Here is a 576716-nt window from a genome sequence, read left to right as displayed (position 1 = left end):
CCGCGCCTACACATGCATGCTACTTCGAAGTAGCGGCGCCAACTTCGAAATAGCGCCCATCATGGCTACACGTGTTGGGCGTTATTTCGAAGTTGAAATCGAAGTTAGGCGGCGAGACGTCAAAGTCGCTAACCCCATGAGGGGATGGGAATAGCGCCCTACTTCGAAGTTGAACGTCGAAGTAGGGCATGTGTAGACGATCCACGTCCCGCAACATCAAAATAGCGGGGTCCACCATGGTGGCCATCAGCTGAGGGGTTGAGAGACGCTCTCTCGCCAGCCCCTGCGGGGCTCTATGGTCACCAGGGCTTCTGGCTGCTGCTGCGGCAGCTGGGGATCCATGCTGCATGCACAGGGTCTGCAACCAGTTGTCGGCTCTGTGGATCTTGTGTTGTTTAGTGCAACTGTGTCTGGGAGGTGCCCTTTAAGGGAGCAGCTTGCTGTTGAGTCCGCCCTGTGACACTGTCTGTAGCTGTTCCTGGCACCCTTATTTAGATGTGTGCTACTTTGGCGCGTAGACGTTCCCTCGCAGTGCCTATTTCGATGTGGTGCTGCCCAACGTCAAAGCTGAACATCGACGTTGCCAGCCCTGGAGGACGTGTAGACGTTATTCATCGAAATAGCTTATTTCGATGTCGCTACATCGAAATAAGCTATTTCGATGTCGCATTCACGTGTAGACGTAGCTTAAATGTTTACATTACAGGGTTTCTTCCTTCACAAGCTTGTGAGCATTGTGCTACTTGCAGTGCATGGCAGGTGTGATCAAGCAGGGCAGTTTTATTCTGACCAACGATCTGTTTTCCCAGATTTCTTCCTATTCCTGCCAGGAGCCCAATTTGGTCTTTGCTCCCCGCATGTGACATGTGCCTCATTACCCTGCCCTGTACACAGTAAGCTCCCTGACTTGTAGAAAGCCACAAAGAGCTCGGTGTGCTAGTCTGTATCTTTACAACACAGAACAGCAGTCCTGTAGCACTTTAAAGGCTAACAAAATAATTTATTAGGTGATTATTTTGTTGGGCTATGTCTACACTATAAGCATCCGTCAACATAAGTTACTGTCGAAAGAGAAATCTCGACAGATTGTATCTGCATACAGCGTGCTCTGTCGACAGAGGAATGCCAGCCTGCACTGCCCTCTGGTGCCAGAAAGCAGAATTGCAGCTCTGCAAAGAAGGGCTGCCCAGCAACCACAAGACTTTTCTGTTGACGGAAGTGTCTACACTGCACTTCTGTCGACGTTACTCTGTAGACAGATTGTTATGCCTCAAATTTTCGAGAGATGATACTGTCGAGACAAACACAGAGTTCCGCCAACACTCTGTTGACAGAATACTTTAAGTGTGTTGATGCTCCCTGGGTTATGTTGACAGACGGACCCTTCTGTTGACAAAACTTTCTAATGTAGACCCAACCTTAGTCTTTAAAGTTATACAGAACAGCTTTTTTGACTTGTAGAAGGCATTTAAGGTAGGGCGACTAGATGTTCCATTTTTAAAGGGACAGCCCTGTATTTAAGCCCTCCTGCAGGTGTTCCTACTTTTTTCATAAAAATGGGCAATTTGTCCTGTATTTTTTGTCTCTCCCCTCCCATCAGTACTGTTGAGTCCTACTGCTGTCTGGAGCCTGGCTTATCAGCCACCCATCCACAGTGAGTTGGGGTGGGGGAGGTCCAGAGGGTGTCGATGGGGTGGGTGTGCAAAGCTGGTGGCCAGGCAAAGCTGCAGTGTGCTGGACAGCCACTTCCCCTGTTGGGCCATCGTTGAAGGCCTTGCTCTGTGCTTTGTCTTAGCCAGCAGGCCCCCTCACTCCCATCCTTGTGTGAGAGAAGTGTATAGGAGTGTGTTTGTCACCTCTGCCCAGGCAAGCCTTAGGGATAAGAAGATAAATAAATATACTCTAGCTGCACTGTATTTCTTTTTTATGGGGCTTAGTCAACTTGATTTTAATTTGAATGTTTGCATTACATAGTTCGGACTGATTGCCAGTGAACTCACTTGAGTATGAGTCATTTTACCAGGATGTGGTCACCCTAATTTAAGGCCCTATGTGTTTAAAATGTGGTTTTACAAGTGTAGCATGTAAATGTTTACAGCACTTCTTTATTCAAGAGAAAAGGAGCAACCGCTCACCCTCAAAGCCTTAATAATAACTTAATCCTAAAATGACTGCCCTTCTTCCTTGCACTCGCTGGGAATTTTACTATGGGCTTTAAGAAAGGAAGATGTCACCTTTTAAACCAACTTTTTTTTCTGCTATGCATGCATACTTTCCATTCACCTGAGGCTGGAAATTACCTAAAACTCACTGTACCAAACAACAGCAGCTGTGGAAATTCATTCTATGGGATAGCTGCTCATGTAGCCAAGAATGCTGAGAGACAAACATGGCTGTGAAGAACATTTAAGGCCAGATATTTGAAAGTGTTGAACACCTGAAGAAAAGGCCTAATTTTCAGGAGTGCTCAGCATTCAGAAAAAAACTACTGTTTTCAGAAGGAACCCACTAAATGCTGGGCACGTTTGACAATCTGGTGCCTGGTACAAATGTGCCAAACACTGTAGCATATTGAAACATAATAAGAGAACCCAGTTTACCTGCACATCTATTAATATAATATACGCCATCGTGTGCCAGCAATGCCCGATTGCAATTTACATTGACCAGACTGGACAGTCTCTCCATAAAAGAAGAAATGGACATAAATCAGACATCAGGAATGGTAATGTACAGAAGCCTGTGGGGGAACACTTCAATCTCCCTGGACACTCAGTGACAGATTTAAGGGTGAGAGTTCTGAAACAAAAAAATTTTAAAAATCAAACAGAGAGAGAAATCTCTGAGCTGCAATTTATTTGCAAATTTGACTCCATGAACCATGGATTAAACAGAGACTGGGAGTGGCTTGCAGCTTACAAAGGCAGCTTCTCTGCTCTGGGTGCTAATATCTCCCCATTAGATGCTGACAAAGGCTCACATCCCCCTGTCTGATCTGACTTGTTTTTTCCTCTTTTCATAAGTACTGTTGATACTGGGCCATTTCCACCTTGCTGAATAGACCTTGTTAGCTCTGGCCCTCCCTGTTAGTGGGACCCCACTCTCTAAATACCCCTTGGAAATCACCCCCCAACTCATGCATCTGATGAAGCGGGTCTTTGCCCACGAAAGCTTACGCTCCAAAATATCTGTTAGTCTATAAGGTGCCACAAGACTTCTTACTGTTCTCGAAGCTACAGACTAACACAGCTACCTCTCTGACACAGTTTCAGACTGAGTCCTCAGTACCAAACTTATCAAATATGCTCAGAAATCCATCTCAACTATTTGATACTGACCTATAATTTGCACTGAAAAAAGTATTTCAGGGATATTAGAGCTGGTTCACAAAGGAACAGTGGTATAGTTTCTCTAGCAGTTCTTTAAACACCCATTTCTTTGTCATGGCTTTCTTCACTTTTTGCTTTTCAAAATAAATTTAAGAAGAAATTGGAAAGAATACAGAAGGATACCTTATTTTACAGACAATCTAATTTACACAGTATAAACCAGGTGTTTTAGGAGGCCATTGTGGAGAAAGAAAGAAGACATGGATGTTCTCCTAAAGCAATCACCCACTCTAAATATGGAATCCATTGCAAATACAACAGCTGAATATAATTCTTATTCTGTCCTGCCATACAAACCCCATTAGTTATTGCTGCTGGTTGTTCATGCTTTTGTTACAACACACTTTAAATCACCAACACACCATAATTCTATTATAAACTGAGAAAATGGTATATGTTCTCAGTCACCTGCTACACACATGGTATGGGGTGTAAATTCTTTCGTTTGATATTTTTATTGCTAAAGACCCAATTACATTTAAGTAATCAGATTCAAATCAATAGGCTTAATCTGAAGCAGTTATGCCACAGAGAGAGGAGGGATCCTTTTTCAAAGGAAAAGTTTCTAACAAACAGCATGCAATTAGCCACAATATGCTGCTGCGGATTGCTTAATTGAGTCTGCCACATGCCAGGTATATGTACCAGATTAATCAGATACATACCACCAAAAAGTCTAGCAGACAGGAATTAGGTACACATGTTATCAATTATTTCCATTAAGGGCTGTAATGAAAGCATGTGTTTTCCTTTGATTTTCTCCTCTATTCCACGCCAAATAGCTTTGTAAATTAAAGCAGGGTGGTTTTTTTTTTTGGCTCCATGGCAATTGCTGTTTTAACAACTGTAATGTGTGCCTCAAAGCTCCAGCACCACCTTGGCTTTGGCTCTTTGAGGCACTCGTAACGAACACTTCTCTGACCTTGGTACTTGCACAGTTAAGTTATTCTTTTGGGCCTAGAAACTAGGAGAAAGTAACTATGGCTGCTTAGCTCTACCTGTTCAAAGACAGCTCATTGTGGGGAAGTGTTTGTTGGTGTACGATGTCACTGAAGGAAATGGCTTTTTTGCCTTATCCAAATTATTTGCCAGCTCTGAGCCAAAGTTTCTACAATTTCTAGTAAGTTGACTCCTGGGGCGATGTGTCAAGCAGGTGTACACTAGAAACCCAGACCCCACCCAAGATCTGTTCAACACCAGACTCAACCAGGCCTGCAATGCGGTGGAGCATGCCTTTAGGCACCTGAAGGGCCGTTTTAGGTGCCTTCTAACATTCCTGGAGGTTGGCCTGCAGAATGTCCCCCAGGTGGTCACAACATCGTGGAGAGCAAGGGTAAGGCATTTGGCCAAGGGCAGGATGGCTGAGTCCAGCCCTGGCTATGAACAGCCAGCCACTGACCCAAGTCACCAGCCCACCAGGAAGGGGTACGCATTAGGGAGGCCCTCCATGACAGCTGTGCTCATGGGCCCCAGTGACCTTCCCCAAGGCATCCCATGCAGGCCCCCCACACGTGCTTCCCTCACCATCCCATCACCATGAACATGGGACATGGGGAACAATAAACAGTTTCACTCTATGGAAAGATGTTGTGAGAAATATAATATATGTAAGCAACTATGTACATTGAATACAGGGATTAACTATATACATTGGGGGCTGGGGAAGGGGCAACACCTCAACCTGGAGTGGAAGGGGGACACCTCAACCTGGGGTGGGGCTAGCATTAATCTATTGTGGGGGTAGAGGGCCATGAGCCCTGTTGGCCCTGGGATCCCCCTCCACCACAGGTTCAGGGTCCCCGGTGGGGCTGGGATGGGGCCTCCACTCTGCCACTTTTGTCTGGTAGTGGTGTAGACGGTGTCATTTGCCATGAGCTTCTGGGTCCTCCAGGCATGTGCCTGCTGTGGTGCTGGTGCAGGGGGGTGCCCTGGCCCTCTCCTGCACCTCCAGGAAGGTGTCCAGTCCTCTGATGGCACAGCTGTATGGATGGAAGGGAAGAGACAGACAGCACATCAGTCTTGTACCACTGCCCCAAGGGCCGTGCCCCGAACCCTGCTGTGGGAAATGGCTCCCCAACCCCTGTCCAATAGCACAGTGGTCTTGTGGGATTGAAGGCACTGAGGAGGTCCCCACCCATGTGGGGCATGCCCCAGGTACAGTCTGGCCCCACCCATTCCCTTCCTATGTATGCAGCTCATGGTGCTGTCCACAGGAGTGGGTGCTAAGTGTTGCCAGCAGCTGTTATGGCATGCCAGGTGCCATGGCCTCTGGGCTGGAGCTGACAGCTGTGTGGCTTGCCCACTGCCAGTTGTAGCGGAGATGGGCACCACCTCCCCACACCCCAGGGTGTGCTTACTGGAGAGTCCCTTGTGGAGGTCCACCAATGCCCCGCTGGCTGTTGCCTGGCTGGATGACTACAACAGCAGCTCAATCACTAGGTCCCCCTCACTGGACTCCTTGGAGGGTAGCTCCAGGTTGGTGCCTGGCAGGGTGGTGCAGCCATAGGGTCCCAGCTCTGCCTCCATCTCCAAGTGCAGCTCGTCCAGAGCCCAAGGAGGCTCCGGAGGTCCCGGTAATAGGGGCAGGAGGTGGGTCCTGCCCCTGACCAGCAGGCTCCTTTACTTTTCACCGTACTTGGTCCTGTGTGTGGGCAGGGTGTCCCTGGGTGGCCAGGCTGGTGGCAAGAGAGATGAAGAGAGAAGCAGTATGCCACTTCTCAGCTATCTACCAGAGGATCTCCTGATCCCGCCACAGGACAAGGAGGTCCCAGAGATCTGGCTCCATCCATGAAGGAGTCTATTTTTTGGCAGTTGGGAAGGCTCCTGCAAGTCCGGTAAGGGCTCTTGGTGTGGGGGGGGCGCTCTGGGGCTCATGTGAGGGCTGGCTGGTGGTCATGGCGGTTGTCTTGGGTGGAGGGAGTGGCCATGAGGGCATACAGCAGGACGCTCATGTCTTTGCTGCCAGCACACACTCAGCTTCCTGCCACGGGGTTTCTGGGTCCCTGAATCTTTAAATGTGGCCAGACACAGGGAGCATAGAGGTCCAGCTGTGCTGGCCAGGGCATCTCTGCATGCCATCTGGCAGCTGCCATGGAAGACTCCTCTTTTGAAAGAACAGCCCGCAGAACACCTACACACATATTCTTCCAAAAAATTCTTTCAGCAGATGGTGTTCTTCCTGATCAGGGACCAGAAGAGCACTTCCAAAAGAAGCACCACGTTCTTTCCATTTACTTTCAAAAGAGAGCATTTTGTGTACAGATGCTCCGCTGGCTCTTTTGATTTATCTTTCAACAGACCTTGCTGGTGTAGATGCAGTTTATGAGTCAGGGTATCGAAAGCCATCCCATTGTTGTTTGTATCATTAAAACTATTTGCATATTTAACTGACTTTATCCAGAGTCTATAAAAAATTAAGTAAATGGGTAACAATGGGTGAAAACTTTGCAGTGCTTATATTCTATCTGTTGAACACTGGAATGCAAGACACTGAAGAGTTGTAAAGCCCAAGTCCTGAATCTACCCGCTGATGCAAAGTAAGGACCAAGAATAGCAACCTCTAGTGATTTTTATCATTAAGATAATAATCTGCACATCCTTATATGTACAAAAGCATACATATGTAGCTGTTAAGAGGCATTTCCTGTAGCTCTATAAGGTGGTAGGTCATATGCAGTATCCAGGCACAAAGGCACTATTTAAGGACATAGCATCCTTCCAGATTGTTAAGCTTAACGTGATATTTCTTGGCTTCTGGAGGTTTAATGCTAATCCCGAATGCTATTTTAACCTAATTTCGTGGAACTGAATTGCTTCTGATTATTTTTAGTGGTTGAGTTACTATCTTACTATATAAAAATAACTAGACTTTTCACACTAAAATTATGACTACAGCAGCTTTGTACCCTTTTACAATAAAAGATAGAAGAAGGAGAAAAAACTAGCCAATGGGCCAAATGCAAAAAATTCCAGAATCTGCAGATAGTGGAAAACATACATGATATAAATATGGCCAAGGCTTAACCATTTTCCAGCATCACCTGTTCCTACCTCCCTCAAGCATCACTCTTAGGAAAATAGCCATATCATTCTAAAGGAATGAAATGACAGTGATGAAAAAGTAACAGAGGAAGCTGTGCTAGTCTGTACACTTTCAAAACAAAAAGCAGTCAAGTAGCACTTTAAAGACTAGCAAAACAGTTTATCAGGTGAGCTTTCGTGGGACAGACCCACTTCTTCAGACCAAGTGGGTCTGTCCCACAAAAGCTCCCCTAATAAACTATTTTGCTAGTCTTTAAAGTGCTTCTTGACTGCTTTTTGTTATGAAGAAGTAAGTGTTACATCTCTGGTGCTTTGTAGTAGGAGGCAGTCACTGATGGACCTAAGCCACTTAAGACTTTGGAGATTCATGCCCTGAATTTAACCCAGAAGAAAACTGGCCAGTTGAGTGCAGCCTTGTTATATTGTCTCAATAGGGCTGCCATACTCAACATGTCATCAAGTGGGTGCATTTGTCACTAAGTTAGACTTCAAAAAGGGTTAAAGTATAAGTCCCCAATTTAACACTTTCAACTGGGACCTATCACCAGCTTTGGAGCTGCCACTGACAAACATTATGCCATGAAAGATGGTATGATCAGGACCCATCATCAAGAAACTCAGAATTGTAGCCCAGTCTTCCACTTCAAATCAGTGAACTACAGCATGTGAACAGCCCCAGAAAAGGGCATGTAAAACCAAAGCCAAGTCTACATTCAAAGAAAATAAAGAGGAATCAGGGACGCTTGAAACCAAAGCAAAGCAAAGACTGCGAAGAGCAAATGAGAAATGTAGCACATTCAGAGAGCCAGATGGCAAAATGCCATTAGACTCTGACACAGGCTCACATCCCCCTGTCTGATCTAACTTGTTTTTCCCTCTTTTGATAAGTACTATTGATACTGGGCCATTTCCACCTTGCTGAATAGACCTTGTCAGCTCTGGCCCTCGCTCTTACTGGGACCCCACTCTTTAAAACCACCTTTGAAACCACCCCTCCACTCATGCATCTGATGAAGCGGGTCTTTGCCCACGAAGGCTTATGCTGCAAAATATCTGTTAGTCTATAAGGTGCCGCAAGACTTCTTGTTGTTCTCGAAGCTACAGACTAACACGGCTACCTCTCTAATAATAATAGCAAAATAATCATCTTGGCAGATTCAAAAGTTTAGGTAGCTTACCTTGTCCTCCAGTCAAGCTTATAATTAGGCATTGTTGGCATTTTCATCATTAACTGTTTCTGAAGATAAGAGGGGCGCTGTTCTGGAAAACACTTATAGGGATAATACTGTAGGTCTCACTACCCCTAGAAATATAATATAGCAGCTACCTTGATTACAAACACACATGCTTCGGTGCTCCTTATTGCTGCAACAAAACAGAGGAGCAGAAATGTAGCACTTTAATCTTTTGTTAGTCTTTAAAGTGCTATGTTTCTGCTGTTTTGTTTTTTGGAGTACAGACTAACACAGCTACCTCTGTGTTACTTATTCCTGAATGAAGTCTTCCTCCTTTTAATATTTCTTTGCTAATGGTACTGACTTTTGGTTTACGGGGTCCTACCGCTAACTGTTCCTGTATATTTAAATGTTCGCAAACTAATCTTAGAGCCCATGAGCCAGATCCAAACAAAAGTCTTTGCTGAATGCATTCTAGTGAAGACATGGGACTTGGATTCTGTGAGGAACATGGGAACAGCTACCATCTGTTACTGTGGCACTGTTTTAATCTCTTCTATTCAGCTTCCTATACCAGACCCCTCATTATAACATCTGAGTGCCTGCCAGAAGTGCTTTAAGCAACATGGATAACTTATATCACATATTTTTTCTTTCATCCTGGCTCCATGGAGAAGTGTTTTGGGAAAAAGTATATTATAACCAGGTCTGGAAGTGGCATTTACTACTGACAAAACAAAAAAGCAGTCCTGTAGCACTTTAAAGACTAACAGAATAATTTATTAGGTGATGAGCTTTTATGGGACAGACCCACTTTTTCAGTTCTGGAAATAGACCAGTACAGCACTATCTCCAGATCTGAAGTGAGTCTGCCCCACAAAAGCTCATCACCTAATAAATTATTTCCATCAGTCTTTAAAGTGCTACAGGACTGCTGGTTTGTTTTGTCAAGGTACAGATGAACACAGCTAGCTCTCTGTTACCATTTACTATTAAAGTTATCTGGCCATATTTTCAGTTGCTTAAAACTATGCTAAAAACTAAGTATTTAGATTGATTTTTTCCATGACTAGATGTCTGCCTCAGACTGATAATTGCAGGGGTAGCAGAGAGGGAGGAGAAAGGAAGGAATTTCAATCAACATTTTTCAGATGTTTCAAGGAATATAGCTAGAAAAAAGCTTTTTTCCATTCTTTAAAAAAGCTAATTGCTTTCAGTTTTAAAGGCTCTAGGAGGGACTTTAAATTTGGCAGGGCGGGAGGGTGTTTGTCTCACTTTTTGTCGTTTTCTTGAAAACTTGGCCATATCTGACCAAGTTATACATGTTGAAAGCAAAGTCATGGGAGAAGGGGAGGGAATTCACAGTTCACACATGCTCAGTACTTGCAAACTCAGTTTAGGGGTACAGCCTGGTGAGCGCCCACTGAATGAAGAGAGCCTTAACCTAACTTGGGCCTGATTCATTGAGAATTAATTCCCCTTTTCTTCTGTTCATAGGCTGCCCTTTCACAGTTGTCAACGTAGGGCCCACTCAGAAGGCTGCCCTTCTTAGGCAGTAGCATAACTACAATGCTGTAAGTCAGGGTTACTAGTCATCAGTAAATTCATGGAGCATCCATAAAAAAGAATTAAAATTGGACCCTTCCATAAAAATTCATAAAAATCATTCTGATATCACTAAAAAAGCACTGAGCTTTGCACAGCAGCCTCTATCCCTTGGCCCCAGGTCAAGCTCTACGTCTCAGGGCAACTCTAGGGAATCCACAATTCCTGGAGCAGGGGCATAAAGGAAATTATCCTGGTGGCGGCTCCCCCCAGCCTGCTACTGGCTGGTGGAGGGGAGCTGCTATTCTTCACTTCCAGCTTTGAACTCTTCTTTGGCTTCACCAGCATCAGCACATCATTGATTTCTTCATGCAGCACACACCCCTGCCAGGCTCCCTACGGCTACAAGAGCTGGCAGGGTGAGGTAGAGTGGGCCGGGCATAGCAGCCTCCCACAGGTTCTCTGCTGGTAAGGCACAGGAGGGCAGTCACGTAAATCCTCATGACCTAATAAAATATTTCCTGAGTCTTTAAAGTGCTACTGGACTGCTTTTTTGTTTTGTAAGAAATAAACTGTTCGCTCCTACAGTGGAAGGATTATTGACTGTCAAAAACGGACCTGGAAGAATTACTAAAGCAATGGTTGACAGGGTGGCTTCTGCAATATGTGATCAGAAACTGGAGAACTCAGAGAATGCTGATGTCTCTAGTGAGCAGGTTACAATAGCATAATAGCATCGCTGTTGTGATGTGTAGGAATTAAAACATTAAATATTGTTCACTTTAGTCCTTCTGAGCCATCGTTATATTACATAAGAATGTGTCTGTAACAAAAAGTGTAGTCGTCCACAGTTTTTTCTATACTGACCATAAAAATCATTTTACTGGTGAAAATCATGCGGCCGCCCCAGGACTCACCAGGGAGGCAGCAGTACTCTGGCTCTTTACCAGAAAGATGGAGAGACAATGCCGTTCCCTCAGACTTGGCTCCACTGTCGCTCTGACATGATGGGGGTAGCCAGCCAAAGTTTGAATGAGTGGCACTGCTGCACCTTCACCCATGGGGTTAAAGCGCCTCTCAGGTGTGGCCTGGCCACTCCTCGGGAAGTGTTTGGGAGGTAAGGGATTAGGTGCAGAATTAGGGAGGGGGTTCTTAACCTATTCTAGCACCAGGGACCTCTGGGGCCTGGTTACACTACTGGCCTTAGAACTGGGAAAATCACTCAGACATTGCAAAGCTGAAACCCATCTGAGCACTGGAGTCCCACCCAGAGTCTGAGGGGTGCTGCAGGAAAGGCACATTGGTGACATGCCACCTATCAGTCTTCCTTTTGCCAATGTCCGTCACTCAGCCTCAGCAAACTGCTCAGTGCACAGCTACTGTGCGAGACCACTTGCTTTCCTAGAAAGCCTTGCTAAAAGAAAGGTAGTATTTATAGATAGCAATGCCAGGATTAAATTTCCCAGACATCTTATGATAAGTGCAAATCCAATGAAGGGGGGAAAACCACTGGTTTTACTTCCTGCTAATATAAGGCAAGGTGACCATTCATTAAGATTACAAATAGATTACACTTAGTACTCAAACATAAGAACATCTGAGATCCATCTGCTGTTAAATCCCTAACAAAGAGTGTATACCCAATACCAGCCATATATTGTCTCTGAAGTGTTTGACACTGGTCATTAAGATCCTTGACCATATGAAGGATCCTATATATTTATAAATATTGGGACTTTTTTGAAGATTAACTAATCAATTAACATCCACAAGAATTTAGGGTGGTTTGGGGGTTTTGTTACTTTTTTTCCTGGTTATGTAAAGTCAACTGAAGTGTCACTTACTGTTACATCACTTTAGGTCTGGCATTATGTAATGCTATGGTAGAGTATATTCTGGTATACCAAAAAAGGAATGAAGAGCACACTTCTCTGCCTGCATAGCTGAGTTATTCCAAACACAGATTTGCATCTGGGTGATTCACAGTGAGCATTCCTCTCATGTTTCTGTTATTTACAGCTGTACAATGTATGTGTCAAATGTTACCAGCAGGTTAAACAAGTACAGCATTCGTGTTTGGTACAGGTATTAAAACTACATCAGAAGGAAACGGGGCCCTTATTACACATCTCTCTGCCAATCACACCCCTGTCTTAACTTGTACTTATTTATTTGCCTGCTAGAAGGATATAGCCAGGCATTTTCTAGAGGGAAGACGTGAACAGAGATTGTTCTGGCACTGAACTTTCCTAGTGGCTAGGTTTTGGCTTTATCCAGCTCACCAGTGGCCAGGAGCTCTCCAGCCAAAGGCCTGACACAAATAATACCTGGTTTTAGCTCCAAGATCTTCATCTTAGGCTCTCTACCCATCACAATCCATCAACACCAGTCATCATGATGGTTTGCAGAGAGTGAGGGAAAAGGAAGGAGGGGGAAGAGGCCTCCTCCCCCTCTTCCACTCCTTGCTTTTTACTTTTTATATTTAGCTGATTCCTCAGTTCTCTCTCAGTTGTGTTCCAGAATTGAAGAAGTGGGTCTTTCCCACAAAGTTTGTTACCTAATAAATAAAATTGTTAGTCTGTAAGGTGCTATAGGACTGTTTGCTTTGTCTCATGGGAATAATGTGTTACACTAAGCCGTTAACATGATAATGACATGGATAGTTAAAAGGAAGGCTTGAATCTTCAAACTTAAATTTAAAGCATTCAGAGCCTCATCTGCTACCTTGGCATCCAGAACCAATTGATGAAATAAGACACACTCAGAAACCTGCATCACTAATGGTGGGTAAGCTCCTCTAATCAGCAGCGATGAATATAACTTTCATATTTCTCTGTGTGATTCCCCCAAACAAGCATACCCTCTCTTTCTCCCTCTCTCTCTCTCTCTCATGTCCTAGAAAACTAACTCTAAGACCATTTCCAGTAAGTCAGTAACTGGGCAGATCAGAGGAGATAGAAGTAAAGAGTTGGATGACAAACTGAAGACATAATGAACCCTCATCCTCATTAACCCACTCCTCATGCCAACCCATAGCTATAGTAAAAAGACATGAAAAATGGAAACTATGAAAATGAAATGAGAGCCCCCTCCATGCAGAGAAGCATTTGGCCAATCTTATCTTTTTGGATCTGTGGAAGAATGGAGAGGAGCCACTCAATGGCAGTGCTACCCACCAAAACCTAGATGTTTTTCCTCTGTCCATGCTGAAGGAACGTTACCGTTGGTGATATAGTCAGAGGCGCAGCCTGTTTGGGGAAGACTTAGGATATTGGCAGAGATCCATTACTGTTAGAAAGGTACAATACCAACATTTCCATTACCTTTCCTGAACAGGGAAGATTAGAGACAAAGCAGTAGTTATCAAGAAAATGTACAGTTAGTTGTGGTCTCTTGAACACAGAGCAGACTGATATCAAAACAAAAAAGCAGTCAATTAGCACTTTAAAGACTAACAAAACAATTTATTAGGTGATGAGCTTTTGTGGGACTGACCCACTTCTTCAGACCATAGCCATACCAGAACAGAGTCAATATTTAAGGTATAGAGAACCAAAAATAGTAATCAAGGGCTACGTCTACACGTGCCCCAAACTTCGAAATGGCCACGCAAATGGCCATTTTGAAGTTTACTAATGAACAGCTGAAATGCATATTCATCGCTTCATTAGCATGAGGGTGGCAGCGGCGCTTCAAAATTGACGCTCCTTGCCGCCGCGCGACGCGTCCAGACGGGGCTCCTTTTCAAAAGGACGCTGCCTACTTCGAAGTCCCCTTATTCCCATCAGCTCATGGGAATAAGGGGACTTCGAAGTAGGCGGGGTCCTTTTGAAAAGGAGCCCCGTCTGGACGCGTCGCGCGGCGGCAAGGAGCGTCAATTTTGAAGCACCGCTGCCGCCCGCATACTAATGAAGCGCTGAATATGCATTTCCGTTCTTCATTAGAAAACTTCGAAATGGCCATTTGCGTGGCCATTTCGAAGTTTGGGGCACGTGTAGACACGGCCAAGGTGGACAAATCAGAAAAAAGTTTATCAAGATGAGCAAATCAGAGAGCAGAGGGGCGGGGGGAGGAGGGAGTCAAGAATTAGATTAAGTCAAGTATGCCAAAGAGTCCCCTGTATATTGGACAGACTTCAAATTCTCTCAGACAAAGAGTTAATGGGCACAAAACAGACATCAAAACATTCCTGATCCACGAAGCAGTTAGTCTACATTTGAATGGAGTGGGCCATTCTGTTAATGACTTGAGAGTTTGTGTATTATTGAAGAAGAATTTTCAGTCTGCTTTAGAAAGAGAAGCTGCTGAACTCTCTTTCATATTCAAATTCAACACATTAACATGTGGTTTGAACTGGGATGCAAATTTTCTGGGACATTATAGTGGCTCTTTAGCATACTTGGCTTTATCTAATTCTTGACTCCCATCCACCCCCACACCTCTGCTCTCTGATTTGCTCAGCTTGATAATTTTTTTCTGATTTGTCAACTTTGAGTACTGTTTTTGGTTCTCTATGCCTTAAATATTGAGTCTTTTCTGGCATGGCTATGGTCTGAAGAAGTGGGTCTGTCCCACGAAAGCTCACCTAATAAATTGTTTTGTTAGTCTTTAAAGTGCTACTTGACTGCTTTTTTGTTTTGATAGTATATAGACTAGCACAGCTCCCTCTCTGTTACTATACAGAGCAGATTGATGTGTATTTTAGAGTGATTAACAGACTAAAACAAAAAAGAACAGTCTTGTAGTGCGGTAAAGACTAACAATTTTATTTATTAGGTAATGAGCTTCTGTGGGTAAGACCCACTTCATCACATCATAGATGAATTCAGCTAGAGGTCTGCTACCCTTAAGTCAGGGGGCCATTTCATGCGTGGTAATTTGGGCTTCCTGCAGTGCTTACACAGGGTATCTGATTGTTTTTTAGGGCAATTGTCCTTTGCTATTCTGTGGATCTGGAAACAGCAGCACAGATGTGTGATCTCTCCCATGACCTGGGATGATGGCTCTCTTTGGGAAGCAAAAGTTGGTTTGGAGACAAACTGGCAGCTTTTGGGTATATTAATCTCTCTGCTTTCTGCTGCATCTCTGTTAGGTGAGATTTTTGCAGACATTGTAGAAGAAAAGGAGAATCTCTCAGCCTCTCTCAAGGTTTGGCACAGCAGGGATGTAACAATATATGAATGAGCTTGTCTGCAAATATTAAGAGTGAGTCATGTATTCATCTTCAAAGTGGCTGACTTCCTCTGATTCACCTAGCAGTCTATTCTTTGCTTCTCTGTGACTGTCCCCGCTTCCCTTTAACACCTCTCAGCTGCTGTATGCCTACCTCTCACCTAAAGCCAGTACACCCATACTTCTACCATCCCCATGATTTTCCCTGTAAGAGGGAAGCATTTGAACTGCCGTCACCATTTCATCTCCCTTTTGCTGCCCCCTCCTCTTTTTCACACATACGGCTTCACTCTCCCACTTGCTGGCTGTCCCTCCTCGTTCACTACTGCTGGCATCCTGTCACCTACCGGTTGTTCCATCCTTCCTGAGATTCTGTCAGGACATCTGTGTCACACTCAGTTCCCAGCTAGTCAGCATTGCTTCTTTCATATTGTAGGGGAGAAGGAGAGAAAAGAGAAGTATTCTCTTAGATGATGACCTCCTCCCACATCTCTTCTAGTAATGTGCCTAGGATCATTTCTCTGGTGTAAGAAAGCTCACAGAGAACTTTTTAGAAAATTCATCTGTGTCTTCCTACTCTTCAGCCATTTTCACCCACTGCTATTGCTTGTTAGTATTTGAACTCTGTAGCTGTTTTCCCTCTGCCATCATGGCTCAGGAGTATAGGTCCTCTCTTGCTTTAATTATTGGCTGACAAACTCTCCAGAGGGGGTCACCACAAGATAAGACTATGAAATAACTTCCCCATCCCAACCTTTTTTGTTCTGGACTTTTGTGCAGTACTTACATTTTGCAGATGCTATACAAAAGCTATAGACAGTTGAAATGTTACATATCTGCTGTTTCATTTTCCTTTAAGTTTTTTTTTCCTCATACTTTGTGAGGCTGCTTTTGCTTCTATGTTGGCCAGGCTCTCCAAGACCTTCGTAGACTCATGCAAAAATCTGTAGATTAAGAAAGAACTCAATCACAGAAATGGTAAACTTGGGAGAAAAGGATGCAGTACAAGCGATCTTGATTTTCAGTAAGATTCCCATGGATCTATTATGTCTAGAAAACCAGCAAGTGTGCTTGGCAAGCAGTGACTTAATTTCTAAGGTTTTGTTTTGTTTTGTAAAGAATTCAGTCCCTTCCTTCATTTGGGGTTTGAGAATCACCAGCACCATCCAAATGATACTTCCAGTTTGCTGAGATACCCAGTTACTGGCACAGTTATGATTTCAGTATAACTGAGCTGTTCATTATAGCCATGTTAGACTATTCATTTTTCTTGCAGGTACGCTGAATTCTTGTTATAGCAAAAACCACACATTTCCCTTGTAAGACAAACTTATTCTTCATGGTGATGAATGACTCACTGAGAAATCATTTTTTGACAATAGCCACAGCCAATTTTAAACTGTGTTTGTCTAGGGGAAGGAGGCTTTGTTTGGTTGGTATTTAAGTGTTATAGATTAGAGTCAGAAGGAATATTACCATCTTAGGTGTGGCAGAAAAAAGTGAACTGAAGCATATACCTCAGCACTGTAAGATCTTGCTTCATTTTTCATGACAACTCATTGAGGACTAACGTGGACCACTCAAGTATCAGAGAGGTACCCTTGTTAATCTGTATCTTCAAGAACAACAAGGAAGTCCTGTGGCACCTTATAGACTAACAAATATTTTGGAGCGTAAGCTTTAACAGGCAAAGACCCGCTTCATCAGATGCATACATGGGGGGGCGGCGTTTCAAAGGATTATTTAAAGATTGGGGTCCCTGTAAAAGGGAGGGCCAGAACTGACAAGGTCTATTCAGTCAGGGTGGAAATGGCCCATTATCAGTAGCATACGTCAAGAGAGGAGAAAACAAGTCAGATCAGTCAGGGCGGATGTGGCCCACTGTCAGATTCTAACATGGAGGTGTGAACATCCAGAGCAGAGAAACTGCTTTTGTAAGGGGCCAGCCACTCCCAGTGTCAGTTTAATCCTTGGTTGAAGGAGTTAAATTTGTAAATGAATTGAAGCTCAGAGATTTCTCTCTCCATTTTATTTTTGAACTTTTTTTGTTGTAGGACTGCTACTGTTAAATCTGTTACTGAGTGTCCATGGAGGTGTTCTCCTAGAGGTTTTTATATGTTACCATTCCTGATGTCTGATTTATGTCAATTTATTCTTTTACGTAGAGCCTGTCCAGTGTGGCCAATGTAAATTGCAGTGGGGCATTGCTGGCACGTGATTGTATATATTATATTATAAGCTTGCGCTTCCTAGTCCATCCTCAAAAATGAACCCACCATCAGGTCAGGCAAGATAGAGAAAGGAATACCCCCACCTTACTACAGAGCACTTAGTGATTGTAGTATTTGACACAGTATGGCACACAAGAAAAAAGAAGCCCTTTATTCTGACCTGAGAATTCTGTACATTGACCTTTAGATCTGGTGTACACAGTGGAGTAATGTGCTTTATGTGGGCAGGGCCAGCCTTAGGGCCAGGCAAATTAGGCTCATGCCCAGGGAGACATAGCCAGAGGGTCATCACAAGGGGCTTTGGGTTTTCCCTCACTGCCTGTGGTAGAACTTCTCTTGGACACCTGCAGAGAGGATTCCCTCTCTCCAGCCTCTCACCAGAGCTGGGCTGGTGGACTTCTCCCCGAACCAAGCCCCCAAGCCTCTGCCCTTCACCCATTCACTCTGCAGCTTGCCAGCTGAGAGCTCTGGCTCCATCCCACCAGGAGCCAGGATTGGCATGGACCACCACCGCCTGTAATGAAGTGAAGTCCTTCCTTGCCAGGCTGCACTGCTCTATCTCTAGCAGTGGCAAGGGGCTAGAAGCAAAACATTCTGTTCGTGTGAGTGGGGGAAGGGAAGAACTGGCAGAGGCTGGGAACAGAGTGTGGGGATACCTTAAGAAAGCCAAGCTCCCATGAAGCAGGTGCATCAGAGGAGGAACTGGCCTGGGGATTGCTGGAGAAAGACAGACTGGGCAGGGGGAGACAAGCGAGGAAAGGGTGGAAACAGTGAGGTTTTGTTGCTTGTATGTGTTTAGCAATGATGAACTGCTTCCTTCTCTTATCAAACTGTACATCCCAAGGATCTCTTTGCCTTTCAAGGTTAGAGGGAACTTTATTTTAGAGAGAATGAAAAGCCTTTTGAGAAGTGATGGCCTAGTTCCACGGCTGGCAAGGGCCCTGATGAGGGCTGGGGTAACTCATTGGTATCAGCTATTTCTTTTTTTGTCATTCCAGTGGCTTGCATCCCAGCCATCAGGTACACACTTCCCTGTAGCCTTTCGCCATATACACACAGAGGTATCTCACTGCCTCTGGAATTTTTTTCTCTGCTTTGATGAGTAATTGACAGGGTGATCTCCCGCCTCCATGCAGCCAGTGGCTTTTGCTTGCCACTGCCATACTGGCCCATCCATATTTATTTATTGACAAATGAAATGTGAAAAAATTGGCAGAATTTTAAGGTATCATGCACAGAATTTTAAAATCTTTCATGGAGAATTCCCTCAGAAATATGGGGTATGGGGCAGTTGTAGGGCAGGGACTCTGAGAGGGTTGCTTGACAGTTGGGAGAGTCTTTAGGTGGCCGGGGGGTGTGGGGGCCCACTGGGAACAGGGAGCCGTAAAAGAGACTGAAATCCAGGACCTCCCTTGCAACATTCCCTCCATGCTTCCAGTTCCACAGGGATGGCCAGGTACACAGACAGAACAGGAGGGTCTCAGTGCGTGGATGAAATTATGTTGTAGAAAGGAGGGGGTTAGATTTATTAAGAAGTGGGGAAACTTTTGGGGAAGGGGGAGCCCATACAGAAAGGGTGGGGTTCCACCTAAACCAAAATGGAACTAGACTGTTGGCACTTTAAACTGAAAAGGTTGCAGAGCAGTTTTTTTAAAACTAAGGACTGATGGAAAGCGTAGAGGTGTGGAGGAGCGAATAGAATGGACAGAGAAATCCCTTAGGGCAGGGGTGAGCAAAGTGGGGAGCAGTTCCCCTTGGGCGGAAAGGGTGTGAAATTTCACAGTTGGGTGCTGGGTCTCAGGTTCATCCACCTCATTAGAAATGTTGAAATTTACTCTTTTTTTTATGTCTGTCTAGTCGCATTTTATATACTGCTATTAATAAAGTTTTTCCATTCGACACATTTATTTTTTACAAGTGCCAAAAGGTTGTTTTTTTAATCTATATGAACATAACCAAAATTGTCATTGGTTTGGATTACATTAGACAGGTGGGGGGGGGCCCTACTAATCACAGGAATGAACAGAGGGGACTAACATAAAAAGTTTGCTCACCCCTGTCTTAGGGGAAGATCTATTAACAGAGATTCTCTATGTTCTAGTAAAGAGGAGAAGATGGAAGATGATAAAATATGGGTAAGATCTGGTGAGAAACAGTCAAATGAAACAGAGTCCTATTCAATCATGCCACAGCTAAAAAGTGACACGATTTTTAAATGATTATATACAAATGCTAGAAGTCTAAATAATAAACTAGGTGAACTAGAGTGCCTTGTATTGAATGAGCATAGAGATATAATAGACCACAAAAACTTGATGGAATAAGGGTAATCAATGGAACACAGTAAATCCAAGCTTCAAAATATATCAGAAGGGTAGAGCAGATTGTGCTGGTGGGGGAATGGCACTATATGTGAAAGAAAGCATAGAATTAAATGAAGTAAAAATCTTAAATTAACCAAACTATTCCACAGAATCTCTATGGATAGTAAGTCCGTGCTCTAATAATAAGAATATAGCAGTAAAGCTCTATTACTGACTACCTGACCAGGATGGTGATAGTGATTGTGACTGTGAAATGCTAAGGGAGACTACATGTTGTTTCCCAGTCACCTAGTCTATCTCAAGCTGACAGGGATTTGTCGGCAGAAGCTTGAATCAGAAGATATCTTCCAACAAACCTTCTGTCGACAGATCGCATCAAGATGGAAAGCAGATCAAAAGCACGATTCACCCTATTGACTGAAAGCAGCCAGACTGCCCAGACACTTTACCAGTAAAAGGGCCAGCCAGCAGACAGGGTAGTGTGGTGCCCTGGAGGCCTTTTCTGTTGACCGAAAACCCTCCCCAGAACATACAGACGAGAATTTTGTCAATGGATCTCTGTTGACAGAGGCATTCTTCTTCCTCATAGTGAGCAGGGTATGGCTGCAGATCAAAGTGCTGCATTCTGTCAATTTACTGTTGACAGAAAACACTTGGGAATCTGGGTGCTCCCCAGGTTTTATCAACAAACGTCCATTTTATCGACAAAACCCTCTAATCTAGACAGTTTTGTAAAATCCTTTTGAAGTTCTTCACAGTCTACTTTAACTTAACTATCAGCAAAGAGCAGTTTTGCTTCATCTGCACATTTTTCACCTCACTATTTACCTCTTTCTCCAAATCACTTATGGAAATGTTGAATAGGATTGGTTCCAGTACAGACCCTTCAAGGACACCACTAGTTAACTCTCTCCATTCAGAAAACTGTGCATTTCGTCCTTCCCTTTGTTTCCTATCTCTTAACCAGTTACCAATCCAGCAGAGGTTAGGGGCAAAGGGGGTACAATGCAGGGTGTAGTGACAAAGGCAGCAGAAGATGGGGGGTGCCAGAGTTGAGGAACTCATGGGTTCCGTGAAAAATAGGGAGTCCCATACCCACAGAGGCCAGAAGCACCAAATTTGCCACCAAACACAAATTTGCCCAGGGTGCCTGTAATATTACAGGGGGAGGGGTTCTGGGCACAGCTGAGAAAACCAATCTTGAGTAAATTTGCTTAAAACCAGGCCACTTACAGCCCAGGCTGTGATTGTCTTCTCACTGAGGTGAATCAAACCAGCCACAAAAGTACCTCTGCCAGCCCCACTGGCCAGCCAGAAGCCACATAAGCAAACTCACAGATTATCCAGCTGTTACCACTGCCCAGAACAACAGCCCCCTTTATTCAGGTGAGAGGTTCTTAAAACCTATTTCACCAACTCCACACAGATTTTTCTGGGCCAGAAAAGGACCAGCCACATTCTCAGGTCAATATATACTTGGATCTTACCCAAAACAGCACACTGGGCCAATCCTTTAGAATTTAAAATCTAAAGGTTTAGAAAGAAAGAAAGAATAGGGTGAGAGAAAAAAATTTTAAAGCAGTACTTCGCATACATCAATTACAGCTATTGATGAAGCCCAGCGATGTTATCTGCTGATTTCTGGAACATCTCTGGAAACGCACACCATTGGGGTGGGACCCCAGCTCAGCCGGGCTTACTTCATGAAGTCTGGAAACTGGAGACTGGAGACAAAATGGTGATTCTCCGAGTCCTCTTTATACACTTGCCCATGTGGAAGAAAATTCCTTTTTTCTTCCATAGGCCATGCATGGCCACCTGACCAGGTGGGTTTCTGTAGCATGTTGTCATTGGTTGCTGAGTTCACCAGCAAGCCCCAGTCTATTTATACAGTATGTGGAATTGATGTCTGGGCCTTTGCTGTTTAGACATCATCCTGGCTGGGGAGCTGACCACACCTCCTATTATGTACCCTTAGCTCTAAAACATTTCTAATACAGCTACAGAGCCAATATCCATAACTCTGGATACAAACATGGCACAGACATAGACTCATAGAACTGGAAGGGACCTTGACAGGTGATTGAGTTCAGCCCCCTGCTCTCATGGCAGGAGCAAGCACTGTTTAGACCATCCCCGATATATGTCTATCTACCCTGCTTTAAATATCTCCAGTGATGGAGATCCCACAACCTCCCTAGGCTATTTATTCCATAGATGCTGGGCATTACCAGCTTTCACTAGACACCTCTCTTGGCCCACTTGGTGCAGGATTTGGTGCCACTACATACAATGGCAATAGAAATGGCTTTCATATTTAACAGTACAGTCACAGTGCCATTTTACCTACGCTGGACTTGTATATGGGTGTGGTTTTCAAAGCCTGCTAACCTTTTGCACATGAGCAGTCTGTGTAGCCCCTGATGATGCACTTGTACATTGTGCTGTTTGAAACAGACTTGGTTAAAGTGCACTAGGTAGCATTTAGTGCACACCAGCAAGGTCTCTGCAAACCAATTACTGTACAGCATTCTGGTACAGTCTATGAGGTGCCACAGGACTTCTCCTTGTTTTTGCCAATACACACTAACATGGGTACCCCCTGATACTTTAAAAACTTCAGACCCATGAAGTGCATTATGCTACAATGGAGATAAGCCCTTATCTGCTAACAACTGCAGGGTGAGGGACAAAGTTTCTCCCAAAGTGAGAAATCCCTACGCCACAGAAAGTAGGAACGTGTCTACGTACACACTTAGAACTTGAAAGGCTGGTTTAGACTTGGTTCATCTTTTAAGAAAAATAGTGCCTTCCAGGCTGCTGTTTTGTGTGCTGAGGTTCTGCACTGTCACTTTTCACCAGGTAATACAGAAGCTGTGCCTATAGAGGTGATTTCCCCCCAGAGCCTGGAATGGAACTAAACCTTTCAGGGGCTCATCATTCAGTTAGTGTCATCAAACATCTATGAAACACACTGACAAAGTAGTAACAGAGAATAAGCTGTGCTAGTCTATACACTATCAAAACAAAAAGCAGTCAAGCAGCACTTTAAAGACCCCTGCAGTTCTGTTCCACAGGAAGAATGACAACCTACTATTGCTATCAGTTACTTAGTTACAGCAGCCCAGGTCTGTGTGATGGAGCAGAAGGTTCCAAACCTTGCTCATGATTAGGGATATAATTTTGACACAGAGGACTTTAATGGAGCATTTTGACTTCAACTTCAGTCACACTGTGGCAGCAGGGGCTGAAGTGGAGCTCAGTCCAGTTTCCTCCTCCACACCCCTCCCACGCCAAACACGCACCTACACACCTAGGGCTAGAGCAGCAATGCTGAAGCAGCTTTCAGCTACCCAACCCTCCTACCCCACAATGGGGCTTGGGCAGTCAGTCCAAACCTTTCCCCCATGGATAGTGACAGACTTCCATGAGTTTGGGTTTACTGCCTATGACCTGTCTTTGACTTTGAGGAAAAATTCTCATGGCAAAATCTTCACCTTACTTACAAACCATGTTGTCAGTGTGGTACCTCAGGTTGGGTTCTGTAGGAGGGTGTTCAGTTTGCTCTTTGAGACTACGTCTACATGACAGCCTAAACTCAGAACAGGCTATTTCAAAGCATCCCTTACTCCTCCTGCAACAAGGAGTATAGGGATGCTGAAATAGCACACCTGCCATTTTGAAAACTAGGCCATGTCTATATTAGACATAGCAGTCAGCCGCTGATACACAATTTTAGTTAAACCAATTGCATAGCTAAAATCGACTTATCAGCAGTTGACTGCTCTGTCTGTCTACACAGGAGAAGGTTGACAGAAGTGTTTCTGCCATTGACTTTCCTTAATCCTCACCCCTCACAAGGAGTTCCAGGAGCAACTTTGACCCTGGAAAGAGCCTTTTTGTGCATGTACAAAACAAAACCACAGAAGATTGACCCTGGATGTGGGCCTATTTTGAAATGACAGGCGCATGTCAAAAAAACAAAGTGGCTATTTCAAGATACCTGCCCTGTAGACATAGCCTGATAAACTACACACAATGCACCTACATATTGACTGTGACCATCACAAAAATTTGCAAAATCAAAAGTTAGCAAAAACCAGGATTAAGCTGGTCTGGTGCAACCTTAATTCAACTTTCTCATGCCTATACATTTTGATAGTCTTTCATTACATGAGCACATACTGGTTTTGTGTTTGTTTATTTCCCTACAGGACCCCTGACTTATTCTGTGCACAGAGTAGATGGCATTCGATTTATGAGCAGCTACTCAATATTTTGTTTTCTCATTGTACAATGTGTAGCCCTAGGCCTTAATTACTGCACACTACACAAACTGTTCTCTAGAGACAAAATTATTCATTTTCTCCTTTTTTTATCATGCTCATCATCATAGTATCCAAGTGCTTCAGAAACTTTTGTTCATTTTCACAAGGCCCCTGGGTGCTGAGGGGTGTCATTTTTTCTCTTTTATAGATAAGAAACTAAGGCACAGAGGTTAAAGTCAAAAGTCTCCACTCATTCTGGTGGCTCAGTGTGAGATACCTAGGGCTAAGAGCTGGATGGGAATTTTCTAACTAGAGATTTCTATTGGATAGTGCTGTTTTATCAAACTAGAAATGTTCTGCAATAACATCTCTGGTTTATCAGACCTTCAGCAAATCACAGGTAGGGCTGTGATGGGAACCTGTCTACTTTCCTGGCAGTCTTCTGGAAAGCCAAGTTTCTAAGGCAGGGGCTCCCAGATCCTTGCCTGGGAACCCAGAGCTGGAAAGTCATGTGTGTCCTTTCTCTAACTGGGGCTCAGTTCCCAGTTTCACAGCAGGGACCATAGCAGCTAAATGGCTCTTAGCTCAAATCCTGGCTCTCAGGGCTTCCAGCCTCCCAGTTCTGTATACAGAGCAGCCAGGGAGCTTTTTCCAGGCTGTTCTGTTTTGTTTTGTAAGAAGTTAACAAAAACAGCTTGATTTTTTAGAACAATTTGGGGCAAGGGAGGAGAATTTTCCTAGAGTGGAAAATTTCGGAATTGTTCACCTTTTGTTAAAAAATAGAATGAATTAATTTGTTTGAAATTCTGGAATTTCCAATGGAACAGAAATTACAAGTTTTCACCAGTTCTGCTTAAGACAAGAGCTCTCCGGCAAGACTGGAATCCCACAGGTCCCACTGTAATAACAACAGAAATGGTTAGAATATCCTTTGTTGCAGGAGGCATTGGGTGGCAGGGGAACAGACAGCGGTAATTTATGGGAAAACATTAAATTTTTCAGTTTATCATACATTGCTGAACTTCTGTGTATAATGAACTTTTCTTTTTTAAAAAAAGAAAGGCTTTAGTATTTAAATATAGGCAAGAGATAGAATCATTTGATGTTTATTATAACCGGAGTTAAAATTTTTACATGGTTTAAACAAGATTTGTTCTATTCTTTCAATGGCAAAAATTGTGTCAAAAATCTCTTTTTATGTATAATATATTAATCTCTCTCTCTCTCTCTCTCTCTCTTTTTAAGGGAGCATGGGGGAATCTGTTTCTCTTTTAGGATTTGTGGAATCTAACAATTTTTCAGGATTTACAAATAGTGCTGCACAGGGCTCTACTTAAAGTACGTTTTTTCAACCTACTTAATGTTATATAGCATTTTATACATTCAAAGGCAGCCTGTGTGACTTCAGTTACAGCTACAACTGCTCACTGCCTCTGAAAATCAGATCCCAGGCTCTCAAGATGAGTGCACCCAGAAAATGTGGAACACTTGAGTGAAAGGCTTTGTTTAAGAGACTTGCTTAGAAGTACCTGGGAATTTGGTGACACTCAAAGACAAAATCCAATATTCCAAGTCAGCACTGAACTGCCATAACCACAAAGCCACACTTTCTCTTCCTGCACATTCCTGCCTCACTCACTACACACCTTACATTCCCGGCACTAGCAAGACAGCAATCCTGTGGAAAACGTTGTAAGAGATATGTAATTAAAGACTCTTAATATAATAATAGTAATATAATATAATTATAATAATATATAATAATATATGCACAAAGAGACTAAATTAAGGCTACATGGGTAATCTTAATTTGGCATTTTCTAAGTACTGAGTGCTCAACTTTTCATCCTTAAAAAGGTCTTAATGTAGGTTTTTATATGTAATAAACATATAGAATCATACATCTATTCATGTACATAGGCTGCATCTACCCTAGCATATTCTTTCAAAATATTTTTCGAGAGTAGGGGCTCTTTCAAAAGATCCCATAGAGCATCTGCACACAAAACACATTCTTTCAAAAGTACTTTCAAAAGAACTCAGTGTTCCTTTCGGCATCGCTCTTCCTTTCCCATTTCAGGAACAGCACCCCCTTTTGAAAGAAAACGTGTGTAAATGCTCTGCAGGCCCTTTTTTTCTAACTAGCAGTCTTCATGGAGCCTGATTATTTGATCCCTGGCCTGTTCTTTGAAAAAAGCAGGGGCTGGGTGGACACTCTTTTTCAAAAGAGCAGATCACTCTTTTGATCCGCTTTTTTATGTGGGGACTCACTCTTTCAAAACAAGATCTTTCAGAAGAGATCTTCCAAAAGGGTTTCTTTTGAAAGATTGCTGTAGTGTAGATGTAGCCATAACGTATATAGGCACTTATATTTCATTCTCTGGTTCCTATGTTTAACCGTACATAATTTTAATAGTGATTCAAAAATTTAACTTATTTAACGATATGATGTAAACTAATCTACTAATCTATGTAGTTGCCTGCAGTGGGGCAGACAGCCACTGGGGACCCTCGGGCAAGGTGGGAGGAAGGCCCAGCTGTGCACCCCAAAGGAGGCAGGGCCAAGGGCAGAAAGGGCAGGGGCTAGAGTAGTCAGCCTTTAGCACTTCCCAGACTGCAGCACTGCCCCCCTCCCTAGCCTTGCAGAATGGTGGACTAGCACTGACATGGTACTTCAAAGGGGCCCGGAGTTCTAGCCACTGCCAATGCCAAAGTAGCAGCAATGGCAGCCAGAGCTCCTGGCCCCTTTGAAATACCAGGCCCTGGGGCATCAGCCCATTTTGCCCCTCTTCTTATCCCCCTGCAGGTCTGATTACACTCATCTCCTCTTATGGCTCCTCCCACGCTTCTGTCTAAATGCTTCTCTTTACCTGTGTTACTTGTGTGTCTAGTGCATTTATTTCCTCATTCAAAAAACATTTTTGCAAACCCATCTTTCCCATGAAGCCTCCCTAGCATGATCAGTAGATCTGCTGTTTTAATTCAGCATATTGCACCCCTTCATACTCTTAAACAGCACTTGTAGTTCAGAGATCTCTCTTGACCAAACTCTGTGAATCAGAATATACTGTGTACATTTATGGTACTACCTGAAGTCTTTTTTATCATTATTTACAGCAGACAAGGGCATTAGAAACACTCTGAAATAAATTAATAAGAGGGCCCATCTCTAGAGATGAGTTTGGCAGGACAACAATACAAATGCATCCCCCATTTACAAATCTATGCATTGCTATAGAAGTATTGAACTGGCATCTGCAGTGTCAGAGCATATTTAGAAAAGAGATTTGATGTTTATGTGACTCTTTACCTATTTGGTCTAGCACAGTGCCCAGAAGTCAATCAATCATATCCTGGAACTGTTTCCTAAATGGAGAACATCCAAAGTTCATCTTGTGGGAGCTCATTACAGCATTTGTGAAAAAAGGAAACAGCTGAGACATAGAGAAAGCCAATACACCCATGTGTAAGGCCATGATATTAGGTTTCTCAAAAATATCGAATAATCAAGTTCTGACCAGAATATGCAATCCCTTATTTAATCATCTGCATTCATAGCCTTCTAATAGGTGCTCATGCAGCTAAATGGGCAAGGACAATCTTTATGTAGGAATGTTGTTTCAGTTGGGGTTGGGGTTAAATTGTGTGAACTCCTTGTTTTCACATTATTTTTATTTGCCAGAAGAGTGGGTAGAAAAACAGTAGAAGCGGCTTGAAAAAGATGCTACTGACTCATAAGTATGAGAAATATCCAGCTTCAAGAACGCATTCTGGATTTATGCTAGCTGATTCATACTTGCCTACACAGGGGTCCCACCACAGGGAGATCCTGCCATGAGCTATAAACTGCAGAAAACAACCACAAAACACAAAGTTAGATTGTAACTTCAGAGCAGTGGTTGGAGTTTGACTAAAACTCACAGAATGATGTTCCCGGGAAATATTTTTCAGAATAATGGTTTCCAAAAAAGAATATTTGCACTGGCTTTATAGAAACATCTAAAATACAGCTGAAGATCAGACTGTCAATTAAAACTACAGGTGAAGCAAGTGAACAAAACAGATGAATCATATGCACGACAATTGAAGGGGTAAGGAGTAAGAAAGCAGCAGCTGTGCAGGTACTTATAAAGAACTGCCACAGAGGGTAGCCGTGTTAGTCTGTGTCTTCACAAAACAAAAAAAGCAATCCTGTAGCACTTTAAAGATTAAGAAAATAATTATTAGGTGATGAGCTTTTGTGGAGCAGACCCACTTCTTCAGATCTGGAAATAGTGCTGAAACTGAACTGGCATGATGAATATAAAGAGAGAGAGAGAAAAAATGAAAACTGAGAAATCAGCTAGATAGGACAGAAGAAGATGGGATGAAAGGTGGGGAGGAGGGAAAAGAAAATTACTTACCTACAAGTGGCCATTAAGTTAAGTGGCTTGCTGAAATCACTATGAATATCAAAGATAGGGAAGCTGTCTTTGTAATGCGTACCGTAATTGCTGTCTCTATTAAAACCAAGCTGCAAAGTGTCAAATTTGAGAATAAATTCCAGTTCAGATGTCTCCCTTTGTAATCTGGTGTTAAAGTCTCTTTGTTTTAGGACACAGATTCTCAGGTCTTTAATCCTATGAAGAAAACCCATCAAGGAAGTGCTTCTGAATGGTGGGAACAATAAAAATTATTGACATAGGTAAAATTACAGAAGGAATAAATTTGTCAGTATGTATGCTTTAAAAAAAGCATTCATTTCCCATTGCTAACTTTACAGAGACAGCTGTTTGAACTGGAGAGCTGCTCTGACAAGTGACTAGAATCAGGGCCGCTGAAGGGCAGGAGGAGGGACAAAAGGGTCAGTTGCCCCAGGTCCCTTTGAAATGCCGCACCAGCACCATGCCGCCACTCCATAGGTGGCTCACAGGGAGCATGGGGGAGGGGAGGAGGGCTGACAGCCCCAATCCCTGCCTTTCCACCTTTGGCCCTGCCCCTTCCAGGGCAGGATGCTGGCCTGACGGCCTCCTTCCCACCTTGACCTTGGGGTTCGCAGTGGCTGTTGGCCCCAATGACTATAATGGCAATGTGGATTTCCACATGGATACTCCACCTTTCATATCAACTCTGTTCATTTTTCTAGGGAACTAGTGTTTTGGTTTTTTTTAAACGATCATTCCTGACAGTCCCTCCATTATTTAAAGATCAAGCACTTTGTCACTAGCAGTAAAGATTCTTCAGGCCACATTCTGCTCTTACAGCAGGACAAACCATTTCATGAAAATTTTGCCCGAGTTTATTACGACTGAGGACCACATTTGACCCATCGTGAACTGGCACTGAAAGCCACAATCTGCTATCTTTACACCACTTCAAATACAGGTAGCGGTTCTGTAGAGGATGCAAGAGCAAGAAGAGAATTCATGTGTGTTAGCTCCGTAGGTCCAAGAGAAGGCCTGATTCTGTCACCCTCTTGGTGTGCAGACTCTAGTTCACTAATGAGATTCTACAAGCGAAAGGCTAGGCCTCAAAACAGTAAAAATGTATTTGCCCACTGCATTAAATAGCAATGAATTTAAAAAGCACAGGGAAGGAGCTGCCATTTTATACTCTCCTTTTGCAGAGCAGTAGTGTCCATAAAACTAGAGAAAAGATCCCAGGCCAGGTTACAAAGGCTGGATGCATATGTGGAGTGAAATTTCCCTACCACACACACATTTGGGATTGTTTTGACTGAGCTGGGGGTTTGTTTCCGGCCTCTAGATAAGGAATTATCTTGTTTGCTTTCATCACACCAGATGTCACCAAAGTAATTTGCTGTTCGCTGGATAACATGAAAGATTTGCTGTGTAAAGCTGCACAGACAAAACATTTGAAGAACTGCTTCAAAAAGAGCTATGGGCCAATTGTAGCAGAATTCACTAAAATCATAGTATCTTTATCCCTTTAAGAAAAGAGCACATGGTTAGAGGCAAGGTAGTGTTACAGGAAGAAGCAGCACCCTTAGAGTTTGAGACAAACATTCATATTGTTTGGAAGGAATTAATATTTAGACTTCTTTTTCTTTAACCTTGTTGCTAGGCAACAGATGACTGTGACACACTGATCTTTAAGGATCTAGATGAAGAAACTAATAATGTTCATTCACTATACACATCTGCAAACAATCATTCCTCCTTCAGGAAGACAGGCTGGAGAATTGATAAAAATCTAATAATTCAATGCCTAAAAGGGGCATCATCAAGTTCTAGTTGGGCTTTCGATCCTCTCTACCATCACTAATTTTTAACATATTTCCTGTCAGAGAAAACAATACCACTAGAGTCTTTTGTCCATTTTCATTGAAAAAGGAAGGGTATCCTATGTCAGCACAAAGACAAAAGGCAGGTCAGTTTTGCAGGTACAATGGTCAAGTGTCCTGGTTTTCTCCCCAGCACCTCTTGAACAGTGTTTAACAGGAAATGCCTACTTGAGGACATTCCTATGGGGTTGCTGGGTGACTACATTAGGCAAGGACTGCTCCCTAGCAAAGAGAACATTAGGAAACCAACAAAACAAAGCAGCAGAAAAGTAGCACTTTAAAGGCTCACAAAATGATTTGTTTGATGATGGGCTTTCGTGGGACAGATCTGACAGACCCACTTCATCAGATCCAACTGGATCTGATGAAGTGGGTCTGTCCCACAAAAGCTCATCACCAAATAAATAATTTTGTTAGTCTTTAAAGTAGTACATTTGTTGCAGTACAGGCTAACACGGCTACCTCTCTGTTACTATTAGGAAACCACTCAAGGTTTGCAGGGGAAAACCTGGCTCCAACATTATTCTTTAGTATTTGATTCTATGAGTTCAGCTTTCAGGGTTAACAATTTAGGCCTGTAACTGAATCACCCTTTTCCTGCATGCCCCAACTCACTGTCAGTCACTCATCAAAGCAGAAGAAACAACGACAGGGCAAGTTTTTGTGTCACTGGTTAGAGGCCATTAGTCTTAAACATGCCACAGAAGAATGCTTCAGGAATCCAGTGCTATCTGAAAGATATGTGGAAAAACAAAAATGTTCTATTCAGTCTGTACACCCCAAACTTTTTTTAGTATCTTTGAAAAGGGACATGATAGATTTTGGCCTCATTTCTCCTAGCAAGGTAAGTATTATAAAAAATGAATCGTAATGACCAGTTTTATTCTTGCCACAACAAAATCTCTTTCATTATCAAGCGTTTTTCGTATGATGCTCTCCATCTGCTCTCACCTGCAGTGCATCAGCCACACACCTGCATGGTCTGAACTAGTAATAGCATACAGTGAGTAATTATTCTACAACATTTGGCCCCTTTCTGTCCACAAAAGGCAGTAGGTTTTTCCTCAGTTATTAAAAGGTATTAGATACATTATTTCCATGCATAGGTTTTACACGACAGAGCGTTGGGTCCCCCTGATTCTGCAACTATTGCTCAGGTGGTTTTGAAAAGAGTTCCGCTGCTATGAGACGAGTAACCTATTATGCAAAGTTAAACTTCAGAGAGCCTTGAGCCAAGTTGGCAGAGTTAGACCCAGTTTAAGCAGCTTGTTGAGAGCATTCAAAATCTGAAAGCTTAACGGTACTGGTTAGTCTTGATTGGACATGTAGCATAACTTCCATTTCACAGCAGCTTTCTGACTCTGAATCGGGTTTCTGGTAAACTTTAACATATGTTCAAATTCAAAATTAATTATTCTTTAACATTAGATTAAAGCTGAAAGCATGAAAGATCCCAATAGTAAAACCTTTCATCAACTCATTTAAAGAAAGAAAACATAAAAGGGGAATCAGTAACACTGAAGGCAACTGCAGCGTGGGGTCCTGAGGCACCTTATAGACTAACAGAAAAGTATGAGCATAAGCCAACTGTATTTTAAATATTTAATTGAATTTTAAACAGTCTTTGTCTACCTCTAAACTACATACCAAAACTCAAAAGGCCAAGTTGAGTGTTTGGAGATTTAACTGAAGGCAATGGCTGAACCTGGATTTTTGCTTCTACTTGAGAACAGATGCATTTGGAGGGTTGTCTCCACGCAGCAATAAGCATCAAGAATTTTAAAAGATTTTAGGATAATATTTGTGGAGATTTCTGAATTAGACAATAAGATATAATTTCTTTTTACTCTCTAACAATCATTGCTGGCTTCACCTCTTCCTTGTTTACCACTGAAGAGATCCCTTTTAAGCATCCTGTTAGAAATATTGCATCATTGAATAAGACTGAGCACAGTCTGTGGCATTATCGAAACACTATTATCCTTTGTGCACATATCCAAATTCCTAAATACAGTATACACAGAAATGAACTACAGAGGCACGATTCACTACATTTCACTAGCCATAAATAAATCAAGTACTTGGGACAATTCTATATTCCTCTACCCCTCAAGATCTTCTGTCCCTCAAGATTTATATGCCTATCTTTTTTAGGTAATTTAGGATTACACGAAGCTAAATCCAGGCTGCTTTAGTAATGAGTATCCACCATTTAGCCCAATTCTCCACTGCTTTGCTTAAAGCAAAGTCACTTATACCTCTGAAAAGTGAACATACATTACCATTAACTGAAGAGCATCAACTCTTCATATCCATTTCAGGCCCATGTGCAGCAGTGTGCAAGGGGTGTACACACCCTCTGCATGGGCCACAAGATCCCTTTTCTGTTCTACTGAAACCCTGACCCCAGGCCCCTGCCCCAACCTGCCTGACCGGGTTTTACAAAATAGGAGATTGTACCTGACTAATCAGAGGATTTTTCAATAAAGTTTACGAAAGACAGGGAATCAGTGCTGAGCAAACTGTGAGTCAGCGAGCAAAGTGCAGACATTTATGAAAAGATTTCTCAGGGAATGATCGTGAAAGGTGATTCCCGGGACACTCAGCAATGCCAGGTAAAAGTAAAGGAGTTCCAGCACAGCTATCATAAAGTCTGAGATGTCAAAAGGTGATCTGGGTCATCTCCCAAGAGATGTCAGTACTATAAGAAGCTGGATGCCATTCTTGGGAGGGACCCAACCATGGTACCCAGTCTTAACTGGGACTCTTCAGCAGGTTGTACTCAGGAGTCCAGTGAGAGCTGAGAGGGGAAGCGGGAGGCAGAGACCAGTTAACAAGAGGACACCAACAGTTGTCAACAAGTGCCCAATGAAGCTAATTCCAGCAGTCCGAAGCTCTTCGTCAACCTTGATCTTGAGCCAGTCCCCTCCTCAACGACACCTGAAGCTCCGTTGTCCAGCAATGGTGCAGAGGGCTTTTCTGGTGAGTATTTTTTAGAATGCTACAAGCGAGTTGCATGTGGGTTGGGGTGTAGGTTTACTTCTGGGGAGCACATTTTTTAAACTGCTACAAGTGGGTTGCTTAGGCATGGTGAATATATGCCCCTCAGAACAGCTTGTAAATATTATGGGGATGGAGCATTTATCTATGCTAGTGTTATCCATGCCACTGTTGTGGATCCATGCTAGTGTCGTGCAGCAGCATGAACCAGGGGTAAGCTTTGGGAAAAAAGCCCAAAAAATGGCACAAATCACTTGGGCTGGCCCTTTGTTTTCCATCAGGATTGGTGATGGGTGCTTTGTAGTCTGGATGATGACATCAGACACCCACAAGCACTTGCTTGTAAATTTTTTTCCATAAGCCACTGTCACAAAACCCAGACTGCAACAAGGTGACAGGTACTGTGGGATAGGTACCCACAATGCATTGCTCACACAGTCAACTGTAGTTAAGACTATGGAGACATGCCGTCGACTTTCTGAACATTTGTGGAAAGTCAAAGACAACTTCATAAAATCTAGCATTAAAAAGTTGACTTTATTAAATCTGACCTTATTTCATAGTGTAGAAGTAACCTTAGAGGCAAGTCACATGATCTGGCAGCAAATTAGGTTCAGCTGAGCCTAATAAGGCTCCACATTTTGCACAGGCATCACTAGTCAGGGAGACAGCTGAATAAACAGATGGACAGGTGAATGAATGGGGTTGTGCTGACCAGAAGACAGAGCAAAGATGTCTAGGCAAATAGTGGAACTACAAGTAGAACTTCTCTAGCATCCTTGGGACCTGACTGGTGCTGAACCAGAGAATTTGCTGAACCACAGGAGTTCAAAATTATGATTGCAGATATTTCAGATTCAGTTACTGTGGCAGTTGGGATTGTGTGTCTGGGAGGGATAGATCCTTTGTTCCTTGATTGCCCGTGATCAGCCTCAGGATCAGCCTTCCCCTGTGTGGCTAACAAAGAGGAAGGCCTGAAGTAGGTCTTCAGGCTTTAAAAAGCCAGAACCAGAGCAACCAGGGGAGCAAAGCAGACAGAGGGCTGCAGACAGGAGTTTTAAGAGGGAGTGTGACAGATGGGATTTCTCTATGGGTAGGAAGACCTGCAACACCCATGGCAGCACTGCTCCTGTCTCCTCCACCTGCGCCTGTAGTCAGACAGACCTCCTGACCAGGGATGCCTCCAACCAGACCCTGGTGTGGTTTTGCGGGTACTGTGACTTGCAATTCCCACTTACCGAACTCCAGGCAGGGGGACCCTCCCATGTGGAAGGTGTCTTCTGGTAGAATCTCTCAGGAAGCAGGTGGGAGAGCTACAGAAAGAGGTAGCTAGGGTAATGAGTATCCGAATCCATGAGCAGTTCCTGGACAGGATTCATGTGGAGACAACTGAGGTTAAGGTAGCTGTCCCACCACAAAAGACTGCTTACACACTATTAGTGGAGGAGGAGATGGCACGGGGGGGACACTGGGAGCTGATCACTTCTGGCAGCGGGCAGTGCTCCACCCCTGCTCCCAACCCTCCCACCACAGTACAGGGAAACCATTATGCCATTCTAGTTATGGGAGACATAGGAGATAAGGAATCAGCCCCTAAAGCAGAAGCAGAGAAGCCTTGTACCCTCATGGCTGGCAGCTCTGCTACCACCACCACCAGGAGGAAATGTAAGGTAGTGGTGGTTGGAGAGTCTCTTCTGAGTAGGACAGAGGCACCCATCTGTTGCCCTGACAAGTCATCCCAGAAGGTATGCTGCCTGCCAGGAACTCGTATCTGAGACATTACAGAGGTGTTGTTGAGGATTATCCAGCCTGTTGACTACTACCCCATGCTACTCATCCACACAGGCACAAATGATACTGCAAGGTGTAACCAAGAGCAGAACAAGCATGACTACAGGGCTCTGGGAGTACAGGTGAAGGAGTGGGGAGCACAGGTGGTGTTTTCCTCAATCCTTCCTGTCAAAGGTAGGGGCCCAGGCAGAGACAGGTACATCCTGGAAGTGAATGCCTGGCTGCAATGATGGTGTTGCCAGGAGTGCTTTGGCTTCCTTGATCATGGGATGCTATTCCAAGAAGGACTGCTAAGCAGGGATGTGGTTCACCTTTCAAGGAATGGGAAGACAGTAATTGGATCCAGACTGGCTAATCTAGTAGGAGGGCTTCAAACTAGGTTTGATGGGGACAGGTGACCAAAGCCCACAGGTAAGTTAAAAAACCTGGAAACCTGGGAGTTGGGCTGGAAATGGGAGGTAACATGGGCTATAATAGCAAAGAAAAAAGAGGGACTAGGCAGAACTGGGAAGGGAAAGCAAATCAGTATTTTAGATGCCTATATACAAATGCAAGAAGTATGGGTAATAAATAGGAAGAACTTGAAATCCTAATAAATACAACTATGACAGAACTACTATCACAAAGATTTGGTGGGATAATACACACAATTGGAATATTGGTATAGAAGGGTACAGCTTACTCAGGAAAGATAGGCAGGATAAACAGGGATGAGGTGTTGCCTTATATGTTAAAAATGTGCACATCTGGACTGAGGAGGAGAAGGATGCAGGAAACAGGCATGTTGACAGTCTCTGGTTTAGGTTAAAAGGAGTAAAAAATAAGAGTGATGACATGCTAGGGGACTACTACAGACCACTTACCCAGACAGAAGAGGCGAATGAGTCTTTCTAAGCAACTAATAAAATCATCCAAAGTGCAGGATTTGGTGGTGATGGGGGAATTCAACTATCCAGACATGCTGGGAAACTAACTCAGTGAGGCACAGACTACCTAGAAAGTTCTTGGACTGCACTGGTGACAATTTTTTTTTTCAGATAGTGGAAAAAGCTACTCGGGGGAAGAAGTTCTAGATTTGATGTTAACAAATGAGGAGCCGGTTAAGAATTTGGAAGTGGAAGGTAGCTTGGGAAAAAAAGTGACCATGAAATCACACAGAGTTCGTGATTCTAAGAAATGTGAGAACAGCAAAAATGAGACAATGAATTTCAGGAAGGACGATTTTGATAAACTCAGAGAGCTGGTAGGTAAGGTCCCATGAGAAGCAAAACTAAGAGGAAAAACAACTGAAGAAAGTTGGCATTTTTTCAAAGGGACATTATTAAGGGCCCAAAAGCAAGCTATACCACTCCATAGGAAAGATAGAAAGTATGGTAAAAGACCACTTTGGTTTAGCCAGGAGATTGTGCATGATCTCAAAATCAACAAGGAGTCACATAAAAAGTGGAAATTAGGAGAAATTACCATGAATGAATATAAGCAAACAATACATGTACGCAGGGGCAAGACTAGAAAGGCAAAGGCACAGAATGAGCTCACACTAGCTAGAGACGTAAAGGCTATGTCTACACTAGCCCCTGCCTTTCAAAAGTGGGGGACGCTAATGAGACACGTTAGCAGATGCTAACAAGGCGCTGCCATGAGTATACAGTGCCTCATTAGCATAATGCCAGCTGTGGCAATTCGAAAGTGCTGCTTTCAAATTGCGTGCCACCCATGTAGACAGGGGACTTTCAAAAGGACACCCCAATCTTCAGAAGTCCCTTATTCCTAAAACCAAAGAAGTATAAGAGATTTTGAAAGACTGGGGGGTCCGTTCGAAAGGCCCCCATCTACACGGGCAGCGAGCAATTCGAAAGTGGCACTTTCAAATTGCCATGGCTGGCATTATGCTAATCAGGTGCTGCATATTCAAGGAAGCTCCTCATTAGCATCTGCCAAAGTGTCTCATTAGCATCCCCCTTTTGAAAAGCGGGGGCTAGTGTAGACATAGCCAAAGGGTAACAAGCAAGAGGAAAACCAAGGGTAGAGTAGGTCCACTGCTCAATGAGGAGGGAGAAACAGTATCAGGAAATGTAGAAATGGCAGAGGTGCCTAATGACTTTTTTTTTTCAGTCTTCACCAATAAGTCTGATGCAGAAATGCCTAACTTGGTGAATGAACGATTACTTAGAAAAATTAGACTTCTTCAAGTCACCAGGGCCTGAGGAAATGCATCCTAGAATATTCAAGGAGCTGATAGAGGAGGTATCAGAACTGTTAGCTATCATCTTTGAAAAGTTTTGGAAGACAGGAGAGATTCCAGAAGACTGGAAAAGGGCAAACAGAGTGCCCATTTGTAAAAAGGGGGAAAAGAACAGCCCAAGAAACTACAGACCAGTCAGCTTAACTTCTGTGCCGGGAAAGATAATAGAGCGAGGAATTAAGGAATTCATCTTTAAACAACTGGAAGAAAACAAGGTGATAGGTAATCGCCAGCATGGATTTGTTAAGAACTTATTATGCCAGACCAACCTGATAGCTTTCTTTGACAGGGTAGCAAGTCTTGTGCGTAAGAGAGAAGTAGTAAATGTGGTATACCTAGATTTTAGTAAGGCATTCGATATGACAAAAAAGCAGTTCAGTAGCACTTTAAAGACTAACAGAATAATTTATTAGGTGATGAGCTTTTGTGGGACAGACGCACTTCTTCAGATCATAGCCACACCAGAACAGACTCAATATTTATGGCACAGAGAACCAAAAATAGTAATCACAGTTGACAAATCAGAAAAATATTATCAAGGTGAGCAAATCAGAGAGTAGAAGGGCGAGAGATACATTTCCTGAACACTACAGTACAAATCAAAGATGGCCTGATTGGTACCACACTCTACTGGAAACCCACTGATGGCTATACTTACCTACACGTTTCTAGCTTCCATCCTGCACACACAACTAGATCCATTGTTTACAGTCAAGCCCTTAGGTACAATCACATCTGCTGTGATCCTACTGACAGAGACCAAAAACTACAAGATCTTTACCAAATATTCATAAAACTGAATTACCTACCAGAAGAAATAAAAAAACAAATCGATAGGGCCAGACGAATACCCAGAGACCAGCTAGTCCAAGATAGGCCCAAAAAGCCAAGAACAGAACACCACTGGTCATTACCTACAGCCCCCAACTCAAACCACTGCAAAGCATTATTAAAGACCTACAACCTATCCTTAATCAGGATGCCACACTCCCTCAGAAGGCCCTAGGTGACAGGCCTGTTCTCTCCTACAGACAACCTCCCAACCTTATGAGGATTCTCACCCACAACCACAGTTTATATCACAGGAACACCAGTCCTGTAACTTTTCCTGTTGCCAGTTTTGTCCACATATCTATTCTGGAGCTACCATCACTGGACATAACCAGGTTATTTACAGAATCACAGGCACATTCTCATGTTCCTCGACTAACATCATATATGCTATCAAGTGCCAACAATGTCCACATGCTTTGTATACTGGACAGACTTCAAACTCTCTTAGACAAAGAATTAATGGACACAAAACAGACATAAAAACATTCCTGATCCACAAACCGGTCGGCCGACATTTTAATGGAATGGGCCGTTATGTTAATGACCTGAAGGTTTGCGTCTTAATGAAGAGGAATTTTCACACTATATTGGAAGGAGGGGCTGCTGAACTCTCTTTTATATTCAAATTCGACACATTAACACATGGTTTGAACCAGGATGGGAATTTTTTAGGTCATTTTAGGGGCTTTTTTGCATACTTGGCTTAATCTAATTCTTGACTTTCCCCCGCCCGCTGCCCCCTGCCCCTCTGCTCTCTGATTTGCTCTCCTTGATAATATTTTTCTCACTTGTCAACCTTGATTAGTGCTTTGGTTCTTGGTGCCTTAAATATTGAGTCTATTCTGGTATGGCTATGAGCTGAAAAAGTGGGTCTGTCCCACGAAAGCTCATCACCTAATAAATTATTCTGTTAGTCTTCAAAGTGCTACTGGACTGCTTTTCTGTTTTGATAGCATATAGACTAGCACAGCTTTCTCTCTGTTACTATTCTGCATTTGATATGGTCTCACATGACCTTCTTATCAATAACCTAAGCAAATGTAATTTAGATGAGGCTGTTATAAGGTACATGCATAACTGGCTGGATAACCATTCTCAGAGTAGTTGTTAATGGTTCACAGTCATGCTGGAAGGGCATAACAAGTGAGGTTTTGCAGGGGTCTGTTTTGGGACTGGTTCTATTCAATATCTTCATCAACAATTTAGATATTGGCATAGAGTACACTTACTAAGTTTGGAGATGATACCAAGCTGGGTGGGGTTGCAAATGCTTTGGAGGATAGGGTCACAAGTGAAAATGATCTGGACGAACAGAAGAAATGGTCTGACGTAAAAAGGATGAAGCTTAATAAGGACAAATGCAAACTTACTGGGACCCCATTCTTTAAATACGCTCTGAAACCACACCCCCACTCATGCATCTGATGAAGCAGATCTTTGCCCACAAAAGCTTATGCTCCAAAATATCTGTTCGTCTATAAGGTGCCACAAGACTTGTTGTTCTCGAAGCTGCAGACTAACACGGCTACCTCTCTGATACAAATGCAAAGTACTCCACTTAGGAAGGAACAATCAGCTTCATACATATAGAAGAGGAACCGACTGTCTAGGAAGGAGTACAGCAAAAAGAGATTTAGGTGTCATAGTGGGCCACAAGCTAAATATGAGTCAACAGTGTGATTCTGTTACAAGAAAATCAAACATGATTCTGGAATCCATTAACAGGAATGTTGAGAGCAAGATATGGGAAGTCATTCTTCAGCTCTACTCAGTACTCATTAGGCACCTGGAATATTGTGTCCAGTTCTGGAATATTGTGTCCAGTCTGACTTCCTAAACAGTCGCTTCCCATTCTATATGTATGAAGAATAGTAACAAAGAGGAAGCCTATACACTATCAAAACAAAAAGCAGTCAAGTAGCACTTTAAAGACTAGCAAAATGGTTTATTAGGTGAGATTTCCTGGGACAGATCCACTTCTTCAGACCATAGACAGACCAGAACAGACTCAATATTTAAGGCACAGAGAACCAAAAACAGTAAGCAAGGAGGACAAATCAGAAAAAGATAATCAAGGTGAGCAAATCAGAGAGTGGAGTTTTGCTAGTCTTTAAAGTGCTACTTGACTGCTTTTTGTTTTTATATGTATGAAGCTGATTGTTCCTTCCTAAGTGGAATACTTATAAACTTCATCCTGTTTACCTCAGACCATTTCTTCAGTTTGTCCAGATCATTTTCACTTGTGATCCTATCCTCCAAAGCAGTTGCAACACTGTCCAGCTTGGTATCATCTGCAAACTTAATAAGCGTACTCTCTATGCCAATATCTAAATCATTGATGAAGATGTGGAGAAATTAGTGAAGGTCCAGAGCAAAGCAACAAGAACGATTAAAGGTTTAGACAACATGAGCTATGAGGGAAGACTGAAAGAACTGAGCTTGTTTAGTTTAGAAAAGAGAAGACTTTGAGGGGACATGACTGTGGTTTTCAAGTACCTAAAAGAGGGTTACAAGGCGAAGGGAGAAAAATTGTTCTCCTTGGCCTCTAAGGGTAGGACAAGGAGCAATGGGCTTTAACGGCAACAAACGAGGTTTAGGTTGGAAATTAGGAAAAGCTTCCTGTCAGTGTGGTTAAACACTGGAATAAACTACCTAGAGAGGTTGTGGAATCTCCATCACTCGAGATATTTAAGAGGTGGTTAGATAGACATCGATTGGGGATGGTCTAGATGTTGCTTGGTCCAGCCATGAGGGCAGGGGACTAGTCTTGATGACCTCTCAATTTCCCTTCCAGTTCTAGTGTTCTATGATTCTATGAAAATTGTCTAGCAGAATTGCCAACACTTCCGATGCTTACTGGGCTCTTAGAAGACATTTAGGGGTAAATTATATCTCAGTAAGAGCACAGAACACTGAGAGCCAGGACTGGTGTCTCTAAACAAACTTTATGGGGCTGTGTGAAACTTGGCCACACCAATGATAAGTGGACATCTGGCTAACTAAAATCATGTTGGACCACAGATGTTGATAGACCAGAAAGTGCTGGACTAGAGAGGTTCAACCTATACCAGATACTGCTTTCACGTTTTTGTATTTTGATGTTTGTTGCTGATCAAACTTTCTAGAAGGAATGCGGCTAGGGATTTTTGCCCATTTGGTACCCATGTGGACTAATCTAACACTCCAGCTATAAATCCCGCCCAGAATAAAAGACTTCATGTCCAAACTTGAGCTTCTACTGATTTTTTTCTGTTGCTGTTCTGTCTCTGTAACGACAACAACAATCCCCTCAGAAAAGATGTTCCACACATACACATAACCCAGAATTAGGCAGCAGAAGTCCATGAGGGAAGGTATTTAAAATAATTTATCTGTGATATACAATTTATGATCCTGGATATTTGTCATGGTTTTTAACATCAGAAGCAGACCACAGGTTGTAATTTTTGACGCACAGACCATCTCTTCCTCTATGTAGTATCTGTGTACAATGTTGAGTCCAACAATGGAACCCTTATAAGTAATATAACAATTTTTATATATTTCAAATTTTAAATTAAACCCGTTTTTAAATGAGAAAAGAACAAAGCTGTTCATGATCAGTCTCGATATTTTCTTTTTACCCGGTATGACTCAAAAAGTTGTTCATAGCTGAGACTGTGTTTGCTAAGTGCCTGGCTGGAACTGTTTTGTTTTGTTGTCTGACAAGATATAAACCAGTTTGGTTTTAACTTGAAGGATTGACACTGTTAATTAAAGTAGCAGCAGTAGTGGCTGACGTGGCAATAGAGAAGGGCCAATAATCAGCAACCAGGCCACAGGAAAGCTCAGATATTCAGAAAGATTAGGAACACAAGTGCTACGTCTACACTGGGATGGTACATCGAAATAGCTTATTTCGATGTAGCGAAATCGAAATAAGCTATTTCGATGAGTAGCGTCTACACATCCTCCAGGGCTGGTGCCGTCCACGTTCAGCATCGACGTAGGACAGCACTAGATCGAAATAGGCGCTGCAGGGGAGCGTCTACACACCAAAGTGGCCCAAATCGAAATAAGGGTGCCAGGAAAAGTTGCGGACAGGGTCACAGGGCGGACTAGCACTTCCGGGGCAACAGCAAGCCGCTCCCTTAAAGGTCCCCTCCCAGACACACTCAGCCTGCACAGCACACAGTCTGCAGAGCCACAGGCACGCACACCCCATGTAAGCAGCATGGACCCCCAGCAGCGGCAGCAGCAGCCAGAGGCCCCCACACCCACCCCTGGAGCAGTGGCGCCCTGCTCAGTGCCATGGAGGAGGCAGCTCAGCATCTTTTATTTGAGGAAGATGAGCTGTCCTCGGGGGATGAGGAAGCAGCCCCAGACCTCCCAGCCTCCCCCCACAGGAAACGCCACCGGCTATGGAGGTACCCCACTAGCACAGACTGGTGGGAGCGGGTGGCGCTTGGTGAGTGGGACAATGACTGCTGGCTCCGGAATTTCCGGATGAGCCAGCAGACATTCCTTGAGCTCTGCCAGTGGCTCACCCCTGCCTTACGGCACCAGGACACCCCCATGCAACGTGTCCTCAACGTTGAGAAACGGGTCGGCATCGCTGTCTGGAAGCTGACCACTCCAGACAGCTACCGATCCGTAGGACAGAAGTTTGGCATGGGCAAGGCCACCGTCGGGGCTGTCCTCATGGAGGTAAGAGGACCCAGAGGGAGGGGGGAGCCCGGGGAGAGCGGGTACCCGGGGAGGAGAGGGAGCTTGGGGAAGACGGGGAGCCCAGGGGAGGCAGCGCTGGGGGGAGGGGGACTCTAGGGAGAGGGCCAGACACACCCTGTACACCCCTCACGGGTGCTCTCTCATGTGCTTCCCCTACAGGTGGTCCGTGCAATCAATGCCCTGCTCCTCCACAGGCTCATGCGCCTTGGGGACCCGGATGCCACCATTGCGGGGTTTGCCAGCCTGGGCCTCCCTAATTGCTTTGGGGCTCTAGATGGGACCCATATCCCCATCCATGCCCCAGAGCACAGCAGAGGACGCTTCCTCAGTAGGAAGGGATACCATTCTGTGGTCCTCCAGGCCTTGGTGGACAGCCGGAGCCGCCTCTTGGACATTTTTGTTGGCTGGCCTGGCAGCACCCACGACGCCCGGGTGTTCAGAAATTCGGGGCTGTGCCGCCGGCTGGAGGCGGGGACCTACATCCCCCAGGGGGAGAGCCCGTTGAGGACACCACCATGCCCCTCTGCATCATCGCAGACGCGGCGTACTCCCTCCAGCCCTGGCTCATGTGCCCCTATACGTGCCATGTCAGTGCCACCCAGGAGCGGTTCAACACCTGCTTGAACCATGCGTGCCAGGTGGTCGAGCGGACTTTCGGCCACCTCAAAGGGCGCTGGAGGTGTCTCCTCACCCGCCTGGATGCAGGGCTCGCCAACACCCCCAGGTTGTGGGCGCGTGTAGCACACTCCACAACCTGGTGGAGAGCAAGGGAGAGGCCTTCTTCCAGGGCTGGGCTGTGGAGGCTGGCAGGGCCGATGTCCAGCCACCCGCTGCCCCCAGTCACCAGGTCAACCCTGAGGGCATCCGGGTCCGGGAGGCCCTGCGGACCCATTTTGAGCAGGCTGTGGGGTGAACGCTGGCAGGGCCAGCTGTGGGTGAGCCACCCACTACCCTCCCACATTCCCCACAGCACTACCTGCCCCCATGCCCACACCACTGAGCACCAGAGAGCACACACCACCCACACACTTCTTTTGTAAATAAACCAACACCTTTTTTTTTAAACAAAACAATGAACTCAACATTAAAGAAGGGGCGAACTATGTACATGAGGGGGCAGCTACTAAAGAGGGGGTGGAACAAATAAACTATTTACAAAGATGGGGAGAATATGTACAAAGGGGGGGGCAACGTCCTTGGCCCTTCACACCTATTGTCCAGCGCCTGGTGGTGGGAGGGGGCGCGACCCACATCTGGGCCAGAGGCCCCGTCGAGGCTGGGTGGGGGCCGGGAGAACCGGCAGATATGGTTGGGCCAGGTCCTGAGTCCTGCGGTCCCCCTCGGCGGCAGGCTCCAGGACAGCTGCTGGTGGGGGGAGGCTTGGAGGGATGGCAGGCGGAGCGAAGGGGGGGGCCAAGTGCTCCGCGAGCCACTCAAAGGTCCGCATGAAAGCCCCCCAAGCCTCCTGGCGCCAGGCCAGCGCTCACTTCTGCAGGTGGAGCCGCCACTCCTCCACCTGCAGGCGGTGCTCAGATACCTCCAGCTGACGCCAGAGGGTGGTGAGGAGCTGGGGGTCAGCAGATGCCCGGGGATGGCTCCGGCACTGTCAGGCTCGCCCTGGGGCCGGTCCGGGCTCCGCTGCTGCGCTGGCCTGCTGCGATGGCCCCAGTGGGCTGTCCGGCACAACAGACACAGCACCTGTGCTCTCAGGGCCCTCAGATGGTGCAGCTGTGGAACAGAGCGGGGAAGAGTGGAGACAGCCGTTAGGCTGGGCCCTGACCCGTGGCCCATGTCCCCCCACCCCTCTGCTGCTGGTTCCCCATCCCCGTCCCCCAGAGATGTTGCTGATGATGATGGGTGTGCTATCCCCCCGCCAGGGGAGACCTCTAGGTTCCGTTCCCCCCATCCCCAGGGATGGGTCATGGTGCTGTCCTGCTGGGGGGGCAGGGGCTGATGGACTCTTCTGGGGGACATGCCACTGCTGTCCTCGGGGCCATGGTCATCTGGGTGTGTGCAGGGCCCTGGTCAGGTCCCTCGTCCCCGCCCCTTAACGCCGGGGGTGTGCACTGGGGTACATACCTGACGGTCCACTCCCATGGTCGGGGGACACCCATCGGGCAGATGCCCCACTGGAGCTGCAGGAGGGGAGGTCTATGAGCAGCCCCCATCGCTGGAGGCCTCCTCCTTCTCCTCCTGCTGTGCTGCCCCAGGAGTGGGCTCCTGGGGGGGCCTCTGGGGTGCAGGGCTGGGCTCCGGGCCAGACTCCATCTCCAGGGCCTGCTGGGGCTCATCAGCTGAGGTGTCAAGGGTGGCCAGGGTGGAGGAGGTGTACCAGGGGCCCAGGATTTCCCTGACCTCCCTATAAAAGGGGCAAGCGGCAGGGGCAGCCCCAGATCAGCTGGCCATGTTCCGAGCCTGGGCATAACCCTGCCGCAGCTCCTTCACCTTACTCCTGACATGGTCAGGAGTGCGGACAGGGTGACCCCAGGCAGCCAGGCCCTCGGCCAGCCGAGCGAACGCATCTGCGTTCCACCGCTTGCTCCCCATTACCTGGAGCACCTCCTCCTCTCCCCAGAGCCCCAGCAAGTCCCGGATCTCGACCTCCAACCAGGAGAGACCCCACTGCCTCTTCCCCTGCTGGCTGGCTGGCTGGGAGCCCTGGGTCCCCTTGGGTGGGGGGGTGCCCTGTGGGTGCTTGGGGGGCTGGCTGGATACCAAGGGTGCTGGGTGGTGGGTTGGGGCTCGTGAGAACGTTCAGGCTGGGCACGTGTGTGTGCTGCTGCCTGCACGCACTCTCAGCTTCCTGCACAGGAAATAAGGGGGTGAGGAGCTTTAAGGGGCTGCTGCACGCGGTGACCATAGAGCTCAAGGGCTGGGCAGAGCGTCTCTCAACCCCTCAGCTGATGGCCGCCATGGAGGACCCCGCTATTTTGATGTTGTGGGACGCAGATCATCTACACGTGCCCTACTTCGACATTCAACGTCGAAGTAGGGCGCTATTCCTGTCTCCTGATGAGGATAGCGACTTCGATGTCTCACTGCCTTACGTCGATTTCAACTTCAAAATAGCGCTCGGCACGTATAGACGCGGCGGGTGCTATTTCGAAGTTGGCCCGGCTACTTTGAAATAGCCGGCTAGTGTAGACACGGCTAAAATGTGCATTCTCTGAAGAAGAAGAAGAACAAGAAGAAGAAGAAGAAAGACAGGATAAGACTGGTGCTGGATGATGGTTTTTTGAGAGTGTGGCCTAGCCAGCCCCACTTTCTTGTCCTGATTTGAACATCAGGCATCTGTTTATGAATGTCAATAGCTTGTGATTTGAAGACTTTTTAATACACCAGGGCTACGTCTACACGTGCACCCAACTTCGAAATAGCTTATTTCGATGTTGCGACATCGAAATAGGCTATTTCGATGAATAACGTCTACACGTCCTCCAGGGCTGGCAACGTCGATGTTCAACTTCGACGTTGCTCAGCCCAACATCGAAATAGGCACAGTGAGGGAACGTCTACACGCCAAAGTAGCACACATCGAAATAAGGGAGCCAGGCACAGCTGCAGACAGGGTCACGGGGCGGACTCAACAGCAAGTCGCTCCCTTAAAGGGCCCCTCCCAGACACACTTTCATTAAACAGTGCAAGATACACAGAGCCAACAACTAGTTGCAGACCCTGTATATGCAGCACGGACCCCCAGCTGCAGCAGCAGCAGCCAGAAGCCCTGGGCTAAGGGCTGCTGCCCACGGTGACCACAGAGCCCCGCAAGGGCTGGAGAGAGAGTATCTCTCAACCCCCCAGCTGATGGCCGCCATGGAGGACCCCGCTATTTCGATGTTGCGGGACGCGGATCGTCTACACGTCCCTACTTCGATGTTGAACGTCGAAGTAGGGCGCTATTCCCATCCGCTCATGGGGTTAGCGACTTCGACGTCTCGCCACCTAACGTCGATTTCAACTTCGAAATAGCGCCCAACACGTGTAGACGTGACGGGCGCTATTTCAAAGTTACTGCCGCTACTTCGAAGTAGCGTGCACGCGTAGACGCAGCCCAGGTCTTGCATCCATACAAGAGCACATTCTTCACATTTGTGTTGAAGATCCACAGTCTCATCTCTGTAGATATTTTTTGTGAACTCCATATGGGGCAGAGAGTCTTGAATGCAGTTGTTACTTTCCCTTCTGGTGTTAAAAACCATGACAAATATCCAGGAATATAAATTGCATATCACAAATAAATTGACATCGATACACTTGTCTGTTTCTCTGTCTCTGCCCATAATACTCCGCAAGTAGGAGAACTGCTTCCAGGTCATCCCCTCCCAGTGTGATAATATTGTTGTTGGACTGGTTGATCCTCTTTGTCTTGATCTTTCCTTGTTAATGCTCAGGCCACTCATTGCGGCAGCTTTGTCTAGTGTTATGACCTTTTCTTCCATGCTTTCATGCTGGTGCGAAAGGAGGGTGACATTAGCTGCAAAATCAATGTCCTCTAGCTGTTGGTAAGGTGTCCATCGAATGCCCCATTGATGGTCGTCTATTGTCGTGCTCATAATCCAGTCCATTGTGTTCAAGAACAGTAAAGGTGACAATAGGTATCCTTGTTGCGCTCCTGAGAGTATGCTGAAGGATTCTGTTAAGACACTATTGAGAACAACTTGGCATGGCAAAGGTTTGTATGTTGAATGGATCAGGTTAATAATTTTGGATGGGATGCACAGCTGGTATATACATCTCTAAATGAAAGAGAAGAGGAAGGCATTATAAATCTATTTGACCTAATATCCGAGAGCAACCAAAAATGATGGGAATTACTTTCCAGTCATGAGGTGGCATGTTTTAAAACAGAGAGGCCATGGCTACACTACTCCTCCCTTTTGGAAGGGACATGTAAATTACGGCTGTTCAAAATGCAAATGAGGTGCTGATATGAATATTCAGTGCCTCATTTGCATAATGGCAGCCACCTGGCCCATCAAAAGTGCTGATTTTGAACTAAAAATAGCCGTGTGGCCAGGGTTCTTTGGAAAGAGTGCCCCAATTTTGAAAGCACCCTTCTTCTCAAGTTTTTTTTGGGAAGAACAGTGCTTTCAAAATCAGGGAATCCTTCTGAAGGGCCCCCAGCTGCATGGCTATTTTTGTTCTAAATCAGTACTTTTGGTGAGCCGGGTGGTTGCCATTATGCAAAAGAGGCACTGAATATTCATATCAGCACCTCATTTGCATTTTTAACAGCGGTAAGTTACATGCCACTTCCAAAAGAGAGGGGCAGTGTAACTACAGCCAGAATGTTTAGTAGATTGTTTAAATGCACCAATCTATTGAGAGGAACAACCAACCTCCACACGGTTTAAAATAGTAAAAAAGAGAAATCTGGGAAGCAGAGACTTCCTATTGATAAGACAAGGAGGGGCGGCCACACGAAATCCTACAGTGGGGTGCCCTGCAGTGGCTGCCCCAGCTATCCTATGGATGGGGTGGGGCAGGATTACCTGTGGCAGGGCATGGTAGAAGCAGCAGGGGGTCACCTCCCTCCCACTAAGTGTGGCCCCTTCCCCCCCCCACCACTGTGACTGGCAGTCCAGTCATGATGACTGGAGACATAACAAATGTTACATTTTTCTATGTGTTGTTATCTGGGTGCTATGTGACACTGGTTTCCTAGTACCTTTGGTATGGGAGGCATTACAACAGGAAATTGGGCTCAGACATCACCACATTGGTTATCTTATATCATGCTACCAGCAGAGATGAAAAGAAAGGGAATCTCAGGTTTGACTTTTCCTCCGGTTTCCATGGACACGGTTTTTCTACTTTTGTATGGAAGTCAAAATCTGCCACCCTCATTAATTCTGTTATTGGAGCTACTTCCCTAACAGCTGATGTTCTCAGTAAAATAATTTTGAAATAATGAAGAAAACAAACAAGAAATGGAAAATAAACCATCTCTTTAAAATCCAAACAAGCGCAAAATTGGAAGGTAATGCTGAATATAGAACATGGAAGCCTTTAATAAATGGTGTCATCAGAGGATGTTTTCTGGTAGTGTAGAAATGCCACTTAAAATAAAAGCCCAGTACTGATGTCCTCTAAAAATAAACCTCTTCATAGCCTTTAGTTCTTTCTTCACTCAGAATGTGATTTACACTACATAGAGCTTTTTGTTTTCCATGTTGTGCCTCAGGCTGGGTGGCAGAAGGACGGTCATGTCTGGAGAGGAACTGATATAATCTGGTGGTCCACTACATAGAAAACTAGACAGTATGTGAATTCTTACTTAGACTTTGTCTTTAAATTACATTCCTTCAGATATACCAAACTTATTGGTTCGCATTAAGGACAAAGTCTGTGACAAGTTTGATATTTTAAAGCAAACCTTAATACCATGACTAATCACCAGGGGTGCATCTACACTAGCTGGCCACTTCGAAGTAGCCAGCACAACATCAAAATAGCACACATCATGTCTACATGCGCCGTGAGCTATTTCGACATTGGAATCAACGTTAGGCAGTAAGATGTCAAAATCGCTATTCCCATCCGAAGATGGGAATAGAGCTCTACTTTGACGTTAAATGTCGAAGTAGGGCGTGTGTAGATGATCCACATACTGCTATTTCGAAATAGCAGGGTCCTCCATGGCAGCCATCAGCTGAGGGGTTGAGAGACACTCTGTCCAGCCCCTGCAGGGTTCTATGGTCACTGAGTACAGCAGCCCATAGCCCAGGGCTTCTGGCTTCTGGCTGCTGCTGCTGCTGCTGCTGCAACTGGGGGTCCGTGCTGTGTGCACAGGGTCTGCAACCGGTTGTCGGCTCTGTGGATCTCGTGCTCTGCAGCCCGTGTGTGTCTGGGAGGGGCCCTTTAAGGGAGCAGCTTGGGGCTTTTCTGGCCCCTTATTTCGACAGGGCGCACTTGTGTGGACACTCCGCATTTCCTTCCGGGGCAGCTCCTTTCGACGTTCTCCGTCGCTACTTCGATGTTGAACATCGACAGCACCAGCACTGGAGGACATGTAGACGATATGCATCGAAGTAGCCTATTTTGATGTCCTTCTTCGAAATAGGCTACTTTGATGTAGTGTGATAGTGTAGATGTAGCCCAGGTGCTTAATGCCTTATTGAGTGACCTATAGTTCGTGGTGGCCACAAAAGAATCTACATCAGGGTAAGGGAAGGGTCTGTCCACAGAAAGGCAGGGCCAGATCTGGACAATAAGATCAGTTGCCCTTCTGACTATTTGCCAGATTTCCTTCCTACACATCTGATGTGACTTTCCTTTTGCAACAAGCAACTTTCCCCCTTCTTCCCTTGTACCATGAATTAGCAACGGAAGGGGAGATGCATTGGAAAGATGAGGTTGGGGAAGGGAAAAACTGGCATAGAACTCGAAACACTTGGGAGCAAGAAGAGGTGAGTGGGGACAAGTCTGTTTTCGTACTAAAGGATGGTTATCATAGCAGGCATCTCTTTTAGAAGAATGTGGGAAACAGTAGGATTTTTGTGTGGCTGGAGGAAAGAGATACAGAGATATTTAAGCCAAAGCAGGCTTAAGGAATTCAGTAAATATCCAGGCCACAAGGAGATCTTGGCATACAGATACGTGAGTAGAAAAGAAATGGTTAGTCAGATGCAATCAGGTAATATTTTATTTTGGGTTTGGTGCCAGACTTTTCAGGATGGCTGATGTATACACCCCAGCCCCCGACCCCCATACTATGTAACTTTTAAACTGAATCCCAGAGAAGTAATTCTCTGTGCTTTAACCTACCTTGTTGCTGTTGTTGTTGTTGTTCTATAACACTTAGCAACCTGTTATGCTTTGTCACAAAAATCTTTAGTTTTGTTAATAAATCGTCTTTTTAAAGGCAATTATTTGATTCCTGTGTCCTATAGAAGAGTATGTGTATATGCAAGCCTAAGACTAAAATGTCAGCTCTCAGACTACATCTTAATTTATTACTCTTTGTTTCCAAACTCTTTCTCCTAAGGGATGGTTAAGAGCTTGGGGTTACCCCACAGGGATACATCCCATGTGTGTCTTCCTGGCTTTTCTCATAGGGAGCTGGCAGCTACCTCCCAGGCTCAGGGAATTTGTAACCTTGAGAAGCTTTCAAACAGAAGCCTATAGAGGCAAGATATTTTTACAGCCTTTTTCAGGGCCGGACCTTCTGCACTTGAGTGTCAGAGTGGGAAACAGCCTTGACAGTGCCACAGCGCCCCTTTGCTCCAAACACAAGTGTATAGGTATGTGTATTAAATCCGTGTCACTTTAAGATAATCCAGTGGCTACATTAGTCTCGTATCCTAAAAGAACCACCTTGTCAAGAGAAAACACTATCATGCAGCAGGGCTTTTCAAATGCTTCAGTGGCCAGAATTAGGTAGTAATCTGCACATGCATTTAGCACAGTTGATCTTGGAAGCTGGGAGCTTGTATGTGCAAGGGTCTAATTAGGCACCTAATTGTTGTATATGCATAATTGCAATAATTGTGCAGGTGCATATTTTGCACTCTACTCTAAACACCAGGCTTTAGGAAAATTGGGCTCTGCAGTTTGATATTCCAGTGGGAGTTTCTTTTGAAACAATAATCCTTCCTTTATTGTGCCAAATGTTTCACCAGCTGAGTGTCACTAAACATTTTTAACAGAATTTAGCCATTGCCCATATATAAAATTTTGTTAGAGGTTGTCATGGTAACTGAAAAAATGTATTATACACACTCGCTATGCAATTCTTACAAATGTAGAATTTCATTGCTCCAAGGGTAAATATATTTGACTGTTCCAGCTACTAAATCAACTTTTCTGAATTTGTGTAAAATATATAATCTAGAATACAATTTTAAGAAACTCAAAGAAGGCTTAAAGCAGCTTGTAAAATTGCTTGACTGTGAGAATCAATTTAAAGTCTGCTCTTCAGATGATGGGAATTATTTCACTCACCACAGGAGAAAGATAAACTTAGTTAACAGCCTTTTTGGCATGTTAGAACAATGTTCCAAGAATTGGCTTCTTTTGGAGTTACATTGCTCACCACTGTTCAGTTCAGGACAGACTCTTCTATGGCCAGAGAACAATAGGATGATTTAAATTGCTCAGAGAGCATCAATGATCTATGCATTCAGTCTGTTTAGTGAGGTTACATCTGCACACACCCTGGAAAAAGTCTGTGGGTGCAGAAGTGGGTGTTTGCCATGGGACTTCTATTTGCAGACAATACAAATATTCAGTGACCACTCCGGTATGACCATCAATTGCTCCAGTTCCAGAAAGTGCTATTTTTAAATTAAGTTGTTCCATGACCAACAGAAACCATTCAGTTACATGAGAATTTTTTGTCATCTTCACTTGCTCTCCTATCCACAGTTATTAGGACGAAAACTTCAAAAACCAGCCAGTGCAAATTAAAAGGAAATTATCAACATATTTTTCAGAATGTTTGAAACCTTTTCTCCCCTTTGGAACACGAAAGCAAACTCTGCTCCCTTAGTGACTTCTCTTTCATCCTTCAATTCATGTGAATGCTGGTTGGTTGTTGCCAGCTTGCTAAGCAATCAAGCTCAAAGATCTGATGTTTTAGCAGAAAGTCTAAATCACTGAAGCATTTTGTTTTTGAGAAAAGCCCCCACAATGAAATCAACTGACTTTTCAAACAAGTGTTAGAACAAAAGTTAATGTTGTGTCTCCCAAACTTAAGTGTCCTTCTAGTCTTAAATCTAAAATTAGACTTACCAGATATGAGCTGGCACTGAGTACCCAGGGAACAAGGCAGTTTCCTGGGAAACAAGTTCCATTCCTTCTTGGAAGGGTAGGGGGCTGCTGGCTTCTGAAGGGCATCTTTCCTCTGGGCTGCCTGGTGCCCCTACTGGCACCATGTCTACAGCCCTTTGAGACAAAGACTCTGAGACCACACTGGGCTCCCTTCTGCTCCACATGTGTGGCTCCTTTTGGCTTCAGACACTTCCTGCATGGACAGGAGTGTACGTTACAAGGTTTCTTTCTTCTCTGTCTCTCTCCTTAGATGCTCCTACGGGTGATCAGAACACAGAAATGTGATGCACACAGATCCTATTCTAATTGCTCCAAGTCCTGTCTCTGTCCCATCCCCAACACTGTTTTCAGGGCTTTCTTCAGATGAATAACCCTAGCAAAATATTCTTGCTGCAAAAAGGACTTCTCTGTGCTTCTCAGCAGTACATTTTGCCATTGTCTGAACTAGTTGAGAGCAATTCAGCAGAGCAGCAGCCGTGACTGCTGACCTATCTAGACAATGTAACACTGGGGTAGAGGGTAGTATGTGAAGCCCCATGATTGCAGATGGTGGCCTTGTTCACTAAAGCTACGTCTACACGTGTATGCTACATCGAAATAGCTTATGACATCGAAATAAGCTATAGCGTCTACACGTCCTCCAGGGCTGGTGCCGTCGACGTTCAGCGTCGACGTTGGGCAGCACCACATCGAAGTAGGAGCTGCAGGGGAGCGTCTACACGCCAAAGTGGCCCACATCGAAATAAGGGTGCCAGGAACAGCTGCAGACAGGGTCACAGGGCAGACTAGCACTTCTGGGGCAACAGCTAGCCGCTCCCTTAAAGGGCCCCTCCCAGACACACTCAGCCTGCACAGCATGTGGTCTGCAGAGCCACAGGCATGCACACCCATCGAAGCAGTATGGACCCCCAGCAGCAGCAGCAGCAGCAGCCAGAGGTCCACACAGCCACCCCTGCAGAAGCAGTGCTTGCCCTGCTCAATGCTATGCAGGAGGCAGCTGACCACCTTTTATTTGCAGAAGAGGAGCTGCCCCCAGGGGAGGAGGAAGCAGCCCCAGACCTTGCTGCCCTCCGACCCCCACCCCCGCCACACACGCCACCGGCTGTGGAGCTACCCCACGAGCACTGACCGGTGGGAGCGGCTGGTGCTCGGTGAGTGGGACAATGAGCTCTGGCTCCAGAACTTTTGCGTGAGCCGGCAGACATTCCTGGAGCTCTGCCAGTGGCTCACCCCTGCACTGAGGCACCAGGACACCTTCATGCAGCATGCCCTCACGGTCGAGAAACGGGTCGGCATCGCTGTCTGGAAGCTGGCCATTCCAGATAGCTACAGATCCGTGGGGGCAGCAGTTTGGCGTGGGCAAGGCCACTGTCGGGGCTGTCCTCATGGAGGTAAGAGGACCCAGGGAGGGGGCGGCCTGGGAGGGAGGGCAGCCCTGGGGTGGAGGGGGGCTCTGGGGGAGGGAGACCTCAGGTGGAGGGCCAGACACACCCTGCACACCCCTCACTGGTGCTCTCCCATGTCGTTCCCCTGCAGGTTGTCCACACCATCAATGCCCTGCTCCTCCACAGGCTCGTGTGGCTTGGGGACCCGGATGCTGCTATCGCAGGGTTTGCCAGCCTGGGCTTCCCAAATTGCTTTGGGGCTTTAGATGGGACCCATATCCCCATCCGTGCTCCGGAGCACAGTGGAGGACTCTTCCTGAACAGGAAGGGCTACCATTCTGTGGTCCTCCAGGCCTTGGCGGACAGCTGGGGCCGCTTCCTGGACATTTATGTTGGGTGGCCTGGCAGCACCCATGACGCCCGGGTGTTCAGGAATTCAGGCCTGTGCCACCAGCTGGAGGCGGGGACCTACATCCCTCAGTGGGAGATCCCTGTGGGGGACACCACCATGACCCTCTGCGTCGTCGCAGACGCGGCGTACCCCCTCCAGCCCTGGCTCATGCACCCTTACACGGGCCATCTCTCAGCCAGCCAGGACCACTTCAACATGCACTTGAACCATGCACGCCAGGTGGTTGAACACACTTTTGGCTGCCTCAAAGGGTGCTGGAGGTGTCTCCTCACCCACCTTGATGCAGGCCCCACCAACATCCCACAGGTTGTGGGCATGTGCAACGCACTCCACAACCTGGTCGAGAGCAAGGGGGAGGCATTCTTCCAGGGCTGAGCTGTGGAGGCTGGCAGGGCTGATGTGCAGCCACCTGCTGCCCCCAGTCGCCAGGTGGACCCCGAGGGGATCTGGGTCTGTAAGGCCCTGCGGGCCCATTTCAACCAGACCATGGGGTGAACGCCGGCAGGCCCCCCACTGCACCCGCCCCATCCTCCACAACACTCCCTGCCCCCATCACAGAGCACCCAAGAGCACACAACCCCCCACTTTTCTTGCAAATAAAAATGGACCTGTTGTTTTTGAAACCAAAAACCAGTGATTTCTCTTATTATTAATACTACAAATATATAGAGAGAGAGCAGAACAAAAGCGGGGGAACTATTTACATGGGGGGGCAGGTACTATATAAAAGAACAGGGGTGTAACACAAACTATATACACAAAAATATGATGGGGGATATGTACAAAGGTGGGGGGCACGTCCTGGGCCCCGCACCCCTCTACTGTCCGGCGCCCGGGGTTGGTGGGTGCGACCCTCGCCTTGGCCTGAGCCCTGGCCGAGGCTGGGTGGGGGCCGGGCGAACCGGCAGGTACGGCCGGCGGGTGTCAGCAGGCCCCAGGTCCCCCTCGGCGGAAGGCCCCAGGGTGGCGGATGGCAGTGGGACGGCGGTCAGAGCGGCGGGCAGGGTGGGCAGAGCAGCGGGCGGCACGGCATGGGGGGGCGCAAGTATTCCGCTATGCGCTCGAATGTGTGCATGAAAGCCCCCCATGCCTCCTGGTGCCAGGCCAGTGCCCGCTCCTGCAGCTCCAGCCACTGCCCCTCCACCCGCAGGCGCTGCTCCAACACCTCCAGCTAACACTGGAAGGTCGCGAGCAGCTGGGGGTCCGTCGCCGTCCTTGGGTGGTGGCTCCACCGTTGGCCCCATCCTGGGGCTGGTCGGTGCTCTGCCGAGGGGCTGGCCTGCAGCGATGGCCTCAGTGGGCTCTCCGGGACCACGGAGACCTCGCCGGCACTCTCCGGGCCCTCAGATGGTGCAGCTGCGGAACACGGGGGGAAGAAGAGTGGAGACAGCTGTTAGTGTGGGCCCCGAGCCATGGCCCTTGTCCCCCCACCCCTCTGCTGCTGGTTACCCATCCCCGTCCCCGGGAGATGCTGCTGCAGCTGATGGGTGTCCCCCCCTCCCCCCCAGGGGACCCTAGGTTCTGCTCCCCCGATCCCTAGGGATGGGCCATGGCGCTGTCCTGCTGGGGGGCAGGGGCTGCTGCACTCTTCTGAGGGACACGCCACTGCTGTCCTTGGGGCCATGGTCATCTGGGCATGTGGAGGGCCCTGGTCATGTCTCTTGCCCCTCCCCTTAACCCCGGGGGTGTGCACCGGGGAGGTACATACCTGACGGTCCGCTCCCACGGTTGGGGGACACCCTCTGGGTGGACGCCCTGCTGGAGCTCCAGGATGTCATGGTGACGTGGAGCCCCCGTCGCTGGAGGAGGATTCCCCCTCCTCCTCCTCCAGCATCCCAGGGGTGGGCTCCTGGGGGGGCCCCTGGGGTGCGGGGCTTGCCTCCGGGGCGGACTCCACCTCCGGGGCCTGCTGGGGCTCGTTGGCCAAGGTGTCAAGAGTGGCTGGCGGGGAGGAGGTGTACCGGGGGCCCAGGATGGACCTGAGCTCCCTGTAAAAGGGGCAAGTGGCCGGGGCAGCCCCAGATCAGCTGGCCGCATCCCGGGCCTGGGCGTAACCCTGCTGCAGCTCCTTCACCTTACTCCTGACGTGGTCAGGAGTGCGGGCAGGTGACCCCGGGCAGCCAGGCCCTTGGCCAGCCGAGCGAACGCATCCACGTTCCGCCTCTTGCTCCCCATTACCTGGAGCACCTCCTCCTCGCTCCAGAGCCCCAGCAGGTCCCGGATCTCGGCCTCCATCCAGCAGGGGCCCCACTGCCTTTTCCCAGGCTGGCTGCCAGGCTGGGAGCCCTGGCTCCCGTTGGTGGGGGTGCCCTGGGGGCACTTCAGGGGCTGGCAGGCGGCCATCGCAGCAGGGGTGGTGGCTTGGGGCTGCAGGGAGGCATGCAGGCTGGACGCATGTCAGTGCTGCCGCCTGCACGCACTCTCAGTTTCCTGCACAGGAATGCAGGGGGCGGGGAGCTTTAAGGGGCCGCTGCACGCAGCGACCATAGAGCTCAGGGGCTGGAGAGAGCGTCTCTCAACCCGTCAGCTGATGGCCACCATGGCAGACCCCGCTCTTTCCATGTTGCATATCGGCTACACATGCCCTACTTCAACGTTCAACTTCGAAGTAGGGCGCTATTCCCATCTCCTGATGGGGATAGCGACTTCGACGTCTCGCCGCCTTACATCGATTTCAACTTTGAAGTAGCTGGCACGTGTAGACGCGGCTAAAGTGGCTTGTGATTTAAGCAGTGTCCAAAAGGGCATGTACCTAGTGCAACAAACCTGGGAGCTTTCAGAAGTACTTCCATTGCCATTGAAAAGTCATACTTTCCAAATAATTCTTTCTCGCCTAGCTGCAGAAGGGCCAGAGAGAGTTCTAGAGAACAGCTTTCCATCTGCATGGCTTCATCTCTCAGCATCATTACATGGTTGGCAGACACCCTGCCGTCAGAAACAATTATCGGTAGTTCAAAAAAGCCCTCTGGGTCAGAGAAAAAGCAAGTGTCTCATACCAGACCTCAGATGGAGTTCTGAAAAAAAAATACACTTTCCATGTTATTCTGGATCCCAGAAGAATGGCTTGATACTTCCCCAGGCTGTCATTTTGGTCTGCAAACATAATGGAAACTTCACATTAGCTGTTTTCTGGCCAGGGGATAACTTTTCTGAGCTTACCATCCCATAAGACTATTCCCTGGTCATAGAAAGAGTCTTTCCTGACTCATTCAAGAACCAGCCCAAACCTTTCCAGGAATCTCTAGTTCTTGGTAAAATAATGTTATCTAATTAGTCTACCCAGTACAATGTCTATGGTTTCTTATTAGTGTGAAAAAAAAATCTGGAATTATGTCACTAGAGGAAATAACCATGCCTAAGGCAGTTCTTCTAGGACTAATGCCCTAACCTTGGGTAATGCAGACTAGCTAAATTTGCGTCACTTGCAGGAGCAATGCCTTTTATTATAACGTGATATTCTAGTATGCCAGGTTTACTGGAGTGCTACACGTCTGCAGGTCAACTGAGATTCAAGAGAAAAAGTAGCCAACAGTACAGCCTTTTAACACTCTTCCATCTCCCTCTCCCTCTCTTTCTCCCCAGCGCCATACTGTGCTGAGAAAAATGACTAATTATTCCAGCAAGCAGTTGTACATGGTATGTAGGCAGACTGTCTGCACTACACTTTAGCAGCCTCTAGCTATAAATAATATTATTAGGAAAGCACATTGCCTTAGATGGAGAGAACAGAGACAATCACCTTTCCGACTGTCTAGAAATAAATTTCGAGTTCATGTTTAAAAGATAAAAATAGAGCAAACAAATTCATTACACTTTAGTCATCAAGTTTAGCTTCTTAACCAAATGAAACAATAGTCACAGTAAGGCCAATGGTTTGTTAATAGTTTTTGGAATACTGGTCAAATTCTCAGACTTAAAATGGCCATGTTAACTAAAAGGGGTGAATTAAGCCAAGTAGAGAAGAGATGCTGTTGTTTTTTCATTGCATTTGTGGCAGATGTCCTAGCTGGTTAACCTAGAAACTCTCAAACTTCATAGCACAGTGACTCTGGCTGACTACAAAAACAGCCACATGACCTCCAGAGTGGGGACCGAAGCCTGAGTCCTGCCACCCTGGGTGGAGCACTGGAGCAGGGGCCAAAGCAAAAACTCCAGGGCAACAGCTCCAGGCAGGGGGCCTGTAACCTGAGCTCTGACACTCAGGACTAAACTGAATCCTGAGCACTGTCACCAAAGGAGGCGGGTCTTGGGCTTCTCCTGGGCTTTGACCCTGGGCCCCAGGAAGTCCAACACCAATCCTGGTGACCCTATTAAAATAGGGTTGTGACCTACTTTGGGCTCCCAGCCACATTATGAGAACTGCTGATCTAGAGATCTAAGTATGGAAGTGGAGTCAGGACCCCTAAGTTCTAATTCTGAGCCCCCCCACTCATTATATGGCCTTGGCATGGTCCCAGCTTCCCTGACCCCCTCTGTAAGCAGGAGGATAATAAATTACAGCACTTGCCTGTCATCTCTTTCAGGGGTGGGATGAGTGTGATGGGTTGGGTCACGGAGATCCCCTTGAGACGGTCACTTGATGGTCAGAAATACCAAAGACCCTGCCTACATCCCTTCCGAAACACCCCACCCTCCCATTGTGCTGGACCAGATCCTCCAGTTTCATCCAGCAATAGCACAGACTTGGGGTCACAGTTAAGACCATAAGAACGGCCATACTAGGTCAGACCAAAGGTCCATCCAGCCCAGTATCCTGTCTGCCGACAGTAGCCAATGCCAGGTGCCCCAGAGGAGGTGAACCGAAGACAATGATCAAACGATTTGTCTCCTGCCATCCATCTCCCGCCTTCGACAAAAGGCTAGACACCATACCTTACCCCTTGCTAATAGCCATCTATAGATCTAACCTCCAAACATTTATCGAGCTCTTTTTTAAACTCTGTTAAGCCGTGTCTACACGTGCATGCTACTTCGAAGTAGCGGCACTAACTTCGAAATAGCGCCCGTCATGGCTACACGTGTTGGGTGCTATTTCGATGTTAACATCGACGTTAGGCGGAGAGACGTCGAAGCCGCTAACCCCATGAGGGGATGGGAATAGCGCCCTACTTCGAAGTTGAACATCGAAGTAGGGCACGTGTAGCCGATCCGCGTCCCACAACATCGAAATAGTGAGGTCCGCCATGGCGACCATCAGCTGAGGGGTTGAGAGACGCTCTCTCTCCAGCCCCTGCGGGGCTCTATGGTCACCGTGTGCAGCAACCCTTAGCCCAGGGCTTCTGGCTCCTGCTGCTGCAGCTGGGGATCCATGCTGCATGCACAGGGTCTGCAACCAGTTGTCGGCTGTGTGGATCTTGTGTTGTTTAGTGCAACTGTGTCTGGGAGGGGCCCTTTAAGGGAGCGGCTTGCTGTTGAGTCCGCCCTGTGACCCTGTCTGCAGCTGTGCCTGGCACCCTTATTTCGATGTGTGCTACTTTGGCGTGTAGACGTTCCCTCGCAGCGCCTATTTCGATGTGGTGCTGCGCAACGTCGATGTTGAACATCGACGTTGCCAGCCCTGGAGGACGTGTAGACGTTATTCATCGAAATAGCCTATTTCGATGTGGCAACATCGAAATAGGCTACTTCGATGTAGGCTTCACGTGTAGACATAGCCTGGGAGTGGAAAACATCACATATAAACTTTGATCAGACAGAGGCTCCTGTCCTATAAACTTCTGAGCATCCTCAGTGGCTGACTTTTATGGGGAACAGGACTGCCAATGAGGTGGTGGGCTCAGGAAGAATTGCCTAGGGGCCTCTGCCCTCCTCTGCTGGGAGTGCAGCAGAACTAAAGCAGGCTTCCTGCCTGTTGTCATTCCACACTGCTCTCAGAATTAGCTGATACAGTAAGTGTATCAAATCATACACTAGGGAACACCCCAAAGGGGTCTTCTGCGACTGCACCTGTCACAGCTGGGGTGTGGACAAATAATTTCCAGGGTTATCAAACTGTCACTTTCAATATAATATTCACTTTCAGCTTCTTAAACTGGCAAGTAAATACATATATTTGCCAGTACGGAGTTGTTCAACAAATGCAGCAGGATGTGGAGGCATAGCTGGCCTCAGGCCCATGTGTGGTCACACAAAATACTTGTTCACAGCACTCCTTGGTATCAATTGCATCTGGGTTGCTTTGCTGACAGAATGGCAACCCCACACCCAGGTATTCCTCATAAAATATAAAATAGGTTGTGAAACCAGCTCTCCAAGTCAAATGTTCCAGGCTATGGGTAAACAAATCTCACAACAAATTCTCCACCTGATGTCCTATTTATTATATAATCCATCAGTGTAGGGCTTAATCAGTGCCTATGCCTTATGAGAGTCTTCTGTCCTTGGTTGAATTTCACAGCTTTATGAATAGCTCTAATAATTAATGAAATGTGCACCACTGTCCTCATTTGCAAGCTCTCTCAGAGGTCCAGAGAGGTCCAGACCACTTCCAGCTTTTGAGACCCCCTCGCCATTATACAGATTAAAAAATGATGGCACACGAAAAAAAATAAGATCCCAAAAAGTGGGACATAATTTGAATTTTTTTAATGCTTTTCTAACCTTTTTCTATGCAAATGTACTAATTACTGAGCAAAGCTCTAGCTTAAGGCCAAGGCCAAATGGCCTTCCTGCCCCATCTCCCCCTATTGGCCCTGCTCATCTGTTAAATTTGTTTTGTTGTAACTTCTGCTTATTTTCATTGCCCTCTCTCTCCTTGGTATCATCTGTTTGTTCTAGTCATCTACTTGTTCTGACCTGACATCTAGTTCTTGATTTTCACCCAGGATCTGTCATGTCCCTTCTCCCACATGACCCATGCAATCTGCTTGTAGATGCCCATATTTCTGTGTCTGGTCTAGAGATGCATCTGCACAAGCTTTTCTCCCTGTAGGCCCAGAAGCTGCACTATCTCCTGTTTACTCCGAGCTGCACCACATCTGCAGCATGTAGCCATCATGATCAGCTGGGCAGTTGCCCACCACAATGCAGAGCTGATAGGTGCACTTGACAGCTAAGGCAATGCATTTCAAAAATCTGCAAGGCTCTAAAGACAGGTGTTGGGCCTTTGAGCATCTGTGACCTTAAGCAATGAAGTTCATAACTGTGACCACAGCAGTCAGTTTCCGGCATTCTGGGACAGCTGCTGGAGGACTGTTAGGGTTGATATTAGTGATACAATGGCTGCACTTCTGCTGCCTCAACCTCAGTACATAAACAGTGGGCTTAACACCTCTTGGGGAGATGGCATTATTGCAGTGCTGTAATAGGGCACTTACATCGGTGGGAGACAAATTTAAGCACAGACATATGCACAACTAGGTCAACACATGGTGGGCAACATTGACTCAACATTGGAGTTGTAAGACCAGGCCTTATTTGCTATCAATTCCCCAGAATATTCCTGTTGTGATCTCTCTTTTTTTCCTAGTGTAGCTCTGTTCAAAGTCAATGGGTGTTGCAATGGGTCCTAAGCCATTGTTTACTCACATGGACAGTGCAAGCATGCATGGCAGGTATCAAAGGTGGGGGAAGGCTTAGCCTTCCCCAACACCCTTGCATGGTCCCACCTATGGTCAGCTCTCAGGCTTCTTCCTGCCTCCGGGCACTATGTAGGTGCAGGAGGTATATACTTTCCCCCATGGTCAGAGCCCAGCTTGCGCCTGAGGCTAATGGGAGCCAGCAAGCTGAACTCCATGGCTGAGGGAAAGTATTATGGTGGGGCCACTCAGGCAGCCTAGGGTTGGCTGCGTGGGGTTGGGAAGGGTAAGGTGGTAGGCCAGGGACTAGCCTCCCCGATCCTGCTCTTCACCCATCACCCAGGAGTGCAAGGGGCCAGTATTTCACAAGAATTTTGTTAAAGAGACAGACAGAAAACTGGAAGTTTGTTTGTTGCAATCATTAGGCTTCTTACTACATGGCTCCATAGGCTAATGCCAATATACTACAACTACCAGTGATAACATAATTAGCAGCAACGAAGGGTCCTGTGGCACCTTATAGACTAACAGAAAAGTTTAGAGCATGAGCTTTCGTGAGTTAACTCACTTCTTCAGATGCTGGTCCTGGAAATCTGCAAGGCCAGGTATAAATAGGCCAGAGCAAGGCTGGGGATAACGAGGTTACACACTCAGCTCAGCAGGAGAGTCTGCCCTTTCTCGGGGACTCCCTTTTTGCCCCACCACACGCACAAACATGATACAGTTCTGCGGTGATCTGGGAGCCTACTTTCGCTGTCTCAGACTCAAAGAATACTTTCAACACAACACTGACCAACACACCATTACACAGACAACCTCCCAGCAGCACAAGAAGAGTAACTCCACGTGGACTCCTCCCGAGGGCAGAAATAACAGTCTGGACCTATACATAGAATGCTTCCGCCGACGCGCACCGACAGAAATTGTGGAAAAACAACGTTTGCCTCACAACCTCAGTTGTGCGGAACGCAATGCCATCCACAGCCTCAGAAGCAACTCTGACATTATAATCAAAGAGGCAGATAAAGGAGGAGCTACTGTCATCATGGACAGGTCTGACTACCAGAAGGAGGCTTCCAGACAACTCTGCAATACCAGATTTTACAGGCTGCTTTCCTCAGACGCCACCGAGGAATACACTAAAAAACTACACCGTCTGCTCAGGACACTCCCTACACAAGCACAAGAACAGATCTACTCCAACACACCTCTACAGCCCCGTCCAGGGTTATTCTACTTACTACCCAAGATCCACAAGCCTGGAAATCCTGGACACCCCATCATCTCCGGTATTGGCGCTCTCACTGAAGGACTGTCTGGTTATGTGGACTCTCTCCTCAGACCCTATGTCACCAACACCCCCAGCTACCTCTGTGACACCACTGACTTCCTGAGAAGACTGCAATACGTTGGTGACCTACCAGAAAACACTATCCTAGCAACCATGGATGTAGAGGCTCTGTATACCAACATCCCACACAAAGATGGAATAAATGCTGTCCGGAACAGTATCCCTGATGATGCTACAGCACATCTGGCGGATGAGCTCTGCAACTTTATACTCACACAGAACTATTTCAGATTCGGTGACAATATATACCTTCAAATCAGCGGCACAGCTATGGGTACCCGCATGGCCCCTCAATATGCCAATATTTTCATGGCTGACCTAGAACAACGCTTCCTCAACTCTCGTCCACTAACACCCTGGCTCTGTTTACGCTACATTGATGACATCTTCATCATCTGGACCCATGGGAAGGAGACTCTGGAGGAATTCCACCGGGACTTCAATGACTTCCACCCCAACATCAAGCTCAGCCTGGACCAATCTACACAGGAGATCCACTTCCTTGACACTACCGTGCTTATACACAATGGACACATCAGTACCACCCTGTACCGTAAACCCACTGACCGCTACGCCTACCTTCATGCCTCCAGCTTCCATCCCGGACACACCACACGATCCATCGTTTACAGCCAAGCACTTAGATATAACCGCATTTGTTCCAACCCCTCCGACAGAGACAAACACCTACAGGATCTGCGCCAAGCATTCTTGAGACTGCAATACCCACCTGAGGAAGTGAGAAAACAAATCAACAGAGCCAGACGTGTGCCACGAAGCCTCCTACTACAGGACAAGCTCAAGAGAGAAACCAACAGAACACCACTAGCCATCACCTACAGTCCTCAGCTAAAACCTCTACAGCGCATCATCAGGGATCTACAACCCATCCTGGACAATGATCCCACACTTTCACAGGCCTTGGGAGGCAGACCTATCATTGCTCACAGACAACCTGCCAACCTAAAACAAATCCTAACAAGCAACTATACACCGCACCACAGTCACTCTATCTCAGGGACCCATCCATGCAACAAACCTCGTTGCCAGCTCTGCCCACATATACACACCAGCAACATCATTATAGGACCTAACCGGATCAGCCACACCATCATGGGCTCATTCAGCTGCACATCTACCAATGTAATTTATGCCATCATGTGCCAGCAATGCCCCTCTGCCATATACATCGGACAAACTGGACAGTCTCTACGTAAAAGAATAAATGCACACAAATCAGACATCAGAAATGGCAATATACAAAAACCCATAGGAGAGCACTTCAATCTCCCAGGACACACAGTAGCAGATTTAAAAGTAGCTATCCTGCAGCAAAGAAATTTCAAGAACAGACTCCAAAGAGAAATTGCTGAGCCACAATTCATCTGCAAATTCAATACCCTCAGCTCAGGATTAAACAAAGACTGTGAATGGCTGGCTAAATACAAAAGCAGCTTCCCCTCTCTTGGAGTTCACACCTCCAGATCTACTGATGACAATACAACTCAGCCTGCCTGACTGAGCTAACCTCGTTATCCCCAGCCTTGCTCTGGCCTATTTATACCTGGCCTTGCAGATTTCCAGGACCAGCATCTGAAGAAGTGAGTTAACTCACGAAAGCTCATGCTCTAAACTTTTCTGTTAGTCTATAAGGTGCCACAGGACCCTTCGTTGCTGCTACAGATCCAGACTAACGCGGCTACCCCTCTGATACTTAACATAATTAGCAGATCCATACAAATACCTCATTCTTGATGATCTTTAAAAAACATCTCATGACTTCTTAATGATGAGTACCTAAAAGAAGTGGCACTTAAGGGCTACGTCTACACTAGCCAAAAACTTCGAAATGGCCATGCAAATGGCCATTTTGAAGTTTACTAATGAAGCGCTGAAATACATATTCACTGCCTCATTAGCATGCAGGTGGCCTCGGCACTTCGAAATTGACGCAGCTCGCCACCACACGGATCTTCCAGATGGGGCTCCTTTTCGAAAGGACCCCGGCTACTTCGAAGTCCCCTTATTCCCATCTGCTCATAGGAATAAGGGGACTTCAAAGTACCCGGGGTCCTTTCAAAAAGGAGCCCCGTCTGGATGAGCCACGCAGTGGCGAGCTGTGTCAATTTCGAAATGCTGCAGCCGCCCACATGTTAATGAAGCGCTGAATATGTATTTCAGCGCTTCATTAGTAAACTTCAAAATGGTCATTTGCATGGCCATTTCGAAGTTTTTGGCTCATGTAGACACGGCAAAGGTCATTCAAACTGGATCAAAATGGTAAACAAGCCAGCTATCATCTTTTGAAACATTTAAACACTATTAAATGATGACAACTATAGAGAATGGTAGCTTTTTAAAGGCCTTGTCTAAAGAAGGGATTTTCCAAGTTTTGAATTTTATACATATTGTAAATATATTTTTCCAAATGCAACATAGAGAAAAGTAGCAATGAACCTGTGGGGAGTCACCTCTCAGGATGGCAGACAAGTGTAAGTTACAGACTCACTGCTCTTTTTCCGTGAGGAATTTGGCTGTCACGTGACTCTTCACCATTAACGGATAGACTGCCATGTCTATGGTTTTGAGTGATTCCATCTGCTTTCTGTGACGGGTTCAGTACAGAGACTCCCTTGTGACTGTCATTTAATTAATTGAAATACCACTGAACTGCCTACGTGCCCTCCTGGGCACACCTCAGCTCTGTCCTGCTGAGCCAGGCCCGCTGGCTTCCTCTAGAACTGTCACAGAGATGGCATAAGAGTCCTTTGCAGTATAATATAGACACTGAGCTCAGCTCAGCTCTGGGAAGGCTCAGCCAAAGAGTTTTGTCTCAGCTCCCATATGCACAGCCTCTGCAGGTCTTGAACTGCAGAAATCCATCTTACTCTATATAAAGTTTTACAAATGTAAGCTTATGTTTGCACTTTTTCTCAGAGTAAAGATCAATATGCACTGATTCCTTGCCTCTTCTAATTACATACACTGGGTTTATTAATGAACAAAAGTGATTTCATTCTGTATAAAAGGTAGGATTAAGTGCCCATACAAGATAGCACACAGAACAATGTAGGTTACTAAACAAAATAAAGCAGAATAGGCAAGCCAAAGTTAATATATTAAAAATCTGGTTCTGTGTAAGATCTCACCTTTAGAGTGATCTCATAAGCTTCTTTTATACACTGGGGGATTCAGAGGAGTGTTTAAAAAGTGGGGTCCCAGTAAAAGGGAGGGCCAGAGCTGACAAGTTCTATTCAGTCAGGGTGGAAATGGCCCATTATCAGTAGTACACATCAAGAGAGAATTAAAAACAAGTCAGATCAGTCAGAGGAAATATGGCGCATTATCAGTAGTATGTATCAAAGGACAAAAACACAAGCCAGATCAGACAGGGGGATGTGGCCCATTGTCAGAGTCTAATGTGGAGATGTTAACAACCAGGGCAGAGAAGCTGCTTTTGTAAGGGGGCAGCTGCTCCCAGTCTCTGTTTAATCCTTGGCTGATGGAGTCAAATTTGCAAATAAATTGCAGCTCAGAGATTTTTCTCTCCATTTGATTTTTGAAATTTCTTTGTTTTAGGACTGCTACTTTTAAATCTGTTACTGAGTGTTCAAGGAGACTGATGTGCTCTCCCACAGGTTTCTGTACATTACCGTTCCTGATGTCTGATTTATGTCCATTTATTCTTTCACGTAGAGACTGTCCAGTTTGACCAATGTAAATTGCAGTGGGGCATTGCTGGCACATGATGGCGTATATTATGGTAGTAGATGTGCAGGTAAAGGAGCCCCTGCTGTTATGGTTGATGTTAGGTCCTGTGATGATATCACTGGTGTAAATACGTGAGCAGAGCTGGCAGCAAGGTTTGTTGCGTGGATTGGTTTCAGGTTTAGAGTTACTATGTTGTGATCTATAGTTGCTGGTGAGAACTTGTTAAAGGTCGGCAGGCTGTCTGTAGGTGAGGACAGGCCTGCCTCCCAAGGTCTGTGAGAGTGAAGGATCATTGTCCAGGATGGGTTGCAGATCACTGATGATGCATTGGAGAAGCCTTAGGTAGAGGCTGTATCTGATGGCCAGTGGTGTTGCGAGGCCTGTCTTATAGCAGGTGGCGTCTGGTTCCCATCTGGCTCTGTCAATCCGTTTCCTCACTTCCTTAGGTGGGTATTGTAGTTTGAGGAAAGTTTGATAAAGGTCTTGTAGATGTTTGTCTCTGTCTGATGGATCAGAGCAAATATGGTTGTATCTTAGTGCCTGGGTGTACACAATGGATCATGTAGGCTGTGTCTACACTAGCCCATTAGAATGCCGGCGGACGCAGCACTTCGAAATTGATGCAGCTCATCCAGACGGGGCTCCTTTTTGAAAGGACCCCGGCAACTTTGAAATCCCCTTATTCCTAACAGCAGATAGGAATAAGGGGATTTTGAAGTTGCTGGGGTCCTTTTGAAAAGGAGCCCCATCTGGACGGCAAGCCACGTCAATTTCGAAGTGCCTCGTCTGCTGGCATTCTAATGAGGCGCTGAATATATATTTCAGCACTTCATTAGTAAACTTCAAAATGGCCATTTGCATGACCATTTCAAAGTTTTGGGCTAGTGTAGACACAGTCGTAGTGTGCCCTGGATGGTTGCTGAAGGCTTTTAGATAAGTATAGTGGTACGTGGGTTTTCAGTATAGGGTGGTATTTATGTGACCATCACTTATCTGCACAGTAGTGTCCAGGAAGTGGATCTCTTGTGTGGACTGGTCCAGGCTAAGGTTGATGGTGGGGTGGAAACTGTTGAACTCACGGTGGAACTGTTCAAGAGCCTCCTTCCCATGGGTCCATATGATGAAGATGTCGTCAGTGTAGTACAGGTAGAGGAGAGGCACTGGGGTTTGAGAACTGAGAAAGCATTTTTCCAGGTCAGCCATAAAAATGTTGGCATACTGTGGGGCCATGCAGGCGCCTGTAGCAGTGCCACTGATTTGAAGGTATAAATTGGCAAATCTGAAATAGATGTGGGTGAGGACAAAGCCACAAAGCTCTGCCACCATTTGTACCTCAGTCTCATCAGAGATAATGTTCCTAGAGGCTTGGAGCCCACCTTCATGTGGGATATTGGTCTAAAGGGCTTCTACATCCATGGTGGCCAGGATGGTGTTTTCAGGAAGGTCACCAATGGATTGTATTTTCTCAAGGAAGTCGGTGGTATCTTGAAGAAAGCTGGGAGTGCTGGTAGCACAGGGTCTAAATAGAGAGTCCACATATTCAGACAATCCTGTAGTGAGGGTGCCAATGCCTGAGATGATGGGGTGTCCGGGATTCCCAGGTTTATGGATCTTGGGTTGCAGATAGAATAAACCTGGTTTAAGTTCAAGGGGTGCGTCTGTGTAGATTTGTTCCTGTGTTTTTATAGGGAGGGTCTTAAGCAGATGCTGTAGTTTCTTTGTGTATTCCTCAGTGGGATCCTGGGACGGAGGCTTGTAGAATGTGGTATTGGAGTTCATTCATAGCTCATTGTTTTCTTGCCAAGGGGCCATCAAGTTCCTCAAGTACTATTACGGCCCTCACTTAGCATGACTATTAACAGAGAGGTAGCCGAGCTAGTCTATATACTATCAAAACAAAAAAGCAGTCCAGTAGCACATTAAAGACTAACAAAATAATTTATTAGGTGTCCCACGAAAGCTCATTACCCAATAAATTATTTTGTTCATCTTTAAAGTGCTACTGGACTGCTTTTTTGTTTTGTTAGCGTGACTATGTTAATAATGCAGGTTTATACTCCCTAGTTCTAACTTCAAATCCAGGAATGATACATGCATACACATGAGATAGTCATATTCAGTAGATTACAAGCTTTCCTGTGATACCGAAGATGAGGCATTTCACATAAAGCATATTCCAGTGATGTCATATTCCTAAGCATATATTCATAAAGACTATGAAATACCCCATGACTCTTCCTTCCTCCCCATTGCCCTGTCTGTTTTGACTCATGCAGTGAGTTGCAAAATGCCTTCTGGTGAATTTGCCACTGTTTTGCCTCCACTGTAGTTTTTTCTGTGTTTGAGCCTTTAGGCAGCTCGGGATTTGCTCCATGAAGTACATACATTACTGGGAAAACTGCAATTTGCTCCCAAAAAAGAACTTCTCAGAAGTGAGGGTAGAAGAGGTCTTTGTAAGCTATTTGACTAGGTGAGACTACAGGCCAGAGTCTGCCTTCTGTTACATTCATGCAAGAGCAGAATTTGAATCTAAGTGGCTTTCATTGAATGTGTTACAGAGGCAAGTATATACCCCAGGCCAGTGGTTCCCAGCCTTTTCACTAATGCAGTCCCCCATCATCCCCTGCAAACCATTCATGGACCCCCATCAAAGACAATTCTAGCTGCTATGTAAACTTCATTAAATGAAAAAGGAAACCACAGCATAGATCTTCAGACAGCAATTCAGAACATTATTGGAAGATATTTAATTTAAAAATAATAATTGGTTGTAACTTTGCAATTTATTTAAAACTTTTTTTCTATGACCATTTTTAGTTATCTCTTTTTTTCACAGACCCCTGCAATAACCTTTGGAAAGAGCTGTTTGGAGAAAGAGGCTGCTGAACTCTCTTTTATATTCACATTGGGCTTGTCTACACCACCACCGTCCTTCAAAGGAAGGATGGTAATTAGGGTGTTGGGAGTTTACTAATGAAGTGCTGCCATGCACAGGCAGCACTTCATTAAGCAAACTCCCCCCGTGGCAACTTGGAAGTACCAGCACGCGTCTAGCGGTGGGCTAAACCCCCGGTACTTTGAAGTGCTGGGGCAACTTGCAAGTCCCCTTACTGCTACTATTGGCTACGTCTACACATGAAGCCTACATCGAAGTAGCCTATTTTGATGTGGCCACATCGAAATAGATTATTTCGATGAATAACGTCTACACGTCCTCCAGGGCTGGCAACGTCGATGTTCAACACCGACGTTGCGCAGCACCACATCGAAATAGGCGCTGCGAGGGAACGTCTACATGCCAAAGTAGCACACATCGAAATAAGGGTGCCAGGAACAGCTGCAGACAGGGTCACAGGGCGGACTCAACAGCAAGCCGCTCCCTTAAAGGGCCCCTGCCAGACACAGTTGCACTAAACAACACAAGATCCACACAGCCGACAACTGGTTGCAGACCCTGTGCATGCAGCATGGATCCCCAGCTGCAGCAGCAGCAGCCAGAAGCCCTGGGCTAAGGGCTGCTGCACATGGTGACCACAGAACCCCGCAGGGGCTGGCGAGAGAGCGTCTCTCAACCCCTCAGCTGATGGTCGCCATGGTGGACCCCGCTATTTCGAAGTTGCGGGACGCGCAACGACTACACGGTCCCTACTTCGACATTGAACGTCGAAGTAGGGCGCTATTCCCATCCCCTCATGGGGTTAGCGACTTCGACGTCTCGCCACTTAACGTCGATGTTAACATTGAAATAGTGCCCAACATGTGTAGCCATGACGGGCGCTATTTCGAAGTTAGTGCCGCTACTTCGAAGTAGCGTGCACGTGTAGACACGGCTATTGAGGAGTAAGGGGACTTCGAAGTTGCCCCAGCACTTCGAAGTACCAGTGGGTGTGCTGCGGCTAGATGCATGCCAGTACTTCCAAGTTTAAAACTTTGAAGTTGCCGTGGTGGGGAATTTGCTTAATGAAGTGTTGCCTGTGCACAGCAGCACTTCATTAGTAAACTCCCAGCACCCTAATTACCATCCTTCCTTCAAAGGAAGGTGGTAGTGTAGACAAGCCCATTAATACGTGGTTTGAACCAGGATGGCAATTTTCTAGCTCATTATAGGGGCTCTATTACATACTTTGCTTTAACTAATTCTTGACTCCCCCCCACCCCAGCCCCTCTGCTCTCTGATTTGCTCACCTTGATAATAATGTTTCTGATTTGTCAACCTTGATTACTATTGTTGGTTTTCTGTGCCTTAAACGTTGAGTCTGTTCTGGTATGGCTATGATCTGAAGAAGTGGGTCTGTCCCACGAAAGCTCATCACTTAATAAATTATTTTGTTAGACTTTAAAGTGCTACTGGACTGCTTTTTTGTTTTGATAGTATATAGACTGGCACAGCTCTCTCTGTTACTATGCAATACCCTCGTGGAACATGGGTCTGTGAACCCCAGATTGTAAACCACCACCCTATGCCCTTTTGAGGCATTAATGGGATTTCACAGGTAGAAGTCAGGGCAGAATAACTGATCTATAATGATACATAGCTCAATGCTCATGCAGCGTTACTCTCTGTTAAAATGTATTAACTCTGATTATCATGTGTGGGATATTACTGTCTTTTAAAAACGGCAATGATTTTTCCCATTACTTTGTCCCCCCAGTATAACTGTAAAATTACATTTACATGAACTTCCTCTTGGTCCTCATTGCTCTGAGTCTGGATTCAAGTGAACCACAAATATCTTCCAAACTAGTTATCAAGTATTGTTTTGCTGGGTTTCCACATCACAGTTCTTGTCCATACATGGTTAATAGCCTCAGAGGGATAGCAAAACAAAAAGCAGTCAAGTAGCACTTTAAAGACTAGCAAAATGGTTTATTAGGTGAGCTTTCGTGGGACAGACCCACTTCTTCAGACCAACCAGAAGGATAGCAGTGTTAGTCTGTAGCTTTACAAAAACAAGCAGGCCTGTGTCACCTTAAAGACTAATGATTTTATTTATTAAGTAATGAAATTTTGTGGGTAAGATGAAGAAGTGGGTCTTACCCATGAAAGCTCATTACCTAATAAATAAAATGGTTAGTCTTTAAGGTACTATAGGACTGCTTGTTTCTTGCCCACACAGTTCTAGAATGCTTTCAGTGTCCAGTTCTGTTTTACACTTGTACCAGCCCAAACCATGCTACAGTACAGATTGATTTCTTATGTCCTCTCTTTTAAAGCTGTACTTTTTTAGACTCTGCCTACACAGAATAGGTTCAACAAGCCACATGGCTGCACTGGTGCTGACTTCTTCGTGTGAACACAAGATGTGCAAAGATTTTCACCAGTTTAGGTTAAAGTCAGGGTAAACCTTTATTCACTCAGTCAGTTCAAACTACAGAACTGCCTTCTTTAAACCTAGGGTTGCCAGATGTCCTCCACAAAAATGCCAGACACCAGCGGCTGGGCTGCAGGGAGGGTAACAAAATGTATTTTCTTCATTACTTGCAAATTGGTTCATTAGATGCTTTATACAATCAGTTAATTATATGGATAAATAACACTTTGGTCATAAAATAATACTGCAACCGATTTACAAATAACATTGAAAGCATTTAGGTGTTAGTGAAAAGGCATCAACTTTATCTGCATTTCACTTTTATTCGAACAAAATTACATAACATGCACAAAATTACATCCAATTCAGCACTGTGAAACTATTCAATTCTTTACTAGATTTCAATAGAAAAATATAGAAAATGATTATTGACTTTGAAAACCAATAGAAATTATGGATGTTCTTCCCCTAGCTCTCCATTAACCTGGGGAACTGCTCGCTAAAGGGTGCTGTACAGAGCAGGATTTACCAGGTGTCACAACAGAGCTAGATCAGTCCCTGGAAGACAGGTCCCTCTGTGGCCATCAGCCAGGCTGGGCAGGAGCAGTATCACAGCCGCTCTGTGCTGGGAGCTGGGAACGGGAGACAGGGAGGGAATCACTGCCCCAGGCTCATATCTCTCTCTGCCCCTCAGATGAGGAGTCGCTGTACGTGCCAAAGGGGCTGCAGAACGTGAAGACTGAGGTGAATGAAAGTGGCATGAAAGCCTCACCAGCCACAGGTGAAAGTCCCTGGCCTCCTGAGGGCGCAGGATGTGGAGGCTTTGCTGGAGCTGGCCTCTGGAGGTGCACCAGGGCTCAGCTGGGGACCCCCTCCACTGGCTAATAACTTGTAATAAAATAAAATACCAGACATTTATGTGTCTGGTATTCTTTGATTTTTTTAACTGGACAGAGAGTCCAAATACCAGACTGTCCGGTTCGATACCAGACACCTGGCAACCCTATATTAAACCTCCAAGAATGAGAACCAGTGCAGCTACAGTAAATGCTAAATTGGAGCTATTCTCAAGCACAAATATTATCCCATTATGGCAGATAAGTTACCTGATAACAATGCTGTCACTGCGGTAGACTGATCTGTTTGAAACTTGTTTTAGACATGGCTCAAAGCCATGATGCCTACATTACCCTTTTCCACAGAACAATTTCCATTATTGCCACCATCCATAGAAAGTGAAACAAAAGTTTACCAAAGAGCCATAGTGAGCCCAGAACAATCCATGACAGAGCTGGATGAAATCTTGGGGGGAGAATAATAAATTCACTGGAAGACAATGCATTTGCAAATCTAATTTGAAATTGATGAGGAGTTTCAGCCCCCATGGAAGACTGAATTTGATTTTGAAATATCCAAGTATTGATTTGAAATGACATAATTCATTTGACCTAAACTAAATGTGTTTTTTTTTTTTGTTTCATCATGAACAATCAAAACCAAAATGGTATCAGTTGGAAATTACAAGTTATTGTCCTGCCCCCAGATTTTTCACTTGGCCAGCAAACTGATATCAATTATTTGCTGGCAAGAAGGGCCTACTTAAGCTCAAGACGGTGGTCTGAAGTATTCATGCATAGGTGCTCTTTGCTGTAATGAGCTTTCTCCCAAGAGGATTACATGACCACTGCAGCCAGTCTCTTCAGAAGTAAGTTAAGAAGTTCTTTCAAAATAGATGAGGTAATCATTTTGTTTTGCCTCGCTGTTTTAAAAGGGAACTGGACGAGTTTGTCTAGAGATCAAAAGGTCCCTGTTACAAAGAGGCTGCTGAATCCCAAGTATGGGTGGCACAAAAATACAGATATAACAGATTTCACAAACATATGAAACTGAATAAATAGAAGATGTCTCTACTAAACATTTAGTATCTTGTAAATGGCTTTTCTTTACTTTATGTGGTTTTGATAAGAATTATCTGGATGAAAGTTTGTAAAAAAAACAGAAACTATATAGAATTGAGGCTACAATTGTTTACATATTAGCTGTCATATCTAAATATAACGTAATGGAAAATATCCCCCAGTCACTAATTATATAGGAGATGGGCATTTTATAAAAATAGATCAGAAAACAAAAACAAACCCACAAGAGAAAAACAAGTTTTAGGGTAACAAAAGCATTGATATAATCAAACCCTTGAATGAGTAAGATAGCAAACCCACCCACCCATACAAAGAGCTAAAGTTCACGAATAAGAACTTCAGCTGTTCAGTAAACACAACATAAGAAAGAGACCTTTATGGTGGTAAAAGAACAAAATAAGACATATGGCTTTTTAGTGACTGGTTTAAAGTTAAATTCCTTTCTTTCTATGACACCTAGTAAAGCTTGTATGAAGGTGCTAAACAGAGGCGTGTGTTTTTAAGGTGTATGGATTTAAAGCATGACTTGTTAGGGGTGTGACTTGAAAGAATTTCCAAGTGTGCGCATAATTAAAAAAATTCTAGACGGTTGTATTCTTTGCAAAACCTTTTGACCTTTGAATGACATGTAATACTTGAAGGTGAGGTGATGACTGACTACTTCACACTTTGCCAAAGGACCTCCTGATCCTACACTGCTGTTAGAACCAACTTTCTACTTTCGTATTACCAGTGAGCAGTTCCATGAACTAAAATAGCCATCAAGAAAAAGGTTAGATTGTTATGTCATAGATACAGCACCGTCTCCAGATCTGAAGACGTGGGTCTGTCCCACAAAAGCTCATCACCTAATATATTATTTTGTTAGGCTTTAAAGTGCTACAGGGCTGCTTTTGGGGGGTTTTTTATCTGTTTTTTTTGGGGTTATAATATATCTTGGGCAAATTGTGCATATGCAAAACAGGCTCATCCAGTCCTAGGTTCTGAGGAGAGAGTTCGTGAAAAGGTTTGGTAACATTACAGCCAGTGCAAAGTCTGGCAGTCACTCAGAAGGGGAAATCAAATGGAGCTATCCATTAACAGGTCAGTGAGGAGCCATTAGAGGAATTCCCCAGGCCCAGCCGTTTCTAATGAATGATGGCCTGCTGTCACTCCCTAGACTTGGGCCTCTCAGAATGTGGGCTGTTTGCATTCAGTCAACACTTTGCTTTTATAGCCCTGTGGAGTCAAAGACTGCTCGACTTTTGAACCCCAGGCTACCTTCAGTCTGGCTACACACCCTCATTTTCTGGAGCCAAAATCTTTTTAACAATTACACAATAATGCTTAATTAGGGTAAAGTTTGTTAATCCTCTCCTTAAGCCCTCCTTCAGTTTATATATTCAGAATGCAGTTGTGTGTAGGCTGAATTACTGTTGTCAAAGCTTGAGGTTACTATGCGGAGGGTTGAACTGTAGGTCAAGGAAATGTTAACTGGACAAAAGGAAGACCAGGGCAGTAGCGTTCAAATTAAAATTGCCCCACTGAGACAATGCAGAAATGAAAGTCTTTGCCTTGCATGTAAGAGAAATACACGTCTTCAGATGAAAGAAAAACTAGACAATTTTTTAAAAGAGACCACAGTTAGTAGTAAAAACCTCAATTGATTTATTTCCATGCAGATATTTGATTTATTCTTCTGATTTATTAAAATAAAGTTACTAGATGTTGGTCCAGCTGATAGGTGCCGCTCAGTGCTGTGGGCACCCTGTTAAAAATAAAAACTAATTTCAAATCATACCCCCACATCACAAATCATAGATGCCTCCTTGCGTCAATAAACCAACCTAACAAGTATAAACTTGTGCCCTTAATCCACTCCTTCCCTAAGTCCCTGACTTAAATCCATGGGAGTTCTTTTATTGACTTCAGTGGGCTCAGGGTCAGGTCCCAAATTTTCAGGAGAAGGTAGGCTTTACAGCCTGGCAAGAAAGTTCACAAATCTAAACTCAGATGGACCTAGGCGGGAAACAAGTTTTTAGAGCAAAAGATTGTTAAAGGATAACATCTTACCAACAGGTCCCTCCTGCTTCTCCAGGGACAGCTGCAGGTTGAGCACCTCCACAGGTTGCAGCTATGGCAGTGTGCCACAAGAACAGAGAGATTCAGGTTTTTTGGGTAATTGAGTCCCAAATCATAAAAGCTACGTCTACGTGAGAGGCTTTTCCCAGTACAACTCGGCTTTTGTTGGGAAAAACCATGGAGCGTCTACATGGCAAAAGTGCTTAGTCCATAGTTTGTCAACAAAACCCAGTACATTCACCAGCAGTATTATACCTATCCCCATTCTGGTAAAATGCCTCTCTCGACAGTGTTCTGTCAACAAAACAGCTGCAAAGAGGGCTCCAGGGCCCTTTTGTCAAGAGGCAGGGCTTCTGGTTCACCTGGCAGCCCTGTTTGCAGAGCTTCCGGTCAGCCGTTCTGTCGAGAGAGGGCTGGGCAGTCTGGCTGCTCTCCGTCCACAGAGTGGATTGTTCTTTCAATGTGTGGACACAATCTGTTCACAGAAGTTTTGCCAGGAAATCACTTCCGACAGTCATTTCTGTCAACAGAGGACTCTCGTGAAGATGTAGCCTATGGCTTTTAAAGATTTAAAACAGCACCATGAATTCTGCCTGGAAGTTTATGAGAAGTCAGTGCAGCTGGTGTAATAGATTTGCAGTGTGCCATTCAACTCAACCAATGGACCACTGTACAGCTGCAGCTTCCCAGTCACTGTTATGTGTAGCCTCACATGGAATGCATCATAACAGTTGATCCTCAAGGTGGCAAAAGGTACAGCTAGCAATCACCTGGTTTTCCAGGAAAACAGCCATGCTCTCCTCACCAAACACAGCTGGAAAATGTTTTTGTGGGTTTGTCCACTATGAGCTATGTCTACACTGGGACGCTACATCAAAATAGTTTATTTCAAAGTAGCGAAATCAAAATAAGCTACTTTGATGCGTAGTGTCCCCACATCCTGCATACCCCTCATGGGTGCTCATGTCCTCCCCCCACAGGTGGTCCAGGAGCTGAATGCTCTGCTACTCCACAGGCTCATGCGACTCAGGGACCTGGATGCAGCCATTGCAGGGTTTGCCGGCATGGGGTTCCCCAACTGCTTCAGGGCACTGGCCAGGACCCACATCCCCATCCACGCCCCGGAGCACAGCAGAGGACGCTTCCTGAACAGGAAGGGCTACCACTTGGTGGTCCTCCAGGCCATGGTGGACAGCCGGGACCACTTCCAGGACACACGTTTGCTGGCCTGGCAGCACCCACAACGCCCTAGTTTTTAGGAACTCGGGCCTGTGCCACCAGCTGGAGAAGGGGACCTACATCCCCCAGAGGGAGATCCCTCTGGGGGACACCACCGTGCCCCTCTGCCTCATGGCGGATGCAGCCTACCTCCTCCAGCCCTGGCTTATGTGCCTCTACACAGGCCACCTCAGCGCCAGCCAGGAGGGGTTCAACACCCACCTGAACCATGCGCGCCAGGTGTTCGAGTGGACTTTTGGCTGCCTCAAAGGCCACTGGAGGTTCCTCCTCACCTGCCTGGACGTGGGGCTCCCCAGCACCCCCAGGTTGTTGGCGTGTGCTGTGCACTCCACAAGCTGGTGGAGAGCCATGGGGAGGCCTTCGTGCAGGGCTGGGCTGTGGAAGCTGGCATGGCCTACCTCCAGCCAGCCACCGCCCTGAGCTGCCAAGCCGACCATGAGGGGATCCAGGTCCAGGAGGCCCTGTGGGGTTATTTCAACCAGGCTGTAAGGTGAGCGCCAGTGGGTCCATCCCAGTGGGCCACTCACTGCCCTCCCACCACCCACAATACACTACTGCCCCCATACCTACACTACTGCGCCCTGAGAGCACACGACAACACATTTTTGTTTTAAAAATAAACCTGAACATTACTTAAAACCAAAAAAACGATGGAATTTGTAAACAGGAATGGGGGAACAATGTACATTGTGGGGGACAGCTACTAAAAGGGGGGGGACACAACAACAAGTATTTACAATGAGGGAGAACTATGTACAAAGGAGGGGGGAGTCCTCCTCCTCGGTGGGCTCCAGGGCAGGTGGAGGGTGGCTGGGAGAGACAGCGGCTGGAGCATCAGGGGATGGCATCCGCTCAGCGATCCGCTCCAGGGTCCCACCGATCCGATCGAAGGTCCACATGAAGGACCCCCAGACCTCCTGGCGCCAGACCAGTGCTCGCTTCTGCAAGTGGAGGCAGCGCTTCTCCACTTGCACTCGGCTCTTCGACACCTCCACCTGGTGCCAGAGTGTGGTGAGGATCTGGGGGTCAGCAGACTCCCGCGGCTGGGCTGCAGTCTGGCTGGGCCATGGTGGGCCGGGGTCACCTGGGTGGGTTGGGGGCCCTGGTCATGTCCTTGCCCCTGCCCCTCAACCCAGGGGTGTGCACCTGGGGTACATACCTAACGATCTCCTCCCACAGTTGGAGGACACCCGTCGGGCAGATGCCCTGTTGGAGCTGTGGGAGGGGAGGTCATTCAGGAGTCCCCCCCCTTTGCTGGAGACCTCCTCCTCCTCCATCGTCCCAAAGGTGGGCTCCTTTGGGGGTCCCTGGGGTGCAGGGGTGGCCTCCGGGCCAGACTCCAGCTCCAGGGCCTGCTGGGGCTCCTCGGCCAAGGTGTCAAGGGTGGCCGGTGGGGAGGAGGTGTACCGGGGACCCAGGATCTCCCTGAGCTCCCTGTAAAAAGGAAAGTGGCAGGAGCAGCCCCAGACCAGCTGGCCGTGTCACAGGCCTGGGCATAACCCTGCCGCAGCTCCTCGACTTTACTCCTGACATGGTCAGCAGTGCGGGCAGGGTGACCCTGGGAGGCCAGGCCCTCGGCCAGCCAGGTGAACACATCTGCATTCCACCACTTGCTCCTCATTACCTGGAGCACCTCCTCCTCACCCCAAAGCCCCAGCAGGTCCTGGATCTCAGCATCCATCCAGGAAGGGCCCCACCACCTCTTCCCCCGCCCCCGGCTGGATGTCTGGGAGCCCTGGGTCCCCAAGGGGGTGTGCTCTGGGGTGCTCGGGGGATAGCTGGCTGCCATGGGTGCTGGGTGGTGGATTGGGGCATCTGGAGGGTGCGCAGGGTGTCCACATGTCTGTGCTGTTGCCTTCACACTCTCAGCTTCCTGCCACAGGAAATCCAGGGGCGTGTGGCTTTAAGGGCTGCTGCATGCAGCGACCATAGAGCCCCGCAGGGGCTGGACAGAGTGTCTCAACCCCTCAGCTGATAGCTGCCATGATGGGCCCTGCTATTTCAATGTAGTGGTACGCGTATCACCTACACATGCCCTACTTCAATGTTGGACATCAAAGTAGGGCGCTATTTCCATGTAGGGCGCTGATGGGGATAGTGATTTTGATGTCTTGCTGCCTTACGTCTATTTCAACTTCGAAATGTCTACACACGCCATGCGCTATTTCGAAGTTGGGCCAGCTATTTCAAAATAGCCGGCTAGTGTAGACATGGCTACATACTCACACATCCAGAAGAAATACTGGGTTTAATTAAACCCCCAAATTTGCATGCCTACAGGACAAATGGCAGGTGAGCTTCCTCAATCCAGATATTTTTCAGATGTCCCAGCTGCTTCTGGCATTCAACCCACATAATCTTCACCTTATCAGATTGAGCTCCAGACAGCTAACTCACATTTTGTGCTAGTTCCAGGCATAGCACCCCATCAATGCTGCTTACATAGCAGGATCAATTGAGATACAGGCACAGAGCTGAGTATCAGCCAGATGTTACAGACCATGTAATTCATATTTCCCTGCTAGCCTTCTCTGAAGCCATGCTACCTTTCCATGATGTATTTTCTCTGCACCTCCACCATGAAATCTACCAAAAGTTTCCATGCTAGAATAGTAGCCTTACTCATAGAATCTATAAAACAAACCAGCAGAAATGTAGCACTTTAAAGGCTAACAAAATGATTTATTCGGTGATGAGCTTTCGTGGGACAGACCCACGTCCCACAAAAGCTTGTCATCAAATCAGTCATTTTGTTAGTCTTTAAAGTGCTACATTTCTGCTGGTTTGTTTTGTTGGAGCACAGACTAACACAGCTACCTCTCTGTCACTATTCATAGAATCAATGGTAGCAAAGGCGACAGGGATCTAATCGAACCAGTGACTTCTTATTCTGATCCATTGCTATGAGGGGCCACCAACTACTACCCCCATATAAAACAAAACAGCAGTCATGTAGCACTTTAAACACTAACAGAATAATTTATTCGATGATGAGCTTTCGTGGGGCAGACCCACTTCTTCTGATCTGGAGATATACCAAAGAAGTGGGTCTGCCCCACAAAAGCTCAACACCTAATACATTATTTTGTTTGTCTTCAAACTGCTATGACTGCTATTTTTGTTTTGTTAGGATACAGACTATCACAGTTACCTCTCTGTTACTACCCACATATAATTTCAATCCTATACCATGGTTGAAAGCCCCTCTGCATGGGAGTTGAGGAAACCCTCTGACAATCACCCTATGGATCTCAGGCCAGCGACTGCAGTTTCTGGGTATGGATGGATTACGTGTGAAATGTTGCTTTCTCATATATAGTTTTTTCAAGGACTAAAAGGCAACCCTTGTGGCTTTGGACGTGATGGCAGGTGGAACCTCTCTCTGGGGAGGCTAGCCTGCTCATCAGGCCCCTCCTCTCCTTGCAGCTAGAGCCCTGAGACCCTCTGGTACCCTCCCCCCACGGCTGGAGCCCTGATCCCTCCTGCAGCGGGATCTCTAAGACTCTCTCCTAGGAGAGATTCAAACTCCAGGCCCTACACTCCACTCACAGCCAGAAACCCAAACACCTCCGTCCACGTAAAAGGGCCCTGGGCCAGCCTCAAACTCCAAGCCACGTGGGGCCCTGACTGAGAAAAAGCCCATCACTCCCCTGGAAGCTTTTGTTATGCCCCATGCAGGTTCTGTGATGGCTGAGGAGGCATTATTTGCTACTGGGCTTCCTGAGTTCCTCAGTGATCTCTCTGAGCCTCCCCAGGCTTCTTATACCCACAGGCCATGACTCTGGACTTTGTAAAGCACAATAACTCAGTTCACTTAGCCATGCAGTGAATTTGCACAGGAGCCAGACTCTCAGGACAAAGGGCCTGTCCCCTGAGGTTAAGGAAATCACAGGTAAATGACGATGGGCCACTAACGGCCAAGTCTGACTCACTGAAGTGGGGATCAGTGGCCTGATAACATGGCTACTTCTCTGCAGCAGAATGAAAAGGAAGGCAATCCAATGTACTCATCTGTGCAGGGTTAGACAGGAACTCCCGCCTGCACCTGTCCCTACACGCAATCACAATACACGTTTCACGTAGTCCAATGCCTGGGTTCCAAATCCACTTTGTAAGACAGCCCAGGGAGGGGAAGGGGTGGTGCAAAATGAGATTTGTCAAACTTAAAAAGGACAAAACAGTCATTCATTTGGGATCCCAACTCAGCGAGGCATTTAAGAACATGCTCAACTGTAAGTACATACTTAAATCCCTTTTCAGCCAATGAAATTTAATCATGCACTTAAACACATGCCTAAAGCTTTGCTGAGTTGGTGCCTTTAAGCACAAAGCTGTAACCTACCTGCATTTGCCAGAAGAAGAGTCATCCAGACATCTCTGCAAATAGGGACACCGTTCTCCCTCTGCACATACCACCTTTTAACTCTTTTACAGTTATTGCTTAGGAAATCCAAGCTTTCTTTGTGTGTGAACTATATGTATGAACCTCTCTTAAGTCACACCTTTCTTTTGGACTTGGCATTTCAAATATACTTCTTATGCTAACTATGCCGTCATAAAAGAAATAATACCAGCTGCAAAGTATTCATATTTTTGAGGCAGCCTTCTGAAGCAGAAATTGAAAATGACAAATGCATGTTTTGGTAATTATTGACACAGCTAGTTTCCCTTGCTAAATGGTACAGTAATAATACTTGGTCCCATTGCTGCAAAGAGAGGCATTTTATCAGAGATATTGTGCAATGAAAGCATACATGGTACAGTACATATCTTGGTGTGTTTTTCTCCCAGCCATTTCCTGGTAGCAAAAGGAACAGACTCTGATGAATATCTTTCCTTTGCCCCCGGTATGAACTCCTTGAAGATTATCCTGACAATTCTGTGAAGCAAGTTCATACCTGGGTGAATATGACAAATTAGCTGACCTTGAGGAAATAATACATTACCTCCTCAGCAGAATAGATTGATTTATCCTATAGATGTACCCCACTCTTCTTGGAATAGTCCCTCAAAAATTAAGTCAGCTGCTGCTAATTGAAGCTGACCATCAGAAGAGAGCACAACAGACTTTCAAAGTAGAATTACTGCAGGTCCAAGATTTAGTTTTATGAATGATGCAGGCACCTTTATATTATGACCATTGTTGTTCAAAGATTTATCATAAAACAGGAGAAAATGTTAGATAGGAAACAGCCAGAAGTTAAAATCTGACTTTGCCGGTTGCATTATCAGAGGGGTAGCCATGTTAGTCTGTATCTGCAAAAACAATGAGAAGTCCAATGGCACCCTATAGACTAACAGATATTTTGGACATTGCATCTGACGAAGCGGGTCTTTGCCCATAAAAGCTTATGCCCCAAAATATCTGTTAGTCTATAGGGTGCCATAGGACTTCTCGTTTTCACATTACATTAAATATCCATTCATGATGAATTAGTACTTTCACACTAACACACTCCCACTTTTGGCCAAGGAGGCAGGTGGCTGACAGGTTCCTTCATGTTAGAACAGAGGAGGGGAATCTTTTTGGGGGTGGGGTGCAAATGTCTCACAGAAAAATCCATTGGGGGGGTCACACAAGAAGCAAAAACCCCAAACAAAACACAAACAAAAACAAACCCCACACTGCTGGGGTCCCCAACTGAAAAGCAGAATAAAAGACACACAAAATAAGCAGTCCTTAGCACCTTAAACACTAACACATGTATTTACTAGTTAGTTCAGCGGTTCCCAACCTTTACAAGACAGCGACCCATTTTGACAATTCAGTAAGACTTTGTGACCCAAGACAATTCAAAACCAGGGGTGGGGGCAGTGTTCTTCCATGGGAATTTTTTTTATAAATCTTGATTTGCTGCCCCCACAATCACCCCCAGGCTTAAACCCCTCGCAGCCCCAAAACACCCTCCCACCATCCTGACATGAGCACCCCTACTGCCCCCTGCTGCTCCTTTGCCAGACCACCGCCTCCTCCGCACAGTTCACCCCAACCCTCCTACTCCTTTCCCCCATCTGCAGTGTGGGCAGTTCCCTGCCCTACTGTGCTGAAAAGGAACTCAATTTAATTGGTTTAACGCTTGATCCCTCCTGCTGGTTGTTAAACCAGTTAGACTGAGCTTTATTTCAGCATGGCAGGGCAGGGACTGGGAGTCAGAGGAGTGAGCAGCGGCAGCGGTGGGAGCTGCAAATTGCTCCTTAAAGAGCTACGTCTGGTTCAAAGCCAACCAGCAGGCAACCCTTAGAAAACCTAAGGGCAACCCATGTTTGGGTCCCGACCTATAGGTTGGGAATCCCTGAGTTAGTTAGTGTGTGTTGGTCTTTAAGGTGCTACAGGACTGTTTAGTTTTTCTGAAGATGCGGCCTACCCCTCTGAGAATAAAAGATAACCCTTCATTCCGCTCAGACACTAGCTTCCACGCAAAGCCTGCTGGCAGCACTTCCCCACAGAGCCATTCTCCCAGCTGTGGGAGGGGGAAGGCCAGTTCAGTGTATGGAAACGCTTCTCCCCCTACCCCCAGCCAGGCAGAGTTCATGAGCCAGATCCTTTTCTGGCTTGCCTGGCTCTGCCCCATGAGGCTTAGCATTTCACACCCCGACCCTGCAGTGGGCCGGATGCTGGGACGTGTGAGCCCCATGCCTTGGGGGCCAGATCCAGGCAAGCCAGGGGCCAGCTCCGGATTGCAGGTCATAGGCGCCCTACCCCTGTTTTAGAAGAGGGAAATGGCAGTACAGTGAACATATATTCTTTTTGCAGTCCTGTTTATTTAAAGTTATGTTTACATAAGGCAGTAGTAACAAACACTAGCAGGTAATTTTCTGGCTCAGGACCCCAAAGCCTACCTTTTCTGTGCCCAAGGAGTGCTGTTCTCTTCCCCTTCTCAGCTTGCCACCTCACAGCTTGCCAGCCAATCCCCTAGCTCTTTGCTTTTGCAACCAGTGCCAGGGAAGACCCTCAGATTTGAGCTCTACTTCTCCAAGCAGCCCCATGCTTTGGGTAGTAGATAACCCTATGTAAAGAAGCATTTAATTGTTCCTTCCACTTAGCATGAAAGCAAGGTGCAGAGCACAGCCGATAACTTTAATCAAGTAGGTGAATGTCTCTAGAAGATCAAAAACCTGCTTGATAGCGGCCATGAAAACCTTCCAGTGCAATATATGAAATCTAAAAATAGCTAGAAGGTCAGCAAGGGATGAATTGGTCCCCTTCCCAAAACAAGGTAAACTGTAGCAGGCACACATGGCAGAATCATTTGACATTCATTCTGAAACAACAGTAGACACTTCAGAGTTTTCATTTATTTATTAGCCAGAAAATTTCTCCCCACCCCAACACAAGTCCCAGTCTCCCCAGACTGCTTGTCCCAATGTACTCCTTTCCCTTCCCCAGTCCAACTCTTGTCCCTGCTGAAGTAGAACCAGATTTCTTCTCCTCCACACAACTTGGTTATGATAAGGGGCTCACTGAGCGCACAGGAGACAGGCACCAGGCTCTCAGTTCCAGCACCTGGCCCTAACCCTGGTGGGAGCAATCATTAAGGGACAAGTCAGGCTTTGAACCTGTAGCCATGGCCTGGAGCAGACCTGGACATTTCTGGGGATGGTGCAGGCCCAGTTTGGTCAGTACAGGGGCTAAGAGAGGCTTTGACATGTTCATCAAGATCTTCAGAGAGTTAGTTTAGCTGAAAATAAAAACTCTGAAGTATCTACTGCCCATGTGCAAAGTGATATCTTAACTACACCAGGCTGGGTTGGTGGATTTTCATGAGGGTGCCAAACAGCACATCCCTGGCACAAAGTATCCCCATGCTGCCTGAATGTCAAGTCCTCTCTGAAAAGCACTGGTACACGACAGCTGTTCAGAGAAATCATTGCCAGGATTTTTCACCTGGTCATTACACTGTGTTTTCTGAATCACTTTGACTGAAATTCCTTCACAAAAATCCAGCCTAAGGCAGGCATCTGACAAAGGACATTTCAGTCCAAACCATTAGGCTATGCCTACACTACAGCAATCTGTCAACAGAAGTCACTGTCAGAAGAGACCTTCTGACAAAACTTCTGTTGACAGATTATGGCCAGACAGCAAAGTGAATCGAAAAAGCAATCTGCTCTGTCAACAGAGAGCGGCCGGAGTGCCCAGATGCTCACTCAGCAGAATGGCCAGCCAGAAGCAAAGCAGACACGGCTGCCTGGCGATCCGGAAGAACTGTTTGTTGACAGAGGCACCCCAGAGCATCCACACAGCTTTTTTGTCAACCGATTGTGTTGAGATAGGCATTATACCTCATGGAGGAGAGGCAGAAGGCTGCTGACAAAAGTGCTGAGATCTGTCTACAGTACGTCAACAAAATGCATTTTTAGTGTGGACGCTCCACAAGTTTTGTTGACAAAACTTTCTAGTGTGGACATAGCTTTAGCCTTTGTCAGTCAAGCAAGTGGAAAAAGAATTTTCAAATAGAAAGTGTTGGGCAAGCTTAACGGTAGGAAGCAGTACCTGCCTGAGAGTTGTAAATTCCGAAAAAAGAAAATGTGGCTCCAACACAGTATGTTAGCAACCTGCAAGATGTCTTTGTAAGCATTCCATAAATAAAACGAGGTGTGAGGCTGCAAGGATGTATAAGAAAAGAGCAATTTGTTGTTGCTGTTGAGTTATATTCCCTGAAATATAAGCAAAGTGTTTTGTTTTGCTGTATTTATAATAAAGGCAGCTTCACAGATGATAAAATTCTTCTTGTGCAGAGAGCCTGGAGAAGACCCAGTCACTATTTTGGTCCCATTTAATGCTTAAGTGGTGCATGAGCTCTGTGCTGGCCCTCCATGCAGTGCTGAATTTCAGCGCTGGGAATTGCAATGCTGAAGTCCCTCTCCAGGGTTAAGCTGTAAATCTCCTCAAGTAGAGGTATGTAATAGAGATGCTGGGGGACAAAGGTTATTTATATTGTTAGCAAGGGAGATCAGAATCAATAAGAAAGCATTTAAGCTCTCATTGTTACGAGCTATTACTTTTATGCTTTAACAAGTTCTCAAGTTATAACACGTCACTGTAGTTAAAAATATCCCTCTTGAAAATGCCAGGAAAAGCAGTCTCTAGTGGTATGAAGAGAGCATTTTGACCTCCTTTGTACCTTTCTTCCAATTTATAACCTAAAGCAAAATCACTCTTTTTCAATGAAATGCAATTTATTGCAATGGCTAATCAATTCTGTATGCAAACTGCACCCCTTTCCTACTGAGGCAAACATTATTTATATCAGGGGGAGCAAAGTCAAGCCTTTTTGCCAGAGCCTCAGAGGACAGAAATCACTCTAGCTATGTGGATTTATGCTAGCTGAGGCTTAGGCCCCTAAACTGAGCTGTAGATGCGTTTTCCTACATACAAAGCCAGCAGAAGTCCTGCCCAGTTTTGATGTTTCTCGGACTCACACATGTTCCGCATATTGAAAAGGAAACAAACACCACATTTAGATTAGAGGCAAAGATGGGCAAACCGAATGGCAAGCCTGCAGTCTGTTTTTCAGTTTCCTGCAAATACAGATGGGGATTCCTTTCCTACACAGATAAGGGCCGTGTCTACACGAGCCCCAAACTTCGAAATGGCCACGCAAATGTCCATTTCGAAGTTTACTAATGAAGCGCTGAAATGCGTATTCAGAGCTTCATTAGCATGCGGGCGGCCGAAATTGACGTGGCTTGCTGCCGTGCATCTCGTCCAGACGGGGCTCCTTTTCGAAAGGACCCTGCCTACTTCGAAGTCCCCTTATTCCCATGAGCTCAGTGGGGGGCTCATGGGAATAAGTGGGGGGCCTGCCAGTGTTCACCCCGCGGCCTGGTCAAAATGGGCCCGCAGGCCTCCCGGACCCGGGACTGGGGGCAGTGGGTGGCTGCATGTCAGCCCTGCCAGCCTCCACAGCCCAGCTCTGGAAGAATGCTTCCCACTTGCTCTCAACCAGGTTGTGGAGAGCGCTGCACGCGCCCACAACCTGGGGGATGTAGGTCCCCGCCTCCAGCCGGCGGCACAGCCCCAAATTCCTGAACACCCGGGCGTCGTGGGTGCTGCCAGGCCACTCAACATAAATGTCCAGGAAGCGGCCCCGGCTGTCCACCAAGGCCTGGAGGACCACCGAATGTTAGCCCTTCCTGTTCAGGAAGCGTCCTCCGCTGAGCTCCAGAGCACGGATGGGGATATGGGTCCCATCCAGAGCCCCAGAGCAATTTGGGAAGCCCAGGCTGGCAAACCCCATGATGGCGGCATCCAGGTCCCCAAGCCGCATGAGCCTGTGGAGGAGCAGGGCGTTGATTGTGCGGACGACCTGCAGGGGAAGGACATGGGAGAGCACCAGTGAGGGGTGTGCAGGGTGTGTCTGGCCCTCCACCCCAGGGCTGCCCTCCACCCCAGGGCTCCCCCCCCAGGCCTCCCTCCCCCAGGGCTGCCCTCCACCCCAGGGTTCCCTCCCAGGTACCCCCCGGGTCCTCTTACCTCCATGAGGACAGCCCCAATGGTGGCCTTGCCCACGCCAAACTGCTGCCCTATGGCTCTGTAGCTGTCTGGAGTGGCCAGCTTCCAGACAGCGACGCCGACCCGTTTCTCGACCGTGAGGGCATGCTGCATGGAGGTGCCCTGTGCCTCAGTCCGGGGGTGAGCCACTGGCAGAGCTCCAGGAATGTCTGCCGGCTCATGCGAAAGTTCTGGAGCCAGCGCTTGTTGTCCCACTCGCCGAGCACCAGCCGCTCCCACCAATCAGTGCTCGTGGGGTAGCTCCACAGCCGGCGGCGTGTGCAACAAGGGGGGAGTGGAGGGCAGCAAGGTCTGGGGCTGCTTCCTCCTCCCCTGGGGGCAGCTCCTCTTCTGCGAATAGAAGGTGGTCAGCTGCCTCCTGCATAGCATTGAGCAGGGCAAGCACTGCTTCTGCAGGGGCGGCTGTGTGGACCTCTGGCTGCTGCTGCTGCTGCCGCTAGGGGTCCATACTGCCTCGATGGGGTGTGCGTGCCTGTGGCTCCTCAGACCGCGTGCTGTGCAGGCTGCGTGTGTCTGGGAGGGGCCCTTTAAGGGGGCGGCTATCTGTTGCCCTGGAAGTGCTAGTCTGCCCTGTGACCCTGTCTGCAGCTGTTCCTGGCACCCTTATTTCGATGTGGGCCGCTTTGGCGTGTAGACGTTCCCCTGCAGCGCCTACTTCGAAGTGGTGCTGCCCAACGTCGACGCTGAACATCGGCGGCACCAGCCCTGGAGGACGTGTAGACGTTATTCATCGAAATAAGCTACTTCGATGTCGCTACGTCGAAATAAGCTACTTCGATGTAGCGTCCCCGTGTAGACGTAGCTCTTGTGTTTTATACCGCGGCCACATAAGCCAGCATAACCCACACACCACCCGGGTGTGGGTTTGTCCCGTGAAGTGGCACTTGAATCACTTAAAGCAGGGGTGAGGAACCCCCAGCCCATGGTCCAGAGCCAGACCGCAGCTTGCCAGGAACAGGACCCTGAGGCTCAGAGCTCCCCTCCCCAGCATCCAGCCTGCAGCCGGCTGTGGAAGGGGGATCTCTGAGCCTCATGTCCCAGCTCAGGCAAGCCGGGGCCAGACCCAGCCTCTGGGTTCTGCTGGAGGGTGGGGGTTAGGAAGCGGCTCTGCAACCCAGAAAGTTTCCCCACCCCAGAATTACAGAGATAAAGAGTCAATCTCCTCTACAGCCTGAACTGTGAGAGCCAGCTGGCTTTTAGCTCAAGCAGCAAGGGGCCATATCATACCCTACCATACCATATCAGAGAGGATCATGCACTACGCTCCAGAGGTGGTTTCAGGCTTAAAAAACCTCCATATCTAGTCAGATTTTTTGAGTGAATTATGTATGGGTTTAGGCTAAAATCCACCTGGGTTAACACTGAAGATATACCCAGGAATCTATAAGGGCCGTACTGCCAGCCTTATTCACACAAAACTCCCATTGACTTCAGCAGGAGTAAAGACAGCGAAATGGAATAAGATCAAGCCAATGTTAACCTTTCAAACAACAGCTGTTTTTAATTTGGCTCTGACTAAATAGGCCGGCTTAGAACCTTTGATGGGAAAATTCTTTCATCAGGTTCACCAGAGCCCAAAAGAAGCTGCAAAGGTTTCACGGAAGGTTCCAGAAGCAGAGCTCACGATCCGGTAGAAAGGTAGAAAATGGCACTGGGTGGTGAGTGATTCAGACAGCAGTGAGACTGTGAAAGCAAGGGGGTAATAATGGACCACTAATGGGAATGGGAAGAAACTAAACAGGAGAAAACTAGAATAGCGACAAGAGGAAGAAAACCCAGCCTTTTAGTGAGATTGTGGAATAGCCGCTCACAATACTTGGTGGAAAACTCCTCTGAAGTAATTTAACATCAGACTGGGTGAACTACTCATGTAAACTAGCTTGTCTTTGCTGCGCTGGCGCTATCCAGCTTTTCAGTGGATGCAGGAGAGAAGCTGGGCCGACAGCTACGGTACTGAAGAGGCACTGGGGTAGCTATGCTCACAGCACAAGGAGTTGACAGCGATGGTCACAGGCCCCTCAGCTGCGCTGAGTCAGAGAGCACTGACTGCTATGTGAAAACTGGAGCAGTGGGAAAGGACTTGGAAAGGAGAATAAAGTGATGTACTGTTGCTAAGCATGTGGACTGGTCTCATTTCAGGGGCTCTGTGTGGTGGTGTTACAATAATATTGGAGATCTGTCCTGGTTTTGAGGGACCCAGCACACCTGGCTATGGGACCGAAATGGGCGAAACTGAGGGCAGATTGAATCAGTACATACACATCTCAAGGACATCCCCAGTAAACCCCTGGCTTGATGGCACTCTGTGATTCCCCCACCATGAATGTGAAACTGACTTGGGGTGCAGTGGAGGAGCCAGGGAGGAAATGGAAGGAAGAGAAATTGCTTGGCTCTGTCTGGGAAGATTAGGCATGAACAGGCATTTTTTTCCTCTCTGATCCCCTTGTGCATGCTTCCCCTATGTCCATCAAGACTGCCAGCTACAAACTGCACCCCCTCCCCTGGAGTGTGTGTATGCTTGGTTCTTTTTCTCACTAAAACCATCTAGAGGGAGAGCTGGAGAGATGAGTGATGTTGGGGGAAGATGGGATCAGATCTGGGGGCATAAAGAGAAGAGCCACAAAAAGATTAATGGGGAAGAAAAGAGAGGGAATGAGGGCCCTGGGGAGATGGAGGACTTAGGAAAAGAGTGAAAGTACAGCGTGGGAGGAGAGAGAAAACAGTGCAGAGAAAGGGGCCAGAGGAGAGAAAAAATAAGAAAAAGGGGCAAGCCATTTTAGAGGGAAGCATTGGCTGGAAAAGACAGGAAAGGGTCAGAAGGGAGAGGGAAAGTAGTGATAGACAAGATGGCTATGTCTACACGAGAGACTTTTTGCAGCAACACTGGGCTTTTATTGGGAACACCTGCAGGGCGTCTATATGCAAAATGTGCTTTGTCAACAAAACCCAGTACATCCACCAGCAGCTTTTTACCTCTCCCCATTCAGGTATAAGGCCTCTCTACATAGTGTTCTGTCAACATAATGGCCTTGTAAGTGCTTGGGGGCCCTTTTGTCAAAACACAGGGCTTCCGGTGCACCTGGCAGCCCTGTTTGCAGAGCTTCCCATCAGCCGTTCTGTCGAGAGAGGGCTGGGCAGTCTGGCTGCTCTCTGTCGACAGAGCGGATCACTCTTTCAATCTGTGTTTAGGTGTGAAGGCAATCTGTCAACAGAAGTTTTGCCAGGAAATCCCTTCTGACTGTGACTCCTGATGACAGAGGCTTCCAGTGTAGACTTAGCCAAGAAGTTTAATTAAGGACACTCTGACTGTGTCTACACTACGAGATAAAATCAAATTTATTAATATTGATTTGTAACTCTGGAATTTCTAAATTCGATTTTGACTATCCTCACCTCCCAATGCAGTCCTCACAAAGTTGACTTATTGCTGCCACACTCAACTGACAAACATAGGCTGTTGCAGCAGTGCACTGTGGGAACCTGTCCCACAGTTCCCTCATCCCCATAGCATTCTGGGTATGCCCACTAGTTTCTGACATCATTTTCCCACATTGCTTTTTCCTCATTCCCCTCCCATGCTAAGCAAATATCCATTCTTCCCATTGGAAGGAAATCCACAGAGATGGCAAAAAAGTTTACAGAAATCTCTCTCTTCTGTAATTTAATTCTCAACTGGCCATCCACTGAGCGTGCCCCCTCCCGTGATTGCAGCCGATCCCTGAAAATACCACAAGGACCCTGAAAAGCTTGAAAAAGGAGGTGGTAGTAAAGTTTTTGGATAAAGAGTATAGCTGAGGGGAGAGTCTTTGGCTTTCTGGTGTGCTGTAAGGCTTCTGTGCACAGGCTGTGTTCTCAACCGGCCATCCATTGAGCATCCCCCCATCTCATGATTGCATTTGATCCCTGAAAATAACACAGGGACAGAGTATTCTCAAAGTTTAAAAGAAAGAGGATAGAAACGTCTACAAAAAAAATCTTTGTCTTCCTTCTTCACTGCACAGATACTGCCAACCCGGGGGATGGCAGTGAAATCTCATACGTTGAATTTGTAATGGAAACAAGAATCTCAACTAGCCCTCCCACTGTGTTTTTGCGGGGGGTCAAAGCATGAAGACAGATAGGAAAAGTGAGGAAAAAGATTTTGTAGCAGCAATATCAAACCAGCAGGTGTCTGCAATGGACAGCAAGCCCCAAAAATATTTTTGGCAGGGGGGAGGGGGCGGGGTGCTGTGGTCTGTCACTGCAGAGCTGGTTGAAATATTAAAGTAGTTGAAGTAGTCCCCCTGACTATTTTAGCTGCTGGGGAAGACTTCCTCCTGGCAGCGGCAAGCCCCACTGGTCCTTTGCTAGGTGTGTGGGGGGATGTCAGTGGGGGGGCCAGCTGAATTAGTCACCCTGAATATCTTAGCCACCAGGGGAGACTCCCTCCCGGTGGCTGCAAGCCCCTAGCATGTTAGGCTCCAGGGGGATACTCCCCCCCAAGCAGCAGAAAGGCCCCAAAAATATTTCTGTTGGGGCGCCAGTTAGCTGCCAGGGGCGCCCCTGAAATTCTTTCCCACCCTTAGAACTCTAACCGCATGCAAGCCAGGACATGGTGCTGCCTGACACCATGGTCAGCACCAGACAACAGACACATCCTTTTATTGCGTCAGGGGCTACCCACATGATGTGGCCGAGCATAGGAAAGACCAGACTGTGTGGTGCCTGTGGGGGAGGGAAGGAAGTTCATGCACAAACATAAACCGCTGAGAAGTTTCTTGGCCTTTTATGCAAGCACAACCCCCACAACATCCTTGCTGCCATGTGGTGCAGCGGGGCAGTGGCTGGTACCAGGCAGCACAGAAAAAAATTAAAAAACAAGTGTAGAGACAGAACCAAGAACTCCCTGCAGGGGCTATCTGTAATGGGTAGATGCGCTCACAGCACTAATAGCAAAGAAAGAAAGACGTTTCTCAGGCTCTCGTACAAACATGACCCCACAGCCACAGGCTTCCTGGTCCTGATTTGAAATTCACAGTCTTCCTGTTACCTAATTCCAGCGTACCTGGATGGCAGCGGCCAGTGAGGAGCACTGAGGAGCATTGTGAGTCACATACAGGACACCTCTGGAAGCTAAGAAATTTGATTTTAACACATGGCACTTCCACACTGGCCTTTAATCGAACTTTTGAATTTGAGCTTGACATTACACCCAGCCTGTTCTGACAATATCATCGATATTAGTGTTCCCAAAATCTAGCTGATGGTATTTATAGTGAAGACAGTCATGTGGTAACATTGAGCTAACTGCCTTAAATTCGAATGTATCTCATAGCGTAGCCATAGCCTATGAAACAGAAAGGTTGAAAGCACAATGCTAATGTAGGTTCACATTCTCACCAAGGCCCCTTGAAGTCAAGGGGTTTTCCAATTGCCTTTCAAGAGGGCAGGACCTCCCCCGCATATTGAAGGCATGAGTGAGGTGAGATTTCCCTGCACCAATGGAACCTGAGCCTGCCAGGCACTATGTTCTCTCCTAAAATCTGAATTTCTGAACAGCAACTGAGCATGTCCCTAATCCCTTTGGAACAACCCACATAACAGCAGAGAGCGGGTAGGTGTATTTTTAAGTTCCAGAGGAAAATCCCCATCACCACCTCCCCAAGCAAACACAGAGGATTCATTCTCCTTCCTGCCTTACAGTCCTTCTTGCTTCCACAGCAGCTGCCACTTTCCCAAGCCTGAGACCTCTCACTAAGACCAGCAAAGACTGAAGCAGGGATGGAAGAAGAGAATTATTATCATTGAAGACAAGTGTTGGCAGTGATGAGCTGGGGAGCAGGGGCAAAATACCAAGAGGACCTGGGACTCAGGATATTTGGAACCTGCTCCCCCCATTACCCACTGAGGGGCATTACGTGGGGCTGCCGAGTGCTCCTGCTGGGAAGAGGGAGATCGCCTACCTCTAAAATCACATGTGATTAAACAGTCAGGCCAGCACCCTGACTGGGGTATGCTGGTGTAGTTCTATTGAAAAAGCCAACATAGCAAAACTGATATCCAGCTGAAGAACTGGCCCTTGCTATTTGCTTGAGGGGGAGAGGGAATGGAGAAATGATGAATTGCAGAACCATCAATTCAGTATTAGTCATTTGGTGAAACAGGAAGGAAGCGGGAAACCCTTGTGAATACGAAGTCCTCAAAGCAGAGTCTGCAAAGAAAACTAAAAACTTTCTGGGCCAAGCTGGTGCTGCACTTTGCCCTGCCTGCTGCCTCTTCACCTGCTAGGTACTATCAGCTTTGTGCAGCAACCTTTCCACAGCATGAATTGCTTAGTTGCAGGATAATTCAGTGGACTCCCTTAATAAAAAACAAAAAGGAAGTCATACACTTGCTCAATGGGAGAGGCTCAGTTGTACTCAACAGGTTCAGTTCACCATGACCCTGCTCAGCTTCCTGCTATTCACATGTGCTACTTCCCTTCTGTGGTAATGGCCTGCGGCACTCGGCCAGAAAACATTATTAATTTCAGAAGTGGCCTGACAACAAACCCACAGTGAAATGAGAGGAAGTGGCGGGGCGGCCATCTGTTGGCTCCAGCAGAACAGTAGGAACATAGCTACGCAGCTTCTATAAGGAAAGCAGATTAATAATCCACAAAGAGGAAACTGGCTAAAATTATCCACAGACCATATTAAAAAAAAAGTCACTTGAGCTGCAGCTGGACAGGAAATTGCTAGAGCTGCTTGCAAATCTCCACTTTGAACAGCACAGGGTGGGGAATGCCAAGAGCGGAAACGGTTCAAAACTGGATTAGCACAAGCCAAGTTTAACTGCAACCCACTTCTACTTTCACACCATTAACACTCAGCCCAGGCCTACATGAGACATAGGAGTTTCCCCCCCGCCCCATTTTTTTGTGTTTCATTTTATACACTTGCAGTTCCTAAAGTTACAGGAACTGTTGTTTCGGTTGCCAGGAATTCTATAGCCCCCCTCCCCGCCCAACCCCACAGTCTACAGTCTATGACTTTGACTACATGCAGTTTTAGAATGAAATATATACTATCATCCTTTCTATTTAGATGAACTATAATAAAGAAGAAGTTAGGTTTTAGTTGTGGTAGCACTCCAGACTAACCTATTCCTTCTGCAGAGACAGAATTGCTTTTGTGTGGTTAAAGCAACTGGGTGGCTCAGGCATTATTAACGCTACCTAGAACTAGCACAAGCCAGCAGGGACTGAAACCAGGCAGTTGTGTCAAGCCCATTATTTGTGGCTAAGTAATCACATCACAGAAAACACACTCTTTTAGCATGCTCGGCAGAAAGGCAACTATTCTGCCTCATCCATACTCGTAGCCCTGCCACAGTATGATAGCAGTTCATTGACTGGGCAGCATGGGGAAGTTAGCTGTTTCTATATATGCTCTGATTTTCTGTGTTTAAAAAGAGGATAGCTAAGGTCATCCTCCCTGATGAGCCAGGATGATATTCTAACGCACAGATAGGACCTATGGTGGACCGAAGGAAGGATCAGGACATTATTGTGCTAGGGTTGCACAAACATACCGCGCCCTTCTTTAAATATATTCAGCTGCGTATGCAATTCATCACACCCCTAAGGGGCAAATAAACCACTCATTCCCAATAGTCAAAAATAGTTATTTATTAATAATTTAAAAATGTACATTCTTATAATAAATTCCAGCTTAAACCTTTTACATACACCGTGAATTAGGGTCTCCTTCATTGGCAATCATCTGAAAGGGCACCTTGCATACGCATAAGTACACATGCTCACATGTAGTTCCAGTTTTATACAATATATATATATATATATATATATATATATATTGCATTTGAGGTGAAGCTCCCTGAAGAGTTTGTACAGAGATAAAGCACTGTCTAGCATATCTGAAATGTTTCTGCAGACAAATCTCTTCCACGATGATCTATTTACAAAGCTTTAAAAAAAAAACAAAAAAACAAAAAAAAAACACACAGCATAAGGGGAGTGGGAAAGAACTTACACAGAAAATAAAAAAGGAAGAGACTCCACTGATTCCCAGAATGTGAACAGCAAGTTTCTGAACATAGTAGTAGCCATTGTCGCGCAAGTTTGCCTCAGCTCAACTGTACAATTTAAAAAAAAAAAAAAAAAAAAAAAAAAAAAATCAATCATGCTGCAAATGTATTCTTTGCAAGGGGGAACAAACATGATTCATGAAATGCACACAAATGCAGTAGTCCTTAAGGTTGATTTCTATAGACAAAAAAAAATGCCCATGGATTTAAGATTAAATATTTACACTGATCAAACAGCAAAGCACTACAGAGCTCGGGCAAACAAGTACTCCAAATACACTGAGCTGAAACCTCTTTCTTTGGCTCCTCTAATTGTTTTTTGTTTTTGTTTTTTTTTTAAAGTCTTCACTGAAGACAACAATCTATGGTACAGATCCCAAAGCCCAGAAGGAAGTAGGAAATTCCCTGGGGCCAGAGAACACGTGCTCCTAATGCCCAGTCTCACCCTAGATGTTGGAAGACCCCAGTACCACCTTGGGGGCAGTGTCACATGCTCTTTCTGGGAGACCTTGGCAAATCTCCTCTCTGTGCCAGAGCTGGTTCCATCCCTTGTAACCTTTGCCAGCGTGCACCACTAGGGGCTGCCCCAGCCCAAAGCCCGCAGGGGACGGAGAGCAAAGCTCCCTCTCCTGGCCACAGCCAGAAGGAAGCCCTGGAGGAATGATCACCTGCCCCAGGCGGGCCGGCAGGCAGTGTTCACGTGGACTGCCGGGTCTCCACCTGAAAGACATTCTGGTTGGAGGGGGTGGTGAAGTATAGCTGCTGGCTAGGCACCCGGTTGTCGCAGGGGCTGCTGAGCCCCAGCGTCCGCTCAAAGTCCAGCAGCTGGCCCATGAAGTTGAAGTTGGGCGAGATGTTGGATTTCTTCATCTTGACGATGTCGTAGGCATCGTTCATGGACAAGTTGAGCTTCTGCATGAGGTATGCGACGGTCACAGTGACGGATCGGCTGATCCCTGCCAAGCAGTGCACCAGGACGCCGCAGTTCTTCCCCCGGGCTTCATCTGCACACGCACAGGGAACACAAGACAGGAGAGGCTCGTGACCAGCTGTGACACAAGAGAAATATCTGGCAGGGGGGTGGGACTGATTCAGATCTCCCTTACTGCCTGCGTGAATTCAGAGCAACTCCAGCAAATGGAGGGATTTACATGTGTGCAAAACCAAAGTGAGATCAGAATCAGACCAGAAGATCAGAACGGTATGTAAATCAGAAACTCCGCAGTGGCACAGAAGAGGCACGCTATGACTTTTTTATTATTATTTTCAAAGGCCCTATTTGTACTGACTTCTGGAGCAATGGAAAACATTCACCCTGGGTAGGTATTTCCCCAGCCTGCGAAAGCTAGAGACCAGCCATATGCCACTGAATGCTTTTGACACAGACCAGCAGACTGCAAAGGTCTATTAAATTATTCTCCAACTGTTGTGCTGCTAACAATGGAGGTATTCAGGCATTTGAAAAGAAAGAGGGAAGTCACAGGGGACGGCCCATTAGGGGGAACAGGATGTCAGCGTTGCTGGAAAATGGGTTCCTTTGTCAAAGGAAATGCATTACAATGCCTGGAGATTAGTTTCTTCGTGGTTTCCAGCCCACTTATTTTTTTTCCCCTTGCTGGGTTCAGATTACCTACATACCTCACTAGCCCTGGGGATCTCTGGGCCAGATTACAACAGTTCTCCAACACCCATCCATCACCTTCCCACCCCTGTATGAAAGCAAACAACTAATACTATTAAGAGTGAGGAGATTGTTAAATCCCCTGGTGGTCCAGTGAGGAAGAAAAAAAAATTCCCAGGGTAGAGAAGTAAGGTGACAGAGTTTTGAGGTGCATGTGAAGAGCTGCCAGAGAGGCAGCATTTTGCACTATAGATTTTAGTGAAATTTATTGAGTCTGTTCTGGTGTGGCTATGATCTGAAGAACTGGGTCTGGCCCACAAAAGCTCATCACCTAATAAATTATTTTGTTAGTCTTTAAAATGCTACTGGACTGCTCTTTTGTTTTTTATAGATTTTAGGTACAACTCACCGATTTACACTGGGGAAACTGATGGACAAAGTTACCTAAATGAGATTTAACTAACTAGCTAAATCTGCAAGGAATGCAATTATTTATAGGGGAGTTACTTAAAACCGCTAGCACTCTGGAAAGCGTCGTTATTTGCAAGCTGTATGTAGCTATAACATTACACATCTTTAACTGGAATTTGCCTGGAAACAAGGAAACCTGCTTAAACCAGTCATTGCTGTTGTTTTGAAAGCTCTGCCGTGGATAAAGAGTAAAACTACTCACTAGTGAATTCACCAGTGCTGTCTCTTTAGTCCCCCCATTGAGCCCCCAGATTGTTAAGAACTGATCCACTATCAACTCCAAATACAAATAAACAAGAGTTGTAACCTGTGCATTCAGCTGGGCTTCTCACCTCAGTAGGGGCAAACCCAATCTAAAGACTAACAACAGGATTTATTCGGTAATGAGCTTTTGGGGGACAGACCCCCTTCATCAGCCCAATTGATCTGAAGAAGTGGGTCTGTCCCACGAAAGCTCATCAACCAATAAATCACCTAGTTAGTCTTTAAAGTGCTACATTTCTGCCGTTTTGTTTTGTTGGAGTGCAGACTAACAGGGCTACCCCCTGTTACAATGCTATCCGGGTAGATCTCTTTTGAAAGGAGCGCCCCGCAGCTGGGAAACACACAGAAAGATCAAGGGTTCCCCCCTGTACGTGCTAAACAACTCTCGCAGTTCCTTAGGGCTCACCTATGAAAGAGATGGCCTCGGGAAAGAACTGCGACAAGTTTTGACTCCAGTGATCAGAGATGGGGATCTGCTTGTATTTGAACTCGCCGGCGTTCTCGAAGAGATTAGGCAGGTTGGGGGTCACATTCAAGATGTACTTAATGCCAAACTCTTCTAACACGTCCAGATTGGTGGAGTCCTTGGCACAGCCCAAGTAGAGGTAGGGTAAGATCTCGACCGGGAAGGACGGCTGGTTGTTGGACAGAGGGCTGCCGTCCGAGTCAGTGGCGCTGTTGGGGTCCCGGTCAGTGTCAGACTCGAGGTCGGAAGACGAATCGGAGCTGATCCGCAGGCCTCCTAAGCCCAGCGCGGGCAGAGACGGAGAGCTGCTGCTGCTGCACGAACTGTCCAGGTTGGTTTCACAGTGCAGGGCGAATTCGGCCTGGAATTTGGTGAAGCCACCTGGGGAGACAAGCAACGCACAAATGCAACCTGAGGCGCGGAGCCCTCCGCAGCTCCCGGCTCCCCCTCTGCCCGCGAGGGGCCGGAGGAAGCCGGAGAGGCAGGGAGATGGCCGCGCTGGCGGCGGGAGAGGGGCACACAGTCAGCCCTTCCCTCCGGCTGCGGCTCTTTGCAGTCGCCCAGAGCGGCGCATTCCTTCGTGCACCACCTCCCCCGGCTGCCCTCCTAGCGCTGCAGCGCCCTGAGCCCTCTCCCGGCCCCCGCCCAGTGTTGCCTGGCCCCCGGCCCGGCCCGGCCCGGGACTCGCACCCAGGTGCGAAGGTCCCAGCCAGGACGTCCCGAGCTCGCGTTGCACTCAGCCACTGGGCTCGGGACAGGTGCGCGCATCGGCCGCCCCTGAAATTGACCAGGCGGCAAGCAGAGCCCGACCCCAACGCCGGCGCGCTGGGCCCGAGCGGGGCTCCCCCTGCAGCCGCGGGCTGGGTCCCAGCGGGGCCGGCGGGTGGGTTTGGCCGCTCACCTTCCAGGTAAAAGACTCTGCAGCCCTCGTCTTTCAGGCGCTTGAGCAGCAAGCCCAGCACCGACTCGCCGCCCGTGTTCTCGTTCCACTCGCTGCTCTGCTCGTCGTACAGCACCACGGTGTGGCTCCCGCAGCGCCGGGCGAACTTCTCCCGGGCCGCCTCGCTGCTGGTGAAGAGGGCGCGCAGGGGCAGGTTGCCCTTCTGCAGCCGCCGCAGCATGATGCCGGGCAGCGCGACGTGGATGGCCGACTCGATGTGGGACGACTCGTAGAGCTCCTGCGGGCGGCAGTCCATGAGCAGCAGCCGCTCGCTGCCCCGCTCCAGCTGCTCGTTCAGCCAAGCCGCCGTCTTACTGACAGCCATCTCCGCCGCGAAGGGAACGGGCCTGAACGTATCCAGCATGGGGAAGGGCTGGGGGAGAGCCGAGGGTGGCTTAGAAACTCCCCGCGCGCTGAGAACCCCCGGCACCCCGACCCTGAACTCCTTCCACCCAAGGCGAGTGACTCACGGCCCCCTCCCCGGCACGGCCAGCAACGGATCCGGCGGGAGGACACCGGAGCTCTGCGTGGGGTAGCAGCACGCCCGGCCTGGCTCGCTGTTTTGCCAATGAGTCCCTGAATGAACCTGTCTAATCGCTGGCCCCGGGCGGCCGCTCGGGCTTTCTCCTCCCCAAGTGAATGAAATCCAATTAGCGTGCCATTGACTTGCCCTCCTTCCGCTGGGCACAACACCGCGGCACTGGTCCCCGCTCTGCTATGCTCCCTCTCCCTCCGGCCCCTCGTGTGCGGCTTCTCACAACGTGAGTTCCCCTCCTCCACCGCCGCCGCCGCCGCTCCTTCCCCTTGATGTGATCAATGTCCCTTTGAACCAGCCCCGCACACCCCCAGCGCCAGGCAGCTCCTCAATGGATACAAACACAGAACGTCTCAATGGATACATTCTCTCGCTCAGCCAATGAGAGCGCGCGGAAGGAGCTGTTGCTGTGGCGACCGACCGGCTGGAACAGGTTGTGTTGATGAATTGTTAATGAGTTTGTCATTCACAAAAACGGAAAGGAATTTCCGCTCCGGATAAGCTGAGTGCAAACAAGCAGCAACAGCAGCTCAGCGGGAGGAAGGAGAAAGAGGTGGTGCAGTAGTGGGGCAGATGGGGGGAGGAGAGACGCTGCAACCAGGGCAGAATTGCTGAGGCTCATGTTTCCCTCTGGTAAAGTTCAAGCATAGCTGCAGAGCGATTACACAACGGGTGCAATTGTGTGAGGAACAAAAGGCACCTTCTCCTGCTCCCAAATGTCTCCTCCAAGCCCGAGCGGTAACGGGTCAGGTTAGGCCGTTGGGCGGAGTTTAACCTGGCTTTTAATTACCCCATTTGGGTACTGAAAGCCCCTTTTCAGGCCCTCGGGCCAAGCGTGCTGTTTGTCCTTGAGCGCTCTGGCCGGGGGGGAAGCGCGGCGCTCGGCTCTAACCCTGCTCTACGCCACCCGGGCGCTAGTTCCGGTTCTGACCCGCCGCCGCGAGGCCGCTATCGCTTTAAGGATAAACACAGGCGGGATCGGGAAGAGTTTTAGGGTGTTTGCGCCGCTGCCCTCAGGCACCTCCAAGCGAAAGCCGCCTGCTGGCGGAGAAGGCGGGTTGCGTTCTCCCCTGCAGGCGAGCGGCGCTAATTGTCTCAGGGCCAGCATGCGCCGGGGCTGGGCGTGAGTCCGCGTTAATGTGTGTTTTAGAAAGTCCCGTGGCCTTTGCTTTAGTGTCCGCCGGAGGGTTGTTGTCTGTTGTTGTGAAAGGCCGAGATCAAAGAGCCCTTTGTAGCAGCGGGATCCTTTCTTCGCTGATGGTTCCTGCCGCGCAGAGCCTTCCGCCCCCCCCGCCCCGGCCCTTAGGGCGAGCAGCCAGAGGGGGTAGCCCGGCTCCCATTCCCCGGGCGCAGCTCCCGTGCCAAGCCAGAGCTGCCGCTCACGGCGCAGCAAGGGACACGCATTTCGGGCAGGGCGTGTGTCTTGGAAGGGGCAGCAGCCAGCCCGGCCCGGCTCTTGGCTGCGGGAGCGGAGCCCCAGTGTCCGAGCACTGGCGGTCCCCGCCTCCGCGCTGCGCCAGCGCCCGCTCGCCACCAGCGGGGCTCCGATGGGAGATTGAGGGGAGCCGGCGGCGCTCTGAGCCAAGCCCTGGGAGAGGGGCCGATCCGGGTAGGGAGCGCGGCTGGGGCTTTGCTGAGCCGGGGAAGGCCAAGACCCGGGTGCAGATAAGCGTTCCCGTCGCCGTCGCCCCTGACCCGGTGTAGGGGTGTCTCTTCCTGAAGTTCCTTTGACCCTGAGCTCCTCGGCGGAGGGAACGGCACAATTCACAGGCCTGGCCTGAGCTGGGCGCAAACTCCCTTCTCTGCTCAGTGGCTTTAGCCCCGCTCGCAGGGGGCGCCATAGCCAGGGAGGGCTGTGCACTAACTAGACTGCCCATTACCTGAGGCCTCCTGTAGCAGTAGCTCTCCGGCTTCCCAGATTCCTGTATCCCTCCCTGCTAAAATGAAAGTTGCACCTGGTGCAACAATATGGTTAATGGTGGCAAAAGCCGCATAGGAGACAGAGTGCCAACAACACACAAGGGAGTCATGTAGCCGTCCTGCCATCTTTAACTGTCCTGACCAGTGTGCCTGTAAGCTGAGCACTTGGGCAGACCCCCGCGCACGAGGGATTCAGGTACTACCCTCCCCCCAGCTGATTAGCAGAGCACCCACAGCAGGCAGCATATTGCTGGTGCACACCTGCGCATGTATTTGGGCACGTGATAACATTTATTCTGCCTGTGGATGGAATAAATTAGAGGGAACACTTTGTCCTGACCTAGTGAATCAGGGACCTATTTTACAGCTGGGTAACTGGAGGTGGCCTTTCAGCATGGGGTAAAGTGCAAACTCCAACTCAGGGTTTTAGGCAGTTCTCTTAACCATTCAACTACATACACACTACTCTCATACCGTCCTGCTTCACTTCCTGCTTTGGAGGCTAAGAAGTGGAGTTTCAGCAATGCCCAGACTTTGTGCTGTCTCTCCACACAGTTCAGCCTGAATAAAGAAAGGCTCACCATGCTAACTGTAGCTCTATAGTAGTTATGTATGTTCGGTATGACTTTCTTTTACAATGGTGTTATCAAGGGCTATCACCATTAAACTTCTCCAGCACAAACTACAATTCAATGCTTATTATGCAGGCAAAACAAAACAGATTTTTATAGGAGCAGTGGACTTTCTTCTCCCTGCCACATTTCAACTTTCTGCTGTTACCCACTTCAGTGCTACAGCAATTTTTAAAACTCCCAGTATTTTGTTTGTTTGTTTGTTTTTCCATGAGGGGCCAGGAAGGTCTTTCCCCTTCTCCCCACATTGTCAAGCATCTCTGAATGGTTTTTGTTCAAACTTCACAAAGATGTGTTCTCAGTTTGGAAGTAAGCCCAGGAAAAGTTCAGCTCTCAGGTACAAATTATTTAAAAGATGAGCAACTGAAAATAGGGTACCAGAATGGAAACTTCCAGGTAACCTTAACTTGTAGTTGCCCCTGTGTTACTGAATTTACCTTGCAACAGCTTTGAACACTTCGTCACTTATTTATTAAACAATCAGATATATTGTCTGTCTTCACCTTGCCAACATGAGCAGCAGTCTGAAGAATGCAAAAAAATAGAATAGTAGTCATGTTAACATGATGGAAAATATTATTTAAAACTCAACATAGAAGGGGACAAGTTGGGCTTAGTGTTATAACAAACCATGGCCAGTCTCTTCTTCTTTTGTACATTGAACTTGAACTTGAAAAGTGATAGTAAAGGTCAACCTTCAAGTGTTTCATTTCTTCTGTGGCTTATGGGTGTGTGGAATGAATCCAGATCACCCTCTGGAGGATCTTAGTGGCCAGTGGTTCACTTGATGTGCCATGGTTTGGGTGCCTTATTCGCATTCACAGATCTGGCTGTGTTTCTGTAATAGGTAATTACAATACCAGTTTGAGGGTCTGATGCAGTTCATTGTGATCCATATCTTATATGGCACAGGGAAGCCAGATGGTTGGTCTGTAGGATCTCTTACCAGATGTTCATTCTTGACCCTACTGTTTCCCCACAGCCTCCACCACTCTTCTTTTGTTGACAGTCCTGAGATTTTGAGAATTTTGGCACCAAGCTAGAAGAGTTTCCTGGATTTCAGGTGGCATCTCAGGGCGGTGGGGATAAGGATTGAAGATCTTTGTAAATGGACAAGTCTGCGTTGATTAACTCATGGATGTATTTTCATATTACTGCTACTTTTCTTCAAAGTAATGGTGGCAAGATATATGTGAGTTTGGGCAGCCAGAATGTTGGTGCTGACTTCAATACTCCATTGACAATTCTGTTAGCAGTGCTTAACTGCATGATTATAAGAATTTTGTGGGCCTACAGCCTGCCCCTACTAGTGCATAATATTCAGCCACTTTGAAGATAAGAACCAAAACAGCTGTCCACAATGTGTAAACATCTGATCTTTGCTAGTGTGTGGATTATTTTATTCCTAGCCTTTATCTCGACAGACGGTGGTGTTATGGAAAGCTATGATCAGAATCATTCCGAGGTTGGTTAGCTGTCAAACATTAAAGTTAACTTGTCCCTGTCTACAGTGAGTGGTAAGTTATGATTAGCATCGCACTCAGTAACATGACTCTTCAAAATTATGTTCTAGCACAGCATTTCCCAAACTAATTTGGTCACAGAACACTTTTGGGCTTGGAATATATTGACAGAACACATATATGCAGGTCAGAGGGGAGGGGAGGGGAAGTGGAGAGTTTCATAATGAGAAATTGCTGCATGTAATGCTCTAAAGATGATTTAAAAGAGTTAGGATGTTTTAGAGGTCAGACAGCTCAGTGGTTTGAGCATTGGCCTACTGAGCTAAGGGTTGTAAGCTCAATCCTTGAGGGGGCAATTCCTGGATCTGTGGCAAATAGGGTGTTTTAGATGTCTTTTATTTTATAAAGTCCAAAAAAAATAATGAGAGAAAATCATCTAAATGAACAACTGATAGGAGGACAGTTAGCAACCTTGTAATTAAGTATAAAAATTAAAAATTACGTACAAACCCACAACAAAAAAAGAACATCAATATAATAACCGAAAGAAGGATGGTTAGTGTCTTTCTTTTGTTCAAAAATAGAAAGGACAATGTTTTTTAAAAAAGACTGTCATTCCTTAAAGCTTAAAAAAATATGAAAAAGAAAATGCAAAACCAATTGTGCATGGAAAAATATTTTTAAATTTTGTGTTTTTATAAATTTAGTAATTTTTATAGAAACAACTGGAAAATGAAAATAAGCAACATTTGACAATTATTTTAATGGGAAGAGTGTTTTTGCATCCTTTGATTACAAATCCACTTAATATTAGGAATGATGCTGGAGATTTGGATCCTCTTATCAGGTACAGCAGTACATGAGTTCTCAGAACACAACTCATGCCGAAACAATCTGCATTGACTCTGTTTGTTTTGGCACAAGTTGCATCATAACAACTATACTATTAAGAATGTGTTAAATGTTAATATACCTACAATCAAAATACTATTTAAATCCCTTAGTATTTTGATACACAATTTTATATGTAATATTTTAGAAGGAAAAATATTCAAATCAAATTTTTTTCACTGAACATCTATTCACATTGCACAGAACACCAGTGTTCCACAGAATGCAGTTTAGGAAACAGCCTTCTAACACAACCATATTGTCTGGTGTATACAAGTCAGCCTCACCAGTCTCAGAGGGGTAGCCGAGTTAGCCTGTATCTTCAAAAACAACAAGAAGTCCTGTGGCACCTTATAGACTAATAGATATTTTGGAGCACAAAACCCACAGACCGCTATGCCTCCAGCTTCCATCCAGGGCACACTACACGATCCATTGTATACAACCAGGCACTAAAGTATCATGGGGTAAGAGGGAAGGTCCTTTCATGGATTGAGAACTGGTTACAAGACAGGAAACGGGGTAGGCATACATGGTAAATTTTCAGAAGGGAGGGGGTAACTAGTGGTGTCCCCCAAGGGTCAGTCCTAGGACCAATCCTGTTTAATTTATTCATAAAAGATCTGGAGAAGGTGGTGAGCAGTGAGGTGGCAAAGTTTGCAGATGACACTAAACTGTTCAAGATCATCAAGACAAAGGCAGACTGTGAAGAACTTCAAAAAGATCTCATCAAGCTGAGTGATTGGGCAACAAAATGGCAAATGAAATTTACTGTGGATAAGTGTAAGGTAATGCACATTGGAAAAAATAACCCCAACTATACTTACAATATGATGGGGCTAATTTAGCTATAACTACTCAGGAAAGAGCTCTTGGAGTTATCGTGGATAGTTCCTTGAAAACATCCACACAGTGTGCAGAGGCAGTCAAAAAGGCAAATAGGATGTTAGGTATAAAAAGGGATAGAAAATAAGACAAGGAGTATTTTACTGGCCCTATATAAATCTATGGTACGTCCACATCTTGAATACTGTGTACAGATATGGTCTCCTCACCTAAAAAAAGATATCCTGGCGCTGGAAAAGGTTCAGAAAAGGGCAACTAGAATGATTAGGGCCTTGGAACAGGTCCCTTATGAGGAGAGGCTAAGAAGACTGGGACTTTTCAGTTTACAAAAGAGGAGGGTCATGATAGAGTTATATAAAATTATGACAGGTGTGGAGAGGGTGAATAAGGAGAAGATATTCACCTGTGCCCATAATACAAGAACTAGAGGGCACCAAATTAAATTAATGAGTAGCAGGTTTAAAACTAATAAAAGAAAGTTCTTCTTCACGCAGCACATAGTTAACCTGTGGAACTCCTTGCCAGAGGAGACTGTGAAGGCTAGGACTATAACAGAATTTAAGAAAGAGCTAGATGAATTCATGGAGGTTAGGTCCATAAAAGGCTGTTAGCCAACAGTAGGAATGGTGTCCCTGGCCTCTGATTGTCAGAGGCTGGAGATGGATGGCAGAAGACAAATCGCTTGATCATTGTCTTCGGTCCACCCCCTCTGGAGCACCTGGCACTGGCCACTCTCGGCAGACAGGCTACTGGGCCTTTGATCTGACCCAGTATGGCCATTCTTGTGTTCTTAAAGTACAACCGCATTTGCTCCAATCCCTCAGACAGAGACAAACATCTACAAGACCTTTACCAGGCTTGCTTGAAACTAAAATACCCACCGAAGGAAGTGAAGAAACAGATTGATAGAGCCAGATCTGTACCCAGAAGCCACCTGCTACAAGACAGGCCCAACAAAGAAAACAAGAGAACACCATGGGCCATCACATACAGCCCCCAGCTAACGCCTCTTTGGCACATCTACAACCCATCTTGGACAATGATCATTCACTCTCACAGACCTTGGGAGGCAGGCCAGTCCTCCTCGCCTACAGACAGTCCACCAACCTTAAACAAATTCTCACCAGCAACTATAGACCATACCACAGTCACTCTAAACCTGGAACCAATCCATGCAACAAACCTCGCTGCCAACTCTGCTCACATATCTACACCAGCGCTATCATCACAAGACCTAACCTCATCAGCCACACCATAAGGGGCTCTTTCACCTGGGCATCTAGTAGTATAATATATGCCATCATGTGCCAACAGTGCCCCATTGCAATGTACACTGGCCAGACTGGACACTCTCTATGTAAAAGAATAAATGTACATAAATCAGACATCAGGAATGGTAACATACAAAAACCAGTAGGAGAACACTTCAGTCTCCCTGGACATGCAGTAACAGATTTAAAAGTAGCAGTCCTACAACAAAAATACTTTAAAAATAAACTCCAAACTGAAACTACAGAGCTACAATTCATTTGCAAATTTGACATCATCAACCAAGGCTTGAACAGAGACTGGGAGTGGTTGGCCAATTACAAAAGCAGTTTCTCTGCTCTTGATGTTCACATCTCCACATTAGCATCTGATAATGGGCCACATCCTCCCTGACAGAACTGACCTGATTTCTCCTCTCTTGATGTTCACAACTCCACATTAACTGCTGATAATGGGCCACATCCTCCGTGACTGAACGGACCTTGCCAGCTCTGGCCTTCCCCTTGACTGAAACTCCCTCTTGAAATCCTCCTCTGGAACCCCACCATTCATGCATCTAAAGTAGTGGGTCTTTCCCCACAAAAGCTTATGGTCCAAAATATCTGTTAGTCTATAAGGTGTCACAAGACTTCTTGTTGTTTTTCACAACAGTCTGTGGCCCATAACTGCCTGGTAGGGACAGACAGTAATAGAAGCCTATAATTAATAGTCTATCCGAGAGCTCTGGGCAGGGCAAACAGTCTGTAGCCTGCAGCCATGTGGCTGGGGCAAACAGATATAAACAGTCTGTAGAGTAGCGAAAGGCAGCCAAGAATAATAAGTGAGCTGCATGAGTGGCCCTCCTTAATCTCAGCGGGCCACAACAGCCCACAACCTACTGGGGCGCCACCTAGGGCCCACAGACCTCCTGTCTGTCCCCCTCCCCCACGCACCGCTTGCCCACTGGGGTATTGGGGCCCTGCACTTCCTCCCTCTCCCTCCCAGCGGTTTTGGAGCATCATGAATCACATGAGTCATACTCTGTCTTCATTCCTCCCCCTCCCTCCCACAGCTTAAACTGCCACAAGCAGCTGATTTGCAGCGTTCCAGCCCTGGGAAGGAGGAGAGGAGTGGGGCAGAGTGATTTGCGCACTCTGAAAGTGCTGGGAGGGAGAGGGAGGCAAAGGACGTGTGGGGCTCCAGCACCCCCATGCATGAGAGGCAAGTGAGGTAGAGGGGTAGACGGAGTTCTGCAGGTTGCCCATCACTGCTGTAGAGGAATTCTGGCCGCCAGGCCAAGGCTGACTACAAGCAACGTGTGGGCCTTCTGCCTATTGGTGCATAAGCCATCACTCCAGGGCTGGGGGGAGGCAGCAGAAAAGTAGAGAGACCCAGGCACATTCTGCTCCACTGGGACACAGCCCAGGGCCCTAACGGTGACAGTGGTCCTCCACCGGAACAGCAAGGATCCTCCTAAAACACACTGATTCATCCTCAGGCAGCAGAATTTGAGTAGAATCTGGTCCTCCTGGGCTACTTCAGATCAGAGTTAGTGTGTAGTATCCTGTGCTCCTGAGATCCTCCATCTCCTCAGGCTACCAAGCCACTGGCAGCTCCTCGAGATCCTCATCTGCCTTCCTGGACACCAAGTTGTTGGTCTATTCCAGGGCTGGGCCAAGCTCTTGCAGAGGCATCTAATCCCTAAAAGAACCATCCACTCTCTCCCGTGACTCGGTAACACCTAAGCTCTAGGCAGCGGGGCCGGCAGCCACTGCATGCCCCAGGGCAAGGTGGAAGTGGGGCCCAGCTGTGTGCCCCAGAAGGGGCAGGGCCAGTGGCAGAAGGGGCGGAGCCTCCTGCAGTTAGCCCTTAGTGCTGCTCAAATCACAGCCCTGCACCCCCACCGCACACACAGTCAAAGCTGTGTGGAGCCGTTCAGTAGCACCGCTGTGGCATGTCAAAGGGGGCTGGAGCTCTGGCCACCACTGCTGCTATTTTGGCAGAGGCAGTGGCTAGAGCTCCAGGCCACAGGGCAACTGCCTCCTGTGCCCCTCTCCCCCCACTCTCCACCCTCCAATTGGCTGGCTGGGCTACAGGAGGTCTCTTTTTCTACGTCCTGTCCTGCCCTGGTATTTCCAGGGGGCAGATTTGCCTTTACCCTCCCAGGGGAGTACAATAGATCTGACACTCCGGTTCTGAGAGAAGCCACTGCGCCTCATTATGGCCAGTCGTCACGGGGTGATGTTTGCACTGCAAGAGCTCAGTGTTGTTGTTGTGCCACGTGAGACTTAACCAAGTGGATCACTAGCAGCAGCTTTTTGGTAGGGACCAGAAATTTTCCCAGCAGCATTCCCTGCAGGCTGTGCATTTGTGCGACTGCTCAGGAGGGATTCCAGTGCTGCTGTGCTGATTAGCAGAGCACTCACAGCTAGGTTTGTATGTCTCCTGGTGGTGCATAGGCCTCAGTGCACATAACATTTATTCTGCACATGGATGAAAAAATTTAGAGGGAGCATTCATCCCCACCACAGACTCATCGCCCTCAGAGAATTCAAACTAACTGGCAAAATGCAATTGCAGCAGAGCAGGGGAGGTGAAGTGATAGAGGCTGTGAAGAGTCATGTTATACTTGGCAACTGCTGGCAGGCTTAGCCTGCGACCCAAAGGCCCAAGTGGTGGCTATCTGCACAGCACCAACAACTGAGTCTCAGCTGGCAGGTGCTCTGTGGATACCCTAAACATTACATAACTTAGAAGGAAAGTGGTAGACAACTGCATTCCTGTTATCCATCCACACTCACCCAGATCTAAGATTTACAGTCAGTCACAGACATACTCCCTTTGGCCCCTGCAAAGATTACAGCTGTGCCCTTCCAACCTGTTGGGGGTTTAGTAGGAGTGAAATTCTCCCTTGCACCAGGGCCCTGCATAATGTATATGCACCAATTACATCCCCTTTTGATTGCTTGAATTGGCAAACAAATTCAGAGAATAAAAGTAAAATACACATTTCAGGTATGGAAGCATATGATGTGCCCTAAAGGGTGAGGCCATGCGTGCTGGGGACTGGACGTGATGAGCTCTCAAAGTTCCTTCCAGTTCTATTTATCAACTAGACCCAATTAGTATAGGTACTTAAAGCAGAACAAAAATGCTCTATAAAGCATTTTTCTTGAGTTATGTACACCAATAACAATTTAGGGAAATGACACATAACTGATTATCCAGTGTCCAATTATTTAGAACATCTTAAATAATAATTCCCGGAGCCAGAGAAATAACACACTGAATTAGTCCATTTAGGAAATCCTTTTGACTCAAGTGCTTTCCTTGAAACTGGAAATTGCTTTATGACCTCAAGTATTTTTTAAATTGGGCCACAGGATAAAGGAATGCAGTTACCAATTACTTAGGAGAGGTGCTTTAAAAATATTTAGTGGGTACTCCAGAAATGCATTGATGTGTATAGAGTTTTTTAGAAAAAAAATCCATAAACCAAGTTCTCAGCTGAATGTGTAGCCTTATCGTGAGTAGAAGAAGTAATTTTAACGAGGACTCATGTCTCGACTCAGACAAGGGATACGACGGCCTGAAGGGAACGGTGTGTCTCACTTCTGAAACCTGGAGTTGCGGAAGTGAGACATGGTGAAGGGGACAACAGCTTCGTGCATACAGTAAAGGACAGGAAGTGAGCATTTAGGAGGGTGGATACTCTATTCCAGGGGAGGAGAACCTTTTTTTGGATTGGGGACCTCAGACCCAGAGCAATCAGTCGAGGGCCACACAAAAGTGAGAAGAAAAAAAAAGAGACCAAACCCCCAACCCTCAGAACCCTCACTGATGTGGTCCTGATTGAGACACCTCTCATTCAATCCCATAAGCGGGGAGGGAAGAAAGGAGTGAGGTTCAGGTCTTCCCCCAGGCTAAAGCAACTCTTCTGAAGGTCCCCTCAGGCTGTTGTGTGGGCCAAAAATGAGGGAGGGGTGTGTCAGTGTGTGTGCAAGAGCTGCTGGGGAGTGGGATGGGAATGGGGCACAGAGTCTGGGCTGGAGTCAGCTAGAGCTTGGGGAGTGAGGTCTGTGAGGGAGGTGGGGTGCAGGAGCAGAGTGGGGGTGGATGGCTGGCAACAGGGGGTGCACAAATGTGCTGGGGTCTGGCAGGAGGGAGAGTGGAGGAGCGGGCTGGGGATGAGGGGAGGGGGTGCAGAAGAGGGTTGGGGTGTGGGTGGGAGGGAGGGGGGCTGCAGGATATGGGCAGGAGGCCGTGCAGGACAGGGCTGGGGTTTGGTGTGTGGGTGGGAGGGAAGGTGTATGGTCTGGGCAGGATGTGGGTACAAGGTGAAGTGTGGGTGGAAGAGAGAGTGCAGGAGTGGGCTGGGGCTGGTGGTGTGCAGTCTGGATGGGATGGGATGGGGAGTACAGGAGTTGGGTGGAGGTGGGGAGTCTGGGCAGGAGACAAGTGCATGAGGGGGATGGGGCAGCACTTACCTATGGGCCATAGGTTCACCACCCCCTCTATCCTCTTTGCTGAGATCATGCTTATACAAAACTGGTTATACTCTGTGATATCACAAGCAGCATCGAATACGTATATTAAATACAGGATGTTTATTGGCAGCATGTTGTAAACAGTTCAGAGCATCTCACCTGTCCATAGCAGAATTCAGAAATATGCAGAAGGGAAGTACAAGATTTATACTTAAAGTGGGTTCAAGTGATGTTCTGGCACCCTGCCCAGTGGTAAGTTCTCACCCTCTGTGCATACTATTTGCACAAGCAACCTGTTAAACATTCATGGAAGACAGGTCCGAGTAAAGCCAGTACATGTCAGGAAGGCTACAGGCCTTGAAGGCATAGTCCAAAGTTCCAAACTGAACAAATAATGAAATGCACTTAAATTATTTTCTCATAATTACATACCTTTGGTAATTTATAACACTGCGATTGAATTAACAAAGCATTTTTATTCTATGGACTACAGTGACCAAATAGCAATCAAGATATTTGTGATTGTGTAAGTAGTTCAATTACCTTGATTTCGAAAAACATAGCAACGCCCAGCAAAAGATCTGGTTATTCATGATGTTGGTATTTTGTGCCTTTCATTCAGAACACTGGACTCCAGGGTGTATTGTCCCCAAAGGGACTGCCTCATTTATGTTTTACAAGATTTCATGCACACCTAGATATTCCAAATTGTACCTCAAAATGTTTTGAAGGTATGAAAAAGCAAAATAAGGGCTAACCTGCTAACAGCATCATGGAAGCATGATGACTTCAATAAAAGCTATGCCACTTGACACCATCTGCAGATCTGACTCACTGTAAGGGCATCATTCAGTGCAAGTAACCTAACAAGCTTAGATTTCCTTTCTCCTAGTAGAGAGAAAATGTTGACCACAATTCTCTGTTCTCCAGGTTAATGGTGTTTTTTATTCTGGGTTTACAGGATCTTTCCATTCCAAAGAGGATCCCTCAGTTAAATAGTTGCTCTGCCTCCTGAGAATGGAGCCTTTGGAATACTGAATGTTTGTTCGACCGCATGAAAAGAGGAAGCAAGCATCAAATTTGCACAGCGTAGGTTAACTTGTGAGCGAAGGCAGAGAAAAAAAGAAAATGAATGCAAACAAAAAGGGATGGTTCCCATGCTGGGATTGGTCTGTTTGAGAAAACAAATGAGCTCCAGCTCTCTTATATCAGAGTTCCAAATAAGAAGCAATTAAGAATCTAATCCAGGCATGAACAATTCAATTTTCACAGTACATTTTTCTGCAGGAGCTGGAATGTGCACTGCAGGCCTGATGAAGATCAGCATGTATTTCAACTCCAGAATATTGCAGTGGGAGGGATTTGGGCAGGCATATACATTTCCTTTTTGCTCGCAGCTGAAATCTGTACGTAATCCAAAATAAGGACCCAATTCAGCCAAGTACTTAATGCCTGTGCACAAATTTTAGGATGTGAGTGGCATCATTGGAGTCAGTGGGACAACTTGTTTGCTAAAAGTTACATTCTTGTGCTTTGGGGACTAAGAGTCTGTTTGAATTTCCTATATTTCCAGGAAGCAGAGGGAGGAGAGACAAAGTGAATACATAAAGAAAACTGCCAGCCTCCAGTTGTTTAAAGATTTCTTCATGCCCACGGTGTCTTAGAAATTGTTATAATCTCCTCCCTGTATCTAGAAGCTTCAGTGGGAAATACTAAAGGGAGAATTTGGTGCGAACAGGACAGGAAGAAGAGGGGAAATACACTTGAACTCCCTAAATGCTGGGTGACTTTAAAAAGACTGAGATCTGCAGACTCCTAGCAAGTTATGCAGAAATTGTATATTTCTGGGATAAGAACCTTTTAAAATGCATATATGCATAGAATGATACATACATCATTGTTACTATGTCTTTGATCCAAACTTTATGGGATTTGCTGTATACTCCAGCTATTGGTGGAATTGGAGGAGTAATTTCATAAAGGTTGCAAAGAGAATTATTGTGTCTGCTTAAACCGGTGTTTATCAGTTTTAGTTTTTATGAGGAGTGTGATAACTGACCACCATCAGAGATTTTTCAATGAGCTGGCATTGTGATAACAATGCCTTTCGTTGTCTTGGCTTGTTATTTATTCAGTGGATTGGTGCTATAGGTAAGTCATAAAAATAAATTTCACCAGGTTCTCTTTTCTGTAAGTGATGTGGTAGCCCTCCTAACCTAATGGGAATAAAGTAAAACCCTCTCACACCGTTCCCCTATTTTCTCTGTATTCACATGGATATACAAGTGTACAACCTGTCCTAAGGCTCCTTGAATGTTCCCTGCTCCCTGTCACATGATTATACAGGCGTCACCTTGCAGTGTTAACTCTTTTCCTTTATTAGGTGTTATAATAAGCTGCTTTATTAATGTGTTTCATTTTTACCAGCCCTGCAGTCATGCCACCTAGTGCTGTGATCTTATCAGATCCTAGCAGCTAAGTAGGACTAGATGAGATCCCTGAGGGGAAACGTCAAAAGACATGAGTGTTGCCTAAAGTGATGATGGCGAGTCAGGAGGTGGCACCTTCTTTCTTTGTCTGCACGCAGTCAGTGCCCAATCAAAGCAGTGGGGAGACCATGGGGAGGATGCTGTGCTGTCTTTCAGTAAGACTTTTCATGAACACTTGTGGTCATTCAGCCAAGCTCAGGGCACCAGCCAGGCCATCTCCACCAGGTTCTACCTAGCTTAATTGCATTCTTCCTGCTTAAGTTTCCTTGTGGCTTGAATCATACAGTACTGGTATAGCAATTTGTCTTCCTGGGAGGTGCTCTGGGTTCACTCACAAGGAAAAGTTCGGTATAAATATAAAATAATGTGCTGAAATTGTCATGCAGACCACATATTGTATGGTATGCATGTCCTCTACAATCAAACAGCGGAACATGGTAGCAAGAGAAAAGGAAATGGGATTGAGTAGGGAAGCCAGCTCTACACATTTGAGTCTATTTTGCCCAACCGTTTGCCCTGCTGGAGCTTCCAATGGTAACCATATACGCTAAAGCCCTCTGTATAGACATGGGGTTATTCCCAGGTAGGAGGGTGAGGATTCCAAGTTTCAGTTCACAGAATTTCCCTAGAATTGGTCGGGGAGATGGGATTTGGCCTCTTGAGGAACAGGAGGCCACAGTGGCCAATGCCAGGTGCTTCAGAAGGAATGAACAGAAGAGGTAATCATTAAGTGACCCATCTCTTGTCGCCCATTCCCAGGTTCTGGCAAACAAAGGATAGGGATCTAAGCCCATAGATTTTAGGGGCTCCACTGGAAGCAAGGCCATCTGCACAGTGGGTCCTCCCCTACATGACTGCAGCTCAGGGACAGCACTGTTCCTACTGAAAATCTGATCCCAATGTTTTCCCTTCTCTGTGGCTGTCTCTGGAGCCCTCTTGGATGGTGCAGAAGGGAAGTGGACGTTCTATAGTGCAAAGAGAAAAATCTGAGGATCATTATAAACCGTGTCAATTCTTCATCATATTTAGTGGGGAAATCCAGTGGCATGTGGCCAACCAGCCCTGCTCTCCCATGGAGCTAGGATGCTATGCAACCTTCTCTTAGGCTTCTGAGGGGGATATTTAAGGGGAGCATACTACAGAGCTGGCTGTTCCCTGCAGCTGCACCTCTCTCCACCCGTCTCTTTCTTTCCCACTCACCGGAGCAGGGCCCTAAAGATGCAACAGTTTGTTTATTACTGCCTTCTGCAAAGTGAGCTGTAACATTCCTGAATCACAGAAATCACTTTAAAATTACACGTACACCGTGTTCCTTACGTTATGGATGATGTATCGCAGCTGAACAGATTTTAGATTCATATAGAAAAATGCTCAGTGACTCAAGCATGGTAGGTCTATTCCGGTGTGTGGGTGTTTACAGAACAATTACATAAGTGTCAGGGTAACAAAGAACTTTCAGCATCGGAGGCAGGCTTCGCTGACTTCTTTTCAGAGTCAAAAATGTTCTAATTGTTCTCATGTACTTAATGCACATAAGCAAAGAGCATGAAATTAAATCCGTTTGGGGGTATTTTAAATTGTGCAATTGGTCAGTGTAAGATATTGGTGCAGTTTTGCTCTTGATCAAAATAGAAATTATTACAGTTGCAAAAAAGAGTATATCCATGGGAGCAGCTTTAGACCAGAAAAAGATGGTGAACACTGTTATTCCATACTCCTGAATTTTTCTCCGGTACAGGTAAATACTCTCCTGGCACCTGAGGTCCAGGTTCCTCACATGATTCACAGGCTCTGTGGTGGATCCAGTTGTGAGCTCCAGTCCAGAACTTTGACCAAGGGACAAGTTGTCCACCAACAACCAGGAAGCTTATTGCTGTCTTTCACCTGATTGTAGGAAAACTTCGTGGACTACGTCTCCTGGCACTGCATGGCAGTGCTGTATCCTGCTGCCAGCAAGGCTGTCAGAGATTCACTGGTGCACTTTGTGAAGGTTTGGCACATTTCAGATCAACTTGAATGCAGCCTTTGCTTTAAAAATCCAGCCATGTCTTCATCTCCCCTTTGGCCCATATATACTGTCTTGGTTTCTTCATAGTTGAGATACAGTTGACGGGAAGATCACAGCTCTCTGGACAATGATGTGTTTACAGGTAAGTGTGCGTGATATGTCCAGCAAAATAACTTATGGTCATTTTAAATGTGCTTATGGCTTCCAGGTGGCCAGATTAAGGTCCTTGGGGTACCTTTATGCCTCAGGGACGAGCTCCCAGCACTCGTTCACAAAGAACGCACCTGCTACAAGATCTAGGGGATCTAGTAATGACAGAAAGGAGGACTGAATTTATGAGCAACAGTACTGTGGTTGAGGGTGCCCAGCAAGCCAGCAAATTCACTGTGAGACTAACTACATACAGAGAGCATGCAGATAAACCCACCGCGGGAGGCAAAAGGGGCCAGTTTCAAAGGGGCTGGCACTTTGGCCACAGCAGTGAGGGATTGTGAGTGTGGTGGTGGCAGAGGGGACCAGCACCACAGTCTGGGTGGTGCTGAGCTCTGAATGCCCTAAGCAATGCCCCTTCCACCTTGGCCCCACCCCTTCTTGGGTTCAGAGCGTGGTCCTCCTTCCAACTTGCCCTGGGGCATATGGCAGCTGTCGACCCCACTGCACACAGAGTACCAGAGTAGGCCTCTAGCAGTAGCCCTGTTCAGTTAGAAAGCTATTAACCCTGTGACCTCTGAGTGCCAACCAAGTTGTTCGTTAAGCATATGCCTAATTAATTAGCAGGAGTTATTTTAACATAGATCTTCTGACACCATCTTGTCGGTCACTGGTGAGTATGTACAAGCAGCTAAGACTCCTTTAGTTAGTGCAGGAATGGGGTCTAATTTATACCTTACCTCAGAATTTGCTGCTGCCAGGCCTGGATCTTCCATCAGTGAGATTTTTCAGTTCAATCTCTAAATGCTACCAAATGCTGGAGATCTGCAGTGCAAATCTGTTGTTGTATCCCCTGCAGCCTAGTAGGGCGAAGGGATTCATTGTTCTGATGTGTGCGGGAGGATTTACTTAAATCCAATGAGCAAAAACAAAGACTTTCAGTGCCACATATTTCCCTGTTCCTCCCCAGCATGTGTGAAAAGTAAATAAAGGAAATGATTCTTCCTAATAAGTACTTAGAAGGCCCTTCCTCTCCACGCTATCTAAATCCATGCAATACACCTGTATTATTCCACATACTTATACAGAGAAAGTTAGAGAGACATAAGCAAAAGAGCTGACATATCCAAGAGCTCTATATGCTCACTCATAACATGAGTCTCTTTTAGCTTCAGAGATAGACTAATTGTTTAAAAATAACTGGGCTGACTCCTTAGAGACTCATTAATAATACATACAATGCCTGCACGGTGTCAGGTGTGCAAGAAGTATGGTGCATGTGCTGGTCAGGTTATTTGTTCAGACTTCTCAGTCTCTGTTTGAGCTGCTAAACACGGGCGGCTAGGATGGAAGGTTTTGGTTTGCTGTCCTTTCCCTCCGAGACCTAGAAGACTAAATCTACGAATATGACATTATTTTGTCATTACATCTCAGAAGTGAACTGTTATGAGAAAAGAAAACTGATCCCACTCTGTTAGTAAGATCCGGTTGTCAGATGCTGCTCTGCTTTGAGGAGGCCTGTTTTAAAGTAATCTGCTTGATGCTTTTTGGATGATCTGGATAACATGATCAACTTGCTCATGTTCAGGGACTGAAGTAAGAGTCAGAATGGGGCAATTTGTACTGTGGGTTTCATAGGTGACAGGCAAGCCAGTGGACAGACTCAGGGGGCAAGGGGAGGGGGCAGTTTTGCACTCCTGGAAGGGGCAGGGTCTGAGGTGGAAAGTGTGGGGGTCATGACAACTGACTCCAACACTACCTAAGTGTGATGCCTGGGGCTCTGCAGCATAACAGAATTTATCTGAATTGATAAGCATTTTTACAAATACTTGAGTTAATAAAAAGCCACCATAATAAAATAGTAAAATAATAATACAAATAACAGACTTTCATACCGACATCGCATAGTAATATGAAACCAGTTTGCAAGCCTGAAGCTTTCTCACAGCCAGTTTTTCAAATGGATAAACTGAGGCACTGAGCTGGTATGTCCCCTACATAGCAATGCCATGCCAATGTCAGGAATAGGAGCCAAGAGTGTTAATTGCCTGTTTCCTGTTCTCTCCAAAATCCACACTGCCTCCCAACTGAGTCACTACAAAAATATATTCTGTATTATCAACAGAAAAAAATCAGGTATAGTTAGAAAGAACTGAGTCCATCAGCTATGTTATACACAAGTTCTATATATTAACTCCAGCTTAGTTCTGATGCTTAAAACTAAGTGGGTACCCTGGTCACCCATCAAGTAGATTGCTCTCCACTGCCTTTAAGAAGACGGCAAGGCAAATGACCTTTGGACTTATAGGCTGTTTCTACACTACAGCGATCCTTCGAAAGAAGTTCTTTGGGAAGAGATCTTCTGAAAAAACTTCTTTCAAAAGATCGCATCCACACACAAAAAAGTGGATCGAAAGATCGCCCTCTTTTGACAGAGAACATCCACACCTTTCAAAAGAACAGGCCAGGGATCAAAAAATCTGGTGCCAAGAGGACTGGTCTTTCGAAAGAAGGATCTTCTAGAAAAAGATGCTCTTCTTCATCTGGGACAGGAAGAGGGCTACCGGGAAAAGGGCCATGCTCTTTTGATTTCAGCTTGTAAGAGTGCGTTTTTGTGTAGATGCTCCATGGGTTTTCTCAGCAAAAGGCCCAGCTTTTTTTTTTTTTTTTAAAAACTTGCTATGGTTAACAAAGCCTTTGTGAGAGGCCAGGAAATAGAGGGCTGGGGTGGATGAACATGAGATACGAGTCTGACTGCTCATTGGCCATTCAGTGCGGTGTCATCGAACTCAGACTGTGGTTAGGCTGGAGCATGGGAAATGACTAAAGACCAAGGAGGAAGTGGAGTTTGTGGGGACTGAGGTAATGGCCTGACACGAAACTCAGTCAGACTCTGCATCTGAGCACCTCCTCTCCCCTCAGACATTCCAGATTTGATTTATGTTACTGAGATGAGAAGAAAAAGAGCTCATACAAGTATGCAGGGACCATTTTACTTAGTTCTGTGTAAGCTCCATGGAAGAAAGAGACCAGTGCTGCAGGGTTGTTGTTTTGTTTTTATCTCTATGTGTGAGGGGTCACTTTGGGCATGCCTAGGGAGTCAGGCTGGTGGCCAACTCTGAAGAGTGGAAGTGGTGGGATAATTGATACTAACATGAAGGAAAATCTGGCTGTGGCAAGAACTAGACCTACGTCCACCCCCTGCCGTTCTGGGATGGCTGCACCTGGGGAAAGCACTGTCTGTCTTTGTGGAACTGCTAAAGCATAGTTGCTTCCATTTAGTCGCAAGAAGTAACATGCTTTTAAAGGCTTTCTATTTGCAGTGGTGTCAGGTGAGCACCTCACTTCTGCCTCCCCAGGGTGACTCAGTTTCATCAAAGACACAATTTCAAGACCTTAATTTCATACATCGAATGAGGTTCTCACTAAGAATAAAATTCAGCACAAGGCCTCTGCATCATGTCAGTCCCATCTGTCTTTGTCCAAGGGCTCGACTGAGACTGACTTGGCACCTAATGTCTTGCCTTCACCCTTTGCATGGGGATTCATTTCACCCTCAGAGAATTCAGAAGGGGGGTGGAGGGCTTTAACTGAAAACACCCTAAGATCACACATAAAAATTAAAGATTTCTGTGCAAGAAATCTCATTCGTAAGAGATAAAAAAGCATCCATATGGTTAAACAGGTTATCTGCACTCCCCCGCAAGAAATGACTTAGATGAGGATGATAATATTCAGCCTAATCATCTGTTTTTAACAGGATATTTATCTCAAGCTTTCAAGAATGTCATTGCTTTTGAGGGGAAAAAAATCACAAGCAGGAAGTCAGCAGCTATCTTAGGATGTTGATGTAGCAAAGGGCCCAGAATGTCCCTAGGAAAGTTAACAGTCCATTTAGATTGTAGAAAAACTGCAAATATAACAGGGGCAGAGCCCCAGCTGCAAGATCATTCCAATGTGGGCAGTGAAACAGTGTTGAAGATTTGATCTATTGTTTGCAGTTACCTAAAGAAAAATCTCATTTAAATTCCAGATCTGACTAAAAGACCATGAACATATCCAAGCTCTTTGCTTCAGATGCAGGCTCTAAGATAGTATTAATAGCTTCCGGGAGCTTCACTCCATTGATTTAAGGCACCTGTGCTGCTAAAAAGTTAGGACATTATCAATATTTTATTATTTACACAGGAAGCACCACTGAGCTTAATGTTATTTATCCAGCTGGACACATTGACCTTAATGTAGAAGATCAAAGTAGCTGGGATGGAATCTGTGTAACAGCTTCTCATAAGGATGGTCATGGGCGAAACTTACAAAACCCTAAAACATTATGATCATTTTGCATGAGTGCTCAGCATCATTAATCACACACTAAAACCTGGTCTCATAATGGGATTGAGACAGCAGTACATTTAAATATATAGAGAGAGCAAAATGCATTTCAAACACCTTCTACAATGCAACCATACACAACCCCCTAAAGATACACTCGAAATTTGGCTTGATCCCGAGGAGTGAATCAATACAAGAAAGCAGTGTGAAGCTTTAGGGTTGGGCCTGCTTTGGGTAGGGGGGCTGAACTTGATGTCCCCCTGAGGTCTCTCACAGCCCTAGGATTCTGTGATGCTCTGATTGTTTAAGATGTGCTTTGCATTTATGAAGGTTTGGGGGCTGTTAAGGAAATGAAGCCAGTTGATTTCCCCCTCACCCACCCTTGGCATTATTTTCCAGAAACTGGAAGATGAAGAAGGCCCCAGCTTGGGGATTTGGAGACCAGGGTTCATTGTGCTGTGCAACTTCCGAATCCCTTTGTAACTCTGGGCAAGTCATTTAGGCTCACCAAAGAATCTCAGGTGCTGTGACATTCAGCTTCAGCCTAACTTTTAGTGGCTAGGAAAATCATAGGAACAGCTCTGCAAGTCCCCCAGGCTCCCCAGGAATGGGGAGAGCTAGGCATCTAGGAATGTGACCCCAAAAACCAGCATTCTGTGTGGGCAGCTGCCTATGCCAGCCAATGGGAGATGCTGATGACAAGGGGTGTGTTAAGTGCTGCCCCTCTCATAGGGACAGGCACCTAATATCAGCCTAGAGAGGGCTGTCCATGAACGGCAACCTCTCTCCTGTAGTTAGGCAGTTTACATGCCTAAGGCTACAGCTACGCTATGAGATAAGTTCACATTTGTTAATACTGATTATGTAATGCTGGATTCGGAATTTGACTATCCTCACCTCGCTATGTGCTCCTCACAAAGTCAACATTGCTGCCACACTTGGTCAGCAAACATCTGTTGCAGCAGTGCATTGTGGGAATCTATCCCACAGTTCCATCATCCCCGTAGCATTCTGGGTATTTTCACTGGTATTTGACATCATCTTCTCACGTTGCATTTTCCTCATTCCCCTCCCGTGTAAGCAAATGCCAATTTTTTCCAGGTGGAAGGAAGGAAAACTAGTGCATAAACAAAGGTTGCCAAATGCACAGAAATCTCTTCTATAACTGAATTGCTTTTTAAAACGGTAGCTGTAACTGAATTATGAAAGATTTTATAAAAATCAGCACGTGTGTGTCTGCTTAACTGGCCCTCTATCGACTGTCCCCCCGCACCCTCCCTTGAGTGCATCTGATCCCTGAAAATAATACAGGGACAATGTAAAGCTTGAAGAAAGAGTAGTTAGTAAAGGTTTAGAAGAAAGAGTTTTTGATGAGTGAGGGTTTTTGGGGTCCCAGTTCCTTATACAGCTTCTGTGCCCTGGGATCTCCCAGAAGTCTGTGTCTTCTCAACTGGCCCTCCACCCACTGTTCCCTGTATGAAGGGGTCCAGAGTTAGAAGAGAGGAAAGAAAAGATTAGGAAAAAGATTTTTTTGGCTTCCCTCATCACTATACAGACATTGCCAACACGGGGAATGGGGCTTGCCAAATTTCATTGCCATTGTGTGTGGGCGGGGGCTGAATGGCCAGTTGACATAATCCTCGAAAATCTTTATTGGCTGTGGGGTCTGTGGCTTGAGGGCGACTTGAACCGTTCCCCTTGGGCAGCAACCAGGCCCCACAATTCATAGCTGCCAGGGAAGATTTCCCAACCGGCAACAAGTGGCCACCCAGGACCCTGCTGGGGCAAGAAGTGGGAGAGGTGAATTGCGGGGGGGGGGGCAGTGGAGATAGTCCCCCCAGATGGCTGCAAGCCCCTGCAATTTGCAGCTGATGGGGAGACCTCCCCTGGTGGCAAAAATGCCCCGAAAATCTTTCCTGCCCTTGAGCCTTACCTGTGCACAAGCCAGGACATGGTGCTGGCTGGCAGCATGGTCAGCACCAAGAAGCAGGCATGTCTTTTTACTGGGTCAGGGGCTAATCACGGGCTAATCCAAATGCAGGACAGGGAGATATGGCAGGTAGGGGAGGCTCTTCAGGGCTGCACCAACTGCCGGGAAGCTGGCGCCCTCCCCCACCCAAGCCCCAGAAAAGTGGCAGCCGTGGGCACTCCTGGCCCCGGAGCCTCAGGGAAGTGGCAGCTGCAGAAGCTCCCAGCCCAGAGCCCTGGGGAAGCAGCAGCTGCGAGTGTTCCCAGCCCCACCCCCAGTCCTGAAGGGCCTAAATACAGGACAATTTGTCCCTTTTTAAAAATGTCAGGATGCATTTTTGTTGTCCCAAATATGGGACCGTCCTGCCCAATATGGGATGGTTGGTCATGTGGTAGAGGTCAAGAAAGACCCCAACTATGTGGCGCCTGTGAGGGAGGGAGAAGTAAATCACTGAGAAGAAGTTTCTTGGTCTCTTATACAAGCATGAACCCCACAACAGCCTTGCTGCCATTTGGTGCAGTAGGGCAGTGGCTGGCGCCAGCCAGTGCATAAAAAAATACCAAGTGTTCAGCTAGCAGAGGTAGCGACAGAACCACAAACTCTGTGCTGGGGCTATTTGTAATGAGTAGATGTGCTCACAGGGCTAATAGCAAAGAAACAGAGAGATAATGGGCATAAAACAGACATAAAAACACTCCTGATTCACAAACCTGTCAGCCAGCACTTTAATGGAGTGGGCCATTCTGTTAATGACCTGAAAGTCTGTGTTTTACTGAAAAGGAACTTTCATAGCAGTTTGGAAAGAGAGGCTGCTGAACTCTCTTCTGTATTCAAATTTGACAGATTAACACGTGGTTTGAACCAGGATGGGAATTTTCTAGCTCATTATAGATGCTCTTTTGCATATTTGGCTTTATCTGATTCTTGACTCCCGCCCCCTTCTGCCCCTCTGCTCTCTGATTTGCTCACTTTGATAATATTTTTCTGATTTGTCAACCTTGATTACTATTTTTGGTTCTCTGTGCCTAAAATATTGAGTCTGTTCTGGTATGGCTATGAGCTGAGGAAGTGGGTCTGTCCCACGGAAGCTCACCACCTAATACATTATTTTGTTAGTCTTTAAAGTGCTACTGGACTGATTTTTTTGTTTTTATAGCAAAGAAAGAAAGACGTTTCTCAGGCTGTCATACAAACATGACCCCACAGCCACAGGCTTCCTGATCCCAATTTGAAATTCACGGCCTTCCTGTTACCTAATTCCTGTGTATCTGGAGAGCAGCAGCCAGAGCAGCACACTGAGGGGCATTCTGGGCACATATGGGACACCCTTGGAGGCTAATAAGTTTGATTTTAGGACATGGCACTTCCACACTGGCCTTTAGTCAAACTTCTAATTTGAACTTGACACTACACCCAGCCAATTCCGATGATATTATGGTATTGATATTGCTGCTCCCAAAATCAAGCTAAAGGTACTTATAGTGAAGACAGTCACGTGCCAATATTGAGCTAACTGTCTTCAATTTGAATTTATCTCGCAGTGTAGATGTAGCTTAAGTCAAGCAGGAATCTGCTTCTCTCCACAGCATGTAGGAGGTGGTGCCCACTTGTAACTTTTAGTCAAGTGGGTAAGCCACTTACTCACCTGGATGTGGGTGTTTCCTGTTCAATATTCCTGTCCCCCCACCTGAGGGAGAGAATGACTTTAAATGGAGACCCTCCGCCCCACAAGAGAGAGCTGTAACTTGCACCCTGAAAGCAGGAGATGCTCAAATGTTTTACCTGCCTGGTCTCTGGCTCCCTAGTCCCATTTACGCCTTTCAAATCTGCTCCTTTACCAGTTAGCGCTTGCCCGGGATTTTGTTTGTAGTGGACTCCTGCTGATTCCGGCCCCAAGGGAGTAAAGTTACAAAGTCCAGCTGGGTGAATAATCCTACCAGCAGCAGGCGGGGGAGTCTGTGGTGGTGGTAGGTTTCCTTTAAAATAAATACATTAAAAGACTTTTTTAAACTTCTAGTGTTCCTTCTGAGGGTGCAAAGTGCTGTTTGATAGTGCTGGAATGTTTTCGATAGCTCTTCTGTTCACAGAGTGCTGCAGGGTTTTATTTTTTATGGAAACTGAAAGTTTTGGGCTGTGAATAAACAAACAAACAAACATATGTTGGTGACAAGTATCAGAGGGGTAGCCGTGTAAGTCTGTATCTGCAAAAACAATAAGAAGTCCTGACGTGCATCTGGCGAAGCATGTCTTTGCCTAGGAAAGTTGATGCACTGATAAATCTGTTAGTCTGTAGGGTGCGAAAGGACTTCTCATTGTTTTTAAACACATTTCGGGTTTCAGTTTCATGTCTCAAGGATTAAGGATGATTAAACAAGAGTGGTGCACACAGACTTCCAGAAATGATTGTTTTGCTTTTTTTTTTTTTAACAAGGTCAGAACATTGTCTGAAAACAGGATGACCTGTTGTCAGACGCCAGCAGATCCCTGTAGAGCTTTAGCAAAAACAAGCAGGGCGCCTGAACGCACTTTTAAAACGCCCCATAATAAAGAGGCATGTTGGATAAACAGGAAAAGAACACTCAATACTGTGACCCGCCTGAAGGGGGAAAGGCTGGGATGAATTCTGATCTGCAAACCTGATATGGCAAACGAAAGGAAAGATTTTCTTAACACACTACAGTACATATTGGCTGCACAAATGGAGTCTTCATGTGGCTTGGAGGGGCAGCTACCTACTCATTTTAATATTTTTGTAACACTAACAGACTTAAGTTTGCCAGATGGCTGTGTGGGGTCCATTGGGCTCATTGGCTTACTGCAGTACAATAACTGTAATGGGTTTTTCACTGCAGTACAATAAGGAACACATACGCTGCTGTGACTGCTTCACATTAGCTCAAAATGAACCTTTACAAGACGTTTTAACTTGAAAGTTTTTTTGCCTTGGGATGGAATTGTTAGTGCTCTGTAATGAACTTGGTATCTTCTATATTTTGATTGTCCAGTGCACTATCTGTATACAATGTTGCCAGCACGAGTCTCATGATCTTTGTTGTTTTCTCTTAAAGACCCAACTCTTCAAGTCCTAGGATTTCACAAGCTTCTTACGTGTCTTTTAATAAAGAAAGTAAGTTTCTGGCTTTCATTGTTGTGGAGAGAAGCTTGCAAAAGTGAAGCAAAAGCACCTCAAATTCTTAAACCAGAAGAGAAAGAAAATAAACACAAAGGTAGGGTCGTTAAAAAAAAACCCTCATGGTTTTTAAGCCAATTATATAATTTTTTAGGCCTGACTAGAGTTTTTGGGAAGGGATTTTTTTGTTTTGTTTTGTTTTGTTCATCCACATAGGGACCAGGCCTGGAAATACTACCAAACTTCCCAATATAACCCACCCGCTTAACATCAGTGGGTTAATTAATGATAGTAAGAACTGTGGCCAGTAATGTCTTCAGAAGTGGGCCCTTAGACTGAAAATTCCCTTAGGAACACAAAATCATGTGTCCTGTTCTGTTCAGGGCCAAGCACACCTTTCAAATTGATTTAATAACTATGTAAGAAGGGTTCAGATGCGCTCAACAATCAATTCAGGGGTGAAGAGAGTGTTAGCCTGAAGTTAATGTTATCAGAGGAAAAATCAACTTGTGTGAAAAACAAAGAGCAGTTTATAAGATAAAGTAAGTTCTAATCAATATTGCGGTTTTTCAATTACTATAAACAAGTGGAAGCCGGAGAGCAAAAGAGATTGCAATTTATCATATCAGCAAGTTTTTACTCAATCTAAAATCTTAAACATTTTGAAGTTAAAATCTATCAGATTAGCTGTTCAAATACACACCGGCCCAATGCACTGTGGACAAGGTAAAACATCATCATAGGGATGCCTTTCTGTTAAACTTTTACAGGCTCTCAGTCACTACTTCCAATATTAATGTCAGATTGTTTTTGTGTTACCAGGCACGGTGTTACTTCTTAGGGCGATTTAAATTTATTAGAAGCTGTTTTTGAACAGTATGTGCCTCAGATAATGGAAAACACATTCGTCCCCTCCCTCTTGTGTGTGATGAACAGCACTATACCATTGACAAACACAGTATGGCCAACCCGAAGGAAGCAAAAATCTCAAGTCAAACCTCAAAAACTGCAAGAGTGACCCAAAAAGTCACGCTTCTTTTTTTTTTTTTCAAATATAAAATGTTTTTATTCTGTTTTAGGTTTTTGACTTCTCTATATTCTTTTGCCAAGTTGTGTGTGATATGTTCAAACTGAAAAGTCACATGATTGCCTTTCCCTGGCCGTGCAGCTGGAAACTTCATTTAACCCACCATACCCATGACAGGGTAACTGCTGTCCCTTTCCTATCCTTGTCTGAACCTAGCAGAAGCATTTCTCTTCCTCCTGCAACCCTGGGACTTCTCTACTGGTGACCACATATTTGATTCTTCTCTCTCCTGCCTTTCTCTGGCCCAAGTCTCTTTCTGCTACAGGGCCCTACATGAAGGCAGGACTCAGTGTCTGGGTAGATTCATAGCTGCATAGATTCCAAGGGCTAAAAAGACCATTATAATCATCTAGTTTGATGTCTTGTTCATCACAGGCCACAACACTTTTCCACAATAATTCCAAGAGCACACCATCTAGAAAAATGTCCAACCTTGATTTAAAAATGGTCAGAGATGGAGAATCCACCACAACTCTTGGGTAGTTGTTCTAATTTTAATCGTTCTCTTCAATAAAATTATTTTCTGTCTGAATTTATTTATTTTTAATCAAAATGTTGTACGATACCAACTCAGACACCTTACAGAAGAAGTCTATTGCATCTACACTATTACCTTTATCAACAAATTTCTAATCTCATTAGAAATTATTTTATTAAGTTAGTATTATGGAATACATTTTTGTTAAACACATGTTGATTTCCATTTATTACATGACCCTTCTTTAATTTTTTTTTTTAATCAAGCCCCATACCAGCCACTTCATTACCTTACCTACTAGTAATGTCAGGCAGACAGGCCGGCTCAGCCCGTTCACCCATTTTAAAAAATGGAAAATGTTAGATATCTTTTATTTTTCTGGGACTTCCCCAATACTGTAAGACTTATTGAAAGTAAACATTAATAAACATTAATGCTCCATTGAGCTCCTTAGCCTGTTCTTTTAAAATTCTTAGGTTCAAATTATCTTGACCTGCTGCTTTGAAAATATCTACTTTTAGTAGCTTCTAATCAAGATTCTCCAGAGATATTAGTGTAAGGGACATAATGTGATCATCAGTCATATGATGAGTATATATAATCTATTTTTCTTTTAATACAGAAGTTATTGAATACTTCTTTCTTTTCTGCATTATTACTTATAATTCTACCATTTCCATCTACTAATGGATAAATACCATTCTCAGGAATATAGTTCCTCATTATATTTTAAAAAATCCTTCTTATTGTCCTCAACTTTTCTGGCCATAGAAATCTCCTTGTGTCTCTTTGCTTCCCTTATCAATTTTATACAATAACTAACTTCTGATTTATCCTTATTACTACCAACTTCCCTTTTCTGCCATTATCTGTATCTATAGATATAGGCATCTTTATAGCAGTCTTCACCTCTGATACAGACCGGGATTAAAAAATACAAACAAAACAAAACAAAATCAAATAAGAAGTACAGTCTTTTTTCTTGATAGTGGGATTCTAAATAGCTGGACATGTGAACTCTTGCCTCTGGTGGTTACAAACTGCCAGGCTTCCTCTCTGACTTCCTTTCCCTCTGACTTTTTGGTGGCTAGTTCCATATATCCTTGAACCTGCGGTGCTGGTGTTTCCTGAACCTGGCTCTTTAGGAATAAATCAGGTTCTCTGACTTCAGTCGCATAATTTGTGCTTCCAGTTCAAGAATCTGTTTCTCCAGCATTGCTACAGCACATTCTGGCTTCAAGGAGAGAAGATGGTACATTTTTTTTGCAGGTTACTGTGTACTGAGGCAGAGAGGCCAACCACTTACCCTGAGGGGGAAGAGCCTTTCCCAGAACCCTGGTGAGCAGACCCCCATCCCACTCTATCACCTGACCAGAAGTCCGGGAGCAGGACAGGAAGCATGAAAGATAGACTCAGAAGTCCAGTTGGAACCCAAGCCAGACCTCGCTCCTGAGCTGGGAGATCTGACAGTAGCAGAAGACTGGCCAGGACTGCTGGGCCCACAGACCTTGACACCAAGGAGCTGCAAGCCTTCACAGAAACATAGAATCATAAAATGCTAGGACTGGAAGGGACCCTGAGAGGTCATTGTGTCCAGCTCCCTGCCATGATGGCAGGACCAAGTACTGTCTAGACCATCCCTGATAGACATTTATCTAACCTGAATTTAAATATCTCCAGGAATGGAGATTCCACAACCTCCATAGGCAATTTATTCCAGTGTTTGACCACCCTGACAGTTAGGAACTTTTTCCTAATGTCCAACCTAAACCTCCCTTGCTGCAGTTTAAGCCCATTGCTTCTTGTTCTATCCTCAGAGGCCAAGAAGAACAAGTTTTCTCCCTCCTCCTTATGATACCCTTTTAGATACTTGAAAACCACTCTCATGCCCCCCCTCAATCTTCTTTTTTCCAAACTAAACAAGCCCAATTCTTTCAGCTTTTCTTCATAGGTCATTTTCTCTAGACTTTTGATCATTCTTTTTGCTCTTTTCTGACCTTTCCAATTTCTCCACATCTTTCTTGAAATGCAGCACCCAGAATTGGACACAATACTCCAACTGAGGCCTAACCAGTCTTATTCACAACACACCTGTTAATGCATCCCAGAATCATGTTTGCTTTTTTTGCAACAGCATCACTGTTGACTCATATTTACCTTGTGGTCCACTACAACCTCTAGATCCCTTTCTGCCATACTCCTTCCTAGACAGTCGCTTCCCATTCTGTATGTGTGAAACTGATTGTTCCTTCCTAAGTGGAGCATTTTGCATTTGTCCTAATTAAACTTCACCCTGTTTACCTCAGACCATTTCTCCAATTTGTCCAGATCATTTTGAATGTTGACCCTATCCTCCAAAGCAGTTGAACCCCTCCTAGCTTGGTACCCTCTGCAAACTTAATAGGTGTACTTTCTATGCCAATATCTAAATCGTTGATGAAGATATTGAACAGAACTGGTCCCAAAACAGACCCCTGCAGAACCCCACTTGTTATACCTTTCCAGCAGGATTGAGGACCATTAATAACTACTCTCTATGGTTATCCATCCAGTTTTGCACCCACCTTACTGTAGCCCCATCTAAGTTGTATTTGCCTAGTTTATTGATAAGAATATCATGTGAGACAGTATCAAATACTTCACTAAAGTCTAGGTATACCATATTTACCACTTCTCCCATATCCACAAGGCTCACTATACTATCAAAGAAAGCTATCGGATTGGTTTGACATGATTTGTTCTTCACAAATCCATGAAGGCTGTTCCCTATCACCTTACCACCTTCCAAGTGTTTGCAGATGATTTCCTTAATTTCTTGTTCCATTATCTTTTCTGGCCCAGAAGTTAAACTGACTGGTCTGTAGTTTCCTGCATTTATCTTATTCCCCGTTTTATAGATGGGCACTATACTTGCCTTTTTCCAGTCTTCTGGAATCTCTCCTGTCTCCCATGATTTTCCAAAAATGATAGCTAATGGCTCAGATACCTCCTCTGTCAGTTCCTTGAGTATTCTAGAATGATTTTCATCAGGTCCTGGTGACTTGCAGACATCTAACTTTTCTAAGTGATTTTTAACTTGCTCTTTTTTATTTTATCTTCTAAACCTACCCCTTTTCCCTTTGCATATTGCCTGAAGGACTACAATAGCCTCTACAGTGAGGTATGCCCAAGGGAGGATGGGAGTTTGGAAGTAGCCCAGGGATAGTCAGTCTAGTTCTGGCACAGCATGTGATGGTGTCAGCGTATTGTGGCCTGGATCCCCATTGACTTGGTGGCAGATGAAGCTGCCACTGTTAGGGCCCTGGGCTGGGACACAGTGGAGCGGGCAAACCTCCATGCCCCCAGCGATTCTCCCTCACCAACTTCTTTAATCAAATTGCTGTGCTCATAAGGTCTCTGACAGAGCCGGGAGTTCTGCTTGCCCTGCGCTAAGCCCTGGGGCTTGTTGACTGATACTGTTTGCTGCTCACTCTGAGTGAAGGCCTGGGCTCTTTTGTGTGCTCAGCCTGACCACAGGCCTCAGCCTTGGGACTATTGCCACCCACCCTGAGTTAGGATCTGGGCTTACTGGGTGGACCTGAACCCTGGGACTTGTGCCAGAGCTGATTCCATGACTGAGCTGGTATGTGGTGGGACAGACCAGCTGCCCACTGATGCAGAGGGAGGAAAAGCCTGTCCTAGAGACCTGGTGGAAGGAGCCCCACCTCAACTGGATTATATGTAAGCCTTCTGCTGGAAGGAGTCAAAACGTAACCCTTCTGCTAGATGGAGTCAGTAGCAACCAGGGCTGGGTTCAACATGTAGGAGTTCCTTTTCGTCCATCTCACATAGAACTGGCTTGAGCCTCCACCCATTAACCTGGGAAATTCACACACCTCTGAGTGCCTTGGAGAGGCAATGATTCCCCACTTGTAAGCACAGTCTGAGTGTAGAAAAGAAACTTTTAATGAAAGAGGCAGAAAAGTCATATGGCATAAGCTTGGGAAAATACCAGGCCCAGAGTTCATAAGCAACCCTCAAGTAACTGTCCCAGCTCAGATGGATTGAGCAGTGTCCCTTGCCTCACAGGTTCACCAGTCCAATACTGTAACCGGCCAATCCACACACCCAAACTTTCTCCGTACCCCCCCCCCCCGCCTTCAAATGCCTGACTTAAAACTCTGTCCAGGCTATGCAGGCCCTGACACATCACCCTGATGAATTCCCTCATTGAACCTGAGGCAATGCCACCTTTGTGCTGGTCCGGTGTTCCACTTGCCCCTGCCAGCTGTTCCACCGTCCGCCCACCAGTCGCTCATGCCGGCTGCCTGATGCTTCTCCTACCAGCCACCCACCAGTCGCTCCTGCCATCTGCCATCTTATGGGCTATCCACCGGTTGTGCCTGCTGGCTGCCCACTGCTTCTTCTACTCACCACCCACTGGTCATGCCTGCTGACTGCCTGCTGCTTCGTCTACTGGCCATCCGCCCCTTGCTGTCTTGTGGGTTTTGCCTAAAGTTCTCTTTAGCTTCAACTATCAGCGATCCCCTGGGGCAGCTGCTGCCATTCACCATCTGTTCTCTGCCCCAGGTAATCCCAAAACAGATTGGTGAGGGAGAGGGCCAAGGGTCAACATGGAGATGGAGTGGGAAAGGGGGCGAGGCAGCCCATGGGGAGTGCAAACCTCCTCCATATGGCCCTGTAAATCTAGGGCCATGCTTTGCAGGGGTTTGCCTCTCTGTACCTGTTTCTTCATTTCCAAAACAGCAATGAAGATACTCACCTGCTTTGTAAAACTGTGAGACCTGCTGATGAAAAGTGCCTTTATAAGAACTAGAGAGTCACCTTCTCTAAGTTAGAAATTACTAAAAAATATAAGTTGTTTTGGGAAGGAGGCAAGACCGGATGCTTGATGGCAGACTCTTAGGGCCTTTATTCCACTACAAGATGTTTTCACTGCTTAGCATCATCCGATCATTTCACACTGGCTGAAGGAAATTCTAAGATGTACCCAGAGCTGTCATAACCATGACAGCCTGATACATAAAAAGGTGTCAGAATAAGCATGCAAGAGTTTAAATGGTTCATTGAAAAAATAAAGCAAAAGTCTCCTTCATAAGCGAGAGCTGCTTTGAACACTGCCTTAAAATGAATGCAAACTGAGATGCGGCAGGTCACTATTCAGATTACGGCTTTATCAAAGGCGTGAAGCAGGAAGACAGTTTTTGAAACATAGCATGTAGCTGGGGACAACATGTTAATTTTAAGTTTGCAAGTGAATAGTTCAGAGAATTACTTAAAGGTCTGACATTTCCTTCCATTCTTTTCCTTAACTCATAGATCTGAAGTATTGGATTTTGTTTTTTTTTTTTAGTTTACTAACACTTTCACTGCTTACTGGGCTCTTAGAAGACATTGGGGGGGCGTAAATTACAGCTAAATAACAGCACAGAACACTGACAGCCAGGACTGGTGCCTGCAGATAAATATGGGACTGCAGGAAAGTTAGCTACACCCATGATAAGTGGTTGTCTGCCAGCTAAATAAATCATGCTGGATTATGTAAGTGCTGGATAGGAGAGTTCTGGATTAGAGGTTCAACCTGTAGTTGCATGGTTAGGGCCAGTGACAGTGGATGGCAGACTCCTGGACACAGGCTGCCTTTGACTGCTAAAAAGATGTGGTTTTACATGGAGATGGCCAGCTTGTGACAGTGATTTCACTTTCTAAAAATCCTAGTGGAGACAAGGCATTCAGGCTTTTACCCTACGGCCAGAGAGGTTAATGTCTGGTAGGGGGTTAACTATCATGGCAACAATTAATTACAGAAATTCCAAGCCCTGTCTCTGCATGGATTTTTCTAGTGCGATATGTAACCTGAGTTAGCAGTATCAATGTGAAAACTCAACTTTTGGCTGTAAAGACAGCCATAGAACCAGACTCTCCACAGTACCTTAGCCATGCTTCCGGATCTTTTCTCCTGTCTTTTAAATCTTCTCACTCAACAACAACCTTAGATAAACAAAGCTTCCCTCTTCACACAGTAGGTACTGGCTCTGTTATTTCTGCTCATTGCAGCTGGATGCTAAGTTTTCTTTGGGGCTGTCCCTGGAGATTTTAACTCTCCAGGAGAGAGAGAATGCTGCACAGATGGTAACTTTAGAGAAGGGAAATTAATTACCTTGCAATGCTGTCTCTCTGCTGAGATCATCTGGCTGGATTCCCACATCCCCCCCCACCTTCCCCTCAAAGTTTGGCGTTTATCATTTTGGAAATATGCTTCCCTATTTTTTAAATTTTTCACAAAGGCACATTTTTGATCTTGTGCCAAACACCCTGAGTTTCCCTCCTGGGTGCTTTCTTATCTGTTCAGATGAAGGAACTGATTGGAACACTCAGAGCACAGCCTTTATACGGCAATGGGCAATCCAAAACAACCAGAAGGGGATCTGACTTGTGCTCTGCCCCACTGTTGCTAACAGTCAAGGGTTAGGAATCCCTAAGAGCTATCTGTCTGGCCTTGTGCCTACTATTTTAATGCTGCAGGCGCAAACCTTTGGGGAGTGATGACAGTCTCCTGCTAAAGTGTAAAGAGCCAGAAGTGAGACTCCTGCAACATAATCATTTCAGAGTAGCACGTTTCACGGTGTGTGGTCTTCCCTTGTATGTTCCCCTTGTATGTTCAAGTAAGGGTAAATATTTTGCTGCTTTTTCTTGGCTGTAGTGGTGGAAGAGGGTAATGTAGACAGTGCATCTACACAGAAAAACCTCACACCCTAAGCTAAGGGTGCTTCAAACACAGACTAGCATCCATGGGGTTTAAGGGCTAGGTGTGTCCTCACTTAGGCTGACAACCCACCTGCTTTGCGGTGAGGACACAGGCTATCCAATCCTGAGTGCTGATAGTCCTCTAATGCCTTCCTACAATTCCACTATGACTGAAATTTATCATCCTCTCCCTCTTCCCTGCTTCTGCACTGGAAGTCAACTACACTGGCTTAGTGGTTAAAGTCCAGATTTGCCTGCAACGCTTCTGATGCACTTACACAGCATCTGAATAGAGGCCATCTGACAAATTCTCCTCGCTGTGTGCTGCCAATGGGCCAAAAGTTGACATCAGGGTTCTGGTGAACCTCTGATAATGTATCAGTTAGACCCATAATTGGACAGATGTATCTGAAATCAGCAATTCTAGATCTCCAAGAAGCTGGCATTGGAGGGGAGTCAGACAATGGCACCTCCGTGCAGAGAGAAAATTCAAACCTCTGAAGACTGCTGTGACAAGATAAGGCTGGGAGGGGGTAAGAACAAGAGGGAAAACCAGGGCAGGCAATCAAGCAGAGCATGAGCAGCTGGGGAGGAAGCCACCCTGGGCCAATTGGGTCAAGCTGGTCCCATTTAAGCCTGCTTTTTAAAGAACCCCTGCCCAGTACACATGGGGAGAAAGAGAGCAGAGCAGAGCAGAGCAGAGCAGAGCAGAGCAGAGCAGAGCAGAGCAGAGCAGAGCAGAGCAGAGCAGAGCAGAGCAGAGCAGAAGGAGTTTTGCTAGGGGCACCAAGAGGAAGAGGGGAGTGCTCAGCCACAAGGGGCTAAAGCCCCTGCCCAGGAGGCCCTGAGATTTAGTGTAAGGCCCAGAAGGCCAAACACACAGGAGGAGCCAAGCCAAAATGGGGGACAGGCTGCTGCTACTGCTACTGCCACTGCCACGGCCACGGCCACTACCTGGAGGAGGTATGGTGGGGGAGGAATCATTTGGGTAAGTGGCCCAGGGAAGAGCTGCAGTGCTCACAACGAGGGAGCCCTCCCCCACCACCAGCAGCAGCCACACAGGGTCCCTGGGTCAGAACCTGGAATGAGTGGGTGGGGCCCAAGTTCCCCTCAGACCACCATCTTCCCCCTCCCCCCATCTCAGGAAGGGCAACAGTATTCTGGCTGTGGGGTTAGTGGACTAAACAAAGATCTGGAGACCAGGAGCGAGGCTAGCCTTGCCACACATGGTGTCAGTCGTGGGATTTGAGTGCTGCTGTAAGACCCTGCAGCAGACCCACCTAGAGGAACTCAAACTAAAGAGAGATGGAGGATGTGGTGAAAGCCCTTGTACAAGGCACTGCAGTGCAGCAGGAGGCCACCCGGGCATATGCAGCCACCCAGCAGGAGGCCCTGCAGCTCCAGCAGGAGACTAACCAGCTGCTCATGAACCAGGCAGCCCAGGACCGAGCCACCCTCGGAGAGGTCGTTAACACAGCTGAAATCCCTGACTGCCTGGGTGCATGGCCTAGACAGGACTAGACCCCTGTGGGCTAGCAACTACCTCCAGAAAATGACCAAGGAGGACGGCATAGAAGCATACCTTTTGGCCTTTGAGAGGACGGCCATATGAGAAGGCTGGCCCTGAGACCAATGGGCTAGCATCCTGGCCCCATTCCTCTGTGGAGAGGCCCAGAAGGCCTACTTCGACCTACTGGAGGGAGAGGCTGCAGACTATGCCCAGTTGAAGGCTGAGACCCTGGCCCGGACTGGGGTGACAACGGCTGTCAGAGTCCAGAGGTTCCGTGAATGGCAGTACCAGGAGGGAAAAGCGCTGAGGGTCCAATGGTTCACTTTAATCCATCTGGCCCGAAGATGGCTACAGCCCAAGACTCATGGCCCAGAGAAGATCCTGGAGACCATTGTGCTGGACCTGTATATGAGGGGGCTACGCTGGACCTTCAGGGACGGGTCTGCCAGAATTACCCATCCTATTACAATGAAATGATGGCTGTCATGGAGAGACAGTCAACAACCTGAGCTCTCGCATGACCCCTTGCAGAGGAAGCCTGGTGGGGCCAGTGGGCACCTCCCACTCCCCGGGCCTGGCCATTAGAGCCCCTAGGCAGGATTGGGGGGTGGGAGAAAGGAGAGGGAGGGGCAATTGGGTGTCCCCAGAGGAGTTGAGGGGGCCAGAGAAGGAGGATCTGTGGGTGACACCCTAAACTTGATCTTGTGGAGGTTCTTTTGGCTTGGGCTATATGTAGAAGTCTAGCGTTTCTGTGCCTCCTGCCCTGAGTGCCACCTGCATGGACCGCAACCGCATCCGAGAGCCCCATTGGTGCCCCTACCCATTATTGAGATCCCCTTTGAGCAGATAGCCATGGACCTAGTTGGCCCACTGGAGAGGTCAGCCTGAGGACACCGATACATCCTGGTAGTCCTGGACTACGCCACCTGATACCCAAAAGTGGTACCCCTGCAGAATGCTCACTCAAAGTCCATTGTGAGAGAACTAGTACAGATCTTCACCAGAGTCAGAATCCCCCAGGAGCTATTGACGGACCAAGGTACACCCTTCATCTCCAAACCCATGAAAGATTTGTGCTCATTGCTCCACATCCGAGCCCTGAGGACGTCAGTATACTATCCACAAATGGATGGCCTCACTGAATGGTTCAGTCGCACCCTCAAAAGCATGATTTGCAATGTAGTGAGCTGGGATAGGAGAGACTGGGATGCCCTCTCCCATACCTAATATTTGCCATCTGGGAGGTTCCCCAGGCCTCCACAGGGTTTTCTCCATTCGAGCTATTGTATGGGCGGAACCCCCGAGGCATCCTGGACCTCACCAAAGAGACCTGGGATGAGCAGCCGAACCATGGGCACAATATTGTTGAGCATGTGCTCCAGATGAAGGACCGGATCGACAAGGTCACGCCCATCATCTGGGAGCCCCTGGAACAGGCTCAAGAAGCCCCTGGAATAGGCCCAAGAAGCCCAGCAGGCATGCTATAACTGACAGGCGACCATCTGGAAATTCAATGTGGAGGACCGGGTGATAGTATTGGTCCCAACGGCTGAGAGCAAACTCCTACCCCAGTGGCAGGGCCCCTACGAGGTAATTGAGGCCATCGAGGAGATAAACTACAAGATACGACAACCAGCTCATCGGAAGACTGAGCAGGTCTACCATATTAACTTGCTAAAACCTTGGCAGGACAGGGAAGAGAAGTTGGCTGGCCTGAGTATATTGGCGCCAGAGGAAGATCAGGGGGGGACAGGTGGGAATCTCCCCAGCACTAAACACTGACCAACAGGGGGAGGTCCTCAACATGTTGAAATGACACGCAGACACGTTTTCAGCAAACCCGGGACGAACCACAGAGGTGGAACACCACATTGTTACTGACCCAGGGGTAAGGATGCATGTGAGGCCTTACAGACACCCAGAGGCGAAACGAGAGGAGGTCAAAAGGAAGGTGCAGAGGATGCTGGAACTGGGCATTATTGAGGAATCTCATAGCCAGTGGTCCAGCCTGATCGTCTTGGTACCTAAGCCTGATGGCAGCCTTCAGTTTTGTAACGATTTCAGAAAACTAAACAAAGTGTCCAAATTTGCTGTATACCCCATGTCCTGTATTGATGAACTGATAGATCGGTTGGGAAAGGCCCGCTTCCCGTCTACCCTCGACCTGACCAAGGGATACTGGCAGATTCCCCTGGCCCGGGAAAAGACAGCCTTTTCTGCCCCAGAAGGCCTATATCAGTACACTGTCCTCCCATTTGGGTTACATGGAGCCCCCGCAACATTCCAACGACTAAGGGATAAGTTATTATGACCACACCGTGCCTATGCTGCAGCTTATCTTGACGACATTGTTATCCATAGCCCAGACTGGGACACTCACCTGAAGAAGGTAGAGGCAGTGTTAAACACCCTGAGGGCAGCTGGCCTCACGGTGAACCCGACAAAAGAACAAGAAGCAGAGGAACCAGTACTACTGCAGTCAGGTAAGATGCAGCATGCAGGGCTGTTATTGCTATGGAAGCGTGTAAAAACAAAATAGGAGAATAGGGCCTTTGCCTGATTCTGACCAGTCTCATTAATCATATATGCTGTAGGGTATGCTGGGCCAGCCAAGCTTCAGCTGAGGGGTGAACAGGGCGAGGGGATTAAACATGCATACAATGATGTGTTGTGGCATGTAGTATTGCATGCGTGGAAAGCAGGGAGCATTTGTCCATGCCAGGTGCTCTCACGTGGCTTCGCTAGTCAAGGAAGTACAGGTGAGTCTCCCACAATAACAATGGCCATAGACATTCTGCTGGAGCTGATATTATTAGGCAGGACTAAAGCCTCAGACTGTCCCAATCTGAACATGCGGAATCTCTGAAATACCCTTGTGTCATGTGTCCTGCCAACACGTCCCATGTGGGTGTTTCTGATGCGCCCTCTCTGTAGACAATTGAGCCCCAAGGGAGTAGTATCCTTTCCAGGTTGTGTTGCAAGTGCAAATTATGGGCACACTTGTACCATCTGTGGTCACAGCCCAGTTTGGCAAGTACATTTGTTCAAAGCTCAGAATGATTCTGGGAACATTAGGGGTGAGCCATAGCAATTCTTGCTTTGCCAGCCTTCATGATGACAGCACCAACTGCTGACTTGCCAACACCAAACTGATTAGCCACTAACCTGCAGCAGGGTAGGATTTTTAGCTTCCAGGAGGCAAAAGCAACCCACCGCTCTCCTGTCACTGAAAGCCCAGGGCAAGCTCCTTCTGCAGCTCTATGAAAATGACCTTCTGAAGTTCATAGAATCATAAAACTTGAGACCATTGTTCCGTGTTCTGCCATCTGTGACCACTGTGAACAGCCTCTCTCCAGCCTCTTTGCAACCCACCTTCAGTAAGTTGAAGGCTGTTATCAAATCCCCCTTCAGTCTTCTCTTCTGCAGACTAAACAGTCCCAATTCCCTCAACCTTTCTTCATAGGTCATATGCTCCAGCCCTCTAATTATTTTGGTTGCCCTCCACTGGACCCTCTCCAGTGTGTCCATATCCTTCCCGTAAATGGGGGCCCAGAACTGGATGCAGTACTCCAGATGAGGCCTCACCAAAGCCGAATAAAGAGGAACAATCACTTCTCTGGATCTACTGGCAACGCTCCTCTTGATGCAACCTAATATGCCATTACCCTTTTTGGCTACAATGGCACACTGTTGACTCATGTCCAGCTTCTCCTCCACTACAACTCCCAGGTCCTTTTCTGCAGAACTACTACTGAGCCAGTTGGACCTCAGCCTATAACAATGCTTAGGATTCTTCTGGCCCAAGTGCAGGAGTCTGCATTTGTCCTTATTGAACCTCACCAGATTTCTTGCAGCCCAGTCTTCCAATTTGTCTAAGTCACTCTGGACCCTGTCCCTACCCTCCAGCGTATCTACCTCTCCCCCTAGCTTAGTGTCATCCCCAAACTTGCTGAGGGTGCAATCTAACCCCTCATCCAGGTCATTGATAACTACATTGAACAGAACAGGACCCAAAACAACCTAAATTACAGCCAGCCTCACTCTTTGCAATGAAACATTGAAGTAGCCCACCAAAGTCTAGTGCAGCACTAATGTGGGCAGAGCTACATGGGTCTGGCACAAGAAGGGCTTTGCAATGGAGATACTCCTGGAGTAGGCAAGTGTGACTCACACTGCCATGAAGTCATCCACTTTTTGAGGGCTAGGTTAGGAACAAAAGAAGGGTTAACCACAAGGGAGGGGTCTTCATTGCTTTGTCATACAAAGGGCCCATCTACAGCAGGGCACCTGGAAGCCAAGTTATCTCAGACTGAAAATGGAATGTAATCCTATAGAGGCTGAACAACGTAGATTGAGTTATATTCCAAAAAGAGGACAAAGATGAGAAATGTAACTGTTCTTTCCCAGCAGGTGTTTGTTAAGCTTTCCCTTTCTGACAATTAATGAAGTTTAAAATCTTTTCCATTTGGTAGAGTCAGGGTGGTGTAACTTATCTGAATTAACCATTTTGCTAGCCTGGTGCTCCCTGCAGGTAACACCTGCTTCCCACCTCCTGCCCTGCTGCCACTCTGTCTGCCGCTACATGCTCTTAACAATGGTTAATGTTTAAAAGATACAGTGTGTACTACACTGCTCATTTCCTCTTCCTGAGCATGCAATTGTTATTGCAGAACTCAGAAGAAAGAAGGACTTTTTTTACTCTATTAAATCACAAGAAATGATCTTTGCTGATATTAAGGGTTTGACACAAATCCTTCAAAATAAGAGGATCCATCCTATTCATCCTACCCATCCTGCATCCACCCTATTCTCAGGATCTTACTATAACGACTCCTCTTGAATGCCAACATCCTTCTCTTAGAATCTTTTGTTATCACCCATCTTACATCCATACAACATGCTGCTGAACACACGTTTTCAAGACGCTCAGCTTTGTTCCTAAGGTAATCGCTTTGCTTTTCCAGATCTTATCCATCGCCTTCAAACTCGCTCTTTCTTTTGCTATTCTAGTCGCTATTTCCTTCTTACAGTCTAGATCATGTGTTATGTTGCTTCCCAGATATGTGAACTTCTCTACATTTTCTAGTTCAATCCCAACTACACTGACCTTCCTTCCTATTTCCTTATCTCCAAAGACCATTGTTTTTATTTTATCAATGTTCATAATCAGTCTGCACTGATTCCCTTCCTCATTTAGTGCTGTTCTCACTAGCTCTCTTCATCTTCTTCAATGATAACTATATTATCTGTGAACCTCAAGTTGTTGATTCTCATCCCATGCACAGATATGCCTTCTGCCTCTTCCTTGATCTTGTCCGTCTCTCTCTCTAGATGCGTGATGAAGATACTCGGTAATATGGAATCTCCTTGTCTCATACCTCTACTCGCTCTAAAGCTACTTCCCATCTCTCCGCATGTTCTCACCGCTGCCTCCACATTGTCGTTGATATTTTTCAACAATGGTATCAATCTGCTATTCACTCTGTGTGACTCCAACACCGCCCAAGTCTCTTTCTGATCTATACTGTCAAACGCCTTCTGAAAATTGACGCATGTTCTTGTTCTTTCATCGAGCTTTCTCCTTTGTCAATCTTGTTGCCAATATCTGCTGTTTGGTCCTTCTCTCTTTCTTGAATCCCACTTGCTCATTCCCTAGCTGTTCTTCTATCTGCGATCTCAGTGTTTCCATCAGTATCGTCAGCAGCTCCTTGCCTAGATAACTCATTAGGGCAATCATTATGATGTTCTTGCACTCCAATGCACTTCTTTTTTTATGTATTGTCACTAGCATGGATGTTGTCCATTCCTTAGGAGCTTTCCTTTCTTTCCATGCTAAAATATATGGTGTATTTCCTGAATCATACTTTCTCCACTGTTTTTGATCATCTCTCCTGTGATCTTATCATTTCCAGGGCCCTTGTTGTGTTCTTTACACTTCCATTCATAGGTTGTGGGAATATGGCCCTGTGGATAAACAGAACTCCTTGTCCTCAGGTTGTCATATTTGGCTACTTTTCACCATTGGCGCCATTCCTGGGGAAGGTGAACCAATGAGCCTATTCAGGCAAAGGGAACCAACAAGAGCTTACTGTTCACTGCACACAAAAGCCATTAGTTTAAGGTTGATGTTACACTGCAATTTGTTTAGGTGTAAGGTTCTGCAGCTCAAGCAGGAAATTCTCTAGCAATCACTGTACACTGTGGGTTTTGGTTAAGATAGTTGCACCAGTATACATGCATTTTTCTGTCATTGTGTAATATTCAGAAGCTCAGTTTGCTGGTTCTCAGTGGCCTGGCCCAACCTCCAAGTCTTGAAGAGATCTCATTTTAATGTTAACAAAAGAAATTATCTGCCTGATTCAGCCTACCCAGAGCACACATTTCAAAGCCAGGGCCACCATGTACAGCACAGCTGTAACTAAGCACCAAATAGTGCCACACGACTGACACAAGGGCAGATCTTTGAAAGCTCAGTGTGCGCAACTGTGGCCAGATTTTCAGAAGACTTCAGCTCCCTTTGCTGCACCAAAATAAGGGGCTAGGTTTTTAAAAGAGCACACCTTATTAAGGGCTGAGCTCTTCAGGGAATCTGACCTGAAATGCAGGCAGTGAGACCTTCCCCCTTTGACCCTAAGTGCCAGCCAATCAGGCATGCTTTCTATTCAAGGGGAGGGGAGAGGATCGGGGAGGGAAGAAAAGGAACACTCAAATAGGGATCAGCATAGTAGTTAATGGAAAGCAGAGATGCTTTCGAAGTACAGTAAAGTCTTTCATAACTGGCATTCTATCATCTGGAACTCTCAGATAATCAGCATTGTAACTAGAAGAAAATTTTAGTTATGTTTTCCGTAAGTGCAGTATGGTGAAAATAAATACAAATAAATACAGGGTAAATTGACAGGGTACAATTCTACTGTTGTTGGTAAATAAAGTAATCTACATACATTTTTGTTTATTTCTTAATATCTAATCTTGTTTTTCTTTTGAGTATGCCTACACTACAAAATGAATTTATCAAAGTTGAATTTGTAACACTGGATTTTATAAAGTCGAAGCTGAGTGTCTGCACCTTCCCACAAAGTTGACTTAGTGTGTCCCCACTAATCACCAAAGTTCAACTGTTGCAGTAGTGCCTTGTGGGAACCTATCCCACAGTTCCCTAAGCCCCATTATATTCTGGGTTTTTTTATTTGTTTATCTTTTTTGCTGCTGCATTAATGGGGAAAAATTCCCTGCAAGTGGGAGTGGGATGTCTTCTTCCCACATTGCATTGCCCTCAATCCAAACAGCCATTTTTCAAAAGTCTCTTTCCCCAGTGAGATGTCGCATCACGGACATTTAACCAAATGTGCCATGATAGCACTCACCATCATCTTCCCAGCCTGCGTTGCCCTCATTTTCCTCTCTTTGCAACCAAACAGCCAATTTTCAGAAGGAAATTCGGAAAAGTGAGGAATCCCAGCAGGCAGTGGTGTCCAGTGCTTAGCATCACTCAGAAGGAGGAGGACGGACAGAGCGCCTCGCTTTTTAGTGATTAGTTCCTCTTCCCCTGGTGAAAATCAGTAGTCCCCGTGGGAAAGAACATCTTTTACTGGGCAAGGCAGCTGGTCTATGAGGGGGGTCCATTCTCCAGGTGTCTGTGCCATTCTAACAGGAACCTCCGTGCTCCCTTGGGGAAAGACTACCTTGAGAAATCTGCGCAGGAGCTAAAAGGCTTGGTAAAGGTGTTCAGGCTAGGGGCTGGGCGCCTGTGTTCCTCACTCAGGGATTATTCTGCCTGTGAATAGCCAGGATGTCTTTCCCTGTTCTTTGTGTGCCGTGCTAACAGGAACCTCAGTGAGAAATCTGCACAGGAGCCAAAAGGATTGGTAAAGGTGCTCAGACTGCAATTATCTGTGAGCATTTCGGGAATCTTGTAACTTTTCTTGCGTTCAGTGGGGCTGGACAGCAAGTCAGGGAGCTGTCAATCCCACAAATTATGGTGTCTGTTCTCCAGGGCTCTCTTTTCCCCTCGGAACTGCAGGACACGGCAGAGACTGTGTGGCTCCCCCGAGCCAGATACTTTGGGAAGCAGGGGTGGGGGAGAGCCCACAATGCAGCTTGGGTTGGGCTGCCCCTCCCCCAAACCTCAGGAGCCAGGGACTTCAGAGAGACATCTGTTAGCACGGTGCAGGCACCAGACTACCCCCCCCGCCGGCGACAGCCAGCCCTCAAAAATCTTTCCTGCCTTTGGTGCCTTCACTGCGTGCGAGCCAGGACATGCTGGTGTCTGGAAGCATGGTCTGCACTGCTCTGCAGGCACGTATTTTTATTGGGTCAGGGGCTAGCCATGTGGTGTGGGTGTGTGAGGGATATACCCCCAAATGCACGGCGCCTCTTGGGGGCGGTGGGTGGGGCTGCCCCCGTACAAATGTGACCTGCAGAAAAGAAGTTTCTCGGCCTCTTATGCAGGCATGCCGTCCACAGCCCAGCTGCCACGTGGTGTGATGGGGCGGGGGCTGGCCTGCCACACGGTGCCAGTGGGGGGCTAGACCCCCGACTGCAAGGCACCTCTGTGTGTGTGTGTATGTGTGTGTGTGTGTGTGAGGAGCCTCCATGTACAGATGTGAAGCTGTGAAAAAAATATCTCGGCCTCTCCTGCTATCTCCTGTGGAGGGAGGAAGCCTCCACCCCACCCAGGACCTGATGCCCAGCTGTCTCATGTGCTGCTGTTCGGTCCTCACAGCCAAGCCACCACCAGCTTGGTTGGGGTGAGGGCTAGCCCACAAGATGAACTGAGACCCTGGCTCTCCTGATGGATCCATGCTGGTGCTCTGTAAAGTGGCTAGATGCAATCGCCACGCTGATCATAAAGAAATGAATTCAAAATGCTGGGCTTCCTGCTTCCTACTTCCTGCTCACCTGGAGCGATGACCTGAAAGGACACCTTGGCTGTGTCTACACGGGCACAAATCTTCGAAATAGCTATATTTCGAAGATTACTAATGAGGCACTGAATTGAATATTCAGCACCTCATTAGCATTAGGACGCTTCTGGCCGTGGCGCTTTGAAAGTGCCTCTTTAGAAAGCGTGAGCTACACGGGGGTCCTTTTTGAAAGGACCCACACCTTTCAAAATCCCGTTATCCCACTCACTGAACGGAGTAAGGGGATTTCAAAAGGTGCGGGTCCTTTCGAAAAGGACCCCCCTGTAGTTTCACCGAGCCACGCACTTTCGAAAACAGCACTTTTGAAGCGCTGCAGCCGGAAGCATCCTAATGCTAATGAGGCACTGAATATTCAGTTCAACACCTCATTAGTAATCTTTGAAATGGCCGTTAGCATGACTATTTCGAAGATTTGTGCCCATATAGACACACCCCTTGAGAGGCGTTGTGGGGCAGTTTCCAGGGCTTACAAACTCAATTTTAAGCTGGTTAATTTACACTATTTTAGCTCGATGCTGCAAATTTGATTTTTCAAGTAACTTCCTTGGGAAGCTGGCAGTCAGACATCAGCGGTACAGCCGATGAGAATCAGCTTACTGAGTGCTGAAGTGTAGATGGAGAGTTTTTAAGATTGACCATACAGCCTTAAATTCGACTTTATCTCCTAGTGTAGAGCTGCCATTAATGTTATGCATGGGTAAGTATACCCCTCTATTGCCCAGCATATTGGAATATCTGGCAACCTCCTGGTCCTGGGGCTGCCAGGTACGAAAGAGTTTACTGTAATTGCCAGTGACCATTTATGATTCCAGTTAGCTAACCAAAATATGTGAAACATTGACAAATGACAACATAACCATTTCTAATATAAAATATTTTAAATTCATCTCCTCCTAAAGCAGGGTCTGTATTGAAGACTCTGAGTTTCAAGAGACCATGGCACCATCAGTTCTTGCGAGAGGGAACAAGAACCTTTAACTCAGATCTTGGGCCCTTGCCTGTAAACTGCTCCGCACAGATGGTCCCCTTCATCCTCACAGAACCGTAGGTCTTTCCCAAGATCTCATTTTCACCAGCAAAAGCTAACTTGGCAAACTCTTGTGGAAGAAACGCCATCCCAGGACTTTTGGGGCCTAGTTTACAAGTCTAGAGAGAACTGATTTCAGACATTTAGTTTTAGATGAATGATAAATCTTTTAAGATAGCCATGCATTTCACTAAATATTTGGCATTTTAAACAGTTTATTTGAATTCGGTGAGGGCCTAAGCAGGCGTAGGGGATCTACTAATGTTAACAGTTCAGGATCTTCCATGCAAATATATTTTTTGAATTTTAAATACCTACAGTGTAACGACTATAATAAACCATTCTGTGCATATAAGCATATACAACAAGGTATCAAAACAAAAAAGCAGTCAAGTAGCACTTTAAAGATGAACAAAATAATTTATTAGGTGAGCTTGTGTCTGTTCTGGTATGGCTATGGTCTGAAGAAGTGGGGTCTGTCCCACGAAAGCTCACCTAATAAATTATTTTGTGAGTCTTCAAAGTGCTTCTTTACTGCTTTTTTGGTCTGATAGTATATAGACTAGCATGGCTTTCTCTCTGTTACTAAACAACAAGGTATGTTATGCGTGGGCATATATGTACACACAGAGGTGACTAACAACAGATCTACAAAAAAACAATAGTATAATCACTATTATAATATAAACGGACCTCACATTTAACCTCAGAGGTGGGTCCCAACTCTTCCCTGAATTGTTTTTGAGTTTGGTGATGACATGCACCAGGCTACGTCTACACTAGCACACTACATTGAAGTAGCCTATTTCAACGTAAGAACATCGAAATAGGCTACTTTACCGTGTATCGTCTACATGTCCTCTAGGGCTGGTGCCGTCGATGTTCAATGTCAAAGTAGCAACAGGGAACGTTGAAAGGAGCCGCCCCAGAAGGAAACGTGGAGCGTCCACACACACAAGCGCTCCCCGTCGAAATAAGGACCGGGTCACAGGGTGGACTAGCCCTTCTGGGGCAACAGCAAGCCACTCCTTTAAAGGGCCCCTCCAGACACACCCGGCCTGCACAGCACAAGGTCCTCAGAGTACTCTCCATGCTCTCAGACCAAGGCACAGCAGATATGGACCCCCCAGCAGCAGCAGCAGCAGCAGCAGCAGCAGCAGCAGCAGCAGCAGGAAGAGGAGGCCCTCCAGGTTGTCATCCAGGGGGCAAGCGCCCTGCTAGGTGCTGCCCAGGAGGCTGCCCAGTGGTTCCTGCCGGAGGAGCCCTCCCCAGAGGCAGACGGGGATGCCCCTGACCGCCGGGATCCCCTGTTCCTCCCCTGCCAGCTGCTCCCCCACCTGTGGAGCTACCCCAGCAGCTCTGAGTGGTGGGAGTAGCTGGTCATGCGGGAGTGGGATGACATGTGGCTGTGGAACTTCCGCATGCACCAGCAGACCTTCCTGGAGCCCTGCCACTGGCTCACCCCTGCTCTGAGGCACCAGGACACCTGGATGCAGTGCACCCACCCCGTCAAGAGGAGAGTCACAATAGCTGTCTGGAAGCTGGCCACTCCAGACCGCTACTGCTCTGTGGGACACCAGTTTGGAGTGGGAAAGGCCATGATCAGGGCCGTTGTCATGGAAGTAAGGAGGCCTGGGCATGCACCCATTGGGAGGCAGGGGGGCTGGGTGTGACGCTGGGGAGGGAAGGGCGCTGGGGAGTGAGGGGTTGGGTGGGGGGGTACCTGGGGAGGTGCCCGGGGGGAGGCCTGTGGGGAGGACCCTGGGGCACCCTGCACACCCTCATGGGCACCTGTGTTCCCTCTCCACAGGTGGTCCGTGCACTCAATGCCATGCTGCTCCAGAGGGTCATCCAACTTGCCGGATTCACTGCCATGGGGTTCCCGAACTGCTTCGGGGCCCTGGATGAGACTCACATCCCCATCCACACCCCGGACCACAACGGAGGAAGATACATAAACCACAGGGGCTACCACTCTGTGGTCCTGCCAGCCATGGTGGACAGTTGGGGCCGCTTCCAGGACATATACATGGGCTGGCCCAGCTACACACACGATGCCTGTGTTTTTAGGAACTCGGGCCTGTGCCTCCAGCTGGAGGTGGGGACCTACAACCCCCAGAGGGAGATCCCTCTGGGGGACACAACCGTGCCCCTCTGCCTCATGGCAGATGCAGCCTACCCCCTCCAGCCCTGGCTCATGCGCCCATACACCGGCCAACTCAACGCCCACCAGAAGCGGTTCAACGCCCACCTGAACCACGCCTGCCAGGTGGTGGAGAGGACCTTTGGCCGTCTGAAGGGCCGCTGGCGGTGCCTCTTTGCCCAACTGGATGTCAGCCTCCAGAACATCCCCCAGGTTGTGGGCACATTATGGAGAACAAGGGGGAGGCTTTTGTCCAGGGGTGGGCAGTCGACGCTGGCACGGGCTTCCCCCAGCTGGCTGCCGCACCCAGCCGCCATGCCCACTGTGAGGCGGTATGGGTCTGCGAGGCCCTGTGGGCCCACTTCGATCAAGGAGACTCCTGAGCACCTCCCTGGCCTTCCCCGGAGGACCCCCCCCCCCACAGCCCGCACTGCTCACACACCGCCCCCAACACCCCCCCCCGCAACAAGCACACACCTCCAGTTATTTGGAAAATAAAACCTTTTTTTTTTTAAACTGCTAACTTTGTTTTGTGCAAAACAGAAACTGCAACCAATATACAAAGGGGGACAACTATATACATGGGGGCCCAGTGGACGGCTCAGCCATTGGCCCATCAGTCTGGGGTGGGGGTAGAGGGGCGTGACCCCCGGCGGGTATGGCTCGTGATCCCCACCCTGTGTCCACGGTCCCCGGCGTGGCTGGCTGGGGGCTGGGAGGACCGGCAAGTAAGGCCAGGGTGCCTCCACTGGCCGGTCTTCAGTCCCAGTGCACTCTGGTTCTGGGGAGCTTGCAGGTGGCACAGCAGGTGGGGCAGGAGGCAGAGAGGTGGGTGGGGTGGCAGGCAGCGAGGCGGGGGGGCAACAGGTGGAGTGGCGGGGAGGGCGGCCTGGGGGGACAGCGGGGGGCAGGTACCTGGCGACGGTCTCCCGGATCGACCCAGCTATGTCCCAGAAGACCTCCATTAAGTCCTCCCATGCTGCCCACTGCTGGGTGGACTCCTCCCTGTCAAAGCGGAGTCTCTCCTCCCCCACCTCCGTCTGCCGCCGGAGAGCTGCCAGGAGCTGGGGGTCCACAGGGGCCAACCCCAGGGTGCAGCGGAGGCGGGTCCTTCCCGCTGGCCTTGGAGGTGTCTCATGGCAGTGGCTGACCTCCAGCAGGCTGTCGGGGAGGATGGAGGGTGCCTGGCTGCCGGGGGCATCAGATGCTGCAGCTGCAGAGAGGGAGAGGAAGGCTGTTAGTACTGTGCCCTGGCCCGTGGCCCATCCCCTTCCACCCCCATTGGGTGCTGGGTCTCCATCCCCGTCGGTGGGTGTGATGTCCCTGTTGGCTGTCCCCATAGCATTGTCCCCCCACCTCCGGGGTTAAGGCACAGAGCTGTCCATGGGTGCAGGTGCTGACGGGCGCTGATGGCCGTGCTGCCATCCTGGGACCACTCTGTGGCTGGGTGGTTGCAGGTTGGGGTCCTCTGGGGGTGTGGGAGGCTCCTGGTCATGGCTGGTGCCCCCACCCCGTGGCCCATGGGTTTGTGCCCTGTGGGGAACGTACCGACCGTCCATTGCCGCAGTCGGGGGAAGCCTGGTGGGTGGATGCCTGGCTGGTGCTCCGGGAGGGGAGGTTGATGAGGAGCTTCCCTCCTCACTGCTGGACCCCTCCTCCCCTGTCCCAAGGGGGGCTCCTCAGGCGGGCCCCGGGGTGCGGGGCTGGCCTCTGGCTCTGAGACCTGCTGGGGCTCATCGGCTGTGATGTCAAGGGTGGCCGGGGGGAGGAGGTGTCCCAGAGGCCCAGGATGGCCCTGAGCTCCCTGTAATAGGGGCAAGCAGCAGCGGTGGCCCCAGACCAGCTGGCTGAGTCCTGGGCCCAGGTGTACCCCTGCTGCAACTCCTTCACCTTACTCCAGATGTGATCCGGAGTGCGGGCAGGGTGACCCCGGGCAGCCAGGCCCTCAGCCAGTCGGGCGAATGCTTCTGCGTTCCGCCACTTGCTTTCCATCACATGGAGCACCTCCTCTTCACCCCAGAGCCCCAACAGGTCTCAGAGCTCGGCCTCCGACCAGGATGGGCCACGCCTCATTTTGGCCCCCCCCCGCTTGGCTGCCAGGGGTGCCTTGGTTCCCTCAGGAGGGGAGCCCTGGGGGTGCTCGGGGGGCTGGCTCGATGCCATGGTGGTGGCAGTGCAGAGTGGGGCCTCTGGAAAGCATGCAGGGCTAGCATGTGTGTGTGCTGCTGCCTGCACGCTCTCAGCTTCCTGCCACAGGAAATCCAGGTCCATGGTGCTTTAAGGGCTGCTGCGGGTGGGGACCATAGAACCCCCCGGGGGCTGGACAGAGCATCTCAACCCCTCAGCTGATGGCCGCCATGGAGCACCCCACTATTTCGAAGTAGTGGGATGTGGATCATCTACACACACCCTACTTCGACGTTGAATGTCAAAGTAGGGCGCTATTCCCATCATTGGATGGGAATAGCGATTTCGACGTCTCACCGCCTAACGTTGATTTCAACGTCGAAATAGCACACGGCGCGTGTAGATGCGATGGGTGCTATTTCGACTTTGTGCCAGCTAGTTTGAAGTAGCCAGCTAGCGTAGACACACCCCTAATGTTTATGCACAGGGCAGTCTGACACTGAAGGGGCAGATTCCTTTGTTCAGTGTCATAGTGTGCATGCTCTTGCTCCTTACCCTGCTGCTTCCATGTTTTCTTTGATGTTTTGATGCTTTCGTTCTTTGAACAGAAGGGTAGCCATGTTAGCCTGTGGCGTCACCGAAAATAAATAAATAATCAAAGACAGTCTTGTAGCACCTTATATACTAACATTTTTATTTATTTATTTATTTAGTTTGGGGGAAAAAATAAAGATGAAGAAGTGGGTCTTCCCCACAAAACCTCATTACTTAATAAATAAATTTGTTAGTCTGTAAGAAGCCAGAAGCCCGATTGTTTTCTGTGATGTCTGGTTAACAGAAGTTCTTCCTAATACTTTAATAAGGAAACATCTGGATGAAAGGAACCACAAGTATCTAGCAAATATATAATAAACTTAATTATACTGAACCAACATTTTGCAGTTTTTCTTGCATTTCCAAATCAGGTATAAATGCCCAGGGTAAAATTTTCAAAAGCACCTAAGCGATTAGAAGCTGAAGTCTCATTGACTTACAAAAAGACTAGGCTACCCAAGTAAATGTCACTTTTGAAAGTGGACACAAGGCTCCTAAATCACATGGGTCCATTTGCAAATTTTAGCTCTTTCTCTCTCTTTTCATATCGTGTACAACTAGTTATTTCTGGCTATTCCTATTACTCAGACATTATCTGAACACTGTTTGGGGTAAAAATAAAGGAGCCTCACTTGAATACTATAAAAAGTGTTTATTTGTTTAAAAAAGGATTAAATTAATCCCTAAGTATGCTTCTTAAGCCTGCATTGGTTGATGCCAACAGGAAGCTGGCTCACTATCATTAACCCTGTAAAAAGCTGCCGAAACTATTTGCCTCCCTTTCACAACTGCTGTACAATGAAAACAAAGGGGAGCAATCTTTTGTATCAGCTGTTAAAAAAGTTGCTGTGATCATTTAAAACCACATTAAAGGGTAGCCAGCTCACACCTCCCCCAACCCCAGGGGCATCCCAAGTTGGATGCAGCAGCAGAGAGCAGAAACTACTTCCTCTCTCTCCCTCTCAAAAAAGACACAATTAGAGGTTTATGTCTAAATCTGACAACTAACCCATGACAACACAACTGAGGGTAGAGCTCCCCAAGTAGCCATTTATATTATGTTACATATGCCCCAACAACAGTAAAAGCCTAACTATCCCGCTGTCAATGGACTATGTGGATGCGGATTTGCAGACATCTGCCATGTACTCACTGCTGCTTCATTCCTTAAGCTGTTGCTAAAAGATGGCAGGAGCTTCTATGGAACAGCTGTAACACTACAAATAAACAGTCGGGCTGCTTAATTTGCTTTTGGGGATTCAGCCTCATTTCATGTGAAAATTGTGTGTATTCACTTGGCAAAGCTCAGAGTGAAGTTTCACGCTGTACACAGGGAAGTCACCAGTTACCTCCATGTTCAGCCACCACAGACAGAGGACGCTGTGCACAGTTATTGAAGCCCAGTTACAGCGAGGGCCTGGGAAATCAAACTGCACTGTGCAATATGCCAGTTATCCCAATCAAAGTGTGTGTGACCACATTATGGCTACATCTACACTAGCACACTACGTCGAAGCAGCCTATTTCGAAGTTAGGACATCGAAATAGGCTACTTCCATGCATATCATCTACACGTCCTCCAGGGCTGGTGCCATCGACGTTCAACGTCGAAGTAGAGACGGGGAACAGCGAAAGGAGCCGTCCTGGAAGAAAATGCGGAGCATCCACACGCACAAGCACTCCCCGTCGAAATAAGGGGCCAGCAAAGCCCCAAGCCGCTCCCTTAAAGGGCCCCTCCCAGACACACTTGCCCTGCACAGCACAAGATCCACAGAGCTGACAACTGGTTGCAGACCCTGTGCACGCAGCATTGACCCCCAGCTGCAGCAGCAGCAGCCAGAAGCCCTGGGCTATGGGCTGCTGCACACGGTGACCACAGAGCCCCGCAGGGGCTGGACAGAGCGTCTCTCAACCCCTCAGCTGATGGCTGCCATGGAGGACCCCGCTATTTTGAAGTAGCAAGACGCAGATCATCGACACACACCCTACTTTGACATTGAACGTCGAAGTAGGGCGCTATTCCCATCTTCGGATGGGAATAGCGATTTCGACGTCTCACTGCCTAACGTCGATTTCAACGTCAAAATAGCACACGGTGCGTGTAGACGCGACACGTGCTATTTCAACGTTGTGCTGGCTACTTCGAAGTAGCCGGCTAGTGTAGATGCACCCTATATGTTTTTCTCCCCACCTAAGCTTCCATTTACCACTCCAGCGAGCACAGATGTTTGGCAACAAATATGGGATTTGTCGTTTACTGAGCCCATTTTCTTCATCCTCGTGCACATCCACCTGAAACAGATTAAATAAAGGGAATGGGAGGGGAAGACACTTGTCAACATCCGACTCACTGGGGTTCAATCGGATGGAAAACAGTTGTCTGGCCATAACTGCCTGCTTTGCAGGAATTCATCAGCTTTCCACCCCTTCCCCACAAGGCTCCAGGGTAGCTTCATTGCCTCACCCCCACCCATGTTGCACTGAGCATGCGGACTGGAGCTTACCAGCAACACTCCGGAGAAAAACATCTTCTGTTGTCGGGTGTGCGTGGCGGGGAGGGGTAAGTGTCTGAGGCAGAGTTGTCCTTACCCATAAACATATTATGCTGCATTCAGCACCCAAATGTTGGAGGCACCACTGGGTCTTAATGGCCACGCGTCCTCTTCCTAGCCCTGTTCTGTGGTTCTGCTTCTTCTGCAGAGGATCCAGTTAACGTGAATGGGAAAAAGTTCACCCGACCTGATAGCAGAATATTGAACTTGTGAAAAAGCCTTTCAGGTGAAGCCACGTAACAGGCATTTGCTCATCCCAGGTGTATACCATCAAGTTCTGAATTCACTGTGCTAGTCTACAGGATCTTAGCTAGAATTTGCTTTAAACCCTTTTATTAGTGTTTTGCTGAAGATTATAAAAATCACATCTCTGAAAATTCATGTCCCCTCTGAGCTTCCATTGGGTATACAGGAGTGATTCTTACCCTTTACTGAAGCCTGCATGCACCCTTTGGTTTTCAAAACATGTTCTCGCACCCCTTCTCAAAAATCAAATATGTCCTCTCTCCAAAAATCAAAAATGGAGACGGGGAGGCCTATACACTTTTAAATGCATATTAAATACACGTAAAATAGTTTTATGTTATTACTCACCACAAATAATAGTAAGGCAGGCAAAAAAAAACCACACAAGTACTACCCAGAGAAGTTGTGGAGTTTTGCTGTGGAAGTAAACTGTAACCAACGCACTAACAGTTAGCAGCTAACTGAATTCGTACATAGGTTTGATGAAACAAAGTAGCTGTTCTTATCTTCCTGTGCTTAAGTTGTGTTTTCAATGAGTTACTTTCTAAAAAAATCTGGCATGTCTCGCACCCCCAGAAAGGGTGTCACGTGCCCCCAGATGGTGTGTGCACCCCAGTTTAAGAACCACTGGTGTAGAGGAGCCAGTTTACTTGAACTGTGTAAAGCCCCATAAATCCTAAGGTGGTCTTTAGTTTGAGGGTAGCAGTAGTAGTAAGACAGGGAGCAGGCCAGCCAGGTCTCTGTCAGACACTGGGGCACCAGAGAGGTCAGCTGAGGGTTCTCCCTCCCTAACTCCAGTGATACTGGCTGAAGTGAGGCAGAGGGTGGGGGACACATGTTCACATCCTCAGGACATATTCTTCATGGCCACAGATTATCCCGACTATCAGTACACAAGGGAGGAATGAGTCAGAGAAGGGCTTTTTTGGATGAGGATTAAAGGTTGAAAGCACTGAGGAGGGATGGTGAGAGCAGATACACATCAGCAAGTTTTTTTTTAAATGTACAAAGATGTATTAACAATAATAAAATGTAACAGGAGAAGTTATAAACAGAGTAACATCCGTGGCTATGAGTCAAAGCCGGTGTAGAAGCCTAACATCTTACAAATAAACTACAATTACATACAGAACAAAATGCATTCATAAATCAAGAAAGCAAGGCAAGGGCCCTATATGTCTGGCTCTCGACTTACATTTAACACTGGAATTAATTATTTTTTTCTTGCCAAGCCCTCCTCCCTCCCATCTTTTGCCACTGCCAAATCCATTATCCTTGTTGCCACCCAAGCTGACCATGTGAGTCACTTTTCACTCCTCTCTGGCCCTTGTTCCATGAATTCAGGATGTCCCCAAATCCTCCTGTTTTTTCCTCTGCTTTATCTGTCAGATCATGCTCAGACTAGACATTTATAAAACTCTTGTCCAGGAACTTATCATCTCCTGCCTTGGTTACCCCAGCTCCTCCCTGTAGCCTCCTCACGCCTATATACCCAGCCAGTACACATAAAACCCCGCTGCCAAGATCCTTTTCTTAGCCTGGCAGTCTGCATACATCACACCCCATTTTGAATCCCTCCTGTCTCCTGCTTCTCCACCACATCCAGTTCAAACTTCCTGCCTCTGAAGGCCCTGCATATCTCTGCCTCTGATCACTTAGCAGTGTCTTTTCACATAGTTTGTGAGCCCCACAGTAAACTCAGAACCATCTCTGCATTTCCTTCCAGGCTGTCTGGCCACCTCCTTCTTAGTGCTCTAATCCCTCCTAAAATCCCATCTCTATCACATAGGGCAGTGTTTCTCAAAGTGTGGTACACATGCCACCAGTGGTACGCAAAAGGATTTCAAGAGGGACACAGCAGAAATTAAATTACTAAAAATCAGAAGATCACCACTGGGAGGGCACTCGGAGAGGGGGTATGCTGATAAGGCCCAAGTCCCAAAAGAGGTATGCACATTTTTTAAGTGTGGGAAACACTGACATAGGGTATAAATAAGGTCTTACCAAATTCACAGTCCATTTTGGTCAATTTTACCTTTGTAGGATTTTAAAAAAATAATGATTTCACCTATTTAAATCTGAAATTACACTGTGTTGTTATTATAAGGGTCCTGACCCAAAATGGGGTTTTGGGGGGAAGGAGGTCACAGGATTATTTTACGAGTTCACAGTGCTGCTACTCTTACTTCTGTGCTGTCGCTGGTGCTGCCTTTAGAGTTGGGCATCTGGACAGCAGCAGCTGCTGCCCCAGCGCCTAGAGCCCACCTCTGAAGGCAGAATTGCCATTAGCAGCAGCACAGACACGAGGATGGCACAGTACGGTATTGCCACCCTTACTTCTGTGCTGCTGCTGGGAGGGTCCTGCCTTCAGATCTGGGTGCCAGGCCAACTACAGCAGCTCTCTAGCCATCCAGCTCTGAAGGCAGCACAGAAGTAAAGGTAGCAATATTATGATCCATCCTAAAATAACCTTCTGACTTCCCTACAAGACCCTTTTGGGTCAAGTTACCCAGTTTGAGAAATGCTAGTCTCCCCTGTGAAATATGTATAGGATAGGGTAAATGTATGCAAAAGACCAGATTTTTATGGGCAGGAGACCAGGGCTACGTCTACACGTGAAGCCAACATCGAAATAGGCTATTTCGATGAGTAATGTCGACACGTCCTCCAGGGCTGGCAACGTCGATGTTCAACTTCGACGTTGTGTGGCACCACATCGAAATAGGCGCTGCGAGGGAACGTCTACACGCCAAAGTAGCACACATCGAAATAAGGGTGCCAGGTACAGCTGCAGACAGGGTCACAGGGCGGACTCAACAGCAAGCCGCTCCCTTAAAGGGCCCCTCCCAGACACAGTTGCACTAAACAATACAAGATACACAGAGCCGACAACTGGTTGCAGACCCTGTGCCTGCAGCATGGATGCCCAGCTGCCGCAGCAGCAGCCAGAAGCCCTGGGCTAAGGGCTGCTGCCCACGGTGACCATAGAGCCCTGCAGGGGCTGGAGAGAGAGCATCTCTCAACCCCTCAGCTGATGGCCGCCATGGCGGACCCCGCTATTTCGAAGTTGCGGGACGCGCAACGACTACACGGTCCCTACTTCGACGTTGAATGTCGAAGTAGGGCGCTATTCCTATCCCCTCATGGGGTTAGCGACTTCGACGTCTCACTGCCTAACGTCGAAGTTAACTTCGAAATAGCGCCCGGCGCGTGTAGCCATGACGGGCGCTATTTCGAAGTTAGTGCCGCTACTTCGAAGTAGCGTGCACGTGTAGACACGGCTCAGATGTCATAAGTGTGACTTTGGTAGGGTCGTAGGTATAAGAAATTAGCTAGCCAATAAATGCCAGATACTTGGGATCGTATAAAGCAAAAATCACAAACCAGATAAACATGGAATTACCATTAGATGTGCCAGGTATTAATCCCCCCTGATTGAACTGACTTGATTTCTCCTCTCTTGATGTTCACAACTCCACATTAACTGCTGATAATGGGCCACATCCTCTGTGACTGACGAGACCTTGTCAGCTCTGGCCTTCCCCTTGACTGAGATTCCCTCTTTAAAGCCTCCTCTGAATGCCCCTTCCCCCAACTCATGCATCTGACAAAGTGGGTCTTTGCCCACAAAAGCTTATGCTCCAAAATATCTGTTAGTCTATAAGGCGTCATAGGACTTCCTGCTCTTTTTGAAGATAGAATCGTAGAATACTAGGACTGGAAGGGACCTCAGAGGTCATTGAGTCCAGCCCCCTGCCCTCCTGGCAGGACCAATCACTGCCTAGACCATCCCTGATGGTACAGACTAACTTGGCACCTCTCTGATACAAGGTACTAATGTTCACTAAAAACTGTGAATTTGCGCAGCTGCTCAGGAGAGATTCAAATGCTGCCCAGCTGATTAGCAGAGGCCCCAGCTAGGTTTTTTGTTTCTTCGGGTGGTCGTACACATTTGAACATGCCTCAAAGTGCACATAAAACTTATTTGAATAGAAAAAATATGTACATGGATGGAAAAGATTAGCTGGAGGATTGCCAGGCATCACCCTCAGCTCACACCTCAGAGACTTCATTTCTTTTAGATAGAAAACTCCTTGGAACAGGGAAACTGCAGTGTCAATAGAATTATACACACACCTTAAAAGAATGTTTTGAAGACTACAGAGTAATGAACCAAAGTTTAGGAAAGACTGGAATTAAGGCTGCTTGTGCCATTTTAATTCACCCTGGCTGTGGTCACACTTGGCCAAATCTTCGAAATGGCCATGCAAATGGCCATTTCGAAGACTACTAATGAGGCACTGAATTGAATATTCAGCGCCTTATTAGCATTAGGACACTTCTGGCCGTAGCGCTGTGAAAGCGCCGCTTTCGAACACTCGTGGGTCGGCTCGGCGCGGCCATACAGGGGTCCTTTTTAAAAGCACCCTGCACCTTTCGAAATTCCCTCATTCCTCTCAGCTGAAATCCCTCATTCAGCTGAGAGGAATAAGGGGATTTTGAAATGTGCAGGGTCCTTTCAAAAAGGACCCCCGTGTAGCCGCACTGAGCCACGCGCATTCGAACATGTCCTAATGTTAACAAGGCACTGAAGATTCAATTCAGCACCTCATGAGTAGTTTTCGAAATGGCCATTTGCATGGCCATTTCGAAGTTTTGGCCAAATGTGGCCACAGTCCCTCTTTTCTGTGTACGCATTAAATACTGGATCATAATTACAAGGTCACATGCCACAGTACCTTCCCCCAACCTCATTCAGTGCACAGGATAGGTGGTAATTTGTTTCATTTTAGTTTGTCAATCCATGCTTCCTGCTGGGGTTTTATACTTTCAAAGCGTTTCACAAATATTAATCTACCTTCAGATGATCCTGTAATGGTGGCCCGGGGGGCGTGGATGGTGGTATTATGCCCATTTTGCAGACGGGGTACTGAAACAGAGAGCCCTCTTATGATCAAAAGTCCCCATTGGTTTCAGGTACCTGATCTGAGCGGCTATGGCCTGATTTTCTAGAGCACTTAGTGCTCTGTATCTTCAAAGCACAGTTCCTTTAGTTACCACCTTAATTCTGGCATCTCCTAACTAGAATTTGCTATCTTAATATTCTCTTCCTAGAGTTTTGTGTGTGTGATTTTATGGGTATGATTTAAAAAGAAAACTGAAAAATCCCAAAAATTCCACCATGTGGCATCATATGGCCACCCACATGGCTCATCACAGGAGTTGGAAAATTTATATCCATCGCACAGATCTCTGTCATAGTAACTGATAACAGGAGTGCTTGTCATCCTCTCTATGCACTAGGGAAGAGACATATGATGTCAGTGGATTTCACAGATACTTGCTGACAGCAGGGGAACGGTGCCACTCAAGACATTTGGCTTGAGTGAATGTCCTCTAGTGAGCACAGACACCTCTCGTAGTTTTTCCCCACGTTTAGCCCATTCTGCCTTGTTCCCTCCAAACTGTTCCTGTCCCAGACCTGGATTTCCCCATTTTATGGCTCCTTATCAAATACACCCAGTCCAATCTCTTTGCTCAGACAGTCCCAGTTACCCCTCGAGTTCCTTGTCTGCTCTCTCTCTGTCTATCCTCCCCACACCCCATTTCCAATTGCTCCCCTTCCCACTGCCACCCAGCCTTGCTCCATGGCTTCTGGTTGCAGTCTTCTGACCCAGCCGCTCCCTGTCTCCTCTCTGCTTCCAACTGCAGGCTTCCAAATCCCCTTCCCACAAGGCTCCTTATACTAATCTATTACCCAATCATAGACTCACAGGGTTGGAAGGGACCTCAGGAGGTCATCTAGTCCAGCCCCCTGCTTCAAGCAGGATCAACCCCCACTAAGTCATCCCAGTCAGGACTTTGTCAAGCCGGGACTTAAAAACCTGGAGTGATGGAGAATCCACCACCTCCCTAGGTAACACATTCCAATGCTTCACCACCCTCCTGGGGAAGTAGTTTTTCCTAATATCCAACCTACTTCTCTCTTTCTGCACCTTCAGACCATTTCTCCTTGTTCTACTCTCTGTCACCACTGACAACAGTTTCACTCCATCCTCTTCAGAGCTACCCTTCAGGAAGTTGAAGGCTGCTATTAAATCACCCTTCAGTCTTCTCTTCTGTAAACTAAATGAGCCCAAATCCCTCAGCCCAATCCCAGGTCCTAACTGCATTTTGCCCAGACTCAGCCCAACCCATTTGAGTAGATTTTCATGGAGATGTGATGAACACACCACTGACACAAAAGCTGCCCCTTGATAAATGTTAAGTCTCTGCTCCAAAGCATGGGGCATCTTAAAGCTTCTCAAAGAACAGGTTAGTAGAATTTTTAACATGGGTAAAACAACATATTTTCCACTAGTTTTATTTTCAGAAATAAATGATTTTGGCTGACAGTATTAAAAAAAATTAACCCCAGGCAGATACCTGGCATGAGAAATTACAACCAAATGGTTTAAATGAGATAAAGTTACAAACAACTGAAAACAGCATTTTAGAATGGGAAGTGGAGGGTAACCTTAATAATCAGTGATACTAACAACCCCACCAATAAAAATCCCACCAATGTAGAGCTATGTAAAAATATTTAAGACTCCTTACCCAACTCTTTTGCTCACTTGGGGCAAAACTTTCAAATGAACCATGTAATTCTGTATGTGAAGTTTACGTAACGCCATCTGAATTACAATTTCAACTCAAAAATCCTCCTGCAGACACGACTTGATTCAAAGTGCCAGAGCTGTCAGTTATGCCCTTATTATACAACTCATTGGCTCATGACAGCTCACAGAAACCTGTTACTGCAGTTACCAAGAAGGGTAAGACTGAAGCTATAGGCTGATGCAAAGCAAACAGCTAACACCGAGGGAGTCAATTTCCTTCTTACTGTAACTCCCCTAAATGGAGATGTGCCAATGATATGTTGCGTGAATGTGAACAAAATCGACTTCTACCTCATGCTTGGCAGTGCCCAACACAAACAGAAATTTGCAAGCACAGTATTTTGAAGCCGCCTCTCACTCTTTCAGGGTTTGGCAGGCCTGGTGTTTGTACAGCATTAATATCAAACTGAGGTTGCGGGGGAAACTCCACCCATCCAGGGTCAGGAAAGCTTCTTGATATAGCCAACAAGGCAGCAGCCAAGGGCCCTAGGGCAAGCTCTAACATATTTTCAGAGGAAAGGGAGGGGAGAGAAAAGTGGAGGACAACAGAGAGGGGAAGAGATAAGCAGTGAATGGTGGACTGAGAATAGGCCACACAGCAGGGAATCAGATAAAGGGTCAGGAAGGAGGGAAGAGGAGGCTATGATCTTACAGACTGTGTGAAGGGCCTAAGTATGATCAATAGAGACTAATCCTCTGGGTGGGCTCCTTGGTGAACTATCCTGACTAATCAGTTCTCCACAGTGAAAAACACCAGTTTAACCCCCCTGAAATAATGTAGAGAATAAAGTACAAGAATAGAAATGCTCTTGACGGCAAGCTTCTTTGTTTGGTAACTTCTGTGTTAAAAACAGCCATTCAGCACTGGCCAAAGGCTTGCCCATTAAGTGCATTTAAAACATTAAAACTGGAGGTGCGAATAAGTGGGTAGAATTTACACACTGATAGGCAGACACAGGAGGTGGAAACAGGAAAAACAATCCACAGAAGTGTGTTAGAAACTGAGAAGAAGGGGAACTAGTGCATGGGGGCTGAATTGGTATGGCCCTATGAAGCCGTAGCAAAGTAACATGACTATGTTGATCTCCTACATCTCTCCCCCCTCTCTCCACAAGACTGAAGAACACAAATCACAGAGAACGTCCCCACCTCTGAAGGAAAAAAAATCAGAAAATTAAAAAATACTGAACATTGTTTTAGGTTCATAGCATTGGCCTCTTTGACTTCAGCTGAAGACAAGGTGGCCAAAGTGTGCAGAAATGACAGGACAGTAAAGTAACTGGCCCCCATGGAAGACATCCAGGAGTTCATTTCTCAATTTAATACGTTATTTCAAAATAAGATATTCCAGAATAGCTATTCCAAAATAGGACTGCTACATACAAAAATATATTTCAAAATGGCACTTAGCTATTTCGAAATACATAGTCTGTACATATGAACTATGTCTACACTAGCATTCCTTCCCCGTTTTTGAAAGAACCCTTATTCCTAAAAGAGACATACGAAAAAAGGTTCTTTCGAAAATGGGGTTAGTTTTCAAAAGAGTCATGTCTACACTGCTTTTCTTCTTTTGAAAGAAGAATATGCAAATGAGGTGCTGGATATGTAAATCTACACCTACTTTGCATTTCTATTTCCCTCATTGGCACGCCTCTTTCAAAAGAGGAATGCTAGTATAGACATAGCTATAGGCTCTTTTGAAAGAGAAATGCAAATGAGGGAAACTGACAATGCAAATGAGTTGCTGATTTACATATTTTGTGCTTCATTTGCAAAATCCTTCAGAAGAGATTCTTTCAAAAGAAAGAAAGCAGTGTAGATAGGGCTCTTTCAAAAATAAACCCCATCTTCAAAAAAACCCTTTTTCCTGAAATAAAATAGGAAGAAGAGCTCTTTCAAAGAAGGGTTTTATTTTTGAAAGAGCCCAGTCTACACTGCTTTTTTCTTTTAAAAATATCTCTTCTGAAAAGAGATTATGCAAATGAAGCAAGAGATATGTAAGTCAGTGCCTCATTTGCATTTTCGATTTCCCTCATTTGCGTTCCTCTTTCAAAATGCAAGTGTAGACACAGTGGCTACGTCTACACTAGCCCAAAACTTCGACATGGCCAAGCAAATGGCCATTTCGAAGTTTACTACTGAAGCGCTGAAATACATATTCAGCGCCTCATTAGAATGCCGGCAGCTGCGGCACTTTGAAATTGCTGCGGCGCCAGGCGGGACTCCTTTTCGAAAGGACCCCAGCAACTTCAAAATCCCTTTATTCCTATCTGCTGACCCCCGTCTGGACGAGCCGTGCGGCTTGCAGCAGTTTTGAAGTGCCATGGCCACCGACATTCTAATGAGGCACTGAATATGTATTTGCATGGCCATTTCAAAGTTTTGGGATAGTGTAGACACGGCCAGTCATAGCACTTATTTCCAAATAACTATTTCGTTAAGACAGGGAATAGCACTTATTGGCTGTGGCCACATTAGTTCCCTCCTTTCAGAAGGAGCATGGTAATGAGGGATTTCAGAAGATGTTCATGAGGAGCCCTATGAATACACAGCACCTCATTAGCATAATGGCAGCCATGCGTGATTCAAAACACAGACTGCTCATGTAGCCAAGGGCCTTTCCAAAGAACCCCCTGACTTTGAATGCCCCTTCTTCCCATTTGGTTTTGGGAAGAAGGGGCTTTGAAATCAGTGGGTCATTTCAAAAGGCTCCTGGGTGCATGGGTGGCATGTGTTTCGAAAGCGGCACTTTCGAATCATGCGCGGCCACCATTACGCTAATGAGGTGTTGCATCTTCTGAAATCCCTCATTACCATGCCCCTTCCAAAAGGGGCTAGTGTGGCCACAGCTGTTTCAAAATAGCTATTAAAAAATAAGTGCTGTTCCGCGTCTTAACAGCTGTTTCAAAATAGGTACTAGTTCTCATGCAATGAGGTTTACTGATTTCAAAATGATGCACCTGCCATTTCAAATATATTTTGAAAGAGCACGTGTGTAGTGTAGATGACTGCAAAGTTATTTCAGAATAACAGTTGTTATCTCAAAATTACTTCGCTGTGTAGCCACAGCCTTAGCTAGGACATGCTCGAATTGAGTTTAACAAGTGCTGTCCAAGCTTCTCCAGTAAACCTCACTGTTATTCTGTAATACTGTGGCTTTTTCAAGGCAGGAGATTATGCTGAGCAAATAGGGTGAGTCGTGACGAAGCATGTGGTATTTTTGTGAAGTAAATATATGAACCCTAGTTCCTGGATTGAGAGCACCAAGTGTAGTAAACTGTGCTTGAATCAGTTTTCCATTATTCCTTAGTCATTTACATTTAGAGTTTAACTACATCTTACTGAAAGTGCAAAACTATAGGGAACTGTGAATTTCCCAAGACTATGGCTTGCAACAAATACAAATTATGGGCTAAATTCTCCCCACAGCAACAACATTGTAAATCCAGTGTAGGTCCATTTAACTTTAATTGAATTACTTGAGATATATTATAGTGTAAGTGAATAGTGAATCTAATCATAAATGAGAAATTTATACATCTGAAATTGCCCTCTTTCAAATAACTCTATTTATGGTCTAACCCAAATCCTGGACTCTGTGCTCACAATATATAGTTGAGGGTAAAAAATAATAATAAAAAAGCTTTTTAAAAGCTCCTAATTTGTTAGGTGAGCTAATGATCCAAAAATGCTCTCTGGAGTATTTTGTCCTTTTCAACCCCCACCTTCCACTACCACGTCAATATTGCGTGGTGGTGGAAGGTGAAGGCATCTTTAATATTTCAATTTTCCAAAATGTGCCAGATGAAGGTAACATGAAACTGCAGGCTTCTTGTTTGCATCTGTTCTGGTTTCTATCTTTTAAAAAAGTCTACAGGCAGAAGGTTGTACAGCTGGGAACATCACATAATTCTATCTCTGACACAGTTATTTGTAAAGCCCCAATGAATTATAGCTCCCCTGCAAGCACACTTTACTTCTAAATGATTAATCTTACCCCAGATCTTGATATTCGATACAGGTGTAGGAAGAAATACTGGAGGCCTTTGGGTTCCATCATCAGGGGCTGGAAAAGCTTCAGTGAAATTCTATAGTACAGAGATTGGCAGGTTCCTGCTGCTTTCCCTTTGTTCCAATGTTTTATCTCTTGGAAAGGAACAGGGATTTCCTCTGGGGATTAGAAATAGGAAACAACCTGAGATAGAAGTCATTATGAGACAAAGCACAAAGAGATGACTATATAACAGAAGTCTTTTTCTCACTGGATTGGCAAGTATTACTCCTTCAGCAGCTGAAAGAGAGAAGTTGGGTGTATTTGTGTTACCCAAGTCCTATAATCTCATAATTCCTTGTTACTCCTGGGATTCACAATTGGGATCTTTTTGGTTTTTTTTCAGGAAAGCGATCGGAGGAATGTAGCATAGCTGAGGATGTTTTGTTGAAAAACAGCCTGATCCCAAGGGCATGGGCCACATCTAGGCAGCCTGCTAGCACAGTGCTGCTGCCAGCAGCGCTATGCTAATGCCAGGTCATGAAATTGCAAATGGAAGACCATTAGCATAGCTGCGCAAGATTTTGCTGTTGGCAGGGGTGCGGGGTGGGATGCTGGCAATACAGAGGCCGTGTGGATGTTCTTCTGCTGGCTAAACCCTCTTCTGTCACCCGTCCCTTATGCCTGTGCCCCAGGAACACCTTGTCCACAGCAAGCAGAGCTCCGTGGTCCCTGTCAGTGGCCCCTCTTAAAGTCGCAGAGAGACTGGGAGACCCTCTGGCAGGAAGCTGAGAGCGTGCAAGCAGCACAACAACACACAACTGTGCCCCAATCCCTTGCAGCCACGCAATCCCTGTGGCTGAGCAGCAGGCAGCCTGTGACTCCCCCCGGCCCCTCGAGGAACTAGCCAGAGGGGTTACAGAAGCCATCCTGGGGCAGCAAGAGATGGGCCCCATCCAGGACTAAGGCCAAGATCCAGGCCCAAGGCCAAGATCCAGGCCCTTTTGGACCTGTGGGGAGAGAAGAGTCTCAAAGACCCCAGAGCGAAGTGCTGCAACACCACCTACACCTTGATGGTCACCAACCTGGCAGAACAAGGCCATCCCACTGAGACACAAAGCAGGACACGGTGCAGGTGAAAGAGATTTGCCAGGGATATGTCAGGGCCCAGGATGCTGCCTCATGCTCCGGGGCAGGCCCCCCACTGGCCCCTACTACAAGGAGCTGCTTGGTGTCCTCCCTCCTGGAGGTATTCCTGCCACCCTGCAGCATGGACACACTGGTCTGGACCCCACCACCACCACAGCAGGAGTCCCTGGAGGAGGAGGCCTCTGAGCCACAACCCAGACAAAGGCAGAGCCAGGCATGGCGTTGGAGGCCAGCAGCAGCCTCTTACTCATCCTGGAGCCGGTCCCCACCAGCCAGGCCATCTTTGGAGCTGGGTGAGGGTTACTCCAGTGAGTGCCCCGTATGTTGCACACCCCAGGGCATGGTGCGTGGGTGTAGATGGGGCGTGTGGTGAGCGTTGCGTGGCTGGCTCGGAAGGGAACCTCAAGCTGCACTCCCTACACACGTGCAAGTAGTGTGCACTGCCTGGACCCAGCAGACAGTCCCCATGCCAGCCTGCTGCTGGCCTCACGGGATGCTGGATGAACCCCAACCCCCCTACCCCCAGGGGGCAGCGCCGCTAGCGCCTGCCATGGCTGGAAGCAGGCTGGCCACAAGGGTGCCAGCCTGACCCCAGACACACTGCCTCATGGGCATGAGAGACAGCACCCTTTCCCAGGGACAGTGCTCTGAGCCCCAGGTGTGTGTGCAGGGCACCGGGGAGGACCAGGCTGCTCCTGGCTCACCTGCTACCCATGAGGGGACTCCTCTGTGGCCGGAAACCCCCTTGGCTGCTAGTCCATTGAGCAGAGGGGTGGGGGTTCAGTCAGCTCAGCCCCAGAGGCCCCCACATGCAACAGGGCCCATTGTGCAGGCCACACATGGCTTTACTCCCAGGACATTCCCGTCCCTTGGCCCGGGGGGGTTGTTGGTTGCTGCTCATGGTGGGGGCCAGGGCCCTAGGGGCTGCATTGCACCATCTCTCCTCATCTTCTTTACAGCTGCACCTACCATCCAAGGGCCAGGCCAGCCCCACCCCACCACCCAGGCGAGCTTGCAGCCAGAGGGGCCATTGGCACACCCAGGAGGACCACAATGCCACTCTCTGGAGGATGACCTGGATTATGGAGTGGTGGCTGCGGCCTGCCATGGAGTGGCCATTATGGGCCTGGGACCAACACATGTCCCACTTTGATGCTGCCACTAGCACCTGGAAGGACATGATGGCCCAGCCACCCATGGCTGCCCCCCCCCCCCGCCTCCCCCACACCCTGCAGGGCATCCTGGATCTGCTCAGGTGGCTGAGGGCCATGGCTGCCCCCCGCCTACTCTCCAAGCCCTCCTGCTCCCCAGGCCACTGTTCCCCCTGCCCACCCAGACCCTGCTGCAGCCCCACCTTCTCCATACCTCTCCCCGTCCCAGCCCTGAACTTGCAGCAGGAGGGGATCCCGAGGCTGATGCCATTCAGGGTCCCACTCCCCCTTGGGTTCATGGGCCCCCCACCCCCTGTCTCAAGCCCCCATATCTAAGTTCTGATGCCCTGCACCCCTTTCCCAAGCCTGAATCCCACTGTACATAGTTCAAAGAGCTTTGCGTTTTGCTTTATTGTAAATTGTTATTGCACTGTTTCTTTCCAACACATTTTTCTTTGATTAAGTGAAATAGTCATTTGTTCAGCACACCCACGCCCTTCTTTATTGAGCAGGGGTTGGGGAGGGGTGCGGGGCAAAGGGAGGTGTCATGAAGGGGATGTGGAAGGGCTCTGGGCCCAAGGCCCCCACTGCGGGGCAGGGAGGTTTACTGGGGGCTGTGGGAGTAGTGCTCCCTCAGGGACTTGCAGATCCACATCCCATTCTGATGGGCCTGGTGGATGGGAGCTGCACCAAGCTGCTCACACACACAGCCCTTGTGACTAGCATCTGCCCCTCGGGAGGAAGGCTTCTCCCATTCCCTCCACAATGCTGTGCAGGGCACCACATACCACCACAACTCGGTGGATGTTGTGCTGCCCCAAAACCAGGCAAGTGAGCAGGCACCTACAGCTTGCCTTGAGGCAGCCAACGGTACACTCAGCCTGCATCATGGCCTGGTTGAGGCAGGCATTGAAAAGTGTCCAGCTGAGGTCTAGCTGGCTGGAATAAAGCTTCATCGGCTATGGCATGAGGTGGTAGGCCATGTCCCCAACTGCCAGCTCACAGGAGGGGTTGAATGTGCCTGCCTCCATCCTCCAGCACAGGCCGGAGTTGCGGAACACATGAGTGTCATGTGGTCAGCCAGAACACCTGACAAAAAATGTCCATGAACTGTCCACAGTGGTCAACCAGGGCCTGCACCACCATCAAAAAGAATCCCTTGAGGCTGATATACTTGGCCACTATGCTCCAGGACATGGATTGAGATGTGGGTGCCATTGATGGCCCCTGATGAATTTCAGGAACCCCAGGGTGGTGAATTGGGCCACAACTGTGTCCAAGTCTCCCATACAGATGACCTTCTGCAGCAGGATGGCCATCACGACAAGGTGCCTCACCAAAGGCTCTTACATAAGTTAAGTTGTCATGGTATAAGAGGAAAGATCCTTTCATGGACTGAGAATTGATTAAAAGACAGGAAACAGAGAGGAGGAATAAATTGTAAATTTTCAGAATGGTGAGGGGTAACTAGTGGTGTTCCCATGGGTCAGTCCAATGACAAATCCTATTTAACTTATTCATAAATGATCTGGAGAAAGGGGTAAACTGTGAGGTAGCAAAGTTTGCAAACGACACTGAACTGCTCAAGATAGTTAAGACCAAAGCAGACCGTGAAGAACTTCAAAAGGATCTCATAAAACTGAGTGATTGTGCAAATGGAATGGCAAATGAAATTTAATATGGATAAATGTAATGTAATGCACATTGGAAAAAATAACCCCAACTATATGTACAGTGTGATGGGGGCTAATTTAACTACAACTAATCAGGAAAGATATCTTGGGGTCATCGTGGATAGTTTTCTGAAAACATCCATGCAGTTTGCAGTGGCAGTCAAAAAAGCAAACAGGATGTTATGAATCATTTAAAAAAGGGATAGGGAATATCTTATTGCCCTTGTATAAAACCATGGCACACCCACATCTTGAATACTGCATACAGATGTGGTTACCTGAACTCAAAAATGATATATTAGCATTAGTAAAGGTTCAAAAAAGGGCAACTAAAATGATTAGTGGTTTGGAACATACAAAGAGAGATTAAAGACACTAAGGCTGTGTCTACACTACCACCTTCCTTCGAAGGAAGGATGGTAATTAGGGTGTTGGGAGTTTACAAATGAAGTGCTGCCGTGCATAGGTAGCATTCATTAAGCAAATTCTCCCCCGTGGCAACTCCGAAGTTTTAAACTTCGAAGTACCAGCCACGTACTTTGAAGTTTAAAATTTCGGACTTGCCGCGGGGGGGAATTTGCTTAATGAAGTGCTGCTTATGCATGGCAGCACTTCATTAGTAAATTCCCAAAACCCTAATAACCATCCTTCCTTTGAAGGAAGGCGATAGTGTAGACAAGCCCTAGGACTTTTCAGCTTAGAAAAGAGGAGACTAAGGGGGGATATGATAAAGGTCTATAAAATCATGAGTGGTGAGGAGAAAGTGAACAAGGAAAAATTATTTACTTGTTCCCACAATATAAGAACTAGGGGACACAAAATGAAATTAGTGGGTAGCGGGTTTAAAACAAATAAAAGGAAGTTCTTCACACAATGCACCGTTAACCTGTGGAACTCCTTGCCAGAGGAGGCTGTGAAGGCTAGGACTATAAACAGGCTTTAAAAAAAAGCTAGATAAATTCATGCAGGTTAGGTTCATTAATGACAATTAGACAGGATGGGTAAGGAATGGTATCCTTAGCCTCTGTTTGTCAGAAGCTGGAGATAGATGGTTCACTCCCTGTGGAGCACCTGGTATTGGCCACGGACAGGATACTGGGCTAGATGGACCTTTGGTCTGCCCTTATGTCCTGAAGAGGGAGGGGGACACACACACCCTTCCTTCCCTCCCCCCAACCCCACCCCTTGCACCTTGGACCCTGCCTCCCAAGGGTTGCCCATGGGTGGGACACCCCCTATGCAGGGACTGCAGCCCAGGAGTGTCTTACCTTCACAAGGAGGGCCCCAATGATGGACTTCCACTCACTGAACTGGTTGCCCATGAAGCAGTTGCTGTCGGGGTGGCAAACTGTCAGGGGTGGCAAGCTTCCAGGGGTGACTGAGACCCACTTCTCAAGGAGGATTGCAGGCCATAGCCAGGAGTCCTGTCTCCGGAGGCTGTCCTTCTGCATTCGGAAGTTCTGGAGCCACTGCTGGTCGTCCCACTAGTTGGAACTGGTGCAGTGCCTCCAGATCTGCCTGTGCACCTGGGGGGAAGGGGAAGTGGGCGCAGTTGTGACCATCCTGCAGCCATGGTGAGGTCCTCGAAGGTGGTCTCAGGCTTGCTCTCCATGAGGAAGAGGAGGACGTCCATCAGGAGGTGCAGCAGATGCTGAAGCATTTCTGGGGCAGCGCAAGCTCAGGGGTCGCTTGGGCACTGTGGCTCCTTGGAACAAGCTCTGTCTCCCAAAAAAAGTCAAAGCCCTACTGGACTGTGCTGTCCCTCGAGGAGGTAGGCTCACCTGCAGCATGGGCAGGAAATGGGTGTCTGGGAAGGTCCCTTTAAGGGAGCGTCTCTCTGGGGCTCCCAGAAGGAACTGTTGACCTAGGACCCTGTCTGCTGTGGTTCCGAGTGGCCGTATTGCCGGTAGAGTGGCCCGGCAGTCCAGCCGCACTCCGTTGACAGAGCGTATTGCTCTTTCAATCTGAGCTGCTGTCTGGATGCAATCTGTTGACAGAAGTTTTGTTGCAAAACATCTTCCAACAAAAGCATCTGTTGACAAATCATTCTAATCTAGACACAGCCAGAGAGGAAAGGAAATAAAGTCCTTTTGTGTTATATTAGCTGCCTCAATGCTCATTACCACAGCTCAAAAATATACGGATAAATAAAGTGAGGCTTGGGTCTTCATTATTAAAAAGACACTCAGATAATAGAAACTACATTAAGGTATCACAAACCTGTCTTGTAACACTGAATAATTAATAGTTTTCTGTCCATTAACTGAACTGGCTTGGGAACAAATTTTCCAATGTAATTTTAAAATTTGCATTAAAATCAATATTGTAGTTTGAGAGCAACTTTTGTTACCTAGGTAAAGTCAACAGCTATTGCACCTGTTGTAGGGGGTGAGTCACAACAAATGCACTCTGCATTCTTTTCAAAGAAACGTACCTTTATGTACTTTTTCCAATTAACAGCTGCCAAGTAAGCACTTCTATTGTACTATGCACCTGAAGCATGAAAAATTCCCACAGTCGACACTGACAAATACTTCATGTTCCTGGATCCAAACAAAGCATGTGGACACATTCTTTATTCGTTTGGGAGCAAGGGGTCCAGAATTTCTCTACTTCACAAAGCCTGCAAGTACTTAGAGTAAAATTGCATGATAATAGTCTTGGGGCTAGATCCAGATCTCACATCACTGCAAATCCAGCAGCAATCTGAAAGAGGTGTGTGAGAGTCATGATCGGATCAATGGCAAGGGAAGTAATTTAAGGGCTCTTTAATAAAACTTTTAAGAAGGAAGTTCTTCCTGCTTACATGGACAGTAAAAGTCCCACACCACTTTTTTCTGTTAACAATTGGCATTTGCCCAGATGTTCTTAATCAAGCTCCTTCTTTCTTACTACGGTACTGTGACCTGCTCAGATTAGTTGCCAATCACCTCTCCCAGATATGGCTGTATTGTACTCAGCAGTCTCTTGAATTAATTTTTATAATTGAACTATTTAGTGCCAGATGGTACTCACTCATGGAAAAGCACAAGAATTAAAATTACACAGGGAAACTCTGGGAGCTAAACATTCAGAGTTCCTGACTAATCCTCATGTCGGGAAAGTGAGGTGTTTCCAGACAGCAGAGGGGCAAGGAGACCAAATCTTTCTATGAGCAAGCGGTTTGAGCCAAGAGCAGGTTGTAAACTCCACCAATACTTTTCTCTTGGGCTTGTTAGTTTCTTCAGAATTTACACTTTCATTGTAAAAGTTTCTAGCGTTAAAGATTATGAAATGAAATGATGCAGTGTTGGTCTTATTGGCTGTGTCTACATGTGCCACTTCTTCTGAAAGTGTCATGGTAATGAGCGGTCCGGAAGATGCTAGAGGCATGGATGTAAATTTCCCACACTTCATTAGCATATGGGCACGTGGTTCAGAGTCCTGAGGCATGGGAAATTTATATCCATACCTCATTAGTGTCTTCCAGACAACGCATTACCATCCTGCTTCCAGAAGTGGCACGTATAGACACAGCCACTGAGTCTGTAACTAAGCATAATCAATCTGTAAGCCTGTGTCTACACTACAAAAATAACTTCGAAGTTGCTTACTTCAAAGTACAACTTCGAAGCTGAGCATCTACATACACCTTACTTTGAAGATAAACTTCGAAGTAGGGCACTACTCCATTCGCGGGAATGGAGTAAGGACTTCAAAGTTGTGCTCCCTACTTCAAAGTTAACTTTGAAGAAAGGGAAAAATGTGTGTTGACTCTCTGCTGGCTACTACAAAGTAGTGCCTAACTTCGAAGTTAACTTCAATGTTAGTGGCCGTGTCTACACGTGCCCCAAACTTCGAAATGGCCACGCAAATGGCCATTTCGAAGTTTACTAATGAAGTGCTGAAATACATATTCAGCACTTCATTAGCATGCAGGCGGCCGCAGCACTTCCAAATTGACGCGCCTTGCCGCCGAGCGGCTCGTCCCGACGGGGCTCCTTTTTGATAGGACCCCACCTACTTCAAAGTCCCCTTATTCCCATCTGGTCATAGGAATAAGGGGACTTGGAAGTAGGTGGGGTCCTTTTGAAAAGGAGCCCCGTCGGGACGAGCCGCATCAATTTCGAAGTGCTGCAGCCACCCGCATGCTAATGAGGCACTGAAAATGTATTTCAGCGCTTCATTAGTAAACTTCAAAATGGCCATTTGCATGGCCATTTTGAAGTTTGGGCCTAGTGTAGACATGGCCAGTGCCTAGCATAGACGCACCCTAAGAGGTGTGGGAGTCTTGACATACCTTTGTCTTGAGGAACATGCAGCTCTGAAGCTCAGGAATGATACTTCAAAAACAACAAGAAGTCCTGTGGTACCTTACAGACTAACAGATATTTTGGAGCATAAGCTTTTGTGGGCAAAGACTCGCTTCATCAGATGCAAGAGTTGCAGGTGTTCACAAGAGGGTTTAAAGAGGGAGTCTCAGTCAAGGGGAGGACAGGTCTGTTCAGTCACAGAGGATGATATTTGTTGAATAAGTACAAAAGTCCTTGGAGGAAGAAACTACTCTGTTTCAGTATTTATAATTGACACCACGTAATGGGTCAGCAATTAGGTTTGCCAGGAGTAGAGCTTCTAAAAGATTTTTGGCAAAAAATAAATTGCTTTTTGGGGAGCACTGAATCCATCTGGATTCAACTGGGTGAATAATTTCTGCAAAAACCAAATAAAAATGGTTTCAAAAAGACCAAAACTTTTTGGCCATTTCTAAATGAAACGTGTAGAGTATTTTGAAAGTAAACATTTAACTTTGAGCATATCAAGACGAGCGATTTAGACTTCATTTTGAAATGTAGCTTTAAAAAAAAAATTGAAAACATTCCAAAATGACTGAAAGTGAAACATGCCTTACCCATCACCCATTCATTTGGGTCAAACAAAATGTATTTTTTAAAATCCTTTTTGGAGATAAAACCTGAAAAGTCATTTAAGGTTTGAACCAAAGCAATTTTTTCTCCCCAATCTTTTTAGTTGAGACTCGGAACCAATTTTTTTTCCTCAGCTCTAGTCAAGAGAAAAAGCGCAGTATTTTTTATGAATGGCATGAATGGTTACCTCAGCCTGAATTTGCAGAGGTATTTAGAACCATCTTTTTCACATGAGGCATGGTTAGACTCTTAAGTTAGGCTGTACCATAGTAACAGGGATGCTCCACTGGGGTGAGGCACCTCGCTAGCACCTGCTTCTTACAGCATGGAAGAGCCTTGTCTGAACCGGCTGAAGGTCAGTTCCCAGATAACCCCAGCTATAGGCAGCACAAGTACTACTTTTTCAGTCCCTGCAGGCTCTGAAGTTTCTTTACAGTTAATACGTACACATCAACTGCTGAGCCCTTGAAGCATCACACTGGTGGGCTGAGCCCCTGGTCCACCGAACATTCATAGAACTTTGATCCACTGCTACCAAAGGAATAATACATATCCACTCACTAGTTTTAACTCCAGATCACCACTCTGCTTAACACACAGCTTTCAGATATATTTATACTGAAAACAAGAATAAGTTTATTATCAATGTCCAGCAGTTCAAATGATAGAAGGAATATTGGAAACAAATGGTTACATGTAAAACAAAATCATGACATGCTTTTGGGACCCTAAATGTAAACTCACTCAACTTTCTCCTGTATCTTACAGGATATCCCAAGTTCTTTTCCCAGTGTTTTCAGCAAGATGCTGAGTGCCCCCTTTCACAAGATCAAGCCCAATAGCAACTTGTCCTCACAGATGCAAGGATGATAGATATAGGTGACTTGTGACAGCACTTGGGAGATGCAACACAAACTTGTATCCCTACCAACATTTTAATTGCTAAATGGGGTGCCCCCTCCCTGTTCCTCTGAGTGGCTCTCCCTGCTTGCCCTCTCTCTGTTGTCAGTAATCACCTAGGATTTCACACTCTCTGCCTCCCCAAATACACCAGCCCAGCCCTTGATGTTCATCTGAAATAGTGTACTTGTATGCTCCCATTATTTAACCCTTCTGTTAATTTCATTTTGACGTCTCCTCCAGTTCTTCATTAGCATTCGACTCACCCTTTTGAGAGACATGGAATACACAGCAGTCCACTCAGGATAGAACTATCTCCTACCCCTCTGTCTGGAGAATTTTGTCTCTGGGCATGGAACTTCTGAGTGTCTGACTTTAACCATAAGCCCTAGGAAACATCATTTTCAGCATACCTATATACGTACCTCATAGAGCTGGAAGGGACCTTCAGAGGTCATTGAGTCAAGTCCAGTCCAGTCCTCTGCCCTCACAATAGGACCTATCACCATCCCCGAGAGATTTTTTTTTTAAATATATTTGCCCCAGGTCCCTAAATGGCCCCCTCAAAGGTTGAACTCACAACCGTGGGTTTAGCAGGCCAATTCACTGAGGTGTCCCTCCCCCAAGAATTAAGGACACCACTCTCACTGCAGAATGTGGGCATTGAGCCCACTGCCTCTCGCATGCTAAGTGAGAGCCCTACCACTTGAGCTAATTCCCCTCTAGTACACACATCTAACTTCTTACATATTTACCAAAACGTATATGTTGCAATGACTACGATGACCAAGTTTCACTGGAAACTTTACATTACTTTGTGTAAAACCAGGCAATTCCTGCATCTTTACAAGGCCTATACCCTCTGTCAGTTGGCATCCCAAGGTTCTTGGCTCACACTCTCATACTAAATTTCCTTTTTGTGCACTTGTTACTGGATACCTATTCTTGTACCCTCTTCCCTTCCTCTAAAGTATATGTAAATAAAGCAGTGTCTTATCAGGGAAAGAGGAAGTAGATGTCAATGGTACTGGGGGCTGATTCATTTTCTGCTCCCCTTGTGGTGGCTCATAAGAGAGACCGTTGAATTTGTTCAGTAACAGACTCGTTATCAATGTTAGAGTACTTATGGCTACAGTCTGCAACTGTGATGGTCCTTAGGGCCCTAGTTATTTCTGAGGCTGAAACCAGGGCAGAATGCCTTTTGCTTCAAATGCCTGTGGTGTTCTGTGTTGCTTTAGTCTTTGAAACTAAGCGGGGTCTCTTTTCTGAAGAGCAATGGATGGGACTGACTAGGTTGGGACACATGAGATACCACTTCAGCATCTGATGAAGAAGCTTATTCCTTGTGACCATGATGATACTGTAGCCAAAAGTACCAGTGAAGAAGGTTCAGATCATCTTTAGCTCTCCCTCAGATGACACTGCCTTAATTGGTGTCCTAAGAAGTGAATCAGTTAGAACTTCCCTGGCATGCAGGTGAAGCCGCTGACATTAGTAGCTTTGGCACCAGTGCCGAGCAAGACACTTGAATTGTTGGTGATGGCAGCACTATGAAGTTTTAACAACTCCATCATAGCCTCAAACACCTCAGGAAAATGGCCCCTTGGTGCTGGTAATATTGGAGGTGTGCTACTGAGCAGTACGAAGCTTATTGCTACCCAGATTGTGGTAGATGGCTAAGAACATAGCCTCAATTCTAGCAGCATGTATTTCAATCTAGCTGCCCCATCTTTTTCAGGGTGGGTCTTACAACCCTTACAAATGTCATATTTGTCGCTCATGTGAACACCCCCTCCACCAGGCAGCTGGGATGAGGGTAACTAACCCCAATCCTGGCATGGCCTGAAACACAACGAGCATGGCATACATCTGGTACTGGAACTAGTACCCATACTGGGTGCCAGACCCTCACAAACTAACTACGAACACTATAGAATGGGCACTATTTATGACAGTGGTTCCCAAACTTTTTGGCATCACACCCCCATTTTGAGAAACCCTCAATGCCTCCCCCTGCTTCTTTAATATCATCCAACCCTCCTTTAACAAAAAATTCAATTAATAATTTAAAATAAACACAAAAATTTGATATAAAATGTTATTTAAAATTAAACATAAGCACAACTAGTTTTTCCTGGCCCCTCATGGGCCACCAGAGCTGACCTCAACAGCCGCTGCCCACCTGAGACCTGCACTGCCAGAACTGCCTGCCCGAGCCCTGCACTGCTGGGGCGATCTACCCACCCTCTCACCAGCCACCTGGGCCAGTTACCTGATCCCCGCCCTGCAGGGACCACCACCCCATCCATCAGCCACAGCCAGTTGCCCTAGCTGCCCACCCAAGCCCCACGCTGCTAGGGCCAGCCACCCACCTGCCATCCCAAGCCACCCAAGCCCCAGATTGCTGGGGTCAGCCAGCCACCCCCACCCACCAGCCTGAGGTGCCCAAGCCCTGCGCTGCTGGAGCCAGCCACCAGCTGCCAGCCCAAGCTGCTTGAGCCCTATGATGCTGAAGCCAGCTGCCCAAGCACAGCAAGTCCCACAAGCTGGCTGTCTGCCTGAGCCCCTCCCATCCCACGCCACAAAACCCCACCACATCCTGCTCTTACTCCATCCCCCTCACCCGAGCCAGGCATCCCCAGCCTCTCATCTAATCCCATCTTCCTCCTCCTCTGCCCAACTCACAGTCACTCATCTCTACAGAAGGCAGCTAGCTCCACGGGGGTCTTCGCCAGCTGCCTGCTTTTTATAGTGGGTGTGCCAGGTCACCCATGTTAAATAGCTGGGCTGAGAGCCAGAAGCAAAGGCCAGCTCTTTCTTCAGGTGAGGGGTGATGGGGGGCTGTGATGCCTCCCACCCCCCTGGAATTTCAGCACGCTCCCCCAGTTTGGGAAACCATGATTTACAGGTGTCACCATAGTGCTTACAGGAGAAAAGAAAGTGAGCTCCAACAACTTTCTCTGGAGGCATAAAGGACTTAGAGGGTTGGGGACTCCTCAGCCCTTTATCCCTGGGTGTGAGGTGCAAGATAGGAGAGGGTCTTGGTACCAGTGGGTACGGCTCAGCGAAGGACTCCAAGACCTGCACTGGAGCACACCCACCAGTGGAATGGACATCTGCAATCACTGGAAAAAGAACAACATGAGCCTGCTAATAAGTTTGTTTTTTATTTTAAAAAAAAGGATACCTCGATAGGAAAGAATAGCAACTGCTTGAGATTTGAAGGGTTAAATTTCTAAGGGATTAGCTCCGTAGTATGATAATGCAACCTACGGGGGAAGGATTTCTGTTTCAAACAGCATTTTGTTAAAGTGCACAAGGGAACCTTAAGTGCACACCAGCAGGAGCCATGCGGACCAATTAATGGCAAACACTAGCATGCTGCAGAAATCACACCCCTGTAGTGTGCATTGCTGCTTTATACAGGCAAGTCCTTAGCCCTTACAATCAAATGAGAATGTGAAAATATTAAATTATAATAAAATATATTGATCTAAAAACTAACATTTACGCAGCCACACACTGTATGGTGGTATAAATATTTGCACAATTGAAAGCCAGCTCAAAGTTACAGATACAACTGCAAAAATGATCTTCATTCTGGAAGACATTAAGTATATTTTGCAAAGAAATATATACACACAACCAAAATGAAAGTCTAATTCCCTATATTATAACTGTTATTCCAACTACAAATACAGTAACAACAGAAAACATAGATGTGTGATCTGATGTTTTAAAAATTTCTTGATTAACCAAAACTCACAGATTATTATGCATCACAGACTCTGGTGATGGGATAGTCAGAAATGGGCGATCATGACAGAGTTTTAAATAACAATGTTTGAGACGTGTTATTTGCCAATTTGGCCATAATTCTGCAATTGAATCTTCACAGGTGTACGCAAGTGCTCAAGCAGAGCTCTAAAGAGCTCAACATAGATAAATGGGTTCAATTATACAGATTCAGTCGCACAACTGAGGTGTTAATTTGCATTATTTATAAGCGCTCCCCTTTGCCTTATGCAAAATACAAATTCCCAAAGTAAGCATGAAGCTGTAGAAAGGAAAAGCTCCTCAACTTTGATTCTAAATTTTACAAAAAAAGATGATCTGCAACTGCCATTCAATGACACTAGGAAGATGTAAAGAAACAAAGCAAAAGTTCCATATCATAGGCTATGTCTACATTAGCCCAAAACTTCAAAATGGCAATGACCATTTTGAAGTTTTGGGCTAATGTAGACACAGCCATAGAGAATGTAGAATTTATCCCTCTTTAATGATTCACCATTCATGTTTACAGTAAGTTTCCTTTCTGCTTTCTTCTTTTCAATATTTACAACACACACCCAAACTCTAAAATGCAAACTAAGAGCCTGATTATAGAAATCCTTACTTTGATAGGTTCTAATTCTGCACTGGCTTACAGAGGTGCTTAATTTATGTTCCTTTAACTGTTTTCCATTGGACTGCTCACGGTGCATAAAGTTTTCCACTGCATATATTTGCAAGATCAGGACCTTGCAGAGGTTTACAGTACAGGCCTAGATTTACTTTGGTGTTTTTCAAAAATATTAAACACTTTAATTTCAGTACTAATCTTAAGTAGGGAAAATATATTTTAATGACATAAATAATGAATGGAAATATAAAATAAGGCTTCAGTCTTGCAATTGGATTTGCATGGGTTCAGCTGCCAGATAAAGGTTCAAGTTACTTCATTTTCATATGTGTAATACAAAAGTTGATTACTCTTAAAACAGAATTCCCTAAAATCCTCTTTAAATTTCTTGTCACTTCTCCGTATGTACAATTCTCACCTGCTGTTGTTCTTAAGTCAACTTTATTTTAAATAAGCCTCACTTAGATTGAAAAAGCTGCATTACCCCTGTTCACAATAAATGCTTTCCAACTGAAACTGAATAATTTGTTGTTCAGTGCTTTTAAGGAAGTTCTGTTGGATTGGGAAAATATTTAAGTGAAGGTTTCCAACTGGTAGGATCTGACGTGGATGAAATATTGAGCGCTAAAAAATAAAATAGAAAGTGAAATCCTGAGGGACATCAAAGAGTCATCCAAAATGCGTATTAAAACTGTATTAATCTTTGGCTAAAGTACCTTTTATTAAATATGCTACCCAAATGTTAATTTGCTACTGATTTTTAAAATATACTGTATGTGCATTTTCACTTTTTTGTCCTTACAGCAGCAAGTTAAAATGAGAAACAAAATTTGCTTTTTGTTCATTGTAAAATTAAAAAAGGCATCATTTATTAGTTCCCTGAGAATGTCTAAATACATATTCATCAGCACAGGTCAACTACATTTGAACTTTTTATTCTCTTTGTCTGGCCTGAAGTAACATTTTGTATTGATTTTCTAAGCATTCTTTCAATTTATCTTCAGTCAAAGTCAGTCGCTGCTCCAGAATTGAAATAGTCTGCAAGAAGAGGACAGTAATGTATTTTTTACATATTTCTCAAATATCATAAATGTGCACAATACTTTACACACAAAAACAATGGCTTTCACCGTATAACCAAAAATACTGTGGCCAGAATACTGGCTTCAGATAATCTACCATTTAAACCCAATAATAATATTCTGGTTTTTTTAACTAAGGAGATTTTCCAAAGGCATTAACCCGCCTCCATAAACTTACTGGAAGGTATTGTATCTCTAGATCATCTACACATACTTCAATATAAATAAAATAAATTGAAATGCTATCCATCCATGGAATATATATTTTTGGTTTCCACCTACAAAAAACAAGCACTGCACAGCAACCAAAAAGTCTCTCTCTCTCTTTTTTAAAATGACTACATAAAAGGCATCCTCCAAGAATTCACACCAGTTCTAGAAATGGAGCTTTCTAGACAGTTTCACTTTAATCCATATTATTTCACAAGTAACTGAGGCCGTTCTACACACGCCACTTTCGAAGCTAATAAATGGCCTGAAATATGCTAATGAGGTGTGGATGAAAATTCCCCACGCCTCGTTAGCATAAGACCACGTGATTTGGAGTCCGGAAGACATTCTTCCGGACTCCAAAACGCCGTTTAGAAGCGCAGCTCCCGGGGGGTCTTCCGGAAGGAAGTCCTTCATCCGGAGACCCCTTCTTACTGAAGTCCCCGGGGGCCGCGCTTCTAAATGGCATTTTGGAGTCCAGAAGAACATCTTCTGGACTCCAAATCATGTGACTTTATGCTAATGAGGCACGGGGAATTTGCATCCATGCCTCAGTAGCATATTTCGGGCCGTTGATTAGTATGCAACTTTCAAAGAAAGTGGCATGTGTAGAAACAGCCTGACAACCTTTTGATTTGTCTTGTAAATCAAGCATTTTCTCCATTTCTTTTACTACGTTTATCTGACCACCCCATTTCAATTAGGTACACTTCTAGTAAATTACCAGTACAGCGAAATACCTTAAATATAAATTGGCTGGTGCTGAGTTACTGAGAGGAAATGTTGAGAATTTGCAATAGAGTCAGATGCCATTGATTAATGGTGGTGGTTTCTCTGTCTCACACTGATTTTTACAAGTATGCCAAAGACTGGACTCTGCTTTCATACCTAGAATATGGAGCCCAGGGGATGAAAATGGCCATAGTCCTGGAACTACCAAGGTGGACATGTTTTTCTCTTAACTCTTCTGCAATTCTTATTTTGCACATCCTCTGCCAGAGCATGATTGTTGAAGTTGGAAACTAACACTATCTAGTTAACAGCAGATTTCTGGTAAATGAACTTCCCCAGCCAAAGAGGGTAGCCTTCTGACGTTTTAAAATGCCATTAGCTGTTGTGCAACAAGAAAGAGCTTTTAAAGACTTGCCTAGTTTGACTTTAGTTAATTCATATAGCCACCCTATAGCAGGAGGGATAGCTTAGTGGTTAGAGCATTGGGCTTGTAACCCTTGGGTTGTGAGTTCAGCCTTTGAAGGGGCCTTTCAGGACGCTGGGCAAGTCAATTAAAATTTTGTCAGGGTATGGTGATAGGTCCTGCTGTGAATGCAGGGGACTGGACTCAATGATCTCTTAAAAGCCCATCCAGCTATATGAGATAGTTATATCTGCATCTTTCATTTCACAGTGTTGAAAGAATTTACCAGGGTTCTGGTGAGTCAACTCAACACTACAATACTTTAGGTTATAAGCACGGCCCAAGATCTTCACCCAGTAAAGAAGGAATTGTGTCATATTAAGGAATATTAATTGGTGCACTGCATACTCACTAAAGTCAAAACATCCAGCTGCTCCACAATGTGCTCTAAAGCATTACCCAGAGCAGGCGAGATGCCTGCGCGCTTGTCCACAGTACATACAGCTGAGTCAATGTCTTCCTCCAGTCTCCTTCTTGAGCTTGTTGGTGAGAACAAAGCAGGACGGTAATGCAGATCTTCACCACTCACATCACTGTGGAAGGTGGAAACTCCATTTGAAGAGCCAACCGCCTTTGACTTCATTTAGTTGCAATCATAGGGAAAAGAAGATATAAAACTTTTTTTTGTGTGTTTCAAAAATGTACTGGCCCATATATAAGCACATACAAAAGGGTTCAGTTTTGTTTCCCATCCGAGGTTCATTTTTACATCACATCCATTCATTCTCAACAAGAGAATTTTAGTTGTGGCAGATATATGAGGGAACAAAGGTTCACCATATATAGAGAAAATTCAGCAAACCTCTCACATAATGTGAACACCAACTGCTACACCTCAGGTACATATGACTGAGAGATTGAAGGCTTTACTATTAGAGATGAAAGTCAATGTAAATATTTTGTTAATAAAAGAGAAAGGTATTCTATACAATGAAAAACAGACATAAACTGTTTTCTTCATTCAGCTACATTTTCCTGGGAAGCTGACATCTTCAAAGAACAAGAAGAGAAAAAGGCTGAAAGGGTACACACAAGATGAAGTAGAGCAGTGGGGGAGATTAAACTATCAAACAACTCTGATATATGAGCACTGCCTCAAGATCACAGTGACATTATCAGTTCCTTTCATGCTGTTTTATTTCTGTTTTTGTTTGCACCCTCAGGAGTCCTAATGGTACTCTCTTGTGAGAGCAGGCTGCAAAGTCAGCAGTCACCAGATGGTAACTCACATCAACTTCACCTGCCTCTACCAGGATGGCAAGGGTCATATTCTTTTAACACCTTGGATATCTTTCCCCCAAAATAAACTAATAGCAGTCACATTTTGCTTTCTTAAACAAATTAGCCATGTAATAGCCATTAGATTTCAAAAGAAAACAGAATACATGAGGAGTTAAAATTGTAACTGCCTCTCTAAAGATTGTCTGTTGAAACATTATAAACTTAGGAATGGAAAGAAAAAAATTCTACCTATTTAATCCCCCAAAATACATATAATATAAAACTGAATATGATTTCAAACTACAGAATCTTAAAATACATGTCAATTCGTAAAAAAACCTTCTCAAGCTCATGTGTAACTTCCTGGAACTTAAATTGCTGAATTGGTTTAGAGCCAAATTTTCCGAGTTGGGGTACTAGGTGTGGATTTAGACAAATCATTCAGCAGTTAAAAAGTAAAAGCTGGATCTAATTCCCATTGAAATCAACTGGCTTTTTTACACTGACTTCCACAGGAATTGGATCAGATCAGTAAAAAGATATTTAGGTATTTAAATAGAGATTTGGATGCTCGAATGTGAAGCACCAGAATCTGAAAATCTGGCATTTGTTCATTTTGAAGTTGCTTGCCAGTCAAGACTTTGTCTGCAAAGCTTCAACTCCAACAAGTTCTCACACGTGAATGTTTATAAGCTCAGAAAAGAGTTAATAAAGGCTACACCATGAAGAATCTTCACTATAGTGTTGCTAGTTCTTGCTAATCCATTCCATTTATATGCATCAACAGTGTGTATTCAAGAACATATTGTGGCTCTACATTGGTGATCTTAAAGTTAGGATTTCTATTTCTCCATCTCTCTTTTCCCTTTATAACCTCTTGGACCAGAGTTGATTATAAAGCTCACCCAGAAGCATGCATATGGGAAGCTTGCTGCCATTTGGTAAATATTCCAAGTCTGCAGCTATCACCGGTGATCTGATTGCTGTGATTCATACCTTTGTGACATCATGCTCGAACTATTCCAGTTAGTTTTGCTTTGGGAAGAAGCCAATCCTCTGCATGCAACTAAAGCAGCGGAGGGGAGTAAGGGGATTTTGAAATGTGCACGGTCCTTTCGAAAAGGACCCCCATGTAGCCGCACTGAGCTGCAAGCGTTCGAAAGTGGCTCTTTCGAAGTGCCGTGGCTGGAAGCATCCTAATACTAATGAGGCGCTGAATATTCAATTCAGCGCTTTATTAGTAATCTTTGAAATGGCCATTTGCATGGCCATTTCCAAGTTTTGGCCAAGTGTGGCCACAGACATACTGATTAAAAACAACCAGCCAATCACACAGGCATCTCAGATTAAATAGCAAAAACAATAAGGTATTGAGTCAAACAGAACTATTAAAGTATACAAGTAATTTTTTGAGTTTACTACATTCAGGTTATAAACAAGACTTACACCATTGTACATGGACACCCTACTTCAAGTCTGGTAGAGGGCAACAAAAAAAGATTAGGGGGCTGGAGCATGTGACTTATGAGGAGAGGCTAAGGGATTTGTGCTTATTTAGTCTGCAGAAGAGAAGAGTGAAATGGGATTGGGTATCAGCCTTCAACTACCTGAAGAGTGGTCCAAAGAGGATGGAGAAGGCTGTTCTTAACGGTGACAGATGACAGACTGAGGAACAGTGATCTCAAGTTGTGGTGGTGGAGGTCTAGGTTGGACATTAGGAAAAAGTATTTCACTAGAAACATGGTGAAGTACTTGCATGGGTTACTTAGAGGGAAAGGTACAATCTCCTTCCCCAGAGATATGTAGACAAAGCCCTGGCTGCAATGATTTTGCTAGGACTGGTCCTGCTTTCAGCAGGGGGTTGGACTCAATGACCTTCTGACGCCTCTTCCAAGCCCATAATTCTAACATCTGGAAGCAGCCAGGTCCCTGTTTGAAGAACCTGGCTCCAACATTGAGCAGTGCATCTGTGAATGGGGGCATAACCAACATATACAACTGCTACTGAGAAATTTACAAATAAAAGAGAACATCTGTCCAACTTTCCTTGGACACTAAGTCCTTCCAAATCACCTAAAATACTTGAAACCCTCACACAACTAGCCCCACCCATGAGCTCAGAAGAAGTTGTCCCATTTCCTTCTTCATGGCACCTGCAATCCTAGGCATTAGAACTAACTGACCCTTCAGGAAATGACTGATGCTAGAGTGTTTTCAATCAGCAAATCTTTACCATTATGGTAAAAGTACAGCCAGAACCATGCCTTATTTGACTCAACTATTGTTTGCAGAAAGTGCAAAATTACTTAAAAAACTCACTCTTCACTACTTTTCCCAGACCATTTATGAGACTGTCGACCAGCACTGGTCACAGTACACATGGCTTGGGGGCGGAGTGGGGGGTGGGGACACAGCAATTTTCTTCTCTCCACTTTGAAGACTGACAATTTATTTCCTATCTTCCTTCTTATCTGGCAACAGCTTAATTTGCTTAAGACTACTTGATGTAGGATTTTGTCAGACTTTCTAAATGTTCAGTACACTACAGTTCGTGAATTGCTCATGTCCACATGCTTGTTGACCCCCCTCAACAAATAATAATAGATTGCTAAGGCATGACATCAGCTTATGAAAGCCTTGTTGACTTTTCCCCAACATATTACATTTATCTATGTGTCTAATAATTCTGGTACTAGCATTTCATTTTATTTGTGCAGTACTGAAGTTAGGCTTACTGGCCAGTTATTGCCAGGATCACCCCTGCAGCCTTTTCTAAGAATAGGTATATTACTACTTTAGCTATCTTCTAGTTATTTCGTGATAACTAGAGAGTGATTTAAGCAATATTTGAGTTCCTTCAAAACTCTTGGTGAATTATTACTAGTTCATTTATCAACTTGTTTCAAAATCTCCTGTATGGACACCTAAATCTATGACAGATTCCCTCAGATATGCCACCTAAAATATGAGTCAGGTATGAAAATCTCCTTCACATTCTTTGATTTAGTTTTACTGTCTCAGTCTTCCTTGAGCGATCCTTTAGCATCTTGATTATCCTGCGGACTAACTTATCTTTTATCTCCTGCTGTTGATGTAAGGGGGGAGGGATAGCTCAGTGGTTTGAGTATTCGCCTGCTAAACCCAGGGTTGTGAAAATCTGAACCTGTATTATAGTGTTTTAAACAATTTGCATAAGCAGAAGGTTGGAGCATCGTCATGGAGTCTCCAGAAACAACAGTGGATCACCACTGAATTCCACAGGTAACAGGCATTAGCCCAGGATGTAAGCCAGAGGTGGCTCACCAGCTTTAGCCCCTGGCAGGCTATGATTATTTTACTTACATGTGCATCTGCAGGTATGGCTGCTTGCTGCTCTCATTGACTGTGGATCACCGTTCCCACATCAATGGGAGCTGCTGGAAGTAGCACGGACTGAGGCACCACTACTCACAGCTCCCAGTGGACAGGAACAGCAATCTGCCAACAGGAGATGGGAGCAGCCGTACCTGTGGACAAACAGGGAAACAAAGTGCTGGTGGCCCACCAAGAGCTAAATCTGAAAACCGTGCCCAGGCCATGGGCCACTTATTGCCCACCCCTGCATTAGTCTATGAGTAACAAACCCAGAGAGATGCTGTGCAACAGAATCCAAATCAATACTCCAGTGGCTAAAGGTTTGGTGTCAAGGAATGACACTCAATACTATCAAAGGGGTAAAGCAAAGCTAATTTTAGTCCACATCCATCATTTTAGTCACTATCAAGTGGTCTTTTACAAACAAATTGTTCAATTAACTGTTTCTACCTAAACAGTGCAGTTTTCATGAGATGGTTTATGTAACAAAATCTGACAGCCCCTATCCCTTTCATCATCATCATCATCATCATAATCAACAATGGGCTAAGCGCCTATTGGTGTCTGATGCCTCTCTCACTATTTCCTTCCATCTTTCCCTGTCCAGCGTGGAGTGGCTTAGTTTCTGTAAACCAGCTCTGCACCAATCTACTATATCATCTACCCATTCTCTGTGGGATCTGCCTCTCCTATTCGAACCATCCATTATGCCGAATACAAGGGTCTTGACTTTTCGTTCATCGTTCATTCTGCAAATATGCTATCTCCTTCCAAAGCAGCTCTAATTTTCCAGGCGCCCACAGATCAGACATTCCATGTTCGAACTGATAATATATATGTTAGTTGCAATTTTCTTTTGGTAGCCAACTTATCGACCCAACCCCGATAACTCAATTGGTATCGCAGACCTTGTTTATCTGGGAAACGTCCGAGCCAGCACCTTTTATCGGTTAGTTGTACTGGTATCCCTTCCAAGTGGCCTCTTTCTTTAAAGCACACAGAATAATAATTCAAAAACACTGACAATTCAATTGACTGCAAACTAGGTTGGGAAATTAAATTATTTGTTCAAACAACTGACTACTTTGTAAGAATTTAGAGACCTAGTTTCTTTTGAAAGAACAGAGTTACACTGAGCAAGAATGTGTATTTTAAATAAAACTCAAAAGAAAATTAAAATGAGTGCAGTATTTCCATTCATTGCCTGCTAACAGTGAAACTAATTCAGATTGGGGCAACTTCACTTAACTTACAAATTACAAGGAGGAGGAGTACAGATAATGAATTAAAAGAAAGCTATTTCTATGCCATTACCAAGCGGATGTTTAATAGGAAACTTAAATTTAGACTATGAATGATGTCATAGTCAGCACACCATAATTAATCATCTTAACTTTTTGCTAAGCAAAATTACCAGAACTCTGTAAGTTGCAGTCAATGAAATCTGTGGAAGGAGCTTTCATGTAACCTTATCACCCTTGCATACTCCTCATGCTTTCCCATAGAGCTTTGGCACTTACCAACTAGAAACAAACATTGCAAAAACTCTCTTTCCTTCAGATTTCATTATAATTCAAAAAGATGACTATATTCGTATGTAAGCTTGTTCTGATCCCACTTTCTTGTTTACTGAAAAAGAAACTTAAAAAAATTCTTTTGCAGAAATAAGAAGAGAAATACATCAACTACATTTTGACATATAGAAAGAATATGTGATAGCATCCGATGCAACATCCTAATGATCATCTAACAAAGACAGACTTGAAGATAGAACTTACTGTGACAAGCTTTCCAATGAATCCCAAAGCTGGCAAGGCCTGTTGTTTACTAATCATTCTTGCAGTTATGAGCATATGGTAAACTTGCCTGTTAACATTAAAACAACTAAAACCAATTTGTCACAAACAAAACAAGCCCAAATAGATCAAATAACAAAAGCATAACAAACTTTCATCTCCCACATCTAATAATCCCCCCCTTCAATAAAATGGTCTTATAATGAGCAAAAATTCCAATGTTATTTTTGTATTGGGCAGTATACTAACCTTTCTTACTCACACTATTACAAGATCTGGACTACTCTACACAGTCTCATTTAGTGGCAAGCCCCTAGAGTTCCTAAGATAATTACAGTAAACTCTTTCATTTTTGGCAGGACTGGGAGGTTGCCAGAAACAGAGAGGTATATGCATAACATTAAAGAAAAACAAGTTTAGATATTAAGAAACAAACAAAAATCTATGCAGAGTACTTTAATTACCAACGGTAGTATTGTATACTGTAAAATTATACTGTATTTGCTGTAGTTATTTGTATTTACTTTCACTATACTGTAATTATGGAAAACATTACTAAAATTCACTTGATCTTTAACTTAAACAATACTGTATATTTATTTTAACTTTCACTATACATATACTGTGCTTATACGAAACGATTAAAATTAACTTTATCTTTAACTTAATTCTGTTTTGATGCTGGTAGATGAAGTAATGAAATTTGATGAGTCTTATTCTTAAAATGACAGTTATTTGAGAATTCCCAATGATAGAATGCCGGTTAAAACAGAGCTTACTATATGTCTAAATGTAACACTTCAGTTTATTTAAAAAAAAGAAAAAGTCCATACGCTGAATGGAGGGTTTTAGTGGACCTTGGTAAGAGGTAAAAACCTAGCTGAAGTGCATCTGGTGGAGAGGAGAAAATGGCAGAACAATATTTGTTAAGTAGAGTCATACTTTGGGGTCTTTTGTTAGATGCTCAGTCATTTTTGGATCATCATGGAGTAGTGGAAGTACATTAAGAGTTCCTGCAAGGAATCTCTGACCTTTCATTTCATATGAAGATCTTGTCTGAGTTATCCATGAACTTGCCACCCTCAGAATGGATTACTGCAATGTCCTCTCCATGGGACAGTCTTAACAGATTATCAGCTGCTCTAATGTGAAACATATACGCTCACTTAACAGTGTTTCTCACTTGGAACATATTGTATCTGTGCCACACAGAACGCACTGGCTTCTTTTAAATTCTGTGTGCCATTCATGGTGTTGATTTTAAGCTTTAAAGACCAGTATAATTAAGCACGAGGTATCTTACAGTCTATTTACATAGGGAGTCTGAAATGGGGGAGTGTGTCATAAAAATAACAGTATCCCACAAGCTGCCTTTTAAAGATTTTGGTAACATATGACCGGGTTTAGTTCACTCAATATAGAGAAAACATGCTGTGTTCACAGGATGGGCAAAGCCTCAGTATATTAATATTCTTTCATCATGGTCAATCTGGCTCTTAAGTTTTGTCTGCTCTACCAAGTTTGGTTGCAAAAAACTGCTTTTTGACAATAAAATAGTAAGAATAGCAATACGACCGTTGTTGGGAAAAACACCCAGTTTCAGTGACAAAAAGTTTCTGCCTCACTTGAGAAAATTCTTCATATTTTCTCCTTCCTTTCCTGTTGACAAAGAGCCAGTATAGACAGCTGTTCATTTTGTTGACAGAACTGGCCTCTACCAGTATCCCACAATGCCTGTCCTGATGGCTCTGCTCAGGTTTCTGTCTCTGATGCTCTGCAGACATGTGACCCTTCCCTTTCAAAGCTCTGGGAAATATCTGACAGCGGAAATAAACAGAGAGCAAATCATTGGGACACTCCTGTGCTGCCCTGCCTCAGGAACATGGTAGCAAGCAGGCTGCTACTGCAGGGGAAAAGGGACAGGTGGATGTGCTACTTTGATATTTCTTGGCATGGAGAGTAGAATTTCAGGAGGCTGTGGGGGAACTCGGAGAAAATCCCAGGATGTTCAGGGATCCACCCTGCCTTCGCAAACTACGCATGGTAGGCTACATACCCACAGTCCATTGATCTTACTGTTGATGATGGTGCCTCCAGGGGGGACATGATCTGTCGATAGAGGGAGCAAGTGTGACCACCCTCTGGCAATTTTTGTTTTGTCAACTTTTGGGTGTTGCCATAAGTTTTGTGGACAAAACCTGGCATTGTAGAGATAGCCTTAGACTGGGTCTGTCTTTATCTTCTCTCCAGACATTTGAGATGAGCCACATAGCAGTCCCTTGCACTCATTAGATTTTTACATCTGAGGTTCAAGACAGAGCACCCTTTGAGGAGCCTATTTTCTGGAAATTGCTTTCTGGATTCATTGGACAAAGCCAGAGAATTTGTTAATCTTCAAAAAAATGGTGCAAGCTGTACCTAATCTCCCAGGCTTTGACTTGACAACATGTCTTAAGAGAATCCTGAATTTCTGTAATTGAGGAATTAGTTCATCTTTCTATAGTAACTCAGTGTTGTTTCCATAGTTGAATCAGTATGGTTAAGTTTTAATTTATTTGGCTTTAGAGTAATTGCATATAGATACCTAAAGAAAGGTTACTCACCGTAGTAACAGTGGTTCTTCGAGATGTGTCCCCGTGGGTGCTCCACATTAGGTGTTGGGCTCATCCGGCGCCGCAGATCAGATCTTCCAAGCAGTTTCTGCCGGACCGCGCATGCGCCGGTGCGCGCCGCTCCCTTGCGCGCTCCTGGTCACTTGCGCATTCCGGTCCCCGCCAGTTCCTTGACCAACTGCCTCGGATGCTCCTGCAAAACACTAAACAGAGATCCGAAGCGGGGAGGATGGGCGGGTAGTGGAGCACCCACAGGGACACATCTCGAAGAACCACCGTTACTACGGTGAGTAACCTTTCTTTCTTCTTCGAGTGTCCCCGTGGGTGCTCCACATTAGGTGACTACCCAGCAGTAACCCAAGATAGGAGGTGGGTAATCGGATTATGTGCAGCTTGTCCCCGAGAGGACCGCTGTCGAGAGATGGGTATCCTCTTTGAATACCCTGTGAAGGGCGTAATGTTTGGCGAAGGTGTCATAGGATGACCAGGTCGCCGCTCTGCAAATGTCTTTTAGCGCAACGCCCTTGAAAAAGGCTGTTGATGCCGCCACCGCCCTAGTGGAATGAGCCCTGGGCGTGGCCAGTAAAGGAGTCCTTTTGAGTTCGTAGCACATTTTTATGCAGGATACGATGTGCTTCGAGATTCTCTGCAAAGAGAGACCTTCTCCTTTCGTTTTGGGAGCGAGAGAGACAAGGAGTCTATCCATTTTCCAGAAGGACTTGGTCCTGTCTATATAGAAGGCTAGCGCCCTCCTCACGTCCAGGAGGTGTAGGCGCACCTCTTTGCTAGAGTTATGAGGCTTTCGATAAAACGAGGGTAAAACAATAGGTTCGTTAATATGAAACTCAGAAGAAACTTTAGGAACAAAGGCTGGATGCAGCCGTATGGTTACCGCCTCCTTGGAAAAAACAGTGCAGGGTGGCGTTGCCATAACTGCCGCAAGCTCGCTCACCCTGCGAGCTGACGTGATTGCGAGAAGAAAGGTCGTCTTTATCATAAGGTGGCGGAGGGAAACCGTGGCCAAAGGCTCGAATGGTGGTCCCGTTAGCGCATTAAACACCAGGTCCAAGTTCCACGAAGGTGGAAGCGGTTTCCGAGGGGGGTATAGGTTTACCAACCCTTTGAGGAACCTGGTAACCATGGGATGGGCAAAAACCGTGTGCCCTTCCTCTTCGTGTCTGAATGCCGAAATGGCGGCAAGGTGGACCTTTAACGAGGATAGTGAGAGTCCTCCTCTCTTGAGGTCCAGTAAATACTCTAATATTACAGGTATAGGCACCGAAAGGGGGGCTAGCTGTTTGGTAGAACACCATGCCGTGAAGCGAGTCCATTTCTGCTTGTAGGTCTTCCTGGTGGAAGTCCTCCTGCTACTTTCTAGGACTTGTTGCACTTCCTCCGTACATGTGCTCTTGAGGGAGCTGAGCCATGGATTAACCATGCTCGTAGTCGCAGGCCTTGGGGGTGCGGATGCACTATGGACCCCTGGGCTTGCGTGAGCAGATCCGGCGCCACCGGAAGGAGCATCGGTGGACGGTCCGACATGCGCAGGAGTAGGGGGAACCATTGCTGTCGATCCCACGTTGGGACTATCAGGATCATTCGGGCTCCTTCCCTCCTGGCTTTCTGCAAGACTTTGTGGATCAGCACTGTGGAAGGAAAAGCGTAAAGCAGGGGGCCCCTCCAGGAGATTGCGAATGCATCCCCCAGGGACCCCCGTCCCAGTCCTGCCCTGGAGCAGAATCGTGGGCAGTTCTTGTTGTGTTGAGTAGCAAACAGGTCTATCTGGGGAAAGCCCCATGCGTGAAAAATCGGTCGTAGCAGATCGGGATGGATCTGCCACTCGTGCGTGAGTGAGAAACGCCTGCTCAGCTGGTCTGCCTTCACATTGTGAGCACCGGGTAAGTACGAGGCTTTCAAGGTTATATTGTTGGCGATGCACCAGTTCCACAACCGGACTGCTTCCGCATGGGACCGAGCTCCTCCTTGCCGATTTATATAAAACATGGTGGAGGTATTGTCTGTACTGATCCCGACTACTTTGCCTTGTATATGGTCTCGAAAGTGTCTGCAGGCGTTGAACACTGCTCTGAGCTCCAGTATATTTATGTGCAGTGACTGTTCCGTGGAGGACCACAGCCCTTGCGTCACCTCTTCGCCCATGTGTGCTCCCCACCCTATGAGGGAGGCATCTGTAGTAAGAAAAACCGATATTTGTGGTTGGTGGAAGGGTACCCCCGTTAGCAAGTTCTTGGGGTTTACCCACAATTGCAGGGATTTGCGCACCTCTGTTGTGGGCGACACCTCCCTGTGAATGGTGTGTGCTGCCGGTTTGTATACGCTCACCAGCCAGTGCTGCAAGCTGCGCATGTGTAACCTGGCGTTCTGTACTACGAACGTCGCTGCTGCCATGTGGCCCAGCAGCTGTAAGCACGTCAGAACCGGCACCGTAGGGCTGAAGGTGATGACTTGCACGAGGGAGCTGATGGCCCGAAAGCGAGTCTCTGGTAGATACGCTCTCGCTGTAATAGAATTTATGTGTGCCCCTATGAACTCCATGTCCTGTGTGGGGTCTATCTGTGATTTTGCCAGATTGATAACCAGGCCGAGTGAAGACAACGTGCCTGCTGTGACGCGTATCATGCGGAGTACCTCCTCCTTCGAGGCCCCTTTGAGTAGGCAGTCGTCCAGATACGGGAATATAAATATCCCCTGTCTGTGCAGGTAGGCTGACACCACTGCCAAGGTCTTGGTGAAGACTCTGGGGGCCGAGGAGAGGCCAAACGGTAGGACTTTGTATTGAAAATGTTATTTGCCTACCATGAACCGGAGGAATCGTCAGTGAGCCGGATGGATAGTTATATGAAAATACGCGTCTTGTAAGTCGAGGGGTGCGAACCAATCTCCATCGTCTAGTGCCATAAGGATGGAGGCGATTGTGATCATCCGAAAGTGTTGCTTGCGCAGGTACCAGTTGAGGCCTCGAAGATCTAAGATGGGCCTCCAGCCTCCTGTCTTTTTCTCCATGAGGAAGTACCTCGAGTAGAACCCTCTCCCTTGCAGTTGCTCCGGCACTCTTTCCACTGCCCCTATGAGCATGAGATGGTCTACCTCCTGCTTGAGCCTCGCTACGTGGGAGGCCTCCTGGAGGTGGGGCCTGGGTGGAGGTCGTGGCGGTGGGAACAACTGGAAGGGGATGGCATACCCCGTGGCTATGACCTCCAGCACCCATTTGTCAGTGGTGATCCTTTGCCACTGGTCGTAGAATGGTCGGAGGAGATGGTGGAAGAACCAGTTCAGATGACCTTGTGCGATGGTAGTGATGGCGCAGCCCTGGATCTGTGTGTCAAACTTGTGGCCTTTGGCCCTGCGCCGAGGACGCACGGCTCTGTTGGGAACGTCGCCTGGGAGTTCTGTACTGCTGGTGCTGTTGATGTCGCCCTTGCTCGTAACCCCTGTGGTACTGGGGACGCTGTTGCTGGTACTGGTACCGTCTTTGTTGAGGGTAGTACTTTTTCTTTCTGTATGGAGGGGTGTAAATCCCCAGGGTCCTAAATGTGGCTCTTGAATCTTTACTGGAATGAAGGACCGAGTCAGTTGATTCAGCAAACAGCTTCTGCGAGTCGAAGGGAAGATCGACTATCTTTGCCTGCAGATCCCTCGGTATACCCGAAGTCTGGAGCCAGGACTCCCTTTGCATCACCACTGCCGTAGCTGTGGAGCGTGCTGCTGTGTCCGCAACATCCAGGGCGATCTGAACTCCCGTCCTCGAGGCCGCATAGCCTTCTTGCACGACGGCCTTGAGCACCAGTTTCTTGTCCTCTGGAAGCGAGTCCATGAGGGAGGTTAACCTAGTGTAGTTGTCGAAATTATGGTTCGCTAGATGCGCTGCGTAATTTGCCATTTGCAACAGTAGAGTGGAGGAGGAGTAGACCTTTCTGCCAAACAGCTCTAGCTTCTTGGCATCTTTGTCTGTTCTCCCTGTCTTGAATTGAGATGTCTTTGATCTTTGTTGAGATGACTCCACCACCAAGGAATTTGGTTGTGGGTGGCTGAACAGGAACTCCATGCCCTTTGCCGGCACGAAGTATTTCTTATCCGCTCTTTTGTGGACAGGGGGAATAGTCACGGGGGTCTGCCATATCATAGTGGCGGACTCCAAGATTGCTTCATCAAGCAGTATTGCTATTTTGGAGGAGGCCGGAGGTCTGAGATTTTTGAGGAGCTTATGGTGTTTCTCTTGCACCTCTGCTGTCTGGATGCATTGCGTGAAGGCCACCCTTTTAAACAGCTCTTGAATGTGTTTGAGATCGTCCGGAGGATGGACGTCCCACGGGGCCGTAGCCTCGTCCGGGGAGGAGAGCGAGGAACCACTAGGATACGCCTCTCTGGACCCTTCTGGTTCCTGTTGGTGATGGTACATCCGCTCGCTGGAAGCTTGCAAGGGAAAATCTCGGGGTTCCATAACCAGTTCCCCCTGAGATACTTGAGTCTCTGTCCCCATTCGCGATTGCCCTCGGGGATACGGGACCGTCTGTGGGGATGTTTCCCTGGTAGACTGCTGGTGGTGTCTATGCCCCGCGTGATAGGGGCGACCATGGCAGCATGGGCACTGTTCTTGGGAAGGTGACCTGGACCACTCCCTTGGTGCATACCCTCTGCGTCTGGGGGAGCAAGATTGTCAAGAGACCTGGGACACTGGAGAGAGTGATTTGTGATAGTACTCCAGCGGCTCAAACCCCAAGAAGGGTGAAGGTGGTCCCAGCCAGGGCGAGGCTGGTTGTAAAAATGGAGACGGGGGCTCCGGGTAGGCTAGGGGGGACCCCTGCCTTCTAGTTGGAGTCCGCAGCATGAGCGGAGGGCTGAGAGAAAGCAACTCTGCAGCCCTGTCTGGAGAGGGGCTGCGGTGCCTTGTTTTGTGTGCAGCCTTCCCCCTCCCTTGAGGGGGTGGCTCCGCCCCCTGATGTGCAGGGGATCTCGGCCCTGTCCGTGCCACGCTCGGCACGCTCATGGACGGTGCCGCACAGGCGGTGTCCTCCGGTGCCTGCAGGCTGTGTGCCTGCGCGCTGTGCACTGCCGGTTCCCCGGGGGTCGGTGCCGCTGCCTGCGGTGCCGCCGGTACCGGCGCTTGTTTAGCCACTGCCCTGCCTGCGGGGCGGGGCGGCTGGCTGATTATCGGAGGCTGAGCCGCATCCACGTGGCTCTCCGTGCCGCCGCCGATCAGCTGTTGCTGCGGCTGGGGGCTGTGCGCTCCTCCCGTCCCGCTCGCTGTTGCTGCCGGCAGGGATCGGGCTGGGGAGACTTTCCTCCGTTTTTGCGCTGTTGGGGTGAGGGAGGCAGCTTTCCTTTTATGGGCCCCGGAGGGTCCCTCCTGCTGCGGCCGCTCCGGCACGTCTGGCTGGAGGGCCTTATCGAATAGCAGCATTTTAAGCCACATCTCCGTATCCTTCCTTGCTCTGGCTGTTAATTTTGCACAGAAGGAGCATTTCTGCATGACATGGGACTCCCCAAGGCACCTTATGCAGTGACTGTGCCCATCAGACCCTGGCATTGCCTCTCGGCAAGACTCACATTTCTTGAATGCTGAAGAGGACATTGTTGGTGAGTCTTTTAGTTGTTAATGGGGTACTTAGCACCTTCTCTGTGCTGTTTTCCCCCTCTCCGATAGCCTGCCGAGGCAGGAGGGCTAATGGCCGTAGGCTCCTGGCCTCCAGTGCTCCGCTTGTTACTAGGACTGGACTGAATGCCGTCCCGCTTGTTGTTTCTTGTTTTTTTTTTTTGAAAATGACAACTGGCTAACTTAACAATAGACTAAGATCTTGAAAACTTTAAAGAAAAACAGTTAAAACCATTGAATACGCTAACTTGGCCGTAGCCTAATCGGATTCCGTCTGCAGCTGACGGCGGTTAAGAGGAACTGGCGGGGACCGGAACACGCACGTGGCCAGGAGCGCGCAAGGGAGTGGCATGCACCGGCGCATGCGTGGTCCGGCAGAAACTGCTTGGAAGATCCGATCTGCGGCGCCGGGCGAGCCCGACACCTAATGTGGAGCACCCACGGGGATACTCGAAGAAGAAACAATGTAACAGATGCCTTCCAATTTAGAATTATAATTTTAAAAAGAAGTTGTGCCACAGTAGTATGGTCTTGTGCAAGGTTCCCTTTAATTTTTTCCATCCATGTACAGAATTGTGTTAGAAACAAAAATCTTGCCGAGGGTGCTCTGCTAATCAGCTGAGCAGCATTTGACTCTCTCCTGAGTAGCTGCACAAGTGTCCAGTTTACAGGCAACATTGGTCTTATGATCATTACAGACCCTATAGCACTTGTAACAATTATGGTGGTGCCCCAAAATCCTAATCAGAATCCATATTAAATATATTTTATTGACCTAAACGTCTCCACAGTTTCCTTGTCATTTCTTTCTCCTGTACTGAAACAATATCCATGTTCCAATCCAGAGGCTGCTGCATTTCACTGGTGAAAAAGTTCAGATATTTCATCTGTGTATTCAAATCAGTTATAACATTTGTAGCCATACCAATAAAAACACAAGTGAACTCAATAATTTACCTACAGTCTAGCTAGATATTCCTAGTCTAAGCAAAACTCTTGGCACCAGACCATAATATAGAAATTCAGACAAAAAAAATTACATGCAGAGTTTTGCATGGTTTCTTTTCTAACTTAATGATCTCCAAATCTTGAACAAGCGCATGAATTAAATAAGTCATAAGAATAAACTCTGAAGTGTAGATATATCTCATATTACCCATGCAGACTGTAAACATTTAGCCTCCCTTGCTCTCTCCTGTACATCTGTTAATTTAGAGCCTAACTCTCAATGGAAGTACCGGAACTCTCATTCACAATCAACAATTTGCAAAAGGTTAAACTGTTTTCCCAAGTAAAACAGATGGTTTCACATAAAATGGTTGAGCACTTGATTGGTCTTTCAACCAACAAATTCAACCCTAAATGTACTGAATTTTTAGAGGTCACTGGGTCACTGGAGAAGAAGAAAAAGTGGTTGTGCACTAGTATTAAAAAGTAGCCACACAAAACATGCTTAAATCCTTGTCACATTTGAAGCTGTGCTCTGATACATCAGATGTATTTATTTATTTGCCAAGATTACAGCGGTGTTAAATTTAGCACAGCTGTGACGGCATCAAGTAGCAAGCTTCTCTGAGCCATGGTCATAGCAATAAGCAGATCTAGGAGTATTTTGAATAGATGTAGTTGCAAGACACATGGATTAACCCTGCAGATATGTCCAGAAAGTGCACAGGACATTGAGAGTACTATTGCACACAACCATTAAACATAACACTTTTCTATTGCTAATTCTCCCACGATTGTGACTATACACATTACTTTTCCACTAACAAGACACAATACACATGCCTGTAATCAGTGCACTGTACATTGTGTGATTCCATGCCTGAAGAGATTACAGCAGAATCCATCAAATGCCACAGAAATTCACTCCAGCTTCCAAGCTTTCATTAAAACAATTATATTTATAGCCCTTATGGTCAGTAAACTTGCCAAATGTTAACCATGTGTAAACATTGTTCTCTTCCTAAGTCCTCAGGGTATTCACTCACAAGGCAAGTGAGGACAAATTGCTAACACTGTTAAGCATTCAAAAGACAAGAACATTAAATTTTATTTATCCATCCCATAATCCCAAACTGCACTTCAACTTTCTAGAGGTCTGAGTTTCCAAGTGGTCCGTGAACCCTGCTATTAAAGCCTCCTGCTTCACGCTGGCAATACAATGAAGTTTTCTACAAGACCCGGCAGCATATTGAGAATCAGTATTTTAGGGGGAGAGGAAAACTAATTGCATTTAACATGAAAATAACCAAACGGTAATTTCATATTTCATGCAGAAAAACCCTCACTTTTAAAAAATTCTGCTAAAATAGACTTCTGGAGAAACCAGAGGCCTTTCAGCAATGTTTATATTCTGCTTACTATGGGCTGTGTCTACTCTACCACCCTCCGTCGAAGGAAGGATGGTAATTAGTGTGTTGGGAGTTTACTAATGAAGTGCTGCCGTGCATACACAGCACTTCATTAAGCAACTTCCCGCTCCCGGCAACTTCGAAGTTTTAAACTTCGACATACTGGCTCGCCTCTAAATTTTTGAGGAGTAAAGGGACTTCAAAGTTGCCCCAGCACTTGGAAGTATCAGCGGGTGAGCCGCAGATAGACGCAAGCCAGTATTTCAAAGTTTAAAACTTCGAAGTTGCCGAGGGGGGGCATTTGCTTAACGAAGTGCTGCGTATGCAGCGTAACACTTCATTAGTAAACTCCCAACACCCTAATTACCATCCTTCCTTCGAAGGAGTGTGGTAGTGTAGACAAGCCTGTGGAGTGCATGAGATCCAGCTGAAATGGATACGCTGTTATAGTGTAGGTAAATGAGCAAACATAATTTATTTTCTAAATCAAAAGAAATGTAGTTTTGCTTGAAAAATGGCAAAAATTTTGGTAGTCCCTGATTTCTGTTCTTTTTATATATGTATGTCTGTCTGTATTGATAAACTATGTTACATAAACTTCAGGGATCACAGTCAACTTAAAAACAAATCACTAATGTCTGAAGTTCTGTCTTTCCTTTCAATCTGCTATAGTTACCACTAACATGTAATAATTTCTATGGCTGTCAATTTTGTTTTTTTTCCACTGCTTGTTCATCTTGTATCAGAGAGGTAGCAGTGTTAGTCTGTATCTTCGAGAACAAGAAGTCGTCCTGTGGCACCTTATAGACTAACAGATATTTTGGAGCATAAGCTTTCATGGGCAAAGACCCGCTTCATCTCACGCATCTGATGAAGCAGGTCTTTGCCCACAAAAGCTTATGCTCCAAAATATGTAGTAGTCTATAAAGTGCCACAGGACTTCTTGCTGTTCTTGTTCAGCTTGTGCAATTCATGTCACTTTGTTTCTAGTTTAAACTAATTTCCCCTGCATATTCAAGACCCAGTCCTGCAAAGGAATCTACAAGGCTGGACACACGTACTTCAAATCAATGGGATTCTTAGATGAATAAAACTTACACAGGCAAAATTCCATTCCAGGAACAAGATCCTAGTTAGTTTCTTTTGTTATTTGACTCCATTTCCTTAATATTCTTATTTTACAACTAAATTTTGATAAAGTTACCACAAGAATACAAGTCCTATGGAAACAAAGCATTTTCCCAATTAGTAACAGAATCCTCCTCCCATATTTTAATCAGATTTCCCCTTGTATTAAAATGTTTACAGACAAAAAAAGATAAGGTTCAGTTTTCTTTGCATCTGCAAAGCAACACAGGTATAAAAACATGTAAAAAAATTAAAACAAAAAATGCAGTCATCACACGGGAACTATTAAAGATTCCAGATTTTCAAAGATGAGAAACTCCTCACCAGATAGTCACTTCTAAATATAGCAATTCAGAAAAGAACATATTGAAATAATTTTCATAAATTGCAGAAAAATATTTATGCCGATCTCAGACACCAAAAACAATATGCACATCATAGTAAAAAATGTAAAGGAATATAGTAAAGGCTGGTCCTCAGTTTAGTTAACAGTTAAGCTTTAAGCAAATTAGCTTTGACTATGTGTTGAGCTCTGTTCTAAAAGAAATGCTTGGATGTAGCGACTCAGTTTACAAAACTTTCTCTTGGTCACATGAGAAATAATGTTCTTTTGCAACATTTGAGTCAGAAGATTATAGCTACTTTGCCAGATCCTGATTTCTAATACTGTGGAATAAATTGTGTGAACTTTGCCCTGCCTTGGATATTAAAGAACAATAAGCTTAAAAATAAACCAACTACCACATAGACCTAATGAGACACTGCAAAGAAACTGTTGAGCCAAAGATGCCAACCCATATAAAAGTGATTTTTAAAAAAATTAACTTTTGCACTTTAATAAGCTCTCACACAATTTTTCTACTTCAGGTCATTGGGAAAAACATGTCTTAACTAATCTGCACTGTACTGAGAGGGAGAAGCTAATGAAACATGCATATATCAGGGACACCAAGCCTCACCAGGAAAAAAGAGTAGTAGAAAAATCTCGGAGGTCAGTTTCAGCCTTGCTCTTATGTGGGTGAGCAAGGAGCAGGAGAAGAGGTTCTGAAGAACACACCCACCCCTTTGCACAGCATGCAACAAGGGAGCCATGCAGAACTGCAGCCCAGGTGCTGCAGGGGGTGCAGGAGGTCCTCCTGTTCTGCCACCTGTAGGAAAGGTACAGTGCTCCAAATGGGTAGGCATGGGAGGTGGGTGAGGCTGCTGCTTGCGGGGACTAGATCTCCACCCTGTGGCCCCACTCATCCCCCAAACTCTGCTCTGCCCTCTACCCTCCCCGCCCCCCACTCCTTCCTGCTCACCCCCTTCAGCCAAATCCAGGAACCCAAATGTAGTAACTGACATTCAAAAAAAAAAAAACCCAACAACACAAACATACACAAAAAACCCCCAAATAAACCACAAACCACTCTACTTCAATTTCTTTCCAAAGAAAATGGAGCGTGTTTTCCCAGCATGCCAGATGATGAAGACTAGAGACACAGAAGGTACCTCATTAAAAGCACCACGTTTGGGAATAAATGCCAGTCACAGGTTTTTTGACATAGAGTAAAACCTCGATTCAACAGACCCCGATATAATGAACTTTGGAAATAACAGACACTGTCCACCGATTTCCTTGCCCAAAATAAAAGCTGGTGGTTCATGAGAGCTGCTGCTGCCACCATTGCAGCCACTGGGGCTGTAGGAGCTGCCACGACATGCTCCTTCCAGCAAGGTGGGTGACCGGACTGGACAGCTGGAGGGAGTCCTGCCAGCCAGAGTCCTGGGCAGAGGCATGCCTGCTCCAGGAAAACTTAGTTTCTGCAGCAGTGCTCAGCATTGGGTGGCTGATGAGCAGCTTGTAGCAGGGAAGCCCAGAGACTCTGCTCTGCAAACAGCAGAGAGCCCACTGCTGAGCTCTCTCTCCTAAGCCCACTGTGTTCCTCCCAAATCTCAGACGGAGCGCTCCCTAGGGCGCTTTGCAAGGTGTCTCCAGTCCTGCAGATTGGGATTTAACAGACTTGAGGCATTGATGGGCACTCCTTCCCCTCTCTTAGTTCATTAAAGCAATGGTTTACTGTACCCTGAACTTGGTAGTAAGGACAAGTCAGTTATCCTGATGAATATAATGTTAAATATTATGGAACACATGATGCAGCTCTTCTGGGGCTTGCAAATCATGGTATTTCTAAGATGCTTTTATATTTTAAATGTTCCCGTTAGCCTTCATAAAGTGACCACTTCAGATTACTACATACTTAACTCAACGGCAGACATTATTTTAAATTAATCAGTCAGAGATTTGGTATGTTCATAACAAAATGTATTGCTTTTTTTATAAAAGAGAACAGTAATTCACTTTATGTGATCTCCATAATAGCCATTTATGAAACTTCACCAACTTAAAAACATTTCCAAATATTTTGGGCATAACCAAGGATTTCATATGTTACTAAGATACTGATTTGGTCAGAAGGTTCTCTTAAACTTAGTTCTTTAAATAGTCAGAAGTAACAAATGGGGTGCTCATTTGTCCCACTATCTCAAAGGACTGGGTGTTGTCCCTTTGAGGTCTCCATTTATCAGGGATGAACAGGGAAAGCCGAATACTCAGACTGTGCATTAAAAAGAAAAAATCTATGCGAGGATTTTGTAGAGAAGTCATTTTATAACCTTATGGAACAAACTAATGAAAATTTTTAAAGCAAATTTTAAACTAAAGTCCTATAGACTAACATGTTCAAAGTAGAAAAAGCAAGCGGTGAGAGAGAGAGAGAGAAAGTCACCTGTCATTCCTGTGACTATCAAAGGTGGGGAAACTGTCCTTGATGTTCACAGGAATGGCATCCGTGCCTCTTAATTTACTTCTTCCACAGGTCCTATTAATGACTAGTGACTTCTCCCCTCTTCCCCGCTGTCTTTTTCCCCTTCTTTTTCCTTGGTTTAGGACTGCTTGTTGTTTTTCCTTTTGCTTTTTGTTGTCAAGCTACAGATTAACGTGGTTACCCTTCTGAGACTATTTGCCATGTTCTGAGTATATAGTTACAGTAATTCACAACTGTTTTTGTCAGTAAATTCAGAAACTGACAGTATATACCTGTGTTTTGGCAATCGCTTGTTGATGAGTGGTAACAGAGAGGTAGTCATGTTAGTCTATATTCTATCAAAACAAAAAAGCAGTTCAGTAGCACTTTAAAGACTAACACAACAATTTATTAGGTGGCGAGCTTTTGTGGGACAGACCCACTTCTTCAGATCATAGCCATACCAGAACAGACTCAATATTAAAGGCATAGAGAACCAAAAATAGTTATCAAGGTTGGCAGATCAGAAAAACTGTAATCTAGATGGGCAAATCAGAAGAGTAGAGGGGCTGGGGGTTGGGAGGGGGAATGTAGCACTTAAAAGACTAACAAAATGCTTTATTCGGTGATGAGCTTTTGTGGGACAGATCCACTTGACTACATTATCACTTTAATGGCTCTTTAACATTTTCAATGTTGTGCAAATAGCTCTGACAGACTGCTTTTTCACTCTCAAATCACCGGATCCCCTGCAGAGCTGGATTCACCAGGCTGCAACAGCCTGCTGTGGGAGCCTACAGGAAAAGTCAGAAAAGGGATAAAAACAACAAGAAGTCCTGTGGCACCTTATAGACTAACATACTTTGCGGCATGAGCTTTCATGGGCAAAGATCTGCTTCATCATCGGCTCTAAGGCCCAGGGGAGACAATGACTTCTCTTGCCTTACACCTACTGCTCATGGAGGTGAGGAACAGACTGAATCAAAACTGTTCCTCAAGAACAAGAACTCCTATGGCACCTTATAGACTAACAGATATTTCAGAGCATAAGCTTTTGTAGGCAAAGACCTCCTTCATCAGATGCACTAGACACGAAAGCTCATGCTCCAAAATATCTGTTAGTCTATGAGAACAAGAAGTCCTGTGGCACCTTAAAGATACAGACTAACACGGCTACCTCTCTGATACTTAAACTCTGTTCAGCCGCGTCTACACATGCACGCTACTTCGAAGTAGCGGCACTAACTTCAAAATAGTGCCCGTCACGGCTACACGCGTCGGGCGCTATTTCAAAGTTAACTTCGACGTTAGGCGGCGAGACGTCGAAGTCGCTAACCCCATGAGGGGATAGGAATAGCGCCCTACTTCAACGTTCAACGTCGAAGTAGGGACCGTGTAGTCGTTGCGCGTCCCGCAACGTCGAAATTGCCGGGTCCTCCATGGCGGCCATCAGCTGAGGGGTTGAGAGACGCTCTCTCCAGCCCCTCAGCTCAATGGTGGCCGCATGGAGCGGCCCCTTAAAGGTCCCCTCCCCCTCCCTTCCTGTGCAGGAAGCTGAGGGAACATGCAGGCGGCAGCCCAGACACGCGGCCAGCCTGCACGTCCCTCAGCCATCCAAACCAGCCACCCCACCTGTGATGGCTGCCCGGCAGCCCCCCCAGCGCCCCCAGGGGACCCCCCCCCAAGGGAAGCCAGGGCAGCCAGCCCAGCCAGAAGGGCAGCCAGGCGGCAGCGGGGCCCCTCCTGGACGGAGGCCGAGCTGCGGGACCTGCTGGGGCTCTGGAGCGAGGAGGAGGTGCTCCAGGTAATGGGGAGCAAGAGGCAGAACGCGGATGCGTTCGCTCAGCTGGCCGACGGCCTGGCTGCCCGGGGTCACCCTACCCGCACTTCTGATCACGTCAGGTGTAAGGTGAAGGAGCTGCGGCAGGGTTACTCCCGGGCCCAGGATGCGGCCAGCCGATCTGGGGCCGCTCCCATCACTTGCCCCTTTTACAGGGAGCTCAGGGACATCCTGGGCCCCCGGCACACCTCCTCCCCTCCGGCCACCCTTGATACTTCGGCCGACGAGCCCCAGCAGGCCCTGCAGCCGGAGTCCGCCCCGGAGGTAAGCCCCGCACCCCGGGGCCCCCCCCGGAGCCCACCCCCGGGACATCACGGCAGGAGGAGGAGGAGGAGGAGGACGGTGGGGGCTCCTCCTCCGCAGAATCTGGGCTGCAGATCCTCCTCCTGCGATCCCGGAGCAGCAGCCGGGCCTCCGCCCCCCGGGGATCTCCAGACCGTGGGAGCGGACCGACAGGTATGTACCCCCCTCTGGTGTACACCCCTGGGCTTGAGGGGTGGGGGGTAATAGATATGTGTCCAGGGCCCCCCACATGCTCACATGGCCATGGCCCCAAGGACAGCAGGGCCATGTCCCTCACAGCAGTGCATCAGCCCCTGCCCCCCCTTACCCCGCATGACAGTGCCATGCCCCATCCCCGGGGCAGGGGGGAGCGGAACCCCGAGGGGCCCCCGGAAGGAGGGGGTGGGACACCCCGCAGCAGCAGCAGCAGCAGCAGCAGCAGCAGCAGCAGCAGCAGCAGCATGTGATGGAGTGGGGGGAGTGCAAAAGGGAGACTCAGGCTAGATATGAGCAACAAGAGCCGAATAGCTCCGAGGGGCAAAGGATGATCCTGGGGCTACAGCTGGCAGGTGACACCTCTGCCCTGAACAAAGAGGAGGCAGGAGCCGAGCTGGCTTGGAATTGGGGGGGGGAGGGCGGGGGCCACAGGTAGAGGCTAGGGCAAGAGAGAGCTGAAAGGCAGCCAGCCTGAGGAGGGGGAAAGCTGCATCCCAGAGGGGCACCCCTTGGGGTCTTCTCCCCAGGACGGGTTGGAAGGACTGTCTCTTCCGACAGCTGGTGCTGTCACTCCTGGGAGAAACTGGGTATCTGTGGCCTAAGAAACCTCTCCTGTCAGACCCTGCAGAGTGAAGTGAGAGTCGCTCCCACCAGGGGACGGGGTGCAGTGCAGGGGGACCCCTGAACCCCATCCATCACAGCAGCATCTCCCGGGGACGGGGATGGGGAACCTGCAGCACAGGGCTGGGGGGACAAAGGCCACGGCTCGGGGCCCACACTAGCACCTGTCTCCATTCTTCTTCCCCCCCTCCTCTCCTGTGTCCCGCACCTGCACCATCAGAAGGACCGGAAGAGAGCGCCGGCGAGGCATCAGTGGTCCCGGAGAGCCCTCCGGGGCCATCGCTCCAGGCAAGCCCCTCGGCCGAGAACCGACCGGCCCCACGGCGGGCTAGACGGCGGACCCCGCACCACCACCAGCCGACGGCGATGGACCCCCAGCTGCTGGCCATCCACTGTCGGCAGCTGGAGGTCGCGGAGCAGCTCCTGCAGCTGCAGGAGCGGGCACTGGCCTGGCGCCAAGAGGCATGGGGGGCCTACATGGAGACTTTCAACCGCCTGGTGGACTACCTGGCTCCCCATGCTGCGCCGGCCGCCGCAGCGCCCGACGTGCCTGCTCCACCCGCCGCACCACCAGCTGCTCCGCCCGTCGCCGTCCCGTCCGCCGTCGCCCCGCCACCCACCGCCGAGGGCTGGAGCGCCGAGGGACCCTGGAGCCAGCTGAGACTCGCCGGGCATATCTTCCGGTCCAGCCCGCCCCCAGCCAGCCCCGGACAGGGCTGCGGCTGCAGCGGGCCTCCCGGCCGCCCACGCCCAGTGCCGGACTTTACGGGCGAGGGGCCCGGGACGTAGCCCCCCCCCCCGAACAGGTGAAACTTATTATTTTGTGCCCCCCGTTTGCCCCGTCCCCCCCATGTAAATAGTTCTCCGCTTTATCCTCCCTGGTTTTCTTTTTATTACTGAGCACACTTTTTTCTTACTATTGTTTTATTTGTACATATTACTTTGGTTCCACACATTGTATATAGTTTGTTCTTGTTTTATATATTTATAGTTAAAAAAAAAGTTCTCAAAGAAAAAGCAGATTAAGTTCAGCCACAAGTGCGTGCTGTCATTTGTCCAGGAAAAGTGGGAGGGGGGTGCGGTTGGGTGCTCCATGGTGTGGGCGTTGGGGCAGGAGTGTGGTGGAGGAAGGGGCGGGCAGTGGGGGGCCTGGCAGAGTTCACCCCACGGCCTCATCATCGAAGTGGGCCCGCAGGGCCTCCCCGACCCGGGTCCCTTCGGGGTCCACCTGGCGACTGGGGGCAGCGGGTGGCTGCACGTCAGCCCTGCCGGCCTCCACAGCCTGGCCCTGGAAAAAGGCCTCCCCCTTGCTCTCCACCAAATTGTGCAGGGCGCAGCAGGCACCCACAATCAGGGGGATGTTGTTGGGGCCCGCATCCAGGTGGGTCAGGAGACATCTCCAGCGTCCTTTCAGGCGGCCAAATGAGTGCTCCACCACCTGGTGCACGTGGTTCAGGCGCTGGTTGAAGCGCTCCTGGCTAGCGGAGAGATGGCCCATGTACGGGTGCATGAGCCAGGGCCGGAGGGGGTATGCCGCATCTGCGATGACGCAGAGGGGCATGGTGGTATCTCCCAGAGGGATCTCCCGCTGGGGGATGTAGGTCCCCGCCTCCAGCCAGCGGCACACGCCTGAGTTCCGGAAAACCCGGGCGTCGTGGGTGCTGCCAGGCCAGCCCACATAAATGTCCTGGAAACGTCCCCGACTGTCCACCAAGGCCTGGAGGACCGCAGAATGGTAGCCCTTGTGATTCATGTACCGTCCTCCACTGTGATGCGGGGCGCGGATGGGGATGTGAGTCCCATCCAGAGCCCTGAAGCAGTTGGGGAAGCCCAGGGTGGCAAAGGCCGCAATGGTGGCATCTGGGTCCCCCAGCCTCACGAGCCTGTGCAGGAGCATGGCGTTGATGGCACGCCCAACCTGCAGGGAAAGCACATGGGACAGCACCAATGAGGGGTGAGCAGGGTGTGCGTGGCCCTGCCCTGCCCTCCCCTCCTCTGCCCTGGCCTGCCCTGCCCTGCCCTCCCCCCGTGGGTTCTCTTACCTCCATGAGGACAGCCCCGACGGTGGCCTTGCCGACACCAAACTGCTGCCCCACGGATCGGTAGCTGTCGGGAGTGGCCAGCTTCCAGACAGCGATGCCGACCCGTTTCTGCACTGGGAGGGCACGCCGCATGGCGGTGTCCTGGTGCCTGAGTGCGGGGGTGAGCCACTGGTACAGCTCCATAAATGTCTGCCGGCTCATCCTGAAGTTCCTGAGCCAGCGGTCGTCGTCCCACTCCCCAAGCACCAGCCGCTCCCACCAGTCGGTGCTAGTGGGGTAGCTCCACAGGCGCCGGCGTGTGAGGCGGGGGTGGGGGCGGGGTGCTGCAGGGTTGGGGGTTGAGCCCTGCTGCCCTGGGGGCAGCTCCTCCTCCGGTGTAGCAAGGAGGTGCTCAGCTGCCTCCCGCATGGCATGGAGCAGGGCAAGCCCTGCTCCTGCCGGGAGGGCTGGGTGGACCTCTGGCTGCTGCTGCTGCTGCTGCTGCTGCTGCTGCTGCTGCTGCTGCTGGGGGTCCATGACTGTGTCGCCCAGGGTTTGTGTGCCTATGGCTCCTCAGACCGCGTGCTGTGCAGGCTGAGTGTGTCTGGGAGGGGCCCTTTAAGGGAGCGGCTAGCTGTTGCCCCGGAAGCGCTAGTCCGCCCTGTGACCCTGTCTGCAGCTGTGCCTGGCATCCCTATTTCGATGTGTGCTACTTTGGCGTGTAGACGTTCCCTCGCTGCGCCTATTTCTATGTTGGGCTGCGCAACGTCGAAGTTGAACATCGACATTGCCAGCCCTGGAGGACGTGTAGACATTATTCATCGAAATAGCCGTCGCTACATCGAAATAAGCTATTTCGATGTAGGCTTCACGTGTAGACGTAGCCTTCCTCTGCTCCTTGACTTGGTTGGCTGCATAGAAGATGACTAACTTGCACTCCTCAAAGGGCCATTAGCAGGTAGACAAGCTACTACACAGCCACTCCAAGCAGCTGTTCCTCCTCCTGAGGGTTAAATGTCTCTTGATGCTGCTCCCCCAGCATTCGCACTCTCCATCCTGCCCAAGACCAGAGGCGTGTCTAAGTTTCATAAACTGAGCCATTATCATGCATATTTGTCACGCAGCTTTCCCTTCACACTTCATTATTTCCAAGGGTATATCCTAAAACCACAGCAAATGTGACTCATCCTGTCATCCTTCAGCTTCCGTTCACCACCAACTGAGCAGGAAATTCACAGCTCCGTTTCTCTCTCTGGGGTGTCTGACAGCAGTTGTTCCCAAGATATTACTCCACATACTACGCAAGTTGTTCTAGTTATTTTAAATACAGAACAGCTACTTACCTTGTAACTGTTGTTCTTCCAGATGCATTGCTAATATCCACTCCACGTAGCGTACACTGCGTGTGCATGTGCCATTAGAAAATATTCCCTTAGCAGCACCCTTTGGGCCAGCAGGGGAGCCCCCTAGAGTGGTGCCAGTATATCAGCCAATATATACCCCTGCAGGCCCTCCACCCCCCCTGGTTTCCTCTTACCGGACTACTCGGAGGAAGGGGAGGCAGGTGAGATTTGGAATGGACATGGGTAGCCCAGGTATCTTTCAGACCATGCAGATGCTGATTCATCTGCTCAAAGAATACAGAGGGGCCCTCCAAAGGGAGGTCTGCAGCTCAGGGGACACCCCTTGCTACCAGGAGCTGCAGCACATGACCAACCCTGTGGCCATTGTGCATGCTGCTGCATCAGCCACATCAAGGGCAGCCTGTAGAGCAGCCCTAGTGATGGCCCCGCCCTCCTCCAAGAGGGCTCTAAACTCTGCTTGGAGTCCCCAGGGAACAGCTCAGAGAACTTATCCATGGAGAACCAATTGTTATAGGCATAGAAAGACAGCAGCACCTGCTGGCTTGTCATGTGAAACTGCAGCTCCCCTACCCCCCAACCTGTCGGACTTCCTGCCCAGCAGGCCCATTATCTTAGCTTCCCTATTCTTAGGGGGTCATGCCTGGTTGTCCCTGCCTCTCCGTTTGGGTCACTGACTGGACAATCAGGGACCCTGGAGGTGGGTGAGAGAATAGATACTCATTTGCTTCCTGGGGAACAAAGTACTGGCATTCAGCCCTTGTCTGTTGGAGGGATGGAGGCTGGGGCTTGCAAAGAGACTTAGTGAGATCTTGGCCACTGTCTTGTTAATGGGGAGGGCCGCTCTAGTAGGAGCATCCAACTGCAGGATGTCAACAGTTAGGTCAGAGTCCTCACACCCCCTCTCAGCTTGTACCCCTGAACTCTGGGGTAGGCACCAGAGGAGGAGGTCCTGATACACCCTTGAGTCCATCAAGAGCATGGAAGGGAGCGTGTCAGCCAGGACCTCATCAGTGGAGAAGGATGAGGACGTCTTCGGGCCCATTTCCCCCAGAGCCTGAGCAGTGCTGACAGACATGGTGGCTGGAGCTGTGCTCAGTGCCAGGTGGGGCCTCCTTCCTGGTGTTGGGTCCAGTGCTGGGGCCTGGGCCTGGGCCCAGGTTGCCAGTGCCAATCCTGCAGGTGCTGCCACACTCAGGTCTGAGGTGGCATACAAAGGAGCCATGGCAGAGTGGTTCTTCTTAGGTCCCAGTGCTGGGACATCCGGTGACTTGGTCTCTGATCAGTGCTGCCCCTCATCGTGGTCCATCCCCAAGGCCGGTGCTGGCAGGGGAGAGAGGGACAACTCAATGAGGCCCCTAGATGCCTCAAAAGCCTCCAGCATCAAAGGCTCCAGGAAGTCTACCACTGGGTTGGCCTCCTGGCATGGACTTCACCGCTTGCTCAACCAAGCAGGCCCAGGATTGGCACCTGATGGTGCCACATGTGCAACTTGAGGGCGCATGGAAGGTACACACTGTTTGGGTGACAAGCCCCTATTAGATTTCCTCTTCTTCTGGGGCACTGAGGACTCAGAGCAGAGCCAAAGTCTACCCAGTGCAGGGAGGCATGAGTGTGTCGGGTGCACTCTGTGTCGCCGGTGCCGGGTTCAATTCCGATGCCACATGTAGAGCTGCCTCCATTAAGATAATCTTGAGGTGCAACTCTCTCACTTGCTCAAAGGTTTGAAAGCCTTGCAAATCCTGCAGGCCTTGGACAAGTGAGCCTCATCCATGCACTAGAGGCAAGCAGAATGTGGGTCACCAAAGGGCATTGGCTTTTGGCAGCTCTTACAAGATTTGAAGCCCTGAGGGCCAGGCATGCCCGGCCACATGTGCCAAGTGCGTGGTTCAAGGACCACAATGGATCCTTAAAACTAAACTAACAGTACTTAACAGCTACTCACCAACTGCTTAAGAACTGATAACTACTTGAAAACTGGTAACAACAAATGAATGACTACTAAAGGGCACGTGCTAGCAAGAGCACTTTCCAATGACAATCATGGACGGTAAGAAGGAACTGAGGTGGTGGAGGGCCAGCAGAAGTCTATATCGGCTGATATGCTGGTGCCACTCTAGGGGGTTCCCCTGCTGTCCTGATGGGTACTACAAAGAGAAAAAATTCCTATGATGTGTGCACGCTGCGTGCACATACCTACATGGTATGGACATGAGCAAGAGCTCACAGAAGAAGAGTAGTTTACTTGGGTTAGGGCAGAGAGCAATGAGAAAAACAACATATAAAACATCTAAATGAAAATACTTCAAAAGCATAGCAAGCAAGACTCCAAGAGCTTAGTAACAGAACTTTGGCTGTTGTCTGTAGACTATGTATTACTCAGATATGTCTTCTCTTTTGTAGTCCAACTGAGTTCCAATATTTCTGTGAAAGAAACGGAGCCTTTGATGTCTAGCTAGTATCTCTCCCCAAACCCATTAATCCTAATTTTGACTCCACCCCCACCCCCTTCTGCCCCTCTACTCTCTGATTTGGTCACCTTGATAATTTTTTTCTGATTTGTCAACCTTGATTACTATTTTTGGTTCCCTGTGCCTTAAATATTGAGTCTGTTCTGGTATGGCTATGGTCTGAAGAAGTGGGTCTGTCCCATGAAAGCTCACCAAATAAATGATTTTGTTCGTCTTTAAAGTGTTACTTGACTGCTTTTTGGTTTTAATTGTGTACCACTGTAATCATATAATTCCCTTTCTGTGAACTTCTGCTTTCCAAACTCTAGGAACCAAGGAAACAGGGAGAATCCCTGTAGTGGAAGTGTTCATTAACAGGCTCGTAAACTGCTCCAAGGAAGATGTCCTCAAACTCACAAGACACACAGAGTATACTTTGAAATGTTCCAAGGTACTGAAGTTGAATGGTGTGAACTACCGTGTTCATTTTTATTCAGAATATTTGTTGTGTCCAGTTTAAAGGAATCACTAATCAAGAAGATTCTAAAACATCTTTGAAAATTAGTGAAGGAATGAAAGTGCATGGGCAAACCCAAACAAATTAAGGGAAGGAAGGACATTGCATGTCTGAAAAAAATATGAATACAATCAGCTGGCAGTATCATTGTAATTATGCATTCATAGTTAGCCTGGGGTAAGTTAATGTATAGCATGCTGATGAACACTAACACCTGGTCTCATTGGCCATCTTTATGGTAGAAAAAGCATATGTTTTAAAAGTACGGTGTTTAATATCACATTAGTTAATTTGGCTCTTAGTGTAGACCATGAAAGTTGTGCTTAAAAATGTGCTGGATACTGAATCATGGTTATTTACCTTATTTTAAAACACAATGCTTATACTTAGCATGGACGTAAACTTAAAAGACACTAAAAGATTAAGCCAAGTATGCAAAAGAGCCCCTATAATGACCCAGAAAATTCCCATCCCAGTTCAAACCATATGTTAATGTGTCAAATTTGAATATAAAAGAGAGTTCAGCAGCCTCTCTTTTCAGACAGTTGTGAAAATTCCTCTTCAGTAAGACGCAAACTTTTAAGTCATTAACATGTGGTTTGAACTGGGATGGGAATTTTCTGGGTCATTATAGGGGCTCTTTTGCACACTTGGCTTAATCTAATTCTTGACTCCTCCTCCCACCCTTCTGCCCCTCTACTCTCTGATTTGCTCACCTTGACAATTTTTTCTGATTTGTCAACCTTGATTACTATTTTTGGTTCCCTGTGCCTTAAATATTGAGTCTGTTCTGGTATGGCTATGGTCTGAAGAAGTGGGTCTGTCCCACGAAAGCTCACCTAATAAATTGTTTTGTTAGTCTTTAAAGTGCTACTTGACTGCTTTTTTGTTTTGGAAGTATATAGACTAGCACAGCTCCCTCTCTGTTACTATGGTACATAACTGTATCTGAGAGCAATTAATTGTAGTATATTTTATTATACACACACAGGCACACAAACTGCACTAAAACAATAAAGTTAATGACTCAAACATTCAAAAATGCCAGAATCAAGGCTGTCTGTGAAACCTTAATTCTTTCATCCACATTGTGTGCATGCATGAGAGAGTCTTCAGTTACATTACATTACATACCACTTTTTCCCACAGGACCCCTGCTTCATTCAATATACATGATGGAGCTGCTCTGGAGGTGAACCAGGACTGTGCAGTGAATGAGACCATTGTCTCCTCTATGTCAGGCCTCACTTTTTTGGCCCTGCAATTAGCTGAGACCCCCCCAGTCTGTGGGATGACTCCAGGAAGGGATCAGGGGGGCTCTCAGGAAGGGTGTGGGATGACTGGGAAGTGGGATGGTGGGGAGCTTCAGGGGGTGCCCTGAAGTGGGAGCAGCACTCAGGGGAATGTCTCAAAGGGAGGAAACCCAGGGGCTCAGATGCACCTTGTAGGCACTGCCCTTGCTGCGCTGCTAGCCACGGAACTTGGTGCTACTGTAGAGAAGGGAAAATGTGGCCTCAGGCTGAAGGAGGCCCTGTACCCCTGGAAGGTGTTGGTGGACAGCAGTGGCTCCAGGCTGAAGGAGTCTCTGCATTCCCCCAGGCAGCAGTGCTCACTCCACACTGGCATCTTGGGGGATCCTAGGGGCAAGAGTGACACAGGCTTTGGGGACCTTTGCAGCTGCCTTATTCAGCTGGAGACTTGCTGGCTGCCTGCCACCTGGCTCAGGGCCTCTGCATATTCTGATTGTCCCAGTGGTGAGACTGGGGGGTATTCAGCAGCAGCGGAGGCCACAGGGGAGGAAGTACAGGGCTAGGGAGGCAGCGGAAGCTGCAGGGGGCGAGAGCCAATTGAGCTGCACCCCCCTTACAGAATGTTGTGTCTACCCACTTTGCACACCTCTGCTCTATGTAATCCTGGCTCTCATTTCCTATGTCTGGTATCAGAGAGGCTCCTGGAAGCCAAGAGAAGCAACTGTTGGCAAAACCCTGCAGAACTCCCACATTGTTCAGTTGTGCTACAAGAGTTGTCTAGTCACAGATACAAGCTGCAGGTGGAATCTTCAAAGACTTTAGTAGCCAAAAAATCTAACAAGTTTCTACTGATAAGATGCAAACTCCAATTTTTAGAGGTTTATAGTTTGGGCATACAGAGCAAATTTTCAAAGGAACAGCAAAAGGCACATCCTTACACCAGGGGAATCACTGGACTAAATTTCAAGGGTAGATGCATTAGCTTCTCAGTGAAATGGGTCCAAGTATTTTTTTAAAACAGAGACAAAAACACATCTTCCTCTAATTGTGTTCTCAGAAATGGCTGAAATATTTAAGCTGAATTATAAGAAAAAGACAAAAATTAAAATTATGCCAGTGCTTTAAAATGTCTGAAGTTTGGCAAAATTACAAGTACAGTTGGGTAAATAATGGATACATTCTCGCAATTAGCTTTGCGTTGAACCAAATAAGAAATTTTTTCATTTTCAGTTTCAGGAAAATAAAAAAGTAAAAAATAAATTCATTTCCACCTGCAACTAAATGTTTTATTTTAATCTCATGCATTTTTGTTCGATAAGTTTTAACTAGAGAAATCTGGAGCATAGTTGTTTGAATAAAAAAAAAATCAAACATCACACTTCAAAAATGTCATAACATTTCAATTTGTTCAGGGTTAATGTTGGTTTTATTTTTATCCAAAACAATTTAGCAAATCAACAGGAATTTGCTGTATGTTTCAGTGTCACCAGATAGAAAAAAAAAAGAATTAGTGTAAAACTTCATTCACTTCTAGCTATATGCAACTAAAAACAGGGCTTTATAACCTTTAGCAGCCAGCACTATTTGTGTTGCTTATACAATACATACACACACAAACACATGTAGTCCTTTAGCAGCTGCAAAGGCAGAAAACAATAGAGTACTGACTATCAAAAAAAAGTGACTTATCACCAAGGCTGAAGTCTGTAGACAGACTAGCATTTCAAAAAGAAGCTTTGTCATTTGTCAAAGTACAAAAAGTATATGAGAAAAAAGAATGTAATGTAGACATGGCCTTACACTTTGCAACTGCCTCCTCATTCTTCAGTTTACGTGGAAGAACAGCAGCCCTGAGGTTGCTTTCTGGTTTCTTTCCCAACTTGTGATATGGGTAGCTAGTGCAGGGGGAGTAATGGTTATGATGGTTCCTTAGATCCAAGTAATGGTTCCTTAGATCCTTGCATGAGCAGGCAGCAAGCAAGGGCCAATATGCTACCCTCTGTACCTTAACTCCTCATTGAGATAATACACTCCCAACACAAGCATTTTGTGAGGATAATGTTTGCGAGGTGTGTTGATAAGTTGGTACCAGGCCATACAACAGACAACTCTCTCTAAAAATAAATTCACTGATCATTATCTTTCTTTTTTAGCTGCGTTCAGATGGCAGTCTGGCATCCCAGCTCCTTCCTTTTCATTGAGAGAGATATTTTTTTTTTCTTCAAAAATGTGTTTCCTTGGCAGAGCTGAGATTGTAAAAGATCCTTTCGTTTCAAGTTTACTCTCTCCTTAAGGTGGGGGAAGGGAGAATTTAACAACAGGACGCTACCTATAAACAGCACCATATATGTAGCACTCCTGTGGAGGAATGCAAACCCCTCCAAGTCAAATCATTGACAAGAATGTCATGGAGTAAAGAGTGTGAGAAACTAATCTGCCACAGAGCCACATGAGAGACCTAAAGAAAACTCCAATGCTGCCAGCACAACTGATTGTGGAGTCAGCCAAAGAGCCAGATGCTAGTGCCAGAAAAATAGTATTTCACAGCTTGCCATCTAAACCCCTGGCCTTTCCCCAGGAAAATGAGAAACAGTACTATGTAAGGGTGACAGCACTTCAGTATCTGATTAAAACTCTATTAACAATTACATTTAAAATGACTGATGAAGCAAGGTTTCCAAAAGACAAAACATGCTGTAACAACACTGGTCAGAGGAAACATTCAAAGTGAAAACTGTTTTTCAAAATAAAATTTCCAAATGTGTGTATGCTATCTTTATTTTCTATTTAATAGTTGCAGTAAGGGGCAAAAGGCCAATATTAATCAGTTTCATTGGTTAGTTTTAGAACAGATACGCCACTTTGGACTTGCTCTCTAATCCATATGGATAAATTCAGTGTAACCTTGTATAACACAAGGGTGAGATTTTCAGAAGTGCTTTAATACTGGCCTCGCCTTACTACTTCTGCAGCCAATGGAAGAAGAATTAAGTCATTGTGTTTTGGAAAATCTCATCCTAAAAGTCCAAGAAACATTTCTGTAGAGTAATCTGACATACTTGGTACATTTTTGCCATTCCATTTATTGCCAATAGTATTATAGTCTGTCAAAACATGTTTATTATCCAGCCACAATTAAATTGTTAAATATGATGGTAAATTTTGGTAAGTATGGAGAGGAGAGAGATGAATTCTGTTTGGCTGCCTCAAGAGCAGAAAATTCACTAGTAATGGTTTGGATGTAGTTTTTCAAGGTTGCTATAAAAAACTATATTTTGAAGCACTTTTACAGCTGACTAGTACCTTTTGGGTGGTTATTGAAACTAAAAAAACCATACCCCAAACAGAAATAGATACCTAAGTATCAGGAGAAGGGTCATGGTTCCAGCAATCTATGAAAGAGAACCAGGAAGCAATTCAAGTTACAACTTCTTTAGGGAACTCGTTGGCTACTGCAATTTGAATATCAGGTTTACATACTAAAATGGCAATATTGGCATGTTTAGGAAGTTTTTACCCAGCTGATGTGCCAACATGACGAACATAATATTAGATACTAATTGCAAAAATGTGATTAAGGCCAACATTAACTTAGCCCAAGACTACGTGCTTAATTTGAACTGTGTGGCAATACTGTATTTAAGTGAAAAGCTAAATGTTATTACCCCATAATAAAAATGACAATGCTATATACTATGCAGAGAGTGCATGAGTGTGTGCGTTTAAGAAAACAATGAATAAATGCTCACCATTTAAAGCTAAGATACTGTTTGTTACTCAGAATTAAAGATGTGCTTTATTCATATCACCTACCCACGGTAATTCACAGCCCAAATACTGTTGCAGATTTTTAAAAACAATGCCAACATCACAAAATAGCAGATTTAAAAATAATAAATATATCACTGGACAACTGCTAACATTTGGAGATTAGGGTTTAGGTAACCACACACAACTATATGTAAAGATACAGTATTGGTAGAGGCTAGCATTCCTTTCCATCTCAGAAACCCCAACAAAGTGAAGTTTATACACTACTATATCCGCAAACTTTGCTTAACACTTGTTCACTCTTTTGTTGCTCCACATATAGTGATGTCCTAATTTATATTCACATCAGTGACCTCCAGATAGGAACTGCCAACACTTATATTACTCAATGTCAATTTTTATTAGCTAGGTCGGCACAAACTGATGTATCCCCCTATGAATGTCATGTCAAAGCACTGACACAACATTTCAGATCTAATAACAATCACATATTTCCAGTTCAAATGGTTTAATGCAATTATTTTTGCTAGCAGCTGAAACCCAAATACAGGTACAGTATATACCAAAAGTAGTACAGAAAGTACAAGTGTGTATTGCTATACAATAATACACAACTGGATTGAGAAAACTGTGGTTAGAGGAGGACAGCTGGAGTCCTGAAACTTGGTTTTTATCGCTAATGGGAACTGTGCCACAGATTTTAATGTGTGGGATAAGGCTTCTTTGCTTTTTTAGCTCTGAACAAATCACAGGCTTTCTGCCTCAATTTTGTCATCTGTAAAATAGGATAACACTCATTCATTTCTTTTATAGGTGCTGCATGCTGTCCATCTGAGGCCCTTGTAAGTGAAAGCATATTATTCACAGAAAAGCACATTAGCCTTGGAGTGCATTGTTTTTGAATTAACGGAAAAAGCAGCAGCAGGAAAGACAAGACTTTAGGCCTGGGCTACAGATATTATTTTATTTTAAGGCATGTCCAGATTGTAATGCTGTTTGCCATCTAAATGCTTCCCTTTATTAGGCAAAGTAAAATGCACTAAGCATTTTGGGAAGGTGGAACAGTGCTGACATTTATAGGGATTATGGGATGAGATTTTTAATTAGGATGACTTTGGCTTCCCAGTTAACTTTGGAATGGGCAGATGGAGACAAGGCATGAAGAAATCTTGTTTACAGTTTAAACCAGAATCTAGATTATGCTTATTTTCAGTGCTGGTATTTCACCTCTAGATACAGAAAACATTTACAAAAATCAAATTAAATGCATAACTTGTTTACACAAAAGATATTGTTGGTACAAACAATGGTCCAGATCCTGCCATTTGTTTATGTAGGCATAAGGGTACACCCACGCAGCAGTGCCATAAAAAGGAACAATCACAGGCATAAGAGTTTGCCTGTGCTGATTAGACTGCAGGAGCAGGGCCTCAATGTTATTTAAAGGACGTTTTAAAGCTCGGTGCGAGAACAGTAAGTCAAGATACAATTAAAGATGCTAACAACATTTAATTGCTTTATTAAAGTAGTTATATTAACAGCACACTGTACCCTGGGGAACAAGTGCAATTTATCGTTTTCATATTCATCTGAAGCAAGAGGTTTTGGCTACTTTTAGAAGCTGAATATCAAACTAGATGCACTGATCCAGCCTAGCACACTCTCTTCCCACACTAATAAGTAAAAACAAACCATTTTTCATGATGTCTTTGTAGCATGTGAGTGGTTTTTTTTTTTTTTTTACATTGAACATCTGACTCCCTGCAATAAGTGTATGATCATTAAAAAGGATAGCCTGATTAAATAGTCAAATCAGTTATTTGTCCTACTGTAAATATAGTCAGGGTTCATCAAATGAAAAATCTGCTAATAAATAGATACCAAAGTTACGTAGCTGGAGCCAGCATATCTTAAATTGATTTTTGCTGCCATCTCCACAGGGAGAAGTTGATGGGAGAAACTCTCGTCAACTTCCCTTAGTCCTTGAGACTGCGAAGAGTACTGGGGTTAATGGCATTGCCCTGAGTGTTCAATTTTGTGTGGCCCCTCTAGGTGTGCTATATCAATCACTAGAAAATTGACCTTCAGCATGTTGATCTTCCTGTAAGTGTAGATGTACTCATGATGATCACCTGTTCTGCTCACTCCATCTGGGGTATTTGGCATTGGCCACTGTTGGAAAACAGGATACTGGGCTAGATGGACCTTTGTTCTTACCTAGTATGGCCGTTCTTATGTAATGAATGATGATGTCTTTAGTAATCTAAGTAGAAGCTGTTATTGGTCTGCTGCTATGCAACATCTTTATCAATGATCCAGAAGAAAATATAAAATCATTATTGAAAAGGTTTGCAAATGACAAGATTGGTGGAGTGGTAAATAATAAAGAGATGTCAGCTCTATAGAGTAATCTGGATAACTTGGTAAGATTGGCTCGTTCAGACACCTTGAATATGAATACAAGGTCACACATATAGGAACAAACAACATAGATCAAACTTACAGGATGTGTGAGAGGACTTTATCTTGGAAAGCACAAACCGTGAAAAAAAACCCCAAGCTTTTATGGTATATAACCAACTGAATAAAACCTTGCTGTGTGATAGAATAGCTGAGAGGGCAACCGTAATCATTGGCTGTACAGGAATAAAACATAAGAGAAGGTGGTGTTTTGACATGTGTTACTGCATTGGTAAGACCATTACTTGATTATGTTCTCTTGAAAAAGGTTGTGAAAAAACTAGAAGAGGTTCACAAAAGGAGCCATAAAAATGACTCAAGGTCTGTGAAACAAAGAGAGAGTCTTAAAACACTGTTTAATTTATTAAAAAGGTTGAAAGAGCTGATGTGGTCAGAGTTCAAAAACAATTTCAAGAGAAATTTTCTGGTAGTAACAGATAATAAAAGCGTAACACAGGATTCTCCATCACTTGAAATCTAAATCAAGATTGGAGGTCTTAAAAAATATACTCCAGGTCAATCAGATATTAACTGCATGCATGTAGCTAATGGAGATGATGGGGACAAAAGTCACTTCCATCATTTGAAGTGGAGCAGGTAACTTCATTCCTATTGAACTAGATGTTTGCAATATATTCAGTAACAAGATAAACAGAATTCTACTGCCTTGATTTGAGAGTTGTCAGGAAGGTAAAAGAGGAACAGATTTTTAGTCAGTTAGAAGAAGAAACACTTCATTTTAAAAAGTTCTGTATTACTCATTTTGAATCAAGTTTTTTTGTTTTGCTAAATTAGCATTTCAATTCACATTCAAATTTTGCAGCTCACATGTTTGTCAGGGTAAGTCAAGGGCAATGTTCAAGCTCAAACATCTTGTTCCTCAGATTTGTGTCAGTTTGTGCCACAGCTTTAGCATGCAACGTTAGATAATTTTATATTATATACATACAACAAAGTCACTTTTAAAGGAAGAGGACAACACATGACATACATGTATATCAACAACCACCAAACATTCTCACCATTTTTAAATTTAGTTAAATTAAACTAAAATAATGAACTACATTCAACTAAATTCATTTGACACTATATCCAAAACTAGAGTGGTTTTATAGTTTTACAATACTGGTAAATACTGGCATCATTTCCCACTGAGCTAACAGACTCACCAATGGCATTTAGATCAGTCACAAGTTAGATTCTACGCTAAAAGAAAGATCATTACCAGCTAACAGTCCAAATAAAAGAAGGGCTTTTCTGGAAGTGCTTTAGTAGCAATTTCCTGTGTGAAAGACTAGATGCTGGTTTTTGCATTCCTCAGGGTACAGTTCTTCTCAGAGGATGTTACTCTTCCACAGGAAGAGGAAGGAACCAGTTGTTATTGGATGTGTGGGTTGGCAGCTGTCAGACATATTCTACATGCCTCAGAATCAGCTGTGGGAACTTGGATAAACTGCTTAGATTCCCAGTCCAGAGGAAAAAAATACTATGTCAGCTTACAAGTACAGTATCTCAGGAAGTTATGAGACAGAAATATTACCTGGAACTTCAGTACTCCCATTCCCAGAAACATGCTGATTTGCTGGGAACTACAGAAAAGAATCAACTGACTTGATAAACTTGTTTTAACCATTTCACTTAACATTATGTTTTGCTGCCACATTAACAATATTACGACTTTTGTCAGCTCAGTCACCTACACAAATACTGAAAAAAAAGTTCATTTTACCACATGAAACAAAATATTAATTATTAATCATGATTATTATGGTATTGCTTTTATGCCAGCCAAGAATAGGCCCATTGCCAGCCCTGTCTCAAAGAGCTTATCATCTAAACAGAGAAGACAGACAGCGTGGGGGGAAAGGTACAACATACAGGCAGAATGAAAAATATGATGGTGACAAATATGTCAGTTCATGATTTTTCCATTCCTTAGGTAGGATTGCTTAGGATGAGCTCAACTAAATAGAAACAAACAGGATAGGACGGTGGGGGAGGAGGGTGAAAGTGGGATAGGGTAGAAGGAGAAGATAAGAAATGCTGGTGTGGCGTGAAGGTGAGGTGAAGAAACTATGGAGAAGGGGCCTATAAAAGAGAGATAGGGGAGTGGAGCAAATAGCCAGTCAGAGCAGGCAAAAAAAGCTCAGTCACAATTGTAAAAAATGTTTTCTGAGAGCTCATCTCCCTGGCCAGTTAGGAACTGAGTTTGACAAGCTGGGATGTAAATTTGGAGTGCTCTAACCTGGGATGAACAAAGTAGGGGGGCGGGCCCCCTCTGGGGAGGTGTGAAAATTGAAAAGGGGGGTGCAGCATAAATCAGCTACTAGGTCTCAGGCTTATCCATCTCATTAAAATATTAAACTTTTACTGTTCTGTATATGCATTCATATTTATATAAAGTTTTTAATTTCTACAGACTTATTTTCTTACATGTGCCAAAATGTTTTTTTTCATATGACCCTAACCAAAATTTCCATCGGTTTGGATTACATTACATAGGTTGGGGGGCCCTGCTAATTGCAGGGATGAAAAGTGGGACCTGATGTAAAAAGTTTGCTCACCCCTGCTCTAACCTGCCACACACTAAGTCACTGTGTAGCTCCTGCTACCCAATACTCAAATTCCATCATGAGCTTTGACTTCTTGTTTGAATAGTACACACCACACCACAACTTAGTATGTGGCAGGCTACTGCACATTCACAGCCCGGTACGTTGCACAGTGTATTTCCACATGGACAAGCTCTGATGATCCAGAGACTCCTGCTCTGGCTGCTAGTCTGCTACTATTCTAATGGCTGACCTTTGGATAAAGGGATCACAGGGTGTTTGTTGCCAAGAGGAGAGGTCAGACATGAGGTTTCCACCTGGTCTGTGCGCCTAGAAGCTGGGAGCCAGGATTAGTGTCTAAATTCTGCCCAGCTCCCAAACACTAGGGATGCACAAGATTCAGAGTGTGGATCACCCAGCAGAAGTTTTCTACGTGTCCAGCTGTGGTAGGCTGTACATTTAGAACCGTCTACTACTTATCTGCACAGTGTCTTGCAAAATAAGAATTGGCTCTAATGGGCTCTTAAGCACTATTGTATGCAGCAGTAGAATTTTCCCAGCAGCAGAACAGAGGAGCCAGGTGTTAGTGGCAGGACTTGAAAACTCAAGAGAAATGGGCAAGCATGCTATCCTGGAAGGAGGGCACAGGAGGTGGAGGGATTTTTTAACTCTGGAATTAGACAACTAAAATGAAGCTGACCTGGAAGAGAGAGAGAAACTCAGTGATTTGGAAGAGGATTCAGAAAACCTCAGACAACTCTAATCTAAACCCAGGGAATACTACAGAGTGATGAGAAACTGATGCAGGGAATAGTAACAGAGAGAAAGCCGTGTTGGTCTATACATTATCAAAACAAAAAAGCAGTAAAGTAGCACTTTAAAGACAAACAAAACAAGTTGAGCTTTCATGGGACAGACCCACTTCTTCAGACCATAGACATACCAGAACAGACTCAATATTTAAGGCACAGAGAACCAAAAAAGTAATCAAGGTGGACAAATCAGAAAAAAAAATTATCAAGGTGAGCAAATCAGAGAGTAGAGGGGCAGAAGACAGGTGAGAGTCAAGAATTAGATTAAACCAAGTACGCAAAAGAGCCCCTGTAATGACCCAGAAAATTTCCATCCCAGTTCAAACCACGTGTTAATGTGTCGAATTTGAATATAAAAGAGTTCAGAAGCCTCTCTTTCAAGAGTGTTGTGAAAATTCCTCTTCAGTAAGATGCAAACTTTTAGTCATTACCAGAATGGCCCACTCCATGAAAATGTTGGCTGAGTGGTTTGTGGATGAGGAGTGTTTTTATGTCTGTTTTGTGCCCATTAACTCTTTGTCTAAGAGTGTGAAGTCTGTCCAATATACAAAGCATCTGGACATTGTTAGCACGTGATGGCATATATGATGTTAGTTGAGGAACATAAGAATGTGCCCGTGATTCTGTGAATAACCTGGTTAGGTCCAGTGATGGTGCCTCCAGAATAGATATGTAGACAAAGCTGGCCGCAGGCTTTGTTGCAAGGAAAAGTTCCAGGACTGGTGGTCCTGTGGTGTAGACTGTGGTTGTGGGTGAGAATCCTCATAAGGTTGGGAGGCTGTCTGTAGGAGAGAACAGGCCTGTCACCTGTCATTCGACACATAAACATTCAACACATTAACATATGGTTTGAACCGGGATGGGAATTTTCTGGGTCATTATAGGGGCTCATTTGCATACTTGGCTTAATCTAATTCTTGACTCCCCCCCTTCTGCCCTTTTACTCACTGATTTGCTCACCTTGACAATATTTTTTCTGACTTGTCCACCTTGATTACTATTTTTGGTTCTCTGTGCCTTAAATATTGAGTCTGTTCTGGTACAGATATGGTCTGAAGAAGTGGGTCTGTTCCATGAAAGCTCACCTAATAAATTATTTTGTTAGTCTTTAAAGTGCTACTTTACTGCTTTTTTGTTTTGATGCAGGGAAGGATGTGTAGGGTATCATTATGTTTGGCTGGAACTGTACGTTTTCTATGCGATGTAAAAAGAACAAACCTATGCAGGGCTCATCTGTGTCTGTTTGCATCTTCTGTCATGAGCCCCAAAGAGCTAACCCAATAACCTAGAGTGCCCACACAGTTGGAGCTGTGGGAATGAGTGTGCTTAAGTTATTGGAAAGGGTAGGTGTGTCAGCATTGTCCTGGGCCTAGAGCAGCTGGGCCGAAGGATCGGATTTTTTAAAAGCGTATCAGAGAGTGCTTGTGCCCAGGAAACGTGAAATACTCCAAGTTGAAAGACTGTATTGTAACCTACGCTCACCAAGAGAAGTTTAAGAACACACTTAGTGTGTTGTGTGGACCAGTGCAGGGAAGGATGCTGAACATTATGGACTCCTGCCCTAGACTGAAGGGAAATGAACAGAAAGGTCCTTTTTTCCTTCAGTTTTTCTTGGGGGAAGTTTTCTTTGTCCTCCTCTGTTCCATGTAACTCTAGTGCTCCATTAATCCATGGCAGAAAGATAGAGCCCCAGGCAGAGACAAGGCTAAGGCTGATTCTTCCAATCAGATGGGGAAAGAACCTGTGCATTGTGAGAAGAAAATGGTGCAAATTCTTGCTTCTGTATTGGCTACAACTTACCAACATGGCATACATTGACAGCAGTTGTCTTCAATTACACTGGTAGTAGCCACAATTATATGTAAAACAAAACAACAACAACGTGCTAGAGCTCTGGACAGGCACCTTTCTTGGGAAGGTTCATGGGGCAGAGAGGGGAGTCTGTTAATGTCCATAAAAATAAATAAAAATTGTTTTGCTTTTAGCAGGTAACCATCCACACAACAACTACTAAAGGGAGATGCACTCGTGAGCAAGGTTTCACCTTTCTGAGTAATTTCTGGAGTTTTTCACCTCTTTAAAATGTTACACTGTCTCAAACAAAAAATCATTTGAAACATTTTGAAAACCTGTAAATTAATCTACTCATCTCCAAGCCAAAAGGTAAAATTCTTGTTCCCCCTGCTTTGAAATATTTAGCAAAGCCTTAATTACAGAGTCAATATTGTATATAAATAACAACTACATCGTGCCTTTGATAGCTATCAGTGGAGGAGATGGCAGCAAATGAGTATTACAGGCAGCATTGCTGGCTGGTTCAGACTTCACACTGCTCTACTTCCTTTAAATCCTGTTTACATGAGCAAGGTCAACAGATGGAACACTAACGAGCCTTCACAGTAATTTCCTGCTGCTGTCAGAACAGCTTGTGAGACATCAACTTACCCTTTCAACTCAGGGTTCATCATGTGACCTGAGGTTAACTGTGCATTGGTTTGAACACTTATTTGGAAAAAATACAATTATTTGGATAAATATAAAAGCAAAAATCAAAGGGCAGGTCATTAAGAAAGAGTCCCACAGTGAAAAAAACCAACAACAAAAACAGCCAAAACTAACAAACAAAAACAAACAAAAGAATAAAACAGCCTTTTCCAACATTTACTTTTTGGTAACTTAGGAACACAAAGGCAATACTAAGCAGTGGGGAGTGGAGGGTGTGGAAGAGAAAAGGTGAGCAGTTCTGAAGGGGGCTTCAAGGACATGGAAAAGAGAAAGCCACTGTACTTAAGTACTAGTTCAATAATAAAAAACAGCTAAATAATCTGAAATTTCTCACTCATTAAAGAACTACTTCTTCAGATCTAAGTGGGTATGTCCCACAAAAGCTCATCAGCTAATAAATCATTTTGTTAGTCTTTAATAACTGCTGTTTTATTTTGTTAGAATACAGACCAACACAGAATCACAGAATCATAGGGCTGGAAGGGACCTCAGGAGGTCATCTAGTCCAGCCCCCTGCTTCAAGCAGGATCAACCCCTACTAAGTCATCCCAGCCAGGACCTTGTCCAGCTGGGACTTAAAAACCTCAAGGGATGGAGAATCCACCACCTCTCTAGGCAACGCATTCCAATGCTTCACCACCCGCCCGTTGAAGTTTTTCCTCATATCTAACCTACACCTTTCCCTCTTCAACTTCTGACTATTACTCCTTGTTCTGTCATCTGACACCACTGAGAACAATTTCTCACCCTCCTCTTTAGAGCTCCCCTTCAGGAAGTTGAAGGCTGCTATTAAATCACCTCTAAGTCTTCTCTTCTGTAAACTAAACAAGCCCAAATCCCTCAGCCTATCCTCATAGGTCTTGTGCTCCAGACCCTTAATCATTTTTGTTGCCCTTCGCTGAACCTGCTCTAGCAAATCCACATCCTTTTTATACTGGGAGGCCCAAAACTGGACACAATATTCCAGATGTGGCCTCACCAGTGCCGAATAAAGAGGAATAACTACTTCCCTAGATCTGCTCGAAATGCTCCTCCTAATGCACCCCAGTATGCCATTAGCTTTCTTGGCTACAAGGGCACACTGTTTACTCATATCCAGCCTTTCATCCACCATAACCCCTAGGTCCCTTTCCATCGTACTGATGCTGATCCAGTCAGTCCCCAGCCTGTAACAATGCTTGGGATTCTTCCGCCCCAGATGCAGGACTCTACTCTTCTCCTTATTGAACCGCATCAGATTTTTTTGGCCCAGTCCTCCAATTTATCCAGGTCCCTCTGGATTCTCTCTCTACCCTCCAATGAATCTACCTCTCCCCCTAGTTTTGTGTCATCCGCAAACTTGCTGAGGGTGCAACCCAGTCCCTCATCCAGGTCATTAATAAAGATGTTGAATAACACCGGCCCCAGAACTGAGCCTTGCGACACTCCGCTTGAAACAGACCACCATCCAGATATTGAGCCATTGACCACTACCCGTTGGGCCCGACCATCAAGCCAGCTTTCTATCCATCTTATAGTCCAAGGATCCAATCCATATTTCCTTAACTTATGGACAAGAATGTTGTGGGAGACTGTATCAAAAGCCTTGCTGAAGTCAAGGTATATCACATCCACTGACTTCCTCATGTCCACAGAGCTTGTTACGTCATCAAAGAAGCTGATCAGATTGGTGAGGCAGGACTTGCCCCTGGTAAATCCATGTTGGCTACTTTTGATCACTTTCCCCTCTTCCAAGTGCTTCAAAATGGATTCCTTGAGGATTCCCTCCATTATTTTCCCAGGGATTGAGGTAAGGCTGACGGGTCTATAGTTCCCTGGATTGTCCTTCTTTCCTTTTTTAAAGATGGGCATGACGTTTGCCTTCTTCCAGTCATCCGGTATTTCCCCCGATTTCCAAGAGTCTTCAAGGATAATGGCCAAAGGTTCAGCAATGACCTCTGCCAATTCCCTCAGTACCCTGGGGTGCATTAAATCCAGACCCATGGAGTTGTGCACATCTAGTTTTTCTAGGTAGCTCAGAACTTGTTTCTTCCTCACAGATGGCTGCCCTCCACCTTCCCATACTGAATCATCTACAATCATCACTGTGAAGTTGACTTTGTCTGTGAAGACTGAGGCAAAAAAGCATTGAGTACTTCAGTTTTTCCTGCATCATCTGTCACTAGGTTACCTCCCTCATCCAGTTATGGCCCCACACCTTCTCTGATAACCCGTTTATTGTTCACATGCCTGTAGAAATCCTTGTTACTCTTCACATCCCTTGCCAGCTGCAGTTCCAATTGTGCTTTCGCTTTCCTGATTACTGCCCGGCATTCTCCAGCCGTATGTTTATTCTCCTCCTTAGTCAACTGTCCTCATTTCCATTTCTTGTATGCATCCTTTTTGAATTTAAGCTGACTAAGGATTTCCCTGTTAAGCCAAGCTGGTTGCCTACTATGTTTGCATTTCTTACTACGCAGCGGGATTGTTTGTTCCTGTGCCTTCAGTAAGACTTCTTTAAAATACTTCCAATTCTCTTCAACTCTTTCCCCCTTCATCTTCATTTCCCAAGGGATCCTGCTCATCTGGGTCTCTTAGGGAGTCAAAGTCTGCTCTTCTGAAATCAAGGGTCTGTCTGTTACTGCTCACCTTTCTTACTTTTGTCCGGATCATGAAATCTACGATCTCATGGTCGCTGCAGCCCAGGTTCCCCTCACTTCTATGTCTTCTACTAGTTCTTCCCTGTTTGTGAGCAACAGGTCGAGTTGTGCATGGCCCCTGGTCAGTTCCTTCAGCACTTGTACCAAGAAGTTATCCCCAGTAGTTTCCAAAAACTTCCTGGATTGTCTGTGTGCTGCTGTATTGGTCTCCCAACAAATGTCTGGATGATTAAAGTCTCCCATGAGAACCAGGGCCTGTGATTTGGAAGCTTCACTAAGCTGCCTGAAGAAAGCCTCATCTATCTCCTCTCCCTGATCTTGCTGTCTATAACAGACACCAACTACAACATCACCTCTGTTACTTCCACCTCTAAGCTTAACCCAAAGACACTCAACTGGATTTTCTCCTTCCTCAGACTGGAGCTCTGAGCTCTGAGTAACATGGCTCTCTCTCTGTTACTACATTAAAGAACCATAAATTGTGATTCCTTAATTCTTGCCCATGAAGAACGTTATTATCCTAAAGATCAGTATGTTACTGTTCATGATAGATTTAGCATATTAAATACAAATTACTGGAATTATTTGTGAGGGGGGGACGACAATAAGTGAATTATTTTCCATGTTGTTTCTGAAGATGGGACATAATTTACTTTTAAATTTTTATTTCTTTCTACATGTGCTCTTTCAAGTAGGTTTTTCCAAATCTCTGCTTACGTAAGTAGCTAGGAAGTAGCTCTGAACTGGTTTTGCAATGTTGTCTAGTGACTAGGATACCTTGTTGCCACAACATTTATAGAATATTCTTTGTTTTAACAAGAGAACTCTCTCTCCGCGCACACCCATGCACATGTGTGTGTAGGGCGGCGGGGCGGAGAATAGGGAATAAGGGAATTTCAAAGTCTGGGGTTTATTTTGCTAAATACTGTACCTGTTGAACCTCTGTCATCTGGCACCCTTGGGACATAACTGGTTCCAAACGAGAATTTGCTGGACCATAGGAGTCTATATTGCCTAGCACGTTACCAATACTTCCATTGCTTACTGGGTTTTTAAAAAATATTTAGGGGTAAAATACAGCTAAATAACAGCACAGAACACTGACAGCCAGAATCGAAGGCTGTAAAAAACTTTATGGGGCCACTGGAAACTTGGCCACATCCATTAAAGTGGTCGTCTGGTTAACTAAATCATGGATTGTGGATGTTCACAGATGAGAGAGAGTGCTGGATTAGAGAGGTTCAACCTGTACAAACATAGAATAAACAAACAATTCCACCTCAAAGAGTTTGCAATCTATGGATGAGAAAGGACACAAAAGATGGATTCAGAGATGGGGAAGTATAAGTGAACAATATCAGCATGATAGGCAGTCAACACACAAGCAGTCTAATCATTCTGAAGTTGCTTGGTGGCATTGAAGCAAAGGATGGCTTTGGAATAAGATTTCTTTGTGGACCTGTCAAATATATGTGAGAAGCAACATAAAAGAAAATATTAATCTTTATGAAAGATGAACAAGTGGAAGATGGAGGCTCTTATCACAGGATGGTTTGAGAAGGAGTTGATCTCTCAGTAGTGAATGAGAAACTTAAAAGTAAAAAAAGCAGTCTCTGTTTGACATGATAAAATAAAGTGAGCCAATGGAGGGCTGCAACTAAGGGAGCAAAACGGTCAAAGCAATAAGTTGGGAAAATGATCAGAAGCAGAATTCTGGATAGTGCAGAGTTGGGCAAGACTGCATTTGTCAAGGTCATAGAAAAAGAAGATGCTGCAATAATTGAAACATGAGATGATAAAACTTGGACAAGGAGTATTAGCTGTGTGAAGAGATAGAAAATGTTGTTGTGCAGAAACAACTGGCAAGATTTAGACATAATCTAGATGTAAGAATCTGCAAAGGGGTTCAAGATGAAGATGAGGCCCAGGTTATAGATGTGAGTGACAGGCAAGATAGTGTTCTTGTCCACAGCAATCAAGAAAGGAGGTCATAGATGTGGGGGTGCAGATTAGGAGCACTATTTTAGCTATGTTGAGCTACAGCTGATGGTTGGACAGGTCCAGGAGATGTTACAGGGCAGGCCAACATTTTAGTTTAGACAGAAGGAGACGGGTCTGGTGCAGAGAGGTAGATCTGAGAGTCATCAGCATTAAAATGATACTTGAATTAGTGTTTGTGGATGAGATTATCATGAGATAAAGTGTAGAACAGGGGTCAGCAATCTTTCTGAGGCAGAGTGCTGAAATCTGACCTTTTGCGCTCGAGGTATAGTCTGAGGACCAGTAATACTTTTTAAAGTCACTAATAGTCCTATATATCACATCTTCATTAATAAATACGTTAAGATGCAGAGCTTTACTGTTTAGGTGATGGTTCGTAGCATTAGCTGGTCTTTTATGAATCCAGAGGTGCCATGGCTTTGAGCTGGCTCCTGGCTGCATGGGGGAGAGAGGGCAGAGCTAAGCTCCCACCTCACGTGCTGATGAAAATTGGCTTGCATGCCACTCTTGCTACCTGTGCCGGGGGTTGCTGACCACAGTGTAGAAGTAGCAAAGGGTACAAAAAAGACAGAACTGTAATAAAAAGTTGGGTGGGGGAATGAGAAAGCTCTTCCAAAGGATGCACTGAAGAAGCAACTAGGGAAGTACAAGAAAAAAACCAGGCGGAGACATAATTAAGGAAGTCAAGTGAGGACAAGACTTCAAGAAAGATGGTCAATGGGGTTGAAGGCACGTGACCAATGAGGGAGAATGAGGATGGAATACTGGTTCTGGGAGTTGGCAAAGACACAACTTGAGATTTTTTGAGAGAGAGGCTTCAGGAGAGTAAAAGGAGCAGAAGCCAGACTGCAGAGGGTCTAGGACAGAATTACAGGAGATAACTTCACAGTTATTATAACCAGTGTGTTCAATGAGCTCACAGGTGAAAAGAAGAAGGGACAGTGGGTGGAATGACAAAAGTTTTTTTGTTTTCTTGGGAGACGCTAAAGCTTATGTGTATTGTGAGGGTAACAGCCAGAAGACAGACAAAAAGGAGAAGAGGGTGGGAGGGCTTGAGAGTGGACACAAGTGAGATCAAGAGTTGGAAAGGGATGGAGTGACTATGGCAAGTGGAGGCATGACAGAAGGAGGAGGAAAAAGTTGTAGGAGAAGATTGGAAAAAGGGGAGGTCACAAATTTTGTTAATTGTCTCTTGGAAGAAAAATCAGTCAGATCCTGCAAGGAGAGAGAAGAGATGACTTTGAGAATTGAGTCAAAGGTGGAAATAACACAGCTTGGATTGAGAACGTGAAATGCAATTACATTGGAGAAGCAGAATTGTTCAGTTAGAAAGATGGCAGAACTGAGTGTAGAGAATGAATTTGTAATAGAGGAAGTCATCTTGATCACAGGATTTCCTTTGGAAACACTCCACAGCAAGACAGTGGGACAGGAGAAAGCAGCTAGGAGTAAGCCAGGCCAGGGAATGGCAGGATGGAGCCAGTCAAGGGAGAAAAGGACTAAACAAGAGTCAAGGGTGAAGGTGAGTGACTCATGGAGAGAATCAATTATATCAAATGAAGAGAGCAGACAAGAAGTGCAATCTGATGAACTGAAAGTCACAAAAGGACCAGAGGATAGAAGACTTATGCTTCATTGTGGAGCGAGAGAGTTGAACCAGAGATACAGGGCAAATGAAGAGGTGAAAGTAAGGGAATATGCAAGCTAAGGGGATGAAGACATCATCAACATAGAAATTAAAGTCACTCAGGATGAGTATGAGGAGAAAGAGAATGAGCCATGAATCAAAAACAGGAAGGAAAGCTGATATGGAGGATTTGGGTGGGTGACGGAGGATAGCAGCATGCAGAGGGAAAGGGAGAAATGTAAGTTACTGTTTTGTTCAAAAGAGGAGACAGAATGGGAAGAGGGATGGGTTGGAATCAGGAAGAATTGGAGAGGAGTACACACCACTTCCCCTGCCACGCAGTTATACTGGAAATGGGCTGAAAGAGGAGAGCCTCTGCAAGATAGGCAGCTGTAAAGTGTCAGATGGAGGAATCCAAGTCTTTGAAAGCCAGGTGCTAGAGGAAGCGTTTTATTTATTTATTTATTTATTAAAAGATAGAGTGAGTGTCCCAGAGACAGCAAGAGAAAGGGAGGGTGTGAGATTCTAAAAGATGGCACCAGAGGGATGAACGGGTGAAGGGGAGAAAGTGGGTAGGTAAAGCAAATATCATAGGTGAGGGGAAAGTGGAGTGTATAGATGTGTGATCTGGATTTGTGATGGTTCAGAAAGAAAGTGGGGCTGTAGGGGTTGCAGGTATAAGATGCTATAATGCAGAAATAGAGTGTGGGGACAGTCACAGCTGAGTGGCTGATGGACAAGAAAACCAAGAAACTCATTCACTTTTGGTCCATTATTGAGAGAGTCATATAGGTGACCTCTAGGATTTTCTAATAAGGATAATAAAAGGCTATTAAGTGGAAGAGATGCTGTCAGCAACCAAGGGGATGCTATAAAGGGATATATCAACTCTGCACTTTGATATTAAACTCCACAAAATGCATATTAAACTCCACAAGATGCATTCTGGACACAAATATTTCATAAAGCAGTCATAGGACAGTTAAAAAAATGAATGAGATTAACCTGACACAATTAAGTGATTGAAGGCTTTATAATATAGCTCTTCATTACCAATACATAGTACACCTGAGTCCTGCAATCAGTGTGAAGATTCAGATACAACACACTTCAAAAACCATAGGCTAGTCAGAAAATTCTGTCTGTTGAGCGACTGTCAAAACCAGTGCTTTTTTTTGTTTTCTTTTGTTTAAAAAAGAAAAAAAAACACAAAAGAGGAGCCGGTACTCTGATGGCAAGTACCAGCACAAAACACCACTGGTCAAAACTATATTAAAATGGTTATACTGGGTCAGACCCATGGGCCACTTAGCCTAGTATCCTCTTAGTGCCCAATGCCAGGTGCTTCAGAGAGACTGAACTGAACAGGCAACCACTGAGTGAGCCAGTCCCTGTCCTCCATTTCTAGCTGGCTGAGGTTTACGGCACCCAGAGTATCCAGTTACATCCCTGATCATCCTGACTCAGTCAGTCATAAACCTATCCTCCATGACCTTATCTAATTCCTTTTCAAACCTTGTTATACTTTTGGTATTCACAACATCCTGTCAGTGAGTTCCACAAGTCTTCCTCTTGTTTTTTTTTGAAACCTGTTGCTTTTTAGTTTCATTGGGTGACCCCTAGCTCTTACCTTATGGGACAGGTACATAACACTTTCCGATTCACTTTCTCCATACATGATTTTATAGACCTCTATCATATCCCTTGCCTAGACCCCCGATCATCTCTTTTCCAAGCAGAAGCGTCACAGTCTTTTTAATTTCTCTTTATGTGGAAGCTATTTCATACCCCTACTCATTTTGTTGCCCTTTCTGTACCTTGTCCAATTCTGTTTTTTTCCTTTTTTAAGATGATGTGATCAGAATTGCACACAGTATTCAAGCTGTGAGTGTACCACAGATTTCTATAGCAGCATGATGATATTTACTATATTCTTTATCCCTTTCCTAAGTGCTCCTAACATTCTTTTAGATTTTTTTTATTGACTGTTGCTGCACATCAAGCAGATGTTTTCAGAGAACTATCTCCAATGAGTGCAAGAAATAAAAATAGCCATACTGGGACAGACCAAAGGTCCAGCTAGCCCAGTACCCTGTCTTTCAACAATGGTCGGTGCCAGATGTCCCAGAGGGAATGACCAGAACAAGTAATCATCAAGTGATCCGTCCCTAGGAATACCACCTATGCCCATCCTGATTAATAGCCATCAGTGGTCCTATCCTCCCAGATCTCTTTCCTGAGTGCTAATTTAGACTCCATCATTTTCAATGTGTAGTTGGAATATCATTTCCCATGATTTTTTACTTTGGATTTATCAATATTGAATTTCATCTGCCGTTTTGTTGCCCAGTCATCCATTTTTCTGAGATCTCTTTGTAACAGTCTGTTTTACACGTCATGATCTTGAGCAATTTTTTATCATCTACAAATTTTAACACCTCACCATTTATGAATCCATTGAACAGAACTAGCTGATGTACAGATTCCTGGGGACAAAGCTATCTGCCTCTCTCCACTCTGAAAACAGATTATTTATCCTTATCCTTTGTTTCCTATCTTTTAATCAATTTCTGATACATGAAAAGAAAGACATCTTTTATCCCATGACTGCTTACCTTGCTCTAGAGACTTTGGTGAAGGACCCAGTGAAAGGTTTTCTGAAAACCCAAGTACATGGGCAGCGTATGAGCCACTGGCTGAGGTAGGATAGTCCCCAGCCCTGCCCCTCCCACCTGAGATTCCACTCCTTGCATGCCCCCTGAAACCCAGAGCCAGCCCTTGCTCCAGGCTCACTAGTGTCTGCAGCTCCAGAGTGCTGGGAAGGAAGGTGTGCTACAGGAGAAGCCCCATCCAGCTCTGAGAAGGGAGGTGGCATAGTCCAAGACCCTGGAGACAGCAGCGCAACCAAAGCAGAAGTCTGCGGTTAGAATGTGAGTGAGGCCATACCTGTTTTTTCGTGGAGGCCACCACCCATGTCCAGCTATAGCATATGCACCAAACCACCCTGTCCACATTTGGTGAGATACAATTTCCCTTTACTAAAGCCGAAGTTGACTAGTTTCCAGTACATTGTGCTTTTTTATGAATCTAATAATCCTGCCTTTCTAAAACATTATAGTTTTAATTAATTTGTGTTGTACTTAAGTTAGGCTTAGAAGGCTGTAATTGCCAAGATCATATCTGGAACCTTCTTTAAAAAATGAATGTGCTCCCAGTCATCTTGAACAGAAACAGATTTAAATGACAGATTACGTAACACAGTTCGTTTTGAACTTTATATTTGAATTTCTTCAGAACTCTTGGATGAATATCAACTAGTTCTGATGAGCATTACTGTTTAATTTACCAATTTATTCCAAGCATCAGAGGGGTAGGTAGCTATGTTAGTCTGTATCCACAAAAACAATGAGGAGTCCTGTGGCATTTTATAGTCTACAGATTTTTTGGAGCATAAGCTTTCACGGGCAAAGAAGCAAGCATCTGACGAAGCGGGTCTTTGACCACAAAAGCTTATGCGCCAAAAAAATCTGTTATTATATAAGATACCACAGGACTCCATTATTTCCTTTTGTTCCAAAAACTCTATTATTGATACATCAGACTGGGCCAGTTCCTCAGATATGTAACCTAAAAAAGGAGGTCTTAAGTGTGACAATCTCCCTCACATCCTCTGCAGTGAAGACAATAGAAAAAATTAATTTAGCTACTTCACCATGGCCTGGTCTTCTTTATAGTGCTCCCTTAACACCTCAGTCATCCAGTACTCCCACTTGCTGGTTAGATAAGCTTCCTACTTTTGATGTGCTTATTTATTTTTATTTTTGCTGTTTCACTCTTGTGACTAACTTAATTCCCACTTACTGGCTTCTCATTTTTGTGTAGTTAATCCTATATCTAGTAAAACGTGTGAATTATTTTGACTCCATACAGGTCAGAGAGCTGTATTCTTGGTGACACTAAAAACACAAAGTTGCTGATGAGATCAAAGCATCTGAGTTACAACATCCGTTGTCAACTACTGTGTGAGAGTTTCAGTTTGGCTGGGAAGGGAAGAAGATTAAATAACTCTTGAACCTCTACAGAGCAATTTATCCAAGGATCTCAAAGCACTTTTAAAACATTAAAGAACTCTTACCACATACCCTTTATGTAGGTGTTAATACCACCACTTTGTAGATGGGGACAGAATGATTGATAAAAATCTGAGAGAAGCAAAAACACACACCTGTTGCACAGTCCTGTGCTTCAACTATTAAAAAAAGAGTCATCCATTAATTCTAGCCGTGAAACCTAGTTATGGTGACTACCACTGCTTTGACAGTGCACTCTTTACAAATCCTGTTATCTAATAATTAATTTCACTGGAACAATTTCAGAGCTAATAATTTGGGAGGAGGCAGAGGGAGGGAGGGAAAGATTCTCATCTTAGAAAAGGATTTCTCATTTAACCTAACTCTGGAACAGTACATCCTTTATTATCCAACACCAAGTGTGCATTTTTCTCCTCCTACGAAAGCACCATTTAAAAATTGCCTCTTTTTCCTCCCACACACCGTTACATGAAAGTGAACACTAAAAAGGAGCTATTCCTATCATTCCTTCTTAGAATAAAGTACAGTAGCTGACACCATAAAAGGAGAAAAATTAAATCATATAATTATTGGCACTCTATCAATAAGAGCAGTGTTCTATGTTTTCTAGTATGTTTATGTAGCTTCAATTTAAGTTAGCAAAAATCAAATGTCATAATGTAAATGTTTACATAGAAACAAAACTGATTTTTCAGCAGTTAATTATGAGATTATTTGCAGTACTATAAAAATTAAATCTCTTATGCAAAGTGAAAACTTCACACTTGCACTATCCTTTCGTCAGCCCTCTAAATTGTGGAATGAAATATGAACACAGAGGCTAACAAATTAAGACTCTGAACAAAAATACACTATTTATTGGACCCTGACAATATGTTAGCCATTTAGAGAAAGCCCATTACCCCAGATTTGTTATTTATACTATGCTTTGTCCTTCCAACCACACTCCCCAGGACACTTACCAGAGAACTGAAAGACATAGAACCACCAACATCTATGACAGGCAGGTCAAGAGTTTGAGTATCTGTCACATCACAGCTAGGATCTATCTGCCAAAAAAACAAATTTTTGCTGTTAGTATTTCTAATACCAATAGAAAATGGAAACAAGACAGCTCACAAAAATAGCTCTATCAACACAGCTACAGAGAAGGTTAATAGAATCATAAAAAAACCTACTTTATTTCAAACCTTTCCTGTAACCGTAATCATAATGTATTGGTAACCATACAATAAAGAAGCCAACCAATTACTTTAATACAGATCATATCGCATTGGTCTATAGTTCATAGTTTTATTATACACCTCAAACAGCCCCAAAAAGTACTTGATTCAAAAGTTCTTATCTTATTCTGATACAAAGAGCTAGGAGTAAAGTTTAATTTTATGACAAAATATGAAAGTGTAGAACTAGAAATACAGTTGATTTCATCAGGGCAGTTAACACTGAAGTTAACCAAAATTTAAGCCAACTGTTGATCTCCAATAGAATCAGTAATGACGTCTGAACAAATATATCCCAAGAACCATTTTACCAAGCTTCCAAATGTGGTTTCTATACCTTCTCTGGTGTGACCCAAAGCGCAAAGGGAAATGGCAGTATGTAATGTTTGCAGACTAATTTGCTGAAGAGTCCATGTAAACTTTCTGCTATGATTTCATCTTTTTCCACCCCACTAGAGATATGATTGCATATAGACTAGGCATACAAGTATCCAAGTAATTTAGGAGTCTAAGCCCTACTTTCAAAAGAACTCTAAGGTTGCGTCTACACTACAAGATAAATTTGAATTTTAGGCAGTTAGCTCGATATTGCCACATGACTGTCTTCACTGTAAATACCATCAGCTTGATTTAGGAAGCATTAACATTAACGCCATATTATCATTGGTACCTGCTAGGTGTAGCGTCAAGCTTGAATTCAAAAGTTCAATTAAAAGCCACTGTGGAATTTATTAGAGGCATCCTGTATGTATTCCACAATGTCCCACATGCTCCTCTCTGGCAGCTGCTCTCCAGCTGCGCAGGAATTAGATAACAGAAGACCATGAATTTCAAATCAGGACCACGAAGCCTGTGGCTGTGGAGTCATGTTCGTACAAGAGGTTGAGAAACATCTTTCTTTATTTGCTGTTAGCACTGGGAGTGTATTTACCCATCACAAATTGCCCCATGCACAGAGTTTGTGGCTCTGTCTCTACACTTGGTATTATTTTCTGCATTCCCGGGTGCCAGCTGCTGCCCGTCACACCATGTGGCAGCAAGGCTGTTATGGGGGTTGTGCTTGCATAAAAGACCAAGAAACTTCTTTTCAGTAGTTTACGTTTGTGCCTCCACCACAGGCGCCACACAGTCAGGGCCTTTCCTGTGCTCAGCCATATCACGTGGGTAGCCCCCAACCCAATAAAAGGATGCACCTGCTGTTCGGTGCTGACCATGCTGCCAGGAAGCAACACGTCCTGGCTTGCATGCAGTTTGGGCTCCAAGGGCAGGAAAGAATTTTGGAGGCTTGCAGCCCGGGTGGGGAAGTCCCCCCGGTGGCTAAGGGGAGTACTTCAACTAGCCCCCTCATCAAAAAAAATCTTGAAATCAAACATTTCTAAGGAAGACTGGAGTCTAATAGATATCTGTGAGGAGGGTTATAAAAACATCACTGATAAAATTGAGGCAATGCATGAAATTAGTCAAGGGAAAAGAATGAAATGAGTGAAGGAAGAATCTGAGGAAATACAGAACTTGCCGAAGAAGCAGAGGAATATGAAATGAAATGATAGTGACAAACCTGACAACTTCTTATCAGCTTGCAGAGGATGAAGACTAATTGAGAACCTTGAGACGTACTGAAATGAAAGGCTCTTAAAGATGGCAAAAGATCTCAGAAACTTCAAAAATGCAAAAGAAGATTGATATTGAATAGGTCAACAATAATGGTTCTCACAAACAGGGATAGAAAACCAATAATTGACAGAACAGGGATGGAAGTAGCCTGCAAACCTTTTCACACCAAACTGCTTGCATCTCAAGTAAACGACCCAATACTAATACTTCAAAAGACCAATGAGCATATGCTATCAAGTCCTTGTCAGCAAAATTCAACGTGCAGTTCACCAAATGAAGGAAGGAAAAGATCCAGGTAAAGATGAACTGACAATCAAAAGAAGAGCGGGAGGCCAAGACCTCTGGGAAACCCTTGCTCAGAAGTTTAGTCATTACTCGGAAATGCAGAAGCTACCATTTATTTGGAAGGAGTCCACTGCCATTCTGCTTTAAAAGGATGAGGGTGAAGATCTAAAGAACTATTAGCCAATGTGCCTGCTCTCACATCTTTATAAGCTATTCAAAGTAATAAGAAACAGACTCACATAGATTCGGGACAAACAGTAGCCCAGAAAGCAGGCAGAATTTTGATGAAATTTCAGCACAGTGGACAATATATTCCGCTATAAACCAGAGGTTGGAACACTAACAGGAAAACAAATTCCCTTTATGGGAATAGCCCTCATCGACTATGAAGAAGTGTTTGACAACACAGACCAATATAGTGTTGAAAGCTCTTGCAAAGCAGGGCATCAGCACAAACTATTTCCATCTATTAAAGGAACTACATTCTGATTGCAGTACAAATATAATTTTATTTGATACTCCTCACATTCCAGTTAGGAAAGGTGTGAAATGAGGAGACACGGTTTCACCAAAACTCTTCATTGCCTGTCTCGAAACAGTAGTATAGTGGATGAATTGGAAGAGTGAAGTCAACATCCATGGGGAGCAGTTAAACCATCTCAGCTTCATGTATCGTACTGATTGCCAAAATACTACCAAACAACAGAAAATACTGGGAGGACACAATACAAAAAGCAGTCAAGCTGGACTGAAAATTAACTGCTCCAAAATGAAATTTATGGAATCTGATAGTTTGCCAAAAGCCAAAATAACAATCAAGAGAACAAACAGGAGAAGTTTAGCAATATGTTTATTAGGGTCAAAAAATTAACATCCATCATCATCAGGAAAGTGAATTCATATGACAAAAAAAAAAGAGCAGGTTGGTGCACATTCACTTCTCTCAAGGATGTCTTCCAAGAAAAAAAAAATCAACAAGTTGACACATGCCAGCTTCTTTAGCTCAACAGTACTGCCAGCAATGTTGTAGAGCAGCAAAACATGGGTATTGATGAAGACATAGAAGCAGCAACAGCCTGACATGGAGAGGGTGATGGAAAGAAGAAATCTGAATTCCAATCTGTGACCAAGCCCTGAATGAAGTGATCCAACAGAAGAATGTAAGTGCAGGAAACTACTGTTTAGAGGTGGTACAGTAAAATGAGATGGGCTGGGTATATAGCAAGGCTCGTTGACAATCAATGGATTCTCAAGCAGTACTCATGGGAGCTAAAATGACCACTTGGCTAACCTTCTTGAGATGGGAAGATTTTATTGTAATAAGATATGGCCACATCTGGAGAAAGCAAGCCAGGGTACAAGAAGAATGCAAGCTGTGGGGTGATCTATACAAGTACTGAAGAACTGATTGAGCAAGGTAACAAAGGTGAAATATATCAGAGAGGTAGCTGTGTTAGTCTCTATCTGAGAGAACAACAAGAAGTTCTATGGCACCTCATAGACTAACAGATATTTTGGAGCATAAGCTTTTGTGGGCAAAGACCCGCTTCATTAGATGCCTGGGTAGCAGGTGGCTTCAGAGGAGTATTTAAAGAGTGGGGTCCCAGTAAAAGGGAGGGCCAAGGCTGAGAAGGTCTATTCAATCAGGGTGGAAACGGCCCATTATCAGTAGCATTGATCAAGACTCTATGTAAAAGAGTGAACGGGCATAAATCAGACATCAGGAATGGCAACATACACAAACTTGTAGGAGAACATTTCAATCTCCCTGGACACTCAAGCCGTGTCTACACGTGCACGCTACTTCGAAGTAGCGGCACTAACTTCGAAATAGCGCCCGTCACGGCTACACGTGTTGGGTGCTATTTCGATGTTAACATCAACGTTAAGCGGCGAGACGTCGAAGCCGCTAACCCCATGAGGGGATAGGAATAGCGCCCTACTTCGATGTTCAACGTCGAAGTAGGGACCGTGTAGTCATTGCGCGTCCCGCAACATCGAAATTGCGGGGTCCGCCATGGCGGCCATCAGCTGAGGGGTTGAGAGACGCTCTCTCTCCAGACCCTGCGGGGGCTCTATGGTCACCGTGTGCAGCAGCCCTTGGCCCAGGGCTTCTGGCTGCTGCTGCTGCAGCTGGGGATCCATGCTGCATGCACAGGGTCTGCAACCAGTTGTCAGCTCTGTGGATCTTGTGTTGTTTAGTGCAACTGTGTCTGGGAGGGGCCCTTTAAGGGAGCGGCTTGCTGTTGAGTCCGCCCTGTGACCCTGTCTGCAGCTGTGCCTGGCATCTTTATTTCGATGTGTGCTACTGTGGCGTGTAGACGTTCCCTCGCGGCGCCTATTTCGATGTGGTGCTGCGCAACGTCAATGTTGAACATCGACGTTGCCAGCCCTGGAGGACATGTAGACGTTATTCATCGAAATAGCCTATTTCGATGTAGCGTTCACGTGTAGACGTAGCCTCAGTTGCAGATTTAAAAGTAGCACTCCTACAACAAAAAAAATTCAAAAATAAAATGGAGAGAGAAATCTCCGAGTTGCAATTCATTTGCAAATTTGATTCCATCCACCAATGATTAAACAGAGACTGGGAGTGGCTGGCCCCTTACAAAAACAGTTTCTCTGTGATGGAAGTTCACACTTCCGCATTAGAATTTGACAATGGGCCACATCCCCCCGAGTGATCTGACTTGTTTTTTCTCCTCTCTTGATCTATACTACTGACAATGGGCCATTTCCACCCTGACTGAATAGACCTTGTCAGATCTGGCCCTGCCTTTTACTAGGACTGCACTCTAAGTACTCCTTTGCATCCCACCCTGCAACTCATATATCTGATGAAGCGGGTCTTTGCTCATGAAAGCTTATGCTCCAAAATATCTGTTAGTCTATAAAGTGCCACAGGACTTCTCGTTGTTCTCAAAGGTGAAATACGTACAGATAAAGAAAGAAAATAAGGAGGGCAGTACCTCAGAAAGTATACAAGTATCTCAAGGGTGTAAATACTGAGGATAATTATTTAGTGCAATACACTGAAGCATAATCTGAAGCAATGGAAAGAGACAATTTAGGACAAATCTCTCAAATGTTTCCTAACATTGAGATGAACTACTCTATGGAATGGTCTCTCCAAGGGTGCTGGTGGAAACTTCATTTAACTTTTTGAGAACAAAAAAAAAAAAAGTGAGAGAATCAGAGGCACCTATTCTGTGGGTGCTGCATGGCTCATCCATTGGGAAAAATTAATGGGTGCTCAGCATCCACTGAGAGCTAAGCTCTTCCTTTGCCCATTTCCCCCTACCACCTCTTGCCAGATGGCTACCCCACTGATCAACTACTCTCCTTCCTTCCTGGAGCATCCGGAACAAAGTAAACAGGTAGGAGTGGGGCAAGGGGTTGAGCGCCCACCGCCTAGATTGGAAACCAGCACCTATGGATAGACTGTCCCAAATCTTAGAAATTACAGTGTACCAAATGTTTCTCCATTGATGGAGATTGATTGGAAGATCTTCCTTAATTAAAACAGTACCAAGGTAGTTATTTTATAATAAACATATTCATTAGTCTACTCAAATAATTTTGAAAGGAATATTTTCTTTGACCAATATAATAAATTTGAAGATCTCTCAACATTTTCTGAATATTAATTAATGAAGGGAATTTGTTGGTTTTAGTAGAGGATAATATCAATAAATGAATACAATAGCTGAAGACAATGAGATACACAGAGATTGTGTCATTTGCTCAAGATCACAGGGCAAATGTGTTACAGAAATATTACTAGAATCAAGACTGGGGTCCCCTAGTCCCATGTTTTAACAACTTAACTGTTGTCATATTGACCTCCATTAACTGGCTTCAAAAGATTAAATATAAAAATATTGTTATACACTATAGTTTTATAGTGTGTTTAATCTGCAAATCAGATTTTGTGCTGGATTGCAGTCCTCAAGGTAAACCAAACTAAGAATATATTCTCTGATTTGTACTGCCACCTTGTGTGGATTAGTAGTCTGTTCACCTAAGAAAAATGCTGAATTTAATGTTACTATAAAAATTTAAATGTGCAACTGGATAAGTTAAACATATTCAAACTCATAATAGAAACACTATACACTTAAATATGAGAATATTACATTCAAATTTGAACATCTTTTTAAAGTGATGTACAACTTCAGCCTTCCATCCATTTATAAACCTAATCTATATATTGCAGATTGAAGCAGAAAACAGAAACTTAATAAATGCACAATTCCAAGTATTACAGTGTGCACATAATTTAGCATATTACACAACTATAAGCCCAAATAATTAAACCTGAAGCAAGCCTTTTAATCTCCACATAAATAATACACAACTTATATTTTTATAGAAAAATCAATTAAAATGTAAGTCGTAAAAGCCATGAAGTGCTTACGTACAGAATATGTTATCTTTAAGTTGAAGTTACATCTAAGCCTGTTTTGTAGGGTGTAGATTTGAATCTAGTCTTTTTACTCAGTGTTTTCTGCTGTAACTTTTCTGCTCTAACTCTAGAATATTATCTGATTATGATTCCAATTATCAGGTACATGTAACAGTTTATCTGCTTTCTCCCAATTCCCTGTATATTCCATAGCACAAGCGGACCAAATTCGATGGCAACAATGCTTAATTGGTATAGTAACGTTCATTTACTCTGTAATCTAAATGCAGTTCCTTCCCATCCCCTTATGCCTTGAAAAAATTCAACGCAATTTAGGGTTTAAGACATTAAGGGTGTGTCTACGCTAAAAAGAAATTTCGAAAGGGGGAACATCGAAAAACAAAATCCAAATAAGGGATTTTGAAATAGCGCAGCTACGCACACAAAACGGATCACTGTGCCGATATGCTATTTCGAAAGAACACCTTCCATTTTTCGAAAGGGAGCGTCCACACAGGAACATGGGCTCTTTCAAAATAAGCAGCCGGGAAACCACGCACGGGGTCACATGGCCGACAAGCCCTTCCAGGTCACACAGCCAGCAGCCCCCTTAAAGGGCCCCTCCAAAACACATCCACCCTGCACACACAGAGCACCGCAGAGAGTACACAGCTCTGCATGGACCGTGCGCCAAGAATGGGAGGAGAACGGAACAACAGCAGCTGCCAGAGGCCGATGCTGTCACCCTCACCAGGACCCAGGTGGTGATCGCTGTCCTGGGCATGGTGGATGCCCTGGAGCTCACCTTCCCCCCCACAGGGGTCCTGCAGGTCCTGGCAATGGGGCAACCGCCACTTCCCATCCCCCATCCCCCACGGTGCCTCTGGAGACACCCCAGCAGTGGGAACTCGTAGGAGAGGCTGGTACTGGGCCAGTGGGATGATGAAAGGTGGCTCGCGAACTTCTGGATGACGAAGCAGACATTCATGGAGCTGTGTCAATGGCTCACACCTGCCCTGCAGCACATGGACACCCGCATGTGGCCCGCGCTCCCAGTCGAGAAGCGTGTGGGGATCGCCTTCTGGAAGCTTGCCACCCTGGACATGCACCGTTCAGTGGGGCACCAATTCAGGGTGGGCAAGGCCACTGTCAGAGCCGTCCTCCTGGAGGTAAATCATCCCAGGGCCACACACCCACCCCAGGAAGGGGCAGGGGGGCCCCCAGGTGGGGGGCCTGCAGGGACAGGAGGGTCCCCCCATGCGCAGGCCCATGTCAGTGCCCCCCCACAGGTGGTCCAGGCCATCAACTGCCTCATTCTGCGAAGGGTTGTCCACAACGGCAACCTGGCCAACGCCATGGTGGGATTCGTAGCCCTCAGTTTCCCGAACTGCTTCAGCATACCCAATGGCACGCACATAGTTATGCACACCCCAGATCATAGTGCGGGATGCTATATAAACCGCAAGGGGTACCACTGGGTGGTGCTCCAAGCACTCGTTGATGCCCGGAGCTGGTTTTGTGACATTTGCGTGGGCTGGTCCAGTCGAGCCCATGATGCCCGGGTACTAAGCAACTCCTGGCTGGGGTGGCGCATGGAGGAGGGCACCTACATCTCTGCCTGGGAGCTCCCTGTGGGGGACACAATGATGCCACCATGTATCGTGGCCGATGGGGTGTACCCATTGCAGCCATGGCTGATGCGCCCCTACGCTGTGCACACCACTGCCAGACATGACATTTTTAACAACCACCTGAACCATGCCCGCAACACCATTGAGTGGGCGTTCGAACGCCTCAAGGGGCATTTCCGATGCCTGAACACACGGCTGGACATCAGCCTGCCCAACGTCCCTGGGGTGGTCACAGCCCGCTATGCGTTGCACAATATGGTAGAGGGCAAGCAGGAGCGCTACCTGCCTGGGTAGGCTGTCGACTGTGGCCCTGGCTACGAGCAGCCGCCCATGGCCCCGTGCCGCCAGGCACATCAAGAAGGGGTTAGGGTCCGGGAAGCCCTCTGGGAGGCCTTCGAGCAGGAGCCACGCTGACCTCCACTTGGCACATGGCTCACACCCACCCTACAGCACAGCCCCCCGCCGCACACGCACACACAGGGGACACTGGGTGCACAAAAAGGGTTTATTAACTGGGGACCAACTATATACCTGTAAATAACCAGCTGTTGAAAAATGGTGTGGGCTCTTCCTATGGGAGCTAAATATGGGGGGAACGGGGGGAGAACTATATACAATGGGGCAGGGGCATGCTCCCATGGCTGGGGCCACTGGCACGGGCAGGCTAGTCCTCCATGGGGATGAGATCCCCAGCAGGTACGGGTGCCCCTGCCGCCCTGGGTGCAGGGGCCCTATTGGGGCCGGAAGGATGGGGAGGTAGGATCAGCCAGTGGCTAAGGAATGGGGTGGGCTGGGTGAGGCAGGGGGCTGCGGAGGCCAGGGAGGAGATCCCCCTCTGGACTTGCACTGGCAATCAGCCAGCGGCCCAGGGCGAGATGGGCGGACGGAATGAGGGCGGTGTGTTCGGGGGTGACGGGGGGGGGGGGGGGGGCAGCAGGGAGGGGAACTGGCTGGGGGGCCAGCCATCGAAGGGCTGCCTGCGGCTTGGCCAATACCTCCCTCCACCAGGCCCTGTCCCCTGCTCCATCTGCGGCCACTCCTGGAGCATGGCGGTCTGCTCCCAGATGGCTGCAATGTGGGCCTCCGCTGCCTCCTGTGGGTCATAGCAGCATCACCGTTGGACCCTTTGGGGCTGGCCAGGCAGCAGTCGGGGTGATGGGGAGGAGGGCTCTCTGGCTCCGTCGTATGGTGGTGTGAGTGTGGTCCAGCCCACAGAGAACGATGCTGTGGAGACACAAGGAGAGACAGGCCACCCATCAGTGTTGTCGTCCAGGCCCAGGGGCTCCCCCCGTGCCACCCCCACTATCCCCCATGGTGGTGCCTCCCCTGCCGAACCCAATTGGGGCTGCCATGTGCCCAGCAGGACCTCATCTGTGGGGTGATTGCTGGCTATGGACTGGCCACCGCATACCCTTCCTGGTTGGGAGGACTAGGGTGCTGTCCACAGGCGCAGGTGCTGGATGGCACACTATGCCTGAGTCTGGGACAGGGCAGGGGACTGTGGGACAAGCTTCCCCACCCAGGCCGCCCGATCCACCTGTCACCTACCTGGGGCTCTGGAGAACAGGCCCTGGGACACCAGCCTCGAGGGGGCCTGGCTGGAGGTACCGAAGCTGACTGCAATCACTAGCAGGCCCCCCTCCTCCGAGTCACTCCCCGGCCCTGCAGGTGTGGTCTGGCTGGAGGGTCCCAGCTGCTCCTGCAGGTCCATCTCCCAGTCGGTGTTAGGCCCACAAGCCTCCACCACCACCAACGGCTCTGGGACGTCCTTCGGGCCAAGGAGCTGTTGCAGTGCCCGATAGTGTGGGCACCTTGGGCCAGCCCTGGCCCCCGACCGGCTGCGGGCATCCTTGGCCCGGATATAGGCCTGCCTCAGCTCCTTCACCTTCGATCACGCCTGAGCAGCCCTGTGCTGGGGGTGTCCCTGCCTCCGCAGCCCCAGGGACAGCCGCTCGAAGGCAGCTGCACCGCGGGGCCACCCTGTGCTGTGGAGCAGCACCTCCTCCTCTGCCCAGAGGCCGAGGAGGTCTTTTACCTCGACCTCTGTCCAGGAAGGGCCCTTCCTTTTCTGTCCCTGGCTCTCCCCGGGTGACCCCTTGGGTGGGGAAGAGAGGGCTTCCTGGGGTGCCCTGGAGTGTGGGGGGCTTGCCATCCTGCTGATGGGCTGGGTGGCGCGTCTGTCTTCTGGCTGCTGGAGTGTGTGACGGGCAGAGCTCGTGCTTTTCTATCCCTGTGCATGCTCTCAGCTTCCTGCATGGGATTTCTGGAGCTGTGTGGCTTTAAGGGGCTGGCGCAGGTACCATAGAGCCCCGCCAGGGCTTACTGGTGCATCTCCCGTGCTCCCTGGAGCCGCCGCAATGGCACACCTGCAATTTCGAAATTGCAGGCCTGGAGCGTCTATACGTGCACTATTTCGAAATTTGATTTCGAAAGGGGCTGCTCTTCCCAATCCCGGAGGGGAGGAGCGGTTTCAAAATTCGGGCCCATTTTTGCCAAAAACAATTTCAAAAGAGGCTGTTGGGCGTGTAGATGCTCCGCAGCCTCTTTCGAAATTGGGCCCACTCTCGAAATTAATTTTGAAATAGAGGGCAAGTGTAGATGTACCCTAAGATGCAGAGTGAGTCAATGCTTATTTTCAAGAATGGTAATGGAGCTGCAATTGGTGGGCCGGTGGAGAACTTGGGTGGCAAGAGACAGGAGCCACCAGGCCCCAGAAGGGCAGGGAGACAGAAAATAAAATATCAGATGCTTGCATACGCCAAAATGATAAATTTTATTGCATATCTGAAAAATACCACTAGCTGCATCAACAATCAAGACGTCTTGATTAAAACGAATGGGACACTTCAGAGCTATTATTTCAGGCTCCTTGTTAACACAGGAAGACAACACTGTATCTACTCATACACAGAATCATAGAATCCTAGTGCTGAAGGAGACCTTAGGAGGTCATCTAGCCTAAAGCAGGATCAACCCCAACTAAATCATTCCAGCCATGACTATGTCATGCCAGGACTTAAAAACCTCTAGGGATGGAGATTCCACAACCTCTCTCAGTACCACATTCCAATTATAGAAGGTTTGTAAGTTGTGCAACAATTTATTTTATGAACACATTGTCTATTTGCAGTATTCTTTGATTCTCATGCATACAGTTCTGAAGTCTTAGGGTAATCTATACTAGAGTGACAACATTAGCGCAACTATAGCACTACAGCTGTGATGATGTAGTGTAGACTCTTCCTACATTGACAGAAGAGGGGTTGCTGAAAGAAGGTATCCATGTCAACAGAAGAAATCTACCATCGATTTAGACACATCTACAGCGTGAATTTTTTCCACAGCCCTCAACACTGTAGTTAGATGCATCTAATTATTCTTAGATGTAGGCCAAACCCTTAACCTTCACATTTTTTCCAAAGTCTATTTAAATAGTTTACATTTGTACTATAGAGATGTCTACGTCTTTTTCTTGACACATTTTATAGTAGTATATTCAACCTTTCCTGACTATTGCTAGATTGCATGTGTCTCTAAAGACTTGAAAGGTCATGAATTCTCTTATTACTGCCACCTAAAATGGATTACTCTATTTGTGGTTTTGCCCTTAATGCTTGCATACATTCTCCTACTGAACACAAAAAAGCAACTCCTGGGGCCTTGCAGTGGTACAATGTCCAGCATCACTGGCTTCATTTTAAGTATATATATGTAAGCTTCAGATTTAGTTAAGTATAAACTTCTCCTCTCATCATCCCCCATAAAAAGATATCATTTGTTGTTTGTCATAGCTAAGCAGCTCTGCATTTTCTTTATGGCCTCCATTTACTTGAACACTGGAGACATGAGTTGCTAATAAGATTAAGTATTAAAACCAGATTATTTTAGGACTCTAATAAACTTCATATCCCATTCATTGAAGAGGGTGGGAATGGAAGGGCTATTTCAGGGGAGTAAAAATGAATTATGAACAAAATAAGTGTAGTTTTATAATAATCTGAAAAGTGAAACCATAATGGCATAATGAGGAAGGAGATGATGCATCATCCAAGTTAACTTTACTCGGTGCAGAAAATTTTTTTCTGAGCCATGCAAACTGGACATGAAAGATAAAAGTCAATTTGTGTTGTTACTAGTGCAGGAGCAGTGAACCCCACCCAACTAAGGTGCTTCAATTACACCATAGCTGTACTTGCAAAACAACAACACACCTCACCTAGAGCCAAGGCTTATTGGTAAGGCATGCTCAGAAAAGAAAAGCTTGACTTTCACATCTTCACCTTAGTTTTGGAAGGCTGAATATTATTTCAAAAATTCTTTCACATATAAAATGAGTATGCTGAGCTTGGAAATCTTTCAGAGATGACAAATACTTTTCCTAACAAATGACACTTCAAAAGATTTAGCTATTAATTGGCCATTCAAAATTTTAAGGCAACTTCCAACTATCATCGGCTTTATTGTCCGCTGCTCTCATGATTCAAAGACCACTTAGTTCATGGGAGAGAGCTGGAGAGAAGTTACTGTAGCTCTTTCATTATTATCTGTTGATGACATACCTTTTTCTTTAAAATGGTTGATGGACTAAGATATCAAAATTGAGCCCTGAAATCACAGAATCAACAACAAACAGCCAAAGTCATTCCTGGTCACTTACATATTATCTCTGAGTTTGTCACATTTTTTATTTGTTCTACCATGTTGAGTTCATTGTTTTCTTTAATTTGACAAAATCTTATAGGTACCATAACCATCTGATTATAAGCAGAGAGGTCAACAAAGTGAACTACCACAAATTGTCAAGTATAGTTAGCATAGGTAAGAAATACCAAGGGACAGCATTCTGCACCTGTGAGTATGTTGCTCACAAGGATACAGAGCTTGTATCCAAAATATAGACCCAAATCTCATGAAGACATGATCAAGACATTTGCATTGATAGGAAAAAGTGGATCAAGCCATACCTGAAAATTTACTTTAAACAAGTCTAAATCTTTACAGTGAACATTGTTTTAGACTTCATTAATCCAAGGGAATAATTTCTGAACTGCAATATACATAAAACGTCAATTTTTATGAAATCTAATAAAATATATCAATATGGCGTCTGTTTCTGAAACATCTTCTCAGAAATAAAAACAAATGGTTATTAATAATAAATGGCAAGATATTGCTTAGTCACTCTATTATCTGGTGCCACGAAGATCTCATCTCAGCATAAATGGCATTTTGACAGCCAATGTTAGAGAAACAGTAAATACTATTGTGCCTAATCTTGGAATTTACCTCAATTGACTGAGATTTCCCATTATGGGGATGAGGTGATCTTGGATAAATATCAAGAAGGTGAGGTGGTCCATGCATATGTATTCTTCTACTATGTTGTTTAAGAACTTCCTTATAGTTAAATTTATCAAAATTGGTCTTCCAGAGCAATACCTGCAAAACAACCATCAATCTTATTAAAATAAAATAGTTATTTACAAGGAAAACAACTATTCAGAAGAAAAACTAAAAACTTGGATTTTCAAGAAGCGATGATGAAGATCTACCACTCTCCAAAATTGGAATACAATAGCAATGTGCAATTTCCACAGAGAGCCTACCATTTTAAAGGTAAAACACTGTTTAAAATAAAGGTTCAGCATCATGAATTTTACTTTCAGCCTATTCTAATATCCCAAACATAACTATTTAGTGATATTCTCTTGAATTCAGTTATTCAAAGGATTAGGGCACCATTAATAGCAACTAGATATCAAAGTGCAATGATACAAGTACTTCAAAATTTCTAACAGTAAAAACAAAAAACAAAAACAAAAACAAACAAAAAAAAACAAATAGTATTTGCAATACACAAATAATAGGTTTTGGACTTTGAATCAAAATATAAATGTTTGTCTACCAGACCCCTATCCCAATTCTAATGAATGAAAGAAACGGGGTAACATACATATACCAAATTAGACAATGAAGGATTGTTAAATAAGATGAATTTTATTATACAGATACATTTCAATAAAGGAAAAAATGTACCTGCTTTACTTAAATGATTGCATTTTTCCAAAATATACTGTTATTTTCATTGTTAGTTTTTATTTTGGATTTCTTTAAAAAAAAAGGGGGGGATTGTTAAAATTGTCTGTTTAATTTTTGTTAGATGAAATTCCCATTTTAGAGAATTCACAAGTGTTTTTTTTCTTCATCCCTATAAACTAATCATTTGCTATGTTTTAACAAAAAAGTCAAGTTGGTTTCCAATAACATTTTCTGCTAGTTCTAATAGTTAGTACTATTCCTAATGTTTCCCTTTTTCTTTAAGGTATATTGAGAAGCAAACTCATGCCAGGTTTGTCCTATTTTTCTGGCTCATCTTGGTTCAGTTTCTTTCAACATTCACTCAGTTACATCAATTTTGAGGACTGTACTCAATCTGATGATTCTGCCTCTTTTGTGTTTGGTGTTATGAAAAGCAATCCCATTCCAGGCATATCCCATTTTTCTGGCACAACCAAATCTTTATGTTGTTTTAAGCTACGATAAAAGGAAGCTGTATAGTGAATTTGATGGTTCTAGCTCTTTCCGTTTAAGAGTTCTTCATCAAACAGACAAAGGTGCAATTCTGTCTTGTCTGTTAGTATTGCCTGGTATAAATGTATGTTCACAGATTATAAGTGACAATTTTGTCTGGAACTGTATAAATAAAGGTGGAATTGTGACTCAGTTTCCCCAGTTAGACACCAACAATGCCACAAGAGACCATTGTGTAACAAACTATGACTTCCCTGACTTAGTTCCTGTTTGAACAAGAGCATATGTTTTATTTAAAAATTGACAGTGATGGAGAATCCATCATAATCTTTGGTAAAAAGTGAAAAATTCTCATTTCAATTTTAGTCTAAATTTTGCCTAGCTTCAACTTCCAACCATCCATCTTGTTATATGCATCTCTGCTATAGTGATGAGTCCTCTTACCAAATCTGCTATCCCTAAGTAAGTATTTATACACTATGATGTAGTTACCTCAACCTCCTCTTTGATAAGCCAAACAGATTGAGTTTGAGTCTTATGTGTTTCTTCTCTGAGCTCTCTGATTTTTCAACATCCTTCTTATATTTTGGACACCAGAACTGGATGTAGTAGTCTAACAATGGTCACATACAAGCCAAATAGAAAAGAAACAGAGCTTCTCTGATCTCATTCAATAACTTTCCTCTTCATTCAGGCATCTGAGAATTATGTTAGACCTTTTGGCCACAGCATTATACCAGGAACTCATTTTCACCTGATTAACCATCATGAATCCAAAGCTCTTTTCAGAATCACTGCTTCTCAGGGTAGAGTCCTACAACCTGTAAGTATGAACTCTATTCTTCATCCTATATGTCACCTTACATTTGGCCATAATGAAATGCATTTTTGACTGTGTCCAGCCTATCACACAGTCCAGATCACTCTGTAAAACTAACCTGTTCTCTTCGTTATTTACCACTCCTCTAATTTTCATGTCAGCTGTAAATTATATTACAGGTTGAACCTCTCTAGTCCAGCACACCCTTGTCTGGCAACATCCACAATCCATCACGATTTTAGTTAGCTAGACGACAACTTATGGCTGTGACCGTGTTTCCCATAGTTCCATAAAGTTTATTTACAGCCACCAGTCCTGGCTCTCAGTGTTCTGTGCTGTTATTTAGTTCTACTTTTCTCCTACATATCATCTAAGAGCCCAGTAAGCAGTGGAAGTGTTGGTAAGACTGCGAGACAACACTGAGCTCCCATAGTCTGGCAAATTCTCTTGTTCAGCACTAGTCAGGTCCTGAGGGTGAGGTACTACAGAGGTTCAACCTGTTGTAGGATTTCATGTTTTCTTACAGGTCAATAAAAGTTGAATAGCTTAAGGACAAGAATCAGTCCCTACAAATCTCCACTACAAACAGTTCAATAAGGATTCCCCCCATTTACAGTTACATTTTAAGATCCAACAGTTACCTAGTTTTCAATCCATTTACTATGGCCCATGTTCACTGTGTTTTGTTCTAGTTTTTTTTTAAACCAAAATGTCATGAAATAGCAAATAAGATGTGTTTCCTTTTAATTTCTCTTGTGGAAGGATACCATGCAGCACTATGGGCCTATTTTTGAAGTGAGTGAGAAATTGTTCTAAATTGTGTTTGAATATAGGCCCAAAGCATTTGATTAAAATGGATGAGATCATGAGAAGACAAGATTGTATGTATAAAACATGTAGTAACCCTAGAAATACTAGTATTGTATTATTTAATGTTTAGGCCGGGGTGGGGAACCCCCAGTCTGCAGTCTGAATCTGGCTTGAGGTTCAGAGCTCCCTTTCCCAGCACCTGGCCTGCTGTGGGGTGGGGGTTGTGGAGCCCTGAGCATTGTGAGCCAGAATCAAGCAAGCTGGGGCTGGATCTGGCCCTTGGCACTGTTTGGTGGGAAAGACACTGCCACTGCTCCCGCTTCCCCCAGCTGGGGGAAGAGCAGCTCCAAGAAGTGCTGCCTGGAGAGGCCACTATTGCAGTCACAGCAGTGGAGGGCAGTGCCTGGAACTGGTGAGGGACAGAGCCATATGTGTACCTAGGGAGCTGTGCCCAGTAAGAGTGCCCCACATTGCCCAGATCCAACACCAGCAGACAGCTCCTGCGCCTTCCCACCCCAAACTGCTCCTATGACCCCACTCCCACCCAGATCACCCACCTCCAGCCCACTCCTGCACACTGCCACCCTCCCAGACCTCTCCACCCATTCCTGCATCCTAGCTCCAACCCAGACATCATACCCCAAACCTTCTTCTTGGAAGCCCCCTCCCACACTGAAGCCCGGTGTTTTGACCCTTACATTCCTTAAAACCAGTAACTTCCTTGGTGTCTCTCTCTGCCAGTCTCCTGGCTGTTTTCGTGGAAGCAAACTGTTGGTAAGACTGTGACCACTTTGCTACCCCAGGACTTTCTGCTGCCTTGGTTACATTTCCCTAGTTTATTAGGTTAGGTCTACAAGCTAGTTTTCAGAGTGAGAGATCATGTGTAGACCAAATAACGACCTTGAGGATCATCACAGAACAGTCATTGGAATGGAACTCCCCACTGTATATAACTTTCATAGACCTTGAACAGGCCTTTGATAGTGTAGACAGAAATACACTGTGGAGACTGTTGCAGTATCATGGCATTCCCCAGAAGATCATTAATCTCATTCGAGCCAATTACGAACCCTCCACTTGCCAGGTTGTACATAATGGCACTCTGACAGAATCTTTCACTGTCCAAAAAGGTGTGAGACAGGGATGTCTACTCTCACCGTTCCTTTTCCTTCTAGTTATGGATTGGATTATGCTAAAAACAACAAGCGGACACCAGAGAGGTATTCAGTGGACCTTCTCTCGTCAGTTAGAGGATATTGGTTTTGCTGATGACATTGCTCTCCTGGCACATCGGCATGAGCATATGGACAGCAATGTTGCAGCACTGGATACCGCTGCCTCAAAGGCAGGCCTGAAAATAGTAGATGTAAAACTAGAACCATGAGGGTCAACCACACTAAAACAAGACAACATCACTTTAGGGGGAGAGACCCTCGAAGACGTCGAACAATTTACTTATCTAGGTACTGTTGTGAATTAAGATGGTGGTACTGACCTAGACATCAAATCCAGGATTGACAAAGCCACAGCAGCATTAAAAACTCTGTGGCCAGTATGGAGATCACACAACATCTCTGTCGAAACAAAGCTGAGAATCTTCAATTCAAATGTAAAGTCTGTCCTGCAGTATGCCTGTGAATCATGGCGCACCACAAAGTCCTCAACACACAGACTGAAGATGTTTTTGAATAGATGCTTGAGGTACATATTACAAATAAGATGGCAAGACAAAGTCACGAATGAACATCTGTGGACACGAACAGGCCAAGAGCCAGTGGGGATCCAAATAAAAAGGAGAAAATGGTGATGCCTGGGACATACTTTGAGGAAATACCCATCCACCATTGTTCGACATGCCCTAAAACAGAATCCTCAGGGGAAACACATCTGAAGAAGACCCCGAATAACATGGAGGAGATCTACAGTCACAGAAGCACAAGAAATGGGATATTCATGGGGCCAGATTGAAGCCATTGCCCAAGATAGAACCAGGTGGAGGAGCCTTGTGGATGACCTATGCCCCACTTGGGGTCCACGGGTTTAACTTAACTACATAAGACGTAGAAGTCGACCACAGATACGCACTTTTTGCTGTGCATTTGTGTAGCTAAAATTGACATCTCTATGCTTGTCTAATGGGGAAGGTTGATGGGAGAGTTTCTCCCTTCAAGCTTCCTTACTCCTCAACTGTCGAGGAGCACAAGGGTTGACTTGGACCTCAGAGAGCTCAATTTCCTGCACAAGCAAAATGCCCCAGAAGACTGACTTGCTATGTGGTAGTGTAGATTAATGAGGTCATGAGAGACTATAGCAAATGCCTTATTAATGTCTAGATATACCCTATCTACCTCTTCCCCATCCATGAAGCTTGTTACATCAAAAAAAAAAAATTATCAGGTTCGTTTGGCAATTTATTCTTGACAAACACTTGCTATTACTTATCACCTACTTTATTATCTTCTTCATCAGGTTTTCCCAATCTTTATATAGTTGGGACCTGTTTTTTTCAGTACCCTTTTTTGCAGCCCAAAAATATAAATGTATATAAAAAAACGAATACATTTTCACTGTTAATTATTTATTCAAATAATAAGACATAGCAATAATTTGTATATTTTCTAAGGACCTGTATCTTTTTCCCCCCAAGGACTGGTACTGGGCCGCAGACCACACTTTGGGAAATGTTGTTCTAGATATTTGCAAATTGATCCCTTATTTGTTTCATTAACTTTCCTGGTAAAGAAGTTAAACTGACTGGTCTCCAATTCCCTGGATTGTCCTCATTTACCTTTTTATAGATGGGCAATATATATGCCCTTTTCCAGTCTTCTAGAATCTCTCCCATCTTCTATAACTTTTCAGAGATAACAGACAATGGCATAGATATTTCTTTAGTCAGATCCTTGAATATTCTAGGATGCCCTTTGTCAGGCCCAGGTGACTTGAAGACATGTAACTTGTCTTAGTAATTCTCAGTCTTGTTCTTTCCCTATTTTAACTTCTTATCATTCCCTGTTTTCACCGGGATTTACTATCAGAAACTACAAGCAGTCCTGTGGCACCATAGAGAGTAACTAATTTATTAGGGTCAGGAGTTTGGGGTCTGATAGTATTCCATTATAATTGATTAGAAAGTAGTCACTCTTCTACAAAAGAGTGTTATCACCTGATTACAGAGGGATACAGCTGAACTGGAGTTAATTTACAAGTTCAACACTATCAACTTAGGCCTGAATAAAGATCTTAACTGGTTAATGCACTACAAAGGCATTTGTAATTTCCACCTCAAACTCACCTGATGAAGTTGGTTTTACCCATGGAAGTTCATGGCTCAATACATTTATTAGTGCCACAGGACTGCTTATTGTATTTAAAATCACAGACTAACATGGCTACTCCTCTGGGGCATTTAGTATGTTAGGTGTCCAATCACCATCAATGCTACTGGTGAATCCAGAAATACAGAAGTTAAGCACTTCTGCCCTTCCCATCTCTCATGTTATTGTTTTTTTTTCCTCTTCACTGAATAATGGTCCTACGCCGTCCTTGGTCTTCCACTTTCTTTTAATGTATTTGTAGAATGTTTTCCTGTTACCCTTTATGTCTCTATAGCCCACTCACACTCCTTAAGCATTTTAGAAAGAAAAAAAGCCAAAACAAACTCCCATTTCAACCACCATACAGACTGAAAAGGTAACCAAGGAACAGCTGAATAAACTTTATCTACTCTATGTAATCTGACAAAATATTCTACTTCTTAATGAAAAATTCTGGAGAATATTCTTGTTCTATTTTCCTTATGCAATGTAGATTTCTCCACAGCTGCAAAATGTTACTAGCTCTGCTAAATCATTACTACAGGGAATGTATGTTCATCCTTTACGTCCATCAGCTGTACCATTAACTGTAGCTATTTACTAAAAAGTCTTCATTACCTCTAGACAGCCCCTAAAATGAATAAATTTTATGTAGGGAGTATTAGAGAAGATTTATAGCAGTTCCATAAAGTTGAGCTGGAGATTCCAGCTTAGACCAGAAATGTAAAAAAAAAAAAAAACTCCCTTGTAAGATGATACAGAGGTCAATGGCTGACTAGTATACTCTCACATGATTGAGCATAGATTAGCAGCTGCTTTATCTCTGGTGATCGCATCCCTGTTCATTTTGAGCCAGAGGTGGCTTGTGCCACTTTTCATGACTAAGCCGTCTGGTCAGATCATCTATGGTCCTACCCTTTCCAAGGTCATAAAGAGTCACAGAAAGCATAAATCGAATGACTGAGCAGGCCCACTGTACACTTGATTATTCACAGAGATCAGTGGAAAAATCCAGGCCTTCCCTCTTCTCTGGCAGCACGCAGCCCCTTGCACCATGAGCCTTCTCCAGTTGTGTCTCTAAGTTCTTTTTTCCTGGGAGTTCTCTTTCCTGTTCTTCAGGAGCTCTTCTCTCTTATTGTAGAGACTCCAAGAACAGCCTTTTATTTCATCTTTAGGTGGCCATCTTAGAACAGTGACTTCCTGAGCTGTGGCTGCCTGTTCACCTCATACTGGCTTTTGTAGTTCAGGGTTTATATGTCCCATCACAGTATACAGTACTGTATCCTTCTGAGAAGACCGTTTAGTCTTTTAGTACTATACACACTCCAGAGATTTCCATGTAAATTTGTTAGTTTCTGTATTATAATGATCTTACAATATGTCCTATAAAAATTCTTTTTGCTAACTCTGCTTTGGCTCCTTAATGCAAATAAATTCCTAATAATTTTTCAGACCTGAAGTCTGGCTTGCTTCTTGTGTCATCAAAATGTAACATATGTGCTACTTTACATTTTTCTTAAAGTAACACTGTTATTCTTAAGCATTTCTACTTACATTGTAAGAAAGAGAAGTTACTCACCATAGTAAAGGTGGTTCTTCGAGATGTGTCCCCATGAGTGCTCCACGTTAGGTGTCGGGCTCGCCCCAGCGCCGCAGGTCGGATCTTTCCAGCAGTTTCTGCCGGACCGCGCATGCGCTGGCGCGCGCCGCTCCCTTGCACACTCCCAGCCACGTGCGCGATCTGGTCCCCGCCAGTTCCTTGACCAACTGCCTCGGATGCTCCTGCAAAACACTAAACAGAGATCCGAAGCAGGGAGGATGGGCGGGTGGTGGAGCACCCACGGGGACACATCTCGAAGAACCACCGTTACTACGGTGAGTAACTTTCTTTCTTCTATGATTGTCCCCGTGGGTGCTCCACGTTAGGTGACTATCCAGCAGTAACCCAAGATAGGAGGTGGGTAATCGGATTATGTGCAGCTTGTACCCGAGAGGACCGCTGTCAAGAGACGAGTATCCTCTTGGAATACCCTGTGGAAGGCGTAATGTTTGGCGAAGGTGTCATAGGATGACCAGGTCGCCGCTCTGCAAATGTCTTTTAGCGCAACGCCCTTGAAAAAGGCTGTTGATGCCGCCACCGCCCTAGTGGAGTGAGCCCTGGGCGGGGCCAGTAAAGGAGTCTTTTTGAGTTCATAGCACATTTTTATGCAGGATACGATGTGCTTCGAGATTCTCTGCGAAGAGAGACCTTCTCCTTTTGATTTGGGAGCGAGAGAGACGAGGAGTCTATCCGTTTTCCGGAAGGACTTAGTCCTGTATATATAGAAAGCCAGCGCCCTCCTCAACTCCAGGAGGTGTAGGCGTGCCTCTTTGTTAGAGTTATGAGGCTTTGGATAAAACGAGGGAAAACTATAGGTTCATTAATATGAAATGCTGAAGAAACTTTGGGAACAAAGGCTGGATGCAGCCGTAAGGTTACCGCCTCCTTGGAAAATACTGTGCAGGGTGGCGTTGCCATAACTGCTGCAAGCTCGCTCACCCTGTGAGCTGACGTGATTGCGAGAAGAAAGGTCGTCTTTATCGTAAGGAGACGGAGGGAAACCGTGGCTAAAGGTTCAAACGGTGGTCCTGTTAGCGCACTAAGCACCAGGTCCAAGCTCCACGAAGGTGGAAGGGGTTTCCGAGGGGGGTATAGGTTTACCAGCCCTTTGAGGAGCCTCATAACCATGGGATGGGCAAAAACCGTGTGCCCTTCCTCTTCATGTCTGAAAGCCGAAATAGCAGCAAGGTGGACCTTTAACGAGGATAGGGAGAGTCCTCCTCTCTTGAGGTCCAGTAAATACTCTAATATTACAGGTATAGGCACCGAAAGGGGGGCTAACTGTTTGGTAGAACACCATGCAGTGAAGCAAGTCCATTTCTGCTTGTAGGTCTTCCTGGTGGAAGTCCTCCTGCTACTTTCTAGGACTTGTTGCACTTCCTCCGTACATGTGCTCTCGAGGGAGCTGAGCCATGTATTAACCATGCTTGTAGTCGTAGGCCTCGGGGGTGTGGATGCACTATGGACCCCTGGGCTTCCGTGAGCAGATCCGGCACCACCGGGAGGGGCATTGGTGGACGGTCCGACATGCGCAGGAGTAAGGGGAACCATTGCTGTCGATCCCACGTTGGGACTACTAGGATCATTCGGGCTCCCTCTCTCCTGGCTTTCTGCAAGACTTTGTGGATAAGCACTGTGGGAGGAAATGCGTAAAGCAGGGGGCCCCTCCACGAGATCGCGAATGCGTCCCCCAGGGACCCCAGTCCCAGTCCTGCCCTGGAGCAGTATCGTGGGCACTTCTTGTTGTGTTGAGTGGCAAACAGGTCTATCTGGGGAAAACCCCATGCGTGGAAGATCGGTCGTAGCAGATCGGGATGGATCTGCCACTCGTGTGTGAGTGTGAAGCGCCTGCTCAGCTGGTCTGCTTTCACATTGTGAGCACCTGGTAAGTACGAGGCTTTCAAGGTTATATTGTTGGCGATGCACCAGTTCCACAATCGGACTGCTTCCGCACATAAGGCACGGGACCGAGCTCCTCCTTGCCAATTTATATAAAACATGGTGGAGGTATTGTCTGTACTGATCCCGACTACTTTGCCTTGTATATGGTCTCGAAAGTGTCTGCAGGCGTTGAACACTGCTCTGAGCTCCAGTATATTTATGTGCAGTGACTGTTCCGTGGAGGACCAGTCTTTGTGTCACCTCTTCGCCCATGTGTGCTCCCCACCCTATGTGGGAGGCGTCTGTAGTGAGGAAAACCGATATTTGTGGTTGGTGAAAGGGCACCCCTGTTAGCATGTTCTTGGGGTTTACCCACCATTGCAGGGATCTGCGCACCTCTGTCGTAGGCGACACCACCCTGTGAATGGTATGTGCTGCCGGTTTGTAGACGCTCGCCAGCCAGTGCTGCATGCTGCGCATGTGTAACCCGGCGTTTTGTACTACAAACGTCGCTGCTGCCATGTGGCCCAGCAGCTGTAAGCACGTCAGAACCGGCACCGTAGGGCTGAAGGTGATGACCTGCATGAGGGAACCGATGGCTCGAAAGCGTGTCTTTGGTAGATAAACCCTTGCTGTGATAGAATTTATACGTGCCCCTATGAACTCTATGTCCTGTGTGGGGTCTGTCTTTGATTTTGCCAGATTGATGACCAGGCCCAGCGAAGAGAATGTGCCTGCTGTGACGCGTATCATGCGAAGTACCTCCTCCTTCGAAGCCCCTTTGAGTAGGCAGTCATCCAGATATGGGAATATAAACACCCCCTGTCTGTGCAGGTAGGCTGACACCACTGCCAAGGTCTTGGTGAAGACTCTGGGGGCTGAGGAGAGGCCGAACAGCAGAACCTTGTATTGAAAATGTTCTTTGCCTACCATAAACCGGAGAAAGTGTCTGTAAGCCGGGTGGATAGTTATGGGGAAATACGCGTCCTGTAAGTCGAGGGCTGCGAACCAATCTCCATCGTCCAGTGCTGTAAGTATAGAGGCGACTGTAATCATCCGAAAGTGTTGCTTGCGCAGGTACCGGTTGAGGCCCCGAAGATCTAGGATGGGCCTCCAGCCTCCTGTCTTTTTTTTTCGTGAGGAAATATCAGGAGTAGAACCCTTTCCCTCGAAGTTGCTCCGGCACTCTTTCAACTGCCCCTGTGAGTATGAGATGGTCTACCTCCTGCTTGAGTCTCGCTACGTGGGAGGCATCCTTTAGGTGGGGCCTGGGTGGAGGTCGTGGCGGTGGGAGCGACTGGAAGGGGATCGCGTAACCCGTGGCTATGATCTCCAGTACCCATTTGTCTGTGGTGATCCTTTGCCACTGGTCGTAGAATGGTCAGAGGCGATGGTGGAATAATAGCTTCGGATGACATTGCGCGATGGTAGTGGTGGTGCAGCCCTGGATCTGTGTGTCAAACCTGTGGCCTTTGGCCCTGCCCCGAGGACGCACGGCTCTGTTGGGAACGTCACCCGGGAGTTCTGTATTGCTGGTGCTGTTGATGTCGCCCTTGCTCATAACACCTGTGGTACTGGGGACGCTGTGGTTGATACTGGTACTGTCTTTGCTGAGGGTAATACTTTTTCTTCCTGTATGGAGGGGTGTAAATCCCCAAGGTCCTAAGAGTAGCTCTTGAATCTTTACTGGAATGAAGGACCGAGTCGGTTGATTCAGCAAACAGCTTCTGCGTGTTAAAGGGGAGATCGACGATCTTCGCCTGCAAATCCCTCGGGATACCTGATGTTTGGAGCCAGGACTCCCTGCGCGTGACCACTGCCATAGCTGTTGAGCGTGCTGCCATGTCCGCTACGTCTAGGGCGATCTGAACTCCCGTCCTCGAGGCTGCGCAGCCTTCCTGCACGATGGCCTTGAGCACCGGCTTCTTGTCCTCTGGAAGCAAGTCCATGAGGGAAGTCAGCCTGGAGTAGTTGTCAAAATTATGGTTCGCTAGATGCGCTGCGTAATTCGCCATTCTCAACAGCAGGGTAGAGGAGGAGTAGACCTTTCTGCCGAACAACTCTAGTTTCTTGGCATCTTTGTCCGTTCCCCCTGTCTTGTACTGAAAAGTTTTCGACCTCTGTTGAGACAATTCCACCACCAGAGAATTTGGTTGTGGGTGGCTGAACAGGAACTCCATGCCCTTCGCCGGGATGAAGTACTTCTTATCCGCTCTCTTGTTTATAGGCGGAGTGGAAGCAGGGGTCTGCCATATTGTGGTGGAGGACTCCATGATTGCTTCATCAAGCAGAATAGCTATTTTGGAAGAGGCCGGAGGTCTCAGGTTTTTAAGGAGCTTATGGTGTTTCTCCTGCACCTCTGCTGTTTGGATGCCTTGCGTGAAGGCCACCCTTTTAAACAGCTCTTGGAACTGTTTGACATCGTCCGGAGGATGGATGTCCCCTGGGGCCGTGGCCTCATCAGGGGAAGATAGCGAGGAACCGCTAGGGTAAGCCTCTCTGGACCCCTCTGGGTCCTGTTGACAGTGATACATCCTCTCGCTAGATGCTTGCGAGGGAAAATCTCGGGGTTCCAGAATCAACTCCCCCTGAGATATCTGCGTTTCCGTCCCAATCCACAATTGCCCTCAGGGATATTGAGCCGTCTGGGGGGATCTGTCTCTGGGAGTATGCCTATGGTGTCTATGCCCCGCATGATGGGGCGACCATGGGGCGAGCCCAACACCTAACGTGGAGCACCCACGGGGACAATCGTAGAATTGAGCATTTTTGACATTTATTCAATGCTCAAAAAGCTGTAGATATAAAGTTTTTAGTGCTCATGATTGTGAAGAGCTAATAGCTCCAAGAGATGCAGAATGCCCCACACATTTTCTTGAGAAGTATGGATAAGCAAAACATTGTGTTCCCTGACAAGCAAGATTTTGCCTTTTGAAGACTATTAAGCTTGCCATAGCAGTTTCACTATTCCAGTATTTGGAGAATTTTTTTTCTCCTCAAAATTGCACTTTATCAAGCAGTAAAGTGAAAAATCATTTGCATGAGCTTTTTAGATTTCCTTCTTTTATGCTTAAATATTTTAGTAGTTACATCTAATTTCATTTTCATTACAATTTCACTTATTAACCACAACTTTTTGCAAATCTTTTACATCTGAATTTTCAATCTTTTTCACCAGCAAACTCCTCTGGCATCAATATCCTTGCTGCAGTTTGAGCTGATTTCTCTCAAACATTTGCCAGTCTTGATTTTTTTTTTCCAGTTTCATTGTGATTTCAGTGGGGTTTTTGGGGTCTTTTGTTTGTTTGTTTGTTTTAATTTCCTTTCAGTTCCCAAGTCATTTCTAGAAAAGATGCCACATGAAGCAACATCTCTGGTTCTTTGCATTTGACTCCACTTGAAGATTAAGACAGTGAGTATCTTCAGTAGCTTCAGGCACCTGAATCTTTAGTTTGAATTTTATTCTTTAAACCTATGTTTTCTGTTAGTTCTTAAATAATATTCTACCATTTTCTTCCCCCAATGAAATACAATACATTTTATATTTGGCAGTGTATTTAATTCTCCAGTGCCACTTACACAAAATGGTGTTCTGAGCCTACATGCAGGGGCTCCAATAACAGATTTTATTCTTTTTTTTTTTTTTGCTTTTTGTGTTTCCACAGAATACTAGAGGAAGCGTTTTAAAGACCACAGTAAACTCTTTCATATCCAGCAGCCCTGGGATCATGAGGTTTCCAAATATTCAAATATTCTGGATTGTATGAGGTACACCCAGCAATGCATAACACTTAAAAACAAACAAAAAACAAAACAAAACACCTCACAAGATTAGATATTAAGAAACAAATGTGTACAGAGTACTTTTTTTTTTGAAGACAACAGTAGCATTGTACACTATACTTATACTGTAGTTGCTGTATTTATGTGTATTTACTTTCACTGTATTTTATTTATGGAAAACATAACTAAAATTTATTTGTGGTTAAAATGTCAGTTATTTGAGAGTTCCAGAAGACAGAATGCTGGATATGAAAGAGTTTATTGTATGAAGTTCTAATCCAAGTGATATGATTTTCACCTTCCATAACTGTACCCTTTTATTCAATGGGGCTAACAGATACTGCAGATCCTGGGGCAAAGCCGGTCAGGCTCTGTGCCCTGAAAGGGGTGGGCCCTATGGCATTCAGCCCTTGGCACTGCCTAGACCTTGGTGGTGGCCCCCCCTCCCCATTCTCACAGCCTTGCACAGTTGGAACAGTGCTGTGACATCACTTAAAAGGGATCTGGAGCTCTGGCCACTGCTGCCACCCCCAAAATAGCAATGGTAGTGGCCAGACCTCTGGGCTCCTTAGAAACACCAGGCTGGGGACAACTGCCCTCTTTCCCCTCCCCTTCCCACCATTGGCAGGCCTGCTTCTATTCTTTTACCATACAAAGACCTAGAGAAGCAGCCCTAAGACCAGGCATGGTGACATTTCACGATGACCAGATTTATCCACGGTGGCACAATCTACTGCATATAAGGTTTGGATAAGAATTAATTTTATGACTTGCTGGTTTAATAAACTGATTAAAAATAAAATTTATTTTTCCTGAAGTTATTAAACTGATAGTCTGTACAAAAATCTATTGCTTTAGCTAATTTCCACTGCATAAAATCCATATCTAAAAAGATTTTGTTCCATTTCAGCTAAAATTTTCTAATATCTCATTAATGTGTGCAGTAACAGACTAAGAGAGGTTACTCACCGTAGTAATGGTGGTTCTTCGAGATGTGTCCCCGTGGGTGCTCCACATTAGGTGTCGGGCTCGCCCGGCACCGCAGATCAGATCTTCCAAGCAGTTTCTGCCGGACCGCGCATGCGCCGGTGCACACCGCTCCCTTGCGCGCTGCTGGCCACGTGCGCGATCCGGTCCCCGCCAGTTCCTTGACCAACCGCCTCGGATGCTCCTGCAAAACACTAAACAGAGATCCGAAGCGGGGAGGATGGGCGGGTGGTGGAGCACCCACGAGGACACATCTCGAAGAACCACCGTTACTACAGTGAGTAACCTCTCTTTCTTCTTCGAGTGTCCCTGTGGGTGCTCCACATTAGGTGACTACCCAGCAGTAACGCAAGATAGGAGGTGGGTAATCGGATCATGTACAGCTTGTCCCCGAGAGGACCGCTGTTGAGAGCTGGGTATCCTCTTGGAATACCCTGTGAAGGGCGTAGTGCTTGGCGAAGGTGTCATAGGATGACCAGGTCGCCGCTCTGCAAATGTCCTTTAGCGCAACGCCCTTGAAAAAGGCTGTTGATGCCACCACCGCCCTAGTGGAGTGAGCCCTGGGAGGGCCAATAAAGGAGTCTTCTTGAGTTCATAGCACATTTTTATGCAGGATACGATGTGCTTCGAGATTCTCTGCGAAGAGAGACCTTCTCCTTTTGATTTGGGAGCGAGAGAGACCAGGAGTCCATCCGTTTTCCGGATGGGCTTGGTCTTGTCTATATAGAAGACCAGCGCCCTCCTGACGTCCAGGAGGTGTAGGCGTGCCTCTTTGTTAGAGTTATGAGGCTTTGGATAAAACGAGGGTAAAACAATAGGTTCGTTAATATGAAACTCTGAAGAAACCTTAGGAACAAAGGCTGGATGCAGCCGTAGAGTAACCTCCTCCTTGGAAAAAAAACAGTGCAGGTTGGCCTTGCCATGACTGCCGCAAGCTCGCTCACCCTGTGAGCTGACGTGATTGCGAGAAGGAAGGTCGTCTTTATCGTAAGGAGGTGGAGAGAAACTGTGGCTAAAGGCTCGAACGGTGGTCCCACTAGGGCATTAAGCACCAGGTCCAAGTTCCACGAAGGTGGAAGCGGTTTCCGAGGGGAGTATAAGTTTAGCAACCCTTTGAGGAACCTGGTAACCATGGGATGGGCGAACACCGTGTGCCCTTCCTCTTCATGTCTGAATGCCGAAATGGTGGCAAGGTGGACCTTTAACGGGGATAGGGAGAGTCCTCCTCTCTTGAGGTCCAGTAAATACTCTAATATTACAGGTATAGGCACCGAAAGGGGGGCTAGCTGTTTGGTAGAACACCATGCCGTGAAGCGAGTCCATTTCTGCTTGTAGGTCTTCCTGGTGGAAGTCCTCCTGCTACTTTCTAGGACTTGTTGCACTTCCTCCGTACATGTGCTCTCTAGGGAGCTGAGCCATGGATTAACCACGCTTGTAGTCGCAGGCCTTGGGGGTGTGGATGCACTATGGACCCCTGGGCTTGCGTGAGCAGATCCGGCGCCACCGGGAGGGGCATCGGTGGATGGTCCGACATGTGCAGGAGTAAGGGGAACCATTGCTGTCGATCCCACGTTGGGACTATCAGGATCATTCGGGGCTCCTTCCGTCCTGGCTTTCTGCAAGACTTTGTGGATCAGCACTGTGGGAGGAAAAGCGTAAAGTAGGGGGCCCCTCCACGAGATTGCGAATGCATCCCCCAGGGACCCCCATCCCAGTCCTGCCCTGGAGCAGTATCATGGGCACTTCTTGTTGTGTTGAGTGGCAAACAGGTCTATCTGGGGAAAACCCCATGCGTGAAAAATCGGTCGTAGCAGATCGGGACGGATCTGCCACTCGTGCGTGAGTGCAAAACGCCTGCTCAGCTGGTCTGCTTTCACATTGTGAGCACCTGGTAAGTACGAGGCTTTCAAGGTTATATTGTTGGCGATGCACCAGTTCCACAATCGGACTGCTTCCGCACATAAGGCACGGGACCGAGCTCCTCCTTGCCAATTTATATAAAACATGGTGCAGGTATCGTCTGTACTGATACCAACTACTTTGCCTTGTATCTGGTCTCGAAAGTGTCTGCAGGCATTGAACAATGCTCTGAGCTCCAGTATATTTATGTGCAGTGACTGTTCCGCAGAGGACCACAGTCCTTGCGTCACCTCTTCGCACGTGTGCTCCCCACCCTATGTGGGAGGCATCTGTAGTAAAAAAAAAAACGATATTTGTGGTTGGTGGAAGGGTACCCCTGTTAGCATGTTCTTGGGGTTTACCCACCATTGCAGAGATTTGCGCACCTCTGTTGTGGGCGACACCACCCTGTGAACGGTGTGTGCTGCCGGTTTGTAGACGCTCGCCAGCCAGTGCTGCATGCTGTGCATGTGTAACCTGGCATTCTGTACTACGAACGTTGCTGCTGCCATGTGGCCCAGCAGCTGTAAGCACGTCAGAACCGGCACCGTAGGTCTGAAGGTGATAACTTGCACGAGGGGGCCGATGGCCCGAAAGTGTGTCTCTGGTAGATACGCTCTCGCTGTAATAGAATTTATGCGTGCCCCTATGAACTCTATGTCCTGTGTGGGGTCTATCTTTGATTTTGCCAGATTGATAACCAGGCCGAGTGAAGAGAACGTGCCTGCTGTGACGCGTATCATGCGTAGTACCTCCTCCTTAGAGGCCCCTTTGAGTAGGCAGTCGTCCAGATACGGGAATATAAATACCCCCCGTCTGTGCAGGTAGGCTGACACCACTGCCAAGGTCTTGGTGAAGACTCTGGGGGCCGAGGAGAGGCCAAACTGTAGGACCTTGTATTGAAAAATGTTCTTTGCCTACCATGAACCAGAGGAATCGTCGGTGAGCCGGATGGATAGTTATGTGAAAATATGCGTCCTGTAAGTCGAGGGCTGCGAACCAATCTCCATCGTCCAGTGCCGTAAGGATGGAGGCGATTGTGATCATCCGAAAGCGTTGCTTGCGCAGGTACCGGTTGAGGCCTCGAAGATCTAAGATGGGCCTCCAGCCTCCTGTCTTTTTCTCCGTGAGGAAGTACCTCGAGTAGAACCCTCTCCCCTGCAGTTGCTCCGGCACTCTTTCCACTGCCCCTATGAGCATGAGATGGTCTACCTCCTGCTTGAGCTTCGCTACGTGGGAGGCCTCCTGGAGGTGGGGCCTGGGTGGAGGTCCTGGCGGTGGGAGTGACTGGAAGGGGATCGCGTACCCCGTGGCTATGACATCCAGCACCCATTTGTCTGTGGTGATCCTTTGCCACTGGTTGTAGAATGGTCGGAGGCGATGTCGGAATAATAACTTCGGATGACCTTGTGCGATGGTAGGGATGGCGCAGCCCTGGATCTGTGTGTCAAACTTGTGGCCTTTGGCCCTGCCCCGAGGATGCACGGCTCTGTTGGGAACGTCGCCTGGGAGTTCTGTACTGCTGGTGCTGTTGATGTCGCCCTTGCTCGTAACCCCTGTGGTACTGGGGACGCTGTTGCTGGTACTGGTACCGTCTTTGTGGAGGGTAGTACTTTTTCTTTCTGTATGGAGGGGTGTAAATCCCCAGGGTCCTAAGTTTGGCTCTTGAATCTTTACTGGAATGAAGGACCGAGTCAGTTGATTCAGCAAACAGCTTCTGCGTGTCGAAGGGAAGATCGACGATCTTTGCCTGCAGATCTCTCAGTATACCCGAAGTCTGGAGCCAGGACTCCCTTCGCATCACCACTGCCGTAGCTGTGGAGCGTGCTGCTGTGTCCGCAACATCCAGGGCGATCTGAACTCCCGTCCTCGAGGCCGCATAGCCTTCTTGCACGACAGCCTTGAGTACCAGTTTCTTGTCCTCTGGAAGCGAGTCCATGAGGGAGGTTAACCTAGTGCAGTTGTCGAAATTGTGGTTCGCTAGATGCGCTGCGTAATTTGCCATTCGCAACAGTAGAGTGGAGGAGGAGTAGACCTTTCTGCCGAACAGCTCTAGCTTCTTGGCATCTTTGTCTGTTCCCCCTGTCTTGAATTGAGATGTCTTTGATCTTGGTTGCGACGACTCTACCACCAAGGAATTTGGTTGTGGGTGGCTGAACAGGAACTCCATGCCCTTCGCTGGCACGAAGTATTTCTTCCCGCTCTCTTGCGGACAGGCGGAATAGTCGCAGGGGTCTGCCATATCGTAGTGGCGGACTCCAAGATTGCTTCATCAAGCAGTATTGCTATTTTGGAGGAGGCCAGAGGCCTCAGATTTTTGAGGAGCATATGGTGTTTCTCTTGCACCTCTGCTGTCTGGATGCCTTGCGCGAAGGCCACCCTTTTAAACAGCTCTTGAAACTGTTTGAAATCGTCCGGAGGATGGACGTCCCCCGGGGCCGTAGCCTCGTCCGGGGAGGAGAGCGAGGAACCACTAGCATACGCCTCTCTGGACCCTTCCGGTTCCTGTTGGTGATGGTACATCCGCTCGCTGGAAGCTTGCAAGGGAAAATCTCGGGGTTCCATAACCAGTTCCCCCTGAGATACTTGAGTCTCTGTCCCCGTTCGCGATTGCCCTCGGGGATACGGGACCATCTGTGGGGATCTTTCTCTGGTAGAATGCCGGTGGTGTGTATGCCCCGCGTGACAGGGGCGACCATGGCAGCATGGGCACTGTTCTTGGGAAGGTGACCTGGACCACTCCCTTGGTGCGTACCCCCTGCGTCTGGGGGAGCAAGATCGTCGAGAGACATGGGACACTGGAGAGAGCAATTTGTGATAGTACTCCAGCGGCTCAAACCCCAAGAAGGGTGAAGGTGGTCCCAGCCAGGGCGAGGCTGGTTGTAAAAATGGAGACGGGGGCTCCGGGTAGGCTAGGGGGGACCCCTGCCTTCTAGTTGGAGTCCTCAGCATGAGCGGAGGGCTGAGAGAAAGCAACTCTGCAGCCCTGTCTGGAGAGGGGCTGCGGTGCCTTCTTTTGTGTGCAGCCTTCCCCCTCCCTTGAGGGGGTGGCTCCGCCCCCTGACGTGCAGGGGATCTCGGCCCCATCCTCGCCGCGCTCGGCACGTTCTTGGGCGGTGCCGCGCGGGCGGCGTCCTCCGGTGCCTGCAGGCTGCGTGCCTGCATGCTCTGCACTGCTGGTTCTCCGGGGGTCGGTGCTGCCGCCTGCGGTGCCGCCGGTACCGGTGCTTGTTTAGCCGCCGCCCTGCCTGCAGTGCGGGGCGGCTGTTTGATTATCGGAGGCTGAGCCGCCTCCACATGGCTCTCTGTGCCGCTGCTGATCAGCTGTTGCTGCGGCTGGGGGCTGTGCGCTTCTCCCGTCCCGCTCGCTGTTGCTGCCGGCAGGGATCGGGTTGGGGAGACTTTCCTCCGTTTTTGCGCTGATGGGGTGAGGGAGGCAGCTTTCCTTTCATGGGCCCCGGAGGGTCCCTCCTGCTGCGGTCGCTCCGGCACGTCTGGCTGGAGGGCCTTGTCGAATAGCAGCATTTTAAGCCGCATCTCCCTGTCCTTCCTTGCTCTGGCTGTTAATTTTGCACAGAAGGAGCATTTCTGCGTGACATGGGACTCCCCAAGGCACGTTATACTGTGACTGTGCCCATCAGACGCTGGCATTGCCTCTCAGCAAGACTCACATTTCTTGAATTCTGAAGAGGACATTGTTGGTGAGTCTTTTAGTTGTTAATGGGGTACTTAGCACCTTCTCTGTGCTGTTTTCCCCCTCTCGGATAGCCTGCTGTGGCAGGAGGGTAATGGCCCTAGGCTCCTGGCCTCCGGTGCTCCGCTTGTTACTAGGACTGGACTGAATTCCGTCCCGCTTGTTGTTTCTTGTTTTTTTTTTTGAAAATAACAACTGGCTAACTTAACAATAGACTAAGAACTTGAAAACTTGAAAGAAAACAGCTAAATCCATTGAATATGCTAACTTGGCCGTAACCTAGTCGGATTCCGTCTGCAGCCGACGGCGGTTAAGAGGAACTGGCGGGGACCGGATCGCGCACGTGGCCAGGAGCGCGCAAGGAAGCGGCACGCACCGGCGCATGCGCGGTCTGGCAGAAACCACTTGGAAGATCTGATCTGCGGTGCCGGGCGAGGCCCGACACCTAATGTGGAGCACCCACGGGGACACTCGAAGAAGAACGTATCTTCCTGCAATTAGAAGGGACAAGCTGGCAAACAGGCTGTCTGTGAGCATACACGTACGTGCATCCTATGTGTATCATTTTCAAGATCATCATCTTTAGTGGAAGAACATTAGTAACAGCAAAATTGCTTTCCTGCTTCACAGTTCTGAATAGAAAAGATTTGTTTGAATTATTGTATTGTGACTCATATTGTTTCCTTGAACTTGAAACATTATTTCTTGTGTCTTTCTCCTAATATGAAACTCATAAAATAAAAATGGAGAGTAGTTCTGTTTCTCAGCGTAATACTCATTTGGAACTGGTGAAAGTAAAAATTAATTTTATTGCATAAAAATAGTATAGGATACAACAAATTAAAACACATATAAGCAAACCTAGAAACAATTACTAAAAACGTGCAAAAGGGATCACATAAGTCTATTGTAATTCTCATGTTTCAAAACACTATTTAACTAATTCACTTAGTCTGTGTCTACACTACCACCTTACTTCGAAGGAAGGATGGTAATTAGGGTGTTGGGAGTTTACCAATGAAGTGCTGCCGTGCATAGACAACACTTAATTAAGCAAATTCCACCCCCGCAGCAACTCCAAAGTTTTAAACTTCAAAGTACCAGCACGCGTCCAGCTGCGGCGCACCCGCTGGTACTTCAAAGTGCCGGGGCAACTTCGAAATCCCCTTACTCGTCAAAATTTTGAGGAGCAAGGGGACTTCGAAGTTGCCCCAGCACTTTGAAGTACCAGTGGGTGTGCCGCGGCTAGACGCGTGCCGGTACTTCGAAGTTTAAAACTTTGGAGTTGCCACGGTCGGGGGGGGATTTGCTAAATGAAGTGTTGCCTATTCACAGCAGCACTTCATTAGTAAACTCCCAACACCCTAATTACCATCCTTCCTTTGAAGGAAGGTGGTAGTGTAGACAAGCCCTTACTGTAACAAGTACTGAAAGAATAATTGTTTTGTACAGAACATCAAGCTTTTCAACAAACCTGATGATCAGCTCCACCTGATGCAAATTTTTCTCCACCTTTGGAAAAGACCACAGAAAGCACAGGTCCCTGTAAAATTAAAAGGTAAATTCAGTCATATGCTAAATGAATCTATTTCTATTACAATCTCTCTCTCCACATTGAAATACAGGTTGAACTTCTCTAATCTGGCACCCTCAGGACCTGACTGGTGCCAGATGGGAGAATTTGCCAGACATTGGAAGATCATATAGTTTAGGAGCATTACTAACACTTCCACTGCTTAGTGGGCTCATATAAGGCTTTTAGGGGTACATTACAGCTAAATAACAGCTTACAACACAGACAGCCAGGACTGGTGGCTGAAAAGCAAACTTTATAGGACCACAAAAAACATAGCCACATCCATGATAAGTGGTCATCCAGCTAACTAAAATCATTCCTGATTATGGAGTTTGCCAAACGAGAGTTCTGGATTAAAGAGGTTCAACCTGTAGTCATCTATTGTTCAACAGAACTCTAACAACAATATAATGCTAATAAAGACAAAGAGGATGGAGGTAATATTTTTATTAGCCCACCTTCTGTACGTAAAAGAGACAAACTTTCACACTTTCTGAAGAGGAGGAACTCTGTGTATCTCAAAAGCTCATCTCTTTCACAAATAGAAATTGGTTCAATAAAAAAATATTACCTATCTAAACTCTTTAATATTCTAGGACTAACATGGCTAAAACAACACTGCAAACAACCAAGAAGAAAACAGTCCAAGTGCAACAATCATTTCCACAAAATTAAAATTGAGAGGAAGACCAATACTACAAAAATCACAGGAAAATATATGGATCATAATTAATACTAATTATACTAATCCTATATCCTATATTAATACCTAATCAATTCTAAATGCTATTTCCTATCTCTAATTTACTTTATATTTACTTTATTATATACTTGATCATAAATAATTTAATCAGGAGGGCTTGCTGCATATTAGCAAGTGAGAAAAGAACAGCGAAGATAGCAAGTTCTTGTTAAGACTGCCACACAATCCTCGTTTAACTACAGATGGCTTATACAGCATATGTATTTATTAGATAAACAACTAATCTTCAAATCATTGAAGAAAATAACCCTCTTGACTTCAAATATTAATTCAGTATGAAAACTGTTATCCAGCATTAAGCACAAACACAGTAGCCCCATGACTATCACTTATGGTTTTGTAGTTCTGTTGCATTATTGTGAGTTTCTCCCGCCTCCCCATGGAAATGTCATATATTGGCAAACTGCCATAATTAGCGCACCATTCAAGTATGTCATTTCTCCTCTAATGAAATTATTAAACATATGTAGATATGATAAAATTCACTAACATTTCAGTTTAAAAAGAACTACACTCATCCCTTGTTAAATGAGTACTTTATTTACGAGCACTTGCTTAAACCAGGAACATGCATACCTCCCTTAGTTCACACAAAGAACTCCCCCCGCTAATATGAGACTTACTCTCCAACCCATGGCAGTCTGACTCCCCACACCAGCCCCGCAGACACCAAACCGCTGAAACCTAACCCCCCCCGCTGCCTCCCCGCACAGCCAAAATTTACCCCCACCCCACGCACCCCAAACTGCCGAAATTTAACCCCCCCACCAGCCCTATGCACCCCAAACCACCAAAACCTAACCCCCCCCGTGCACCTGAACTGCTGACACCTAACCCCCTCCCCCCGCCGGCCCTGCACACCCCAAACCACTGAAGTTTAACCCACCCCCCAGCCACCCCCACGCACCTGAACCACTGCAGCTTTAAACATCCCCCCCCCCACTGGCCCCACAAACTCAACCTGAAGCAGCCTGAACCCCCTCCACCCACCACCATGTTTTAACCCTCCCTTCCACTCATGTCCCCAGTTGCCGCCAGGCTTTAACCCCCACAACTCCAGGTTCACTTACCTTTCAAAAGCAAGACCAGCTGCTGCCACTCCGAGCACTTGGAACCAGAGACTTTTACAAGTATTTTAGTAGGAATTTAGTGTCCCTCTTATGAGTTTTCACCTACGAGCACAAAGGTTAGGAACCAAGTGTGCTCATATAGTGAGAGATGAGTGTACTATACCTTGTGTCCATGAAGTGTATATATAAGTCTTCCTTCTAAGAGATCCATAATTTTAAGGGTACCATCAGCAGAGGCAGTGATAAGGTAGTTACCAGATGGATGGAATGATAGACAATTAACTCCTGCTCTGTGAACTGATTCATATGAAACAAAATTCAGACATTGATATTAGCTATTGGAAATAGAAAAAAATATATTTCTACGATAGTAGCTGCTTTCCAGTGCCCAACATAGTAAATCAGCTTCCATTCTTAGTGAAAGAAAAAACCAAAACGTGAAAGAAAGCAATAACAATTCCATGCTAATACAAGAAAAAAACTACAAAATATAGAAAAAATTTGAAAGGCTTAAGTAATCTCTGCTTTTATTAAAATAAAGAAAGCAGATTTAGTTGTCTTCCAACTAACATGGGGAACAAATTAAAATTTAAAAATACTTTTAACATAATCTGACTATAATTGTATTTTATGGTAATCCGTATCAATTAATTGATTACAAAAAGCATTCACGTGCAAGGAGAAAGACAGAATTGCCAGGCCTCACAGCACGGTGGAGAGGGGCCTCAGGTGGAAAGGGAGGGGCTAGGGCTAGCCTCCTTCTGCCAGCCTTTGAGCTCCACCCCGAGCTCCTGCTGAGACTTAAAGGGGGTGGTGCTCTGGCTACCATCACTGCACTGCAATAGCAAGGGCGAGGAGGCCTGAGTCTTTTTGAATCACCAGGCCCCAGGGCAGTTGCCTCCTTTTTCCCCTGTCTTCCCTGGCAGGCCTGCTCATGTGTGGGAGTATATTTGTCCACATTTGTTTAATTTACCAAGGGACAGAAAGAATTCAGACACTAATATCCAGAATGTTTAAAATCATGATACTAAAATATATGACAAAACAAAACAAAAAATGATAAAGCAAAGGCGAGTCTCTGTTCTTAATTCATACTGTTAAAACTGAACTCCTTATGATCACACACTGCTGAGTGTATTTTCTGGTACCTAGACCCAATAACATGAGTTTAAGGTGAAAAGAAAGGACATTCAGTAACAAGTATCGGAGGGGTAGCCGTGTTAGTCTGGATCTGTAACAGCAACGAAGGGTTCTGTGGCACCTTATAGACTAACAGAAAAGTTTTCAGCATGAGCTTTCGTGAGCACAGACTCACTTCATCAGATGCTGGTCTTGGAAATCTGCAGGCCTGGCCTGGAAGTCTGTGCTCACAAAAGCTCATGCTCAAAACTTTTCTGTTAGTCTACAAGGTGCCACAGGACCCTTTGTTGCTGATTCAGTAACAAGGCTCCCTCTTATTAGCCCAACTTGGATTCTTAAGCTGACTCTCACAGCATGTAGCTTTTTAAAATGAATATGAATTCTTATGAAGTGGGTCTTTGCCCATGAAAGCTTATGCTCCAAAATTTCTGTTAGTCTATAAGTGCCACAGGACTTCTTATTGTTTTTGAAGATGCAGAGTAACATGGCTACCCCTCTAATTCTTGAGGCTATAGTAACGTCTCAAAGTCTGTAAAACTATAGGACAGTTTCTAAGGGATTAAAATTGAAATATATTGAAGAGTTTAACTCCAATGACATTCTTCTAAAAATTAAAAATGTTGACAAAAAGGAATGATGATTTACTAATATTTATAGAAAAGACCTATTTAATTAATACAGTACAAGCTTCATTACCCAGCATTCCTGGGGAATGAGGGCTGAAGGATAATCAAATGTTCTGGTTAGTTGAGCTGGGCCTGCTGTCCCTGGTGGCCATTGTTGGTCAGCCGAACTTGCTGGTTAACACAGCTTTTACCTTTTTTTTTTTTTTTTTTTTTTGGACTATTAATTTCTGTCCTTGGACAAGGATTGAGTCCCATTAGTTATACTGCTACATCCTGATATAACAAAGTATCTCAGCACAAAGCTAAACTTCACTGTGACTAGGCACAGGCTTAAAGCTTAAACACATGCTTCACTAGGGAATGGTACTATCCATCAGATCCAGATGTTGTAAGCTGCAGAGCATGTTCATTTCCTATAGATGTTCCTCATGTCCTACTTACTTTAAATCTATTGAGGTTATGGACAAACAACACGGTGTAAGACCTCCCTGTTACAGAGTATCAACAGACACTGAATGGAGTTCATCCTCATATTTGGTAATATATACATATATTAATCTCATTTCTTTGCCCCACTAAATGAACTATCACACTGACTATGGCTCTTTTTAATTATTGTTAACATTTTGCTATTTGGGGGTTAGTAGTCTTTGCTATAAGACTTGGAAAATTTTAATATACAAATTTTTGTAGCTATTAAAAATAGCTACTACTAACGTGGGAAAAATGATTTTACGTTATACTCCACACCTCAAAAAAGCTTCACCAAAAACAAACATGGAAAAGAGATGAGCAGAACATTCAGCCAACTATTAAACAGATCATCCTCAACTGAAACAAGTTCAATTAATTAGTTCTCAAAAACCTATTCAGCACTACTTTGACACACCATGCTTAGGCTGTGTGTACACTACAAGCTAAAATTGACTTTAATTTTTAATGCTGAGTTTTATAAATTCAATTTTGAGCACCCTTAACTTCCCACAGGCTCCCCACAAAAATCGAACTATTGCTGCCACACACACGTCATCAAGATTGACGGTTGCAGTAGTGTATTGTTGGAACCTATCACACAGTTCCCTGAGCCCAGTAGCATTCTGGGTATTTTAACTTGAACAGCATGGAAAAAAAATGCCCTGCAAGTGGCTGTGCATACCCGATGACATCATCCTACTGTTCATTTCCCTCATTCCCCTGCCATGTTAACCAAACACCCGCTTTCCCAGGCAGGATCTGGCTTGCCTGTATGAGAGATGTGCTTTTTATAAGTGAGGGTAGGGGAGGGTAGTAAAGCAGATAGGAAAGGCTAGAAAAAAAGATTTCAGGCTTCCCAACTGGCAGGTTTTCAAAACAGGATGCAAAAGCACTGGAACACATGCTTGATGTTAAGTGGGGAGGAAGCTAGGAAAGGTAGACACAGAATCACAGACCCCAGAGGCACACTAGTAGCAAAGAGCGAAAGAAGATTTCTCAGCCTCACATACAAGCATGAAATTACAGCCACTGGCTTCCAGGTGCCAAACTGAAATGGTCTCTGTTGCCTAATTCCTGCACACCTGAGAGCAGTGGAGATGGAAGAGGTCAGAGCAGAGAACTATGGGGCATTGTGGGGCACATATGGGATATTTCTGGAGGCTTATGAATTCCATTTAAAGACATGATGCTTCCTCACTACCCTTCATTCAGAATTTTAGATTTGACCTGAATGCTACACCTGGCAGGTTACAACAATATTATGATATTGATAATATGTCAACTTTAGTGCTCCATAGATCAAGCTAATGGAATTTAGAGTGAAGACAGGCACTTGATAAAATCGGGCTAAATGTCTTACAAAATATTCTCTCGGTGTAGATGCAGCCTTATTCTTGATCTTCAAGTAAAAGACAATGAAATCAAGACCACCCCAGAGAGCACTAAACTAGCTGTTTCCTTCAAATCTGGCAATAGATTTAGGGCATGTCTACACTACAAAGTCAACTTTGTAGTCGACATTAATCTGACAGTGGAAAACATATCCTCCCGCCACTCCCCCATAAGAATAGCAAGTTAGAGTATTGTGAAGTACCAATGTGGATAGTGCTACAATGCTCTCAGTGCTGTTAGCTACTTTCCTCATGGAGGTAGGCATGCTGGGTGAGCTCTCGCCCAGTGCTCTTGCTGTGACCACACTGCCTTGCTAAGCGTGGTCACTTTAAAGTGTAAGCAATGCCTTATTCAGCCAGTTATGTCTGTGGAATGTGTTCTCACTAGCAACACTTGCACTGATGCGCAGAGGCGTGCACTGTGGGTAGCTATCCCACTGTGCACCTAACTGCAGGGGGTTTGGGGAAAAGCCTGCAATACCTTATCATTATCCATCTGTCAAGTAGGTCTGGAAGGCTCTGGCATGTCACACCACACACATATGTGCTGCTATATGTCCCAGTAATTTCAGGCAGTTCTGTGCTGTGGTACTGGGGAACTGTGTGAGGTCTTGAATGAGAGCAGCCATGGCCTGAAAGCTCACTTTTGGAAGGTATGCCCACACTTGGGTCGACTCCAGTACTGCATCAATAAACTCTATCCTCTGGACTGGGGACAGAGTGGATTATGTCTTGTTGAAGAGCCCATAAAGGTAACTTTGATGAATCTTACATGGGCTTCTACCTGGTTCTTGAATTGATTCCAATGAGCCAGTCATCAAGGTATGGAACACCTGTACCTGGTGCCTGCACAGAAATCAGAGGGGTAGCCGTGTTAGTCTGTATCCGCAAAAATAATGAGATGCCCTGTGGCACCTTACAGAGTAACGTATTTTTTGGAGCATAAGCTTTTGGGGCAAAGATGCATCTGACAAAGTGGGTTTTTGTCCCAAAAGCTTATGCTCCAAAAAATCTGTTAGTTTATGAAGTTGCCACAGGACTTCTTGCTATTTTTGCACAGAAATGTGGCAATGACTGCCATGCATTTTGTGAAAACTCAAAGTGCTACAGATAGACCAAATGGGAGGACTATAAACTGATAGTGAGTGTTCATGACAAACCTGAGTTTTTTCCTGTAGGGCTGATAGTTCGCAATATGGAAGTACATGTGTCCTTCAGGTTAAGGGTGGCATACCAGCCTGCTGTATCCAGTAAGATTATGTACCGCTTGAGTTTCTTCAAGAATCTGTTAAGTTCTTGCAGGCACAGAATGGGCTGGAGGCTGCCTTGACTTTTGGTATTAGGAAACAACATAAGTAAAAACCCTTGCCCCTGTGTTCTTGAGGAACTGCCTCCACTGCCCCTATCGTCAAGAGTGACTCCACCTCCTGAATGAGGAGTTGCTTATAAGAAGGGTCCCTGAAGAGGAACAGGGAAAGGAGGTAGAAGGATGTAGGGAAGAGTACTGGATGGAGTCTCACCTCTTTACCAAGTGAAGTACTCATCAGTCTGAGGTAATCAGAGACTATGCAAAGTAGAAAGGAGCTAGTTGGGATGAGAAGGTAAGGTGGGATGGATCCAGAGAGGAGACTGGTGTGACATCCTTGACCACAGTCGCAAAAGGCCTTCTGAGGAGTTTGGCCTAGCCAGAGTTGAATGTTCCATAGTCTGTACTGAGGTGAAAGGAAGTCAGGTGGTTGATGATGGCACCACTGCTAAAGGCATTGGCAGATCAGCACCAGCTTGTACTGCCACCAAAGTTGGTGGTGCCAGTGGGGGAATTACTATGAGTGAGGAGACAGTGCCCAATAGCCCTTGGCTGTAACCTTGGATTTAGTGAAGAGACCTGGGAGTCCAAAAGGATCACTTTGCAGGGGGCTGGCTGGCTGCTGGGCTGACCATGGAACTGGGCAACAATGCCAGTCCTGTGTGGATGTGAACATTCTTCTCCTGCTGCAGTGGGATTTGTATGAGTTGGTTTTGGACTGAGAAGTATCCATGAAGAAAGACCATAGAGGAGCCATACTTCTAGACACTGAGCATTAGTGGCCAAGACTCAAAAGATCTGCACAGCTGCTCTGCCTGGGCAAGTGCCAAGGAGTGATGCACTGGAGTCCGGGACTGAGGGGCCTGATTCTGGTAACTTTCCCTGTCTGAGGGAAGAGAATGGCTTCATGTTGTGTAGGAGCTCCTACACCACATGGAATGAATACCTCTGGCATCAAGGGTATATTAAGTTCATGTGTAGGTTCTGGTGAACACGCAGGGGATGGACTCAACCGGCACTAAAGATGGAACTGGGTGATGGTAAATGAGAAGCATGCAGCATTATCTCCCATAAATATAAACAAACGATTGCCTGAATAAGAGGTAGTATTGAGCGGATTTGTAAGTCCTGAAGTTTTACATTGTTTTGTTTTAGAGTAAAGTTATCTAATGAAAATGCTCTACATTTCTAAATTGCAGTTTCACCACAAAGAGATTGTTTTACAGCACTTGCACAAGATAAAAAATATTTTTTCAGTTTATTTTTAATAAAAACAAAGTGCACCCTCTACACTTTGCATTGTGTTCTAATTGAAATAAATATATTTGAAAATGCAGACAAACATATAAAAGTATTTAAATAAACCATTTTAATATTGTAAATAAACCTGTAATTACTTGTGATTAATTTTTTTACCACAATTAATGTATTTGAGTTGATTGCATGAGTTAACTGTGATTAATCAACAGCAGTAATACTTCTCTTTTCTGAGCTATTTCCCAGAACATTTTTCAAATATTAACTATTACTTGAAACATCTATATGGAAAGCCAGTGAAAGGATAAGTAACTTGTCCAAGACCAGAATACTACTGAGAGGTATGGTTAGCATTACAAGACAAATCTCATGCGTTAACCACTAAACCACACTTTCTCAGTTAACTGTTATTAAGCAACATCTTTCTTATAGCTGCTTATTATGTTATTGAGGAGTGTAGCTCATGCCTTTTCAGGAACCAAATACAGTACATCCCTTTCACAATGGCCAGGTAAAAAATTCTACAATGAGCCACCAGGAAACAGCACCTGTCTCCACATCCAAGAGCAGTGGGATTTCCAATCAAGATAACCTCAGAAATCAACTGTTAAACTGAATGAACTCAACCTTGTGTGACCATTTCTTAGTTCCATTTTGATAACACTTGCAACAGCCTTCTCTCAATAAGAGTTAGGAGGCAAACAATTTCCAGTTAAGACCAGTATTCTCAGCAGCATAAAATGAGAGAAGGACATACTAAAATGTAAATAAGGAACATTCACTTAACTATCCTTTAAAGTTACCAGACATTTACTTTTAAAGAAAATATATTAAATAAGCAGGCTTAGTTATTGTGAGCTATATGAGCTTTTACCTCGATAATGTTGCAGTAACTTGTTCATTCGAATATCCCAGAGCTTCACTGTATGATTAGAACCTGCAGAAACTACACATGTACCACTTGGATTGAAATCAACAAAGTTTGCAAACCTAGATGGAAATCATGAATATAGATGTAATGATTATTGCTGTTTTAACAGAAGTGTCTATAAATTCAAGAGGATCTGAACATTAGAATGGCCATACTGGGTGAGACGAATGATCCCTCTTACTCTGTATCCTGTTTTCTGCCAGTGGCCACTACCAGAAACTTCAGATGGAATGAACAGATGAATCATCAAGTGATCCACGCCATCATCTATTCCCGACTTCTGGTTGTCAGAGGTTTGGAACATCCAGACCATGTGATTGCATTCCTGAACATCTTATCTGAGAACTACTGATGGACCTATCCTCCATGAACTTATCTATCTTATGAACTTCCATAATCACTTTCTCCATACAACTTATGATTTTAAATGCAGTAAAATCTTTCATACCCGGCAGCACAAGGACTGGGAGGTTGCCAGATATTCAAATATTCTGAACAACAGAGAGGTATACCTAGCAATGCACAACACTAAAGAAAAACAAGATTAGACATTAAGTAACATATGTATGCAGAGTACTTCATTTACCGACAATAGTAATATTGTACACAGTAAAATTATACTTCATGTATTTGTGTTTACTTTCACTATACTGTACTTATGGAAAATGTAACTAAAATTTACTGACAGTTAAAATGCCAGTTACCTGAGAGTTCCAGAAGACAGAATGCTGGATGTGAAAGAGTTTGCTGTACCTCTGTCATGTTCCCTAGTAAATAGTTTCAGGCTATGTCTAGATTACAGGGATTTGTCAATAGAAGTTTTTGTCAGCAGATATTGTCCAACAACACTTCTGTTGGCAAAACGGCCAACCAGAAGCACAGAAGACAGGGCTGCCTGATGTCCCGGAAGCCCAGTCTCTCAACAGAGGTCCCCCTGGAGCATCTAGACTGGCTTTCTGTCGACAGCCCTCTGTTGACAGAGATGTTATCCTCAAGGGGTGAGGGATACATCTGTCAACGAAAGTGCTGCATGTCAACAGAACACATTGGTAATCTGGATGCTCTGCTGGTTTTGTCATCAAAACAGCCATTTTGCCAACAAAACCCTCTAGTGTGGACATACCCTCAAAAGGGTAGCCATGATATTCTGTAGCTTCACAAAAAATAAGCAGTCTGGTAGCACCTTAAAGGCGAATAATTTTATTTATAATAAGCTCTCACATGTAAGACCCACTTCTTTAGATGGGTAGTCGTCTCTTTTCTAGGATGACTAGTCCTGGTCTCTCTTTACTTGGAAGCTGTTCCATTCCCCTAATCATTTCTGTTGCCTAAAATATCCTTTTTGAGATATCTTTTTTGACAGATCCTTTTTGATTGCTTAGAATTTGTGCCTTTTGCGTTGCTCTTCAATTCTTTTTTGACCTGCCCAACTGACTTGGCAGAGTTTATGTTCCTTTCTATCTTTCTTGATAGAGGATTTGACTTTCAATTTTGAAAAATATCTTTTTGCCTCTAACCACCTCTTCATTTTTGTGCCCCCGCCCAAACGCCATTTTTTTTTATTTTTTAAAAGTCTTGGGTATAAATTTAGTTTAAATATCTATTATGGTGTCTCTAAACAGTCTCCATGCAGCTTGCAGGCATGTCCCTTGTGACTGTCCTTTTTAATTTCCTTTTAACTGTTTTCTTTGTTGTGTAGTTCCCTTTTTTTAAGTTAAATGCTACTCTAGTTGGTTTCTTTGGTATTATCCTCATAAAGGATGTTAAATCAAATAAGATTATAGGCATTATTATTGAGTGATTCAGATATATGCACCTATTGGATGAGATCCTGCCCTCCACATAAGAATAAATAAAAAATTGCCTCTGCTCTTGTGGGTGCCAGGATTTAGCAACTCCAGGAAACAATTATTAAAGGGTGATTCACCATCTGGTAATTTGAGTTCTTCACATTCCCCTAGTTTAGGTCTAAATTCTTCTAATCCACAGGGAAAACAGAACATGCCTGCTATATTGGATGTCTGACTCTGCTCAGTCAGACACTTTCAACTTTCAGAGCAAGAAGAATGCTATTTATTCTAAAGAAAATACTTAGACAAAGAAGACAATCATAACTCTACCAACAGAATGGGAGGTTTCAGCTGGCACAGACTAGGAAAACTCAAACTACAATTTATGCTACATCTATTCTGAAGTGGGGATTGATGCTCTGACACCAATCCACAGGCAGCTGGGTTAGTGGGTCTCATGATGACCTGCCAAATGGAACACAGATCACTCTGTGGTCAACCCTTGTACTCTACACTCAGTGGCTATGGCTACACGAGAGAGTTTTGTAGACAAAACTGAGGTTTTATTGACAAAAAAGCCATGTAGATGCACCAGGGGGGCCCTTTTGTCAACAAAGTGGGTCAAAAGATGATCCACTTTTATGTGTGGACACGATCTGTCAACAGTTTTGCTGGAACAGCTTTTCCAACAGTAACTTCTGTAGACAGATGCGTCTACTGTAGATGTAGCCAATGAGAAGAGTAAGGAAAATTGGTGGGACAGTTTCTCCCATCAGCCACGCAACCCATACCCAGTGTAGACACTGCACTAACTCAGCCTGAGGGATGTCAGCTCCTGCTATGTTACTCATGTAGCTGGAGTTGCATATCTTAGATTGACTTTCTGCAGTAGTAGCAACGTAGACTAAGTAACTGACATTATCAAACACCCCTTCAAGTCTTCTCAGAAAGCAGGAACCCATACAGATTAGACTGAGAACAAGTCAGATGAATGAACAGAATGGACCTAGGATAGTTAGAAAAACAGAACAGTTTACAATCGGTCTTCCCACAGCAGCATCAGTAGTGAACAGTGTCCCTAACATAATCACTACCTGTACCAGCAAAAAAAGAGATTCCCCTCTTGTGTTCCCTTCCCTCTTATAAAATCTTCTTGTTACACCAAAGGAAAGCCTCGTGTTACCTTGCCCCTCAGTCATAATAGGCTTCTATACACCTTGTGACATCAAAGGTCTTGATAAGATACCTGGGAACCCCCCATTCTACTTCTGTCGGAGAGACTGCTGAAGAAAGCCATGATCTAGCCCTTGAACGGAAATATGGACTATTCATTGAACAGAAGTGCATCAAATCATCTTGATTATTCAAATAGTTGATGTGGTAGCAGAAGTCCTTATAAAGGAAAACTAAAATTATTTTGTAGAGAAGAACAGTTTGCAAGGTGTGAACTGGGGGAGTTCCCTGCCAGGTGAGCCTTCAAGGGCTGAAAAGACTGGAGGCAAGGCTTTGAGCCAGGCCTGACCAGCCAGTAGTTCTCTCTATAAGAAGGGAGCTCCCAGCGAACAAGGTGAGCAGCGAACAGGTAGTAGTAGTAGGCATCCTTCAGTCTGCATAGACTATGGATCGCGCCCTTCAAAGTTTCAGTTGAGGACTTCATTTACAGCGTCTATTGTGACTATAAAGACCCACACAAGAGTAACAGTCCTTGCTGAATCTCTTGCAGATGTAGTGGGTGTCTGGCAAGTCCTTATTGTGCTTTCTGTGTGCTCGCTTCTCCTCTGCTAGCTGTCTGATCTTCAACTCGCCCTTCTGAAGGCCCTTGTGTAAACCCTGCCTCCATCTGCTGCGGTCGCCTGCAAGTTCTTCCCAGTTGTCCAGCTCGATGTCTACCTCTCTGAGGTCTCTCTTGCAGACATCTTTGTAACGCAACTGGGGGCGTCCAGGAGGTCTTCTGCCAGAGGCTAGCTCACCATACAGGATGTCTTCTGGATTCCTTCCATTGTTCATCCTGTGGACGTGGCCAAGCCAGCGGAGTCGACGCTGCCTGAGGAGGGTGTGCATGGCTGGGATTCCAGCTTGCTCGAGGACAGCGGTGTTGGTCACTCTGTCCTTCCATGAGATTCCAAGGACGCGCCTGAGGCAGCACAAGTGGAAGACGTTCAGCCTCTTTCCCTGGCGGGCATGCAGGGTCCAAGTCTTGCTGCCATAAAGGAGGGTGCTGAGGATGCAGGCTCTGTAGACTTGCATTTTGGTGTGAGTGTACAGCTTGTTGTTATTCCACACTCTCTTGCTGAATCTGGACAGAGTTGTGGCTGCTTTTCCGATCCTCTTATTTAGCTCAGTGTCCAACGACAGGGTGTCAGTGATGGTGGACCCGAGGTAAAAGAACTCGTGGACGACCTCTAACGTATAGTTGTCAATGCTGATTGATGGGGATTCAGAAACATCCTGACCGAGTACGTTTGTCTTCTTTAGGCTGATGGTAAGCCCAAAGTCCTTGCACACTTTGGAGAACTGATCCAGTAGTTTTTGAAGCTGGTCTTCTGTGTGACACTACAGCAGCATCGTCTGTGAACAGCATGTCTCTGATGAGGACTTCTCGCACCTTAGACTTAGCTTTCAGCCTTGCAAGGTTAAACAGTTTCCCATCAGATCTTGTGTGCAGCAAGATGCCCTCTGTTGAAGATCCAAAGGCATGCTTCAGGAGGAATGAGAAGAAGATCCCGAACAATGTCGGAACAAGCACGCATCCTTGTTTAACGCTGCTCCTGATTCTGAAAGCATCCGATAATGCGCCGTCATATTGGATGGTTCCTCTCATGTCTTCGTGGAATGACTGGATCATCCTGAGTAACCATGGAGGACAGCCTATCTTGTGGAGCAGTTTGAACAGACCATCCCTGCTGACCAAGTCAAAGGCCTTGGTCAGGTCAATGAAGGCTACGTAGAGTGGCTTTCTCTGCTCCCTGCACTTCTCCTGCAGCTGCCTTAGAGAGAAGACCATGTCAACGGTAGACCTCTCTGCATGGAATCCGTACTGCGATTCGGGGTACACCCTCTCAGCAAGCGTTTGTACTCCAGGGCTACGTCTACACGTGAAGCCAACATCGAAATAGGCTATTTCGATGAATAACGTCTACACGTCCTCCAGGGCTGGCAACGTCGATGTTCAACTTCGACGTTGCGCAGCACCACATCGAAATAGGCGCTGCGAGAGTACGTCTACACGCCAAAGTAGCACACATTGAAATAAGGGTGCCAGGCACAGCTGCAGACAGGGTCACAGGGCGGACTTGACAGCAAGCCGCTCCCTTAAAGGGCCCCTCCTAGACACAGTTGCACTAAACAACACAAGATACACAGAGCCGACAACTGGTTGCAGACCCTGTGCCTGCAGCATGGATCCCCAGCTGCCACAGCAGCAGCCAGAAGCCCTGGGCTAAGGGCTGCTGCCCACGGTGACCATAGAGCCCCGCAGGGGCTGGAGAGAGAGCATCTCTCAACCCCCCAGCTGATGGCCGCCATGGAGGACCCAGCAATTTCGACGTTGCGGGACGCGGATCGTCTACACGGTCCCTACTTCGACGTTGAACGTCGAAGTAGGGCGCTATTCCGATCCCCTCATGAGGTTAGCGACTTCGACGTCTCGCCGCCTAATGTCGAAGTTAACTTCGAAATAGCGCCCGACGCGTGTAGCCACGACGGGCGCTATTTCGAAGTTAGTGCGGCTACTTCGAAGTAGCGTGCACGTGTAGACACAGCTCAGGAGTGCAGCGCACTTCTTTTCAATGACTGGAATCTTCTCATCAGAGTTAGCTTCGAACCAGTCGTTCGTGTTTCTAGCTTTTCTTCCAAACACCGACAAGGCTGTGTTGTAAACTGTATCCCTCAGATGTTGCTATTTGCATGTCGCATCGACGACCCCACGGCCGCTGAGCAGATTTTCCTGGAGGCTCTCTCTGAACTTTTCAGCTTTCTCCGAGTTTGCCGTCTTTCTGGCGTCAATGCGGGGCCTTCCAGCACGTTTAGAGCGGTACAGCTTCTTGGGTCTCAGCTTGAGCTTGGAGCAAACTAGCGAGTGATCTATATCACAGTCAGCACTATGATAGCTGCATATCAGAAGGACGTTTTTGAGGTTATTACGCCTAGTGATGACCACATCTAGTTGATGCCAGTGCTTCGAGCGTGGGTGTCTCCATGACACTCTGTGCTGTGGCTTCGTTCGGAAGAATGTGTTTGTGATGCACAGATTGTAGTACGTGCACAGTTCAAGGAGACGCTGTCCATTGTCATTCATTTTTCCCACACCGAAGTGTCCTAAGCAGGAAGGCCATGAGGCCCGATCAACTCCAAATCTTGCATTGAAGTCACCCAAGATGTACAGTTGTTCACGAGCAGGTATTTGCACTACAGCAGCACTAAGCACGTCGTAGAACTTGTCTTTTACTTCTGGTGTGGCATACAGGGTTGGAGCATAAGCGCTGATCAGGTGGACAGGACCGGTGCAAGTTTGAAGCGTGATCCGAAGAAGTCTTTCTGATCCACCCATGACTAATTGCACCATTTGTAGAAGGGTGTTTCTGACAGCAAAGCCAACGCCATGCTCTCTGGGTTCTTCTTGGGCTTTACCCTGCCAGAAAAAGGTGTAGTCCTTTTCCTTTAGAGATCCCGAATCTGCGAGTCGCGTCTCTTGCAGTGCAGCGATATCAACTCTGAGCCTCTTCAGTTCCTCGTTGATGACAGCGGTCTTTCGGGTGTCACTGATGGCCTGAAGATCTTCAGTCAAGCCGGTCAGCATGGTCCGCACATTCCAGCAAGTAAGCTTGAATTGTTGATGTTTCTCATTTCTTGTTGATTTTCTTATTGGTTTGCCTGGTGCCCAAATTTTAGTCACTTGTCAGGTTCAGGAACCTTAAGCCTCACGCACCCAGCGAGGCAGGTGAACTGTGGCGGGACAGTACCCTATTGGCTGGGGGCTGCCCAGCTTGAGGTGGGCGGTGACTGTCCAGTGAGATGCGAGGATCTCTCCCACCGTCGAAGGCAACCCCTGGCACTCATTCTCTACGCCAAGGTGAGCAGCGAACACGGGGCAGCAGCTAACAGGGAAGGGAGTTTGCCTCCGGGCAAAGCATCCTAGAGGAGCTTGGGTGAGTGTGGGATTTGAGGGGCTGTGTGGTGAGCTGGTGGGTGAATGTCTGTCTGTCTGTCTGTCTGTGCAGCTATGTTACTTTGCAGAGAAGGGCAGTTTTGATCAGCTGCCTGGGTGGGTGCCTGAGCTTGTGCTGTGCAGAGAAGAGCAGTTTGCAAGGTGTGAATTGGGGGAGTTCCCTGCCAGGTGAGCCTTCAAGGGCTGAATAGACTAGAGGCAAGGCTTTGAGCCAGGCCTGACCAGCCAGCAGCTCTCTCTATAAGAAGGGAGCTCCCAGCGAACAGGGGGCAGCAGCCAACAGGGAAGGGAGTTTGCCTCTGGGAGTTAGCCGAGGGAGGAGCCCCGTGTTTGTTGTCCTTTTCAGGTATGGTGTTCCACCTGTGCCCTGCAAGGCAGCACTACCAGGAAAAGGAGTCTCCGAAGAAAAGAGCCTGAAGAGCTATGGGGGAAGGTGGACCTGGGGGCACTGAGAGCAGCTGGGGGGAGAGGGGCCAGTGCAGTGAGGAGGGCAGACATGGGAGCAGATGGGGGTAGTGGGTTGGGGATGGTCCTATGATGATGGTAGCTGGCGGGGGCGAGGGGGGGGGCGAAAGGTAGGGAGGAGGGTCCCGGGATATGAGGTCATTGCTCCACAGGGAGCTGTGGAGACAGGGAGGTATGAAGTAGTGGGATCCTTAACCACATTCTCCAGACCCCACTGCCTTGTGGGTTATCCTGGGAAGGAGAAAGGCAAAGGGAGTGAACCCTGACAGAAAATCCGGAGTGGAGTCCGAAGGTGGTTGGGTGTCAACTTCTGGCACTGTCCCGGCAACTCCTGCAGCTGAGCTGGTACCAGACGTGGAGGTGATCCTCTCCTTTGGACTATAATCAGTAAAGCCAAGAGGGGGACACAGGTGTCTGGGCAGCCCAGAGTCTCCATAATAAGTGCCCAGGCTCGCGCCCGGAGAGGTACTCCGGCATCGCTGAACAGCGTTGCGTCAACACGGGAGGCAAGAGATACCGCTTATAAGCTCTTGCTCGATTGGCATAGAGAATGAGGGCCAGGGGTTGCCTTCGACGGTGGGAGAGATCCTCCCATCTCACTGGACAGTCACCGCCCACCTCAAGCTGGGCAGCCCCCAACCAATAGGGTACTGTCCCGCCACAGTTCACCTGCCTCGCTGGGTGCGTGAGGCTTAAGGTTCCTGAACCTGACAAGTGACTGAAATTTGGGCACCAGGCAAACCAATAAGAAAATCAACAAGAAATGAGAAACATCAACAATTCAAGCTTACTTGCTGGAATGTGCGGACCATGCTGACCGGCTTGACTGAAGATCTTCAGGCCATCAGTGACACCCGAAAGACCGCTGTCATCAACGAGGAACTGAAGAGGCTCAGAGTTGATATCGCTGCACTGCAAGAGACGCGACTCGCAGATTCGGGATCTCTAAAGGAAAAGGACTACACCTTTTTCTGGCAGGGTAAAGCCCAAGAAGAACCCAGAGAGCATGGCGTTGGCTTTGCTGTCAGAAACACCCTTCTACAAATGGTGCAATTAGTCATGGGCGGATCAGAAAGATTTCTTCGGATCACGCTTCAAACTTGCACCGGTCCTGTCCACCTGATCAGCGCTTATGCTCCAACCCTGTATGCCACACCAGAAGTAAAAGACAAGTTCTACGACGTGCTTAGTGCTGCTGTAGTGCAAATACCTGCTCGTGAACAACTGTACATCTTGGGTGACTTCAATGCAAGATTTGGAGTTGATCGGGCCTCATGGCCTTCCTGCTTAGGACACTTCGGTGTGGGAAAAATGAATGACAATGGACAGCGTCTCCTTGAACTGTGCACGTACCACAATCTGTGCATCACAAACACATTCTTCCGAACGAAGCCACAGCACAGAGTGTCATGGAGACACCCACGCTCGAAGCACTGGCATCAACTAGATGTGGTCATCACTAGGCGTAATAACCTCAAAAACGTCCTTCTGACATGCAGCTATCATAGTGCTGACTGTGATACAGATCACTCGCTAGTTTGCTCCAAGCTCAAGCTGAGACCCAAGAAGCTGTATCGCTCTAAATGTGCTGGAAGGCCCCGCATTGACGCCAGAAAGACGGCAAACTCAGAGAAAGCTGAAAAGTTCAGAGAGAGCCTCCAGGAAAATCTGCTCAGCGGCCCTGGGGTCGTCGATGCGACATGCAAATGGCAACATCTGAGGGACACAGTTTACAACACAGCCTTGTCGGTGTTTGGAAGAAGAGCTAGAAACACGAACGACTGGTTCGAAGCTAACTCTGATGAGATGATTCCAGTCATTGAAAAGAAGTGCGCAGCACTCCTGGAGTACAAACGCTCACCGAGCCAGAGTACCCAGCAAGCGCTTAGAGAGGCCAGAAGAACAGTACAGCAGACAGCCAGGCGCTGTGCCAACAACCACTGGCTCCAGCTATGCAGCAGCATCCAGACCTGTGCTGACTTTGGTAATCTCAAAGGAATGTACGAGGGTATGAAGAAGGCATTAGGACCCACCCAGAACAAGATGGCACCTCTGAAATCCAAATCTGGTGAAGTCATCGCTGACAAAGCCAAACAGATGGAGCGCTGGGTTGAGCACTACTCCGAGCTGTGCTCACGCGAGAACGTTGTGGTTGACGCAGCCCTTGATGCCGTCGAGCTCCTACCAGTAATGGACGAACTGGATCAAGAACCGACTGTGGATGAACTGAAGAGAGCCATCGACAGCATTGCAGTAGGAAAGGCCCCTGGTCAGGATGGTATACCACCAGAGGTAATCAAATGTGTCGCGGACACACTCCTGGAACCCCTACATGAGCTACTGTGCCTGTGCTAGAAAGAGGGTGAGGTTCCACAGGATATGCGCGACGCTAACATTGTAACGTTGTATAAGAACAAAGGAGACAGAAGCGACTGCAACAACTACCGTGGAATCTCCCTCCTAAGCGTCACTGGTAAACTGTTCGCTCGCGTCATCCTTGGCAGACTCCAGAAGACAGCTGAGAGGGTGTAATCTGAATCACAGTGCGGATTCCGCGCACAGAGGTCTACCGTTGACATGGTCTTCTCTCTAAGGCAGCTGCAGGAGAAGTGCAGGGAGCAGAGAAAGCCACTCTACATAGCCTTCATTGACCTGACCAAGGCCTTTGACTTGGTCAGCAGGGATGGTCTGTTCAAACTGCTCCACAAGATAGGCTGTCCTCCATGGTTACTCAGGATGATCCAGTCGTTCCACGAAGACATGAGAGGAACCATCCAATATGACGGCGCATTATCGGATGCTTTCAGAATCAGGAGCGGCGTCAAACAAGGATGCGTGCTTGCTCCGACATTGTTCGGGATCTTCTTCGCACTCCTCCTGAAGCATGCCTTTGGATCTTCAACAGAGGGCATCTTGCTGCACACAAGATCTGATGGGAAACTGTTTAACCTTGCAAGGCTGAAAGCTAAGTCTAAGGTGCGAGAAGTCCTCATCAGAGACATGCTGTTCACAGACGATGCTGCTGTAGTGTCTCACACAGAAGACCAGCTTCAGAAACTGCTGGATCAGTTCTCCAAAGTGTGCAAGGACTTTGGGCTTACCATCAGCCTAAAGAAGACAGACGTACTCGGTCAGGATGTTGCTGAATCCCCATCAATCAGCATTGACAACTATACATTAGAGGTCATCCACGAGTTCGTTTACCTCGGGTCCACCATCACTGACACCCTGTCGATGGACACTGAGCTAAATAGGAGGATCGGAAAAGCAGCCACAACTCTGTCCAGATTCAGCAAGAGAGTGTGGAATAACAACAAGCTGTACACTCACACCAAAATGCAAGTCTACAGAGCCTACATCCTCAGCACCCTCCTTTATGGCAGCAAGACTTGGACCCTGTATGCCCGCCAGGAAAAGAGGCTGAACGTCTTCCACTTGCGCTGCCTCAGGCGCATCCTTGGAATCTCATGGAAGGACAGAGTGACCAACACCGCCGTCCTCGAGCAAGCTGGAATCCCAACCATGCACACCCTCCTCAGGCAGCGTCGACTCCGCTAGCTTGGCCACGTCCACTGGATGAATGATGGAAGGATTCCAAAAGACATCCTGTATGGTGAGCTAGCCTCTGGCAAAAGACCTCACGGACGCCCCTAGTTGCGTTACAAAGATGTCTGCAAGAGAGACCTCAGAGAGGTAGACATCGAGCTGGTCAACTGGGAAGAACTTGCAGGCGACCGCAGCAGATGGAGGCAGGGGTTACACAAGGGCCTTCAGAAGGGCGAGTTGAAGATCAGACAGCTAGCAGAGGAGAAGCGAGCGCACAGAAAGCACAATAAGGACTTGCCAGAAACCCACCACATCTGCAAGAGATGCAGCAAGGACTGTCACTCTTTTGTGGGTCTTTATAGTTGTGGGAGCACGAGCACCTGGTGGCCGGGCCTCACTCGCAAGGCAGAATGACCATATACTCCATCTTGGAACGCTATCATGCAACGGCGGGAAGGTCTGAAGTCAGGCCAGGAGAAAGAAATCAGAAAGTTGACAAGTAGTTGGAGAGTCCCCAAAGAGAACATCCTGACAAGCAGATAGTAAGCCCCCAAAGAGAACAGCTGGGGCTAGTAGCTGGAAGCCCCCCAAAGAGAACATCTTGGTTGTACAACATCAGAGGGTCCCAGGGGAGGTTCAGAAAAAGACCAAGGACAGAGGAAATCTTGTAACATGTTCTGACAGGCCGGGAGGATAGAAAGCCCAAATTAGGTAACAAACGCTTTAATTGGCCAGGTATCGAACCCCCAAGTAAGAAACAGTATAAAAGGTGATTTAGCAGGAATAAGGGGGTGGGCTCCTGGACACAAGGCGGAGGCTAGCAACTTCCAGTCCAGACAGCAGACCCCGGCCTGATCACCCGGACGTCACCACCACGAAAGGTCCCAACCAAGCCGTATCTCTGACTTGAAGGGCCGCTGTAACGTAGTTATTGGTGAGATGTGGGAGCATTGGATGTTATTGGTAAGTCACATGTAATTATATATAGTTATATGTAACCTAGTATTTAGCTTATGCCAAATAAATAACTCTCTCTCTCTCTCTATATATAACAAGTGTTAAGTAATTGTAGTTACGAATAAATGAATAAATCACTATTGGTAAATACCACTAGCTGGTCTAGCTGGGTCTGTATAGAGAATTATTGGGACTTAGAACAGCCACAGGGCATTGTGGTGTTCACAATCGGAGTGTTATTGTTCCTGGTACTCATAATACTGTGGAAACCTAGGTTTTAAAGTGAATACACTGAATCACATATTGCTGCTACACTATATCAGGCTGCTATAAAGGTGGGGTGGTTGGTCCTGGGCCACCCGACTCCCCCCGCTGTATCACACCCCACGTGCACCCACGGGACCCGGAGTAGGTCGGCACATCGTCAATAGTCACAATAGACGCTGTAAATGAAGTCCTCAATTGAAACTTTAAAGGGCGCGATCCATAGTCTATGCAGACTGAAGGATGCCTACTGGCTACAGAGTGCCGGGGTTCTCATACACTGTAAATTTTTGGGAAGTTCCCAAATTTGTCTAGGCATTGGCTTATTTTAATAATCTTCATATTTGTGAAAGAGTCTCCTATTGACATATTTGTACTGAGCATCTACTGCAAGAATAGAGACAAGGTCAAAAACAAAAGAAAGAATTTCCAAAAGCTCAGTGAAGTCTGACCATTGAGGAATCTGCTGAAGCTCTGGTTATATATTTGTTTACACTTATTTTTCAACATCTGAACATCATTGGTTCAAACAGCAGATGACCAGAACAAGCTTATTGGACTAACCAAAAATGGGAGAGGGAGTGCTTGAAGCCTTAAACCTGAAAAATTCACTAACATTTCATTCTAAAAAGCAGCTCCCAGGATCTCAATAGTAAAATCAAACACTTATTGCTATTATACATGCAGGAAGACTGAAATAGGGGCAGACTGCAAAGCTCAAAGTATTTTTTAAGTTAAAGGGTGAAGGGAGAAAACTCAGTGAAACTGCTAAAGAAGGCAGGACACATGGTAGCTTGCAGAATACTAACCCTCTTGTCAACTGATGAATGAGTATGAGGAGAAAAGTTAAGAATTCTTCACTAACATTAGCTAACCCAGACAGTAAGGTAAACATTGGGGGGAAATTCAAAGATTGAAGTAGTCAGAAGTCTAACACAGACATCTCTTCACGACATGTTTGATCGCCCTTCCTCAAGGCAGAAAAACAGCTGGGCATGTTTAGACAGCCAGTTGGCTTCTTAAAAAATAAAGTCATAAAGCTGCTGCATTTCTTTGGTTTCTGTCTGTTTTCAAATACTGTACAGAGAGGTTCACAAAATTTCACTTTAAGACAGCATGAAAGATTAACTTCATATTGTATTCATATTGTACTACCACACTTTTCTGTTGCATGGCACTTACCCTTCATAGTCTGTAAAGCTATCAATGCACACTTTATTTGTTGCATCCCAGATTTTAAGAGTTTTATCCTCACTGCAAGATGCTATTAATCTTCCATCAGGTGAAAATCTGTAAAGTATAAAACAAAGTTTCTATTTAAGAAATAGTATCAAATATTCAATAATATAGATAACTGAATAGAAAATAAATAGTAAAAGGCATTTTCTAGGACAAGTGTGTTACATTTAATGAAGGTATTTCTACACAGAAAAGTTATTTCGAAATAACTGCTGTTATTTTGAAATAATTTTGCTAGAATCTATAGAGCGCAACCACAATTTTAAAATTATTACAAAATAGCGATTGGCTTATTTCAAAATAAGTAAACCTCATTCCATGAGTAAGTGCCTATTTCATTCTATTTTGAAATAGGAACTGTGTAGATAGGGAACAATGTGTGGACACAATATTTTGAAATAGATTTTGTGTGTAGCAGTATTATTTTGAAATAAGCTATTCTGAATAGATCTTCCTTCCAGAATAGTTTATTTCAAAATAAGGCTGCTGTGTAGATATACCCTGAGAAACATCGTTTGTAAAACTAAGCAGAAAAGATTACCCCTTCCATTAGCATTAAAAAACCCTTTTGCACCCACAAAATCTTAAAAAAAAAATAAAAAAAATTAAAAACACCCATAAGAATGAATAGGGGCAGGGGAGTAGAATGACATGTAGGCTGAATCCAAGTATGAAAGTTCCAGCTTTAACGGAGAATTGTGCAGAAAAGTTATACGCAAATGGAAAAGAGGGCCAAACTCGAACTCTACATTTAAAATTTAAATTGAGACTATCTGTAACATGAATATTTTAAAGACATTAAACAAACATTGTCAAAATTCCTGAATGTGTAAGTCTAAACTAACAATGACCCATCTATAATTGCCTTAAACCAGTGATGGGCAACCTGTGGCCCGCAGGCCACATGCAACTCAATGGAATTCCATCTGTGGGCCATAGTCCTCCTGTCCGCCCCCCCTTCTGAATGTGACTCTTATGCAGGGGGGCACAAGAAACCCACACTTCCTACTACTCCCCATCCCTCCCAGCACTTTTGGTACACCGCAAATCTGCTGATTCACGCTCTGTCCCTGCTCCTCCCTCTCTCTCCCAGAGATGGAATGCCACAAATCAGCTACTACAGCCCAGATGAGATGAAGGAGGGCCACTCATGAAGAACACTCCTTATTCCTAGTTGCCCATTGATGCCTGAAACTGTCCCAGACTCGCTAATCTGATTTTTTTTTCTTCTTTTTAAAAGCAGTTTTTTTCAGGAACCAAGGTCAGACTTATTAGTTTAGTTTCTCCTGTAACCGTTTCTTCTCTTTTTTAAAAATATCTGTGCACTACTACAGGTCTATAATCCTCTAAGTTTTCAAATCTGATTACTTTATGGTTCTGTTCTTTGTTTCACCTTTTGAGTCCTCTAGTGCTCTACGATAAATTTCATAAGGTGCTGTTCATCAGAACATAGTCATATTTTCAGTACTGAATGTCAATACTCACGTGAATCAAATTATTGATGTACTTCAAAGGGACCAATTCACCCACTCATTATCCTTGTAAATTTGCTCTGTAATTAAGTAGTGAGCCAGCTCTATTTTTTTTGCTGTACTTAAAGAGACACACGAGGGAAACATGCTAAGTGTTTTTATTGGGCCAAATCCTGGTGGTGAATGAGACAAGTTTTTGAGCTGCACGGAGCAGTGTTTCTTCTTCTTCCTTTGAATATTTCTGTGCAGCTCCAAAGTTCAGCTGTTTCATGAACAGAAATTGATCTAATAAAAACATTACCTTCATCTATCTTGTCAGTCTCATAACCTGGGACCAACACAGTATCAAACACTGCAACCAAACTATATATTGAAAGACATTTTCCAGTGCCTTTTCCATTTCTGTAGGTCATAAATAACAACCTCCTTTGCGCTTAGACTTGTAACCATCCCCATGTTACTTTGATATCTGAAAAGTGTGGCAAGAAACAGGAATTTAAAGTAAATCCTATGACTTAACTTTTCCACACACATATGTTTCAAACTCAATCACACATACATATAAATAAAGCAGGGTAAAAATATGAGTTACTTTTTTTCTTCAAAAAAATCCCCATATCTATTATTCTCAGATACTCAAAGGTATTTAGGCATTGCTGAGCTTGACGTACAAAGCCTAACTGATTTAGGAGTATAGCTTTCATTTTTAACAGGGATCTAGGCACTTAGCCCAAATACCAGCAACAGGATTTTGTCTGCTAAATCAGTTGGGCATTATACACTGAGCTCAACAAGGCCTAAGTACCCTTACAAATCCAGGCCTATGCACTAAACTTGTATCATTTTAATAACAGGATACATTATTCACATTCACAGAAATTTCTGCATGCCTGTTCACCCTCTGGAAAATAGAATACCTTGCCTGAAATTCTAAATAAGGCACTTGGTGCATAACGCTTCTCCTTTACCGACCCACTACAAAAGAATACAACACTCACTTGGCACAGCGAACCCAGTGCGTGTGTTGGGCTAAGGAAAACAGAAGCCGCTGACGGTGCACACTCCATACTTTTATTGATTTGTCATTGGACGCTGTAACTAGGAACCGGCCATCATATGAGAAGTTCACACTACGAACAGGTGCAGTATGGGCTTTCAGGGCTGAAGATTCTCCATGACTGAAAATATACATTACAAGGTTATTATGTAAAACATTAAAGGACATAAAACTCAATAATAATTTAACTGATGCTGACTAAAGATCAAAATTAATCTATTCCTCCCTGAATACATGAAGTCTAAAGACCATAAGAATTACTTTTTGGTAGATTATGGTCTTTAGACAAAGCCCCACAGACATTTTGAAAACCTGGTTTTCTAACCTAGTAGAGGTCTATGTATTTAGACAACTATCACTACAAAATAGAATTACTTTGCCTTGCTGCTTAGTTCAGAAGATTTAATTATTGAAACAAAAATAAATTAATGTACTGTAGTAGTTTAACAAATGCTTAAGAGTGAAGGGAAACCCTAGCCACTTTGCTGTAAAATGTCTTTGAAATACTTTGTTCATAAAACACTACCATTTTTCTCTAAGGCCGCGTCTAAACAGCACTTCCCTTCCAGAAGGGGAATGCAAATAAGCACAATCAAAAATGCAAATGAAACGTGTATTTGCATATTTCACCTCATTTGCATATTCTTGAACAATCATGCTTCTGGAAGAGCTTTTCCAGAAGCAAAAACAGCCATGTAGATGGGGTACCTTTGGAAAAAACCCTGTTTCCAGAAGAATCCTTCTTCCTGAAATGAATATAGAAGATGGGTTCTTTCAGAAACAGGGGTTTTTATTTTCCCCCCAAAGGAACCCTGTCGACACGGCTCCTTTTGCTTCCAGGAAAGCCTCTTCCGAAAGCGTGGTCACATGACAATATGCAAATGAGGTGCAAGATATGAAAATCTGTGCTTCATTTGCATTTTCGATCTCACTCATTTGCATTCCCCTTCCAGAAGGGGAGAGCTGCGTAGACACGCCTTTAGGGTCAGTCAACACAACAGCATTACTCCTGAATAAGCTATTTCAGAAGAGAGATTCCAGAACAGCTTGCTCCGAAGCAGAGTAACTACACACAAAATGCATTTTGAAATAGCACTCTGCTATTTCGAAATACAGCATCTACACACAATAGAGCCTATTTCAAAATACAGCCATTGGACATACTATGACTTATTTTGAAATAAGTGCTGTATACACAGGGAATAGAGCCTATTTCAAAGCAGCTATGTGAAAATAGGCACTGTTCTTCATGCAATGAGGTTTGCCTATTTTGAAATAAGCAAGCCGCTATTTCAAAATTATTTCGAAATAGTGGTTGTATTGTGTAGAAGCTAGCAAAGTTATTTTGAAATAATGGCTTCTATTTCAAAATAACTATGTTGCATAGACGTACCCTAAAGGAACAGATAAATTTTGGTTGAATGAATAAAACTCGTTGTTTTGTCCTGGTTTTCTTCATTGGCTGCCCCTAAATTGTAAACTGTTGCACAGGATTTTAGTCATACAACTCCCATTTAAATAAATGCACCTGTTGAGTTTACAAGCATAGATTTAAGCCTTCCTCCATCTCCCACACACTCATCCCTGCCTATCTTCAGCTAAGCCTCCTAATTTCTGTACTCCTACAGAACTGCAGATCAAACAAGAGAATGAAGACTATTGCCTCCAGTGGTTCCCAGACTCTCATGATCCCTCAGGTCTACCTGATGTATGAAGCGGGTAATCTACAGACCTGAAGCTTCTCTGATATTAATATTGAAGTATCAGAAAACATAGCCACACTTCAGTTACACTCACATACAGGGAATCCATAGTCTGACAGTCCGATCTTGAGAAGCAGATGCCACGAGGTGCCCATCTGGTGAAAACTGTACACTGGTTACAGCTTCCACATGACCCACAAATCTGAAAGCTCTGGACTGTGGCTTCATACTCCATATCATAAGAAACCTATCCGCAGAACATGAGGCTGGCAAGAAATAATTTGAAAGCTATTTTATGTTAAAAGCAAGCAGTTAGATCATTTGTAATAATAAATCTTTAATCATTACTCAAATTAAAATTACATGTACTATAGATACAGACACAGTACCAAACATTCAACTATCATTAACAACCTGTTAATTTCTCATATGAAAATCAAATGACACAAAATGCCTACAAAATGACTGCAGATTTTGCCAATGTCACCGAATTTACTCTATTCACTATTTTGAGGAACAGATTTGGTCCAGTGGCCTGGAAGCCAGGAACTCCTAAAAACAAATTTTGAGACTAACATTGGCTCACTGTGACTTCAGACAAGTCACCACTAATTTTTCTCAGCTGTAAAACAAGAATATTAATTTTGAGGTTATTGATCAAATAGGTTTGCAAAGCATTTTGAAGATGAAAATATTGCAAATATTCCAATAACAACAGACTTGACAATGCTGAACAAAATTTTAAACATCTGGAGACAGGGTACCAAATACTACCCTTTCTATTTTCAGCTCCTTAAAGGCACAGTGGGGACATGAGCCAAACTTTCACAGATGGGTGCCTAAAAGTGAGGTTCTACTGTGGGATTTTCAAAAGGCACAGTTGGCCTAACTCTACGGAGATAAGCCTGTGCCGAATCTCTACTTGAAAATTCAACCCCATATATCTGTTGGGGTCACCGAAATTGGAACACAGATTCTGGAAACAGAGTGTTTGTTAAATAACAGCAAGCTCCAGAACATATTTTTGTGTAGATCAGTTGTACTGATCACTTTCCCAGATAATCGGGCCAACAAATGTTGGCCATGTGTTCTATGTTCACAAGTGAGTGAACTATAAGCACGCCACAATTGGGGTTGACTGTATTTATTAGAATAAGGTTCCGACGAAACCACATTAGCACATGACCAGTTTTGTTCTTATTGGAACTCATCAGATGTGCTAACGTGGTTTCATTGGAACCTTATTCTAATAAATATAGTCAACCCCAATTGGGGCGTGCTTACATTTCACTCACTTGTGAACGTAGCACACGTGGCCAATAGTTGTTGGTCCAATTATCTGGGAAAGAGATCAATCCAACTGATCTACATATATACTCCTTTCCCACATCAGACGCTGTGAACCCATGGAGATATGGTATCATCCTTGACTATGATGAAGGTGTCCCGGGTTTGAATCATGCATCATGAATCATGACCAGTTGGGTAAATAGGGGAAACTGGTGAGGAAGGACACAGTGATGGCACTGGCCACCTGACCAGCAGCCCCCACACTCCGCCCCATATCCAGGGCTGCGAGAAATGCCCCTCTGCCCCGGCCCTGCCCAGCCTCTTCTCCCCAGCGACACCCCTTGGGGGAATTAGTGGAGATGTGGCACCAGCATCAGGGATCGCTCCCCCTGCACCCATTTACCAACAGTAGTGGAGACTGGGGAACTAAAATGGCACAGCCACAGCCCACTCTGCTCCCCAGCTGCGTCACACCACTACCCATCAGCGGGCATGGGAGACAGTCCTACACACACCCCAGCAAAATGCCAGAAGCAGGAGGAGCTCCACTGCCTCCCGCCCCCCACCCCTGCTGGTGAGTGTGGGAGGGGGCACAACACCTGCTGCAAGCACCAGGCCTCCACACTCATCCTCCAGGCCACCCAGAGGTTCTGACTCATTGCCCGTTCCACCCACAGGCCTCCTCAGCCCCAGCTCATTCATCAGCCCACCTGTAAAGTTCTAGGTCAGTGCTTGCCAACAGTGAAAATGGGGAAAGAATGGGAATGACTGGTGTGCAAAAACTAGGGTGTGCATGCTAAGAAAGGAGAAAGACAGAAAGGAAAGAAGTAACAATGAATTCCTTCCTCAGTGCAAGTGGGAAGAAAGGAGGAGGGAGAATAGGTTCTCCGTTACAGTTGCAGAAGATGTGAAGAAATTAATACTTTTCTCCCCGACATGCACCAACAAGGGCAGTTGTTAGGGAAGCAAGAGAGGACAGGGAGAGCTATAAATTTAAGGTGACATGTATAGCACAAGGCAAGACTACTACATAAGATGATGGACCTCTGCATAGAGTCTACACAGTCCTCTCCATAAATCTAGTCCCTGCTTAGCTTTCTCTCTGGCTTCTGGGGAATTCTCTGATTAAAAATCTCTTTCCTGGACCTTCCAGTTAGAGGATGTGTGGTTTATTGGATTGTGATACATTCTTTTCTAACTCCAAAAGTTGATTATTTAGAGTAAACCCCTCCTAATAATATTTTGAATCTTTTTTTTTCTCCTCAAGAAGAAGAGAGAATTTGAGTTCACCACCCTTGAAATACAGTCCAACACTTCCTAAATTAAATATACTCCACAGACCTTCCTTTACCCATGGAGCATGAACAGACATATTACACAGCACTGGCTCACTTCTTTGATTTCACCCTTTAACATACAGGTTGAACCACACTAATCTGGCACACTCTCATCTGGCAACATCCATAATCTGGCATGATTTTAAGTAGCCAGACTACCACTTATAATGGGTGTTGCAAAGTTTTCCATGGTCCCATAAGGTTTGTTTATAGCTATGTTTCCTAAATTTTTTGAGACCATGGAACACCAAACAATAGTATTTTGTATGCAGAACACCTATGGAAATTTTCTTTTTAAAAATAAAAAAACAGCAACATACACTGCAAAAAACAAAACAAAATAATTTAATCAGGTATTAGAACAATGAAGAAATAATATTGTACCTGGTTTTAACAGAAAATATGTACCACTAGTACATGATATCAAAAAAGGTCAGATGATCATGGCACACCTGTGGGTTGTTCATGAACATCAGTGTTCAGTGTTTCCTAAATTATATGTTTGGTGGGTTTACAACCAACACTCTTGACTCTCAGTGTTTTGTGCTGTCACTTAGCTCTAATTTAACCCTAAATGTTCTGTAAGAACCCTGTAAGCAGTGGAAGTCTTGATTATGCTGCTAGACAATATTAACCTCCTGGGATCTGGCAAATTCTCTCATTGAACACCAGTCAGGTCCCAAGGGTGATGAACTAGAGAGGTTCAACCTGCATTTTAAGTCGCATTCTAATTCCTTCCTTTTACTGATTTACTCATTTTTAATAGCCATGAATAAGTATCTCCATCTCTGCCTAACTGAAAAGAGAGGCAGAGAGAGACACAAGCACAATGACAACAAAAGGAAGCTCTCTTTCCCTCCTTAACAAAGATCCCAATCCTGGAAAGACAAATGAGTCCCATTAATGTCAAGGGGATCCTAAGAGTTTGAATAGTTCTGCTTTCAGGCATTGGAACTAACTATGTGCATCTCTGACGTAAGATTTCATACACTTCTAAATCTCTGCAGTACCTTAGAACAATACAAGATATTTCAGCATATCTCTCCTTATTTGTCTTTTGTGAACACAGCATGGTGGAAAAATTATAAATACATCTATGTTTAATGAAGTTCACAGCAACAACCTCTTTTCAACAGTGGAGCTTAAACTTTATTAGCACTCTTCATATGTAGCAAAATGTACTTTACAACTTATTAATAATTTCCTTTAAATTAATTCTCTATTATAGTTTACGGGACTTTGTGATCTTTACAAGGATGGTTCCCTGAGTTACCCAATCAAAGTAGTTCAGAGAATTTTTACAAAATTGTTTCTCTTTTAGGATCATGTTTTCTTTTTCCTTGAGATAGTATAACTTGCATTAACTCCTACAAAATTGAAATAAAATGTTAAAATACCATCGAAACATTGTGCTTCTGGGGAATTAGTCTGTACACTGAAATACAATGCAGCAACTGATTAAGCAATCAATTTCAAAATCTTGAAGATAAGGTAATAAGAATCAGTATGAATTTTCAAGAACAAAACATATCAAACCAACCAGACAGCTTTCTTTGACAGATTAATAATACTCATGGATAGAGGAGAAGAGGTAGATGTGGTATATCTTTAGTAAGTCTTCTGATACTGCCTCACACGACCTTCTCATATACAAACTAGGGAATATAATGCAGCTGGAGCTACTGCTGCATAAGGTGGATGCATAACCATTGCGCTAGAGTAGTTCTCAATGGTTCACAGTCATGCTGGAAAGGCATAATAAGTTATATTAAAACCTGATACAACGTTACTTCTTCATTGGCATGATACCTGATTAAACTACTTCATTTTGTTTTGCTGTATGTTTTTGTTTTGGTCTGACAACCGCAGGGCTTCTTTGAAGAAAGTTTTCATAGGTATTTCAGACAAAAAATTATTGTTTGTTGTTCCATGGTCTCAAAATGTTAAAGAAATGCTGGTCTAAATAATACTTAGTCCTGCCATGAGTACAGGGGACTGGATTAAATGACCTCTCAAGGTCCCTTCCAATCGTATGATTCTATGGCATCCTAATTGTTACAAAATGTATTCCTGGACACTGGAAAATTTACTGTGATTCAATGCTGTATGGCCTTTATATACGTATGATACATCGCCATACAACATCCTTTAAACACAGTAGATTGTCCATAGATTAGTTTTGTAAAACACTTTATAACGTGAGCAGGTCTGGAGCATACACTCCTCAAGGAGATATGGGAACACGTGTGAACATGATTCTAATTAAAGTACCCGCCTACTCTACACCAATAATGATGTTGTAACAGGGCAGAAACTTGACTGTGCATAACGTCATGTTTTAAGGTCATTTAGTCTTATCTGTGGACAAAAGCAACATTACAACCACAGTTTTACTTAAGTATCTAAAGAGACAGTCAACAGTAATAGAAATTAACTACAGATTTTTCTTTGCACATTTTGCTTTTCTGCATATGAATCACAAGACTTGCACACCCAACAAAGGAATGTAGTCTATGCAAAGACCAGGCTTATACATTTCGTTGCTGCAATATTTATTACTAAAAAGGAACTCAGTTAAGGATACCTCCTTGGCAGTAAATAAAGGCATTTGGACCTTCTTCTGGAAGTATACAGGTTTCCTCCACCTTCAATACTGCCAAATTTAGAATCAAAATAAACTGGCCATATTGAGCACATGTTTACTCAAGGACTTCCACCTTGTAGTACACCCACTGTATTCCAAGTCCCCAGAACACCACAGCAGTCTCATAGGGCCCCGTCAAATTCACAGCTGTGAAAAACACATTTATGAAATCTGGTCTTTTGTGTAACTGTATCATACACAATACAGATGCCAAAGGGGAACCAGTGTTTCTCCAATTGAGTGTGCTGACCCGAAAAGTGTTGCTGGGGGTTGCAAGAGTATCGTAGCGGTGTTGCAATACTGCCACTTTTACTTCTGTACTACCATCAGAGGTGCGTGGCCCAGAAGCAGTAGCTGCTGGCCAAGTGTCCAGCTGCAAAGGCAGCAGCACCAAAGTAACAATACCATACCATGTCTTCCTCCTTCACGGCTGCTGGTGGCAGGGCTGCTTTCAGAGATAGGTGGCTGGACAGTGGCAGCTGCTAACTGGGTACCAAGCTCTGAAGACAGCACCACCACCATCCACAACACCGAAATAAGAGCGGCCAAACTGCGACTTCCTTACAATAGACTTATAGTCCCCCTTCACAGTCTCATTTTGGGTCAGGAACTCTACACGTATAACACCATGAAATTTCAGATTTAAATATATGACATTATGAAAAGAATAATTTTTAAAATTCTATCATGGTGAAATTAACATTGGACCGTGAATTTAGTAGGATTTAACAAAATTTAGTAGGAGTGAACTACAGCTTTGACCTTTTTGTAGTACAGTTAGTTAAAACATATGATTTGGTCCCATCTACTTAATGTTCAACTATATCAGGAGGCTGCCTTGTTGTGACACAGTAAAAAGAATTACTGTGTAGGTGGACTTAAGTATTCAAATCAAATGAGGACATTAACACAACTACACCTCTATTAAATATTCTCTCATTATTACAATGGCGGAATTGCTCTTACAGCAGTATTCAAAGAGTTTCTATTTAATTAAAATAAATTTCTGCTAAAGGAATTGAGAAGTTGCTTGAATTCAGAATCTTCACTGGGTTTTGAGAGATAGAGGTTTAATATTATTAAACTTTAGCATGCCAAACTGTTAGAGTTAATTCTAAATTTAGTAGAAAGTAATGTAAGCAGCAAAGCTCAAAAACAAAACAAAAGCCAGAAAACTAATCAACATTCAAATTGTCAATTTTATTGCGGTTTTTAAAAAATTACATTGAATCAGTGTTAAATTTAGATCGTTTACTTTAAAGAAATTTAAAATCAGTAGTGTAAAGTCTACATACAGCAGGTATTTCCCCAAAACTATGACAGAATTATATTTATATAGAATACCTTTGTTTCCCAGAATATCAGACTTTCCAGAAATCTGTACACAGAATTAAGAGATTACAGTAGCAATGCTTCACTTATGGCTGAGATTGCTATTTCCAACTTCCTATTATCAGACAATTCTAGTATTGTAAAAATTGTGCCTACTGGGCAGAAGTGTTACATCCTTCCTCTTATTTTTCTGTTTAAAAAAATGTGAAATATGAGATAAGAAAATTCTCTTAAAATTGTGTTATAAGTGCACTGAAAAAAGTGTGATATTTAAGAAAGTTGTTCATTCTTATTTTCTGCTCACATAGCTTAATTTCTTTTTAAACTTCCAATTCTTAAAATAGTCCTCCAAGAGGAACACGTGCTACGTTTTAAAAAATAATAAATGTTAGAATTGAATAAGATTGCATAGCGTGCATACACAGTAGTTCTCTTCCCTCAATACAACAAGAATGCTTGACATACAAAGCAGTTGCCTATGCAAGCATGAATCGATTTGGAAGTGCACATGCTAGAACACATGTATTTATGATAAGGCTTTCACAAATGCATGTGACCATATAAAACTTGCTCTTTCAGCATGTCAAGGGCTGTATCTCTCAAAGCAGTGCCAATGGATCCAGACTCAGAATTCAGAGGTATTCCTTGATACCTCAGTACCAAGGAGTCCCTTGTTGATCAATATAATGTCACAATTCCCTTATTCTGTATCAATTTATACAAATCAGATTTCAAATTAGTCATTTTAAAATAAATTACAGAGACTTTCAGACACCAATGTTGACAATCATTGTTAGTACAGCTCTGCACTATGCCCCTAACTCAGAATCATCTTCACCCAGTCCCTCTTCCAGTCCAGTCCCAGAGACACTTTCCCCAACTCGTTGGCCACTTATTTCCCTTCTTTCATCCAATCACAAATCCTTAGAAACATCTCTGAAAGGAAAAACCTTTTCCTTCTTGCCTCACTCATTCTAGGAAGTCCTTCAGCCTTTTCCTATTTGTTCTCCCCCACAAGAGACATCACCTTTTCTTCTGGTTAGCACTGGCTATGATGGACCTACGCCACCTACTACGTATCGTTAGGAAGCACTGAAAATCCGGGGAAGGTCTATGTCCATAGTTCTCTATCCAAAGGTAAGAGCTGTCAGTCCAAGATAAGATTTGGTAGCTGGCAGCTAGCAGCACAAGATGAATACAAAACCAAAAACGGGAGTTGTCAAAGCTTATGCCAATGCCCTAAAAATCATGTTGAGCCCGCAACACAGTTGATATACCGTTGTGCTCTTTCTAGAATATGCTATCCAATGATCACACACCTAAGAAACTTAATGGACAGGATGGTCAAACCTTAAGCCATACATTTAAATAAAGACCTTAATGCAGCAGTTCCCAACATGCAGCCTAATGATTGCTTGTGGAGCAATCAGCATGCAGCTGTAGCCCACGTCACATCTTCAGGGTCTCACGGACTGTATACATATTGTGTGAATGTGATGCATATAACACACAGAGCTGCATATGCCACCCACAATTGCAAGTTGAGAACAAGTGCCTCAATATCATTAAGGAGAGTCCCTCACCAGCACCTCTTTCCTTCACCACCTAACATACTGGTATTTAAAATACTACATAGTCTTTAAAAAATAGGAAAATCAAGAAAGAACACGAAAGACTATGTAAACGTAACAGTAGCATTGAGAATATAAACAAATGTCCAGAAATCCAGTACAATCTAATGTTTGGAGAACTCAAGATGAGCACACTAGTGCTGTGAATTCAAAGATGAGAAAGATTCTCTCTCACACTCAAGACAAATGCCATCAGTTTGTTACCCATTATTGTGGGCTCTTTCCCCCGACCCCCAACCTGTATCTGGCCAACATTTTCATACTACTGGTTCATCTTCCTAGTACCACTACTGCTAGCATTAGAGTTCTTCAATACACCCCAATGTGCATTAGGAACTAAGGCAAGACAGAAGAGGTGTTTGCATGGAAAGAGGCATATGATTAGGGAATGAAGTAGGGGCAGTCCTAGCATGTCTTCCAAGTAGTTAAAAAGTTTGAAACTTTCCTTCTTTCCAAAATAATGACCTCTTCAAAACACTTAGGAGTTGGCAGATCCCCAAACAACACCTGAGTGATTACACAACACGTTAATGTTCTACTTCCCCACATCAGTGTTAAGTTACTCATGTACTACTGTATTATTTGTTCTGTGAATTTAAATCAGGATACATATCTGCAATATAGCTAAGTAAATATTGCCATGAGAACCTTAACTTCTGAAGATTTTTTTAAATTCTTAACTTTAGTATTAAAGTAACAGGATTTTCATTCACCCAATGTAAGAGCTCTTCAGGTCTAAAAACAGGTTGTGCTTTTCCTAAAGCTAAGATATAAACCAAAATGTGAGCAATAATTAATCAAAACTTTAGAAAAATATAAACCTTAAATCCACACAAAAAGGCACTTTTAAATATTAGTTCCCAATATTTGCCAACCCATTTTTGTACACTTCAGTATAGTAGATAGTGGACTGTCAGAGGACACCCCTGTATAATAAAGCACAGCCAGCCAGCCACTAGTTCAATTTCTCTGAAGTTCTTCAAGAAATGTCTTCAGTGGCCATTCTATTTCTCAAACTTCCAAATTTGATTTTTATCTGCAGCATTACAAGTCCTCATTTGCACATCAGGCTGACCTTCAGAAGTACGATAAGCACTAAGGCACTTTCCTGAATGAGGATGATAAATAGTCCCATCCTCTTTAAAATGCCATATGATATTTTCTGGGACAGAGGATCTATCTTTTGCGCAGTTCCTCATGCCAACAAAATCCTTTTGTTCAGGCACTTCAGCACATAATTCAGTCACAGAGTTAAACCTAATTTCTTTATTTGATGTATATTCAAAGAACTGATTGCCTCCTTGACCATGACATCCAAAGAGAGACACGTGAGTCCCAGTAGGATTATGCTCAGGAGAATTGTAGTCTAGACATTCTGATGATATTCCCATGCTGTGGATAGCTCCATGCCAGCCTGGACGATCTTCTGGTACATGTAAATTGGAAAATATATTTTTCAAATACCAGTCAAAATTCTTACATTTCAAACGCTCTCTCAGTAGCTTTCTTTCAGAAATATCTCCAAAATTCTCTTTTCTTGCGGGAGGATTCCTGTTGTAAAAATGTTCTTTATACTCATCCATCCACACTTCAGCAGCACGTGCAGTGTTCTGAAGGAAATTTGGCCTTGCATATGGAGCCCGCTTTGGAAACACATGACCTACATGAGAACAAGGATGGATCTCCAATGTACCACCACATTGCCACACCCTAAATGATAATTCCAAATTCTCCCCACCCCAGACATCCATCCCTGTGTCATATGTTCCAAGATACTCAAAGTACTTTTTACTAACTGCAAATAGCCCACCAGCCATAGTTGGGGATCTAATTGGGTCAGTTTTAGATTTCCACCTTTGGCGTTCATGATCAGACACAGAATGCCACTGAAATGTCAATCGCCAGTCAAATCCTCCGATCATGGGCTCCCCTGTCTGCATATAGAATTCAAATGTATTCCAATCAATGGTATCAATAACAGGACAAATGATCACAGTCTCATTCTCAGCAATCCTCTCTAAAAGTGGTTCAAGCCAACCAGAGTTACATTCACAATGACAGTCTAGGAATGTGAGAACATCACCAGTAGCAAACGTTGCACCAATTAAGCGGGCACGAACCAGTCCTTCTCGTTTGCTGGTTCTGATCAGACGAACTCTTTTCAGGTTACTAATATACTTTTCAAGTTCAGCCTTCAGATATATTTTGTCACTCAAGTCATCCACTAGTATAATTTCTTTCAGAAGTACTGCAGGAGATGTTTCAAGAACGCTGTGGATCGTCCGCAATAAGGTTGACCAAGCTTCGTTATAGAAAGCTATTATAACAGATGTAGTTGGAAGTTTTCTGTAGTTGTAAGATTTGGCTTTACATTCAGACATTCGATTGTCTTGTATGTGACGATGCAGAGATATTTTGTCACTCAAATAAATATTAATTGCGTATTTTTCAATCAACTCTTCTTCCAGTTTCTTTTCCTCAGGAGTCAACTGTAGTCGAGTGGCCTTACCCCATTCTCCAGGTGCATAAGAATCAGGAGGGGCTTTTTCATAAACTGGCCGAGCCAAATCCTCTGCTTTTTCTGGTCCAGCAGAAAAGCGCCTCTCCCATCTTCCATTGGTGATGCTGTCTCCAGCAGAGGAGGCATGGAAGGTAGAAACCGACAGCTCCACTAGAAAGTAGGCAACCATCAAGAGGCCGAGCAACAGGCAGCTTCTGCCAACCCACGACCATCTTCTGGCCAGACGGATCCTCATTGCAAGGGATCGGACCGGCCGAGGGCAGGCGGGAGAAGTGTAAGTCGTGGCAGCGCTCTGCCCCTTCCTGAGCTGCCGGGCAGCAGTTCCGGGCTCAGGCTGCAGTGGCGGGTGGCAGCAAGCGCTCTTCTTCCCGGATGCAAGGTCTGGAGGGGGAATGCGGAGCGGCAAACCCCAACGCAGCCACCTCCCGCCCCACGTCCGCCGCTCCCCGCCTCCCGTGCAGAGCGCCCCCGCCCTTTCGTGCCTTACTTCCTCCTCTCTGTCCCCGGGACAAACCCCTCCCCCCGGCGCTCGCCTCCGCCTCGTGGTTTGCTCACAAAGTTGTCGCTTAAGAAAGGGGCCGAGAGCCTTTGGCCCGCCAGCTGCAAGAGACGCCTCCCTCCTCCCACTCCTGGGCCAGCCCCGCCGCCGACGAGCAACTCTCCTCCCTCCCGCTGGCTACGGTTCCCCGCGCCCCCTGTCCAAGCGGCACCCGCTGGGGGTCACTCACCTGGAGCCGGCCTCTCGCTCCAGCCCCATCGCACGCCAGTCGCCCCACTGACTACCCTCCCACTCTGATCCCAGTGCAGGCGCGACACTGAGCCTCCCCGCAAGCGGACACTGAGGCGCGGCCGCTGGTAAACTCACCGAGAGCCCTGGTGTTCGGGCTGAAGTCAACGCCGGTGACCGCAGCTTTATGGCCCCGAAAGGGACGAATTAAGATCGGATCCTCCTGGGGAAGAAGTAGGCGTGATTAGATCAGAACTCCGCGCTACGCCTGCACCCAGGACCTAGCCCGCGCCAGGCTCTGATCACGCCAAGACGGGGCTGGAACGGATGTAGGTTGCTCTAAGGCAGCGTATGAACCCGGGCCGAGCAACAGCTTAGCCCAGGCTAGAGCTTATTTTCAATCCCGTAATGGAGAAGGAGGAGAACACTGGGAACCTCCCCCCTTCCCCGCGTCTCCTAAAGGGAACGCTGCTCCAGGTTGCGTTACTCCGACAGCGCGGAGGTGGCCAAGGCGCCCGGGCACACGTGCTGGTCGCCGCAGCGTGACACGGACAAATACGGACAGTCACAACTGTTCCTGAAAGCTCCCCTCCCCCTATGGAGACTGGCCCTGGGGGGCAGTAAAACGCCCCGCAAAGAAGTGGCCTGACCTAGGACGAGCAGCCCTGCAGCACCGCTAGGTAAGGCGCCTTGCTTTGGTGGGTAAGACCCACTTCCTCAGATTTAAGGAATAATACACAAGGCAAAACAAAACGATCACACGCCAGGCCCCTCTTGCCGGCCGTTAGCGCTCCTTCGACAAAGTCAAGCGCCAGGCTATGAGGCACTTTGGTTTGGCTGTGGTCTCAGCGGCGCAAGCAACAGCTGATCCGTTCGCTCAGGAAGGAGCGCGCATCACCCGCCTGCCCCTCTCCCCCGCCGCCCATCACCGTGAGAGCGGAGCGCTGCCCCTAGCCGAGCTCGGGGAGCAGAGTATAAAAGGGGCACTGGCATGTTACGTGCTCCAGCGGGGCGGCGGTGACTCGCACGCCCTAGGGGGCTTCGGCTTCAGCCTCCGCCATTTGACCAGAGCTTAGCCCGAGCCGGTCCCGCCAGGGGGCAGGGCCAGCCCCCGGCAGCCGCAGAAGAGCGCGGGCCCCCGGCTGGGCGCGCAGATCGGTCCAGGACTTGACGGGCAGCTGCCCGGGCGCACTCAGTGGGGCCAGCCCCTCCCAGCGCACACGGCAGCTGTCGGGTGCTGCCCTTTCTTTACCCCAGAGCGCGGCTCGGTGGGCAGCATCTCACCAGCACGGACGCCATGGGAGGGGCCCAGCCGGGCCGCCCGCTGTAGGCGCTGCGATCCCTTCGCTGGAGCTCCAGCCACCGCTCCCGTGCCCAAGTCAAACGCCCCGCGCTCTAGACCCGACCAGCCGAGCTCCGAATTCGACCCCCCGCGGCAGCCCCCGCCCCACGTCGAGGGCATCACCCAATACTGAAAGCGCGCGCCGAGCTTAGTACCGCATCCATGCCATAGGCACTCGATTGTTTCTGAAAGACACAGTGAGAGGCCCCGCCCAGTTGCTTGGTTACCATGAGCGTCCTCGGTCCCCTCCCAGCCCTTCCCTCTGTTGCGGAACCACGCCCCCCAGCGAGGCGCACGCGCGCTGCCTCTCTGGCCCTAAAGCCGCGCGCCGCGCCGCGCCGTTCCGCTCTCAGCCCTGTGGCGCGAGCCCAGCTGTTACTGAACTGAGCCGCTGCTGAGCCCTCCCCCTCCCGGCAGCGGTAGGAGTGAGGGAGCGGCCTCTGGCCCCCTCAGGGCATAGGCCGCCCAGTCTGCGGTCACCGTGCTTAGCCTGTCAGAAGAGAGGCCGGCCTCAGAGGGAGGGTGATGGAGCAGGTCAGGAAGCGGGGGAGGGACAGCTGCGTGGCTAGAGCGCTAGCCTGCTAAACCCAGGGTTGTGAGGTGGGGAGGGGCAATTAGGGCTCTGGGGCAAATAGATTTTCAAAGAAATCTGTCAGGGCTGGTGCTAGGCCCAGCTGGGAGGGCAGGGGGACTGGACTCGATGATCTCCCAAGGTCCCTTTCAGTTCTATGGGATATACATAATTCCATACAATAAAAAGGGTCTTTGCCCACCAAAGCTTATGCTCCAAAATGTTAGTCTGTGAAGTGTCACAGGACATTTTGTTGTTTCTGCAGATACAGACTAACACAGCTACCTCTCTGATACTGAATGGGAGTGTGTCTGTACACCCACCCCCCTTTACATATGCTAGATGCCCTGTAACACACTAACACAATGGGCCTGGGTAGGTACTGCTACAGATGCACTCCCTCTCAGGCTGTCCTCTTTGAATATAGTTACGCTCTTCTAGCCCGGCTTGCAAGGGTGAGACTGGGAGGCTGATTTTGGGTGACCTCAAGGGCTCTGCATTGTTAGAAAGGACAGATTACCTAGTCTCAGAAAGCCAGGCCCTTTAAAGATTGGCTGCCAGGGAGAGGGAGTAGTAAAAGTCATTGGTTTTGAAAATTGTACTGGTATGAAGTCTGCTGCACTTCTGGCCTCTTTTGACAATTTAGGAAGACTTGGTGACCTAAGCCAATTCAAAAACGGGAGGAAGGAGTGCTATAACTAGCTAATTTTGTGCCAGAAGCAAGAATATAAAATTGTGTCCCCTCCTGTCTCTATATTCATAGTAGTTATTTCATAGAAAAAGGGAAAATACATTATGTTTATTAGTAACAGAGAGGTAGCTGTGTTAGTCTGTACTCCACCAAAACAAAGCAGCAGAAATGTAGCACTTTAAAGACTAACAAAAGATTTATTCAGTAATGAGCTTTCGTGGGACAGACCATCTTCATCAGATCAATTTCATGTCCAATACACACAGACATTTATAAGTTAGAAAGGACAGATTACCTACTCTCAGAAACCCAGACCCTTTAAACATTGGCTGGAAGGGGGAGGGAGTAGTAAAAATCATTGGCTTTGAAAATCGTGGCACTGTTATGAAGTCTGCTGTACTTTTGGCCTCTTCCCCCCCCCACCATACTGTAGCTTTCTTACTCAATAAACCCTGCTTGCCATGGGGGTCTGACTGTGGCTCAGTGTCTGCCTAGTCCTTCTCTTAGGGATCCTATAGCTGATGCAGTTCTTAATACCACAATACTGTTTAATAGAAGAAACAAAGCGGTTGAAGAAAGAAGGATTTAAAGAAAATGTGCAGCCTGTTCATTCTACTCACAGGTGGGTTAGCCCGACTATATTCTGGGCAGGACTAACTTCTTCAGGCCCCTGTCATAGAGTGGTATGTGTTTCAGTTTATTTCCCCTGCACAATTGAGTGTTCATGTTTAAACCTGCCTGAGTTCTTTTGACTCTCTTGTATCACATGCCTTTTCCTATCCTAGTCCAAAAGCACTATTTTAGGTTAGTGGAAGGGAGGCAAAAAAAATCAAAGCCAGTAGTCCTGCCATTGTCCCTTAACAATTCTCCATCCACCTTTCTTACCATATGTCCTCTAAGCTGCAGCCCTCGCAGTGACCTACCCACTTTCCATGTGTTACCCTTATCTCTGCAGGGTAGGTTGGTTTTAAGCTGAAATAATTTTCACATGGCTATAGATTTTAAGAGTCGATTTACATAAAAGACCCCCTAGAGCTGCATAAGACTTGGAAGCAATGGCAATCTACTACCCAGAAAGCTCAATCAGCTGGCATTTCTGATACCTCTCAATATAAACGGTCAGTCTAGGAATTGGGTCTAGGATATAGCCCAGCATGTTACACAATTGCATATTATTATTCTTCACACTTTTATGCAAGAGACTGAAGACAAGGAAGCACGTAAAAATCAGATTTATTCCAAAAAAAAAAAAAAAAAAAGCAGTTTCCATGGTGTGCTGTTGGTCTGAATCTATAACCCCCCTAGCTCTTGCATAGATATACAATAATTTATGCTGACTAGGGATGATAAAGATTAACCAGTATGGACTAGAGGAGCCTAGGGCAGCCAGAGAGTTCCATTAGGCCTGCAGCCCTCTCAGCAGCAGTCTTAGTGGGAGAGCCGGGGGGGAGGAGGACCGGGGGAGGTTTGCTCCAGTCCAGTTGTTTAACTGGTTAACCAATTAAACAGGATTTTACATCCCACCAGCTTTCCATAGCACCCACCCTTGGTGTTCTCCTGAGGCAGCTGAAGACATGCACATGCCCTCCACTGCTGAGAAGCTTCTCTTCAGGCAGTGCAGGACCTCCTTCATTTAACAGCACCCTTCTCCTGGCTGGCACCAGCCCAGCAGAGGGCACCTTCTAGAGGCAATTTGGCAATGATATCCTGGCACTTCCCCTTCCCAGTTCTACAGACAGACCAGACCAGAAATACCTCCCACTCAATTAGTGCCAAGAAGTCCTGCTGCCCCTGTGGTCATCCTACAGCCACCTCAGAATCAGAGCTGGAATTGGGGGCAATCAAGGTGAAGCAAGAGCCACACATCAACCTCCCACCAGGATCAGCACTGCTCATCAGCACCATGGCCCCCACAGTGCCAGGTACCACTTCAATGACCTTTTAGGCCTCCCCCAACCTACTCCCCCCACAAAGTCTTCCACCAGAGCCAGGATGGAAGTTAAGGCCAGCAGTCCAGGGCATCCTTGGTCACCTCAGCTACTTTTGTGTTGTCAAACTGGGATGGTGGGACAGGGGAGAATGGGGACATGCCTGGTATCAGGCTCCAATTTTGGCACCACTCTAGGGAAAACAAGAACACGATTCTTGTGGAAAAGTGTTTTTATTGTAGTGCAGGTGCAATAAAGTAAGGTTGCTGTTGTTTGAAATTCCATTTCTAATAGAAAGGGTAATGGGAGTAGCAGAAAGTTTTATTATTTCCAAATACACCACACTATGCTATGACAAAAAGTTTGTATCCTTGGTTCTCATTTAAGAAAATGTAATCACCTACATCCAGTAAATTTATTCTGAGCCCATTCTGTGCCCAAAATAGCATGACTTTGTTTAATGATAAAATATATAAAAGTGGTGGCCTCAGCAGAATTCTTGATTACCCAAGTAACTTATACCATAGTTCATACTGTTGTCAGTTATAACAAATTAGCATGGGGGCTTCACAAATATAAATATCAAAAGTAAATTCCTCTTTCCACAATGTTCTTCCTTTTTTGCCCGAACACCAGAAATAACTTTGGCATAAAGTTGACATCCAGAGGGGTGTTTGCATGATATGCAAAAACTTTCCATTCTCAAGGTACAGAATCTTAAGTTCTCCATAACTGGAGACAAAATGCTGCAGCTGAGACAAAGTTACCAGCTGACAAATAGGGTGCCAGTGACGTAAGTAGAGCTAGGTGAATTTTTTTTTTAATAAAATCTTTTCAATTAAAAATGCAAAATTCATGTTGACCAAAACATTGTGATGTTGTCACTTTCAGTAGACTGTTTTATTTGAAACAAGTTTTAGAAATGCCAGAACAATTTTTTCCTACAAAAAAGTGTTGAACTCTTTTAGACTAATTTCACAAGATGGCATGGGTAGCCAATAGGTCCATGTTGGGGAACTCACCCGGGACAAGAGAGAGAGTTTCCTGGTGAGAGTTCTTGCTCTGGGAAAGGATGTGGAACCTAGATCAATGGTTCCCAACCTTTTCCAGAAAGGTCCCCTTTTTGACAATTCAGGAAGACTTGGCGACCCAAGGCGATTCAAAACCAGGGGAGGAGGGAGTGCCATAACTACCTAATTATTGTGCCAGAGGCAAATATAAAATTATGTCCCCCTCCTGTCTATGTATTCATAGTAGTTATTTCATAGAAAAAGGGAAAATACATTATGTTTATTAGTAACAGAGAGGTAGCTGTGTTAGTCTGTACTCCACCAAAACAAAGCAGCAGACATGTAGCACTTTAAAGACTAACAAAAGATTTATTCAGTGATGAGCTTTTGTGGAACAGACCCACTTCATCAGATCAATTTAATTTCCAATACAGACTAACATTTGTAAGTACACAGAACCAAAAGAAAAAAAAATTGCAGTAAAAACTGACAAATCAAATAGGATTGAAGAAAGGGGGAGAGTGGTGGAGGGATGTTAATTGTCCTGTCTGAGATAATTACAAGCATCAAAGAAAGGGAAGCAGTCCTTGTAATGCATGAGGTAATTGATGTTTCTGTTTTAACAGCCTGTATCCTACCATCAAGCTCAGCCTCGACTATTCCACACAAAAAATACATTTCCTGGATACCACACTACAAAAATCACGGATGGCCATATTGACACCATCCTTTACCAGAAACCCACCAACTGCTACACTTACCTGCATGCCCTCAGCTTAAATCCAGCTCACACCACACAAGCCATCATTTACAGTCAAGCCCTTAGATACAATCACATCTGCTCTGATCCTACTGACAGAGATTGAATACTACAAGACCTTTACAAACCATTTATAAAACTGAATTACGCACCAGGAGAAGTTTAAAAAAAGTTGACAGGGCCAAACGAATACCCAGAAACCAGCTACTTCAAGATCGGGATGCTACACTCCATAAGGCTCCAGGTGACAGGCCTGTCTTTTCCTGTAGACGACCTCCTAACCTAAGAAAGATTTTCACCAGCAATCACAGGCTACACCACAATAATTTTAATCCTGGAACTTTTCCTTGCAACAAACCCCACTGCCAACTTTGTCTACATATTTATTCTGGAGATGCTGTCACTGGACCTAACCATGTTAGTTACAAGATCAAAGGCACGTTCTCCTGCACATCCAGCAACATTATATGCTATTATGTGCCAACAATGCTCTGACACTATTTACATTGGACAGACCTTCGCCAAAGAATAAACAGACACAGAGCAGACATCAAGAAACTCAATACGCATAAGCCAGTCAGTGAACACTTCAATGGAGCAGCCCATTGTGTTAAAGACCTGAGAATGTGTGTCCTGGAACAAAAAGAATTTAACAGAGCAAGAGATTTGAGAGTTAGAGTACATATTCAAATTTGACACATTAACACATGGTATGAAGAGAGTTGCATTACAAGGACTGCTTCTCTTCCTTTGATGCTTGTAATTATCTCAGACAGGACAATTCACATCCCCCCCACCTCTCACCCCCTTCCTTCACTCCTATTTGATGTCAGTTTTTATTGCAATTTTTTTGGTCCTCTGTACTTATTAGTCTGTATTGGAAATGAAATTGATCTGATGAAGCAGGTCGGTTCCACAAAAGCTCATCAACAAATAAATAATTTTGTTAGTCTTTAAAGTGCTACATTTCTGCTACTTTACTATGTTTATTAGTTTACTATGGTTGACCTGAATTGTGGGGTGGGGGAGGAGAAGACCATCACCTGCAAACTATTCCCTCCCCTCCACTCCACTCTCCCAGCTTAAACCACACACTCAGGCTGGAGGGGCTGGGTGAGTCACACTCAAAGGTTGTGGGGAGATACAAACAAGAAATGAAAACTGACAACTCAGCTATATAGAAGCAGTGGAAAAGGGTGGAGTGGTGGCGAAAATTACTTACTGCAAGACTCTAATGTGGCTTGCCTGGGATGGCTACCAATATCAAAGGCGGAGATGCTGCCTTTGTAATGCATAATTGCTTCTCTATTGGTAGAGATAGCTTCTTAATACTGCCACATCCAGCAGCTGCAAATGGCTTCTTTAAGAGCCACATGCAGCACCAAACTGCTGGTGACCCTTAAATCTGATCCCGACCCATGTTTGGGTTCCAACCCATAGGTTGGGAATCCCTGGCCTAGATGAATGCCCTTGTACTGGGCTGGAGTCATGTGCTCATTGTGGCCTAGACTATTTATATAAAGTGAAACAGCTTTAATGGGGGGTTTGGGGGGGGGGGGGTGAGGAGAGAGACACCCACACCAAAATGGACTATAGCCTGGGGTTTAATGCAGCATCCTAGCAGTGGAATAGATTCAAGTCTCTGCTCCAGCACAAGAATCCTAAGCTGAGTGCCCCATATCTCAGGTGATATTTCCTGTGCACATAAAATAAGAGGGACTTCCACCTCTGACTCCATTTCCTTTACTTCTCTTAAATGAAGGTTTAAAATAATTGAAACAAAATTCTTCGAACCTGAAAAATTCACAAACTGTTTTTTTGTTAGAACTGCTAGCAAATTGAAAAAAAAAATCAGTTATTTATATAGTTTTAGTTGTAAACCAGTCTAAAAGATATAGCTATATCCTGGCTGAAAGGACAGTCAGTTTCAGATCATTTGGTGAAGCTCAAGTACTGCTTTTGCACCTGTCAGTTTCAGCTGATGCAGCTTTAGGCAAGAGGGTGCTGAAGTCTACAGTGCCTAAACAAAATTATAATGTTCACAAGGGCTGAGGGTTTAAAAAAAAAAGAGGTAGGTTGATTCACCTCCATCACTCGGGGTGTGGAAAAAAATCATCTTTTGGTCTTACTTAATGGCTTCTGGGAAGATGGATTACTTATGCCGGTAGAAAAACCACTCATTCAGTGTAAGTAGCATCTGCATTGAAAGTAGTTTCTACACCTGCCCATCAGCATGGGTAATCCCCTTTTCAAGAGATGGTAAGTAGGTTTTTTGTTGACCCCTGGTACAGACAGCACTAGATTAAGTTGGCTTAGTGACATTGCTTGGAGTGTTTAAAACAGCTATGGCAAAGTGACATAGCTGGGTTGACCTAACAGGACTAAGTCAACAATCAAAAGGAAGCATCCTGTGCAGGAGACAATCACAATGTACAAAGGGATGAACAAACAATTTTGTTCTGAATGCCACATGAGAATTTGAAAATTTTATTCTGTGTGCACATGGGCCTGAACCTGTTAGAACGTTTGCTACAACTTTCTGAAAATGGGGTTGGTGTCAGTAATGGAATTTTCTGCAGATAAATCCTATTAAGATTTTTTAACAGTAATATCACCAGAGAATTACTCACCCACTCCAGGGAGCACTTAGGCTGACCCAACAGTTGCTACTAGGCAAAAGTCTTCCAGCTTCCTTGAACACACATGCACCTAGCTGGCATGGACATGAACACCATGCCTCAAACAACAACAGTTTCTCTGTCTAAATACTTCAGAGAATTCATTGTGCAATTAGAGGCCATATATAGATCTAAAAGAAGATCTCCATTTCAAGACCACCGAAATGTGCTTAGATAGGTCACATTAAAAACAGAAGTGAGTGTGTAGACTACATTGTCTGAAACGCCATAAACACTAAGTCACATGAGTACCTTTGAAGCTGTAGGGAAACTTCTTTTTTTTAAAAAAGATTTCTAATGACTTTTTGCCCCCTCTGATCCATTTGGCACCATACCATCATTAAGACTCAGCCACCAGTTTCAGGAATCTTGTATGTTATCTCCTTTTGATCCCAGTTTCTTACAATTCATAATCAGTACTATAGTGTTGAGTGCGAGATGGTCATTTTTATTAGGGAATAATGATTAAGTTTACATCAGTAGTAAGTGAACAACAATGCTTGATCATGTGTGCCACCTAATGGCTATTCTGCAGGATGGCTGTCTTCAAATATTCTCTCTAAAAGCACTTTCCCATTTTTCCTTCTCAAATATCTAGCATTTCAAATGCCCCTCTTAAGCTCAGGAAAAAAAATCGGTTATCTTAAAATGGCAAAAGGACTCAATCCCAGTTTATAGGCAAGTTGACTTTTGCTGAAGACATTAACCTGGAATAACTCAAAGTGTCTTGAAAGTAATAGGATATATATATTTGTGCTGTTTCCTTTCTCCTGTGTTTCCACTCTAGATCAAATAGTAATTGATAGACTAACATTCTTCCATAAAATTGTCATAACTGAGGAGTGTCTGGAAAGGTGTGCAATGAGGAGAGGGAGGGCAGAGCAGAGCAGGAAGACACATCAGAGCAGAGTGGGGGCTGTGCTTGGGGGAAGGGTATGAACCCAGTAGACACACGAGGCTGACGGGATTCGCAGCTGGATTGAACTATTTGGGTCATAGATGGTTTGCAGACCAGAAGTTTGAGTACCTTGAGCTAGCCTCCCTTGGGAAGTTAAGGAAGTTGGTGATGGAGATGGGTATTTTTAGAGAGGAGATGGGGACAAGAGTGAGCAAGGAGCAGAGCAGTAGAGACAATCTCTGAAGGATATATCCTCCAAAAGCTTGAATTGAACTCAGGAGTCTTGTGTCATTACATTCCTCTACCATCTCAATGTATCTGTACAATGCATTCAGAGAGCTGTCTGATGTGCATCTAAAGGCTTAACCCTTTTGATGACTCAGGTTGAGTGCCAGGGTAGTTCTACATTGACAAAAAAAGGAAAATATAAAAAGCAGGTATTTGCAAAAGAAAGGAAATTTCATTCAAAGTACTTATGTTAAAATAGTAAGGTTACAACATCAAATAAACCAAAAGTTTGGAAATTCCAGGAGTAAAGATTCCTTCATAAAATGTAATTTGTTTCTTTATAATTATGCATGTACATTACAATAAAGTGTAATTGCATCACATACTACTTCTGTTGCAGGGTGATTGCCTCATTCAGTGTACCAGGTAGCCCTGTTCTGAGAGTGAAGAGGGGTTGAGTTATGAAAGAGGCTGTTTGCAGGACCCCCTACTTCATTTGTTTCAGAAGATGGAAGGTATGTTATATATCATTTACAAGTACTCAAAACAGGTGGATCTAAGCCTGCCCCAGGAAGGAGAAATTGGACCCAGGATACAACTGAACACTAGGGATAACACATGAAGAGACAGGGACAAGACAGAACAAAGAGACTGAAAAACCAGAGAACAACAGGGGGCACTGAGTAAAAAACCCCAGACAGTGCCCCAAAGGAACTAACTGGCAACATGACTTAAGAGACAAGACCGTCACAGAATGTCCACTTTAGCTTCTTCCTCCTGGCATAGTGGATGGCTGCCTTGGCAAGTACCTGAAGGAAGTTGATGAGATCTTGTAGTTTGTATGAAAAGTCAGGAGGCATGGAGAGAAGTGCAGCTCCAATCCCATAGGCGGGTCAGGAGAAGCCAGCAGATATGTGCAGTGTCACATTGCAGCCTAAGTAATGGTGAAGATACTTCATTAACATTGGTGAATCACTCACATAATGGTAAGAACAAATTAGAAGTTTTGAACTGAGTGCCAGAGTTCAATACAGTGGGCAGGTGTGGCAAGTAAGGCTGATGCACATAATATGTGGAAGATAAAAAGAATGATAGAAAGTTCTGTTTGTACAACACTTAGTACTGTGGAGTCTTGGGGCATGACTAGGGCTCGTAGGTACTATGGTAATACAAATAACATTCTCTATATGAGGCAGAGTTCCTGGGCGTGGGGAGGAAGAGAATACTATGTGATCATGTAATCAAGGAGTATCAATTATGTATTTGCACAAGGGGGCAAAGTGATTGTGCCCAGCTGACCTTAATGCTAGCACTACTAATTTCAAGTACTTTATTTTGCACTGTGTTTAAGTGGAAATCTAAGATTAAACTCTAAAACATAACACTCCGCAGCCATAAATATCTTATTAAAATGGTTAGACTCAGCGGTCTTGAGAGGAATATTCCTAATAAAAGCACCATGTAAAAATAAGCAGAAGATAGTTTCCTGTTTTTGTGACCGATATTCTTGGAAATGTGTTGCTCATGTCCACTCCATGCAGGTCTGTGCGCTCGTTCCATGCCACAAGATTCTCTTCGCAGCATCCTTAGGGGACCAGCTCTAGTGCCCCCTAGAGTGCAGTGCATATGCTGTGCTATGTAGGGTGATGATAGGCACCCTCATCCCTCTTCCTTCTTGCTAAAATCTGACAGAGGGAAAGTGGAAGGAGGTTTAATGGACGAGTAACATATTTCAAAGAGCAGCACTTACAAAAACAGCTAACTGCTTTTTCTTCATGTGCTTGGTCATGTTCATTCAACATAGGCGACTCCAAGCAGTAGCTGCAGAGAGACAGGTAGGAGTTTAAAGGATATGCTGAAAGCAACACAGCTCTACCAAACCCAGTGTTGGCTCTGCCTGATGTGTGATGGCATAATGAGATGGGAATGTAAGTACTGAAGACCACGTTATAGCCTTGCATATGTCCTGAGCAGCACCATGAGCCAGGAAGACTGCCGAAGAGGCTTGCACCCTGGTAAAATGTGCCCACACCAATGGGGGGCAGCTGAACACCTGCCAAGTTGTAGTATGTACTGCTACAGGAGGAGCACCACTTTGGAATAGTGTGCAAGGATACCTGAAGACCCTTCATACATTCAGCATAGGCCACAAACAGCTAGAAGGATTTGTGAAAGGTTGGGGTACCAACAATGGTCTGGAGACTGATGCTAAGAGGATATCCTGGTATTGGGCATCAAATGGAACTGGGACCTTCCCCCGCCCTCATCGTCACACTGAGTGCTGTGCCAGTGAGTAATGGTGGTATGGGGAGCTGTGCCATGCCTGTGAGGATCTGTCCCTTGAGTGATGACCTGCATGCATGCATGCCCCAGTTGTCAGGAGGTGTGTGCATCTATAGGTCTACTGATCTCTGGCAATGCTTGGACTGGGCTACAGTGGGAGGGGGGAGAAGAGGTGGAGGGGAGCAGAGGAGGGCGGGGAGAGATTCTTCTGTCCACCTCAGTGGAGGATGAGAGGACCTGCCACAGCTGGCACATGGATTAAAGCCAGAGGAGTGGGGCATACCCCAGGCCCAAGCCAAGTCCCTAAAAGGGACTAAGCTACTAAGTTCAACGAATAATGAGGGAAAACTATTTACAACCTACTAAGGGAATCCTAAGACAAAAGGCTACAGCTGAGGTTGGAGCAGGTAGTTCCAAGCACTGTCACTGGCAGCAAAAAGAAACTGAGCAAGGAGCAACCCCCCATGACAATGCCCATTACAGTGCGACGTGGGCATGCTACTCCCACTGGTTCTGGAACAGGTCTATGGATATTGCTGAGGGAAAAATCTTCCAGCACTGGTGCATGTGGCCAGCACACAAACTTATGTTGAATAGACATGAGCAAGCACTCGAAGAGCCTTCCTTTGTCAGCATGTTTCACGTCTTTCACGTGAGCAAAAGAAAGGAACGAGTCTGGCTGCAGGTACCACACGATGCAAAGATCCTAGTGATGCATTTAAATGAGGAAGTATGTGCCTCTTGCAAATTATTTATCTTCCCATTTTTCCTGGGCTTGCCTTCCATCACTCATGTGCAGCTTGTGCAGCTGAGGCCACAGCCAGCACAGTATTTCAGGGAAAGAGAAACTTTCAGCCGAGAGAATCCTGCAGGCTAGAGACACAGCTCAGCAAATAAGCCAGCCCTGTTCCTTTAGAGTAATTGATCATGTTCAATGCTTTCCTTCAGTCTGCAGCTGAAGCAAAAGAAACATACTAGGAGGCTTTCCCAGCAGTGCAGGTAGGGTAGGCATTTATTTTTATATGTTGGACAGGTCAGCCCTCTCCCTCTCACTCCAATTGTTTGGATACACTCTTTAGCATTAAAATGTTGATGGGCCCAAATAACCTCACTTAGCAAGACATTGTCTAAAAAGCAAAGCAGTACACAGGAGACATTTCCCACAATCCTCAGCATATGGTCACCTTGGAACACACCTACACAAAGGTAGGCATTTTCAGCCTGCAATATTTATAGCATTATTTGACAAATAGGACTGATTACACACCATGGAAAGTTTAAGCTTGATCCCCTTTTTTGTGCCAGCTTTGTCCTTGCTACTTCCCTTTACTTCCCCAGTCTCTCATTTTGAATGCTACATTCCAAGGGGTGGTGAGCCATGGAAGTACATCCTAACTGTACTTGGTACAAAATATTCATGAATCTTTGCTTTGACAAGGTTCCTATTTTCTATTGCCAAAGCCATCTTCAGTTTTGCAATATCTTGTGGGACGCATGACATGGGTGAAAAGAATTATGGGAAGAGCAAAATGCATTCAGTTAACAACTTGGCAGCACTTGGTATAATTACATACACCCCACGTGTGTGACACCCATCAGTGTGGTGTAAAGTATGCCAAACATGTAGGCAAACTGCAATGCTGCAAAGCACACTGAAGACCTATTAGGTTCTGTGGATTTCCCTGTATGTTATCTTGCTATTTTTAAAAGGTTAAAAAGCCCACACATTTCTAAAGCTTTCGCACCTGCTTGCAACAAGCTTTATAGAAATCCATTGAAAATTGCTGTTAATCATTGTAATATCACTAGAGTCCCTGAAGTTTTCAGTCAGATAGGTCATTAAAAAGACTCAGGCCACATCTACAATATAAAGTTCAGTCAATGCAAGTTAGGTTGGCACACAGCTCCCAACTGCAAAATGCTACTTACATGTGTACATAGGTGAATGCATGTAGCAGCATTGCATTGACCTACTTGTGCATGTGTCTGTACTAAATTGTGTCTTGGGTCAATGCAAGCTCTCCCTTACTGTGACATGGTATCTCCTCCTTAAATGAATACAAGGCATGGGCGACTTACTTAGGGTTGACACAGGTCAGGAAGCGTCTACATTCACATCGTGGTCAGTCTAACGGTAGCTGTTCTATATTTCCTGGCTTCATGAGAGTGGCCTTCCTGGCTACAATTTGAAATTCCATGCCAAGGAGTCAGATTCAAGAAGCTTGCCTCCACTGTGCACCCAGTTCCATACTGCCTTTACAATCTTCAATAGTTTTAAATGTTTCCTCTTAATCATCCACCTTGGTGAGCCTGTCTACCCTGCTCACATCTGATGTTTGCATGTTGTTATCCAACCATGCTTGTTCCATAAACACAGCTGCTAAACATGCTTCTGCCTGGAGCAAGCAAAACAATATTTTATCCTGTTGGTCTGTGGGGTGAATAGGCTGTACAAGCACTTCTACCGGCCACTGGTAGAAATGTCACCATCAACAAGTCAACTGCATGGGAGATGCTGGCAAAGAGGCATGTCAGATAGCAGTACCGGGTGAAGAATGTACACAGATGGCAGTGAAAGGCAATAAGAAATCTTGAATGGCCCTGTAGACCTGGTGCTTTGAACCGCATGCTGTACTTGGGGGAATCCCACAAGTACTCGATGCACAACTGTGGGCACATTGCAGAAGTCCAAAGGGGAGATCCCTGCCATGAATTGCAAGGGCAAGGCAGCGTGTCTGGAGACTCAGAACATGCTGCAAGCCAGGAGCTGTTTCTGGAGTCTAGCCAGCCAAAAAGACAAGCCTTCTGATGAAAGGGAAGGAAGGTTGAGTAGGGATGAAAGGGAAGATAAGTTTGCATAGGAAATAGGCCTTTCCATGACAGAACAGTCTATAGGCTGAAAGCCGGACAAGCACAATTCCCAGTATACCATGGCAGGAGGCCAGGCTTCCCTGAGGTAACGAGTTTAGCTGCAAGCCTACACATTGCCAGGACACGGGCCGCGGGTGGGATGGGGGAGGAATTACATCCTATAGAAGCACTAGAAGAAACTTGGGGTCCTCACAGAGGTGGACGCTTAACCAGCCATTAAACTTTCTCCTAGCCTGGGGATCTCGTGACTGATCCGTTAACATTAATGTGATGCCTGGAAAAATACTTGATTTTGCTTCTCTGGGGTCCAGAGCCACTTCAAGACTTACACCTGTGCAACATGAGAATCCCACTTCACAGTGGGAAGAAGGGTCACCATATAACTGATCCCAGCCCTGCTTACTCATAACAGTCTACCATAACTACAGAACAGGACTATGAATGCTTACTTTCCACAATGCAAAAAGATTTTTTTCCTCCTTTAAGGCTAGGGCTCAGAAGTTGGAAACAAGCTATATCATACCTGAAGACCCATTAATCAGGTGCATCAAGATTTAATATTTGTAACAAGAGCCTTTGATCTTTACTTGGAACACCTTTGTTACTGTTAACAAAAGAGCAGCACAAGAGTATACTTTTAAATTCTAGCTTGTGCATCATTCTGTTTGGACCAGCCTTTCCACCTCCCACACATCTAGAGCAGGATTGTTTCACAGAATTCCAAACTGCAATGCAGGATCATGAAGCTACTTCTATATATTATTTTGCTGAAGATTTCCACATCAATTTAAGCTACCTACATGTAGAGTTGTGTCATTGTGTGCTTATGAAAAAAATCACTCCCCTTATTTGGATCCCGGCAGCGTGAGAGGTATACTTGGAATTTTTTTTTTTTTTGTTTTAAAAGCAAGGTATGCAGAATTGGGTTTTAAAAGGGTAATCAAGCTTTTTCACTGAGAGCAACCACTGGTTTTAAAAAGGGGAAAGGAGCAGCAGCGAAGATACATACACAGCAAAACAAGTAAATCCTACTTGTCAGTTATTCTTCAAGAAGGAACACACTTGTTGATTACCAGTAGGGTCAGGTCCCAAATCATTTGATGCAGTCAGCTAGAACTTCACTCTAACTACTATAAGAAACCAACACTTGGGGTGCATCTGCACTTGCATTCCTCTTTTGAAAGAGGTATGCAAATGAGAATCAAAAATACAAATAAGGTATAAATTTGTACATTTGGCCCTCATTTGCCTATTCTAATTTCAAAAGAGCATCTTTCGGAATAAGAAAGCCAGTGTAGATACTGCTCTTTCAAAAGTAAGGATTCTTTCAAGATGGGGTTTACTTTTGAAAGAGCAGCATCTACACTGGCTTTCTTCTTTAGAAAGAAACTTTTGAAATTAGAATATGCAAATGGTGTCAAATATGCAAATTTATACCTAATTTGCATACCTCTTGTGAAAGAGGAATGCAAGTGTAGATGCATCCTTGAAGTATACTTGTCTGTACCAAATTTTGAGCTTTTCTGACCAAAACTAAAAATGAACTAGGAAGAATAGTAGTCAAAAGAGGAAAGGGAGAGTATATAGGGAGATAACAGGACAGAAAGTTACACACCATGTAGACAAATCAATTAGATCAGTACCATTGAACTGAAGATCCTTTACCAAGACTGCATGTCTGTAGATTTAGCTTGTTTCTTGTAAGAACATGAATATTGCATGGTGAATGTTCCATTTCACTTGCCCACCTTTTCTACTCATCAAGGCTGTCCAGTCACAAATAGACGATCCATACAGAGTTTAAATTTCTTGTGTCTCCACACCATGCCTCACTCAATTAAAAAGGACTTTATACATCGAAACCACACTCAAGATTAACCTTGACAACTGAAATTATGCATGCCAATATCCTTGATGTTTGGGATTCCAGCAGAAAGATTGCTGAGCTATGTTTTTGGATTTACAAAATGTCACTTTAAAGGAGTGGAATCTTCAAACCCAGAGAACTCCAGTTATGGAATCTTACCTGAGGAAGACCTTTTTACCTGTTGAGTTATGATGCCTCCATCAATGTGACCTTACAGGATAAGTACAGAAATAAAGGGTTTGAATGAATAAGTTTAGTGGCTCTGATCTACACTGGCAAGTTATTGTGCTGTATTATTTTTCCCCCTATCCAGGGATGTGAGAAGTTACCTCCCCAAGTGCAGCATGTTCCAGTGTTGTAAAGCACCAATGCAAACAGGATCCCAGCACTGGAAGCTATGCTCCTTGGAGAGGTGCTTTACCTAGAGCATTGGAAGTTCCAAGAGGTGATTCTGGGCCCACACAGGTGCATTAAAGGGCTGCCATAGCAGCTTTTAAAGCTTGGAATTGTAGACAAAGCTTTAGCTAGATGGACTATATTCAAGGACAAAATTCCGCACAACATTCCACACATTCATTTTGGTACGTCAAATATGACTATAGACACCTTTAAAGACGAAGGGGTTAAATAATTTCCCTGGAATACCATGCTTTCCTCAAAAGGTTCCTTTTAAAAGCCATGTTGCAAAGCTGTCTTTTCAGACCTGTCTCAGTAGACAGTGTGTTGTAGGCTTGATGCAGAAGGCAAAAGGAGTAGAGTCATGAGGCAAGTGACCTCAAAACCAGGGCTTCTGAGGTCACTGTAGCTCTATGGGCTAAATCTGATCTTCACTGACTAGTCTTCCACTCAAGAAAAACAAAATCATACAGCAGTCAACCAGTTTTCAGCCAACTTGACTTTTGTCTCAGTTATATTCCCCTTATCCTAAGGAAGAAATATAATTTGTTGGCTGGAAAAAGAGAGTCTAGGAGTGCCTGAGCCATCTTGCAGGGACTCCTTTACAACTCTTAGTAACGATTTTCCAGGGTACATTTTTCTACTTGGATGATTTTACATTGTGTTTTAGTTGATGATGCTGGATAAACTGTAGATGTCTTTTCCAATGAAAGGATAGTATTACTTCTGTTTACATTCACCATTTTAGAGAATGACTGCTTAGGGAACTTTCATTCACCTTTGTAACTGTGCAGTTGAAAACAATTACTTTATTTTCCCCCATCATGTCAGGACAACACTTCAAAATGAGTTTTCCATTTCCCAACAATATGACGGTCATTCAAATTCCACAAGAATCTGCTAGTTCTATTAATAGCCATCCTCCAGAAGTGCACACATGTATTCTCAGCTTTGAGTTTGACTGCTATGGTTAGTTATTCAGAGATTCCAATGCCAGAAAGAACTTTTGTGATCATCTAAGCTAACCACCTGTATAACAAAGGGCATAAAAATCTTCAAAATAATTATTGGACCGGTATTTTAGAAAACATCTAAATTTGCGTTTAAAAGTCAATGATGTGCTCTGCTTTCTCCACAGGGCCAGTTTGTGTTATGCATGACTATGTAACAGGACTAATTTCAGCCCAAAGCATCTGGAAGTACTTTCTCCATAACTTTGACAAAACTTGAAATGTAAACTAGGCATCCCTAGGTGGCTTGGAGGGGACTCCCCTTCCCCAAGGCTAGGGGAGCTAAGATTTTATCCCTTCCTTCTCCCTCTTCCTGCCCCTCACCTATCTTTCACAGCATTTCTGCTGCTCCTCTCAGTTCTTGCCACAGTTTTTGTCACATTTTACCTGTGAACATGGCTTCAGTCTCACTGAAAACAATGGGAAATGGCAGACTCACTTCCACATACACGTAGACAGTACAGAAATGGCAGCCATCTTGCTGGTTTGATACCAATTGACAATAGAGAAGAAACGTAAGCTGGCACTTTCCACCATGGTGTTAGTAATAGCAGTAAACACAAATGTTACCAGTCACAATATAATTTGACAGGTGGCAGCAGTGTTGCAAAAGTCACGTGAATTGGTCACAACTCATGCAATTTTAGGTGCTTGCAAAAGGATCTGTTGTGTTGATGCAAGGATCTCCTCTTACCCAATGATTTCCTGGCTCAGCAGAGCAGTGTGAAAGCTCTGAGGGATACAGATGTGCCCTATCTCTGACCCTATCTGCAGTATGTGGTCCTAGAACAGTGGAAAGCAAGAGAGGAGAGAGAGTCAGAGAAAAGGAGGATCCCCAAGGAAACAATACTGTGGGGTCTAGGGGAGAAGGAGTCAAGGTGGTAATAGGGGAACTGCCATCATTTTCCTCTTGGCATGAGGAGGCAGTACATTGAGTTTCCCCACGTCAGACAGTTAGAGGCATGAATGTGTGCGCATGCGCATTTAAAAGGATGACTTTTCAACCTGAATTCTTTCAGCATACGTAGCAAGATGAGTAGAAGTGAAAAAGACCATATGGCAATAAACTAAGAAAAATCATGGGTAGATACTCACTAGCGCAGGAGGCTCGTTTTCCATCCTGATGCTCCTAGGCTGATAATTTATCTGTCAGGCCCTTCTGGTTCTGGAAGGCCTCTGATTCTTTCTAAGCGCAGAATAGAACCTTCCAAGAAGTGCTAAGCTCCAAAAGAATCCCAGAACCATTAAGTTCCAGATTCCATGGAGTTTTGTTTTCCTTTATGGAAGTCGTCTTCAATCCCCTCCTCTCCAGGGGTGGTGGTGGGGCAGGGGCACTAATATAGTTCTTGCAGGCAATCATGAAGGTTTGGTAATGTCACTTGAAGTAGTACATCAAATCGCAAGGTGAGCTCTCTGGTGGACTTGTTTCTACATATTTTTTTCAGCTCAATGTTTTGTTTTAGACTCTCTAAGAAAAAGTGAAACCTTACCCTCATTTCCTTGCCTTTGACTCTTCAAGATAAGGCTATTTTCCTTTATGATTCTCTACCACCACTTTTGGTCAAGGAAGACTCCAACTAGACATACATATTGAAAGATGGGGAAGATGCTATCAATTTTTTTTGCTATTTGTCCAAGAGACTCTTACCATCTCTTTGTTCTTCAGCTACCATTAGGGTAAGAAAAGGATGCATCTCCAGTAGCATCAGCAGTGACGGATGAAGCTGCAGAAGATTTGTTCCATAGTAATAGTGCTTTATTTTTCCTCCCCCTACTCCCCCCCCCACCCACACACACTTTGGGTTTTTAAGCTTCATTCACCAAAGAAGAGACATCCTAGCTAGGGTTACTGATGTGAAGGCTTCCATTGCTTCTACAGAGCAGGTCCTTGGGCTCCATTTTAATCTGCCTGATCCACTACAATTTTTTTAGTAGCATGACTGTTTTTACCTTCTTGCAGTCCCGTTGTGCCATTAACTTTCGCCTGATGCCAGGGTTTGGTCTTCTATTCATAAAAGGCATATAATTGTAATATATGGTTGAGCAACTATTGCTGGGGTAGCAGCAGGGCACGGCAGGGAAATAAAGCCAGGTGCTGAGTGAAGGTAAAAATATAGCTGGGGTGAGATCACCCCTCTTCCAGAAGCCATAAGCAGCCCACACTTGACTCCTAGAAGCACATCCAAGACAGGGATACACCAGGTGGCAAGTGTCTATGGAATTATTCGTCAGACAACAGGCGAAGAGACCATTTGTAGTCAGAGGAAAGAGGCCTGTTTATCTTAAGACAAACATCCAGTACACCAGCTCCAAGTACAGTCATTGGAGAGGGAAGAGAAGGACAATGGTGCTTGCTGTCAAAGTTCATTAATGATAACTTTTTTTTACTCATTGTCCCTGCTACTGAAAGATTAGCCTTTTTGCTAGCTTTCACTTTTTTGGTGCACAATACCTTGTCTTCACACTGATTTCTGAAGTGGTGCTGTCATACATGCATCTGGTGCTCTTTTAACATTTCTTGGCCTAGAGCTGAGCATTCTGAGTTGCCATGTTCTATGTGGGGCCTCCAACCCATCCCACAGTTTGCGTTCTTCTGCTCCAGAAGAAGCCTTGAGGAATAAGGTATTTAGTAGGTGCCTTTAACAGAGTTGGAATGGACTAAACCATTCCTTGATTGCCACTACAGGCTCTTCAGAGAAATTTAAAAAACCACTCTTCATATACACTGGAAAAAACAGACAGTAATAAAAAAAGCCAAAAAACAGGCACCCAAAAGGCTTTCAGAAACTTTCAACAGAAAATGAATAGCAAAAAAAGAATAGTGACCTCCTGGGCCACCCACGTACAGGTAAGTAGAAGGACAGGCCTTCCTTGGTGGCCAGGTTTATCCAACAAAACTTTAGTTACACCAGTGCCAATGCCAACAGCAGCGAGAGACTCCAATGTACAGGAGGATCAGCAGCCATGTACCGCTCCGAAGGAAAAAATCATTTAGCTCCAATAACTAGTTTCTCCATCCAAAGTAGTATTACTCAGCTCAAGATGGACATTTTATTCAGTTTAATTCCAAAATTCAGTGTGAATCTGATCATTCCAGCAGTTTGCCAGTGGTTTCAATTTCTGCAGAATTTAAGACTGTTTTGAAAAACACTTGTCAATCTTTTAGGACAAGTTCCAAATACAAACCCATGAAGTGTCTTGTGGGGTCTGTAGTTAGCCTCAAATAGCAGCCTGAAGAGGTGGCGACGTCTGCAATTCATTTCAATAGGTTATTGAATCTAAAAACCTAATGATAAAGTCAGAGTTCAGTTTCTCTTAATCGTTGAACCATGGAGCTGCCTATAATAGGCTTATCCAGTATAGTTGCTATGAAACAGCAGGAATGCTACCAGTTCATATTAAGTCCTTGCTTAAGGGCTGTTCCCCACAACATATATAGCAGTTGTTTGGGCTTGCCAGAATAATCCATTTCGGTTACCTTTCTTGGGAGGCTATTCTACAATTTAGATGTTAATGTCCTGGAGACAGACAACAAAGTGGATACAGAAATAAAGAGGTTCCACATGTAGCAAGTATTACTACTTAGAGCCACATTTAAGACACTTAATTTCAGTTTGACCAAGACTTGCTGCCTTTATGTAGGTTTCTTTACATCCCATTATTCATCCTGTTTACAATTACTGAAACTTTATATTGACCACTATGTTGTAAACAAGATTTGTATTAAACCATTCTTCTTGTTGAACTGCTAATTCAGTACAAATAGAAAAGTCAACGTTGCATGATCATAGTACAGTCCACATTTTACAGCAGGTAATAAACTCAGTATTGAGATAAGTTGTAACTTTTTAGGAGCAAAGTAATTACAGTAGTAGCACTAATGGTCAATTTCCAGAATCTTGAACTGTACTTTGACATTCAAATCAGTCCCCAGACTGGAGATGAACAGCACATTTATTTATTTGAGTTACAATGAGCAAGACAAGTAAACCTTACAACCAGAAAGTTAATAAAAAGGGCTCAGCAGCTAAAAGTGATAGTTTTTATAAGCTTAACATGTCATGGTTGTTCAGATCACAAGAAAGCATTTCCCTTCTTAAACAAGTATTCCTGATAGTTTTCACTTACACTTGCTATAAGTCAATGTATGTCATGTCAACAGGATCAGAAGCAATCATTTGTGCACAAAGCTTACATATTGGTTTTCCCCCAAAATGCTTAAATGTATAATTCAGTTTTTTTAGAATGTATAATGGAATGACCACTGTTAGAACAGAAAGGCAAGGGGATTTTAATTTTAAACTGAGTAAAAATTAGCATGCTATTTGAATCACACACAGTAGGGTAGTTTTAAGAAACAAAAACAGCTTCCTCCATTTGAAAGCCATCATTCATTGAGGAAGTTATTCTGAACTAGGTAGGGAAAACATCTGAGTCTATTTGAAGTCAGACCTCTATCTAGTTCCTACCTTTTTTCCAGTTACATCTAGTATTCCAAGTAGTTTTCAGAAAGTTTCCATACAAAAGCATCAAATACAGATATCCAGTGCCTAAAAAGGAAGCCTATTTCTTTCCAAGACAATGGCCATAACAGAGAGAAGAAAAAAAACCCCACACCTGAAGGTTTGAAGAGTGGTTGACAGTGGGATACAGTGCTTGAAACCCCAGGGATTATCGCCCTTCCCCCAGCCCCCGCCCCCCCCCGCCACTAAATTTCTTTTCAACCTTAACAAGCAATATTTTCAGTTTTCTAAGAACTCAGAGAAATCTCCTCACCCTAACTGTAATGTCTTCCTAATCTAAATTCTTTTGCATCCCGAGTTTTTACATTGTTTGGTTCTCTTTTGTCATTACTAACATGATGTGAGTACTTTATACCCTTCTCTAACACATAGGCAACTGGTATCTACCTTCAGGGTAGAGACATACATCAGGATCCTTGTAGGGCTGGTGCAGCTCGTATGAAAATCAGTTGGTACCTGCTGCCATAGCTCTGAAAGGAAAACACTAATCTTTAAAGAGGTAGGCAGTCTCCCCCAATCTACCATGTCGATATCCAGACTACTTATCTGAGCTAATTAATACCACCAGGACACTCACTCATTCTGAATTTGCTTTACTGGCTAAAAACAAACCAGGAGACCAGTAGAGATGAAGTTACACACAGAAGAGGAAAGCTATGGAACAACGGGATTCTGAGTTGCAGGGGAGGAGAGATGTTTGGCAGAACATTAATCCAAATCAGTGGAGACAATGTGAATCTTATTCACCCAACTGCGAGCAGGCCTTATTTTGGTGCCAAAAACTACTGCAAACACTTGTCCGATGACCCCATGTGATCTAACCTGATTTTATTTGGATTTTGAAGGGTTTAATACAGTAAGTTATATAAATGAAAGACAATACATTAGTTACTACTCACATTAAGTCTTTTCACCCTGAGATAATTTTTCATCCACAATCACCAGAAGTATCCATTTGACTCTGAAGATTTTTGGGTACCTTAACTTACATCCACCATTCTGTAGGGCAGTCACCAACATCTGATTTATAAAAGTGCTTTTAAAGGGGCTGTTACCATCTTGAAATTGTAGTTTAGTTTTACTAGTAATACAGAAGTCTACCTTTTCAATGTCTCCAGTGAAGCTGAGGGGGTGAATCTAAACCATCGCTGCATATTTATTTTATTAAAAGGGCAGTTTTATTCATTTTACAAAATTCCAAAACAAAAAGGAAAAACAGGTATGCTACCTAACAACCTTTCAAAATGCCAACAGCCCTCATGCTGTATGAAGGATTCGACAGATTAGGAAAAAAAATCAGTTCCACTCACAATTCACCAAGACAGCACTAAGCTAACATGTTCAGACAAAAACAAAAGGACTAAGGTTGATGTATTTTGATTTAATCCATTTTGCCTGAGATAACAAAAGTATTTCAAGCAAGTTCCATCACATATTGATGTCCTGCATTTAAACAATCCCCTACTAAATTCTGAGCAAAAAGTTATTCAGTAAGTTTCTCAAAATTTTTAAAAATTAAACAGTTGTTTCAAAACCATTAAGTAGTAAATGTATTTAAGAAACTAATTAGGACAGAGGCCATAACATCATTAGAACACCACTGCTCGTGTTTTTTGTTTTGTTTTTGTTTTTGTTTTTTTTTTTAACAAAGCATTAGTGTTATCTATTTGGCTATTAGTATTAGCAATTTATCTACAATATTTAACAAAGTAAATTGCAGGCAAAATTTAGTACAGTTTCAATAGAAACACCCTTTTCCTGAAAATACAGCAGTATTTGAAGGACTAATTTTTTTTCTCTGCATCATTTATAAGGAAGCTTCCCATCTTTGAACAGGAACAAAAAAGTATCTACAAACCTTGTAAACAGATCTGTATCATTTATAAACATAAATAATCCAAATTATTAACAGCCAACAGCAGAAATTAAAGTATCAATTCAATGATCCAGGGCTTCTTTGCCCTTACCAGCCCTCCCCTCAAAAGGATCAAGATAAACTGAAGTTCTAACATACTGTTCAGGACCATTAAGTACAACTGATGATCCGCAGGTCACTTATGCTGAGTTACTGTTTATCTGTCAGAGTTCATTATTACCCCCACCCCCGAGAAGCACCCTCAAGTCTGGCAGAAAGCTTTTTTAAAAAAATAAATCTACATTCGTAGAAGTGTCTTCTGTTGAAGTCCAGGACAAGACTACTATCTTGTCCATCACAATGTGTGAAAAGACCCAGTTTCAATTTGTTTCTTTACAATGCAGCTAGCGTGTTAACATTCAGCTTACAATCAGAGTGATGTTTCCAAACTATGTAGTGGGCTCCCTGGGGATGAAGAGGTAGCAGACTTGTTCAGGTCTGTTGTAAGGTGAATTCCACTGTCAACCGCATTGTTATTTTTGTTGGGAGAAGGGGGAGGAGTGGAGTTGCGTTTTGTTGGAGCATCATCTTCAGCATCAGTATCATCGATAAGGGGAATATGAGGCTCAGAATCTTCTATTCTAAACTCAGGATGTGTCATAAAATTGTGAATTGAACTTCGTGTCTCAGGCTTTTCTAACCCTTCATATAAGGAACTACGAAATGCATTCACCACTCGGATCTGTAAACATGAAAGAAACACAAAATCTGTTAGCATTCTGTAGATTTACCATAGCAAATATGGTTCTTATGAGTTTGAATCCACAAACAGCTGGACATGAGTGAATCAAATTTGTATGTAATGTGGTGGAACTTGCAATAAACTGTAAAAAATGAAGAGCATTTTAGTAACGCACTACCAATCTACAGTTGGAATAAATGTACAACTGTACTATAAAAAAACTGAACTGTCTAAAAATTCAGAGTAGTGCTAGAATTATTTCATTGCTTGACATGGGCTAAATGTTTTCAAAACATGAAATCAACATGTATCCAATGTACTTCTTTACAAATTCAACAAGTTTTACGGAGGAATGTTTTATTTAACACCAAAGGGAAAACGCTAAAATACTCAGGGCACACAGGATACTACTTTTCATGCTGGGAATTACGATGTCACTGACTATGGAAAAAGCCAAGCAAGTGTTCACTGAGTGTCAATGATTAGACATTTATCATCAGGACTCATGCAAAGGATACGTCTACAACAGCTGTAAATATTCGAGTATATACCTATTTATCACAACAAAATACATTTTCCATAATAAGTAATGTGTTCTGTACCCCAATTTGTTATGATGTAATAAATTAGATTTTACAACTCTTTTCCTTTACGTACAAAGCTAAGTTTTCCCAATGCTTTTCAAAACATTGAAAAAAAGTTAAGCATTTTAAATGTCTCCATACAAGCTACGTGGCAGATATACCATTTTCAAAAAAAGATTCTTGAATGAAAATTCACAAACACAAGTACTGGAATTGATGCACATTTCAGTGTGAAGGCCACCATTGTAAGATTTGAGTAATCGCCTTTGTATATACACAAGAATGCATCTCAGATAAAAGATCCACCAATATATAAATGGTCATTGGCTAACTATAATCTTCAATATACACACATGGCCATGTCTTTCTTCAATTGAGGTCAGTTCTTTTCTGCTTTTAGGGCAGAGGTGCACACAAGGAGTGGATTTTGGCACCATCACATCTAAAAGCTCTCTAGCACTTCAAACATTTCAATCAATAAAGCTGTGTATGTACTCCCCTACAATCGGAAAAGTGTTCCAGTTACTGAATTAAAAGGTTGAGATCCTTATACTAGTTTCAACAGGGAAAGATGTTACAAACAATTGACTTAAGAACCCAAATAAAGCTATTTGGCACATTCAAAAGTCACTTGCATCTCCACATTATTAAAGACTTACTACATTAAATAAATGGAAACCATGTCTCACTTGAGTACCCTTTCACTAGGTATGTTTTAACATGTAGAAATAAAATGACTAAGTGGAACCAAGTAGATCAAAAGCATCAACAAAATCTGATGTTCAGTAAAATGAAGTGTGCAGGGTTTATAAGATCACCTCACATGTAGGCATGCTATGGCTGTACTTCCCTAATAAATTCTATGGTACCTTTTATAACAAATTTTAAGTTGTGGTGTAGTCCCAGTTACAGTGGAAAAGAACATAATCCTATGGGAGAAGCAGAATCAATTACTTCTCTGCTGAAGAAAAATAGGTTGAATTTTGCTTCAAGTGACATCAGTTCATCCTAATCTTGTGCATGAACTCTCTAGTCAGACACCCTGGCAGAAGAGAAGTGTTAGAGAGAGGACATCATGGCAGTCACTTTGAAGTAAGCAATGCTTACCAATTCATTTCCTTTACTATTTTCTCAAGTGCAACGTATTAAGGGAAGAAACAGTTGCATAAACAACCTCTGCACTCATTCACCAGAAAATGTATGCTAATTAGACCTATATGAATTAGGCTCCAATACATCTTCATTGTTGCTATAACCATCTTTACCACACACATTTGAGCCACATTAATAAGAATGTGTTCACATGCATGTTGACAGCCTCAGAGACTTCATAAAGATGAGTGAGGTGTGACTTTTCTTTAGGAAAAGAAGTCATGTTGACTCTTCCAATGTATTTTTTTCATCTAGGTGTCCAATAACTTCTTTACTTTAGTTTCAGTCAGTTTGCCCAATACTGAAACTACACTTACTGACCCTGTAAATTGCTAGGGAAGAAACATGGCTTCTTCTCAACTCGGAGCACCACCAGCTTTCACAGCCAGGTGACAGGACATGGGAAAGTATGCTGCACTCCCTAAAGCAGTGTTTCAAATTGATCCAGTCTTTGTGCTACAACAAAGCGTTTCCTGGCAGTACACCTGAGGTCTATGTGGTTCTATACGGCCACTTGCAACAGGAGCTGCTCAACAGGCAGAATGTAACACAAAGTTAGTTTCCCCATATATGGATAGAAACTAGTGAAAATTCCCATAGACCTCTCTGAAATAAGAGATTCACATTTATATGACACTTCTCATTTAAAGATTCCAAGTGCTTTACAAACAAATGAATTAAGCCTCACAGTTAAGCCTCTGAGGTAGGGAAGGATCCTCATTTTACAGAATGGAAAACAGGTTATTTGCTCTAGCACATGCAGAAAATCTGAATTCAAAGAAGAAAAAAAGCCAAGAGGACCATACTTCAGACAACTCCTGAAAAGCTTTAAGAAGTCTCTGCATATTTCACTTAACCAAACAATGTGAAATCTCTAAAGTAATATGAAAAGCAGTTACCCAAGTCTCATTTAGTCAACCATAAGAATGCATGGAAATAAATGTTGCTTAAAATATTACAGGTTTACTAAAACAGGATGTAAACTCATTTGACCAATGCATTTAGTCTTATGTTTCTTTAAATAAGATAGTTGTATATGAAATATATAAGTGTGCTGAAAATAATTTAAAGTATCCATTTTAGAATGAACACTTCCAGTTTACACAGGAGGCTGAAAAACCCAGATGCCACTTAGAGAGCATAAATATAAAGAACAGAGTTAAGTGACTGAAAAAACAACTTGCACTGGAAGTTTATGTACTGCGGCCAAATGAACCTAGAAAGAAAGCTGTTCAAACTTGAAAGAAATTAAGTGTACAGTTCAAATATATCTTAACAGTCTTTCCAACACCCCTCAATGAATAGCTGAATGCTTCCTGCACCTTCTTCTGTATAGTTAAATTTACCATTATTTAGAACAAGCCCATTTTAAATCAACCTGTTCCCTGAAGTTAAAAAAACCCTGTGCCATCTGGTTAAGTACAAGTCCAACAAAAACCAAAGATTTCAGTCTATTAACTATGCCTACAGGAAGTGAACTTAGAGCTTTTCTTTTCACTTATTTTTGATCTACATTTTTAAAATTTGTTTACAATTAGCATATTTTACCAGAGGAAGGTGTTGAAAAAAGTACGTTTTACATTTAACCATATGTTATTTTAGATTGTTTTATTTTCATGTTATTACTTTTGTTGGACCAGTTTACTATCATATGCTTCATTAAGTAAATTATGAAGTTTCATAAGACTCAGTAGAGGCATATACTCGAAAATTTACAACAGTTTTCTTATCAGTTTTTAAAAAGTCCCTCTGAACATGGATGAATGAAGGCACAGTACATACAGGCTCACAGCTTTCATGTTTAAAGTCTTTTGTTGCAACTGTTCCATCTGTTCTCTAGCCCTCTAAGAAAAAAGACTTGAGGACTCCACTTTGTGAAAATAAAGCTTTATGAAAGCCTGAACAATGAATTTAAATACTAAGGAGAAAATGAGAAACGTTAGGTGTGTGAATTAGGAAATGTTAATTTCATGCACTTAGGAACACACACTCACACCCCACAGTAGTAGAAGCAGTAGTAGAGGAAAACACTACATGTGTAGGGGTAGAAATATTTGTTACATCATGATGCTGACTGGCGATGGAAGGTTGCCGCCTTAGAGCCCCCTGAATGGTACTTCCACTCTGGAAAGCATTCACTACATCCATCTGCAAGGAATCAGAGATTGTGACAGCTTGCTCAACGAGAGAGAGAGAGAGAGAGAGAGAGAGCGAGAGAGAGAGAACAAGAGAAAGGACCATCCCATCTATAACACAAGTAGCAGAGAAAAAAAAGGCACTTTTTATAGAGTGATACACAGGCAAGAGTTGCATTTAGAGCTGCAGAAAGCAAAGAAGGATCTTGAAGGATTACAAAGCCATTCATACACCCCCATCTTGAGAAAAGTCTCAGGTCATACAGTTTAAAATGGTCACCTTTTTCGGATAAAGGGGACAGTGAGAACGATTTAATTAAAACCCTTAAAACTGCCACTGGTCTCCTACCTTTTCCGAGACCATACCTGAGTTTGTATCCTGTTCAGACCCCTAAACCACAAGATCTGACCACGACGCAGCTCTCTTTCAGCATGATCAATCTCTTCTACATCTTCTGCTAATTCTTCTTCAGGAATCTCCTCCTTCTGTGTTCCATGCCCAGCTTCTTTAAGGAATTTTAAACGGCTAGTTGGAATTGTTGAGATCAGCTGGAGATGAAGTAAAAGAGGTGTAAGAATTAAGTTGTGTTAAGTGACAAACTACATTTTAAAATAGAACGTTGCACAAAAATTAGTTGAAAATGAAGTGTACCTTTCTGCTTCAGAAAAAACTCTTAGCTTAAAGCAGATCTTGATACCCTATTCACTCAGTATTGCTGGATGTGCTCCAAATCAGTAATATCTGCAGTAAGTCTGAGAAACTCATCCCACTATCACCTTCCCCACCCCCCCAAAAGGTGTGCAGCTGAACTCCCACTACTGAAATTCTAAAATAAAATGAAAGCACTTCACTCACGCTGAAGAAAATTTAAGTTAAAAGCATACAATTACCTAATGTAACTTTAGTGTTCTCATTTACAGTGAAGAGTCCAAGAATAAACTTAGAAAAATAACTCATCTTGTGTTATTTGTATGGTCTACTAGAACATTTGAAGGGAAAAAAAGGTGACTTGCCAGTAACATGTAGGAATTTTCTCCTTGTAAGTGGGATTCAGGACTTCAGTTTTAGTTTTAATGTGGAAGTCCTAGGAGCGAGCCATTTCAGGATGAGTGCCAAATGTTTCACAAGTCATTACTTGGAGACATTCTCCACTCCTTTTTACTCTTTTGTTCAAGTGGTGCAACAGGGGTAAGAGCAAGATCCCTGCTGAGTATTCTCTTGATATGGGATGTGAAGCCAACAGAAAGCAAGGCAGATGGCAATGTTAAAGCAAGGAGGGGAAAATGGCCAGGATCGCTTTTCCTAGTTGGCATGTTGTCTGTACAAGACCTGCTAGCTGGTGCAAGTTCTGTTCTTACACTGGACAGAGAATCAAGGAGCCATAACTGGTTGGCTGTTCTCAGTCTCCTTTTCTTCCTTTGGCCTTGCCTGGGTAATTAGGCAGGTGAACTGAGCTATCTACATACAGATACAGCCAGCTGAACTCAAATATGCTCTCCTTATGGTTCCTTCAGCATACAGAGTATGCAAGTACTAGAGTCTTCTCTCCCCATGCCCCCACTCCAACATAGTAGGGGAGCTGCTGAGACACAGTAGTAAGAAAGATGGGGCAATAGCTGCTTGAGTATTCCAAGTTCACACTAGACCTAATGCAGGAGAAGCAATGGGGAGGGGATATGGTACACTTCCCTCCTATGCTCACAGCAACAGGTGGGGGTAGAAGAGTGGGAAGCAGAAGGAAGGTAGGGTGTCCAATTCAAACTTCAATTTAAAAAGTGTCAAACACAGCCCAGAGAACCTTTTAAAATTTGTAAAGCAAATATATTTTTAGTACTTCAAATAGTTGCTCTTAGTGGCCTCCATTGTTCCAGCAGTCCCTCAGAAGCTCGAGAGATTGGACACCTTTGATTTAAAGACTAACGGCCCGAAAATTCATGTGACGTATGTAGTTTGTTGGATCTGTGTTTTATTCATGTAAGAGAGCTAGTCACATTAAGTTTTTTCAGTATGATGATAGGGAGGCTTGGCCATTTATAGCTACTTAATTTTAATACTATTGCTGCAAAAGTCTAAGAATAGTCAGTTTCACTGCTGCTATAAAACTCTGAATAGATGCAAATCTAGTCACCTGATCCTTCAACTTAAGGTGAACAAACAAATCCTGGGATGCACAAGGGCAGGGGGCTGGACTTGATGGCCTCTTAACACCCCTCAATGAATAGCTGAATGCTTCCTGCACCTCTCGAGGTCCCTTCCAGTCATTGTATTCTATGATAAGGACTGTTATTTCTACAAAAATATTAGTCTAACATTTCTAAATAGCATCTGTTGCTGTTGCTTTCTACAGAATAAGGAGAGAGAGAGAGTGCGTGCGCGCGCGTGTGTGTCTCTCTCTCTCTCTCTCACACCTCAGAGCTGGAAGAGACCTGAAATGTCAGAGTTCAGTTCTCTGCCCTCTTAGCAGGACCAAGTACCATCCCTGGACCCCCCCCGCCCCTTCTTTTTTTGCCCCAGATCTCAATGTCCCTGTCAAGGACTAAACTCACAACCCACAGGTTAGCAGGCCAATCCTCAAACCACTGAGCTATCCCTCCCCACTGCAACTATGCATGTATAATTGGAGGCTGACGTTTCCATGGACTTTAGAGCTACATTCCTGGAAGGTGTCTAGATGCCATCTAAAGGCTCAAAAAATCCTATCAGGATGAATTCATTCTTTCATCTTAACCAGACTGTACAGGGTAAATACAAATTTACACAAATCTGAGTCACTATACAATAATGGATTGCTATTTGAATATCATTTATCTCCAAGTTTTAATGCATATTGGTTCACAAATTGTAAATAATTTGGTTTCTACATTAACAAGATGTTTACATGAAATATTTGGAAATCATACAGCTAAAATTCATCACTGCTCTTATTGCTGCTACTAAAATTGCTAAATAAACCCTTAAAAGCTAAACGGGATTCAAGATGCATTTTAGTGGAAGAAATGTGTTTTTAAAAAGTGAAGTTTGGCTATGATCTAACTCAGACTGATGAAATTCTTAGTTTAAATTTTCTTACTAGCAAGTATGGCTTCTGACATTATATTGATTATTCTATGCATTTATGCAGCCAAATAAGCCTCAACATCTTATTTAGGAGCAGCTTTCATACATTTGAAACTTTATGAAACATGGCCACTTGCTCAAGAATATAACTACTATACACATACTGTCTTGAAGAGAATGCCCAAGTTAAAAAAAAAAAAAAAAAAAATCAACACACACAATCAGTTTTTATTTTCATTAAAAGAAGATCCTTGATAGGAGAAAAAAATTAGGTCTTTGCTAACCCCACATGAAGTAACATTCACATACTTATGAAACATGCTTAGTAGTCTTTTGGGTGACAATACAATACTCACATGTACCCTAGAGGACAAACCCAAATACATAACAAAACCATGAATTCATCTCAAAAAAATCTTAGCTTGTACACACACACAAAAAAAGGTTGACTTACCTGGCCCCAGAGTAGCGTTCCCATTCCCAGGAAAATGGACCACAGCCATTGCTCTATTGTGAGTTCTGAACAACTGAATGGTTTCCCACCAAACTGTACAATAATTATCTACAGAAAGTCAGAGATAGTTATTGAAGAAGTCAACCTGTGAATGTAGGTAGTAAGTACTATGAATTTTAGTTATTTAGGACTTCAAATGTAACAGAAGCGGTTTACATCAGGGAGTGTGCAAAGTGTGGGATGGGCCCCCTGGGATGTGTGTGAAACTGCATAAGGGGAGTGCAGCATTAATCGACTGCTGCGACTCAGGCTCATGCATCTCATCTAAAATTCTGAAATATGTTTTTATGTATGAATATTGGCATGTATATACTGATTAATAAAGAATTTACATTCTACATATTTTTACATGTGCCAGAAGCCTTCTCCCCACCCCCACATCAACATAACTGAGTTTCCATCAGTTTGCATTACATTAGATAGGTTGCAGGGAGCCCTGCTCATTGCAGGGGTGAAAACTGGGGCCTGACAAAGTTTGCTCACCATAGTTTACACAATATATTAGCTTTGATTTGTCACTTTAGTATTTTGATTCATTTCCTTGGCACCATCTTCAATATGTTAGGCCCATTTATGTTTTCTAACAAAGTCCCAAGTTGAAAAGGTCTATTTGAAAAAAAGGTTGTTCATGTTTACAGGCACATGAACCTGGCACCAGTTTATTTGGAAATGACGACAGACCTTTAAATGCATCTGCACAAACAATTTATATGTGACTAACAAGATTTAAACTAAAGTGTTCAATAACCTACCTGCACAATAAATGTGCCTAGAACAATAGTACAGAAGATGGCATTGTTGAAGATTCCTTCAAACACATTTCTTTCACCATGGATTTTCCGGGCATTGATTTCATTAAAAAGTTGCATCATCACAAATGTGTTAAATACAATAGTGTAATGCTCTGAAGGAGGAGCATGCAGAGGTGCATTTCTTCCGCTATCAATATCAAAAATTTTCTCACCTGTGTATTAAAACAGATTACCTCAGTATCATGAGTCAACAAGTATAATGGTCGGCATTAACATGATTAAAACAAATGCTGTAATAAATTTGCTTTAGTTTCTGAAAAACGAGCAAGGGTTTGTAAGAGCTACAATATTCTTACCGGCAAAGAGAAGTGTAAAGACTACCACAAGTTGATAGAATGCATGACCCAAAATATTCTTCATCATTGTCCGAGAGATCAGAGGTTTATTTCTACCATAAGGTTTCCGCAGCAAGAGAGATTCAGTAGGTGGTTCCGTAGCCAGAGCAAGAGATGCTAATGTGTCCATTATGAGATTTACCCACAACATTTGCACAGCTTTAAGTGGAGAATCCTATAAAAATGATACGTTTCCCAATAGATAACACAATAAATATCCTAGAATTGAACAAGTTGCAGCCACTAAAATACATTTGCTATGGGGAAATTTGGTGTAGCGTTTCAAAGAGTAGTACATTCTTTAGGACACCACACAAAATGGTGATTTGAAAAGGATTTCAGTAAGTGTTCATTTAAACAGGCACATTTTCAGACCTTAAATTAGGAAAAAAACCAGCTACCACTGGTACCTACTTGTGTAATACATGCTCCTGTGAAAGCAACAATTACCGCTACGACATTGACAGTAAGCTGGAATTGAAGAAATTTGGAGATACTGTCATAAACATTTCGTCCCCACATAACTGCTTTAACGATGCTTGTGAAGTTATCATCTGTGAGAATAATATCAGAAGCTTCTTTAGCTACATCTGTTCCAGCAATACCCTGTTAGGAAGAACATACATAGGAACACTGAATAACTGATATTTAGCATAATTACACTTCTACTACAGAACTTGTTAAACAAAAAGTAGAATATTTAATGTCACATCGATTTCGGTGGAATAAAAACCATCAGGTTTCCTTAAAAAGATCTAAAGAGGTGACAATTGGAAATGCAAGAGAAATTTGAAGTTAATGATACCAAATTATTTTAAATCAATAAAATACAAAAGTTGAACAGTATTTCACTGAGGCAAGTACCAAAGTATAAACACATTTTACATGCTTAATCAGATTAAGCTCTTATGTGCTCAAACAATAAATCGTTTTGTTTCAAGCATCTTTTCATTTTTTATTTTGAACTACTAGATAAGCCTGGAATTCCTGATGTACTTTTTGAAAAACAAAATAGCCCACATATCTGCACTGAGGAAATAGTTTATTACGCAGATGCCTAGCTTGGCCAAACAAAGAAATCAGAAAAGTTAAATTTTCTTTCCCATCCAAGTTTCTCTCTACTAAATGTTTTGTTACAGAAGCAGTCTGTTTGCCATCATGTATATCAGCACAAGTATACAGGCAGTGATAATCAGTTGCTGTTTTAGTGAAAGCAGGAGTCTGCAGAGACAGCAGGGGTCTCTAAGCCTAGATTATTTTTATTTTATATCTATATCTATATCTATATATAGAGGCAATGGCACGGTAATCTCGAAAAGAAATTAGTGATTCAGTGTTTCTCCTGATAATTTATATCAAAATTATAAGCGTCTAAGCGCTATTCAGGCTCTGCAATCCCCACTGTGAAACTACCCCAGAAAGAACATCACAGAAATAAAACTATAATTCAGCAGATGAAGTGTGATATAGGGTGACCATCCATCCTAGTTTTGGCAGGACAGCCCCATATGAGATGGACCTGTGCCATGGCTACCCCCACCCCAGTTTCTCCCAGGCTAGGGAAGCCAGGACCCAGACCCGCAAAGCAGCGTGGCTACCTCACAACTTCCCCCAGCTGGGGGAGCCAGGAGCTGGACTTGCACCAAAGCTGCCTCCCTGGGCCCTCCAGCTTCCCTCAGCTGGGGGAGCCAGAGCAGCAGCATAGCAGCCACCCAGCTGGTGGAAGCTGGGAGTTTCACTGGGAGGATGACAGCCCCCATACGGCAGCCACCACCTGACTCCAGGAGAGGGTGACCATCTGTCCTGTTTTGGCCAGGACAGCATCATTCCCCTTGTTCCATATTTGGGTGGGGAAGATATGGTCACCCTATGTGATGCAATTCACGTGTTCTGATATTTAAAGGAGCTTTCTAAAGGTACTGCACAGGTTAATCTGAGCAAACACATACTTTTTCCTGTCCACTAAAAGAAAAAATTGTAAAAAGGTAAGATTACACTGACCACAGATTTGTCATTTCTTGTTACTGAGAATAAACACTGACATCTATTACCTAAATTTATGCAGCTCCCAAACAGAAAAATTTTGAGGAAGAAGGGGCTTCCAGAAGGAGGGTGTCCTTCCAGAAGATCCCTGCAGGCCGTGTCTCCCCACATGTACTTTGGAGTCTGGAAGAGCTTCCTCTGGACTCCAAACCATGTGCTGATATGCTAATGATGTATGGGAAATTTGCATTGTGCCTCATTAGCATATTCTGAACAGCCTATTACCATGCTGCTTCCAGAAGAAGCAGCACATGTAGACTCAGCATTAATGAATAGTAACACAGGTAGCCGTATTAGCCTGTACTCCAACAAAACAAAACAGCAGAAATGTAGCACTTCCAAAGATTAAAAGTGATTTATTCGGGTGATAAGCCATCACCAAACAAATCATTTTGTTCAAGTGCTACATTTCTGCTGTTTTGTTTCACTTCGTGAAGTCTTTATGAACCACCAGATGGTGCAAATGTACAGTTCTGCAGCTTGTGCTCCAAATCTAGCTCATTTATATGGGTAGGTAGAAATTAACTTCATATGGTCAGAAGTGTACTTTTCATAGCAAGGTTGTTTTATAAAGCAAATGTGTACATATATATAATGCACAAGCATTGGCTAACAAGGATCAGATTTAGCCGCTTAAATTTTTTTTTTTTAAATTGCTGTAGGAGGCTTAGTTATGACTTCACAGATTTCAAGGAAGACTATCTGAATATACCCACTCCCACACCCCCAACTGCAAAAGACTAGACCCTTTGGTAGCAGTATTTAGTGACCATTTATGCAAACAAACAATCTTCCCAGAAGTTAACTCCCTGTATCAAGATTAAAATATAGGTCACACTACTGCTATATATCAGTTTATGAATTTTTCATGTTTCAGATTTTTGTTAAAATTTGTATGGCTGAAGATGGTCATGCCAGAATCATTAGGCATGCAATAGACTAAATGCTTGTTTTAGTCAGATGAAACAAGTAATTTTCACATGTTGGCATCAATACAATAGTAAGCTATGCTCCTGAAAAGTGATGTGTGGTCTGAGAGTTATCGTTTTGGTTTCCCAAATGAAACTTTGCTGTGTATGTATCGGCTTTTATTCTAGGTAAAAAGCATTTGTGTCAGTTTCAGCCTTTAAAAATATCCTAAATTAAAAAAGCTTCAGGATCTTGAAACAGATCTACCTGATGCTATATTCCACAGAGATAACGTGACATACATTCTTATCTTCAAAGCGGTGTCAGAATTCTAACCTTGACAAGTAGCCATAAAAAAAAAAATTTGAACTCAAGTCTAGATGCTTAGAAGGGGGTATCAATTTTGTAAGGACTACATTAACAGCTCATGACTGAGGATAGGTTTAAAATTAACCTTCCTTGTAATTTAAGTAATTTCAAGGGCAGGGGAGGGGGCACTGTTAATTCCAGGAATCCACTCTTTTCCACAACCTCACTCAACAGCAATCCCAAGATTCACCTCTCTTGTAAGACTTCGGAACAATGAATTTATGTTACATTAAATGTATGTAAAATTGCCTTCCTTATGTGAAAATTAAAACTATAAATAATGGAACCTAAATTAGAAGCTAGTAAAAACGCCCATACAGAAAGAGTAAATAAGTGCCAAATAAAGGAGGATAGTATAGAAAATAATCAAGTAGTTTCATATAGCTTTTAGTGCATTATGTAGTTTCAGTCAAAGGGTACCAAGGGAAAATCCTAGAAACTGACTTCTTGATTTATCCACAGAGTAAGCATAAAGTAACACAAGCCTCTTATTGCATAATTGTTCCTCCCATCTGACAAGAAAGCCTTGGTGCAAAAGTATTAGTTCAGCCTCCATGTCCATTCAAAGCCTTATTTCTTTTCAACACCACATCCAATAAGGGCTTATAAGTCAGTTAAAATTAAAAATGGATTTAGGAGTTGTTCTTGGGAAAAAAAAAAACAAAAAAAAACAGCTTTGGTGCTATGAGTTCAGTCAACTGGGGACCAAGATTAAACATCCATCAGGTAACAATGGACTCCAAAACAGACAAAGGATATGGAGTCTTATCTATATTGGCTAATCCTGAAGCATTCAGTCCAAAATTAATAACTGAATAAAAAGTCTGAAACTTTCTATAGTAAGCTATGGAAAACTCATCCTGGAGAATAAGATTGCAAACCAGCTGCTCCCTACCACCTCAGGATATAGTGAGGAAGGTACAGTTCCCAGATTCTAATCTAAAGAGAGATATAAAGCATGACAGGATCAGTCCAAATGACTATAGACAAAACATTCAGCTGCCCAAGGGGCACACCTACACATGTGGTAGAGGCAGCAGGCTGCTTCCAGGAGAGGCATAGCTGGGGTTGCAGTAGGCATACAGCCTGTGAGTACCCTATTGAGCTGCAGAACATGGCGGGCTGTGCTTTGCCCAGCTCTGATCTAGTCTCAACCACCTGCATAATACGGGACATAGAACTGGCCTCAAATAATTCATATGTGAGCTAGAGCTTCTCTTTTTAAAAAAAAAACAAACAAAAAAAATCCTAGAAACTGTTACACGCATGCAATCAAAGTTTCTGGCCCAAGACAAGCTCTTCAAGGGAGGAGTCCCCAGATGCAATAGGTCTAGTTATCCACAAACACCGTTCTGACCAAAGACCCTATATCCCATGTATCTGACACTTTCTGAATCCTTTTCCAGTTCCTCACAAAACTCATTTAAAATTTCATCCCCAACAGGTCAACTTCAGACAAATTATATAAGAAAGATCAATAAAGTACTGGAAGAGATCCCTGACAAAATTTTAGAACTAAGTTTTCCTTCAGTCAAAGCTGAAACAGTATGTTGTTGACCTAAGATTATTCCTGCAGAAAACTGCAACACACTGCTCAAATCACTCATTTTATTTACCCTGACAAGCACTAAATTACAATACCACTAATCTCATGACAAAAGCAGCACAAGAGGGTGCAATGAACATATGAACAAACAACTTTAGTTGTAATTATTAAAATTGATTGGAATGTATGCTTTTATATAGATTTATAGGTTGAAGGTAAGGAAGTCTGAAGAAAGACTGAAGTGGTAGCTGTCAAGGCTACTTCTGGCACTTCAGTGGGCTACCAAGCTACAACTAAATTTTTTCAGCTGTCAAGTCACCTGACACTAACAGCAAGAAAGATTGATTTCTAGCCTTCAGCTAAAAATAGTTAGTTACTTTTAAAACACTGAATGCATAGAAACTAGAAACCATACCATGGCAAAGCCAACATCTGCTTTCTTCAAAGCTGGACCATCATTAGTACCATCACCAGTAACAGCTACAACTTGTCTCTGCTCTGAGACAGTGCTGTCAATTATACCTAAAATGAAAACAAACAGTGGATTTGCATTTCAGGATTAGTAATTACCAGTTTGTGGAACAGCCAGACTATAGTGCTTTTTTCAGATGTCTGGCTCTGGTTTCTGGCTCCAGCCCCTTGTTAGTATGGGGAAGTAGGTGCATTCGACCAAAGAAGAAATGTCTCAATGGTAAAATTTAGTCAGCAACATTGCAAAGCTCACCTTTTCCTAGTTAAATTAAGAATCGATCCTGATAGATACCTACTAGAATCTTGCCCAGTACTCCTTAGGTAACAGGACAGGGATGTGAGATGTGATCTCAAGTACTAAGCTAACCACATTTTAAGAGATACAACAGGCAAGCCTAATTTTTAAGAAGCCTGAATCCAGTAAAAACATTTCTGAAGTTTCAAAACATTGAATGAATATATACTTTTACCTTTTACCAATGTGTGTTTGTCAGTGGGTGAAGATCTTGCAAGAACACGAAGCTTTGGCCAAATCTTATCTATTCGCTCTTGCTCTATCTGCACAAAGAATGCATATGAGCCATACTGTACAGGTAAAACACTACAAGACAAGTTTATTCTCTAGGTTTGTAGAGACTCACCTCTCCTTTTTCATTACGTATTCGTCTGTTGAAATCTTTGCCTTCTAAGCATAAGAAATCTTCACCAGGATTCAAAATGCCACATTTTGAAGCAATAGCACGAGCAGTGTTAATGTTATCACCAGTGACCATGCGTACAGTTATACCAGCACGCTGGCATTTCTTTATTGCATCCGGTACCTGTTTATGCAAAAAAAAAAGTTGTAATTTTCACATTTATTGCCTAGTATGTGTCTTAGCACCATCAAGTAATGGCCCATTACAGTAATAGAAGTTTGGAGGGCCATACTCTATTGCTGAAGAAGATGCACCGTACTCTTGACATGACCTATAGTAACAATGCAACTCTATGGCCATTTTTAATGCTGGGACTTCATAAAAAGGTTTACAAAAATTCCAGGACCTCTGACATAGGCTATGTCTATGCTACCGCGGAAGATCAACTGGGGCAGGTTGATCTTCTGGGGTTTTGTTACAGGCACACATGAAATGGCGCTTCCATGGTCAAAGTTGACCCTGTTACTCATGAGGAGTTCCAAGGATTAAAGAAGGTCTACAGGAGAAATACTCCTGGTCAACTTCTTCCATGTAAAATGGACATCAACCACTTACAAATCGATTTTAGCTACACAATTCCCATTGCTAAAAATTGTGTGTTGGTGGTTGACTGCTATGTCTAGTATAGAAACAGCCATAAAGGCCTTTGCTCTTATCTTTAGTAGAGATATACGCTTCCAGATTAAAAAGAGAAGTTACTCACCGTAGTAACGGTGGTTCTTCGAGATGTGTCCCCGTGGGTGCTCCACAATAGGTGTCGGGCTTGCCCAGCGCCGCAGATCGGATCTTCCAAGCAGTTTCTGCCGGACCGCGCATGCACTGGCGCGCGCCGCTCCCTTGCGCACTCCTGGCCATGTGCGCGATCCGGTCCCCGCCAGTTCCTCGACCAACCGCCTCGGGTGCCCCTGCAAAACACTAACAGAGATCCGAAGCGGGGAGGATGGGCGGGTAGTGGAGCACCCACGGGGACACATCTCGAAGAGCCACCGTTACTACGGTGAGTAACTTCTCTTTCTTCTTCGAGTGTCCCCGTGGGTGCTCCACAATAGGTGACTACCCAGCAGTAACCCAAGATAGGAGCTGGGTAATCGGATTATGTGCAGCTTGTCCCCGAGAGGACCGCTGTAGAGAGACGGGTATCCTCTTGGAATACCCTGTGAAGGGCGTAATGTTTGGCGAAGGTGTCGTAGGATGACCAGGTCGCCGCTCTGCAAATGTCTTAACGCAACGCCCTTGAAAAAGGCTGTGGATGCCGCCACCGCCCTAGTGGAATGAGCCCTGGGAGTGGCCGATAAAGGAGTCTTTTTGAGCTCGTAGCACATTTTTATGCAGGATACAATGTGCTTTGAGATTCTCTGCGAGGAGAGACCTTCTCCTTTCGACTTGGGAGCGAGGGAGACTAGGAGTCTATCCGTTTTCCGGAAGGACTTGGTCCTGTCTACGTAGAAGGCTAGCACCCTCCTCACGTCCAGGAGGTGTAGGCGCGCCTCTTCGTTGGAGTTATGAGGCTTTGGATAAAACGAGGGTAGAACAATAGGTTCGTTAATATGAAACTCGGAAGAAACTTTAGTAACAAAGGCTGGATGCAGCCGTATGGTTACCGCCTCCTTGGAAAAAACAGTCATGGCAACGCCACCCTGCACTGCCGTGAGCTCGCTCACCCTACGAGCTGACGTAATTGCAAGAAGAAAGGTAGTCTTTATTGTAAGGAGGCGGAGGGGGACCGTGGCCAAGGGCTCGAACGGTGGTCCCATTAGCGTGGTAAGCACCAGGTCCAAGTTCCACGAAGGTGGAATCGGTTTCCGAGGGGGGTATAGGTTTACCAACCCTTTGAGGAACCTGGTAACCATAGGGTGGGCGAACACCGTGTGCCCTTCCTCCTCGTGTCTGAACGCCGAGATGGCGGAAAGGTGGACCTTCAACGAGGATAGCGAGAGTCCTCCTCTCTTGAGGTCCAGTAAATACTCTAGTATTGTAGGTATAGGCACCAAAAGGGGGGCCAGCTGTTTGGTAGAACACCAAGCCATGAAGCGAGTCCATTTCTGCTTGTAGGTCTTCCTGGTGGAAGTCCTCCTGCTACTTTCTAGGACTTGCTGTACTTCCACTGTGCATGTGCTCTCTAGGGAGCTGAGTCATGGATTAACCACGCTTGCAGTCGCAGGCTTTGGGGGTGCGGGTGCACTATGGACCCCTGGGCTTGTGAGAGCAGATCCGGCGCCACCGGAAGAGGCATCGGTGGACGGTCCGACATGCGCAGGAGTAGGGGGAACCATTGTTGTCGATCCCACGTTGGGACTACCAGGATCATCCGGGCCCTTTCCCTCCTGGCTTTCTGCAAGACTTTGTGGATCAGCACTGTGGGAGGAAACGCATAAAGCAGGGGGCCCCTCCACGGGATCGTGAACACGTCCCCCAGGGACCCCATCCCAGTCCTGCCCTGGAGCAGAATCGTGGGCACTTCTTGTTGTGCTGAGTGGCAAACAGGTCTATCTGGGGAAAACCCCATGCGTGGAAGATCGGCCGTAGCAGATCGGGACAGATCTGCCACTCGTGTGTGAGTGCAAAACGCCTGCTCAGCTGGTCTGCCTTCACATTGTGCGCACCTGGCAAGTATGAGGCTTTCAAGAGTATATTGTTGGCAATGCACTAGTTCCATAAGCGGATTGCTTCCGCGCATAAGGCACGGGATCGAGCTCCTCCTTGCCTGTTTATATAAAACATGGTGGAGGTATTGTCTGTACTGATCCCGACGACTTTGCCTTGTATATGGTCTCGAAAGTGTCTGCAGGCGTTGAACACTGCTCTGAGCTCCAGTATATTTATGTGTAGTGACTGTTCCGTGGGTGACCACAGTCCTTGAGTCACCTCTTCGCCCATGTGCGCTCCCCACCCTATAAGGGAGGCATCTGTAGTGAGAAAAACCGATATCTGAGGCTGGTGGAAGGGTACCCGTTAGCCGGTTCCTGGGGTTTACCCACCATTGCAGGGATTTGCGCACCCCCGCTGTGGGCGACACCACCCTGTGAACGGTGTGTACTGCCGGTTTGTATACACTCGCCAGCCAGTGCTGCATGCTGCGCATGTGTAACCTGGCGTTCTGTACTACGAACGTCGCCGCTGCCATGTGGCCCAGCAGCTGTAAGCACGTCAAGACCGGCACCGTAGGGCTGAAGGTGATGACCTGCCCGAGGGAGCCGATGGCCCGAAAGCGAGCCTCTGGTAGATATACTCTCGCTGTAACCGAGTTTATGCGAGCCCCTATGAACTCTATGTCCTGTGTGGGGTCTATTTTTGATTTTGCCAGATTGATAACCAGGCCGAGTGAAGAGAACGCGTTTGCTGTGACGCGTATCATGCGCAGAACCTCCCACTTCGAGGCCCCTTTGAGCAGGCAGTCGTCCAGATACGGGAAAATAAATACCCCCTGTCTGTGCAGGTAGGCTGACACCACTGCCAAGGTCTTGGTGAAGACTCTGGGGGCCGAGGAGAGGCCAAACGGTAGGACCTTGTATTGGAAGTGTTCGTTGCCTACCATGAACCGGAGGAATCGCCGGTGAGCCGGATGGATAGTTATGTGGAAGTACGCGTCTTGTAAATCGAGGGCTGCGAACCAGTCTCCATCGTCCAGTGCTGTAAGGATGGAGGCGATTGTGAACATCCGAAAACGTTGCTTGCGCAGGTACCAGTTGAGGCCGCGAAGGTCTAAGATGGGCCTCCAGCCTCCTGTCTTTTTCTCCGTGAGGAAGTACCTGGAGTAGAACCCTTTCCCTTGCAGTTGCTCCGGCACTCTTTCCACTGCCCCTATGAGCATGAGATGGTCCACCTCCTGCCTGAGCCTCGCTACATGGGAGGCCTCCTGGAGGTGGGGCTTGGGTGGAGGTCGTGACGGTGGGAGCGACTGGAAGGGGATGGCATACCCCATGGCTATGATCTCCAGCGCCCATTTGTCTGTGGTGATCCTTTGCCACTGGTCGTAGAATGGTCGGAGGCGATGGTGGAATAGTTGCTTCGGATGACCTTGTGCGATGGTAGTGATGGCGCAGCCCTGGATCTGTATGTCAAACTTGTGGCCTTTGGCCCCGCCCCGAGGACGCACAGCTCTGTTGTGAACGTCGCCTGGGAGTTCTGTACTGCTGGTTCTGTTGATGTCGCCCTTGCTCGTAACCCCTGTGGTACTGGGGACGCTGTTGCTGGTACTGTCTTTGTTGAGGGTAGTACCTTTTCTTTGTGTATGGAGGGGTGTAAATCCCCAGGGTCCTGAGTGTGGCTCTTGAATCTTTACTGGAATGAAGGACCGAGTCAGTTGATTCAGCAAACAGCTTCTGCGAGTCGAAGGGAAGGTCGACTCTCTTTGCCTGCAGATCCCTCGGTATACCCGAAGTCTGGAGCCAGGACTCCCTTCGCATCACCACTGCCGTTGCTGTGGAACGTGCTGCTGTGTCCGCAATGTCCAAGGCGATCTGAACTCCCGTCCTCGAGGCTGCGTAGCCTTCTTGCACTATGGCCTTGAGCACCAGCTTTTTGTCCTCTGGAAGCGAGTCCATGAGGGAGATTAACCTGGAATAGTTGTCGAAATTATGGTTCGCTAAGTGCGCTGCGTAATTTGCCATTCGCAACGTTAAGGTGGAGGAGGAGTATACCTTTCTGCTGAACAGCTCTAGCTTCTTGGCATGTTTGTCTGTTCCCCCTGTCCTGAATTGAGATGTCTTTGATCTTTGTTGCGACGACTCCACCACCAAGGAATTTGGCTGTGGGTGGCTGAACAGGAACTCCATGCCCTTCGCCGGCACGAAGTATTTCTTATCCACTCTCTTTTGGACAGGCGGAATAGTCACAGGGGTCTGCCATATCGTAGTGGCGGACTCTAAGATCGCTTCATCAAGCGGTATTGTTACTCTGGAGGAGGCCGGAGGTCTCAAATTTTTGAGGCGCTTATGGTGTTTCTCTTGCACCTCTGCTGTCTGGATGCCTTGCGTGAAGGCCACCCTCTTAAACAGCTCTTGAAACTGTTTGAGATCGTCCGGAGGATGGACATCCCCCGGGGCCGTAGCCTCATCCGGGGAGGAGAGCGAGGAACCGCTGGGGTACGTCTCTCTGTACCCTTCCGGTTCCTGCTGGTGATGGTACACCCTCTCGCTAGAGGTTTGTGAGGGAAAATCTCGGGGTTCCATAACCAGTCCCCCCTGAGATGCTTGAGTCTGTCCCCGGTCGCGATTGCCCTCGGGGTACGAGATCGTCTGTGGGGATCTCTCCCTAGTAGACTGCCGATGGTGTCTATGCCCCGCGTGGTAGGGGCGACCATGGCAGTATAGGCACTGTTCTTGGGAAGGTGACCTAGACCACTCCCTTGGTGCATACCCTGTGCGTCTGGGGGAGGGAGATCGTCTAGACACTGGAGAGAGCGATTTTGCATAATCGTCCAGCGGTTCAAACCCCAGGAAGGGTGAAGGTGGTCCCAGCCAGGGTGAGGCTGGTTGCAAAAAAGGAGAAGGGGGCTCCGGGTAGGCTAGGGGGGACCCCTGCCTTCTGGTTGGAGTCTGCAACATAAGTGGAGGGCTGTGAGAAAGCAACTCCACAGCCCTGTGCGGAGAGGGGCTGCAATGCCTCCTCTTGTGTGCAGCCTTCCCCCTCCCTTGAGGAGGTAACTCCGCCCCCTGACGTACAGGGGATCCTGGCCCCGTCCGCACCACGCTCGGCACGCTCGAGGGTGGTACCGCACGTGCGGTGTCCTCCGGTGCCTGCAGGCTGCGTGCCTGCGCTCTCTGCACCGCCGGTTCCCCGGGGGTCGGTGCCGCTGCCGGCGGTGCCGCCGGTACTGGCGCTTGTTTAGCCGCCACCCTGCCTGCGGTGCGGGGCGTCTGGCTGATTATTGGAGGCTGAGCCGCTTCCACGTGGCTCTCCATGCCACCGCCGATCAGCTGTTGCTGCAGCTGGGGGCTGCTCGCTCCTCCCATCCCGCTCGCTGTTGCTGCAGGCAGGGATCGGGCTGGGGAGACTTTCCTCCGTTTTTGCGCTGATGGGGTGAGGGAGGCAGCTTTCCTTTTATGGGCCCCGGAGGGTCCCTCCTGCTGCGGCCGCTCCGGCACGTCTGGCTGGAGCGCCTTGTCGAAAAGCAGCATTTTAAGCCGCATCTCCGTCTCTCCTTGCTCTGGCTGTTAATTTAGCACAGAAGGAGCATTTCTGTGCAATACGGGACTCCCCAAGGCACCTTATGCATAGACTGTGCCCATCAGATGCTGGCATCGCCTCTCGGCAGGACTCACATTTTTTAAATCCTGAAGAGGACATTGTTGGTGAGTCTTTCAGTTGTTAAACAGGTACTTAGCACCTTCTCTGTGCTGTTTTCCCCTTCTGATGGCCTGCCGCAGCAGGAGGGCTGATGGCCCTATGCTCCTGGCCTCCGGCGCTTGTTACTGGGACTGGATTGAAGCTGTCCCACTTGTAGTTTGTTTGTTGTTTTTTTTTGTTTGTTTGTTTTTTTGAAAAAACAACCGGCTAACTTGCAGTAGCCTAAGTACTTGAAAAAACTTTAAAGAAAAACAGTTAAAGTCATTGAATACGCTACTTGGCCTTAGCCTAGTTCGGATTCTGTCTGCAGCCGACGGCGGTTAAGAGGAACTGGCGGGGACCGGATCGCGCACATGGCCAGGAGCGCGCAAGGGAGCGGCGCGCGCCGGCGCATGCGCGGTCCAGCAGAAACTGCTTGGAAGATCCGATCTGCGGCGCCGGGCAAGCCCGACGCCTATTGTGGAGCACCCACGGGGACACTCGAAGAAGAATCCTTCATTCCGTTCCCAACAGCTGACCCAATCAAAGGTGGTGTTCTAATATTGGAAATTCATGTGTTCATTCAGACTTCATCCACAAAATTTAAACTTTCAACTACTTTTTTTCTCTTTTTGTTATAACTTATAGGGCCTCTTCTGTTGGACAACCACAAGTGACCATTATTGTGTATTTCACACACACACAATACTTTTAACATCTGCAACCAGGCTCATGACACTTTACCACCATTGCTTAAAGTTTACAGAAACAAATACCAACGTTTACTCTGCAGATTTCATCAGCTTCCAACTGTCATTACACTAGTTTGTAGCATTCACTTTTCAACCAGATTGGACTGAAATCCCACCTGGGAATTTAGGCTGATATCCACTGTTTATACATGTTGAACCTCTCTCGTCTGGCACTCTCAGGACCAGACCAGTGCTGGAGGAGAGAATTTGCCGGACGGTAGACCAATTCTTTTAGCACATTGCCAACACTTCCACTACTTACTGGGCTCTTAGAAAACATTTATGGGTAAACTACAGCTGAACATCACAGAACATTGAGCCAGGACTGGTGGCAGTCAACAAACCTCATGGGACCAGGCAAAAGCTTAGTCACACCCATAAGTTGTCACCCAAATAGCAAACTCCATAATCCAGCATGAATTTAGCTGAGAGTTCTGGACTAGAGAGATTCAACTTGGACAAAATGCATTTTGAAGGACATGCTGTTCTTCTGAAACGATCTACCAAAGTGATCTTTTCTCCCTTATGGTTGAGGCCCTATATAAAACAGTTTTTAAGTGAAGCAGATACAGAATATAATGACCAACATTATTTGGTTCTAAATAAATGTTTAATACCCAAGTTTGTGAATGCATGATTACTGAGTACTTACTGCTTCTTCTGTTTTCCTACTTGCCCACTAGGTCATTAGGGCTATGTGTATACTAGCCCAAAACTTTGAAATGGCCATGCAAATGGCCATTTCGAAGTTTACTAATGAAGCGCTGAAATACATATTCAGCACCTCATTAGAATGCCAGCAGCCACAGCACTTCGAAATTGACACTGCTCGCCACCACCACGCGGCTCGTCCAGACAGGGCTTCCTTTTCAAAAGGACCCTGGCAACTTTGAAATCCCCTTATTCCTATCTGCTGTTAGGAATAAGGGGATTTCGAAGTTGCCGGGGTCCTTTTGAAAAGGAGCCCCGTCTGGACAAGCCGCATCAATTTCGAAGTGCCGCAGCTGCTGGCATTCTAATGAGGCGCTGAATATGTATTTCAACGCTTCATTAGTAAACTTTGAAATTGTAGCCATTTCGAAGTTTTGGGCTCATGTAGACACGGCCTAGATGGCTCCAAAGACACACAGTAGCAATATGAAACCATTTTCATAATTTATAGTCTCCATCTAGGAGATTTTTCACCAGGTTTCTGGACCACCTTTCACCACATAAGTAACCGTAAGCATAATAAATTAGTGAGACTCTTGACAAATGGGCCTGTAAAGAATGTCAATAAACCAGATGGCTAACTAATATAGGTGAAGATTTTAACAAAAATACAGGTTAAGCATTAGTGAATTCACAGTTCTTCCTACCTCAGGCCTCACAGGATCTTCAATCCCTACAACAGCAATGCATGTAAGACCAGTGACAATATCATTTTCATTGTCCCACTCTGGCTCAGGTTCTCCTGCTGGGAAATCTCTGAATGCTAGACATATAGTTCTGAGTCCCTCGGAGGCCATAGGTTCAATCACAGTTTTTACAATATCATCACGATCCCTAGGTCTGAATACCTTTGGTTCACCATTAGCACTCAATATTTTGAAGCACCTAAAAAGAACAAATCAAAAAGGTGGTTAAACATCAAGTACAAAAAGTTAGCTTATAGTCAGATTAAGATCCACATAAAGGCAAGCACTAGTCTTAAGCATAAACAATCATGTTTTCAAAGGAAAAATTCTGAGTGTCCTTCCAAAGAGCAAAGGAAGGCGAGTATCAGCGTGCTATTTAACCTTCCCCCATTTCCCTCATCTAGACACTATATTGTGAAGGCCCTGAAAAAAAATTAAAATGCAGAAGTTGACAAATATTAACTTCTGTATTGTATTTGTGTTCTAGTTAGAGATACACAGCAGGATGGCCAACAGCTCCCCACAATGCCCAAAAGTGGCAGCTATGATAATTGAGTGCATGAACAAATACTACCTTCAAAGAATTAAAACTTTAAATTGGTGTTTTAATAGACCCAGCTGGCCAGAATGCAAAATCTAGCTCTTGAACAAGATGAGAACTCGATCAATGTTTCAGGTGGTAGAGGAGTTGGGATTTAAAAAAAATCAATTGCGTTTACCAAACTATGTTGTACTTAATTTCATTTGACACTCAAATGTCTTATAGGCAGTTAGAAATTTTTATAGCAACCTTGATTTAAAAATCACTGCAGTTTTGACTAAGATTAGCTTAGACCGGTTAATTTGGTAGGCCAGAGCTTTACAACTACATTTTTTTTTTTTGCTCATGTTACATCCTTCCCCAAGTCCTGGGTGCCCTCTGTGCTTTGAATTACCCACACCGGAAATCTAAACAAACTTGGCAAAGACTTGATAAATGTTTAACAGTAAACAAGTGACTTCACCCTAAACAACAGTAAGCAGTCTAGCCAATAATCTATTAATTGAACCATAAATTCTCTTCAGTCATACTACAAAAGGAAAGCCCTACAACAATCCAGAAGCCAGCAGTTTATCACTAAATAAGTTTACTTCTTCATCTCTTGAAATACCTCAAATAGAGCACCAACTGATCAAAATTCTATTGTAAAAAAGTCACTATTGCAGATAATTTCAGAAGGATGTTAGAGGATCTGATTGGTGAGGAAAAATAACTGTCAAAAATATACCCAACACCGAGTAGAAGGGTTTGATTTCACATTGCCAGAAAATAGAAAAATGTGCTTCTACCTCAGCCAGGACAGCACTTTTAAAAAAAGCACAACTTTATACGTATCTCAATTGCACTGTAATACGATATACACTAACTCCAGAAGTATGACTTAATATTTAAAAAGCACCTTAAACGCATTTATTGCAGTTGTATGTACTAAACATTCTAACGTACCCAACTCAAAATCCCCAGCCCATTATAGATAATATGGATTTTGAGTGCCCTAAAAAGTATATATGCAAACTGGTGAATTTCTAAAAGGCTATAGTCTAACTACAGAATTTAGCTCAGTTTGTGAATTTTCTGTTTGACAACTCTCTCATGCTTTGTCGAGTCTAGAAGCAAGATAAAGGGAAGATGTACAACTGTTTAAATATTGGTATGAAGCAGTCAAACATTTTGGTTCTTAAATATTTAAGGAAGTGGAGCCAAACTCCTCGCTAAAAGTAATAGAAAGAGCCAGGCGGATAGTGGGAAGTCAATGGTTAAGTAGTTTAATATCCCCAGAATAATTTAATCTCTGGATTTTTAAAGAGATTTCTTTATCAGCCATTTTCTTTTGTTACTGTTCATAAGGCTGTGGAATAAATCTGTTTTCAGGTCACTGCATACGCCGTCTAAGTTTTCATATCTTCTCTCCCCATCCAGACTAGAGGTCTCAACCCTTCTTTCACAAACTCATTGAGAAAGAACAAAAACAAAACAGGAAAAAAAAGTAGACACCCATTGTTCAACATTGGGTAACATTAGGTGCTGAGATACAGATCTTTTAATTTTGTCAGGAATTAAATAGTTATGATTTGTGATACTCTGTTGAGACTTAGCTTGAAATCAGAGTGGAACAGATCTGTTCAACAGCTATATCCACATGTATGTGAAAGTGACCAAGGAAACATCAAATCCATTTCCATCTACTGGAAAAAAAATCAAAAATCAGCATAGTGGAATGGAGAGGAGGCAAGACTTTAGATCAGTAATCTTACTACTGAGTGGGAAAAAAAAACCTGTATAGGAATGCTCATATTGGCCAGTTTGATAGAGAATCATTGTTCACTACAAGTTCAGCAAGGTAAAACTTTAAATCTGCAAACAGCTACAAGACTTTTCTATAACTAGCTCTCAAAAAACATTCTAGCAGACACTAGAATAAAACTCTTTTCAAGGAGACAGTCAGGTTTTAGCAATACTGCCAAGGAAATGGTTCAGATTTTCCTGTTCCTCCATGGAAGCTTCAGAATTTTACATGTTTAGCTAAAGATTCCCAAAGAGATCGTGTTCATGTCAAGTTCTACGGGTCTCCTGAAGGACAGAAGGGTTTTTTTCAGATGGACATCTGTTTGCAAAAACCTGAACCCTGTAGTTTTGCATCCAGTTAAACTTTTTATGAGACAAAACCATGACACAGAGCAAAAGCAAAATTACATCTACTGAGTACACTCCTGATCAGTAGATCACCGGGGGCGGGGGGGGGAGGGAAAACAGTTACAGGTCGGCATATGAGGGAGCAGTAGTTTCCTTTCTAACACAGAAGCTTAACATTTAGATCAGGGAACTCAACTATCATGACTGAGTCACATACTTGATAGGGGCATTAACTTTTGTTTCGTTTCCTTTCATCCTCTTAAGCCCCGATAGGGTTGATGTGATGGTCTGGATCTATGCCTGACATACAGAAGCATGGCCCTTCCCTAAAAAATTTGGCCATTGCTTGAGTCAGTTGTTCACAGCAGGCTAGGCAGTAGCCTGAGGTCTAGATTATAGGGTGAAGGATTTCTGGGGCTTATGACTGTCAAAGTGAGTGTGCTTTCTGGTTCTGTTCACTTCAACTCTGACGCTGTCCAGGCAAGACTGAAGACAACTGGTATGAGGGCTGATGCATCTGAGAGAAAGAAGGCTCAAACAGACGATGGCAATCTTGTTTCAGAGAGGCTTTTTTATTATTTTATTTTAAGAGGAAAGGAGTAAACAATGGTTCTCAGGCTGTGGGTTGAAACGGTTTGTTGGTTCTATTTCTGCCCAGCAACGATTTTGAGAATTTTAGGGCAATGGTTTTCATCTAGAGTTTACAATTTGCTTGAGCCTAAATCAATAGAACTGTGGTTGGACTAGCCTTCTGCTCCACCCACTTACCTGCTTCCTCTCTCAGAAGCAGATTCAAAAGTTGGTTAGATATAAGCATACCATTGCCTGCACCATTTTTCAGCTTTTATGCACTTTTTTCTTCTTCTGCAATATGATTATAGAGGAAGCAAAAGGAAAGAGAAACTTCTTAAAACTACTTTACTGTTTCCTGCGTCATTGAAATAGGAAAAAAAAATAGGAAAAAGCCATTGTGTGAAAAAGGCATAATACCGTAAGAGCAGCTCTCAGGAAAATGAAAATTTATTACAGATGGTTGTCAACTTCTTGATTAAAAGGAATATATATCCCAAAATCAACTCTGGTGGCACCCAGTACATACAAGAGCCAATACTTTTGCATACAGTTAACAGTTTTACTGTTCTCAAATGGAAAAGAAATTGACAAACTAAGATTTTCACATGCCTACCAGACAGTAATCCAAGATGAAAAAGCCATTAAGTATCATTTTAAAGACTAACAAAATAATTTATTAGGTGCGCTTTCATGGGACAGACCCACTTCACACCGGAGCCATACCAGAACAGACTCAATATTTAAGGCACAGAGAACCAAAAATAGTAATCAAGGTGGACAAATCAGAAAAAAGAATCAAGGTGAGCAAATCAAAGTGTGAGGGGGGGGGGGGGGAGATGGGTGTCAAGAATTAGATTAAGCCAAGCATGCAATCTAATTCTTGACCTACCCTCTGCCCCTCTACTCTGATTTGCTCACCTTGATAATTTTTTCCCCTGATTTGTGCACTTTGATTACTGTTTTTGTTTCTCTGTGCCTTAAATATTGAGTCTGTTCTAGTATGGCTATGGTCTGAATAAGCGGGTCTGTCCCATGAAAGCTCACCTAAAATTATTTTGTTAGTCTTTAAAGTGCTATTTCACTGCTTTTTTGTTTTGATAGTATATAGACTAGCACAGCTTTCTCTCCATTAGTAATCCAAGAGTTGCATTAACCTTACTTTTTAAGAACTATCTCCGAGGCACCCTTGCTGAATATTCGAAAACTGCCATCAGAATTTTTTAACACCGTACTCATTGATTTTCTGACTGAGTTGAAGGTGTATACTTTGTACAGTGCCTCTTCTGGTATTTCATTTCTTACATCCTGATAATCTCGTTTTAAATCCAGAAGCAATCCCAGCAAGGCACATTCTGTTTTATTGCCAACATGACGTGGTAGGCCACCTTCTTTTTCAGGAGGCTGTAAAGATAAAAAGGAGGCAATTCTATTCTAGTTTGCAGTATACAACATTACTAGAGAACTGCTAATTTAAGAGTACCAGAAAAATTGTTAGCCTAAAACCAAATATATCTGTTATGACCTGCTGAATTTGTAATTCAAAGTCACTTATTACGTGTGTTAAGTCTCTATTCACAAATGCCCTGATTAAAGTGAAAAGAAATCAAATTCCTGGCTTTCATAAAATTGTAAGCCAGAAAGGAAGCATTTATGATCATTGATTCAAACACCCTGTAAGAGGCCAAAAAAAAAAATCCCTTCTTCGTTTCTGCATCCAATCCTATAACTTTTCTTCAACTAACAATATACTTATGAAAAAGATATTCAACTTGTGATTTAAAGGTAGAGATGGAGAATCCCCATTCCCAACCTAAGTTGTTCCAGTTCTTAAATTCCCTCATTGTTAAAGTTATTTCTAGTCCAAGTTTAGTTTATCAAAAGGCAGAATATTTGGAATCCAAAATTCAAGAGCCTATGAAATCTTTCACTTTGTAGGCACCGATAGGCCATGATGAAGTCACCCATTAACGTTCTCTAAACTTAAGTCTCACTGTAAGGCATATTTTGCACACCTCAAAGCTATCTTTAGCTCTCTTCTTAGCCCTTTCCAACTTTTCAGCATCCCTTTTAAACTACTGACCACAGAACTGGACGCCATATTCCAATATCGGTCCCACTAATGCCACACACAGATATATAGCCACTTCATTATTCCTGCCTCACTATTCTTCTACTTATACAGCAAATGAGCTCAAAAGAATGGTCATACTGGGTCACACTCGCATTATGTCTTCCAACAGTGGCTAATGCCAGATGCTTCAGAGGGGAATTAACAGAATTAAGCAATTACTGAGTGAGCTATCCCATGTTGTCCAATCCCACCTTCTTGGGGGTCAGATGTTTAGGTACATCCAGTAGGGTGTTGCATCCCTGACCATCCCGATTAATCACTTTTGTAGACCTATCCTCCAGGAATTTACTTAATTCTTTTTTGAATCCAGTTAAAAAAAAAAAACTTTTGGCCTTTACAACATCCACTGGCAAGAAGTTCCTTGACTGACTCTACTTTGTGAAGTAGTTTGACTTTTTAGCTACAACACTGTACTGTGAGTTCAGCTTCAGTTTGTTATCCACTGAAATCCCATCATCCACTCCCCCACCTCAAAATACACTGCTGGAATCTTTTAAACCTAATCCATATTCTTTTTAGGTAAATGTAAGACCTGGAATTTGGCTGTGTTAAGTGTTCAAATGAGCCATCATCATCAAGAAATCTGGGTTGGTCTATATTACATTGACCTATTCCCATCAGTACTTACCACTCCACCAATTTGGCCCATCTGTAAATTTTACCATTTTTATACACATCAATAAAAATACTCATTATCATTGAGCCAACAGGTCCCTGTGGCAGACACAGCAGGAAACACCTCCAACTGGTAAAAGATTGCCCATTTAAGTTTTTCATATCAATGTACTCATTTTATGTTGATTTTTGTAGTGCTTTTAAAAAGACTTAAGCCCTTTTGAGATTTTTCTTCAGTTGATACCAACTGCCTAATACAATCTATACATCCTGGACAACATTTGCCTTTGTGAATTAGAAGACATGCTCTTGCAGATTAACATGACACAGACAGCATTAACAAATTCAAACAGGCAGATGGCTTAGTATTTTTCACAGGATTCTACAATACTAAGATACCAGTGAGTTAGAAATTGTAGTTTGGTCTAGACAAGGCATTGTGATGCGTCTTCTCTCTCTGTAAGTTGTCTTTGAGGGTAGTGTGGGTACAAAGAATGACATGGGACAGTGGATGGTAACACCCTTACTGGATCTAGCAAGAAGTTTAAAGCTATTTCCTTTTCACAAGTACTGCAGCATTATTTCATTCATTCTTCCTGAAAGAGCATATTATGGGTCCCAAGCCATTGGCACAAGACAAACCAGACTCAGTCACTACACAAAGTATGCTTTTACCCTCTATAGTATTGATTACTTTGAGAACTTCCCCCAAAGTTTCTCTTCAGATAGCAAACATCTTTTTTCCACAGAAAAAAGTCCTAATTTAGCTATGTACCAGAGTTGATTCTCCCCAACATACAGATGGTACTGAAACAAACTCGTAATTGGTTTAAGTAGTTAAGGCATGTAAGCCATACTCTGCTATATGCACCACAAATTTTCTAGCTACTCAGTAGGCAACTCCAACATTATATATGGCATGTATTATCTCCTGAGCAGTACTCCCTGTAACCTGTGTACTTGTGCTGCCAGCCAGAAGAAATTCAAATGCTGCATATCTAGGTTGTGTGTTTCTATTGGTGGTCCACATTCATACATGCTTCTGTGAGCATATAAGGTTATTCCACACAGGGATAGAAAGATTAGGGGGAGCACTGCTCCTGAGATCATGATTGGTGGGGTGTTGCTGAATCACACTGCTACACACAGTAAACTAAAAAAGTGCAATATTTATACTTTATATAATATTTATCAAGTTGAGCAACAAATTTGTGATATAGGTACTGAAATATTCATTCACAAATGCTCAATATGGTGAAAAAAGTTAGGTTCTGAACAACGATGGTTGTTATTGACCCATAATCTATGCACTTATTCAACTAAACACTGCATTTAATCCTTTTTAGTTATGGATAATGAAGTCACTATTTGTACTTGCAGCAATGAAGGGTCCTGTGGCACCTTATAAGCTAACAGAAAAGTTCTGAGCATGAGCTTTCGTGAGCACAGACTCACTTCATCAGATGCTCACGAAAGCTCATGCTCAAAACTTTTCTGTCAGTCTATAAGGTGCCACAGGACCCTTCGTTGCTGTTACAGATCCAGACTAACACGGCTACCCCTCCAATATTTGTACTTGCGTAATTCATTTCATCTAGTAAACACACTACACCCTTCTCATATTTATATTGTGGCAGCACCCAAATGTGCTAAATGCTTTCCTAACAGAGGAGATAGCCCTTAGGCTGTAAAGTTTTAAGAACTCCAGCTTCCTCAAGCCAGCATTTCGCAAATCACCAATTCAAAATACTACCAACTGTAAAGTAAGCTAGAGAGAGAGAGAGAGTGTGTTCTGAATTAGGCCCCCAAATCAACTGAAATATTAAGGTATCTTAAAATTACAGCAAGGATAAAGGTGGCTCACCCTCAACTCAGTGTATACACATTCAAATAGTGGTTATGTAGTAGTTAGATTATTTGTACTGTGGTTTCTTTAAGCACTAAGATGAATGGCTTTTTATTCTTACACTGTTCTATTTAAAAAAAAAGATTCACTTACCAGTATTTTGGATGTATAAGCACAATTAACAGAAATTCCTGTCACAAGATAACCTAAAGTTTTGTCAGGAATAGCATCTGGTTCTGGAATTTTTTTATAATGTTTTTCACTGATATAAGCCTGGACCACCGTCATTCTGTTCATGGTCAATGTCCCAGTTTTATCTGAGCAAATGGCTGTTGCATTACCCATTGTTTCACAAGCATCCAGGTGTCTCACCAAATTATTATCTTTCATCATTTTCTATGAAGAAAAAAACAAATATGAACAACTATCACCAGCACTTCAATTTTCAAAAGCCCTCTCTCTCTTAAGGTATTGAATCTTCAGAAAGTGCTAATATGACCTTCAGAAGGTCAGGCCTCTTTAAAAAAGATGCCTTAGGTTAGCCGCGCAAATACTGACAGACAGTCAACCAGAAAGCATATACCCAAATATATGATACCACAAACTGCATTTTAAACACATCTATTAGAGCCAGAGTCCATATTCTGCTGCATTTAAATGTATGTCAACATTAGAGCTATATTTACACTTACATGAATGTCGATGGCACCTACGGAATTTTAGGTGCACCAATTGCATATCTAAAATCCATTTTACAGCCGTCGACAGTGGTCCTTGTCTTCACTGCAGAATGTCAATGGGAGTGCTCCTCCCACCAACAATCCTTTATCCTTGCAGTTTGTACAGAGTTCCAGAGTCAACACTGACCCCTGAATGTGCGTTTTGCGCATGTGCTAAACAGCGCCCCAGAAGATTGAACTTAAGCATTTGATCTTTTGCAGCCAGTGTAGACCCAGCCTTGCTGAATAAGTAGAGAAGTCAACAATACTTAGAATATTAAGCCAAATTACTCAAGTTGAGACACAAGCTATACTGCTACTCTAATAGAATCTGGTACCTGAGCAGACCAGTTCCACAAACACCCTTCATTTTAAGCAAAAACACATTTTGTTCAAGCATCTATTCCTCATCGATCAGAGGAATATTCAACTGTTTCCAAAGATGAATGTTTATTGTACGACAGTGTTGAATTACAGGTATTTTTTAAAAAGAAAAAAGGGAAGTTGAGCCATTCCTTCAGCCCCAATTGTTAAAATTATGATGTTACATAGAGGCTGTCTACACTAGAGGGTCTTAAAAATCGACCAAAAAACCCTCAGCACTTCAACAAACTGTTGCAGAGAGGAAGAAGATTAGCTAAAGGAAAAAAAGGGTGTTTAGACTCTCTGGGGGCCGTCTGTAGATGGACAGGGCTTCTGGCTCACCAGGCAGTCCTGTCTGCTTAGCTTCTAGCTGGCCATTCTGTCAGAGCGGATTGCTTTTTCAATCTGCTTTTATGTGTAGATGTGACCTGTTGACAGAAGTTTTGCTGGATGATCTCTTCGAACAGTAACTTCTGTCGATAGACTGCTGTGTTGTACGTGTAGCCAGTAAGATTAGCATACACCTAAAATACTTAGCTTGTATTACAGCATGCTCCATTCACTGATTGGAAAGCAAGACAGGACTCTGATATATTTCCTTTTTAGCTTAAAAGGCCAAGTATTCACACATCTTACAATTTTAAGAAAAATAAAAAAAGTTGATGTTCACTGTATTTCAAATATTTGAAGTGTCAGTGAAGTTATATTTCAGTTCTTGAATGCTTTGCGATAACAGATTGAACAAAAAAATCAAACCACAGAGATTGATGGTGCAGAAAGGTAGGGCAGGAATTCTGTCTATAGGCATTAGTTCAAAATCTTGGTTTCAATCTTTCTAGCTCCCACAAGGCAGTTAAGTGGCCTATTGAATTGAAATATCAAAGTTGCAATAAAGGTATATAAAATAGAACTATCTGAAAAATTCACTGTTTACACTAAGCCAGTCTCAAAGCAGTGTTCAGTCTTTAATTATCCTGACTGTATTAAAACAAAATACAGAAAAAAGAATCTGAAGTTTAGAGGTAGCAGATACTCTACAATCAATATTACAGGCTAAGAAAACAATTGGCATGTATCCAGGCAGGCTGTGAAAGCTTATTGCAATCAATTCTGACCTAAATCTACAAAATTATACTTGTGCATTGCATTGCCTATTAGTGGTAGACATGAAAGCTTATTTAGCTCAACTTGGTACCCTAAACACACGCTCTAAGTTACACAACCTATTGTACTATGGACATGACAAACATGGTAGAGTGATAAACTATGTGCACATGCACATATGACAGAAGTCTTTTTATTCCAACTCTATGCACCAGAAACATTATGTTTCACTTTGTCAAGTACACTACTAAGTTAATTTTATACTGCCCCTAGGAACCCATGACTTACGTTAACATACAGTGGATTAGATAGCAACTCAGCACAATGTTTTTTCATTGTACTGTACTACAGACAAGAATGAGTCAAGAGTCCCTCAATCTCCAATGAAGACACTTAACTGTGTACAATTTCCTTCTTGCCTGATTTAGAATCGTTTTATGTGCCCACCTACCTTTAAGCATGCTTTTTTTACACATACCTTTACAGAGTAAGCAAGTGAAATAGTGACTGCAAGTGGAAGACCCTCTGGTACTGCCACCACCAGGACTGTAACTCCAATAATGAAGAACTTCACAAAGTACTGAATATAAATTGGTGTGCATTCAGCAAGCCAAGGTCGCTTCTGAACCCAGAAGGTATCAATTACAAAATATAAGATAAGGATAATGACTGTGATTGCAGACATCAACAAACCTTTTGTTAAAAGAAGAAAAAGGACAAGCAGTTATTTAAAAAAGCCACATCTTATCTGCAATGCAAGTGCCAAAAATAAACTTAAAAAGCCAGTCATTTTCAGACTAAAACCAAATACACAAATTTTATTGGATACATAAAAACTTACACTTTATACATCTACGTAATGGAACGGTCATCACAAAAGGCATGGCCAAACATTGGAGTGACAGATTTATGGGTAAGAGAAAAGAGTCCTCAGGATGGGGTGACCATCCATCCTGTTTTAGCCAGGACTGTCCCTTCTTCTCCCTGGAGAGTGTCCCAACTTTTTAAAACAGGCTAATTTTCCCATATGATGCAAAGCAAGGACTTGAATTTTAAAGAGACAGTGCTTTAAGCAGCAGGGGCTGTCTGTTTCAAGAGCCAGCTGGAGAGCCATGTGGGCTCTTTAAACAGATTGTTTAAACACGCTGTTGCCAGCAGCCACAGGGCAATGGGCAAGATTGTCAGAAGACAGAATCAGGCTGCTGTGCATTCTTTGCTCTCATTGCCTACGAAAAAGGCAGAGGAGGCTGCATCTTAGATAGTCCCCTAACACACTGCTGGCAGGTAATAGGATTTGGGTAGCGCACACAGGGCCCTATGGTGGAGAACAAGGGGGCAGCCACTGGGTAGTTGTGCTTAACTTGGTAGCCCACTGACAGCTTAAATAGGCACATTTCTGGAGTAAAGGGTTGTTTGATCCAGGCTAAGGGCTAAACAGGAGATCATGGGTTTGGAGGAGTCCTATGAAGGGGTAGGGACAGGGCTCAGAAGGAAGCAGAGATAGGAAAAAGGGGACAAGGAAAGTGAATCATGGAGGAGTGCTGGATTAACTCTTCTGGAGGCGAGGGCTATTAGTTTTTGAGGGCCCCTCTAGAATCTGGGGTGAATACAAAAATCATGGGTTCAGAATATAGAAGTGGGGGGAGCGCCAGTCTGGGACAGAAGGCTAGGGTGTGAGATGGGGGTAAGGGTGCTCTAGGGTAGAGCCTGGGATGCAGAAGGAGGGAGCTCCAGGCTGGGGCCCAGGGGTTTGGAGTGTGGGAGGGGGCTCAGCCTGTCCCACTGATGGATGGGGCAAATGCCTAGGACCCTAGACAATTTAAAGTGGCTTGAGAGCCCCAGCACCTTTTAAATTGCTGAGGCAGGTGGAACCCCCCCCCCACCCCTTTAGGGAAGCTAACCCCCCACCTCTATTGTTTCTGCCTGCACCCTCAAAGGCTAGAGTAACAGTATCCCCAACCATTACCTTTGAGAGGAGGTGGAAGAAAAAGTAAGGTGTTGGGAGAAATAGGGTGAGGCTAGGGAGTTTGGCTGCTCTACTTTGCACAGGTGTTAAGGGTTTAGAAGGGAAAGTTCTTTAGAACATAATTCCTTCGGAATTTTGTAGCTACTGGAAACCGATATAGTTTTAGAATACCCTGTGTTACTTTACTATTTGTTGCACAGTAAATCAAAAACTGGAAGAACTTGACCATAAATCCTGTTTGACTTTTCAGTTAGAGTTGGACTTCCAGGTAAATGATTTCCATCAAGTTTTAGCATTTGTTTGGGGAGGTGTATTTGAACCATTAGGCAGCAGCTCCTATCTTAATCTGGCCCTGCCCTGGGGAATGGGAGAACTACCTAGGCCAGGACTGCAAAGCAGGGGAGCAAGGCAGCCACCATGAAACAAAGGCACCATGTGGCCTGGGCATCTCTGGGGTGGAGAGGGGCAGCTGCGCCTAGTCATTAGATGGGAGCTGAAGTCACTGTTTGGGAGAGATAAACCCATGATGGAAGATTTCAGTGGGAGATGGTGGGTGGCAACATCAGATCAAGGCGTGAGGATTTTCAAGCCTTTCAGTGCTGTACCTTTCACGAGAGCTTAAGTTACAAGCTCTGAAAATCCTGTTTACAGAGTGGGGTATTGGAATGTTTGGCACTGGGCTTGGCACACAGTGTGTATGATATTAGAAAGTATGCGGTGCTGTACTGAATACAGTGAGGTACTATAAGGCAATAGGTATGGAATAATATTTTGTTTCCCTTTGAAAGCTAAAGGGTATAATTTCGGTTATAAACCCACTGAACTCAAATGCAGGGGTGGGGTAGGGGACTGCCCTAGTAGGCTTCATTCATTTTATACAGCTGCAAAAATATCAAATAGCTTACATTGTTCCAGAACCCAGTCCCAGGTCTCTTCCCTGCTCCCAGCCTCCTGTCCTGACTCCTGCCCCCTTGCACACACACAGCCCTGATTTCCAGCAGCTCACTCCCATGCCCCAGCCCTTCTCCACATACTGCCAGCCCCCTACTCTGGCTTCTGCAGCCCCTGGCCCCCACTACCAGCCCTCTCACACACTGGAGGACAACAAGATGAGGACAAGGCAGGCACTTCTAAAGTAATTTTGAATTTTTACCTATTGTTATAATAATGCAGTTGTCATCTTTTAAGTGGGTGCTCAGTCAACTTAGTGTTATTTTGAAGGTCTGTACTGCACACTTCTGATGGGATTGCCACTGAACTTGCTTAACTCCAAGCAATTTTACCAGGTATCCCATATTTCACATAAGGAAATATGATCACCCTACCTCAGGAGAAAGAATAGCATAGAAGGTAGCAGGGCTGATCAAGGAGGATGAAAGCAAACAAGATACCGATATTTCACACCTGGACACTGGTTAGGGCATTTTCAGCAGAGTAAATAGAAGCTAGACTGTAGGGGGATCACAATGATGGCCATTGAAAATACATTCAAACACAGGACTAGATGATTATGCATAAAGGCAAATGACAGAATGGAGATAGGGAGGTAGATTGAATAAGAGTTGGGGTCAGAGGAATGGTTTACACTAGTGGAGAGTGACATTCTTGCCTACAGGAAAAAAGTTTCCAGAGAAGTGACAAAGAAGAAAAGGAAGTTAGATGTGTTATGGCAACAGGTGCAAGAGCAGACAAAATTGAGAGAAACAAAGGAGAACACTTCAGCAAGATCAGGAGAGTTCAAGTAGAATTAAGACACCAGGAAGATGATCTCTTTACAGAAACTGAAGACAACCCAAAAAAAGGGGATTTTAAACAAGGGAGTGAAAGGCACAAAAGTTAGAGTGAACAGCTCAAATGTCAATTAAAACATTGCCTACAAAAGGAAAAAAACAAACTGAACACACTGATGAAACGGAATTACACATGACACGTTAGTATAATTACTGAATGAAACTTTGGCTACAAAGACAATTTTAAACCATGTGCAATGTGTTTCTCTTGATGTGCACACAATTCTTCCATAAGCATAATCGTGTATACACCAAGAAACTACTCCTCTGTGAAATGCCTTATTTTAATAATATCAGAGGGGTAGCCATGTTAGTCTGGATCTGTAGCAGCAACGAAGGGTCCTGTGGCACCTTATAGACTAACAGAAAAGTTTAGAGCATCTGAAGAAGTGAGTTAACTCACTTCTTCAGATGCTCTCAACTTTTCTGTTAGTCTATAAGGTGCCACAGGACCCTTTGTTGCTGTTATTTTAATAATAATGTTTTGGTGCAATTTTAGGACAATGCAGCTATGAACAGGTCATTTTAGATTAAGTACTTTTAAAAAATAACATTTTTAGTTTCTCTTCAGAAACAGAAGAATTAGCTTTATCATCCATGCAAATAAGCCACTGTTCGCCTAATATTTATTTTGTGCTTCTAAACAAGCTACTATTGTGCTAAAATTATGAGGCTTATTTTTATTATGTAGCCTAAATATTGAAATAGCAAGGGGGGGATGGGAAGAAAGAACAGCTGTGTTAGTCTACAGTAATAAGAAAATAAAGAGCATAAGTAAAAACCTAATCTATTAGTAATCATGCCTAATGAAGTATCATATGAAGACTGACATGCAATGACACTGCAGGGATACAATGACATGCTTCCAAATCCAACTCAACAAACCTCAAGTATGACAAGCTGCTCCTGCCTCCCAAAAAGGGTCTGCTTTAAATTTTTGGCTTAGATAATACTTTCATGACCTTGGAGCTAGTTACTCTGATGCTGATGAGACTACAGAGCTAGTACTCCTAAGCTGTACTTCAGGGTATCAATCAATCGAGTCTAGGAAATGCTTGGCTCCAAGGTCATTACTGATCAATTTAAGGGAAAAACGACTTCAATAATGGCATCTCACATCTATTTCCCCATTCATTTTCAAAGGGCAGGTCAAAAATGCGAAGTGTCTCAACTTCAGTAGTAACAACTTTATAGCCTGCAGGTCTCTGTGCAGTACAAAAATGAAGTTTACACAGAAAACCTGCTTGATTAGGGTGGGAACAGACTTTCAAACCTGAAAATACACCACCATGCCCAAAATACTCAGAAAAGAAACAATTAACCTATAACAATGCCACTTAAGTACTTCACATGGAGAGATCAGAGAAGAATGCCTCTAATAGGACCTTTTCCTTTTGCATTCAACAATACAGTCAACATTAGAAATCTGCATTCCCACTGCTCAGATAAACAGGTAACAGACCCTACTATCTTATTGCCATGCAGTCAAATGCAGTTTTCTAGGAATGGTGTCTGTTGGTAGTGAGTACTGTGAAAGATGGCATATTTTATCAAATATTTCTACATGCTATCACCTTAGAAACCAATTTGCTAAAGCTGTACTTTCTTAAAGAACATAATACTAGAGATACAAGAATTCATCTTATCACAGAGAGAAAGGCACACTCAAGTTCTCTACCTTTTTTTCCTTTAAAATTAGCAGTTATCCGCTTTAACTTGACTACTGGCTCCTACCAAATAAGGTTGTGCGATACTGGAAAAGATTTTTTTTTTCTTAAAAAGAAGTGATCTAACCAAACCTCCATATGAGTAAGTTATAAAAGAGAAGGGCAACCAGAACATTTCAGAACACTGACACCAAAATTGTTCAGTGTCAAAGATTTTTTTTTTAATTATTATTATTATTATTATTATTAATCATACCTGCTTTGCCAATCTGGACAGCTAACTTTGTAAGTTTGCCTTGTAAAACTGATTTTTCTTTCTTTGGCAAGTTTGCTCTCTTCTTGTCTTTCTCATCTCCATCGCCACCATCTTCACTCTTCAAGGGCTGCATTTCCATGGCTGCACCATCTTGAGCTTTGGCTAAGTTTAGAAATATAGGGGACATATGTATGGATAAATGTATACGAATTAATAATTACCAAGTTCAGTCAGATCCTGGAATCACTAAAATCCGTGTTAAATGCACATCTTCAGCAACCCCAGCTCCCATTAAAATCCATTTTGGTAGTGTCCTTGAAGCCGGTCATTCCCAGCTGCTTAAACTCTGCCCCCTCCCCACCCAAGCAATCTTTGGTCAAGGAAAAATAGGCTTCAAGACCGCCACCACCACATTACATGATCTAAAGGGACTCAATGTCATTTCCATTTAGGTGCTCAACTATGGCATTTTGGAACTTACCACTGGGCACAGATTAGAGACATTTAATATTTGCATTTTTGGTTAGGTTATGGCAACATTTACCTGTAAATGTTTAAACAAACTATTTTGTACAGCTAAGGCAGATGATGGTATGAACACTATTTTTATAAAAGACAAACAGATATTTTGCCATGCAAAAGCAAAATGTTTTTCAGTTTTACTTACCTTTGTTACGATTCTCAATAGCTCCATCTTGTTTTTTACCTGTAAGAAAAAAAAAGACAACGGAAATTTAAGATCCATCTTTGTCTACAATGTAAAAGCATTAAAAACACTAGGCTGCTCAAATCTTATTTCTGTAATGTATTATTTCTCATATCAATTAACTTCAATTTAAATGTTGAAAATTTGACTGAATACTTAAGCCACTTATCAAAATTTTTGTTTTATAAAACTGACCATCAAGCTGCAGGTTAATCATTTCTAAGTATCCATGCTAGGTTTATCTGCCTAGCTTAGCAGAAGAGATAGCTTAGACTTCCCTATTTTGAACTTCAGTCTGCTCCTGCTTGCTTTTATGTCTACACTACAGCGATGTGTTAACAGAAGTTACTGTTGGAAGGCAGCTACTGAACAAAAATTCTGTCAGCAAATCATGGCCACAGATTAAAACGCTCTCAACGGAACATCCAGCCGGAAGCACAGCAGACCATATTGTCCCCTACATACTCTCCAGAGCCCAGCTGAATGCTTTCCCCACGCAATACATGAGCCAAGGGAACGGGGGGGGGGGGGGAACCCCACTCCAACCCCCCCCCCCCCCCCCCCCACACACACACAGTTTGATGCTACGTCCTCGGCTTTCATGACATTTGCTGCATGCTACTGTCTCCTTCCCTCAGGATGTGCAGAAAAAACTGAGGCTACCAGGAACCCTCTAACTCACAGGTGAGCAAATTTTATGTCACGCCCCACTTTTCATTCCTGCAATTAACAGCCTCACTCTTCCCAACCCCCGACCTCACCCCCAATCTAATGTAATCCACACCAACAGAAATTTTGGTTATGATCATATGAAAAAACCCTCTCCACATGCACAAGAAAATAAGTATGTAGAATATAAAAACTATTTGGTATATAAATATGACTACACACAAAACATATTCCAACCTTTTTAACAAGACAGAGGAGCCCGAGACCCATGTCCTTCATCCTTCACACACACCCTGCTCTAACTCCAAACTTCCTTCCCTCCCCACACCGTCTAGAAGTGCCTTCTCTGGGCCAGCTGGGCATTTTGGGGTCCAGCCATCACCACTGCAACTCTTTTCTGAGATGAGGAAAGGAAATTCAGCACTCAACGTTAATTTCTGCAAAAATTCTGCATTGCACAGTAGCACAGAATTCCCCCAAGACTATCTATTGAACTGTTAAGTACCAGGACTTGTTTAAACTACAGCTGCTTTACCAGCATAGCTATGCTGGTGTAGGTATGCCAGCAAAGCCACCTAATGGAGATGCACCATAACTGAAAAGAACTCTAGCATAGATGAACTGCTTTCCAAGGAGGATATTATGCAGACAGAAGCACTCCATTGGAAAAACATGGGGGGAGAGGGGGTTGCAGGCATAGTTATGTCAGCTAGGGGAGGCATTTACACATTCCACCCCCTCACACTCCTAACATATCTATGCTATCAAGCTCTGCAGCAGAGCTGAACCATGAGCTGAAAGGTAACTGCCAAAACTGAAACCACATAAATGTAATAATGCTTTAGCAATGCCACAGATGAGACTCAAGATTCAGATAGTAGGTATTTTGACATTCAGAGCCACAAATGCAGACTGGAAAGGACCTCACTACATTTTTTTAGTCTAATTCCATGCATTTGGGCAGGACTAAGTTTTAACCTGTCAGATGATCTCTAAATATATATTTTTTTCCTAACCTTTTCTTAGCCTCCAACAACCTTCCCTTTCCAGGAGGTATCTACCAGGACAGTCTTATTTCTTAACGTCCTGTATCCACGAATATAGCAGACTGCTTTTGATTAACAGTTGTGTGTCTTGTTACCCGTGACAAAAAGAATGCCAGAAATTTGTATGGATACCCATTAAAGATAAGCTACAAAATGGCTACCTGAGCAAGTATGTACAATCCAGCTAGTTTCACATCAAGTTGTGCGTTAGGAAAGCCATATTAGCCCTCCTAGAAGTCAGCTGCAGTGGGGACAAAAAAAAAAAAAGATCCAAAGATCAGTTGCTGCAACTGTTCTTTTTTGGTAGGACCACCACTGCTGCTTCCTATCCCTCAGCCTACTGCCCTTTTTGGAGAGCTCCAGCATCTCCTGCACCAGATGCCTGGTTTCTCCCCACCCTCCCAGTTCCTATTGGGAAGGCTACACAGCTTCCTCTTAAAATGAGCAGCAGCTCAAAGGCCACTTTGCTCTTCACTCAATGGTGAATGGAGGGAAGGAGAGCTCTTCAGGAATGAGTATCTACTCTTATCATTTGCACTTAAGAACCAAAATTTGGACATTCCTAGTTTAGGATAATCCATTTACAGATCTGAATGCACTATTGAACCATGTTTATCAGGGCAATGGAAACAAAACAAATGAAAAGGATTTTTAATTAAAAACTGATAAACACCAAAGCCAGTACTGGAAGTCTATTTGTAACATCTTTGACAGAAGATTAAGTTATATTTTCTGCAGAGAAAACCCCATTGGTTACTTCAGGAGTCAAGCCTGTGGTTTAATTCTCTAGGCTATACAGCCGTAGTTTCTACCATAAGCCTAAGTTTATCTGGGTGGGAGAAAAACTCACCACAGCAATCAGCATGTGCCAGACAAAGGCTAACATCTAGTCCATGCTGTTTAGTTACCTATGTATACCAGGGCATTGCCTTGAGTATCCTCTTTGCCCTGGAAGAAGCTATGACTTTAGTCAAGTGGGCTTTTATTACCACAGCAAATGCTGGCTTGATAAATGGATTGTCTGAAATTGGAAAGTTGGATACTTCAGCTACGAAGTAAAAAAAAGAACTCAGAACACTCTTCATGATTTCTGAATCCTTGTATCTGGACTGAGGACTTCTCTGCAGTTTTGCACTGTGGAGTGAATTCAGAGATGGCCATTTCCAGACTTGAGAAAGACTGCTCTTTCTAAGACTAGAAATTCTCATACTATAGATAGGGACAAAACAATATTGAACAAAAGGAGTGCGCTACTTGCCAAAAGGACTGTTTCTCCTAGTCTGCTTTGGCTAACGTGAATAGAACATTGAAGGAAGAGGGGACACGCACCCATGAGCTTGTTTTTGCCACATTACAACAACTCCTCCATACCAAGGGGCTACTACTTGTTTGTTGTTTCTTAGAGGAAAGAATTAGCTCGCTTTGCCTAAAGCCTTTGCTGATTTGTAACAGGAGTAAGAAGAAACAGGTTTAGTAAGAGAAAAAGTACTGTGTGCACTGAGCGATCATAAAAAGGTTCCAAATGAATTGTAATTAGCCACGGTATCTTCAGCTACTGTTCTGCCATAAGCCAGAGGAGTCCTGCGGCATCTTAAAAAGAGAAAAATTATTTTGATGTAAATTTTCATGGCCTGGGCCAGATGCATCAGATCCAGCTCATGGGGAAAAAAAAAAAAAAAACAAAAAAACACCACACACAAACAAAATGTGAGGCTCTAACATGCCACTGGACTCAGTTGTTTTTGCTTGAACAGACTAACATTGCAAACCCTCCAAAACTTGTTTCGCCATAGTAATCTGCCCCGATGAGTTCTGGAGAAGTTTCTGGACTTAGATATGGAGCCGTGTACCTCAAAAGGAATTTGAAATTTTAAGATATGAACAGTTAACTTTCAGAGATCCTAAGCCAAAGTATCATCCCCATGAGAATTTATACAGATTCTTCTGAGAGGATTATTTTGCTTCGAGTCCTTCCTAACTTCCTGTAAAGACATCCCTTTGTGACAGTGATGGCCTTAACCATTACCTCTTCTAGGACTCATCATGTTTATCTTTTGTTACTTAGCTCCAATAGCCAGTTGCCAGAACTGAAGTTACAGAAAGTTATATTGGGGGGGGGGGGGGGCGGGGGGAGCACGAAGCCAACTTCTTGTAAAGTAAAGTACTCTTCTACATTGGATTTGTCTTCTTGAGATAGGTGCCGTGCTGTAAGATTTTTTGCTGCAAGACATTACATGGGAACAGGTACTCTGCAGAGGCCATTGTAAATCGGAATAACCTTGTCAAACAGGACTGAATAATATAAAAGCTTTAAAAAATCCTGAGCAAAAGTGACAGATTAAGAAAATCAGCAAACATTCAGCCCAATCTCCAATAAGGAGAGTTCATCTGACAAGATGTAGAATCTTACTACAGAGTTTTCTTAATTTTTCTCAGGTCCTATCCACTTCCACAAAGGCATTCATGCAACTATAATTTCCAGTCTTCTGAAACTTATTCTACTCAACGTAAAAATTGTAGAATTCACTAGGGGGGAAAAAAAATCTGGTGACTTTCAATCTCTCTGCCAAAAATAGAAATAGAAAGCTATTAGTGTGAACTATCATGAAGAAACACGTGCTGTGAAGCAGGTGAACCACAAAATCAGCCTCCTTTATAAAGTTGAAAGTTGCACAATACATAAATTGGTTTAAACATTTTACATTGTATTTGTCCCTGTAACTCTTACGGGCTTTAAGTCTCTCACTGAATCCATACACTTCATTAAAATTGGACAAAATCTGACTACACATAATGCTCAGCTCTATATAGGTTTTAAAATTTCTGTGCTATATATTTTCTTAATTTGTAAGCAGCCTATTCAAAGTGTAAGCAGGTTATTTAAGAATAGTACAAACACATTTCACAGTACTTTTATACAATTAAAAAAAGATCCTGATGTGTTACGTCCCATCTTCCATTCAGACAGTTCAAATATTCAATTTTTCAGACCTTTGAAATTTTATCTTACTTTTCTTGTCCTTTTTTTCCTTCTCTTCATCATCTCCTCCAGCCCCAAGTAAAGTGAATATAATTCCAGTTTGAGAGTTCACTCCTACAGCAGTAACTACCATTCTTCCAGAGCCTTCCATCACATGGGTGCCTGAGGGGCAGGGGGAGGAAGAGTACATCTTAATACTTTTTCCCCTGAAAGTGTGAAGCAGCCTGCTGACAAAGCAGTAAGATAAAATCTTCACTACATCAACAGAAAAAGTCACCTTTAAATGATGAAAATTTCTCTAACTGTAAATGTTTTGTATAACTGCCAGTCTTAAAGAGTCCTGGAAAGCATATTCATAATTGCCCCATCAATTGAGAATTCAGAAGCACACAAGGTATGGAATACCTACACACTTTTTTTTGAGCAGAGGAGTCGAATACTTTCAACATAAAACAAGTGACTATATTAATTTAAGTTGTAGAAGAGTTTAGACACTGTTCTGGGGAGTAGTTCGATAGTAGTTTTCCTGAACTTTATCCTCCCATTCCAATTTGTTTTAAACAGAAACTCTTCTCTTTACAGGCTGTCATTCAGCTTACTCCCAACAATGAATTAAGAATCACACTCAAGTAAATCTAATTTAATTTGCCAATAGTTACATTAAAACTAGCATTAATATCAACTGAACAGTTCAGGAAAAGGCAAGATCTTAAGAAAGAAACACCATCTTAGCAGCGAAATACATCATACTATTAGACAAAAACATTTTAAATTAGGCTAAGCATATGTATCTGGAGTTCAGGATATAAATACCCTACAAGGATGTCAGATTTCTAAAACCATGCTTTATGAAATTAAGCAGTTTAAAGTTGGGACTAAGTTTTTTAAAAAAGTCCAAGTATGTTAAGGTAGAAAAATATAGTCAAGGGATTCAAAAGAATGCTGCACATTAAACTTAAATGTAAATTGATTTTGAAAGAAAGATTAATGTGAAACTCCAAACATCTAAAACTTCGTCATTTCTCCATCTTAATACATCTGAATTTTTTAAAGTTAAAACTACAATGTATTTGCTGGTTTTTATAATAGTGTTTTATGACAATTACGATATCTTTGGATGTTTGCTCCCTCCCTCCCAAGTTTAATCACTAACATTCTCACAAGCTTAACTCTACTTTCACCCAGGAATTTCAGAGTACTTTGCAAACTAGTCCTGAGAGATAAGATTTGAGTTTTGTAAATACAGGGGAAAAAAACTGACTTCTGTGATTTGGCAAGAGCAACACTGCCAGATGACAGAGCTGTGGATCCAAGAATTTTCTTCCTCCTCCCTTTTCTAACAACTAGAAAAAAATTCTCAGTTAAGAGAAATGGCTGAGGATTTGGTAAGTGGTGACATGGCATGCTCTATTCCTTTACAAGCCACCATTAAGAGGCTTAGCACACTTCTGTAAAATACAAAGCTGAAAGCTTCTACCCACTCCCCTGGATCAAAATATTGTGGCTATGCTTGTGCTTTGAAATTTCATATTATCTGTCTCCAGAATATGAGAAAATGGTCAAGAATTGACAAAGCATAAGAGACAACGTTGAAGGTATTTCTAAACTGTTTAGGTTTTATTTCACACATTTAGCCTCCCTGGTTAATGTTGTTAATGGATAACATTATTCATAAAGCTTCTACGCTTTAGCCCTTTCAATTAAAGGTGCAAGGGCATACAAACACACTGAGCCATCCAACAAATCCTCTAACAAGACCAGACCAGACTTGATATTGCTGGCATTTTAAAAAAGGTAAAACTCAAAAAGTCTAATACAATTAAGCTTTTATCATCCAGCATATCTGAGGAATCAGGAGTGCTGGTTAGTCAAATATTTTGTTAAACTACAAGTTTGGAGTGTGGAAGGGTACATCTGGCTGAAGCTGACTGATTGTGTGAGGGAGGTGAACGAACAATGGGCTTGGAATGCTGGTTCTAGAGTGGGTTCAGAAATGAGGGATTCAGGCTGCAGAACGGGAATCCGGGGAGAGCAGAGTTGGTGCAGGGTTCAAGCTCAGAGAGGGGCTTTCAATGTGGGAAGCGGCAAACGGCATCAGCTGGAAGGGAGTTTACATGTGGGAGGGAGTTTGGGGTGCCAGATCTGGACATTGCTCACCTCACATGACTCCCTACAAGAAGTTTGTGCGGCTATTAGGTGGAGAGGTAGCTAGATATCTCTGCATTTTGCCTCCACCTGCAGACACTGCCCCACAAAAAAGTCCACTGTCCACCACTGCAAGCCAACAGATGCTTAACCGCCATTGTTCAGGGCAGGGCAGGGCAGGGCAGGGCAAGGATAGGCCAGGACTCAAAGCCCTCCATAACTGTTCCTTTACCAAGGGGCACTAGGGACCTGTTGCCACTTCCAGAAAGCTGTGTGGAGCCTGAAGGGCCTGCAACAGCTAGACTATGAACCAGACTTTCAATGACCATCAAAAGTGGTGGTTCACAGAGCTGTCTGGTAAGTACAGGGATGGCTAAATGCAGCTTTTAACATATGAGCTTTCACATCTGATTTACATGTCAGAAAGAACAAGGACACAGGTCAATTTTAGACCACAGTCTCTTGCAGGTGAAAATAGATAATACTAGAAGATTTAATTTTGGTTTTGGGAAAATAAAGTGTACCTCCTTCATTTAAATCATTGCTCTGGTATGGGTCTCAAAGTGAGGGGTTCAATATGCAGTCTGCCTCAGCGAGAGAGAACTATCCCAGCCCCCTCTCATTGCAGTAGCTTTTGGCCAAGTGAGAAGCACCACTATATAGGTGCAGCAGCTCCAGTAGGCACAGCCAGGAGGAGTGCATGTCCCCCACGGGGGAAATGCATGTTTGTCTGACCCCTGTGCTCCCCAGCCAGAATGAGGAATGCAGCTATCTGTGTACTTCCCCTCTTTCAGGGAGTAGGGGGAAACACCTAGTAATGTCTGTATGAATCCGGGTGGAGGGGGAAGCAGCTCCCCCACCCTCCCCAAAGGGCACCTCTAGGGTAAGAGGCATACTGCTAGGGCAGTCCCAGACTGGGACATGGGGCTCTTCCACACAGCACATCACCTGCCTGGTGATTTTGTCTTGTCTTCATGGTTTTATGCGATGCAATCCCAAGCCAGGCACATTCCATTTTCCTGGCACAACCAAACCCTTACCTTGCTTTAAGTTAAGGCAAGAGGAAGCTATAAACCAAATTCAGTGGTTTTACCTCTTACCATTTAAGATTTCTTGGACAGACAGACCATCTCTCAAAAATATAGTAGACAGACTTTTTTTAGATCTTTCCTCTGATGGCAAAGTCCTGATAGAAATGCCTTCAAACAAGGTCACTGACAAGGAAATAGTGTACAAGCCAGAAGTCTAGAAATACACAAGCTCCAGGGTTACTTGTAGCCTATCAATTACTCCAGTCTATGGACATCAATATTTATATTCACATACCTGACAGTAGCATAGGATCTTTATCCAAAGTCTTCTTAACATGATCAGACTCTCCAGTCAGTGAGCTTTCATCAATTTTAAGGTCATTTCCTTGAATTAGCACACCATCAGCTGGCAGAAGATCACCTACAATACAAAGCAATGAAGAAGAACTACAAACTCAAAAGACACTATTAAAGTTAAACAATTCAATTAACTATATATTCACCATATTTTACTTGTGCAATATCCCCAACAATTATGTCAGCTACTGGTATTTGGATGACTTGTCCACCCCTGATGACTGTGAACTTCTGTTCTTGTTCAATGCGACTCTGCAGCCCCCTAAATTGTTTCTCCTTACTCCAGTCATTGAAGGCTGTTACCAATACCACACAAACTACAGACAAAAGAATTGCAGCTCCTTCAATCCAACCCGTTTCACCTTCCTCCTCTTCTTCACCAGCAGTCACTGCTCCACATACTGTAAGAAATCATAGACTTTTTAAAATCTCAAAAACAAACTCCTTTGTAATCCATATTAACTTTCACATAGAAATTTACATAGAAAAATCTTTCAGACTGAAGTCTAAGCAAGACTTGAAACTAGTCAATGCTTCAGAGTTTAGAGAGTAGGAACAAATAGTATCTTATGAAGTGAGACGGTACAGTTCAGAAACTCAGGAAAGCAAAAAGACTTCAGTGGGAATTACGGATACTCAGCAGTTTAAAAATATCAAGCCATTTATTTTGCTGTCTGGGGTTAAGTACTTAAGTTTGAAAACTTTTAAGGCTGCTTCTCACTGCAAAGAATACCTATTCACATTTAATATATTTCTCAAGTCAGCTCCAGGAAATCTTTATTGTTCACTTTTACCCAGCAGCTGCTCACTGACAAGATTTTGGTCAGTTGCCCTACTACCTTCAGAGCTTTACCAGTAGTGAAACAGAATGCCTGTTTCACTCTGCTAGCTGCTTAAGGAAAGCTGTGAGCAGCTCAGGGAAGATCCACAGGACCAAAACCTTTCCTGCTCTCCAAGAGAACGTGAAGACTAGTGCAAGAGTATATATTTAACCTCCCCTTTCACTCTCCCACTCATCCACCCCAAATAGTTAAAAGGAAGTTCTAAAAGCAAGAAAGGTAGAAGAACACTTCTGTCCCAGCAGCTAAAATGAGGTGGAGCTTTAAGCCTGCCAGCTGCTTAGCAGATATAGGATTACTAAAGAGATGAGCTAGATTAATATCTAGAAGCTCATTCAAAAGGTACAATTCCAGAAGGGCAGAAAACCCTAGTACTTGTCCAATCTTTACAGCGATGTATGTGCTGCGTGGACACTGATCTCTCCCAAATGTTGCTCTTGAGCTTGCCAGTGTATTTTCCAGTCTTGCTTTGTCTACCTTTGACTGCACTACATCTTTTCTAGTCTGGTGCACAATGAAATATTAAAAATATATTAGGCATAAAACAGGATTGCTTTAATCTAGATTTCCAGTAATATTCTGAACCAACCTCAAGTCTTCTAGAGCAGAAAAATTTTTATCATCTTTTTCTTAAATTGAGAAGTGTTTTCCTCACCCTCAAATGTCAATATAATAGAATAAAAGGCAGCAATAGCAGATTTTACTTTACAATTTGGGGGAAAACCCATCATACACAGAAGTCGCATTTTAGCAAAAATTTCAGTTTTAAGTCTTCAAGCCACTTTGGGCAGGATATCAATGCTAGACATGCTAAACAAAATATAAAAAGGTAGTTGTGAAAATTGTTTTGGACTGATGATTTGAACAGTTAAATTCTGTCATCCACACAAACGGCAGCAGGAGGAGCATACTAGTGTGTTCTGGAAGACTGCTCAGACTGAACGAGGAGACACTCTTACAATTTCTGAAGCAGTCGAAGTCAAAACAAAACCAAAGTAGTTATTCTTTCAGAGCTTTAACAACTACTATTATCTCAAGTAGCATGAGGCTAGGTGGATAAAAGCCATTAAAAATTCGATTTTTAAAAAATTTGACTTTTAAAAAAAAAATCTATGTAAAATTTGTTTTTAAATTAATAAATTAGGTTAAGGATTAAACTGGTGAAATCCATCAAAATAAATTTTAAATTTAATTTACGTTGATCAGCACATTTGTTGCTGACTTTTTTCTAAAAGTGAAATCACTGAGCTAGTAGAAGGCACTGATTAAGCACTTGGAATGAAAGTTGGTAGTAACACTATAATAGCAGCCTTTTCTAAAAAGGTACAGAGAAAGCTTTCTTCATTTCAGTTTATTCATTTAGGTTGGTTTAGTGGCCAGTATATTCAAAGTTAAGAAACCAATTGGAAAATGGGGAAGGGAAAGGGAGAAAAAACAAAAAAAAGCCACCCCCAGAAAAGTCTGTTTTCCCTCTTTCAGTCTGTGAGATGAGAGCTGATGATTTCTGGTTACCATATCCTTCCAAATGTTAGAACTAGTAGTTCAGTTCACTAACTACAATTACTGCTTTTCAGTTTTAAGTGTGAAATATGTTAACTTAGTTACATAAGAAAAAATGATCAATCACATTTGCTATATTTAATATAAACATTTTTAAAGGCCTTTTTGGAATTTTGCATTTCCATCTAATACACACAACACAAATCAGATACGATTTACTCAATCAACATGATTACTTAAATGTTTATAGATCTACTGCATTCTCTTGACAAGCAATACACTAAATTTAGCATAACAGTTGTAATTAACCAACATTTTAATTCTTACCAACTCATCAGAATTAACTTTCAGAAAAACTGAAGTACAAAACACAAAATAATTAAAAACTGATAAAACATCTTGCTCGCTGATTTAAAATTATGAGTTTTAGATCAGTGGTTTACGTTACTTTTATTTAAAACAAATCTACCCTGCTTCCAGAGGTCATCCTTGACTCTGTTTAGCTGATGCTTATGCTAGTTTCCAAAGCAGCAAAGTTTATTCAAATTCAGTCAGAGCATCTGGTTATTTTCCCCCCTTAGGTCTGAAGAGTTTTTAAAAAAAAAAAAAAAAAAAAAAGATTCCATAACAGTCCTGTAACAACTGGCTTAATAGAGGGAAAAGGGCTTGGCAATTCAGATCTGACACCACATTTGGTACAAGAACTAGATGGTTTAAACTAAACTTAGGAAGGAAAAGAGAACTTATAGCCAAGTTAATCTATGTAGCCTGGACAGAGCTCCACTTTGTCTTAATGACTAGGGTCAGCTTCTACAACCTCAAGAAAGATGTCTTGGAATGGGATGAATGAACCAGGCTGGAAACATATATCTCTCTCTGATTTTAGTGAATATTTCTTTGTATTCTAGCTTACATTTGTTAAAGCAAAAAAAAAAATCAAATCACCATTGTCTGTCAAGTTAGTGAAGGCCTGATCCAAAGCAAGAGCTGAAGTTTTTAATCTAACAGTTCCGAGCAAATAGGCAAACAACCTTTTCATGTCTGGACTGGAGGATCAGAGACAAGGATAAGCTATCATTTACAAGTGAGAAACAGAAGACTGCTAGACATGCCAGTTCCCAGTGGAAAAAGCCTGGTGAACGCTGTCCAGAAACAACCCTGCTTATTCATTCAGTCTCCTCAAGAAAAGAAAAGCTAAATATTTGTTTGAATTTCATTGCATGAAAACCAGAACAGTGTGGTCTATTGGCTTTTGAAGAGTCAGGAAGCTTCTGCTGCCTATGCCCCACTCAAAGTATTAAAGCTTATTTATGGCACCACTTCAAAGTCAAATGTGAAATTGAACACAGGATATGACCTAAGAAAACCAGAACTGCTATGTAAAGGCAAACAACATGCCTGCTTTTAGGCTAGTCTTACCCCAGTAGGGAAGTGAAATTGGGAGCAAAATTAGTTAGAATGTGGAAGTTCTTGGATGACCACTGGCTGATTAGTAACAGAGAGGAAGCCGTGCTAGTCTATACACTATCAAAACAAAAAACAGTCAAGTAGCGCTTTAAAGACTAGCAAAATGGTTTATTAGGTGATCTTTCGTGGGACAGACCCACTGGTCTGAAGTGGGTCTGTCCCACGAAAGCTCACCTAATAAACTATTTTGCTAGGTCTTTAAAGCGCTACTTGACTGTTTTTTGTTTTGACACTGGCTGATTAGAGTCACGCTTACATAAATAGAACTGAAGTTTCACAAATACTGCAATTTATGTATTATTCCTTGTGTCAAGATTTACTTACATGCTTCATTCCCTCCTGGAGGCTGGTAAAAAGAAAGGCCCAAGGACACTATGGCTGCAATTTCTAATATAATGAGGGTAACATCCTGTAGTGCTTCCCATACTAACTGAAGAAATGTTTTTGGCTTTTTAGGAGGTATAAAGTTCTTTCCAAACACTGCTTCTCTTCTCTCTATATCTGCTGGATTTCCACTAAGACCTAAATATTAAAAGGAAAAAAAAGGTAATTTCAGAGGGATTTTTACAGAATATAATCATCATATGTACTTCCCATTCAGGAAACTCAGTATAAGCCAGAAATGTCACACAACAGAACTGCAGCTAACTTAATGCAGGAATATAGCAAGATACTGTCTGTCTATTAAACACTTTCAAGGATGATTCTTATAAGAGCTTTATTTTCAATGAAAGGTGGCTATACTCAGCCAGCTCCTCAACCTGCCACCAGTCCCAGCAGTCTTCAAAATCTTGAGGTTAAAAAAAAAAAAAAAAAAAAAAAAAAAAAATAGGAAAGATTCACAAACCTACCCAAATTTAGGCTTAATCAATTTCTCCCTTGTTTATACCACTGCATAGAAAGTTATAGTCACAGAATATTTTCTAGCATAAATATATATTCTTAGGCAGGACTGAAGTGAGGCACTGAGAACTTCTCCTATATTACATAAGGATGAAAGAGGCCTTATAAGATCTAGTCTAACCAGTATAACTCAGTCCATAGCACTCTCCAAAACAACTGCTAGGCAGACATCTGTTTAAAAAAAAAGATTGAGCCTTGATTTTAAAATGATCAGGCAATGGAGAATTCGTTACATCTTTTGGCATTTTGTTCCATTGGTTAAATTGCTCTTACCTTTTAAAAATTTATATGTTCTTCCCAGTCTGCGTTTGACTTCTGTTTACTACCACTGGCTGTTTTTCACTGTTCTCTACTAGATCCAAGAGCCCACTACACATTTGTTCCCCATACTTCCACACTTTAATCAGGTTACCCCTTAACCATCTTTTCAATTAACTAAAGCTCCTTGAATTTTTCCACTAAACATAGGTTATCTAATACTTTAAATCATTTTCATGGCTCTTTCCTGAAGAGTCTCTAGTTTATCAGCATCCTTCTTGAATTGTAGACACTAGAACTGGACTTAATATTCCAGCAGTGGTCACGTCAGCGCCAAACAAAAAGGTAAAAAAAAGCCACAATCCTACTGAAGATTCCTCTGTTTATGCATCTCAAGATCAAATTAGCTCTTTTGAACTCTGCCTGTCATCCCCTCTGATCTCTCGATCTGGTCCTTTATTTCTATCCTTCAGTTTCTTGTTTAGTATTAATCCAATAGGAACCATATTCACTTGGATTATTTCACATTACAAATTACTTAACTTTTCTCCAATCAGCTTTAGCACGCTACATTGTGTGTAACCAGTATTACACTAGAGCAGGTTGCAATTTACTCAACTTCTATATTTAAGGTCATGTTTTGAGTTAACCTGTTTGAGTGTTTCCACTGAAACACTTATTGTAATTTCAAGCTTGTGTTTTTACCTCAAAATTTTCAGCAAGTTACCATTGTTCAGTTTGCAATATACACATTTTAAGCAAAGCAGCAGTTCTAGGTACAGTACCTCTTTGCTTAACATTGTAATTATGCACTTGAAATGCTACTTTAAAGTAAAACTGATAACCAAATCCAATTTCCCAGTAAGAATTAATAGGGAGGTCAGGTTCCAGGAAAATTTTTTCCCCACAAGACAATTACATATTTACACATTATGTTAAGTAATTTTACACAGTTTAACACTATACTCACAGATGGTAATAGCTCCGATACCTGTATGTTAATTTGTAGCTATAGGTAGTGGAAGTGTTTGTACAAGGTAAAGGTTTGGTCAAGGCTTTACTAGTATGTGGGTGGTTTAATTTTGCCAGTTCTTCTGGGCATGGGCAACAGGGGATGGATCATCCGATTACCTGTTATGTTTATTTCCGCTAGGGCACCTGGTATTAGCCAGGTCAGAAGATAGGATACTGGGCTAGACAGTCCTTTGCTCTGACCCAGTATGCAGTCTCCTGTATAGCATCTCCTCACTTACAGGGGTATCAGTAAAACACTGCTTTATTAGATTGATGTATTAGAGAGTACACTCATTTTAAAGTTTGTAATATTCTGTTAAAAGGTTGTTTGGCTCGCCTTCTCTGCCTGCCTGACATTTCAGCCAGGGTGCAGGGTTAGGAGGCGGATGCTAACCTCCCTGCACCTGCCCAGCATTCCAGCTGGGGAACAGGGCAAGCCTCTGCACTAAATCCCACCACACACTGGCCTCAACCAAGTTTGTACTCATAATTGGTGATTACAGCATTGTTTAAAATTATTTAAAAACATTGTATAAGCATATAATATCTCTATAGTGGGGAAAACAAAGTTCCCTGGAACCTGATCTCCCTATTAATTCTCAAGGGGAAACTGAATTTGCTTAAAGTAGCATTTTTTCAAGCACATAACTACCCCCACAAGTGACTTAATCCTTATGGGATGGAACTATTAACACTTTTAATTGTACTATGAGCAATCCATTTTTAGGATCAGTTTCAGCATTCTTTAAAGTGTAGAATAGGATAGAATAGTGGGGGGAGGGGATTATAGAAAACAATGACCCTTTACTGTCAACCTCCAGCCAACTCGTGACCCCTTCCCCCGCTGTTCCCAGGCCATTTATTCACCCTCCCTCCCATCCAGACTCCACACCTGCTCCTTAGCAACCCCCTCCCACACACAGAATCCTGAACCACACACTTTCAGTTCCACACTGGGCCCCCAAAAGACGGAAGCACTGAACCTCAGTCCCCCTGCTCTCTATCACCCTGCCTGTGAGGCAGGAAAGTGATGTGTCCTAGTCAGGGGCCATGTCAGTGAGAGTGCATCAATGCAAAATGCAACACAACACAACCATCCCAGTGGGTCATATGCCCATCAGCTGAGGCCAGCACACAAATCCAGCAGTGTGAGCACATCCAGCTTTAGAGCTGGAGTGGCATTTACAGTAAAGTGAGTAGTGACAGTACTTTGAAAGCCTGCAATGCCAAATTGCCACTGGGCAATGGGGAGCCATTTGGAGTTGGACAGTACATAATGGGAGCCACGGTTATGAGACTGGGTAGGAGATAACAGCCCCTACACACAGGGCTGGCTCTCAGCAACCTGCAGATGGATTTACAGCACTAGGGTTTCCAAGCTGAGGTGGATCTGAGTGCATGTATATCATATTTTGGCACCTCTTCTACGGTTAGTGGATCACCAGAGATATGGATATCAAGAAGGGTTCAGCAAGGAGGTCTGTACTTTTAGAACACAGTACTGTTCCAAAAGCTACAAGCAGATCCTTCCCCCCAACCCCGAACACGCAGATAACCAATGGCAATATTTAAAAGCGTCACTAGTGATTGAGGAGTGTAGCTTATTCCTTTGTTCCCTGACTCAGGAGGCCATACACAGACCATCCCTATAGCACCACACCAAAGAATCAACTACTGGCTCAGTAAGTGCAGAATGACAGTTGAATGTGCTTTTGGTAAATTCAAGTGGCATTTGGAGTGTGCACTAGGCTGGAGCTCAGTAAGAAAAAATATCCTAATAGTCAACTGTCTGTTTTATCCTGCTTACTGTGAGGACAAGCAGGGAAATCACCACCTCTGCCCTAGTGGCAGCATGCCACATCTGAATAGCCAGGCACGGGGGTATTAAAAGAGCTCAGAGTGAAGCTATGCAATGAGAGGGGGTTTTGAAAGAGCACTTGAATAATCGTCCACAGTAGTGATCTATGGCACTGGAGCTTTGACTAGTGCTATTATATATATATAAAAATTTGTGAAGTTATGCTTTCTGTGGTAGTTGACATGCACTTCTAAGTTCTGCTTTCATTGCTGCTATGCATGATGTAATATTTGTTGTAAATTAATATTTATCCAAATATATAAAAAACCCAGAGGCAATGTTAAAATTTTCAAATATTTACCCAGATAGATTATGTCCATTTGGCTGCACAATGCAGTCCATAGTAGATACAAATACATGAACCAGGATTCTCAGATAACAGTATGTAAAGCTAAAGTTTTTGTTGCCGTCCTCTGATTGGAGTGGTGGTGGTAATAGTAAGGATGCACCCCACATGACAGCATGTCTTGGGGTGCACAGAATTCTACAAGAAGGGCAAAGAAAGTGGAGTCTGGGACGTTCATATGTATAAGTCAACCAAGGTTTGCAACCTATGTTTGAATTTAAGAAAACGCTCCTTGTCCAAAGGAACTCCTAGTTCATTTTTCCCATGTTATCTTTCTCCAAGTCCGTAGTTCACAATGTGATGCTACGCTGGCTGGCAGAATCCCTCAGAACTCTTCCTCATCATGGTTAGGCATTCTGCAGTTTTGGAGCAGACTACCCTCAAAGCGGCAGCTCCACAAGCAGCTGGCAAAAATCCAGACAGGTATGTTACCAGATTTACAGTCACAACGGAAAGGGAAAGGATTTCAAAACTTGGTTTTCTGTATGCCTATAAAACACTTTAGTAAGAAATGTTAATCGATACTTCAGCTTGAAGCATATTAAAGTACTGCTTTGTAGTCCCAGCGAGCAAAGTCTGCAAAGGGCAAGCAGGATAGTGCTAAGTTATACAGTCTTAGTCTATGCCATAGGCCTAAGCATAAGGCAATGCATACTGAATATTGCCTTTAGCATAGGTTATGGTGGTGGTTATATTAGCACAGTGGTGCGTGCACGCACACGCACACACACACACACACACACACACCCTCCCCCTCTTTCTGTTCTACCACTAATGGAACATGTCCTATTCTCTCCAGCCTACCTAGCTAGGAGGCTGAGCTGAAAGGCCAGAGAGCCAACAGGCAAAGTAAAGGCTAGGTGATCCCACTCTCAGGCTCCAGCAGCCCTCCAGATATTCCACACAGTTTGAGAACCCATGAGTTGGTAGGTCTCACTACCAAAAAAGGACATAAAAGGCACCTACTAACAGGTGCTGCTAGCTTATTTATGGCAATAGAGCCTGCAGGTCCTGGTATGCAGCATGGCTAGAGTCTACCACATCTCCTCCACTCTTCCCCTTGATGCTCATGGTAGGGGTCTATGCCTGGAGCTCTTCCAAAGTATCCACAATGGTCTTCCATGGCTTCTGCCAAGTATGGCAAGCACTCCCTTGAGGCAGCAGGTGTGCAGTACAGCATCAAATCTATAGTGGTACTCCCTGATCTTGCAGTATCCCTGGAAAAGTCCCATCACTTTCACTTTATACTCCAGCTGATACTGTTGTACCCATTTGCCTACATCACTCATGCTATCTGGTTTTAGAGAGCCACGTGTATATGGCTTGTCTGCAACTGCCTTTGCACAGCTTCTCCCCACAGGCCTGGGAACTCCCACACTTCCTGTCCACTACCAGCAAGAGCACAGCTAGTACCCTGTGCACCCATGGAGTTGCTCATTTGGTCAACTGTACACAAGAGAGTCATCTACTAGGTATGCTTGCCCAGCTGGGTAACCAGAAAAAGGCATCTCAAAAACAACATGCAGAAAATTAAGGGGATAGTGGTATCCAGTCTCTGATCCCCCTAAGCAGGAGAGTTCAAAATTTGACCAGAGCACTCACTTTCAGGGAATGGGGAATTGTGGGACAGGTGCTGGATGACTGTTAGGGTTGATACAGGTTATGCCGTATCCTTCTGCACCATGTCAACTGCAGTCGTCAGCTATGACTATGCCTTTTGGAGGATAAGATTATTCTAAGTCATTTTAAACAAGGTACTTATATCAGTTTGAGTGCAGGTAAATGGACAAACAGGTGGTGACAGCACTTTGGAAGCCTGCAATGCCAGACTGTTACTGGGTAACGGTCAGATATACTATGTAATATAGACTAGGCCTTTGCCAAAAGGCAAATTTTATTTCTGTAGATCAAACTACCATAAGAAATTTGAAGTCATTCCGTGGAATTGATGTATAAATTGCTGTGTAAGTACACAGGAATTTAGTCTTCCCATTACTCATCTATTTAAAATGTGATTTGGTGTCTGTACAGAGAAGTAGGTATCTCAAGTATGAGCTCTCTGCTAGTTTTACAGTTATATTGATCCTGTGGAGCCATTCAGCACAAACATTCTTTAGTGATCATTTCCTGTTTAAATATACTGGAGGAAGCTTTTTTTTTTTTTTGTATCAGTGGCAGCATTTTCACCATACACCACAGTAATTTTGAATGTACAGATGCAGAGTAACAATTTAAACTGGGCACAATCATAAAAACTCTCTCTCTCTCCTGCTCCATTTAGCATAATTTTAATGAACTACTCTAGACTATCATATCTCTGTTGCCAGGCAAAGACATTCTCTAGCAGTTTTGATGGCAGATGAGCATGACAATTCTACTAGCTACATGTGTTCCATCCTGCTACATACCCTCTTCAAACAAAGTAGGTGCTCCATCGTCGGATTAGCACACCAAGTAGACAGGAACACAGCAAGAGAAAAAGAGAAAAATTGCTCACCATAGTAACGGTGGTTCTTTGAGATGTGTCCCCGTGGATGCTCAACAATAGGTGTCGGGCTCACCCGGTGCCGCAGATCAGAACTCTTCCGGCAGTTTCTCCTGGATCGCGCATGCGCCGGCGCACGCCGCTCCCTTGCACGCCCTCGGCCACGTGCGCGATTGGGTCCCCGCCAGTTCCTTGACCAACCGCCTCTGATGCTCCTGAAAAACACTAAACATAGATCCGAAGCGGGGAGGATGGGCGGGTGGTGGAGCACCCACGGGGACACATCTCGAAGAACCACCGTTACTACGGTGAGTAACTTCTCTTTCTTCTACGAGCGTCCCCGTGGGTGCTCCACAATAGGTGACTACCCAGAAGTAACCCAAGTAAGGAGGTGGGTAATGGGTTTATGTGCAGCTTGCCCCCAAAAGGACTGCTGCCGACAGACGGGTGTCCTCTTGGTATACCCAACGTAGCGCATAATGTTTGGCAAAGGTGTTGTAGGATGACCAAGTCGCCGCTCTACAGATGTCCTTTAACGCGATGCCCTTGAAAAAGGCTGTTGACGCTGCCACCGCCCTGGTGGAGTGAGCCCTGGGCAGGGCCAGCAAAGGACTCTTTTGAAGTTCGTAGCACATTTTTATGCAGGACACAATGTGCTTTGAGATTCTCTGTGAAGAGAGGCCTTCTCCTTTTGACCTGGGAGCGAGAGATACTAGAAGCCTGTCCATTTTCCAGAAGGACTTAGCTCTGTCTATGTAGAAGGCCAATGCCCTCCTCACATCCAGGAGATGTAGGCGTGCCTCCTTGCTGGAGCTGTGAGGCTTCGGGTAAAACGAGGGTAAAAACTATTGGTTCATTAAGGTGGAACTCTGAAGAAACTTTCGGAACAAAAGCTGGGTGCAGCCGTAAGGTTACCGCCTCCTTTGAGAATACTGTGCAGGGCGGCGTTGCCCTAACTGCTGCGAGCTCACTCACCCTGCGAGCTGACGTAATTGCAAGGAGGAAGATTGTTTTTATCTTAAGGAGACGCAGGGGAACTGTGGATAATGGTTCAAAGGGTGGACCAGTTAGCATGCTGAGCACCAAGTCCAAGTTCCACAATGGTGGAAGCGGTTTCCGAGGGGGGTACAGGTTTATCAACCCCTTCAGGAACCTGGTAACGACAGGATGGGCAAATACCATGGGCCCCTCCTCTGTATGCCGGAAAGAAGATATAGCTGCGAGGTGGACTTTTAATCGAGGATAGGGAAAGCCCGCCCCTCTTGAGGTCCAATAAGTATTCTAGTATTACAGGTATAGGAACGTCAAGTGGAGCTAACTGCTTGGCAGAACACCAGACTGTAAATCGAGTCCATTCCTGCTCGTAAGTCTTCCTGGTGGAGGTCCTTCGGCTGCTTTCCAGGACTTGTTGTACTCCCTCCGTACATATGCTTTCTAAGGAGCTGAGCCATGGATTAGCCATGCTTGTAGGCGCAGACCCTGAGGGTGCAGGTGCACTATGGACCCCAGGGCCTGTGTGAATAGGTCTGGCGCCCCCGGAAGAGGGAGCGGTGGGCGATCCGACATGCGCAGAAGGAAGGGAAACCATTGCTGCCGGTCCCACATTGGGACAACTTGAATCATGTGGGCTCTCCCCCTTCTGGCTTTCTGCAACACCTTGTGGATAAGCGCTGTGCGGGGGAAACACGTAAAGTAGGGGGCCCTTCCATGAAATCATGGATGCGTCCCCTAGGGAGCCCTGCCCCAATCCTGCCCTGGAGCAGTACTGGGGACACTTCTTGTTGTGCTGGGTGGCAAAACAGGTCGATCTGGGGAAACCCCCAAGTATGAAAGAAAGATCGGTCGTAGCAGATCGGAGCGGATCTGCCATTCGTGCGTGAGTGCAAAGCACCTGCTCAGCTGATCCGCTTTCACATTGTGAGCGCCCAGCAAGTACGAGGCTTTCAATGTTTTGTTGGCAATGCACCAGTTCCACAGTCGGACTGCTTCCGCACATAGGGCATGGGATCGGGCTCCTCCTTGTCGATTTATATAAAACATAGTGGAGGTATTGTCTGTATTGATCCCGACTAATTTGCCATATATGTGGTCTCGAAAAATGTTTGCAGGCGTTGAACACTGCTCTGAGCTCCAGTATGTTTATGTGCAGTGACTGTTCCGCAGAAGACCATAGCCCTTGCATCACCTTGTCGCCAATATGTGCTCCCCATCCTATGTGGGAGGCATCGGTAGTAAGAAACAAACAGATTTGTGGTTGGTGAAAGGGTGCCCCTGCTAGCAGGTTTCTGGGGTTTACCCACCACTGCAGGGATTTGCGCACCTCTGTCGTGGGCGACACCACCCTGCGGACAGTGTGGGATGTCGCTTTGTAGACACTCGGCAGCCCATGTTGCAGGCTGCCCATGTGCAATCTGGCGTTCTACACCACAAACGTCACTGCCGCCATGTGGCCCAGAAGCTCCAAGCACGTTAAGACTGGCACCGTGGGGCTGTACGTAATGACTTGCACCAGCGAACTGATGGCGCAAAAGCGGGCGTCGGGTAGATACACCCTTGCTGTAATAGAATTTATACATGCCCCTATAAACTCTGTCTTGTGTGGGGTCGGTCTTTGACTTCGCGAGGTTGATGACTAGGCCCAGTGAAAAAAACGTGTCTGCTGTGACACGTATCATGCGCAGAACCTCTGTCTTCGAGGCCCCTTTCAGTAGGCAGTCGTCCAGGTATGGGAATATAAATATCTCCTGTCTGTGCAGGTAGGCTGACACCACCGCCAGGGTTTTGGTAAAGACTCTGGGGGCTGAGGAGAGGCCAAACGGGAGAACCTTGTACTGGAAATGCTCCTTGCCGACCATAAAGCGGAGGAAGCGTCTGTGTGCCGGATGGATCATTATACGAAAGCAAGCATCTTGTAAGTCGAGGGCTGCAAACCAATCTCCATCATCCAGTGCCGTGAGTATGGAGCCGATTGTAATCATCCGAAAACGTTGTCTGCGTAAGTATCGGTTGAGGCCCCAAAGATCTAAGATGGGCCTCCAGCCTCCTGTTTTCTTTTCTGTAAGGAAGTAGCGTGAATAAAAGCCTTTCCCTTGGAATTGCTCCGGCACTCTTTCCACCGCCCCTATGAACGTAAGGTGGTCCACTTCCTGCTTGAGCCTCGCCTCGTGGGTAGCGTCCGAGGTGGGGCCTGGAGGGAGGTTTCGGCGGTGGGAGTGACTGAAAGGGGAATCGCATAACCCGTGGCTATGATCTCCAAACACCCATTTGTCTGTGGTGATCTTTTGCCATTGGGAGTGAAACGGTCGGAGGCGATGATGGAACAAGAGATGGGAGTGGCATTGTGCAATGGTGGTGATAGTGCAGCCCTCGACATGCCCGTTAAACTTGACGACTTTGGGCCTGCCCCAAGGATGTACGGCTTTGTTGAAAACGTCTCCTGGGAGTTCTGTACTGTTGCTGCTGTTGATGGCGCCCTTGGTCGTAGCCCCGTTGATACTGAGCACGCTGCAGTTGGTATGGGTAGTGTCTTTGCTGAGGGTAATACTTTTTCTTCCTATATGGAGGGGTATAAATACCCAGGGTTTTAAGTGTAGCTCTCGAGTCCTTACTGGAGTGGAGGACTGAGTCGGTTGAGTCTGCAAACAACTTTTGCATGTCAAAAGGGAAGATCCACAATCTTCGCCTGTAGGTCCTTCGGGATACCCGATGTCTGGAGCCAGGATTCTCTACACATGACCACTGCTGTAGCTGTTGAGCGTGCCGCCGTATCCACCACATCCAGGGTCATCTGGACTCCCGTCCTCGAAGCTGCGTAGCCCTCTTGCACAATTGCCTTTAACAACGGCTTCTTATCTTCTGGAAGTGAGTCCATGAGAGAAGTAAGCCTGGAGTAATTATCAAAATTATGGCTCGCTAGGTGTACCACATAATTTGCCACTCAATAGCAGGGTGTAAGAGGAATATACCTTCCTGCCAAACACCTCTAGCTTCTTGGCATCTTTGTCTGATCCCCCCGATTTGTACTGAGAAGTCTTTGATCTCTGCTGGGACAATTCAACCACCAGTGAGTTTGGTTGTGGGTGACTGAAAAGGAACTCCATGCCCTTTTCCGGGACAAAGTACTTATCCGCTCTCTTGTTCATAAGCGGAGTGGATGCCGGGGTCTGCCATATGGTAGTGGTGGACTCCATAATGGCTTCGTCCAGCGGGATAGCAATTTTGGATGAAGCCGGGGGTCTCCAAGTTTTCAGGAGTTTGTGATGTTTCTCCTGCACTTCTGCCGTGTGAATGTCTTGCGTGAAAGCCACCCTTTTAAACAGCTCCTGAAACTGTTTGAGGTCATCCGGGGGAGCAACATCCCCGGGGGCCGTGGCCTCATCTGGGGAGGATGAGGAGGAACCACAAGGGTAAACCTCCCTCGAACTCTCAGGTTCCTGCAGCCAATGATACACCCGCTCGCTGGAGGATTGCGAAGGGAAGTCTCAGGGTTCTAAAATTAACTCCCCCTGAGATCGCTGTGTTTCCATCCCCGGCCGGGAGTGTCCCCAGGGGTATTGGGCAGCAGGAGGGGACCTGCCCCTGGGTGTAGGCCCAGGGTGTCTGTGTCCAGCATGGTAAGGACGACCATGGCAGCACAGGCATGGGTCCGGGGATGGAGACCTGGACCACTCCTGGGGTGTGTACCCCCGATGTCTGGGAGAGCGAGATCTCTGCGATGACACAGATAGCGGTGAAACTCGTTTGTGATAGTACTCCAAGGGATCCAGTCCCAGGAAGGGCAAAGGTGGCCCAAGCCATGGTGACATTGGCTGGAGAAACGGAGAAGGGGGTTCTGGATAGGCCGGTGGAGACCCCGACCTTCTGGGTGGCGTGTGCAGCATAAGGGGAGGGCTTGTTGCTAGCAGTGCAGCCCTATCTGGAGAAGGGATACGGTGCCGGGTTTTTCCTTTTACCTTTCCCCTCTCCTGCGGGGCTGGCGCCGCCCCCTCCTGTGCCGAGGATCTCGGCCCCCGCTGTCGGCACCGCACTCGGCCCGCTCAGCTGCAGCGCCGCGCGGATGATGTCCTCCGGTGCCTGCAGGCTCCTTGCCTGTGGGCCCTGCACCATTGGTGCCGCGGGAGTTGGTGCTGCCTGTGGCGGTGCCACCGGTTCCAGTGTTTGCCTGGCCGCTGCTCTAGGTGCCACGCGTGCCAGCTGTTTTGTAATCGGAGGCTCAGCCTCTGCCACATGCGCTGCTGCGCTGCCGCTTGTCTGAGAATGCGGCTGGGGGCTGTGTGCTCCACCCGTCCCACTCGCTGAAACCACCGGCAGGGATCAGGCTGGGGAGAGCTTCCTCCATTTCTGCACCGAGGGGGTGAGAGAAGCTGCCTTCCTCTTGTGGAGCCCAGAGGGCCCTTCTGGTTGAGGCCTCTCCGGCAAGTCAGGCTGGAGAGCCTTATCAAACAGGAGCATTTTAAGCCGCATTTCTCTGTCTTTCCTGGCCCTGGCTGTGAGCTTAGCACAGTGGGAACACTGCTGGGTAACGTGTGATTCCCCCAGGCACTGGATGCATTCACTATGCACATCGGAGGCTGGCATAGCTTCGCGGCAGGACTCACACTTTTTAAAACCTGAAGAGGACATTGCGGTAAGTTTTTACTGTTAATAGGGTACTTGACACTTACTTCATGCCTGTTTACCCGAGTCGGACACCAGCCTGCAAGGGGAGGCCTACTGGCCTTCACGTCCACTCGGCTTCTCCGCTCCTCTCTCTTTGTTTATATGTGTATATATATTTTTTTTTTTTTTGAAATTCTCTTGCTCTTTTTTTTTTTTAAGCCAGAAAAAAAAAAAAATGTGCACGTAGAAACACTATCTAATCTGACTCTGGCCGTAGCCTGAGCGGATTCCGTCTGCAGCCGATGGTGGTTGAGAAGGACCTGGCGGGGACCAGATCGCGCACGTGGCCAGGGGCGCGCAAGGGAGCGGCGCGCGCCGGCGCATGCGCGATCCAGGAGAAACTGCTGGAAGAGTTCCGATCTGTGGCGCCAGGCGAGCCTGACACTTATTGTGGAGCACCCACGCGGACACTTGTACAAGAATGAAAGATTATGGCTAGCCCGACTATCTAGTGCAGTAATTTTGACTTTGTGGTCCATGGACCCCTGTGGGTCTGCAAACTAAAGTTTAAGATTTCCAAAGGACCTGCACCTCCATTTGAAAGGACATAGTGGGGAGAGGGTGGGGTGGGAGGGTTAGAAGGTCAATAACCTTTGGTCTAGTGGTTTGTTAGTCTAGTATCCATGAATATCTTGGAAAAAAAAAAGCAGGCAAGTTTTAAGGATTTTTAATATGCCTCTAATCACTTAAGACAGTCAGGCCTCAGCAATACAGGAAGGCCTGTAGTGAATAAACTGTGCAGTGTCAGAGGATTTCTCTGGCACACAACCGTGTATTGAATTTATTGAACTAGCAGGCTTGTTCGTTTAATCTTACTTACCCTTCTCCCTTGTTTCCCCATTATGTATACCCTTCCTATCCTCCCATCTCCTGTATTGACAGTGCTGAAATTTGCAAACAAGCAATCCTGTAGCACCTTAAAAAAGACTAACAATTTTATTTATTAGGTGATGTTTCCAAGAATGTATTCACCGGACAATTCACTGAGGTTTTGAAGAGTTAATTACAAATTAGAGGTGGGGCTTCAGTTCCTCAATAGACCCTGACCCTTTAGAAGCAAGAATACAAGCAAAGGATTGCCTATAATCCTTCAATGCCCTTCCCACAATTCCCTCAAGTGACAAATTCTTCTACAATTGACATGAATTACTTGGAAAGACTCCAAGTATTTCAGCACAGGACCTCATATGCTCCTGGACTCCTAGGCAAGTGCAGAATCAGTAACATGGGTAACGAGCAAGTATCCCCACAGTAAAGTCAGAAAGCTAGTCACCCAGATTAATTAAAGTACCACAAGACACTCCACACATGTATACAACTTTCACTTTTTGTTGTTCCACTAGCCAGGAGAAGAACACAACAGTAAGCTCTTATTTCAATTTAAACAAACGATTCTAATCACCATCTTATAGGAATACATAGCAGTAATCACATACTCTACTACTATGTAATAAATGCAGTGTTTGAGATCCTTCAATTTCCAAAGTGCTGGCAGCAAGGCTTTAAAATTGTAAGTTTTTCAAAAATGTAAAATTAAAACATGCATGGTTTACACTTCAACTGAAGAAGTCCATGCTTTAAAAAACATTCCTCCTCCCCCCCCCCCGCCCCCATCTTGGGCAGTTAGGTAGCAATACATCAACTCAGATAAGCTTTAGAACATACACAATGAAGGCATGAGTTCTTTTCCAAAGTAATCACCACTAGGCTAAGAAACTGGGTTCACACAGGTTAAGGTCCTTAACTTACAGGCTAAAAGCGAGTCTGAAAGTTGTCAGAAACAAAGACAACACATTTTTGCAAGGTTTATTTCAGCAATACGAGATAGATTTGTTTAATTGTGAATCATGGCACTGCTTCTGTAATATCTGACATCTAAAATAACAGAAAAAAAATCAGTAAACAGAAGATGCTCTACTTGAGCTTTGATATTTGCTAACATCAGTAAACAAAACCTAGCACTAGTTATTTTCATTCTGAATACAAATTATAAAATCTAATTTAAAGATAGATGATTTGGACACATGCTGCCACACTACACTTACCTTCATTTGGTGAAGTTTTTAATCTTGTACAGATACCATACACATCTCCATAACATTCTTGTATTTTATGCAATGCATCTGTAGATCGTAGTTCCATAAGAGCACGTAGCTCTGCAAGTGTGATTCCAAAGTCTCCATGATTAGATTCTTTTACAGCATTTTTTACCCCACTGTATGCAACTGAGTTGTTAGCCATGTCACCCATGATGTATACAGTCCTTACTATGAGGAAGCAGTTCCCAAAAAAGGAACAAAATTTTCTATTTGAAATACTTCCAAAAGTAAAATAAATCCTTTAGATATGAAGACAGTCAGATGAGCAGATACATATCACCCAGAGAGAAGTGTCCGACATCAGCAACTCTTTCCAGAAAGGAATCTTGAATGTCGTCACATGGTGAGTCTTTTCTTCAAAATTAGTCAGAGGAGGTGTACAATCTAGGAGAAAACAAAGTCATTTACATCTACTAAACATTGTATTGAAAGAACATTAAATGGTCATCAAAATAGCATAAGTGTAAGTTACATTCATGCAGTATTAGATATCAACCTTCAACTTGTCCTTCAAATCCCCCAAGACCCATGTTTACCTTAATGCATTCATAAATTGTCAATTATAATAGACTGAAGTTTGCTTACATCTTGAGTCTTCAAGGTCTGTGAAATGCATACAAAGCCTTCATAACCCTGCCTAGTTCTCACATTCATGCTTACTACCCACAACCCTCAGTCCTTACATTTCCTCCATTTGTTACACCTACTTGTTTCTTACATTAGTAAACTCAGAGCTAGGATTGCCTCTTTCTATAGGTACAGCATGTAGCAGTATTGCATCGCATCTTACCATAGTCTCTGGATGTTACTAATACAAGCCAACTATAGAAGCACCAGGGAAAAAAGTTTCCACAGTACCCAGACATTGCCATCTTTCATAAACATATCACTGTGCGAAGCTTGTGGGACTGTAAAAACCTGTTCAGGTCCTGGAGTTCAGGGCTTTGTAGATTTCTCAGAGGAAAACCTGACTTAATGAGACTTCTTCCTTCCAGAACTAAATCAGATGGCCTGGCCTTCACTTTCACTTCCCCATTGTACATCTTTGTGAATTATGATCTCTTCAGTACTCAGGTAATACTGAAACATGGTTTGGATACTCCACAAGACACAAGCCTCTGAAGGATCTGGGTTCTACTTCACACACAATTTTTGTTACAAATGATAGCTATCATAAAAGGGCTTCCTATGAGCAGGCCAATTATACATTTACTTGATTCAGCATAATCTTGTTGCTTGTTCAGAGTGCACTGAATGCAGTTGCCCCCCCGCCTTCTCTCTTTTTTTTTTTTTTTTTAAAGACAGACATCTCATTCATTCACATGTTTTGTTACTTGCTTACTAGTACTCAGCCTCCCTGTTCATCTCAGGGAAACCTTTGTTCAGCTTTAATAGTATCTACACAAAAAACCTAACATTTCTGATGCAAATAAACTACAAGTGAAGAGTAAACATCTAGCAGTAAGGGAGGAAGCCATGCTAGTCTATACACTATCAAAACAAAAAGCAGTCAAGTAGCACTTCAAAGACTAGCAAAATGGTTTATTAGGTGAGCTTTCATGGGACAGACCCACTTCTTCAGACCATAGCCAGACCAGATGCAGTAGGCCTCTTCCAAAGTAACCAGAAAAAAAAAAAAGTGAACTTTGACATCACACCTGGAGAACTGCTTTAAGTAATTTGATTTTAATAAAAGTGTCTGAGCTAGCTTTCAACCTTCAGCATTACACTTAAAATAAGTGATGAAATGACAAATGTACTTTTACATTACACTTTTCAAAAGCAGGCAAGTATCATTATCCCTTGCCTCAGTTTCTCCACTGAAATGGGATTTGCCCAAGGTCACAATTGACCAAAAACCCAGGTCATGCCTCTTCAAGCTGGATATAGCATCTTACACCCAGGTATTCAGCTTAGTTTGGATCCACCTCTCTGAAGTTATTTAATTCCAAGAATTTGCTTCTAAGAGCAAGAGATGATTTTATTGCAATTAAAACAGTACAGAGAACTAAGGCAAAGTTGACTACGCATTCTGAAGTCACATGCACTGCACAACTTTAAATGAGAAAATTCTAAAGATTAAATAAAATACAGGTTGAACCTCTAACCCAAACTCTTCCAGCAAACTCCGTAATCCAGCATGATTTTAGTTAGCCAGACGGTCACTTATGGATGTGGCAAAGTTTCCCCACGGTCCCATAAAGTTTGTTTACAGCTACCAGTCCTGGTTCAATGCTGTTACTTAGCTCTAATTTATCCCTAAATATTTTTTAAGAGCCCAGTAAGCAGTGGAAGTGCCAGTAGTATGCTAGAAAACATTGACCTCATGTTGTCCAACAAATGCCCTCATCCAGCACCAGTCAGGTCCTGAGGGTGCTGGATGAGAGACTTTTAACCTGTATTAGTTCTAAACTTTAAAAAGCTTTCAATCATTTCACTGCAAAACTATTGACTTAAGGTAAATTTCAGACTACTTGCAACCAAGCTAAGTTATATTTTATAACTGCTAGAGGAAAGAACTAAGAATATATAATGCTGATGTAAGGTACCAGATTGAAGGCCTAGAAACTGACTCATTTATCCACAGAAAGGAATACAGCAGGGTATTAAAGACAGAAGTTTCCTAGATGGCCGTCAGCAACGACTTACTGTCCTTAATCTTTAGCCTTTGAGGGTCAAAGCTGGGGGCTTTATTAGTATAAACAACTCAAAAAGGCAAACTCAAGAGACACAGGTCACTACAGATCCAGCTGCATACAAATTAATGTGCATGAGACAAAAACCATAGTACCTCATTCAGCCATACCAGTTAATATAATTCAACACAAGTAAAGCCTCACCCATCCTTCCTGAGGGATTCTACTTTTTTAAATACAGGTATATGTAAGCAACACTTAGAAAATACCACTCAAGGAAAGGAAGGCTCATACTTTGGACACTCAATGAGAGATCAGACACGAACAAAAGTATTACTTTCATAAAACAGAACAAAAGAAACTGCCCTATAGAATCAGAACCAAAGGCCATCTCATTCAGTAAAATAAAAGACAGTGACCAGTATAAAATTTTTTGATGACACTTCAAGAACCACAGTAGGCAGATGGGGGATAAACATATATTCTTTCAAGACAGGATGCAACTAAGCCAATATACCACACAGGAGACAAATCTCTGAAACACCATTGGAGTTTTAGCTAAAATGATGTCTTGTCACGGAATTCTCTACTCCTGGAGCCTGCTAGAAGTTTTGTCCCAAGACAGAGCAAAGTAGAGGAGACTTGTAGACGACTTATGCTCAAGGCAAAATACAAGGGTAAAGCAGCAGTAGCACCAAGTAATTCCCCTACCTCTGAAAGCAATGAGGGGTCCTGTGGGTCTTTGCCTACAAAAGCTTATGCTCATACATTTGTTAGTCTATAAGGTGCCACAGGGCCCCTCGTTGCTTTTGCAGATCCAGACTAACACGGCTACCCCTCTGATACTTGATCCCCTACCCTTAAAAAAAAAAAAAAAATCACCATATTTAGCCAATTTACAGTACACAGTAAGAATACATACAGATGAAAGACAGGACCAAACCTCACACAGCAGTGGTCAATTTACTCAAACATTGCATGGCTGTTCAAATGAGAAAGCGTGTTAGATATCCTTTAACAACTATTTTAACAGTTCCTAATCTATATCACAAAGTTGCTTACAGGTTTTAAGGCTGAGCTGATGCTCCTCTCTGGGAAGAATTTGACCTTCAACTGAACATTATCAGAAGCCCAGCTTTACTATGGGAAAAGCCTCTCACTTAATCTAATTAGTTCAAACAGACAAGTCTGTGAACCCACAGCTGGCAATCAGGTAAGCACTGCATCTAGGTACTTGAACTCATATCTCCAAGTTTTCAAGCTTAAAAGATTAAATTTTAAAATAAGGGATATAAAAATCCTGTTTTATCTGGAGATATTTTAAAAAACCTGTGCGCACAAATTAGGTTAAAATCCTCAGGGCAGGCACTGTTCTGTTCCATGAAAGTCCTAGCACGATACAAATTGCTGTATAAAAAGCAATCCTTGTGATAAGGGAGGTCTGGGGGAAGGGGAAGATGAAAAGTTGCTTTGCTAGCAACTATTCTATATAGAAGGATAATGTCACTTCAAAATTTTGTTAGTGACTTTTTACAAAGAGTATCAAAAACCTAAAGTCATATGCATTTTTTTTAAAATATTGGAGTGTTTCCTCTGAAATTAGAACTGCTCAAAGGCCTGTGTTTTGCTTTTTGACTGTAGTATAGAAGTCCAGTTTGTTAAGTCACACACAATTGTTTATAAAGAGATGAATTTGGATCTAAATTTATACAATAATTGATATAGTTCTAACTAAATTGATACCAGAATACTTAAGACACCTGAAGGTTTCAAGTTGTCACTTGCAGTCAACTTTGAGCCTAGTATAGGCTTAGCCTTTGACTCAGCAGAGAAATAAATTGTTTATTCATTTTAACAGAGTAACAAGCAGCAACTCCGACTTGTTAAGGGGATGACAGATGTGCAGTTAAGGAATTAAGGTGTGGATGAGTACCTGGTAGTTGGGCCTAGTGGCATTAGGCATTTGTTGTATCAGATCATGTACACACTCATTAATGACTTACAATACAGGTCAGTTCTACACTGAAAAATAAGAGCTTGCAAGGCCAGTTTTGACCACACAGATGAAATGCAAACCAAGACTGAGCTTGGCTCTCCTGAAGATATGTTGCCCTGGCTCAGGGGATGAATACTACTGGTTGAACCTCTGTAGGCTGGTACCCTCAGGTCTGACCAGTGCAGAACAAGACATCGAGCACCAGGAATGATGGCTGCAAACAAACTTTATGGGATCACAAGAAACTTGGCCGCACCATGGTGAGAGGTCATCCAGCTAACTAAAATCACGTCATATTACATATGTTGCCAGATGAGTGTGTGCCAGACTAGAGAGGTTCAACCTCTTTGTTGCCTTTCAGAGAGAACACCACAAGTCCAATGGCACCTTAAACAAAAAAAACTAAAATTATGGCATATTGTTGGTCTTTAAGGTGCCATGAGGACTTCTCTTTTTTGTTGCAACAGACTATCATGACTTCCTCTGAAAAGAATAAGAAGCTTGACAAGAGATGAGAGCCACTGTCTATTAAGGAAACTGCATCAAAAGGGAGGGCTTAATCAAATTATTTCAGGCCACATGTACCCAGTGCAGCAGTCCCTAGATGGATTTAAAGAAGTGGGCAGTGGAGGGAAGCAACATCACACTCCACTTTCACCACCAACCGTTGTGCCCATCTTAGCTCATCATGCATGCTTTCTGGTCAACAAAATAGAATTTCTACAACACAGAAAACTGATACATGAGCACCGACAAAAAGATCTTCAAAATCTATTCCCTCTGCCTCCTGCCCCTTACCTCCCTGCCATGAATCCCTACTATCACCATGCACTAAAGTGAAAACCTAAAGCTGGACACCTGAAGTGATTGCTGCTGAATGTAAGTCAGCAGTCGTCAAAACCAGCACCTATACATGATCTCATTTTGGATAAAGCATCAAAACTTGCCTGCATCACTAACACATGGCTCAGTGCCATCTCTATTCTGAACCTGGCATGACCAGGCCTCACAGAAGTGTCTCAGTCCAGACAGATTTGAGAACAAAGGTGAAGTAGCAGTCCTTTTCCCCCCTCAAAATGAAGGGGATATTCCATCCAGAATTAAAGGCATTTGAATGAATGCATGCATGCATGCATGGGACCCTAAAAAAGGATTAAGATTAAAAATACTATTTCCTCCCCTTTAAAAATATGTACAATTAAATCTCATCCTACACATGCTAAACCTATACTTACAGGCTCATAAGACAAATTAATGGCTAGTTGTGGGCAATGTGTGACCTGCCATTTATTGTTTACTTCTGCCCCTGTGCTGGGTTACCAGATTCTGCTGGTTTCCATCCAAAGTTGTAGTGGTAGACAAAACTATGACACGAACATAAAGCAGACATGCATGAAGTGACTTGCATGTTGATTGCACACACTGATGTGAGAGAGCCGTGTGTGCTCCCTGTATCCAGTCAGAAGTGTGGCTATGGTTCAAACTGCACACCACAGTAAATTCTAGATATTTTAACGCAGTTTGCAGAACTACCCTATCCCAGCAGACCATCTTGGTCATGACAGTCTTGTGGCCCAGTGAGATGGAGGGCCACTCGTGTCCCTCTTACAAGCATAAGTTGTCCAATGCTGCTCTAAAAAAAAAAAAAACACACAAGTCCTATGGCACTGTATAGGCTAATATATTTTGCAGCATAAGCTTTTATAGGCAAAGACCCACTTTGTCACATGCTTGTAGTGGGGGTTTGTTCAGAGGATGATTTAAAGAGGGTGTCTCAGTAAAGGGGAGGGCCAGAGACTCCCTCTTTAAATCCTTCTCCGAACCCCCTCCCCCCATGCATCCAAGTCTTTGCCCACAAAAAGCTTATGCTCCAAAATATGTTAGCCTATAAAGGTGCCACAGGACTTCTTGATGTTTTTGAAGATACAGACTACCTCCGCTACCTCTCGGATACAATGCTGCTCTAGTCTGTTGAGCTTAACTACCAGCTTTTGCTTCTTGAAAATTCTGGGGTTTGAGTTTCTATATCTCTGGCACATAAAACTTTAGTCTGCCAAGACAGACACAGGCCAGATAGGATTGTTGCTCTGGGCTCATATGATTGTAGAGCTGAGCCAAATAAGGCAAAGGAGTTAGGTAAGGTACAGTCTTAGACAATATACATAAAAGGATATTAGAGTAGAAAGCAATGGTAGAGTGGACTGGAAAGACAGAAGGAAGACATTCAGTTCACACAGGTTCCAGTCTTCCCGTACACTTCTGACGTGGAAACACTCATGGCTTCTGGGTGTAAGAGACCCCATCAGGGCATATTCTGAAGAACATTTCTTCCTTCCCCCAGGGAAGGAAAACACATCAAATTTAAGCCGAGCGAGAAGGAGATGCAGGGCCTACTTGCAAGAATGAAACATAAGGAATTTTCTTGAGAGAAAGCACTGAAAAATATTCTTCAGCGATACCCACAATACAAACCAACTTTAGTTCACTTTATAATGCATTAGTCTTTTAACAGTGCATGCCTGCTAGTTTAAGAATGATTTAACAAGTAAATTCCCCAGCTGTTTGTTGTTTTTGGCTGCTGCTAGAAAAGAAAAAAGGTTAGCTAAACTAAATCCTTAATCGCTCATGTAATTAGTTAACTAGGTTTAGAAAAATCTAAAATCACCCAAGTGTATGGTACAAAAGCTGTAACAAGGAAAAAAAATCTAAAGTTGCCAGTTTCCCTGTAAGTCATTTTCTTATTTTGTGTAACATAATAGATGTCTCTTATTCTGGAAGATATTGGCCACAGACCGTAATGGTTATATCAGAAGAGTACTCATTTTACTTCAGTATAAACTCAGCTTTTCTAAGATTTCCATTCTAGACTTATTTTCCTCAAGAAACAGAAGTGCAAGTGAGTTCAGGGGGGCTTGCTACAAATGTAAGTGCACTCAAGTGTAGTCTCATCTTTTTGGTAATTTGGAATTGGAGTAGCATCCTTGCTTTAAAAAATATTCAGAGTAAGATGCATGAGTTTTTAAAAATATTTTTTGAATTTTGTTTCAGCATCTCATTTACTTATAAGAGACTGTATATCTGCAGTAACTTTGGAGCTCGTCCCTTGGCACTTTTAGAGGCAGTGACACAACTAACCAGCTGCAACCAAAAAAAGATATCAATCATGCAGTAAAACAACTGTGTGTGGATTTGTATTAAGGACCACCAAACAAGAAGACACCATAGATTAAGACAGTAATTTAAGCCACTTTTTTTTTCATATTAACACACACTTCATTGACATGACTGAGTCCTTACAACCAGGCTACAGTCCACCTGGCAAGCACAGACATTGGTGATGGATTGCTAAATATGGCACATGAGAAGGAACCTCAAGAGTGTGCCAGAAGTGGGTGGAACAATGTACATGATAGTCCAGTAATATTGTTTGCGACAACAGAAGATGGGTTTGAATGTTCTTCAGAAACCATACAATCACAAATGCCCACACAGAATATTTGAGGCACTGAAAGCTATAGTAAGTGGAACAAAAATTCAATGCTCACATCCAGCCCTGTTACCGACAGACAATGCTGCTGCAAGCATGACAAACAGAAGATATGAAAAATGTTTAACACTGAAGAAACAGAGGATCCAAACTCTCTCAAGCTGTTTGATGGAATTCTGTGGTTGATTGTTTTGAAAAAAATTTATTAACCAGTCTAGTTTCAAAACTTTGTGAAGATGGAAGTATCTCACCTGAAAGTATTTAATACTGAATTAAATGAGGACTGTAGGACATGTTCAGTATAGGTATCTCACAAACACTTCAGTTACACTAGTCATAATAAACTTCAGGGCTGGAGCCAAACCAGTGCACACCTAATAATGTTCTGAATAAAATCACTCCCCTAGATTGGTGGAAACCATTTGCCAGGAACCTTGAGTCCTTCAGTCTGTTCTGAAGTCAACTATTCATGGCAGTACCTTCCTCTACAGACACAATATTTTTGCTTATTTGCTCAAAGGTAGAAATCAATTAAGAGTTAAAAATGCAGGAAACTCATTTAAAGTCTGTAAGTCAAAGTGACCGTGGAAGTGGGGAAGAAGAAAGCTAGCTGTAGAGAAGTTAAGGACTTTGTACATTTAGGGTTGTGATGACTCCTGTTAAGAGTTAAAAACTTTCAGATTTTAGGAAGTTTAAGGATGGCCAGCAACTCAGCAGACTGCTACAATTAACGTGAAACGTAACATTTCAGATTCAGTTTCATAAAATGTACAAGCACAATGGCACTTGCAATGCCTAATGTACTGATGCTCTTCACACAATTAAAAAGGGTATTATGCAAAGTGTCCTGGTCATAGGTCGATGTGGGGCAGCCACCCCAGTCCTCAGTTGGAAAGGCGGCACAAACTATCTGGGGCAGGGCAGGGGTGCTGGCAACTGGAGGCAGCAGCAGCTGCTACAGCTGCAGGGCATTACCTCTCCCAGCCTCCCGTTCACCTGGTGGAGCAAGCAGCAGCTTATTCTGCTGCTGCCGCCGCCGCCCTCTGAACCACTGAGCCACACTTCACCAGGGGCAGTTGGAAGGTGAGTACAGTGTGGATATCATGGCAAACTAGGAGTCAATCCCAACTACAATGTAGGTCCATATCCTGATTTTCTAAAGCAACTAATGGAGCAAATTTATTGTACCAGATAGCTTTGATACATGAACCCTCATATCTACAAATCAATTCCCGAGACAGGGCACAGAGCCCTGAATGAAGTGCATTAGAGCTGGTAACCTTTCCAAAAAATGTTTATCTGGCCACAGAGCAAGCTTTTAGAGAAAAGGTGAGTTACACATCTGACCAAGTCAAAGCTTCTCTACTGGAAAAGTCCATTCCACCACATGTGACAAGGAAAAAAAAAAAAAAAAAAAAAAACTCCTTTATTCCCCTACCCTTCAAACTATCTACCCCAGAGTTCTCTCTCAGAAAGGGAGTAGTGCTAGCAACTTCATGAGATCTGCAGGGGTGAGCAAAATACAACTCACAGGAAACATCCAGCCCTACCACCACAATCCTGAGACCTGGCAGGAACCTCTGGCTGGCTCTGTCTGCTGCACTTATGCAGCTGAAGGGGACCAACTACAGCAGCCAGGTGCTCTCTACATGCTGCATGCCCTTGGGGAATGGGGGAGAGCTTTCACAGGCTGTCCCCACCCCCCCCAGCATATAATCTTGCAGTCCCCATTAGCCAGCTTCCAGCCAATGAGAGCTGCCTGGGCCATGCTTGCAGTACAGGCAATGGGAGGAGGGCCCCCTGTAAAGGGTGCATGGGATGCAGAGACCACCTAGGCGCTCTGGAAACAAAAAAAAACAAGTGTGTAGGTGCAGTAGGCTGCAAGCCTGCTTGAGGGTCCTACTGGGCTGCTGGTGGGGAGCTGGCCTAATGAAGACCTGCTGGGCTCAACCCTGCACCTGGCTACTGCCTCACCACTGTTCGGACACCATGGATCTAAATTTGAGCTACATTATATAAATTTGTGTCACTGAAACTGCACTACTCAGTGATATGGAACACCTACACTTTAAGCAGCACAATATACCAACCCAAGTTACCAGTTTAGATAGCATTATATCAACAGGTCATCGTCTCCAGTGGAGACGGTTACCTCCTCTCAGAGAGATGGAATACCTACATTACCATAAGAAACAAACCTGGTCAGAGTTTTCACTAGCACCATGCGCAGAAAAGCCTTAAGTGTTTAAACATTTTCTTCAGTTGAGAGCTTTAAGAGAACCCTTAAGCCACAGGATTGATATAATTGAAGTATCTTAATAATACATGTAGAAATGAAGCGCTTGTATAATGCAAGTGATTTGAACTTTTCTTTAATCTTGTTCAATACAGCTTGACCAATCAGGTACAACTGTATCTAAAAAAAGGAACAGAGGAAGCCGTGCTAGTCTATACACTATCAAAACAAAAAGCAGTGAAGTAGCACTTTAAAGACTAGCAAAATAGTTTATTAGGTGAGCTTTTGTGGGACAGACCACTTCTTCAGACCATAGCCAGACCAGAACAGACTTAAGTATTTAAATATCTTAAATATTGAGTCTGTTGTGGTCTGGCTATAGTCTGAAGAAGTGGGTCTGTTCCACAAAGGCTCACCTAATAAACTATTTTGCTAGTCTTTAAAGTGCTACTTCACTGCTTTTTGTTCCAAAAAGAGGTTACACTAAAAGCCACTATGAATTTGCAGTCTCCAGTAGACTTGGTAAAACTATGAAATAAAGATTGCTAACTAAAGCATTATATTAAAGAAACAGTTCAGAACATTGACCACTGGTATAAAAACTTAATTCCAAGCATCACTCAAAGAAAAAGCACATTGCAACTTCTGATACTTTAAACAAGGGCAAAATTTGTTCCTTGAACCACATTCTGCAACTTTTAAATTTAAGTTGTTAAACTAGTCTATGGGACTCACCTCCCTGAACTTCCCAGGTACAGGAATGCTCTTTTCCTCCTCTGCCACTACCCCACTGACCACCTATTGCATCAAAGGGAAGGAGGATCAGCAGCTCAGGTGTACTGTTCAAGTCCAAGAGAGCAGAATTCAAGCTCAATGCATTCTCATTAAGCCCTGGGGTTCCTTCTAGCAAAGAATAATTCACATGCAATTATGTAGGGCAGGAGGGCACCTACTAAATTACTACTCAAAAATATGGTCAGTCCTAGGTTAGAGGATACTGGGGGTATTTTACCTTGTGCAAGGTTGCAATGTTCTCCTACAGGAGAAAGCAGCAGAAGCAGAATTCCCAACATCATGCTCCAGCCACTCTCCCTCCCCCCAACACATTTCTATATCACATGCTATAAGTAGGGAGATACAGGAGAGAGAGTTGTGTGTTGCTTCTTCTAATTTGGGTAAGCAGCAGACCAGGATGAAGATTCTGCTCCAGAGCAGCATTCCATGTAAACTGAGCACTTGGGCAACTGCTCAAAAGAGCTCTAGCTAATGATGATTACCGGAGTTCCCATAGCCATCAGCAAATGATTCTATCTGGTGTACATTCATGAAAACATCTGCAGAGGTAACAGAAGTGGAGGGGCACAGAGGAACACTTCTCCAGAACAGTGATTGTGGCCCTGTAATTTCTCAAATTATGTACTGCTCTCTATGTAGTCTACACAGTGTAAATCAATCACATTCAAACAAAGGTTCATACAATGATTCACATTACTGGCCTTACTGAACAATTGAATCTTTTTTTGTTTTTGATTTCCTGAATTAAGTGGTTTTTCCATAGCAAAGGAATATTGTAGAGCAGTACACATGGGAAAAAACATTGTAAAATATTTAAGGTTCTTACACACATACCAAACCACATAAGAACTGAGTTACAGCACAGTGGAATATTCTCTTCTCCACCAACTCATGCACACACAGGACATGATTGAAGGTCTCAGAGCAATAGGCAGAATAGGTTATCTTTGTGCCTTTAAGACTAAAATTTTAACCCAAAAGGATTGCACAAAAAAAATGCGTGTTTGGAAGGGGGGGGGGGGTGGAAGGTGAAAGGGAAAGTTTTCCCCTAGCAGGGCACATCCACACAGTAAACAGCATCTGGGAGTGGGAACAGGAGGAAAGAGTGAAAGTGACGACAACAATGACGACGACAGAAGTATTTAGTGGACTAGCACAAAAAACCCTCTAAACCATGAATTCTCTCCCAACCCCCACGAGCTCCATCATGGACTTGTTTTGCACCTGTAACAGGAAATAATTCTGGTGAATACTTTATGTTTAAAAGTAAACCTGGAGATGTCCAAGTGCAAGCCTCCCACCTGGCAGCTGAGTGGACTACCATTGGAAATAGGTGCGAGTAAGGGAGAAAGTTGCCTTGTCCTAAGTTAGCCCTAGATTCCTTTGTAATACTCTCCTCCAAACACTGCCCCCCTTTTGTATGGCACAGGGGCTGATGTCAAGGACAGCTCATCTTCACCTCTACTGGATAAAGAAGAACGCCACTACCATCTTCAATAAGGATAGCCCAGGCTTCCTCTTGCACAGGTTGCAACAAAGCTGACATCTTAACTGGAGGTAGCCTGTGTCAGCAGTCCCACTGTTCCCAATGAGCAGTGGCCATTTTGAAGAAGGCAATTTTTTTGGGGCGTTCTGTTGGATGAAGCATAAATTTACCAACTTCTGAAAGAAGCTTTCTAATTATGCCCTGCAGAAAAGTTAATCTTTCAATGCTGAAGTCGTTTCACAAATTTCATAGTAACAGCTCAAGAAACAGATCTGCCAATGTACGAAAGATTCCTTTAAAATTAGTGCCACTGCCTGATCTGGACAAATTTCAAAAGTGGTGTCACCTACTTAAATTTATATGAGAAGCCAAAAAAAAAAACACACAAACCACACACACACACACACACCCCCCAACCAACCATTGGTTTTATATGAAGAACATTCCCCCCTTCAAATTTTCGTTTTGAAAGACTAAACTACTTGTAGGTACACACCCCATCCCCACTCCACAGTGCGCCGCCCGCTGCCCCCCCCGCCCCAGAAATTTACGTTGCATTCTAAAGTTGTTTTGAAATGGGCTCAATGGAGTTACATTTAGCACCTTTTGGTTATTTTATTCCATGTTATGCACAGTGGCAATTGTTTTAGAAAAAAATTTTTACAATGCTTTCTAGTTTAACAAGGGTGTAATTAAATGAACCATCTTTATTTCAAATTGGAACATTTGCTTGCTTGTTGCTCCTTTTATGCTTTTCACCAAAATAAAAAAAACATTAAAATATAGGATTAAACATCAAAAAAAATCCAAGTTATCTTGAAAACCATAACTGTATGTCTAGATGAAGATCCTGTCTAACAGACCACTTCAACACTGAACCTTTATTAGTAAGTCACGTTTCCTACCAGCACCTTTTCTATTTCAAAGATCTTACTTTCATTTTAGCTTGTGAATGTTAATGCAGTTTCTTACAAACTACACATTCAATGAGTCTTTTTAACCCCTTTCTAAATAATTTAAGTTTGTTACAAAAGAAAAAAAGCACACATTAACTGTGGTCCCTCCATACTGAGGAGGAAGATTGGGCAAAGTACCAAGAGGATATTTTTCAACAGCAGTATCACCTATCACTGCCAGTTTCCAGAACTGTAACCTATTATACCTGTTACAGTTACACACACAAAACAGCATCCGTTACCTAAATACTTAACCCATATAAAAGTTCTTGGTCTGCCACTTGCATAAGCTAGAGCACGAGCAAGTTTAAACATACTTCATTATTTGTTAAACGGAGTCCTGTGATGTCTTCTTGTTTTTGAAGATACAAGCTAACTTGGCTACCCCTCTGATACTCATTATTTCTGAAATTCTTACCGCCCATTTCATTTTAGGCTCAGGGCTTACATATGCTTAAATACTGCAACAGCACAGATGCCCCACTACAGCTCTTCATTGATGAATTTACTTATGCCAATGGGAGGGCTTTACCCTTGAGTGCAGGTACTTTATCTCCCCAAGAAGTGGTAGACATGTTGACCGAAGAATTCGTCCATTGACTTTGCACTGCCTGCAGCTGGGGTTTAGTGAGCTTAATTTAATTGCTAAAGTATGTGGACTTTTCCAAACATGTGATAGAAAGTTATAACAACTTAATTTATAAGCCTAGACCAAGCCCTGCTTTGGCTGGTAAATAGTTAATAAAATTTTATACCAAAAACAGACAGGACAAACAGTGTGTGCATTTCATCCAGGATTTAGGAAAAGAGATTCTCTCAGATTAACATTATAAACTATTTTTCCATGAATCAGCTAAATGTGTCCTGCTCCCTGCCCCCTTTCCAAGCTATAGATCAACTGGCTGGTGAGAAGTGATAATTTAACATCAAAGTATCCTTTAAAAAATGCATTTTCCTAACAAACTCAATGGTAACAAACATAAGCCTAAATGTATTTAAAAAAAATACTTAAAATTGTACTTTAACATAAGGTGCATTACTTACATTAAAAAAGGACACTGACCCTCTGTAATCCAAGGGAAAGTTAGTCATGACATGAAGGACTTTAAACATTAATCATCAATAAGTTATTTGTTCAGCATCATCTCCATCTAGGACACCACTTCTAGACACTGTCCAATTGATCTTCGTCTGGACCACACTCATGCATCTCTGTACAATGCAGACTGCTGGCCAAATGTTCACAGGGTAGTAAGCATCTGATTTTTGCACATAAGCATTTGACTAGCTACAGAGCTATGTGGGACCGCATGATATTTCAAACAACTGATCTGATCAGTCCATCCTGAAAAGTAATGCATGCTTGACAGAGCAGAAGAGTTTTAGTGTACCTGACCATCTCCAAGCCATTCCACTGCTCAGGAAGCTGCCCTCTTGATGGTAGGCGTAAGCTGTACCCTTGGTCAATGGTTCCAGAGGGACAGCCATGTTGGTTTATTGCTTCACCATCCAACCACCCACCACTCAGTCCTACAGCACCCTAAAAACTGAATGTTATTACATGAGCTTTCCTTCTTCTCCTACCCAATCAAAAAAATAGGAAGGATTCTTTCAAAGACAGGTTCCCCTCACTCCAAAAAGAGCCCTGTTCACACAGCTGTTACTGCTTTTGGAAAAGTCTCTTCCTGAAACACAATTGCAGGAGATTATGCAAATGAAACAAGGGATTTGTAAAATCAGCACTTCACTGACTTTTCAGTCTCCCTTATTTGCATTTCTCCTCCAAAGTTAGTGTAGATGCAGCCAGCCTGTTTTCTTGATCGGTGGCAACTTTTCTCCACTTCTTGGAAGAGACATTCATCAACATAGATCTAAGCGTTTCATAATGGAGGTCTTCAAACTGGTACACACATGAATTCTTCTACAAGTTCTCTCTAGCCCAGCACTCTCAAAAAGCAACATCCATAATCCAGTATGATTTTAGTTAGACAGATGGCTACTTAGCCTTGTGGTCAAGTTTCCTGTGGTCCCATAAAGTTTTATAGCCACTATTGTGGGCTCTCAGTGTTCTGTGCTGCTATTTAGCTGTTGTTTTTTTACCCCTAAATGTCTAAGACAGGAGTAGGTGTTGGAAGCATTAGTAATGCTGCTAGACTATATTGACTGCTTGTGGTCTAGCACAGGAGTGAGCGAACTTTTTACATCAGGACCCACTTTTCATCCCTGCAATTAACAGGCCCCCACCACCACCCATACCCTGTGTAACATAATCCAAATGGACATTTTGGTTATAACCACACAAAAACCCTTTTGGCACATGTAAAAATGTAAGTATATAGAAAGTAAAAATGTTAATCTGTATATGAATGTGAATACAGACAAAAACAGTAACATGACATTTCTAATTAGGTGGATGAACTTGAAACAGCCAGTTGTGCTGTAGCCCCCTTATGAAATTTCACTGCCCCCCCAGTGGGCCCATCCCCCATTTTGCACACTCCAGGTCTAGTAAATTCTCATTAAGCATTGGTTAGGTCCCTGTAATACATTTATGACCTTTAGACTGTTGCAGATGCCTCAAGCACCCTCAGAATAAGGAGAGGGTCTTCAAAAGCAGAATCAAATGCCCTCCAGTAAGATATTTCCAACTTTCCAATTGCCACTTGCTGTGGTAGATTGCTCACGAGACATGTATTGAGCATGTCTGCTTTGTAAACCTGCCATTTATTCAAGCATTCATACATAAAGCTGTGTGATAGAATGGCAGGCTCATGCTCCATGTGCTTACACACAGTTATATTGAAATCACCAATTCACCATTTAAAAAATTAATGGCCACATGTATTGTTTTCCCCACATTTGGTATCAGCTATGAATCCTTTAAAACTTCTACGTACTCCAGAACAAAAAGGGTTCTCTGTAAATATTTAACACCTGCTACTGTTGAAATCAACACTTCTGCTTTTCTCAGCATTACATATTTTGCACCTTTTAGGGGTCCGCAGGTGGATTCGCTTCTGCGGATAGACAAGACAAAGCCATTGTTTCTGCTAAACTTTGCTCATCTCCAATCTCATTCATGGTTTCTATTTCTCTGACCTTATTCTCTGCATCAACCATCCCGGACACTTCCCCACCCATTAGAACAGGGATGGGCAAGAAGTTTTGCAGGTGGGCCATTCCAAAAATATTTTAAGTAGTCACAGGCTGCACTGTTCTACTACACTAAATGGAGAGGATACGAGGGCTGGGACAGAGCTTAGGTACAGGAGGGTGCTCCAGGCAGGACTGGGATGCAAGGTCTGTGACGGTTTTGGTACAGAAGATGGTGTGACACCTGGGATGGGCTTTAGGTGCAGGAGGGGGTTGTGACCTTGGACAAGTAGGGTGTGTAAAGGAGTGCCAGATTCAGGAGAGAGGCAACTACAGTAGGAAGCTCCTGGCCAGTGACCCAGAAAGCTGCTCAAGCAGGCTGCCTGCCTGCCTGCCATAGCTCCACATGCTGCTAAAGTTGCCAGCTGCTGGGGCAAGTGTGTCTCAGCACAATCCTTGGAGGGTTGGGGGTGCACAGGAGTTTTCATGCACCCGCAGAAACTGGCCAACAATCATTGTAAGGACGATGCTAGGTGTAGGGGGCAGCATGCAGGGCAGCCCCCCCCCATCCCCCAGGAGGCATGCAGACATGCTTGCCCCAGCAGCTGACCACTCAGAGGGGTGTAAGGCTGTGACAGGCAGGAAGCCTGCTTGTGCACCCCACTGGGCTGTGCAATATTAGCAGCACAGAGAATCATTGCAGACCAGATTAAAGGTTTTGTTGGTGTATTTTTGCTCAACCCTTCATTCAAGCCTCTGTAAGGCAATTTATGAATGCCAGCTGAGGTACAGTTTGCAATAGCAAAAAAAAAAATTCACTTCATTTCTCCTTTCAATCTTTTGACAACTCATAGCAACATTCTTGATGCAGCACTTGACAGAGTACACGATGTCCTATGCATGGAGGTCTTTTGGGTCCATGCACCCACTTAGTGAGCATATTGATGGGAAGTTAAGCGATAAATTAGGACAATTTCTTACCTGTCTCCAGTATTTCCTATAAGCTGGGCACTTGTGCGTCCACTCAGGAGGGCTCCAAAAGCCACTCAGCTGCTGTTTAGAAGAACACCCAAAGCCAGGGTTTTATGTTCCTACTGGTGGTGCACATAAGAAATTTATCCCACACACGAGCTGGGTCTACTCCATAAAGTTCTGTCTACAGAAGTCACTGCCAGAATTCTGCCAACAGAACCTCTGTCTACAGAACACATCCACATCTAATAGGGGCTCCCCCTGTCAACAGAGAGCAGTCAGAGTGCCAAGCCTTCTGTTGACAGAACAGCCAACTGGAAGTTCTGCAAAGAAGGGCTACCAGGTGAACTGGAAGCCCTCTGTCAGAGGGCCCCCTGAAGCGTCTTCCCTGTTTTTCTGTCAGAGGTGCTATGCCTCAAACTTTCAAGACCTAACTCTACATGGAAAAGAGAGAGAAGTTACTCACCGTAATAACAGTGGTTCTTCGAGATGTCCCCCCATGGGTGCTCCACAATAGGTGTCGGGCTCACCCGGCGCCGCAGATTGGAATTCTTCCGGCAGTTTCTCCTGGATCACGCATGCGCCAGCGCGCGCCGCTCCCTTGCACGTCCCCAGCCACATGTGCGATCTGGTCCCCGCCAGTTCCTTGACCAACCACCTCGGATGCTCCTGAAAAACACTAAACAGAGATCCGAAGCGGGGAGGATGGGCGGGTGGTGGAGCACCCACGGGGACACATCTCAAAGAACCACCGTTACTACGGTGAGTAACTTCTCTTTCTTCTACGAGTGTCCCTGTGGGTGCTCCACAATAGGTGACTACCCAGCAGTAACCCAAGTAAGGTGGTGGGTAAATCGGTTTATGTGCAGCTTGCCCCCAAAAGGACTGCTGTCAGACGGGTGTCCTCTTGGTAAACCCGATGTAGTGCATAATGTTTGGCGAAAGTGTCATAGGATGACCAAGTCGCCGCTCTACAGATGTCCTTTAACGCGATGCCCTTGAAGAAGGCTGTTGACACCGCCACCACCCTGGTGGAGTGAGCCCTAGGCGGGGCCAGCAAAGGAATCTTTCAAAGTTTGTAGCACATTTTTATGCAGGACACAATGTGCTTTGAGATTCTCTGTGAAGAGAGACCCTCTCCTTTTCGCCTGGGAGCGAGAGAGACTAGAAGTCTGTCCGTTTTATGGAAGGACTTAGTTCTGTCTATGTAGAAGGCCAACGCCCTCCTCACGTCCAGGAGATGTGAGCGTGCCTCCTTGCTGGAGCTGTGAGGCTTCGGGTAAAACGAGGGTAAAACTATTGGTTCGGTAAGGTGGAACTCTGAAGAAACTTTCGGAACAAAGGCTGGGTGCAGCTGTAAAGTTACCGCCTCACTTGAGAATACTGTGCAGGGCGGCATTGCCATAACTGCTGCGAGCTCACTCGCCCTGCGAGCTGATGTAATTGCAAAGAGGAAGGTTGTTTTTATCGTAAGGAGACGTAGGGGAACTGTGGCTAAGGGTTCAAACGGTGGGCCCGCTAGCATGCTGAGCGCCAGGTCCAAGATCCACAATGGTGGAAGCGGTTTCTGAGGGGGGTACAGGTTTACCAGCCCCTTCAGGAACCTGGTAACGATAGGATCGGCAAATACCGTGGGCCCTTCCTCTGCATCCCAAAAAGCAGATATAGCGGCAAAGTGGACTTTTAGCGAGGATAGAGAAAGCCTGCCCCTCTTGAGGTCCAATAAGTATTCTAGTATTACAGGTATAGGAACGTCAAGGGGAGCTAACTGCTTGGCAGAACACCAGGCAGTGAATCGAGTCCATTTCTGCTTGTAGATCTTCCTGGTGGAGGTCCTTCGGCTACTTTCCAGGACTTGTTGCACTCCCTCCGTACATGTGCTTTCTAGGGAGCTGAGCCATGGATTAGCCATGCTTGTAGGCGCAGACCTTGAGGGTGTGGGTGCACTATGGACCCCTGGGCCTGCGTGACTAGGTCCGGCACCACCGGAAGGGGGAGCGGTGGGTGGTCCAACATGTGCAGAAGCAAGGGGAACCATTGCTGTCGATCCCACGTTGGGACTACTAGAATCATGCGGGCTCTCTCCCTTCTGGCTTTCTGCAAGGCCTTGTGGATGAGCACTGTGGGGGGGGGGGGGGGGGGAGAACGCGTAAAGTTGGGGGCCCTTCCATGAAATCGCGAATGCGTCCCTCAAGGACCCCTGCCCCAATCCTGCCCTGGAGCAGTACTGGGGGCACTTCTTGTTGTGCTGAGTGGCAAACAGGTTGATCTGGGGAAACCCCCATGTGTGAAAGATCGGTTGTAGCAGATCGGAGCGGATCTGCCATTCGTGCGTGAGTGCGAAGCGCCTACTCAGCTGGTCTGCTTTCACGTTGTGAGCACCCGGCAAATACGAGGCTTTCAATGTTATATTGTTGGCGATGTACCAGTTCCACAGCCGGACTGCTTCCGCACATGGGCATGGGATCAGGCTCCCCCTTGTCGATTTATACAAAAACATAGTGGAGGTATTGTCTGTATTGATCCCGACTATTTTGCCCCGTATGTGGTCTCGAAAATGTTTGCAGGCGTTAAATATACTGTAGCTCAGAGCAGTGTTCATGTGCATTGACTGTTCCGCAGTGGACCATAGTCCTTGCGTCACCTTGTCGCTGATGTGTGCTCCCCATCCTATATGGGAAGCGTCGGTAGTAAGAAAAATAGAGATTTCTGGTTGGTGAAAGGGTACACCTGTTAGCAGGTTCTTGGGGTTTACCCACCACTGCAGGGATCTGCACACCTCTGTCGTGGGCGATACCACCCTGCAGACAGACAGCGTGGGATGCCGGTTTGTAGACACTCGCCAGCCAATGTTGTAGGCTGCGCATGTACAATCTGGCTTTTTACACCACAAACGTCTCCACTGCCATGTGGCCCAGCAGCTGCAAGCACATTAAGACCGGCACCGTGGGGCTGTATGTAAAGACATGCACCAGCGAACTGATGGCGCGAAAGCAGGTATCGGGTAGATACACCCTTGCTGCAATACAGTTTATACGTGCCCCTATAAATTCTGTCGTGTGGGGTCGGTCTTTGACTTTGCGAGGTTGGTGACTAGGCCCAGCAAAGAAAACATGTCTGCTGTTACGCGTATCATGCGTAGGACCTCTGCCTTTGAGGCCCCTTTTAATAGGCAGTCGTCCAGGTATGGGAATATAAATATCTCCTGTCTGTGCAGGTAGGCTGACACCACCGCCAGGGTTTTGGTAAAGACTCTGGGGGCCGAGGAGAGGCCGAACGGGAGAACGTTGTACTGGAAATGCTCCTTGCCGACCATAAAGCAGAGGAAGCGCCTGTGTGCCAGGTGGAACATTATATGAAAGTAAGCATCTTGTAAGTCGAGGGCTGCAAACCAATCTCCATCATCCAGTGCCATGAGTATGGAGGCGACTGTGATCTGAAAACGTTGTTTGCGCAAGTACCGGTTGAGGCCCCGAAGATCTAAGATGGGCCTCCGGCCTCCTGTTTTCTTCTCTGCGAGGAAGTAGCGTGAATAAAAGCCTTTCCCCTGGAATTGCTCCGGCACTCTTTCCACCGCCCCTATGAACATAAGATGGTCCACCTCCTGTTTGAGTCTCGCCTCATGGGAAGCGTCACGAGGTGGGGCCTGGGAGGAGGTTTTGGCAGTGGGAGTGACTGGAAGGGGATCGCGTAACCCGTGGCTATGATCTCCATTTGTCTGTGGTGATCTTTTGCCATTGGGAATGAAACGGTCAGAGGCGATGATGGAACATGAGTTGGGAATGGCACTGCGCGATGGTGGTGATAGCACAGCCCTCGACATGCCCGTCAAACTTGTTGCCTTTGGGCCTGCCCCGAGGATGCATGGCTTTGTTGAGAACGTCGCCTGGGAGTTCTGTACGGTTGCTGCTGTTGATGTCGTCCTTGGTCGTAGCCCCATTGGTACTGAGCACGCTGTGGTTGGTACAGGTATCGTCTTTGAGGGTAATATTTTTTCTTCCTATGTGGAGGGGTGTAAATACCCAGAGTTCTAAGTGTAGCTCTGGAGTCCTTACTGGAGTGGAGGACTGAGTCGGTTGAGTCTGCAAACAACTTCTGCGTGTCAAAGGGAAGATCCACAATCTTCCCATGCAGATCCCTTGGGATACCTGATGTCTGGAGCCAGGATTCTCTACGCATGACCACTGCTGTAGCCGTTGAGCGTGCCACCGTGTCCGCCACATCCAGGGCGATCTGGACTCCCGTCCTCGAAGCTGCGTAGCCCTCTTGCACAATTGCCTTTAGCACCGGCTTCTTATCTTCCGGAAGAGAATCCATGAGAGAAGTAAGCCTGGAGTAATCATCAAAATTATGATTCGCTAGATGTGCTGCATGGTTTGCCATTCTCAATAGCAGGGTGGAGGAGGAATATACCTTCCTGCCAAACAGCTCTAGCTACTTGGCATCTTTGTCTGAACCCCCCCAATTTGTACTGAGAAGTCTTTGATCTCTACCGAGACGATTCTACCACCAATGAGTTTGGTTGTGGGTGACCGAAAAGGAACTCCATGCCCTTCGCTGAGACGAAGTACTTCTTATCCGCTCTCTTGTTCATAGGCGGAGCAGAGGCCAGGGTCTGCCATATGGTAGTGGCAGACTCCATAATGGCTTCGTCCAGCGGGATAGCAATTTTGGATGAAGCCGGGGGTCTCAAATTTTTCAGGAGTTTGTGATGTTTCTCCTGCACTTCTGCCATGTGGATGTCTTGCGTGAAAGCCACCCTTTTAAACAGCTCCTGAAACTGTCTGAGGTCATCCGGTGGAGCAACGTCCCCAGGGGCCGTGGCCTCGTCAGGGGAGGACGAGGAGGAACCACTAGGGTAAACCTCCCTCGAACTCTCATGTTCCTGTGGTCGATGGTACACCTGCTCGCTGGAGGATTGCGAAGGAAAGTCTCAGGGTTCTAAAATTAACTCTCCTTGAGATAGCTGTGTTTCCGTCCCCGGCCAGGAGTGTCCACGGGGGTATTGGACGGCCGGGGGGGGACCTGCCCCTAGGTGTAGGCCTGGGGTGTCTATGTCCAGCCTGATAAGAACGACCATGGCAGCACGGACCCGGGGACGGAGACCTGGACCACTCTTGGCATGCGTACCCCCGATGGCTGGGAGAGAGAGATCTCCGCGACGATACAGATAACGGTGAAGCTGGTTTGTGATAGTACTCCAAGGGATCCAATCCCAGAAAGGGCGAAGGTGGCCCAAGCCATGGTGTCGTAGGTTGGAGGAATGGAGGCGGCGGCTCTGGATAGGCCAGTGGAGACCCAGATCTTCTAGGTGGCGTGTGCAGCATAAGGGGAGGGCTTGTTGATAGCAGCATTGCAGCCCTGTCCGGAGAAGGGCTGCGGTGCCAGGTTTTTGCTCTTGCCTTTCCCCTCCCCTGGGGGGCTGGCACCGCCCCCTCCCATGCCGGAGATCTCGGTCCCGCTGTTGGCCCGCTCAGCTGCGGTGCCGTGCAGATAACGTCCTCCGGTGCCTGCAGGCTCCGTGCCTGTTGGCCCCGCACCGCTGGTGCCGCAGGGGTCGGTGCCGCTGGTTCCGGCGCTTGCCTGGCCGCCGCTCTAGGTGCCGCGCGTGCCGGCTTTTTTTGTAATCGGAGGCTCAGCCTCTGCCACATGCGCTGCCACTTGTTTGAGTATGCAGCTGGGGGCTGTGTGCTCCGCCCATCCCGCTCACTGAGACCACCGGCAGGGATAAGGCTGGGGAGAGCTTCCTCCTTTTCTGCACCAAGGGGGTGAGGGAAGCCGCCTTCCTTTTGTGGAGCCCAGAGGACTCCTCCGGTTGAGGCCTCTCCGGCAAGTCGGGCTGGAGAGCCTTATCAAACAGGAGCATTTTAAACCGCATTTCTCTTTCCTGGCCCTGGCTGTGAGCTTCGCACAGCGGGAACACTTCTGGGTAACATGTGATTCCCCCAGGCACCGAATGCATTCACTATGCCCATCAGAGGCCGGCATAGCTTCGTGGCAGGACTCTCACTTTTTTTGCCTGAAGAGGACATCATGGTGAGTCTTTTTGTTGTTAATAGGGCACTTAGCAGTTAATTCATGCCCGTTTACCCGTCGTGGACACCGGCCTGCAGCAGCGGGAGGCCTACTGGCCTTCATGTCCACGCATCTTCTCCGCTCCTCTCTCTCTATTTTTTTTTTTTTTTTTTTTTTATACTCTTGCTCTCTCTCTCTTTTTTTTCTTTTTAGAAAGAAAAGAAAAAAAACTTACACGTAAAACTCTAGCTAATCTGACTCTGGCCGTAGCCTGAGCAGATTCCGTCTGCAGCCGATGGCAGTTGAGAAGGAACTGGCGGGGACCGGATTGCGCACGTGGCCGGGGACGCGCAAGGGAGTGGCGCGCGCTGGCGCATGCGCAATCCAGGAGAAACTGCTGGAAGAATTCCGATCTGTGGTGCCAGGCGAGCCCGACACCTATTGTGGAGCACCCACAGGGACACTTGTAGAAATTGTGTTCTGTCGACAGATTCTAGACAGAATGCATTTGTAGTGTGGACGCTCCCTAGTTTTGTTGACAGGCCTCTTATGTAGGCAATTGTAGACAGCTACGGATGGAAAAGATTAGAGGAAACATTGCCTCACATATTTCAACTGTTTCAGGCTTACTATAGAAGCAGCATTCTTCAAGTTCATATTTAAAATAGGGTAAGTCTCATTTGTTCCAGCACTTCCATTTTTTCCTCCCCTGCTGCTCAATGTACTTCTCTAAGATCAAATTCAGTTTAAGGTGATTCTAATACCATGCAAGGTGACAAGCAATGTGTTTTACTTCATCCCCAGCACTGGCACAGTCCAAAAAGTTTCAGCTACTAGTAGTAGTCTTCTCTCCACTGATAACTTTTAGACATAAAGATGACACTAAAGGGGGGAATTTTGTGAGAAATTACTTTGGGGTTGCAATTCCTTGTTTTATATAGTGCACTTTACGTAACTATGTTCATACCATTTATAGATGGGTTCTAGAAATTTAAAAAGGTCAGCATCCAGTATAATCAGTAGCTCCTTACAACTCTTCACATAATACAAGTACAAAACACTTCCACCGAACTGCCCCCCGCCCCTTTTTTTGGGTGGTGATACATGTGAAGCACTCCTGTTTCAAAGAGATATTAAATGCTTATCAAGTACTGTGCGCCGAGCATTTTCTGATAATACTGTTAACTGAGAATCATGTTTTCCTATGTTTGGGTACATGCTTGACATGTCTGTGTTAAAGTATGAAGTTAATTTTTTAAACACTCACATCTAAGTTCTTGTTCTAGATTTATCACATTTGGTAATCACACTGTTCATGAAAAAAGGCTTTCAAAATGAAACTCAAAACTGACCCATTTCTGACATCCACATAGAATTTCCACCACCTGGAAGGCCTGTAACAGGGAGCAGGAAGTCCTCACCTGTCATGTCAGGGAGAGCGACACCCTTAAATCTATGGCTGTGGAATTGTATAAACCACACTACACCTGCTTATGATTAGCTTACCCATGGAACCGCATGTTTCCAGAGACTTATTCACCGCTGCTAAATTTAATTAAAAGGATAACTAAAAATTCAGCAAAAGCTTTCCTAGTAGTTTTCTACGTAAGCAAGTACTGCAGTTGATACATTGCCCAACAGCAATCATGAATAAAAAGCCCTGTGTGCTAAGAGACGCAGTATTGGGAAAAAAGTTTGAACAAGTCTTGCCTCCCACCCTTCCTACAGGCAATATTTTCTCGTCTCTTCCTTCCAATAATCCATGTTAGTACACTCTTCTGCCAGTTCAATTTACTGTCAGTTTCTTCCGGGGGGTGGGGTTGGAAGAACCTATTGTCCCCCAACATTAGCAGTAACATCAAGTGAGGCTTTGGCCAGCATCAGGATAATGGTTTGCATGTGTCTTGGACCTTCACTTCTAGTGTACTAGAATAAGCAGATCATTTTTTAAAATTAGACCTTTTCTGAGGCAGAGATGTTTTGCTACACAACTCATCTAGCTATCTGCAGTAAATTGTACTAAGGACTCCAAAAGGGCTAACAGTCAGTTGTTCAAAGTGCTGAACTGCATTTCTAACATTCTAAGTGATAAATATATTTGAGTTCACTTTGATGACTGAACTGCAAATTAGAGCCAGCAGGTCTCAGACCACATGCTGTGCCTCCCTAGAGGGGAGGAAGTGTGTTTCCCCCAACCCCTTTAACTAAAAAAAAAAAAAAAAAAAAAAAAAAAAAAAGCTCTGGCTGTCTCAGCCCCAGATGACTAGGACTCAAAGGGGCAGCGCACACTGAGAAAGCAGGGATAAGGGAACAGCTAGAGCCTGAGAACCAGGCTCTTGTCCCTGCCCTGCAATCCCTCAAGTGTACTGTGAGAAGTGGTATTGCTGAATATCACTTTTCACATTGACACTTATGTGCTGCTGTGGCACAGCAATGCTTTCACAGCTAGATGCCCTGCAGCCACCATTGTTCTCCACTGAGCCATCAGAACTGGGTGGCAATATGTGCACTTTGGGGACAGGCATCAAATAACTGAGAACTAATAAGCCATATTTATGTTTTATATCTGTTCAGTATGAATCCCATAGTCCATTCTGCCTGCCCCGTGCTCTAATGAGTCCCCCTCTTACAGCCGATAAAATTTCATCTAACTCATTACTGAAAATATGCACTGATAAAAAGACCTCTCACAGGAACCAGACTGAACACTGGCCGTTGCTAACAAACCAACTCTACTCCACACAGCTTTCTTTTTTGTTGATCAACTTCTATTAGCATTGGAAAACAAGTACACTTGAACCCCTGATTGAGCAATCCTGGAAAACATGTGGTTTTGTGTCCCCCACCAGTCCCAGGCACCAACCCCCACTGCTACAGGAACCATGGAGGAAAGTCTCTGGAGCAGTACCTCGTAACACAGCTGTGTAATTAAGCAATATCCCCCAGCAGCATGTACCACAGGCTGAAGAGGACATTCTGCCAACCAAGTGACCTCTTCATCTTGCTAGCTTCAGCTGTTCCTCCCAGGAGAGCCCTGCACCAAAACCACAATGTCTGCACTATGTTCTGCAAAATTACAATCAACTGGGAATTCAGTGAAAGTTGTTTCAGGCACACATTAAGTACCCGATTGGTTTTCAGTGCTAATAGCTTTGGCATCATCTCAAACTACAGCATAACATTTGTGAAAGTATTAGTGATATACTTCAGCAGAATAAGTACAAATACTGAAACAAGTCATCTGGAAACAAAACAAATAAACATTACTCTTTAGATATGTAGGATTGCTTCAGAGGGCTTGGTTATTCTTAAGACAAGTTGAGCACAGGTTAAAGGAAAGCTAAAAAAGTAATGTAACCTTAATGTAACCTTTTCACCCACCCATTAATGTGAACCGAGGAAGACGTACAGTAAACCTTTGACATAACAGACTAATGGGGAGGAGGGGTGTCCATTACATCTGAGGGTTGACATCAAGAGTTTGCTCCCCCAGCTCCCAGCTACCACTGCTCTGCCCTAAGCATGGCAGCTCCTTAGGCTCCAAGCTGTCTGCACTCAGTGTGGAGTGCGGGGGCTCCTCTGGCTGAGTCACCATGGTGTCCCTCCTGCCCCACCCCCCACGGCTGTGATCCCTGCCATAGATCTGGGGTGGGACCCCACAGTGGCAGTAGCTCTAACCACAGGGGTACTGGTGGTGTCTCTGGAAAGATGCCATTTATAGTACCGTAGCGTACAGTATGGTACTCTTTGGTGGGGGGGGGGGGGGGACGATGAGGCTAGCGGATGTCTGTTATTACCAGTGTCCAGTAAAACAGGGTCCACTACAGCTAGGTTTTACTGTATACAATTCTTAATTCCATATTTATCAATAATATTTCTAGGAAGGTTTAGTATAAAATATATGTTCGTGAACAAGCATACATTTTTATGCTGAACTTTCCTAGAGCAGGATTTTCACAATAATTAAGGACTTGCAGGTACTGCTGACTAACTGGAAGTCTGAGCTTGAAATTTTATGGTCTATACCACTGAAGGCATCAATTCTTGAACCACATTTGTTTACTTACCTTTTCAGAAATCTTTTCTAACTAGAAACTCACTTTAACACAATTTATGAGATTAGTCTGAAGAATTCCAATACTGCCAGGATTTATGGCTCTAGAAAAGACAACTTCTCCTGGATCACAAGTATCGGAGATCCCTCCTCTCTGCACGAAGAGTAAAATATTTATTTACTGTCTCATCATCATGGTCTGTGCCAAAGAAACCTCCTCCTTCACTCAAGCTGGAGAGCACAAAGTGACAGAGTGGGTACTTGTCCTAGTTCATTCGCTGATGACAGCAATACAGATGGAGGGAGTGCAAGACAGAATCTGCAACTTTTACACATTAATGGTTTAAACAGCTTCATGCCTGTTCCTTCCTCAGGGAAGGGAAGGAAACTTCAAATCGAAAAGGATGTGCACTTTTTACTGCAGAATGCACACTGTACCAACTGTCAAGAGAGACAGCTTTCTAAAGAGTATAAGTTGATTCAAGTGTTGCATGGCATTTGTATTCAAATAAGAGAACAGGCACACAGTACTCACTGTCTCTGTACCATGCACGCTCCTACAGGGACAGTCTCCCTTTTCTCCCCTGGAGAATCAACTTGAATCTCTTCAAAGATCTAGTGTAGCTTGCACCTATTCCCTGCAATTTATGTTTTCCCTTATCTACTAAAAAGGGTGCATCTCTAATCAAGAGACAGATTTTGGTGCCTTTTATCAGCTGATTGGAGAGAAAAACAGATAAGCAACATTTATTCCCTGCAAACAGTTTATAAATGAGGAATGACCACCACAACATTTAATCGTAAACTGTGCTGTAAAATGTTGACATCTATGATGATATACTACAAGTCTGATGCCTGAGTCAAGAAATATTTTTAATATTCAACTAAAATCAGCTGACATTAATTTTCTTTGTGTATTTCATTCTTTTAGAGCAGCTTCTGTAAAGAATGGTTTATGGTGTGCAAGAAGTCAGACTTGTACATAGCTAGTTGATAATCTTGTTTCACATCAGCAATGTATGTGTCACCATACCCTTAGTACAAGAGATAGTTAACTGATTTTTGAAAAACCACCAGAGGGAGCACAGACATTGTTTTTCCTGGTTTCACATATAGTTGCTTTAAATATCAGTAAAGAAAAAACAAAAAATTAAACAGACAGCTGAGAAAGAAACAAGTAGAAGTTATGGATCTTAACTGCATTTTATAGTAACTGAGCAGCTGAAAATGTGTAGCAGAGTTCCCTCATGCATAAATATCCAGTATACTAAAACTGACTGACAGCAGTTTTTCTAACCAAGATTTAAACCTCGGAAAATAGGAATTTGCATAATAAGTGCACTGACCTGAACTTAACTGTAGTAGCATGAATGAGCCCTGTAAAATAAGAGATTAGTTGTGTTCTGTTAAGATTAGCAGATACATTTTAAGTGGCTCTCAACAGCCAGCACCTTCTGCTCCCTGCCCCCAACTACTGCAGAATTCCTTCATTACAATCAAGTTTAATACAACAGAAGACCCCTTGACTTTGGCCACATATTTAAATTTTTAAACTGAAAATGGATAGTTAAAAATTCCCTTTCCTACTGAAGTATCAAGTATAATCCCAGTGATTTAAATTCTTTTAATCCAAAAACCCTAGTTATCCCAATCTGCGGTGTTCCTATCCCTCTCCCTAAACACCCCTCCCACTATGTTAACTGCATGCTCAGTTACCCACCATTTTCAGCTGTCCCCTAGCCATCTGGATAACAGGAGTCTACATTAGCAAGACTTATGGGATGCACTAAGTAAAACAGACCAGTTTTGAAGTCAGTTACTCCAATGCAACTTCAACGTAAAAAGAGAGCTGCATTTTACATTGTTTTAGTTGCACGCTACAAAAAAGCCCTGCCAGGAAGAACATATAACTTAGAGGAGTACACAGGTTTGAGATCTAAGAGCATATCTACAGTATGCTGGAGATTGACCTGGTAGTGATCGATCCACCAGGCATCGATTTTATTGTGTTAATCTCTGAAAGTGGTCCCGTTGATGCCAGTGAAATGAGATGAGTAGCCTGCATCACTGGGAGAGAAGCCCCTGCTGACCTAACTGCTTGGAAGACACTGGGATGCGTATGCATGTGTGCACACGCACATATAGATGGCAACCTCAACTATGCAATCTGAGTAGCTGAAATAGACTGATGGTAAAAGGCAATAGTAGAAAAGGACTAAGTCACAACTTCACTCGGGGGAAAAAAAAGACTATTAACTCAAGTCAGCGTATTAGCTGGGCAATCATTTTCAACCTGCTAACTTGTGTTGAAATAATCAATACTTCATATGAAGTGACTAACCTGAGTAAAACACCTTCCCCTACCCCCTCTGCCTTCAGTGAAGACAAGATGTAAATTAAGTCATTTGTGGGATACTGGCAAGACATTTCACAGCCACTAAGGATTATTTACCCTATAATGAGTCCAAAATGCATGGTGGAGCCTACTGTAGGTGTATGTGAGAACAGACCCTCATATAGCATCCTTTGGGGCTGTACATCAGTCTTGTGTTTCTTCAGGCTCCCATGAGGTAGCAGCAGCCACAGCTCTTCTCAGGTTTGTGACAATTCAAATCCTGTTTTGCTCATTCCTTTTGTAACGTCAACAGACCCAGGTTGTGGGCCCCAGCGATAGACCCTGTGAGCATAGGGTCTGAAGCCCTGCACTCTACCACATGAGCTAAAGGCCAGCTGGCTCTCAGCCAAGGCTGTATAGCAGAAACTTCACCCATCCCAGATGAGGTCTTAGTGCCTCTGGGTACTACACTTTGGAAAGCAGTAATAAATCACAGTCATTGACTCCATAAACATTCTGAAGAACTATAGCACAGAACAGTTAACAATTCTCTCCTTAGAGAATGTCTGCAGCTCACCCTGTAAGCAAGTGGCAAGACATATCCCCCAGACCATGGAAATATGTTCACGCACATCAGGCTAACAGCAGCAGCAGTACTGAGCTCCCAGCAGCTGATATGGCAGTTAAGTCCAAGACCAAAAAAAAAATTGACAAAGTTAAGCAAGGTGCTACCAATGAATTTTAAAAAAAAAAAAAAAGTTATGGAAAATGAAGAAAAGTTCCAAAGTTTCTTTTGAGACTCCTGTTCCCAAAGACTTTACTACATAATGCTTCTTTACAGTACCGTTGAAGTTGAATATCTAGCCTTACATCAGTGCCCTCTTCAACCAACTTCTGTTTGGGGAAAACTTATGAATACCTGATACAGGCACAACAACAACTCAGGACAGGGAGACCACAAGGAAAGTTGGGTAGGAGTAGCAGCCCCTACTTTTCACAAGAGCCCAGGCAGTCCAAGTATGCATTTTTTTCCCCCCCAGAGTTAGTGTAGAGTCTGACACTAGACCATCAACCCATAAGAATCTGGTAGCCATCAGACTAAAGAGCCACTTGAAGTGGTCTTTTTAGTCAGCTATGTTAAATGCCCATGGCTTCATGAGGTTTGTCAAGGTAATTAGCATGCAAGTGCCAGCATCTGTGAGGCATAACTACCACAACAAGCAGTTCTTTGGATTCCAGTAAGCAGTACTGACAACCCAAACAAACCAAACTTGCTAAACTTCAGCAGCCAAGATAAAACGGAGTGACATCAAATGCCTTTTCTTTTTATCTTCCCCTACACAGGGCTCCCAGAGTATAGAGTAGCTACAAAGTATTTCTCTATTTGATTCTAGAATCTCAATCTTGTGTCTAACTCCACAAGTAGAAGTGTGTAGAGGCCACATGAAAGAATTTAATACTTAGCTGGTTTTTAATTCCTTCCAAGATGTATGTTCACTCAGACTTTCAGATTTTCAAGAATGCCCAGTGATGTGAAGGGCGCAATGTGAAGTACATGAGCAAGGCCTCATTTTCAAAACAGACATATCTGATGAAGCAGGTCTTTGCCCATGAAAGCTTATGCTCCAAAATATCTGTTAGTCTATACGATACCACAGGGCTTCTTGTTTTTGAGTGATTTGGCTATCCCTCTGACACTATAAAGGATGGCTTCTCAGGATTGTCTGGAAAGCAAGGCCCACTTAAAACATCTCAGGGTAGTCGATTTTGAAAAAGCCTTAGTTTAGACATATGATGTTTTATGTTTTCAAGTCATGTGTTCTAAATATCTCAGTGTGAAAATGGTCATGCAATCACTGTGGAACAGATACTATGGTAACAGTAAGTGCTTTTGGTCACATCAGAATATATATCTGGGGAGAATAAGTACAGCATACTGCAACCTACCAGAGTTGCGGTACTAGAACACAAGAGATCATTCAATTTAGGAATAGAAGGATAGAAAATGGAGGCATATGTGCACACTACAAAAGAGTGCACACACCATTCCATTCTAGTAAAGATAAGATACTAAGTAAACCAATGTCATCTATCTAATCAGCAAAGCAACTGGCTTGTCTCCAGTTAGACAACACAATTACATATGTAAACAGTTGGAGACAAAACAATCCAAGCTTGAAAGACCCTACTGTTGCAAAACCAAGTTACAGCAATTGAGAGCATAAAAAAAAGTTTATATTTTACTCTTTGGATGGAAACATATATGCAGTCTGTTCTCCTGTTTGTATGGCTCTATTTGTAACAGTTTCATTGAAGTTGCATATTGCATGGAACCAGGGAACTAAAATTAGTTTAGATGCTGTAAGAAAATAAGATTACTGAATTCCATTCTGGCAATGTTCCTTTGTTAAGGTTAAGTAATGTTTACCTAGGGTTTTTAACCACATCAGGATCCTAGTAGCTCATGTCCTTTTCAGGTAATTGTCATGCATTATGGATGAAAAAAGTTGCCTTTATTAATGAAGACAGGTTCCTTACAAGCTTCTGTGAGATGACTTTACCGAACAAACAATTTCAAATTCCTGTTGTCACCCTATTTATTTGGCAAGAAAATAAGAGACAGAAGAGCTGTATATGGAGAATTAACTTGTGTTGTATCAAGGTCAGACACACACACACACACACACGTACTTAAATAGCAGGTAACTTAGTTGGATATTGCTTCCAACTTCAGGGAGGAAGAATTACTGTCTTCCATTTCCGCATAATACTTCTATGAGCCATTCCTGTTCTAGACAGTGTGCACACAATGATTCCTTCTCTCTAGCATGTAGCAAGTTAAGCCACAATTGAGCTTAAAATAATAGGTCAGGATATCAAGTAATTGATTTCTAACACCAACTTCCAGTATGCAACAGGGCCTATACAGAATTTTTTCTTCACCATATTGATGCTGTTATTCAAACTAGGGATGAAAATACTGTTTAAAAAGTTAGCCATTTAAACAATTAAACTGTTTAACCATTTATAGAGTTGGAGAGGGCCATGGCCTGCTCTGGCTAGCCAGTCCAGAGCAGCCTTTCATGACTGGTGGTTAACAGTAAACCTAACTCTTACTGGTTATGATTTTTTACACCCCTCATTCAGACAGCCAATGGCATTCTGAGAGAGATGTTCCTGGCATGCCCCATGGGGGAAGTGTGAAGAAATTCTGTGGGGGAGGGACAGACAACTCAGACCCACCCCCCCCTTCATCTCCCCCTACTCCAAGAAAGAGCCAGCCTTTCCTTCCAGCTCTCAGCCCCTATTTTATGTGGGCAACCCAGCACAGCTGCTATGAAAAGCTGGCTGCCAGCACATGAAGCTAGCTACCATCTGCAAAGGAGTGCAGGCTGAGGGGGAGGGGGGCAGGGAGGGAGGAGGATGGGGTTAGAAGGGGGCTGGGGGAGTCTGGCTCAGGGGAAGGGAGGGAGATAGGATAAGAGTGCAGGGCTGGGGGGGAATATGGCTTTGGGGGAGGGGAGTAGCTTGGGTGAGGGGCTTGCGGGGCTCAGATGGCTGGCCCCAGCTTGGGCTGTCAGGGAAGAAGTGCTACATATTATTCTTCCATTTTTGTAATTATACCCCTGTGAAAAAAAGCTTTTCAAATTTACTCACATTAAAAATGAAAAAAAATCTACTGGATGTCAAAAACTGTGTGTTGCATACACTTTCATCTTTCAAACCTAGGATTTCCTCACTGTGAAGAAAATGCAGCATCATCCTTCACATTAAAATCATGTTGTGTCTGGTGTTTGATGTTAAAAATGTGGGGGTTTTTTGGGTTTTTTTTTATTAAATTTTTGGGCCAAGAAAACTGCTTATTTTTAATTTTAAACTTTTTTATATCAACTGTTTATTTTAAATTATGAATTTTTAGTTAATGGGGGCTGAAGGACTGTAAAGAGGTGGAGGGTGTGAAGGTCTCAAAAAAGCTCGGGGGGGGAGGGGCTGATGCTGAAAAGTTTGGGAATCACTGCTGTAACAGAAGACCACCACTCAACGTTATTTATCAGAGAGGTAGCTGAGTTAGTTTGCACCTTCAAAAAACAACCAAGAAGTCCTGTGGCACCTTATAGCCTAATATATTTTGGAGCATAAGTGCTCATTCATGTTTTCCTTGGGAGCATCTGATGAAGCAGGTCTTTGCCCATGAAAGCTTTTGCTCCAAAATATCTTAGTCTATATGGTCCCACAGGACTTCTTGTTTTGCAATGTTATTTAGCAGTTTAAGTGGGGCACAAGGGGTGTTAAAGCAACAGCGCTCCAAAAAAAAGAGAAAGCTTAGCCTTTCTATGGATTATTTCCTGTGAAGCAAGAGTAACTATTAACGCAAGTCAGGTGATAAAGAATGCAAAATGGTAACCAAATCAACCTAAGACAGACGAAAGCCAAGCACAAAAGTTCTTGAATATTATTTTGGTACTTTGAGGTATTGTATTTAAGTGCTAACAACCTAAAATGGGACAAATTTTAAAAAGATTTAAAAAACTCAAAATTTAACTAGTTAGTTTTAAAAATGAGTTAGTTAAATCTCAAATGTCTCAAAAACCTGCTACACTTAGAGCCATTAATTGATTTTTATGAGACTCTACAAGCACTTGCTTTTTGAAAGTTATGGGCATACAATTTCTAAGAAGTGGGATAGGATTGTTTCTGACCCGTACTTACGTGGTGGTGGACCTCTCTCTCTCTGCTGTGCTTGGTCAAGACGACACTGTCTTAAGACAGAGGCAGCATAGAAAGGAACAGTGGAGTGGACTAGAACAGTGTTTCTCAACCGGGGTAATTTACCCTGGGGGTGGGGGACATCAACTCAGCTAGATATTTTCCTAGTTTTTAATGGGCTTCATAACAACACGAGTAAAGTCATTACAATCTAAAATAATCATTCATTCAGACAATGACTTGTTTCTACTGCTTCATATGCCTTGCACTGAAATGTAGGTAAAGTATTTCAATTCCAATTCCAATTCATTTGATAAGATGGTAGAAAGTCAACAAGGTTTCAGTAGTTTTTTTTTTTAATTATATTTTGCATGGTTTTTAAGTAGTTTTTAAGTAAGAGGTACAGAAACCTGGAAAGGTTGAATGGCACTTGTTTCAAGACCCCAGATTACCTTAGGACCATGCTTCTCATCTGATAGATGTACCCTTAGGGGTATGCAAGAGAAGTCTGAGGGTACTAAAAAAAAAAAAAAAAAAAAAAACACACAACCCCTCACAAGTACTTAAAGTTGAGAAACACCGGACTAGTAAGAAAGAGGGAGGGCAATATTCAGTACACACACAGCTTATCTTTCCCCACACTTATGCCCTTAAGCCATGACAGTTTCTCTGGCAAGAGACCCTAATTGTTACATAAACATTAAAATTTATATTTACACACCCACAAATATATTTCAGTATAAGTGCGATTTGACAAGAAAATACGCAAGCTGTTTTCTGTGCTGGATGTTGCTAGAAAAAAAGTTTAGCTTAGCTAACCCTTATGGCCTGTTTAATGAGTCAAATAGGTTAAAACTCCATCACTAAAGTGTGCAGTACAGAAAGCTACAATAAGAATCTAGAACTGTTGGTTGCCACAGAGTTATGTTTCTTATTTTATATTGCATAATACATACCCCTTATTTGGGGGCATCATGACCATGGGCCATAATGGTGATGCCATAAGTCTAGTTGCTCAACTTTCCCCAGGGTACCCCCATTCTATACCCATTTACTCAAACAGAAGTGCCTGCAAGTTCAATGGGGCTTATGCAAAAAAAGCATAATTTAAGCAGTCACTCAATTTTTTTTTTTAAAAACTGTTACACAGCCACCCACCCACCTTTTTGGGTGTGAGAGGAAGGGCTCAGTAGTTAGAGCACTACCATGTTAAACCCAGGGTTGCAAGTTCAATCCTTGAAGGGATCATTTAGAGATCTAGGACAAATAGGTCCTCCCTTGAGGGCCGGGGACTGGACTTGATGACCTCCCAAGATCCCTTCCAGTTCTATGATAGAGAGAGACTTCAACCAATTCACCCTGAACCCAACTTTTACTTAGAAGCATTTCATTTTTTGCATAAATCTTTAAGAAATTTTTGCTATAAAATACTGTCAGTTAATGTCTAAGCACAGAATCGGCATACTATGAAGTGTGCTCATTTCAGTATTGTATCTTATTCCACCTATTTTTATTCACTTGGTGCATCTTGTTCTAGAGTTTAAGCATCTTCCTGTATGCTCAGAAGGAAAAATGGGTCCTGATCCTTGACTAAGGGTTTAAAATACTGCCGTAAATAAACGGTGTTAAGAAATTGTGCAACAGATCTGGAGTTACAGCCACTATTACTAGAATGGATACTAGCTCAATCTTCCACAATTACATTTGCACTGAAAATTTAAGTATGCATCAGCAGTTTGCATCTAGTGAGCAGTTAGGAAGATGGTGCATTATTGTTGTTTTGGTGACAGTTGACAGTTTTCTAACCTTGCTTTCTTTTTCAAGAGAAAGGCAGCAAGTTACATATTAAGATTACCCTGTTAAGAACAGTGCTTCTCAGATTGGGAACTGTCACCCCTTAAGGGCTCAGGAAGGTGGGGGCTGTGAGGTATCAGCTCTATGGGGTTGACAACCCCAAGCCCTCCACTATTTCCCTTCATTTTTTAATTTTAAGGGGAGAAGGTTGTCACACTTATAGGCTTGCTGTGCTAGGTGTTGCCAACAGTTTGAAAACCAGTCAAAAATATTTTTTTAAAAACCTTGATTTACAGATTAAGTTACAAAATTATAACTTTGATCGACAGATTAAGTTATACCATCTCCACTTTCAGCTTGCAAAAAAATTCTCTTGCATTATTGTTTTGCAACATTCAAGCTGCAAGAGCATAGGAATTTCAATTAAAACTGCACTCAGCCTTTTATCAGGAAAAAAATTATGGTTTATTAAAGTACATCTTTTCAAGTATCAAAATCTATACACACTTGTGTTTCTCCAATAAATTTGAAAATTTTCATTGCCTCATTTTATGCAGATAATTCATAGGAGTTTTTATTTCAGCTTTACAGGTGTCAAGAAAAAACATTTCTGAAGTTTTAGAAACAAGATTGACTATTTAGGAAAACAGCACGGTCCAAATTCAGTGACTATTTTCCCTGCACAGTTAAACATTCGTAGCCATTTTACAATGGTGATTAGTAATAGAAAGAGGGAAAACACAGAGAAAACAGTTGATGTGGCAAAGGCCTTTTTGCATACAGGTATACAAAGTTCTGTTGCCATGGCCACTATTCCTTCTCCCCTTTTTAGAGATTAAGGCAATGTCATAGAAAATTTAATTGTAATTGCAATCAAATTGATTTACTGTCAACCTCTTACTCAAGACCACAATAGTTGAAGAGGTTTAACTTCAGAACTACTTTTTAGTTAAACTGGTACTATTTTGCACATGGGCAACACTAGAACTGAGGCTGATTTCTGAAGTTAAAATTGTATCAGATTAACTAAAATCAGTTTTAAAACCAGTTCTGTGTTTAGACAAGATCAGTAGGTCACAGTAGAGACAGTAGTTCCTCCACAAAGTTAAGCAAATACATGTTTAGGAAAATGATACAGGACTATACGGACATCATAAATAAGAAGGCAGATCAAGTTTTGATCTGAAAGTCGTGGGGGGGTGGGGAGGGAGAGAAAAAAATTGCTAAATATTCTTATACTTTGAATAACCAAAGGAACCACTCTCCTAACTAAGTTTTCATTATTTGGCTTCATAGAAACAGAAGAATTTCTAAGTATTTGCTATTCAACAGTTTTCACAACAGGTAGAAAGGATAATCAATGACTTGAGGTTTCACATATACTAAGCAATAAAGGTTAACCTATTTATTCAGATAATTGACTGAACTGGTTTGGCAGACAGTATTAACACACTTCGGTGACATTTCACCTGGTAAGAGGAAGCAGAGCACCATATACCTACTTCCCTGACTGACAGTTTTGGGCATTTTTTACCCACTTGGAAAAAATACGGAAACTCAGCTTTATCTACTGATTGTAGCAATTCATGAAGTACTATTCAAAGCTCTCATTTGAGGGCCTTAAAATTTGAATTATCCAAGACAACACTTCAAATACAGTTTGTGGGGCACTACTGTGAAAGTGATCACTAACAGGTTAGTAAGATCACAAAAAATGCACTTAAATGCCATTGTCTTCACTGCTAGCCACACATTTAACTTCCTTTTTTTTAAATCCAAAACACAGTACACCTTAATTAATCTCTAGGAATATTAATAAAAGCCTATGTTATTACATTAGCAGCTACAAGCCAAAACCCATTTCTCAGGTGCTTGGAGTATAAAGCAACAGTTAAAACTAAATTTGAAATTAGAAAAAAGAGTGAAGCCCTACAGTGGGAATTTGAGGGAATTCTGTGCCAAACATTATGCACACCATATTCAAAACTCTGCAAAACATGGCAGAAGGCCTCAATATATAAATGTGGCTCCTGTGTAATGGGGGAGTCAAGGCCACTAGCTATATTGAGGTAGAAGATCATACTGAAGCCTCCACTGTTAGAAATTGGGCAGGTTTCCAATTAAAATGGAACTCTGCAGGAGATCAGGTGAAGGTGTTTGAGATCAGTGGGTCAGGGTGTGTGTCTGTGTCTAGGTGCTGGGGAAGCAGGACTTGTCTGAGTGGGGGTCCAAGTGCAGCTGCTTGGGGTGGGGGCACTCAGTGAGATCCAGACAGAGCTGGGGCCAGAACAGGACAGGACTTGAATGTTCACCCAAACAATGGACCTGTTTAACAAGTAGCTCCAGCTACTGTCAGTGAGAAAATGAGTACCAGAATGAGTGTGAACAGTTCTCTGCCAACTGTTTCCTTTCAATGTCAGGTCTGGGGCCTCCAGATTGAGTGCCTCTACTAGCATGGTTTTCACTCAGGGTGCTGCAACACTGGCATGCCATGAGATATCATCCATTTCCTCTTGCCAGAGCTCTCTGCAGAGCCACCCTGTGAAGAAATTGACCACTCCATGCCAGCTAGTGCAGAGTAAGTCAACTTCCACCCAAGGTGGCTCTTTGCACAGCCACCCTGAGGGGAAATGCCAACCCTGCAGGAGCCCACTCTCACCCGGAGGCAGATGAAATGCTGCTTTCCAGCCTTAATGGCCTGTCAGAGCCTGTCCTCAACACTGATGTGGAAAGTGGGGAACTGGGATACAGTTTATATTCCACATCTGAACTCCAACAGCCTGTTGCAAGATGCGACCTTTGTGAACAACCAGTTCAGCTGAAAAGTGGGTGTGCCGTGGAACTGTCTCTCACTGAAGTGCACCATATTACTGAAAGGTTGGGAACCTCTGCTCTACTGACAGAGCTGAAAGACCCTCCTACATATGTTAGTGTCCTACAGTTACTAAATGGGCAATCAAAAAAAAAAAAAAATCAAGGTCTTAAACTCATCTAAAAAAGTTGGTGCCAATCAAAAGAGTCACACAGATGGCGAGATACTCCTTCGTAAGCAGCAACGAAGGGTCCTGTGGCACCTTATAGACTAACAGAAAAGTTTTGAGCATTAGCTTTCGTGAGCACAGACTCACTTCATCAGATGCTGGTCTTGGAAATCTGCAGGGCCGGGTATAAATAAGCCAGAGCAAGGGTGGGGATAACAAGGTTAGCTCAGTCAGCAAGGGTGAGGCTTACTACCAGCAGTTGATCTGGAGGTGTGAACACCAAGGGAGGGGAAGCTGCTTCTGTATTTAGCCAGCCTCAGCTCTGGCCTCAATTCCAGTCTCCTTCACTTAGGGCAGAGCACCATCTAAAATTACCCAACAGATATTTAAAAGCAGGTTAGACACCCATCTCCAATGATGAATATCCTACAACCTCCCTAGGCAATTTATTCCAGTGTTGAGCCATGCTCTCAGTTAGGAAATTTCTCCTAATCTCCAACATAAACTTCTCTTGCTGCAGTTTAAGCCCATTGCTTCTTGTCCTATCAACACTTTTCTCCCTCCTCCTTGTAACAATCTTTTAAGTAATTTAAACCAGTGCAACTTTTCTAGATTAAGCCACCATCTTGCATACATGAAAAAGCTTCCATTTTAGAACAAAAAGCAGTCAAGTAGCACTTTAAAGACTAGCAAAATAGTTTATTAGGTGAGCTATCGTGGGACAGACCCACTTCTTCAGACCATAGCCAGACTCAATATTTAAGGCACAGAGAACCAAAAACAGTAAGCAAGGAGGACAAATCAGAAAAAGATAATCAAGGTGAGCAAATCAGAGAGTGGAGGTGGAAGGTCAAGAATTAGATTGAGCCAAGTATGCAGATGAGCCCCTATAGTGACTCAAAGTTCCCATCACGATTTAAACAGTGTGTTAATGTGCCAAATTTGAATATAAAAGCTAGCTCGGCTGCTTCCCTTTCCAGAACAGTGCGATAATTCTTCTTCAGTAACACACATACCTCTAGGTCATTGACAGAATGCCCCATTCCATTAAAATGTTGACTAACTGGTTTGTGGATCTGGAGTGTTTTGATGTCTGTTTTGTGCCCATTGACCCTTTGTCTAAGGGAGTTAGAAGTCTGTCCAATATACAAAGCACCTGGGCATTGTTGGCACATGATGGCATATATGATGTTAGTAGAGGAGCATGAGAAAGTGCCCGTGATTCTGTGAGTAACCTGGTTAGGTCCAGTGATGGTATTTCCAGAGAAGATATGCGGACAAAGCTGGCAGCAGGCTTTGTTGCAGGGAAAGGTTCCAGGACTGGTGTTCCTGGGGTATAGACTGTGGCTGTTAGTGGGGGTCCTCATGGAGGTTGGGAGGTTGTCTGTAGGAGAGAACAGGCATGTCACCCAGGGCCTTCTGGAGCGTAGCATCCTGATTAAGGATTGGTTGTAGGTCTTTAATAATTTGTTGCAGTGGTCTGAGTTGGGGGCTGTAGGTCATGACCAGTGGTGTTCTGTTCTTGGCTTTTTTGGGCCGATCTTGGAGTAGCTGGTCTCTGGGTATTCGTCTGGCCCTGTCGATTTGTTTTTTTACTTCTCCTGGTGGGTAATTCAGGTTAATGAATATTTGGTAAAGTTCTTGTAGTTTTTGGTCTCTGTCAGTTGGATCAGAGCAAATGTGATTGTACTAAGAGCTTGACTGTGAACAATGGATCCAGTCACGTGTGCAGGATGTGCAGCTTTGGTTAAAAACTCATTTAAAATAAGAGGTCATGTGCATAAATTTTAGTTTAAACCAGATTGTTTTAACTGAAACCTGTTCTTCCGTCTACTGAAAGTGAAGTACACCTGATTTAAACCTAAGAACATGAACCACAATGTTTTCTCCAGCACTGGTTTTAGCAAATTTAAGACTGGAAACAGCCCGAAACTATAGTTAAGACTAACTGCTGCCATTCACATCAATTTTTTTTTTTATTGCCGTGCACAGTTGACCAAGTTTGCACACTATGTTTTACAGAACAAAAAAGCAGTCAAGTAGCACTTTAAAGACTAGCAAAATAATTTATTAGGTGAGCTTTCGTGGGACAGACCTACTTCTTCAGACCATAGCCATCCCAGATCATTTTGGCTGTGTCTAGACTAGCTCCCAACTTCAAAGGAGGCATGGTAATTAGGGTGTTGGGAAGTTAGTAATTAAGTACTACAGTGCATATGGAGCACTTCATTAGGCTAAATCTCCTCCACTGCAACTTCAAAGTGCCAGCCTGCATGTAGCCATGGATACATCGAAGTGCCTGTGCTAGTCTGAAGACCCTTTACTCCTCAACATTACAGTGGTGCTGGAGCAATCCCCTGCCCTCTGTGGGCAGTCCACTGCTTCAGCCCATACTGGTTAACCGGAAGCAGTAAGCCTCATCTGTTTAGGGCAATGTTTAGCCAGTAAGCCTCAAACATCCCCAAAGGAAACCCCATTCTACACTTGTTTCCTCAGAAAACTAAAAGTGCCAGTGAATTCAATGGGGCTTGTCCCAAAATTAAGTGCACTCTAAGGGCAATCAGGTTTCCCTCCTTTGGCAACTTGAGGGACATTTTTTTTGTGCGAGACTTAAAAATCAAGGTTACGTAAATCAGTCTGGTACACTTAACTAGTTTAATTGTGAAGGAGCCACTAGACAGAACACTATAGGACTAGTTCCATGAGAAACTGATTAATTCCTGGCCACATCTATAGTGAGTCTGCCTGGGGCTCTGCTTTACTTAACTAATTATAGGAAATGGCATTTACAATTTGCTGCATCTTCCAGTTACTCCACATCCTACTAACATTAGTGAAGTCTTCACCAGATTGACTTTCAGGCAGCAAGCTCTTACTACAGTATACTCCAATGAACAGCTACTATTTCAGAAATGACTCCCAACTAGTTTGGATGAGAGTGTGCACCTCTGTACTTACAGTGTTTAATTCCTTTAGCAATAGAGCTAGGTGAAATTTTTCAGCAAGTAATTTATCGTCTGAAAAAAGTTGTGAATTAACCTTAAACTATAAGCAAAGTCAGGAATGTCTGCCTTCTTTTTGAAAAATAAGTTTGATCAAAATTATTTCCGCAGTGTCAGAACATCTTGACTTTCTGGGTGGGAGTCACCAAGCAACATGCTGAGGAGATGCTGGGCTAAAACTCAAAGCTAGTTCCAGTGAGTAGGTGCTTCACCAGGAACAGGAAGGCCCAGGCTAGATTCCCTTCTTTGTCTCATATGGAGATTTGAATTTGGCTCTACCATACTGTAGGGAAGTCCGAAGAGCCACAAAACTATGGGTTATTCTGGTGTGTGAGGAGCACACAGAGGGCCAGAAGTGGTCCTCAATCCTTCTTGAGACACTTTTCCCAGAGTGTATATAGCCAGTAGGGATGGTCATTCAGGGGGCAGTTTGACGAATCTTTGGGCCAAGGAAGATAGATAACACACACTCCCATAGCTCAACAACTAAAGTAAGTTTCTTGCACCAAGTTCAAATTCCTTCTCTACATCAGGCAGGAGTGAACTGCTGTAACTCCTCTCCTTACACCCCAAATTAGCACCCTAAAGGCTGGACTAACACGTAAAGGGATTTTACCCTCCAGCCATTTTGTGAATCTAATCCTCTTTCATCTTAGACAAATGGGGAAAAAATGGATTATTAGTTTAAACTCTTTTCAGATCTACTGGAAAGTTTAAAAGTTAAATATAACCTAAGAGTGAGGAAAAGAATTTGAGTTATGAAACAGTCAAAACTGGAAAAAGTTCACATTGGTCTACTAATTAATTCTCCTATGGTATATTTGTACACTGCCAAAGGAAGAGAGGAGGAAAAAAGGACACCCTAGAGAACTCCTCCCAAGAACCCTCTGGTAGAAGATGAGTTACCCAAAAGCTTTCTGAAGAGATGCAATATTAAAATTAAGACACTTAAATTCAACCATGTCTTCAGATTCATTTGTTTGTTTGTCTACAGACTCATTTGTTTTCAGGCAAAGGATCTCATAATTGAGCCTGAACAGCTACTCTTACACGTGACCTCAATATGCTGACACCAGAGCATCTACCAACAAACAATGCAGTCTATACTACGCCAAGATAGTTTTCCCTTATTGACCAAAGGTTCCTGTCAGAGTGGTTAAACACTGGAATAAACTGCCTAGGAGGGACTGCAGAATCTCCATCATTGGCGATTCCTAAGAGAGTAAGTTAGATAAACATCTGTCAGATCTAAACATTATGGAACAAATTATCTCATACCAGCCCTCAACCCAAAATGGGGATTATAGCAGAAGTCTTCACATACCACCTTCAAAACTCTGATTTAGAACACCGCTGTCGCTGAAAAACCGGCTTCCCACCCCCGTCCCTCCCAATGCTTGGTTTTAAGAAAATAGATTTTAGGAGTGAGGTTGCATTAAGTAATCATTGAGCCCTAACCAAAACTTATACTCTTCCCTGAACCAGACTGGAAGTAGTGTAATGCCAGGAGTGGGAAGTGAGCCCAGCTGTGCACCTCTGCCTGCAGCAGCAGCTCCTGCCACATAGTGTAGCTCTAGTAGGACTAGAGCTGCCCTGGAGAAGATTGACCCACTGAGGGTTGATCTTCCAGGGTTTCATCTCACGCATGTGAGAAATGACACTCCCAGAAATCGACACTGACCCATGTACTCCTCGCAAGAAACAAGGAAAGCCAATGTAAAAACCGCTCCTGTCAATCTTCTTCCATGTGGACAGACACGGAAGTCGACTGCGGATAAATCCATTTTAATCACGCAATTGGTATAGCTAAAATTGCATATCAGTGGTTGACCCCTAGATCTAGTATAGGCCTAGCCTCACTCAGTTATGGCTGGGCTGCACTTCTGGCTTTACATATTCAAAATCACTTAAGTATTTATTATAAAACCCTATAGTTACCCAAGTTATTTCAAACATTACTCATGACATCTGTTAAGTGGAATATTTCATTGAAAAAAGCAGCATATAATCTGAACAAGACCAACCTGACCTTTGTTACTATCTGGTTCTCTGGAACCAGATGCCGATAGTCCAAATAACCCCGGTCTTTTTACATGTGGAGAGTAATGAAAAGTTGTCAGTTAAGTCTCTTTTCAGCAGGGTAAGAATGTAGAGCAAATAAGATCCCTGGTTCCATAGATCACCTGGTGTACAGTGTCTGATCAGACCTGAATAATGTAGTATTCTCGTCTGCTACCTTATCTTGAAATGAAGATGTAAGGGCACAAGCTAGGGTAGCAGATTACAGGCTCCACATAAGTGTTTAAGGGTGGTGGATATTTTCTATACCTCTCTTGGGAGTTATATTCATAACTGTGATATAACAGTATTCCCCCCTGTAAGTGACAAGATAGAAGGCATCAAGTTCTTATCACATCTGTTTGGATGAAGGGCTATGCCTCAGTTCATCTGACAGTGACATCCAGCCTTACCTCACCTCCCCAGAAAGGGTCCCAGCTGAGACTAGACAGAGTGCAATACTTAAAGTAGTGTGAAATATACAGGGTTGCATGTATACAAGATTCTTTGACTGTATAAAGTGCATATGTATACACACACACACACACACACACTTTTAAGTGTCTTCACAACCACCTTTAGGTTTTAAAGAAGACCTCTTAACTTTATTAGCCTCTTCAAGTAGTGAGTTAAACAGTTCCAGGTATTACTTGTCCCTAGGTTTACAAGCTACTTTTGAAAGTTCTCTTTTCTCTACTCCATCCCCACCCAAAGGGCTGGGAGGAAGATCCAGTAAGTGACAAATTCCACCAAGAAAATTAACAAAAGAAAGATGAAGTTTTTCAAAGCACTCAGGCTTAAGTGCTCAAATTTCATTTGGAAGAGTGACTGAAGCTAAGTCAGTCAAGCATTTCTGAAAACTTAACCCAAAATAAAATCAGGAAGTTTCCTTAATAGTGATCTGATAACACACAAGTGAGATGGATAATACAAGTAAAATGAGTGTTCCTTTTAACTCCATATTTTGATCACTGGTAGTTAGATTTACAATATTGGATTATAACTGTATGTTAGTACAAGATTTTAATCACCAATTACCATATCATATGTTCATTGTAAGTGAAAACAAATAAGAACCATGTTTAGGAGCTTTAACAATACATCACAAACTTGGCACACCTCTTGCCTTCTTTGGCATCCTGTATTACAGCTCTAACACCTCAAATTATGGATCTTACGTACTAGCTCGGAATTCTAACATTCGGGGGGGGGGGGGGGGAGGGACAAGACACACAAAACAAATGCTTCAAGTCAGCGTATAGCAAATATACTAGTATAAAGTTGGAGTCAGTGGTAACAAATCCATTTTTCATACGAGATTTTAAGTAAACTCCTAATGAATGGTATACAGGAGGACTGACATATGTTTGGAAGCAAGAACGGAATGCTGCATTTAATTATGGCTCATAAGTCACGGGTCAAGTTCAGGACTGAACACTGCTCCAAAGAAATAGCAGAATGCCCAATGAAGAGACTTTTATAGAAATGAAGGGGAGAATATGGTAACAGTTATTATTTACTCAGCACTACATCACATTCATGAACAAAATATACTTCCCTAACTTTTCAGCTTTATGTCCATCATGCTTCTATCACTCTTCCTTATTCTTTTGGCTCTACTCAAATAGCCTCTGAAAGAGCTTTCAACTGCCAACCTAGCATGCTCCATTCCTACATCAAGGAAGTGATCAAAAAAGTTACTGACATTCAGCACCAGCATTTGACATTAAAAATCAGATCAAGGACAACAGAAGTCACATCCCTGCAGACATAATTAAACAATTACTTGGTGAGAAACAGCAATATTAGTATCATTCCGTTCAGACGGGGAAGGGTGTCTGCAGTCAAAGACTAGCAGCAAGTTTTACTTTTAGCATTTTGGAGACTCTACTAGTACAGGCTGAACCTCTCTAGACCAGCAACAGTCATAATCTGGCATGATTTTTAGTTAGCCAGATGGCCACTTATGAGCATGGCTGTGATCCCATAAAGTTTGTTTCTAGCCACCAGTCCTGGCTCAGTATTGTGTGTTATTTAGCTTTAAAATTTACCCCAAATGTCTTCCAGGAACTCAATCAGCAGCAAAGTGTTGGTAATGCTACTAGACAATGTTGACCTCCCATGGTCCTTCAAATTCTCATTTGACATTGGTCTGGTCCCAGAGATGCCACCCTAGAGAGGTTCTACTTGTATTAGGAAACCTATACAAAAGTCATCATGTTGATCAGTTCCGACTTAGTTTGATATCTGAATCAAGAGTTCGTGATCTCATATATAAAAATGCTATCCCAGTTCCAAGGACAGTTAGGTGACTGAGTCTTCCTAAGTTCTCCCACTTGCTATAGTACTTCCCACTACCTTTGGGTCTCCTAAACTCCTGTAGAATGCTGCTGTACCCTACTGCCCCATTCCACAGATACTAAATCTATTCTAATTTCTAAGACATTAAGACACAAAGTATGTAGATTTAAGACTGAGTTAATAATCCTCAGGGTCCCTCCTTAAATGTAAATTGCATGGTAAAAGTTAGGAGGCTGGCAACAGCAACTTTTTTTTTTTTTTTTAAATTTCCATAGGGGTTACTTTTGGACAAAGATATAGAGATGATGAATAAGAATAGAACCTTAACAGCAGCCACCTTCATCTTATTTAGAATAAAAATCAGGGGATGAGAAAGGAGTGTCTCAGCCATTCAATGTTTAAATCACCCAAGAATATAATAAAAACGATGTTCAAATGCAGAACTCTTAATTCTCAAGTAGCCAACAAATGTCTTTTGGATAAGGGCGTCAATGAACCACTTCTGTCTATGTTGATTTTATAGACTGTAGCATCATGCATCCAACAAATAGGAAAAGTTACTTCACTGTAAAACCAGATGGACAAAAAAGAATACATATTTTTACCCTATTTTAACATTTGGGTCACTAAATGCAAGAAACTCGTACCTCCACAAAGTTATTTACTATGGGGAAATGGGTGTAAGGTTTATAGATCCCTAGAACTCATTTAAAAAAGTGAATTTTGGGCCACCAGCACAGATCTAAGCAAGACAGTCTTCTACTTGATAAAAAACTACACAAATTAGAATAGACAGACTTGGTCATAGCAGGGGCCAGCAACCCCTGACACTGGTGCCAAGAGTGACATGAGAGCTGATTTTCATTGGCACATGAGGAAAGAGCTCAGCCCTGCCCTGCCTCCCCCCCGCTCCGCCCCATGAGCCAGGAGCTTGGTTAAGGCCATGTTGCCTGTAGCTTAACAAAAGACCAGCTAATGCTACCAATAACCACCTAAATGGTAAAGCTCTGCATCTTAATTAATAAAGCTGTTATAAATATGACTACTAGTGACTTTAAAAAGTATCACCAGCACTCAGACTGCACATAGAGGTCAAAAGGTCAAATTTCAGCACTCCAGCTCAGAAAGATTGCCCACCCCTGAGTTACAGGATATGAATTCAACAGTTTAAATCCAGCATTTAAAAAACCTGAAAGGATGATTAAGATTACTAAACAGCCTAAATGTAGTTACATTTTAAGATCATACTGGATCTAGTTTGCTCCCAATCTCTTCAGTGTATGACATTCTCTTGTCATAAAAAGTTTACATTTATAAGCTAGAGCCAAGCAGTAAGAATACACAACCTTGTTACACTTCACTGTATTTTACCATGAAGACAGCATTTCCTAAAATAAAATCTATTAGAAATACTATGTATACGCAACATGATTGAGTATTTCTCTTCATGTAACTAAGTTCTAAGTTAGATCAATAACATTCTAATGCTAGTTTACTTTAATATATATTCTGAACAACGTATCATCTCTTACGTTGCATGGATTTATTACAAGACAAATAGCCACCAAAAATCTTCACACCCAACTGCTCGAAGTTCTGTTGTACTGAGATCAGTGACATTTGATTTGTCTAAAGAATGCTTCAATGCCATTAATATTTACTCTATATTAATGAGAGGAATTTGAACTGGAAGAGACTATAGGTTACCTTGTAAGTCTATGTGTTATGCTTATTCCCGATGGTTTTAACTCCTTTACCAAGTCTACTCAGACAGCATAATTTCTAGCACATCCCTTAGGTGCGTATTCTTTAAGTCTTATAGTTTAACTATCTGATGGTCTGCATCTTAATTTCATGTTTTCCTTCACTCTTATCCCAGGTGTCTAGATCATAACCACTGTTACCTCAAAATTTCTTTGTCCTCGGCACTTCCATCATTTGATTATTTTGCAGCTTCTCTTCCTTAATGTTTAGCCAAACTGTACATATGTCTCATATGGTTCTGACAAGTAGAGTTGTGTTTTGCCATCAAAAGCATTTACAAGTTTAACTTTGCAGAGGTCTTACAGTATTTTTCAGAAGTCAGGGAAAACACACTATTAAGCCATAAAGCAGCAATTAAAATCCTCAAATTTAACAGCTAACAGGTCCTTCCTATATTGCTTATAAATTAGGAGACATACTAGACACAACTCTGCTCTAAGTTTCTAACCATATTTTAGGTAAGCATGAAGAATAGCTCCATAATATGCAGAAACACATTGAGAATTGGGTAGAGCATAAGACCCTGCAAATTTTAGCTCGCTATTATCAACAGCAAAAGGAGCACATTTGACACTGCTTAGCAGGAGTTTAATAGTAAAGGTGACACAGTTAACAACTGGGGTACACTAGCATGTTGTGGGGAGGGGGGAAGTGTTTTTACCCATATGGCTCAACCCTACAAGTCCCTTACTACTTGAGCACAACTGGAATTCTTACCTATGTGAAAAAAACTCCTCACAGCAGCCTGCTTCCAGGAAAGGCAAACAAGGAGCCATAACATCATAAGCATCCCACAATTTCACATTTTAAAGACTGGGTTGGGGTTAAGCCATTTTTATGCTCTGCTTTTCAGGGACCACTTCCCCTTTGCACACAAAAAAAGTTTCCATTCATTAGGCCATAAGTTTATTAAGCTGGAAGCCATTTCTGCCAAGACAGTCACCAATGGTTTGAAGATATACAAAAAACTTCACTCCTTGTTCAAATTTTGCATTTATGGCATTTAGAATTAGTTCCTGAAAAGCTTTAAACACCTATAAAACATTCAGAATGAGTTTAGAGAGACTTATTGCCTTCTTAGTGCTTTCTAAATAGAACGGGGGGGGGGGGGGGGAATGGCAAATCAATGACCTTGATAGTTTGAAACTCAATTGCAGAAGCATCTGTAAACACTTAATACAGTGGTTTTTAAATAAGCTTCCCCCTCCCTTGAGATTTGCACACTGCTGTACTTTTTCACATGTAGAAGTACTGTTTAAAATGATTAAATATTAATGTTGCAAGGATACATATTATTTAGATTTCATTCCCAGAACTTAACTTGGTTTCTAATTTTGCTAAGAAACTTAAGATTCTACCAGAACACACACACAATTTGTTTTGGCCCCAGCTACTAATTACTGCTTCCCCTACAGGAAAGGGAAGGGGTTTTTAACATAATTAAAGCAACTCACACTCACTTAACACTTGGTTTATAACATAAGCTTTTGATTTGATAGGTAGCCCTTGAATATCCAAAATTAAGTTTCACACTGAAGGCAGCATACAATTTTCAGACTCTTGGTGCTCTTTTGTTGGGACTTTTAAGTCAACATAAAATATTTCTAATTATTACTGTACATCTTTCAAACTTCCTTTAAGTTTACAAAAAAGAAACATTGAAACTGATTATGCTGTAACAAGTTTTATGTTGAGTTCAGAACACCATCCTTAATTCATGCCCACAATGGCTGTTTAAATCATTAAAATTGGCCACTATCCAAAGACCAACAGATTAATAGCTAGTCATATTGAGACATCAGGGACATTTTTGGCTTTAAAATGTCCTAGTTTTGTCAAATTAAGGCAGACACTGTTAGTTATTTTTATAAGACTCACTTACATTGCTAGGGAAAATATGACAAATGAAATGCATCCCAAGGTCATAGGCACAGGCTTTATCAGCTAGGTTTCCAATCAAGCTTCTTCCTGAAATCCTAACAGAAGTTCTTCTACTTTCAAGACTTTCACATCAGCAGGGAAAGAGAAGTGCTCTGACACCAGTGATGATATTCTCTCTGTCACCATCTTTCCTAGACTCCAGGAGGAAAAGCAAGAGCTCCCTTCTGCCACAGGCAGCAATGCTCTCCCAGTATTAAGGCCTTTTCATAAACTCACGTGGTGTAACAGCCAAAGGTTACATACACCACTTGGGCTGAGGATGACAGTGTCATACAAGCGCCACCGTTAGAAGCACTTCCGACTACTAAGTAGGACAAGCACCACACCACCTTGCTCATACAAACGCCCGCCCGCAGGCTGCTAAAAGCAACCTCACTGGCCTTTCTATTTCCGCGGCGTCGCGCCGATGCCTTTATCCCAGCCCCGGACCGACACCCACACAGACCACCCAGCCACGAATAAATCGCAACAGCTAGACGGACACGGGAGGCGAGGCAACTTCACCGCCCGCTCTGAGCTACCCCGCACTGGGGAGTCGCCCGCAAGACAAAGCGGCGAAAGGTCGGCGGTTACCGCCACTGCAAAGGCGGCGAGAGACCCTGAGCTACGGGCGCCCCCGGCCGGAGGTGGCTAGCTGGGTCCGCGCAGGGCTAGCAAGGAGGCAGACTGCGGAGGATCGTGCTGTGCAACAGCAGACGACTAATCCCAACTACTTAACCCGGCAGGGAACAAGGGCTAAGCACTACCTATGGTGTGTGCAGCCGGGGGCCAACAGCGCTGGGGTGGCCGGGCCGGGCGCTGCCCCGCCAGCGGGGAGAGGAGCAGCTCCAGCCCCGCCAATCACACATATCACACCGCGCCGCCGCCACTCACCCCTCCCTGGGGGAGCCCGAGCGGCAGCGACGCCCGCCGCGCCGAGCCCGGGGGGAAGGGAAGGGGAGAGACCCCCGTATCGGCCGCCTCAAGGTCACACCGCGCCCCCCATACAGCGCGCCGGCGGCTGCGGCAGCTTCGGACTGCAGGGCGGAGCAGCCGCCCCACGGGGCCGGGGCGGCAAGCAGCCGCCGCTCCCGCCCCAGCCCAGCGCCCGGCGGCGCTGCCCTACCTCGGCCCGGGCCGCTGATGCTCGAGGCCGCTGCTTACCTCGGCCGCTGCCCAGCGCGACTCTGCCGCCGCCGCTCGGCGCACAAGGTGCCCGCGTCCCCCGCCCTGCGAACTGCTGGGGGGGGGGGGGGGGGCAGCGAGAGGGGCGGGCTCCGGCCCCACCCGCGGCAGCGGCTTCTCGCTGGGAAGAAGCCAACGCTTCACCCTCCTTCGCTGCGGCGCGGCCCGCGCCAGCCCCGGCTCCGCAGCACCCGCCGCGCCGCGCCGCGCCGCCCAGCCCCGCACAGGAACCGCTACCGCCGCCGGGGCGGAGCGCCCGGCCCCCTCCTGCCTGCCTCCCTCCCTCCCGTTCGGCGCCCGCCGAGCCCCCTCCCCGCGCCGCAACCGCCGCTGCCTACCCCTGTCCTGGCGGTCACATGACGGGGTCTCGCTCGGGTGAAGGGGGCTCCAGCCGTGCAGCGCCTTCAATGGGGGAGGAGAGGGCGGAGCCTCCGGCGGGAACGGAGAGGAGTGGGCGGGACCAGGTGCTCTCCCCGCCCCCCGCCTCTCCCATTGGCGGCCGGGCGCTGACGTGCTTGTTTCCATGACGTGTGGGGGCCGGACCCGGGCGTTTGATGGGGCCCGGCGGGCTCGGGTCGGTGACTTTGCCACGAGCCTCTCCGCGGGGAGGGGGTGGGCGCAGTACGCTGTACCCCTCCCCCTCCTGAAACCGCCCCCGTGCTTCGGGCGGGGGTAGAGGAGCTCACCGCACCGGGGGGGAGCGGGAGGGGGCGGTGGAGGTGCTCCTCGCACGGCAGAGCAGGTAGCGCGCGGCAGCTGGTTTTACACGCACGGGGGAACGCCTTGCATAGATGGGGGAGGGGTGCACAGAGGGAGGTCACTGCTCGCGGGGGGGCAGCCAGGGGAGCTCTCTGCGCAGGGAAGGGTGCACAGAGGGAGCTCCCTGCCTGGGGGGAGGGAGCCAGGGGAGCTCCCTGCACAGTGGAGGGGTGAAGCGAGGGAGCCTCCCTGCTTGAGGGGGGGCAGTCAGGGGAGCTCCCTGCCCAGTGGAGGGGTGCAGAGGGGGAGCTCACTGTCTGGGAGGGCAGCCAGGGAAGCTTCCTGCGCAGGGGAGGGGTGCAGAGAAGGAGCTCGTTGCTTGGTGGGGGGCAGCTAGGGGAGCTCCCTGCACAGGGTATAGCGCACAGGGAAGCTCACTGCCTGGGAGGGCAGCCAAGGAGGCGCCCTGCGCAGGGGAGAGGTGCAGAGGGGGCGCGCCCTGCCAGAGGAGGGGCAGTCACGGGAACTCCCTGCGCAGGGGAGGGGTGCCGAGGGGGGGCTCACTGCACAGACGAGGGAAGGGAGCAGAGGGGGTGCTCCCTGCATGGGCGGGGCAGAGTAGAACGCAAGCTGGCAGCGGGGGAGGGTTCCCACGTCGTGCGAGGCGTGCGGAGGAAGGAGGCGGTGCACTCCTTTCAGGGGGTTGGAAGGTAGGGGATTGCCCTTCTCCGGGTGGCGGGCGGGCTGACTAACCAGAGCCAGCCTCTGTTTGCAGTGAAATAACATCACAGCGATGACCACAGTCCGGAAAGCGAGGAGTTAAATATGCGATCGCCCCTGCTGCTGCCTGGACCGCGTGAAAGAGGGACGCCTCAAACCCGGCTGAGGGCGATTGACTGTAAATGTCTCATTGAAACGCACAACAGAATCGCCTCCCCGCGCCTCAGAGGGCGAGGATTGATTTCAATTTCGTTCTCCGTGAGGCAGCTTTCGTTCCCCCACGCTCATGGACAGCTCTGCAGCGCCTTCTTCTCTTCCATCATTGCAGCAAACCCTGTGGGGTGCCTCCTGTGGAGCCAGTTTTAGTTCTGTACGTGTAATTTTTACAGAGAAATGCTTCCTTCTACCGCCGCGGCTTTGTGTTCTATTTCTGAATGGAAGTTTTAGAGATGCTTTTAGCAACCTCATTGGGTATTCTACAAGTCATTAATTCCCTTAAAACGCTCTGCTTATATCAATTTGTTTATTAATAATCCCATATATTTTTGAGGATCTCAAAGCACTTTAAAATACTAAGGACTGCTCCACTGTAAGATAATAGCTCCATCATTACACCCATTTTTCAGAGAGAAAAATTGAGGCATTGAATTTAAGTCAACATTTCCACTGGGTATAATAATTTTCACTGCTTCATCTAATCTGCGTACACAATCTCTAGTACGTGAGGCCTGACTTCTGGTGTCGCAGACCATCAATCCCAAACACTTCCTGAAGATATTTTGGTTGGAGCACTGACTGTGTTAATCCAGGGCTGTGAGTTCAGTCCATTTTGGGGTCTGGGGCAAATAGATTAAAAATAAGTCTGTCACAGAGAACAACAAGAAGTCCTGTGACAGATATTTTGGAGCTTCCATGGGCAAAGACCCACTTCATCAGATTCATGAGTCTTTGCCCACAAAAGCTTATACTCCATTATATCTGTTAATCTGTAAGGTGCCACAGGACTTCTTGTTGTTTTTGAAGATACAGACTAACTCGGTTACCCCTCTGATATCTGTCAGGGAGGTGCTTGTTCCTGCAGAGAGGGCAGGGGACTGGACTGAATGACCTCTTGAGGTCCCTTCCAGCTGTATGAGATACGTGTATTTTGGAAGATGCAGATACTCAGATATACTAGATCAAGCCATGGAGCTCACTGGTCAAGGCATATTAGTGGCGACTTGAAAATCTGGGCTAAAATGACATGACCGAGACCATGAAAGTTGGGGCAGCAGAGCACTGGGAACAGGAACACAGAAGTCCTCTGATTTCCACTGCCCTTCTCCAACTCAGTCACCTTTTTCAGTGAAAGTGGTCTTTAAAACACATTACTGATATATGTCCTATATTGTCTTATTTTAATTTTCCTTTTCTTTTTGACACAGTATCAACCTCTCTGCTGCGCACATCAGTGGAATGAATGGCCAATTGTGTTTAGCTCATTGGGTTCTTTTAGCCAGCCATAAATACCCCATCTCTCCACAGTTGTTGTTCAAATTCCACAGCTATTGAAAATCAGGCTGTGTCTACACCTGGCCATAAATTTGAAATGGCCATGCTAATGGCCAAATCGGAGAATACTAATGAGGCGCTGAAATGAATATTCAGCATCTCATTGGCATGCTGCCTGCTGCGGCACTTTGAAAGTGCTGCCTTTCAGTCGCGTGCAGCTCGTCTACATGGGGGTCCTTTTCTAAAGGACCCTGCAAACACTGAAATCCCCTTATTCTGAATAAGGGGATTGAAATTCACCAGGTCCTTTTGAAAAGGATGCCTGTGTAGATGAGCCATGTGTGATCAAAAGGTGGCACTTTCGAAGTTCTGTGGCCGGCAGCATGCTAATGAGGCACTGAATATTCATTTCCGCGCCTCATTAGTATTCTCCAATTTGGCCATGAGCATGGCCATTTTGAAGTTTTCTCCTAGTATAGATGTAGCCTCAGTGTTGAAAAAGAAATTAAATGTAAAAGCTTATGTAATGGTAATGATGAAGGTCTGAGAGGTGTAACGGAACCTAGAGGGTTAAACCAATCCTCATACAAATGAAATCTAGCAAAGTCCGTGTAAAGTAGCCCTCAAGAAACAGAAAATAAATAAATCATTCTGACTACATTATTATCATTCACTTGGTTGTGCTTCATTTTCTGTTATACTTTGTTGCCTTAATCTATGAAGCAGTTGCAATAAGACTGCTAAAAGTAATTGGCTCCTGCCCATGTTGAAGGTTGCTAAAATATTACTTTACCCCACATCTCTTGAGGTCAATAGAAAAATCAAAATAATGAAAAAGACAAATCCTGCAGTTTAATATGTCAACATTATTTCTTGTATTTCTTTCCAGAAGGAGAAAATAAAATATTTAACATATATATCGCAAGAAATTCTTTTGCATTCCATCTGCAACTCCATGTACTCACTTTCACTGTGGCTCAGCACAACTTCCCAAGACACTTGAAAATTACATTGCTAGGTATAGTTTTATGAAACTGGTGGATGTGTTCTGCACAGCTGTATCATGTTTCCCAGTTCTTAGCTAGACAAAAAAGGCCAAGGAAGCAAGTTCTTATGATTAAGACACTGAGTTCTTGATTCATTTATGGATTCTACCCCAGACTTCCCGTGTGGTGTAGTAGAAGTCACTTGGTTACTGTGTGCTTTTGTTCTTCATCCATAAAATGGAAACAATATAATTCCCTGTCTCCCAAGGATGATGTGATATTATTTAATTTTACAAGATGCTCAAATCCTGTGATGATGAAGGCCATAGATGTTTCACAGGCAGATGCAAAATACTAGGTTTAGTCACTGTACTGTGTACCAGCACCTTGGCCACCCCAGCCCCAGGGACTGGCTGAGGAGCAAAGGTAGGGAGCCATCTGAGTATGGGCTCCTCTTTTCTTTTTAAATAAAAAAAGCACTGGTTATGACTGATGTCATTGTATTGGGTTTGGCAAAAGGACGATCTTGAACCAGGTCTAGTGCTTTAAAAGGTGCAACCATTGATGTGATGGACGCAACTAACCATGGAAGTTTGTGTGTATCTCCTCTTCCCCTTGCCAACCTCATCTCTTTCTGGTTAGCAATTAATGAGTGAACAGCTGCTGAAAATCCAAAGAAATCCTGCCTCCTTCATGAAGTGAACAAACACACATTTTCATCTTCCACTATATGGCAATTATGATTGGATTCCTATTTCTGCTACATAGCTCTCTGTTGGCCATTTATTATTTTGTTGTTGAACAAAGGATGCACATTCTTAAACTTCTGTGAACCCCACAAACATCCCAATGTTATTGTGCTTTTCAACAAAATTATAAAGAATAAAAGTGTGAAAACACACAGGGACACTATTATTACCAGTTCAAAAGCCACATTTATTTATTTCACTAAGCTACTTAGTAAGCCCCAGTGCCCCATTTTTGGTCAAGAAGCTATTTAGCTCATGTAACAGTTTCTTTCTTTCCCCTCTGTCTTCTAGGTATCATGAGAACTTTAGCTAGTATGTTCAGGAGCCCAATCTCCACCTACAAATGCCTGAAATAAAAAAGCATCTTTAAAACTTTGTTTTGAACTGCTTTCCTGCTCCATCTTCTACCCAAAATTTTTAGTTTATTTTAAAAATATTTTCAGGAGGTTTTTTACAGCCTTTTGCAATAATGTGCAGCCTGCCAACAAGAAATGAAATCTGAGGAATAAAGGAACTAGGGGCAAACTATATTGGTGCACAAGCTACCTTTTATCTTCAGACATCGCATTTGAAAAATACAGAAGAAAATACATTAGCCCTTTCTTCTTTCATTTCCTTTTCAGATATATCTACAACACAGTAACATGAGCACCTCAGAACAGACAGAAGAGTGCAAAGAAAAGTAATTTGTGCAGACAAAGTCAAAACCTAAATAGAAAATAATAAAACAAGCAGTGAAGGACATCAGTCTCTTGGAACTGAAGGAGGTGAAGAGCAAGACTCTTGGTGGAGAACCCAAAGTGGGAGTGAATGAGGAAAGGCAGATGAGAACAATCACTATCAAGAGCAGCAAAGAATACACTTGGACCACACTGCACGAGGAAAATAAGAGAATGAAGGAAAGCACTGAACATGAAAAGGAAATGAGGCAGTTGAAAATGAACCAATATTCTACAGCCATCTGTTAGATGATGAAAAAAGTTTGGAGAATGCGTGTTAACCAGTACACTGGAAACAAAGTACCAATGCAGCCAGGCATTGCCTACCACAAACACTCCAACCCACGTGACAGATTTGACAGTATTCTGGGCAAACCTTATGGCATTATGTTAAAATATTTGAGGATGGCATTATATTAAAAATGCAAATGTTTATGTATTATTGAGGCAGTAGAACTGATAGCCTCTGCAGGTCCCTGGGCTGGCTGCATGTGGAGGGGCTTGCTCTGCAGTCCTGGAAGGGGCAGGGCCAAAGGTGGAAGGGGTGGGGTGCAGGCAGCTTGCCCTCACCACTGCCCACAGCACAGCCCGGCAAACTCACCTCCCCGCCCAGCCAGCCATTAGTGCTGTTTGGAGCATGTATTCCAGTGTGTCGCTCCAGTGGTGATTTAAAGGGCCTGGGGCAATACATTATACTCACTTTGCTATGACTTGATTTTTGTGCCAGAGCTGCTGTTTTTGCTGTGATGGTTTTTAAGCCTTTTCCCACTAGTAATGTTAATTTTTCCTTGTTAAATAGTTGAAGCCAATGTTCTCATTTTTAAGATCAGATTTTCAGATGGAGTAAATTAGTGAAATCAAGGGAATTATATCAGTTGTATGCCAAGTGAGGATCTAGCCCTAAAGTTTGATGCTTACTGTGATATTCTGTTCTATGGACAGTTTACAAATATTAGTTCACCTTCTCCTAACTGCCTCCCTTTTGAAAGAACAAAAATCACCACAGAAGCAACTAGATAGCACTCTCAGTCTAGCATCAACATTAGTCCTCATTCTGAGTCATTCTCCTGACTCACAGAAATTATTATTAGAGTAAATATAGCCTGCTCCTCTCTTTTTTCAGTTTTGGGTAACTGTCTTGAGATGGACAATAGATTGTCTCCTGCAAATTAAGGTGACCATCTGTCCAGTTTTTATTGGGTCAGTCTCTTATTTAAGTTGTTGCACAGGCATCATGACTTTTTTAAGAAAATGGGCGAATTGCCCCATATTTTGCAGTGCTCTTGTTCCCCAGAATCTAGTGTCTTGGGTAACAGCCTCTGCTGCAGGCAGCTGCCCAGTTCCCTGGTGCCCCGTGCCTTGGGGCAGCAGCTCCTGCTGCAGGGAAGCTCCTCCATGGGGCAGGGACCCTGTTCCCCAATGGGCCACCCCCTGCTGCCAGGGATCTGTGCTGCAGGGCAGCTGCCACATTCCCTGGCCCCCTCTGCCAGGAGGCTGCTGATCCCATATTTTCCAGCACATACATCCCTGCCAGGAGCTTGTGGAGTCCCCATCCTCCACTCCCTCTCACTGGAAGGTTGCGGAGCCCCCATCTCCAGTCCCTCACCATGGGGCATTAACTCCCATCACCAAGGAGCCCTGATATGAGACAATACTCCCACCTGTCCCTGGAGGCTGGTGTCCCATGTTTGCCATAGGGCAATGCAGTCACCCTACCACTAATGCTATTATGTTGCTTCAGGGCTACCACTGACGCCAATGGGAGGTTCTCTATCTTCCTGAGGAGTGATAGGCAAGGTGATGAAAGAGTTCTTCTGTCAACATAGTGCTGTCTACACAGAAGTATATGCTGGCTTTAAAATGTTGCTCAAAAGCATAGACCAGGCCCGAGGTTTCTTCAGCAAATGTTAGCATATCTACCCTATCAGATCAAGAAGATTCTGAAACGTTTAAGAATCACTGTAGCAAATGGTTCTCATTCTGTGGTTTTTTTCTCTCTCTCCAAGGAATGGTAGCTGAAGAAAATCAATTATACATTCCACTTTGCTTATAATTGTAAAGCTTAATTCTTGGTCAATCACTCTAACATCATAAACAAATGCTTTGTTTTCTTTCATGGCCAGTTGCAGCTTCAAGTCTGTTTTTAAATACTGAGGTCATGAGAGGAGGGGTGAGGAAATATCACATCAGTTTGTAAGCTCAATAATTACCAGATTTATAAGTAATGCACTGTTTAAAACTATGGTCTTCACCCAGTAAACCTTAATCACAGGAATAAGGAACCCAAAGTGGGGATCTGTGTGATACCAGAGGTGTGGCCCAATTGAAGCTCATGAGCCACATGTGAGTTAAAGTGTGGCTTGTGGACCCCTGCATGCCCTCCCATTCTCTGTCTAAAAGACTGCAAAGGCAGAACTCCTGCTTTGCAGTGTGGTGGTGGGACTACAGGCGTCTGCCAGAGACAGCTGGTGCCTGTGGAGGGTGGGAGAGGTATGATTTAAAGGTATGCCCCCAGTTCAGCTTGAGTCATGTCTTCCCAAGCATGACCCCCTCTTATCTTCAGTTGTCCCTCCCTGCAAATCCCAGGTGCTAGGTCTGCGTGTCACCACCTTAGCTCCCTGTGGAAAAGCAGCAGCAAAAGCAGTGCCTTTCCCCTCAGCTCCCAGTTGTTTACTAGTATCAGAGAGATAGCTGAGTTAGTCTGTATCTTCAAAAGCAACAAGAAGTCCTGTGGCACCTTATAGACTAACCAATATTTTGGAGCATAAGCTTTCGTGGGCAAAGACCTGCTTCATCTGGAACCTCCCACTCATGCAGCTGACAAAGTGGGTCTTTGCCCACGAAAGCTTATGCTCCAAAATATCAGTTGTTTACTGTTGCTTTCCCCACCTACACAGCAGCTGCAGTGCAAGGAGGATGCCCAGCTGCACCATGTGACCAAGAAACACCTGCAAACACTAGAAAAAATCCGTGGGTGTGTATCATGACCTTATATGTCCCCCCATGTGTTACCTCTGGCTTCTGGACAGCAGGGGCTGAAGCTCTGAGCCCCCACAAGGCCCCCTCAATTTTTGAAATTCTGAAGATTGTCATAGGTGGCTCAAAGGGTCAGTAAATTTGAGCACCTCTGTAATATAACATTAAACCTTATAATACAGTATTATTTTTACTTTATGTTTGGAAGAAAGAAAGTTAATGTTGACCTTTAGTCATCAAATAACACGACAAAATAAGTAATGTATTTAGAAATGAACTTTTTTGAATTATTTAAAGTTTTTTGAAGTGTCAACACCTACTAAATAAAAGGCCTCATAATATCACCCCTATAATATCGCCCAGCACATTTAAATGTCATTTTAAGACACATCTAATACTAGTACTACTGCAGGATGTTTGGGGATGATTTAAGGCCAGGTCTACACTAGACCTGAAAGTAGATTTAAGATATACAACACTAACTACTGCCATTGTGTAGCTAGAATCAACATATTGGAAATAGACTTTTGTGACTGTCTTCACTAAGGAAAGTTGACTGGAGCGTTTCTTCCATCGACCTGTCGTGAGGAGTAGAGGGATCAACTGTCAACCCCAGACAGATCGATTTTGTACATCTGAAATCGAACTCCAGAAGATCAACCCTAATCCTCACTGGGTCAATCTTCACAAAAGTGTAGACGAGCCCTTAGAATAGAGTTATAAAGCACTGCATCCAATAAAAACACTGTTCCAGAAGAGCATCAAATTATTTCAAAAATTGCTTAGATACCACCCAATTGCTGAGAGGTTGTGCTTCTTCAGATTTCATTGACTTCAGCAATTCTTACAGACAGTCCATGCCTTTCAAGACTGGAACCTTTCTTACCAGTAATATCTTGCATTACTGAAAGGAATTTATTTTTTTTTTTTTTTACAAATTTCTAATTTGTCTCTCTGATGTTTGTTTAGTTTTTGCAATTTAGCTTGGTAGTAAAAATAGCCAAATCAGTTCCACAACTACAATCAGTTTTTAGCCAATTTCCCTTTCCTATTCTTGTGACTTAGCACTTTTCTGCAATGTTTAAATTCTTCATATTGCATAGGAATAATTTTGTTTTACTAAACAATTATTTTAACAGGAATCTGTGACCCAGTTGGTAAGAGCAGCTGCAGAAGATGCTGAAGCAAGGACTGCTTCAGTGGGTAGTACAGGTGGTAAGAGGGCCTAGCCATCATCCTCTTCCCTTTACTACTTCTCTGGTGCCAGAGCTGTCAAGGGAGATTAACTCACGCACATTCTGAGGGAAATAGGAGCGGTGGAAGTTAGGTACCTAGGCAATTATGACTATCCCCCGGGCATGCATCTGTGTTTTAAAGGTGCCTAGGTATCTCTGAATGTCTCACCCTAGCTGCGTCTACACGTGCACGCTACTTCAAAGTAGCGGCACCAACTTCGAAATAGCGCCCGTCGCGTCTACACGCGTCGGGCGCTATTTCGAAGTTAACTTCGATGATAGGCGGCGAGACATCGAAGTCGCTAACCTCATGAGGAGATAGGAATAGCGCCCTACTTCGACGTTCAACGTCGAAGTAGAGACCGTGTAGACGATCCGCGTCCCGCAACGTCGAAATTGCTGGGTCCTCCATGGCGGCCATCAGCTGGGGGGTTGAGAGATGCTCTCTCTCCAGCCCCTGCGGGGCTCTATGGTCACCGTGGGCAGCAGCCCTTAGCCCAGGGCTTCTGGCTGCTTCTGCGGCAGCTGGGGATCTATGCTGCAGGCACAGGGTCTGCAACCAGTTGTCAGCTCTGTGTATCTTGTGTTGTTTAGTGCAACTGTGTCTGGGAGGGGCCCTTTAAGGGAGCGGCTGGCTGTTGAGTCCGCCCTGTGACCCTGTCTGCAGCTGTGCCTGGCATCCCTATTTCGATGTGTGCTACTTTGACGTGTAGACGTTCCCTCGCTGCGCCTATTTCGATGTTGGGCTGAGCAACGTCGAAGTTGAACATCGACGTTGCCGGCCCTGGAGGACGTGTAGACGTTATTCATCGAAATAGACTATTTCAATGTCGCAACATCAAAATAAGCTATTTCGATGTTGGCTGCACGTGTAGACGTAGCCCCTAAGAGCTTGATCCAGAGCCTACTGAAATCAATGGAAAGACTCCTGTTAACTTCAGTAGACTCTATATTGGGCTTCACATGCAAAATCCATCTCTTCACTTTTATTTTCCTTGAACAATTCACACAATAGAACTGGTAAATCCTCAGAAAGGCCTTAAATAAATGAGGGCACTTGCTAGTTTTTTTTTAAACTACTTTGTCAGTGACTTGTAATCAATGTAGTTGATTTTCTGATTCATCCACAGACTTTTATTAAAGTTACCCCAAACAAAGCCTTGAAACAAGTAGAAATGAACAGTCCTTTTCAGTGGAGCGAACAGCCTCATCAGGCCTCTGGACAAAGTGAGGGCAACCTTGGCCCCGTAATCTCAGAAGGTGTGGGGTCTTGGGTAAAGGTGGCATGGCTGGGACTAACTTCCACCTGGCAGCACCCAGGGCTTCCTGGAGTGCACTGCATGGGGCTCCAGGAGTGATTTAAAGGGCCCAGGTCTCCAGTTGCTGCCACCAAACTCCAGGGCAGCTGTTCCCTTCACCTGCACCTGTTGGCAGGCCTGATCTTCTTGAAAGTAGCCCAATTACCTCAAGTGAACTGATGTTTATTTGACTGTGATAGGGGTATTTGGATGACTAAAGATACTCACATTAGTAATGGCAGCAGGACCAGATCAAATTCTCGATCTGAATTCCACTGCATGGGTGTCTGACTTTCTAACTGGGTGGTATTTACACCATACAGAATATCAACACAGCTACCAGAGTTGTTGATAGAATTAATAGAGAAACAGAAGAGTAAATGACCATGGGCTATACTCCACTACCTGGAGATGTGGTTCCTTCATGACAGGGTGTGAGACAGAGTGGGGAAGCTGCACTGCCACTGATTTTGATTTACCTATTGTGCAATGTTCCCTCTAATCCTTTTCATCCCTGTGCAGATCACATTTTGTTTTGTGTACTAAGGCATGTGCATGTCACCACCAATAGAAACAAAAACTAACTGTGGGCACTCTGGTAACCAGCTGGGCAGCATTTGAATCTTGCCTGAATGGCTTCACAAATGCCCGGCTTACTGGGAACATTTGTATTATGTGGGTAGTGGATGAACTTCCATTCTTCTGGCCTTCTGGATCTAAACCCAACTTGGGAGATGGGAGTGAAAAATTCTGTAATTCTTAAATGCTGGTAGATCACCCTGGTGGCTCAGACCCTGATCCAGCAATTCTGTAGATGTTGGTGCACTGCCATATTCCATGGAATACCTTTTAAGTCAGTCGGGCTCTTCATAAGGGCTAGGTCCTTGTGCTCACAATAAATTACGGAGCCATGTCCTAAGATTCCTATTTGAAAAAACTACTGCACATACCTATACCTAGGGCCCATCCAAATGCATGGCCACAAAAATGCCTCACAGACTGAACTCTGGTGCCCAGCCAGGGGCACCTACTCTGTGCAGGACTGCATTTGGTAGTCCCGGCAGAGGAGGGATAGGACTTCCTCTTCCCCTGAAGGGGCCACTCCAGGGCATATCAGACCCACTTCTGGGAAAATCCCTCCTCCCCTGCTGCAGGAAACTGCACTGCTCAAGCAGGCAGCTGCCTGTGGAGAAAGGCTGTGGCTCAAGCTGTCTCATACACACACGCACTTGTGCGGAGAGCCTGCAGCTCCAGCTGTCAACTCCTCACACTGCCAGGGGGAACACTGGACTTACGATAAGCTATCCACCCCTCACCCCATACCACACAACCCTCACTTCTTTGCTGCTACCAGTGGCCCTGGCTTTCGAGCTGAGTGCCTGACCCGCTCTGAAAGCAACACCTGTGCCAACAGCAGGGCAGAAGTGTGGGTGGCAAGCCCATGACCGTCTTCTACCATAGCCTTTTGTAACCTCCCTCCAAGGTTACAACCCAGAATTTTCAGATGTAAACACCTGAAAATACAAACTTGACAAATTTAAAAAAAAAAAAAATTCTGGCCATGAGATTGACCAAAATGGACTGTGAATTTGGTGGATCCCTACCTATTCCTAAGCAAACACTTGGTTGAAAAAAGGATTTAGAATAAAAGTGTCTTTCAGTAGTCTCAGACAAAACTCCAAACCAGTATTACTGTTGCAAAAATCCCCAAAGCTTTAAAAAACAATAAACGTTAAAATGTCAACTGTCAGAGAATTCTTCATTGCTCACTCTCACTGCACCTGATTTACACCACCCACTCAGCCTTAACTTTGCCCACTAAGGCTACGTCTACACGTGCACCCAACTTCGAAATAGCTTATTTCGATGTTGCGACATCGAAATAGGCTATTTCGATGAATAACGTCTACACGTCCTCCAGGGCTGGCAACGTCGATGTTCAACTTCGACGTTGCTCAGCCCAACATCGAAATAGGCACAACGAGGGAACGTCTACACGGCAAAGTAGCACACATCGAAATAAGGGAGCCAGGCACAGCTGCAGACAGGGTCACGGGGCGGACTCAACAGCAAGCCGCTCCCTTAAAGGGCCCCTCCCAGACACACTTTCATTAAACAGTGAAAGATACACAGAGCCAACAACTAGTTGCAGACCCTGTATATGCAGCACGGACCCCCAGCTGCAGCAGCAGCAGCCAGAAGCCCTGGGCTAAGGGCTGCTGCCCACGGTGACCACAGAGCCCCGCAAGGGCTGGAGAGAGAGTATCTCTCAACCCCCCAGCTGATGGCCGCCATGGAGGACCCCGCTATTTCGATGTTGCGGGATGCGGATCGTCTACACGTCCCTACTTCGATGTTGAACGTCGAAGTAGGGCGCTATTCCCATCCGCTCATGGGGTTAGCGACTTCGACGTCTCGCCGCCTAACGTCGATTTCAACTTCGAAATAGCGCCCAACACGTGTAGACGTGACGGGCGCTATTTCGAAGTTACTGCCGCTACTTCGAAGTAGCGTGCACGTGTAGACGCAGCCTAAAACTTACAAACACACACAATGGACAACAAAATTAATTAGCAGGGTCCTGTCAGAGAGCTTTGTGTTGCAACTCTGCAAGATTTGGCATCTTTGCTTAGCTTCTTTTGGATAATTTTTGGGTTCCTCAGAACCCGTAGCTCAAAATGAAACCCAGTGGATGTGAACATATGGGAAATGAAACCCAAAATAGTCAAATAAACCTGGAAACAGAAGCCACTGTTTTGGAAAGTCATACCCAAGAGACAGTAAGGAGGAAAACACAAGTGAAACTAAATTCATATGAAAAATAAATTCATAGATGAGCTAAACTGAGATAATGCAGCTGCCTTAAACCCACAAACTCAGGACATAGAGAATTAAAGCTGGAACATTATTCTTATCCCATCCAACAGCACTTCTGGTATTTTCAAACACCATTGAAAGACTACTGCACTACCTAGACATCATTAAGCAAGGCTGGGTCAAAGTTTTACCTTACCTTCCAATTTCTTTGATTTTTAAGGTTAATATTAGAGACTGTCCCATTTTATTTTGTTCAGTCTTCTAGGCATTGTCAGTTTCGTTTCCTTTTTCTGGCGTGACAATAAGTAAAAGTTAATAAAAGAGAAGGAAAGATGGTAAGTAATGTCCATATTTGACCTTAACTATACTTTTTGTATTTTTCTTTTGCACAGTCACAGTATATATATCCACATTCCCAAATGGCCATATTAAAGGCTTGTTTGTGGCATTCGGGATGTCTTTTACACTGCAGCTGAATACCCAGGCCTGCCTGTGTCAGCTGACTCAGGCAGGAAGGGCTGAGGCTAAGGACTGTATAATTACAGCACGGATGTTTGAGCTCAGGCTGGAGCCCAGACTCTGGGGCTTCATGATGTGGGAGTGCATTACGCTGGCTGACAGAGGCTATCTGTGGGTATTTCATAGCAGCACAGACATACCTACAGTTGCTCTTACACAGTGGGGAAGTACAGTGACACCACTTACCAACGTGTAGAGTGAGTGTACAGCTCCTTTTAGATATCCTGTTGTCCTACTTTTCTTAGCTAGCTCTGCCAGCTTCTGTGAAGGTATGGCCTGAAGAGGCACATTCTCTGCATTCTCTCCTGGATGCCTAATTCCCCAGGGGAAAGCATCAGGTCATGCATATCTTGCAAATGTGCAATGGCCAGGGAACACACTCACATTAAGACCCTGATGTTGCAAATGTTAATGAAAATGCTTAGCTTACACAGGGCTACTAGTTCCAGTGACTTCAATGGGACTGTTTGTAATGTTTAAATAAAGTTAAGTGTATGCATAAGTCATTGCAGAATTGGGATCTAAACAGATCTCCATTAAGCAAATAGGCAGAAGAAATTCCTTATGAAAAGTTCTCTGGTTGCTGAGCTTGCATGAGAGGGTCAGCAGCTTTGCATAGATCTTCCTCTGTATCCCCACTGTTTTAAATATCAAAAAGCAATTCATGTGGATGAGAGACTATTCCTCTGAATAATCTAATTTAAACATATGCAGCTATTTGTTGAGCAGATGAGCACAAGCAAGTCCCTGCTGCCAATATGTTTAATCTTTAGCACACACATTAGCTTATTTGATCTGCAACTTTGAAGTGCACAACATTTTCAGCCAGGATACAAGTAGAATTTCAAAGAGAAACTATGACGAGGCCCACCTTGCTGTCCTGCTCAGCCCGGTTCAAATTTTGCATTTGTTAATGAAAGGAGAAGAACAGGGAGTGGGAGCAGGCCTGAGTCCACACTCACTTTGCTTATCAGGCATACTATTTACCCAGGTCTTTGATGGTCTATAGATTGCGCCATTATAGTGGGTGAAGACAAACAGTGATGCTAGGGGTGGAAATTTGAATAGACCACATCTTGTGCTGGGCAGGCAATGATAAGAGTCATGTTAGCTTAGCTTGAGCTAGCCTGCTAAAAGTAAAAGTGGACTTTGCAGCAGTACTGGCTGATCACCTGAGTTCAAGCCTGCCTGACTCCCTGGGTCTGAGGCAGGAAGAAGCAGGAAAAATTAAACTGCCTTAAGGAGGAACATGCTGCTACAGCCTCCAGGAGAAAATAACAGGGTATAAGATGCATCCTGGTCCCTTGAGGCTGAGAAGCTGCCTGACACCCACACACAAAGGAAGTATCAACATGTGGCAGGCTCTGCTCATTGTGAGTGTGGCTCTTGACTGGGAGAGAGAGAGCAACCAGGCTCTCAGCTCTGTGGGGAAGGGCTCTCAAGAGGCATCGGGGTGCGGAAGATCCTGCTCATGTACCTGTCTTGGGAGAGCCTGCTGTTTGGGTGAGGGGAAAACAGGCCTGGCTCTCCAGTGTGTGCATGTTGCTGTGCAGTCTTCATCTTGGCTTGGCATGGAGGGAAGGAGCCAGGAGCTGGAAAGTGAACCAAATCCAATCACCCAGCAGTGATGACCCCTCTTCCACAAGGCTAGGCTCAGATCCTCGCTTAAGTTCACTGAGTCTTGGGGATTGTAGATTTGGAGGATCTCACTGCACTATCACTTGACTGGTGCCTCTGTGTGAGGGTGGATCCTCACCGTGTCATACCCTGTGCCCTTCTTGATCACGTACCACCAGATGAGAGCTTCACCTCCTTAGCTGGTACACATGGTGGCTCAGAATATGACAAAGCAGTTTCCAGAGCATAACTTTCTGCAGTTCCACAGCATAGCTCTGTGTTGAATTTCAGGTCCCTGAGTGAGGCTCTAAGCTACTGTGGCCTCACTACCCTGCTCAGGTTTGAATGATAGTTGTTAATTGGTTGGTCTGTGGCCCACCCAGATCTACTCTTGTCTAGGCCCCGATAAAGGCTCTGCTTGTCAAAGATATTTTGGTTCTCAGGTTCGATTGACATCAATGGGAGTTAGGTGACTAAATGCGTTTGTAGATCTGGGCTGAAGAAACTTACCCTTTCCTAAGAGCTACAGGGAGAAATGGATGGAACTTGCAGTTATGTCTCTGAGGGCTGTTCCTGGGAAGGTGCAATGTTTTACTCTTCTGTTTCATGATCAGTCCTAAATTAAGAAACAGTCCAGGCTACAGGAAGTAAAAATTGTTCATGAAAAGGAGCATGATGAATTGTACTGTATAAGGTAGACGTTATCTTTTCCTGAAGTACTAGTACCCCCTACGTAGAGTTCATGAACGGACTGTGAAGTAACAGATACTGCAAAATGGGAAGTTAATCTCAAAAGATATTTCAAAATACATCATTTGTGTTAAAGAGAAATACATTTCAGTTCCCTGTGAATTATGTAAGGTGGATGTGAAATACTGTTTTTCCACACTGCCTTTACAGTTTTTTCCTTCATGACAATGCCTATTTGTTTTCTATTTTTGGCATGTTTTTGCACTGTTATCTCTAAAGTACAGAATCTTTGCTGTTGACTGCAGGGACTGTTTAATTAAAACAACTATTTCAGTAGAAGTAAGGTGTATTGTAGTACCTTATAGATTTATTTTCAATCTCTAACTACCATAGATTATTAATTGGTGTGAGAGGCAAATTCTATGCATTTTACATTTTCCTTCGAGAGCCACAAGAACTCTTGTGGCACGTTATAGACTAACAGATGTTTTGGAGCATAAGCTTTTGTGGGCAAAGACCCGTTTCTTCAGATGCATGAGTTGGGGGGGTGGTTTCAGAGGGGTATTTAAAGAGTGGGGTCCCAGTAAAATGGAGGGTCAGAACTGACAAGGTCTATTCAGCAAGGTGGAAATGGCCCAGTATCAATAGTACTTATCAAAAGAGTTCAAAAAAAGTCAGATCAGACAGGGGAATGTGAGCCTTTGTCAGAGTCTAATGGGGAGATATTAACTTGTTTTTTCCTCTTTTGATAAGTACTATTGATACTGGGCTATTTCCACCTTGCTGAATAGACCTTGTCAGCTCTGACCCTCCCTTCTACTGGGACCCCACTCTTTAAATACCCCTCTAAAACCCCTCCTCCACTCATGCATCTGATGAAGTGGGTCTTTGCCCACAAAAGCTTATGCTCCAAAATATCTGTTAGTCTATAAGGTGCCACAAGACTTCTTGTTGTTCTCGAAGCTACAGACTAACACGGTTACCTCTCTGATACATTTTCCTTGAGAATGTTCCAAAAGAACCCAAAGACAGTAGCACATGCCATGCATTAGGTATAATTCATATGATTCAAATGCCCAATGGACGAAAACATGTATGTGTCTGTTAAAATCAAGACTCAAAAGTGGGAAGGATATATCATGTAAACCTACACCATAACTGACCAAAATTGGCACCTTATGTCTCTCTCTGCAGATGCCGCAAAGATTCATGGGAATGGAGATTAAAATAAAATACCCTTTCACTCTTGGAGATGGTCTTTCTATGTTATCATTACAGCATGTTGATGGGGCAGCATGGGAAATTCACAGTGCTGTTAGCCATGGTGAGCCTTTACCATGGATACACAGACAACTTCAGTCTCATGGGCTAGTCATTCAGCATTTTTTACGAACATCAGGTGTGCTAAAGATTATACCAATTCAGTAAGACAACTCAATGAGTAAAGTACTACTCTAAATCAAAGGGATGGCAGTCATTCTGACTCAGTTAAAGAACTATTGGAGAAAAGTTATCACTTGATTTCTTTTCTGTCTATGTGTTATTTGCTTCCTTCTGAAATTAGTATTTATATTTATTTTAAAAATAAATGATATTGTGGAAGAAGAGTGAATTTCCCCTCCTAGTCTACCAGACGGGCATTATATTCTTTAAAAAATTAATTTTCTTCATAAACTTCCACAACCATTATTTTATAAATACATTCAAAGTCAAATCTCTGAGGAGAGTTAGTTATATGTTAAGGATCCTATCATAAGGCATTCATTTGATTTTTTTAAACTATAACAGGGATATGTATTTTAGGAATACAACTTAATGATATAAAACTGCTACGTGTCTAATAATAGTAATAACTTACACTTAAACAGCATATTTAATCCATATGGTAAAGATTCTAAGATACTTTACAGTGTTTCTCATGTTGTAGATGATATTCTTTGGGTTTTTATTAGGCTGCTTTAGTTGTCTCATGTGACACACATTTCTGTGTTTTTCTGAACTCTGTGTGTTTGCCAAGTACATCAGTTGTTGGGGAAACAGGATTCAGGACTTACAAGAAGAAATAGTTAGGCCTTTATAGACCTTACTGGGAAAATCAATTGCTGTTGATAGCCAGTATAAATCTGTGAGAGCATTTGTGTCTCTTCAGATCAACTGTGGAAGTCCTAAAAAGAGAATAGCTCAAGTTCCTTTTTTCCCTTTAAAATAAGGTGAAAACATTCTTATTAGGTAGATATATTTAAGTACATTTAAAGATACCTCCCTTTATTTACACCCAATCCACAGGATGCACTTTAGCATACTATAAAACAATTAATATGCTCCTACACCATATGTAGCTGTTAAAGGCTCCTTTCTGAAAAACAGTGTCTGATCATTACATTTCTGATCACATCTCACTGGTGTGACTCAGCCTAAAGTTCCATGGGGCAATCAAGCTTGTATCTGAGTGGCACAATCTCCCCAGCATATGTTGGAATGAGACAATTGTTTCCATATGCTTTGGGATTTGTTTTTCAGACAGACTCCCTCCTATTTGCCTGATGGAATCTAAGCAGCTCCATTCATAATGAACTGTTTCTCTCTCAGGTAAGAGGCCTCTGAGGACTCTCTGAGAGGATGCCCCTTTAAAAAAGAGACACTCAGATAGAATGATCACATTGATCAACAATCTACAAGCTAAAACTCATGCAGCACAGGAAAGCACATGAAATTGAAATGAAATGTACAAAACTGCCTTTCTATAAATTATCTAGCAGATTTATTTATGCTATTGGAGAACTTTGTTACTGGGAAAGGCAAAAAATGGATTTAATAAAACTTTAACACACCTAAGCTTAAAAATCAGACCATAGCTATGTCTATGCTACAGAACTTATACTGGCACAGCTGTACTGCTCTGCTGCTATAAGAGCTACTGTGTAACTGCTGTATGCTGAAAGGAGAGAGCTCTGCCATCAGCATAATAAGACCACTGCACAATGAGTAACAGCAGAAATGTAGTGGGTGACATAGTATTGACCTCTTTGGTGCTATTGTCAGTGAAATTTAGTTTCGTGCCCTATGGTCTATTTCAGTCATTTTCATAGTCATAGAATTTTAAAAACAATAATTTCAGCTATTTAATTCTGATATCTCATTGTGCTGTAAGTGTAGAGGTTCTGACCTAAAAAAGAGATGTGTGGTAGACACAAAGTTATTGTGTGGGGGGATTGCTGTACTGTTACCCTTAATTTCTAAGTTGCTGTTGATGGCAGCACTGCCTTCAGAGCTGGGGAGCTGCAGATTGTTGGCTGCTGGCCAGGAGCCCAGCTACACCACCAGGAGCCCTCACTCATGCAGGGAAGCTTTAAAAATCTACCTTTTGTCCTGTTTTTACATCAAGTGCTCAACAACAGATCCATATTCAGATAACACAAGACAGCACTTGAGCCAAATGGCCTGTATGAGTAATGCAGAAACATTTTTTAATTTTCTAGAGCAATTAATTAGACATTCACACTTTCACTCCCACACTGAAATGAATCTCCATATGTTCAGTTATCATAGGGAAAAAATTAAATTAAAGAAAAAATGTAGAAAAAAATCATAATCCTGTCCTACTAACATTTACTCATGGAGCAAACTTTCTGTCAACATATTTGGACTTCATGGCCTCATTACTATACATTTAACTAATCTGCACACCTTATACTTTAAATACAAACAATAGCCCCCTCACCTCTCATCAAAGAAACAATACAGAAAGAGAAATGTGAAGTCTTTTATCAATCAGACTTCATTGCTTTTGTATAGTGCCAGACACCATTATTAAATCCTACTATGAAGTATTATATACAATTAAAATTAAACCACACTTGTAAAATTACTCATTCTGTGATTTATTGTCCTTAGTGCAATTGTTACTTGCTATCATTTGCTTGCTATGATCTCAGTCATTAATACCAGTTGCTGAAATTCCAATGCATCTCATTGGAAACTTCTACGTCTCTTGTGCCAAGCGAAGTTTATTGCTTTAAGAGTTGTGGGAGATTTCAGTGAAAGAACTGCAAAGCACATCTGAACTGCTCTGACATCCCAAGACACAAAACTAACACCTCACAGCTGGAGACTGATGGAAGCACAGCCATATACATATAATTGCATAGCAAGTAAATGATAGCACGTAACAAAGGGGGCTATTGTTTATATTTATAGTATAAGGTGTGCAGATTAGTTATATGTAGATGCATAGCCTAGCTTATAAACTGATAGGCAGCGTCCTGCATTGGGATTGGCCATCTTCTCCTCCCCAGCTCAAAGATGTATCACACAGACTGAACCATCTTTTAGGATGTACAGTACTCAGATCATCTGTGTGCAGTTGTGGAGGACAGTCACATCTCCTCCTGACTCCTTTTGAAGTTCCCTGTGAGGCATATGGAGAAGTAAGTCCTTGTGTTTCTCTGATTGCCTGTAGCTCTCTGCTCAGGCTGCTAGACCAGGCCTATTGCTCACAGACAGGTTTCCGCCCCCAATATTTTACAATATAAGTAAACATAAACAGACTAGTAATAGAGAGGTAGCCATGTTAGTCTGTATTCTATCAAAACAAACCAGCAGTCATGTACCACTAACAAAATAATTTATTAGGTGATGAGCTTTCATGGGACAGACCCACTTCTTCAGACCAACAGATAAACAGACTAGTAACAGAGAGGAAGCCGTGCTAGTCTATACACTATCAAAACAAAAAGCAGTCAAGTAGCACTTTAAAGACTAGCAAAGTAGTTTATTAGGTGAGCTTTCGTGGGACAGACCCACTTCTTCAGACCATAGCCAGACCAGAACAGACTCAATATCTAAGGCACAGAGAACCAAAAACAGTAAGCAAGGAGGACAAATCAGAAAAAGATAATCAAGGTGAGCAAATCAGAGAGTGGAGGGGTGGGGGGGAAGGTCAAGAATTAGATTGAGCCAAGTATGCAGATGAGCCCCTATAGTGACTCAGAAAGTTCCCATCACGATTTAAACAGTGTGTTAATGTGCCGAATTTGAATATAAAAGCCAGCTCGGCTGCTTCCCTTTCCAGAACGGTGCGATAATTCTTCTTCAGTAACACACATACCTTTAGGTCATTGACAGAATGCCCCATTCCATTAAAATGTTGACTAACAACATGCAAGAGATACATTTCCTGGACACTGCAGTACTAATCAAGGATGGCCTGATCAGTACCACACTGTACCGAAAACCTACTGATCACTATACTTATCTACACCCTTCTAGTTTCCATCCTGCACATGTGACTAGATCCATTGTTTACAGTCAAGCTCTTAGGTACAATCGCATTTGCTCTGATCCAACTGACTGAGACCAAAAACTACAAGAACTTTACCAAATATTCATTAACCTGAATTACCCACCAGGAGAAGTAAAAAAACAAATCGACAGGGCCAGACGAATACCCAGAGACCAGCTACTCCAAGATAGGCCCAAAAAAGCCAAGAACAGAACACCACTGGTCATGACCTACAGCCCCCAACTCAGACCACTGCAACAAATTATTAAAGACCTACAACCTATCCTTAATCAGGATGCTACGCTCCAGAAGGCCCTGGGTGACATGCCTGTTCTTTCCTACAGACAACCTCCCAACCTCATGAGGATCCTCACTAACAGCCACAGTCTATACCCCAGGAACACCAGTCCTGGAACCTTTCCCTGCAACAAAGCCCGCTGCCAGCTTTGTCCGCATATCTTCTCTGGAAATACCATCACTGGACCTAACCAGGTTACTCACAGAATCACGGGCACTTTCTCATGCTCCTCTACTAACATCATATATGCCATCATGTGCCAACAATGCCCAGGTGCTTTGTATATTGGACAGACTTCTAACTCCCTTAGACAAAGGGTCAATGGGCACAAAACAGACATCAAAACACTCCAGATCCACAAACCAGTTAGTCAACATTTTAATGGAATGGGGCATTCTGTCAATGACCTAGAGGTATGTGTGTTACTGAAGAAGAATTATCGCACTGTTCTGGAAAGGGAAGCAGCCGAGCTGGCTTTTATATTCAAATTCGGCACATTAACACACTGTTTAAATCGTGATGGGAACTTTCTGAGTCACTATAGGGGCTCATCTGCATACTTGGCTCAATCTAATTCTTGACCTTCCCCCCCACCCCTCCACTCTCTGATTTGCTCACCTTGATTATCTTTTTCTGATTTGTCCTCCTTGCTTACTGTTTTTGGTTCTCTGTGCCTTAAATATTGAGTCTGTTCTGGTCTGGCTATGGTCTGAAGAAGTGGGTCTGTCCCACAAAAGCTCACCTAATAAACTATTTTGCTAGTCTTTAAAGTGCTACTTGACTGCTTTTTGCTTTGATAAACAGAGTAGGCGAGCAGCAAAGGACACAAGCTTGCATGCAAGTGACTTAGGTGATGTTTGACAAACTCATGTTTAGTCCATAATTTTGTCATTTTGCCATGTTTCTCTTCTTTTCTCCAAACCTTCCTTCCCTCTTGACTCCATGCTTTCCTCCAGACCTTTCCCAGTTATTTGCTTCCTAGTTCCATCCACGCCACTCCTCACCCATTCATTTAGTGCGGCAAAAATTCCTCACCGTTGGTCCTCTTCCTCATCCCATGCTTATCCCACCCACAAGTCATTCTCCAAACTCTAAAAAACACCTCAGAAAATCTGGAATTCCTGACTTCTAAGGCAGTGAAGTTGTCATCCTTAGTTATTCTCAATAGTTGTAGCATCTAACTGTTTCCTTCCTGGAGGAAGCAGGAGATTTCTTAGCATCATGCCTCGCTGTCAAATACAGCACACATTGTCTCCCTGTTGGACAATGGGCTTCTTGGGGCTATTTGCTGCCAAAATCCTGGCTCTTTATGCAATGGTGTTTTGAGAGCTTAGCTTTCTCAGACTGTACTTAAGAGAACAAATTCATCAGACTTACATATGGGCTTCAGTGGGGTTTCTGCGCACAGAATAACTATACAACCAGCCATTAAATGAGTTATCATTATAGGTTAAAGAAATGAAAACTGTAATCAGTGGGAAATTTTTCACTGCAAGAAAATTTCAGTGAAAATGGAAAATATTTCCTGCATAAAAGTTAGTAGTAAATATATTCTATATTCTGACCAGCTATAAAGCTGCTCAGAAAATTTTCACGTAAACGATTTTTTGAGGAAAAATATGGAGGTGAAATTCACAATTTCTTCCTCATCCTTTTCAGTTAAAGTTAAAATACTCCATGATGTATTCTAGATACGGTAAAAACTTCCAACAAAAAACTTTGGGGGAAAAAAATCAGACAATTTTTGTTTAGAGCTTGCGAGGCAGAAACAACATACAGAACATGCAGGAAAAATATCAGTCATTCTGGATTCTACTATCTCATATTCTTAAACAAGGTTATTTGTTCTTGTCAGACTAGATACATAGATTATAAAAGCAAGTGGGTTCCTTGGTGTGTTCCATTGCTTGACATCTCCCAGAACTTTGTGCCACATCATTGTTATTCCACAGCAATGCTAAAAACCAGACCTCCAAGAATAAAGCAGAAGATTTGGGTGCACTTGAATGTGGTCATTCTTTTGTACAAACTGTCCTCGCTTTCACCTTTTATACAATTTTGCAGGAGGGGAGTGACTGAACATTCTTCTGAACAGTAGAGACAGTATATTGGTTAATTAGACATGTAATTTTGTTTTCTGAGAGTAACTTGCTAACAGATGCATGGCTCTTACTTTCATTTTTACTGAGCTGATGAAATTTCCTTCTGGATTTGAGTTCCTGTCCATGTTGTTAATTTAATATACATTCATACATTTTTACACTGTAATGTATTCAAATCAGGTTGTTAAAGCACAAATATATGCAATACATGAACTCACTGCAAAACATGGGCATACATATCTATGCACAAAAATGGATTACTCAACAGGGAATTGTTTTTCATCCTCCAAGAATCCTGTTCTTGTGCATCTATTTTAGTGTTTGAGTCATGAAAAGACTTATGTTGTACTTATCTTTATGTCATTGAATAGTTCCAATGAAGTCAATGAAACTACCTGTATGTGTAAATTTAAAGTACGTATTTAAGTCTTTGCAGGGTCACTTTTTAAGTTAGCTGATCGAGACACCATGTTTTCTAGGAAGGAAACAGATCCTAATAATCCTAACAGGAAACTCAATAAAACTCAGCTTTTAAAGGGTTAATACGTGAAACCCCAGAGGCACTGAGGACACTGACAAAGGAGAGTGAAGTCCCTGCTCTACAGCTTTAGCTAAAAGCCAAATGGCTCTCAGCTAAGGCTGTAAAGCAGAGACATCACTCTCCCTTGTCAGTGCCTCCAGGGTTATATACTTCCCTTAGCTGGGGAAGCATGCCCCAAGCTTCTAAGACCTGCCAGCATTTCATTGTGGACAAGCCCCCACTTGCGAGGCCGACAGAGTCATCAGCAGAAGGAAAAGAACCTGCAACCTTCAGGGCTAAAGCCATGTGCTTTACCACATGAGTTAAAAGCCAGCTGGCTCTTACTTAAGGCTGTAGAACAGAGACTTTTCTCTCCCTTGTCAATGGTCTCAGTGCCTCTGGGTTTACATAGGGATGACTAGAAGATGTTGGCCTGTGCATTTATAAATAAAGAAATGTGAGAATTTGTTTTAAGAAAAATAAATAAATTTTGTGACCAATTTATGTGGTAACATTTTTGTCTTTAAGTTTTATAGAGTTATTGTATTGCTGTAATAAAAACGGATTTATGAAGGGAATCACCAAGAAAGAATCGCCCAACTGACAGACACACCTGTTATGAGGTATTGGGCAGAAAGAGCTTTTGGCATGGAGGAGAGATGAACACAATCGGTCAGAACTTTGGCCCACAACATTTATTTTGCACCATTCCAGAGGCACAAGGAAGTGGCTAGTTGAGGACTTCTCCAGCATGGAGGAAACGCCAGTTGATGTAGGGTCATTAAAGCACCCTCTTTACCAGTTGTCTTTTAGCAGTGCTATTACAGGTTCTGCTCAACATAAAGAAGTGTAGAAGAATGAACCCTAGAGGCTACTGGGAGATAGGTTAAATAGAACAGCCTTTAGGTTTGAACTTGAGTCGTAATATGTAAGGTGTTGATTGTTGGCCGTTCTGGCTTACTTGAGTATCTGGAGCCAGTCTTTGCTTTCTATAAGCACAATAAGTCACATTTCTCATATGACTGTTTATTTATCTGATGACAATACCTTCAGCAGAAATTCTGAAAAACAATTGTTCTCATTACTAAGTCATCCTTCACAATGAACGGGTATCCTTAGGTTCTACACATGCATTAAAATTTCCTTGCAAATGTGCTGCCAGAATTTCACATTAGACAAACAACCTGTGAATCCTCCTACAATCACTTATGTAATCACAGAAAAGCTTTACAGCTTTACATTAGCCTATGCATGGTGTGACAGATGTGGAGCTGAGTTGCAATAATGTTATAAATACTGAGATGGAAGAGTTACACTACAGGTGACAGTGAGGAGAAATTACTGTATACTGGGTTATTAGAATTTCCTTTGTGACTGTTTTGATCTAATTTATTGTGGGTAGTGGAATGTTTATTATACACTCTCATAATCTCAATCAATCAAGTCCGTGCATGAAGGCGCAAACTCATATTTGAAAGACAATGAAACAAGCTGTTAAGAATTTGGCCTCCAATCAGTTACAAACCTTGCTTTGCCAGAGCTGTGCGTTACCAGATCAAAAGCCTATGAACAGAAAGTGACCTGATTCCAGTGAGTGAGTTGCCAGAGGCTCTCCAGAGAGGATCAGTGCCAGGAAGACAAGCTGACAGAGAGAGGTTCAGTGGAGAAGTCTATGGAATTAGCCCTACCAGGGTCTCCATATGGAAGATGGTTAAACACCAGGTAAGACATGGGTAAAAATCCATTTTACTGTTGCTGAGTTCTGTCTTCTCTGAAATGAATTGTTCTAAATAAAAGGTACTTTGCCTTAAAGAGTTTGTTGGTCACTGACTAGCACTGTCATTGTTCCAGAGGGAACAGAATTGCAGGGTCCAGACATAAGTTAGATCTGCTTAGCTAACTCACAACTGTTACACAGGGAACTCCAACCTAGGGCCTGGTCTGTGAATGAAAGAATCATCTGATGTCTCTCAATGAGATGGGTGATGGTGAGAGGCTTAAGACCAAGCGAGAGTGTACCTGGAGAGCCCAGGAAAGGGTGAGAGGTGTAGTGAGTTTGGTAATTGTGACACCCTGGTCTCCAAAGGGCTATTTAAAGCAAAAGGTAACACTTTTAGAAGTGCCTGCATGTTAAAATGTGACATAGGTGCTTCGGAGCCTAAGTTTCAATGAATGTCAAATTTAAGGAAACTCTTATATGTATGTTTAATTTGAAGACAGTGGGACTTGAGCAAGTGCTTCAGGACTTTGCTAAATAAAAAAAAACATATTTATGCATCTACGTAAAGTTAATAACATGTTTAAATAGACTTTGTTAATTTGTTGCCACATTACCTAATATATATTTAATTCTTACACTCAAACATACAGTATTAAAATAGAGTTCTAAGATTTTTTTTGTATAATAGGGAATTTCTATCTATAGCTAAATTTATTTATTTATAGTGGAAAGTCTCTGTGACCTTCCAGTTTTCTTTTCTATAGCCCCTATCTGCAACGGCCATGCTTCATGATAAAGAGCAAGATTTAGTGTCTTTAAAGCCTATCTTTGTCACTCCAATTCTTCAACCAAATCAGGCCATTCAGGGCTGATCATCTTTGCAGCACTCCAGATGGAGGAAGGAAGAATTACCTCTCTCTTTTTGGAGTACTTCACGTGATGAAGGATTTTTTCTATATTGTTTTTATTCTCAGGTCACCATTTACTTCCACTCCAGTCAAGAACTGTTTAAAATTGAGAAATTATAACATAAAGGGAAAGAGAAGCTCTAAAATCAGTATTTTGTTTATTCCTCTCCAACATGAACAATGTTGCTAGAATGAGAGTGGTCCAGTAATTTTGGACCTTTAAACCTTACAACATTTAGGCATTTGGGCCTCAGAGGCACTTACTATTTGCTGGCACATCTATGTTGGCTAATAGTATAAAAAAATTATGCCTCTGGCTGTGTTGGCAAATGCCCCAGTTATGCCAGCAACAAAGTCCTTTTTTTGTTATAGCCTGTGCTCAACTTGTAATGAAAAAGGTGCTGGGGCTCAGGAAATATTTTACATTCATATTTGATGCAGCAAGCTCAGAGGTTCTGGGCTATGACTTGCCAAGATGTGCTGTGGCTAAGCTCTAGAAAGCTCTGGAACAAATTAGGCATTGATTAGAACTCATATAATTCAGAGAACTGGTATAAGCTATCTTGGCACATAGGTATTGGAATTAAGGGTAGTGGGGGTGCTATTAAAGAATTAATTGGAGATATGCATCTCTTAGAACTGGAAGGGACTTTGGGAGGTCATCTAGTCCAATCCCCTGCCCTCTTGGTAGGGCCAAGCACCATCCCTGACATCTACTTGCCCCCATCCCTAAATAGGCTCCTCAAGGACTGGACTCACAAGCCCAGGTTTAGCAGGCCAATACTCAAACCATTGAACTATCCCTCCCTCAAGGAGAGTCCATTATATACAGGGTCTATAGTTTGTTCCAATGGCACTTAAATAAGGAACCTAGATAAGGATATAGGAAGAAAGATCAGTGTAGCTGGGATCGAACTAGAGAATAAAGAGAAGTTCACGTGTTTGCGGAGCAATAGGCTGTGTGATGTAGAGCGTAAGAAGGAAATAGTGATCAAAATAGCAAAAGCAAGAGCGTGTTTGAAGGCCATGGATAAGATCTGGAAGAGGAAACCAATTAGCTTAGGAATGAAGCTGAGCGTCTTGAAAACATGTGCATTCAGCAGCATGTTGTATGGATGTGAGACATGGGTGATAACCCCACCCAAGATTCAGAGAGAAGGATATTGGCATTCGAGAGGAGTTGTTATAGAAAGATCCTGAGAATAAAATGGACGTACAGGGAATGAGAAATTATATAGGAAGATACAGCTGAAGGAGAACCTACTGCAGAAGGTTGTAAAATGTAAGTTATTTGGGCATTTCTGCAGAACGAACAATGAACAAAGAGTCAAGACCTTGGTATTCAGCATAATGAACAGTTTGAATAGGAGATGAAGACCCCACAGAAAATGGGTAGATGATAGAGTAGATGGGTGTGGAATTAGTCTACAGAAACTAAGCCACCCTGCTTTGGACAGGGAAAGAGGGAAGGAAATAGTGAGGGAGGCCTTGGACACCAATGGGCACTGAGCCCATGGTTGTTGTTGATGCTGCTGATGAATGGCACTTAGCATCCCCGCTTAAAAATTATTCCAGAATCCCTGCTCTGGCAAGAAAGTAGAAAGGTTTGCTGGTATAATCATGTTATTGTCATTTACCAGCAAATGCTTTCTGCAGCTAGAGCCTTAGGGTAAGCAAATGGCCAATATTTAAGCAGTGTATTATCTATTCCTGCCCAGAACAAGTCTAAACAACTTAAAATGCCAGTAGCTGTTGGTAGTTTGTTTACATGACTCCCCATTCTGCTAACAGTAGAGGACCTGAACCACTCAAGACATTAGAGTACCACCATATGCTGCTATGTAACAGAGACTATAGTGTTATGAAGGATCAATAACTACAGGTAATTCCCTTTTAAAGACCAGATCAGCCAGTAAAAATTGAGCTAGCTCAATACACTGAATAGATTTATATCAAGTGAGATTCTGGCCCACAGTATTAATTAAAATGTTTGTTAGATACTATATAAGGATTCTAAATATTTTGGGGAAGAAACCAGCTTTCCCCTTGTAAACTACATTTTGTTTTTGCAAAAGCTGAGGTAGGGTCCTTTCCACTTAGATGTTACCTCTGTGATCTGTACGCAGACATAAAGTGATAAAGAAAAGTGAATAAGAAGTTTCTGATGTATAGGAGTTTGAAAAATTTGGTGTAAAATGTAACACTTTTTTGTTTGGCCTTAACTGAAATGAAGAACAGCTTTCTGTGGACAATTTTTAAAGTATATGTGTGATAGAGGGATACAGGGCTGTGTTAAGTTTTAGTGGGACCTTGACTTACATTGCATCATAAATGCTTCTTCTTTGTTTCACTTTAACGGAAAAGTTCAATTCTCTCTCATGCATACATTTTAAAATGTTAATGTTCTCTTAAACTACTTACATATAGGCTGTGTCTACAGTACAAAAAGAACTTTGAAGTTAAACTTCAAAGTGGGGCACGACTACATTCCCAGGAATGGAGTAAGAACTTCGAAGTTGGGCTCCCTACTTGGAAGTTAACTTTGAAGTAAGAGAAAATGTGTGTAGTCTCTCAGCTGGCTTCTTTGAAGTAGCGCCTAACTTCAAATTAGTTCCTAGTGTAGATGCACCCATAGTTAAAAAAACCTTATCTCCACCTTAAACTTTTTGTCAGTTATCACAGGGCATCTTTTAAAGTCTTTTAATTGCATTCTAATTTATTCATATCTGCTAAGTAAAACTCTTGAATCACATCAAGATGAGTTCTCTGCCCTATGCCAGGAGGGAGCCTGCCTTTTGGAGCTCTGGGGAGGATTTTATTTTCAAGTTTTAAAACAGCATTCTTAAAGAATAGAGGTTAAAAAAATACAAAGACATCAATTATCATTGACTTTTTAGGCTGTTGCCTGGCCAGAGTACTATAGACTCCCATCTTAAAATTTTAATTGCAGTGGATTTACCAGACCACCAAATATGGTGTTTTCATTTCTTTTATTACATTTATTTTTGTCTTCTGACTGGGTTTATTCTAATGATTGAAAACAGAAGAGCTTCTAAGTGTGCCTTGTGGGACACTGAAACAGTATTTCATTTCCAGTGACATTTTCTAGGTACTATGTAAACAGTATCATACATTATACTTAATATGTGAGAGACAGATTTTGCTCTCCCTTACATGGCCATGGGAGAGAGATAAGTGTGTGTGTGTGTGTGTGTGTGTGTGTGTGTGTGTGTGTGTGAGAGAGAGAGAGAGAGAGAGAGAGAGAGAGAGAGAGAGAGAAGGGGGGGCAAGTGGAGGGAGAAGGGGGCCTCTCTTTCCTTCAGATCCCATGTAAAGTTCTTTCCAGAGCCATAGGGCAGCTTGTAGCCCCACCCGAGAGGAAGTGATCAGGAAGGGAAATGGGGAGAAGCAGGGAAGGTGGGGGCCAGTGGGTCTGGCTGAGTGACCATAAGAGGAGAAGTATATTGCGCAGAACCTCTTGAAAAGATGCTGCAGTTTATTTCCCTATCTTCACCAGCACAAATGGATTGTTCATGGAGATGTTCTCTGGGGCAGAATATCTTCTAGTGCTTCCCCACGGGTAGCACAGCCTCAGAGGGCTGTTGCCAAATACTACAATTTGTCCTACATGTAAGAGCATTTTCCAAAACAGAGAATAAAACATAATTGCTGTCCCAAGGACCTTCTGTTCTTGTACAGGCAAAGTGCAACCTGGGCCAGCAGTCCAGAGAAGGGGTGAATAGAGAGAAACACCTGATATTCAGGGATTGCAGTAAAGGGAGGATATGAGGCAACACTGGGTGTGGAGAGCTGGGTAGGAAAGTTGTGGCAATGTAGTGTTTTAAGGAGAGGTTTGTGGTGTTTGGCTGACAACAAGTGTAGTCTTCCAAACACATGGGGCAGAACAAAAGAAGGCACCAGTCTGAAGCTATGTCTAGACTACAGGGTTTTGTTGCCGCCCAGATGGCAAAGCATGTTCTTTTGATAGCATGCAGCGCTTTTGTCGATACCCGTACCCCGCTCGCCCTGAGGAAGAACGCCTCTGTTGATGGAGATCTGCCAACAAAATGCCAGTCTGGATGTTCCAAGGGGCCTTCTGAGAACAGAATAGGCCTCTGGGATGCCGCGCAGGGGCCCTGGCAGACACCTTGTCCAGAGCAATCAGTGCTCTATGGTTCCTGCCTCCTGCCATTCTTAATGCTGCAGGGAGCCTGGGAAACTCAGTGGCAGGAAGCTGAGAGTGCATGAGCAGCAGAGCTACCATCTGTGGTCCCACATGCCCTCATGGCTGCACCTCAGTGACAGCATTGCCAGAATGCCAGGCACCCTGAGACCCCTCTGGGCCTTCAAGGGAGCAGCTCGTGGTGTCCCAGGATCCTCCCCAGGGCTCCAAATGGCAGGCCCCATCCTGGCACAGGGTCGAGATTCAGACCCTTTTGGACTTGTAAGGGTGAGTAGTGGGAGAAGGAAACCCTCCAGGACCCCAAAGTCAGGCAGCAGAATGCTGAAACATACAGCAGGATGGCCACCATCCTGGGTGAATGGGGCCACCCCCACCGCACCATGGAGCGGGTCTGGGTAATGGTCAAGGAACTGAGGCAGGCCTACATCTGGGCCCAGGATGTTGACTGATGTTCCAGGGCAGAACCAGCATCCTGCCCATACTATTGGGAGCTCAACAGCATCCTGTCTGGGGAGACACATACCCTCATGCCTGAGCATTGACATGGCACTTGAGGCCTCCCCACCACAGCTGGAGCCTCTGCAGGAGAAGGAGGAGGCATCCTAGATGCAACCATGCTGGAGCTGGACTCAGAGGCCAGCAGCTTCAGACTGGGCTTGGACCTGGTCCCCAGCAGCTAGGCCATCTGCTGGATGTCATCGGAGCTGGGCGAGGGCCCCTCTGGTGAGTAGGCAACCCTCACCTTGACACCAGGCTGAGATCGCAGCTGGAGGGGCCATTGGAGAGTATACAAGGACCTCCAGCAGGATCACAATGCCACCCTGTGGGCCATCCAGAGCACAATGGAGAGTTGGCTCAGGGCCAACACGGAGTGGGATTCATGGGCCTGGAACTGGTTTATGTTCAGCTTCAGCACTGTCACTAGCATCTGGCAGGACATTCTGTCCCACCTGCCGCACCATTTGCCTTCTCACATGGTGTCCTGGACCCCTGCCTGATCCCCTGGGCGATGGCTGTGGTCCCTTCCTCTGCCCCCAGATCTCCCTGCTCCCCCTGCCCACTCACACCCCGCTGCAGCCCCTGCTCCCCCAGCCCACGCAGATCCCACCACAGTCCTTCCCTGCCTGTACTTCTCCCTTGTCCCAGTCCCAGCCCAGCACCAATGGGGGGTCCTGAACCCACAGCCGGAGGGGATCCCCAGGCTGACACTGCTCGGGGTTCTGCTCCCCCTTGGGTTCACAGCCACCACCTCTCCATGTTCTGAGGTTCCCCCACCACCTGGCCCAAGCCCTCCACAAATTGGTGTTTATGTTTACATGTTGTTGTTTAGAGAATGGGGAGGAACTGACTCAACAGAGTAGGAAAATAATGTAAAATAGCTATGGTCCAAATTTGTGTCTGATTCTAATATCTGACCATTATATTAGCCCTTCAAGACTAAATTACCACCTCTGTGGTTGTCCAAGTTGTCAGAATTTGGACAGTTCACGTAACATAAGTTCAAGCTGAAATAAATTCTAATGGAAAGGTGTTAGGAGATATAGAATAACTTTATCATGCATTTGCCTCTCAGTAGCTTATCTTACTTCATCTCTGGGTATGTCTCCATAGCAAAGTTATACTTAATAACTTTGCTAACATGTACACAATGCAGCTGCTATTTTGAAATAATTTTGAAATAGCTGTTCACTTCTTTTGAAACAGGTAAACCTCACTGCATGAGGAATAGTGCCTATTTTGAAACAGCTATTTTGAAATAGAGGCTGTTTAGACAGGGAATAGAACCTATTTTGATATAAGCCATAGTGAGTCCAAAGGTTCTGGTTTGAAATAGATTCTCTGTGTATAGATGCTCTATTTTGAAATAGCTGAGTGCTATTACGAAATGCATTTTGTGTGTAGCAGCGCTATTTTGGAATAAGCTATTTCACAATGTCTGCGTCTACACTAGCAAGTTCTTTCGAAGGATCCCATGGAGCGTCTACACATAAGAGGCATTCTTTCAAAAGTAACTAGAGAGAAAGCGGCACTCCTTTTGAAATCACTCTTCCTTTCCCGTTTCATGAAGAGCGCTCTTTTTCAAAGCTTCTTTAGAAAGAAAACGTGTGTAGATAGTCTGCAGGCCCCTCTTTTTCAAAAGAACCGTCCTCACCTGTCAAAGGGCCTGCTGAGATCAGCCAATGTTCGTAAGATGATGGGAATCATCTAGAACAACTATCTATAATATCATCATCCACTCAGGGTATCCATATTGAAATTAAGACAGCTGTTACCTCAGTGCTTTACAGGTGCCTGTTTCTGTGTTGCCCTGCACCTTTTACAATCATTAACACTAGTGAAAAATGGACATAAAATGCAGCAAGATGAAATGGTCAAAAACATTAGAAGATCTGATGGATGAAACTGCAGTGAGACAAATTCAGACACATCTGGATTCTCCATCACTTCACATCTTTACATTAATATTGGATGGCTCTCTAAAACATGTGCTGTTGCTGAACCAAAAGTGATTGGCTTGATATGGAAACTTGCTGAAATTCTATGAGTTGTGTTATGCTAGGTGATCACAGTGGTCCTTTCTGGCCTTGAAATATTTGCGTATATGAATCCATTTATGCAAGTAAAAAGACAAAAAAGTCCATACTTTTCTTGAATCAAGTTACAAAAAAAGGTAGCCTTAAAAACAAATAACAGTCTAAGAAAAACAGGCCAAAATCTGGTCACAAAGTTGTAAATTAGGAATAACAGCACTAACGGGTAGGTCAACAGAATGATGCTGATGTAAGGTGACATAGGTGAGAGAAGAATCAGACCTTTAGAAAATAACTCTTCATTATTCTTTCAGTTCTTGGCAGTTTGGTAACAATTTAAATCAAGAACTACTATCTCTCTTGACTTATGTTTGTCACAGTGACTCTGAGGCTATGTCTACACTAGAGAGTTTTGTTGGTGAAACAGGTGTTTTGGCAACAAAACTCGCAGAGCATCCAGATTCCCAAGGTGTTCTGTTGACAGTAAGTTGACAAAATGCAGCACTTTTGTCGAGAGCTGTGCCCCACTTCCCATGAGGCAGAACTCCTCTGACAGAGATTTGTCACCAGAAAGCCTGTCTGGACATTCCAGGGGGCCCTCTGTTGACAGACAGGGCTTCCAGAATACTGGGCAGCCCTGTCTGCTGGTGCTTCCAGTTGGCTGTTTTGCTGATAGAGTGGCTGGGCAGTCTGGCCACTCTCTGTTGACAGGGCAGATCTCTCTTGCGGTCTGCTTGACAGTTTGGCTGCAATCTGTCGACAGATGTTTTGTTGGAATGTATCTTCTGTCAAAAGCCTATGTCAACAAATCCCTGTAATCTAGACATAGCCAGAGGCAATTGTTTCACACATTTGTATGAGGGAGTTCTTTCATTGTATCTTTATGTTGATTATTCATTTAAAACAAACAAACAAACAAACGAAAATCCCAGAAGTGTAGTAAGGAGTTATAAATTTGATTCTGTAACTAAGCACAGCTGCGAAATTCAGTACTGATGTAAGTGGGCATGACTCCCATTACTTCATTTAAATTGTACCCAATTTTTACATTGTTGAATTTGTCCCAGCAGGTGCGCAGGTTCTGTATAATTTCAAGATTCCATATGTCCATGTGCTGAGCAACGTATTTTAGGTTCCATCACCACTTGCCATCTCTTAAGAGAAGCCCGGTGTCTGAAAGTAAAGGTCAGTGAACTCCTGAGGGAAAAGACCATGTAAGGGCCATACTGAATGAGCTAAGATTGTTGTTTGGGTCAAGAAAAGTGGCAACTAGATGAACACACTTTCTCTATTTTGTATGTAGAATGAAAACAACACCGAAAATGCCAACAAAGATACACTAAACAAAATGTCCGTGTTGTCAGAATTTGGGCAGTTCATGTAACTGAGAAGTTCAAAGTATCTGTGTGGTTTGTTCTGTCACCAAAACAGGTGGACTATATAACACTATAGCTAATACATTAGGCAGCCAGAACAAGTGGCAGTGTAAAGAGGGAGATGGGTTTTCATAGATTAACTAGGCCTTGTATTTTTGTCTCCTCAGCTGCTTTGGCATGGCTTTGTTTGCATGCTGATGATGTGCTATGGTTTCACTGATTATATATATTTTCCTGTGTATTACTACTGCTTTCATATGTATTTGGGGGTTATTTGCTTCTCAGGCCAAACAGCCCTGCTGTGAAACAGATATTCATTGCTTTCCTAGCCTACAGACACAGAAGCACACCCTTCCCTCTCTCCGTGTTTTGCTGAAATGCCAAGTATCAAGACTTACATCTGTGCAACCACAGCCGCTGGAAACAGCCTAAGAATAGTCTTTTATTAGTTCAGCTTCAATTTCTGATTTCAGCCTGGGTGAAAACAGTATGATAATAGTCTTGCCTATGCAGCTGAAAGCAGGGAGTGCCAACTTGTCATTGGAAGGGCATGAAAATAAAAATAAAGAGCCAATTTCACCAGCATGCTCCATTGACACAAAGCAGCCATAAGTTTGACTGAAATGGTTGGTTGAAGAAGCCACAGCATATTGGTGAGTCTGGCCCAAAATAAATGAATCATGAAATTAAGAGAACTTTCTAGGAGTTTTGCCTATGGAGTAGTTCTCCTCTCCTTACTACTGGGGGAATTTATTATTTTGTTAATTATCTGAATATGTTTCAGCTCTCAAGAATGCATGCAAAATCAAAATCTGGTGGATTGATTGTGGCAAGTTGAACCCACAGTAAGTACAGACATACCCTCTGATACTGATTTTGGTCAATGAGGATTGAGACTGCACTCCCTGGTTTGAAGCAGTCCCATTACATACAGGATTTACATTTTGGTTCAGTGACTCTCAGTACCCCCACTATACAAATTATTACATTATCTCTGGCTGAGCTCTTTAAAGCACAGTCAGTTTTAACCACGCATTTCCTGCTCTAGAAAGTTAAAAATATAACAGCAAACTTCTTGTCAGGTCCTAACCACATTTATTTGGTTGTGTGGTTACAGGCTGTACACATACAATCATTTGTTGCTGTCAGTGGATATACGTTGCTATAACATCAGGATTGCAAGTTTTATGAAATTACACCTGTGCCTATCAGGGATACCGAGAAATATTAGCATGGGTCAATGAATGAACTAAATCCCCAGTTAATAATTAATCAGCAACTGCTGCATTTTGCCAAAAATGTGAAAGGAAAGTTTGAAATAAGAACGAAATAAATCCTTTAAGATATAAACAGGTATAATAAATGAATGTCAGTTTTACTGGAGGATAATGGTGCGTGCTGATTACACATAAGGATATATGGCACAGAGGCCCTTTGTCTAAAAACTGTAATTAATTTAGAAGGGTTAAAGTAGGCCAAGACATAATTATTTATTATACTGAAACAATGAATATTTGGACTAATTCCAAGGTTCAGACTGAGTCTCTGACGTCTCCCCTATATGTCACCAATAACTTAAGCTCGATGGGCCAGATCCTCAGATGGGTTATGTCTACATGGCAGAGCTATTTTGGGATACACCGTGTCTTTGAAATGCACCTGCTATTTCAAAGTATTTTTCTGAAATAACAGGCACACTATTTTGGCATCCCTGTACTCCTAGTTGCAGGAGGAGTAAGGGCTGCCTCAAAATAGCTCTTTATTTTGAACTGCACTTGAAATAAACTATGCAAATAGTGCAGCTTATTTCGAGTTTAGGCTGTCGTGTAAATGTAGCCTTCATGAAAGACAGTGTTGCTCCACTGAACTGCAGTGGAGTCATGCCATTTTACACAAAATGAACTTGGGCCTGGTTTTCTTCTGCTTTGCACCTTGTTTAGTCATTCACACCTTTGCAAAGTGAGTTTAGAACACTACCATTCTATATTAAATGCCTTCAGCATTTTAATCAGTGAGTGAATGTCTACATACATTACAAAGCTGAGGAGAATCAGGCCCCTTATTTTTCCTTCTCAGACCTTCCTAGTCCCTCATTTTCCCACATCCTTTGTTACATCTGGAAACACTTTTTTACCTCTCTTACAGATCCATAACCTGGGGATCATCTTTGATTTCTTTGCCCTTGTCCTATATTCACATGCTAACTCCAAATTCTGTAGTTTCTTCTACACTGTGTTTCCCAAATCTGATATTTTGTTTCTGTCCACACTACTAAAACTCCTTTGAAGTGCTCATCATTATCCATCTTCATTACCACAGCCTGTTCCTCTCTGGCCTTTCTGACACACACACACTTTTCTTCCCCCACAAATCCATTCATACTGCAGCTGCTAAGATCACTTTCCTGGCCCATTTCTCTGACTAGATCCTGACCCTCACTGAATCCTCTCATTAACTCCACATTTTACAACACTCCCAATCAGGCCCCCTGACAGGAAGTCTGAATCCCCATGGACCACAATCAGTATCAGAGGTTATGTCTACACTTTCTGCGGAGTTGATGGCCGAGCCAAGAGAGATAAATTTTGCCGCATCTGGTGCAAGAAAAATCGAACTCTGATGGATTGATTGTGGCATGTTGAACCTACAGTAAGTACAGACATACCCTCTGATAACTGATTTTGGTCCATGTGGATTCACACAGTAGCAACCCCTGGTTCGAAGTGGTTTCCATTATGTACAGGATTTACATTTTGGTCCAGTGGCTCTCAGTACTCCCTCTATACAAATTGTTCTAGCACCGCTGATTGTATATGACCAGAGCAAGTGCAATATGAGACTTATAAATCAAGTAATCTTAATAATATATTCTTAAAGCCAGATCCTTAGTTGGTATGAACTGGAGTAAGATCATTGACTTCAATAAAAATATGGTCATCTACCAGCTAAGGATCCCTCTCTTAAAATGCAAACATATTCCTGAAAAAAATTACTGCTTCTAGAATTAATTTTTACTGCCAGTTAACTTTTGGAAGCTTGTTTTTGTTTTTCTGCAGGCAGATAAAGAACTCTGACATTTTAAACTTATTAAATTTATTGTAGAAAAGTATCAATATGTATAGACTGCTGAAATACATTTTGAAAGATAGGCCAGTTCCAAAGTGATATTTAAGAGGACAGAATCAAAACCAGCCACCTACTGCATTAAGAAAATGTGGTATCTCATCATCATACATACATTTATCAGCATTGTGACTCAGATAGGTATTAGTTCTTAGCATAAAAATCTTAATGTGTCCTTTGAAATTGTGTTCTGAGGCAACATTAACTCTGGTGGTATATTTCCACTGCAGCTGCATTTTTTGTTTGCAACATCACTGCTTCTACTGTGTGAATATGTATAAAATGAGGTTAGTACCTAAAGGTACAGAACAGAATGATAAACAAAGATATAGCAAAAGATGAAAGCACCTCATTAAAACCAAGTTTTTCCTGATGCTTCTCAGAAAACAGACCTTAGTTTTCAATTCCTGTCTGCTCTCTGTCAGTATGGTGTATGGTATATGGAGACATGTAAGAATGCAGTCTTCATGCCTGTGGAGTCTGCAGTATTAAAGGCAAGAGAACCATTTGGCAGACAGGAGTTATCTGGGAAGGAAGGTTACAGACTGCATAATGCTAGTAAAGTAAGCTCACGTTGTTTATGTCCACACCATATGGCCTATGTATAAACAGAGTGCTTGAATACTTAGCATCTCATTTTTATCCTACATTCTCTTCTTCTTATTCTGATCTGTCTTTCCTTGTTATTATTTTCCATTACTGTCAAAAGCAATAGCTTGATTGTAGCAGGCAATGGCACTAATGCAGCTTTATTTACAGTTCTGTTAATCCTGCTACTGAGTTTGCAGCGGTTAATTAACCTAATGAGGTAGAGGTACTCAGAAATATTGCCCACTCTTGAACATGGAAGTGGAAATTTTTCAGGCCTGATTAATCTCTGACTGAAGTGGAACTACACCAAAAATGTGTTTGGCCTATTATGATTTGGTAAAACCAAGACCAATGCACGGAATGGTAAGAGGTGAGATTCAGACTGAACTGGCAATGAATTAGCAGCTGTTAGGGGGTCAGTGGTGAAAAATTTTAGCATGGGACTGTGTTAATGATTTTTTAGCCACAGTATCAAGTACACAAAAGGGCTAGGCCTACAAGCTTACAAGTCTTCCCCTGCTTCTTCAAACTTTGCATTTTTCTAGTCTACCTAACCATGAGATCCTGTCACTGTTATCATCATCTCACCTCTCCATAGAGACCAGTTGTTTATTACTTCTGCTTGTTGCATGATCTCAAATTAGATAATAAGATAAGATATTCAGATAAGAGACTCTCTCATTCAATGTTTGAATGTCTCCAAGCACAATAAGGCCTTGATAGGGACAGCACTGTTTGGCATTTATAAGGCTTATAAGGGTCAAAAAAGATAAATTTACTGGTGCACTAAATATCTATGTGCACTCTCATTTAAACTTACAAACTCCTTTTGGGTCACACAAATGAGTTACACTCAGAGGCTACGTCTACACTAGCCCCAAACTTCAAAATGGCCACGCAAATGGCCATTTCGAAGTTTACTAATGAAGCGCTGAAATGCATATTCAGCTCTTCATTAGCATGTGGGCATCCGTGGCACTTCGAAATTGACATGCCTTGCCACCACGTGGTTCGTCCCGACGGGGCTCCTTTTCGAAAGGACCCCGCCTACTTCGAAGTCCCCTTATTCCGGAAGTGGTTTGGCAAGTTTTACTAATGAATGCCTTACCAGTTCCTTTGCATTGAAATTTCAGTGGATTTACTTCTGAATCACATTTTTGGAAATGTAAGGAAACAAAGATGTAAGTGCTTACTGAGTGAATTCATTAAGATGTAGGGTATTCTTTTTATTAAGACATTTTGAAATACCAAGTATAAAATGCATGCCAGAAGTAGACAGACTGTCTGAGGATGAAATGCTGCCTCATTTCCACAAGTTCAAAGCAACATATCACTTGAGTGACAGTGAAGAGCAGATAAGACTAAGTTATGTTAGATATTCCAAACAACTGACAACAGCAGAATTCTTCAAAAAAACCATACTAAATGCATTGATTTACAGATGGAAGATCCCGGTTCTCTTTTATTGTACAGATGTGAGAAGAGGCCCCTTTTTTAGCACTATGATATTTTCCATTGACACAAGTGTCACCAGTATTTTCAAATAGTGTTAGTTATAATTACCCTAGTGATTTAAGAGAGTAACAAAGTATTTTTACCATGCCACAGTTTATAAGCATTATTGAGAAAAGGACGAAAGAGCAATCTCCCCATCACTTCTTTGGAAGTTTAAACTCATCACAAAACTTCAGACGTTAGGATTAGAAAATGGTTATTTTTCTGTATCTGACACCCAAACTTTTGACATACCCTGAATAAAAAAGAAAGGCCTAATTCTTGGTTCTGACTTTGCTGCACAGCACCTGCAGGTGGAGGGAGGAAAAGGAGAGTGAATGGACAATAACCACCATTATTCCTCGATTCTGAGGTTGTCTGGTGTCTGCTCAGGTTTAGAGCTGCTGTAATTTATGTGAACTGGCCAAAGATCATTCTGGCAACTGAGAATATCTACACTGCACAGGCATTTTCCTACAGTTCCTCTTCCAAATCACTGCCCTGCATCAGACTCCTTTCACTGCAGGAATTTCCAGCTGGGCACATCTGTCAGTGTAACAGCCTTTTTTGCAGCAGCAGAGAGGAGCACGAGATTAAGTGCCCAAGAAGTGGATGGCCAAGTTTGGGAATGAACCAGATGATCTGTGCTCCAGTGCAGTGCCTTAATTATGAGATCATCGGTCCTTTCATAAACTGTTTATATGAATATGTTATTAAACACTTTATGCATCTGAGGGGCTAACCACATTCTTCAAACAAAGCCGACCTGACCAAAGCTTATGTGCTGCCAAAATCCAGTATCCTTCAAAACAAGATTTTAGATAAGGCACATATATACTGAATATGTGATAGAAAATTTCCAAAATGGAATACAGAGAGGTCAGAGGGGGGAGGTTATCCTTACACAATAATCATTCGTATACTCCCATCTAAAGTGGATGTATCAACTATAAATGGACTACTTGTAACTTAGTCAAGACCTGCCTTGCACTACATATAAAGGATGATTATGTATTATTTGTATTACAGTAACTCCTTTCAAGGGCTCCAGCCAGGATTAATATTTTATTGTGCATAAGTCCTGTACCAACACATCAGAACAAAAAGTTTCTACCAGGAAGGGCTTAGAATACAAACTTCAGTTACTAAAGATTTAACTGTCTACACATGATGTCTGTACATCAGCTAATTCAGAGCTAAATTCCATAGCTATTATTCCTTAGATAGTGCTCCTTAGTGAACTTTGTGTCCATAAACCAGTAAATCACCTTCACTCATCCCTAGGTGTCATTTAATGACAGATTGAAAAATAGCCCTCCTTTCATTTCAGATCTTCAGAACACCATCTGTGAGAGAACAGAATGGAATGGAAATTGCTCATGTAAGATGTGAGAGGTGGATGCAATATTTCACAGTATGTGGCCTAGCCCTTAGTGAAATGAAAGTCATGTCACACAACAGACAAAAACTTGGATTTTCCTGGCTTTTACTCTATTTTACAAAAAAATGCTTCAGCTACCGGTGGAGAGTATTGCAGTTCCTATTAGTTCAGGTTCTCAACTATTTCACGCTTGAGAGCATAGGTTCACCTCTGTAAAAGAATTTCAGTCCCACCTCTAATTTGGCATTCAAAATCATTTGCAGCCAAAAATATTAAAACACAATTTCATAGGTAAGTTGGGTAAATTGTATCTCCTGCATGTGCAAACAACTATGCAAAGAAAATGACATGCAAAAGTAGAGGCTCTTTTTTGGTGAACTGGTATAATTTCTCCTCAGAAATATTGGCTTGGTTGACCCTTGTGTCTTGACTATATGGTCCAAACATTCCCTTGTAGTTTCAACCTAATAAAATATCTTATGCTGTCAAACACCACTGCCATTCACTCTTGAGATGTTTCAGCTGCACTTCAGTAATGGATAGAACACAATTTTAAGCTTTTAGGGATTCTTGGATGAAAATCACAAAGTAAGCTGAACAAGAACTCCCAGTGTGATGCTGTGGTCAAACGGGCAAATGTTATCTTTGGATGTATGAATGGTGTAAGCATATATTACCTCTGTATTTAGCTATGGTGTGAATGGACTGGAATATTGTCTAGCTCTGATGTCCCTTGTTCCAGACTTCTGAAAAATTAGAGATGGTCTAGAGAAGGACCTGAATGAATAAGGGACTGAAAATATGCCTTGATAGTGAAAAATCCAAGGAGCTCAATCTGTCTGTCTCATCAGATAGAAGGCTAAAGTCTGACTTACAGCTTATAAGCAACTACAGGAGGAAAATTAAATTCAAAATAAAGGGCTCTTCACTGCAGCAGACAGTGTCTAAAAAAATCCAAAGCCTGGAAGCTGAAGCTCGACAAATGTAGACTGGACATTTTAAAAGCAAGACTGGATGTTTTGCTAAAAGATCTGCTTTAGTTCAAACAAGAATTAATTCAGTCCTAGAGGCTGTGTTATGTTGATGGTCAGACTACATGATCACAAAATTCCCTCCTGGCCTTAGAATCAATCTGTAAGTAAGATTCGCATAAAAATGTGGATTATGCTGTAACTATCTACACTGCACTCAAAGATGCAATAGCAGCTCCAAGAGGCCTATCCATGCTAGGTTGGAACTATCTAGCCCAGCTAATGGTATGTCTCTACTTACTGGGAGATCGACCTGGTCAGAGTTGATCTTCCAGGGTTCAGTCTTGTGCGCCTAGTGGGGATGTACGAAATCAAACTATCAGAGCCAACAATTGACTCCTGTACTCCTCATTATCACAGGGAGTAAGGGAGGTTGATGGGAGAAACTCAGCAGTATGTAAATGGAGGATATCAAAAAATGCACATGGCCATTTATCTGCATATTCGTTTGCTAGCAGAGGCTCATGCTGGCAGAATAAAAGCTGCATAAATGTGGTTCTACTGGTGAAACCCCCACTTTGTCTGCAGCCTCTTATGCCTGGAAAAAATCAGGCATAAGAGGCCACTGACAAAGGGGGGTTTGCCAGCAGAACCACATTTACAAAGCTTTTTCTTCCGCCGGTGGCAGTGTCTGCCAGTGAGTGAGTATGCAAGTGAGCAGCGATTTGCATTTTCGAGACCACCCATTGGCATACTGATGCTGGCAGTTCAGGTCAGTGTAACCACAGCCTGCGAGGACAGCCAGGTAAGTTTATTGCAGATATGCCGATTGTAGACATGCTGATTTCAGCTATACAACGGTCATAGCTGGAACTGCGTATCTAAGATCAACTTTCAGGTCTAGTGTAGACCTGGTTCAAGACATGGCAGCAGACCATAGTGCAGGCTAGCAATGAGAACACACACCAGGTTTCTGGGTAGGCTGGTACAGCCTTAGCTGGGCTTCCACTTGTGATGTCCTCACTGCTACTTTGATTAAAGCTAATGTGCATATGGCTACATGGGCTGTAATTGTACCTCTGTTAGAAATGCAAGGGCTTTTCTAGACAAACAGTCTGTGCATGGAAGACTGGGGTGTAAAGCTACATGGCATTAGTGTGCTGTGCTCTGTCTCTGTGGGCCTGGCTACTGAGCACTACAAGCTCTTTACTACAGGTGAGCAGATCAATGCACAGTAGGGAACTTTCAGTGCAAATTAGCATGCAGCTCATGGACAGTTAGTGCCTCACATAGAGTGCCTGCACTATAGATTTACATTCCAGAGTGCCACATACTAACTGTTCATCTAGACAAGTCCTAAATCTTGGACTTTTTATATATCATTTCATTTATTTTCCAACTGTCTTACATACTCACATGCCCCTTGTATCTGTACAATGGCCCAAGTATTTAAAATAGAAATCATCTGTCTCTTTCTTCTCTCCTGGGTACCAGAGAAAGAGCTTGTAGGGATTTGGTTTGTAAGTGATTCAGTAGGTGTATTTTTTGTTGATGTGTTGAAGAACTTGCTGAGGGAATGCTATCCCAAACAAACAGCATCGGCACTTAATTCAGAAAGTGGCATGATCCCTGATCATTCTTATCTTGGAGGATGCTACAGAGGAGACAAGTTCTTTGAAGCACTGCCCTCTTTTGTACCAGAAATACATCACTCTTGTCTGGGTTCCACTTTAGTAGGCTGTTCATCCATGTGCTGATTCCAGTGAGGTACAGGAGGAGAGCTCTCGTTATGTTTGATGTAAAGTGCAGTGTGATTTGCCAAGTGCTGCTGTTTCTACACTTCTGTCTCCTGAAAGATCTATGAAGGTAGGGTGACCACATTGCCCTATGGCAAATATGGGACACTGGCCTCTGGGGATGGGAGGCTGCTGTCCCATGTCAGGGCTCCTCAGTGATGGGGGCAGCTGCCCCGCAGTGAGGCACCCAGGGATGGGGTCTCCACAGCCTCCCTATGAGGGGGAGTGGAGGATGGAGGCTTTGCAACCTCCTGGCAGGGGGGTGTCAAGAATAAGGGTTTCACAGCCACCCAGCAGGGAGAGGCATGGAATGCAGCCGCCACCCTGCAGCAGGGGTCCCTGGCAGCAGGGGCTGCTGCACTGGGGCATGGGTCAGACACCCCACAGAGGAGCTTCTCCACAGAGGGAGCTGCTTCCCTTAAGCATGGGTGCCAGGAAATGAGACAGCTGCCCTGTGGCAGAGCTCACCAGCAGTGTGGGCTGCTGCTGTGGGTTGCCAGGAACTGGGGCAGCTGCCCCACAGTGGAGCTCCCCTGGTGCAGGAACTGTGGCCCCAAGACACTGATTGCCAGGCGACAGGCACCCCACTAACCACGGGACAATTTGCCCATTTTCTTAAAAAAGTAGGGACGCCTGTGAGACAGCTGAAATAAGGGACTGTCCTGGTAAAAGTGGGGTGGATGGTCAGCTTCAATAAACGTGTTCATTCATATGGGAGAGAGGATTGTGCCTTAGTAGACACCAAAACGTGGACTTTTTAATTTATTTTTTAATCATATACTCATTTCTTGTGACCCTAATGGTGGGATTGGGGTTTTAAAGATATTTTAAGGTCTGTTATGCCTGGCACACACTTGCTTAATAGCAGCTATTTACGTATATTTAAACATTAATTATAAAGGGATGCAAACTATGGCTGCAGTTATACTACAGCACTCTGTCAACAGAAGTCACTGTTGGAAGAGCTTTCTCGACAAAACTTCTGTCGACAGAGTGCAGCCACACACAAAAGCCAATCGGGGGGAGCACTCCGCTCTGTTGACAGAGCAGCCGGACTACCCGGCTGCTCTCTCAACACAACAGGCATCCAGAAGCACAACAGACAGGGCTGCCCATTGTTCTGGATGTCCTGTCTGTCAAAGAAGGCCCCCCCAGAGCATCCACACAGCTTTTTTGTTGACAGAATCTGTAGACAGCAGAGTTATGTCTCAAAGCTTTTAGGCAGAACCCTGCCAGTGAAAGTGCTGAGTTTTGTCTACACACTGTTGACAAAATGCATTGTGTGTGTGCACGTTCCATGAGTTTTGTCAACAAAACTGAGGTTTTGCTGGCAAAACTTGCTAGTGTAACTGTAGCCTATGAGAGTAGAACAACAGCTTCCAAAGCTGACACTTCGGTACTGATCTTAAAAATAATACTCATTATCTTAATCTATCAATGTGGTTGTAGCAAGCAACTCAGATTTCTTTACAGTGGCTATGTGTTCTTCACAAATACCAGCTCTGCACTTATTAAAGACCTCACCTTCCTCTATTCACATTGCAAAGGTTAGTCTAATGACTCCCTGGAAGAGGGAGAATTTAGATGACTGTGGGGAAAGAATCAAATGTGAATGAGACATCTCAATATACCAGAGACAAAGATTTCTCCTGTCCATTTCTGCACAGGCTACATAGTTAAAAATGCCTCACTGGGCAGAGCTTCTTTCCATCAGCTAGTAACAGATGACTGGCTCACTAACATAATTACCTTTCTCCTTGCAAGCAACACATTATAGAAGTGTGAGAAATGCCCCAGTCTCACATAAAGACACAAGGTGGATGAGGTAATACCTTTATTGGATTGACATCTGTTGGAGAGAGAGACAAATTTTGAGTCACACAGAAAAGAGCTCTGTGTCAGCTTGAAAGCTGGTCTTTCTCACTAACAGAAGTCAGTCCAATAAAAAGACACTACCTCATGCATTTGCCTCTATTAATCTGCACTACACACTACAACTACACTGCATACTTGTTTCTCACATTGTACTGCTGTAAAATACTGTGTAAAGACAACTTTTCTGCTATCAGGCATTTTGGCCGGTACCCAAGAAGATAAACAAGACATGAGAAGTCATTCTTCCGCTCTACTCTGTGCTGGTTAGGCCTCAGCTGGAGTATTGTGTCCAGTTCTGGGAACCACAGTTCAAAAAAGATGTGGAGAAACTAGAGAGGGTCCAGGGAAGAGTGACAAGAATGATTAAAGGTCTAGAGAATGTGACCTATGAAAAAAGGTTGAAGGAATTGGGCTTGTTTAGTTTGGAAAAGAGAAGATTGAGGGGAGACATGATAGCAGTTTTCAGGTATCTAAAAGGGAGTCATAAGGAGGAAGGTGAAAACTTGTTCTTGTTGGCCTCTGAGGATAGAACAAGAGACAACGGGCTTAAACTGCAGCAAGGGAGGTTTAGGTTGGACATTAGTAAAAAGTTCCTAACTGTCAGGGCGGTCAAACAGTGGAATAAATTGCCAAGGGAGGTTGTGGAATCTCCATCGCTGGAGATATTTAAGAACAGGTTAGATAGATGTCTATCTGGGATGGTTTAGATAGTACTTGGTCCTGCCATTGGGGTAGGGGGCTGGACTCGATGGCCTCTTGAGGTCCCTTCCAGTCCTAGTGTTCTATGATTCTATGGTTGATTCTATGAAGGAGAATTCAATTTTCAAACATCAGTTATTTACTAGGACAGATGACCAGTGTAGCATTTGACCATTAACACGTGTATGTAATTGTGTATCTATACATGTAAATGTCTGTGAAGGGACTCAGATATTATAGTTATGTTGATGGTATAAGATCCTATGTAGGCTAGAATAGGATTTGACATATGTAGGTACTTATCTGAGCCCTGATTTACTATACAGAGTTAGGTCAATGCATGAAAACTTAGGTTGACCTAACTCTGTAAGGCTGCATCTACACTAGAAGCATCTGGCTACAGAAGTTATTGTTGGAAGAGATGTTCTGACAAAACTTCTGTCAACAGATCGCGTCTACACATAAAAGTGGATGAATCTTTTGATTCACTCTGTTGAGAAAAAGGCCCCCCCGAGCACCTACATAGCTTTTCTGTCAACAGTTTCTGTCATCAAAACCCATTTTGTGTGTAGACGCTCTGCAAGTTTTGTCAACAAAACCCTATAGTGTAGATGTAGCCAAAATGTCCAAACTAAAATTTCATTCCTGCTGATAGAACTCGCCTGCTACAGCAGCTTAATAACTGTCCCTCCACAAGCAGCATAGAACCAATTTTGATGTAGTTAGATAGACTGTCAGTGTGGACACTGCGTTGCTTACCTTGACTATCGCTGGCTTTCAGAAGCCAACCCCAAATTCTCCAGACAATTAGGTAACTTTAACTTTCTTTAAAATTAGCAATCACAAATCCAAATCACTTTTGAAAATCTTGGCCATGGCAAATCATAGAAAACTGTCTCAGGCAGCAAAACATAATGACTAATTCATGAATCTAGCTGCAGTGCACACATTGTAACAATAAATGATTTCATAATCTGTGGTGAGATTTCTGTTTTTTCTTTTATCTTTGTACTTGCTTATTTTGTAAATAAAATTTGATTCTAATCTGCTATTGAGTCTAATTTGCCTGGATCCCATCTATCTGGATTCCTTATACTTTTGTAACAAAATGTCAATATAAAATCACAATATATGTAGCACATTTGATTGGATAACCAGTCAAGTAATATTCAACTGCGAGAAATGTAGTCATGAGCTTTAGCATCCATGAATAAATGAGAGAAATCATTCCAGTAGACAGAGACAAGACAAATGGAAAATTAAAGTGCACTAATTTTCTACAATCGAAACATTTAAAAGGAATATATTTTAAATTTAGAGTTGGGTTTGTTTGCAGTTCACAAGCACTTGCAATGTACCATGGTAATTTGACTTGTGATAGGCTTCAGGAGTGTTGCCTGAACAATGAAAGCTTCTGCATTGTGTTGTGTTAAAAGAGGTACACCACTCAATGGCCAAGGTGTCCCTGTCAACTAACATTTAAAATGTTTTAACTGGAAAATTCTAACAACTTTCATGCAAAAACCCCCAAACACCCTTCCAAGAAAACACCCAACCTCCTCAAAAGACTCAGTAAAGTGCTATTAATAGACTGTTTCATATTTTCAGTAAATGACCAAAGCTGGTTGAAATATTTCACATGGAAAGTTATCCTCTTGAAAAAGTTTTATTGAATCCAAAACCTTTTGAGGGAAAACATCATTTATTTTTCCCAGTTGGGAGAACTGACACAAACACCACCAATAAAGCCATTTCAAGATGATGAAGAGTTACTTAGTACGACTGATGTTTTGTTATGTGCACCATTTAAAATTAAATATTAAAAACTAAGATTTTTTTAATTCAAAATGTTGATTCCAAACAAAAAATGTGGCTACAACCTGTTGAATTATTTAGTTTTGATCAAAAATATCATTTTTCATTTTGACATATTCAATCTGAAACTTTTCAGATTGTTTTCAAGACACAAAATTTTCAGTATTTCCAATTTCCATTCTGATTTAGAATGGAAGCTACATTTCAACACGATGACATTCCCAGTGAAATGAAAATTCTGTTTCCTAGACAGCTCTACAAGTAAGCAATCAAAGCAGAGATTCATAGTAAATCAGGAATTACTGTTGTATCAAAACCGTACATATTTTTATATTAATCCTAAAGTCTCTTACACAGCAATTTTTAAGGTGAAATATACTCTTTACTCCACATGTCCAGGTTTAGCTCAGAGATTCTGCACCAGCCCTCCTGCCCTGAGCTCTGGAGGTCAGAGGCATGGTTAGTGGGAAGGGAATGTGATTGAGGTACCCAGCGCTCCATAATACAATAGGCAGCTTATCATAAGTTAGGATATCCAAAGGTGGCTCTAACTTACCTTTGGGATAGAATCAGTCCTCTCAGAAGCCACTATTATTCCCACGTGGATCCCGGATCAAGTATGGCTTTGTCAGACCTGAGAATTAGTGCACATGTCCCCAAGCCAGAAAGATAAGCTTCTTATCAACACTTTGCTTGTATCTAGAATGCTGAAGTCTTCTGAAGCTCTTCACCGACACACTTTGTCCCATTTCCTTCCCAAGGAAATGGAACTTACAAGCGTGTAACAAAGTGTGAAAGAATCACAAAAGTCAGTTTGTCTATATTTTCATGCACAAAGCTCAGTATGGAGGCTATTTTGGTCACCACAAGAACCTCACGAGTATCCCCACAGAAACAGAGAACTGGAGAGAACTTTGAGTGGTCATCAAGTCCAGTCCCCTCCACTCATGACAGGACCAAGCTCCATCTGGGCCAACCTGACAGGTGTTTGTCCTCCTTCTGTTCACACTCACACCACTTGTGCCATGTTCACCACATACATGGAGGACACTTTATTCCTTGTAGTTTAATGTAACTAATGAGGAAAAAATTTTCGTAGTGAATAATTTATTCACCATATTTAGCATTTTTCCCTGATTGATAAGAACCAGATTGCCTTGTGTGCCCCTGTGATAACAGAATTGACACCCGGGGAGACAAAGGTAGACTTTTCTCTGCCTGAATTTCAGTTTGTGATGCTTGCTGACATTCTGGAGGTATTGGGGTCTGTAGCGAGATGCTGTGGCTTCCCCCTGACCCAGAGGTGGAGGAGGCCTCTCAGAGACCCTGGTGGGTTGGTCCTGAGCCAGAACACATGTGCCCCGGGGCTAATTACCTTGGGGTCCCAGGTGAGCACAGTCCTGGAGTCCTGCCTGACACCTGTAGTGCTGAGGCCTCCAACCATCTGGAGCCCATGGTCCTGCCCCCAGTGGACGACCCAAAGGATGTCCGACTGGCTAGACCTGCCGAGTGCTACCTGCCCGGAAGAGACCCACCAACCTGAACCTGCTGATCATGCTGACTGGTGCCCAGTGCTGATGGAGGTTGAAGTAGGAAGAGGCCTGGGGAATGCTCCACCTGAGCCCAAGGTCGTATGTTGCAGCCTGGATCCCCACTACCAAGCTCAGGGTGAGAGTGATCGTGAGGGCCCCAGGCTGGGAAGCAGTGGAATGGGAGGGCCTGCATCCCCCTAACCAACCTCCCCAGAGAGGGAGCCCCTCGCTTCTCCCAAGCCACCCCGTTTTGAACTGAGGGCTGGGCTTCCAAACTGTTTGTCTGCTGCCCCACCCCAAACTGAGGGCTGGGCTTCTGAGCTACTTACCTGCCACCCTGCCCGGAACTAAGGGTTGGGCTTCTGAACTGTTTGCCTGCTGCCCTGCCCTGAACTGAACTGGGCTTCCTAATAGCAGGCTTGCCTTTCACCACCATTAAAGGGGACAAGGGCCCAGGGTTGGCTGGTGCAGAGGGGGCAGCTGTGGAAGCCTGCGCTGCCTAACTTGGGCAACAGCTGTGGGCAAAGGATGCTACAGGGTCTAAGATATAACCTGTGCATTATACTCATGTTTTTCCTAGCTGTGAAGATGCTAGGATCATACCTGGAATTTATTCTCAATGCCTACCTGAACAGTGACAAGATGCTGATGCTCCTAATGTGTTAAAATCTGTGTGAGAAAGAATACTCAACTAACAGAGTGATAGGCATTCCACACAAACATATCTTAGAGAAAGGACATGTCTACACTACGTTTACAGTGGTGGGGCTGTACCAATATACCCAGGCCTCTGTAACACTTCTGGTGAAGATGTTCTGACCCAGGATGGGAAAGATACAGCCAGAGGGCCAGATCTGGCCCAACAAGCATTATAATCTGGCCCACACAACCCAGCCCCTGGCCAGGAGCAGAATTGTTCAAAGCAGTTGGCTGCTCCTTGTAGCTCTCTATGCTGTGCAAGGTGGGGAGTGTGGTGAGCTGCCCCAGCCTCCAGCAAAGTCTCTCAGCTCCCTTTGGCCGCAAACTGCCCAGTGGGAGCTGAAGGATTTTGCTGAGGCGGGGGAGCACAGCATAATTTCTCAGCTCCCATTGACCCCTGGGTTATATAGTTATACCCAAGTAATTTTGTGTTTCCTCTGATTTTTATGTACGCCAATATGGAGATGACGTGCAATACATCACCTCCATCGTGGTGCACATAACAAAATTCATTCTGTACATGGCCGATCTGTGGCGGGGGTGATGTTGAGGGGTTTGGAGTAGGAGAGGTGGTTTAGGGTTGGGAGGATGAGGGCTCTGGCTCGGGGGGATGTGCAAGCTCTGGGCTGGAGCAGTGCATTAGGGCCTTGGGGCGTAGAAGGGGGCTCAACTGGGTCACATGGCTGGGTGGGTTCATTCTGTCCCCTGCTGTAATCTTTCCGGCTTCATCCTCCTGTTAAAGACAGCTCTTAAAGGGACAGTATCCCTTTTCTTTCAATTAGCTGGACAAATGAGTTTTCCTTTCTTTACTTCTCAGTATTTGATGAACTAGTTTTAAGAGAACCCTCCATCAAAATCAGTACTTTAGTAAGATACAGCATTCTCTGGCTACATCTACACTTGGGGAAAAACTTTGAAATGGCCATGCTAATGGCCAAATTGGAGAATGCTACTGAGGTGCTGAAATGAATATTCAACACCTCATTAGCATGCTGCTGGCTGCATGCAGCACGGCTTGTCTACACGAGGGTCCTTTTCAAAAGGACCCTGCAAATATCGAAATCTCCTTATTCCTATCATTTTAGCTCCTCATTAGTATTCTCTAATTTGGCCGTTAGCATAGCCATTGCGCAGTTTTTTCCCAAGTGTAGCCACAGCCTCTGTTATGCCTTAAATCTTAGGAAGCAGCAACTTCATTCACCACCCATGCCTTTGAAAAAGGGGAGGGATAGTTCAGTGATTAGAGCACTCGTCTGCTAAGCCCAGGGTTGTGAACTCAATCTTTGAGGGGGCTGGTTGGGGCAAAGAGATTAAAAAAATCTGTCGGGAATGGTGATATGTCCTGCTGTGAGTTCAGGGGACTGGACTCAATAACCTCTTGAGGTCCCCTCCAGTTCTTTGAGATATATATATGTGTGTATATATATCATCTTCATATAGGGCTGTATTTCCCTCTTTCCCTAACTTCTCTCTGAATGCAAGTCCTTAGATTGGGAGCACCATGAAGCAGGAGCCACTCCCTGAATTTCTCAAAAATACTTCAGATGTCACTGATGTTATAGTAAATACATAATAGTTTATACAAAATAGTAATAATGAATTGGTCCATTCACTTTTGAACACCCATCCTATAAAACAGGAAGAATGATTTCCATGCTCTACCATGAAACCACAGACTCAGGAAACACTAAGCATGGAGGAAAGTATCAATGGCATCACAAGTTACATTAATACAATCACATAACACATGCTTAATTTTCAATAGTAACAGGGAGCTGTGCTAGTCTATATATTATCAAAACAAAAAGCAGTCAAGAAGTGGGTCTCTCCCACGAAAGCTCACCTAATAAATTATTTTGCTAGTCTTTAAAGTGCTACTTTACTTAATTTTCAGATTTTCAAAGCATATAAAATGTTCACAGCTGAACCTACCCCTGAATTAAACAGGAAATTCATCTCTCTTACATGCAGCTAGGTATTGTGTAGAATTTCATAGTTCAGGTTCCAGCAGACCGCATGTGGCCATTCCCATTCATACCTTGTATAATGCTGCTGGTTTCAAATTTACTTCAAACTAGGGAAGAATGTGCCCAATACTTGTGTGCATTCAAGTATTGAGTCTTTTATGCAGTGTCTTGATACTGATAGGAAGATTCCTACTGTTTTCACTGATGAACATTTCCTCTAAGACGCTCCACTGAAAGTTAAGCAGGATTTTCCCCTGCATTTCTGCCTCTTATCACAGATACAGGTCTGAGATCAGTGTCTATGTTAGCTTAAGGTCACATAAGAACCACCATATACTGGTTCAGACCAATGGGCCATCTAATCTGGCATCCTGTCTTCCAACAGTGGCCACTGCTAGGTGCTTCAGGAGGAATGAACAGGGTGGGCAGGGCAATCATTGAATGATGCATACCCTGTCATCCACTGCCAGCTTCTGGCATTCACAGGGTAGACACATGAGAGCATGGGATTGCATCTCTCATCATCTAGGTTAACAGCTATAGATGTACCTATACTCAGTGCATTTATAAGGGAAAAACCCTTTCCGGCAGCCACATTGTAAGGTCTGAAGCCTTTGCCTGAAGCCATATTAGGAGAGCAGCAGTCATTAACCAAAAAGCAGAAAGTCACATCTTCACATTCCATCTAAATTACATTAAAACAGTGTAATATTGGGCTGTTAAGATGGCAACCCTGTCCTAACTGTACCCAACCATCACCAGATAAAGAAACATATCTTCAGTGGTTAAATGTAATGTTTGCTCGATAGCATTCTGTCTCACAAGAAACCACTTAACAGCAGTTTATAATTGTTAAATCTATACTGTATTTTTTTTACCTGTGCAGTGACTACTTCTCTATTATTTATCTGTATGGTCTCTGCCTGGTTCTTTGATAGCAAAATTTGTTTCTGTCTGTTGTATAACTAGGTGTAAATCATCTCTGGTGGTGAGGTAGGATTGCTTAAAGAACTATCAGAGGGGTGGCTGTGTTAGTCTGTACAGTAAACCCCCAATATGCATGATTTTGACTTGCATTTAATTTGCACTACCTCATGTGAAATGCAAGTCAAAATCATGGGGTTCCCAGGGACTGGGGAGCACAGCTGCTCCGCCAACTCCCTGCTCAAGGAAGCAGAATTTCCTGGATCCCCTGGACTTGTGGGAGCCTGGAAACTGACCAGTGCACTATGCTGGTCAGTTTCCTGGCTCCCACAAGTCCAGGGGAGCCAGGAGCCAGGCTGTCAACTGGTTCCCACCTCCCTGCCACTGTGGGAGCGAGGAAACTGACCAACGCTGGTGCACTGGTCAGTTTCCTGGCTCCCACAAGCCCTGGGGAGCCAGGACCCAGGCTGCCGGCTGGTCCCTGGCTCCCTTCCACTCCCTGGAGCCAGGAAACTGACCAATGCTGGTGCCCTCCTCAATTTCCTGGCTCCTCCAAGTTTTGCAGGAAATTTGACTTCTGTGGGAGTTGCAAGAACAACTCCCCCCATGTAAGTCGGGGGTCTTCTATATCTGCAAAAACAATGATAAGTCTTGTGCATCATGACCGCTGACAAAGTGGGTTTTTGCCTATGAAAGCTTATGCTCCAAAATATGTTTGTCTATAAGATGCCACAGGACTTCTAGTTATTTTTAAAGAACTATTTTACAATATATTAGAATTTGTTAGAAAGTTGTTTAGTAATATCTTAGTAAAATAAATTACAAAGTACAGGCAAGCAAGACTCAAGTTTTACTACATGAACTGGGGCCCAAAAGGAAGCTCTTTGGAACTAACTACAAGACCACTTCGAGATCAGTCTGGCCAAACCTCAACACTCTGCAAGTGACACCAGCTGGAAGCTGGAGTTCCCAAAATGACCTGGCCCTGAGTAGACCTCAAGAAAAATTCACCTGTCTTATTGGGAGGGTTGGGCACTGTATTGTATGCTTAGCATGTGCATTATGTTTTGTTGATTGTTAATAAATAAAGGTTAAGTAGGATATTACTGCATAAGGCTCACTAGTTAAAGATGCTGCAGTCCTGTAGAATGTAAGGTTAGCCCATGAGCACACAGAAAGGTAAGGCTGGGTGTCTAAATTTAACAGGGTGACACATTGGACCCTGGGAACTGCTTATCATACTGCCTAGTCATTTAATTAGGTGACTCTGATCATTGTGTTGTGTGAAGGAGTAAATAACACTTACTTATTTCCTTTCTCCACACCAGTCATGATCTTATACATCTCTTTCATATCACCTCATAGTTGTCTTTTTTCTAGCCTAACAAATCAGTCTTTTAAATTTCTCCTCATTATGGAGCTTATTCCATATTCTTAATCATTTTTGAAGCCCTTCTGTATTTCTCTTCATTCTGAAAACTGGACATTGATTCCTACCCTTTGTTTTTTTTCAACCAGTTACTGGCCCATGCAAAGGCCTTTCCTCCTGTACCATGACTCTTAACTTCACTTAAGAACCATATGTGTGGGACCTTGTCAAAGACTTTCTGAAAGTCCCAGTACACTATATCTACTTGATCATTTTTGTCCAACATGCTTGTTGACCTACCTTAAAGAATTCTAATAGATTGGTGAGGCATGATTTCCCTTTACAAAAGCCATGTTTACTCTTCCCCAACACATCATGTTAATCGGCGTGTTTGACCATTCTGTTCTTTTACCACAGTTTCAATCAATTTGCCTGATACTGAAGTCTGGCTTACAAACCTGCAACTGCCAGGATGACTTCTGGATTCTTCTTTAAAAATTGGTGTTGCATTTGTTATCTTCCAGTCATCTAGTACAGAAGCTAATTTAAATAATTGATTAAAGTTAATCACGCAGTTCATGAATCTCTTATTTCCTAATAAAAACTAAATCCAGCTAGGGCTTAATTCACAATGGCATAAAACAGATTTAAAAAGGGTCAGAATCTGGTGCAAGCTTGTGTAAATGATTTGTACTTGTTATGAGCAATGAACATTAGCTCATATTGGCTGCATCTGCACTGCTCCTCCCTTCTGGAAGAGGAATGTAAATGTTTTGGATTGAAAATGCGAATGAGGCACTGATATGAATATTTGTAAGAGGTTCTAGAAATATTGCAGGTGATCCCTTGAAAGCCTAGGCTCAATGTGGAGTAATGTACTTTAATAACTTATTCATAATGGCGTCCGCTATATACCTAAGCAGCTCAGCATTTTTAGCTAAGAGAAAATGTAATAGATGATGGCTGCATCTACAGTGCCCCTCGCTTTCAGAAGGGTAATGTAAATGCAATGGATAGAAAATGCTAATGAGGAACTGATATGAATATTTAGCATTCATTTGCATAATAGCAGCTACTCACTACATTGAAAGTTCTGTTTTAAAATGCAAACTAGCCACGTAGATGGGGTTCCTTCAAAAGGAATTCTTGCTTTGGAAAGCACCCTTCTTGCTGAAAACAATTAGGAAGCAGGGTGCTTTCAAAAGTGGGCCTTCCTTATGAAGGAACACAGTCTACACAGCTATTTTGCATTTCAAAAGCAGCACTTCGAATGTGGTGAGTGACTGATATTATGCAAATAAGGTACTGAATATTCATATCAATGCCTCATTAGCATTTTCGATCCACTGCATTTACATGCCCCTTCTGAAAGGGAGGAGCAGTGTAGACACAGCTATCATCTCTTACATTTTCTCTTAGCTAAAGATGGCAAACTGCTCGGGTATGTCCCAAGCAAAAAACCTATCTATTCTTAAGAAATATACAAAGAGAAAGGGCAAATATCTGAATTGCCATCGTATGCGCATATATATATATATATATATTATTGAATCTTTATTATCTCTACTTAAATTAAGCTTCTCTTAATTTCTGTTGTAAATTCAGCTTTTTCATAATAACTTTGCCTTCTTTAGCTTACAAACTTTAATGATTCATAGAGTTTAAGCCAGAGGGGGCCATTAAATCTCATCTGACTTCCTGTATAACACAAATCATAGAATTTCATTTATTTACCCCTGCAGTAAGTCCAATAACTTGCAATGAAAATGGCCTAAAGCTCCCAGCATTAGACCGGCTACGTCTACACGTGCCCCAGACTTCGAAATGGCCATGCAAATGGCCATTTCGAAGTTTACTAATGAAGCGCTGAAATGCATATTCAGCGCTTCATTAGCATGCGGGCGGCAGCAGCGCTTCGAAATTGACGAGCCTTGCCGCCGCGCGTCGCGTCCAGACGGGGCTCCTTTTCGAAAGGGCCCCGCCTACTTCGAAGTCCCCTTATTCCCATGAGCTCATGGGAATAAGGGGACTTCGAAGAAGGTGGCGTCCTTTCGAAAAGGAGCCCCGTCGGGACGCGCCGCGGGGCGGCAAGGCTCGTCAATTTCGAAGCGCTGCTGCCGCCCGCATGCTAATGAAGCGCTGAATATGCATTTCAGCGCTTCATTAGTAAACTTCGAAATGGCCATTTGCATGGCCATTTCGAAGTTTGGGGCACGTGTAGACACAGCCGGTAGCACTTTGGCTGAAACAGTCACCCAGCTGAGTTTAACAGAGGAGAGAGAGAACAAATCTATCAGGTCACTAATCTCATGCACGTTGAAGGACTGGCTCATGGTCACTGCAGGTGGCTGGGAGCTTTTGGAAAATGAAAATGGAGCTCAGCTGTTACCCCAGTTCTCCCCTAGGATATGCATGTGCAACTCCTTTTGCCCTTTGCGGGAGTTGCACAGATGTGCCTGATAGAAATGGGGTCAATATAGCTAACAATAAGGAATTTTAGCAGTGGAGATGTAAAAGGTTTATTCCAAAAAACCTTACCCTGATGACAGAGGAGACAGTTGCATGATCTGAGCACAGAGGTACTGGAACAATTTGTACAGTGGGGATGCTTAGAGCATTGAACCAAACTGTGAACCCTGTGTATGATGGAAACCACTTCAAGCCAGACACAGGTGTTCCAGCACCTATGTCTGTGCTTTATGGAGGAGGACAGACTAATGAGGGGGTCTCAAACTTGGTTTACCTTAGGGCCAGGGCCATTCCTCAAACTTCCTAGCAGGCCAGTGCACAGCAGGGGTTTCTGTGTGTTCCTTTCCCCTCATTCATTTCACATCCCCTCCAGCTGGCGTGCACCTTCCCTTACTGCACATCCCCTGGTGCCATCTACCAGTTCCAGGAGATTTAAAATCCTCTGGGATTCCCCTGCTTCCACCACCAGCAGTGCAGTGGGGTAGAGTGGCTTCCAGCTGCTAGCTGCTAGCTGATATGGCCCTGTGGTCCAGCAGGGGCATGTGGAGAGCTGTCCCATCCACAGGATGGTTTGGGGTGGCTACCCCAGGCTCGTGCTCAACCATGGCTGCTGCCCCAACCATCCTATGGACAGGATGGTTCCCCTGTGCTCAGGTTATCTCCTGGGTTCATGGGTGGGCTGAGGCTGGCAGCAGGGATTGCTCCCCCGCCACCAGACACACACTCACCGCAGCAGCAGGAGCTGCAGGGAAGCAGAGTGATGCAGCAGCTTCTGCTCCAATCTACTGCCATCTTCCACATGGGCTGGGGTAGGGAAGTGCTGCTTCCCACTGCTGTGGTGAAGCAAAGTGACCAGGCTGGCCTAGGAGATGGCAGTGGAGCAGCTCAGAGGCTGCTTCTGTGCTTTGCTTCTCTCTGCCTGCGACTCCCTTCACTGCGGTGAGTGCTGGGGAGGCCCAACCCCTGCTGTTGCCCTGTGCCGGGCTCCCAGTAATCCGTGAAGCCGCATCCCTTTAGGAAGGAGGCTTAGAGGAATGGGCACAGAAGGCAGAGCAGGGGCAGGAAGAAGCAGGGTGGGGAGTGGAACAGGGGCCACACCTGGGGGAAGGGTACAGACACCTGGCCCCACCTGTGCTGGCAGCTGTGTGCAGGCTGGATTGTGGAACTGCTTGGGCTGTAGCTGGCCTGCAGGCTGTGAGCTTGAGACCTCTCACTTCGATGGTTATCACAGTTCCTTTCTGCTTCTAAATCTGTGACTTTTTACAGTCCCACTCCAAGGCCCACTGAATGCCACAGAAAGACTTGTGGTGCTTACAGTGGGTTTGGATCAGACAGATGGGACAGTGGAGATGCAGCTTCTCGTCTAGCCTGGAGCCTTGGGCAGCTGCACAGCAGCTTTTTACTCCTGCCCCACGGGTGGGAAAATGGGGTGTGTGTGTGAGTGTAAGCACTGCAGTCCCTCACCACTTCACTTCTGTCAAGGCCATTTTCTTTGGCCATTTGTAAACAAAGTGAATTTCATCCTCATGGACCCATGCTGGTCCCTGAGATCTTTGTGATGCAGTTTAGGAAGTCAGCAAGCTGGTCCCTGGTATCAAAAAGGGTGGAAAGCCTGAGCTAGGCTGTCTGTTTACCAGGTAGCCCTGACTACGCAGCACCATCCCGGGAGTATCCAAAGGATAAAACTGTGCTTCAGAGGCAATTCCTTCTTTGCTCTCTCCTCTTTCCCAAGAACAGTAATCAGCTCCGGGCCTTTACCAGCACATTACACACTTCATACCCACTCAGTTGCGTTGGTCAGGTCACTGGGACAGGTCCAGCCAAGAGTTTGCAGCACCCGAGGTGGCATGTTGGCAGTGGGGCCTGGTTGATGGTAGCACCGGGCCCTGAAGGTGCAGGGGCCAAGGCAACTGCCTTATTTGCCTTGCCCTAAGGCTGGCCTTGCACTTGGGACATCGTCCATTCTAGTTTATCTGCCTGAGAGTGGGAGTACTAGTCATACAGCCCCCACATATCCTCTCCAACGAAGTGGTGTGTGTGGGTTTTATCTTCCTCATGCCATTGTGGACCTGTCTGAACTGCAGTCTAAGCCTAAGCAAACATTTTGTATTAAAAATAATCTGTATTTCCCCCCTTCCAGTTCCCCTCTTCCACTTACAATTAAAGGACACTCATGTCTATATACAAGCATTGTCCTTCACTAAAGTTTACTTCATATGGGGTTCTAGAAGTTTTGCAGGTGATCCCTTGAAATCTCAGGCTCAATATTGTATACTCTACTTTAATAACTCTTTCATACTGACTTTCAGTTTCCTTACTAGAAAGCTGTTTAGATTTCAGATCCTAAACTTTAAGCATTTTGGCACATTGAAAGAAAACCAAGCTGCTTTATTAGATTCATTATTCAAGGAAACCACTGTAAACCTAATAAGATTTGTTATGTGTTTCCACTCAAAGTCAGCAGGGAATCAGATTAAATTAAGGCTGAAGGTCTCAACTGCATTCTAGCCCTTGATCAAGTTACTAATGCTTCAGTTTAGAGAGTATGACAAGATGATTAAATGATTTTAAAGGCCCAGTGCTTTAAGAGATAGCTGATATCACTAAAACAATTATTTTTGCAGTCAAAGTATGCAGTTGTTGCAGTCACATTAAGAAAATGGTGGGTTGTCAAATGCTGCAATAAGGTGCTTCAATGCAAGGAGACCAGTTGCATATGCAAGGGTTTCCTTTGTTTAATTTATATACCTAATAACAGCAGCCGTCAAAATTCCAACCAACATCAATGTTTGCATGAACACAGGTGCAGACCCTCAGCTAATATCATGACCCATGGAGGCCGAATCTGGTTAGCAAAGTGTGATGTTACTGGATTTTAAATTAAATAGGAAAACCATATCTGTGACCATTGTAATAAGTTTGCACCAAATCTTGTGCCAGGTGGGCCAAGTGAGGTGTCTAATGAAAACTGGTAATTCACTGAATCAGTTTATGCTACTTGTATATCTGTACCATCTTTGTATGTAAAATTGTAAATATTGGTTCTATGCTTGTATTAAAAATGTTTTAGAGCTCAGGATTCACAACGGAAGGTGTGATCGCCTCCCCAGTCAGGTGACATGAGCTGAACAAAGGAACAGAGACTCAGATGTAGAATCTGTTTTATGGAAATTAGCTGAGAAGTGCTGGCTAACTCAGTTGCCAATGGCAGAAAGCCGCAACAGGCCATCCGATCAGGCGATCCTCCATTTCCTAGGTGAAGAAGAAAGGGGTTTTTTCCCTCCACATGGCATGTCTATAAACATGACCTGGGCAGTGACCATTTTGTTCTTCATCCTCGTGAACTAAGCCTGCATGGAGTATGGACCCATAGCTCAGGGGATGTATTTTCAGAGATTCTCAAGAATAGCAGCTTGTACCATTGGCTGTTACCTGCATCAGTAGTTTTCACTGGTGTATGTAATTTACCACATTAATCAGTTTTCTCTCTCACCCTATTTTCTTCTTTTTTTAAATAAACACTTAGATTCTAAAGGATTGGCAGAACGTACTGTTTTGGGTCAGATCTAAGTACGTATTGACCTGGGAATGTGGCTGTGCCCTTTGGGGCCTGGAAGAATCTGTGTGGATTTGGTGAAATAGGTTTTCATAACATCTCACCTGAGTAAGGAGGGATACTGGTATGGACATTAAGGCCAGCTGGAGAAACTGAGTTTGCTTGTGTAGTTTCTGTCTGGCCAGAGACGCTGGCAGAGTGTAGCTGTCTTGGTTTGCCTTCTTGAGAAGGAAATTCCAGCCTGGACTGCGAGTGGCCTGGTTTTAAGCAATTTGCCCAGGGTAGGTTCTTTCAGTTTGGCCCAGAAACCCCTTGAAATATTACACAAGGTTCATGGGAACTGGCAGGCACTAACCCTTCACCTGGCAGATGCAAGCAATAGCTTACCTGGGTCTCATGACCCATCCCCCAATATGAGGCTCTGCCCCAACACACGACTGATGGGGTCTCAGAGAAGCCGATTGGCCTGCTGGCCCTACTTAAGCCAGCAGCAGAAAGAGGAACTAGGCTCCACCCTGGCCAGGACTGTATGCCTTGTGCTGCCTACCTTTGCTGCCCATTCTTATTACCAGATCCTCAGCCCCTGGCTTGAACTCCTGGCACTCTGACATGATGTGACTCAGCATCTGACATGTGATTCCTGATGTCCAGTTTGTCACTTGCCTCTGACCCTCTGCTATCCTGACCCATCTTGAGTCTGGATCCTGACTCATGATTCCAATCTTCAGTTCCTCTACTGCTTCTGACCTCCCTATATACCAAACAAACTAACTCCCCACTTCTGTCTGATGACTGCTGATTGGCTGCAACTACTTGATCTGGCCAGCTATGATCTGTCTGCAACATCTTGTTTGGTCCACAATAATCTGATTGGATTGGGGGTTAGGGTTGGACCCAGCAGCACAATCAACCACCAGAAGCATCAAATTAATCCAAATGGGCCCTCTGGATCCTGGCAGATAATCTGATAGTACTACAGGGCCAAGTTGTGCAGCTGACCTCAGACAGCCTGAGGCTACAGAACAAATGAGGCAGCTCAGTGCTGAGAACACTGCACTGAATACAGCCAGCAATACCATGCCTTGAATGGAGCCTGCGAAACCCTGACCTAAAAAGTTCAACAGGACTTGTTGGTGGTTCTGGGGTTTCCTGAACTGATGCCATCTTCTGTTTACCCAGTCTAAGCCTTTGCCCTGCTAAGGTGACCTTGGTAATCAGCTAGTTTATAGAAGACTTCTTGGCTGGAAGACCATAGGTTAGTGCTGTCAAATTGGGGCACCCTTTTTCCAAACATCAACCCTCTTGGATGACCCACACTGAGTTTAAATGGCCAGGGGTGTGCTGAATAGAGACTGTCAGGGCTAAGGCACAGTGGCCTCTTATGCAGTTCATAAGCAATGCCCATGTGCCAGTCCTGCTGGAACTTATGTATTGGCCTGTATTGAATAACCAAATGCCTAGAAATCTTGTGGACCTTTTTGTTTGCATATATAAGCCAGGGAATGGTCCCGCTATTGTGAGGAACTTGCCCAGTTTATACATAGCCCATTTCACTGAGGTAAATAAGAGGCCTCGCTCCCCACTTTTTTTGTGGAACTTAATGCTCTTCACAATGGCAGTTAGGGTAATCCCCTTCCAAAGGCACAAACCCATGCAAATATTGCATGCTGTTGTCTACTACTCAAGGAATCTTACTCTTGCTGCATCAAACTGACATGTTTGATAAGGTGTTCCTGACAATTAAGATCTCTTTTTAGTGGGGTAACTGTGTGGAAGGGGCTGGCCAGCTGGTAAGAATGCTTACCAACCTAAAAATCTGGAGTATCTGTGCCAGCTCACAGCCTTACCTCCACAACAAACCTGATAGGCTTATTCTTCTCACAGTTCAACTTACTTGGACCTGCAGCCCTGGAACCAGAAATGGTGCTGAAGATATAACTCTTAATCATGAGACACTAGTCTGGAATTTGTCCATATCATCAAGTCCCACAATCTCCTAAACACAACTTGCTGCCAAGACCTGTTTGCACTCATCTGCTTTGACTCTGCCTCCAGAATTCCACTCAATGGAATGACTACACCCAAGAACTTCACAACATCCAGGAGGGGATCCTTTTTATGGGGTTGCATCAGCATTCCTCCAGGACCTGAGAGAGTTGTGGTTCATCAGCTGGGTCATAACACCACCCTGGCAGGACACTTAGGCTGATTTTCAACATAACAATACACACCCCAAGTGTGCCTCATGGTAAACACCTTTGCTGCTTCCTGAAATGTGTGTTTCCTCACCGAAATCTCATGTCAGAGACCCTGCAGTGCCCTCCTTCCCATGGGCACCCCATGTTGGCCCTGGAAGGCTATTTTCCTTGGCGTTTGTGGTGGATTACCAGAAGCTAGCAGCTTCATAATCCTGCTGAACATATAGATTATTTTTCTATAATAGCTCATTTCATCCTATGCATGTATGCTTACCCTCTATGAAGGAAATCACCTGAATCTGGATAAACATAGTCCATCTTCATGACCTCCCTGATTAAGTCACCTGTGACCAGGCACCATAGTTAACTTCCTACTTCCGGCATGCATCTCTGTTTATTAGGAGTACATACACACCTGCCCTCTGCTTACCATTCTCAGTCAAGTATCAGAGAGGTAGCCATGTTAGTCTGTATCTTGGAGAACAACAGGAAGTCCTGTGGCACCTTATAGACTCATGCATCTGACAAAGTGGGTCTTTACCCATGAAAGCTGATGCTCCAAAATATCTGTCAGTCTATAAGGTGCACAGGACTTGTCATTCTCAGTCAAATAGCCAAACAGAAAGGATCAACCAGATCCCTGAATAAGACTTATGATGCTACATCAACCATCACCAGAATGACTGCCTCTCTCTTACCACATGCAGAATTATTGTATAATGTGGACCATGCATCCACTGGCTGCTGTCCTTTCTTTGTCAACTTTGGGCACCACCGCAGTTTCACCCACGCTAGCTATATATTCATCCTACACATCTGCCTGGGACCTGGTATAGCACATCTATCCCATCCAAGAGGGAGCCAAGGGACTCTTTAAAAAGACGGAGAACTACAAAAAGCACATGCACATAACAGACAACAGCTGTGTCTACATTCGCCTGATTGGAGAATACTAATGAAGTGCTGCAATGAACATACAGCACTTCATTAGGCTAATTCTCCCTGGGGCCACTTGGAAGCGTGCCGTGTAGCTGCGGGCACTTTGAAGTACCTGCGCAACTTCAAAGCGCCTTTACTCCCAGATTGTGTGGGTGCTTTGAAGAGCCCATGGCTACATGGCATGCCGGCACTTCAAAGTTTGCAACTTCGAAGTTGCCATTCAGAGAATTAGCGTAATGAAGTGCTGCATATTCATCGCAGCAGCACATTAGTATTCTCTGATCAGGATGATTACTATACTCCCTTCAAAGAAGGGGCCCAGTGTAGTCACAGCCAACAGGATCCATCTACTTCTTAGGACAAAATGTGTGGTGTTCAAGAGAACACCTCTGCATGGACAGACCCTCTCGCAATCTAGACTCCCAGTTCATGGTCCCACCCCAGGATCTGCCAACAAGGGAGATATTCTGCTCCCCTATCAAGCTCCTCTTCCAGTTTGTTGGTGCGTTACACAGATGACAAGATAGAGATGTCCAAGCCCCGAGAAGCTCTTTAATCCTTTGTTTTCCAGGGTGGGATTAGTATTCTCATCACAAAGGGGCTTTGCCATAAGGACTGGGTCATCATGGAGGTACAGATGGAATTACTCCACTCCAAATACCACAGCCGGAAGCTCTTTGTCCTATTTGGGGATATGCTTGTTCGGCCTCTGATAGGGCTGTGCTGGTATAAGTGACTGGCTACTTCAGCAAAACAGCAATACCATTCTTTCCTCTGAGCATGCATAGCTCTCCCAGCAGGTAGTGCTTCAGGAGAGAGGCAGCAATTACCATTTATTTCAGTATGCCAAATTCTTGTTGTTGGGAAGCTATTAAGTCCCACTAAACATCCTCCTTTGCTCTTGATTATCTTTTTCTGATTTGTCCTCCTTGCTTACTGTTTTTGGTTCTCTGTGCCTTAAATATTGAGTCTGTTCTGGTCTGGCTATGATCTGAAGAAGTGGGTCTGTCCCACGAAAGCTCACCTAATAAACCATTTTGCTAGTCTTTAAAGTGCTACTTGACTGCTTTTTGTTTTGATAGTGTATAGACTAGCACAGCTTCCTCTTTGTTCCTTTGCTCTTGTGAGTTCTGCACCCATGCGAATTTTGTTATTGTAGTCAGCTGTGGACAAGACTTGGACAGAAAATTCATCATTCCCATAGAATGCAATATCACTTCATATTCCCTGGGGGTGGCTTATCTCTGCCTTGTTTTTGCTGGGATCAGCTTTCAGTAAATGCCAAATGTTCTTCCACAGAAGTAGTAAAATGAGCACATGTTGCTTTCCCCTTGTCCAGCACCCTCAGGATCTGACTAGTCCCAAAAGAGGGAATTTGCCAGACGAGGGGAGGTACCCTGCCTCTGTCCACACAGCCTGCCTCCCCTACCTGCTGCCAGATCCACTTTCTCCCCTGTCCTGGCTACCTCTAGTCTGGCTCAGTAGTCCCTGATGGGCTTCCAGGCTTCTGCCTCTGGCCCTCCCTCTACCAGCCTCCAAACCTGGGGATCTCTGGTCCTGCCAGACCACTGATGTGGCTGGACCAGAGAATCCTGGTTTTGGGAGGTTCAGTCTGTAGTTTTCTGTCCTGCTAACATTCAGCTTCTGCATCATTGCTCCCTTCATCTACAATGATACTATCATCTGCAATTATTTTCACCTCCACCAGCTCCTCCCAGTGCTTGGGTGAGTCTTCTCTTAAACCTCCTTGCCCTTGTTGCTAAGATTATACCCATCTGCATGGGCAGCTTTCTATAGCAACCAAAAGGTGTTGCAAAGACTGTCAGGATGCTAGGCTCTTTCTTCATGCTTATGTGCCAAAACCCATTCTTCACATCACAGATTGTAAAGGTTCTGGCTTTGGGAAGTTCTGGCAAGATGTCAACAGATGCAGGTAGTGGATACCGGCATCTTTTGAATATCTGATTCAGTGGCTTCAGATCTATGCATGCATAATTTGCCTGACACCACCCTGCTGCTTACCCTGGCTTTACTGGTGGTTGTACTTTGCTATGACACATCTTCTTTGCATACTTTTGAGCTTCTTAAACACCACATTCTGCAGTGCAAGTAGAAGTTTTCTTCATTCTAAACACATAGTTCCAATCCAGAGACTACGTCTAATCACAGCTTTCCTTCAAGACTCCAGTTCCCTTTGAAAACATCTCTATATGCTCCTAAAATTGTCTCTGGTGTCTATAGGAATCACCTGTTTGCTTCTTGCACTGCAGCTATACAATTCTAATTTCTCCCATGTTCAGATCAATGGCTTGAGTAGCTTTGCTCCTGAAGGAGGGCCTGTGGTACTTCTCAGCCACCACAAACTTCATTTGGTACCTTCTGTTATTTTCCAGGTTAGTTATTATGAGGCCACCTTTTCTCTCAGACTGCATTATAGTCCCACTGTGCATTATTAAATCACTCCCACTCTTTCTAATGGGGTTGTCAGATTCTAATTCAACCAAAAAAAATCACATGGCAGAAGTGCTTGATATCTAGCTGAAATTGCACAGGGGGTTTCCCACTTCATATTGTTGTGTGCACAGGGGTTGGTATGGTCCCTTGTTGCTTTCCAGTCCCAAATTTGCTTCTGCTTAGACTCCAGGAATCAGCATATCACTACTACCTGATGTGCCCTCCTCTTCTTGAACAAGGCTGTTGGACTTTTTTCTGGGACCTTCCTTGTTTCTTGCACACAGGGCTGAAATGGTTCATCTTATCACATTCCTTGAAATGCTGTCCTAATGCATGGCCCTCCTCTTACCCCATATGCTCTCTCCCACAGTAAGTGCATCTCACTGAAATTTTTAAACCTCAGCCCTCTATTGTCCTTTGCTGTTTCACTGCATGCACTTGTGGAGCTGTTGTGCCTCCTAGGTCTTACATCCTTTCTCATGAGGCTTCCAATGCACGCTTCAGCCATGTCTACACTAGCCCCAAACTTCGAAATGGCCATACAAATGGCCATTTCGAAGTTTACTAATGAAGCGCTGAAATACATATTCAGTGCCTCATTAGCATGCGGGTGGCTGCGGCACTTCGAAATTGACGCAGCTCGCCGCTGCGCAGCTCATCCCGACGGGGCTCCTTTTCGAAAGGACCCCGCCTACTTCGAAGTCCCCTTATTCCCATCTGCTCACAGGAATAAGGGGACTTCGAAGTAGGTGGGGTCCTTTCGAAAAGGAGCCCCATCAGGACGAGCCGTGCGGCCGTGAGCCGCTTCAATTTCGAAGTGCCGCGGCCGCCTGCATACTAAAGAGGCGCTGAATATGCATTTCAGTGCTTCATTAGTAAACTTCGAAATAGCCATTTGCGTGGCCATTTCGAAGTTTGGGGCTAGTGTAGACATGGCCTTCATGTCCAAGCATCTAACACAGGGATGAGCAATAATTTTTGATGGGGAGGGGGCACGCTTAGGAATTTGGAAAGTGGTCAAGGGCTGCACTCTTCCATGATGTTAATGGAGGAGTTGCAGAGCCTGGGATGGAGATGGGCTACAAAAGGGAGCTTGGAGCAAGGAGCAGGAGGGGTTGTGGGGTCTGGGAAGGGGTTTAGGTGAAGGAGGCAGTTGTGGCCTGGGGCAGGGTCTGGGATGCAGGAGGGATGCAGGGATTTGGGTTGGGACCCAGGGCACGGGACTGGGGTGCAGGTGTTTGGGCTGTGACCTAGGGCAGGATGGGGTTGTGACCTGGGGCAGGGGCCTGGGGGGCAGGGGGTTTGGTTTTGATCTAGGGCAAGAGGATCTATGTAGCTCCAGTTTCTTTCTGGTTTGGGAGCAATAGTACCTGAAGTTCCTAAGACTGCTGTGAGCCTTGTGCCAGTGGTGAGCTTCAAAGTAGTGCTGATCTCGCTGCCTTGCTCCCCAATAAGGTATAGATTTATTTTCTTGCTTTTGTTGCCCTTCTGCCTGGCCAGGTCTGTGTTCAGCTCAAATTCCTCTTTCCAGTGGATCCATTTCTAGGCCAGGTTTGTGTTTGCCAAGTCCAGGGATCTGTGGGGCTTTAACCCAAGTACCATGACTCACATTGTCAGATGCTGCGTATCTGAGATCTCACCGCTCCGACGCTGCTACCACGCTTCATTAGCAAGGAGTGGAGCTGAATGCAGGCTACATTATGCAGGTGGAAATATATTAAACCCTGCACACTGTTCTGTTTTTGGGGCTGTGTTGCTTTCGGTTTAAGTCCATGTCCTGTTCCCCTGTTTCCCCACTAATGACAAGAAAACCCGGCCTCTGTCTCCAGCTCTACTGATCAAGATAGAATAGTGCATGGACAAACACAAAGAGCCATGCTTAAAAAGTAATTAGAGGACTCCCTGACCTGGAAATCTCCAGATTTTTCAGCTCCCCTGCTAGACCACCCTTCTCTAATGACAATGGAGGACCCAGAACTTTACGATCATTCCACAAATCCTACAGACAACAAAATTGTTGCAGCCAGAAAACACTAATGCCTTGCATACTAACTATAGCTAACTGCATATTAACCAACTAACTGCAGCTGCCTAGCCTTATGTTTCATATGGTACAGACATTTTAACTACTGTGGTATCTTAAAACTTGCAAAAATATCTCTTTTGAGAAGCAAGCATATATGAATGATTTAGTCTAATTTAAAAAAGCAAGAGAATAATGTAAATGCTTACTGTGGCTGAAAAAGCATGAAGAATATAGGTGTGTGTGTTATAATTTCACATTTTTGTGAGTAAACTAATAGGCAAATAATTTTCTGTCAGCAACCGATTAAACTCATTCACATTGCTGTGGGCTCTTAATCACAAAGGGGTGAAAAAGAAAGCATATGCATATATGGTAAAATGGTAGGAAAGACCTAGGGCATAGATTTTCATTTTGTGAAATTCCTGATTAACAGACAATGGCCTTTTCAATGGAAAGTTGTTGGCAAGGGCATTGCAGTGAGCTTGTCATATCGGTCGCAAGGTTCAAGGAGGTGTGAGAAAGCATCCTCTGAACTGGGGAAGAGCCTGAGCCCTCTGCTTGTCCATTGTCAGCAAGCAGACAGCAGCATGACACATGGTGGCTCCGTGTGTGTAGCTGGCCTGGAAAGCACAGGCCAGAAGCCAGGAGCACACAGCACTGAAGTGCTTCACATATGTTATGTGCTGATATGTGTCATGGCTATATGGCCTGCTTTCTTCGTGTATCAGATGGGAAGGCATTGGTTATTAAAGCAGATAACAGAAGGAAGTAAAATGAGACAGTTCCACCCACAAAATTAAGGACCATTAAATACCCAGAGTGGCTCCCAGTCCCATGACAGCTGTGAGGAAAAAATGCAACCTTGTTAGTGCTACATTGTGACTTGGACTGCATGGCTGCAAAGGAATAAGGATGAGTAAGAACTCCCTTTATTCCTCTACCCCATCTGTGTAGACTGTAGACCTGTGCAGCTTGGAATAAGCAGCTGCTGTGAGCCTGCTTACTCCCACAGCAGAGCAGAAGGATGCAAGGACTCAGTGGAGATGGGTGGGATATAACCTTCATTCTGGCATTTCCTCAATTCTGAGTGCTGAACTTTACAAACTTAATGTTCTCATTATACACAGACAATCTATGTTAACGATCACTTTAGTGGACAGGCAACCAAAATGATTAGGGGTTTAGAACAGGAGCCATATGAAAAGAGACTAAAAAGACTGGAACTTTTCAGTTTAGAAAAGAGGAGATGAAAAGGAGATGTGGTGGAGGTCTATAAAATTATGAGCAGGATGGAAAAAGTAAATAGGAAAAGTTATTTATTTGTTCCCATAATATAAGAAGTAGGAGGTCACCAAATGAAATGAATGGATAGCAGGTTTAAAACTAACAGAAGGAGGTTTTTCTTCATGCTGTGCATGGTTAGGCCTGTGAAACTCCTTGCCAGAGGAAGCTGTGAAGACCAGGACTTTAACAGGGTTCATAAAAGAACTAGATAAATTCATGGAAGTTAGGTCTGTCAATGGCTGTTAGCCAGGATGGGGTAGGAATGGTGTCCCTAGCCTCTGTTTGTCAGAGGCTGGAAATGGATGACAAGAAAGATATGATGATGATTACTGTTCTGTTTGCTCCCTCTGGGGCACCTGGCATTGGCCGCTGTTGGAAGACAGGATACTGGGCTAGATGGACCTTCAGTCTGACCCAGTGTGGCCATTCTTATATTCTTCTTCTGATTCTCTAGCTTTTTGATGGGTTACCTGATGTCATTTACTGCAATAAGATAACTGTACTGCTCAGCCCGAATTTTTTTTGTCTACATTGAGAAGGACATTGATAGTTTATTGGTCAGGGGCTGTTTGGCAGGGCATGTGGAATAATTGGTGGTCTCTGCTCCATTCCCAGTAAATGGATGTTTTTCTTTTATTACTACTGGGGTAAGATGCAGTTCACCTGAAGGTATTGAAGAAACTAGGTAAAGACATCTCAGAACCATTGGCAATAATAGTTCTAAACTTGGGGTGACAGAAGAGGTACCAGAAAACTGGAGAAGGGTTAATGTAGTGCCACTCTTTAAAAAAGGGGGAAAAGGAGGAGCCTGGAAACTGTAGACCAGTCATCCTGACTTGGATACATGGGAAGTTACTAAAGCAATTCTTAAGACATTCAATCTGCAAATACCTGAAGGATGAAGGGCAGTCACTAGCAGCCAGCAAAGATTTACCAAGACCAAATGATGCCAAACCAGCTTGATTTCCGTCTTTGACAGGATAACCGATTTGGTGGAGAGGGAGAATGCAGAGGAAGTAATACATCTGGACATACAGTCCCATGTGAAATTCTGAAAAGTAAGTTGGAGAAATGCAGATTCAACAGAGCTAGCAGTAAGTGGATACATAATTGTGTAAGCAGTCACAAAAAGTAACTTATTAATGGAATGATGACAGATTGGAAGGAGGTCTCAAGTGAGGTTCCACAGAGATTTATTCTGTGTCTTGTGTCGTTTAATATCTTACTTAGTGGTTTGTATGAAAATACAGAAGTTTGCTGAAGACACAAACCTACGGGGATGACCTGTACATTGGAGAACAAAGCTAAAATTCAAAGGGATCTTGAGAAAATGGAAAACTGGATTCTAGACAACAAAGTGAATTCAAAAGAGAAAAATGTAAGGTGCTAAGCTGAGGGAAGAAAAGCAACATTCACAAATACAGTATAGGGGAAAACTGGGAGTTCTTCCAGAATCCCTAAGGAGGGTCTGGGAGTTGTGGTGGATCACCATCTCATCATGAGTCAGCAATGAGATGTGGATGCCAAAAAAAAAAAAGCAAATGCATTTTAGGTAGGGCGACGATATCTCCCTCTCCCAAATACAGGAGAGGGAGATACGTGGGGGAGGGGTAGCTACTCCTGGCCGCACCAGCCCCTGGGAAGAGGCAGCTGTGGGCTGTCCTGGCCCCAGAGTCCAAGGAAGTGGCAGCCACAGGTGCTACTGATCCCAGAGCCCTGGGGAAGTGGCAGCCATGAGCACTCCTGGCTCCAGAGCCCTGGGGGAGTTGCAGTCAGTCATGGGGACTCCTGGCCCTATGCCCCGGGAAACGGCAGTTGCAGATGCTCCCAGCCCAGCCCCCAATAAGTCCGGATGCCTTGTTGGCTGGATGCCTATACAGGACGGATGGTCACCCTAATTTTAGGTTCCATTAACAGAGGCATAGCATGCACATTATATGGGGGGGATCGTACCGCTCTAAACAGCACTGCTTATGTTGCTAGATTACAGCGTTCAATTTTGGTCACCAATGTATAAAAAAGCTTGTGGAGAAACTGGAAAGGCTCCAAAGGTGAGCAACAAACATAATCAAAGGGATGGACTGCAAGTCGTAACAGCAAAGGTCAAAGGAATGGGGTATGTACAGCTTGGAAAAGAGGAGATAAGTAGGGATATGACAGCCATCTTTGGATATTAGAAAGAGTGCCATAAAAAACATGGAGAAAAGTTGCTGGCTCTTTTTGCCAGAGAGGGCAGGATGGAAGGCAAGCGGGGGTCACACTATAGCACAGCCAATTTAAATTAAATCTCAGGAAAACACTTCCTAAGTTTAAGAACAGGAGGACAATGGAACAGGCTGCCTCAGGAGATTGTGGGAGCTCCTTTACCAGAAATTTTCAAAAGAAGGCTGGGTAACCATCTGTGTTGGATGGTTCAGGTGTAACCATTCTGCATCTTGGCAGGGGGTTAGACGAGATGACCATTACGGTCCCATCACAACCTATAACTCCAGAAGCACTGCTTTGCAAAGTCTGCAGTGAGTACTGACCCATTAGTCATGGATTAGGACCAGACTGGGCTTGATATTATGCAAAAAACTACCAAGGCCTGCAGATTTATGAGAAGACGTGAAAGGTTGTTGATTATGATAATATACGTGGGCAGTAGAAGAAGAAGGTAACAGCAAAATAAGCATTATTTTACATGACAGACTTTGGTTACTGCTCACCAACTATCTAGCCATTTGGCAGAGATCCTATCATAATCGGCACCTTTATTAACAATAACCAGCAAAAATGCTAAGAGCTAAATGGGCAGGAAGCCTGAATTATCATCTAGTTCCAAGATATCCTTAACGGTCCATGTTGAGAAAAGTCCACTGGAAAGTATGCATTACCTCAGCCCATGCTGTCACTGTTTTGTGTACAAACAGTTTTCCATACTTTCTATCTACTACCTTTCTGGAGGAACTACATGAATTTTAACTCAGGAAAAGGTAAGCAAGTTCCAGCAGGCTACTGTGCAGTAATACATTAGATCTATTATTATACCTTGTCAAATGGAATAAGCATGCCAGGATGGTATATCTCTCTTGCATACTAAAAACAGGGGAGGGAAATATCTACTATTGCTGTAATGGAAAAGCTTGTAAACAATAAAAAATATGCCTTACAATGACATTATTTCAACTTCATCTAATAATACAAACCAATCTGTTAATGAGCATTAAGTTCCCCCATCATATTTTTCTTTTCTGGTGAACTCTGGCAATAAAGTGCAGCAAAAGCAGCAAAACTAGAAGTCTTTTTACTAATCCCTTCCTTCCTGCAGTTCAAAATACACAACTGAGCGCAAAATGTAACAAAGATAATTGGGAATGCCATACTAAATTTCTAACATTCACAGAGGTTCTTTTCTATCAAATACTGTTGTGGTGGCTTCCCATGCAGACATATATCCCATTTTCCATAAACACATCTGAGCCTATCTCACCCTTTATTATTGGCACTGTGATGTACCAACCCTGCGGTGAGCAGGGGGATGAGAGCCAGGCCTATTGGATAGAAAAGGACCTGCTGGGTGTGCTCCAGCTGTAGTCCAGGTATGCAGGCTGGGGAAGCCTGGCAGTTGTGGCTGGCCATCATGGGGAAGGAGCACCCACTGGAGCCTGGGAGCCACAGCCACAGCCATCCCCTGAACAGAAGCAGAAGCAGCAGCAGCAGCAGTCACAGTCACAGCTGCTTGAGGAGCAGTTGCAGCAGCAGTGGTGGCAGCCACTGCCGGAGGGGCAGTCCATGCAGGAGCGGCGGGAGAGAGCACAGCCAGAGCAGAGATGGCAGACTGCACTGGCAACGGGGTAGGAAGTAGCCCAGGTTGGGGGAACTGGGAAGGTTACCAGTCAGTGTGTTACAGTGAGGATCCCTGCTGAGCTAGTGGCTGGGGTCCCACACTCACCACCAACAGGGCTCTGGGCTGCAGCTTGATGGAAAGGGTGCACCCAAGCTCCCCGACTCCCACCCCCCTGTGAGCCTAAGGCCAGGAGGAAGTAGGCCACAGAGGCCTGACTGTGCTGCAAAGCCTGTAAATGGGGACTAGGCTGCTGAGTCCTATCTAGGTGGTGAAGCCTGGGAACTGGGGCTAGGTGGCTGAGGCCTGGCTGGACTGGGGAGCCCTGAGGGCAATGCAGGACCTTTTGGGAGTGAGGTGGGGCAGGAGACCCCGCCACAGACACAAAGACAAAATACGGCAGAATTGGTATAAAAGAGCGTAGCCCCACTGACAGCAATAAGACTACACCAATTTATATCAGTTGACAGTCTAGCCCAAGATTTCAATATCTACTTGGGGTTAACGGCAGAAAAGAGCAAAAACTGGTCCTGAAGTTTAAGCTGAGTATCCTGTACTCTGCTGATTAGTTACATACTGTTTGGCTCAGTTGGCCAATTTAAAATATAACAATTGGCATTATATAAGAGAGCATAATTTCTCCAAAGATTTTTGGCCACATCTGCACTAGCATTTACTTTCAAAATACATTTTGAAAGGAGGGGCTATTTTGAAAGACTCCATGGAGTGTCTACACACAAAACATATAATTTTGAAATTCATTTTGAAATACTGTGGCGCTCATTTAGAAAACCCTACCCCCTTCTCATTTCAGGAAGAGCGCTGCATTTCGAAAGGCTGTTTTGAAAGAGAATGCGTGTAGCTGCTCCATGGGTTGCTCTTTTAAAAGAGGGGGTCCTTCATGGCACCGGACAGCTGGTGTGCAGAGATGACCTTGCCGGCACAAGCAGGGCTCTATGGTTGGCATGTCCAGACATGTTTAAAAATTCAGGGACCCAGAAACCCCTAAGCAAGATGCTGAGAGCATGCACAGCAGGCAGGAACAGCATGAACTCCGACCAGCACACCCTCCACGCCAGCAGATGGGTCCCTGAGTCCCTGGAGAGCATTCATGGCCAGTGGCCAGGAGCCCCGCAGCTCCCAGGTGCCCCCTCCATCCCATCCGAGGGAAGCAATTGGGGAAGCCCAGCTCTTCACACTCCATGAGGGTGACATTGAGGTTCCCAGCATGGATGACCCACTGAAGTAGGATGTCATTGATCACCCAGATGACCTGCATGGGGTGGTGGAAGACCACACCCATGAGTGCATGGCTGGGTGCTCCATGCATCATTGTTCCCTCTCCCCCTCCCCAGTCTCCAATGGTCCCTCTTGCCCACGAACCCCCCCACCCACCCATGGTGGGTGCGTGGGTACCCCAAGCATCCCTTTCTTCCTTGCCCTGCCTATCCCAAACTGGTGGCCAACCGACCAGTGACTGTTCAGCGTGGCCAGCTTCCATATTGCAATGGCTACGCTCACTTCTTGTGAGGTAGCCCCACAGGTGCCAGATGACTTGGGGGAGGGGGTGTTTGGATCATCCCAGGAGGTCAGCCTGTACCAGGGCAGCCATTAGGGCAGTTCCCCCCCAGAGCCACTGCAGGATGGCAGCTAGCAGTGTGGCCAGCTGACTGACAACGACCTTGAGGGATAGAGCATCGGGGAACTCCTGGGGGTCCACATTATTCCTTGAAGTGGCTCCTCGGCATGGTTAGGGTCTGCAGTGCTCTGGGTGGCAAGCCAGCCCTCGGTGTGTGCAGAATGAGGGTGTCAAGGAGGGGCCCGTTAAAGGAGCGCTGGCCTGCAGCCATGGACAGGGTCGTATGGTGGACAAATCCTTCTGGGGGCATCTCCTGCCCCTTTCTTTCAAAAGAGTGCCCTGGAATGTGTGGACACTCCCTTTCGGAAGAGGGGACTGGTGTTTTGAAAGGGCAGATCGCAATCTCAATCTGCTTTTGGCGTGTGGATGTGCATGTTCGAAAGCCGATCTTCTAAAAGGTGGCTTTTGAAAGTTTGCCTTTCGAAATTGAGCTGTAGCGTAGATGCAACCTTCGAAACACTCAACAAACCTCATTAGATGACGATGTCCTACATGGAATACAAAGTTCACATCACTGCTCACTGGAATACAGCATCTTTGAGTGCCAGGATGGAATCAGCAGGGCTGGGGAAAGCTGTGGTACTCTGTAAGTCTTCTCTGTATCCAAGCTCTCCCTGGTTGATTGTACAGGGGTTCAAAGTAGAATTCTAAGAACTCTGCTGGGCTTGGCTCTGTTATTGGCCTCTGTGGCACTCCTTGGTGAGGCTTGGACATCCCACTGGTTTGTAAAGGGTTGTTTCTGTTCTGGTGGGTTCAGATGTCCCCTGGACTGTGCTGCATTATCTCCACAGAGCCGCTTCATTAGATGCATCTGATAGTCTATAAGGTGCCACAGGACTTTGTGTTGTTTTTGCAGATACAGACTAACATGGTTGCCCCTCTGATACTTGTGCCACTGTTGCACCATAATGAGCTGTCACTGCTGTAGATTGTGCAGATCTTCACACTATGGTTACCCTCTCCTTTTTCACATGCTACAATTAGCCGGGACATAGTTAATAATCCTGACATTTAAATTGTCACTGGGCATTGAGTTGAGTTGGGCGCTTCACACCTCTCAGGGAAATTGGCTTAGGCTCTCTGCAGACTCTGACAATTTACTCAGTCACACCCAGATCACATTTTGAAGGTTTATTCCATAGGCATAAGGCCTAGAGGGTTACTTAGGAAAAGAAAGGAAGGAGAGTTTAGCACCTTCACACAGCTAGTAGCTCATCAAGCTTCTGTGACCCAGCCCAGTTCAACCTTGCTATGTGAGCTGGATTATTGTGTGCCCAGAAAGAGTACATAAGGGTCCATGAAATAAGTAAAGGGGAAACATCAATTTGAAGCCCTAAGGAGAAAAGGCCAAATAGAACTATTCCATTAAGGCTGCAGTCTGCCACACCAGCACTGAGCAATACCTCACTACCCTGTGTACCATATACACAGTACATATACACATATATATGTGTACATATACACATATACTACACTCACTACCCTGTGTACCATACTACTCAGCATAAGCAGAGGGGGTGGATTCAGTCCCCTAATTAGGCCAGAGCATTACTTCTGAAACAAAAAGCAGCATGGGATTTCTGAGGCAGATATGGGGGCAGGAGGATCTCCATTTTTGTCTCATTTTAGAATGACACCTCCAGCAGCATCCTGGGGCATTAATTCAGTACTGACTCAGAGGGAAAAGCATGACTCACTGAAGCACCTAATTTTTCCTTGAAAGTTTCTCATCCATGCACTGACCCAACCTTACTCTGTTTAATCTAGGAGACCCGAGAGACTGCAGCCTATTCAAAACACAGAATTGTGCACAGGCTGGGATCCTGAATAACTGATTTAAAAAGAATGGCTAATTCTGTGGGATGCAGACAGAGTGTTTAAGTCAGGCATATTCATCTTGCAATTGACTTAAAAAAACAAAAAAACAAAAAAAACCCCCAAACCTTAGCTGTTAGGTAACAGATACAGCCTGCATCATACTAAAAATACTTGCTTACTTTAATAAATATGCAGAGTAAACAAGAATCACTCATTACAATATATCATTAACAGGTATTGGATTAGGAAATATCACAATTTACTAATTCTTTATCTTTGCTATCCAACTACCTGAGTTTTGCAGCAGGACTGCCTAGCAGAAAGCTTGATGTGAATCCACTTGTAAACTGACAGACACCAGTGGGGTAGGGGCAGGTTTTCACTGTGCTGAGGTGTTCTGCTGGTTGTCAGTGGATTGACAATGATCAATGACTCAGTGTTGCTCATTCTTAATCCAGCCCACTCTGCTACTGGTGGGAAGCAAATCCAGGCACACACACAGGAACAGGTCCAATGCTATTTTACTGGCAGGACTCCAGGAGCCTGCTTCATGCTTAAACAGCTTATTCGCTACCCACCTTTTCTACCAGCAATGCTCTGTTTCGAGATCTATGTTGCCTTTTAAAGGCACGCACTATTACACGCTGGTCTGCTTTTAAGCACAGAATTTGCCTGGCCTTGAAGCAGGATGATTTTTTTTAAAAGAGTAAAACAGATTAAAACCACTGATAACATCATAAATCTATGCGATAGGTCTCTGTGTACAAGATACCATGTATGTTCACGAGTGAGTGAGTAAGGTATTTTGTGGCACAAACCTGCCACAAGCTAGCCCAGGGATCATGTCTCCAGTGCAGATGGATCCCAAGTGACAAGAGCTGCTGCATCAGCTCCTCGTTTTATGGCTAAATTGGCACCATTATGGAGAGGGGAGAAAGGTGTTGTTTTTGTGTGTGTGGTCTATTTATTTATTTGTTTATTTTTAAATTTCATTTCTGCCACCTCAGTCCTGGCTGATTCAGCATCAAACAGTTTCATATAACTTACAGCACCTGCTAAGTCAGTGGTTTTGAACCAGGAGTTAGCGTGGGTTAAACCACACACCTATGTGTGGTTAACTGTCCTGTGTAGTGGTACCTAGACCACGTCACAGAGAAAGAATGCATCCTCTACAACCTGAGCTCAGAACCAGATGGCTTTCAGCTCAAGCTGCTGAAGTCCCTCCATTGAGCTCCAGATGTCCAAGGTTTGAATCCCCCTGTGGGCATCTACAGGGGGATATGCAGAGGTCTTTTTGGGGGCCACATCAACTCATGTAAGTATTTGCTTAGATTTATAACAGGCTACACAAAACACATAAATTTAACACAGACACTGACTTGTTTATACTGCTCTATACACTGAAGTGTGAATACATTTATAATTATAAATTAAATCAACTGTAATAGAAGGTAAAATGAAAAAAAAAAACCAAGCGAATTTTCAGTAGTGGTATGCCGGGACACTTGTGTTCTTTTCATCTGATGCCATAGGCAAGTCATTTTTAAGTGAGTGAAGTTCAGGGGTACACAAGACAAATCAGACTCCTTAGGGGGTACTTCTGAGAATATGACAAGGTTGTGCTAAGTTACATAGAAACTGGGGAAGCTTGCAATCTGGCACAGTACCATGCACTCCACCCCTATACACCCACTTTTGTCAGACACACTGCTTTTTGCCTTTCTGTGGCTGTAATATGTCCCCTACACTTGGGTGATTTGAAAGGACGAGAGCTTGGCAAGGTTGCACTCTGTCATCCCCCAGCACTCTGAGCTGTATAGTAGTGTTGGCTGCTGCCTTACATGCCAGTGGGCATAACAGCCTTTAACTAACTGGGGTGGTTGGGAAGCAGGCTTGCCTGTAGCTGGCTTTACAAAGCCTGAGGATACCCTGCAGCTAGTCTTTGCCTGCTATGCACTCTATTAGCAATGCAAAACAAGTGGAACTGGGCCTGAGGATTCAGTTCCCTCTGAGAATTAACATGCATGTTTCAAAGTAGTGGAGATTTCAAAAGGCTAATACTTCTGCTGGCCTGAGGGCATTAAAGGAATAGATAGCTGCCTGTACAACAGGTACACGGTGGATTCTTTCCAACACAGACATCCTGGTTCACAGGAAACAATTTTTAAAACCAAAAACCAGATAACTTTTACAGCAACACTTTTTAGGGTCCTGAGTCAAACAAAAGACAAAAACACATTTTAAAGATGCAAGTACTGGTGCTGCTACTGTCAACTTCTCACTCAACAGCGAGATGCTCACATTTCTCCCAGTGGAGGACTTTTTTCCAGCACTGTGGAAAAGCTTATCATGAACAGCTATGGTGACCATTCACTTTAAGCTAAAGTACAGCTTTGATGGTGTCTGCATGTTTGATTTTTCCCTTCACTCCAAACACAGTCCATCACACTATTGCATCTCTTTAGTCTGTTGACTGAAGAAATGAAAAGCAGGATGTTTCAAGTTGCCCCTAGCCCCCAGGTCTTGGGACTCAGGGACATCATATAAATAACAGAATAGGACATTTTCTTTCTACTTATAATACCTGGATGTATTTGCTATGTTGGTAAAAAAAGGCTCCTACCACCCCTTTCTCCCTTCTGCTGACACAATATAGTCAAAGAATTCCCATTACCTATTTTCCTTTTCACAAAAATCAGGGGCTGAACAAATAACCATATCAACATACGCTTTTCTGTGTTGCAATAGAATGCTCGGGCTCGTCATATCCTAGCAGTTCCTCATTATCATCATCAGCTGCGGGGATGGAAGAAGCTCCACCTATCATCTTTGGCAGATATTGTCCCTCATTCTCTTCCAGGATCACTCCTTATCATCAGACATTGGGAGATTCTATGCCTTATGCATCTTCCCCACAAACTTATTACTCCTCATGCTCCTCCCACTGAAATCCATCACAAAACATTCATTTAAGTAACTCAGAACATGGCTGAGTCCACAGATCGGGCCTGGTGCTTAAGAAATACTTGTATATTTTTATTCCAGTCATTTATTTGGAGGGAAGCCTGAGACTTGCTGAGGCTCCTCTGTCCTAAGACATGAACATTCTGTTTTATTCTTTCAGAAGATGAGAACATGTCAGCATGAAAAAATGTGCAATAACTGATGCAGCTGAAAGATGACAACTGTTTACATGCCAGCTTAAAGCTCACGAGTCAGACTATGTGCCTGCTGCCTGTGCAATAACTGATTACACAAGATGCATATGTTGACAAATTACTTTGCATTTTGAAGCGTGACTGAGAAATATTAGGCCTGATACTCATATCCTTTTGGCTTACTATTGATTTCATTCAGCATTAGGATATCTACAACCACTACAATATAGTTTCCTTAGGTTTTTAGGCTATCATCATTCAAAAAAGAGCAAATTGAACTATGTAACACCAATCCTTGTCAAAAGTAGAAGAGCTTGTTACCTATAAGATGTTAGCTTGTTGCATAGCCATTATAATTACCAGACTTTCTATATATTAAAGATGCAATGATAGATAGTCATTAGAGTACTATTTGTCTCAGATAGGCATCCCTCCTTGATAATATCTATTATTCATTATTTTAATTTAAATGTCCTCAAACTTCAGGTGGATGACCAAAATTTTATTATTGCATTACAGTGGATAGGATTTATCTGTTATGAAACAAGCTTACTGTTGTATGTCACCTTGACTTTGAGCAAATATATCATATTATAACTCAAATCATTCAGAGTATAATGGAGCATAAAAGAAAAATGAGTCTGAAAAGCACAACTTGACTTTCATACTTCCTAAGCATAAAGGCAAGAATAAAGTGTGCATTATTATATTTATTCATTGCTTTTCCCCTCTAGAGTGTTCTGGGAGTCATCCCAGGTTTATGAATTCACTATTTCAGCCAGTTCAGTATAAGGCAGTGTCTCTAGTCATAAACTATTACACACACAACACAGAATAACCAAGCGGTATTGTTCCAATGAATCACTACCTTGTCACAGTTAGGGGGCTTGCGTGTCTCAGTGACCCCTAGAGCTATGTCGGTGGGAGCCTAGTGCTTCTGATAGGGCCACCCATGCTGGACAGCTTGAAGGGTAGAGACCAGACTAAGTGTGATCCACTGATCCTTTCAGGATGGGAGTTTGGCTCAGGGCTAACAACTCAGACCTAGAAAAAGACTATGTTACGGAAACAGCAACAAAGAATTCTCCTACAACTTTGTGCAATGGCCTTCCTAAACCTTCTATGGGGTCCTGTATAACTGACCATAGTGAAAGCCATGAGGAAGCTACTGCCGTGAGGATGGACACCAAGGCAAAGACCAGAACTGGATTCTCAAATGTACAAACTGTGTTCAACACTGGCAAGCTAGCACAAATAGTCGCCGAAATGAGACGATACAACCTACACACCCTTGGTGTTCGTGAGAGTAGATGGACAGGATCAGGGAGTCTGAAGACTTCTGTAGGAGAAACAGTGCTCTACTCCAGAAAAGATGGTGACCAGTGTCATGAGGGAGTGCCATCATCCTTAAGAAGGGGATTGAGAAATGCTTGCTAGGGTGGAAAATTGTCAACAGCAGACTGAAAAGGGTCAGACTGAAAGGAAGACAATGGCCATCATCCTGATCCATGTTTATGCCCCAACCAATAACAGTGATGAAGAAATTAAAGACACCTTTTATGAGCAGCTTTAGGCAGAAATGGAGTCTACATCACACCATGACCTTACTACCATCATGGATGATCTGAATGCCAAAGTGGGAAATGAGAACACCCACTATGACAGGGCCATGGGCAGACATGGGTGTGGCACCAAGAATGACAATGGTGAGAGATTTGTAGGGTTTTGTTCCATCAACAACCTGGCCACAGGAGAGACTCTCTTCCCACTTTGTGACATTCAAAGCTGACTTGGTGTTCACCAAACGGCAGAGACAAGAACCAAATTGACCATCTGATGATCAACAGCACATACAGATGCTGCCTGCAGGAAGTGAAAGTGAGGAGAGGAGTGTACGTTGGTAGGGATCACCACCTAGTGATGGCACTCATGAAACTCAAGCTGTGAAGAATGGGCATTAAGACACCCACACAAAGACACTTCAATGTTGAAAAACTATGATATGTCACCTCAAAGACTGCCTTCACCATTCTACTGAGGAACAGATTCCAAGCTTTGCAAGATTTAAGGGATGACATACCTACCAGTATCACAGACAAAATCAAGTTGGTGTGGGAATAGATTGCATCAGTTTACACAAAGAGCAGTGAGGCTTGTCTGGGTTTCAAGAAGAGGAAGGTGTGGAGCAAGCCTGATACATGGAAAGCCATCGAAGAGAGAAAGGACATAAAGAAGAGACTAGTAGATGATAAATCAGGCAGAATTTAAGAAAGATACAAGCAGAAATACAGAGAAGCAAACCAAAAAGTGAAGAAGCAAGTGAGGGCAGACAAACGAGTTTTCATGGGGGAGCTTGCAACAAAAGCTTAAGATGCAGCTAATCGAGGGGAGCAAGGAAACATTTACAGAATCACCAAGCTCGTTTGTGGCAAGTATCATGGAAGGACAAATGCCCCCATCAAGGACAAACAAGGACAGTTATTGACGACAGAGAGAGCAAGAAACATGCTGGACAGAATATTTCAGAGAAGTTCTGAATAGACCACCACCTGAAGAAGAAGTGGACATCCAGGAAGCTGAGGAGGACCTTGATATTAACACTGATCCACCAGAAAAAGAAATCAGTGCAGCCATCAAATCCCTGAAAAATAACAAAGCTCCAGGACTTGACAACCTGAACTCAGAGTTGTTTAAAGCAGACCCAGAACTTGCAGCCACCATTCTCCAACCACTGTTCACAGCAATTTGGGAAGGACAACAGATACCCAAGAACTGGACCAAGGAGTCATTGTCAAGATTGGCAAGAAGGGAGCGCTCAGCGATTGCAGCAACTGGTGTGGGATCATTCTTATATCCATACCCATCAAGTTCCTAGCCAAGGACATCATACAGTGGATCTCAGATGCTGTCAACCAGTCTCTGAGGAATGAACAAGCCTTTTTCTCAAGGGAAAAAGATGCATAGACCAGATTTTCACCCTGAGGAACATCATAAAACAGTTTACCGAGTGGAAGAGACAGTTGTACATAAACTTTGTTGACTTAGAGAAGGCGTTTGACAGCATACACAGAAAAAGCCTTTGGTGCATTCTGGGAGCCTATGGAATCCCTCCACAAGTGGTCCAGCTTGTCAAGAGTTTTTACACCAACTTCATATGCAGCATGGGATACAGCAATCTGTCTTTTAAAGTCAAGACTGGGATCAGACAGGGATACGTCATGTAGGCACTACTCTTCAACATAGTGCTCGACTGGGTGATGCGGAGAACAACACCACATGCATCAAGGAGTATCAGATGGACACCTTTTTCCATACTGAAAGACCTTGGCTTTGTGGCTGACCTTGCATTGCTTTCTCACGCTCATCAACACATGCAGGAAAAACACAATGCCTATGCACCTTTGGATACCAGGTTGACTAAGAATTGGCCAAAAAAACCAAACCAAAACAAAATAGAGATTGTAACTGTCAACATAGATTCACCAGCACCAATCAAGATAGATGATGCAGATTTACCCAGCATAGACAGCTTTACATACTTAGGCAGCATCATTCACCATGAGGGAGGCACCAAGAATGACATCCAGAGCAGACTAATCAAGGCCAGAAATGTCCTCAGGAGTATGAACAACGTATGGAGATCTACACAGTACAGTGTCCACACCAAGCTTAAGCTATACCAGAGCTGTGTCATATCAACATTACTATACAGCTCAGAGTTCTGCTGGATGACAGAGTGTGACCTTGCCAAGCTCTCGTCATTTCACATCACTATCCCTTGCAAGATACTTCGCATCTTTTGGACTAAGACAATCTCCAGCCACGACCTGCTTCTGTGATGCCATCAGGAGGACATGACCGCTATCATCATGAGAAAAGGTGGGAGATGGATAGGGCACATGATGAGAAGGGAGGCAGATGCCATTGTAAAGATAGCACTTTACTGGGTGCTGAAGGATGATAGAAACATGGGAGGCCCAAGACTACATGGTGTCGTACTGTTGAGGCAGACATGAAGAGAAAGAACTACAGCTGGGACACACTGGAGAAAATGGCCAAAGACAGACAGAAGTGGAGGATCTTCATGGCTGCCCTACATGTCAGCAGACGTAATAGGCTTTAACTAACTAATTATTGCCCCAAAGGTTCTTTGTGTTGTATTTTAGTTGTATTACTGACAGTCATTTAACTGAGGCTGTTTTAAGGGTTTCTTTGCTAATGATAAGCAGGAGGCAATGAATCTCTTATTCATGATTTCTAAACATTCAATCTCTTTCCTATTTTCCATATCAGTATGTGAAACCAGAGCAGTATTTTATAGAGAGCAAGGAAGACAGTAATTCTTTTTGCTTTATTAATAATTTACTTTTCTGAGGTTAAAATAACTCTACATTTTAAATAGGTAAACGTACTCTGAATAGGCAAAATTCTTAAATTTGGTCTTTAACATTACGCTGTCCCTCCATATTGCTTAAAACTTGGTGGTCAACAATAACAAAAATCATAACTGTCTAAATTATGACCACTGAGCTCTGCAACAATTGTAAGTGACTATTTAAAAATATTTAGGACCTGCAATGCTTTTTGCAGCACATTTGGTCACAGTGCTCTCACTTACAGCAACCTCTATGTATCTCCTGACCAGACCAGGCCAGAGGTCTGATCAGGAGATCGATGTAGTTTTAATTTATTCAGTCTCAGAAAACCGCATTTAAGGTAAAACTTGAAACATTTTCTAAATGATCTAATAAGCTTTGATATTCTACTTGGTGTTTCAGCTGTGAAGTGGTGACATACCATATCTTAGAAAAAGCTTTGTCCTCTAGAATAGAATTTAAGGGGCAATCCCATCCAGTATGTCTGAGAAATGTGCCACGGCAAGGCACCAGTCAATTCTAGACTTTACTATATGTAATACTTAACAGAGAAAACAATTTAGGTTAACTGTATCCTCAGGATACAGAAGAGAGACTGATATCATTTACAGTACATTCTAGTAGATAAGGTTTCTTTTCCCACTTTGGTATAGGACTATGTTAAGCTTAACAATATAGTATAGACAGCAGCCGTTTCTTCAGTTTAAATTTGCCAAACTGCAAATCCAAGTAAAGGTCAGGAATTCAGAGGGTGAGTGGCATTATGTTTCTAAAAACAATTTATTTATATAGCATTCCACTATTGGTTTTAAACATTGTTGTGGAATTTTGATGGATGGCCAAGTTGACTATTGAAATGTTTATTACTTTCATGAATATTAGTAATTTGATGAAAAACTGAAAGTTGTTTGAAAAGCTTATAAACCATTTTTCAAAATGGGTTTGAACAAACTGAATTTGGTTCATCTTAGTCTTTTTATGCTGTAAAATGTCTAAATGTGAACTCTAGATTCAAGTTTGAGCTGTTCTATGAGCTGTCTATGATTATGAAGCACACCTCATCAACTTAAAAGTTAATGATAATCAGTGCTCACCAGCATTTGAGAGAAAAAAACATACAACTGAAAACCAGCACATTTATATATTTCCTTAAGATATGTTGCTCATGCATGCATTTATGATTAAATTTAAATGAAAATATATTGCCTCTTGGATTGTTGTTACTCTTTTCATGTTACATAAGAGATATTCTATGGCAAGTGCAACTAATATTGTTTAGGTTCTCAATTTATTGCCTTCTTTCTGATAGATGGACATTAACCATGTTCTATGATATAATGGAAGTTTTTGCAACCAAATAAAAGTTAATAGAGTAATACATGCATTAGTTGCCTAACATGCTGAGTAGACAAGGCCTTAACTGGAATCTATCTAATTATAATGAGACCAGGTTTTTGAAGTGCTGAATGCATGTTTCTGTCTCAAGTAACTAATTAATGAAGGCTGAAATAATTTATGATGAATGTAACAGAAGTATCATGGTAGATAGTGACTATCTCCTATCTCATGATCCATTTTTCTCTAACGACACATCTCTGATATTTAATTGAGTAAACTGTTAAATCAAGAACCTTATGTGTAGTGCCTAAAATGTATGAGAGTCAGGATATTTCTATGCCACATCATAGTATTCAATTATACTCAATGATCATTTTGAAACTAATATTGTCAATTGACTGAAGTTGGGTGGTAGTAAGTGGTGGTTGAGATGCTTGACATTTGTACTCTGTACCGCACTGGACGGGTTGATTTTGAACCTGAGGAAAGTGGACTCATTCCTGGTTCTACTACTTGAAAAAAAACTCTAAAGAAATACTAATCTTTCTTTCTTGTTATTAAAAACAAGCTTTCCCAGGAGCATCTGGCTTTCCAAATGTTTGTCATGTGAATGACTCACTAACTTTATGCGAAGATGCCATGCTGTTATTTCAAAACCAAAATACCAGCATTGACATTTTCATAGGTTGCACTGAGATCCTTAATCTTTCCCATTATTGTATATTAGTTTGGCTTTTGAAATTCTAAGCAGCATCTTGGATTATACATGATGTTGCTTCTGTGTATAGGAAACACTTTTGAAAAGTCTCTCTCTCTGACACGCCAGCTTTATACAGTAGCTAGCTGACTGGTATTTTTTTTAAAGAAGCAGTGTTTCCTGTTTGTGGGCCACATCCTCAAGGCCAGCTGAACTATATTTGCGAAAGATGCCTGATGTCAGGTCTTCTGTTGGGTGAAACATAGATCCTAAGAGCTTTTCTAACCCTAACGCTAGCTATCATGTTCCCCAATGGACTACTTTGCCGTCCGGGTATTGCTATAGTACAGTAGTGTAGCTGTTCCCCTTCCCGCACCTGTTCTTGACCTTGACCTGCCTAGGAAGTTCCCTGAATCTGGGAGTGGGAAGCTACAACAGCCAGAGAGCTCTCTAGGTCAGTGGATTCTTGGGTGCTTGGTTAGAGGGCTACAATGGAAGCCTGGCTTCCCCCCGCCCCCTTCCTGTTTTGGTGTTTATGTAGATCAGTGGTGTGTTGAGTTACACAAATTCCTTTCCCAAAGAATTTACAATTTAAGACACCATCTTGCCGTCCTTGGGAACCTTTGATGCCCAACTACTTTGGCAGCAATTCTGGGTGCTAGATAACTTTTTGTGAGGTCCTTTGTATGATCATCTTGGGTATGAAATGGACCAAGTATTACAACTGAGGATATTTTCAGTATAAATAATCAAATATTTCAGATGCATTAAGAGGAAGCATAAGAGAAGGCTCCCTGACAGACTGGTCCCTGCAGATTTCTCCCCTCCCTCCAGCACAAAGGGATTGTTCAGTATTACAGTATCAACATAGCTGCTCCTATGCCCCAGGAGTGTGGCTGATATAAAAAAAAAAGGAGCAAGTCTGGGTCATCCTCAGCCCTGGCTGATCGTTGATCAGATGGGGACCTATTGCAGGCTCCAATTTATGTTGGGAACTAGAATAGTGTCCTGATAGTCCCTGAGTCAAGAAAATTTTAGGTCAGCTTTTGTGCTATCTTTTCATTCCCCCTATCCTGTACTTGTAGCATTTGCCCCTTTCCATGTTGGAGACTCAAGTCCTTCAGAGAAAAGATTTTGCCCTAAAATGTGACTTGATGGATCGTTTAGCGAGACCAGCAACCAAATGTGTGCTCATAAGCTACAGTCTGAACACAGCAGATACTCCTTCATAAAAATGAAATGACTTTGGAAATCAAACAGAGCAGAGAACAAATGCTTTCTATATGTATGATCTTCTTAAGCCATGTTCACTGTGATAATTTCCCTAGTTTGTATCCATTCTGAGGGAAGGCTAATTCCTGGGGGGCAGATTATGCCATACCTGCCTCATGTGGAGTTTCTTATATCTTCCTCTGAAACATTTGATGTTGGCCATTTTTAGAAACAGGATGCTGCTCTAGATACACCAATGGTTCTGGTCCAGTATGGCAATTCCTATCTTATATTTAGGGCCCTATCAAATTCAGTTGTGAAAAATGCATCTTGGGCTGTGAAATGTAGCGTTCATCCTACACAATACAGATTGTGCAGTGTTTGGGGGCTCTGACACAAAAGAGAGTGGTGGTGGTGGTGGTGGTGTGGTTTGCAGCATTACCACCTTCACTTCTGTGCTGCTTTCAGAGCTGAGCAGCTGCAAAGCAGCAGCTGTTGGATTGGCACTCAGGTCTGAAGCCAGCGCTCTGCCAGCAGCAGCACAGAAGTAAGGGTGGCAATACCATACCCTGCCACTCTTACTTCTGTGCTGCTGCTGGCAGCTCTGCCCTCAGAACTGGGCTCCTGGCTAGCAACTGCTACTCTCCTGATGCCCAGCTCTGGGATGGGCAGGGGGAGGGGGGTGACACACCAAGGCTCCACTTATTTTAGTCCCCATGGCTGGGAATGGGCCCTGGGCAGGGATAATGGCTAGTACTACCCTGCTGGGCCATGGTGAGGATGCTGGCACTGCCTATAGGTGCCCAGACACTGAACAGGAAGCAGTGATGTGAGTACATACTGGACAGCACCAGCTCCAGCCTCAGTCACTGGCTGCCGGCTGAGAGTGGTGTCTCACAGGTTGCCTGAAGCAGGTACCACTGGTGCTGCTGGTGACAGAGGCAGGGCTTCTTCCTGACCGGTTTGTCGCTTGTTACAGTAACATTGTTTGTGCTTTGCATTGGCCACTGAGCATTAACCGGTTGATTCGTTTAGAGAAGTGCGTGAAAGAGTTTATATTTATGTCTCCCTATTCATCAGCACCACAGTGACGGGGTAGCAGTTCTTGAATGGCCATGTGGGATTGGGCCTGCATCTGCTCCATGATCAGTAAAATGGTCCAGAGATATCTTCAGCTGCAGGTGCAGATATCTGCAAAAATCAAGTGGATATCCACATATTGCAGGGTTCTACACTTTGAGAGAAGAATACAGCTTCTGAAGTTTAACAAATGATACAGGTCTCAGTCATGCTGAAGTCTGTAAGAAACACCACGTTTCATCTTTGTTATCTTGCTTTGACAGCCATGTAAACGAGACCTGTGTCTAGCCCAGGATCTTACATTTTTCATTACTTGGGGGATGGGGAAGGTTCTATCACCTCCCCCTCTCAAATTTTATTACAATAATTTAACTCATTTTTGAAACCCAGATGAAGTCAAAGGAAATAATCTGCCTGAAAATTAGGGGTCAGATTAGTCTATCAAGTTCCATGCTAAATCTTTTTGCATACTGCAAGCGTAGGTCTCTTTTATCTGCTTTTTCAACCCTATTTTTCTTATAGTCAGGCTTTGGAACTGATAACGTTGTACTGATAAGACAGAGTTAACATGTTATAATTGGAAGTTTAATACTTCTTTATTAAAAAAGGGCCCTTTAAATATGCCCTTGAACCAAATACATAATTATTTTTGCACAGACAGGTTTATATTTAGTCTCCATATTGATTCATGGCCAAAATGAGGTATTTTGGAGAAAGACAGAAAGAAAGAGGGTATGTTAAACCACTCAGAAGGACTTTTACTCTGGAAAATATACTGACCCCAGATACAGCGATCACATCGCCAGTGTCATAATGAGCAGGTTGTTCAGAACTGATTAGGAATCAAAGGTGAGTCAATGGAAAAAGACATCAAGAAGACAACAAATGCCAGATGGCTCATGAGCAGCTTAACCCCCTAAGTCTGGTATCTTTCTACCACATTCCTTCATTGAGATAACAAAATAGACAGTCTGCTCTCCTCCACTAAATATTTTTTAGCACAATCATGTATGCATAGAAATAACCAGAGAAGGGCAAAAGGCGGGGATTTCATAGTAGTACTAACCCTAAGACGGAAGAACCAAATATGCAAAAGATGCTGATATTTCTACCTTGAATAATGAGTGTTCAGATCCCAAAGCCTTTCAGAATGATTTAAACTTTTGGGAAGTTAGAATCAAGAGTGACAACAGGCTGGAAATACAGGCTAGCATTTGTTCCTCCTGTTATATTTTGAGAGCATACATATATTGTTGGTTCTACCACTGGCTTACAGGGTGACATTCTGCATAGTCACAGAGGGGTAGCCATATTAGTCTGTATCTTCACAAAACAAAAAAAGCAGTCCTGTAGCACCTTAAAGACTAACAAAATAACTTATTAGGTGATGAGCTTTCCTGGGATGGACCCACTTTGTGCAAGTCATCTGATCCCTGATGCCTTAATTTCCTGTCTCTAAAACATAGGTTAATGCTGCACTGCCTAGTTCTTTTGCAACGTGCTTGGACAGATGAAAACCGCTATTATTACACAAACAGACAGTGGTGTTAAGAAACACTCCAGAGATACTAATAAATATTTGTTCATTTCTTGTTAATCATTATTTGTATGGTTGTTATTCTCTCGCTGAAAGGCCAAATGTATTGTGTTTCTCTGTGTGCATGATAGCCAGTAGGATTATGAGCTAGTTTATCAATTGCTATAAATTGGAGTAAGTCCACCCAAATCAACGGCCCATGTCATCTGTATGTTCCCTATGGGACTGAATGTGCTCTGATCATAAAACTGGAGTGGAGGAAAAAAAACCAACCTCAGATCCTTCTATATGTTTCTGAGTAAAACTATTTTCATTCTGCTCACAGGCTGATATGTCAAAGAAGGCAGTAAATGCTAGAGTATGCTTCAAGTCAACACTTTAATCTTTTTCTTTCTTATGGAAGAATTCATCTAAATATATAATGTTTTACATGTGTGAAAAACAGATTAAAGCAAATTGCATAATCCTTCTGGGGCTCACGTTAGTCTCCAACCTATTGATTAAAACAATTAAGAGAATGATACTGTAACTACTTTACAATCCTTCTTGGATTATTCCTTCTTTACTGCAGTGACATTTACTGCCATGAGAGGAGATAAAGGACTGGAATGACCCAGATAGTCTATATTTAATACATAACCATAGAATTTTCTGGATTTTAAAGTAAATTTAATGATGCTATTACTAAATTCTTCTGCAACACCTGACAAAGAAATTATAAAAGGGAGAGACTTTAACATGACTGCCATCACAAATACATGAATGACTAAATCTAATTTCATTAGCAGTCTGGTTTTATCTTCATTTTCCCAGGCACTAACCTTGATTGGATATAATGGGCATCACAGCATTCCCTTTCTGAGTATCCTATACTTTAGAGAATTGAAACAATAAGCAACAGGGAGTGTTCTATAATAAAAAGCAATGTAAACTGTCAAGAGGTAGTTAAAAATTATATTCATTTTGAGTTGTATTTTTCCTTGCACATAAACAGTAGTAATACAGTAATAATGATGTTAAGCTTTCAGCCTCAGTTGCTGGTTTGCAAGCACACCTGATTATGGTTATACAAGTGGATGCACACTTGTTTTGTAGAAAAGCAATCTGCATATGTAGATCAGAATTTGAGTGCATAATCCTAATTTGCACAAGCTAATGGTTGTTGCACCCTAAAACAGAAGGCACGTTTGCCCATGCAGGTGTAGCCAATTAAACATTTAAGAGTAGGGGCATGAAACATGGCCTGGGGCTAAAAAATTCATTCAAATGTGCACACGGAAGGAATAAGCCTCAGTGAATGGTTTATGCTTAATTTAGAAACCAAAAGCAGCTAAGAAGAGGATTGATTTTTCTTAAAAATATACACTGAAGACCATTGCTGCAAACAGTGAAGCATGTAAGTAAATTTACTCATTTTAGTAGCTGATGGCATTCAAAAGGAAAACTTGGGTGAGTAAATCACTTGTGTACATAAGATCAAGACCTTAATGTTCTATTTGCTGAAGAAATGTTACCAGTGTCCCACATTATAATCAGGGAAATTAATTCAACAGGGTAGGCAAATGTCAGCCAACCTACACCTAATATGCCAGAATGATTTCTTCAGCTTTTTAGTTCTGCTGCCTTCTCTTTTACTCCTACATCTGCAGATTTGAATATTCAGGAACTAGACTGGGAGTGGGAGTAAATTATTTTTGGGCTACTGGCATTTAGTCTGAAATTGTCAGTCTGAATTCACTGTAGAGCCAGGAACAAATATTGCAAAAGTTTGGAGAAGCACCTTTATTAGTGTTAAATGTATTGGTACTGATTAAATAATTCTGAATTCAATTAAAGGTTAATAATTTCTAAATTGTGTATTAAACATTAGCACATGTACACTTCCTGGTAGGCATCATAAAGCAAGTTACTGTAATACATAGGTAGAAACAACTTCATATTATTTCATTTCCTTTAAGATTTTTAATCACTTGAATCCAAAAAACTTCTGAAGGAAATGAATATGCATGTGTCTCTTTCACATGTGTGCATGTTCTCACAGCTGGATTTAGTATTGCCACTTCAGGACTCATCACTGCATAGCTGCATGAAAACCAGGAGTCAGACTTTGCTGATGTGAAATGCAAACATTAATTGCACATTCTCAGTCTGCCAACTGAGGGCTAACTCAAAAACTCAGGAAGATGTTAGAGAAATGAAAAGAGGACAACATGCAAACACACTCATATCCATTCACAAGATTCATCCTGTAACTGTTTAAAGCACAGTGGTGAAGAAGAAGCAATATATCATTATCACCATCAATTATAATCCTCCCCTGCTACAGTTCAACAATATGAAGATCATGACAAAATAGCCTGGAAATTAAAAGTTATGGCCAACATTGCCATGCAAATAGTCAGCACAGGACACATGTCAAATGCCTCCTTATTTGCTGGGTTTCGTTACCGTCAAAGAGTGTTTTGAAATTTTATCTTCTTCCCCAAAGCCAAAGAAAAGGATGTATCACACCCCTCTTTCTTGCTCTTTTTAATGGAAGTTTATCAGAGAGGCTAATATACCAGCTTCCTTGAAGTCAGTGGGCCTACGTCTACACTACAGTGATCTGTCAACAGAAGTTACCATTGGAAGAGATCTTCCAGAAAAACTCAGGTTGACAGATCACCTCTGCACACAAATGCAGATTAAAAAAAAAAAAGTGATCCGCTCCATCAACACAGAGCAGCCAGAATGCCTCGATGCTCTCTTGACAGAATGGGCAACCAGAAGCTCTGTAAACAGGGCTGTCCTGTGAACTGGAAGTCCTGTCTGTCAACAGATGGCCCCCAGATTTTGTCCCCAAAACTAGTGGAGCGTCCACACTAAAAATGTGTTCTGTTGACATACAGAACGCAGTACTTTTGTCAACAGCCTTCTGCCTCGCCCCCATGAGGCAGAGCACCTTTCTTGACAGAATCTATTGATGGAAAAGCTGTGGGCATGCGCCGGGGGACCCTCTGTCAACAGACAGGACTTCTGGGTCACCAGGCAGCACTGTCTGCTGTGCTTCTGGTTGGCTGCTCTGTTGAGAGAGCAGCCGGGCAGTCTGGCTGCTCTGTGTCGATGGAGTGGATTGCCAGTGATTGATTTTCATGGGTGGCTGCAACCTGTCGATAGAAGATTTTTTGACAGATATTTTCATACTGTAACTTCTGTCAACAAATTGCTGTAGTGCAGATGTAGCCTAAGAGATGCAGCACAGAACTCAAAGCAGAGGGGAAGGGGCCAAGGAGACTTTCAGTCACCCTGGCTCTTTCCCAGTCATGGTCTGCTCAGGAGTCCGGGGAGTCTCCAGCATTACCTTGTTGATGTAAGCTGCCTGGTGTAGACCAGACATAACTATGAAAGTGACTACATTTAAATTTCATTCCAGCCAATACCGACTTAGTAACTAGGCCTTCATGAGCAGTGTAGAGCCAAGATCATGTAGTTAGGTTGATACAGTGTCATCATAGAAACTGCATTGCTTATGTTGACTAATACCGTCTTTCAGGGGCCACCCCCACATTGACCCATCCCAACAGTACAATGAGCACAAGCACTCCCAGGGCAGATACATATTGCTGAAACAAGGAGCAAAACTTGCAACCCATGTAATTACAGCAGTGGCTGTATGCTGACTGAAGTCTGTTTAAATTACAGCATCTTCCTGAGTACGGGGTTTGCCGACGATGTGACATACCACCTGGTCTCCTGCAATGCTTCATGATGTGACCCTCCTTATCTTGTGAAAGGATTCTTGCAAATCAGTCTTACACCTCTTTCTAGGGAAGAGTATACATATATTGCTCAAGCATGCAAGGGGGAAATGAGAGAGGCCAAAGCACAGCTGGAGTTGAAGCTAGCAAGGGATGTGAAAGTGAGGAGAAAAAAAAAAGGTTTCTGCAGGCATGTTAGCAATAAAAGGTTGTTCTGGGAAGATGTACGACCCTTACTGAATGAGAGAGGTAACCTAGTTACAGAGGATGTAGAAAAAGCTGAAGTACTCAATGCTTTTTTTGCCTCTGTCTTGGCAGACAAGGATAGCTCCCAGAGTGCTGGACTAGGCAGCACAGTATGGGAAGGAGGTGGATAGCACTCTGCAGAAAAAAGAACGGGTTAAGAACTATTTAGAAAATCTGGACATGCTCTAATCCTGGAGCGGGATTAAATGCATCCAAGGGTGCTGAAGGAGCTGGCTGTTGTGATTGCAAAACAGTTGGCTATTATCTCTGAAAACTCATGGCAATCAGGGTAGGTCTCAGGTGATTGGAAAAAGGCAAATGTAGAGCCCATCTTTAAAAAAAGTGAAGAAAAGAAGCTAGGGATAGACCGGTCAGCCTTACCTCAGTCCCCAGAAAAATCATGGAGAGGACCATCAAGGAATCCATTTTTAAGTACTTGTGGAAGAGAAAAGTGTCCAGGAATAGTCAACATGGATTCACCAAGGGAAAATCATGGCTGGCCAACCTGATTACCTTCTAAGATAAATGGCTCTGTGGATGTGGGGAAGGTAGTGAATGTGATATACGTTGACTTTAGCAAAGTTTTTGATAGTCTCCCACAGTATACTTGCCAGGAAGTTAAAGAAGTTAGGATTAGATAAATGGACTGTAAGATAGGACGTAATGAATGGAAAGCTGGCTAGATTGTTAGGTTCAACGGGAAGTGATCAATGGCTCTATGTCTGGCTGGCAGCTGATATCAAGTGGAATATCTCAAGGGTTGGTTCTCAGGCTGGTTTTGTTCAACATCTTAATTAATGACCTGGATGAGGGGATGGATTGCAGCTTCAACAAATTTGCAATGACAATAAACTAGCAGGAGAGTTTGTTACGCTAGAAGGTAGGGATAGGGTTCAGGGAGACCTATTCTGCAGAAAGGGACCATGGGATTATGGTGGATGAGAAGCTGGATATGAGTCAACAGTGGGCTAACAGCATACTGTGGTGCATTAGTAGGAGCCCTGCAAGCATATCTAGGGAGGTGATGATTCCCCTTTATTCAACACAGGTGAGGCTTCATCTGCATTCAGTTCTGCCCTGCCCTCCATTACAGAAAGGATGTGGATGCACTGGAGAGAATCCAGAGGAGGGCAGCAAAATGATTAGGGGGCTGTAGCACATGACTTGAAAGGCTGAGAGATTTGGGCTTACTTAGTCTGCAGAAGAGAAGAGTGGGGGATTTGCTAGCTACCTTCAACTACCTGAAGCGGGATTTCAAAGAGAATGGAAAGAGACTGTAATGGTCTCAGTGTAGCGGGAGAGGTGTAGGTTGGTTATTAGGAAAGACTGTTGCACCAGCAGAATGATGAAACTCTGGAATGTTTTTGACTCAATGACCTCCTGAGGTCTCTTCCAATCCTATGCTTCTATGATTTTTTCCTGTGAAATATTGGTATGGGGTTTGTGATTCAAACATCTGCTTTAAAAAGGAACTGCTGTGTATCTTTTTATATGTAGGATGTATCTCTGTTAGCATGGATAGGCGTGTGTGGGAAAAGTTTGCAGGATCAGGCTCTCTCTTTGCTCTCACTTTTAAAAACTAAGTCTAGTAAAACAATTAGTCTGTAAGGAGCTACAGGACTGCTTGCTTTTTTGTTTTGTTTCGTTTTGTCTTTGTAAGTCTAACTCAGTGTTTGCATGATAGAACACCGAAGCTACTGTATTTCTCTACTAAAAATGCGTAACAACATACCTCAATGAGTCCCTGAAAGTATATTGCTGTTCAAACACTACTGGATATTGGAATTCATTTGAATTACATTTTGCATTATAAGTAAAAGAAACCAGACAATGTCATAACACCAGTTAAACTCCAGTTTGAGCTGTTCAGATGGGAATGTATAGGTGCTGATGGGCAATCAAATACCCATTGCCTCTTATGCAAGATAATACTGTTAATTATCTAGTGAAATCTGTCGCAAGAAGTGAGTCTCACCCTGGAAAGCTCATGACTTAATAAATTTGTTAGTCTCTAAGGTCTTACAGGACTGTTTGTTAGTCTGTAGCTTCACAAATAACATGGCTCTCCTGTGTGGAAAAAACTGCTTTCTAATAAAGGTGGAGTAGAACTGTCTTAATTATTTATGGAGATAGTCTATCAGTTTCAGTGGCACAGCTTTAAAGGTTCTACTTCTGATATTGCTAAAGGAAGAAGGGTTTATGTTCCATATAGCTATGTGTGGGGTGGGAGGAAGGCTCGTAAGACAAAAGAGGGTTTAGAAACAGGGCTGTCTTGTATGGCTGCTTCTGTGAATATGGTAAACCAATAAATTATAAAGTATGTTTCATGTAAGCTTTATGCTCGTATTCTCATATATCTAACCAACATTGGTCAATATAATCTATAGTTTAGTGGTAGCCATTATTTTATTCTGTGATCTTAATGGGATTTCAACCCTTTGTTCTTTTAGCATGATTTTGAAAGTGGGGATTGCCAAACTTCTGCTTAATTGCTACCTCAGTGCATGGACTTAGTGGTGGGGCTGTTATTTAGGCCTAGCTTTTCTGAAGTGGACTTCTGATTTTCAACAGCCGTGTCTACACATGCACGCTACTTCGAAGTAGTGGCACTAACTTCGAAATAGCTTCCATCATGGCTACACGTGTTGGGCGCTATTTTGATGTTAACATAGACATTAGGTGGCAAGACGTCGAAGCCGCTAACCCCATGAGGGGATGGGAATAGCGCCCTACTTCGAAGTTGAACGTCGAAGTAGGGACTGTGTAGTCATTGTGCGTCCCGCACATCGAAATTGCGGGGTCCGCCATGGCGGCCATCAGCTGAGGGGTTGAGAGACGGTCTCTCTCCAGCCCCTGCGGGGCTCTATGGTCACCGTGTGCAGCAGCCCTTAGCCCAGGGCTTCTGGCTGCTGCTGCTGCAGCTGGGGATCCATGCTGCATGCACAGGGTCTGCAACCAGTTGTTGGCTCTGTGGATCTTGTGTTGTTTAGTGCAACTGTGTCTGGGAGGGGCCCTTTAAGGGAGCGGCTTGCTGTTGAGTCTGCCCTGTGACCCTGTCTACAGCTGTGCCTGGCACCGTTATTTCGATGTGTGCTACTTTGGCGTGTAGACGTTCCCTCGCAGCGCCTATTTCGATGTGGTGCTGCACAATGTCGATGTTGAACATTGACGTTGCCAGCCCTGGAGGACGTGTAGACGTTATTCATCGAAATAGCCTATTTCGATGTCACCACATCGAAATAGGCTACTTCGATGTAGGCTTCACGTGTAGACGTAGCCAACGTGTGTTAGTTTGGATCCCAGCTTGATTCTGATATTTCAGAGATGAGTATTTGACTCTTCTGTTGACTTTTATTGGCAATGTGGGCACGGAGGCTGCTGGAAATCCATGGCCAAGCATCTTAAATTGCATGTAAAAAAAGGAGAAACTGAAAATCAGAGGCCACTTTTGGCCATAACCACTATGAACTAAATTACTTATTAGGGCACTTGTCTAACTCCTAAGCACTCTCTTTTTTTCAAATTATTATTCTAGGTCTTGAAATGAAAACCTTTCAAAAAGACTATTTTGTTTATAGAAGGTCAAATCTGAAAAAAATCTAGAAAGTACAAGTGACTGTTATGCCTAGAATAGGTTCCAAGTACTTCTGTGATATATAGATTTGCTTCCTATCTAGGGTGCAACTTTTTCAAGCGTGGCCCTATATAGTTAGATACTCCATAGAGGGATGTGAGTACATTTTTTGGGGAGGGGGGAAAAATCAGGTCATTTTTATGTGGTCTCCTAAATACAGAGGTGGAGTTCCATCTTCCAAATCACCATTTCAAAATTTTGGCCTTTACTTTATGCCTAAAATCATCTAGCAATGAGATCTTCTTGAGACTCATCATCTTTCCCAGAAATGGTATGAATGCCATTCCACTGCAAAAACAAAATGCATGTATAATATCAATGCCACTAGGTATAAAAGAACCTGAAAGCAATATTTCCTTGAACAATCTGGCATCTTTTTCTGAAGCCAGTGGGAACTGCCCACTCATATGTAAGGCAGAACCCAAAGCCAAGTTAAAGGAAAAAAAAATCTATCCAAAAGGAGTGATTTAATTGGCATTAAAAATAAAATCTGAAAAAGGGAACAGGATGGTTCAGAGATTCCAACTGAGCCACTTCTCCAGTTCAAATAGGCCACATCTTTACAGGTAGCTTCTGTCGACAAAACTCACCAAGTGCCTACAATGTTAAAGCACTCTGTCGAGAGTCTGTCAGCAAAACTCAGCTGTTCAGACGGCAGCATTATACCGATCCCCAACCAGGTATAACACCTCCGATGACTGTGTTTTGTTGATGGAGTGGCCATGTAGACCGTTCTTCTTGCAGAGAAGGCATTTGGTTCCTTGGCAGCCCTGCTTCCAGACCTTCTGTTCAGCTGCTCTGTTGAGAGAGGGATGCACAGCGTGGCTACTCTCTGTCCACAGAGCTGATTGCTCTTTCAATCTGCTTTTGTGTGTAGATAAAAGTTATGTACTTTATTGTGACTTCTTTTAATTGTCCAGCCTACGTGTAGGGCTTTTCTGAAGACTTTTTCTTCCATGTTCTAATATTTATAGGAAATTCCTCTCCCACTACAAAGATGTTTATATTTACCCATCACCACAATGAGAATGACAGCAGCCCCATATTTAACCAGCCCATCTCTACACACTACTGCCCACATCTTTCAACACACCTCACCAGTCAGCTTTCTCGGCTAGCACTTTTTGTTTGCAAAGCACAAAAATAAATGAGAATGAATTGAATGCCTAACCTCAATATAGGAATACCAGGGTTTGTAAAAAGCTGCAGCTCAGTAGCTGTTTTAATTTTGGGGGTGGGAGGGAGGGTGCCACGGAAGGGAGGTACATGTTATCTTTACGATGTTTCTGCATCAAAGGGAAAAGCATCTATGGCAATTTGTAATTAGAATAGTTAAAGAAAAATGAAAATGCTCCCTTCCGCTCCCTAAACAAGTGAGAACTTTCCAAAACATTGCTTGTCTTCTTGCACATTTTAAAGAAATGTGTGTAGGCACACAAGGGTGCTTTAAAGTGCTTGCATAAGGTTTTAGGCATACATCTTCAAATAGAGTGCAAATCCATCTGGCTAATTCAGCTCTTCAGAGGAGTGGGTTGCACATTAGCAGAGGTATAAAGAATGTGTGACTAATAGCTGAGAGGGAGGGTGCATGACTAACTGGCAGGGGACAAATATGAAGATTTCTCAGAAAAATAAATAGGTACCTAGGTAATGCTTCATTACTTGTAGCACTGGGTACATTAATAAGGCCGGGCAGACACACACCTCAGGCCTACTGCATCTTTTGAAAATAAGGTCCGTTCCAATGCCTAATATGGTGTGTCAGAGTGTGAGGGTCACCAGGCCCTGCACATCCATCTGTAGTTAGATGTGATTGTAATTCAGCAGGCAGCACAGAAGGCTTGTTAGTAGATAAGGACACAGCATAGAACAGATTTGTCAGTACAGAAACCAGCAGCAGTCAGTACAATCCATCTTGGGGAGATGGGCCCAGAGGGGGTTCCTGAGCTGGTGCTCTGGCCTTTCTTCCTCCCTCTTAAGTCAGCCGGCTCCCTCTACTCAACTGCCCAGTTCCACTTCAAACCAACCAGGCTTCTCCTCCCTCCTTTGTCCTGTTTTGCCAGGGGGAAAAAAAGGTGTCACCTGATTGCCTACATTACAAATGGCAGGGAGGACCATTGCGTATGCGAGAGAGTCATCACGCAGAAACTCACATCAATGCTGTGCCTAGGGAATCTGAAGCACCCACTTTGTGTTACTACTGGGCAATAGGAAGCACATGCAACCTAACCAGGGCAATAAAATCTGCACATACTTCACTTTGTCACATCTAGTCAGCGAGGGGACTCTTCTATTGACTTCTGTGAGCCCCACAGTACAGTTTTTTCCATGCAGGCACAATAGCATGTTTGAGTCACATATTAGAAGGAGGCACAGAATGACCTCAGTGTGTTTCCCCTCCCCCCCAGTATCTAGTACATAACAGGCTCATTGTTTGGGGATTGTGGGCTAGGTCACTGTTTGCTGCACCTGGGGGATGGAGACACAGATTGTTCTCTGCTGCCTTTATCAACTGCATTGCCGTGGGCTCCCAGTAGAGCCTTGGCAGTGTGTATGGTCACAGCGGCATGGAGCAAGCCCTGGAAGCATGAGTGTGGACAGCAATGTAGCTGGTGAGGTCCTTAGATGAGTAAAGTATGGACATGCCAGAACCTTTGCCTCTGTCCCCAAGCAATGCCTGCCATGGCGACGCTGCTAGTTTTAGCAGCATAATATCCTACCGCCTCCTCCCTGCCAGAGTTTTCCCTTATAAATCTGAACACAACCTGTTTTTCACTTCAGGGTGTAGGTGAGGCTCCAGAGACACCAGAGGTTCTGAATGTTGTAACATGCTCTCTAGAGGTGTCTAGGAAGAGGTGGCAGAGAGAACTCTGCCATGGGAATCCACAGCCACCCCCTTGGTACAGCTCCCCTCTCTCTGCTGCTGGAGAGGCACAAATGTGTCAATAGATACGTCTGCTCTGTGAGTGAGAGTCCAGATCAGCTGGCATAGGCTAGTAGAGGCCCATGCTACACTACTAAAAATATTAGTGTGTATGTGGGGGGGAGGGGTTGCCAGCACTCCAGCATAGCCCTGGAGTCTCAAGGGATTAACCTTTAATTAAAAATTGTCATGTGATGAAACCTCCAGGAACACAGGCAACCAAAACCAGCAACCCTAGCAGGCTCAGGCTGGAACCTGGTCTCTGTGGCCCACCGCCTTTTCTGGGTTTCAGAGCTCATGCCCAAGCCCCAGGGTGACTGTCTACACTGGTATTTTTAGTCTCATAGCACAATCCCAAGTCTGTAGACCTAGGCTCTGAGACTCACTGCTTCTATGGTCTCAAATACCTGAGAAGATTTCACTGGAGAATGACTGAAGTTGGCAGGCTACATGTTCCCCACCAGCTGGCAGGGAAGTGGATGGGGTTGGGGAGGGGCTGGGAAGCAAAGTGCTCTGCTCAGTCCTTGGTCTGTAGCGAGGAATCCAAGAATGACTCTATCCTGGGCAAATTAGAGCAGCCATTATACAGCTCTAAATTATGCCAGCAGCTGTCCCTCTTCCACCATTAAGACACAGATTTGGGGATGTGTAAAGAAAGGTTGAAACCATCTTTGCCTTCTTCATGATAAACTGGAGTAAGAGCTCAGTGCAATTCAGGACTGAGCCCTATGGCAGCGCAAATCAGTAGTGCTTGTTTTGTGAGAAGCCAAACAGATAGGTGACTTGCAACTTGTAGTGCACCACACATCTTGTTGAGTGCCACCACACTTCTCTCTCCAACAGACCAATGCATACTTGGCTTTGGCAAGAAGCTGAACTCTTCAGATCAAAAACAGCTAGCAGCTGAAATGGCAGGTAAGGCGACACTGACAAAGAGACAAGACACAGGACCAAAGATGAGTGAGGGGTTTCACTTCTATCACTTATCTATTTTGATTCCAAGCCACCTGACTCTGTTTGCTTTGCTTCTGAAATACAGAAATACTCCTAAAGTTTGGTTTTCCAAACATGGAGCTTAACAATCTAGCCAAACAAAGTAGAATAAGTCCTACAGTGTACAGAGTGTTATACTCCTGGAAACAGCAAAAGTCAGCCCAAGTTTTTCAGCAGGGGTTTTGGGTGCCCAATTTAAGACACTTTAAAGTGACTTGTTTTTCAGACAGTGCTGAACCTTTTGAAAATTAAGAACCTTTAGGACGGTCTCAGATTGGGCACCCCAAAAATCGAAGTACTTCACATCAAGAGAGACTTTGAAAAATAATGGTGTCAGGTTACCTCACACTAAAGTCACAAAACTCACCCCTCCCCTGCTTCATTTGAAATGATCATGTAGCCACCCCAATAGGAACAGCAGCTGGACAATAGGGAAACAATAGGGTGAGCTAACAAGTTCAAATTCAGAGGCCTTTGGTGGTAGATCTACTTTTTCCTTCAATTTACATATCTGAATCTTTACCTTCAGGATTAACCTTTCATGCTATTTTAACAATTATTCAAATATCTACCTTTAATTTCACAAAGCTATAACAAATAAGGCACAAAGCAAATAGAAACTCATATTGGTACCATTACACTAATAAGCTTAATAACAATAATCCACCAACATCTGCAATCAGAAAATAAAAAAGTTCATTATCATTTCAATACAGTTAATACAAGTCCTCAGGTTAGCCAGTACACCAGCTGTGTCCTGATGCTTTATAACACAAAACAGCAATTCAAGCAAAATTACCCGTCTTTGTTTGTGACTCTTTTTCCTTGGCTCCAGTCCCAAAATATTCCTGCTGTTCAGGTCTATTATTTACTCACACAGAAAACCTTCTATTTCCTGGGAAAACAGAAAGGGATTGTCCCCCTGGATGCCTGCAGTAGCATTCTCGCTTGGAAGAGTCATGCCTCCAGCTTTTTATTTCTCTCTGCTTATTTGGGCTGTTTACAATCCTTACTTCCTGTCACTGCTATAGATGTACCAAATTCCTTTAGCACCTCTCAGCCTCCAAGTGACTCAAAAAGCCTAGAATATTAGGCAAAAGTAACAGGATAAACAGCAAATGAACACCTACATTCATAGAGCAAATTTCATGCCAGAATTTCAAAACACAAACATGTAACATCTCTTTTGAGTTAGGACAACATTCTTATGGTTTAATGTGCATATTGAAGTAATACCTACAGGGCCCAACTGAGAACATAGATCCATTGTGTTAGGCACTGCACAGACACATAAGAGATAGTTCCTGCCCTAAAGAGGTTGCAATCTAAATAGACAGGGCACACAACTGCTGGGAGGGGACAACCAGCCCCACAGAGGAGAGATGATGTGGCCAGTGCCACTTGACAGATCAGTGGTTGATCTGAGAACAGAATCTTGAGCTGCTGTTTCCTAGTTCCCTATCCAGCAGTAGCCCCATTTTACAGATCTTGTTGGTGCCTCTGGTTGTCCAAAACTTACATTGGACTCTTCCTTTTCATAAGAAAAAAAAAATCAGAAAGTGTTCCTGGTAATAGCAGACTGAATGGCCTCTGTTCAGATAATTTAAATTCAAATCCAGCTCCTCCTTGTGAGATAGTAAACTGAAGCCTTTGCAAGTTCTTGAGTCCCAAAGAAAATTATGTTTCATATGCTCATTATGAGCTCAGAACTGTGATCCCACCCTGAATAAACAAGCAAGTATCCCATTTAGTAATAGTCTGTTCTGGTCTGGCTATGGTCTGAAGAAGTGGGTCTGTCCCATGAAAGCTCACCTAATAAATTATTTTGTTAGTCTTTAAAGTGCCACTTGACTGTTTTTTTGTTTTATTTAGTAAGAAGTGTGCATTCTTATAGGTCATGTGACCTTGTTTACATCACATGCTTTTCGTTCATTTGTTACACTGGTTTATATATTTGTGAAAGCTGCCAGTGGGCTCAAGGAATCTGAGGAGACTAGGGCCTCACAGGGTAAGTCTACACTGGAATCAAAGACAGCATGGCCACGGCTGACGTGGGGGAGCTCAGTCTCCTGGGGGCATGGGCTTTGTAGATGTTAAGGTTTCGGATGGATCTTGTGCTTAGAAAACCTATGAAAGCAGAAAGTGTTTTGCAAAACATTTGCAAATAATTTCAGTCAAAAGCATGTCAGCCAGCTCTAATTTGGACTTTTGTGGAAATGGATGGCTTGGTTTGCAGGCTGGACCAACAGGAAATTTTGACTAATGCTACATGAACCAGAATCTGGAATGCTCACACAGCTCTAGGCCTGACTCAAGTGAAAAAAATCAAAACAAAACAAACATTGTCCATCAACCATCTCCAATTTTGGGGTCTCACTCTAGCTTTCCCTTCTTTGTGACCTGCAGTCAATACATATGGTACATGTTCTTAATAAAGGTCCCATCGGACACATTCTGTAAATATCCCAATTTAATCTGGACAATATCTGCTTTTAAAGGTCAAACCTTCTGCTCTGTCATAAGAATACCTTTTCATTCTCACTGCAACTCAGCTGATTCACTCTTTCCTCCTTGAGTCAGATATAAAAATCCCACCCTGACCTTCTCAGTATCTGATGTAGATTAGATAATATACCCTGTGTAGGAAGGAATGTGGGCAGACTCCCAACTTCAGCTGTGGACCCATCAGGAGAGGAGAAAAACAACTCATCAGCATAAAAGCATTTGATAAAATTGCTGAGAAGATCTCCTTCTCCTTGGGCAGGATTTTTTCCTGGGCCATTTGAGAGTAAGGGAGTATCTCATTCAGGAGCTCAATGCAACCACTGGCTTATTAGATTGGCCACAGTTTAGCATTATGTTATGTCAAAATGTGGTATTTTACACTGCTAATTTCTGGCCTGAGTTTTGAAATGACTGCATTGGATGTTTGCATATCAAAGGATACCAGGTACTCTAATAGTGGTGAATATTATGTATTTGGCACTTACTGAATGGCCCTTCAGGTCTGATTCTCCTCTACCTTGCACCTTGTGTAGCCATGGCCACTTATGAGTGTGGAATGTTTCTATAGCAGAATTCTATCCTAACGGCTATTGATAGTAGTATTTCCCAGCCATTCTGCCTTGGAGTAAAATGTCCATCCATGTGGAACGCACTGGAGAAACAGACCCAGGCCCTCCCGATATTTTGGATTAGGTCTAGTATATAACTTGATAGTGGGTAACTGATCTTACCAGAGGTATTTTCTGCCGAAAACTTCATCCCTCCTGTCATGTGCTTTTACTGCTATGAGTAATATTTTGCTGGTTACATCAAAGTATGGTATGTTACCTGACACTGTAGACATAGTCCTTGGGAGGGGGAAAAAAAACACACACATAACAAAACACCACCAGAACAAATGAAGTCCAAAGTTGTAAAGAGTGTCTACACAGCAAAGTTATTTCAGAATGGCTGCTATTCTATTCCAAAATAGCTTTTGGAGCATCTGCACAGCAAAACCAGTATTTTAAAATACTTTCGAAATGGTGGATGGCTTGTTTTGAGTTCTGTAAACCTCATTCTTTGAGGAATAGTGCCTATTCCACAATAGCTATTCTGGAATAGCGGGAGTAGAGACAGGGAATATGGGCTATTTCAAAATAGGGGGCCTACCCAAGTTGCCATAAATGTCATTCAGTGTCTAATCTGTGTGGCTGCTCCATTTTGATAAGCATTTTGTGAATAGACACACTATTTTTGAAATAAGCTGTTCTGGAAAAATCTCTTCCAGAATAGCTTATTCTAAAATAGGCTATGTCTAGACAGCAGGGTTATGTGTTTTACAGCACCAAATGCCAAGCACAAAGTCCCCAGTCATTACTGAGAGTTGTAGGCACTACCACAATATAAACAAATATCTCACTGGCCATCATGCTCTAAAGTCATGAACTAGAAGACTATATGATTTGTAGGATTAACAGCCACCTGAAGAAAGCTAGTTTTAAAGCAATGGAAATCAATAATAGAGTTTCTTTCACATAAAAGCCACATATACTTTTGAGTTTCCATTTATTTCTGGAAAGTAGACAGAATAACTGGTAAGTAATACCTGTTAGACTGTTGGGGACAGATCAGTGGATGCATATTAATAGGTGGCTCTACTGATTTTATATCAATTTATATGAGCCAGGGATCTGGACATTGAAATCAACTCACCTTTCACTTACCAGATAAAGGGCCCTGGAGACTCTCAGAAGAAGAAAGTAGCAGAATGAGGAGAATGCTTAAAATACATACCAAGCTTTTCTCAAATCCGTGGTTGCTGAAACCTACTTGGTCTGAAGCCATTTCAAATCATGACATAAAATCTCTGCCAGACACATCGGCATTTATTTCATACTCTTACTACTCCTTACATCACAGGGACTGTATAGTGAATAGCACAAAGGCCTTTTACATCACATTCCTGCTTCTGCATCCTCTGCAGGCATTACTGGACCTTCTCTGTAGCTTTTAGACCCTTCCCTGCTTAGAAAATGTTGTGTCCTTTGTCCCAGGGCTGTTCTCTCTTTTCTACCTAACTGTAGGGGGTTCGCATTCCAAGTATTACAGTTTCACATCAGGAATTGGATCCAAAGTAAGTATGTATTAGGCCAAAGAACCCTTGATTCAGCTCATTTCACATTCCTGATAAGTAGCTGGCTCCCTCATACCAAAAATAGTGCCATACGGACTGGGGAGAGGTCACGGACCTTGCAATGACTTGTGTAGAAATACCTATGTGCTCTGGAGGGCCCTCCCAGTCACTGCTGCTTATTCTTTTTTTTTTTTTTTTTTTTAAAACATTTCCTTCCTAATTCTTCTTCCTACCTCACTCTTCTCCAGGCATTCAAAACCATGTTTAAAATGGCGTCTCAGCATTCACTCTGTGAATATTCGTGAAAGAAAAACACAGCAGGGCTGAGTGTTTATGGTAAGAAAACACAAAAGGAGGGATAGTTGAAGCATCAATTTCATACTTGACCATACACTCATGAATGTTTTTGTGATAGTCATTTGGTCTTGATCACTGGTGCACTGATTAGTGGATCTCCAAAAACATGGGGTCAATTAATCTGAAAACATTGTTGGACTGGCATGTGATCTTTATCTCTGCCTGCAATGAATTGAGATGTGTAAAAGGATTGGCCTGTGCCTCCAGTGCAATCGTTCTAGTTTTAAATCTGGAATACATTTGAGCCAACAGTTCTTAGCACTGATGTTATTAGTGTTCAACAAACCTTGTCAAATATGGATATGAAATTTTTTTTACTTTATCTTACTGTGAATATTTAAGGTTAGCTGTCTGCATGTTTTGGGTTCAAACCTTGTTCACTAGGGAAAATAACATAGTATTTTAAAACTATAGCTACCAATTAAATTTTCTGTCCCCATAAAGATAGGCAAACCTATGAGAAACCATGGAAGAACACATCTCAGTCTCAAACCTTTCCAGACATTAGGCCTAGGAATGGATGGAAACTAGTTGTTGCCAGGCAACAAAAATGGCAGACCTACTTTGAAGTGAACCTGGAAAGGTTTGTAGAATTCTGTTTTCCAATGGTATGTGTATGCTTGTATATTCTTTAGTCCTTATTTCCTTTCCAGGTCTGAATCATGAGTTTCACAACAAAAATATGTTCTGATTTTAAAATAAGTTCACTTTTTCGGCACCTGTTCATTTACATCATATTTCTGTGCACTCTTTTGGGACCTCACACATAGCTGCACAAGTGGATGCTAATATGACATACTTGTGTACTGGAACTAGAACTAGTGTTGTCATGGGACTCACTCCATGTTTTATGAAAGTGAGTATGAATATGCATAACTCAAAGATGCTTTAGACAAAATACCTCATGTATGTTAGTCTGCTTAATGTGCATATCCAGTTTTTTGTGTATTAGTCTTGTATGTGAAATTGGAAATATCAAGTGTGAATCTGGTTTTAATTCTAAATGTGCTGAGGGCCACTACTGATACCATGGAAACTTAATGACTCAGAATTCAAACCAATGATGTGTGAATGGCTGTGCTTATGCTATAAGCCCAAGCTGTGGTTGATTCTAGAAATACATGTGACCATGGCATCCATGTTGAACTGGCTGTTTTTCAATGGGGATGGGGAGAAGAGCAAAGAGTTCCTGCTCTAGGGGGAAACAGTATACTTAAGCAATGGGAAACCATCAGCATTTTATCCTCAACTGGCCTACTGCCTGGACCACCCTAAGAGGATACAAAAAACTTTGAAGAGCTTTGGTTTCACTTTCAATCACTTAGATCCTACCTTTATACTTAATAAAATACTTTTGTTTATTATCAGTCCCAGTGCAAATAGTTACAGGAGGTTGGGAGGAGAGAAAGGAGCAATCACTATTTGTCTCTTTCATTGATAAAGGGGGCAGGAGCCCGTATGAGCTTTCTCTGTGCAAAATTTTTACACAGAGGAAGATGGATTTATTTTGTGTTTTAGTCTAATCTGGAGTTTGGTTTCATGGTTGCTGAGACCTTATAGCTAAGTCAGTTAGAGATGAACTTATTCATCATCTGTGTTGCTCTGCAGGGGAGCTGAAATCCCAACTCTATGGTTTGGCTGGGGGAAACCTGAGGATCTGGCCCAGCTGGACAGGGTGATGGAGAGCCCTAGAGAGAAAGAAGATGCGTGTCAATGTCATGATCTGCTGATCTGAGAATCAGAGGATTTAAAAAAAAAAAAAAATCCAGGGGACAGCCCTAAGGGGACTTCTGTGATTGACCCTGTCACAGGTATATTTTATATTGGACAAGATAATCCTTGTCAGCAGCCCAAAGATCTCAAAACCGCACACCAGTTCCCTGGCATAAAGGCATCTAAATGATCTGGTCAAGCATCCAACTGCACCTTTTCCAATTAAAAGCAAGGAAGTATCAGAGGGGTTGCCAGGATAGGCTATAAGGTGCCGTAGGACTTCTTGTTTTTGAAAATACAGACTAACAGATATTTTGGAGCATAAGCTCTCGTGGGCAGAGACCTGCTTTGCACTTTGTGGGACTGCGAATAATAAGATTAGCTTGTAAACTCCATGGGGCAAGGACAGCCTTGAGTTCTGTGTCCATGCAGCCCAAAGCACAATGAGATCCTGGCCCATGATTGGAACTCCTAGGTGCTATCACAATGACAAAGTGACAGCTGCCTAATTTGACTAGAAATCATGCACCAGGAAAGGCTTGAGGGGCACAGGAAGAAAAGGTTTTAAAAAAAATCCTCTAATCCTGCTTATCTCCTGCTTCTTGCCCCATAGGGCTGCCTTCCTGTGAGCGGCTCAGAACTCCCCTGGCTGCTTTGAGGTCCTTGGAGTATAAGAATGCTGCTCACAAGGAAGTAACAGCGAACACACAATCTCATCCTCATGACCCAGGTCCAGTAACCAAACACCACGCACAATGATATATTTGCAGCAGCTGTTTGCAATGCATCCAGCAGTCTATCAAATTCAAACAATGCATCAGTTCATTGAAATTGTGACATGTTCAAGTGATGCCCACAGTCAGAAAAGAGGCTAAATTCATCACATAAATTATACATCAAACGATTCATTCAATTCTACTACACACCTTCCTCAGCCTAGTACCAAGAGCTGAGGTCTCAGTGCAGTAAGTTTTCCTAGCCACACTGTGACTTATGACAGCATAGCTTTTTCCCATCCGAACAGATGGCATGTTACTGCAGAATTTGTTGTGACTGCACTCCAGATTATTTCACCCTGCTTTTCTGCTCCTCCCCTCCCCCTTCCCTCTTTCAAATGAAAGAGAATTATGTGGCCTTGAAACTGGAATTAGCATGAAGACATGTGCTACCCGTTGCAAATCTGTTCTGCATAAATAGTCATTCAACTGACTGACCTGCTAAGGCTCCTAGCCGACAGTCACACAGCAAAGCCTGTAATTTCTCCCATTTTGTGCTGTTCCGCCATTCCCTTATCCTGACTTCTAAGCTGTTTCATGTCTCTTGCATCTGACATCAGCTAAGATAATCAGCTGTGGATTAGGAACATTATCATTGTAGGTCTTATCTCTCAGTATAAGTATCTTAGATTAGTAGGAAGCCAGGTATCAACAAAAGGATGTGACAGGACACAATGTGACAATATTATAAAGGTTTAAGTTTCCCAGAAAGTATTTTCATTTCAATTTTTCCATAAATCAGGTTTGTAAAAGATGGGAGGAATGTAGGTCACTTGTGGCCAGAGACAGACCTCTCACTATGCACCTGCTTGGGATTTCTGTGATCATTTCTGTTTCTCTCTGCAGCAATAGGAAAAAAAAAAGTGAATTTAAATCAGCTATTTTAACAGGGGGGCGGGGAAAACCCAACAACAGATCATTAACATTGTGACATGGAGCAATGATAGCAGAATTGCAACATTAGAGCTGGCACATTGCCCATGACTTGTCTCTTTGGTCGGATTAATTTCTGGTGTACGTCTAATGAAATCAGTGGAGTTACACGAGGACTGACGTTTGACCATTATCACAGGCATGGTGGCACATATGGTACATAAGATCACACATTGAGCTGAAGCCCTTGCAATCCCAGGGCCATGAAGAGTTCAGCTAAGGACAGCAGCAGGCTTGACTTTGAATTTCATAGCTTCTGTTGATCTCTTTCAAACTGAATGCCACTTAAACTTAAATTTTTTTAGACAGCTGTTTTAGAAATATCAGACTTTACCTGCTAAGAGCATACAGTCTCATGTAAACATATGTTTAAATTGTGGCATTTTAAACAAGTGCATTCTTCAGAGTAGCGATAGCCTGTTCTATAAATCCTTCTTCATTCACAGACATGATGGATGTAACTGCTCCTTTGGACCTGTAATAGTCTATCATGTTAATGTGTCTGCTGCACACGCTGCAGGGTTTTTCTCCTCATGATGTATCTGGGGCTTTTGTGCACTTTTGTATATTTATTACATTGCTAAGCAGAGTACCAGTGGAGAATATGGATACTTATTTTTTTTAACCTTACACAATTCAAAATCATCTGTCACTATTACTCTCAGGCTTCCTTTCTAATTCACTCTGACTGTTTGTTACACCCACTTTTCACATTTTCTCCTTGATCAGATAGTAAGCTTTTTGCTTTGCATCAGGGATTGTCTCTTCCTATGGCCCCAATCCAGTTTGTTAGCATGTGCTTAATTTTAATTCCAGAAGCAGTCCTGCTAAAACAAGTGGGGTCGCACCATAAAGGTATTCAAATGCATAAGTGTTTTCTTGGATTATAATTGATGTGATAGTACACCACCTAGCATAAGTGTCCTAATCCTGTGTGACATCCCTGTGTACTACTGCAGATAGTAGTTCCCTGACTGAAAGAAAAATTCTTCTCAAAGTTGGTACACACAGAATACTTATGAATTCGTATGGAAAACAGTGACTGAGCTTGATTCCCTCTCTCCCCACATCTTTTTCTCATGGTTTAGAGGGAAAAGAGACTGGTTCTCACTACCTCCAGGGAATTACCTGCTATGGAGTAGGATCCAGAGTGCTAGGAGGGAAGCCATTGATACTGCTTCCCCCTCCTCCTCTATGCTCCACTAAGAGCATACCACTGAAAATTTTGAGTCAGTGATTAGTGAAATTAGTAAGTGATCCAATGGCCACTGAAATCAATAGCTGTCTTTCCACTGAGTTTTGTTTCTTGAATCAGGTCCTGCCTACGGATGTTGCTGAGGAGTTACATTGAATCAACACATCTCCTGGGCACTCTATCCTTGCTCCCTCCTTGGCTGATCCCATATTGTCAGCTGAACTGGTTGCTTCCAAGCCCTTCTGGGAGCAAGGGTCAGCAGACAGCCATGCTCACATTACCTTCCTCTAGCCGGACCTGCTGCCATCAGGAGCTCACTGTTCTAGTTCTGCTAGGGGAAGGGAATCCAGCTAGCACGTACAATGGAAACAAACACTCATTAATTTAAGACTCTGTGCGTGTATGTATGTCTCTAGTTGCTGTGGATTAGAAACCCCAAAGTAAAACTTCAGAAGGCCACCTAGTGTTAGCTACTAAGGAGTGATAGGGTATGGTGAGAGGGTTGGTGCATGTTCTTGTGTCTTTGGAGGAGGTTTATTGTGTTTAATGTTTTCCCCTTCCTAGACTGCTCCTAAACTACCAACTATGCCATGTCATTCTTCAGCCGTGAATTGGTTTTGGGGTGTGGGGGTGAGTTTTGATGTCTGCCACAAAACATGGACTTATACATGGAGAATTGGACAGAATCACTGGTGCAGAATCACTATAACAGATCCAGATCCACCGTGTTCTACAGGGGAGGTATTATGAGGTACTGCATGTTTTGTTCCCAACACACATACCCATACATCCCACTAGGCCAGCATAAATATATTCACCAGTGCTGTTATTACTACAAGATGCCTAAGAGGCCCCAGTCATGAATCAGGGCCCCACTGTGTTAGCTGTTGTACAGAGAACAGAAGATGGTCCCTGCCCTGAAGAACTTTTTGTTTCTATAACTAGAAGTCTAAAATGTTAAATATTCTGGAAGAAAAGGCCATACACAGGGGGTCCGACAGAATTGCCAGCCCCCAGTAAGGTGTGTGTGGGGGTGGCAGCTCTGTGCTCCAGGAAGGGGTGCAGCTGTGGGAGCCAGCCCTTAGCACAGCTCAGAACAAGCCTCCCTCCCCCTGCCGCCAACCTTTAGAATCACCCAGAACGTACCACCCAGGGCCCTGGAGCGCACCACACAGTGCTCTGGTAGTGATTTAAGGGACCCATGGCTCCGGTGGCCATCTCTGCTGCAGTAGAGGTGGCAACAGCTGGGTCGCTTGTGGCACCTACCCTCTGTGTCTCCTCCCCTTCCCCTCCCCTCATTGGCAGGTCTGGCCATATAATAGCAAATAAGTTCCCTTTAGAATAACTAGAAATTGCAGTTCTGTTTGACCCTTGGAATGGAATAAGAATTACGGCAATCAGGTATCAAAGTACCTTGATCTGAAACTGCTGATACAGAAAGCAATTGTCATGGTTAGTCACCCCCCAACCCCACCAGCAGAGTACAGGTAGAAGAAGTCTTTCAGAAGTGATTTTATACTTGATTTAAGACCCTTAACATGCAAACATATGAAATATATATATTGTATAAGACACTATGAAGCAAACATTAAATTATGTCATCTTATAGACCTTCCTCCCAGGGATGGAGTGCAGCTGCCTTGGGACTTTGTTCTGAATTCAAAGGAATTCTCTGAAATTTAGCCCATTTACCTCTTGTTTCTCGCTATTGAACCCACCTTGGACATTAAACTATCTTTCACATCTACTCACGGGGTTCACGCTGCACTGAGACCATGCACAGCTTCTCCCGTGCAACAGACAATCAGCTATGTCACTGTGTGGACATTTGTCAAAGTGGTGTTTTGACTCATTGGAGTAGACCTGCAGACCAATGCATAAAGTATGCTGTCAAGTTATTTCTGAATCCAGATCACTCCAGTCCCACAGGGGGCTGAACACTTTGGCATTTGCATATGTGCTTAACTTATGCACATGGATAGTTCCTTGGAAGTCTTGTGTATACAGATAAGCTCAGAAAGACAGCTGTGCTAGTCTATATACTATCAAAACAGAAAAGCAGTCCAGTAGCACGTTAAAGACTAACAAAATAATTCATTAGGTGATGAGCTTTCGTGGGACAGACCCACTTCTTCAGATCATAGCCATACCAGAACAGACTCAATATTTAAGGCACAGAGAACCAAAAATTGTAATCAGGTTGACAAATCAGAAAAATTATTATCAAGGTGAGCAAATCGAGAGCAGAGGGGCATCAGGGTGGGGAGACAAGAATTAGATAAAGCAAAGTATGTAAAAGAGACCCTATAATGAGCTAGAAAATTGCTGTTCCAGTTCAAACCACATATTAATGTGTCGAATTTGAATATTAAAGAAAGTTCAGCAGCCTCTCTTTCCAAATGGCTGTGAAAATTCCTTTTGAGTAAAACACAGACTTTCAGGTCATGAATATTTCACCAACAACCACAGTCTATACCACAGGAATACCAATCCTGGAACTTTTCCTTGCAACAAGGCCTGTTGCCAGCTTTGTCCACATATCTATTCTGGAGATACCATCACTGGACCTAACCAGGTTATTCACAGAATCACGGGCACATTTTCATGTTCCTCAGCTAACATCGCATATGCCATCATGTGCCAACAATGCCCACATGCTTTGTATATTGGACAGACTTCAAACTCTCTTAGACAAGGAATTAATGGGCATAAAACAGACATAAAAACACTCCTGATTCACAAACCTGTCAGCCAGCACTTTAATGGAGTGGGCCATTCTGTTAATGACCTGAAAGTCTGTGTTTTACTGAAAAGGAACTTTCATAGCAGTTTGGAAAGAGAGGCTGCTGAACTCTCTTTTATATTCAAATTCAACATATTAACACGTGGTTTGAACTGGGACGGCAATTTTCTAGCTCATTATAGGGGCTCTCTTACACACTTTGCTTTATTTAATTCTTGACTTCCCCCCACCTCCTTCTGCCCCTCTGCTCTCTTATTTGCTCACCTTGATGATAATTTTTCTGATTTGTCAACCTTGATTACTATTTTTGGTTCTCTGTGGCTTAAATATGGAGTCTGTTATGGTATGGCTATGGTCTGAAGAAGTGGGTCTGTCCCACGAAAGTTCACCTAATAAATTGTTTTGTTAGTCTTTAAAGTGCTACTGGACTGCTTTTTCTGTTAAAGATCGGCTCAGGTTTAGGTGCTTTGCTGGACAGAGGCTAGAGCGTTCTGTAGGCTGTACCTTGAAGGACAGAGTCCTTGGTGCACCTATTTGTTGCGTGTCGCTATTTTACCTTATTCCAGCATGACAAGCACAGAAAGATGTACCCCCTGCTGACACAGCTGCTTTGGTTCATATACAATATTTTTTTCCATTTAAAAAAAAATCCCTTAAAGTAAATTATAACCTGACAGAGATGACATTTTACAGGATTGGCTGTGCCCCAAATGGACCCTGTTGCTTGCAAATGTAGAATCACTGATTATCTTTTTGCTAGGCAGTGACTGCTCTACTTCCTGTGCACACAGCCTTTTCTTTAGATGAAGCAGGCAAGTGATGACAGGCTGGAAACTATAGAAGCTGACCAATTCCAGAAAAGTCAAAGACAATACACACTTCATGCTACTGCTCAGTGGCTGGAACCAGGATCTGGACCCCGCCATGCCAGATGTGGTGCAGATATGACCCGTCTCAAAGAACTAAACAATCTAATGCCTGATTCAGGAGCCACAGGAATCAATGGCTTGTCACCAGGGTTCCCTCTCAATTTTTCCAACCCTGGGCAGCATAAATTTTGTTGTGTGCACTGAAGCATGTTCAGACATGCACCACCAATATGAACACATGCTGTGTGCAGCTGTAAGCACTCTGCTAATCGGCTAGATAGCACCTGCATCTCTCCTGTGTGGCTGCCCTAGCGCTTAGCTTACAGGGAGCACTGGAAGTCGTCCTTGGAAGTATGCTGATACACCTGCTGAAACTGTGGACATGGCTTTAACAGGGGTTTGCCTGAGTAAAAATTGTAGAACCAGGCTTTTTACTAGGGGTTCCCACATAGCCCTGTCAAGGTTTCTTCTCTTATTTTCCTACTCGCTGTCCTGGAGGCAAAGGGGGGGGCGAGAGAAACTAGTTCTACTGCCAGGCTTATGGTCCATCTCAGATATCTGACAGTGAGAGACCAGGGGCCAGCTCATGCTAAGGGCCCTAAAAACAATGACGCAGGCATAGCTGGAAACCAGTCAGGCCTACCTGTGTGTAGTAGTGTTAAAATAGATAAGGGAACTGTAAGAATGATTTGAGGTTATGGAAAGCTTGTAGGATTCTGTACGTATGAATACTGCTTATAATAGCTATATCCCATGGCATCAGGCAATATTTAAATGTTTGTTTTGTATCTCAAAGTGTTTTCTAAGAGTGTAAATTCCCCACCATCAGCAAAACGATAACACTGCTTGTGGTGAGCGCTCTTCAGCAACAAAAAGCTGCACAGATCTCAGACAAGACACCATGAAGGGGTTTGTTGCCCCTCACACTCCAGGTCATAGGCATGGGGAGTGCTGCAGCACCCCCAGGTTTTAGGTAGACCTTTGCAGCCAGCTCAGTGCCTGGGCTCCCAGCTGCTGGCCTCCTTCCTCCCAGCTGCTATGACCTGCCCCCCCCAGCTCTTGGCCCCTTCTGCTTCTGGCTTTCAGTTCCCACAATAGTAAAAGTGTTACCACACCACTGCTCCAGTCCCATCACTCCTTGAATGCTGGGGAAAGGGAATAAAAATCCTGCTATTAAGAAATTGGAATCTTCACGTTATTTTGTACTCCGAGGGGTAATGCCTCCCATGTATAAGCCAGAGATTCCTCAACTACTTGGCTTAGGTTATCCCTAAAGGGTATAAAAGCTTAATTATTACAGAAACTTCTATTGCCTTTTAAACTTAACATTGTACCTCACTTTTTATGTTTATTTACCCACTTTAACATTGCAAATAACTCATTTTCTGAGCTCATTCATCTTTAGTTTGTTACAGGATTGCCTACACATTCTGGCTCTGTAGATGTGAACTCTGAGTACAACTGCGCGTGTTAAGTGATTTGCTCTTTGGGGCTGGAAGTAATCTGAAGATCGGTGTGATCTGTGGTATATGCAGCCATCTATCAAGAAGGCCAGATTGCCTGGGTGGCCAGACAGCCTGGAACGCTCATATGCACAGTCTATGATTCCTATAGCGCTTTAGGAATTCATGTATTCTATGCGGTTGATGAAATCTAGTTCTATGACGTACAACGAGTTTTGAGTCTCTTTCTTGCTTCTTGACAGTCTGTCCTGACTTTGGTATTTGGTCTTGAACCACTCCTTACAGTGTAACAATCTCCACTGTCACTAACTAGCTGCATATACACTGAATGAGTGAACAATTTTTTAACAATCCTGACACAATATTAAAAGTGAATCTCTTCACTTTGATCACAAACACGACTAACTTCAGCTTCAAATCCATTTCCCACTACAGAGTACTCATACATTAAGTAAACTGACAAAGCAAATTCCTTCTGTGTATAATTTTAAATTCAGAAAGATTTACTAAGGTCTCATATCCCTAGCTCTAACATGATTAATATAGCTAGAAGGAAGTCAAGATTACAGCTGGAAGATAAGATTTAGATTGAGATCGATTTCCTCACATCCATACAGGAATGGAATCATTTGGACACAGCATAATTCGGACACTGCTCAAAGCGTCATGTAAAGCAGTGATAATCATCTATAGAAGCTGATGGGGTTGTGGCATACTTCCTTCATTTATGCAGAAGCAGCAGCATGTTGTTAATAAAGACATGATATGATTTTCATGGTGACTATTCAGTTGAGTCATAGCTTTGTTATTAGTTTGTGTGTTGAGGTACATATTGATTATGCAGCTACAAAAGGATTTTCCCATCTCTGAAAGCTCCTAGTTATCCAGTTTGTCATAGTGTTCAGTTGTGGCAGCTGAACTTGATCATGAGATTATCTGAAATATGGTATGGCTGTGGCCACACTAGTCCTCTCCTTTTGAAGGGGTCAAAGTAATGAGGCACTTTGGCAGGTGCTAATGAGGTGCCAACATGAATATTAGCATAATGGCAGCCATGTGCAATTTGAAAGTACCTCTTTCGAAATGCATGCCACCCGTGTAGCCTGGAGCCTTTCTAAATGACCCACTGATTTTGAAAGCCCCTTCTTCCCAAAACCAAATGGGAAGAAGGGGCTTTTGAAATCAGGGGGTCTTTTTGAAAGGCCCCCGTCTACACAGGTGGCATACGTATTGAAAGCAGCACTTTCAAATCACGTGCAGCCGCCATTATGCTAATTGGGCGCTGCATATTCATGCAAGCGCCTCATTAGCATCTGCTGAAGTGCCTCATTACCATGCCTGCTCCGAAGGGAGCAGACTAGTGTGGCCACAGCCCATGTGTTCTTCTCACAGTTCAATTATTTTGATGCTTTCAACAGCCTTCTTCTAGGTCAGAATTTTGACCAGAACTGCACTGCTAAGAGAAGCTAGAACACCGGCCAAGGTAAAATTAGACCTGAGCAGAGGGGGTCATTTTTAAATAATGAAACAGGAATTAAGGGTAGGTCTACACAGAAGCCTATTTTGAAATGTTATTCCACAAGAGCTATGCCAGCAGAGCTTGTTTCAAAATAAGGCTGCTATCCACAAAAATGCATTTCAACATAGCACTCTGCTATTTTGAAATACAGCATCTACATACATAGAACCTATTTAGAAATAGAGACATTGGACGCACTATGGCTTATTTCAAAACAGGCTCTATTCTCTGTCTCAACAGCACCTATTTTGACATAAACCAGTGCCTACCAATTTTGAAATAAACCAACCACTGTTTTGAAATAGCCGGTGTGTTGTGTAGATACCAGGATAGTTATTTCAAAATAATTTGGTTGCGTAGACCTACCGTAAATCTGACAATTCAGAAATTACCACATTAATGCTCTGACTGGCCAGGGCAGGGATCCACAGAGTTCTGGAAAGAAACAGCTCGTACCCTCAGCTAGCAGATACATACGCTGTGATTGGTAATGCTGCTCAACTCCCAGCCAGCAAGTCACATGTCTTTTGGCTACATTGCATGGGCTGTCATGGGAGTGAGTTTCCAGCCCCAGGGGGGTCTTCAAAACTAAGTTGCATTTATTGTTTAAACAAATCCTCACTAAGGATCTGCACACTGCTTTCTTTAAACAGTCACATGAACTATATTTCACTCAAGTGAGTATTTGTCTAACGTACACACAAAGGGTGTAAACGTGGCTGCATTAAAATGTTCAGAATTTTTATGTTTGCTCAAGAATACTTTCCTTTTATTCTTTACACAGTAACTGATAACGGAGGGGATGGGGCGCTAGGAGCACTGGTTCAGTTCCTGGTCCTGCCAATGACATGTTGTGCAACTTTGGGCAGGCCACTTCTCCTCTCCTCCACCTTCTATCTTGTCTCTTTAGGTTGCCAGCAATTTGGGGAGAGGAATAGTCTAGCACAATGTGGCACAGATCTTGGCTGGGGCTAGTTCAATACAAGTAGCAAGCCATATTGCCTAAGAGGTTTATGCAAGTATGAGGAGAAAGGGACAAAACATGGAAGAGGAATTGTATGGATTTAGCTGCAGCCTGGATGTCAAATGTAACACCAGAATTGTCCTGGGGAGTGGAAAGATGCTGGAATTGTCACCCACTGTGATAAAGAAATGCAGAAGAGGCCAAGTATTGAATTATAGTGGAAATGTAGCCCTATGATACAGCCTATTGTAAACCCCCCGCAAAAAATATTCTAACCTTACTATCAAAAAGCAGACCTTGCACGCAGGGCTCTTTGCATCTTTGAGTGTGTGGAAAGGGTTAATTGTTTAAAAAAGGCACAGCCCATTCTTGTTAACCTTGTCCTAATGCCAGTATAAATCATTCATAAACTAGTATTTTTGTCATTACTATCATTATGAGATTATTTTTGAACACCGAGAGGGTAAAAGATTAAAAAAGGAAAAACAGTTAATCTCCACAGAGCTCTGTTAGTGAACTGCAAACTGGATGTGATTGGATTTCAACGGGTTCCAGGTTATGGCCCTTTGACATAAAGCCAGTTTAACAGCCGAACCTATCTAACCAGGGTAAGAGAATAAATCAAGAATTCTTTCTGAGTCAGGGTTGGTTAAGGTGACCATCTGTTCCATTTCTGGCAGGACAGCCCCATATTTCAGGCACCAGAAAGGCATCCTAATTTATGTTCAAAGCAGGGCTAACTGCCCTGTATTTGCGGGGGGAAGTGGCTGCTACCTAGTCCCTGCTGCACACCAGTGTGGCTGCTGCCTGGTTCCCGGCTCCCTGCAGCTCGGGGGAGCTGGCCCTGTGCAGCTGCACCTGGTTCCTGGCAGCTTGCAGAAACTGGGAGCTGAACCTGCACGGCTGCCACCTGGCTCCCAGCTCCTCATGCCTAGGGGTGAGCCAGGAGAAGCACCAGCAGCTGCTGCCTGCTTCCCGGCTCCCTGTGCCTCAGTGGAGCTGCCCCTCCCCTCATATCTCCCTGTCCCATATCTGGCCACCCTGCTATTGGATCTTGTGATAAACTTAGCTGAACTAAACATTCCCATTCTAGCTTCTACGATTTATATACATCAGTGTATTGTAATCTCTTTTCTAAACACAATGTCCTGCAGAGACCTGGAGTGTCCAGTTCAAACATGACATGAAAATACATTACATTATACATAGCAGACATTGATGCACTATTAATCCTGAAACAATATGAAAACAAATTTTATATTTCAAATATCATCAAGGACTTTTTATATTCAGGTTGCCCAACACCTTTTCTCATAAAAAAGTTTTGCAACCTTTCATTGAGATACTGTCCCACTTCTAACATTGTCCCACCATTGTTCTCAGGAAGACTCTAAAGGCAAACTGCAGAGCTGCAATTCGTTTGCAAACTGGACACCATCAACCAAGGACTGAACAGAGGCTGGGAGGGGATGGCCAATTACAAAGCAGTTTCTCCTCTCTTGATGTTCACACCTCCACGTTAGTTACTCATAATGGGCCATATCATCTCTGACTGAACTCAGCTTGTCAACTCTGGCCCTCCTCTTGACTGGGATTCCCTCCTTTTCATGAGCCTATATCTTTAGACATTCCTCTACAACCCCCGCTCACGCATCTGATGAAGCGGGTCTTTGCCAACAAAAGCTTATGCTCCAAAATATCTGTTAGTCTATGAGGTGCCACGGGACTTCTTGTTGTTTTTGAAGATACAGATGAACGCTCTTACCTCCTCTGAGTCTTTGTAACATTTATATAAATCAGAAAATGTTTTCTCCCGACTACAGTGGAGTTATGTTAGCTTTACACCAGCATAACTAAGATCACATTTGGGCCCAAATTACAAAGAGCACTATTCTGCCTATTTTTACTCAGGTCTAGTTCAAGTAGAAATGAATGCCTAGGCTTTATATGGCTGAGTGAGGACATTCCAGACATTCTTGTATGTGCTGGTGTAGTAGATTCAACTCTTCAAGAACTGAAAACAATGCTGCAGACAGCCTTGGGCTTCTGCTCTTAGAAGGAGAGATTCCTATCATCTTATCAGCTGCAGCATATGACTGCAGAACTGACTAAGCATTGGTAGTGCAGTTTCCATAGCTATGTCATAGAAATTACTGGCAGATGATCTGCTAGAGTACAGAGGGCCAGAGATCTTACTGGCAACTCAAAACAGGGAGAACAAATTCTTCTTTCACTTACACAGCCATGCACCCAGAAAAAATCCCTTAGTTTCAATGAATTCAGACCAGAGCAGGATTTGGCTCAGTGCGGTCAGCTGTTTCATGAACAAACATCTTAACCTGTTGGAATGTTAATGATGGAAAATGTGCCTCATTAAATATATATTGCAGCTGTGTAAATATACATAAAAATCTAAGCAAACGTGTGAGTGCTTCAGCAAGTTCTCTGGATTCCATCTAGCTTTATTTTTATTTTCCAGAGATATAAACTTTTATAGCATGAAAGAGTAGGAGGTATCAGGAAAGCTAATTGACAAGTGTATTCACAAAATCAAGATGAACAGTATCACCTTTACCATGTACGTGGTACAGGACATGTGAAACGCTTCTTATTTGACAAACTTGATTTTCAGCATCAGCAACTATTTGGTATCATTAGTGTATGCACCAAATAAACAGCCTGAAAAAGAACTTTAGGACAGAAACATCAGCAACAAAATATGCTCACTAACAGGCAAATCAGGAGACATGACAGCAAAGGCAATAGAGTTATATTAGTATAAATCCAGCCTCAGGAGAGACTTCTTGCATCTCTCTAGGGATTTGATTTGTGACTTGGAAGTACGCCTGTACAAGGGACGACTGCAGAGTAAGAACATGCATGGCCTACCTAGACCTTGGTGATGTGTTGTAAATAGGTGCTATATCTGAATGTCCTTCTTCTAGAGCAGGTCAATGAGAAGTGGGCACAGAGGAGCAATACATTTGCTTTGTTTCTATCCCCCAAGACATCATTCAGGGCACCTGATCTTGTGCTATAGTTGTTATCATTTGATGATGTTATAAGCTAGTGGTGAGTTATTTCCTGGATCGTGGAGGTAGCCAGGAAGGCATTTCTTAGGCCCAATATCTCCTGTGGCAACGCCTAAAAGTCACATCTCTACCTTTCAATCTTGAAGTGGTGTTTAGTCAGCAAAGTATCACTTGACCTACAACCCAGCCAACTGATAAGTTCTCTGCCCACCTATTTCAAGGGTGAAAACCCAGATGGGTCAGGTTTGACCTGTCTGGTATTTTAAAAATCTAATAAATTAGTGGGGAAAAAAAAACCCACACTATGTCTGAGTTGTAGTGATTTAACCAAAACTACTGAGGCCTATTTACAGCTACTGTGGGCTACTCTGACTGAAGCTATTCCAGGATATTCCTTCCCGCACCTTGCCCTGTACCACCACCATGATGTAATATCATTTTCTTAAATTGTCCAGGATTTCTTTTCACAGTAACAGGGAAATTGATGCCAGACTGATTGACTGATACTCCTGATGGATCCTGATTGGCAATCTAATTTACAGCACACAGTCACAAAATAAACGTGTTAAATATAAGGTATTTTCACCTGAGAATGAAAATATTGGACATGTACAAAATGAAACCATTATATAAGGGATGCATTTTTTTTGAGGATCTGAGCTGTAGAAAAAAGCCACACTTTTTTAGTGGCATTCCAGCACTCTGTGTTGGAAAGCCATTTATAGGAGCCCATAATGAGTTATTCCATTCTGCTATAGGAGTACCAAGAATAAATAAAATAACCCTTGCCGGGGCGAGGAGAGGAGACTAAAGTAACATAGGTGCTGGAACTAAATCGGGTGACGAATCAGGACAAGGGATGTTGGTAATAGGCGCCTATATGAGACAGATCCCCAAATATCAGGACTGTCCCTATAAAATCAGGATATCTGGTCACCTCAGAATTAGGGGTGCTGCCACATCCCAGGGTTGAAGTGGTTTCCATCATATGCAGGGCTTACTTTGGTTCAGTGGCTCTCAGCACCTCCAATATACAAATTGTTCCAGCACCCCATAGAGAAATATTTATCTACGAGAAGGACTCTGAGTACCTGGCTTTATTTCGCAGGAATCATATCTGCAGAGACCTCAGGCAAATTTTTCCCCTTCAGTCAGGGAGAAATGTTACATTATGTTACACGTTACATTAAAGCAAATTTCTTCTCTTCAAGCAATGTCTCTAAATCCTCAAGTCTCCACCTGCCTTCTGAGGGTTA

The 576716-nt window shown here is 44.3% G+C and overlaps 4 protein-coding genes and 1 long non-coding RNA gene across 10 annotated transcripts; 1 reads left to right on the top strand and 4 right to left on the bottom strand.

Moving 5' to 3' along the window:
• Positions 1-95828: 95828 nt before the first annotated feature.
• On the bottom strand, positions 95829-100897 carry DUSP6 (dual specificity phosphatase 6). The gene is made up of 3 exons (XM_075012091.1): positions 99990-100897; positions 99029-99469; positions 95829-97270 (listed from the first exon to the last, which is right to left on the bottom strand). The coding sequence occupies exons 1-3, from the start codon at positions 100390-100392 to the stop codon at positions 96963-96965; spliced, it is 1152 nt and encodes a 383-aa protein (XP_074868192.1). The 5' UTR covers positions 100393-100897; the 3' UTR covers positions 95829-96962.
• A 77292-nt stretch (positions 100898-178189) lies between these two features.
• Positions 178190-310799, bottom strand: POC1B (POC1 centriolar protein B). The gene is made up of 12 exons (XM_075012076.1): positions 310216-310799; positions 309070-309154; positions 297544-297715; positions 295688-295867; positions 293161-293268; positions 279733-279848; positions 272828-272961; positions 270730-270798; positions 249220-249372; positions 235738-235824; positions 181244-181468; positions 178190-179442 (listed from the first exon to the last, which is right to left on the bottom strand). Exons 1-12 carry the CDS (start codon positions 310228-310230, stop codon positions 179338-179340), a joined length of 1449 nt encoding a protein of 482 aa, XP_074868177.1. The 5' UTR covers positions 310231-310799; the 3' UTR covers positions 178190-179337.
• GALNT4 (polypeptide N-acetylgalactosaminyltransferase 4) lies at positions 301230-308612 on the bottom strand. Its single transcript, XM_075012063.1, has one exon. The coding sequence runs from the start codon at positions 308437-308439 to the stop codon at positions 306688-306690; it is 1752 nt and encodes a 583-aa protein (XP_074868164.1). The 5' UTR covers positions 308440-308612; the 3' UTR covers positions 301230-306687.
• A 27-nt stretch (positions 310800-310826) lies between the features above and the next one.
• On the top strand, positions 310827-316148 carry LOC142022340 (uncharacterized). Its single transcript, XR_012647932.1, has 3 exons — positions 310827-312157; positions 313063-313457; positions 315100-316148. It is a non-coding gene; the product is annotated as an uncharacterized LOC142022340 (long non-coding RNA).
• A 16647-nt stretch (positions 316149-332795) lies between these two features.
• On the bottom strand, positions 332796-452910 carry ATP2B1 (ATPase plasma membrane Ca2+ transporting 1). 6 transcript variants are annotated; one of them, XM_075012030.1, is made up of 22 exons: positions 452803-452910; positions 400638-401075; positions 386395-386592; positions 382411-382665; positions 382203-382328; positions 378762-378893; positions 373998-374036; positions 373331-373492; positions 368130-368344; positions 365619-365861; positions 362033-362274; positions 357588-357825; positions 349154-349333; positions 348983-349070; positions 348457-348563; positions 343589-343780; positions 343136-343349; positions 342780-342991; positions 341968-342075; positions 338822-339004; positions 338382-338468; positions 332796-334584 (listed from the first exon to the last, which is right to left on the bottom strand). In XM_075012030.1, exons 2-22 carry the CDS (start codon positions 400840-400842, stop codon positions 334273-334275), a joined length of 3738 nt encoding a protein of 1245 aa, XP_074868131.1. In that variant the 5' UTR covers positions 400843-401075; positions 452803-452910; the 3' UTR covers positions 332796-334272. The 6 variants fall into 6 exon arrangements, with proteins under 6 accessions (XP_074868131.1, XP_074868140.1, XP_074868145.1 ...); XM_075012039.1 differs by lacking the exon at positions 452803-452910 and adding an exon at positions 452444-452776; XM_075012044.1 differs by lacking the exon at positions 452803-452910 and adding an exon at positions 452406-452429.
• Between the last annotated feature and the right edge of the window lie 123806 nt (positions 452911-576716).

The sequence above is a fragment of the Carettochelys insculpta genome, chromosome 1 (genome assembly GCF_033958435.1).
Source record: "Carettochelys insculpta isolate YL-2023 chromosome 1, ASM3395843v1, whole genome shotgun sequence".
In the NCBI taxonomy this organism is placed as follows: Eukaryota; Metazoa; Chordata; order Testudines; family Carettochelyidae; genus Carettochelys; species Carettochelys insculpta.
This window is presented reverse-complemented; position numbering and strand designations above follow the sequence as displayed.

Bases quoted from the DNA above. Each gene is read 5' to 3' on its own strand.
- DUSP6 (XM_075012091.1), bottom strand. From the start codon at position 100,392: ATGCTGGATACGTTCAGGCCCGTTCCCTTCGCGGCGGAGATGGCTGTC. The intron at 99,470-99,989 runs GTGAGCGGCCAA...TTGTCTCCCCAG, and splicing joins CAGAGTCTTTTACCTGGAAG to GTGGCTTCACCAAATTCCAG. The intron at 97,271-99,028 runs GTGAGCCCTAAG...GTGCGTGTGCAG, and splicing joins CGAGGCCATCTCTTTCATAG to ATGAAGCCCGGGGGAAGAAC.
- GALNT4 (XM_075012063.1), bottom strand. From the start codon at position 308,439: ATGAGGATCCGTCTGGCCAGAAGATGGTCGTGGGTTGGCAGAAGCTGC.
- POC1B (XM_075012076.1), bottom strand. The intron at 279,849-293,160 runs GTAAGTGCCATG...ATTTCCATCTAG, and splicing joins AGCTTTACAGACTATGAAGG to GTTTGCAAACTTTGTTGATT. The intron at 270,799-272,827 runs GTATAGTACACT...TTAATTTTACAG, and splicing joins ATACACTTCATGGACACAAG to GGACCTGTGCTTTCTGTGGT.
- ATP2B1 (XM_075012030.1), bottom strand. From the start codon at position 400,842: ATGGGTGACATGGCTAACAACTCAGTTGCATACAGTGGGGTAAAAAAT. The intron at 342,076-342,779 runs GTAGGTTATTGA...GACTTTCTGTAG, and splicing joins TAGGCACATTTATTGTGCAG to ATAATTATTGTACAGTTTGG. The intron at 338,469-338,821 runs GTATGGTCTCGG...GATTCCTTGCAG, and splicing joins TGAACAGGATACAAACTCAG to ATGGATGTAGTGAATGCTTT.